Here is a 576,716-nt window from a genome sequence, read left to right as displayed (position 1 = left end):
GGCGGCCTGTTTATCAGAAGCGCGGGCAGCCTTTGCAAGGCTGCTCACAACGTCAAGTGGAAGGCTGCTCACCAGGGGTCCTTCTGGTGAGTAGGCCAGTCTGGAGGGTAGACCAGCGGGACAGGCCAGGCTGGAGGGTTGGGCAGCGGGACAGACCAAGGCTGGATGGTAGGGCACGGGGCCTGTGTGCCCCTTATTTTTCTGATGATTACCTTGCAGCCCTCCTTGAGGAGGTGGCAGCATTCCAGGAGGTGTTGGTTCCCCAGGATGGGAGGAGGAGGCCCCCCCACATGATGAAATGTGCCTGGGAGGAGGTGGCGGAGATGTTGAGCTCCAGTGACGTGGTGGGTGCACTTGGATGCAGTGTCACAAGCGCTTCAACAACTTGTGGCACTTAGGAAGAGTGAGTACCATGTTGGCATTGATCATGTAACCCAACAGGTCGGCTTAGCCCCCTGCTGTGCGTCACACCCACCACCCCCCAAGTCTGAGTGTATGGTTTGCATTGAATCATTGACGCTATTTGTCCTTTGCTGGGTGGGCCAGCAGATATTGCCCATGCTGAGATCAGCCTGACAGGGTGATGAAGAGATGGGTTCCGCCCCCACAGCACAAGGTACATGACTCGTTTGCGGGCAAGCTGAAGGAGCTGCACCTAGGCGCAGTGTTGGAGCTCCAGGACATGTCCCAGTCAGGGTGATGCCATACTGGGAGGGGAGCTTCAAGGTGGCGTTGGCAACGAGCCATCAGCTGTGCAGCACACACTTGCGCCTCCTTGCTATGGAAGGATATACCGTGTGGTACCTAATGTGATGCAGGCAGCATGTATCCAAGGGCAGTGTGGCGTGGGGTGTGGAACAGGCCTAGCATCTTTGTGTGGGTGTTCGGCAGCAGCGGGGTGAGGAGGCTCTGGAGCCCTGATATGTCCCACTCTCGTTGGGGTGGGCCGTGCGTGAAGAGAGTCCATGTGCAATTTTCACTAATTAATGTTCGTCTCTCTTTTTCAAGAGAAGAATGCTCATAACGTGGCAGAGCGTGCGAGGACTGGTGGCGGCCAGGAGCAGATCGCCATTCTTAGCCGCTTCGAGCAGGAGGCCCTGGATCTGGAGAGGCGCCATGTGCCAAGGTTCACTGGTATCGATGAGCCTGGGGTGCCACGGCCAGGCATTTATGCCCAACAGTGAGGTCCACATTGTTCTCCCAACAGCTATAGCAGTGCTGAATGTTAATTGATTTAATTTTGCAATATGGCTTGACCATTGGTTATGGAAAGATAAGCGCGTAATGATCTGGAGGATGGGGATGCACATTGACATTGTCTCCACATTAACTAATCCAATGTCCTTGTTCTTCCTTTCAGCATCAGTGGAGCAGGGTCGGGAGGAGGAGCAGTAGACGCCCCCCTCACACCTGAGGGCCCTGAAGTCTCACCAGTGTCACACCATCTCTGCCAGGCAGGCACCAGCGCAGATTCTAGCACCTTGGTGGGAATTAGAACATTGGCTAGTGTCCCTGAGCACTGTGGAGAGGGCACTTCACAGTCACTGGAGGAGCTGGCAGAGTCAGAGAGTGCCCATGGTGCCAGCAGTCAGAGGACTGCAGGGGACCAGGCACATGCTCAGTCGGTGCCTGATGATGTGCTTCTGGAGTTGTCCGCGATGCAGCAGGTGCAGGAAATGTGGCCAGGTGTGCCGGAGCATCTGGGGGAGATACATGAGGCTATGCTTGGCTTGGTCTCCTTGGTGGAGGAGTCTACGCGGACGATCGCCGAAGCAATGAGCCACATGTCCGAGCGCCATGCATCCTCCATGGAGAAAATGGTGACTCTCATGGAGAGGTTCCTCCAGGAGACCCGTCAGGGCTTCCTGGGGATGCGCTCAGACCAGCAAGCCCTCACATCGGCATTGACCTTAGCTGGTCAATGCCAGTGTGGAAGATGGTTTGCGCATCAACTTTCCCAGCTCAGTGCCAATTCATCCATGGTGAGCAGGGAGGTCCGAAGCGACCTCATGTTGGCGCAGCTGCTGCTTGGCGTCTCTGCGGGCACCTCTCAGGGCACTCTGGATGAGGGCAGCAGCTCTTCTGCTCCTCTCCCAGTGACCGTTGCATCTGGTGAGGCTGCAACGACTGGGGAGATGCCAGCTGTGGAACTGTCAGCCCCCTCCCAGGCGGGCCCAACACAGGCTCCATGGGCCAGAGGACGACCGCCAAGGTCATCAAGGCCAACAGGACAGCAGAGTCAGCAGGCTGTCTCAGATGCCACTCCCAGCTTTGGGGCAGTACCAAGACATAGCACCCAAAAACAAAAACATAAGGCACACCACGGGATTTTCACTGGTGCTTTTGTGTTGGCCCAAGATGAGGTCTTTATGATTTGTTTCCTTTGGCAACACTATTCCATTTTTTTGGAATAAGTTGGTTTGCTTGACAGAATAAATTCAGACATGTCACCATGGCTGAGGGTGCTTCTATTCTTCTGCATGTGGATGGTTTCCAAAAACGTAATGAGTGCTTTGTTGGTCATTCAGCTTTATTAACAAGGCCCTTAGTGGCTGTTCCTAACCTGGCAGATTTTGCACTTAGGTATCGAGTATGGAGCCTACAGCCCAGGCTTGTCCTGGAGGCCCATATGTGGTGTGCTAGCTGAAAGTTCATTGGATTAAAGCCTCCCGGGTGTCCCTGCCTTCCTGCAGTATGCCCAGGTTACCCCCTCAGCATTTCCCTGTGCGTGCTCACCCTCAGACTCACTGCTGGACTCATCGTGTACGGCTACAGCCACTGCATCAACGTTTTCATCATCCACAGCATCACCCGTTTCCAGCGCAAGATTGTGGAGAGTGCAGCATGCAGCCACTATCAGCGAGACACGGTCTGAGGGGTACAGGAGTGCACCTCCTGAGCGGTCCATGCATCGGAAGCGCAATTTGAGAAGACCAATGGTTCTCTCCACCACAGCCCTTGTGGTGCCCTGGCTCCTACTGTACCACTGCTCAGCCTCTGTTCTTGGATGGCGAAGAGGTGTCATGAGCCACCTTCTGAGGGTCAGCCTCAGCAGCCATCCATCCAGCCGGGCTGGAGCACTGAAGAGCCCCGGCACCTGGGAGTGTCTGAGGATGTAGGTGTCATGGGAGCTGCCTGGGTACCTTGCACAGACTTGTAGAATCAGCATCCTGTGGTCACACACTATCTGCATGTTCATGGAGTGGAAGCCCTTCCTGTAGATGAAGGCACCGGGCTCACCTGCTGGCGCCTTGATGGCCACATGTGTACAGTCTATAGCACCCTGGACACGGGGGAAGCCAGCAATGGCCGCGAAGCCTCTGGCTCACTGTGTCTGACTTGCCTGGTCCCAGCAGAAGTGGATGAAGGTCAATGCCCGTCTGAACAGAGCGTCTGTAACCTGCTTGACACAAATGTGGACAGCTGATTGGGAGACACCGCAAAGATCACCCACCAACCCCTGGAAGGAGCCAGAGGCATAGAAGTTGAGGGCAACTGTGACCTTTAGAGCCACTGGCATGGTGTGTCCACCCATACAGTTAGCAGAGATCTCACGCCTTATCATCTGATAGATATAATTGACTGTCTCCCTTGAGAGACGGAGCCTCCTTCGGCACTGCACCTCAGAAGTATTGAGGTAGCTGCATGGTCACCTGTTTAGCCTGGCAACAGGATAGTGGCGTCTTCGGCCCCTTCCACCTTGGACTACTTCTTGACCCTGCACCCCTTATACCTATGCCTATCCCCCCCAAAGGTTGCTGCCCTGGAGGCTGAATTTGCAATCCTGGGCTCCACTCCCTTCTAGCCCACCCTTCCTCCTTAGGGGAGCTGCCTTCAGTGGACAGTTCAGCTCCTAAACCCAGGCTCAGGGAAGGCTTCCTGAAACCTGCAGGCCCAGAAAAGATTACTCACTGCAGAGTGCTGACCTGAAGGTTAAAAGTCCAGAAAAAGCAGCTGGTATGTGTTTTGAAGAATTGCAGATCACACAGGCAAGTTTCAAAAACCTTCAGAAATCAATACTTGACTATGCACACTTGTGACCCCAGCCAGCCCTCTTATCGCACCTGTAGATGAGGTTAATACAAATGTGTCCTACCTGCCTGCCCATTGTGCTCATGCACCAATCCGAAGCATCTTTTGAGGGAAAAGGTTCCAGGTTTCCATTACTCTTGGTGTGAAAAGGTACATAGCTTCTTAAATTTTAAAATTATGCCCCCCTTGTTCTGATTTCCCACCAGAGGTAATAGTTTCTTTCTACCTATTGCATCAAATTTCTTGTAGCTTTTTAGATCACCCTTCAACCTTCAAAAGTCAAAGGAATACGAGCCAGATTTATTCAAGCTGTTTTAATAACATTATACTTTTATCTTTGATATCATTCTGGTGAATTTGTGCTGTAATCCCAATGAAGGCCAGTATATCTTTCCTGAGGTTTGCTGCCTGGAACTGAACACAGTTTTCCAGATGGACTCTAATCAAAGGTCTGTCCAAGTGAATTCTTTTTCTTTGCATTCCAGCATCTTTGAGATAACGTTCACTATTCTATTATCCTTTTCGATTATTATTTTTTACCTGTCCACTTGCCTTTAAGGCTTTGTATATATTGAGGTGAGGTGAGAGTGACTGGCCTTGACATCAAGGCAGCATTTGACACACATTTGCTGCCAGACCTGCTGAGTTTTTCCAGCACTTTTTGTTATATTTTAGATTTCCAGCATCTGCAGTATTTTCCTTTCATTGCAGCATTTGACCGAGTGTGGTTTGGCAAAACTAGAGTCAATGGGAATCAGGGGGAAAACTCTCTGCTGGTTGGCATCATACCTAGCACAAAGGAAGACGGTCGTGGTTGTTGGAGGACAATCATCTCAGTTCCAGGGCATCACTGCAGGAGTTCCTTGGAGTAGTGTCCTAGGCCCAACTATCACCATTCGCAACTCCTCAGATACTGAAGTAGTCCATGTCCAAATGCAGCAAGACCTGGACAACATTGGACCCTTGTTGGACTAACAAATGGCAAGTAACAAACGCCACACAAGTGTCAGGCAATGACCATCTCCAACAAGAGATAATCTAACCATCGCCCCTTGAACTTCAATGGCGTTACCATCACTGAATCCCCCACTATCAACATCCTGGGGGTTACCATTGAACAGAAACTGAACTGGACTCACGATATAAATACTGAGCAAGTCAGAGGCTAGGAATCCTGTGGTGAGTAACTCACCTCCTGACTCCCCAAACCTGTCCACCATCTACAAGGCACAAGTCAGGAGTGTGATGGAATACTCCCCGCTTGTCTGGATGAGTCCAGCTCCCACAACACTCAAGAAGCTTGACACCATCCAGGACAAAGCAGCCAGCTTGAGTGGCATCCCATCTATGAATATTCATTCCTTCCACCACTGAAGAACAGTAACAGCAGTGTGCACCATCTACAAGATGCACTGCAGGAATTCACCAAGGCTCCTTATGTTGCACCTTCCAAACCCACAGCCACTATCATCTAGAAGGACAAGTGCAGCAGATAGATGGGAACAGCATCACCTGGAAATCCCCCTCTAAATCACTCACCATCCTGACTTGGAAACATATCACCGTTCTTTCACTGTTGCTGGGTCAAAATTCTGGAACTCCCTCCCTAACAGCACACAGGGTGTACCTACACCACATGGACTGCAGCTGTTCAAGAAGGGAGCTCCCCACCACCTCCTCAAGGGCAATTGGAGATAGGCAATAAATACTGGCCCAGCCAGCAACGCTCACATCCCGTGAATTAATTTTTAAAAATTGGAAACCCAAATCCCTTTGCTCCTGCATCATTCCTAGTTTATGGCTCTGATACTTTGTGCGGGTGAACTAAGGTGTCACTTTAGGATCCACCTTCTAGAGGTGCAGAGCCCTTCATGAAAAAAATGCTCAGGTAAATCTATTCCAGATGGTTGCAAACATGCAACTTGAAAACATTGATGGCATCAGTCATCCCATCGCTTTGTGATTTATATTCATTGAAATAATCATAACATAGTTCTTCTTACTTTTCTGTAACCTTCCCAAAAATGGACAAAGTTTTCTCCCTCCTTTTACTTGAAATTAAAGGGATAAATTTGCATCATTAACATTCTCATCACAGAGCTTTGTGTGTAAAAATTCCACTTTGAAACTTTACTGTGTCTCAAAAGAGCACCAATTTTTATCTATTCATTTTATTTGGGTATGTGAAAGTGTCCGTGTATCAGCTACATCCTCCCAGAATGGAAAGCTCTGGGCTGAGGGTGTGAGAGACACAAAAATACAATTCAATTGTTTCCAAAATGTGCCCAACCAGAGGTCTGTCCTATTCAGGGGTTAAAGCTAGTTATTGAGTGCTGGTACGAAATACTGCAGCTGCTGAAAATCTGAAATAAAAACAGAAAGTGCTGGAGACACTCAGCACACCAGAAAACATCTGTGGAGTGGGAAACAGTTAATGTTTAAGGTTGATGGCATTGCATCAGAACAGGAAGAAGATAGAGATTTAACAGTTTTTAAGCAATCATCGAGCCAGGGGTAGGTGGGGATGAGGGGAGGAAAGAATAAAAGGTTTGTGATGGAATGGAGGGCACATATGATTCGATGACAAAAGAGATGCTGGCGCCAGGCAACAGACGAGAGCTGTTGGTGTTGTATGTTTGGCACACATGGCCTAATAGTGACAGCCCCGAGTTACATTTGGTCAAAACTGCAAATTGAAAAAGACTTTCCTTTCATTCTTTCTTTCCCTCAGTCTTGCATTCCCTTCAACTCTCTGTATCTCTCACTCTTTCTCTTACTCATGTACAGTATTCCTTTTCTAGCTCCCATCCCTGCTCATGCTCTTTCTAAAACTGATCCTAATGCTCCCTCATTCTCTCTCTTCCTCTTGTTCACCCACAATCTCTTGCTGCTGTTCTATTCATAAAGACTGACCCTACAGCACCAATAACTATGGCGAGACACACCACAGTCTTTCAGGGAACGCTAGCTTGCCGATCTGACTGAAATATGTTTGCAAAGCATTTCCAAAACATCAGTAAGAGGTTCATGTTTTACAAATACGATGTGATGTATCCAGGTCACCATCAATCAGTGGCATTAATCTTAAATGGATAGAAATAATGAGATGGAATCCCAAATAATAAAAACAGAATTACCATGAATAAATAATAAAGCAAGGACAACTCCCGGGGACAATATTGATCATTAGCCTCTGCTTAGATATTGGATCAAAGCCTGTGGTGGCTAATAAATCCAGGACAACTGCAGCCTCAGACATTAACTGGAGTATCTTAGGGAACTGGCTTCAGTAACAGTCAATTTACAAACATGAAGTAGCAGTATGGTATACATGAGTTTTCAGAATAATGTGCTACTCTACCTTGTAGCTTCCCACCTGTGGAACCAGTTCCCCTTTGTCAACAATGATTTATCGTCAAAGAACTGTAGCAAATTTGTCAAACATGATTTCCCTTTCATAAAGCTATGCTGAGTTTGTTTGAAGCTTTTATAAATGTCCTGCTATTTCTTCCTTAATAATGGACTCTAGCGTTTTCCCAATGACAGATGTTAGGCTGAGTGGCCTATAGTTTCCTGCTTTTTGTTTCCCTCCCTTCTTGAAAAGGGGCGTCACATTAGCCATTTTCCAATCCGCTGAGTGAGTTCGGTGTCTAGTGAGTTCTGGAATGTTTCGACCAATGCCTCCACTATATCTACAGCCACTTCCTTTCAAACCCTTGGATGCAGGCCATCAGGTCCTGGTAACTTGTCTGCCTTTAGTCCCATGCCTTTAGTCCCATTAGTTTGTCAAATACTTTGTCCTTCGTGATAGAGACTGTTACAAGATCTTTCCTCCCATTAGCTCCTTGCTTATCTGATATCTCTGGAATGTTTATAGTGTCCTCCACCCCGAAGACCAATACAAAATATTGCTTTAAATTATCTGCCATTTCCTTGTTCCCCGTTATCAATTCTCCAGTCGCATTCTCCAAGGTCCCACACTCACTTTAGCCACTCTCTTTTTATATACCCATAGAAAAATATATTTCTTGCCAATTTACTTTCATCATCAATTTTCTCCCTCTTTATTAGTTTTTTAATCATCCGCTGCTGGTTCTTAAAAAATTCCCAATCCTCTGGCCTACCACTAGTTTTCGCCACTGTGTATGCCTTAGTTTTTGATTGGATAATCTCCTTGACCACTTTTGTTAACCACGGGTGGTTCATCCTTCTCAATGAGTCCTTCTTTTTGACCGGGATAAATTTTTGCTGAGCATTATGAAATATCTGCTTAAATGTCTGCCACTGCTCATCCACTGACCTTCCCCTTAGCCTATTTTCCCAGCCCACTTTAGACAACTCTTTCTTCATACCTCTGTAATTGCCCTTATTTAAGTTGAGGACACTGGTTTGAGACCGGAGTTGCTTGCCCTCAAACTGAATTTGAAATTCTACCACGTTGTGATTGTTACCCCCTAGTGGATCCTTAACTACAAGATGTCTTATTAATCCCACCTCATTACACATTACCAGATCTAAAAGCCTGTTCCTGGGTAGGTTCTGCAATGTGTTGCTCTAAGAAACAATCCCTGATGCACTCTATAATTTCATCTTCCATGTTACCCCTGCCAATCTGACTTGTCCAGTCTATATGCAGATTAAAATCACCCATGACAATTGTAGCACCCTTATTACATGCCTCCATAATTTCCTGATTTATACTGTGTCCTACAGTGAGGCAAATCTTCAGGGGCCTATAGACGACTCCCAACTGTGACTTCTTTCCTTTGCTATTCCTTATTTCTACCCAAACTGATTCGACATCACAATCTATTACATCTATATCACTGCTCACCACCGCACTGATACCTTCCTTTATTAACAAAGCTACCCCACCTACTTTTCCTTTTTGCCTTTTTTTTTAAGAATGTTGAATACCCTTGAATATTGAGTTCCCCAGTCTTGGTCACCCTGCAACCACATGTCTGTAATAGATAACCAATCATATCCATTTATTTCTATTTGTGCCTTCAACTCATCTATCTTGTTACAAATGCTGTGCGCATTCAGATAAAGAGCCTTAAGCTTTGACTTTTTACCATTATTACTCATTCTGGTTCTAATTTCTGCTGCACTCTTCTGCTTATATTTTCTGCCCCTTCCTGTCACACTTTGATTACCATTTGCCTCTTCACCATCCTGCACCTCTGGTCTCTCTTTTCTTTTTGAATTTTTTAAACTTCCCTACAGTTGAACCCTCCACCGCCCCACCCCCCCCCCCCAACTAATTAGTTTAAAGTCCTATCTACAACCTTAGTTATACGATGCACCAGGAAAGCATGGTTCAAATGAAGCCCGTCCCAACGGAACAGTTCTCTCCTTCCACAGTACCGATGCCAGTGCCCCTTTAATTGGAACCCATTTCTCCCACACCGATCTTTGAGCCATGCATTTACCTCTCTGATCTTATTTACCCTACGCCAATTTGCACGTGGTTCAGGTAGTAATCCGGAGATTGATACCTTTGTGGTGCTGCTTTTTAAGTTAGCCCCGGGTTGCTGGTAGACCCTCACTAGAACCTCTTTCCTAGTCCTTCTTATGTTGTTGGTACCTACATGGACGACGGCAACTGGATCTTTCTCCTCCCACTCCAAGTTCCTCTCCAGCCCAGAAGAGATGTCCTTAACCTTGCCACCAGGTAGGCAACACAGCCTTCGGGACTCTGTCTTTGCTGCAAAGAACAGTATCTATTCCCCTAACTATGCTATCCCCTATTACTACAACATTTTTCTTTTCTCTCCCCATTTGAATGGCTCCCTGTACCAAGGTTCTGTAGTCAGCTCACTCATCCTTCCTGCAGTCTGTGCCCTCGTCCACACTGAGAGCAAGAACCTCATACCTAATGGACAAGGGCACTGGCTGAGGCACCTCCAAAGCTAAATTCATGATCCCCATACCTACCTCACTCACAGCCACACCCTCCTGTCTCTGACCAAGGTCCAAATTTGATGTAATTAATCTAAGGGGTGTGACTGTCTCCTTAAACACGGTATCGAGGTAACTCTCCCCCTCCCTGATGTATCGCAGTGTCCGCAACTCGGACTCCAGCTCATCAACTCTGAGCTGAAGTTCCTCGAGCAGCCAACACTTGCTGCAGATATTGTCACTGTAGACCGCACTGGCGTCCACCAGGCCCCACATACTACAGCTGCAACACATCGCCTGCCCAGCCACCTCTGTTCTATTTAATTAATTAATTTGGATGTTAAATATTTTAAAAATGAATTTCTTAACTGTACTCTTCAGCTGTAATAACGTCTCCTGATTTAAACCACTTGGCCAATCAAAAGAAACACGGAAGAGATGCCCACCAATCACCCACCTGTTTTCCTTTGACGTCAGACTTCAGCTCTGGCAGGTAGAAACAGGTTGAAGGGGCTCTCTGCCGCTGGTTTTTATCTCCCGCCATTGCTGCCCTTCTCATGCAGGACCACTCTCCTGTGGCCTTTCCCCATTGTACCTTGGACGCAGCTGTCCTAAGCTTTAGTGCATCCCTCAGCATGTAGTCCGGGACCTTGGAATGTGCCATTCTGCAGCACTTGGTCATGATTTCCACAGAATACATTTTTGATCACCTCCCAACATTCATCTGTAGTTTATCCATAAATATTTCTGCCCAGTCAATTGAGGTCAATTCCTGCCTCATCCTTCCAAAGTCAGGCTTAACTAAATTTAAAACTTTAGATTATGACCTACATTTCTCCCTTACAAACCAAATATCATGTTCTATCATAATATGGTCCCTATTAGCTAAATGCTCCCGATGGTTAGATTATTGTCTAATTCAGGCATATTATTCATCATTAAATTTAATGTAACCTGTTTATTCACATATTATTAGCTGAACACCAGATGGCCCCTTGTTGTTAGCCTGTTGTAGCAATTAAACTCCAAGGTGTCTCTTGTCTTAATCTTTGGCAGAATATTCTAGATATTCTGGGAATAAAAGCAGTTTGTAATTGTCACGAATATGAGTGTGTAACTAAACATGCAGGAGGCAAAATATCTTGAAAGTGGAATAATGAAGGAATTTTTGTACATGTGTTTATTTCCATTTTACCTGTCGAGTATGTATAGACTGACAGTGAAAGTCTCTCCATAGTCTCACCTATGTTATCTCTCTAACCTGCTCCAGCCTTACAACCCTTTGAGAATTCTGCATTCCTCTAATTTTGGCCTCTTGCGCACCCCGATTTCCTTCACCTCACCATTGGCGGCGATGCCTTCAACCTAGGCTGAAGGCCTGGTATTCCCTCCCTACACCTTTCTGCCTCTCAACCTCTCTCTTCTCCATTAGGACCCCCCTTAAATCTGCCTCTTTGATAAAGCTTGAGTTCACATTTCTAAATATCTCCTTATGCTGCTTGTTGTAAACCATTGGCACAGAACCCCTGTTCCCTGGAGGGTCATACCCTGGACATACCCCAGAAGATGTGCTGGGGACCCCTCAGACATCCCCAAGCAAGGACTGCATGGGAATTGCCCAGGAAGTTTAAACTTCCGATGGGCAATTACCATGCACCTGGAACCCTCCGAGTCTTCAATTTAAATCAGAGACATCGGATGGTTCAGACTCTCTTGGCAGAATAGTTACCCAGGAAAGATTAGAAGGATTAAAACCAGTTCTAACTCATGGGTAACTATGGTAGTAACCCCCACCCCCCAAAAACCCCGACCCACAACTGGACCCCTGACTACCTCCCTAAACCGCCCAACTACCCTCATGTCCCCCTGACTACTCTCCTGACCCCCCCGACTACCCCAACCCCCAATGAACACCCACACCCCTACTACCCCCCCCCAACCCAACCACCCTCCCAATACTCAACCACCCTCTGTATACAACCCCATACCTGAACACGCCTCAACCACATTCCCAACCCCTCAAGTCCCCCCACCCCTGACTACCCTTCTGGCCACCCAGCCACCTGACTACTCCCCCACCCCCATTGACCACCTATCTCCCCCCAACCACCCCGACTACCCCCTCAACAACCTCTCAGCCACCTGACTACCCCCTCGCTAACCCTTCCGAATCCCCGACTATCCACCCCCACCCCCTGACCCGACCACCCGACACCCCCTCCACCTCTCAATTACTCGAATACCCCCCACACCCCTGACTACCCTCCCGACCCTCTGACCGGCCACCATTGGGGATAGCATAGTTAGGGGAATAGATACTGTTCTTTGCAGCAAAGACAGAGAGTCCCGAAGGCTGTGTTGCCTACCTGGTGGCAAGATTAAGGACATCTCTCCACCGATCCACGCCCTGACCCATTCTACCCACTTGCTTTATACACTTACCATCACCCCCCGGCTTCTCAAAGTGTATTTGAACACCGGGACCCTTAAACCTACCTGGTTGATGGCAGCTGGTGCTGTGAAATGGGGGAGTGACTTCACTTCCCCTGACGCTGCTGCCCTACATAGGAACCAGGTATTCCGCACGTTTCTCATCAGGCCCAGGTTGGATGTCTGGGCAGGAAACGTGCAGCTCCCGACCTGGGCAAGTAAAAAGGAGCAGAGTGGAAATCCGACGGCGATTGTCACTCCTAGAGGCTCTGGGCCATTGTGTGGGAAGCACCTTGGGATGTTTTACAATATTAAAGGCTGACATTAGGTTCAATCATGGGGCAGCGTTACAATGAGTTGAGCCTAGTCATGTTCTTGCCCAACATATATTCTTTTGGAATAGAGGAACAGCTCAGATCCTTGAACCTGTACCAGCCACCATTCAGTGAGATCATGGCTGACCTGCAACCTAACTCCATATATCTGCCTTTGGTCCAAATTGCTTCATATCTTTGGCTAAAGACTGTCTATCAATCACAGTTTTAAAATTCGGTAGCAATCTTGAGTAGAATCCCCAGCTGATTTTGTTCCTTCCTCCAGCTTTAACCTGAAGGTGCTGAGTCCAGTTGTAATACCCACGATGCTGCCCTGGCTGAGATCATCACAGGCCGTGGATCTAACTTGGGGTGATCCTTGTCTGAGCAGCACCTGCTCACTAACCTTACTTGGCACTTGTTTGCTACTTTTAAGGCTTTAGTGTGCAGCTGTGTATCAATTGTCAAGCTGGTTGATGCTGTTACAATTTCAATGAATCTTTCAGTGTAACAAAGCTGCAGTTTTGTGAATGCATGAAACTTGAATTCATTGCTGCACTCTTGTTATATTCTGTGAACCAGCGTTTTTATGATAATGTTGCTTTTTGGCAGATTAAAGTTTCAGACAGTGTTATGATCAATTTCACAAGCTAGGTGTTGATATGTAAAGTGTGAGATTATTCTGTGCAGTTTGCACACATTCGGTGAATGGAGATGAAGCAGGTGATGGTTATTATCAGGAAGGTGCATATCACAGAATAGTTTCAGCGCAGGAGGCCATTCAGCCCATCGTGTCTGCACCGGCTCTCAATGAGCAACTCACCCAGTGCCACGCCCCTGCCTTCTCCCCTAAACCCGCACATTCTTCCTTTTCAGATGGTGGTCCAATTTATTGTCAAGAAGTCTAAGGCCGGGATTTTCCACGCCCGCTGGTGTTGGGTGTGTTCGGCAACATGAGTGGACAATATAGTGAGAAGGCCAAAAATCAGTATTGCGACGTGGTGAAGTTTGTGATGGCGGCCAGTGTTCCCCTCCATGGGACATCAGGAACCTCATTGGTATGTCATTATGAGGCCAACCCACCGGATTCATCACCCCCCCCCACCCCCGTCACCCAACTGGATTGTCCACCCACACCGGCGGAAAAACACACTGACGTGTTTCACAACAGCATATATAAGGCATGGGCTTAACAGGCTGCAATTTGCTTGGGACTTCAAGGTTTGTTTGCCTACCTTGCTTCGGTCAGCATTCATAGGCTTCACAGACAGCACCATATCACTTTTAGGGAGGGCTCACAGGTAGGTCTCTACCTACCAGATCAGCCACATGTGGGTGACTTTTCAATGGCTGCAGGGCAAGGCCTTTCTTGGGGGAAGGGGAGAAGTTGCCTCAGGCGGGGGAAGAGGCTGCAGGGTGAGGGCTGTACTGGGGAAGGAGGGTATCTCAGGGTGTGTGTGGGGGCACATGTTGATCTGTGCAAGTGGCCTCAAATTGGTGAGGGTTGAGGAGGCAGTCTCCAGGGGACTTGAGGCCAGATGGACATGTGAGAGGGTGTGTGTGTGAGAATGGATGGTGATGTCAATGAGTGAGATCCAGTGAATGTGTGATGGGTTTGAGTGTGTGAGTTTAGAGTGATGAGATGGTTGCCATACCTGGTTGCATGAATGAGATCATTCATCCTCTATCGGCATTGGATGGCCAACCTCTTCAGTGCAATATTGGCCCTAATCACCACTGCCACCACCTGCCAAGCTGAAGTAGTAATGTAGTTGCCCCCCCAGACCACCCCCCCCCGAGCCAGAGCAGGTTAGAGCATATCACAGCAGCCTCCGACCAAAAGGCTCTCAAGGGCTGCAGTCGTCTTGCCTTTCGGGGCCATGTCCTCTTTGCTGCAGTCCTGGGCTGAGAGCACTGAGCACGCCTGGACTTTAAATGTGGTGCCTGGTGTGATGAAGCAGCGAGGTGATGGCCTGCCTGCCTTTGAAACGGTGTGTATCCTGGCAATGCATAATTAATGTGGCGGGTTTGGGCAATATGGCGTGAAAACCCACCTTCGCAGCTGGCGGGTAAAATGTCGTTATACCCACCTGCTACCTCATGGAATGACCCAAAGGGTCAAGCAGTCCCACAGGGTTAATTTATAATAAATCCCTGAGCGTTTTAAATAATGATCATTGTTACATTGTGCTGCTAGCCTCTGTATTTCTTGCAAACAAATCATTGATCTTTTGAAGGAAAGAGCAGCATTAATTTTAAATAATTAATGTGCAACATTAGTACCAAGCACATTACTATGGAATTTGTTTTGAGATCTTTATTTTAAAACTGGTCAGTCTCTGTTAAAGTCGCAGAATGCCAAATTTCAGGTGACAATGTTAACATGTTCAGTTCTATGAAGACAGGTAGCTGGGTTGTCACATGATGAGACACACATTAGTGGGTGAGAGAAATTGTAGGAGACTGGCACAGCATTAGAGGGTCCCTGGTGGAGGGCACAGGGTCCTTCAAGCTCTGTTCAACTGGATGCAGGTGCTGAAATTCAGGGGCCATCCAGGAAGAGGCCAATTCTGGAGAAGTAACAAAATGTTTGAGGGATCTATCAATGTTTCCAGAGGCACTGTGGAACCTTGGGAAGGGTTGGAAAAGGTCACCTCACCATGAGTGATGTGATGCCTTCAGCCTTTGCTCTGATGACCACATCCATGGACATCCAGAGGTCTCATCTTCATGAGGCATCAGATGCAGCAGATATCCAAACATATGCTGGCCCTCATCAGTGTCCTGCACACTTAGACTGCCCACAGGCAGGCAATTGATTGGCAAGAAGGGAGAGGGACGGAATCAGAATAAAGGATAACAGCAAAGGACAGCCACAGTGAGCAGTGATAGAAAACACAGCTAATGTGAAGGGAAACTGGAGTCGCGAGAGAAGCACGTGGGGCCTTGAAATTGGATTGTGCTGTGTCTATTTTACACATTATTCAGCAGTGGGGGTTGGTCCTAGGACCCCACCTGAGAGATACACAGCAAATACCCTAAGCACCTTGTCTAAAGACTGAGCTCACAGAAATAACAACTTGCATTTATATTGTGGTTTTAATGCCCCAAGGCATATCACTGATGTGCTATCCAACAAGGCTTGAAGCTGACCAGTAAGTAGTTATTAGAGCAGGTGGCCAAAAGTTAGGTCAAAGAGAAGGTTTTGAGGAGAGTCTTAAAAGAGGAGAAAGAGGTGGAGATGTTTTGGGAGTAAATTCTAGAGCTTGGGGTTCAGGCAGCTGAAAAAACAGTCACCAATAGTGGAACGATGAAAACCAGGGATGTGTTCAGATGGTTACTAGGAGGCCTTGTTCAGCCTGACCAGGTAACTTGCCAGAAGGGGGTTAAATTAAACTAAGATCTGGAAATCAACTACAATTAATCCTCATAAAACAATCTTTATTCAGAGTGCGTTGACATGTTATTTTACCAGTTTCAATGTGCAACATTGAATTCTTAATAAGACTAATACCAGTCTTGCACCTTCTCCATTTCTGAAGTCAAAGCCAACCTCAAGGGAGTCATGGATAATATTCTGTTAAAGAAGAAAAAATTAAACCCCGCTAGTTGCTTTAGAGAAATGGTTTCACGACTGGAACTAAAGGTTCAGATGGGTTATTTGATGTGCATGCTTGAAACAATTTTGTAACAGAGCCAAACCATTCCAGGGTTGTATGAAACTCGACCTTAAAAATGGCTGTGATTTCCGTCTAGTGACATGCTGAGAATTTAAAGGGGCCTTCTGAAACGTGCTGAGAATTTAAAGGGACCTTTGCAGAATTAAATAATGGATCTCCCTCTGGTGATTCAATTGTTCCTGTGCTATGAGGAAGAGAATGATGAGGATATTGGAGGAAGGTAGAAAGTGCGGCAGTGTGCACACAGGCAACATTTAACACACAGGATCATAGGATCTGCATACTATAGAGGACCTGTCTAGTTTTATTTATGTAACATCTGAGAAGACTGCATTTTTTAAAATTAGTTTTGAAAACCAATTAGTATTTCCTGGACAATCCCACAATTATTTATGCATGGCAGAGTTAATGGATCCAACCGACTCATCCAGCTGTTGGAATTGCACTTTTTGTCACCCTTTTCAATATCATTCTAACCCTTTGTTCCTCTCTATAATTAGAATATTTAAAATAATTGTTTTGAAAGCAAGCAACCAAAAGGAAATAAAAAAAAAACGAATCCATCAAGCGCCACAAAATCCAACGTCCTTTCTCAACTTTGGTAGTCAACAACAAAACAAACAGATGTGGAACATCTCATTTTGCAAATACCCATGTTTTGAAATCCATTCATTCTCTGTGTGCTTGTAGTCTGCGGAGATTGTAACATTTAAAAGTAGAGGATGTGCTACTGCTTGTTACATTTGTTCCTGCCTAGTAACAAGGTGGGACCCCCTAGTAGTGTTTTGATAGATCACCAGATCAGTTCAAGGGTCTGTGAACAGTCAGTTTGAGTTGGTCAGCCAGGAAAATGTCCCAAAGGTAAGGGACAAGAGACAGGGGACAGAACCAGGTTCCAGTGGAGTTAAATAAAAGGAGAAAATGTTGCCAATTAAAGAAAGGTCTGAGGGGAAGCAGACTTTAAGTGAAGCGGGCTTGAGAGAAGCCTGGAAGATCCACAAAGATAGCTGAAGGTTGGTGACTCCGTGCTGTGGGCTGTTGGGGCAGAAGTATCCCTTTGGAGCAGTCGTGCTCTGCTTGTACGGCCGAAGATCTGAAGTTGAGTTTGTAATTTGATGCTCGAGTATACTCGGAAATCCAGGGGAGTGTAATTACAGAAGGCAAGACTGAAACCCTGTGAGGTGGGTCAGCGTTGAAACTGTCTGCGTGGGGGTGAGCATCAAAGGTGAAGATTGATGCCTCATGCAAAAGACAAAGTTTCAGTGAGATTGATTGACTCACAGTGTCAACATCTGAGTGTGTTGTTGAGAAATCCTTGGAATCTGTTTTGGTTGCATATGGCACTTATTCTGTAGTGTGATGGATTCAACCACAGTTTGCCTGTTAATTCACATGTACCTTAAACTTACCCAGAATGCTACAATATAAGATAGATATTGTAAATTGCTTTATCTTTCTGAAGTTGTATAGTCAAAACATGTGGAATCTTGTACGTACATTGACTTAGTAAACGTCTTGAATCTCAAACTTTGTCTACTTGAAACGTTATTGGTCCCTAACCGGATCTCACTCAGAACGTGGGGTCTGGCCAAGGTTCGTAATGCCCAGTATACTCTCATGAAATCTCATTTGTACAGAAGATGCCATTTGGCCCATCATTTCTCTGCGCCAGCTCTTCAAACGAGCTCTCATTAGTCCCATCCCCCTGCTCCCTTCCTCATGGCCCTGCAAAATTTTCCTGTTCAAGTATTTATGTTCCCTTTTAAATGTTACTACTTAATACGTCAATGAAATCTCTCAATGAACAACAGAACTATACAACTCTACAGGGGTCAAAAGCATCTACTGGTGTCATGGGAAATTAAACCAAATCTGAAATCAAGAGGATCTCAGGCAAGTCCAGACACTGCCTATTGAATTTTGAAAGAGCTTTGCCTTTGCTGTGCAACGATTTGTGCCCATGAACTTGACTGCTTTCTGGCATTAGATTGTTGGCATTATGTCAGGAGTCTTCATTCTGCAGCTTCAGACCAGCATATGGCTCTTTAACATTTCATTTGCGGCTTCCAATCTATTCCACTTGAATTGCATTGACATGTACAAAGCCTGGAAATAATAACATCAAGCAAAGGAAGAGTCATGTTCTTACTGTGGCAATAGAAAGATAATTATTTACAGATTCCAAGGATTATTTTAACAAAAAACACCAAACTCTAAATAAACCTGTTCAGGTGGTACAGCAACACCACGGTTAGAGATAATGCCTTTGGTTCAAGGAACATGTCTTATAATTGTGATAATTATTGTTTCCAATATAGCTAGGCTGATAAATTATTGTGAACATGCTATTAGAACTTTTGTTTAATCACACGAAACAATCACTGAAAATTGTCTTAATTCCACACATCTTAGGTTAAAGCTTGTTTTAAAAGGTGTCTTTACTGCCAAAATTATAGTAAGAAAAACATGAAGAAATGTGACAAGCAAAATACTGCAGATGCTGGAAATCTGAAATAAAAACAGAAAATGCTGGGAAAGCTCAGCACGTCTGGCAGCATCTGTTGCAAGAGAAACAGAGCTAACCTTTCAAGTCCATATGACTTCTTCAGAGCTGAAGAGAAGTAGAAATATGATGGATGTTATACTGTTTAATAGGGGGTGGAGCAAAATAGAAAGTCACGGATAGTCTCAGGAGAGATTGACAAAGATGTCATGGACACAAGACAAGGGGAATGTTAATGGTAGTGTAGAGATTAAAGAAAATGCTGATAGTGGCATAAAGGTAAGATGGCAGAGTGTGTTAATAGCAGTAAGGGTTCAGGGAAGAAGGATTAAAAAATAAAAATATATAAAAAATAAAAATTTTAAAATTGGATAGAACAAAGGGGTAAAGATAGATGAGAAAATTCATGCTCTGAAGTTGTTGAACTCAAGGTTAAGTTTGGAAGTCTGTTAAGTGCCTAAACTTGATAATTCAGAACTAGGTCAATTTTAGCTTCAATTTTCTTTTCTTGTTATGGCACAGCCAATGGCAAATGCTAAGCTGTTCAAATCCCAGAGGGAAACATGAGACAACTATTTTTGCAGTTTGTGTGTGTTGAGGTGTGGGCTTTGAGTTCAGTAGTAATAAGATCACTGGACCTTAGGTTTTTACAAAGCTAGATTAAACATTAATAAGAGAAATGATTTTAAGCACATACATATGTCTACAAATTACTACTATAATAACTTCTAAATCCCTGAATTAATCTAACTCCCAGTTACACTTTTGTTAAGGCAACAGTAAGACAAGTAGATTTTAAAAGACCCAGGCAAAGAAACATGATATCCTGAACAATCCAATTCAAAGTGAGTTTCCTCAACTTCAGTTCTTTGTAGACAGCAGCTTGAGGCTTAGATACTGAAGGCTTTTCACATTTGTTAGAAAAATTCTTGCCTTTACACACAACCTTCTCTCCATTATAAATATTTTGCCCTTTAAATGCAAATTCCCATTGTTTTACTATGACTTTGGACTTTAACTCACTGATCATAAAAATTTATCATAGTACCAATTTTACCAGCAATCTTTGGGAAAAATAAACGCTGGACAGAATCATCTGGCTGGTGTGCGGGTGGCGGGGTCCACATGGCCACGCTTAAAATGTTGCACGCTGACGTCGTGCGAGCGTCCTGATGTAAGTGTGCGGCATCGCAATATTTCAGTCAGCGGGCGCTATGCAGCGGGACCCGTGCCCGCCATTAATTAAAGGCCTTGTTGAGGCCATTAACTCTCCAATCGACCAGGATTTTGAAGTGCGAACTTCGGGTCGGCGCTCGGGCCCAAAGGGCAGGCGGGTAAGTGATTTTTTTTTTTTTTACAGTGGTGGGATGAGTTTTGATATCAGAATTTAAAAATTGTTATAAAGTTTGTGTGCTTGGCATTAACGTGTCCCATCTCATGTGAGATTTTCATTATTTTTCTATTTTTAAAGTTTCACTGCCTTTCAGCGATCTCCCTGAGACAGCACTTTGCCTTGCCTTGCCTCAGGGAGATGTGCGCTCTTTTGTGCACATGCGCGAAAGAGCGCACTCTGGCAGTTTGGGAATCCCCCCCCCCCTTGCCCACACAGGAAGCGCATAGCGCTTCCCGTCGGGCGACACGCTGGGCGGGCCTTAATTGGCCCGCCCACTTAAAATGGCGGCGGGGCCCGTTTTGGTGGCAGCAATCAGCTGCCCGTCCACTGCTGAGTCGGTCGGGACCGCCCGCCTATCAAGGGCAAAATTCTGCCCACTGTTTCTGAAGTTCACCTGGCTCGGTGACACATTTCACCCCTCTTTTAAAAACAATCTAGTCTGGTTTACTTAAAAATGCAAGTGTCCTTTTACACCTTTCATTCTAAACTTCCCCCATGTTCACCTACTTAACATTTCAAACCTAACTAATCTTCTAATACATCAAAGCCTTCAGACCAGCTGCCTTTAATCCAATTAAGTCTCACACTTATAGACAGATACCACTATTTTACAATAAATTTTAATAATATTGTTATATCTTCCTGACATTCTATTGATACATAAATTCAATACATATATTTTCTTTTTTGTGTACTGCATGCAACTTATGTATCCTACGAGAGACATTTGGTGATTTGCTACGTGTTTGGTTTAGAAATGCCAAAATCTTGTCTTGCAGATCCCAATAGTTTTTGTTTTGGACAATTTTTTTTAAGAAAAGGCCCTTCAGGTAAAAGAGGTTTCTGACCCTGGGGCTAGTGTATCCAAACAGCAGCCATTAGGGCATATATGGTCCACATGCATCAAGCAACTCAACTTATCATTCCCAATTTGTCTCTGTCTTGTTTGAATATTGTGTGCCTAGATTCCTGCCATGAATAGGGAGCCTGGCACATATACCTAATAAGTCTTTACCCAGGATGATTGAACTGGGTGGAGATGGATACAGAGAAGGAGGCAGAATTCTTGCCCTGTCAGAACACTGCCTCTTTTTCCTCCCAATGTCTGACATGAAGCCATGGATGAGACCAACTCTCACAGTTGAAAGCCATGGATTTCCAATGACTCTGTACATGACTGTTAGCTCCATCGATTTTTGTCTTGTTGAACAAGATTCACAATCCTGGCATTCTGTTAAACGCCAAGCTGAGCATCTAGTCCCATATTGCACCCACTACTAAGATTGGCTACTTCTACATCCTTATCATTGCCCACTTTTTCCCCTTCTTTATTCCCAGTGCTGCCAAATCATTGATTCAACCCTTCATTATCTCGAGGAAAATTCTCTAACACCATCCATGCCAACATTGGACCAATTGCTGAGTATAAGAATGAACTTGCATTTACATAGCACCTTCTCACATCCTCAGGGCATCCTAAAGTAATTTAAAACCAACGGATTACTTTTGAAATGCAATCACTGTTTTGTAGACTAATGCAGCAGCCAATTTGAGCAGAGCAAAGTTTCACAAACAGTAATTCGAAATGACCAGAAAAATCTGTTGCTGGCAGAAGGAAAACTGTTGACCGAGACATTTACTCTTACTTCTTCAATCTGAGTTGGCAGTTATGGCATCAGTTTAAACTATTATTTGATAAATGGCCCCACTGATAATGTAGCATTCACTCAGTATTGTGCTCAAGTGTCAGGCTGAGTTTTGCACTCAAATCTCTGGAGTAGCACTTGAACCCACAAGCTTCTGATTCAAAGGTGAGAGTAATTAAATTGCTACAGTACATAAGGAGGCCACTTGGCCACTTGTGTTCAACTAGTCCCACTTCCCACCCTTTCAATGTAGCCCAGCAATTTATTTCTCTTCAGGTACTTATCCAATGCCCCTTTGAAAGCCACAGTTGAACCTCCACAACACTCAGCTAATAGTTCTTTCTCATGTCATTGTTGCATCTTTTGCAAATCACCTTAAACCTGTGTCCACTCATTCTTGATTCTTCCACCAATGGGAAGAGTTTTCACAATCTACTCTGTATAGACAGCACTATTTTGAACACCACCATCAAATCTCCTCTCAACTTTCTCTTCTTTAAAGAGAACAACCTTCTTTAACCTATCCATGTAACCTAAATACCTGATCCCACTCTCGAAAATCGTTTCTGCACTGTCTCCAAAGCCTTCACGTCCTCTCCAAAAAGTGTGGTACCCAGTATTATCAAAGGAGGCAAGCTAACATTTCAGAAACTTCTAACTATCCAACATCTGCCATCCCAATTCTGTTTGCATGAAGCCTCACCACTACCCAGCACTACCACACAGCCCCCCACGCCATGCCACCACCTCCCAAACTCATTGACCTACACTAGCTCGACTTCCTAACAGACCCTCATCTACAAATTCATGCACAGCCTCATCTTACCCAACCTCGCTATCTTTTCCTTGTCCTTTGTTCCCCTGTGTCCTCTCATACTCAGTCTCCCTATGTGTCACATCTCATTCAATTCCAGAGTTTTGTGAAACCTCTGTCCCAAAACCTTTTGCCATTCCACATGTTTAAAAAACCTTCCAAAAACAGGTCCACAACCTACAAGGAACAAGTCAGGATTGTGATGGAATACTCTCCACTTGCCTGGATGAGTGCAGCTCCCACAACACTCAAGAAGCTTGACACCATCCACGACAATGTAGTCCACTTGATTGGCACCTCATCCACCACCGATGAGCAGTGGCAGCAATGTGTACCATCTACAAGATGCACTGCAGAAATTCATCAAGCTTCCTTATAACAGGATCTCCCAAACCCACAACTGCTACCATCTAGAAGGATAAGGGCAGCAAACAGATGGGAACACCCTGAAAGTTCCCCTCCGAGTCACTCACCATCCTTCACTGTCGCTGGGTCAAAATTCTGGAACTCCCTCCCTAACAGCACTGTGGGTGTACCTACACTACATAGACTGCAGTGGTTCAAGAAGGCAGCTCACCCCTACCACCCTCTTCTCAAGGGCAATTAGGGATGGGCAATAAATGTTGGCCTAGCCAGTGAAGCCCACATCGCATGAATGAATAAAAAAAATACAAATCTCTTGGATCAATTTTACAGTCACTTCTACTAACCCTCCTTGTTGCTTGCTCCATTTCTTCTCTGGGAAGCACCTTGGGACATTTTCATACACTAAAGTGCAAGCTTTTATCATTGAGTTGCATTTTAATAAAAATACTCTAGCAATAATGTAGATTTACTACCTGATGTGAAATGAAGGTCACAGCATCATTTTCCTTCTGTGTTTCCTTGTGAGTGTGGCAATAAGCTTGGGTATTAATGGTTATCCACTGCAGATCTAATAGCAAATTAAGCCAATAATGAATGGGAGCGCTGGGTAGGCTAAGGCATAATAATAGCCTGCTTTAGGAGATACCGTGATAATTGCAGAGATTAGTAGTTTTGTCACTTTAAATACTCAGTCACTATCTCATGTGCTATTTATGCAGAGCATTTCACATCAGAGATAATGTACATTTCAGCAAATGAACCGTTAATTCAGTTCAATTGAAGGCTTAATGCAGCATAATTGGTTCCAATGTTAAGAATCACTCATTTCCCATCTCAACCACTCACAGATTAACCCTTCAAATGCCACCAGCAACAGGATATTAAGTTTCTGAGGGCCACTTTTCAATATCACATTATCAAATACAATGTAATACAGGAATTAATAAGAAGCATTATTATGGTGCTGCTGATTTATAGGTATGTATTTATATATACTTTTTTATTCATTCATGGGATGTGGGCATCACTGGCTAGGATTTATTGCCCATCCCAAATTGCCCTTGCTCAGGGGCATTTAAGAGTCAACCACATTGCTGTGGGCCTGGAGTCACATGTAGGCCAGACTAGGTAAAGACAGCATATTTCCTTCCCTAAAGGGTATTAGTGAACCAGATGGGTTTTTACAACAATTGACAATGGTCTCATGGTCATCATTAGACTTTTAATTCTAGATTTTTATTGAATTCAAATTCCACTATCTGTCGTGGTGGGATTCGAACCCAAGTACCCCAGAGCATTACCCTGGTTCCCTGGACTACTAGCCCAGTGACACACTTATCCAGGCAAATGAAGAGTATTCCATCACACTCCTGACTTGTGCCTTGTAGATGGTGGACAGACTTTGGGTAGTCAGGAGGTGAGTTACTTGCCTCAGATTTCTCAGCCCCTGACCTCCTCCTGTAGCCACAGTATTTACATGGCTGGTCTGTTTCAGTTTCTGGTCAATGGATGTTGATAGTGGGGGATCCAGTGTTGAATGTCGAGGGCAGATGGTTAGATTTTCTCTTGTTGAAAAAGTTCATTGCCTGGCACTCGTGTGTTGCGAATGGAGCACTGACCCCCACCCCAGTCTGCTGCCATTTGGCTTCTGCTGAGTGGCCTTAGTAGGTCATTTAATTGGCCTAAGTCCCAAACCTCCCACTTCTTCTGAAAAGAAACTGGCCCTTAGGTGGGTAGGTGCTGGAAACCCCATTCATTGCTTTCCCAACACCAATTTTGGGCCTTCCTGACTCCAGCCCCTCCTCCTAAAAGGAATTTAAAAAGTCCACACCACAAACTTTGTTCCCTAGCCATTGACCCCTTCCTTCTTCCTGGCAACTGTATGAGGCTGAACTAGACCAGTGTCATTTTTGATCCCAAGATGAGCTTCTGCCCTCATATTCATCATTAAGGCCATTTACTTTCACCTCTACATTGCATCACCCAACTTGGCCCTGCCTCTGCTCATCTGCTGCTGAAGCCTTCATCCATGCCATTGTTACCTCCAGGCTTGGCTGTTCCAATGCACTGCTGGTTGGCCTCCCATCTTCTATCTTCAGTATACATGAGGACATTCAAACCTCTGCTGCCCATGCCCTAACTTGCACCAAGTCCTGCTCACCTATCTCTTCTGTGTTTGCTGACCTACATTGGCTCTGAGTTAAGCAATGTACCTATCTTAAAATTCTCACCCTTGTTTTTAAATCCCTCATCGCTCTATGTCTCTGTAATCTCCTCTGGCCCCTACAACCCTCCAAGATATTTCCACTCCTCTAATTCTGGCCTCTTGAACATTCTCAATTTTAATTGCTCCACTGTTGAAGGCTGTGTCTTCACAGAATCACACAGTGCAGAAGAGGCCCTTCGGCCCATCGAGTCTGCACCAACACATGAGAAACACCTGACCTCCCTACCTAATCCCATTTACCAGCACTTGGCCCATAGCCTTGAATGTTATGATGTGCCAAGTGCTCATCCAGGCACTTTTTAAAGGATGTGAGGCAACCCGCCTCCAACACCCTCCCAGGCAGCGCATTCCAGACCGTCACCACCCTCTGGGTAAAAAGGTTTATCCTCATATCCCCCCTAAACATCCTGCCCCTCACCTTGAATTTGTGTCCCCGCATGACGGACCCTTCAACTAAGGGGAACAGCTGCTCCCTATCCACCCTGTCCATGCCCCTCACAATCTTGTACACCTCGATCAGGTCGCCCCCTCAGTCTTCTCTGCTCCATCAAAAACAACCCAAGTCTATCCAACCTCTTTTCATAACTTAAATATTTCATCCCAGGCAACATCCTGGTGAATCTCCTATGCACCCCCTCCAGTGCAATCACAAAATTCCTATAATGTGGCGACCAGAACTGCACACAATACTCCAGCTGTGGCCTCAAGGTTCTACACAACTCAAACATGACCTCCCTATTTTTGTAATCTATGCTTCACTTGATAAAGGCAAGTGTCCCATATGCCTTTTACACCACCCCACGAACGTGCCCCTCTGCCTTCAGAGATCTATGGACACACACACCAAGGTCCCTTTGTTCCTCAGAACTTCCTATTGTCATGCCGTTCATTGAATACTTCCTTGTCAAATTACTCCTTCCAAAGTGTATCACCTCACACTTTTCAGGGTTAAATTCCATCTGCCAATTTGACCATTCCATCTATATCTTCCTATAGCTCAAGACACTCAACCTCACTGTTAACCACCCGGCTAATCTTTATGTCATCCTCAAACTTACTAATCCCCCCCCCCCACATTGTCATCTATATAAATGATGAATAATAGGGGACCCAGCACAGATTCCCGTGGTACGCCACTGGACACTGGCTTCCAGTCACGAAAGCATCGTTCTGTCATCACCCTCTGCCTCCTACAACTAAGTCAATTTTGAATCCACCTTATCAAATTACCCTCTATCCCATGTGCATTTGCCTTCTTTATAAGTCTCCCATGTGGGACCTTGTCAAAGACTTTGCTGAAATCCATATAAACTACATCAACTACACTACCCTTATCTATGCACCTGGTCACTTCCTCAAAAAATTCAATCAAATTTGTTAGGCGTGACCTCCCTCTGACAAAGCCATGCTGACTATCCCTGATCAAACCTTGCCTCTCCAAATGGAGATAGATTTTCTCCTTCAGAATTTTCTCCAATTGTTTCCCTACCACTGACGTGAGACTCACTGGCCTGTAGTTCCCTGCCTTCTCTCTAAAACCCTTCTTAAATAGCTGAACCACACCAGCTGTTCTCCAGCTCTCTGGTACCTCCCCCGTGGCCAGAGAGGAATTAAAATTTTGGGTCAGAGCCCCTGTGATCTCCTCCCTTGACTCCCTCAGCAGTCTGGGACACAAATCATCCGGAACTGGAGATTTGTCCACCTTTAAGCCTGCCAGCACCTCCAATACTTTGTCACTCCCTACATCAATTTGCTCAAGAACCTCGCAGTCTCTCTCCCCAAGTTCCATACCTCCATCCTCATTCTCTTGGGTGAAGACGGATGTTAAGTATTCGTTCAACATTCTACCGATGTCCTCTGGCCCCACCCATAGTTTCCCCCCTTGGTCCGAAATGGGCCCTACTCTTTCCCTGGTTATCCTCTTCCCATTGATATACTTATAGAATATCTTGGGATCTTCCCTACTTTTACCAGCCAGAGCTTTCTCATATCCCCTCTTTGCTCTCCTAATTGCTTTCTTAAACTCCACCCTGCACTTTCTGTACTCCACTAATGCCTACGCTGATTTGCTCCCCTTGTACCTGTTAAAAGTTTCTTTTCCTTCTCATCGTATCCTAAACATCTCTGGTCATCCATGGTTCTCTGGGCTTGTTACTCCTTCCTATCATCCTAGAGGGAACATTTGAGCCTGTATCCTCCCCATTTCCTTTTTGAACGCCCCCCACTGCTCCTCTGTAGATTTCCTCACAAGTAGCTGTTCCCAGTCTACCTTGGCCAGATCCTGCCTTAATTTACTAAAATCCGCTTTCCCCTAATCCAAAACATTTTTTTGCAACTTGTCTATTTTTTTGTCCATAACAAGCTTAAATTGTACCATGTTGTGGTTGCTGTCACTAAAACACACACCTACCACTACCTCCGCCACCTGTCCGGCTTCATTCCCCAGAATTAGGTCCAGCACTGCACTGTCCCTTGTTGGACCTTCTACATATTGACCTAAAAAGTTCTCCTGTACAGATTTCAAGAAATCCACTCTATCCAAGCCCTTAACATCATGTCTATCCCAATTAATGTTGGGAAAGTTGAAATCACCTAATATAATTACCCTATTGTTATTGTTTTTACACACCTCCGCAAATTGTGTACACATTTGCTCCTCAATTTCCTGATGACTATCTGGGGGTCTATTACAAACACCTAATAATGTGGCTGTCCCTTTTTTATTCCTAAGCTCTATCCACAAAGCTTCATCCGATGCCCCCTCCAAGATATCATCTCTCCTTAGTGCAGTAACTGACTCCTTAACTAATAATGCAATGCCTCCTCCTCTTTTACTCCCTCCCCTGTTTCACCTGAAGATTCTATATCCCAGAACGTTGAGCTGCCAATCCTGCTCCTCCCTCAACCATGTCTCAGTGATGGCTGCTATATCACAATTCCACCTGTCAATCCTCACCCTTAACTCATCCATTTTACCTGTAATACTCCTGGAATTAAAGTAGAGGCCATCCAGCTTTGCCTAACTCCCTTGAAGCTTAATGCAGCTGTACTTCCTCTGACTTGATTGTTTTACTGCATTATGATGTGTCCCTATTCTGCTAACATTCTGTGTCCCCTCCCCCTGCCGAATTAGTTTAAACTGCTCCCAGCAGCACTAGCAAACCTGCCCGCAAGGATGTTAGTCCAGCTCTGGTTCAGATGTAGACCGTCCCCCATGTATAGGTCCCACCTTCCCCAGACATCGTCCCGGTGATCCAGGAATCTAAAACCCTCCCTCCTGCACCAACTCTTAAGCCATGTATTCATCTGCGCTATTCTCCTATTTCTGAGCTCGCTAGCACTGTGGGTAATCCAGAGATTACAACCCGGGAGGACTTGCTTTTTAGTCTACTGCCTAACTCCCTGAATTCTTGATCCAAGATCTCATCTGTCTTTCTATGTCACTGGTACCAACATGTACCATGACCTCTCCATTATCACCCTCCCCCTTCAGGATGCCCTGTAGCTGTTGAGTGACATCCCAGACCCTGGCACCAGGAAGGCAACACACCATCCTGGAGTCATGTTGACAGGGACACAGTAGCGCTGTGGAATACGCTTCCTAAACCTCTCCACCTCTTTCCTCCTTTGAGATGCCCCTTAAAACCTGCCACTTTGCCCAAGCTTTTGGTCACTTGCTGTAATATCTCCTTATGTACCTCGTTGTCATATTTTAAAGTATTACATTCCTGTGAAGCATCTTCAGAAGTTTTATTACATTGAAAGTGATATATTAGTAAAAGGTGTTGTTGCTCTTCTTTAAAATGGTGCCAAGAGACATTTTACATTCTCCTGAGGGGACACACAGTCTCCGTTGAATATCTCATCTGAAAGACAGCACCTACAACAATGCAGCACTGCCTAAGTCCTGCACTGGAGTGTCAGTGGATTATGTACTCAAGTCTGTGGAGTGGGATTTGAATCCACAACCTTCTAACCCCAAATCAAGAGTGCTACCACTGAGGCAGAGCTGACATCCATAGAGTATCTGTGTGAGCATTTATTATTTTTCAGCCTATCTTCCATTCAATCAGAGTTTCTGTTATATTAAATGCTAATTTGCCCCAATTGCTAGGACAGAAAGCTATGAATTCAAGCCCACTCCATTGTTTGACCTCACAATCCAGGCTGAAGCTTTGGAGTTGCATTGAGAGAATGCTGCATTGTCAGAGGTGTTGTTATCAAGTACAGGAGTAAGTAAATTGTTACTCTACCTGTCAAAGTACGCATTGACGATCTCTATCCAACTGTTTAATGAAGACCAAGGGAGTTCTGATCCAGCCGATATGCCTCCCTTGACCAATGCCACCAAAGAGATTAGCCTACTGTGTATGGGATCCTGCTTTGTAAAAATGCTTATGAACATCTGAATTTTAAGGGCAGGAAAAGATCAGCTCCATCAAGCATGCCCCCACACCCTGATGGTCAGACCATCATGTTATCACACTTGCTTACATAAAAGCAAGTCACTAAGCCAATCTAATTGACAGTCAGTTGAGTACTCCAGGGAAAGTTGCCACTCTCTGGTTTGGGGTATTGCACAGTCCACAGTTCTTAACTTTCTATCCCTTTAAATTTATGGTTGGAAAACCAGGCTCTGTGGTTCCTAAATACCCAATGAGCACCTCATTGAGATGCAGGAATCAGCCCCTGTATTTGAAGCATTTTCTGGGAGATGCAGTAGGGCACTATATATAAGAGCAAGCCATTCTAGTAACCTAACATTAGAAACAGGAAAAGGTTATTCAGCTCCTTGGCTTGCTTCGCATTTAATTAGATCATGGCTGATCTCCACCTCAACTCTATCTTTTTGCCCTTTCTCCATCCATTATATTTCATTTTCTATCATGTCCCAACTATCTTTTTAAAAGTTCTCTGACTCTTGCCATTCTGTGAGGATTTACTGGGCCATCTGCCATAACTCCAGGGTGAGACTAGCAGAACTTTGATAGTAAATTGACAGAAACTCAGCAGATCCCATGACTACCTCAGTTTGAGTCTCCTGTTGAACATATCTCATAAAATCTCCATCTCCACAGCAATTATCTGACAAAGTAAGTCATGTAGCTGTTACAGAACCTGCCAAATCAGGGAGCGCTGAGAATGTGAACCCTGAAACGAAAGCAACTGATGCAAGAGGCGTGGATACATTTAAGGGGAATAGGTAAGCATATGGAATAGAAGGTCACGCTGATAGGATGAAATGAAAATTGGCTAAGGGGAGGCTCATGAGGAGCATATACACCAGTCGGGCTAAGAGGCCCATTGCTCTGCTGTAATGCGATGTAATTTTATAAAGCTCTGGTTAGGCCTCAATTAGAGTATGGTGTCCATCATACCTGAGGAAAGGTGTGAAAGTCCTTGAGAAAGTGCAGAGATGATTTACAGGAATTGTTCCAGGGATGAGGGATCTTAGTGACAAGTTTAGGCTGGAGAAGCTGGTGTTGTTCTCCTTGGAGCAAAGGAAATTGACAGAGATTTAGTAAGAGGTGTACAAGATTATGACTGGTTTGGATGAAATAGACAATAAAAAAAACTATTCCCATTTACTGATGGTATAAAGACTAGGGGGACACAGGTTTAAGGTTTTGGACAAGAGATGCGGGGGAATGTGAGGAAGAACTTTTTTACATAGCGAGTGATAATGACCTGGAACTCTCTGCGCACAAGGGTGGTGGAAGCAGAAACAATGAATGATTTCAAAATGAAACTGGATGGGCACTTGAAGGAGATAAACTTGCAGGGCCACAGGCCTAAAGCGAGGGAATAGGAATGACTGGGTTGCTCCACTGGAGAGCCAACTTAAAATCAATGGGCCAAATGGTTTCCTTTGGTGTTATAAGTGACTCCATAACTCTAATTTCCATTACTTTGTATTAAAAACTGGCAGCAGGGGGAGGGTTCTGCAATGAGCAGGCGATCTACTCCACCAGAATAGTGCCCGAGCAGTAAATTGTCTCTCTCCTACAGTACACTTAAAAAATTAGTTTTCAACCTATCAGATTTAAAATTAAAATTTGATATAACCCAAGTTATGAGACCAGCAGCTCAAAAAATGTTGATTCAGGAAAGTGAAGGTGTCAAAAGTAATTACCTTGTCAGTAACACTGGAATTGTTGAAAGGATCTAGTCATTATGCCAGTGCCCTTTCTGGATGAACAAGCAGCCCACTGAACCATCTTGTACATATGAAATATGAATAAAGAACGTAAAGCACAGGATTTGAAATGAAATATAGTTATGTTTTGAATTAAAGGAGCCTCACGCAAATTAAAAGTTTTCCCCTATATTCTTGCAGCTATTGTGTCAAAGGGGAGTTTGTGGGTAGGATTCTCCCAGCTGTGATCTGGACTGTAAGCCTTCCCTCTCACATGCAAATTGTACTGGGCTTGGGCCCTAGGAGTGGAACATGCTGTATGGAGACAAGTGGAATTTTATGGCACTTTTTGTAATGTTCAAATTGAAATGTTTTGTAATGAACTTTTACAAATTTTATGAATAAAGTATATTGTTGGGAAAGAGAATTGGGGCCTGTGTCCTGGGAGAATATTCCTAACATCTGCCCTGATTATCATTGTTTCCTGGGAAGGTAGACTCCTTGATATGGTGGTAACAGTCCTGAGGGACAAAAATAGATGGGGAGATCCTCACTGCTGCCTCCTCTCCTCTATTTTGGGTTCTCCATTACCTTTCTTTGTCAAGTTGTGCTCTCTACTGTGCAGATCTTTGGGATGCTTTTGCCCATTTAACTGCACAGCTGCCCCAGCATGCAACACACCAGTTTGAAAAGAGTTTCAGTATTTATTACAAAAACAGAATTACCTGGAAGAACTCAGCAGGTCTGGCAGCATCGGCGGAGAAGAAAAGAGTTGACGTTTCGAGTCCTCATGACCCTTCAACAGAACTGATTTTTCTTTACAATGAGAGGGGTGAAATATAAGCTGGTTTAAGGTGGGGGGGAATGGAGAGAAGTGGAGGGGGGTGGTGTTGTTGTAGGGAGAAGCAAGCAGTAATAGGAGCAGATCATCAAAAGATGTCACAGACAAAGGAACAAAAGGACACAGAGGTGTTGAAGTTGGTGATATTATCTAAACGAATGTGCTAATTAAGAATGGATGGTAGGACACTCAAGGTATAGCTCTAGTGGGGGTGGGGGGGGCATAAAAGATTTAAAAATAATGGAAATAGGTGGGAAAAGAAAAATCTATATAAATTATTGGAAAAAAAAGGAAGGGGGAAGAAACAGAAAGGGGGTGGGGATGGAGGAGGGAGCTCAAGACCTAAAGTTGTTGAATTCAATATTCAGTCCGGAAGGCTGTTAAGTGCCTAGTCGGAAAATGAGGTGTTGTTCCTCCAGTTTGCGTTGGGCTTCACTGGAACAATGCAGCAAGCCAAGGACAGACATGTGGGCAAGAGAGCAGGGTGGAGTGTTAAAATGGCAAGCGACAGGGAGGTTTGGGTCATTCTTGCGGACAGACCGCAGGTGTTCTGCAAAGCGGTCGCCCAGTTTACGTTTGGTCTCTCCAATATAGAGGAGACCGCACTGGGAGCAATGAATACAGTAGACTAAGTTGGGGGAAATGCAAGTGAAATGCTGCTTCACTTGAAAGGAGTGTTTGGGCCCTTGGATGGTGAGGAGAGAGGAAGTGAAGGGGCAGGTGTTACATCTTTTGCGTGGGCATGGGGGGGTGCCATAGGTGGGGGTTGAGGAGTAGGGGGTGATGGAGGAGTGGACCAGGGTGTCCCGGAGGGAACGATCCCTACGGAATGCCGACAGGGGGTTGAAGGGAAGATGTGTTTGGTGGTGGCATCATGCTGGAGTTGGCGGAAATGGTGGAGGATGATCCTTTGAATGCGGAGGCTGGTGGGGTGATAAGTGAGGACAAGGGGGACCCTATCCTGTTTCTGGGAGGGAGGAGAAGGCGTGAGGGCAGATGCGCGGGAGATGGGCCGGACACGGTTGAGGGCCCTGTCAATGACCGTGGGTGGAAAACCTCAGTTAAAGGAAGAAGGAGGACATGTCAGAGGAACTGTTTTTGAAGGTAGCATCATCGGAACAGATGCGACGGAGGTGAAGGAACTGAGAGAATGGGATGGAGTCCTTACAGGAAGCAGGGTGTGAGGAGCTGTAGTCGAGGTAGCTGTGGGAGTCTGTAGGCTTGTAATGGATATTGGTGGACAGTCTATCACCAGAGATTGAGACAGAGAGGTCAAGGAAGGGAAGGGAAGTGTCAGAGATGGACCATGTGAAAATGATGGAGGGGTGGAGATTGGAAGCAAAATTAATAAATTTTTCCAAGTCCCGACGAGAGCATGAAACAGCACAGAAGTAATCATCGACGTACCGGAGAAAGAGTTGTGGAAGACAGCCGGAGTAGGACCGGAACAAGGAATGTTCCACGTACCCCATAAAGAGACAGGCATAGCTGGGGCCCATGCGGGTACCTATAGCCACACCTTTTATTTGGAGGAAGTGAGAGGAGTTGAAGGAGAAATTGTTCAGTGTGAGAACAAGTTCAGCCAGACAGAGGAGAGCAGGGTGGATGGGGATTGTTTGGGCCTCTGTTCGAGGAAGAAGCTAAGGGCCCTCAGACCATCCTGGTGGGGGATGGAGGTGTAGAGGGATTGGACGTCCATGGTGAAGAGGAAGCGGTTGGGGCCAGGGAACTGGAAATTGTTGATGTGACGTAAGGTGTCAGAGGAATCACGGATGTAGGTGGGAAGGGACTGGACAAGGGGAGAGAGAAGGGAGTCAAGATAATGAGAAATGAGTTCCGTGGGGCAGGAGCAAGCTGACACAATCGGTCTACCGGTCCAGTTCTGTTTGTGGATTTTGGGTAGGAGGTAGAAGCGGGCCGTCCGAGGTTGGGAGACTATCAGGTTGGAAGCTATGGGAGGAAGATCCCCAGAGGAGATGAGGTCAGTGACAGTCCTGGAAACAATGGCTTGATGTTCAGTGGTGGGGTCATGGTCCAGGGAGAGGTAGGAGGAAGTGTCTGCAAGTTGACGCTCAGCCTCCGCGAGGTAGAGGTCAGTGCACCAGACAACCACAGCACCACCCTTGTCAGCGGGTTTGATGACAATGTCAGGGTTGGACCTGAGAGAACGGAGTGCAGTAAGTTCAGAGAGAGAGATTAGAATGGGTGAGAGGAGCAGACAAATTGAGACGATTAATGTCGCGCTGACAGTTCTCAATGAAAAGATCAAGAGAAGGTAAGAATCCAGAGGGAGAGGTCCAGGTGGAGGGAGAATATTGGAGGTGGGTAAAAGGATCCGTTGAACGGGGAGAGGATCCTTCCCAAAGAAGTGAGCACGGAGATGCAGATGGCGGAAGAAGAGTTCAGCATCATGCTGAGCCCGAAATAGACAATAAAAAAAACTATTCCCATTTACTGATGGTATAAAGACTAGGGGGACACAGGTTTAAGGTTTTGGACAAGAGATGCGGGGGAATGTGAGGAAGAACTTTTTTACATAGCGAGTGATAATGACCTGGAACTCTCTGCGCACAAGGGTGGTGGAAGCAGAAACAATGAATGATTTCAAAATGAAACTGGATGGGCACTTGAAGGAGATAAACTTGCAGGGCCACAGGCCTAAAGCGAGGGAATAGGAATGACTGGGTTGCTCCACTGGAGAGCCAACTTAAAATCAATGGGCCAAATGGTTTCCTTTGGTGTTATAAGTGACTCCATAACTCTAATTTCCATTACTTTGTATTAAAAACTGGCAGCAGGGGGAGGGTTCTGCAATGAGCAGGCGATCTACTCCACCAGAATAGTGCCCGAGCAGTAAATTGTCTCTCTCCTACAGTACACTTAAAAAATTAGTTTTCAACCTATCAGATTTAAAATTAAAATTTGATATAACCCAAGTTATGAGACCAGCAGCTCAAAAAATGTTGATTCAGGAAAGTGAAGGTGTCAAAAGTAATTACCTTGTCAGTAACACTGGAATTGTTGAAAGGATCTAGTCATTATGCCAGTGCCCTTTCTGGATGAACAAGCAGCCCACTGAACCATCTTGTACATATGAAATATGAATAAAGAACGTAAAGCACAGGATTTGAAATGAAATATAGTTATGTTTTGAATTAAAGGAGCCTCACGCAAATTAAAAGTTTTCCCCTATATTCTTGCAGCTATTGTGTCAAAGGGGAGTTTGTGGGTAGGATTCTCCCAGCTGTGATCTGGACTGTAAGCCTTCCCTCTCACATGCAAATTGTACTGGGCTTGGGCCCTAGGAGTGGAACATGCTGTATGGAGACAAGTGGAATTTTATGGCACTTTTTGTAATGTTCAAATTGAAATGTTTTGTAATGAACTTTTACAAATTTTATGAATAAAGTATATTGTTGGGAAAGAGAATTGGGGCCTGTGTCCTGGGAGAATATTCCTAACATCTGCCCTGATTATCATTGTTTCCTGGGAAGGTAGACTCCTTGATATGGTGGTAACAGTCCTGAGGGACAAAAATAGATGGGGAGATCCTCACTGCTGCCTCCTCTCCTCTATTTTGGGTTCTCCATTACCTTTCTTTGTCAAGTTGTGCTCTCTACTGTGCAGATCTTTGGGATGCTTTTGCCCATTTAACTGCACAGCTGCCCCAGCATGCAACACACCAGTTTGAAAAGAGTTTCAGTATTTATTACAAAAACAGAATTACCTGGAAGAACTCAGCAGGTCTGGCAGCATCGGCGGAGAAGAAAAGAGTTGACGTTTCGAGTCCTCATGACCCTTCAACAGAACTGATTTTTCTTTACAATGAGAGGGGTGAAATATAAGCTGGTTTAAGGTGGGGGGGAATGGAGAGAAGTGGAGGGGGGTGGTGTTGTTGTAGGGAGAAGCAAGCAGTAATAGGAGCAGATCATCAAAAGATGTCACAGACAAAGGAACAAAAGGACACAGAGGTGTTGAAGTTGGTGATATTATCTAAACGAATGTGCTAATTAAGAATGGATGGTAGGACACTCAAGGTATAGCTCTAGTGGGGGTGGGGGGGGCATAAAAGATTTAAAAATAATGGAAATAGGTGGGAAAAGAAAAATCTATATAAATTATTGGAAAAAAAAGGAAGGGGGAAGAAACAGAAAGGGGGTGGGGATGGAGGAGGGAGCTCAAGACCTAAAGTTGTTGAATTCAATATTCAGTCCGGAAGGCTGTTAAGTGCCTAGTCGGAAAATGAGGTGTTGTTCCTCCAGTTTGCGTTGGGCTTCACTGGAACAATGCAGCAAGCCAAGGACAGACATGTGGGCAAGAGAGCAGGGTGGAGTGTTAAAATGGCAAGCGACAGGGAGGTTTGGGTCATTCTTGCGGACAGACCGCAGGTGTTCTGCAAAGCGGTCGCCCAGTTTACGTTTGGTCTCTCCAATATAGAGGAGACCGCACTGGGAGCAATGAATACAGTAGACTAAGTTGGGGGAAATGCAAGTGAAATGCTGCTTCACTTGAAAGGAGTGTTTGGGCCCTTGGATGGTGAGGAGAGAGGAAGTGAAGGGGCAGGTGTTACATCTTTTGCGTGGGCATGGGGGGGTGCCATAGGTGGGGGTTGAGGAGTAGGGGGTGATGGAGGAGTGGACCAGGGTGTCCCGGAGGGAACGATCCCTACGGAATGCCGACAGGGGGTTGAAGGGAAGATGTGTTTGGTGGTGGCATCATGCTGGAGTTGGCGGAAATGGTGGAGGATGATCCTTTGAATGCGGAGGCTGGTGGGGTGATAAGTGAGGACAAGGGGGACCCTATCCTGTTTCTGGGAGGGAGGAGAAGGCGTGAGGGCAGATGCGCGGGAGATGGGCCGGACACGGTTGAGGGCCCTGTCAATGACCGTGGGTGGAAAACCTCAGTTAAAGGAAGAAGGAGGACATGTCAGAGGAACTGTTTTTGAAGGTAGCATCATCGGAACAGATGCGACGGAGGTGAAGGAACTGAGAGAATGGGATGGAGTCCTTACAGGAAGCAGGGTGTGAGGAGCTGTAGTCGAGGTAGCTGTGGGAGTCTGTAGGCTTGTAATGGATATTGGTGGACAGTCTATCACCAGAGATTGAGACAGTGAGGTCAAGGAAGGGAAGGGAAGTGTCAGAGATGGACCATGTGAAAATGATGGAGGGGTGGAGATTGGAAGCAAAATTAATAAATTTTTCCAAGTCCCGACGAGAGCATGAAACAGCACAGAAGTAATCATCGACGTACCGGAGAAAGAGTTGTGGAAGACAGCCGGAGTAGGACCGGAACAAGGAATGTTCCACGTACCCCATAAAGAGACAGGCATAGCTGGGGCCCATGCGGGTACCTATAGCCACACCTTTTATTTGGAGGAAGTGAGAGGAGTTGAAGGAGAAATTGTTCAGTGTGAGAACAAGTTCAGCCAGACAGAGGAGAGCAGGGTGGATGGGGATTGTTTGGGCCTCTGTTCGAGGAAGAAGCTAAGGGCCCTCAGACCATCCTGGTGGGGGATGGAGGTGTAGAGGGATTGGACGTCCATGGTGAAGAGGAAGCGGTTGGGGCCAGGGAACTGGAAATTGTTGATGTGACGTAAGGTGTCAGAGGAATCACGGATGTAGGTGGGAAGGGACTGGACAAGGGGAGAGAGAAGGGAGTCAAGATAATGAGAAATGAGTTCCGTGGGGCAGGAGCAAGCTGACACAATCGGTCTACCGGTCCAGTTCTGTTTGTGGATTTTGGGTAGGAGGTAGAAGCGGGCCGTCCGAGGTTGGGAGACTATCAGGTTGGAAGCTATGGGAGGAAGATCCCCAGAGGAGATGAGGTCAGTGACAGTCCTGGAAACAATGGCTTGATGTTCAGTGGTGGGGTCATGGTCCAGGGAGAGGTAGGAGGAAGTGTCTGCAAGTTGACGCTCAGCCTCCGCGAGGTAGAGGTCAGTGCACCAGACAACCACAGCACCACCCTTGTCAGCGGGTTTGATGACAATGTCAGGGTTGGACCTGAGAGAACGGAGTGCAGTAAGTTCAGAGAGAGAGATTAGAATGGGTGAGAGGAGCAGACAAATTGAGACGATTAATGTCGCGCTGACAGTTCTCAATGAAAAGATCAAGAGAAGGTAAGAATCCAGAGGGAGAGGTCCAGGTGGAGGGAGAATATTGGAGGTGGGTAAAAGGATCCGTTGAACGGGGAGAGGATCCTTCCCAAAGAAGTGAGCACGGAGATGCAGATGGCGGAAGAAGAGTTCAGCATCATGCTGAGCCCGAAATTCATTGAGATGAGGGCGTAAGGGTATGAAACTAAGTCCTTTGCTAAGCACTGAATGTTCAGCATCAGAGAGGAGAAGGTCAGGGGGTATAGTGAATACACGGCTGGGGCTGGGATTGGAAGATAGGGTGGGGACTGTGGTCTGTCCGCAAGAATGACCTAAACCTCCCTGTCGCTTGCCATTTTAACACTCCACCCTGCTCTCTTGCCCACATGTCTGTCATTGGCCTACTGCATTGTTCCAGTGAAGCCCAGTGCAAACTGGAGGAACGGCACCTCATCTTCCGACTAGGCACTTTACAGCCTTCCGGACTGAATATTGAATTCAACAACTTTAGGTCTTGAACTCCCTCCTCCATCCCCACCCCCTTTCTGTTTTTTCCCCCTTCCTTTTGTTTTTTTTCCCAATAATTTATATAGATTTTTCTTTTCCCACCTATTTCCATTATTTTTAAATCTTTTATGCCCCCCACCCCCACTAGAGCTATACCTTGAGTGCCCTACCATCCATTCTTAATTAGCACATTCGTTTAGATAATATCACCAACTTCAACACCTCTGTGTCCTTTTGTTCCTTTGTCTGTGACATCTTTTGATGATCTGCTCCTATTACTGCTTGCTTCTCCCTACAACAACACCACCCCCCTCCACTTCTCTCCATTCCCCCCCACCTTAAACCAGCTTATATTTCACCCCTCTCATTGTAAAGAAAAATCAGTTCTGTTGAAGGGTCATGAGGACTCGAAACGTCAACTCTTTTCTTCTCCGCCGATGCTGCCAGTCCTGCTTAGTTTTTCCAGGTAACTCTGTTTTTGTTTTGGATTTTCAGCATCCACAGTTTTTTGTTTTTATTTCTGTATTTATTGCCTGGCTCCTCCTGTGGTGCAGTTGGTAGCATCCCTGGGTTTCAGGATTCTAGGTTCAAGTCCCACTTCAGGACTTGAGTGCAAAAATCTAGGCTGATGCTCCAGTGGAGGACTGAGGGGGTGCTGCACTAGTGGAGGTGCTGGCTTTCAGATAAGACATTAAGTAAGGGGCTCATCAGCATGAAGATGTTAAACAAGGGCCTTGTCAGCCTGCTTGGGTAGATGGAAAAGATACAGGAGTTGCCTGCAGTGTCCTGGCCAAAACTGTATCAATATCACAAAATCAGATTATCTGGTCATTATCACTTTACTGTTTGTGGGAGCTTGCTGTGTGCAAATTGGCTGCTATCTTTCCTACATTGCAACAGTGAATACATTTCAAAAGTATTTCATTGTCTGTAAAGCACTTTGAGATGTCCAGTGGTTGTGAAAAATGCTGTATAAGTGCAGGTCTTCCTTTGTGGCAGGAATCTTGCTGATATCCCTGCAAGCATCCAAAATGTGCCCTAATCCAGAGTAATGGGTTGTGTTTGGGGCAGTCTCCGAGAAGCACATGGAAGTACTGTCCTGCCAAACTACCAACCAAAAGAGGGGATTGAGGCTTATGAGTTAATGAGCAAGGCTTTGAGGATGTGATTCCACAACTACTAGTGATAATAATTCCTTTGTTATCTTATCTAGGATTGCTGTGAACAGGCATACCTGTTACCATTAGGATTCATTGGAATGAGCACAGAGACCTTGCCAATAAACCACTGGAGTAACATACTGGTGGATCACTGAATAGGGAAGAGTTTGAAGAAATAGTCCATCCATTTCTTTTGGTCAGAAATAACAGAAATGAGAGCACAATTCAGTGCAAGGTCAGTTAGTCCAGGTTGGTTTGTGAAAGGAGCCTGTCTGGCAAGGGAAACTCTCTCATCTTAAGCTTTGAGCCAGTCAGTGTCAGAAGATTGACCAGAGATAATTTAGTTAGTCCACTAACATGAGATAGCGTGGCCTACTTCTTTGTTTTTCCTATTCACTGGAAGTAGTTTGAAATCACGTAATGTTAAGTGGATTTTAGATGTTAACCATCAGTTTTTCTATCAAAAAAGCAGCTTAATAATGCATACTTTCCCTTATGTCACAACTCACTGGGAATAGTTCGCTGTAATATCAAGCTCCACTGTTCCCAGAGTCCAACAAACGTGAAAAGTTTAACCAAACTACCAGATTTCCCCAATTCTACCTAACTGTTTAATTTAGGTTAACAGAATACGAGCACCAGGTTTGTAAGCTTACTAAGTACATAACTGTTTATTGAATAAATTGTCATTAACCAGTGGCAAAAGAAAGAAATATGAACTGCTAATTTCTAACACTATAACTTAAACTCTACCCCCTTCTTAAATCCCTGTGCACACATACAATACACATAAGACACACAAAACCACGGATTTTAAGGGTGGGATAAAAGAGTTCAATAGCATTGGTTCCGGAGTACAGGATTCGATGGGTTGATTTTGATTGAGGTCTTTCAAATTCTTTTCAGTTCTTGTTGATGGCACAAGGTGGTCCTTCAGCACTTTCAGTATTTAGTTCACTGGTTAAGCACTTGCCTTTCAATGTCTCAAACAGTGATTTTCCCCTTTGCCACTTGACAGGGGTTTTCAGAGAGAGATCAGGTTATAGAGATACAAGGAGAAAAAGCCAGCTTGCTATTATTGTGGAATTATTGGAATCTTCCACACATAGGAGCTAGAGGTTTTAGGTCTTTTTCCTTTCAGGCTAGGAGCTATTCTGCTGCACTACTCTCACACAAAACCTGGTCACCTGGTTATGAGCCAATTAAAATGTTGTTACCAGGCAACTCCCTTGGTCCAGGACTCCTTTCCAGCACCATCCTGTCTTTCATGGCACACTCTGTTCCAGGACTGCAACATTGTATATATATCTCATCCTATTCCAGTGGACATGTCTTTCAAACTGCAGCTATTGTAATTTTAATCCACAGTACAATAAAACATAAAAAGGTACTTTCTTTAGGACAGTCCAACAGAAATAAAAAGATATGTTCCTTACACTTCTCAATGAAGTATATGGCAATTGTTGTAATATGGGTTCTTTAGATATCTCAATGATGAGATCTTGAGACTTATGTTTTTAACATGAGCCTTTTATTGTTAACCTTTAACTATTTACAGAACCCAGGTTGCTGTTATGAATGGTGCTGTTACCTTCATGCAGCCTGATTACAGAGTGTTCTTTCTAGGCTGTTCTCTCAGTCTATTACCATGTGACTCTATACATCATACAGTGGGCAGTGCTATTCGCCAGTCCCACATTAACCTTTGCTCTGCGTACCTTTTACATTACAATGGCACGCAAGCACATCATACAACACCCCACCTTTCTTCTTGAAAGAAAAAACTTTCCTTTCCAATGAAGTGTAACTATTTGTAATACAATCTTTACTTGCAATCCCTTCCACACACCCCCCACCCCCCACCTCAAGTCTCTGACTTTATGAATTCAGATGGTCTTGAGGCTTGACAGTTCTTCCAAATCACAGTCTGTCACTTTTGGACAAATGGTTGTAGTATGCTGTGTTTCTGGTACTTGGTTGCCTTCATTTAATTCGCTTTTTGCACTCGTTTGAGTTGCATTTCTCTTTATTAACAACTCGTCTGCTTTTTTCAAACACCATGGGTTTGTCTTGTTCCTTCAGAGGGGAATGTGCACTCCGTTCATTCCTAGAGTGGACTCAAATTTTCTTTTTCCGTGGTGTCCGCCATGTTCTTGCTGGACGTATGCATTTTGCAAATGGAACCTTCATTTCCACTAGTTTCACAATTTCAGCCAAACATTTGTTTGCTGATTTTATTTTCAAATTGTTTTGCAAGCTTATGAATCCTTTCATTCAGCTCAGTTTTCTCTTTTTCTAATGCCTAGCACTTCAGTGCTGGATTTACTTTTTCCGATCTCATTTCTGGCCTTTTTTTTCTGTCAGCAAGAGAATGTTATCCTTGTCCTTCATTTTGGATTCACTGTTGGCCATGTCTATCTCCGGTGAAGTCTGAATTTGTTTCCGTTCTGTAATTGCGCTACTTATGGCTTCATTCACAGCTTGGACATTTCTGTTGCTTTTCCTTTCAATGCTTCCTCCTTTCCATTCAACTGCTTCTTCAGTTCTTCAGTCTGTTTCTTGTAGCTTTCAGCTTCCTCCTGAAACATTGCTGTGCCTTCCCTGCCAACTGGTTGTTCAATATGTTCAGAGTGACATTAATACATTTTCCTGCTCTTCATAATTTTCTAGAAGAATAGACTTTGACTGAAGGGATTCTTGTAACATGTGATGGTCTTTCAACAGGTTTTCCTTTTCTTTGCAAAGCCCACTTGCTTCATCTTGAAATTTCCTGTAAGTCAGCATCACCTCCTCAAGTTTCTTCTGCTGTGTTTCCATCCCTGCTGTTCAAGATAGTCTTAATTTCTTAATGTTGCTGGATGGTTACACAATCCTTTTGAATTTGATCTTGAAGGACAACCAACTGTTCTTTCAACTGTTTATCTTCTTGTTGACCTCTTGCCAACTTACACTGGGCATCAGTACATCATTTTGTTGCTACTGACTATTCCAACGCAGTTTTTTCCGAAGTAATACTCAACGTCCTTTTAGTTCCTCATGTTTATCCAACTCTAAATATTGATTCTTCAAGGAGTCTTTCAGGGTCACAGCTTCTTTGCATGCCTTTTCCGTCTGATGTTTTGCCTGGCTGTACGTCTGGTTGAGTTTTTCCAACACCTGCTTTGATTTGCCTATGGTGAAACTGAGGGTCATTATTTCCTCTTGGTACCCTTGTGTTATCACTGAAATTTGTTCAGATCTTGAATAGCTTGGTTCATTGAAGACTTCAGTTTATCATTTGTTTTCATAAGTATATACTCAGCTTGAATCTTATGCTTCAAATATTCCAGTTCAGCTCTGATGTGAACATTTTTCTATAGAACAGCTTCATATACTTTTTGCATGTTTTGCTTCTTTTGAGTTACCTCAGATAGCATTCCTTTATCCATAGCTGTCTTCTGTCTCTGCGCTGCTATCTGTCTATCTCGCTCTGGGGTCTTTTGGCTTATTTTCTCTCGGGTTGTCTGTTGCCCTCTCTCTGGGCATTTGTTGCCCTCTCTCTGGGGTCTCTGCTGACCCTCCCTCTGGGATCTTATGTTGTCTTCTCTGAGGTCTTTTGTTGCCCTCGCCATGCGGCACTTTATTGGGAGTTTCCCCCTCTCTGGGGTCTCATGTTGCCCTCAGTGGAGTTGTCCTTTCTCTGGGATCTCATTGCCCTCAATAGAATTTCTCTCTCTCTGGGGTCTCTTCTTGCCCTTGTCAGTGTTGTCCTGAGCATCTTGTTGCCCTCAGCAGAGCTGCCGTCTCTCTGGGGTCAGTTTTCTGTCCATGGCATTTCTTTTTTCTTGTAGTTACAGCTTTAAGTTGTGTCACCCCTTTAGGACTGAGTGCAGTAACCTTTTTTTCACACTCAGGCTGTGGACAGCTGTCAGCTTTCTTTGTTGTGAGTTTCCCATACTTTTGGTGAGCTCTCTGGCAATGAGCCACCCCATTTTCTTTTCAAACTTTGAAAACATTTCTCCTTTTTTTAAAGCCACTGCAGTGATTTCCTTTCTCTCTATCAAACTCTGCAGGTCCCTTTTTTAATGCTTTGGGAGATTCATTGGGCTTGAGGTCCATTCAGGGCCCATTTTTTAAACTTGAAGGGACAGCACATTTCTCCTCTGCACAGAATGGCCTTTGTTTTTCTTTCAGGTGACTTTCTTTTTTTTCAGAAACTTCTTTCCTCTGCAGTTTTTCTTCTTAAGCTTTTGACTTTGCCATTCAATTTTTAGTTAACTGTTTATTACTGCAGCTGTCTTTCAGTTTCTCTACAGATATGCTGAGCCATGGGACTGCCACTTATTCTCCAATGTAAGTACAGCTTTTTAAAAATAATCTTTGCTCACCATCTCGTGAACTGTCCAATATTCTTCATATTGCATCACTCAGGGTCTTGCAAATTTTGTATTTTTGCTCACCCATCTCTGTGATATTACCAGGTTTTTTTTTACTCTGCATCACACGGGGACCTTGCAATAAACTTCCACTTATTTTGGCGGATTCCTCAACTTCTAAGTCTGTAGCGAAGCTTCTCTAAATGTTTCTTCAAGTTTTCTTCTTAGGTGCACATCTTTCCAATTCAGCTTCAACTGCCTTTGGTGTTTCATATCTTAGGATGCTGTTCTAGGTTCATGCATTTAGCTGCTACCTTTCATATCGCCATGGATTATCATGTTGTATTGTGGTACTATCACTGATTTGATATCTTGTAAAACAAACACTCTGCAAACCATATTTTACTTTGCTGATAGCACTGATATTCCACCACTGCCAATCCTGCTGTAATATGGGCTCTTTAGATATCTCTATGATGAGATCTTGAGACTTTTATGTTTAAAGATGAACCCTTTATTATTACCTTTTAACTATTTACAGATCCCAGTTATTGTCATGCATGGTGCTGTTACCTCCAAGCAGGCTGGTTCCAGAGTGTTCTTTCTAGACTGTTCTCTCAGTCTATTACTTTGTGACTCTATACATCATACTGTGGGCAGTGCTATTCTCCAGTCCCACATTAACCCTTGCTCTGCTGAGTGCCTTTACATTATAATGGCATGCAGGCATATCATAAAGCAGCAATCTATTTATTGAAAGACTGGAGAAGCAGTATGAACAGCAGGTGTGAAAGACTCAATGCCCAGGTCAGTTTACAGAGGCTATTGACCAGTGTGGGCATACCCCTGAACATGAAACTCTTAAAGGTCAGCAATGGTGGAAATAGGTAGTCTTGGTGATGGGTAAGAAGAAAGACTTACATTTATATAGAACCTTTCACAAGCTAAGGGCATCACTGTTGCATTATAGCAAATGTAGCATCCAATATGTGCAAGGGAAGATTCCACTAACAGCAATGTGATAATGACCAGATTTTCTGTTTTTGTGATGTTGGTTGAAGGATAAATTTTGGCAAGTACACCGGGGATAACTTTCTTTGAAATAGTGCCATGGGATCTTTTGAAAGGCAGACACTGCCTTGGTTTAGCATCTCAGAAAGATGGGACCTCTGAAAGCATAAAACCACTCCTTGGAACTGTTCTAGAATTTCATCCTGGATTACATGCTCAGGTCTCTAGAGTGGGCCTTGAATCCACACCTCCTGACTCAGAGGTGAGAGTGCTACTACTGAACTACCCCGACACATGGAGTTTGAAAATCAACTCTGATCAAACATGACACCAAAAACACACAGTGTCATATTTTGAGGTTGAGTATGAAAATTAGGCAGTCAGTGGTTTCCAAGATAATTGTTGGACAAATTGATTAATATCCACATTTCATGAACTGTGCAAATAATAACATGTAATTTTAACAAAGCTTTAAATTTGAACTGAAGTAACCTTGCAAAAGAAAAGCATGTTCATCAATGGATATACTGTAATGTTAAGCAGAAACGTATAATGGCATAATTAAAAATGCAGTACCTATAATTTTGTACATTATCATTCTAGAAGAAATGAAAGAGCCTTTTAGCACAAATAAATCCAGTTAAACATATTAAAGTCAATTTGCATTAAAAAATACTCACAATTAATTCTTAATTTTATTGTCAGTATATGAAATAAGTACCCTTGCTTTCTGAATAATGGTCACTGATGTACGTGAGGATACCATTTGGACATCAGTTGACTCATTCTGCTCACAAAGGCCATATTGATATGAAGAGCCCTGATGCCCATGAGTTCCATCTGTGCCTCCCCGCACTTGAGGGAACCCCATGAGTGAAAACTGGTCACTCCCTCCAGCTGGTGTAACCTTCCCGCAGGATGAAATAGAAAGATATGGGTTTCATATGGCACCTTTTACGATCTTGGGACATCCCGAAATATTTCACAGCCAAAGTTGATTTCAATGTAATGCTAATCGGACGAGTTCTACAGAGGGTAGTGACTACCTTGGCCAGGTTACCACCCAGGCTCTGACCAATTACCAAGATCACAATGGAAAACACAAAGGAATTTCTTTGCCGTGTTGTTGGACCTTTCATAATCCAGAAGAAAGTTGAAGGTTGCACAGCAATCTATAATTAGAGAGGGTGGAGACAACACATCCCAAGGACAGGAAGATAAGACTAATTCCATTAAAATAGGAAAGGATAGTTGACCTTTTAGATAGTCAGTCTGTAATTAGCCATAGTCTGCAAGGAGCCATAGGCATCTCTCTCTATTTTAGAGAGAGAGAGAGAGAGAGATTGAATTGCAGCATTTTAAGAAGAGCTGGGAGTTGTCTTGGTGACCAACCCTCCCTTAAGCAGAAACAGATCAACTGATCTCTCATTTCATTTTCAATTTATGTGTCCATACCAGATGAAAATCCTTTTGTGACTACATTCCCAAAATGATTGGAATGAATTGTGAGAAAGCACTTTGAGATGTCCTGAGCTTTCAAGTTCTGTCTTTAAATATCCAGGAAATCAAAGATCCTGAGCTGACTGAGTTGGGAATCTAACCATTCATCGACATGTTTGACTATTGATGCTAACATATTCTCGGCACAACGAGCTCTGTTCTGGGTGAGATTAAGGGATTTAATTCCAATTTCATTTCCAACAGCTGCATATTCTGCCCCAGGCCATAAGCCCCAGGAGTAATTTTGAAGATGAAATACTCTATTATAGCCACCATTGCTTCAAGCTGGTACTTTGGGGCAAACATCATTTGCACGATCAGAAACCTTAATTAAAACTCGAAACAGACTAAAGAATGACTTTCAATAGAACCTGCAGGTGGTTGTTTGTTTTAATCTTGATTCATTTGGAATTTTATTTATTATTTTTTGTTGAACGCATGTGCAGAGCCCATCATTTAACCTGCCCTTGTTTAGGTGCTCTCTGCTTGCTGTAACAATAATTGAATAAGAATAGCAGAGGCCAGAACAGGAGCTGCAGAAGAATTTGAATTTTAGCAGAATTGATGGATGGCAAAGATGTATCAAAGATAAAAACTGTCGACTGCAAAATGATGGTTGGATTAGTTGTGCTTGAGCTGCATGGTCAGTTTATTGTTATGTAATTTACTCAGACTGCTCGAGCTGGCACAATTAACAAATTGTAAGTGGCACTTTCCAATTGACAATAATGGTAATAGCAAATGTTTAGTGCTATTTTCTGACTTAAACAAGGGCAGGTTAAATTATGGGATCTGCACATGCTTTCAACAAAAATTAATAAATAAAATTCCAAATGAATCAAAACAGGAAAAAAAGACCTGAATTTAAGTAGCATCTTTCACAACCTCAGGATATCTCAAAGTGCTTTACAGCCAATGAAGCGCTTTTGTTGTGTAGTCACTGTTGTAAGATAGCAAACGTAGTAGCCAACTTACACACAGCAAGCTCCCACGAGCAGCAATATGGAAATGATCAGGTAATCTGTTTACCTGATTTTGGTTGATGGATAAATATTGTCCAGGACACCAGGGAGGACTCCCCTGCCCTATATCGAAACAGTGCCATGGGACCTTATGCATCCATCCAAGAGGGCAGATGAGGCTGCTGTTTAACATTTCATCCAAAAGATGGCATCTCCGACAGTTCAGCACTCTGTTGGTTCTGCACTGAGCCATTCTAGATTACATGGTTATGTCTCTGCAGTGGGGCTTGAACCTGCAGTCTTCTGACACAGAGGCAAGTGTGCTATTCACCAAACTACATTTTGCAGACAAGTGTGATGGAATACACTCCACTTGCCTGGACAAATTCAGCTCCAAAAATCCTCAAGAACCTTAACATAATCCAGCCTGGGTATCTGGCGCCCCATTCACCCAGCCACCACCTTAAACATTCACTCCTTCCACCACCAACACACAGTCGCAGTAGCATTTACTTACAAGATGCACTGGAGCAACTCGCTAAACCTCCGTCAATAACATCTTCCAATGGCCTCTACCAACTAGAAGGACGGGGCAATAGTTGAATGGGATGCCACCACCTGTAAGTTCCCCTTTGAGTCACACACGAACCTGACTTGGAAATGTATAAGACCATAAGGCGTAGGAGCAGAAGTAGGCCATTCGGCCCATCACGTGTGCTCTGCTATTTAATGAGATCATAGCTGATCTGATAATCCTCAACTCCACTTTCTTGCCTTTTCCCCATATCCTTTGATACTCTTACTGATTAAAAATCTATATCAGCCTTGAATATACTTAATGACCCAGCCTCTACAGCCCTCTGTGGTAAAGAATTCCACAGATTCACTATCATCAGAGAAGAAATTCCTCCTTATCTCCATCTTAAATGGGTAGCCCCTTAACCTGAGATTACACCCTCTGGTCCTAGACTCTCCCACAAGGGGAAACAACCTCTCAGCATCTACCCTGCAAAGCCCCCTAATAGTCTTATATGTTTCAGTAAGATCACCTCTCATTCTTCTAAACTCCAATGAGTACAGGCCCAGCCTACTTGACCTCTCCTTATAAGAAAATCCTTACATATCTGGGATCAACCTAGTGAACCTTCTCTGGACTGCCTCCAATGCCAGTATATCCAGGCTTGGGCTGACAAGTGGCAAGTAACATTTGCGCATACAAGGCAATGAACATCTCCAACAAGACAGAATCCAAACATCGCCCTTGATGTTCAATGGCATTACCATCACTGAATCCAACACTACCAACACCCTGGGAGTTACCACTGATCAGGACTAGCCATATAAATACTATGGCTACAAGAGCAGGTCAGAGGCAAGGAATCGTGCAACGAATAACTCATCTCCTGACTCCCCAAAGCCTGTCCATCATCTACAAGGCACAAGTCAGGAGTGTGATGGAATACTCTCCACTTGCCTGGATGAATACAGTTCCCACAGCACTTAAGGTGCTGGACACCGTCCAGGACACAGCACTCCACTTGATTGGCACCACATCCAGAAAGATTCACTCCCTCCACCACCAATGCAGAGTAACAGCAGTGTGTGCTATCTACAAGGTGCACTGCAGGGATTTACCAAGGCTCCTTCAACAGCACCTTCCAAACCCATGACCACTCCGTTGCATCAGTTCCTATGATGCCACTTCCAAAACAGTTCCTCTGACATGTCTTCTTTCTTCCTTAACCACGGTTTTCCACCCACGGTGGTTGACAGGGCCCTCAACTGTGCCTGGCCCATCTCCTGCACATCCACCCTCACACCTTCCTCTCCCTCCCAGAACCAAGATAGGGTCCCCCTTGTCCTCACTTTTCACTCCACCAGCCTCCGCATTCAAAGGACCATCCTCTGCCATTTCCACCACCAGCATGATGCCACCACCAAACACATCTTCCCTTCACCCCCTCGTATCAGCATTCCATAAGGACTGTTCCCTCCGGGACACCCTGGTCCACTCCTCAATCACCACATCTCAACCCCCTCCCACGACACCTTCCCATGCAACCACAGAAGGTGCAACACCTGCCCCTTTACTTCCCCCCCTCCTCACCGTCCAAGGGCCCAAACATTCCTTTCAAGTGAAGCAGCATTTCACTTGCACTTCTCTCAATTTAGTCTATTGCATTCACTGCTCCCAATGCGGTTTCCTTTACATTGGAGAGACCAAACGCAGGCTGGGTGACCGCTTTGTGGAACGCCTTCGGTCTGTCCGCAAGCATGATCCAGACCTTCCTGTTGCCTGCCATTTCAACACACCTCTCATGCCCACATGTCCCATCCTTTACTTGCTGCAATATTCCAGTGAAGCTCAACGCAAACTGGAGGAACAGCATCTCATCTTCCGATAAGGCACTTTACAGCCTTCCGGGCTTAACATTGAGTTCAACAACTTCAGACCATGAACTCTTTCCTCCATCCCCACCCCCTTTTCGATCTGCCTTTTTTCAATAGTTTATCATTTTTTATATATATTTTTTTTAACATATTTTTCTTTTCCCACCTATTTCTATTATTTTTAAATTTATTTCTATCCATTGTTTTATCTCCACCTTTTAGCCTATTTCGATCCCTTCCCCCCACCCCACTCGGGCTATCTGTCACTTGCTTGTCCTGCTTTCTACCCTTAATGTCACCATTAGCACATTCCATAGCTAATATCACCACTGTCCACACCCCTCTGTCCTTTTGTCTATGACATCTTTGGCAATCTCTTCTTTGCCTCCACTTATCACTGGCCCTCTATCCAGCCCTACCTGTCCTACCCCCCTTCAACCAGCATATATTTCACCTCATTTCTATTTTTTCTTAGCTCTGATGAAGAGTCATACAGACTCGAAACGTTGACTGTATTCCTCTCTGCAGATGCTGTCAGACCTGCTGAGTTTTTACAGCTATTTTTGTTTTAGTTTCAGATTTCCAGCATCTGCAGTATTTTGATTTTATGCAAATGTTACACCCTTGTTCAAAAAGGGGAATAAGGATAAACCTCACAACTACAGGCCAGCAATTTAATTTTGGCAGTGGGAAAGCATTTAAAAATTATAATCCAATTAAGATTCATTTAGATAAAGGTGGAATAATTAAGGAAAGCCAGCGTAAATTTGTTAAAGGCAAATTTTGTTTAACTAACTTGCTTGAGTTTTTTTTGAAGAAACAGAAAAGGTTGATGTGAGTAATGCAGTTGATGTGGTGTACATAGACTTCCAAAAGCTATTTGACAAAGTGCCACACAATAGGTTTGTCAATAAAGTTGAGGCCCATGGAATAAAATGGGGCAGTGGCAGCTTGGATGCAAAGATGGCTTAGTGATGGGAAACAGAAAGTAGCGTTAAAAGATTGGTTTTTGGACTGGAGGAAGGTATGCAGCAGGGTTCCCCAGGGGTTAGTACTAGGACTATTGTAGGGTGTTGGATATAATTTGGTAGGTCTTAAATGAAGTGTACATAGTCTTAAGTAGGTTGTATTTATTGACTGCAAAAACTATGTACATATATATAGTAAATGGTTCAAGCTGGGAGCTATCTCCATACTTGCTTGTGCACGCAGCTCTGTCCAACACAAGACTGACCCCTAGGTGCAGGTCTTGTGTTCTCTTACATCACTATGTGAGCAGTACTACTCAGTCCCAAGTCAACCCTTTATGTGCCAGACTCTTATACAACACCTTCCCCAAGCCTTTATTCACTGTATTTCAACTTATTCTAGTTTATTCCTTGTTGTTAATTCATTATTACTACCCCATCTCCCCCCTTCAAGTCTCTGAGTTCATAGATTCAGGAGGTCTGGAGGCCATTTCTCATTCGCACTACTGTCAGAGGAGTGGCAGACTCTGCCATTGCAGGTAAACTCTATTGATTTGGAGGCTGTTCTGACATCTAGGTGTCTTTTTATACTCTTGTCAGTTCCTTGGTATTGAACTGCTCTTTGTCGATTTGGCTGATATGGTGGGCGAACTTTATGGTCCTCTTCATGTCATTTTTTCCTCTTCTCTTGTCATTGTGTGGATTGTCGTGATGTCCTCTGTGACAGAAGATGGCCATTCCTGTCATGAGGATGTAGTTTTTTTAGTAAGCTCACCTTTGCATTTGGCTCTCTGGTGTGCTATCGGTGATGGATGGCTGCTACTTCGTTCCAGCATCATCTGTGGCACTATCATGCTGGCCAGGAGTTACAGCGTTTGCTCTGTGGTTTGCAGTGTTGACCTCATCAACAGTCGTCGGCGCTGGAGGTTGAGGCTCTTCTGGCTGTTGGTTGCTCTTTTGTCTATCTCCCACTGGTGGCATCGTGGTAACATTCTGAGTGGTTGGCTAGTCTGACTAATGAGACCTTTCTGGCACCTGTAACAAAAATGGACAAACCTGCTCTGGAACGAGAGAAGACTGTTCAGAGCTGAAGTCCCAGTCAGGATATTCTTCATTGTTTGAACTCTTGAGAACTTGCAGTTCTGTATAATTTCCAACACTAGCTGTCTTGACATCTTCTGTCATTTGAGAAGATTCAGGGCTACACAGACACCTCTGCTCAAGAGAGACAAAAAGGCTGGTTATGGATGACGTATATCAACTCAAAGGTTTGTTTGCCGCCATACCTTTGTGGTTCCAGAGTCATGCCTGTGACTGGAAGTCAATTCCTTTGGACCCTTAAAGTGGTATATCTGTTGTTCAAAGCCAGATGTGTTTCAGCCACAGTTCTTTGTCTGATAGGACCATAACACTGACTCGCATGTTCAATTTAAAGTTTGTGAGATGGCCGTTCACCAAAATATCAACTTTCCAAAATGAAAATCCAGGATCTTGGACCTCACCCTGGCTGTGTGTCCACTTGCTGTGCAGTCTTGACCTCATGAATCATCTTTGGGTCTTCTGAACGTTTAGATGTTTTGGCCTTGCAGAGTTTGCCAAAGTGTCCAATTTTGTTACATTGAAAGCTTTGTGCAGAAATTGCAGGACATTGATCTCACCTGTGGGGGCACTTTGCTCCACAATGCTGGCATGGCCACTCTACTGTTTGGTTAGGATATTGCTTCCCTTAACCTGGAGTACTTAGTGGTTCCAGAGTCATACCAAAATATCAACTTTCCAAATGAAAATCCAGGATCTTGGACCTCATCCTGGCTGTGTGTCAACTTGCTGTGCAGTCTTGACCTCATGAATCATCTTTGGGTCTTCTGCTACAGTGAGGAATTTTAAATTTCTGCCTTCAGCTTCCAAGCCTTTCTGTGAAGATTTTGCCTGGTTATTTTCCTCGGCACATCTGCTTCTCAAGCTTTTCTTCAGGTCAGAGCATTTCTTCAAATTTTTCTTTAGTGTTGCAGGGTTTTAGTTTCTCCCTGCAGTTTTTGCAAGGTTTTGGGTTTTCCCATTCACTGCCATCATGTTGTAGGGTGCTGGATGCCATTTGCTGGTTCTTAATGAAGTATTTGTAGTCTTAAGTAGGTTAACTGTATGTATTGTTGAACTACAAGAACGATGAACATATATACAGTAAAAGGGTAAAGCTAAGACCTGTCTCCATGCTTGCTTGTGCACATGGCTCTGTCCAACACTAGACTGACCCCTAGGTGCAAGTCATGTGCTAGTTTTCATTAGGGAAGACTGCAATGACCTTGCAGGATGCCCTCAAGCAGCTTCCAGCTTAGAAGGCCTGACTTCAGACTGTGGCACCTCAGCTCAGGCAGCAGCGACCTGGGCTGGTTGGCTGAGCAAGGAGCAACAAGGACATTGGTGGAGTGACAGTGGTGGGAGCATGAATACTGTATCCTGAGAGAGGGCAGCTGTTTCCTGCTCCATGGAGCCACTAGCAATCCCACTCCCCTGGGCTGGCATCTCAGGAATCCTGGTAATCTGGGCCGCTGGACACTGAGACCCACGATGACAGCAGACAGAGACTGCATGGCAGCAAGCACGGATCTCATAACCTCCATCTGAACTTCCACTACCGCAGTGAAACATTGGGAGGATTCCACCAGTGCCGCAATGGAAGTTGAGACAGCGGCCACCAGATGCTCCATCATGGGTCAGTGGGAAGTGAGGGGAGGTTTTGGGGAGAACAGGAGCTCCATGGTTACACCATCTTCCACTTGCACTTGATGCCACACATCAAGATGTGGGTGAGTTTAAAAGGGACATAAGGCTGTCACCGTCATCCTATACAACCTCTGCTGTGCCAGATGCCACAGGCTGCATTGCCTCTGGGACCATGATGTGGAGCACCATTTACTCCCGGCGCTCAGTGTATGGAGTTATGGAGTCTCACTGCTCTCCTTCCATTCTAGTCATCTGCCTCTCCGTGGGCAACCTTCTCCTGCAAAAGGGAGGGCAGAATGTCATTGGAGGTGTGGCACTGTGTTTGGGTGATGTGCCTGCCATAGATGAACAGCTGGAGATGTGTGCAGAGATGGGTGCAATGCTCATAGTATTGACAGATGAGTGGGGGTGGGGGGGGTGTGGGAGGGAGATGAGAGGACCGGGGGCGGGGCCGGGAGAGGGGGTGCGCACGTGTGTGGTGGAGTATGTGACTGTTAGGCCTAACACCTGAATGCCAGATATGACTGCTGTGTAAACGGTGTGGCTGCATTGAGCAGAGTGAGAGTTTGTTGGGTGTGGTGGGTTCTGAGGCTGCATTGAGCAGAGTGAGAGTTTGTTGGGTGTGGTGGGTTCTGAGGCTGCATTGAGCAGAGTGAGAGTTTGTTGGGTGTGGTGGGTTCTGAGGCTGCATTGAGCAGAGTGAGAGTTTGTTGGGTGTGGTGGGTTCTGAGGCTGCACTGAGCAGAGTGAGAGTTTGTTGGGTGTGGTGGGTTCTGAGGCTGCATTGAGCAGAGTGAGAGTTTGTTGGGTGTGGTGGGTTCTGAGGCTGCATTGAGCAGAGTGAGAGTTTGTTGGGTGTGGTGGGTTCTGAGGCTGCATTGAGCAGAGTGAGAGTTTGTTGGGTGTGGTGGGTTCTGAGGCTGCATTGAGCAGAGTGAGAGTTTGTTGGGTGTGGTGGGTTCTGAGGCTGCATTGAGCAGAGTGAGAGTTTGTTGGGTGTGGTGGGTTCTGAGGCTGCACTGAGCAGAGTGAGAGTTTGTTGGGTGTGGTGGGTTCTGAGGACGTATTCACCTACATTGACCACCCATGTGAGATCATTTTAATTTTTCCATCTTGCTGCCATGTCTGTGGCACCAGGCTCTGGCCATTCAGTTCCTGAGTATTGTAGTTCCATTCCCCCTTCAGGGTGTCCCATGCAAGGAAACATTGCCTAGATCCTGGAGTCCACCTTAGTGACCAGAGCATCCAGTGTAGCATTACTAAACTAGGGAGCCCTGTTATGACCGATGAAGTTGGTAAAGCTGAGTTATTTAAAAATCCCAGGGGGAAGCTAATTATAGGTTATGACAGTTGTTTAAAGTATTATATTTGAGATGCAACTCTAAATCCAGGAATCAGACCACCAGTTCGAAGTTTTACATTAAACTAATGAAACATTTTATTAATTTACACAGGTTAAAATATATTTACACATGGCTTCAAATTACTACTATCATAACTTAACAAATTCCAAAAATAAGCTCCATTAAGGCAACAGCAACCCATAGACTTAACCAAAACACCAGGCAAAGCATTTTCATCTTACAAATTCAAAATGAGGTTCTTTTCACTTTGGTTCCTGTGGAGACAGTTGGAGGCTTACAGTGCCTTTTGATATCACATTTGTCTCTCCTCCGCACACCTGAAAACTATTGAAGTCATACCTAGCACTGCTCGTTGAATGTAAATTCTCATTGTATCGCAGCTTCTTCTAACAATAAACCCCTTTCATAGTACCAATTTTATTAGTAGTACACATTGCTTGGTCTCTGCTAGATAGGTGTTAGTTTTCACCCCAATTCTTGAATACTCTATTAAAAAAAATGCAAATACACTCTTTCATCTCAAAACTAGGACACATTAAAGCTCCCAGACTAGCTGGCTTTAATCCAATTAAGACACACCCACAGACTAAACCTCTATTTTAAAAGAAAAAATATTTTCCAATAATATTATATACATTAATAGCTTCATGACAGCCCCCTCGCTTGTCCACTGAGATATCATTCCAATTTGCAAAATGATTTTCCATCAGTAATGATTTCAGGTGCGCAGCCTCCCTTTAAGAAAAGCAGCTGCCTGGAGTAGGTGATCACCAAACAACACTGTTGCGCGCAGTATGGGGAGCGACAGAACAGTGCTGGAGCCACTCAGCCCAATGCTATTATCGGTCAAACAAAGTGTTTGACAAATCCACAATTTTATCAGGCACAGGTGAATCATGACCACGTACCCAAAAACCCAACTTCTAGTCTGATATGTGTTTTATACATTCTGCAAATTTCACCATAAAATACTCATCTTTTGAAATTCAAAGACAACTGATTGTGTTAAGATTTTTGTAAGCAGAGCTGTAATGGGAATTCAACTCTCAGAATCAATTGATATAAACCTGGCAAAGAAAATTCATTGTAATTCCACTGGAGTAGCCTTTGAATCTGTCCTGAAACCTGTTTGGGTTGAGTATGGTACTCTCGCTGTCTCATGGCTTTGTTGTGTTATTTATATAATATAGCTGAACTGAGTAAGGACCCAATTCTCCTTGTCTTCACCCTCATGTGTCATCATTTTACAACCTTTTAAGTCCCATACTGGCAGCTGGTGCAATGCTCTTGTTCTGTGCCTTGTATATAATGACCTTTTATCTTTCTTTTAAAGTCGGTACATAATGATGTGCATTGTCTGTAAATAAAGTAGAGTATTCATACACACTGAGGCACTGTCCCCAAAGAAGGAAAGAAATTGTATTTACATGGTACTATTGATGATATCCCAAAACACATTATATATAAACAATTAGGTACCTTTGAAGTATACTCCCACAGCTACCTGGGTGATACTTTCTCACAACTCGCTTCCTCTATTGGAATTTATTCCATTCTCCCACTTTTTCCATATGCATCACAGGTGCAATCTTCCATAACATTGCTTCCAATATGTCTTCCACTTTCCTCAATAAAGAAATGACCCCCCCACCCCCATCATTGCTGAGTTCATCCCATTTCTCGCACTTGTGCTTTCATCCTTCCTCTCCCTTCCAGGGAGATGATGATTCCTCCTAGTGTTCTCTCACCTTCTACCCCATTAGCCTCTGTATTCAATGGACCATCCTCTGCTATTTACGCCATCTCTAAACATATCTGCCTTTCCCCTCTCCTTTCAACATTCAAAAGGGACTGTTCCCCCTGCAATATCCTATACCCCTTCCTTTCCTCCAGCAAATTTCCACACCTGCCCTTTTACCTCCTCCCCAAAGACCCCAACCAATCCTTGCAGGTGAAACAGCAATTTACTGATACAGCTTTCAATTTAATTTATTGTATTCACTGTTCACAATGTTATCTCTACTACACTGGTGTGACTAAATGCAGACTAGGTGATCACTTTGCAGCACACCTCTGTTCAGTTTGTAAACACAACCCTGAGCTTCCTGTCGCTTGTCATTTGAATTCTCTACCTTTGTCCTTGGCTTGATGGAGTGTTCCAAAGAATCTGTTGTTGTTGTTTTCACCCTAATTTGGTATCCTTGCGAAATATCCTGATGAGTGCAAGTCAAACAGCTTTGACACGTCTCTTTTCTCTGCAATATTTGTACTTTGTTCCATTTTTTGTTGCAGCACTTCATCACACTCACCCGCCCTCAAATTACTTCCCCATTACTCACCAGTCTTTCTTATTCTATTGTGCCCTGGCCACAATCCCATCACATCCAAGCCCCTTCAAGTGCACATATGTCTGTCTGAGCCTAAACAAAGAACGGCCCCTTGGTTTAACGATGCCAACCTGTGGATTCTCCTCCAAGCCATCAGGGAATGATGGAAGGTGCTCTTTCGTACAGATGGTAACAGAAGATCCTCTCACTTGACCAAGGCGACCTGGACAGAGGTTGCACTGGAGGTGATTGAGAATGAGGTCCACCAAAGATCCTGGATCCAGAACAGGAAAAGAGTCAACAACCTGCTCCTATCTACTAAGGTAGATGGCACTGTCGTATGTTACCAAAGGGTCTCTCATGGGTCATCGAGTGATGTATCGATGCAAGTGGACAGCTAGGATAGGCATATGAATGTGTGATCAGCCTCATGCATGACAACTGAGGGGGAATTATGTGACAGTCTGGATTTTGGGAGCACTTGGATCCAACGTAGCACTGACATGCCAGTATGAGTAATGGGGATGAGTGCAGACAAGGGAGTTCGGTATCACTTAACATGTCACAAAATCTGCACGTTGCAATGCAGGAGAAGCAGACCACAGAACGAGGGAGGGTCAAGGACCAGAGGTGGAATGCCTGACCTGAAGCTGCTCACCCCTGCAGATTGCAGGAGGGGAGGGCAGCAAAGTGATGTTAGATGACGAGGCTGGAATAGCCTGCCATGATAGTGAGGATGCATTGAACCTGGTGCTGGCAAACAGGAGCACGCTATGAAATGTGAAGCGCTCATGGTCTGTACTCTTGGATCTTTAACATGGTTCTTTTTGCTCTCCATCAGAGGTCCAAACCCAGGCTACAACCATGGCAGGACCCGAACACAATTAGAAGCAGGAGTAGGCCATTTAGCCCTTCGAGCCTGCTCCACCATTCAATATGATCATGGCTGATCTTCTATCTCAACGTCATTTTCCCACTTTCTCTCCATACCCCTTGATGCCCCTAATATCCAAAAATTCTTCAATTTCTTTCTTGAATTTACTCAGTGACCTGTCCTCCACAGCCTTCTGTGGTAGAGAATTCCACAGGTTCACCACCCTCAGTGAAGAAATTTTTCCTCATCTCAGTCCTAAATGGCCTACCCTGTATCCTGAGACTGTGGCCCCTGGTTCTAGACTCCCCAACCAGGGGAAACATCCTCCCTGCATCCAGCCTGTTTAGCCCTGTTAGAATTTTACACGTTTCAATCAGATCCCCACTCATTCTTCTAAACAGGCCCAGTCGAACCAATCTCTCCTCATACTACAGTCCTGCCATCCCCGGTATTAGCCTAGTGAACCTTTGCTGCACTCCCTCTATAGCAAGAATGTCCTTTCTTAGGGAGGGAGACTAAAACTGCACACAGTACTCCAGGTGTGGTCTCATCAAGGCCCTGTATAACTGCAGTAAGATATCCCTACTTCTGAACTCAAATCCCCTTGCAATGACAGCCAACATACCATTTGCCTTCTTAATTGTTTGCTGCACCTACCTGTTTACTTTCATTGACTGGTGTATAAAGGACACCCAAATCCCTTTGTACAGCCACATTTCCCAATATATCACCATTTAAATAATACTCTGCCTGTTTTTCACACCAAAGCGTATAATTTCACACTTATCCACAATATACTGTGTCTGCCATGTGTTTGCCCACACACACAACTTTTCTAAATCGCCCTGAAGCCTCCTTACATCATCCTCACAATTCACAACCCTGCCCAGTTTTGTCTTGTCAGTAAACTTGGAAATATTTTGTTTGGCTCCCTCATCCAGGTCATTTATATATATCATGACTAGCTGGAGCCGCAAGCACTGATCCATGTGGTATACCACTAGTCACTGCCTGCCACTGAGTAAAAGACCCATTTATTCCCATTGTTTCTGGTCTGTCAACCAATTCTCAATCCTCAATCCATGCCAGTATATTACACCCAATCCCATGTGTTTTAATTTTGCCCACTAGCCTCTTATGTGGAACCTTATCAAAAGCCTTCTTGAAATCCAAATACACTGGTTCTCCTTTATCTATTCTACTAGTTACATCCTCAAAAAAACTCCAGTAGACTAGTTAAGCATGATTTCCCTTTCATAAACCCATGCTGACTTTGTCTAATCCCGTTAATGCTTTCCAAGTATTCTGTTACCACATCTTTTATAATAGACTAACATTTTCCCCACTGCTGCTGTTAGGTTAACTGGTCTGTAATTCTGTTTTTTCTTCTCCCTCCTTTTTTAAATAGTGGGGTTACATTTTCCACCCTCCAATCTGTAAGAACTGCTGCAGAGTTTATAGAATTCTGGAAGATGACCAATGCATCCAATACGTCCAAGGCCACTTCCTTCAGTACTCTAGTGTAGATTATCAGGCCCTGGGGATTTTTCAGCCTTTAACCACATTAATTTCTCTAGCACCATTTTTTTAACTAATGCTGATTTTCTTCAATTCCTCCCTCTCACTAGACCCTTGGTTCCCTAATATTTCTGGGAAATTATTTGTCGTCTGTGAAGACAGAACCGAAATGTGTTCAATTCTTCTCCCATTTCTTTGTCCCCATTATAACTTCCCCTGTTTCTGACTGTAAGGAACCTCCATTTGCCTTTGCTAATCTTTTTCTCTTCATATTTATAGAAGCATTTACAATCAGTTTTTATGTTCCCTTCAAGTTTACTCTCATACCCCATTTCCCCCACTTGATCAATCTTTTTGTCCACTTTTGCTGAATTCTAAACTGTTCCTAATCCTCAGGCTTGCTGCTTTTCTGGCAATTTTATATGTCTCCTCTTTGGATCTAATACTATCCCTAACTTCTTTTGTATTGCATGGTTGCACCAGACAGGAATGAATAATTATTGTAATTCTTTGATATGTTCCTTAAATATTAGCCATTGCCTATCCACTGTCAACCCTTTTAGTAAGGTCCCCCAATCCATCATTGCCAACTCGTGCCTCATACTCTCGTAGTTCCCTTTATTTAGATTCACAACCCTAGTTTAGTGATGCCTCTCTGGGGCACCGGCTGGATGCAGTGGAAGGTCGTCACAATATCCTCTACCCCTGCCCTGGCCACCAGGGTTACCAATCTGGCCTAGGAAGAGGATGAATGCTCTCATCTGTTCCACCAGGGTAAGTCAACCACCTCATCACTTAACTCACAAACCCACAGGGATCTCACACTTCAAAGAACAACAGCACTAACAGACACACCCTCACATCTCCAGACTCATCGGCTGGAGCTTGCTTCCTCACCCAACCTATGGCTCCACTTACCACACAAATATTCCGTGCAGTGCCTGCTCTGATGACGTGGTGCCCACTTGTGTTATGGAGGTCTCCATGGGGAGGATGGCAGATTCCATGGGGAGGATGGCAAATGCCATGAAGACCCTGGTCCAGCAGAAAGTGGAGATGTGTGCAGACCTGCAACCCATTGCAGTAGCCATGGTCGAGTTCCTGCAGTGTCAATGAGGGGGAAACAGGGCACCTTGATGTCCCTCCAGGTGCTCCTTGTTAAGTTCCAACAGTTGTTTAGAAATGAAGACCAAAACCAAGACAGAGTCCTTCAGACAGAGTATTACTGTTTGTCATAAAACTCTCCACTGACAGCACTAGTCTCAGCTGCTATCCCTTTTATACAACCAAATGGATACTTAGTTAAGCGACCTAATAATTAGCAATTGAAATTCTTTAACTGTTTCCTTCCCTAACAGGCTCCCCTCTTAGAAGTAACCCTGAGTTTACATAATATATGAGTTGCCCAATTGGACTTCAGAGTTCCTCTTTTTCTGTTTCAGAAGCTGTATCTTTCTGGAAGGCCCTGGCATGACGAATTGCAAAGAGATTGAAGCTTTCTAAGTAGGATTACTGTTGTAAAAGGACATGTGATCCACTCCGCCTGGTTTCCAATCCAAAATAATGAAACATACCAGAAGCCAGACTTCAAACTTTAGACCCTGTTCTGAACCATTAATGACAATTGTTTCAAATTCACTACTACCCCACAGAAAAATCATCTGCATGCACCATAAAGATGCCTGCAAGTTTCCTTCCATGGTGCCAATGAAATATTGTTGGGTCTACTTCCAACTGAAGGCAGCCCAGCTTTAACAAAACTGACCTCACAGAAATACAAAACTCTGGAGGCATCATTTAAATAGTATGTGCATTTATTTAGCATCCAGAGAGTCCCTTCTGCATTTGGCACCTCTTTTGGTGGATGGAGAAAAGCTTCCCTTTGAAGTTGGTGGCCCTGCAAAAAAAAAAAGCTTTAATATTAGTGGACTTACGTTCCCAAGCATTTGTAGCCAACAGAGCTAAAGAGATCTTTAGCATAACTTTCCCTGCTGTAGGCGAATCTACTCATATCCCGGTCACCCAATTTTTCTTCAAACCCTCATACCACTAGCCTGGCTTTAGCTTTACAAGTCCCATCAGGAACCGCCTTCTCCATGCATGTCCGTCTATGAGATGGAGCTGGTTGATGCCTATCCAGCACCTCTGTCTTCCAAATTATTTCCAACTATGTAGTTCTAGCTGTTTGGCATCCTTTATCATCCAATTTGTTCAAAGCTTCTAAGACTTCTCAATCACATGAGCTTCTTGTAGCTTCACCAGTCTGTGCCATATTCCTGGAGCTCATTAAACAATGCCCTCTATCATGCCCCAGGCTGTTACTGTTTGATCTCCCTCTCCCATTTATAGATGCTCTTTCAACAGTTCGCAATCTCTTCCTAAAGAAATGTTTACTCCCGGACCCACTGTCTGAACTGATATGTTTTCATGCCTTCCATTTTTGTACTTCATGTTCCCAATCCATAGACCTAATCTCCTGTCTTTTATCTAGTACATTTAACCCATTTTTATATTTTCCAGTGGCCTTCCCTGTTCTACCTACAATTATCACATCCTACCATTGACTGGTTCCTTCTGGCAAGTATGTAACTTTAGTTCCAGCTTTCAGCAGTTGCTTCTGGGACAAATCACCTCATCATGTTCATCCAAATTACTGTCTCCATCTTCAGCTATCTGGTCCTCACAATTATATAACATATGGGTATGAGAAGTATATGGTTCCTTGTCCCTTCTTACACTTTCCGAACCTGCAAATTTGTAGTCCACGCCAACTAACCTTGATGAATAGTCTGGTTCCTATGTTGTAACATGACTTTTACCATCTTTACCTATAATCTTTCCCAGACCTTCCTACTCATTAAGTCCTTCTCTCAGAGAATACCATGTCTCCCTGATTGAAAATAGTTTGATGGTCATGCATTGCATCTTAGCACTCACCACATTCTTTCAGAAACTTCAGCTTTAAGGAACACTCTTCTACTTGCATGTAGTGTATTTAAGTGCTCAGAAAAGGTAGAGCTAATCGTAGTTCCTTCCCAAGCTGGGGGATGCTCACTCAGGACTGAAGGAATTTGGGTTTCCACCAAAAACCAACTGATATGGACTGTAGACCCCAACCATCTGCAGTGAATTCTTGGTATGGACAGCCTATGCTAGAGCTGATGTTAATTTACAGCTCGGTCTATCCATCAATATTTTATTTAGCATCTCATCTATAACCACGTGATTCCTTTCACACACTCCTTTACTAAAGGGGCTTTCAGCTGCTGTATACATAACTATTATATTCATGTGTTTGCACATATCCTGGAACTCATCATGAGCAAATTTACCCCCCCTCCACCCCCCCCCCACAATTATCAGAGGGATTTTGCTGGTGGTCCCAATCAGGTCCCTATCTACTTCTCCATTACCTGATCCACAATTATTTTCTTTACTGTATATGATTGTCAACTGGCTAAACCTGGTTGCCATATCTACGAAACATAAAATAAGTATTCTTTTCTTAATCCCACATCTTTAAATCTATCACCACAACTTCATTGAAATCCCTTCGCTAAAGGTAGATTCACTATCAGCCATGACATGTTCTTCTGTATTTCTTACGTATATCAGATCTAGCACTTATCTCCTCTAAGTTTAGTGTACTCTCCATCCCTTAGCAAAATTTTTAATCTTTGTAAAGAAGGGTGGGCAAACAGCCAATGCAGTTTTAACAATTTGCTTTTTGTCTTCCAAATTCCTATCGCCCGATGCTAATAACATTTCTTTAATCTCCTTAGCAAAAAAGTTAGGTCTCATTAAAGGAATACAGTAGTGTCCAGATTGTGTAAATTGTAAACCCATAGGTTTTCCCAAATACAATGGCCTAGTCATTTTCCACATCCAGCTTCATTTGCCCTTTCTTCATTGATGGCCTGCTCAACAGGCATGGTATTTCGTTAGACATTACGTCCATGCTGATGAAATGATTGACTCCAGTTATCTTACATGGAATCACTACCCTTTTTAAAGATTTTAGGGTATTATCATCTCCAAATCTAAAACTGGTGGAACTCTCATTCTTCAACCTTATTCCAGTCCTCATCATTTAAGGAATCCAGGTAGCATTTCAACCAGTCTATTCCACAGACTGCAGACACGCATCTGCTATCTAGCGCGGCACAGTTGAAGGACTCTGCAACTAAGACATTCATCATCAGGCTGAAACTTTTTGTGACTAATACAATGCCCTCTCTCTGGTCAATATCTCCATCTTCTGAGTCTTCTGTCTCATGTTTAATTTTGAACTCATTATATCGTTTAGGACAATTCATTGCATAATGATATTTTGAATCGCATCTAACACCCTGGGCATTTCTGAGGTTCATTCTTTTGTCATAGATCCCAGATTCTTTTCTCCTGCCATAATTGTCCAAGGCTTTTCTGTCCCCATTGTTTCTAGTTACAAATCTCCTTCCTTAGTGCCACCTGCATTCTGTTTAGACAATCTCACCATCCCATTAACATCGTACCCTCCACTTTCTGTCTTACCACCAAACAACTCATTTGCTCCATGAACACTACCAGAAAGGAATGACTTCCTAGAAATAATTTTTAGGGCCTCTGACATCAGTTCCAGCAGTGTGTGTCTTTCTGCAAATTTAATTCCAATCAGAACAAGCAGCATCTCCATATTCGATACTTTTCTTGCACATAGTCTACTGAATTCTATTATGTAATCATCTTTGAAATTTTCTTCCAACTTTGTAAATTTGTCAAAACCAGACCATGCTTCATAAGCACTTAATAAATCATCTTTTTGATAGATGTTATCCATAAAATCTAATAAAGTTTCAAACCTACATCTGTGTTCAAATGCTCATGCTCCAACTCCAAAAATACTTTGCAGCTTATTTTGCTTTCATATGTTAGCAAAAGTGCCAAAGCCATGCCCTGTTTGTTCTTTGTCAAGGATGTAACCCACATCCACATGGTTACTTCATTTCTCCATTGGTCATACGGTTGACACTCAGAAACAATTAGTGGGTAATCATACCCGACACTCTACATTTTGATTCAGCTTTTTATTTGAGTGACTCAAAACTACTCTGCTCTTAAAGTTAGCTCTAATAGTCTTTTGTCCAAAGAAAGCTTAGTTTCTAATTTTCTTACTTACAACCATCCTCTACTACCACTGTTAAGTTCCAATTGTTGTTTAGAAATGAAGACCAAAACCAAGACAGAGTTTTATTGTTTGTTATAAAATTCTCCACAGACAGCATTAGTCTCAGTTGTTATCTCTTTTATACAACCAAGTGAGTACTTAGTTAAACAACCTAATAATTAGCAATTGAACCTCTTTAACTGTTTCCTTCCCTAACAGTCCTTCCCCTCAAGGAGTCAGGCCAGGGTCCTCGAGCAGCTAAAGGGAGGAGGAGCAGCAGCTGGACACTCCTGGGTCATCCACTCAGGAATCTCAGAGGTTGTCCTCTCCATGCGAGCCCCCTCTGCCTGTGACCTCCTCAACCTCATCCTCTGTCACTGCAGAGGGAGCAGCTGGTCCACAGGAAGACAACGAAAGCAGGCAGGCGCCCTCAGGGCCTTGGCTCTCCAGAGGCTGCATGCATAAGAGGCAACATGGCCAACTATTGCACAGGCTGTCCCCACCCCTCTGCGGATGTCAGGGCAGCACCTAGAAGAAGAGGTTGACCTAGAAAAGTTAAGAAATTCTGATCACACATGGTTGGACAGGAGAATACATTTTGTCACTTCATAATCTGAAAATATGTTCACTTTCACTGAATAATGCACAATGTTGTCTTTCAGCTTCATTTACAGGCCTCACAAGTCCTCCTCCACATTCCCCCCCACCTCCCACTAGCAGTTCAGTTACATGCAGAGAGACATGTGTGTGTGTGTGTGTGTGTGTGTGCGCGGGCACACCAGGGTCTCTTGGAGCCTCGTGCAAGCACTCTCCCATGCACACAGAGCCTTCCTCCATCACACTCATCTCAGTGTCTTGAGCATTTTCAATGCTGCCTGCTGGAGTTCTCTTTGAGTTATCTATCTGAGCTGACCTGCATCTCTGCCCACCCATTGTTTAGACTCCCATGCAGCACCTGTGCCCATCCAACATGAGGCTCCGCTCACTTCCAATTTGAAAAACATGGTCATAGTTAAGTTTCTTGAAAGCTCCCCCATCCTTTCCCCTCCCCCAGTCACCCATGTCCTTTTCCCCATCACTATCCAGTCCCCTGGCATCACCTTCACCTCCCTACCATCACCTATCAACCAGAACCCTTTTCTTTCCAGAATGTCCAGGTGAACACGCACGTTCCCTACCGGCCTGAAAACCCACATTGACCTCCCCAAGCTCCTCCTTCCCACCCTCCAGGGTCTATGTCTGCCTCCGAGTTCCCACCAACCACCCTTGCCACTCCTTCTAACGCTACCATCGCATTCTCACCCTCCCATCCATCTGGTTCACTCTGTCCCCTCTCATACTCATCACTCCCTCCTACCATGCCCACCCTCAGTGCGCTCCCCAGGAGGCAGTCATTGACTCCAAAGACCCCTCCCTTGCACATTCACCTGGGCATCCCCACAGCCTTACTTCCTTCTCCACCCTTACCCCCTCCTCCACCCATACTCTTTCCTCCCTCCGAACTCCTTCCTCCCCTGAACTCATTGGCCCCCAATCTTCCCCCTTTCAAACTCCTCCTCTTACACTTTCCTCCCCCCTTACACCTACCTCCCCACTTGCTGCTTCCCCCCCCCCGCAGTGTCACCATCCTCCCCACCATACTCCCTCCTCCCCCCTCTCACCTCCCAACAGCTAGGTCCCCACTTCCCAACTTCACCACCTCCAACACTTCCGCACCGCACCCCCTTCCCCCTAACCTCACACCCCCAATACCTTCGTCCCCACCCTTCCAACCTCATCCCTCCCTGGTACACCTTCCTCTTCCACTCACAGCTGGATGTTCCTCTCTTCCCCCCCTCTCGCTAAACATCTGTAGCAGCCTATGGCCAAGACCGTGATTTCCAAAGCAGACCCAAGACATCAACAGAGACCTCCCTCCATCCATGAGCTCCTTCACAGCAGAGCTATGTCCATGAGAATCCACCAGGCATGTGATGCACATGTTCCTCCAGGGCCCAGTAGCTGTAGGGCTCCAGCATCTTCTGCTCCTCGGATGTCCATGATCTGAGCAAGGCTTGAATGGTAAGTCCCAACTTCTGCATGTCACACTTGTCCAGACATGTTCTGGGCTGGAGTGTTTTCCTGCTAGCTTAACGGTAAATCTGGCGTGGGGGGACAATTCTGACCAGGCCTTACTTTATATCCCATTAGCGGGATGAAAAGAGGGTTCACACCAGCTTCTAGCGTGATTGGTGTTCTGCCATGGCGGACACCACTGGATGATCCCGCTGTGCTTTCACGCCAGTGTGAAACCAATTTTTGGCCTTCTCGCCATATTGTCTCCCCCACCCCCTGCCCCCCTCACCACCTGCCATATCAAAGGACGCCAATGGGTCAGAAAATTCTGGCCATTGTGTTTTGACGTAGAAACACTGGGTCCTCAAAGTACACAGCGAATTTTCCTCCTCGGCCCAGAGAGAGGCCCTTGAGCCCTTTATCAAGTTTGTTGAAATGAAACACAAAGATATACTTTGGCATGTACCAACAAGGTGGCTGTCACTGGTGCACTCTATTGAATGAGTACTACAAAACTGGCCAGCATTGAGGGCATACCTCTTGTCCGAGGGGGAAGAAAAATGTGTGAAGATTGTGTGGGAAGCCTTCAGTGAGGACTCTGTGTTATGATAACCTCCTGCACGACTTGATGGGAACATTTTACAATGCTGTGAAAACGCTGAACCAATGGACGGGATTATCTGCCCCTGCCCGCCGTCAGGATCTTTCTGGTCCCATCAAAAGTCAGTGGACTTTTGGCTGGACTGCCGAATCTCCCACGGAGGACCCCGCCACAATGAGGCCGGAAAATCCCTGCCAATGTCAGCTGCACGGTGTCTTGGAAGGTTCCATTCCAAACTAAGGAGATGAAGAGAAGTCAAGTTCTGTGGAAGATCAGCCCAAGTCATTTTGGGCAATGCCTCTCAACTGACAACAGAAAATTCCAAGAGGAAGCGGTTAAGACATTGGCGTGAGAAATGGGATGCTTTTGAAGCTTTTAAAATCAGCTTTCAAACAATTCAGTGCTCTCACTCGACAACGCTGTGAAATGGTCCAAATTTGAGACTCTTGCTACAGCACTCCGCATGGAGATTGACATCGACATGCTGTATGATGACTACTTTGTTTTACAGCAATCAGGAGGTGGAGGTTTTCAGACAAACGCTAGAGGGTGGCGACAGCCAAATGTTGAAATTGGTCTCTTTTGCACTTTCCGTTTGTATCCAATGCTTACTGTGACAGAGTTTTCAATGTAATCGTCCAACTGTGGGGCAGGGACAGAAAGAGACTGAGTGATAGTGTTGTGAAAGCGGAATTGCAATTGCAATTGAACTTCAATATGTCCTGTGCAAACTGCCACTAATTTCTTTAAAAAGAACCCGGCATTGCTTCCAGCAGCAGGAAGCCAGGCGAAATACAGATTTAAAAGGAAGGAAGCTGAGGGCAATGACATTCTGCCGGGGTGCCCAGCTTTAAGGTGAAAACATAAATACTTAATTAATTGTAATTAAATGTTAAGTATGAAGGTTTAAAGCTGTTCATTGCTGTTGCTCTGTAGCTGGCAAACTAGTAGTTAAAAAGATGAGCAAACATGTCTAGATAGGATCTCAATTTGAAATAAAATTAGCGTAATGATGGTAATATTTGCCAAGTAATACATTATTGAGCTAACCTAGTTTTACAATATTTCTTATTCCTAGATTTATAACAGTGATATTGTATTGGTATATAACTATAAATATATATTTCTTAAATCAATTACTTACACCCACACATGATAAAAATGATGGTTTGATATTAGGAATGAGTTGAATAGTGCAATCAATGACCTAACGCCTTTATGTTGGGAAAATAAAACCTGCCAAAATAGCTTCAGTCAGAGTTGCCGGCCAGGATTTCCCCCTCGGCGATTTGGGGGCGGGGCCCGCTCGCTGACGGGAAAAAGACACGCGATGACGTCATTGCGGTCCCTTTAAATTTTCAGGAAGGCAGGCGGGCAGCGCGATCAGCTGTCCGCCCGCCGACCTGTCAATGGCCAATTGAGGCTATTTACAGGGTAATTAAAGCAAGTAAAGGCCCTGCCCGTCCAACCTTAAGGCTGGTGGGCAGGCCATGAGCCCCAAGCGGGCTTCTGATAATACATGAAACCTCATCCACTGGCGGGATGAGGTTTCATGTTTCTTTTTAAAAACTTTAATAAATGTAATGTGATGTTTATTAACATGTCCCATCTCGTGTGACATTGTCACATGAGGGGGCCATGTTAATAATATTTCTATTTTTCTATTTTTAATGTTTTTGACACTGTCAGTAATCTCCCTGATACAGCGCTTAGTCTCAGGGGGCAGTGCGCTCTTTCTGCCCTCTCCCCCCCCCCTCCGCTTCCCCCCCCCCTCCGGGAATTGCCTAGCACTTCCCATCCGGCAGGTCGCTGGGCGGGCCTTAATTGGCCCACCCACTCAAAATGGCGGTGGGCCCTGTTTCAGTGGCGGGGGTCAGCTGCCCGCCCGCCATCCAAGGGCAAAATTCTGCCCAATGACTCCTACCAGTACTGTAGAGTTCTGCAATCTCTCTCTCGTTAAATAATGCACTGCCAAATAATTCTTCCTGCCAAAGTGGACAAGTCCACATTTTCCTCCATCATATTTCATCTGACAAATTTTTGTTCACTCACTTAACCTACCTGTAACCCTCAGTAGAGTCTTCATGTCCTCTTGACAACTTACATTCCCACCTACCTTAAGCAAATTTAGCTACCAAACATTAAGTCCGCTCCTCCAAATCATTGATGTAGATTGTAAATAGTTGAGGCCCCAGCACTGATCCCTGTGGCATTCCACTAGTTACAGCTTGCCAACCTGAAAATGACTCATTTATCCCTACTCTCTGCTTCATGTTAGCTAACCAATCCTCCATCCATGCTAATATTTTACCCCCTACACCATGAACTCTTATTTTGAGCAGCAGCCTTTGATGTGGCACCTTATCAAATGCCTTTCAGAAATCCAAGTGCACCACATCCACAGGTTCCCCTTTATCTACCTTCCTTGTTACTTCCACAAAGAACTACAATAAATTAGTCAAATGTGATTTTTCTTTCACAAAACCATCTTGACTCTGCCTGAATATGTTATGGCTTTTTTAAATGTCCTGCTATTACCTCCTTAATAATCTATTCTAGCATTTACCCAATGACAGAAGTTAGGTTAACTGGCTTATAGTTTCCTGCTGTCTGTCTCCCTGTTTTGTGATTTTCCAATCTGCTAATACGCTCTGTGTTGCATACTGCAGAGCCCCTCTATACTGGTCAAGGCAGTGGAAGTGCGTTTCAGCAAGCCAGTTATTTGCTCTGTGATGGCTCTGGTGGAGACAGCATTGCACCACTTTTTTGCTGTGCTGTGGGGATGCCTCACTGGTGTCGTCAACCAGACCAGATCTGGAGGGGATAACCTGTGTCACCTAGGACCCAGCCATCAACCTGGACTGGGGCCTCAAAAAAGCCCTGCAACTTATGAGTTGCATGAAATGTAGGAGCCATGAGAGCTTCCTGGGAAACGAGCACAGGCATGCCTTATTCTTTGCCTGTGGTAATAGACCAGTTGCACGTTCAAAGAGTGAAAGCTCTTGCAATTCAGATATGCCACTGGCTGGTCCCAGGAAGCTCTAGTGACCATGAATGCAGTTGATGACCCCTTGCATTCTAGGGAAATAAGTGATGGCCACAAAGCCCAATGTCCTTTATACCTGGCTATCCTCATCTTGGCAAATTTGATTAATTTATTTGCACAACAGAAGAGGGCATTGGGCACCTCTTTTATTCACCTGTGCGTGACAGCCTGAAAAATGCCACACATGTCACCTGTGGAACTCCAGCAACAACCACTGGTGAAAAGAATTGAGCGTCGCAGTCACCTTGAGGGCCACAGGCATGGGGCACCCACTAAATCCACATGGCTGCAATTTTTGCTGCGGGATCCCACGTATCTCTGTGGCTGCTTCCTGGCACAGCCTCAGTCCTCTCTGGCATTGCCTTTCTGACATTTGCAGGTAGTTAGTTCTCATCCTGGATATGCGGTAATGCACCAGTGGCCATCTTCTATGATGCCTCCCTGGATACTCGCCACCTGGTCAGCCTTCCCCTCTGGTGCTGCCTTCTGCTGGCCTTGCAACCCCTGTTATTGGCTGATGACAGCCCATCTTTGTTGCATCCGCTCCTCCTGTTCCTGAGGTTGTAAGAACATTATCAGACCATAGTGAATCCACCAAGTGGACTGTGTGAAGAAGGCAGACAATGATATGAGCAATTATGTGTTCATGGCTTTCATCCAAACATCTGCTGAGCAATAAGATTTTCAAATCCTCCCATAGGCCACACCCAAATCTTCTCTCACCTGCTCCCCCCAACAGTGGCCTCCTCCCACTTGGATCTGGGCACCTGCCAGCTTAATTGTTTGTTTGGAGCAATGGCCAGTGATAGAATAAGAATCACCCTCCACCTGGAACCCATCACCATCCACCCTCCCTCTGTCACCTGCGAGTTTGAACCCATCACCTTTGACCCTCCAAATATCACTGTGCACCTTCCCTCTGTCACCCTCGAACCTCTCACCATCACCCTTGACCATGTGATGGTGACAGTGGACATGCCATCTTTCCCCCTTGGCTCTACCTCCTCACCGTAGATATTCCTCCTCTGATCCTAGGCCTTCCCTCATCATTCTTGACATATCCTTACAAACCCTTGACTCACCCTCTGAAACCTTCCATTATCCTTACCTCCAATTGGACCTGCCCTGGTACAGGATTGACCTTCCCCCTGTAACTGTGAATCTACTCCATGATAAACATCTTTCTCACTTCAACAACCAGGACCCGACATTGGTCAGTACTGAATCCGCCCTTTAAGCTGCTCATTTTGCATCTCCTTATTGCTCCCCCTACTGCCCAATCATACCCAGAATGTCAGGCCTTTACTGTTGCGTAATTTCATGCCCTGAATCCACCCATTTCCTGTTCTTCAAAGACCATGGCCTCAACAAATAGATAGCTCTGACCCAAACACCCCCCCTACAAATTCACCCATGCCCATTCTGACCCTCCATCCAAGGTGGCAGTCTTCTGTCCCCTTTCCTGTGCTGCAGATTTCCACAAAAACAACCACCCACCACAGATCCAAATGGACAAACTTGACTGGTGTGGTTTGGGCTGCCACCATGATTTGGCTTGTTGCCTTATACTTGTTTGGTCTTCTGGTTCAATAAGGTTTCTCTTACTCTATGAATGACTTGAGAGATAGTCAGTATCTAGTTTCTCTTGAAACTATTTATTTAGAACTACTAACATCCAAGACCTCATGGTAAGCACATTGTTCCCTGGTTGCAGACTGTTCTGTGTCTTGTTCCCTTGGGGTCTCTTGGTCATTTGACCCTGATGTTATGCTAACATCATCATTAACATCATTGTCTATTAACTCTTTACTCTACATGGTGCATGCCACCTTTAAACAAACGTGAAAAAGTTTTAAGATAATGAGTATACATTTAATGCAAATGTATTGAAAATAGGAACCCACCACCAAATTGTGGGAGACCTTACCTGCCATTGCAAAACTGCTTACTTACTCTCAACATCTCAATCCACCTTCAGGAAACTGAGATTTCGGTTCCCGCCTAATTAAGACCCCCAGATGTCACATTTTCCAATCTTACAGGCTACATTAGATACCACCCCTTAACATTGTTTCTCTCTCCACTAATGCTGCTGGACCTGCTAGCTATTTCCATGTTTTTAGTTTCTAGCAAAGTGATGGAAGGTATCATTGATGGTGCTATCAAAATTAAGTGGCAATTACTCAGCAATAACCTGCTCACTGCTGCTCAGGTTGGGTTCCGCCAGAGCCACTCAGCTCCTGACCTCCTTATAGCCTTGGTTCAAACATAGACAAAGGAGCTGAACTCCAGAGGTGAGATGAGGGTAACTACCCTTGACAACAACAGAGTGTGGCATCACAAAGTCCTGGCAAAACTGGAGTCAATGGGAATCAGGGGGAAAACTCTCCACTGGTTGGAGTCATACCTAGCGCAAAGGAAGATGGTCGTGGTTGTTGGAGGTCAATCATCTCAGTCTCAGGACATCACTGCAGGAGTTCCTCAGGATAGTGCCCTGGGCCCAACCATCTTCAGCTGCTTCATCAATAACCTTGCCTCCATCATAAGATCAGAAGTGGGGATGTTCACTGATGATTGCACAATATTCAACACATTCGTGACTCCTCAGATACTGAAGCAGTTCTTGTCCATTTGCAGCTTGGGCTGATAGATGGCAAGTAACATTTATGCCACACGATGGGCTGAATGGCCTAATTTATGCTTCTATGTCTTATGGTCTTATGGTCTCAGGTAATGACCATCCCTAACAAGAGAGAATATAACCATCTCCCCTTGACAGATGATGGCATTACCATCATTGGACCCCAACTAGACTAGCCATATAAATACTGCGCTATAAGAGCAGGTCAGAGGCTGGGAATTCTGTGGTGAATATCTCACCCCCTGACTCCCAACAGCCTGCCAATCATCTGCAAGGCACAAGTCAGGAATGTGTTGGAATACTCTCCAATTGTCTGGATTAGTGCAGTTCCAACAACACTCAAGAAGCTCAACATCATCCAGGACAAAGCAGCCCTCTTATTTGGCATCCCATCCATCACCTACAACATTCACTCCCTCCACCACTGACACATAGTGGCAGCAGTGTGTACCTTCTAGACAATGTTACAGCAACTTACCAAAGCTCCTTTGATGGCACCTTCCAAACCCGCTAACTCTATCACCTAGAAGGAGGCGGGCAGCAGATACATGGGAACAGCACGACTTGCAAGTTCCCCTCCAAGCCACGCACCATCCTGACTTGGAACTATATTGCCATTCCTTCACTGTTGTTGGCTGAACATCCAGCTATGTTCATGGAAGCCTCATTCAGATATTATAATTATGAGGCTTGAGGTGCCAATTGTTTAATGGTTGCAATACAGTGTGACCAATCTCTGCTCATATCTATAATCCATTTTGCCCACTTTCATCCCTTTATGAAGTGCAACTGATTTTGTATTGCCAACACTCAGCAACAGCTTATGGGCAGAATTTTTCAGTTGGCAGAAGGGTTCAACGGGAACCCGACTGCCGCCTGTGATCGGGTGCGCACCGCCATTTTACATGGGCGAGCCAATTAAGGTCCACCCAGCGTAATTCACGGTTCCTGGGATCAGTGAGAAGGGGCGAGCGGCAGTGGGCGGCCAATGTCCACCGAGTCCAATGGCAGCCCAGCAGCCTATTCAAAAATGGCACAGGCAGCCGTTCTAAGGCTGCTACTGATTTCGGTTAGTTGCAATATGGAGAACGTCTTCAGAGTGCAACCAGGCGGGAGGGCAGGTTGGCTGGGCGGTCAGCCCTGAGGTTCTCCAATGAGTGCCTCGCTGCCCTCCTCGAGGAGATGGCAGCACGCCAAGGAGGAGGCCCCCTCAACTAACCAAATGTGCCTGGGAGGAGGTGGCATCATGGTGAGACGCACATGGAGCTGTGCCACAAGGGGTTTAATAACCTCCTGCGATCAGGTAAAGTGAGTACTGTGTTGGCATGGGTCACGGCACAGCAGTTAGGTTGCCCCACCCTCATCCCCACACCTTAGAATTTTGTTTTTTTATTCATTCATTCACAGGATGTGGACTTCGCTGGCTGGGTCAGCATTTATTGCTCATCCCTAGTTGCCCTTGAGAAGGTGGTGGTGAGCTGCCTTCTTGAGCCGCTGCAGTCTATGTAGTGTGGGTACACTCACACTGCTGTTAGAGAGGGAGTTCCAGGATTTTGACCCAGTGACAGTGAAGGAACAACGATATATTTCCAAGTCAGGTTGGTGAGTGACTTGGAGGGGAACCTCCAGGTGGTGGTGTTCCCCATGTGTCTGCTGCCCTTGTCCTTCTAGATGGCAGTGGTCATGGGTTTGGAGGTTCTTAGAGTGTGAGTGGCAAATATCATGGGGACAGCATCTGGGCAAGCGGGTCAGCCCTGGCTGCTTGGAATGAGTGTATGGCAGCTCTAGGGTCACGAATCGGATGAGCCCTGTGAGGTATTCCTCAGGTGGGGTTGGTCAGGCTGCAATAGCAATGCAGGTACTGGGTGGACTAATCAATGCTCCTCTCTCCTTTCAGGAGAAGACAGCACACAATGATGCTGAATGGATGCGGACTGGCAGAGGGCAGGCCGACTTTCTGATCCTCACCAGATATGAGCAAGAGGCATTGGAGCTGGAGAGACACCATTCGCCTAGATCAACCGGCTGCGGTGAGGTTGGGGTGCCACAGGGAGGTAAGAGTGCCGTGTACTGAGGTGACAACGTCTGTCATTGCAACCATTCCACTGTTGGCTGTGTATTGCTTTCAGCATCTGACATGTGATGCCGATTGATAATGGAAAGATGAACGCATCCTGATCCGGGTGCCAGGCATACACAATAACAGTGTAACGACTTCTATACTTAAATGTCCTCATTCTTCCTTTCAGCCTCACCAAAGCATTCCCAGTCCCAGGAGCCTGAGTGTCTGCCACTGACCCCTGAGAGCACAGAAGATATAAACGCACCAGCGTTTACACCCTCTCAGCCAGGCAGGCATCAGCGCAGATACCAGCACCTCGGTGGGAATAAAATCGTCGGCAAGTGTCTCAGTGCACAGCGGTGAGGGCATTTCTCACTTGCTTGAGGTGCAGGCGGAGGCAGAGAGTGCCCAGGGCGTCGGCAGTCGGAGCATTGCTGGGGACCAGGAACATGCTCAGTTGGTGGCTGATGATGTGCCTCTGGAGTCGTCCCTGAGGTAGCAGATGCTGGAAGTCCAGCAGGATGTGCGGGAGGATCTGGCGGAGATACATGAGGGAATGCGTGCCATGGTCTCTATGATGGAGGAGCAATGCAATGACCCACATGGCCGAGCACCCTGCCTCCTCCATGGAGAGAGTGACGACTCTCACGGAGAGGCTGTTCCAGGAGCTCAATCAGGGATTCCTGGGGATGCACTCGGATTTGCAAGCCCTCATACCGACATTGACCTCAGGAGGTCAGTGTCAGTGTGGGAGATGCATTGGACACCCAGCATCCCATCTAGGTGCCCATCCATCAATGGCAAGCAGGGAGGTCCAAAGCGACCTCACGTTGGCGCACAAGCTGCTTGTCATCTCTGTGGGCTCCTCTCAGGGTGCTCTGGATGACAGCAGCAGCTCCTCCGTCCCTCTGCCAGTGACCATGGCATCTGATGAGGCTGCGGAGACTGGGGAGATGCCAGCCATGCCACTGGCCACTCCATCCCAGGCGGGGTTAGCGCAGGCTCCACAGGCCAGAGGGCGCCTGCCAATGTCATCAAGGCCAACAGGACAGCAGACTGAGCAGGCTGTCTCCAATGCTGGTGCTAGCGAGGGCGGGGGAGCACCTAGATGTAGCAGCCTAGGCACAACATGGATTTATCACTAATGGTTTTCTTTTGCACCACTTTTAAGTTACTGTTAAGCTGGTGTGATGTTCAACTCCATTTTATTTAGTTTGATTTCTGTATGCCAAAATGCAAATCATTAAATGTGTTGGTTGTCAACAAGCCTCTGGGTGCTTCATTACTTCTGCAGGTGAAGAGGAACCCATGATGTTATGAGTGACTTGTTTGTCATTGAGCTTTATTGAAATGGCATATAGTGCATGTTGTTCACCAAGCAAATGTTCCTGTCAGGTATCGATTATGGAGCCTGCAGCCCTGGCATGTGGTGGTGATTCATCTGTGGTCGGCTAGCTGAAACTCTTTCGAGTACAAACACGTTTCCATCTGTTCCTATTCAGATGAAGTTACATTGTTTCATAGTTTGCCATTGTGAGATTTGAACTCTTGATCTTGGGGTTACAAACCCAGTACCATAACCACTTGGCTATTTAGGCTAAGCTGAAGGAGCATTAGATCAAAGCATCCTGGGTGTCCCTGCCTCCCTGGAGGTTGCCCAGGTCAGCATCTATCCCCTCAATGTTCTCCTCACCATGCTCGTCCTTGGACTCACTACTGGACTCATTGTCTCCTGCCTGAGCAGCTGCGTCAACATCTTCTTCCTCCACTACATCCCCCCTTTCCAGTGCCAGATTGTGGAGAGTGCAACATGCAACCACTATCAGTGACACATGATCTGGGGGGTATTGCAGTGTGCCCCCTGAACGTCCAGGAATTTGAAGCACATCTTGAGAAACTGATGGCTCTTTCTACCACCGCCCTTGTGGAGGTGTGGATCCTAATGTTCTCCTCTGTTCTTGGATGGCGGAGAGGGGTCATGAGCCACTTTCTGAGGGGATAGCCCTTGTCACCCAGCAGCCATCCATCCAGCCGAGCCGGAGCACTGAAGAGCCTCGGCACCTGGGAGTGTCTGACTATGTAAGCGTCTTGGGACCTCCCTGGGTACCTTGCACTGACTTGCAGAATCTGCATCCTATCATGCTATCTGCATGTTCATGGAGTGGAATCCCTTCCAGTTGACGAAGGGTCCTGGCTCACCCACTGGCGCCTTGATGGTCACGTGTGCAGTCGATTGCACCCTGGACACAAGGGAACCCAGCAATTGCTGCAAAACCTCTGGCTCACTGTGTCTGGCTTGCCTCATCCATACGATGAGGTAATGAATGAAAGTCAATGCACAGCTGAACAGAGCATCTGTCACCAGCTTGACACAACTGTGGACAGCTGATTGGGAGACTCCACAAAGATCACCCACCGAACCCTGGAAAGAGCCAGAGGCATTGAAGTTGAAGGCAACCATGACCTTCAGCGCCACTGGCATGGGGTGTCCACCCACACATTTGGAGCTGATCTCAGGGCTGATCATTTGACAGATGGAGGTCATGCTGTCCCTTGAGAAATGGAGTCTTCTTCGGCATTGAACCTCAGACATATTGAGGTTTCTGCTTCGCCGCCTGTAAACCCTAGCAACAGTGGCGTCTTCTGCAGCCCCTTCCAACTTGGGCTTTCAGTTGGCCCTGCGCCTCTTGTGCCTATGCCTGTCCTCCCACAGGTGGCTCCCCTGGAGGCTGAATATGGACTCCTGGCCTCCTCCCCCTTCTGGTCTTCTCTTCCTCCTCAGAGGAGACGCCTCCAGCGGAGACCACAATCCCCATTGTCAGGGTAAGGGAAGGGTATCTGATACCTGGAAGGCCCCAGAGTCCTGAACTGAAGCCTGTTATTTCTGTCAAAGCAGCTCTGAAATGAAATGAAGCTGTCCTGTTCACACAAGCAAGTAGCAGTAAGTAATAAACTAAAGTTCTAACATCTCACATTAGCAACTACCACTCATCCCTCTTATCCCACCCTTGGATGAGGTTTTTAAAAATGTGGCCTACCCGCCTGCCCATTGCGCCGGTGCAACGCCCTGAAAATCACACGGGTTGCAAAACATCGATGTCAATTGCTGTCTGAAGGGCCTTAACTAGCCCGTTAATTAATGGCGGGTGCGCCTCCGAACTCATAGCGCCCGCCTTCCGAAATATTGCGATGGCGCGGGGTGATGTCGGGATGCACGCCTGATGTCATCACATGTCATTTTACGTGCATGCCCCCTCACGCCAGCTGTGAAGTTCTGGCCTGTACGTATAAAGCATCCTTAATGTAATAAAACACCCTATGGGCCTTCACAGGAGCATTATCAAACAAAATATGACACCAAGTCAGGTAAGCAGACATTAGGGGAGATGACCAAAAGCTTGGTCAAAGAGAGAGATTTTGAAAAACGTCTTACAGGAGGAAAGAGAGGTAGAAAGACAGAGTAGCTTAGGGAGGGAATTCCGGAGCTTAGGATCTTGGCAGCTGAGGGCACAGACTCCAGTGGTGGAGCAATTAAAACCGGAGATATGCAAGACCCAGAATTGGAGGAGTGCAGATATCTCGGATGTTTGCAGTGTTGGAGCAGGATACAGAAATAAGGAGGGGGGCAGCCACGCAGGCAGTTGAAAACAAGGAGGAGAATTTTAGAATCAAAGCGTTGCTTGACTGGGAGCCCATGTAGGTCAGCAAGCACAGGACTGATGGGCAAATGGGTCTTGGGCATGAGATAGATTGTGGGGCAACAAAGTTCCAAATCATTTTATAGTTAGAATAATATAGGTGCACAACTACCCAAGTGGCCATAATTCATGTGAGTTCTCACTGAAAATTCTTTGCGGCCACGTAATTGAATAAGGATTATTTAAGCAAAAGAACCAGTGGAAAATAAATACCTTCACATCGCGAGTTTGTTAGGATTTGGAATGCACTGCTTGAAAGCGTCATGGAAGCAGATTGAATAGCCTGATTCAAAGGGAAGTTGGATGAATAGTTGAAGAGGGTAAATAAAAGCTCCAGGAGCATGGTAAAAAAGCAGACAAGTGGGACTAATTTGATCGATCTATCAATCACGATGGGCCTTATGACCGCTATCTGTGCTGTTGGGCTCTATGACTTAAAAGATTTGCTCTCAGACAATAAGTGAAATAATGAGTCATCAGTCAGTCAAAGATAAGGTGAATTCATACAAGAGGTAAATGTTAAGATCCTTAAGAGAGAACATATTATTAAATGAGTAACCAGTGAGAAATCCTAAACAACAAAGGTTATCCATCCACCAGTATTAGACTGACATGCTTTCTCTTTACATACAATTTCACAAAGAGTTTGGTTCATAACAGCTGTCAGCTATTTTTCAGCGGGATAAGAAATTTGCAGGCATGCTATTATTCCTTATGAAAGATTTGAAATGCGATATTTAGTTAATTGCAGTGGTATCAACTGAAAGCCGCTGTGAATCACAGGTCACTTATGACACGGACACTTTAAGTAGTGGACCAATGATACCTCGACTCATATACAGCTTGTTGGAAGAAGTGGAGCAAATGGATTCAAATGTCCTTTCACTATCCTCGTGTCCTTGAAGGGGAAAGAATGTGTAGAAAATGAAGACTTTCCTGAAGAAATGCTCCCTTGTTATTGAAGATGCCTTCAATAAAAACAATTATGAATATATTTATCTTGTAACAATATGGGGGTCATATTAATCTAACTTGTCAGCCGGCAGGAATTCCATGAGAACATTTGGAACACTTGGTTTACACCTCATCCGTTATTACTCTCTGTGACTTAATGGTGTGAGTAAAATCAGGCTGGGTATAAAACTACCATTGCCCCTGATCCTAACATTGGGCTAGGGTAAAATTGCCCACATATATATTTTTTTCCAAATGGATTCTTTATTCATAAAAAATTTTTTAAAGTGCATCACAGAACATTTCAAACTAAATGTTACAGAAAGTGCAATAGAATTCAACTTCCCTCAATGCAGCAAGATCCACTGTGAGATGTCTCAATACAATTTCAACACACTTGATAGTCACAATATACGTTCCATGTCAGGCCTACAGCCCGAGGGGTTCTGCACTGTTTCCAGCCCCTCAGTGTACTATGGCTGAAAGGCCTTAGACAGTGACCTTTCCCTATTGGGTCTCTGCGGAGGCTGCCCCAAGCTTTATTGTGTCCCTCAGCATATAGTCCTGGACCTTGGAATGTGCCAGTCCACAACAATCAGTCAAGGACAACTCTTTGCACTAGAAGATCAGCAAGTTTCAGACAGACCAAAGAGCATCTTTCGCCAAGTTGATGGTCCACCAGCCGCAGTTGATGTTTATCTCGATGTGTGTCCCTGGGAACAGCCTATATAGCACAGAATCCTGCTGCTTGGGATGAACCTCGACAAACATCACTGCATTTCTCTCCAGACCTTCTTTGCAAAGGCACATTCCAGAAGGAGGCTGGCAATGGTCTGTTCCCAGCCATCCACCTTGAGGACATATATATATTTTGCATATTTCAGGAGCATGTTCTTGGTGATGCCTTGGTGTTGGTGTCGATTACATGGACGTTAGCTTTCCAGGTTAACACATCAAACTCACCGGCAATCAGGAAGGTGGGCAAGATTGTTGGCACCATGTTTGAAAGGTGGACACAAATTCAACAGGGGCACATTTCTAGTGTGGAGCCTTGCATGTGGAGATCATGGATAAGAGAATCAGGGCTAGAGTATTAAAGGAAACTGGGCATGTGGGAGCGACGCTCCCTCTCCATTACGGGTAAGAACCTGGTCATCAGGTGTGAGGCACTCTCGCTGTTGCTGTATGTGGCGCAGGTCTGGCCCATTCCAGACTCCTGCGCGATGGCGATCACCCAAGCCATCTTTCACTTTATCTGGAGGTCGAAAATGGATCGTGTCCACAGGGACATGATGTACAAGCCTCTAGATAAGGGGGGAAAAAACGTGCCCAACATCGCCCTCATACTGATAGTCACCTTTGTGTGCAGCTGCATCAAGCTTTGTGTAGACCCTCAGTATACAAACACCAAGTGTCACTACGTACTGAGGTTCTATCTGTCCCCGGTGTTGCGAAGGATGGGTCTGGCCACGCTGCCACGGAATGCTCCAAGTAGTTGGACAATGCCACACCACCTGTCCCTCATGGAAAAATTTATGCAGAGAAACACCTTTGACCACAAGTCCATCAGGCAGTGATCAGCACGTAACGTCTTAGAGGCCCTGCGGGAAAAGGAGAGGGTGGATCCTGTGGGATGGTTCCTCGAGCAGACTGTCAAGGTCATTTGGCAGAATGCCTCATCCCCAGAACTTTCCAACAAGCACCAGGATGTAGCTTGGCTGGTGGTAAGAAAGGCCCTCCCTGTAAGATCCTTCCTACACGCCAGGAGTCTCACTCCCTCAACATGTTGCCCTCGAGGTGGCTGTGATGGGGAAGAGACCGTTGTTCACCTCCTTGTGGATTGTGCCTTTGCAAAGAAAGTCTGGAGAGAGATGCAGTGGTTTCTGATCTAAAGTTGTTGAATTCAATATTCAGTCCGGAAGGCTGTAAAGTGCCTAGTCGGAAGATGAGGTGCGGTTCCTCCAGTTTGCGTTGAGCTTCACTAGAACAATGCAGCAAGCCAAGGACAGACATGTGAGCATGAGAGCAGGGTGGTGTGTTGAAATGGCAAGTGACAGGGAGGTCTTGGCCAGAATCATGCCCACATATCTGCCCTTGGCTTGCTGCATTGTTCCAGTGAAGCTCAACACAAACTGGAGGAACAGCACCTCATCTTCCGACTAAGCACTTTACAGCCTTCAGGACTGAATATTGAGTTCAACAACTTTAGATCATGAACTCTCTCCTCCATCCCCACCCCCTTTCCGATCCCCCTTTTTCCAATAATTTATATAGATTTTTCTTTTCCCACCTATTTCCATTATTTTTAAATGTATTTCCATCCATTGTTTTATCTCTACCTTTTAGCCTATTTTGATTCCTTCCCCCCACCCCACCCCCACTAGGGCTATCTGTACCTTGCTCATCCTGCTTTCTACCCTTAATGTCACCTATTAGCACATTTCTTAGCTAATATCACCACCGTCAACACCTCTTTGTCCTTTTGTCTATGACATCTTTTGGCAATCTCCACCTATCAATGGCCCTCTATCCCCTCTATCCTGCTCTACTTGTCCCACCACCACCCCCCCCCACCCACCAAATCAGCTTATATTTCATCTCTTTTCTATTTTTCCTTAGTTCTGATGAAGAGTCATTTGGACTCGAAACTTTAACTGTGTTCCTCTCCGCAGATGCTGTCAGACCTGCTGAGATTTTTCAGGTATTTTTGTTTTTGTTTTTGTTTCAACATGTCCTATCCCGTTGCCACTATTTAAAATGTCCCTGTTTAAAATAGGCAGTCACTTATATTAGCCAAAGAATATTAACCATCAACTAACTGGATTAATGTGGATGTCAAAAATAAATGCTTCATTTATTTCAAGCACAGTTGCGTTTACTCACAGGTTTGCACCTAATTAAAACACATTGAATGTAAGGAGTATAAATAAGTAACAACACTCCTCATTAATGCCTAATTATCCTTTGAGTACTTAAACCCTTCTAATCCTCTCTAAGTGGTGTGGGACAAAAACAAAAATACCTGGAAAAACTCAGCAGGTCCGACAGCATCTTCCGGAGAGGAGCACAGTCGATGTTTCGAGTCCGTATGACTCTTCATCAGTGGTGTGGGGTTAGTTTGTACTTAGCACTGACTGCCATTTAAATAAAGCTGCAAGTCAGAATGGAGCTGGAAACGACTGAGCAACCTGCTCCTATTCAGGAAGAACATTCCTGTTATAGTTGAGTTTCTGGCACTATCTTCTTATGCTGGCTATCACGTATAGCAGGCAAATCACATTTACACAGAAGTGCCCATTCTACGCTGTTGACACTGGTATAATTCATTTTATTCAAGACACTTATGTGGCATGGTGATAAAATTTCTCTATAAATACTTACAGTAGGTCTGTCCAGAATAAGGAAATAAAGGACTTGCATTTATATAGTGCTTTGCATGACCTCTAGATGTCACTAAGTGCTTTACAGCCAATGAAGGCTTTTTGAAGTGTGGTCATGGCTGTAATGTGTAGCAACTGGACTAGTAATCCAGAGGTCCAGGCTGCTCTGGGGACATGGGTTCAAATCCCACCAAGGCAGCTGGTGGATTTTAAATTCAATTAATAAATCTGGAATATAAAGCTAGCCTAGCAATGGTGACCATGAAACCATTGTCAATTGTTGTAAAATCTCACCTGGTTTACTAATTAATGTTCTTTAGGGAAGGAAATCTGCTGTCCTTACCTGGTCTGGCCTACATGCAACTCCAGATCCACAGCAATGTGGCTGACTCTTAACTGCCCTCTAAAATAGCCTAGCAAACCATTGAGTTCAAGGGCAATTAGGGGTGGGCAACAAATGCAGGCCTTGTCAGCCCCAGCCACATCCCACTAAAGAATAAAGAAAATTGTGGCAGCTGATTCTGCCAAGGAAACTCCCATCAACAGCAATATGATAGTGACCAGATAATCTGTTTTAATGATGTTAGTTGAGGGATAAATATTGTCCAGGGCCCAGGATTACTCCCCTACTCTTCTTCAACATAGTGCCATGGGATCTTTCATACCCATCAGAGAGAGCAGATAGGATCTCGGTTTCACATGTCATCTAAAAGACAGCCTCTCCAACAATGCAGAATTCCCTCAGTACTGGTACTGGGAGTGTCAGCCTGGATTTCTGTGCAGTGTTTGTAGAATGTTTATATTGTGCATGTATAGATTTGCTTGTTCAAAGATCAGCTGGTGTACTCTGATTCCAGCTTAGACAAGATCACTATTATAAATGTCAGGTGCTAGATAGGAATTTCCAATAAACTGAAAGAACTGTTTGTCTTTCTATTGTAAATGTCTAGCTATGCTAATCTAATAAACCTTGTTACCTGGAAACAGGAGGCTTGGCTCAATCTCCATAAACAAACAATGTACTTTCTCCTGTTGTAATTGAAATCTTTATACTGTATTGCATCAAATTTTAAGTGTGAAATAATTTTCAAAAAGCCCTATGTGCTGAACATAAATAGCAATTGTTCTAGTCTTGTAAAAAGGGGTCACTGAACTTACCTGGGGCATCAATTTATGAGTTCTTTCTGAAATTCTGTTATGCAGCCAGATGAAAGTGCCCCCGGTCTAAATGGCACAGAGTGTTGTTACTGAAAGCATTAGAAAGAGCTCTGGAAAGAATTCATTCAAGACATTCAAATTTCTTCTGAAGTTCATATGAAAGGCAATTGACCCATAATGGACTTTCTTGTTGCATGTGCGTTTGGATACATTGTAGGCGTAGTATTTGCTGAATATTTGTGTTTACTTTTCTTTGTGTTGTGTCCTCTAGTTCTAATATATTGGGTAAGGTGAAGTAGCATGGTTTTCATTACTGAGTTCCTTTTAGAATCTAAGAAATACCAATCATATCACCTCTCAACTTTCCCTTTTCCAGTGAGAATATGCCTAATCAATCACTTGGTAGTACAGAACTTGAATATTGCTGAAAAGAGAGATGTTGCTGAAGTTTTTCACCTTGCACTTATCAGGACAAACGCAAGAATATCAAATTTCAAATGATCACAATTTATACTACAGGTGAAAACGATTGTTTGGAAAGTTACTTTAATTGGCCGAGGTATTGCCATGATGAAAGTAACGGGGAACTATAGTTTCCCCAAGTTCCTGGGTAATTCAAGAAAGTCACAAGACCTGAACACATTCCTTTTGTTTGCAGCAAACAGTCCCTGTGTATGAATATGTGTGACTTCTAGCAATTGTAAATGAGTCACATAATGAGCTTGATTAATTATCTTAAATTGCTTGTCGCACTTTTTTCAGCAAGTGTTGCCCAATTGTGGAAGCACATCTGGCAGTAGACATTTTGTTTGGGTTTTGCGAGAGCGGACTAATTGAGTACAATCTTTTGATTAACTGAATGAACATGCTGTTTGATTCGATCAACAAATTGCTGGGACGTACATCCCAAGTACCTGACATCACACCCTAATACAGGTTCCTAATCACTAAAACAAATTATGTGGTCATTTTCACATTGCTGTTTGTGGGGGCCTTGCACTGAGTAAGTTGGCATCTCATGTTGGAAAGACTGAAAGGCAAGTAAGGTGTAAGAATTGCCAGTTTAGAAATTGGCATCCCCAAAATTGTTACTTAAAACATGACAGAAGGGTGACATATTGTGACAAAAATCCCGAAAAAGCAAGTTTGACAACCAGATGCTCGTATAGTTGCAAATATCTTGTGCAAATAGAAATTTAAGTGTTACTTTGCAAACTTTGCAGGTGAAAAATTTGCCTTTCTTACATAACAACAATGACTTCTTCATCAGGTACCAAACCCTAAGAGGGTGTTGGTGACCATGGACTTCCATTGGATTGGTCCATGATTATGCTTGACAAAATACTACAGTGGTTTGCTGTTGCCTTCTGCAGTATGACTGACCAGGAAACTCTCCCACTCTGCTATATTGGAGGGATTTACAGGCTGATAATCAACCTGCTTAGTCACATTATGAACACACCTTCAATGGCATCAAGCTCTGGAGTGGAACTTGAATCCAGAGCTTCTAGCCCATGGCCAGTGACACTACCACTGCACCACAAGACCCCCACAACAGTAACTACACTTCCAAAAGTGCTTCACTGGCTGTCCTGAGGTTATAAAAAGTGATATATAAATGCAGAACAAAAACAAAAATACCTGGAAAAACTCAGCAGTTCTGACAGCATCTGCGGAGAGGGATACAGTTAACATTTTGAGTCCGTATGACTCTTCATCAGAACTAAGAAATATAGAAATGAGATTTAAGTATAAGCTAGTAGAGGGGGGGTGGGACAGATAGAGCTTGATAGGGGGCCAGTGATAGGCAGAGGCCAATAAATGCAGCCTGAAACACATTCTAAGGAAGTTTTGATGTTGAATGATTTGATAGACCAAAGACTGTAGTGGGCTTTCAAAGTATTCTGAGCACTTACCTTCCACAGCAAGATTCCCCTCCCCCTCCCATGGGCAATCCTACACAGCTGAAATATAGAAGAAAATCAGGAGCAACACGCTCTCGATTTCCCATTCCATAGCAGCATTTACGCAAGGGCCCGGCTGTGGCATTGGATCTTGGATCATAGAAAGCCTTACTCGTGAAACATACTTAGCGATTTGAAAGCCTGTGAAGACTGGAGAGTAGTAGAATGTTTTAGAGCTGTCAGTTTTGATTGAACATAGTCCTGAAGTTTCCATCCCATGATCTCCTGCCTCCATCCACCCTGCCCAGTAAAACAGCTCCATTTTCCCCCATCTCTTAATGCCGCCTTGATTTATATCCCAGATAAATCACAGTCAGTGTCCAGCAGATTAATTTTTAATTCCTGGAGATTCTAGGACAGTCCTGGAGGGTTGAGGCTAAGTATGGCTAAAACCACATAGATTGGGCAGTGGAGGTGGAAAACAATTTTATATGTTAAATACAATTTACAGTTGCCCTGGAGCTGGCTGCTCTCAGTTGGTGTTCCTTACTGGCAGGTGCAGCAATAGCAATGGGAGGCAGAGCAGCACCATCTGGTGTTGGAAGGACTGAAGGACAAGCAATTGCTAAAAATTGGCTTTCCCAAGAAGTTACTTATATCGTGGCATAAGGGTAATGTTATGTTCCTTCTTTGTCAAGTCGCTTTGCTCAGTGAACACGGTTGCATGCATATCTACTAGTGAGTGAGCTAGTAAACAAGATACTGCAGACACAAAGACCATTGTAAGGTGAAGCACATGTTGTTTATTAACAAAAGTCACAGAGCACTAATACGTGTGCTCTTCCAACCAGATCTTATTCTAAACTACTGAGTAACATTGTAGACCACGCTACACAGCAATTGGGCTTTACAGTCACATGGCCAATCCGCTCACATTCTCTTAACTGTGCATTGCACCTCAGATTACCACGGGTAACAAAGTGTGACAGTGTTGTGACAAGAATCCCAACAAACTTAAGTTTGACAAGCGTGTGCATTTGCAAGCCTTTTAACATATTGTACAGAAGGAAATTTAAGTGTTATTTTCAAGGCTTTGCAAACTTACTAGATCGAGAGGTCTTCCTTTACATGGTGCAGGTCTTTGTTATAAGGTGTCAAGTCCCGCATTACAATGGATGACCTTATTAAGGATGCATTATAATGACTACCACAGTTAATGCTCTAGTACAATACAATCTTGCACATATCAGGCGCCTTTAATGAGAGGACATACGTTTGATACTGGAATGTAACTTTTTCCAGTTCTGAGAAAAGATAATTGCCCTGAAATATTAACTCAGTTTCTCTCACCACTGCTGCCTGACCTGCTGAGTGTTTTCAGCATTTTCTGTCTTTACTTCAGGTTTCTAGCATTTGCTATATTTTACTTTTGTACGCCTGTTGGAATTGTCAAATCTAAAGGATGGATGAGGGTTTCAGCAGCAGATGAGCTGAAGAAGGTGGAGTTGGGCAACGTTACTAATGTGCCGGTAAGCAATTTTGGTAATGGAATGAGTGTAAGCTCCTCTCAGAGTGAAATTTGACACCAAAGTTGTGAACAGTCTGGTTCAGCCTCAGTTGCCAGAGAGAGAGATGGAGTTGGTGAATGGAGAGAGGGAGTGGAATTTGTGGTGGGGGCCAAAGATAATGGTTTTGGTCTTCCCAATGGTTGCTGGAAATTCTGCTCATCCGGTATTGGATGCCAGACAAGGAATGTGACAAATTAGAGACAATGGGATGGGGGTGTGGGGGGGTGGTGGAGTCTGAGAGAGGTGGTGGTGAAGTAGAGCTCAGTGCCTTCAGTGTAGATGTGGAACCTCACGTTCTGTTTTCAGCATGGAAACAATTAAAAAGTAAAAAGGTCAGGTTCTTGGGGGACTCCAGATGTAGCAGTGTGGGTGTGGGAAGAGAAGCCATTGCTGGTGATTCTATGACTGTGACTGGATGGATAAGATTAGAACCAGGTGAGCTTAGTCCCAGCTGGATGATGGAAGAGAGATGTTGGAGGAAGATGTTGTAGTCAACTGTGTGAACGGCAGCAGGCAGGTCAAAAAGGTTTGGAGGGATAGTTTACAATGGTCACAGTCACATTGAACGTTATTTGTGACTCAAGTAAGAGCTGTTTCATTATTGTGTCAGGAGTGAGAGCTGATTTGAGAAATTCAAATGTGGAGTTTAAATCTCCCTTGGCCTAAGTTCTAAACTCTGGATTTCCCTCAATAAATCCTTCTGACTCTCCTCCTTTATTATTCTACTTAAAACCTGCCTGTCTGACCAAGCTTTTGGTCTCCTGCCCTGATATCTCTCTATATGACTTGGTGTCAAGCTTTCTCCAATAATGCTCCTCTGAATCACCTTAGGTCATTTTATTATATTAAAGGTGCCATATAAATACAAGTTGTTCTTGTTGTCTGTGGTGCTAGACCCTGTCTCCTAAATTAAATTCTCCTCCGGTGGTTTAGGTTAATATTCTACCCTGATCCAATCAGTCACTTTTACAGTAATATGAGTCTGTGATGTTATTACTGAATGTTTCACTCAGAATGTCCAAACAAAGTGACAAGCAACAAAGGCAGTAGCCACAGAAATATATAACCAAAAACAATAGTTGGAACAAGTTCATAGGAAGTCCTGATTCAACTCAAGTACTGTGTACGGACCAAGTTGATGAATCATAAGGGAGATACTTAGTCACTGGAAGAGATTCACTGAGGGATGTTTCCTCATGTCAGGGCTCTGAATTATGAGGAAAACCTGGAGAAAGTTGGGCACTTCAGCCTGGAGAGGAGGTGGCTGAGAAGTGATCTTATAGTGGTAGACAAGATTATGAGTCATATGGAAAATGTGCAACTCGAATATTATTTTAGATTAAACTGTGAAAGTAGAACAAGGGCTCATAGGTTTCAAGTAGCAAAAGGCAAATTTAGATTTGATATCAGGACACTATTCACCACAAATTAGTGATCAACATAGATGGAGAAAGCCTTGGAATCATTTAAGAGCCAATTGAGTGGACTGTCCATCTGGATGAGACAAGATACCATGTCTGTATCTGGTAAGTGTAGCACAGGAAGGACAGGTAACTTTGGACCAATGGTTCTAAAGTTCTCCACGACAGGACTTTATCTCACCTCATGTCTGGGGCAGTTGTGGACTAATTGATGGAGATTGATTGCTATGATAAATTGACCCTTGGCCCCACCATGTTTGCAAACTAGCACCCCACCTTCAACCTCACTTTCCCCTCCCAAGTCCTTAAACATGTAGTTTCCTCCCAAGTTCATGCCCATCTGTCCCAGAACTGAATGTTTGAATCCCACCAGTCAGGTCACACTAACTAAACAGCTCTGATCAAAGTCATAAATGACATCCTACATGACTGTGACAAAATAAACTGTAGTTAAACTTCCTTTCCTTGTCCTAGACCCATCTTCAGCTTTTGACATGGTTGACTACACTGTTCTCCACCAACAGCTCTCTACCATCGTCCAACTGGGTGGAACAATACTTGTCTGGTTCCATTCTAATGCATCTAAATCATAGCCATACTATCACTTGCAATGGCTTCTTTTCATGCTCCTGCACAATACCTCCAGTGTCACCCATGGGTCTATCCCTGGCCCCTCCTATTTTTTATCTACATGTTGCCCCTCGGTGACATCAACCAAAAGCACAGAGTTAGTTTTCACATACACCCTGAAGACCCCCAACTGTACCTCACCACCACCTCTCTCCTCTCCTCCATTGTTGCTAAATTATCAGAATGCTTGTCTGACATTCAATATTGGATGAGCAGGGCTTTCCTCCAGTTAAATATTGGGAAGTCCAAAGCCCTTGTCTTCTGTGCCCACCACAAACTCCATTCCCTAGCTACGAACTCCACCCCTCTCCCTGCAACTGTCTGAAGCTGAACCAGACCGTTTGCCACCTTTACATCTTATATGACAATCAGATGAGCTTCTGATCAAATTTCTGTGCCATCACTAAGACTGCCTATTTCCATCTTTGTAACATTTCCTAACTCAGCTCCTGTCTAAGCTCATTCGGTACTGAAGCCTTCATCCATGCCTTTGTTACCTTTAGAGTTGACTATTCCAACATATTCCTGGCTGGCCTCCCATGTCCTACCCTTCAAAAACTTGTGGTCATCCAGAACTCTGCTGCCCATTTTCTAACTTGTGCCAAGCCCTATTCACACATCACACTTGTGCTTGCTGATCTATATTGGCCTCTGGCCAGCAACACTTCAATTTTAAAATTCTCATCATTGTTTTCAAATCCCCCCCCAAAGCCTTCCCCCTTCCTATCTCTGTAATCTCCTCCAGCCCCACAACCCTTCAAGATGTCTGTGCTCTTTGAAGTCTAGCTTCTTGAGCATCCTTGATTTTAATTGCTCCACCATTGATGGCTATACTTCAGCTGTCAAGGCCCTTGGCTGTGGAATACTCACTACACCTCTCCATCTCTCTACCTCTCTTTCCTCCTGTAAGAGGCTCTTTAAAATTTACCCCTTTGACCAAGCTTTTGGTCATCTGCCTAATATCATATCATGTGGCTCAGTGACTAATTTGGCTTTATATTGCTTCTATGAAGCAAATTGGGATGCTCTATTATATTAAAAGGTATTATATAAATGCAAGTTGCTGTCATTGTTGATTAGTTAATGGCTCCCTTGAATCATACAACTATCAGGATGGTAGAAGGTGAACTAGGTGGATCTTTGAACTAGTATCTTTCTCGTCTAGCAAGTCCCGTGTTCCCTAGAGGAGTTGGGATGGGCCAAATGGCCTCACATGGCCATGGTTACCTTGTGATTTTGAAATCAAGCTCTCCTAAGTCTGGTATAACATAGGTTAAGCACAGAGAAAACCTTTTTCTACACTGCCCTACGTAGGGTTTTCTGATCAAATATAGCAAGGTCCAAACACAGAGAACAGCTTCTTCTGCATTATCCCAGGCAGCATTCCTAAGGCAGTTACAGCAATGGTTAGATACAGAGTAAATACCTCATATTAGTGCTCCATAAAAGTAGACCCACAATAGATATATTACAGATTAGGTGCAGAACAAAGCCCCCTCTACATTGAAACAAAAGCAAAATACTGCAGATGCTGGAAATTTGAGAGAAAAACAAGAAGCGCTGGAAATACTCAGCAGGTCTGGCAGCATCTGTGGAGAGAGAAACAGTGTTAAAGTTTCCAGTCGAACATGACTCTTCTTTGTTGAGTTCGTATTGGACTCAAAACGTTAACTCTGTTTCTCTCTCCACAGATGCTGCCAGACATGCAGAGTATTTCCAGCACTTTCTGTTTTTACCCTTCTACATTTATCCACGAAACATTCACAAGTCAGACAGCATAGGTTCAATGCAATGTAAAGCTCCCTCAATGATGGGTCAAAAAGTTGCCTTTAGCCCAACCTCAGAACTCATCCAATGATTTTATTTTTGTGTGTGTGTTTTAATACTTTCATTAAACTGCTTGATTGAAGACTCTAGTCTTTCACAAAAAAACTAGCCTTGGATGTATTATATTATATTTTTGCCCAGAGCTGCAAGTACACATTGTATTTCACCATTATATTTTCCACTTTCAAAATGAGAAGAAATAAATACAAAATATATAAGGGAAAAATATATAAAACGGAAAGGCTGCTCAATGACAGCTTCCACAGAATAAAGGACAGTTATGAAATTACATTAACAAAATACCACTAAAATTCCCAGATTACATTTTACTCATGTTACTTAGTGACTGTGAGTCAACATCTTTGATTTTATACTCCTTGTGGCAAAAACCTCTTATTCTTGTAAAACAATGAATCCTCGGACTTGCTGCAAGCCAAGCCATAGGAGGTCTGCTTATTCAGATAATATTTTCCTGAGATATGTCCTGTTGACAGGATTTGTTCTGACTGGAGCCATAAGACGTTATTTTGGTGGAAAGTGTGAATCATAATTACCAAAAACATCAGAATCTATGCACTGACCACTCATAGTTACCCAAAACCACTAGAATACTTTCTACATTCTCCCATAGGGATAACAAATCTGATGGAATTACTGAAGCAGGGTATGGTAGCTTGCTCATGTTTTTTTTAACATGGAAAAACAAGTTGTATTTAATGGAAATAAGTGAAGCTAATCATAAACATCATCTATTTGTTCATTTAATGGGAAATAAAGTGACCGCTTTAGTGTTAAATCTTATCAAACCAAGTATTCAAATTTCCATTGCAGAGGTTGGACAAACACACAAGTGAACTGAGTGGATATCTGCTTCAGGTTATGAGGAGCTTTGACACCACCAGTAGAAGAACACATGTGGGTACACTGATACCCGGTGTATGCAGGCTCTTTGTTCTGTACATATATCAGATGGTGATAGCATTCATGACCTGTACAGATCTGGAACATGCGGCAGGCACCATCTTCTATGTGACATAGAATCCAGCAGACCCCTCAAAAGCACTGAAATAGGGCAAATAGTGGGATCCTGTGGCATCTCTGGTTTGAATGCTATCAGGGAAGCCGTAGAAACCTAAACACCCAAATCCGTCTGAATATCAATATTTAATAGCTTCTTAACATTTAAAAAATATTGGGTTTTTTCCCATTCCTACTACCAAGGTGAATAATCACACATTTCTCCACAATATACATCATCTGCCATTTTCTTACCTCCTCACTTAACCCATCTATATCCCTTTGCATACTTTGCTGGTGGAATTTTAAACTTGGGTGAGTGGGTATTGGAGTCTCCGGGAGGTTAAAAGAGCAAAAAAATGCCAGCATGTTGGGAGGCTGCCAGGAACATGCCAAATTCCACGGTTAATTCATGTGTATTCTTTAGCGTGTGGTAAACCCCCATAAGGCAGGTGGATCTGCTAGTAATATATGTTAAAAGGCAATTAACCCTAGATTCTGCCTTTAACTACCAGAAGTTTCCTGGGCTTCCTGGAACTTAGCTGGTTGAACAAGGTGAGAGTACAACAGGGATTGACAGGGCTGAGCAACTGACAGGTTGGGAAGCCTTCAAATACTGAGATATGGCAGCTGCTTCCTTATCGAAGTGAAAGGATTTTGCTCACAGGACTGTTCTGAGAATGTGCTTTCACTGCTATAGAGGTGATTTTCAAGACCTCAGAGGTCATTTCTGCTTCCTCTTTTGTATTTGATCTGCCACTCCCAACTTCAATTTTCAGATCAGCTTGGGAAGTTTATACAGCTCTCCACTGGGCCACTGATGAAGAACAAGAGAAGCAGCACAAGTAACAACAACAACAGCAGAAGTCTTCTGTTCAAACATCTGCTGCCCCACGGGACAGAGGGGATAAACACAGAGCTCTGGCTCACAGGAGGTAATACCCTTAGCACAGGGTATGTGGGCAGAGGCTAGGCTTCTGGACATGACTGAGCACCAGTGCCTCAGGAAGCTTAGGGTCTCACATCAGATCATTGCTAATGTCTGCAGTCTCCTGAAAGGTGAAGACCTTCTGCCAAGTGAACCAAGTGGGTACACATTTACACATTGCCAGTGGGAGTCAAGGTCACCACAGCCCTGACGTTTTCACCTCCGGCTCCTTCCAGGGTGATATTGGTCGTAGCTCACAATCTGCTGCTCACAGATGACGGGTTCTTTGTTTGCCATGGCTGCCACTTGCATCCTCTTTGCTATTGATGAGGCCAGTCAAAATGAGGGGGCCCTCAGATTTGCTGCTCAGGCTGGATTGCCACAGGCTCAGGGAGTGATAGACTGTATACATGTGGCATTTAAAATGCCCTCAGATCAGCAGGAATATCCATCAGTCCAAAAAGGTTCCACTCCATCAGCTGGTATGAAACCACTGAAAGATCATTATGCTTGTGTGTGTGCAAGATACCCAGGAAGCTGCCATGATGCCATCATCCTGCCCATCAAATCTCCTTTAGAAATTCACACCTCCAAGCAGAGTCAGTGGATCGCTTCTTGGAGATAAGAGCTACCTTCTAAGGACATGGTTGAAGCCAGCTCTGAGGACCCCAAACAATGACACTCAGGAAAGGTTCAACTGAAGACATGTGAACACAAGAGTGGTCACTGAGACATCATGATAGAGTTCAGGTGCTCGGAATATCTTTTAGTATATACCTGCAAAGGTGACCAGAATGATAGGGGTGTGGTGTGCCTTGCGCTACATAGCCACAGCAGACAGGACTGGATGATGAGTTCTTTATAGTTTCAGAAGAGGAGGAGAAACAACAGGAGGAGAAGGAGGAGACTGATATACCTGGGTTCCTGCAGCCGCTGACTTAGTTGCCAGGGATGCTTGGACGGTCTCATAAAGACATTACAACAGTTAATCTGAGGTAATGCAGCCATCTGCATACCAATTCTGAATCCACTTTGGCAACCCTAGCCCCCACCACAAAGCAGCCCCATAGTCAACAATGTATCCCTCTCACTGACACCCCTTGCTTGTCTTCTACCCTTGTTGCACCATTTTCTTCAAGGCTGCTGGTCACTTGGCAGATGACAGACAACAGTAGAACTTTGAAATAAAGTTAATAGTGCAGAAACATTTAACATAAAATTGACAATTTAACACAGTGTTAAACACTGAAGTAACTACCCTTGTTCAACTACAAATCCTTCCTCTTCCCTCCAAAGACTGCCTCACATGCACCAGTGCAGGGGCAGACTTGGCCATCAGGACAGAGGCACAGTGTGGGGTTGTAACTGAGGGTGAGGGACAAAGGAGAGGAGTGAAAGTGCTTTGAACAGTGTCCTCACCTTCACCTTCCCTCTCATGAGCCACTAGCTCTTCCCTGTTAGCCAAGAGCTAGAGAGCACTTAGCTGTACCTAAGCAAGCAACTGAATGGCCAAGGCAAAGTCTTCCTTGCTCTATTTAAACTGGCAGACTGAATATGTACGCCATTGGTCATGGCCAGTATGCACTCAGATGCCAGCTGTATCTGATGCTTCATTCAGATAGCTGAGACATAATGGCACGCATGTTGAAGATGGATTATTCCAATCACTATCCTATTGTTTACAGCGTCTTTGGAAATGCTGATAGAACCTCAGTTGCTGCCCCTAAATCGATCCCTGAGGTTCAGCAACTGTGTCCAGCTGAGCAGAGAATGGTGTATCCTTTGATGGGAACACTCCACTGCTGTCCCAGTCTCTAACACTGTCTCCTGCTCATTTGCAAAATGTGCCTCACCTTGTGATAACCCAACAAGCTGTCTTGGATGCCCCACTGAGGTGTGTGTATCTGAGCTAGTGAAAGGTATGCAAGGACTATGTGATGGTGCTTCTGCGGAGTGCGTGACCTCCTCTGAGGATTCTTTATCACCTTCAGCACCAGTTCCTTAGGGATATTTGCAAGAACAGTGGGCGATGAAAAACATGATTTAGCACTGACAAGCTAAAAGAACTCTCGGTCCTCATTGTGTAGATCATCATTTTTCATCCTCTGCTGATACCGTCAACATGAATAAGGGTCATATGGTATTTGGCTATGTGATATCTCATTCTGTCATCAGACAGTTGGGAGATCCCTGTTCTCTATCGCCTGGATGTATGCTGCGACACTCCTTAGCTCCTGTATGTCATCCTCTGCAGCAGTCAGGGTCACGATTACTGGAGGGCCATGTATGGTTCTCTGTCTCTTCCTTTCTTTTCCAGAAAGAAGACAGCAGAGTTATTGGTGTGAAAAATAGAATATGTTGCGAGGATGGAAGGATAATGATTGTGGAAGGTTGCTCTGTGGTATGGGTGTGACATGCCAATAAGATAAGGGTTAGTGTTAGTGGTGGCTGGCCAGGTGAGGATGTGAGGGGATGCATCAAGAGAGAGAGGGATAGGTGCACCTGCAAGCTATGAGGGTCTTTAAGCCTACCTGGAGAGCTGCCCACCCCCTTCAGTCTGCTGCGGGGGTGGGGGTGGGGCACCTCCCAGGAAGCTGCACTGCCCCAGCTGCCTTCAGGGCCTGGAGGCCAACTGGAAGATCTTAGTCCGCCTCCGACATTAGGCCCGAAAAGGTCTTTAAGTGCCTCAATTGGCTACCCATTAGTTACATGTGGGGAACCCTGCTGCCCCCACCACCCTCTGCCCCCTACCCCACCTCCAGCCCAGGGATGAGATGGGCCCAAGTATGCTAGCTGATGTCATTAAATTCTGCACTCACCATCCTCCATCAGGGGCTAAAAATTCAGCCCAAAGTATTTGCTTTAATCTCTCTGCCAGTTCCTTATTCCCCATTATAAAGAAAGACTTATATTTATAAAGCAGATCTCACAACATGCCAAATCACCTTACAGCCAATTAGGTACAGCTACTATTGTTAGTCAGGAAACAAAGCAGCCAAAACAGTAAGCTTTCACAAACACCAGTGTGATAATGACCAGATAATATATTTCTTGTGATGTTGATTGAGGGATAAAGATTGGCCAGGACAACAGGGATAGCACCCTTCTCTTCTCTGAAGTAGAACCAGGGGTATTTCTACCTCCATGTCCTCTGAAGGATGATGTTTGTGTACTGTGCTCCCTCAGTACTGACTAGGGTGTCAGGCTGGAGCTTTGCTTTCAGGTCCTGGAGTGGAACTTGAATCTACAGTCTTTTGATCTACAGGCAAGCATGCTCCCAGGTGAGCCATGGCTGACACCAGAAAGCTCCTGTCTCAGCCTCCAAGAGGCCCACATTTACTTTCACTAACCTCTTCCTTTTCAAATATTTATAGAAGCTCTTAAAACCGTTTTTATATTTCTGGTGAGTTAACCCTCATATTTTATTTTGGTGGTAATTGATGGCACAGGTATCTAAAACTCTTCCAACTCTCAGACTTATTCTCGGCAATCAAGCCACCTCTTTTAATTTAATACTATCTGTGACCTCTTTAGTTAGTAACAGTTGGATCTCTTTACCCTTGGAGGTTTTATTTCTCTGTGAAATGAGGTGTACTGAAGAAAGTTTGTCGGTATCTTTGCAGTGCACCAATATCGGGTATTAAGCTACAGCAGAAGCACTAAGGTGTACAGATAAGGAGCAGCTGTCAGTAATGAAGAATTGTAAACCTGTATTAATATAGCTGGCTGAGCCATGGAAATAGGTTTTAACAATACTACTACTGCTTTTAAAGGATAGGATACATTTATATTAGGATGTCTAGGTTGGCTAGCCATTTGATGACATGTCAAATGGAGAAATAAGGTGCCTCCTGCAACAGATCTTAATGGGCAAATTGATGTGATGTTTGTCATGGCCACAATCGCGCTTTGAGACATTCCTCATCTTCCACCTACAGCGCAGTGGTTTCGTCGTTCATGCTCTGTGTGGATTCAGGTGAGCACTGTCCACTGTCTTTCAAGGAGATTGAAGCTGTTGGGTCAGTAATAAGGTGTTGGTTTTTTATGCTGCATGTGTCCCGCCATTCTGTCCATTTGGATTCTGAGCTACATGAATATTAGATACTGGTTCCTAGAATGGCCAGTGCAATTTTAATCCCCTTCTTGATGAGTTTTTCAAATCTTTGTGAATGGGGAGTTTTGCTCCTGACTTTTCCCATCTTTTGAAGCATGGATGCAGTGAGTCAAATGGCAGTGGGACAATATGGGAAAGCACCAATTGGAGTGGTCTCAATGTCCCCGGCACTGTGCACAAGGTAGTGTTTGGCTGCACGTCCCCGATCTTTGTGTGGCAGCTGCAGAACCTTTGCAGACAGAGCAGTATTCTGCAGCAAGTATGTGGGTTTCCTGGAGGGCAAGAATGTTGATCATTTGCATTCTATGCTGCTTTGACAAGATCGCACACTTTTCCCGAGACAGGCTTTCAATGTTCAGTTGATAAATCCTGAGTGCTGGACCATTTATTGGTCCTGAAAGAGACCTCTGGTCAACTTTTTTCAATACTTTTCATGTTTTTCAGACAGGGAGGTTGCTTTCGGATGTTCTACCATCTTCTTGATGACATTAGCTGGCAAATTCTCAATGTATTTGCACACACGGGGACTGTGCATGTAGGTAGCCACCAACTCCACAACTTTTCAACTCCCCAGATTTAACAGTTCATGGACATACTAGGACCTTGTGTGAAGCCTACAATATCTGTTATGAACCACTGAATGTCCTGTGATACAGGTTGTAAGTGATAGGTCATGCCTAATGAACATTAGTGACTTTTTAAGTAACAAAAGTATTAGACAGGGGAATATCTATGGCTGTAGTTTATAGGCACGTCCAGGAGATATTCAATAAGGTTCCCATATCAGAGATTGTTAGCTGAAATTCAAGCTCATGGAATTGAAGGCAAGTTATTTACCAATAAGTTATTAAAAAAGGTTATTGTCGAAAAGGTTATTATACAATAATTAAGGCTCTTGGGATTAGGGGTTATATATTTGCATAAATTAATGACAGAAAAGTGCAAGTATGAATAAACAGGTCATTTTCAGAATAATAGGGGGTAACTAGTGAAGATCAGTTTCTTGAGCTTCAGCTATTCACAATTCACAGAATCACAGAATCACAGAATCACAGAATCACACAGTGCAGAAGAGGCCCTTCGGCCCATCTAGTCTGCACTGACACATGAGAAACACCTGACCTACATACGTAGTTCAATTTACCAGCATTTGACCCATAGCCTTGAATGTTATGACATGCCGAGTGCTAATCCAGGTATTTTTTAAAGGATGTGAGGCAACCCACTTCCACCACCCTCCCAGGCAGTGCATTCCAGACCGTCATCGCCCTCTGGGTAAAAAAGCTTTTCCTCACATCCCCTCTAAACCTCCCGCCCCTCACCTTGAACTTGTGTCCCCTCATGACTGACTCTTCAACTAAGGAGAACAGCTGCTCCCTATCCACCTTGTCCATGCCCCTCATAATCTTGTATACCTCGATCAGGTTGCCCCTCAGTCTTCTCTGCTCCAACGAAAACAACCCAAATCTATCCAAACTCTCTTCATAAGTTAAATGTTTCATACCAATGACTCGGGGGAGAGGACAAAATGTAATGTACCCACATTTGCTGATGATACAAAGTTAGGTGGAAAGGTAAGCTTTGAAAAGGACACAAAGAATCTTCAAAAAGATTTAGCCAGGTTAAATGAGTGGGCAAGGACATGCAGATTCTCAAATGTGGAGAAATGTGAAGTTATCGACTTCGGTAGTAAAAAGAGAAAAGCATAATCCTTTTAAAATGGTGAGGGATTTGGAAATGTTAGTATTCAAAGGATCTGGGTGTCCTTGTAAGCGAGTCATAAGAAGATAAGAAATGAGTAGGATTCAACCAAATGGGCCTTTGAGCCTGCCCTTCCCTTCAATTTGAATCACAGAAAGTTGGCATGCAGTTATAGCAAGTAACAAGGAAAGCAAAGGAATTGGAGTACAAGTGTAAAGAAGTCTTACTGGAATTGCACAGGGCCTTGGTGGTGCCACAACTGGAGTATTATGTTCAGTTTTGCTCTCCTTACCTAAGGAAGGAGATACAATACTTGCCTCAGAAGAAGCACAACAAAGGTTCATTGGAATGATTCTTGGGATGAGGGAACCGTCCTAGGAAGAAAGCTGGGTAGATTAAATCTTTGTTCCCTGGAGTTCAGAAGAGTGAGAGGTGACATAATGAAAACATAAAATTCTGAAGGGGCTTTACTGGGTAGATGCTGAGGGAACGTTTCCCTTGAATGGAGACTCAAAAAGTCATTATGGCCCAGAAGAAGGCAATTAAGGCCCTCAGGTCCATGCTGACTCTTGAGAACAATTCATCCAGTCCCATTCTCCGGCTTATCCCCTTAGCCCTGTAAGTTTATTTCCCTCAAGTGGCTATCCAGCTTCCTATTGAGATCATTGATCATCTCCGCTTCCACCACTTTTGTAGGCAGTGTGTTCCAGGTAACTACCACTCTCTGTGTAAAAAAGTTCTTCCTCATATTTCACCCGTATCTCTTGCCCAAAACCTTAAATCTGCATCCCCTAGTTCTTGTACGATTAACTATTAGGAATTTTCTTTCTCTACCTTATTTAAACCTATCATAATCTTGGACATCTCTCTCAAATTTCCCCTCAATCTCCTTTACTCCAAGAAGAACAAACCCAGCTTCTCCAACCTAACCTTGTAGCTTAATACCCTCATCCCTGGAACCATTCTGGTAAATGCCCTCTGCACCCTCTCAAGACATTCACATCCTTCCTAAAGTGTGATATCCAGAATGGGACATCATAATCTAGTTGTGGCTAAACCAAAGCTTTAGAAAAGTTCAGGATGGCTTCCCAATTTTTGTATTCAATGCCTCCAGTCCAAGATCCCATATGCTTTGCTAACTACTCTCTCAATATGTCCTCCCACCTTCAAAGATCTTTGCACATGAACCCTCAGGTCCCCCTGTCCCTGCACACCCTTTAGAACTGCCTCTCCCTGGCTGTACTGCAAAAATGCATCACCTCACACTTCTCTGTATAAAATTCCATCTACCCCTGTCTGTGCATTCAGCTAGCCCTGTCCTGCAGTCGATTAGTGTTATCCTCACTATTGGCAAATTTTGAAATTTTATCCTGTATTCCAATATCCATGTACATCAAAAAAGCAGTGATCCTCACAGTGACCCTTGGGGAACACCACTGTTTATCGTTCTCCAGTTGAAAAACAAAACGCTGTTTTCTGTCCTTAAGTCAATTTTTTTACCCAAGCTGATGCTGACCCTCCTATCCTATGAGCCTCAATTTTGTTAACCAGCCTTTTGTGTGTTACTTAGTCAAGTGCTTTCTTAAAATCCACATAGACAACATCCACTGCATTTCCTTCATCAAAAAAATTAAATTAATGCAGTCAAAAACAACCTGCCTTTTTCAAATCTATGCAGGCAATCTTAATGAACATTTTTTTCTTTGATTATTGCTTCTAAACCTTATCCACCACTGACGTTAATATGCTCACCCAGTAGTTACCAGGAATGCCTTTACACCCTTTCTTGAATAAGGATATTACATTTGCCAATTTCCAATTCTCTGGCATCTTCCCTGTATCTAAGAGAGATTGGATGATTATGGCAAGCCCTTCTGCTTATCTCCACCCCCACTTCCCTTAGCAACCAGGTGTATAAGACCAGGTGACTTATCCACTCTAAGTGCAGCCTACCCTTCCACTACATCCAGCCTACTAATTTTCACTTCATTACCTCTACCATATCCGCTTTTATTGATATTTTTTCTGCATACTCTTCTTTAGTAAACACTGATACAAAGGGGAGTCTGGAACTAGAAATCACTGTCTCAGAATAAGGGATTGGCGATTTAGGACTGAGGTAAGGAGAAATTTCAAAGACCCATATTATAGGATTCTGAAATCCAATTTAACATTAATTGTAATACTCAGGGTATAACCAAAAATGAAACCACTCAAGGTACGAGTGTGTTTAGACAAGGTTCACAGATTTATTAAGTTATCAAAACAAGTACAACAGAAGTGACACTTATCAAGGCAGTGGACTCAGCTGATTTACCATGGAATGCCAGTCTTTAGTTGGCTGGGGTGCTGTCTCTTCTGAAATTCTTCTTCTATGTTCTTTCTGCTTTCTGCATAATGTATCACTGAAAAGCAGGCCTTATTAACCCTTTCCAAATCACAACCACAGCCTGACCAATGGTACCCCTGAACTCTGATTGGTCTAGGCAGTGCATGATTAGATTCTGATTGGCTAGGTGAGGCATGTACAGTACATGGTCACCTCCTGATGGTCATTCTTCCAGGATAAGAAGCATGATTAGCTCATTGTCTCAGATTTTGCTTATTTAGTATGAATTCTTCATTAAATCAGAAACTTATCTTACTGCATCTGTGTGTGTTGTTGATTAGATCAGTTGCTTTTAAATGCCTGTCTGCTTTTTGGAAGTCTCCTGCTGGGTGATATGTTTTACAGTGGCTGTTGTGTTTGTAATGGCTATTTTACTTTTAAAAACCGTTGGAAAGTTTCAACAAAGCAATATCGAACTAACACAGAGGATTAGACAGCGGGCAATACTTAAAAACCTAGACCAAGTGTGTGTAACTGTAGTAATCTGATGAGTAATATACCTTTAAGACAAGTGTTGAAATGTAAGATCACATGATCTTAATGCCCAAAAGCAGAGTAGCACAGGCTACCTCTGTGAGAAAGTCTTGAGTTAGACACCAAAGAGTGAAGATAGAGTTTTGAGTTGTGAACACACAAGTGAAGCTGCTGAGTTTAGTTTGTAAATAAACAGCATGCATTTATTCTAACAACGATCTACTGATGTACTCTGTTTCTGTACCAACTCTATCACCCTAGATCCCTTAGCCCCAACAAACCAAGGGCACTGGATCCAACAGTAACATAAGTAGGTAACAATCATCAGTATTTACAAGGTGGGCTAGGTAAAATATTCTTACACATTCAGTTGGTACAAGTAATGAGTGATAAAAGTCAAAAGGGATTGTATAGTTCGAAAACTAATCACCCACTAACAGAAGTTAAACCTAATACAAAAAATACTTTAGATACTTTGATTCTGTATTATAACTACACTAAACTACTAACTCCTACAATATGGTCGACTCCTACTCCCAGTTTCTCTAATCTGTCCAGTTCGGTATCAACCTTTTCCCGCAATGCATAAGGTACTGTTCTTGCCTTCATGAATCGGGGGGTCATCTCTGGGTCCACATGAATTTTTGCTTGCAGCCCCTGGATCTTCTCAAGTTCATCCTTGAATACTGAGGTGTATTTTTGCAGCTGCTCTGGCAACCCACTTGCTCTCAGCTGGAAAATTTCAGCCCATTCTAACTTAATCCCCTTTAGCCAGTATCGTCCAAGGAGGCTTGGCCCCCTTGCCTGCTACCACCATCAAAGGTAGTTTTACCGAATTGGCTTCCTTAACGAACAGTAACTTGCTTATGCCTTTGACTTGGATGTCCTCTCCCGAATAAGTTTTTAATCTGCCATCTGTTTCTTCCAAATTTAATTTATGTTCACCATAATTCAGATATTTGAAGGTGTGTTCACCAGTTACTGGAGTGGAAGCTCCTGTGTCCACTTACATTCTAATAGATCTGTCATTGACCTTCACTGTTACATATATTGGTTCTGTTTTCGCAACCTTCAAGTTATACAACGGATAAAAATCTGATCTGTTACTTCAGGCTCTTCTACATTGTAGATCTCACAGGGTTTTTTCTTTTGTTTGAAAGTCTGCCTGATTCTTTCCTTGCACTGTCTCATTAGGTGTCCGTTTTGATGACAATAAAACATTTGATTTTTTTTAAACTGCCAGTTATTATAAGGTTGTCTGTTTCCACCTCTGTTGCCATTATTCCATGTTTTTGCTACTAAGTCGCTTCTTTTTATTTGCCTGTTAGCAGTGGCTCTTTCCTGCTTCTCAGCAGAGCCTTGCATTTTTGCGCCATTTTTGGCTGGGGCGTCCCACCCAATGTGGAGGATGGCGCCATTTTGCGCTCCCTGCATGACTTTTGAATCCTTTGCTGCACTTTCCATGGCCATTGCTATCTCTACTGCCTTCTTAAAACCAAAATTTGTTTCAGACAGTCATCTCTCTTCTGAATCGTGTCCTCATTTACACTGCGCACCAAACGATTTCTGAACATGCCATTTAAAGATGTACCAAACTCCCAGGGCAGAAGTTTCTGGCTAACGTGCGGTTGGCAGAACCCGCATATCAGCTCTTAGAATGTTGTGTGCTGACGTCACACAAGCGTCCCGACGTCAGTGCGCGGCATCGCGATATTTCGGTCGGTGGGCGCTCACAGCAGCGGGACGCTTGCCCGCCATTAACTAAAGACCTCATTAAGGCCCTTAACTTGCCAATCGTTGATGATCTTGAGGGGCCCGTGCGAACTTCGGCTTGGCTCACAGGCCCAACGGGCAGGCGAGTAGGTGATTTTTTATTAAAACTCATTCACTGGCGGGATATGTGGACTCAGAGGGGTTGTTCATGTTTTCATGAAGTATTTAATGTAGAAAGTGTTTTAAACTTGCCTGTATGATTGTTAGCAGTTCACATCGATTTCCAAGAGCTTTTTGCGTACTTTGAAACCAGTCTGCAGAAAGTAATCTTTATCGGGCCTGCAGCTTTCCGGAGGCCTCCATTTAGCCTGGGTATGGGTTCTGACATCTCCACTGGAGGCAGCTCCTCTGAGGAGGAAGGGAGGGATAGAATAAGGAGGAGGCCAGGAGTGGACAATCAGCCTCCAGGGGAGCCATCTTTGGGAGGCCAGGCGCAGGCCCAAGGGTCGCAGGGCCAAGAGGTTGTCCAAGGTGGAAGGGGCTGCAGAAGATGCCACTATCCTGCTGCCAGGGTTTACAGGCGGTGAAGCAGCTACCTCAATATGACTGAGGTGCAGTGCCGAAAGAGGCTCCGTCTGTCAAGGAAAACAGTCAACTATATCTGTCAGATGATTGGCCCTGAGATATCTCCTAACTGTGTGGGTGGACACCCCATGCCAGCGGCTCTGAAGCTCACAGCTGCCCTCCACTTCCATGCCTCTGGCTCCTTCCAGGGCTCGGTGGATGATCTTTGCAGCGTCTCCCAATCAGCTGTCAAGCAGGTTACAGGCGCTCTGTTCAGACGGGCATTGACCTTCATCCACTTCCACTGGGACCAGGCAAGTCAGATACAGTGAGCCAGAGGCTTTGTGGCCATTGCTGGCTTCCCCCGCGTCCAGGGTGTCAACTTGGTGACTGTAAACAGACTGTACACATGTGGCCATCAAGGCGCCAGCAGGTGAGCCCGATGCCTTCGTCAACAGGAAGGGCTTCCACTCCATGAACGTGCAGATAGTGTGTGATCACAGGATGCTGATTCTGCAAGTCTGTACAAGATACTCAGGCAGCTCCTACGATGCTTACATCCTCAGACACTCCCAGGTGCCGGGGCTCTTCAGTGCTCCGGCTCAGCTGGATGGATGGCTGCTGGGTGACAAGGGCTGTGGTGGAGAGAGCCATCGGTCTTCTCAAGATGTGCTTCTGTTGCCTGCACTGCTCAGGGGGCGCACTCCAGTACCCCCCAGATCACGTCTCTGTGATAGTGGTAGCATGCTGCACTCTGCACGATCTTGCACTGGAAAGGGGGGATGCAGTTGACACACCGCTAACAGGCAAATAAAAAGAAGCAACTTAGTAGCTGCTCATGATGAATCCAGCAGTGGCTCAGAGGATGAGTAAGCACAGGGCGATGATGAGGGGCAGCACGCTGACCCGCTACTACACCAAGGAGGCAGGGACACCCTGGACAATTTAATCCAGTGAACCTTCAGTTAGCTCCACACACATCAATCAGCAGGACCAGCATTGCCTGGCGCTTCCACGCGTGGTACTTAGGTGTTAAATCCGCCTTATCAGCTGCAACTAAGGGCTTCGTACACAAACATCAATGTCAACTCAAACACTCATAATATATCTGTGAAACAGACAAATGCACCACAATGGAAACGCCCTCAGCCATGGTCAGAAAACTGGACTTCAGTATTATTGCCAGAATGTTGTCAGGGCCCATAGCCTTTGCAGTATCCAGTGCCTTCAGCCTTTTCTTGATATCACGTGGAGTGAATCAAATTGGCTGCAGACTGAAATCTGTGATGCTGGGGACCTCAGGAGGAAGCCAAGATGGATCATCCACTCACTCGGCACTTCTGGCTGAAGATTGTTGTGAATACTTCAGCCTTATCTTTTGCACTGATGTGCTGGGCTCCTCCATCATTGAGGATGGGAATATTTGTGAAGCCTCCTCCTCCAGTGAGTTGTCCACCACCATTCATGACTGGATGTGGCAGGACTACAGAGCTTAGATCTGATCCATTGGTTGTGGGAATCACTTAGCTCTGTCTATCACTTGCTGCCTATGCTGTTTGGCACACAAGTAGTCCTGTGTCATAGCTTCACCAAGTTGACACCTCATTTTTAGGTATGCCTGAGGCTGCTCCTGGCATACTCTCTTGCACTCTTCATTGAACCAGAGTTGATCCCCAGGCTTGATGGTAATGGTAGAGTGGGGGATATGCTGAGGTTACAGATTGTGTTCGAGTACAATCCTGCTGTTGCTGATGGCTCACAGCGCCTCATGAATACCCAGTCTTGAGTTGCTATATCTATTCGAAATCTATCCCATTTATCACAGTGGTAGTGCCACACAGCATGATGGAGGTATCCTCAATGTGAAGGTGCGATTTCGTCTCCACAACGACTCTGCAGTGGTCATTCCTACTGACACTGTCATGGACAGATGCATTTGTGGAAGGCAGGTTGGTGAGGATGAGGTCAAGTATGTATTTCCCTCTTGTTGGTTTCCTAACCACATGCAGCAGAACTGTTCTAGCAGCTATGTCATTTAGGACTCGGCCAGTAGTGGTGCTACCAAGCCACTCTTAAGTCCCCCACCCAGAGTACATTCTACACCCTTGCCACCTTCAGTGCTTCCTCCAGGTGATGTTCAACATGGAGGAGTACTGATTCATCAGCTGAGGGAGGGCAGTATGTGGTAATAAGCAGGAGGCCATCGAACTTCGTGGGATCCAGGGTCAATGTTGAGGGCCCTCAGGGCAACTGACTGTATACCACTGTGGCCCCGCCTCTGCTTCCTGTCCCACTGGGGCAGACCCAGGGATGGTGATGGTTGTGTGTCTGGGGCATTAACTGTAAGGTATGATTCTATGAGGATGGCTATGTCAGGCTGTTGCTTGACAAGTCTTTGAGACAGCTCTCCCAATTTTGGCACTAGCACCCAGATGTTAGTAAGGAGGACTTTGCAGGGTCGAATTTGCTGGGTTTGCCGTTGTCATTTCCGGTGCCTAAGTCGATACCGGGTGCTCCATCCTGTTTCATTCCTTTTTTGTGACTTTGTACCAGTTTGTTACTGCTGAGTGGCTTGCTAGGCCATCAGAGGGCATTTAAGAGTCAATCATGTGTGGATCTGGAGTCACATGTAGGACAGACCAGGTAAGGATAGCAGATGGCCTTCCCTAAAGGCCATTAGTGAACCAGATGAATTTTTAACAACAATCAACAATGGTTTCATGGTCAGCATCAGATTTGTATTAAATTCAAATTCCACCATTTGCTGTGGCGGGATTCAAACCCAGGTCCCCAGAGCATTACCTTGGATTTCTGGATTACTAGTCCAACGACAATACCACCAGACCATCACCTCCCCCTAAAGAGTTTACTGTAATGTTACCAGATTATATTATGACGCGGCTTGAATATAGAAGGACCAGAGGTGATTTGATTAAAGTTTTAAAGTTTTGAAGGAATTGATTGGGCGGAGAGAGAGAAATACTTGTGGAGGAGTTTAGGACAAGAGGGCATGGCCACAAAATCAGAACCAGGCCAGTGAGGAGAGCAGTTAAGAAACACTTTTTCACGCAAGGGTGGCTGGCACAAGTGTGGAACTCTCTTCTACAGAAAGCAGCAGATGCATGCTCAATCAATAATTTTAAATCTGAGATTGATAGGTTTTTGCTAGCAAAGTATTTGATGGAATCTGGAGCCAAGATGGAAGGTTAGAGAGTTAGGATATGGGCCATTCATGATCTTATCAAGTGGCAAAACAGGATTGAGTGGTCTACTCCAATTTATTTTTCCTAATGGATGGGAACAAAATGGGTACTGGGAGGCTGCAAATACTTCAAGATTACTTACAAAAACAGAATTACCTGGAAAAACTCAGCAGGTCTGGCAGCATCGGCAGAGAAGAAAAGAGTTGACATTTCGAGTCCTCATGACCCTTCGACAGAACTTGAGTTCAAGTCCAAGAAAGAGTTGAAATATAAGCTGGTTTAAGGTGTGTTGCGCGGGGGGTGGAGAGAGAGAGAGACTAAGTTGGGGGAAATGCAAGTGAAGTGCTGCTTCACTTGAAAGGAGTGTTTGGGCCCTTGGACGGTGAGGAGAGAGGAACTGAAGGGGCAGCCCCCAACTTAGTCTACTGCATTCGTTGCTCCCAATGTGGTCTCCTCTATATTGGAGAGACCAAACGTAAACTGGGCGACCGCTTTGCAGAACACCTGCGGTCTGTCCGCAAGAATGACCCAAACCTCCCTGTCGCTTGCCATTTTAACACTCCACCCTGCTCTCTTGCCCACATGTCTGTCCTTGGCTTGCTGCATTGTTCCAGTGAAGCCCAAAGCAAACTGGAGGAACAACACCTCATCTTCCGACTAGGCACTTTACAGCCAACCGGACTGAATATTGAATTCAACAACTTTAGGTCTTGAGCTCCCTCCTCCGTCCCCACCCCCTTTCTGTTTCCCCCTTCCTTTTGTTTTTTTTCCAATAAATTATATAGATTATTCTTTTCCCACCTATTTCCATTATTTTTAAATATTTTTAAATCTTTTATGCTCTCCCCACCCCCACTAGAGCTATACCTTGAGTGCCCTACCATCCATTCTTAATTAGCACATTTGTTTAGATAATGTCACCAACTTTAACACCTATGTGTTCTTTTGTTCTGTTGTTTGTGACATCTTTTGATGATCTGCTTCTATCACTGCTTGTTTGTCCCTACAACCACACCAACCCCCTCCACTTCTCTCTCTCCCCCCACCCCCCCGCTCCCCCTTAAACCAGCTTATATTTCAACTCTTTCTTGGACTCGAACTCAAGTTCTTCTGTCGAAGGGTCATGAGGACTCGAAACATCAACTCTTTTCTTCTCCGCCGATGCTGCCAGACCTGCTGAGTTTTTCCAGGTAATTCTGTTTTTGTTTTGAATTTCCAGCATCCGCAGTTTTTTTGTTTTTATCAAGATTACTTATACGTGGGGGTGCTAAAGGCTGGCTGTAAATCTGGGCTGGCCGGGGATTCTGCGCTGGCCGGACGCTTGGCAGGCGCTAGGAACCGGCGATAACTGGGACTCAATAACATCGGCGTGTGCTAGGACCCAGCAGTGACTTGCAGCTTAATAGTTAGCCGGCGGGCGCTAGGACCCGACTCCTTTTTCGCTCCGTTAATGGCGGCGGCCGAGGAGCGGGTAACGAGCGTGGAAAGTCGGAGCGGCCCGATTCTGAGGTAAAGGAGCAGGTTGGGGGAGACCGGGGAGGGGAGAGCTGCTCCTGGCCGGGGTTTGGGGAGATCATTGGGCTGCTCCGAGAAGCCAGGGTTAGAGCCGGGGCCGGAATGGCAAATACCCCCAAACGGGAAGCTGGCCCCACAGGTGAGTCAGTGGGTCCGGGAAACAGCTGCTAGATTGGAGGGTGCGGGGAGTGAGGGGGAGGGGGAGTGAGGGGCAAGGGGAGTGAGGGGGAGGGGGAGTGAGGGGCAAGGGGAGTGAGGGGGAGGGGGAGTGAGGGGCAAGGGGAGTGAGGGGGAGGGGGAGTGAGGGGCAAGGGGAGTGAGGGGGAGGGGGAGTGAGGGGCAAGGGGAGTGAGGGGGAGGGGGAGTGAGGGGCAGGGGGAGTGAGGGGGAGGGGGAGTGAGGGGCAGGGGGAGTGAGGGGCAAGGGGAGTGAGGGGGAGGGGGAGTGAGGGGCAGGGGGAGTGAGGGGGAGGGGGAGTGAGGGGCAAGGGGAGTGAGGGGCAGGGGGAGTGAGGGGCAAGGGGAGTGAGGGGGAGGGGGAGTGAGGGGCAGGGGGAGTGAGGGGGAGGGGGAGTGAGGGGGAGGGGGAGTGAGGAGCAAGGGGAGTGAGGGGGAGGGGGAGTGAGGGGCAAGAGGGCTGAGTGAGGGCGAGGGGCAAAGAAGGGTGAGTGAGGGCAAGGGGAGGTGAGTGAGGGCGAAGGGCAAGGAGGGGTGAGAGGGCAAGGGGAGGTGAGTGAGGGTGAGTGAGGGCAAGGGGGTGAGTGAGGGCGAAGGGCAAGGGAGTGAGGGTGAGGGGTGAGGGGGTGAGGACAGGGGGCAAGGGGAATGAGGGCAGGGAGTGAGGTGCCAGACACCTATAATGCAGAGTTAAAATCAGGATTTTAAAGGTTGCCTCGGTACTTTGCAGTTCAGGCTGCTAGCAAAGTGGATGGAATTGCAGAATTGGTGATTCAATCTCTCCCAAGGAGTGTGTGATTTGAGCCAGAGTTGCCAGAGCTGACCAGATGAAATTCAATGAATTTTCATCAGCAGCTATCAAAATGCTCGCATCATCTCCGAAACTCCCCATTGCCTAGTTTCAACCTGGGCAGAGAACAGTGACAGATGGCAAAACATTTCTGACTTCACAAAATCTGGTAAATAAAGTTGTTCCCAGATAGACTGGAATCTGGAACATCTGATGCTTTTGTGACTGAGTTATTGACTTGTGTTTAACCTGGAATGTGCCTTTGAGGCTCCTGTTCAGGTGTTCCAGTCCAGCATTGGTGTAAATGCAGGTATTTGATTCCTGGCGCCAGATCAGAAGAATCTAGCACTGGTATACTGGTTTTCTTCTTTGTTTTATACCTTTGATTGATGTCACGTACGGTACTTCTTCACTATCCTCAGACATGGTTATAGATGGATCAGCATCCAGGAATTGTTGTCAGGGAGTATCAGATCATTCTCCTTTTCTGGGAAGATTTTATTTTGGTTGTTTCCCTCAATGTGGTGCACACAGTGTGATCTGATGGAATGGATGTGAATAAGCTAATATCTTCCTCCCCTTCTATTTGCCTTTCTCTCATTATTTTGCAAAAATGTCATGTTGGCTTTAGCACAGGAGTAGCACTCTCATCTCCAAGTCAGGAGGTTGTGGGTTTGAGAACTGAAGTGTGACAAAATTAATTGGTTATGAAGTGCTTTGGAAACTCAAAGACATGAAAGGTGCTATATAAATGCAAGTTCTTTGTTCTTTCATGTAATAATTTATGTACCTGCTCATTTGCCAGAATGTGGGAGGGATGGACAGATCATCCGATACTTGCAAACAGAATGGTTGCAACAAAAGAGAAGAGACTTGCATTTATATAACACTTTTCACGACAGCATCTCAAAGTGCTTCACAGGTAATGAAGTAATTTTGAAGTGCTGTCATTGTTGTAATGTAGGAAACATGGCAGCCAAGTTGTGCACAACAAGCTGCCACTAACAGCAATGTGATGACAAGATAATCTGTTTTTATGATGTTGGTTGAGGGATAAATATTGACCAGGACTCCGGGGAGAACTCCCCTGCACTTCCTCAAAATAGTGCCATGGGATCTTTTACATCCTCCCTAGCAGGCAGATGTGACAGACATGCAGATATACATATGCCATATAGAAAGACAAATGTATGTTTCAACAAGCGGGCGGCTAAAGTCTGTAGACTTTTTCTTGTGCTCCTATTGCAGCTCTGAGGAACTGTTTGCGACACGATCCCGGGATCACAAAATTCCCCAACGAACCCATGGCCAGAAAGACTTCATCCCGGATCACTCAGAAGAGCAGGTGGAGAGGCTGCGGGTGTGTCGAGAGGAGCAATGGCAGCTCCTGTCTGAAGAAAGAGTTGAACGACTGTAAGAACTGTTGCTTATTAATCAGAAATATTGGGACTCAGAATTCCTATGAGGCAGCTGCCAGAAATCAGTAGCCTGCAACACACATGACACCCCTACAATAACAGTACCTTAGACACACAGGCATGTGCTGAAAAGAGGCAGGAAACAGTTAGTGGGAGAAGCTTCTCTTATGTGGGAGAACAGTACAGTCTCCTTGAGCTGACGTTTAGAGTGCGCTGATCAGATTGTTCCCTCAGTCTGACCCATTGTGCAGTCTTTTGTGCCCTGTTTCTAAAAGAGGCCTCTGTTTCAACCTATCAGTAAGTCATTAAGTAATGCATCTAATGCCCACTTAATATTTTTATAGATATTTAAGGTTATATTGTAAGTTAATTATAGATTAAAGCTATTTCTCTACGCTGTCCCATCAAATGTTCCCAGGGCATGTATAGCATGGGGTAGATACATAGTGAAGCTCCCTCTACACTGTTTTATCAAACACTCCCAGAGCAGGTACAGCACAAGTTAGATACAGAGTAAAACTCTCTTTGCTTTGTTCCAGCAAACATCCCCCCCCCACCCAATACTTGGGACAGGTACTGCATGAGTTAGGTGCTTAGTGCATAGCGAAGCTCCCTCTAAGTGCCCCATCAAAGTAGTCCCTTAACAGAAGTAGCACAGATTAGATGCTGATTCAGTGCAATCTTAGGGGGATGATACTGATCGGCAGACTTTCTCTGGACTCAGCACAAATTAATGATTCTGGTGACAGTCAAGGGCTTAGTGCAGTCTGATACTTGGACTATGGGATTTTATAAATGGAGGGGACTGTTAGGATAATAATGTGGTCTACATTCCCTGAGCCAGCATATTTGGTGTTGATTGTATTGCTGTGTTTTGCTTTGTGGGAAGTAGCTGCATAAAATTTTTCTCTTCAACTAGAGGAAGCCTTTTAAAAGCAGAGTGGAAACCCCAGGACAGCATCGTAGAACTGAAATCCAACGCAGTGAGTTTACCATTGTTGCGGTTCCTGAAGCAGATTGCTCTTGATTGAACCCTTAACCTCAGGGACACTTCTGCTTTGATCACAAATCACAAGTTGCAACAAAAGCATACCTTTCTATTATCTCACCCATTCTGTCAGAAATCCCTGAGGACTGGAATCACATTAGTAACAAACTCATCAACCTGCTTATATGTAATTTCTTTGAATGCCATTTAACAAAAGTAATACAAATAAATAAGTTAACTTTCAAGTAACATCCAAACAAATGTAGAAAGGCATTTGTAACAGAATAGTGTACAGTTCAATTTCCCTTTTTAGTGCTGCCTCTTTCTGTCACAATCAGAAATTGATTGCCAAAACGCAATCCCAATTTAGTAATTTGTCACACCTCACCAAAAACTTGATGGTGCCTTTCCTGAATCTGCAGTCTCCAGAATCTACCAGTATTTCAGACAACTGGGAGACTTGGCTGAAAAGTCACATTTTACCAAATCTAACCAGGCATCATTCTACTTCACTGGTCATGTCAGGCATGGCTTAGTGTCAGCACTCTGACCTCTGAGTCAGAAGGTCATGGATTCAACTCCCATTCCAGAGACCTGAGCACATAAAAAGCTGACGTTCCTGTGGAGTGCTGCATTGTCGGAGCTACCATTTTTCGGATGAGAAGTTTAACTGAGGTTCACATCTTTCCCCTTAGTTGAATATAAAGGAACTCACAACAATATTCAAAGCAGAGCAAGAGAGTTCTCCCTAGTGTCCTGGTCAATATTTATACCACAATCAACATAATTAAAATCAGTATAAAAACAGAAAATGCTGGAAATACTTGGCAGGTCAGGCAGCATCTGTGGAGAGCGAAATAGAGTTAGTGTTTCTGATTGATGATCTTTCATCAGTTTGTCAGAAAGATAATTGACCTGAAACGTTAACTCTGTTTCTCTCTTCACAGATGCTGCCTGACCTGCTGAGTATTTCCAGCATTTCTGTTTTTATTTCAGATTCCCAGCATCTGCAATATTTTGCTTTTGTCTTCTGAAACAGAGTAGGCCATTTGCTGTTTGTGGGCACTTGGTCTGTGCTAATTGGCTGCTGTATTTCTTATGTTACTACAGTGCCTGCAGTTCATTGACTGTAAAACGCTTTGGGAGGTCCTGAGGTTGTTAAAGGCACCATATAAATTTCTTTCCAATGTTCAGTAACTGAAGTTCATTGAAATGATTTCATCATTGGTATTTATTGTAACTGCAATATGTCTCCATTTTTTGCTTCTGCTGCATTTTCCCCATCTACTTCCTTTCTTGATTTTACACAGGGGAAATTCTGGCACACCATGGGACACGTGGAAAATGGGAAACAACTGCTGTACCCTGAGGAAGCACTATACCTTCTCGAGTGTGTGAGTACACAAAGCTGTAAAACCTGCCATGTTAAAATACTGCTGTACTGAGAAATTTTCAATTCACACTTGGGAGATAGTTATGCAATCCTAACTGCAGAAAGCTAGCCAGTCATTGAACTTTGCCAAGTTTAATTACCAGTCTGTTTGACAGGCCTACACTTTGGCTGAGAGTTGTGTGCAGTGGGGGCATGGTGATGCAGTTGTCAGGATTGGTGTAGGTGATGGTGTGATATGTTCGTTGCTGTGGAACTGTGGCAGAAAGAGAGTGTATGGCGTGTATGCCAAATAACATCAGGCTAAGCTGTGAAGCTTACTGCAATCAAATATCCTACTGCACTTGTTGTCTAGGCTCTCAGGTGAAGAGTGGCTTCTTCTGTGAAGTACTGCGGGTGCCTGAAATATCTCAGTAAAAACCAACACCATTTTGGGAGAGGAAGGGAAGGGCAAAAAAAAAGCTTGGCTGAATGGTGTGCTGGTTATTTCTTCATTTTCCTCTCCTCAGATCATATATATTGTCCTCCAGCTTTCTCATTCAGCTGGTGATATGCACTGTCGAAGTAGTGGGGCAGACAGAGTGTGCATAGGAAGCACACTGAAGTGGATATTACCTGTTCTGCTGTAACCAGTGGCCTGGTCGGCTGCTTGAGTAACCTGTAATCAGTCGGCTTCACCCTGCGGCTTTCCATCCTCTCCTTGGTTACCTGGAACAATCAGCCTTTCTGGGTGAGAACTTTACCTCTAGGTCTGTCCAAATGTTTGGCTGGTGACTGACTATCCAGAGACCCCTGATTTGACCAGAAAGAACAACCAGGTTTTGCAAAACAAACTTTCCACTTGCCCTAAGTGGGGATGAAATATATCAGTGAGTGTGCAGTTTGTTAACTAGGAGTGTCAGTTGTCTGGGCCAGGAATTTGATATCTAGAAGTTTCTCCCCGTATTACTTGATCTCCATGTTTGACGCATTTGGCAGTCATGTTTAATCATTTCCAAACCAGACTATCACGATATGGAGTTTCTATTTACCCGGCATAGAAGGCATACTCTCTCTGTTTACATGTGTCTCATTTTCCTATCCCCGCAGGAGGAGTGTGGAAAAAGTTGGCAAGAGCAGGGCTACTGCTGGAGTTATGGTAAATTCCTTGCACTGCGAGGACCCCACACACCCCCTGCACCTTTTCCTATTGGACCATTGCCCTGTTGGGTCATCAATAAGCAAGGCTGGTCATATAAGCCTGGATAATGTAGGCCAACCTTGCTCAAATATATCCCATTAATTCTTTGCAGCACCACAATTTTTTTTCAGGCAGCTTCAGTTCAGGAAGTGTAAATGAAGGATTCTGGAGATGTTCCTTAGGGAAATCATTCAAGTGCTGGCAGGGACCTGTCGCATTGAAACGTTGAAGACTTTGAATTCAGATTTGAACTCCCGGTGGGAGTTGCGTGTGCGTAGGGCTGGAGTGGACGAGAATCCGCCTTGTCCACCGCAGTGGGATTTTAACTCCCAGGCTTCGCTTACATGGCCCATGTCAGTCTCCTTCCCGAATCTGCTGGGAAGAGCTAGCTGTCTGACAGGTAGGAGAGGGAATCCTGCCGATAGGAGGGCATCACTGGGGATCTGCAGGAATGCCCCTCAGCAGTCTCGTAAATGGTCAGGATGGCATTGAAAGAGGGAAACTTGATTTAGAGCCCTGATTAGTACTCCTACTTATCCTGATCCTCAAGAAAACCAAGAGAGAGGTTAAATTTACTTGACTCTCTTGTGATCCCACTCCTGTTTGGCATTGGGTTTGCTTGTTGGGGAATCCACGACTACTTCACTCACATTCCTCAGGTTAAAATTGCAGTAACGCTTCCACAGTATCATTGGAGCTTGATCAGCATATCTAAAGCAGGAACCCTGCTACCTTCTGATACCTGTCCCCCTTGCTTGCTCATCAAGGGAATGCTAAAATCCCAACATTCAGCAAGACAGCGGGTAAGCCACTACAGCCATTTTAACTGCCCACCGTGCACACGCGATTAGAAATGTGTCCATCTGCCCCTTGTATATAAGAAGCATCTTCTCAGCTTGCTGTTGCACTAAACGAGCACTAAGGTTACCTGTTTTCTATTGTTACTCAGTCTATAAGGTCTCTCTTTGTATAAATACTTAATTGCAGTTTACCTGCTTTCCAGGGATCCATACAGATATATTACAGAGAGCTGCCGCTATCCATTCAGGAATCGTACGAGATTTTACTGTCTGCCAGAACCATTCCATTGGAACAGTACCAGGTACTGGAAGTGACCTGATATTTAACACTAACTTTGGGTCATGGTTACATCTGATTTCACAGTGGATAATGCAGTGAGCCATGGCAGCCAGAGCCCCTAGCTCAAATTATCTGCAGCACCAGCTAATTTGTTTTTTGTGCCCTTGCTTTTTTGGAACATGTAATAGTCTATGAACTGTGAAAAAACACAGTGAGAGGAGAAGCCACAGGTCTTCTGACATTACAAGGGACTCTTACAGATACCACTCCTCCACTGCACATTGTCCGTTATAATGGATATCAAAACAATGCTGATATATATTGCTCTGATGGCAAAAAAAGTATAGTGCAGCATGGCAGCTACTCCAGAGGTGCCATTTGCGTTTTGAACAGATCCTGCACAAATAAACCATCACAAATCACGCACCACATACCACTGATGTTCACCCTCACCTTTAGACTGAGTTATGCTTATTTGCTTTATTTTGAGAAATTATAGAGGTTTTGTTCTACTGTTGAGCCTTGTATGATAAGGCAGGCTGTTGTTTACTCCTGGCTGAGTGCAAGTCAGTGGGTGCTGGACACCCTTGCCCAGGTGGCCACTATTCTTGTGTTGACTATGAGTGTCTGGAGGTTATTTGATTGTGGGGAGCATCACTATTCAGTTTGATTGTCTTCACCTAGTGTCCTCATTCACAAAAGACACTAATGGTGACGAGGAAGGAGAGATCTGGCGCTCTTTACTCCTGTTATGGCACAACTGATGATTAATGCTGAGTTATTCAAATCCCAGAGGGAAACTTAGGACAACAGCCACAACTAATTTTTTCAAGTTGTATGTTTCAAGATGCAAGCTTTGAATTCAGTAGTAATAATACCATTGAGCCTTATAGTTTTTTATATAACTAGATTAAACATTTATTAATAAGATAAATTATTTCAAGCACATATATCTACAAATTACTATTGTAATAACTTTAAATCTCCTAATTAACCTGATTCCCAGTTACACCTCCGTTAAGGCAACAGTAACACACACATATTTTAAAGACCCAGGCAAAGAAACATGATACCCTGAACAATCCAATTCAGAGTTAATTTTCTTAACTTCAGTCTGCTGCAGACAGCGGCTTGAGGCGTAGATGCTGAAAGCGTTTCACACTTGTTAGATCTTAAAATGCCTGCCTTTACACACAGCTTTCTCTCTTTTATACATATTTTCCCCACTGAATGCAAATTCCCATTGTTTCACTATGTCTTTGGACTTTACCTCCCTGATCATAACTTATAGTACCAATTTTACCAGTAATCTTTGGGAAAAAATAAACACACAGTTTCTGAACTTCACCTGGCTAGGTTACACATTTCACCCCTCTTTTGAAAACAATCTAGTCTGGTTTATTTAAAAATGCAAATGTCCTTTTACACCTTTCATACTAAATTTCCCCCATGTTCACCTACTTAACATTTCAAGCCTAGCTTATCTTTGTTACATCAAAGCCTCCGGACCAGCTGCCTTTAACCAATTAAGTGTCCCTCTCTCTCTCTCACACACACACACACGCCACTATTTTACAATAAATTCCAGTAACATTATTGTATCTTCCTAACAACTCCTCTTTCTTGCCCGTGAGGCAAATTGTCAAGACGTTGACTGCTGCCTTGGTTGATATCAACAGATCCCAGTACAGACCAGGGATCAATCCTGGTGTGTCTGTAAACCTGTTTACCTTTTAAACCTGATGAGCGTCTTCAATTATTTGCAAAATATTGGATAGATGCAGAGGGAGACCAAGACTGCACATTTTACACAAGTGCATGATTTGGGCAAGTCAGAAACATTTAGCCAGTGTTAATCACAAGATCTCTACCTGAGCAAATCCTCCTATTCTCCTGAACCAGCCACAGCACTGGGAGATTTTGGTTAATGTGGTAAGGGTGATAAAGGTGTACTTGTTGCTTCTCAGTGGAAAAAAAAGTGCCCTTTAGTTCTGTTGACCAAACAGCATTTCTTATTAGTTAATATACCTGCTTTGAAAATAATGTACACAACTTGAGTTAAAAATCTAGGGGCTGTAAACTTTTTATTCGCATTGTATTTTGCACAAAAAAATAGTTATTGGAATATTTACCCACTACTTCTCTGCTGTGGTGGAGTGATTCACTGCCTAATGTTTAATCCTCTTTATGTAACACTGGCTGGAGCCAGGAAGCATCTGAAGAGGGAGAAACAGAGTTAACATTTCAGGTCGATGACTTTTCGCTGGAGCTGGAAAAAGTTAGAGTTGAAAGGTCATCGATCTGAAACGTTAACTCTGTTTTTCCCTCCATAGATGCTGCCAGACCAGAGTATTTCTAGTGTTTTGTTTTTATCTCAGCTTTCCAATATCCACACTGTTCTACTTTTGTGCTAATTGATGCTGTTTTGTGATATTCTCTCAAGCTGTTTTTTCTTTGTTTCTGAAGGTTTACAGCCACTTGAAAAGACTGGGTTATGTTATAATGCGGTTCAATGCCAGGTAAGAGCCTTTCTCTGTCGACATTTTTTTGTGCATGAACTTTATGCATGTCCCTTGCTTGCACACTTTTTCCCATGTGCCTTCTCTTCCAAACCTTTGTGGCGTAACCACAAATTTAAACTGAAGCTGTGTTATGAGTGGAGGCTGCACTAAGTAATCCCTTCTCTTTTACATCTGTTGTATCTTATTAGTGAGGAACCAAGGGATGATTCTGAGCAGAATGGCCTTTCAAATGAGCAGACACATGTAATTGACATTAGCCAAGATAATCCTTAAAGGTGTCAGTAGAGTAAAAAAGAGGAGTGCAGCCTAAATTTCTTACTTATTCACTTATTCTCAAGATTTGGTTTTTGCAAGATCAGCATTTATTGCACACCCTCTATTCCATTTCAGAGAGAAGTGACAAACCAACCACAATTTGATGTGGGGCTAAAGTCACATACAGACCAGACTGAGAAAGCAAGACTTGCTCCTTTCCTAAAGAATATTAGTGAATCAGTGGTGTTTTTGTATGACAATTCACTAGCTTTTTGGTCACTTTTACTGATCAGAAATTGGACCATATCTTACCATTTTGAATGCAGCAAAACACTCTCTCGCTGCAGGTCATAGCTTCCATTTGGCATACACAAGGCACTTGCCCCACTCCGGAACTGGAGCACAGATTTTATGCTGACACTCTACTGCAGTGCTGAGGGAAGGCTGCACTGTCAGAGCTGTCATTTTTTCAGATGAGTTGTTAAACCAAGGCACTCTAAATGCCCTCTCAGGTGAATGTAAAAGATTCCATGACACTATTCGCAGAAGAGCAATGGAGCTCCCCCCAAGTGTTCTGAGCCAGCGTTTATCGCTCAATCAGTGTCACCTAAAACAGATGATCTGGTCATTATCATGTTGTTGTTTGTGGGCCCTTGACCTGTGCAAATTGGCTGCCATATTTCCTAAATTACAACATTGATACACATTCAAATGTACTTCATTGTTTGTAAAGTGCTTTGAGGCTGTGAAGGATGCTATATAAATGCAAGTTCTTTTTTTAGTACCGTTTTCAGTTCCTATGAGCGAAAGCTACACTTGGATTCTCCTCACAGTGACACAGAAAAGCACCATCGCAAGAGGAAGCGGAGTCACAGCCAGCATGGTGCCAGGTACAAATTGAGGCAAGGGTTTGGAGGCTGGGAAATCAACAGGCTTTTCAGCAATGAAAGCACTTCTTAAAATGGGTCACCAGATTAGGATAGTTCCACAAGAGTCAGAATGGAAATTAACTGGATTATCATCATAGATTTTCTTTCCTGCTTGGATTTTGTGAGCTGAAGGTATAAGATGTTGATGCCGGGCAGGGTGAGGTTTGTTCTTGTTTTGTCACCCAGTGTCAACATCATGCTCTTGCAGGCCAGCATAGTGCGGCTGCAAAGCATAGCTCGCTGCTTTGCCAGAACAGTGTCCTTTAATCCCAAACCACAAAAAAGAGCACGCCTTACTGCATTATCAGAAATACTGGAAGCATGGGAACCAGAGTAGGAGTAAGAATCTTGGACATGACAATAAAAGAGGGTCATTTTGCCGTGTGTGAGTGCTGTGTGAATTGTTCCTGTCTACAATCTTTTGATTTAGCTGCTGATTTTTGCCAAACCAGAAAAATTTCACACTAGCTTTCTGTGATAAAAATCACCAAAACAACTTTGCTAAGTTAAATAGAGCATTCTCCTGATCTGGTGACTTGTTATACTGGTCTTCTGAATAAGTTTATTGTCATTGGTAGATGGGAGTAGCATTATTTCAGTGAGTCACATTTGCCTGAGAGCACAGTCAATTAAAGCATGAAGGCACGCAACATATTTTCCTAATCATTGTGATAGGGATGCCACAACTGACCTCTGCACTCTTGGGCTAGGGTGAGAAAAACATCCAGAGATGTGCGACAAGCAGGCGTGACAAGCTTCATTGGTGAATATAGCTTGCCAGCACTCACTGTCTCTCAGCTCAGTCAGGAAGCATGGGCACCAGTGTGATTGCCTCAGCAAAGGGGCAACACCAGGACAGAAGAGAAAATGGCCAGAAAAGAAACTCCCCAAATCTCCTTTTAAAATGTTGCAGTTTCTCCTTTTGTTGTCTTGACTCTTGAAGTTCGCACACAGCTAAAATACTTCAGCAGTGAGTGGCCTGGCAGGAGTTACTACAGTTGATTGTTGCATGACTTCAGCTTCTCAAGCTGTCAGACTCAGTGACTGGTCTTTGCCAAAAAAAAAAATTCCCCTCCCGCTGCCCCCCACCGATATGATGTCCCTACCAACTCATCTTGTTTTGCAAGCCACATTTTGGAATCTCATCCTCATGTTTTGTACTGATGGAGGCACTCCCTTCCTCTCTCTAGCATGCAGTTGAGTCACCCTGGGCTGTAGGCCAGTCCTGCTTCAGTCAGGAAGATTGGTGTGCGTCATTGAAACCTTGCTTGAAAAAAACGAACTTGCTCCAACCATCATATTTTCTTTTGTTTGTGTGACCATTCCCTTCAGATGCTTCACTGATTAGTTAATGGTCCTGAAGAGTAACCTCTTCACTCCCCTCAAGACTAAGTGTTCTTCATCAATAAAAATGCTGTGAAGAGAACCTGGTTTCATTAGTCAGAACCTTTCTTACGTTAGTCTTACCTTTGGATGGCATTTCTTACCACAAAGGAGAGAAGTTTTGTTCCGATGAGTCATAAATTGCCCATAACTACATTCACTCAAAGAATGTAGGCACACAGGGTACTTCTCTTAACTATTCTGTTTGCCCACGGGTATCTTTGTTAGTTCGGCAAAGTTTGAATCAACAGTTCTAAGGCTTGAAACTTTGAACTAAACTGATCTTGTCCTTGCTAAATGTTCGTGAGTGAGTTCTGCCTTTTATATGAACCTATTACTGCCTTTCTGCTCATTTGATTGGTGCCAATCATCCTGTTTCCATGTTTCATAAACTGCAGTTAATCCAGAAGTCTACAATCTGAGATCTTGTATACAAACACCCACACTCCCATCATTGTCAAGCCCCAGGTTTTACTGAGTCCTATACCAAGACCCTAATTTCTGTCCTTAACAATCTCTGGCGACTGGCTCTTTGTGAGGGACAATCTCCAGGACATTTCTTGTACAAATATTTACACTCCCACTTACACTAGGCTCTAGGTTCTCCCCTATACAATGACCCATAAGGAGGTGTGAGAAAAGCTATCAATATCACTAGCCTTCCCTCCATAGACTGAGGTTGGCAGAGTTACCACCTTGGAACTCAGGAGGCCTTTAATGCAGCCATCCGACAAGACAAATATTTGAAGTCTGTTTTGTTGATTTGAGACTATAGCCCTCTGAATATTTGCTATATAATTGTACATATATAGTGTATTCCTTTTTTTTAGATAAATATTATCTTAATCCAGGAACTTTCTTTAAATAAACTTTTTCAGATCCAAGAAAAGCCACTCTGACCTACCTGCAGAGACAGAGTCTAGCTGTAGTATTACTGAGGGACAGCAGAAGGGCGAGGTCGATCAGCAAGAAGCCACTAGCAAGGCGCTTGAGAAAGATATTGCTAAACCGGCTCTTGAGCCGCAACAAACCAAAGCAGACAAATTGCAAGAGAGTGACAAAAGGCCTTCAGGCTTCAGTGGGCAACAGGCTGAGCTGGAGCGGATGGACTGGTCTCAGCGAGTATCCGGGAGCTCCATCACATCTTCCCCTGGGAGCCCACAAGATGGTTCAGTACCCATCAGAAAACCTCGGTGGGACTTCAGCAGGATAAAATTCCCTAATGTTGGACGTGACTGCCCGCAGACCAAGCTCACAGCACTTGACCCAGTGCTCCTGCCACCGAACGTACTGGGCCGAGCCTCTGACGAAACTGCCTGGCAGCAGAAAATAAACCTTAAGCATGAAAAGTTGTCCAGGAGAGAGCGAGAGAAGATGAAGAGAGAAAGCAGGTACAAAACAGATGTCAATAGGGACAAACGGGTGAGGCAGTGCACCAACTGGAAGGAATACAAGGAGCTGCTCAGGTGGAAGCGTGCCAGGAATAAAAAGTTGCCTGCCCACCTCTGGAAGGATAAGGTGCAACCGCTTTTCAAACCGGGCCAAGTCTGCTCACCAGGTAGGGAGAAGGAAATCTGGGTCATTCAATAGGATTGTCTGCAGAACCAGGCTTCAGGTTTCCACAGGGAGGGGGACTTCTGCTCTGACTCTGGCTCGAGATCGATGAGCGACCCCAAAGATAGTACATAAATAGTTTTTAGCACCATTTCTCTTGGGAGTTACACCGAACTTCCTGCAGATTCAAGGACCCCTGTCTTTAAAACATGAGCCTATCACATATTGTTCCTTAGATGCTTCATCGCCATTGCTCTTTTTACTGTTAGGTTGCTAATTTCTTGGGGCCTTAAAACTCTTTTGAAAAGGAAGAATTATAATCCTATAGTTAAATGTTGGCATATATGCTGTAGCAGCACACCTGTACCATATTATTTTATTGACCTTTGATTTAGAGAGATTTAAAGTGGAACAAAAGGTGAATGTATAGAAGCTTTGTCTGCTTCTCAACATGTATTTAGTTTTAGGTTCCACCTCTCTCTCTCTCTCTCTCTCTCTCCCCCCCCCACCCAAAAGGATGACTTAGACCATAAGACATGGGAGCAGAAATTAGGCCAATCGGCTCATCGAGTCTGCTCCGCCATTCAATCATGGCTGATAAGTTTCTCAATCCCATTCTCCAGCCTTCTCCCCGTAACCTTTGATCCCCTTACCAATCAAGAACCTATCTATCTCGGTCTTAAATACACTCAATGACCTGGCCTCCACAGCCTTCTGTGGCAATGAGTTCCATAGATTCACCACTCTGGCTAAAGAAGTTTCTCCTCATCTCTGTTCTAAAAGGTCTTCCCTTTACTCTGAGGCTGTGCCCTTGGGTCCTAGTCTCTCCTACTAATGGAAACATCTTCCCCACGTCCACTCTATCCAGGCCTTTCAGTATTCTGTAAGTTTCAATCAGATCCCCCCTCATCCTTCTAAACTCCATCGAGTATAGACCCAGAGTCCTGAAACGTTCCTCATATGTTAAGCCTTTCATTCCTGGGATCATTCTTGTGAACCTCCTCTGGACCCTCTCCAGGGCTAGCACATCCTTCCTGAGATACGGGGCCCAAAATTGCTCACAATATTCTAAATGTGGTCTGACCAGAGCCTTATAAAGCCTCAGCAGCACATCCCTGCTTTTATATTCTAGACCTCTCAAAATAAATGCCAACGTTGCATTTGCCTTCCTAACTACAGACTCAACCTGCAAGTTAACCTTAAGAGAATCCTGGACTAGGACTCCCAAGTCCCTTTGCACTCCAGATTTCTGAATTCTCTCCCCAATTAGAAAATAGTCTGTGCCTCTATTTTTCCTACCAAAGTGCATGACCTCACACTTCCCCACATTGTATTCCATCTGCCACTTCTTTGCCCATTCTCCTAACCTATCCAAATCCTTATGCAGCTTCCCCACCTCCTCAATACTACCTGTCCCTCCACCTATCTTTGTATCATCTGCAAACTTAGCCAGGATGCCCTCAGTTCCTTCATCTAGGTCATTAATGTAAAAAGTGAAAAGGTGTGGTCCTAACACTGACCCTTGCGGAACTCCATTAGTCACTGGCTGCCATTCTGAGAAGGACCCCCTTATCCCCACTCTCTGCCTCCTGCCAGACAGCCAATCTTCTATCCATGCCAGTACCTTGCTTCTAACACCATGGGCTCTTACCTTACTGAGCAGCCTCCTGTGCGGCACCTTGTCAAAGGCCTTCTGGAAGTCCAAGTAGATAACATCCATTGGCTGTCCTTTGTCTAACCTACTCGTTACCTCCTCAAAGAATTCTAACAGATTGGTCAGACATGACCTCCCCTTGATGAAGCCATGCTGAGTTTGCCCGATTTTACCATGCACTTCCAAGTATTCTGAAATCTCATCCTTAATAATGGACTCTAAAATCTTACCAACAACTGAGGTCAGGCTAATTGGCCTGTAATTTCCCGTCTTTTGCCTCACTCCCTTCTTAAACAGGGGGGTGACATTAGCGATTTTCCAGTCTTCTGGGACCCTCCCTGACTAAAATGATTCCTGAAAGATCACCACTAACGCCTCCACTATCTCTTCAGCTATCTCCTTCAGAACTCTGGGGTGTAATCCATCTGGTCCAGGTGATTTATTCACCTTCAGACCTATCAGTTTTCCTATCACCTCCTTGGTAATGGCCACCATACTTACCTCTGCCCCCCGACTCTCTTGAACTTTGGGGATATCACTCGTGTCTTCCGCTGTGAAGACTGACGCAAAGTACCTATTCAGTTCCTCCATAATTTCTTTGTTCCCCACTACTACTTCTCCAGCATCATTATCCAGCAGCCCAATGTCCACTTTTGCCTCTCTCTTACCCTTTATATATCTAAAAAAAACTCTTGCAATCTTCTTTTATATTACTGGCTAGTTTACCCTCATATTTAAACTTCTTCCTTCTTATTTCTTTTTTAGCTGTCCTCTGTTGATCTTTGTAGGCTTCCCAATCCCCTGGTTTCCCACTGCTCTTTGCCACATAGTATACTTTCTCTTTAGCTTTTAATGCTGTCCCTGACTTCCCTTGTCAGCCATGGTTGCCTTGTCCTCCCTTTAGAATGCTTCTTCTTTCTAGGGATGAATTTTTGCTGTGTCTCCCAAATTACTCCAAGAAACTCTTGCCATTGCTGTTCCACTGTCTTTCCTGCTAGGCTCATCTCCCAGTCAATTCTAGCCAGCTCCTCCCTCATGCCTCTGTAGTTGCCTTTATTCAACTGTAATACTGTTACATCTGATTCCAGCTTTTTCCTCTCAAATTGCAGGGTAAATTCTATCATATTATGGTCACTTCCTCCTAAGGATTCCTTCACCTTAAGCTTCCTTATCAAATCTGCCTCATTACACTTCACTAAATCTAGAATTGCCTGTTCCCTAGTGGGCTCCACCACAAGCTGCTCCAAAAAGCCATCTTGTAGACATTCCACAAACTCCTTTTCTTGGGATCCACTACCAACCTGATTTTCCTAGCCTACCTCCATATTGAAATACCCCATGATCACTGTAACCTTGCCTTTTTTACACACCTTTTCTATTTCCTGGTGTATCTTGTGCCCCACATCCTGACTACTGTTCGGAGGCCTGTACATAACTCCCATTATGGTTTTTTTACCTTTGTGGTTCCTCAACTCTACCCATACAAATTCTACATCATCTGACCCTACGTCATTTTTTGCTATCGATTTAATTTCATTTCTTACTAACAAAGCAACCCCACCCCCTCTGCCAATCTGCCTATCTTTTCGGTAGGATGTATATCCTTGGATATTTAGCTCCCAGTCCTGATCCCCTTGCAGCCATGTCTCTGTAATGTCCACCACACCATACCTGCCAATTTCAGTCTGCGCCACAGGCTCATTTACCTTATTTTGTATACTGCGTGCATTCAGGTACAACATCTTCAGTCCTGTATTTCCCGCCCCCTTTCTCATTGTCATCCCTTTATCTGATGTGCTTGAAGTTAGATTCCCAGCCCTTTCCAGACACTCTGTCCTATTTTGTGTTCTGGAGACTTTAATAGCCTCTCTTGGGCTCTCCTTTCTTTTCAGTTTTTTCATAATTTTCCATGAAGTTGAATCCACCCCCCCCCCCGATATGCTAACCTGTTGCTTTGTTTCCCATTAGTCATGCTTCTTGGAGTTTTACCCTCCGCCCCCCCACTTTCTAGTTTAAAGTCTGTTGACCACCCTATTTACCCTTTTCGCTAGAACATTGGTCCCAGATCAGTTCAGGTGGAAACCGTCCCAACGGTACAGATCCCTCCTGTTCCAATACTGGTGCCAGTGCCCCATGAAATGGAACCCCTCTTTCCTGCACTACTCCTTTAGCCACATGTTAACTCCCCTTATTCTTGCGACCCTATGCCAATTTGCACGTGGCTCGGGTAGTAATCCGGAGATTATAACCCTTGAGGACCTGTTCTTTAATTTAGTTCCTAGTCCCTGATAATCCCCAAACAGGTCCTCTTTCCTAGTCTTACCTATGTTATTCGTCCTGATGTGGACCACAACAACTGGATCCTCCCCCTCCCTCTCCAACATCCTTTCAAGCCAGTCAGAGATGTCCCTCACTCTGGCACCGGGCAGGCAACATACCATGCGGGACTGTCGATCCTGCTTACAAAGGAAGCTATCAATTCTCCTAATTATAGAATCCCCTACAACTACCACTTGTCATTTTGCTCCCCCCTCTTGAATAGCCTCCTGTGCCATGGTGCCGTGGTCAGCTGACTCATTGTCCCTGCAGCCCTCTTCCTCGTCCACACAGGGAGCAAGTACCTCGTACCTGTTGGACAAGGTCAAGAGCTGAGGCTCCTCGGTTCCTGAACACAGGATCCTTCTACCTGCCTCACTTGCAGTCACACCCTGCTAACCCTGAGCACTGACCGAACTTGAGGTACTTAATCTACTGGGTGTGACCGCCTCCTGAAACAAAGTGTCCAGGTAACTCTCCCCCTCCCAGATGTGCCGCAGCGTCCGGAGCTCGAACTCCAGCTCATCATTTCTGAGCCGGAGTCCCTCCAGCAACCAACACTTGCTGCAGATGTGGTCACTGCGGCTCACAATGGGATCTGCCAGGTCCCACGTCATACAGCTACAGCATATCACCTGCCCAGCCATCTCTACTTAGATAATTAATTTATTAATTAGCTTTGCAGTGTTTTTTTTTTTCAAATTTGGTGCAGATTTCCTACCAACCAATCAGGTCACAGCTTTCCTTTGACGTCACTTTTTCAGTTTTGGCTTCAGTTACTCTGTGCCCCGAGGTCACCACTCCTGGTGTTTCTCCCTCCGATTCTGCTCCCTAGAGATAAAGCCACGAATCCCCGAGGTAAGCTAGATTTATACTCACTGCTCCAGTGCTCCTCCCTGGAGACAAGGCCTCGAATCCCTGAGGTAAGCTAGATTGATACTCACCGCTCCGGTGCTCCTCCCTCTGATTCTGCTCCCAGGATTTACTCACCAATCATCTGCTTTTTCTTTAAAATCCACTTTCAGAAGAGTGTCCCTCCCAGGTCTGCTGCACTCCTGAAGGCACTGCCTCTTCCTCTCTTTTTTTTTAGGTTGAGGAGGAGGGAGGGATGGAAACACTACAGCAATGTAATGTTTGGGGCTATTCCGTTCTTTGACAGTGGGTCCTCCTCGATTCCCTCCTGAGTCGCGGTGGCTGCGATGACTTCTCCCAGAATGCTTCAGTCACTTCTCACCAGCGCCCTCTGTTGGATGCCCTTCCTCCTGTTGAGCGTACGAGTCCTTCTCCTCGGTTCCCTCCTGAGTCGTGGTGGCTGCGATGACTTCTCCCAGAATGCTTCAGTCATTTCTCACCAGTGCCCTCTGTTGGATGCCCTTCCTCCTGTTGAGTGCAAGAGTCCTTCTCCTCGGTTCCCTCCTGAGTCGCGGTGGCTGCGATGACTTCTTCCAGGATGCTTCAGTCACTTCTCACCAGCGCCCTCTGTTGGACTTGTATCTATATAGAATCTTTGATGACCCCAGAATTTCCCAAAGCTTTTTACAGTTAATGAGACACTTTTCAAGTGCAGGCATTGTTGTAATGTAGGAAATGCAACAGTTAATTTGTGCACAGCAAGCATCCACAGATAATAATGTTATAATGACCAGATCATCTGAATTTGTGAAGTTGTTTGAAAGATAAATACAACATAATGCCATGAGATGTTTTGTGTCCACTTGAGAGGGCAGATGGGGACTTGGCTTAACATCTCCTCCTCTCCAGCGCAGCACTCCTTACTGTGCTGCAGCATCAGTCTTGATTATGAGCTTAAGTCTCCGAGTGGCACTTGAACTCACAAACTTCTAACTGTGAGACAGAGTGTTACCACGGAATCATGACTGACAATGAAGGTGCTGATTCATACTGGAGTAAATTGCAGCGCCACTGGTGCCTTGCTTCATTAACCATTTATTTAAGCACCACTTTAAGTTTCTTGGAAAAAAAATTGTCTGCATGATGGACAAGCCTCAGTCAAGATTGTTGTCATTGCAGCCTCCTCCCAGACCTTTATTAGTGCTGTGCTGTACAGCAGGGTAATGTAGGGGAATGGCCTTGGAGGTGAATCAGTCTATAATTTCACTTCACCCCCGCATGACCAGGCATTTTCAAGCGAGGAATTCCAACATCTATGGACTGAGTTTTCCCTGTTCCGTGGAGCCAGGGTTGGGGATGTGTGTGAGCCAGGAAAGTAATGGGAATCCCTCTTGTCTCTGGTGAGTTTCCCAGGGGCACGCTGCCACAGGAATTGGCAGTGTGCCCAACAGAGATGAGCAATTAATTACGACCTCGATTAAGGTCCATTTTCCCACATCAATGGAAGTTCCCGGAATCACATGAGCCCCTAGCTCAGTTCAGAGTCTGGCAACAATTTGGAGACAGTCTCCCAATGAGAAATTGGAAGACCATCAGAACTTGCTCTTCATGCCCATATGGCTGAGCTGCGAGGCTGAAACGGGCACAACCTCAGCCAGAATCATTCTTGTGAATGGTTCCCCCTCTGCACTGATGGCCCTAACAGCTTTGGGCCATCTTTGTTATGAAATCCTCAGCCTTTTGAGAGTGCCTCCATTTTGAGGCGAGCTTGTGTTCATTTTTTACCTCAACAGTGATGGCCAGTCCTGCAGGCCCCCACCCATTGGGCCTCACAGGTCCTTGTTCTGCCTACCCTCCTTAATTGGGCAGTGAGCCAAGAGATGCCCAGATAGGAGGCCATCTCACACAAAGTTGCACTAGTGGACATGCTGCCTAGATGCACAGGCTCAGGACCCTGAATATGGCCTTGGCATCGGGTTCCTGACGCCTTGGGGAAATTCCACCTTTTATGTCTGTTGTTGATATCCCGTTATCACGGTGATTGTCAATGCAGAATGAACTGGGTTACTTTGTGTTTTATACCTGAAAGCAAAGTGATTCCTTTTAAAGTACCAACTTGGCTCAATTGGTAGTAATCTGACTCCTTCTTCAGTATTTGAATCCCTAACCTTTTGAAGGAGTACTACATCGTTAATGATGCTTTTGAAGATGAGGCATTACTCGGTATGTTGTGTGTTAAAAGCAATAATTGGAAAATAAGGTTGGTGTTCTGGAAGGATGAAGTAGCAATGGACTGAATGGCTTTTATCATCCAAATGTTTCAAACATTCTCATTTGGGAATTTGGGTTTTGATGTCCCAGGCACACTGAAAAAGTCAGTGGCTGGGAACATGCATAAACAACATTTCTATAATCTGACATACATGATAATTAGAAACTGCTGTGCAGCCACATGCTATTGGAGCTTAGTCATGTGAGACATCAAAGGTAACCACAGCTAAAATTTGCCAGAACGTTTCTCAACTATCCGTGTAATCAAAATTAATGTCAGTCAGAGAGCCATCATAGCCCACAAAGCAATGCCAGTCAAAATTATATATTACAGTTATTGAGAAAAAGGTGGTTGTTAGTTAGGGCTCAACTGGATGTTAATGGTAGATATATAGAGTGCTGGGATTCATCTCTGGAGAGTACCTGGTCACAGTTAGTGACACAGTCAAAAGCCATTCTCCTACACTTTCTTACTGTATAACGCAGCACTAACAGGGACCTGGGAGAAGGCTGCAAGGCTACAGTCTTGGCTGGGTATGTCCGTCATGTGGAATTTTTTTAACAAAATTTAAAATGATGCATAAATAAAAGGCAAGGCACCAGAGGGCTGGCAGTAGCCAAAGAACTTACTCCAGCACTTTCAATATCTGTCATGTTTCAGTTGGTAGCACTCTTGTCTGAGTCAGAAGGTCATGGGATAAAGTCCTATTCCAGAGACTAGAGCACAACATCTAGGCAGACACTGCAGTGCAATACTGAGGAAGTGCTGTACCATAATGTGATAGAATTTTACATTACGTTTGAAAGTGAGGTAGTTCAATCTGACGCTAGAGTGTTAAAATTGGACAAAGGAAATTATGAAGGTTTGAGGGCAGGTTGTCTAAGGTCGATTGGGAAATTACATTAAAAGGTAGGATGGTACATAGACAATGGATATTCTTTAAAGAATTATTGCATAATTTTTGGCAATCATACATTCCTTTAAGACCCAAAAAGAAAAGTCAGTCAACCGTGGCTAACAAAAGAAGTTTAGGATTGTAAAAGATTTCTAAAATAGACCTATAAATGTGCCAGAAATAGTAGTAAACCTGAGGATTGGGAGGATTTTCGAATACAGCAAAGAAAAACCAAGAAACTGATAAAGGATGGGAGAATAGAATCTGAATGTAATATGGGAAAAACATAAAAATGGACTGTAAAAGCTTCTCTAGGTATGTAAAAGGAAACGTTTAGCTAAAACAAATGTGGGTCCATTGCAGGCAGAGGCAGGAGAATTTATAATGGAGGATAGTGAGATGGTAGAGAAGCTAAATGATTACCTTGCGTTTTTCTTCACTGAGGAAGATGCAAGAAATCTCCCAGAATTAGAGATCCAAGGGATTAGGGAGAATGAGGAGTTGAAGGAAATTAGTATTAGTAAGAAGGTTGTGTTGGAGAAATCGATGGGACTGCAGGTTAGGTCCCTGGGACTTGATATTCTACATTCCAGTGTGTTGAAAGAGCTAGCTATGGAGATCGTGGATGCATTGGTGGCCATCTTCCAAAATTCTTTAGATTCTGGAATGGTTCCTGCAGATTGGAAGGTAGTAAAATACACCTCACTATTTAAGAAGGGAGGGAGAGAGAAAACTGGGAACTACAGTCCTGTTGGCCTTACATCAGTAGTAGGGAAAATGCTAGAATCTATTATTAGGATGTGATAAATGCATACTTGGATAATAATGATATCATTGGGCATCGTCAGCGTGGATTTATGAATGGGAAATCATGTTTGACGAGCCTGTTGGAGTTTTTTGAGGATGTTACTAAACAGAGTTGACAAAGGGGTGTTGATGTAGTATACATGATCTTTCAGAAGGCTTTTGATAAAGTCTCCCACAGGAGGTTGGTTAGCAAAATTAAAGCACTTGGAGGTAATTACTGGCATGGATTTAAGGATTAGCTAACAGGCAGAAAATAGAGTAGGATTAAACAGATCATTCTCACATTGGCAGGCTGTACTAGTGGGGTACTGCAGGGATCACTACTTGGGCCCCAGCTGTTCACAATCTATATCAATGATTTGGATGTGGGGACAAAATGTAATATTTCCAAGTTCATGGGTGAAACAAAGCTAGGTGAGAATGTGTGTTTTGAGGAAGATGCAAAACGGCTTCAAGAGGATTTGGATAGACTTAGCAGGCAGGAACATGGCAGATGGAATACAGTGTGGAAAAATGTGAGGGTTATTCACTTTTGGTAGGAGGAACAGATGTGTGGAGTATTTCTTAAATGGTAAGAGATTAGAAACTATAGATGTACAAAGGGACCTGGGTGTTGTCAGGAAGATATAATTTTCATAATGTTATTGGAATTTATTGTGAAGTAGAGTAATAGTGAGGTCTGTGTCTATGGGTGTATGTGGTGGTGGGGGGTTTAATTGAATTACAGATAGCTGGTCTGGGTGCTTTGATGTATCAGATGGGAAACTAGGTTTGAAGTGCTAAGTAGGTAAACATGGGTGAAGTTTTAGAATGTGAGGTGTAGAGGAAAATTTGCATTTTTAAATAAACCCACCATAGCTTGAATTCAAAAGAATGGGATGAAATATTACACCTAACCAGAAGAAGTTGAGAAACAGTATATTTATTTTTCCCAAAGATTACAGGTAAAATGAGTACTATGTTAGATTTTTATTATTTGAGGCCAAATACATAGTGAAACAATGGGAATTTTTATTCAAAGGGGAAAATATGTGTAAAGGAGAGAAGGCTGTGTGTAAGGGCAGCCATTTTAAGATCTAACAAGAGTGAAAAGCCTCCAGCATCTAAGCCTCAAGCTGCTGTCTACAAGGAACCGAAGCTGAGAAAACTCACTTTGAATTCAACTGTCCAGGGTATGTACTTTGCCTGGGTCTGTTTAAATCTGTTGTTTTACCGTTGCCTTAACAGAGGTGTAACTGGGAGTTAGATTAATCAGGAGAAGTTATTATAGCCCTAATTTGTAAACCTGTATATGTGCTTAAAATAATTTTTTTATTAATAAAGTTTTAATTTAGTTTTATAGGAAACCTCTAAGCCTCGTTGGCATTTTTACTGAATTCAAAGCCCGGATCTCGAAATATGTACAAATTGCAAAACATTTGTTTCAAGTTTCCCTTTGGGTTTTGAGCAGCTCAGCATTTATCATCAGCTGTGCCATAACAGCGCCCTCTTCAGTATGTCACTGAAGACTAACATGTAACTCTTTTGAGTACAAACCCATTTCCATCTGTTTCAGATGAAGTTACATTGTTTCATAGTTTGCCATTATGAGATTTGAACTCTTGATCTTGGGGTTACAAACCCAGTACCATAACCACTTGGCTATTTAGGCCAAGCAAAATTATACTATTTTATTTATCCATTCACCATTTCCTGTAACTCTTTCAACTACAAACACGTTTCCATCTGTTCCTATTCAGATGAAGTTACATTGTTTCATAGTTTGCCATGGTGAGATTTGAACTCTTGATCTTGGGGTTACAAGCCCAGTACCATAACCACTTGGCTTTTTAGGCCAAGCCCAAGGCTAACATGTAGGTGCAGCAAGCAATTAGGAAGGCTAATGGGATGTTGGCCTTTATCACAAGAGGATTTGAATACAGGAGTAGCAAAGTCTTGCTTCAATAGTATCGAACCTGGGTTTGGTCCCCTTACCTTCGGAAGATATTATTGCCATAGAGGGAGTGCAACCAAAGTTCACCAGACTTGCTTTCGGGATGGCGGGACTGTCCTATGAAGAGAGATTGGGAAATTGGGCCTCTATTCTCTAGAGTTTCGAAGATTGAGAGATGATCTCATTAAAACCTACAAAATATTGCTGAAAAAAGAGACATGTCTAAACTGCCTGGCTTAAATTTCAAGCAGTGCTTGGCAGTTAACTGTCAGTCACCATCATTCTCCATGGCAACGCCACTTGCCAACCAATCAGCACTGTCTTCACATACAGTATAAATTGTTGTTTCCCCCTTATATTGGTATTCTTGCGAGTGTCCTGTTCTGTTCTGTACTACCAAACAACTACTACAAAATACTTAGAGGAATAGACAGGGTAGATGCAGGTAAGATGTTTCTCCTGGTTGGGGAGTCTAGAACCAGGGAATACAATTTCAAAATAAGGGGGAAGCCACTTATGACCGAGATGAGGGGAAATCTTTTTCCTCAGAATGTTGTGAATCTTTGGAATTCTCAATCTCAGAGGGCTGTGGAAGCTTGGTCATTGAGTATTTTTAAAGTAGAGATTGACATATTTCTAAATACCAGTGAGATAAAGGGATATGGGGAAAAGACATGATCAGTGGATGATCAGCTGGGTTGAATGGCCTGCTCCTGTTCCTATGCAGGAAGTGCTGTCTTTCAGATGAGACATTAAACCAAGGACATAAAAGATCCAATAGCTTAGCTTTGAAGAAGAGCAGGGATGTTCTTCTTGGTGGACAGGACAATGTTTATCCCTCAGTTAGTATTGCTGAAGATAGATTAATTGATCATTATCTTATCACTATTTGTCGGACCTTGTACAGGAATTGGCATCAGAACAGTGACTCCACTTGGTTAGTTCTTTGGTTTTAAAATGCTTTGTAGCCCGAGATTGTACAAGCAGCTGTATACATACAAGTCTTTTATTTATAATAATTTATTTTTTTCTTCCTCTCTCAAAGGAGAACTCCAGCAACACATCTGCATCATGCAGTCTGCACACATCTTGGATAGAACTCCTTGGTAAGTTCACACTGAGCGTTACCTGTGGCCACTGGGGTTCTGAGATCTATTGCACCCTTTTGACACTTCAATCCTTTGCTCATCGCAGTGTTGCTTCTTCTGGCACCAGAGTAGAGACAGGACACACTTTTGGATAATGGATAGCCCTGGTAATCTTCACACCCCACCACAAATTCTGTGCCCTTGCCACCGATTTCCTCCTTCAACCTTGTGACTGAACCAAACTATTCACAGTGGGTGATCAGCAGCTCGAAGCTGGTAAAGGTTCTTGAGGCCAGGACACCACTCTGATGTGAGGAACATCTAAAAGCTGTAATGGGAAGATGGTAGAATTGCCGTTCTGGAGGGGTGAGCTAAAATGTGCTGAAGGACTTCTTCATTCTAATCAATCTTGTGAAGAGCATTTGGAGGGAAGATGTCCATTTTCCCCATCAGTGAAATTAAATGATAATTAACAGTTGATTACTGGGGAAACCTTCTCTGTTACTACCATTTCTGTTAAAAACTGCCTTGGTGCAGCAGCTGCACATTCTCCTCTAAGTCAGAAGATTGCAATTACACATCCCACTCCACAGTCTTGAGCACACAATCTCAGTTGACATTCCAGTATTGAGGGAGTGCTGCACTGTCCGAGCTGTCAACTTTCAGATGAAATGCTAAACTGTCTGCTGTCACAGGTGGATGTAACTGATCCCGTGGCACTATTTGAAGAGCAGGGGAATTCTATCCAGTGTCCTGGCCAATATTTATCCCTTGACCAACATCACTAAGAACAGATATTTGTCCATTATCTCATTGCTGTGGGCAAAATGACTGCTGCATTTCCTTATATTACAACAGTGACTCCACATTAGAAGTTTTATGTTGGCTATGAAGTGCTTTGGGACATCCCGAGGTTGTGAAAAATGTTTCATTAATGCAATTTCTTCTCTATCTACTTGATGTGAGTGTTAGTTTATCCTTTTCCCAATTCTGCTGTTCAGGTTGCAGGAAGCCCCTGAGAAGATCAGGATCTCCTTTGATGTGTACCAGGCTGATACTGTGGCAGAATTCCGTAAAACCCACCCCGGGAAACCCTTTTCAAGAATGTGTGTTTGCAGGTATAGCACAGTACAGTATTGAATTGTTGACTACAACCCTGTGAAACATAGAACCATGGGAATGTTTGTTCTGTGTTAAAGGTGCAATGCAGATACAAATTGTTTTTTTAGATCTTTTTTCGTGTTTTTTTTTGTGCTGTGAGCCCACTGGCAAACATGAAAGTTAGTAGGCCAGCTGCCCCCAGCTCCCTATGAATGCATTCTTAATCCAGTCACTAATCAGTTTATCATGGTGATCTGATTTTCCTCCTGCCCCTTATGTGTGGATTGAGGGAAGGTTACCAGGGTATAAAGAGTTAAATTATGAACCTCTTCCCTGAGAGTCAAGTGAACTGAATACCATACTATGGACCATAAATGATCTTGAGTCTACTTTATTTGAGGTAAAAGCAAGATGTGTTTGCTGTTGATGTCTGGCTATTAAAGCCACATATCTCTTGCACTTGTCAATGCTGTTGAACAATGGTACAAATCCCTATTTGTGCTTCAGCCAATTAGTATGTAATTTATTTATCTGTAAATTTGTACACTTGCCAATAATTTAAGCCAAATCTATGTCTTCCATGAGTTGTACTCCTAAATATGAAATACCCAGGACCAGTAATTTAATTAGTATGATTCTAGCCTCTGACTTACTCTGGCTGCCTCTCGCACAGAGCTGGGCTTCAGCCTCAACTGAAGTTTAGTAGTGGAGACGAAAACAGAAAATGCTGGCAAATTGCAGCAGGTTAGGCAGCATCTGTGAAGAGAGAAACAGAGTTAATGTTTCAGGTCGATGACCTTTCATTAAAACTCCATTACTTTGATAATGGAGAATCTGTTTAACTCCAGTTCAAAGAATAGATAATGCTAAACAAAAACAGAATTACCTGGAAAAACTCAGCAGGTCTGGCAGCATCGGCGGAGAAGAAAAGAGTTGACATTTCGAGTCCTCATGACCCTTCAGCAGAACTGGAAACATCAACTCTTTTCTTCTCCGCCGATGCTGCCAGACCTGTTGAGTTTTTCCAGGTAATTCTGTTTTTGTTTTGGATTTCCAGCATCCGCAGTTTTTTGTTTTTATCTATAGATAATGCTACTTTATTCCCCTGATTTGATCAGGATTTAAAATTCTGCTTCCACTGAATCAGATAAATGACAGCACAAAGGGAAGTCATATGACCCCTCTTACCAGTTTTGGTGGAGTCCTTTATCTGGAGCTACCTAATTCTGTTTCCTTGTCCTTTCTCTGTAATATCTCCTGTCACATTTTGATCTTAAAGCTTGGTGTATGGGGAGGAGATCCAGGAGGGAAGCTGTGTCTTAAGTCTAAAGCACTTTTTTATTATTGAAATGACATCACAATTAGATATTTTCTTAGCCATGGATATCACAAAGCCTGACCTCCTTGCTCAGCATTAAATTTCCTCGTTCCTAATGTGGCCGACATGGCTCAGTTGGTAGCACACTCGCCTCTGAGTTGGAAAGTTGTGAATTCAAGTCCCACTCCAGAGACCTGAACACAGAATCTATGCTGACATCCAGTGCGGTACTGAGGGAGTGCTGCATTGTCAGAGGTGCATCCTTTTGATGAGACATTAAATTGATGCCCCGTCTGCCCCCTCAGGTGGATGTAACAGATAACACTGAGCACAATTCAAAGGTAATTAAGTTACTGTGAAGCACTTTGGGATATCTTGAGGTGGTGAAAGATGCTACATAATGTTTTCTCCTTTGGCCTGATGTATCTACAGCTTTGATGGACCAGTGCCAGACCTGCGTGCTATGAAGAAGCTAGCCTTTCAGAGTGGTGAAGTTCCTGTTGTGTTTGCTGTGGTGGATAATGGAGATATCTCCTTCTACACCTTTAAGGAATTCAAACTGCCTGTGGATGTCTACCCCTGACCTCGTTGGAGGCTTGGACAGCTGGCTGTTCCATGTGCATGCACTCTCAGGGATATTGTGGACACAGACTTTGGGGTCAGGAGGTGTTGGTTATAAATGATTGTCAGAAGGGGTTTTCCTCTTTCTGCCAATGTGCAGTATTTAGTGGACTGAGCTAATTGAGTAACAAGACTGTAGCTGATATTGCAATCATCGATCATGTAGATGAGAACTTTCAAAACAACATTTTAACCTCTCTGACAGCCTCTGTTCAAATTAAGCTTCACAAGAAAACTCTAGAGTCCTTCCCCTTACTTCCTGCACAAAGAAAGCACATTGTTATACTCAAAATTCTAATTGGTACCAAGAAAAAACCATTCGAGATATGGAATTGGTTGCCTTCAGTTGACCAACCAAGGCTTTTTGCTCAAAATGCCTAATTTTAAGTGCAAAATTAATATTTCTGCAAACTTGTCAGTCAGCCCTTCTGTTCCATATTACAGCCAAACTATTGGATAATCCCGCTCCCTCCCTCTTGTGCATAAAAACGTTTCCTGAAACTGTTCCATTATGTTTTTCCTATCTGGGCAACAACAGGACGGCAACAACAACTTGTGTTTATATTGCACCTTTAACAAAATAAAAGTTACCAAGGTGCTTCACAGGAGCATTATAAAACAAGATATTGTACACCAAGCCACAGACAGATATATTAAGTCAGATGATCAACAGTTTGGTCGAAGAGGTAGGGTTTAAGGAGTATCTTAAAGGAGGAAAGTGAGGTAGTGAAGTGGACAGGTATAGAATGTAGGGCAATCTCCACATTGTCAAATTATTTGTGTGCTGCAGGATTTTCTAAGAGCAATGCTGCTGTAACTTCTAATATAATGATTTTTTTAATAACTAAAATTTAGTGCAACTTTATTGGCGAAGGTTTGATAGCTACCGAATATCAACTCAGCAGGTCAGACACTTTGGGATGGGGACAGGGAGTGAAGAGAAAGGGGAGAGATCAACTGGAGTTTCTCTTTAACTGCTATTTGTTTTTATTGCTTTTTAAATATTAGTTTGAATATAAGTTTCACATAATTGGCATTCTTTGATTGAAATAAAATCATGTACCAATTTGTTACTTGAGGGGATTTTTAGAAGTGAGTTTTTAAAAAAATTAACTGGGATAGAAGAAAGGTCAGAACATAGAGATTGCTTCTCAGGAAGCAATATTTTGTTTAATAAAGACAACAGGTCGAATGGATGCTGCTGTGTAGTGAAAGATCTGCAGCAACAGAGTTATAGTTATTTACTAAGCTCCCATGCATCATACACTGTTCCAGGATTCATCAGCCTCTGTTTTCATTTCTGCCTCAGCAATTGTCTGAGACACCTCCACGCATCATGTTTCACTTGATTAAATCCTACATATGTTGACACTCACTGCAGATTTGGCATTTTGACCAGATAATGCGTGAGCATGCTTTGAGTTCATTGTTTCTCAGTTCAATGTATTTTATTTGCATTTTGCTATTCAGTTACTGCAATACATATATCACAAATTGCAAAAATACAATAAATCTGTTAATAAAGGAAAGACAATTTTGTGGAGTTTACCATTACATTTTTTGACCTTGTGTCCTTGAGGGTGTTTTTATGTTGTTTGAACCAAAGGCTTTCCTAATCACCAACATTGAATATCTATAGTTTAGAGAGTCATTCAAGTTAAACTAGTTATTGCTCACCATTGACACTCTCACCTCTGAGTTGTGGGTTCAAATCCCACTCCAGAGGCTTGAGCACAAAATCTGGACTGACGTCCTAGTGTGATACTGAGGGAGAGCTACATTGTCAGACTTGTCTTTCAGATAAGACATAGAACCAAGACCCTGCCTGCTCTCTTAGTTGGATGTAAAATATCCCATGGCACTATTTCGAATAAGTGCTGGAAAGTTCTCCCCGATGTCCTGACAAATGTTTACCCCTCAATCAATATCACCAAAACAGATTGGACTGGATTTTTTGTGTGGAAGATGTCCATCATCACTGGCGCAACTTCAGGTTATTGGGCGTATAGAGTGGAACTAGGTGAGTTACTCTTGCGAGAGCCAGCATGGATACGATGCGCTGAATGGCCTCCTGTGCTGTAACCATTCTATGATTCTACATGTAGATTACACAAATGTGCTGTGTCCTCCCCCTCCACTCCTCACCACCCCCAGCCCTAAGCAGGTGGTCACTGAATTCAGTGAGAATTTCAACTTTCCCTCTCCCAAAATACCATTTGAAACCCCTTAAACAGTTACAACTTGTTCAATGAGGTGTAACTGGATTTTAATAGCGTGTGATTAACAGATTCTGGGTTAACATTATTTGATTAACAGAAATGCCCCGAAAAAATACCTTTATAATTGTGGAGTCCTGTTAAATGATTAAATAATTTTTTTCAGCATGTTTTAGCTTCTTTACCCCATTGCTCGATGTAAACATTTTTAAAAGTGACTTCATTTTATAGTGTTTGGCTTACTGTTTGTGTATCTGCAAATCCTTCAATGTGAATGGCTGCTTGGATGATATCACTGCTGTTCCATGTATGGACTTACCATAGGACTTAGGAGCATGAGTAGGTCTGTCATGAAACTAACATTTCTTTCATATTTTTTCTAGTTTATTGGATGTAGGTATGGGGTCTCTCTGTGATTTAATTACATTTTGTAGTCAAGCAGACTGCAAGCTTTAAATCATCAAAAGAAGATAGGTGCTTGACATGCTAATGGTAAACATGGATGCTGGCTTAACATGTAAGGCGTGAAAGGAATTTGCATTTTTAGAAAAATGGGATATTGTGTCCCTGAGTTCCAGTTTCTCCCACAAGAGGAAACATCCTCCTGGTATCTACTCCATTCAGTTCTTCTCAGGATCTTACATGTTTGAATAAAATCACTTCTCATTCTTCTAAACTCCCAATGGGTATAGGCCTTGATGAGCTGAATGGCCTCTTCCTGTGCTGTAATGAATAGATTGCTTTCCCCCCTCCCCCTCCCTGTAGTGGAACTGCCAGTGGCGCATTTTGCATACGTAAAAAGAGATTGTACTCCTATGTGAAGCAATGAAATAATTCTCAGGCCAATTAACTCACCAGATGCAAGTATCCTGCTGGATGTTAACCCAGAAGTCAGAGCCAGAGCTCCACTCAGGAACTACCCAGAAGTCAGAGCTCCATTCAGGAACTGGAATGGGGATTGAACCCTACACCTGATTCAAGAAATGGAATGCCACCACTGAACTATGCAAAAGGAGGTGATATATGGCTCAAATGAGAGTGGGATCTGGCAATAAGAATGAACAAATCTGTAACAAATAAGCTACCCAGCAATAGTCATTTTGAGTGATCCACAAAAGACTACCACAGATTTGTCCAGGTTGTGGTATTCTAGGGTAGTAAAATTGATTAGCCTGTCTCTCATTTGACTTAGTTGAGAGACTAATGTCCAAATGACCAAATGTAGATTTTAATGGAATGGGACTGAAATTAGATGAATGATGTGCCACATTCAGCACTCACAATCAAGGAAAGGAAAACTCCCCACAAAAAGGTGCTATTATCCACCCAGTTCTGCTTTGAACTGCTACAGTGTCACTGAGTGTGCATGTATTGAACTTGTTAGCTTGCTGCTTATATCTAATTTAAGCAAGGGCAGAAAGATGATTAAAGATCCTGAAGGGGTTTGATAGGGTAGATGCTGAGAGATTGTTTCCACTGGTCGGAGAATCTAAAACACTGTCATGCAGTCTCAGGAGAAGGGGCGATCATTGAGGACTGAGATGAGAAATTACTGCACTCAATGGGTTGTGAATCTTCTCTGCCTTGTGGATGCTCCCTTGTTGAATACCTTCAAGGCTGGGATAGACAGAATTTTGGTTTCAGGGAATCTAGGGATGTGGGGATTGGGCAGGAAAATGGAGTTGAAGACCAAGATCAGACATGATTGTATTGGATGGTGGTGCAGTCTTGATGGGCCATATGGTCTACTCCTATTTCTTGCCTCCTTGTGATAACTGGAGTTTTCCATTCCTGAGATCATTAGCCTGCAATTAAAGTGAATGGGCAGAACATCGCAGGTACCTGACTGCAGGACAAGGATATGCAGGCTGGTCCTTGTATCTTAATCACATGTAGAAAGAAAGAACTGACATTCACACCACACCTTTCACAGCCTCAGGACATCCTAAAGTGCTTCACAATTAATGAGGTACATTTGAAGTGTAGTTGCAGCTGTAATGTAGGAAATATGGCATCTAATCTGCACAAAGCAAGGTCCCACAAAGACCAATAATATTGACTATTTAGTGATGTTGATTGAGGAATAAATATTAGATAGAGCACCAGGGAGAACTTATTTCTTCTTTGAAATAGCACCATGTGGTAAATTACATCCACCTGAAAAGCAGATGGAGCCTCGGTTTGGCTTCTCATTTGAAAAACAGTAGACTACTCTCTTAGTGCTGCACCAGAGTGTCAGCTTAGATTTTGTGTTCAAGCGTCTGGAGTGGGACTTGGCCTCCAACCTTGGCTACCACTAAGCAAAGACTGACTCCAGATTGAGGATCACAAAGGGTCAGTCTTACTTGTCATCTTCAGTTTTTGTGTTTAATATTGACTATTGGGGGTGGTCCCAATAGAAAGACAAAGATTTGTTGCAGACAGAGAAAGAAAACAACAGAACACCCCTATGTGCAACTCCTGGACCCGAGCATGTCAATGAGATCAACTGGTACCAGAACCAGACTCTCACTCACCACCATGCTAACTGTACCTTCCAACCCCCAGTAATGCTTGAGAGGAACAGACTCCAGGTCTGATCAGATGTTAAAACAAAGGAGTTCCCAGCCACAATTTTAATTTGTCTCTTTGCTTTCCACAGACCTGTCGAGCTGCTGAGTGTTTCCAGTATTTTCTGTTTTGTTTCCGATGTTAAGTCGTACTATTGGAAGAGCTGCAGGAATTTCTCTTGCTGTCCTGGCAATATATAATAAATCATCAGCCAACCACCGAGGACAGATTGACTGATCATTTATTTCATAGGTTGTTTCTGGGACCTTAATTAAATTCTATATTTGTAACTACAGTGACTGCTCTATGCTTTAGCTGCAATGTGCTTTGGGATGTTCCGAAGTTGTGAAAAGTACTAGCAATTGCAATTCCCCTCTTTAAAGCTCTTCTTTTCAATACATATGAAATAAGAATCTAGTGCCATTGATTCATTTATTTTCACTTTGTAGTTATTTTCTTTCATTCAATGTATTTAATTTTTGCCTTATCAGGACAAATGGAAAAAAGAGCTTTTCAGTTCACTGCTGCCTTTGTTTAATAAACAAATCTCACTACACATTTCATATTTTTATAGATTCTGGAGTTGATTTTCTACTAGTAATATCTGTGCAATCTTTGCGGAATCGACTGAACTGAAGCAAATGATTGGGAAATTTTATTGTAAGTGAGCAACTTATGTTTCTGTTTTATGTGATCTTTTGCTTTGATTCAAGATTCGTTCAGTCTGAATCAGGCCCTGCACACAGAATGCGTCATATCCCCAGGTAAACAATGTGAAATTCTGCCAATTGCGCTGGGTTCAAATTCTTCCTAGTTGACATGGTTTGTATGTTTTTCATACCAAAAAATGCTTCAGTCACTAAGAAACTGTTTTGTATACACCAATTAAACTATTTTCAGTGATTTTTAAATCAAGTTACCCTCAGATGAAGGACTGGGAACCATGTTTGAAAATGTTTTCGGTGAAAAACCCATTTCCATCTGTATTAATAAAACTGTTGCATTAAGGATTCGGTTGATATTTCAATGATGAGATCTTGAGACTTGTATGTTGAAACATGAATCATTTATTGTTAATCTTTAACTACGCACAGTTCAAAGTTAATGTCATGCATGGTGCTCTGCCATACAGGTGAGCTGCTTCTAGACTGTTCTGTCAGTCTATTATCTTGAGACTCTATATTTCATACGATGGGCATACTATTCTCCAGTCCCATGTTAACCCTTGCTCTGCTGAGCACCCTTACATTACAACGACATGCAGGCACATATAACATCATATGACATCCCCTTTTCTTCTCAAAAGAAAACTTCCCTCCCAACCGAGAATTACAATACAATCTTTACTTGCTATCCTTGCTCCCCATCTCAAGTCTCTGACTTTATGAATTCAGACAGTCTTGAGGCTTGACAATTTTTCCACATCTCGTTCTGTCATGTTTGAGGAAGAGTAGTAGTACTCTGTGTTTTTGGTATTTGGTTACCTCAATTTGATTTGCTTTTTGCACTCCTTTGAGTTGCATTTCTCTTTATTAACAACTCGTCTGCTTTTTTTGGACACTGTGGATTTGTCCCGTTCCTTCCGAGGGGAATGCGCGCTACATTCATTCCCAGAGTGGACTTGAATTTTCTTACTCCGTGATGTCCGCCATGTTCTTGCTGGACATATATGTTTCGCAAATGGAACCTTCTCTTCCACTTGTTTCACAATCTCAGCCAAACATTTGTTTGCTCCTTTGTTTTTAAATTGTTTTGCAAGCTTATGAATCCTTCTATTCAGGTCAGCCTTTTCTTCTTCTAGTGCCTTACGCTTCGGTGTCAAATTTGCATTTTCCGACCTTAGTTCTGTTGTTTTCTTTCTCTGTCTGCAACAAATCTTTGTCTTTCATTGTGTTTCACTGTTAGCCAGGTCTGTTTCCGGTGAAGTCTTAACTTGTTTTAGTTCTATAATTGTAATACTCATGGCTTGGAAAGCTTTGTGGCTTTTCCTTTCAATGCCTCCTCTTTATCACTTAACTGCTTCTTCAGCTCTTCAGTCTGTTTCTTGTAGCTTTTGCCTTCCTCCTGGAATGCAGAACCATGTCAGAATTGCTGAGTCTTCTCACCAACTGATTATTTTGTTCAGAATGACATTAAATTAATTTTGCTAAAAGCAAAACACAGCGGATGCTGGAAATCTGAAACAAAAACAGAAAATGCTGGAAAAACTCAGCAGATCTAACAGCATCTGTGGAGAGAAAAACAGAGTTAACGTTTTGAGTCCGTATGATTCTTTAGAGCTGAAGAGAAGTAAAAATGTGATGAATGTGTTTTTCTCTCCAAAGATACTGTTAAACCTGATGAGTTTTTCCAGCGTTTTCTGTTTTTGTTTGTGTTAAATTAATTTTGCTTCTCTTTGTAACTTTCCAGAGAAATAAACCTTGGCCTGAAAGATTCTTCTGGTGTGTGAAGGTCTTTCAACAGGTTTCCCTTTTCCTTGCAAAGCTCGCTTACTTCATCTTGAGTTTCCTTGTAATTCTGTACAGTCTCTTTGAGTTTTTTCTGCTGTTCTTCCATTCTGTTGTTTAAAGCAATTTTCATTTCATCATGTTGCTGAATGGTAATGCATTCCTTTTGCAGTTGATCTTGAAGGACAATCAGTTCTTTCAACTGTTTATTTTCTTGTTGCCCTCTTGCCAATTTAATCTAGGCTTCAGTGCATCATTTTGTTGTTACTGATAGTTCCAATGCAGCTTTTTCTGAAGTGATATTCAATATTGTTTTTATTTCCTCATGTTTTTCCATGGCTACATATCGATTCTTCAAGGAGCCTTCTTCACGCAACTTCTTTGCATGCCTTTTGCTGTTTTGCCTGGCTGTACATCTGGTTGAGTTTTCTCAACTCCCACTTTGATTTGCCAGCGGTGGAATTGAGGGTCATTATTTCCTCCAGATACCTTTGTGTAATCTCTGAGATTTGTGTGTTCAGATCTTGATCATTGAAGTTTTCGATTTGTTGTACATTTTCAAAGGTATATACTTAGCTTGAATCTTGTACTTCAAATCTTCAGTTCTGTTGCAAACATTTTCCTGTAGAACAGCTTCATTTTATTTTTGCATGTTTTGTGTCTCAGCCATTTTTCTTCTGCACCAAACTCTTTGGCTTGTGCATTTCTTTACGCTGACATTGTTGGCAACCAACTTGTGGTTTACTTAAATATTGTCCATCTCACCCTGGGGTCTTTTTTGCCCTCTCTCTGGGGTCTCTCATTTCCCTCGACACTTTATTGGGGGTGTGGGAGACCTTCTTCGAGGGTCTGCGCTCTCCACAACTTGGAGTTTAAAATTTCTGTAAAAGCCTTTTAATATCTCAACAAATGATGTCAAGTATTGATATATACATTGGCTTCACCAACAAACAAACCAACCAGGAATAAAAACTTTTCAATTTGTACTTCTTCCGATTCCTTATTTGTAATTCTCATGTAAACTAAAAATGGTCTTCTCCAAGACTCGCATTTTTTAGTCTGGTTTAGCCATTTCCTTATCCAAACTGCGTCTGGCTCTTCTAATTTTTTTTCTCTTGTAGTTACTGCTTTAAATATCATTGACCCTTTATGGCTATCTGTGCAGTAAACATATCTTTTTCACTCAGGCTAGAAACCACTGTGGTCTGTTAGGCTGCCCAAATGCATTGGTTTATGGACGACTTTATGTTTGTGATTTTGAAAATGAATTATGTTTATATAGCACCTGTAACATAAAACTTCCCTAAGCGCTTCATAGGAGCAACATAAAACAAAACATGACACCAAAACATATAAGGAGACATTTGGTCAGATGACCAGAAGCTTGGTCAAAGAGGTAGGTTTTAAGGAGTGTTTTAAAGGAGCAAAGTGAGGTGGAGAGATAGAGAGGGAATTACAGAGTTTGGGGACTACGCAACTGAAAGCCAGCAATGGTGGAGCAATTAAAATTGGGAATGCTCAAGCTGCCAGTATTAGATGAGTGCGTATATCTTGGAGGGTTGTGGTGCTGGAGGAGATTACAGAGATGGGGAGGGGTGAAGTCATGGAGGGATTTGAAAACAAGAATGAGAGTTTTAAAGTAAAGATGTTGCTTGACCAGGAGCCAAGTAAGTCAGCGAGCACAGGAGTGGTAGGTAACTGGACTTGGCACAAATTGAGACATGGACAGCAGAGTGTTGGATGACCTCAAGTTTACAGAGGGTAGAATGTGGGAGGCCGGCCAGGAGTGCATTGGAATAGTCAGATCTAGAGGTAACAAAGGCATGAATGATGTTAAGAGCAGCAGATAGTGAAGCAGGGACGAAGCCAGGCAATGCTATGCAGATAGGGATAGACAGTCTTAGTTTTGGCACAAATATGAGGTTGGAAGCACATCTCAAGATCAAATGTGACACCATTGTTTCAAACAGACTCGCTTAATCTCAGACTGTTGCCAGGGAGAGAGATGTAGTAAATAGCTAGGGAACGAAGTTTGAACTGGGCACCAAAAACAATGGCTTCAGTTTTCCCAATATTTAATTGGAGGAAGTTTCTGCTCATCCAGAACTGGATGTCAGATAAGCAGTCTGATAATTTAGCAGCAGTGGAGGAATGGAGAGAGTTGGTGATGAGGTGGAGCTGGATGTTATCAGTGTATGTATGAAAAATAACACTATTTTTGGATGATATCACTGAGGGACAGCATGCAGGTGAGAAATTAAGGTCAAGGATAGATCCTTGAGGGACACCAGAGGTAATTATGCAGGAGCAGGAAGAGAAGCCAATACAAATAAAACTCTGGTTATGATTGAATAGATAAGAATGAAACCACCTGAGAGCAGTCCCACCCACACCCAGCTGGGTGACAGTGGGGAAGGGTTGGAGGACGATGCTATGGTCAACTGTGTCAAAGGCTGAAGACAGGCTGAGAAGGGCAAGAGGGGAAAGTTTACCTTTGTCAGTGTCATATAGGACATCATTTGGGCCTTTGACAAGAGCCATTTCTGGACCTTGGTAGGGACGGAAACCTAATTGGAGAGATTCAAACATGGATTCCGGAGAAGATGAGCATGGATTTGGGAGGTGACAACATATTCAAGGGCTTTGGAGAGGAAAGGGAAGTAGTAAATGAGTAGTAGTTTGCAAGGATGGTTGGGTCAAGGGTTGTTGTTTTTTTCAGGTGGGGGATGATGATAGCCGATTTAAAAAAGAGGGACAACATGTGAAGAGAGAAAACAGTTAACAGTATTGGCTAACTTAGGTGATCAGTAGTTTAGTGGGAATAGGATTGAGTGAAGTAGGTCTCACAGATAAGATGAGCTCGGAAGAGCATGAGGCAAGATAGGAGCGAAACCAGAGAAAGATGCAAATTCAGGGTTAGTGCAAAGGGGAAACTTTAGAAGGTGTGTGTCCTGGTGGGCTAGTGGAAGGGAGGGACACAGCAGAGGCAGTTGATCAAATGCTCTCGAACTTAGTGAGAAATAAGTCCATGAGCTCCTTGCAATTGTTGGAGGTGAGGTTGGAGGAAATAGCGGAGAGGGGTTTAAGAAAATGGTTTGTAGCATAGAAAAGAAGCCGAGGTTTGTCTTTGCATTCCACGATGATCCTGGAATAGATCACAACTGATAGAGCAGATCACAACTGGGCCTGATAATGCTTTATGTGGTTCAACCAGTCATGGTGATGGATAGCTAAACCAGTTGTCCGCCACATCCTTTCAAGTTTGTGTTCCTTGGACTTAAGGGAGTGGAGGTGAGAACCGTACCAGGGGAATGATCGGTGAGAGAGAGAGATCAAGTAATGATTTCATTGAGACTAGGGCATCAAAGGTGGAAATGGCACGGTTGAGCAAATCAATAGCTGCAGTAACATTGTGGCATATTTTTTGAGCTCTGACCTAATATGTCCTTATATGGCCCGGTGTTATATTTTGTTTTATAATGCTCTTGTGAAGCCACTTTGGACATTTCATTATGTTAAAGGCACCATATAAATATAAATTGCTGTTAGTAGTAAACAGTCAAGTTGTTTACATACATTTGATAGGATGGATACAGAGAAACTGGAAGTGCAGATCTTCCTCCCATTCATGCTGCTAAAACTGAGACTATTATAACTGGGAAGATTGAATGGACTGCCTTTTTCTCTAGAAAAGAGAAAGCTGAGGTGTGACCTAATGGAGTTCTTTCAGGTTATGAAAGGTTTGATAGATTGATTGAGAGAATACTGGGGTTTGGTGGGGGGTGGAGGAGGTGTGGATCTGAAAACTAGGGGTCATTACAAAAAGATTACCTAGGCACAGAGACAGACCATTCGGCCTAATCAGTCCATGCCGATGTTTATGCTCCACTCGAGCTGCCTGCCATCTTTTCCCATCTAAATCTATCATTTTAATCATCAATTCCTTTCTTTAGTATATGCTTGTCTAGCTTTTCCCTTTGGTAGAAAGGTAGTATGCAGATACAGCAGGTTATAAGGAAGGTAAATGGAATTTTGGCAGTTATTGCTATAAAAATAGGGAAGAGTTGTTGCAACTGTTCAAGGCATTGGTGAGACCACACCTGGAATACTGTGCACAATTTTGGTCCCCTTACTTGAGGAAGGATGTAGTTGCATTGGAGGCGGTTCAGAGGTGGTTCATTCCAGAGATGCGGGGTTTGTTGTATGATGAGAGGTTGAGCATTTTAGGCCTATACTCGCTAGAGTTTAGAAGGATGAGAGGAGATCTAATTGAGGTATATAAGATGCTAAAGGGGATAGACAAAGTAGACATGGAGTGGATGTTTCCCCTTGTGGGGCATTCTAGAAAGAGAGGCCATAGTTTTAGGCTAAGGGCTAGCAGAGATGAGGAGGAATTACTTTTCCTAAAGGGTCGTGAATCTGTGGAATTCACTCCCTCGAGTGCAGTGGATGCCGGGACGCTGAATAAATTTGAGGAGATAGACAGATTTTTAATTAGTAATGGGTTGAAAGGTTATGGGGAGAGGGTGGGAAATTGGAGTTGAGGCCAAAATTAGATTAGCCATGATCATATTGAATAGCGGGGCAGGCTTGAGGGGCTGAATTGCATAATCCTGCTAGTTCTTATGTTTATGTTCTTAGTGTGTCCATATTCTCGCCACTCTTTAGGTGAAGAAGCTTCTTCTGAATTCCCTATTGGATTTCTTAGTGATTATCTTTTATTGATGCTCTCTAGTTATGCTCTTCCTCACAAGAGGAAACATTCTGTCTGTAACATAAATATAAGATTCCATTCCATTCTATGAGTGCTTTGCCCGAAGGCAGATTCTTGACTAATTTTCTGCTGATGCTTCACCCTTGGCAGTTTTTGTCAGTATTAGTTTGCCATTGTTTTCCATTCTAGGGGCAGGGCGGGGAGCCAAGACCCAAGTCTACTTAAGCCAGAACGGGAACCAAACCTGCGTTGTTGGCATTATTCTGAACCACACACTGGCTGACCAAGCTAACCAACCCCAAATTTAGGGCATAAACAGGAAAGTGCCATAAAAACTCAGCAGGTCTAGCAGCATCTATGGAGAGAGAAAGAGAGTTAACATTTCGAGTCCAATATGACTCCTTTCTTTCAAAGAGTAGTCATATTGGACACAACATGTTAACTTTCTTTCTCTCTCCACAGATGCTGCCAGACCACCTAAGTTTTTCTTGCACTTTCTGGTTTTATTTCAGATCTCCAGCATCCACAGTATTTTGCTTTTATTTGACCCAAACGTAGGATAGTTACTGTTAGATTCAGCAGAGACTTCAAAAGGATCCCTTTCACCCAGAGAATGATGAGAATGGGGGACTTGCTGCCAAAAGGTGTTGTCGTGAAAACCGTCCTCCGGCCGCTAGAGGCGCGGTAGCAGGCGCCACCTCCCTGATTCTGGCAATGCTGCAATTCCTGGGCTACGGGAGCCGTTTATCCCTTTGCCTTCGCCAGCTGGCTGCTTCAGCCTGGACTGCTGCGGCGAGCAGGCCGAGGGGTTTGACAGCGGTGGTTGCACAACGAAGGTAAAGTGAGCGCTGAGGGAAAGTCAAAGCTCCCACCGAAAGGAGGCTCCCTTGAAGGGGCGGGCGGCAGGGTTTTATTTCGAACAGACGGACGCTTACTTTGCACCACTGTTGTTTGGGATTCGCGATGCCTGTCGGGAATTGTAGTCCCTCGCTTCCGTTCCCAGTGGGAATTGCGGAGGGGTGCAGGGAGGAGGACTGCAACTCCCGGCGAGCCTTGCGCTAGGGTCACGCCCCTTTGTTTACTCACACTGCAGAGCTGACAGGTGGGTTTGATGCAGCATTTCCTCTTGAGCAGAGGGGGCTGAGAAGGTATTTTATCAATAGTCTTGCTTTACTTACTTTTAAGCTAAAACTTCTCGATATATACAAGATGGTTATGAGTCCCCTGATTTGTAATCTGTTAGTTCCTTTGAAGCTTTATAACTTTAGTCAGTGGGTGATTATTGTTTGTACTCCTTCCAAAAGGAGGCATTTCTCAGATGAATCTCATTTTGTTTGATATTAAGGGAATTTTTCTAATTGGTAATAAATATGATAGAACTTAATGCAATCCAATGAAATTCTGATTTATTTTGATTGGTGTCTGTTAGGGTGAATATTAAATAATGTATTTGTGCAGGTTATTGTGTATCTACATTAACTTTTCCAAACCCGGAGCACTGAATAAAGCGTTTCTAGCCAGGGCACTGCTTGGCAGGGATGTTCTAGAATAATATTTTTCCTATAGGTAATGGAACGGGTAGAATCATAGAATCGTTGCAGCCATTTGACCCATCATGTCCATACTGGCTTTCCTAAGGAGCAGTTCACATATTGCAGCTCCCCTATCTTCTCCCCACATCACTGCACATTCCTCCCTGTCTGATATTCAGAAAATTCAGAAAAAGGCCACTCTGCCCACCATGTCTGTGCTGGCTGAAAAATGAGCCACCCAGCCTAATCCCATTTTCCAGCACTTGGTCCTTAGTCCTGGAGGTTACTGGACTTCAGTGCAGATTCAGACGCCTTTTAAAATGAGTTGAGGGTTTCTGCCTCTACCACCCTTTCAGGCAGTGAGTTCGAGACCCTTGCCTCCCATTAGCTGAAAAAACCTTTCCTTATCTCCCCTCTAATCCTTCTCCCAGTCACTTTAAGTCTGTACTCCCTAGTCACTGACCTCTCTGCTAAGGGAAACAGGTCCTTCCCATCCACACTATCCAGGCCCCTCACAACCTTGTACACCTCAATCAAATCTCCCCTCAGCCTCCTCTTTTCCAAGGAAAACAACTTCAACCTAGCCAATCTTTCTTCACAGCACAATTTTCCAGTCCTGGCAACATCCTTGTAAATCTCTCTAGATCATCTCCAGTGCAATTATATCCTTTCTGTAACGAGGTGACCAGAACTGCATGCAGCACTCAAGTTGTGACCTAACTAGTGTTTTATATAGCTCCAGCATAAGCTTCCTGCTCTTATATTCTATTCTTCGACTAATAAAGGTAAGTATTCCATATGCCTTTTCAACCACCTTTTCAACTTGCCATGTTACTTTCAGGGATCTGTGGATGTGCACTGCAAGTTCCCTCACTTCTTGTACACCTCTCAGCATCCTCCCATATGTTGTGTATTCCTTTGCCTTCCCAAGTGCACCATCTCACACTTCTCCAGGTTGAATTCCATTTACCACTTTAATGCCCACCTGACCAATCCATTGATGTCTTCCTGTAGTCCATAGCTTCCCTCCTCACTATCAACCACATGGCCAATTTTTGTGTCGCCTCAACTAGAAGTTGATATTGTTCAAGTGGGGGAGGCAGAATTGTGTTTAAAGTTTTGAGACAACTACCTGGCGTTTCAAACTCTGCTTGTTTTATGGAATTGGAAAAGCATTAGTTTTTTCTAGGAACTCGATCCTTTAGGGGACTATGTTGCAGCAATGCTAGAAATGTTATGTTCAGAAGCACCAACTAATGGCAGGATAAACTTTAAAAGTGTATTCTTTCACGGAATATAGTGAAAAGGCCAGCATTTATTGCCCATCCCTATTTGCCCTTGAGAAGGCACTGATGTGCTGACATCTTGAACCACTGTAGACCATGTGGTGAAGGTGCTCTCACAGTAATATTGGGGAGGGAGTTTGAGGATTTTGATTCAACGATGCTGAAGGAACGCCATTATATTTCCAAGTCAGGACGGCGTGTGGCTTGGAGAGGATCTTGTAGGATCCCATGCACTTGCTGCCCTTGTCCTCCTAAGTGGTAGAGGTCATGGCTTTGGAAGGTGCAGCTGAAGGAGCATTACTGAACTGCTGCAGTGCATCTTGTGCATAGTACATACTGTTGCCACTGTATATTGGTGATGGAGGGAGTGAATATTTAATGTGGTGGAGAGAGTACTAATCAAAAGGCTGCTTTGTTCTGGATGTGTTGGGTTTCCTTAGTGTTGTTGCACCTGCAGTCATCCAGCTAACTGGAGAGTATTCATTTGTGCTCCTGACTTTAACCTTGTGGGACTTGGAGAGGCTTTGGGAGGTCAGGAGGTGATTTACTTGCTGCACTATACTCAGCCTCTGACGTACTCTTGTAGCCACAGTAATTCTGATCACTGGTGACCTGAGGCTGCTGATGGTGAAGAACTTGACAATGGTAATGCTATTGAATGTGATTGGAACGTGGCTAGGTTCTGTCATAAGACCATAAGACGTAGGAGCAGAAATTAGGCCATTCGGACCATCGAGTCTGCTCTGCCATTCAATCATGGCTGATAAGTTTCTCAACCCCATTCTCTTGCCTTCTCCCCGTAACTTTTGATCCCCTTACCAACCAAGAACCTATCTATCTCGGTCTTAAATACACTCAATGACCTGGCCTCCACAGCCTTCTGTGGCAATGAATTCCATAGTTTCACTACTCTCTGGCTAAAGAAGTTTCTCCTCATCTCTGTTTTAAAAGGTCTTCCCTTTACTCTGAGGCTGTGCCCTTGGGTCCTAGTCTCTCCTACTAATGGAAACATCTTCCCTACATCCACTCTATCCAGGCCTTTCAGTATTCTGTAAGTTTCAATCAGATCCCCTCTCATCCTTCTGAACTCCATCGAATATAGACCCAGAGTCCTCAAATGTTCCTCATATGTTAAGCCTTTCATTCCTGGGATCATTCTCATGAACCTCCTCTGGACTCTCTCCAGGGCCAGCACATCCTTCCTGAGATACGGGGCCCAAAATTGCGCACAATATTCTAAATGTGGTCTGACCAGAGCCTTATAAAGCCTCAGCAGCACATCCCTACTTTTATATTCCAGTCCTCTCGAAATAAATGCCAACATTGCATTTGTCTTCCTAACTGCTGACTCAACCTGCAAGTTAACCTTAAGAGAATCCTGGACTAGGACTCCCAAGTCCCTTTGCACTCCAGATTTCTGAATTCTCTCCCCAATTAGAAAATAGTCTGTGCCTCTATTCTTCCTATAAAGTGCATGACCTCACACTTCCCCACATTGTATTCCATCTGCCACTTCTTTGCCCATTCTCCTAACCTGTCTAAATCCTTCTACAGCCTCCCCACCTCTTCAATACTACCTGTCCCTCCATCTATCATCTGCAAACACAGCCAGAATGCCCTCAGTTCCTTCATCTAGATCATTAATGTATAAAGTGAAAAGTTGTGGTCCCATCACTGACCCTTGCAGAACTCCACTAGTCACCGGCAGCCATTCTGAGAAGGACCCCCTTATCCCCACTCTCTGCCTCCTGCCAGACAGCCAATCTTCTATCCATGCTAGTACCTTGCCTCTAACACCATGGGCTCTTATCTTACTGAGCAGCCTTCTGTGTGGCACCTTGTCAAAGGCCTTCTGGAAGTCCAAGTAGATAACATCCATTGGCTGTCCTTTGTCTAACCTACTCGTTACCTTCTCAAAGAATTCTAACAGATTTTTCAGGCATGTCCTCCCCTTGATGAAACCATGCTGACTTTGCCCTATTTTACCATGCACTTCCAATAATTCTGAAATCTCATCCTTAATAACAGACTCTAAAATCTTACCAACGACTGAGGTCAGGCTAATCTGCCTGTAATTTCCCGTCTTTTGCCTCACTCCCTTCTTAAGCAGAGGGGGTTACATTAGCGATTTTCCAGTCCTCTGGGACCCTCCCAGACTGGAGTGATTCCTGAAAGATCACCACTACCACCTCCACTATCTCCTTCAGAACTCTGGGGTGTAATCCATCTGGTCCAGGTGATTTATCCACCTTCAGACCTTTAAGTTTTCCTATCACCTTCTCCTTGGTAATGGGCACCATACTCACCTCTGCCCCCCGACTCTCTTGAACTTTGGGAATGTTACTCATGTCTTCAATCGTGAAGACTGGCAAAGTACCTATTCAGTTCCTCCGCCATTTCTTTGTTCCCCACTACTACTTCTCCAGCGTCATTTCCCAGCAGCCCAATGTCCCCTTTTGCCTCTCTCTTACCCTTTATATATCTTAAATAAACTCTTGCAATCTTCTTTTATATTACTGGCTAGTTTACCCTCATATTTAATCTTCTCCCTCCTTATTTCTTTTTTGGTTGTCCTCTGTTGGCCTTTGTAGGCTTCCCAATCCCCTGGTTTCTCACTGCTCTTCGCCGCATTGTATGCTTTCTCTTTAGCTTTTATGCTGTCCCTGATTTCCCTTGTCAGCCATGTTGCCTCGTCCTCCCTTTAGTATGCTTCTTCTTCCTAGGGATGAATTTTTGGTGTACTCCCAGAAACTCTTGCCATTGCTATTCCACTGTCTTTCCTGCTAGGCTCATCTCCCAGTCAATTCTAGCCAGCTCCTCCCTCATGCCTCTGTAGTTGCCTTTATTCAACTGTAATACCATTACATCTGATTCCAGCTTTTTCCTCTCAAATTGCAGGGTAAATTCTATCATATTAAGGTCACTTCCTCCTGAGGGTTCCTTCACCTTAAGCTTCGCTACTTTCCCTAGTGGGCTTTACCACAAGCTGCTCCAAAAAGCCATCCTGTAGACAGTCCACAAATTCCTTTTCTTGGTATCCACTACCAACCTGATTTTCCATATTGGGATGGTAATTTTTTTTGGCACTTATTTGTGATTCTGGGGATTTCTAGCTTGTTAAGGGTCTGACCAGGCTTTTCCATCCTCAGAAACAGTCATTCAGAGAGATTTACTAACTCACTTGAGGGGTTAAGTGTTTCTGCCAGGGAGGTCAGTGTGTCCTCAGCATATGGCTTGCAGCTCTTGCATACTCACTGACCCTCGCACAGTAAAGATATTTCCACGTACAAAAAATGGCCCAATCGGGGGATGGCACAAACTACTCCACAGCAATTAGTTACAGGTAATGTTAGGTGCTCTGATGCTGTGAAATAAGCTACGTTCTTAGTTTTTCAGTCACCCTTCCAAAATTCAGGGGCAAAATGTTCTTGGGTCATTTTAAAGGTTTACATTAACGGTTCGAGGCTATTGGGCAGTAGATGCTATAGAAAGGATTGAATCAGGCCAAGAAATTGTAGGATTTTACCTTATCCAAGTACACAGAAGTATTTTGAGAGACCTTGACCCTCAGCGCTGAGCACATCCATCTTAGAGAAACAGTTCAGGGTTATCATTAAGTTAAGGGAAACCCATAGGAAGTACCTTATGCGCTCCCAGTTCAAATTTCTGTCATTTGATTTGATCTCAGCCTTCACAGTTTATATTAAGTCCCCTTACTAGTTGCAGCCTTCATGCAGCATGCAAGCAACAACAAATTGCATTTATATAGTTAATGTCTTTAGAGTAGGAAGATGTCCCAAGGCACATCAGGTGCGATATCAAACAACATATGACACTGAGCCACATCAGATGTTGGGACAGGTGATCAAAGGCTTGGTCAAAGGGATAGTTTTAGCGTTGTAAATCTGGAGACAGAAGTAGATCAGCGGAGCCATTTAGAGAGGGAATTTCAGAACTTGGGGCCAAGGCAGCTGAAGGTATGGTCACCAATGGTGCAGTAATGAAAGTTGGAAACGCACGTGAGGTCAGAATCAGAGTAGTGCAGATATCACGGAGGCTTGCTGGGCTGGAGAAGATACAGAGATAAGGAAGGCGAGTCCATGAAGGGATTTGAAAACAACGCCAAAAAAATTAAAATCAAGGTGTTGCTTAATCGGTTGTCAGTGTAGATCAGTGAGCCCAGGGGTGACGGATAAATGAGAGATGTTGCGAATTAGGACAAGGGCAGCAAAGTTCTGGATCAGCATTATGCCTGGATAGGGGGCTGATGAGTAACTTATAGTAAATTGTCCAGTCAGTTCCGAAGATCCTTCCATTGTTGTGACACCTAAGATTTGTGAAAGATTTGCTCTGTTCTTGCAGATCAGATATATTTTGATTTAATTTTGTTAACAAAAATACATATTCATAGAACGTTACAGCACAGGAAGGAAGCATTTGGCCCATCATGCCTCTGCTTGGCTCTTTGAAAGAATCATCCTGTTCTGCCCGGTAGAGAAGAGATACTGAAACAGTTGATTTGGTTGTCCACATGGGGCAGCATGTTCCAAAATAATTTTGTAGGCGTTATTGGGGATGGGGGTGGGGAGTGATATGAAGAGACTGAATCCACCGGAACACTGGTAAGAGTGGAACCTGGAGAGAATAGTACCGTGGGATGGATGGGGGAAATTGGAATGGTTGCTAACATTGAAGATGCAAAGTGGTAAAGGAGAGGCAGTGAGTTAAAGCTACATGTGATGTGACTGGGTGCTTGAACTAATTTTGGTGCTGTGTGTAAGTCAGAAACCAGATCGGAGGGGCTCGAGTAGGGAGATGTGACCATGTAGGTGCATAATAATGCGAAGTTCAGGGAGCCTCCTCAAAGTGAATTCTTTGAGTCATTTGTTCCCTACTCTAAACTTTTACACTTCCTTCTGGTAATCTGCCTCTCCCTCTTATAAAGTGCTGTGTGAAGAGCGCAATAGAAATGCACATAAGTTAGTTGCTGGTGGTATGTTTTTTGTGTTATGTGTTTTGCGTATATTGTGTTAAGTCCCTGAAGTCTGACAGGTGAGTGACAGTTACTGTTAATCTCCCATCATATTTTTGGGGGTTTTCATGCTAAATATTTTCTCGGGAATGAATGTCACTGATCAGCTCTATAAACAGACCATGTGTCTCCTACAATCCTGAGTGTGCCTTTATCTGTTCCTTCTTTGATCCTGACTGCGCCTTTATCTGTCCAGTAACAAGATGGCATAACCTCAAAAAATTAGTGCTAGGCCACAAAGGGTGCCCTCACACAAACGGTAATAGAAATCTAGAACTTTTTGAAATGGCTGGGGCCAGTAGAAAAAATCAAAATTGAGGTTGATAGATTTTTGTTGGGCAAGATATTATGGGCTACAGAACCAGGGCAGACAGATGGAGTTGAGATTCAGATTAGCCATGTTCTAATTGAATGGCTGAACATGTTTGAGGGGCTGAATGGCCTGCTCTGTTCTTTTGTGTCTAGGGAAATGATAATGAGATCCAGGGATCACAACAAGAGTGAGCACCAGTTTCAGGCAGAATGTCACCTGCAACCAAGCAATGCTTCTTCCTTCAAAACAGGCTGAATGCACACACTCACCAGCCTGAGACTAGATTCTAAACAAACACAGTTTCAGTAAAATAGGTAAATTAACAGTGTACAGTATAAAACAACGAGTTGTGCATTTCACTAGTCCCCTCAGCTCAAAAACAATAAAAATGGCACTAAATTTCTTTCAATACATAGGCAGTAAAAGAGAAGTTCATGTCTTACACTGTGGAACATGCTATAGTTTCAAACTGGCTGAACATCTCTGGTGGCCAGCACAATCTTAGAGAATTGGCTGCAGTGCTTTGTTACTGGACTAGTAACCCAAGAGACCTGGGTCAGAGAATCAGAGAATCTCAGCAGTTTGAGAGTTTGAATTCAGTTTGTTTTTAAATTCATTCCTAGGATATGGATGTCACTGGCACAGCCAACGTTTGTTGCCCATCCTTAATTGTCCTTGTGAAGGTAGTAGTAGGCCACCCTCTTGAATAAAATAAATAAGCGTGAAATAAAAATCTGGTACCAGTAAAAGTGACCATGAAGCTCTCAGATTGTTGTAGAAACCCAACTGGTTCAGTAATGTCTTTTGGGGAACCTGTTATTCTTACTAGGTCTGGCCTATATATTTTTCCAGTCCACATCAGTGTGTCGTTGGCTCTTAACTGCTCACTGGCATTGCCTAGCAAGGCACTCAGTTGTATCAAATAGAAGAAGGCTTACCACCATCTTTTCTGAGAAACTCGGGATGGGCAATAGGTTTTGGACTTGCCAGCAATGCCCAGCTCCTAGAATGAGTGAAGAAAGTATGTATTTGCCAGCTGGAAAGATAAGGTACAAACACTAGGATGCAAAATGGTCAGTGGACTGTCCACCTGGAACCTCCACAATAGCATATGGTCACCAAGTATATCATCATTTATCACCCTTGGAAGATATATTGAAACAAAAGGCTTTCTTGTAATCAACAGCTCTTCACAAATTCTCATTTACTTGGAATATTACTCTAAATGCAACTACCACTTTCAGTCAAGTATGGCGACGTGGTAGCCTGATTGGCAGAAATTGTTCTGAGCTAATTGAATTGGGGAACAAACTCAAACCTATCATAGATACCTTCTCAAATTCTTATTTTTGTGGGAGTTGAGTCAAGCTGCATTATAATATAACTTGGGATGTAACAAAAATAACTTTGTGGCTTGAATCAGATATTTGCTAACTTCAATCGTTTTGAAGATGGACAAAGTGAATAGTCATAAGGCTTGTTACAAATTGATTAGCTGCTTCACTTCACAGCGAGGTGAACATACAGCACACAAAATTAGTCTATGAAAAAGTAATGGAAAGATTCTGAAATGTAACCATCTAAAGCTTCTTAGGAACAATAGCGGCAATATAGATAGGGAGAGTGCAGTAGCCCCTATATCGTAGTTGGGTAGTGGTGGGGGTCGGGTGGAAGTTCTCTGAGTTTTGGACAGGAAAGCTGAAAGCCAGGTTCTATGGGGAGAGATCTGATGGGAGTGGATTGGGGGGGGGCATGGTTATGATCCCAGGGAAAAGGCTAGCTTGTGCGGGGAGGGGTGGGGGAGGAGAGACATTGCTGCTCCTCCTGGCCTATAAAGCAATGCTGTAATGACACTTAGCTTCACCCAAAAGCTGTCCTCACCTGCCTTCAGCTGTTGACTTTCCCATGGCCTGGTTAAATTTGTAAGGCAGGTTAAATGCACTTAGTTATAATATTCAAAAGGACAACCTGCCCCTCGCACCCCTTTTAAATCTGAAAGTGGACGGCTTGGAGTTGGGCTTGAGATTTAAATAAAAAAGTAACATCTCATCCAACCCCACTACACCTGTTCTGGGGTGGGTGGGGGGGTTAAAATTCACCCTAATGCATTGGAACTAACTAATTTTGTGTTCTAAACTGCCATGCAATATCCTTCCATCCTGCAGAAAATGGCTGGCCTTGGCTGTTCTTAAACCTGTATGTCTCCAGTCTTTTTAAACTACTCACATACTGCTTCCTGTAAAGGAGATGCAGGAACAGAGAGAAGGACCTTGGTGTATATGTACAAAAGTAATTGAAGGTGGTAGGGCATGTTGAGAGAGCAGTTAACAAAGCATTTAGTATCGTAGACTTTATGAATAGGGGCATTGAGTGCAAGAGTAAGGAGGTCATGTTGAACTTTTATAAGACACTAGTTAAGCCTCACCTGCAGTGCTGCATTCAGTTCTGGGCGCCATACTTGAGGAAAGATGTGAAGACACTGGAGAGAGTATAGAGGAGATTCACAAGTCTGATTCTCGGGATGAAGAACTGTAGCTAAGAGGATAGATTGGAGAGTTTGGGACTGTTTTCCTCAGCGAAAAGAAGGCTGAGAAGAGACTTGATAGAGGTATTCAAGATCCTGAGGGGTATGGACATGGTAAATAGTGAGAAACTGTTCCCACTCAAGGGAGCATCAAGAACTAGAGGGCACAGATTAAAAATAATTGGCAGAAGGAGTAAAAGTGATGTGAGGAAAACATTTTTCACCCAGAGGGTGGTTGGAGTCTGGAACTAACTTCCTGAGAGGGTGCTGGAGGCAAGTTCGATCGAGGTATTCAAAAAGGAATTGGATTGCTATCTGAAAAGAAAGAATGGGCATGGTTACGGGGGTAAGGCAGGGGAGTGGGACTAGGTAGAATGCTTTTTCAGTGAGCCAGTGCAGACTCGATGGGCTAAATGGCCGCCTCCTGCCCTGTAAAGATTCTGTGATTTCTAGAAACAAGGAACCCAAAGTTTTATAAAGGCAAAAATATATTCCTGTTCAACTTTCTGAGGTACACACATTGATTGCTGGCTCTTCATTACATCATGTAATCTGGGTCCACTCTGGGCATGTTTCAGACATTATCAAGCATTAATATACAGAACAGAATCTTCATTTTGCCTCCAGTTAGCAAATTATGTTACAGTCACATGCACTTGGTTTATAATTGGTTGCTGAGTATAAGTCACGGACACATTTTTATTTGAACCAACAGGAACTATCCCAACAGAAGACTTATAAAGGCGGTGTTTGTAACCATGGCTACAGGCGGCAGTGATGGGCCACCACGTTTGTCGGGCCCAAAGCCGAAGCCAAAGCAGCACACGAACCGATTGATCCATGAGAAGTCCCCTTATCTGTTGCAGCATGCACACAATCCTGTAGACTGGTGATTACCTGACCTTTTATAAGACCTTTCTGAAACACAAGGGAGATTGCTATGTTTGAAAATCTGATCTGAATGCCTGGTAGTTTATTCTGTAATTTATTTATGATTGTTATGTATATCAGGATTGAGCTGATTGGCCTTCTATAATGTTTCTATGGATCAAACCTTTTTCTATTCACTCCCATTGAATAGAGTGCCAATGGATCAAACTCCTTCCCATTCTCCGACTGCTTAAAATTGAGCTAACTCTCATTCTGTAATATTCCCAATCCAAGATTTTATTTATTGCTTTTTGGGGTGAGAGCGTCACTAGCTCGGCCATTATTTATTGCCCATCCTTAATTGCCTGGAGACTCCTCATCATCTTGATGAGCTGAATGTCCTTTTCTCTGGATTTTCTTATTTGTCTTGAAATTGTTGTTGCTTGACAGTTTGCGTCAGTGGTGCGGGCAAGCTGCTGAGTTTTAACGAGTAATAAATCTTTCTATAAAGTCGCCTGGTAATTTAGCTGCTCACCCATTGATACCTGTTGAGATATGAAACTTGCTCCAGCTACACTGTTTCAAGTAAATTAAAGCAATGATGGTGTGTTGGGGTATAGTGAACTTTGTATGACAGCTATATTCCTGATGATTTTCTGGTCTAACTTCTATTTTATTAAAGGCATTTATTCCGTTGTAAATATTCTGGGTCTGACTGGATCTGTAGAGAGAGAATAGATTTAATGTTTCTGGTCAGTTGTTAGAACAAAAAAATCATCAACCTGAAATGTTAACTTTGTTTTCATTTCCACAGATGCTGCCTGACCTGCCAAGTGCCTCCAGCCTTTTCTATTTTTATTTCAGATTTCTAGCATCTGCAGAATTGCAGCATAGTGAGCTGTTCCCTAGCTCTCTGCTGGTGACCCTAAGGGAGCGGAGCACATAAGGGGTTTGAGAAGGACAGTTCTTCTGACTGGTCCTTCCCCTCCTCCTGCCCTCTATGTAGGCAAGTTTCTGCCTCAGTGAAAGGGAGCACAACAGGGGGAGGGGAGGGAGCTTCGGAGTATCACAGCCGAGCCTGATGCTGTCCTCATCTGACATCCACAAATTGCACTCTCTGGTAGGAGTTATTTCTAAATCAGGAGCCAGAATCTTGACTGATTCTTCATCCCTACTTTGGACCCCAGGCCATTTGTGGCACTTCAGTTATCACTGTGGCAGATACTGGATTGAATCTGGAACTTCATGGTCCTTATGATACTGTAATGCACTGAGTTGCTTACTGAGCAACTGAGAGAGCCTTCTGCCTCATTGCCTCTTTTCCACTTTCTCCATGTGGGCCAGTGCAGGTGATGACCTGTTCTGTGGCTTCTAATGCACACAAGGTATGGTGGATGAATACAGCTCCTTTTTTATGTTGAGAACAAATTGAAATAGGACCAAAGGCAATTTTTTAAATTCTTTTACGAGCTGTGGGCCTCGTTGGCTAAACCAGCATTTATTGTCCATCCCTAATTACCCTTGAGAAGATGGTGGTGAGTTACTTTCTTGAACCGCTACAGTCCTTGTGGTGTAGGTACACCCCCAGTGTTGTGAGGGAGTTCCAGGATTTTGACCCAACGACAGTGAAGGAACAGCAATAACACCAATTCAAGATAGTGTGTGGCTTGGAGAGGAACTTGCAGGTTGTGGTTTTCCCATGGCTCTGCTACCCTTGTCTTTCTACGTGGTAGAGGTTGTGGGTTTGGAAGGTGCTGTCAAAAGAGCCTTGTTGAGTTGCTGCAGTGCACCCTTGTAGATGGTACACACTGCTGCCACTGTGCATCGGTGTCGGAGGGAATACATGTTTAACATGGTGGATGGAGTGCTAATCAAACTGGCACCCCATTTACCAAGCGAAAAAGCCCAAGGTCCCCCTTGTTTGCCTTCTGGTTGTCACATGAAAGAACATTGTTGAATAGCACTATTGACTAATCTTGGTGGTCAATCTCTATAATTTAGTCCACAACAGATCTAGACATGAGAGCAAAACCCCAGTAGTTGTGAACTTTGGGAACCACAGGCCCAAAAACATCTGTTCCTTGCAAGCATGCGACACTCATCATATCATGTCTCAAATTACTCACACATAGTATCCTAAAATATAATTTTCATAGTTTTATAGTAATTGTGTTTTAATTGCCTAGGTATCCATGGGGAGAAGAAGCATTTGCCAAAGCGAAGGAAGAAGACAAGCCAATCTTTCTGTCAGGTACAGCATGGGCACGTTACTTTCGGCATCTGTTTTCCCCTCCGTATCTCCAGTCTGTTACCCCTTTTAGTTTAATCTTTAAGACATGAGCTCTGAAATTCTAGCAGGGTTCTCCTAAGGTTTCCAAGACCCCTTGCATTACCTGGGCGTCTCCCATATTTGAGGATAGACCTCCTGGCTGCTGCAGCTAGCAATCCGGGAGGAGAAAGCTTCGGTCAGCGGAGCTCACCGTTGTTACTACCATGTCCGCTTAGACCTTAGTTGTCATCTCCATTACTGCTGCCTTTGGTCAGAGAGGGGAGAGCAAGAACAGAAGTCAGCTGGGTGCAAAAACAGAATTACCTGGAAAAACTCAGCAGGTCTGGCAGCATCGGCGGAGAAGAAAAGAGTTGACGTTTCGAATCCTCATAATCCTTCAACAGAACTTGAAGGGTCATGAGGACTCGAAAAGTCAACTCTTTTCTTCTCCGCCGATGCTGCCAGACTTGCTGAGTTTTTCCAGGTAATTCTGTTTTTGTTTTGGATTTCCAGCATCTGCAGTTTTTTGTTTTTATCTTTTTGTCAGCTGGGTGTCTTTGTTATATTTTTGCATTCTCAGAATTTTTGTGAGGAGCTTTTTATTTGATGATTTCTAAGACAAGATTGAGGATATGCAAACTTTCAAAAGTGCTTAAAGTCTAAGAGTGACTGGGGGGCTTTTACCATTTAATTTCAGAATGAATGTGTCAGTTCTGAGAGTTGATTTATTTATTGAGCTAAAGTTGCAGTGATTCAAACAGGAAATATTAAATAACAAAGAGAAAATCCCCAGCTGTACTTCTTTGGCTTTTTTAATTGTAAATTTGCCAGAAATGACAGGATTGCTCAAGCGTGAACAGGCAGAGTAGCAGAAAACTAAGCCAGTGCTGAAGTAATTCTGTGTGTTTCTCCCATAACAGTGGAAGAGTTGAAAAAAAATTGAGGTGATGAATAATTTAAACCTTATTTTTTTTCTCTGCATTTACTGAAACTAATTAATATTTTCTGAAAACATAAATATTAATTTCTTCTATTAATTAATAATCAGTGATTAGCAGTGGATTCCACTGGAGTCTGCATTACTGTGAAGCTTAAAGTTAAGAGATTGTTTGGCAGCATAGAATGCTGTAAGAATTGCAGGTTTGTGATGGGTAGTATGGAATTTTGTGTCTGGAGTGTAATGGTTTATGTATAATTACTGCATTTGTATTAAAGGTTTCCTTTGGGTTGCAGCAGTTGATGCTAGAGTGAAAGCTTATCTGCCTTGATAAGAGAGTCAAAGGGTGTAGAGGGTAGACAGCAAAGTAGAGTTGAGGCCACAATCAGATCAGCCATGATCTTATCAAATGGCGGAGTAGGCTTGAGGAATTGAATGCCTACACCTCCTAATTTGTATGCTTTACTGAGATTATATCCATTTTAAGTTCTGATGTATCTAGTGTTAAGTCAATTTCATGCCTGAGGTTTGTGCTCATGCTCTTTCTTCACCCGCTCGCAGAGAGCCTCCTGGCTCTCAGAACTTCTTGCATGACATGCAAAACCACGAGTAAAGGCACTCAACTACAGAGGACCCATCCTTTGTAAGATGAATGTTATATCGTTTTCAATTGCAGTAAAGTGCCTCAGCACCAGACATCTTGTCACCAGACACCTCATGATCAGACCTCTGGGGATATGTCTAGGCAGAGTTGGAAAACCTAAGTTTTGTCACCCTATTGTTATAAGTGTGGCAGAGCCCATATGGAAACACTGTAAATGGCTGACAAAGGCCTGCTCCCTGGGTGTTTGCTAGTATCCGGTTGGAGATACAGTGGGAGAGCTGAAAAACCTGCTTGGAATTGTAGGGCCACTGACTTTTGCTGAGGTACAGCTCCACATATTTTACATAGGGAAAGCAATGAAACAGGGCAAGGCACGTGGTGCAGAATGTTACCAAGATTAAAAAGAATTGGGGAGGAGATTTGGTCACTCAAGAAGTCATGAAAAGGAAATAAGAAAGACTTTTTACCTTTCTCGAGTGCAGGATATCTTTAAGTGCTTCACAGCCACAAACTTTAATGAAAGAATAACCAGATAACCTGTTTTAATAATGTGGTTGAGGGATAAATCTGATGGACGACATCTCTGACAGTGCAGCACTTCCTCAGTAATGCACGAGCATGTCAGCCTGGACTTTGTGCTCAGGTTTCTGGGCTAGAGCTTGAAAGCATAACTTTTGACTCAGAAGCTGTCCACTGGGTTACTGCTGACACCATTTGGTTGTCAAGGCTAGTGGATTGGAGGAAGATAGGAAACCTGAGGAAGTTGATGAGTCCCATGTTTCAAAGTCTGACAGTGAGTGAAAGTCAAAGTCTGTGTGATGAATGTTAATGTTAACATAGTGAGCAAGTAGAATGTGGTATTTACAGTTTAGAATTGGAAAGCCCAGAGGATTACTGACCAGAGTAGTTTCAATAACATTGGAGAAGGAGTAAGGTTACATCAGAGAGAGGGAGGTGAGGAAGGGTAGGGTGGGTGAGGGACGATAGAAGAGGAACTGGAGATTTTGTGTTCCCCAACTGAGCCTCCTCAGTTATGGCAGTGACATTCTGTCTTGGATAAAACAGGGCTTAATGTCAAGGGAAAGGTAAGTGCTTTGGCACAAAAGAGAAAGAAACTGAGCTTCTTGCAGACACTTTTACTGATGGAGCAGGAAGTGAAACCAAAAATGTCAGAAGGTGAAGGGAAATGAAAGGTGGAGCCATCATGGGTAACTGGAGGTAGAAGGAGACCTGAAAAAAACTTTTATGGGAGGTTCGAAAGAAACCAAGTTCTCGTTAACCTATTGAAAGGCATGGAAGGAATTAAGAGAGGCTGATTCAGCCATTTTATGACAGGATTTATGAACAGAGGGTTAGAAGATAAGTGAAAATGTAATAGAGTGGGAGAGAGGATGTAGTCCTGCAGCACCTTTGAGTTGGTGAAATAAGTATCAGATATGAGTATCACTACAGAGAGCTTTCAGAGGAAATCAAGTATCCTGTGATAGGTTCTTACTGCCATCCTGGTGAGTTTGGCAAAATCAGAAGAGTTTGGGCTAAAGTATGGGCCCTTCCTCAGTTGTGCTCACTTGAGTTATTCACTGGATCAATATTCTAAACCAATAGGGACACTTGATTTCATTTTAAAGAAATACTTCAGGGTTAGTTCCTACTTCAATTTCACCTTGAGGCATTTCTTTTACTGAACAATGTTCTTTCCATTTAACTCACCGTGAGATAACTGGCCTCCCAGTTATTATTTGCTTTCATCTTTTTGTGGAAAGTATTGGGGCTAAGATTGTAACCTACTTTCTCTCCTTCCTTCACTATGTACCATTTCTGATTAAAAATTGGGGAGGGCTGGTGGGGAAAGTGAAATGTATCATCTCTAATCAAAAGAGTGAGAAGCTCTGTCTACATTTTCTACTAGCATGTGTAAGGAAACAGCTTGGGTTCTCATGTCTTAAGACCCTTCTCTTCTTCCGCTCCATTTCAGGACTTTTTCCTTCAGTGTCAATGAAGAAGCACTGTATGTATGTCCAATTCATTCTTTCCTCTGGTTTTCTCCTCTTCCAGTTGGTTACTCTACATGTCATTGGTGCCATGTAATGGAGCGGGAATCGTTTGAAAATGAAGAGATTGGCAAAATAATGAACGAGAATTTTGTTTGCATCAAGGTTGACCGTGAGGAGCGACCGGATGTTGATAAAGTTTACATGACGTTTGTCCAGGTGAGCGTGTTGCTTAATGAAATCACTAGATTCCCCGCACCTTGCATTTAAACCCTTTAGCCAGTAAATGCAAGGGCTGCATCAGTAGACAATCAGGAAGTAACATCAAATGCCTTGTTCTCAGCTACCTGCTTCAATGTACCAAACACCAGCACTGTTATTTAATTAACATTTAAGAAGTTTTTCACATTAACTCAGTTTCTGGGCAGTTAGATAGCAGGCCATTTGGTGCGCAGGCTGCCTTGGGATCTTTTATGCCCACTTAACAGTCAGACAAGGACTGCAGTTTAATGTCACCTCTGAAAGGTTGCACCTCTGACAATACTGCACTGATTGCCAGTGTACATTTGTCTTTGAGTCCTGAGCCCATGCGCTTCACTCATGGTTGCAGGTACTACCTTCAAGCCAAGCTGACAATTACTTTCCATGATCGCATGGGAGAAAAATCAAATTCCACACCTTATGATTGCCCTGTACCTGACTGCCCATCTTTGAGATAGTGCCATGGGATGTGTTGCATCCACCCGAGATGGCAGACAGGACCTTTGTTTAATGTCTTTTTTGAAAGCTAGCAACTTGGACAGTGCAGCACTCCCTTGGTACTGCATTGGAGTGTCAGCCTAGATTTTGTGCTCAAGTCTCTGGAGTGCGACTTGTATCCGTTACCTGCTGACTCAGAAGTGAGGGTGCTACCCTGAGCCACAGCTGACAGACATTGGAAGAGATGTGGGAGTGTCAGTAGTCTGCTTGCCTGTGTGATCCCAACATTGACAAACAAATGTAATAAAGTATAAAGTCCCTTTCAGTTGTTCTTCAGCTCTCAGCTCCCATTGTGTGACTCTCTCACAATCCATGCCTATAACATGAACCTAATATATTGCATCCAGCCCATTTTTCACTGGGTCTGCATGGCTTACATCACTTTTACTAGGACATTATAAACAAGTAGCTACCATTCATCTCAGTAGTGATATATGGCCATGATCATCAATGACTTCTCAAAACTTCCGTACCACCTGCAAGACACCAGTCTGAAGAAGAACACGGCTTTTCCCTGGTGTCCTGGTCAACGTTTCCCCCTGAGAAATCAGATCTGGTCACTTTATTTCTGTTGGGGACGCTTGCTCTGTGAAAAATTGACTGCTGCATTTCCTACAGTCCAACAGTGATTATGCTTCAAAAGTACTTAATCAGTTGTAGAGTGCTTTAGCACCTCCTGAGATCATTAAAGATGTTATATATATCCAAATCTTTGCTTTTGTTTTAAAGCCTTTCTTTGTGCAGTGTTGAAAGCTTTTAATGAGAAGTGTGAAGTTTGACTGAGCAGAATCTGGCTTGCTTTCCATTAGTACGACTCTTCCAGAGGAGCTATAATGATTCCTGTTTCCTTCCTTTTGGTCGCAGGCAACAAGTGGAGGAGGCGGCTGGCCAATGAGTGTGTGGTTGACCCCAGACCTCAAGCCTTTTGTTGGAGGGACTTACTTCCCACCTGAAGATGGTTTCCACCGAGTCGGGTTTAAGACGGTGTTGAAGAACCTGGCTGAGCAGGTATGGTATTCATTGCTGTTAAATGGTGTGTTGAATAGGGTGATCCGACAACTTTTGAATCCTTGGATATGTTTCTTTTAGGTAGGGGTTATAAGGGTTATAGATGGAGTAGATGGAGCTGAGGTACAGATCATAGAACCATAGAACAGTTACAGCAAGAAGGAGGCCATTTGGCCCATCTTGTCCATGCCAGCCTGAGGACACCCGGGTGCCCTTTCTAATGCCACCATCCTGCACCCGGCCCATAATCCTGCAGCTTACAGCTTTAAAAGAGTTTAAAGTTTCTGCCTCTACCACCAACTTGGGCAGCGAATTCCAGACACCCACTACCCTCTGCATAAAAAAGTTCTTCCTCATGTCCCCCTTACACCTTCTGCCACTTATCTTGAATCTATGTCCCATGATTCTAGAATTTTCCATCGAGGGAAACAATTTTATCCTGTCCACTCTATTTATTCCCCTCATAATTTTGTACACCTCAATCAAGTCACCTCAGCCTTCTTTGTTCTAAGGAAAATAACCCCAACCTATCCAATCTCTCCTCGTAGCTACATTTTTCTAACCCTGGCAACATTCTTGTAAACCTCCTTTGCACGCTTTCCAGAGCTATTACGTCCTTCCTGTAATGTGACCAGAACCGCACACAATACTCCAGTTGTGGCCTCACTAGTGTTTTATACAATTCCAACATTATATCCTTATTCTTATATTTAGTACCTCTGCCAGTAAAGGAGAGCATTCCAAAAGCCTTCTTTACAACCTTGTCTACTTGAATTGCTGCCTTCAGGGACCTGTGTTCTTGTACGCCAAGATCTCTCACTTCATCTACTCCTCTTAGTATATTCCCATTTATTTTGTAATCCCTGTAACTGTTTGACCTCCCTAAATGTATGACCTCACACTTCTCTAAGTTAAAATCCGTCTGCCACTTTACCGCCCACTCCGCCAACCCATCTATATCGTTTTGGAGATTATGGCTATCCTCTACACTATCCACTACTCGGCCAATCCGGAACACCACTTGAGACAACTTTCCATTCGCGAGGGCGTCCATTGACCATTACCCTTTGTTTCCTGTTACAAAGCCAACCTTTTATCCAGTTTGCCACATTACCCTGAATCCCATGGGCTTTTTATTTCCTGACCAATCTGTTATGTGGGACCTTGTCAAATGCCTTGCTAAAATCCATGTACCCAACATCCACTGCACGACCTTCATCAACCCTTCTTGTCACTTCCTCAAAGAATTCAATCAAATTTGTTAGGCAAGACCTTCCTTTAACAAATCCATGCTGACCATCCCTGATTAGTCCATGCCTTTCCACATGACAGTTAATCCTATCTCTCAGGATTGATTCCACTAATTTGCTCACCAGTGATGTAAGACTAACTGGCCTATAATTGCTTGGCATTTCCTTTGATCCCTTTTTAAACAATGGAACTACTTGCATTTCTCCAGTCCTCCGGTACCTCCCCTGTATCTAGTGAAGATTGGAAAATCATCCTCAGAGCATCTGCTATCTCCTCCCTGACTTCCTTCAGCAGCCTCGGAAACAATTCCTCTAGCCCTGGTGACTTATCAACTTTCAAGGATTTCAACCTTTTCAGCTTCCTCTCCATTTATGACTATTCCATCCAATATCTCGCAGTGTTTCTCCTGGAATACTATATCTACATCCTCCCTTTCCTTTGTAAACATGGAGTCAAAATATTCATTCAAAACCCTTCCCACAGCCTCTGCATCTACACACAAGTTTCCATCTTCAGCTCTGATAGGTCCCACTTTTTCGTTAACTAACCTTTTAGCATTAATGTATTGGTAAAACATCTTTGGGTTAGCTTTAACTTTACTTGCTGATCTTTTTTCATGCCCTCTCTTTGACTTCTTTATTTCCTTTTTACTTCCTATATTAGTCTAGGCTATCTGCAGTGCTTAGTTCTTTGTGCCTATCGTACACTTTCTTTTTCTATTTGATCTTCCCCTGTATTCCTCTAGACAACCGGTGGGGTCTAGATTTGGCAGTACCACTCTTATTTTTGTAGCGGACATGTCTACTTTGTACAATTAGGATCTTGCTTTTAAGTGCTTCCCACTGGTTTTCCGCTATTTTATCCTCCAGCAGTGATGTCCAGTCCATCTCAGCCAAGTCCCTTCTCATTTCTGCAAAATTTGCCTTCCCCCAGTTCAAGACATTTACCCCTGCCTTATCTCTGTCCTTTTCCATGGTAATGCTAAATCTAACTGAATTGTGATCACTGTCCCTGATATGGTCGCCAACTGTCACTTCACCCACTTGCCCCTCTTCGTTCCCCAAGACTAGGTCTAGAATTGCATCTCCTCTCGTTGGGTTTGTCAATAATTGGTTGAAAACATTTTCCTGGACACACTGCATGAATTTTTCTCCCTCAGTGCTCCTTATATTGTTTGAATCCCAGTTGATATTAGGATAGTTGAAGTCTCCTACTATTATTGCCCTTTTGTTCTTACAAGCAGAAATTTGCCGACATATTTGTTCTTCTATCTCCCTTTCACTATTTGGGGGTCTGTAGTATACTCCCAGTAGTGTGACTGCCCCTTTTTTATTTCTAAGATCAATCCATAAAGCCTTGTTTGTTGACTCATTTAGTATGTCATCCCTTCTCACAACTGGAATTGATTCTTTAACCATTAGTGCTACCCCCTCCTTTTTTATCTCCTACTCTATCGTGTCTGAAGACTCTATAACCAAAGATATTAGGCCAGTTTTGTCCCTCCTTTAGCCAGGTCTCCGCTATAGCAATGACATCCTGCTGCCATGTGTCTACCTGTGCCCTTAACTGATCTACCTTGTTTGTAATACTCCTTGCATTGAAGTGTAAACAGTTTAACCCCGTCAATTTCCCTTGCTGGACACTTTGTAAACTTTGCTTCTCCTGTAACTCCATGTCTATCACAACGTCCCTAGCTAATGTTCTACCTCCATTTTTCTGATCTGAATCTGACCTATCTGATCCTACTTCTGGGATCCCATCTCCCTGCCACACTGGTTTAAATAGTCCCCAACAGAACTAGCAAAAGCCCCCGCAAGGACACTGGTCCCAGCTCTGCTTGGGTGCAGCCTGTTCGGTTTGTACAGACCCCACCTTCCCCAGAACCGGTCCCAGTGCCTCAAGAATCTGAATCCCTCCCGGCTACACCATCTCTCCAGCCACGTGTTCATTTGGTCTATCCTCTTATTCCTGCTCTCGCTAGCACATGGAACTGGGAGTAATCCTGAGGTTACTACATTTGAGATCTTGCATTTTAATTTATCTCACAACTCCGTGTACTGAGCTTGCAGGTCCTCATCCCTTAGTTTACCTATGTCGTTGGTACCAATGTGTATCACGACCACTGGCTGCATACCTTCCTTCCCTAGAATATCCTGCAGTTGCTCTGTGACATCCTGGACCCTGGCACCAGGGAGGCAACATACCATCCTTGATTCACGTTTGCAGCTACAGAAGCATCTGTCTGTGCCCCTAACTATTGAATCCCCTATCACTATAGCCCTGCCAATTGTTTTCCTTCTGCCCCTCTGAGCAGCAGAGCCACCCACGGTGCCGTGAACTTGGCTGTTGCTACTTTCCCCTGAGAAGCCACCCCCCACAACAGTATCCAAAGTGGTATATTTGTTAGAGAAGGGTTGACCACAGGGGACTCCTGCACTACCTTCCTGAGTCTTTTCTGTTCCAGATGGTCACCCATTCTCTTTCTGCCTGTGTAATTCTCTTTCTGCATGTGTAACAGTGATCTATTGAATGACTCAAAGGACTAAATAACCACCTTTTCTCCCTGTGCTCCTCTGTCCTGGTAAGGATATATAACATTAGATGGGTACACTGGAGTTTTGCTTCCTTTATCTGTGTGCGGAGTGGGGTAGGTTTGCAAATGTAGTGTCGGGATGATTGGACGTGGTCGATGCAACAAATAGTTTGAGACAACTGAGGTCGGTTAAGTTTGGCAGGGGGGTGGTGAGGTGGAGCAAAGAGAAAGTGTAACTTATGGGAAAACCTATTTATTATATATTCTTCATCGTAAAGAAAGAATTTAATTCTGGTTTAATTAAGGTTGCATAAACTTCACTTATTGCTGGGACACTAACCATTAGCAGTCCCCAGCAAGAGGCTCATTTTTAGCCAGTGTTTACTTTCTGGGTTTCAGAATATATGTTTTGTTTAACCTCCGGCCCAGAGGCTTGCTAAGCCATTAGAGAAATAGTTTGAATTTTGAAGTTTGTTCATGTTCTAAATATATGCTCTAGTGGAAGAGAAACCGGAGTGAGCTAACCGAACGCAGCAGCAAGATCCTGGCAGCGCTGCAGAAGGGGGTAGCGGTGGGTGCTAACAAGGAAGCAATGCCCCCACCATGTCCTCAGGTGATGGAGAGATGCTTCCAGCAGCTGGCTCATTCCTATGATGATGAATATGGAGGGTTCCGTGAGTCTCCGAAATTCCCTTCACCGGGTGAGAAACATAGGCTAGATTAAAAATATGTTCATTGTCTTTAGATGGTCACAGAAACAGCAACTTGCATTTATACAGCATTTTAAATATTCCAAGGCTCTTCACAGGAGCATAATAAGACAAAAGTTTGTGATACTCTGCCACAGAAGGAGATATTAGGACAGGTGACCAAAATGGCTATCAGTGATAGAGCAAAGCAAGTGGCGGCTGTACAAGAGACTAGAGCTTGAGGAACTTAGAGTCCCCTGAGGGTTGTAGAGCTGGAGGAGGTTACGGAGATAGGGAGGTAAAGATCATGCAGGGATCTGAATCGGAGGATAAGAATTTCCAGATTGGAGAATTACTGGTGGAGGTGACATAACTCACATTGGAGAATATGATTACCATGATGATTATCATGATGTAAAATGTCCTGGACTTTTGTGCTCAGCTCTACTTTTGCACTTTGAGCAGCACATCCAGTGCTCAGTAGTTAGTGAAAGGGGGGAAGAACTGTTAAGTTGTGATGCTCTGGCCATAGAGCAGACTTAATGGACCACCTTGCCTTTTCCTGCTCATCAATGTTTTGTATGTTTGTGTGTTTTAAAGATGGCCTAAGGAGTAAAGGGAAGTGGAGGGATGGGGTTTAGAGAGGAAATCTCAGAGATTGGGGCTTCGATGGCTGAAAGCATTAACCAGGAGAGGTAGTACTGGATGCAGAGGTCAGAGTCACAGAAGCTTAAAGGAGCTGTGTGGAGTTTCGTATGGTTATAGGTATGGAGACGAGATGAGACATGGTGTTGCTGAGCCAGGAGCTTTGAATGATTACTGGGATGATGAGCAACAGGGACTTGATGTGAGATAGGGGGCAGCCGAGTTTTGGATAGACTGAAATTTATAGAGGATGGAAATGGGACGTCAGTAAGGAGACCATTGAAGTCATCAAGTTTAGTGAGGCAGAGAGCATTGTGAGGAATTCAGCAGTCGAGGGGTTAGGTGTGGCTGATGTTATAGGGGTAGGGCTAGGTTGTCTTAATGGTGGAAAGAACTGTTAAATTCAGTTCAGGGAAAACAGATGTTGAGCTTGCCAATAGTCTGTTCAGCTTGAGGCAGTGGTTGGGAAGGAGTGTGGAATGAATGGGGAGTGGAATTTGTGGTGGGGTTGGGGAAAGTTTGGCGGAGTGCAAAGACCGTTGACTTTGGTCTTTCTAATGTTCCCACATTGTAGCAGTGATTACACTTCTGAAGTACTTCATCAGCTGTGCAGTACTTTGGGACATGTTGAGGTTGTGAAAGATATTAAATCCAAATTTCTTCTCTCTTTCATTTACTTGAGGCTCATCCAATTTTGAACAATTAGGTGGACATCAGAGAAGCAGCTGCAGGGTTGAGTGAGGTGGTGGAAACCTAGAACTGGATATTATGACAACTATGTGGAAGCTAATCAATGTAATAGAGTCATTATGGCACTGAAGGAGGCCATTTGGCACAAAGGTTCCATGTCTGTAGATTATTTTGCCAAGAGGCAGCATGAGGAAAAGGAGGGAGGTTCAGTGACAGATCCTAAGGGCACTTTGGAGATTGGGGTGTGGGACGAGGTGCTCTGTCTACAGTTGGATAGGTAAGAGTGGAACCAGGCAGTCTTTGATAATAGGGAGAGACAATCAAGGATGATGGTACAATTGACTATGTTGTAAGCTGCTGAAAGGTTGACGTGAATGAGGGTACAAGAGAATGCTTTACATGACTTGGTCAGGACTGTAGCAGGAGTATCAGGTGAAGTGATGGGATTCAACTTGTATTATGGAAGAAATGGGCATAGAGCTGGGACCTAACAACACATTCAAGGACCTTGGAGAGGATAGGGATTTGACAGTCACTGCAGACAAATAGATTAGAGGGGGTGGGATTATTTGAGGAGAGGGATGTTGGCAGTGGTTTTTAAAGAAAGAAGGAACCATTGCCAGATGTTACGATCTCTGCAGAGGCTGATAACTTTTAAAAAGAAATTAATTTCCCAAAAGACCAACGGAAATAAACTGGTAGACAAAATTTCACTTTTAAGACTTTTACTGTAACAAACTAAAATCACACAGATACAACATTAGTTATCAGACAACTAATATACCAAATTAAAGAAAAAGGTACGTTTTGCATTCACTAACTAACGCAATTGAAATATGTCTTACAAGACACTTTTATGCAATGCCATGCTTCTGGCAGATAGGTAGATTTACAGGAACAGTCCCACAGTCATTCCTACCTCACCAGCAAAGGTACACTTCTTCTCGCCACTCCAGATCAAAGCTTCCAGTGTCCTTTGATAATCATTCCACTCAGCTCGAGTTTTCCTGCTGGCAAGGCGCACCTTGGTGACTCTTCGTTCCATAAATCTTCAAGAACCCTGTCTGTTCTGTTCCCTTTCTTTCGAACAGAAACTGAACTCTTCCAAGTATCCTGCTTGATTTTTAACACAAAACAGTTCCCTCTGCTTTTCCAGCAGTCATTTTTCTGTCTCTGTGTCTCAAAAAGAAGCTGTCGTTTTTCTGTGAGATACTATGAAAAGGCATTAGAATACTATCCCACTTCGATGGATTTCTGTTTGAGTTTTTCACTCCATGACAACCGGATCACATGGGCATTTCTCTGAACTGCGGTGTTTAAAGGGATTCTGATTACACCCTTTCCAGAATTCCCTTTCATTTGGGATTTAAAAGGGATATTTTAAAACATAATCAGATCGCAAAATTCAGCGCTTATGACACGGGAAAGGAAGTTTGGTAGTGTGGAGTTTAATGAAATGGAGTCAGAGGAACAGCAGATACCTCCCACGGATGAGATGAGCTTGGAAAGAGCAGGGAATGAATGGAGGGGAAACAAGAGAGGCAGGGCATCAGGCTAGAATGGGAGGAGGACTTCGCTTGGGCACAGCGGATACTATGATAGAAGCAGAATGGATGATCATGATCTTGATGTTGTAGAAATTCACAAGCTCCTCATACTTGTGAAGGGCGAAAGAGGCTGAGGAGGCAAATTTAAGGAGGCAGTTAGTGGTAGAGAAAAGAAGCCTGTTGGACATCACGGCTATAAAGTTTTGACAGCCACACCATTTCACTTGGACCGCTTGTGCTCTCCTGATTGTTTGCCCATCACTCCTATGCTCTCCCTAATCTCCCTTGGCTCCTCATCTCCCAAAATGCCAGATTCAGGATTCTTGTCCTCATATATAAACCTCCACCTTTCCCTACTCTGCATCTGCCATTTTCTCCAGTCTTAGATCCCAGCCTACACTCCATGGTTTACCAACTCTTTTCTGTTGTGCTTCCACCTTCCGATGTTTCTCTCTTCTTGGAAAAGCTTAAAGATATTTAGAACCTTCTTAAAAACTTCCTTGCTGCACCACGCTACTTCCCACATCACCTTTAGAAGCCTCAACATGTGTATTTTCATCTGCACTTTTGCTAAACTCTCCTAATTCTCCTGTGACTGCTTCCTCTGTGCTGTGCATTGCTACCCATAGTTTAACTCACACAAAGCCCTATTCATTTGTTACCCCCCATGCTCGTTGACCTACGTTAGTTCCCGGTCTGGTAATGCCTCACTTTTAAAATCCTCATCCTTGTTTTCAATAGTTTTATTACATGGACTAAACATGCAAGTCATCATTACCGACTATTTCAACCCTATGACATAAAAGGGTTGGAAGTAAAGCTACGTTATATTTAGAGTTTGTGGGAAATTGTGAATGTTCCTTGCCTTACTGCACTTCAGGATAGATTATATTTGACCCTGGCCCTTCCTTTATGTGTGATTATCTTTGCCACATACAATTTGCATGCTTTCCGGTCCGGAACCAGTTCAGGCCTGCGAGTAATTGCTATTTTCCTTGTGTTTTTCCTTTCTGATTAATGTTATTTCTTTTCAAAATCATTTCACTCCAAATAAAACCTGAGGCTTATGGACATTAAAACATGGTCTTGAAACTTCCAACCGTGTCAGGTGAACACAGCAGAAAACTAGATTTGAGTAGCCCTGTACTGCAAAGCAATATTTGCTCAAGCTTTATCATTGCTTTGTGAACAAGGTGTGCCAAGGTGTTTATTTTTTAAAATGCCATGAACGGTAAGGCTATGTTTGAATTTTATCCATTCTGCCCCTTTTCAAAAATGAATGGTTTATAAGAGCGGCATTAAAACTATTTTGCATTCATTATATTCATTCCCCCATTGAACACCATTGGGGATGCCGGACCAGAGTTAATGCAGTGGTGTGAGGGGATATGGCTCATATTGTTACAGCAGCTTCCCTACCTGCAGCGCTTCTGCTCTTCCCTTAGAGGTGCTGACTCATGCTGGGTACACTACCAATGGCACTGACTGACCCCAAGGCCATCCTTTGTGAGGCAGATCGTTGAATATGGGTGGGACCTTTTGGTTTACAAGAGTCTTGAGGTTTAAACACATTGGTGTTCTTGCCAGGCACCATATGTACAGTTTCCACTGGGGGATGTCACAGGATATCAGTCAGCAGATTTCCTTTCCTCCTTCTGCCCCTACCTTCAACCCCCACCACCTCCCTCCCCACACCCTTCCATTATTGAGGCAGTGTGATCACGTTTTAAGTTGAGCTAATTCAGCACAAGGATCAATTTAAAAAAAAAACACAAAGGCACATTTCTCAAAGTGCTTTACCACAGTGATTGTTGTTAAGTAGGTAAAGCCAACATCCATTTGAATGCTGTAAGATCTTATAAACCTCAGTAAGAGAATTAGCCAGCTGATCACTTTCTGGTGCTGTTGGCTGAGAGAGGAATATTGCCCAAGGCACTGAGTGAATCCCTGCTCTTTTTTTGTATAATGGACATCTCCTGAACCACCGGATTGGACAACTAGCCTGTAGCTGATGAGCCCCAGCCTTTTTAGATAATACTGATACATTGGTGAGGGACTGGGCTTGCCCTGCACACTCAATCTGTTACTTGCCATGCAAAATTGTTTGCCGAAGTCTCCAGCTGTTGTGTCAAGTCTTCTGCAACAAACTCTTTGCAATTTGTCCAAATACAGTACTAACTTTCAAAATGTATCTGATTTAACGATTTGTTTCTAATCGTGTACCTTTTAATTACAGTTTTGTATTAGAAGGCATATGTCTGCCACAGCTTTACCTTTCCTCAAAATTATATGGCGTGGGTTTTTAAAATTTGTAATTTCAGACCAAGGGCACCATTAAGGTTGGAGCGATTAGCAGAGGAGATGGGATTAATTAAGCAAGTGAATGACAGGAAGCTTAGGTTTTAAGCACATGATGATTGTGAGAAGAAGGGAAGCGAGGGGTTCCACAATTTGGAGGGCTTTGAAAGCAATACTTTGGAGTAGGGGACAGTACAATAAATTTTGATTTCAATACAGGAAGGTGTGTATGAATGGCCGGAGCATAGAAAGAAGAAAGTGAATGTGAAAAGTAGAATCAACAGAGAATAGACCATAGTAGTATTGATAAAGTAGAAGAGTGAGAGAGGTTTTCAATGGAGAAAGATATTGGAGGGTCAGGTGATAGAGGGGTCACTAACTAAATGGTAATACCTAAATCCCTGATGGGGAGTGCTGAGTTGCTGTAGATTGGGTAGTTCTCACTTCTCCATTACAGTATAGTGAACAGGGACAGTAGTTAATTAGTAGTCTCTGTCTAATTTTGTGAAAATCATTTTTTCTCTCCAAACAGTGAACTTCAATTTTCTGTTTCGTTTCTGGGCTTTGAACAAAACTGGAGAGAAAGGAGCCCAGGCACTGCAGATGGCTTTGCACACACTGAAAATGATGGCCCTTGGAGGAATTCATGATCACATCGGGCAGGTAGGATAGCCTGGAGTAGGGTGAAGAGCTCGTTCTAGATGAGGTGGTGGGGGGGGTGGTAATTGTTCATCTAAGTAGATACACACACTAGATCTAGCTTCACCTGCTCCACTCCCCTTAAACGATATAAATTCCATCACATTTCTACTCCTCTAGCTCATACAGATGCAAAACATTAACCCTGTTTCTCTCTCCACAGACACTGTCAGACCTGTTGAGTTTTTCCAGCATTTTCTGTTTTTATTTATCACACAGTGATGACTTGGTTAGGGTGAGTGACAACTGGATGTTTGCTTTAAAAGACAGACTTTCACTTGTATTTTTACAACAGCAAAATGATGGTGTCATCGACAGTGCTATCAAGCACAGCTCACTGACGCTCAGTTTGGGTTCCACCAGGGCCAGTCGGCTCCTGACCCCATTACAGTCTTGGTCCAATGTGGACAAGAGAGCTGAACTCAAGAGGTGAGGTGAGTGTGTCTGGCCTTGACATCAAGGCAGTATTTGACCAAGCGTGGCATCAAGGAGCCCTAACAAATTTGAAGTCGGTGGGACTTGGGGAAAGCTCTCTATTGTTGAAGTTATAACGAGCACAGAGGAAGATGGTTGTGGTTGTTGGAGGTCAATCATCTCAGTTCCAGGACATCACTGAAGGAGTTCCTCAGGGTTGTGCCCTCAGTCCAAACATCTTCAGCTGCTTCACCAATGACCTTCCCTCCACCATAAGGTCGGAAGTGGGGATGATACCTGATGATTGTACAATGCTCAGTACTATTTGGAACTCCTCAGATATTGAAGCAGTCTGTGTCCATATGCAGCAAGACCTGGACAACATTTAGGCTTGGGCTGATAAGTGGCAAGTAACATTTATGCCACACAAGTGCCAGGCAATGACCATCTCCTTGACATTCAGAGCATTACAATTGCTGAATCTCCCACTATTAACATCCTTGGGGTTACCATTGACTAGAAACTGAACTGGACTAGCCATATGAATACTGTGGCTACAAGAGCAGGTCAGAAGCTGGAAATTTTGTGGTGAGTAACTCACCCCTGACTCCTCAAAGTCTGGCCACCATCTAAAAGCACAAATCAGGATAAAATACTCTCCACTTGCCTGGATGAGTGCAGCTCCACAACACCCACGAAGCTCAACACCATCCAAGACATAACAGCCTGCTTCATTGGCACTCATCCATCAACTTGAACATTTACTCCCTCCATCACTGGTGCACAGTGGCAGAAGTGTGTACCATCTACAAGATACACTGCTGCAACTCGCCAAGGCTCCTTTGACAGCACCTTCTAAACCCGTGAGCTCTACCACCTAGAAGGACAAGGGCAGCAGTTGTGTGGGAGCACCACCATCTGCAAGTTTGGCTCTAAGCCACTCAGCATCCTGACTTGGAAATATATTGCTGTTCCTTCGATGTCACTGGACCAAAATCCTGAAACTCCCTTCCAGCAATACTGTGGATGTACCTGCACCAGATGGATTAGAATGGTTCAAGAAGGGAGCTCGGCATCACCTTCTCAAGGGCAATTAGGGATGGGCAACGAATGCTGGCCTTGCCAGCAATGCTCATATATGATTAGAAAGAATAAAAATAACAGTTCTTCAAAGCTATCAGAAACACCTTATGGGAATCACTTTGGGATGGAGTGACTCTTGCTGTCTGGCTGGCCAGGGCAGTGGGAGAGCTTCCTATTCTTCAAATACTGTTGTAACTGTTTAATGTTCGCTCTGTTGTGAGATGTTTAATGTTTGCTTGAACCATCAGGAGCAGATGAATGTTTAGTTATAATGCCTCATCCAAAGATATGCCTTCAACCAGTGCTCCAGTCCCATATTGCAACTATCATCCTGGATCACGTGGAAATTTTGTTCTGGGTCATGTTTTGACCCAGTGAGAGTACTACCAACTGAGTCAAGTTAATTCATTTCTACTTGCATTTCTCATCCTTTCACCCACCATGTATTTCAGGATGGGGCCTATGAAACATTGTGTTCACCTTGAAGGCCTGATTTTGGGATTTATTAGAAGGACCGATGGAGATCCACTGAGAGACTTCAGTAACAACAACCTGCATTTATATAGCACCTTTCACTTTGTAAAACATTCCAAGGCACTTCAAAGGATTATTATCGAACAAACTTTGACACAGAGCCACCTTATGGGGTATTAGGACAGATGACCAAAAGCTTGGACAAAAGTAGGTTTTAAAGAAATGCCTTAAATGAAGATAGTGAGGTGGTGAGGTTAGGGAGTGAACTTTAGAACTTAGAACCTAGTCAGCTGAATATACAGCCATCAATGGTGGAGTGATTAAAATTGGGGATGCACAAGAGATAGCATTGGAAGAGCGCAGATATCATGGTGGTTTGAAGGGTGAGAGTTCTAAAATTGAAGGTCTGTCAGGAGCCAACGTAGATCAGTGAGCATACGGGTATTGGATGAATGGGATTTGGCGTGAGTTGGGATCCAGGCATCAGAATTTTGGATGAACTCGAGTTTACGTAGGGTGAAATATAGCAGATTGGTCAGGAGAGAATAGGAATAGTCAGGTCTAGAGGTAACTGGCTAATATGCCCATTGCTGAGAAGACAACACCCAACTGCAGTATTGTGATTATGTCCATCGACTCTGGTGCCACAGATTCAGTTCTGACTGAAAGGCTTCCTCCCAGCTCCAGCACAGCAGCTTCTGTTGGAAAGGCTCCTAAACATTGGGTTTTGACCCATTAGTGGTACACTTTTCATGGCAAGTCTTCGCAAAAGCTTCCTCGTTTATAGCATGTTAACCCTGAGACTATGCTATAATGGTTTTAGAGTGTTACAGTGATTACAGAGTGTACATACTTGTACAGTTTTCAACAGCAGATGAGCTCAGACAGGGCCATGGTTGGATGATGTTATTGAGTTGGGTAGTAGGTGATGGAATGGATACGTGGTCAAGCTCCTCTACAACACAAAGTTTGCAAGTGATGCTATTCAGTTTCGGACAAATGCCAGGGAGAGGGATGGAGGCATTGGCTAGGGGACGGAATTTGTGATGAAAAATGAGGGCAATTACTGGATGTTGGATACGTAGTGTGACAATTCGCAGCTGGTCGAGAGGGGTGGCGGTGAAATAGAATTTGGATGTCTCCAGTGTACATGTGGAAAATTGAATTGAAATTCCTACAGGGACATTGTCCAGTGAACCGACACCCTACCCTGATCAGGCAATGTGCAAGTCCTAAATTAACTGGAGGATGATGAGAAAGACGGCAGTGTAGCACTTGATTTAGATCTTTGGGATCTTCATGAAGATTCGTTCTTGACAATCTGTGTTGTGAAATGTAAGAGTAGGTACAGACCAGAAGAAGGATAATTGAAAAGGGGCAAGTGTAGTAGTAGGTTCTGGTACATACAGGGCTAATTTTGGACTGAGTACATTACTCATATCATGATGTAAGAAGACACATGACCAAAGTCAGGGTCAGTCTAGGGACAGGTAGGGAAGGGTAAAAACTTCAGATGGAGTCAGCTCCATACCTATACTGTCATAACTATTTACATATATACAGTAGAGTTGTTAATAAACATTGGCTGTTAATATATTCAAGACTATGAAGCCTACTTCATGGTGTCTGAAGCAGGATACTTCAGCAAGGGACAGCCAACAAAATACCACTGCTCAAACTCTGTTTTAGTGCTCATCCTGTCTTCTTTTCCATCACAATCATTGTCAGGCCTGTGACCTATGTGCTTCCTAAACCCATCCCTCTTTGTGTACCTCCTCCCGCCTTCAAAAACCTCTTTGGATCTCAGCCTCTCATCATCTTAACTCTGCTAACTTGCTCTTGTCTGCCTTTTTCCCTACCCTGCCCCCTCCTACCCCCACTCCTCATCTGCCTTCCAAAGGAAATTTTGCTATGTTGACGGTTCTAATATGCCACTTGCTGATTAGACAACATCCTAACTGCAGTATCATGGCTGCACCCATTGCCTCTGGTGCCACAGATTCCATTCTGACAGAAAGGCGCTCTCCACTTGTTATCTGGCTCCAGCACTGCTTCTGTCAAAAGGTTCCTAAACATTGGCTCTTGGCTTGTTTGTGTTACACTTTCCATGGTGAGTCTTTGCAGAAGACTCCTCATTATAGCATGTTAATCCTGAGGCTATGCAATTGTAGTGTTTGAATATTACAGTGACTGTAGAGTGTACATGACCTACTTTTTAAGAATTAAGTTAACAGTCGGAGGACAGAACTGGTGCTTTTAATTATTGATGCCCCTTTGATAATAGGGAGCCTTTAGTTGGCAGCGCTTCTATAACTTAATGAGGTCCATTTGCTGCCAACTCTGTCCTGTGGGCTGGAACGGCAATGTGAGTTGGAATAAAATTGTGTTCTCTTCCCTCTTGTGCTTGCTGCTCTACATTGGCTCCCTATTCCACCAATGCCTCAAATTTTCAAAACTTCTCATCCCTGTGTTCAAACCCTGACATGCCCTCACCTCTTCTCATCTCTGTGAACTCCTTCAGAGCCACAGCCCCCTGAGATCTGTGTTCCTACCCTTCTGGCCTCTTGCACATCTTTGATTTTAATCGTCCCACCATTGGTGGCTGTGCATGCAGTTGACTAGGTCCTTAACTCTGGAATACCCTCCCTATATCTCTTCACCTCTCTACCTCTCTGTCTGCTCCTTTGAGGCACTCCTTAAAACTTAACTCTTCATCTATCCTGGTATCTCCTTCTGTAGCTTGGTGTCAAATTTTGTTTGGCTATGCCCTTGTGAAGCGCATTGGGATGTTTTACTATGCTAAAGCTGCTGTATAAATGCAAGTTGTTGCTGCTGCTGGAGGCAACTGACTCTGTGGAACTGAACCCAGCACGGAGTATACATATTTTAGAGGGTCAAGGCTGAAAGTTCCTACAAGGAGACAGTTTAAATATCTTTGCATTTGACTGTATTTAATGTTTAGATCCATGCCTGTTCATGCTGGGCTGAAAGTGGGCCAGTTGATTTGCAGTGCTCAGATTGGCATCAGTCAGGCTGCAGCTTTAAGAAACCTTGGGGACCCCGGTGGCTGGAGCTAGGCCACTGATACCCAGTCTGGAGGAACATATCGCCCTGTCCTAGTTGTGGAATTTTCTGTGAATCCCTGATGCGATGGTGCAGACATGATGATATGTTTCTGGTGCAGACAAGATGGGCTGAATGACTTCTTTCTGCACCGTAACTTTTCTATGGTGACAAGAAAGACTTGCATTTATATAGCCCTTTTGTGACCTCAGGACAGTCCAGAGCGCTTCACAGCCAATGGTACTTTTGAAGTGTGGTCAAATTTAAAATGTGGAATGGATCTAAATCAGAATGAATTGTCCACTCAGGAAGTCATGGGCATTGCTGTGAGCAGATACAGTGGCTGATTGTTTGAATGTTAATACTGCTCTGTTCTCTGCTAGGGCTTCCATCGCTACTCCACAGATGGGAGGTGGCACGTACCTCACTTTGAGAAAATGCTGTATGACCAGGGGCAGCTGGTTGTGTCCTATACAGAAGCTTATCAGGTAAATGAAAAGAAAACTCTTAACACTTCGTCCAGTTTTTTAGTCTATATCTGTGATGATATTAATTCTGGGGACTGGAGCATGTTTCCATTTCAGAGCCAACTCTACCAAACACTCCAGGGCAGATACAGCAGATGCAGCACGGGGTTAAATACAGCTCCCTCTACCCTCTGGGTGGAATAACTGAAGTGCTATGAACCTACAATCTCCAGGATCTCTCAATCTGGATTTGCATCAAAAGTTTAAAATCAGTATGAACCTGGAATCCCTTAACCCCAAACATGAAGTAGCCATCCAGGCCCTAAACTCTTGAATTCCCCCCCTAAACTTCTCTGCCTCTAGATTTGTCTTTCCTCCTTTAATACCCTCCTTAAAATCTATCTTGGTTTGACCAAGCTTTTAGTCAGCCCTAATATTTCCTTTTTTGGCTGGGTGTAATTTTTGATTGATTACACCCCTATGAAGCACCTGGAAATGGCTTCCTACATTAAAAAGTGCTATACAATGCAAGATGTTATTTATTTGCAGCCTAAGAGAGCTCACAAACCTCACATCCCAAATTTCAAGAGGTCCTCAATTGTTTTCTTTGTGCAATACCTATTCCTGCTGAACTTGAGATTGTCTTTGGCCTTGTTTAAAAATACGTAACTCTCTTATTCCTTTTGAAATTTGTGCAAAATGTGTGTACATAGGAATTAGAAGCAGGAGTAGGCCAATTGGCCCCTTGGGCCTGCTCCGTCATTCAGTAAGATCATGGCTGATCTGATTTTAACCTGAACTCCGCATTCCTGCCTACCCCCAGCAACCTTTCACCCCCTTGCTTATCAAGAATCTATCTACCTACGCCTTAAAAATATTCAAAGACCCTCTGAGAGAAAAAAATTCTCCTCATCTCTGTCTTAAATAGGTGATCCCTTTTTAAGCAGTGACCCCTAGTTCTAGATTTGCCCACAAGAAACATCCTTTCCATATCCACCCTAAAAAGACCGCTCAAGACCTTATGTATTTCAATGAAGCCACCATTTACTCTTCTAAACTCCAGCGGATACAAGCCTAGCTTGTTCAACTTTTCCTCATAAGACAACCCTCCCATTTCAGGTATTAGTCTACTAAACCTTCTCTGAATTGCTTCCAACGCGTTTACATTCTTCCTTAAATAAAGAGACCAGTGACTGGACACAGCACTCCAAATGTGGTCTCATCAATGCCCTGTATAACTGAAACATAACCTCCCTATTATACTTAATCCCCTCGCAATAAACAAGTCCTAATTACTTCTTGTACCTGCATAGTAATCTATTGTGATTCATGTACCAGGACACCCAGATCTGTTTGCATCTTAGAGCTCTGTGATCTCGCACCATTTAGATAATATGCTTCTTTTTAATTCTTTGTACCAAAATGGACATTTTCCCACATTATACCCCATTTGATAGATCTTTGCCCACTCAGTTAACCTATCTATATCCCTTTGTATCTACCTTATTTCCTCTTCACGATTTATTTTCCTACCTATTTTTGTGACGTCTGCAAATTTAGCAGCCATACATTTGGTCTCTTCATGTAATTCATGTGTGTGTGTGTATATATATATATATATATATATATATATATATATAGTAAACCGTTGAGGTCCTGCACTGATCTCTGTGGCACACAACTCATTACACCTTGCCAACCAGAAAATGACCCATTTATGCCTGACTCTGTTTCCTGTTAGCTAGTCAATCTTCTGTCCATGCGAATATGATACCCCCTATTCCGTGAGCTTTTATTTCCCACAATAACCTTTGATGTGGCACCTTATCAAATGCCTTCTGGAAATCTAAATACAGTACATCCACCAGTTCCCCTTTATCCTCAGCATATGTTACTTTCTCAAAGAGCTCCAATAAGTTGGTTAAACATGATTTCCCTTTCACAAAACCATGTTGACTCTGCCCGATTACCTGAATTTATCTAAGTGCCCTGTTATAACGTCGTTAATAATAGCTTCTTATGTTTTCCCTATGAGAGATGTTAAGCTAACTGGCCTGTAGTTTCCTGCTTTCTGTCTCCCTTTTTTGAATAAAGAAGGTGCATTCATTATTTTCCAATCTAATGGGATCTTCCCCAAATCTAGGGAATTTTGCAAAATTAAAACCAATGTATCCACTATCTCACTAGCCTCTTCTTTTAAGACCCTAAGATGAAGTCCATCAGGACCCAGAGACTTTTCAGCCCGCAGCTCCAACAATTTACTCAGCAGTTCCTGATTTACAGCTATTTCTGAGATGTTACTTGTATTCTCTATGGTAAAGACCGATGCAAAATATCCGTTAATTTCATCTGCCATCTCCTTATTTTTCCATTATTAATTCTCCAGACTCACTTTCTATAGGATCAACGCTCATTTTGTTAACTCTTTTTAAATGCCTTTGGAAACTCTTACTGTCTTTACATTTCTAGCTAGCTTTCTCTCATACTGTGATTTTTCCATCCTTATCAATCTTTTAGTCATTCTTGCTGTTTTTTATATTCTGTCCAACCTTGTGACCTGCCACCAATCTTTGAATAATTATATGCTCTGTCTTTAAGTTTGATACTATCTTTAACTTTTTTAGTTAACCACGGATGGTGAGCCCTCCCCTTGGAATTTTTCTTTCTCATTGGAATGCGTCAATTCTGTGTATTCTGAAATTTCCCCTTAAATGTCTGCCACTGCATCTCTATTGACCTATCCCTTCACCTAATTTGCTAGTGCACTTCAGCTAGCTCTGCTTTCATGTCCTCATAATTTTCCTTATTTAAGTTTAAAATACTTGGATTCTCTCTTCTCTCCCTCAAACTGAAAATTCAATCATACTGTGATCGCTGCTAACTAGGGGCGCCTTCACTGAGGTCATCAATTAATCCTATCTCGTAGGTCAGGTATAGCCTCCTCTCTTTTTGGCTCCAGAATGTGGTGTTCTGACAAACTATCCCATGAGAGAAACTCCTCATCTAGGCTACCTTTGCCCATCTAATTTTTCCAGTCTATATGTAAATTAAAATCCCTATAATTATCTTTGTTCCTTCCTGACAGGCTCCCATTACTCTGCCCTACCATGTGGTTACTGTTAGGGGGCTTGTATACCACCCCCACAAGTGACTTTTTGCCTTTATCATTTCTAATCTCTACCCAAGCTGCTTCTATATCCTTATTTCCTGAACTGAAGTCATGCCTCTCTAATGTGCTAATACCATCCTTAATTAACAAAGCCATCCCTCCACCTTTTCCTAGGCATCCTATCCTTCCTAAATGTCATGTACCCTTCAGTATTCAGGTCCCAATTTATGTCATTCAGCAACCATGTCTCTGTAAAAGCTATCAGGTCATACTTATTTAATTACATTTGCACTATAAGTTTATCTATTTTGTTTTGAATGCTATGTACATTCAAATACAAAGCCTTTAGTTTTGTTATTTTTATTATTTTTGTAACATCTAGCCTTGACTGATTTATTTTTAGGTTTGTACTCTCTATCCATTCCTGTCATGTTCTGTTTATCATTTCCCTCATTAATACCTTTCTCTCTTACCTTGTTTCTGGTCTTTGATCGACCACATCTTCCCAAATTTCATCCCTTGCTCCCACTATTTAGTTTAGAAGCCTCTCTACTACTCTAGTTATGTGGCTCACTAGAACACCAGCCCTGGCGGTGTTCAGATGAAGACTGTCCCAATGGCACAGTCCCCACTTTCCCTAATACTGGTGCCAGTGTCCCGTGAACTGGAACCCAATTCTCCCACACCAGCCTTTGAGCCATGCATTCATTTCTCTAATCTTTATTTACCCTATGCCAATTTGCACTTGGCTAAGGTAATAGACCAGAGATTATTATCTTTGAGGTTCTGCTTCTTACTTTGGTGCCTAGCTCCTCGTACTGACTATACAGAACTTCCTTTCTCATCCTGCCTATGTTGTTGGTGCCTACATGGACCATGACGACTGATTCCTCCCTCTCCCTCTGTAAGTTCCTGTCCAGCCCTGAGCAGATATCCCGAACCCTGGCACCAGGCAGGCAATACAGCCTTTTGGAGTCTTGCTCTCCGCTGCAAAGAACTTTATCAAGCCCCCTCACTATACTGTGCCATACTACTACACTCCTTTTTGCTCCCCTCAATTGAATAACTTCTCTTACCAAGGAGCCGTGGTCAGTTAACTCATCCACCCTGCGGTCCCCACTCTCCTCCAAACAAGCTGAAAGAGCCTCAAAGCTGCTAGACAATTGTAGAGACTGAGGCTCCTGCACTCCTGCCCTCTTGGTCCCCTTACCTGCCTCACTCGCAGCCACACCCTCCTGTCCCTGACCACTGACCAAATGAGAAGACCAATCCTAAGGTGTGTGACCGCCTAGTGGTACAAAGCATCCTGGTAACTTTCTAATTTCCTGATTTGTTGCAGTGTCTGCAGCTCAATGAGCCCAACTCTGAGCTGAAGCTCCTCGAGCTGCAGACACTTACTGCAGATGTGTTTGTCTTGGCTTACAATGGAATACAGGCACTCCCACACGCTGCAGCCTTGACACATCACCCATCCTGCCAACCTTAGTGCATTTTAATAATTTTTTAATTATCTATTTAACTATCTTGTTCAGTTATTTATTTTAATTTTTATGTACTTTATTCACTTTACCACCAGTCATGTTAAACGTTAGGAATAGAAAAGACCTTAACCACCTACCAGATATTCACCAGATTGTATTGTTAGAAGTGTGGCAGGCCCATATTTAATGTGTTAGAAATTTGTGGTGCTGAATATTTCTTCATTAGCCATGAGAGGGAGCTAGAGACACATGAATCTCAATAAAATAACTTGAAGTGGGCCAGCTCTGGTAGATGGGAATCTGCTGCAACATTCAGTGCTTCCCAGATTTAACATTTGGTTCTTAGTTATGTTTTGCTTTACAAAAGAAGATTTTATTTCAAATATTTTCTCTAATCTTGTTTCTTAAGGTTCCCAAATGGCACCTCAATCTGTGCAGTTGGAGGGTCGCACTTTGGTGCCTTGTGGGGACAACATAGTCAGGGTTTGGAATTCGTCATATATGGAACAGTGGAGCAGGATTATGCTCTTATTGCCAACTGGAACCTAGTGCCACCCCCTCAATGGCTTCAATCAGAAACCCGTGCTGCCCTTGCACGGCCCTTCTGCCTTTCGAGGCCTTGTCTCAGCTCAATTCTTCAGGGGAAACTGCATCATCAAATCAGGAATTCACATTCCCCTCTCTAGGAAATGGTCTGCTTACCACAGATGGAAATCTTCATTTTAAAGTGCAAAGAGCCTACGTATAATCTCCTTACAGACCATTCTCCCACATTCTGTCTGTGTGTGGTCAACGATCCCTGACACTGTCTCATTTAACCCATCTTGCAGAGTTCCCCCAACCCCGACCCCGTCTCGGCCGGTGCCCCTGACCCCGTCTCGGCCGGCGCCCCCGCCCCTGACCCCATCTCGGCCGGTGCCCCTGACCCCGTCTCGGCCGGTGCCCCTGACCCCGTCTCGGCCGGTGCCCCTGACCCCGTCTCGGCCGGTGCCCCTGACCCCGTCTCGGCCGGTGCCCCTGACCCCGTCTCGGCCGGTGCCCCTGACCCCGTCTCGGCCGGTGCCCCTGACCCCGTCTCGGCCGGTGCCCCTGACCCCGTCTCGGCCGGTGCCCCTGACCCCGTCTCGGCCGGTGCCCCTGACCCCGTCTCGGCCGGTGCCCCTGACCCCGTCTCGGCCGGTGCCCCTGACCCCGTCTCGGCCGGTGCCCCTGACCCCGTCTCGGCCGGTGCCCCTGACCCCGTCTCGGCCGGTGCCCCTGACCCCGTCTCGGCCGGTGCCCCTGACCCCGTCTCGGCCGGTGCCCCTGACCCCGTCTCGGCCGGTGCCCCTGACCCCGTCTCGGCCGGTGCCCCTGACCCCGTCTCGGCCGGTGCCCCTGACCCCGTCTCGGCCGGTGCCCCTGACCCCGTCTCGGCCGGTGCCCCTGACCCCGTCTCGGCCGGTGCCCCTGACCCCGTCTCGGCCGGTGCCCCTGACCCCGTCTCGGCCGGTGCCCCTGACCCCGTCTCGGCCGGTGCCCCTGACCCCGTCTCGGCCGGTGCCCCTGACCCCGTCTCGGCCGGTGCCCCTGACCCCGTCTCGGCCGGTGCCCCTGACCCCGTCTCGGCCGGTGCCCCTGACCCCGTCTCGGCCGGTGCCCCTGACCCCGTCTCGGCCGGTGCCCCTGACCCCGTCTCGGCCGGTGCCCCTGACCCCGTCTCGGCCGGTGCCCCTGACCCCGTCTCGGCCGGTGCCCCTGACCCCGTCTCGGCCGGTGCCCCTGACCCCGTCTCGGCCGGTGCCCCTGACCCCGTCTCGGCCGGTGCCCCTGACCCCGTCTCGGCCGGTGCCCCTGACCCCGTCTCGGCCGGTGCCCCTGACCCCGTCTCGGCCGGTGCCCCTGACCCCGTCTCGGCCGGTGCCCCTGACCCCGTCTCGGCCGGTGCCCCTGACCCCGTCTCGGCCGGTGCCCCTGACCCCGTCTCGGCCGGTGCCCCTGACCCCGTCTCGGCCGGTGCCCCTGACCCCGTCTCGGCCGGTGCCCCTGACCCCGTCTCGGCCGGTGCCCCTGACCCCGTCTCGGCCGGTGCCCCTGACCCCGTCTCGGCCGGTGCCCCTGACCCCGTCTCGGCCGGTGCCCCTGACCCCGTCTCGGCCGGTGCCCCTGACCCCGTCTCGGCCGGTGCCCCTGACCCCGTCTCGGCCGGTGCCCCTGACCCCGTCTCGGCCGGTGCCCCTGACCCCGTCTCGGCCGGTGCCCCTGACCCCGTCTCGGCCGGTGCCCCTGACCCCGTCTCGGCCGGTGCCCCTGACCCCGTCTCGGCCGGTGCCCCTGACCCCGTCTCGGCCGGTGCCCCTGACCCCGTCTCGGCCGGTGCCCCTGACCCCGTCTCGGCCGGTGCCCCTGACCCCGTCTCGGCCGGTGCCCCTGACCCCGTCTCGGCCGGTGCCCCTGACCCCGTCTCGGCCGGTGCCCCTGACCCCGTCTCGGCCGGTGCCCCTGACCCCGTCTCGGCCGGTGCCCCTGACCCCGTCTCGGCCGGTGCCCCTGACCCCGTCTCGGCCGGTGCCCCTGACCCCGTCTCGGCCGGTGCCCCTGACCCCGTCTCGGCCGGTGCCCCTGACCCCGTCTCGGCCGGTGCCCCTGACCCCGTCTCGGCCGGTGCCCCTGACCCCGTCTCGGCCGGCGCCCCTGACCCCGTCTCGGCCGGCGCCCCCGCCCCTGACCCCGTCTCGGCCGGCGCCCCCGCCCCTGACCCCGTCTCGGCCGGCGCCCCCGCCCCTGACCCCGTCTCGGCCGGCGCCCCCGCCCCTGACCCCGTCTCGGCCGGCGCCCCCGCCCCTGACCCCGTCTCGGCCGGCGCCCCCGCCCCTGACCCCGTCTCGGCCGGCGCCCCCGCCCCTGACCCCGTCTCGGCCGGCGCCCCCGCCCCTGACCCCGTCTCGGCCGGCGCCCCCGCCCCTGACCCCGTCTCGGCCGGCGCCCCCGCCCCTGACCCCGTCTCGGCCGGCGCCCCCGCCCCTGACCCCGTCTCGGCCGGCGCCCCCGCCCCTGACCCCGTCTCGGCCGGCGCCCCCGCCCCTGACCCCGTCTCGGCCGGCGCCCCCGCCCCTGACCCCGTCTCGGCCGGCGCCCCCGCCCCTGACCCCGTCTCGGCCGGCGCCCCCGCCCCTGACCCCGTCTCGGCCGGCGCCCCCGCCCCTGACCCCGTCTCGGCCGGCGCCCCCGCCCCGACCCCGTCTCGGCCGGCGCCCCCGCCCCGACCCCGTCTCGGCCGGCGCCCCCGACCCCGACCCCGTCTCGGCCGGCGCCCCCGACCCCGACCCCGTCTCGGCCGGCGCCCCCGACCCCGACCCCGTCTCGGCCGGCGCCCCCGACCCCGACCCCGTCTCGGCCGGCGCCCCCGACCCCGACCCCGTCTCGGCCGGCGCCCCCGACCCCGACCCCGTCTCGGCCGGCGCCCCCGACCCCGACCCCGTCTCGGCCGTCGCCCCCGCCCCCGATCCCTTGTTGGTTGGACCCCCCACCACCCTTCTCTCCTTGGTATTGTCCCCCCTGTTACTGGACCTGTCTCAGTGGAGTCCCTCTGTCTGAATTCTACCAGTGAGCATTTGGAGAGAGCCAGAGGCAAACCCACACACTAATGCACTAAGTATCTGCAGGTTAATTTTAGTGTGACCATGTTGTAATTGCAGAGAACCAGGTGGGAGTTACAACTTGAGGCTTTGCCGATATTTTTGTAGCTCCTGAATTCCGAAGGGGTCTCACTCCTAACAAATCAGAGTGTGTCTTTAAACCCACAACACCTGGTGAGGTAGCTGGTTCAGGGCCAAGCAGGAAAATGTTGCTTTAGTCGGTGACTGCGTTGACATCTGTGACCTCATTTTTCTCATCTTTGGGGAGTGGAATAGCAAAACTGTCAGAACATGCAACTGAAATTACCAATCAAGTTTACAAAATGGAACAATTTGACAGCATCAGCAAATTAGTGTGGAGAGGAGCTCACAATGATATAGGGTAGAATTTAATTCTCTTCGAGGAGTGGGCTGGGAGGTGGTGAGGGGCATAAAATCGGGACGGAAGGCAGGAGGCGGACTGTCATTTGGCTTCTCACTTCTCCGATTTCAATCAGCGATGAGGACTGGCCCTTAAGTGGCCAATCAATGATGGGACAAAACAGAAAATGCTGGACAAACTCAGAAGGCCTGACAGCATCTGTGGAGAGAGAAACAGAGTTAACGTTTCGAGCCCTTATAAGTCTTCAAAGTCATACGACTCAAAACATTAACTCTGTGTCTCGCTCCACAGATGCTGCCAGAACTGCTGAGTTTTTCCAGCATTTTCTGTTTTTAATTTCAGATTTCCAGCATCCACAGTATTTTGCTTTTATCAATTAAAGGTAGGGTTGGGGAGGGAGTGGGCGTGTGTACGCTACCTTGGGAGGCTACCCAGTAAAAGCTGGCAGTCTCCCTGCAGGCTTGGGGATAGGACCATTGTGGTTGGAAACCCTATGGTCCAAGGAGGGCAACTCCAGCAGCAATGGCCACCCAATTGAAAAAGACTCCTCTGCCCTTCGCAACAACATCCCTCCCTCCACCCCCAGCCGGGTCCTGCCTGATTGGTTCCGATGAGCCCAACCAACTTACCTGTATTCTGGGATCTCCTCCATCTTCACTGCCCTGTTACCTGCTGCAGTCCCAACTGTGGCCACAACACCTGGTGGCGCTATTGAGCCCTCTGGCTGGCAGCTCTTGGAGGTGCAATCTTTGGCTTTAAAGACATTGAAGCCCTGATGGCAGGCAGTTAACTGTCTCATTGCCATGCAGTCTGATCAGGACTTCCGAAGATGGCTGTGGTGGGATTGCCACCGGCTCTCTGGCTGGTAAGACGGGGGTCATTATTGTAGCTGTTAAATTCAGCCCACAGCATTTGCAGCACAGAAACAGGCCACACAGCCCCACCAGCCGCCTTCCAGTTTATTTTACCTCACCCCATTAGCGTATCCTTCTATACCTTTCTCCCTCATACTTAGCAAGCTTTCTGCTTTAAATGACATACCCGACACAAAAATAATAAAAATGACCTTTGCCATTACTCCATTAACTTTCTTGATGTCCTAAACTAGTACAAGCATCAGTACTACAATATTTATCCCTGAGGTTTCTTTTAACCATTTCTGATTTTTTTGAGTTTATTTTTATCAAAGAATGAATCAAGAACTGGCAGGAAAACAGCCTATTATTTCTTTTTGTCAACATCCCTATGGAGACAGTAGGCTGGATTTTCGCAGAGTCAAGAAGACTCTGCAGACCTTTAAGAATGGTGGGCTGGACCTGGCATGGAAGTTCTGTCTCCGTTTCCAATGGATCCAAATGTAGGATAAAGGGTGTGGGGCATGATTTACACAGGAGATAAACCTGAGCTCAGGAGGGCCATTTGAACTTACTGCTGAATTCAAACCGACCCCATTTTGGCTGTTCCAAGGGCCTTAGCCGGCCGTGTGGGAGTCACGAATTGATGGAGTAGACGTAAATGCCCTTGAAGGGCGGATGAGGCCTGTACATCTGTACAGCTATCATCATCTGAAGTTCTTTAAACGCTCTGCACCTTAAGCTAAAAAAAAAAGCAGCTGTCAGTGAGAGTTTCAAATAAAAGTCTACTGAACTGCTTTGATTGACAGGCCTAGATTAGAACAAAAGTAGCATTTGGTCCTGCAGTTTCAATAGAGCTCTTTGTTGACATTTTCCAAGATCTGTCATTATGTCAGATTGATGTAATGACTTGGCTGAATTTCAAAAGTTACAATTATCTCAGCAAGGCATTCTGAGTTTACAAGTTTGACAGCTTAAAGAAGCCATTAAAGGATTAGCTGTATTTGATGTGGGGACTGAATAGAAGTTTTTTTTTAAGAGGTTAAGCACCTGAGATTTTAAAACTTAGGGTTTTCTGAGTGGGAACTTTTTCCACTATCAAGTGTGTAGGATTGGGAGCGGTATTAGATTGTTAGAAGTTTAATTTTTTTTCACCTCCATGTGGCTCCTGAGGTCTGCCCATGGTGGATACAGGGGGAGTGGCTATGGAGGTGGCATGGAGGATATGAAGTGGGGTCATGGATGGGGAGTATAATTTGGCATTGAGTTGGCATGGAGGGTATGAGGGGCCATGGGGTGTGTTCGGGGGTGGTGAAGACTAGAGGGCCTAATGACTTGTAAAACAACTGGGACAATTTCCAGATAACTGAGGCAGGCCTTCCAATCAGTCCACCTCAGCATTTACATGCCCCAGTGGCTGCTAATGCCCTGCTTCTGGGGTTGGCAGGCGCAATTCCTTCTCACACCCGCCCCTCTGGAGTGAAAATTGCGCATTTTGGAGTACTTTTTACTGAGGCGAGTCCGGCGGGTCAGGAAATTTCTTGTCTCGAATTATCTGCCTTGGTAATCAAAATCCGACCCTGTGTATACCCATCCTTTGTGCCGAATAGGTCACTTACAACTTAAGTTTCACAAGCCTTTGTCACTCAATCAAATTTAGCTTGACATCCTAATAATAGATGCTACAATCAAATCTGTTTACACCAGATTTAAGACAACTTAGCTTCAGAAGAGAGCAAGCTGTCAATGCAGTACCTATGGGAGAATTTGCTTCCAGGCAATGAACCTTGTTCCTCGAGGGGTTACTGTCATCTAATTACAGGCCCTGTTGTAAATACAGAGCCTGACTTGGCCTTTCCCTATCTCTGCAACCTTCTCCCAGCCCTGTGAAACTCCCCAATATCTCTATGTTCCTCCAGTTATGGTCCCTTGTGTTTCTCTGATGTTTAATTGCTCTACCATTGGCTGTGCCTTCAGCTGCCAATGCCCCAGCTTTGGAATTCCCTCTCTAAACCTCTCTACCTTGCTACCCCTCCTCCTCTAAGACATCTTTTAAAAACGTTTTAATAACCAAGCATTTAGCCATTGTCCTAATATCTCTTAATGTGGCTAAGTGTCAGATTTTGTTTGATAATTGCTCTTGTAAAGTGCCTTGGAACATTTTGCAATGTTAAACGTGCTATATAAATGAAAGGTATCGGGCCATAACTTCCAACTAGCATCGGAAAGGGATTGCCTGCAGGAATTAGAAGAAATAAGAACATACTTAGCTGCCCTTGAAAATTATGCTGACACTTCCAATCACTGGAGCAGGTTGGGGCCTGCATCGAAAGACTCCTCACAGGCCCCAGCGAAGTGCAGCTCTGGCGGATTCAAGGAGGCCTTGTCCTCTTTATATGGCACTAGCAGGGGTGAGGACAGGTGGGTGGGGGGGTCGGAGGGGAGGTCAGGGGGTTTGGGGAGAGGGGTCGGAGGTCAGGGGATTTGGGGAGGGGGTGGGGGTGGTGGTCAGGGGTGGTGAGGGCTGTTGGAGGTTGGGGTGGTAGTGGGGTGGTCGAATGTTGGGTGGTCAGAAAGCGGGGGTAGTTGAGGTGGATGGGGGGGTCGGGGTGTGTCCGAGGGCAGGGGGTGGTCGGGAGTTGGGGCTGGAGTCCTCTGCAGGTCGGTCTGGATGTTTACAATAGTTACCCAAAAGTTAGAAGAGCTTTTCTAACTTTTTCAGGGTGACCATTGGTGTAACCCCTGGCAGAACTATCTGAAGTTTGCGATTTAAATTGGATTTTCGGATAGTTCCCAGAGCAGGGCAACTGTCCAGAGGAAGTTAGCACTTCTGGGCAATTGCCGTGTGGGAACTGCCGAGAGGGATTCCCCAGTGCATCTTTGGGCTGCCCCCCAAATCTGATGCTGGGGTTGTTTGGAAGTTATTGTTTGCAGCAAACAACAACACAGGTTGCTTTTCTAAACCTTCTGTATAAAATGTTATAGATGATTACACGATAATAAACTGGACAGATTAGTGACTTCAATATAAAAAGGATGAAAAGCTGCTGTAAATGACAAGCAGAAAGAGAATGTGGTGAGACGTGCGAGAACTAACATGGCACTGAGCGATGCTGCAGACGATTTGTTGGTCCTAACTCAGCTGCCAGTTTTACAGTCAGCCTGACATCGGTAGTGGGGAAAATTCTAGAGTCCATTATAAAAGATTTAATAGCTGAATACTTGGAAAACAGTGACAGAATCGGACAGAGTCAGCATGGATTTACGAAAGGGAAATCATACTTGACAAACCTACTGGAATTTTTCGAGAAGGTAACTAGTAGAGTTGATGAGGAGGAGCTAATGGATGTGGTTTATTTGGACTTTCAGAAGGCTTTCGACAAAGTCCCACATAACAGATTGGCGTGTAAAATTAAAGTGCATGGGATTGGGGGTACTGTATTGAGATGGATAGAAAACTGGTTGGCAGACAGGAAGCAAAGAGTAGGAATAAACTGGTCTTTTTCCAAATGGCAGTCAGTGACTAGTGGGGTACCGCAGGGATTGGTGTTGGGACCCCAGCCATTCACAATATATATTAATGATTTAGATGAGGTTGCTAAATGTAACTTCTCCAAATTTGCAGATGACACAAAGCTGGGTGCGAGGGTGAGCTGTGAGGAGAATGCAGAGATGCTTCAGTGTGATTTGGACAAGCTGAGTGAGTGGGCAAATGCATATCAGATGCAACATAATGTGGATAAATGTGAGGTTATCCACTTTGGTAGCAAAAACAGGAAGGCAGATTATTACCTGAACGTTTATAAATTGGGAGGGGGGAATGTGCAATGAGACCTGGGTGTCCTCGTACACCAGTCGCTGAAGGTAAGCATGTGGATGCAGTAGGCAGTAAAGAAGGCAAATGGTATGTTGGCCTTCATAGTAAGAGGATTCGAATAGAGGAGCAGTGATGTCCTGCTGCAATTGTACAGTGCCTTGGTGAGACCACACCTGGAATATTATATGCAGTTTTGGTCTCCGTATCTGAGGAAGGATGTTCTTGCTATAGAGGGAGTGCAGCAAAGGTTTACCAGACTGATTCTTGGGATGGCAGGACTGACATATGAGGAGAGATTGAGTCGGTTAAGATTATATTCGCTGGAGTTCAGAAGAATGAGGGGGGGATCTCATAGAAACCTATAAAATTCTAACAGGAATAGACAGGGTAGATATAGGAAGGATGTTCCTGATGGTGGGGGAGTTCAGAACCAGGGGTCATAGTCTGAGGATATTGGGTAGACCATTTAGGACTGAGATGAGGAGAAATTTCTTCACCTGGTGAGCCTGTGGAATTCGCTACCACAAAAAGTAGTTGAGGCCAAAACAGTGTATGTTTTCAAGAAGGAGTTAGATATAGCTCTTGGGATGGAAGGGATCAAAGGGTAGGGGGAGAAAGCAGGAGCAGGCTATTGAGTTGGATGATCAGCCATGATCATGATGAATGGCGGAGCAGGCTCGAAGGGCCGAATGGTCTACTCCTGCTCCTATTTTCTATGTTTCTATGTTTATACATATTTTCCTTTTTAATGCAAATTCCCATAGTTTCAATCTAGTTACAATCTAGTCTGGTTTATTTAAAAATGCAGATGTTCCCTTATCACCTATGTTTACCCACTTAACATTTCAAACCTAGCTCATCATCTACCACATCAAAGCCTTCAAACCAGCTGCCTTTAATCCAGTTTAGTCTCACACAGACACACACAGGCACATATAGACTCAGATACCACTATTTTACAATAAATTCCAATAACATTATGATAATTATTATATCTTCCTGACAGAGCTGGGAAGCTGTCCCATCCAAATCAATTTTTCTATTTGTCTCTTCATGGCATTGAGTCACTTGATGCCACATGGTGTTGTCATATTAGACTCAACTGTGTTGAGCCATACAAGTCTATGGTGTCTGCTTAAGGCGGCATCCAGTGTATTAGCAAAGTGCCCAATTTTTTATGTGCAAGCGTAGGGGTAGAATTGACAGGCCGCCCAATTGCAAGGGCCATCAGAACCATGTCCAAACCTGTCCTTATCTATTGGCGACACTTCCCAGCAAGCAATCAGAAGTGTTTAAGCTGTGGCTGAATTTCCTGCACCCACAAACCAATGTGTGCTGAGGTCAGTTATAGCATCGTACTGTGGCTGAGGAGGGTAGTTATTTAATTGTGACTTTGGATTTGAAGAATTAAATATTGCATAAAGTTTACACCACAAAAACGGGCCATTTGGCCCAATTAGTTTCTGCCAATGTTTGTGTTCTAGACCAGCCCCCCAGCTCGCTTCACCTCACCCGATTAACGTAACCTTTAATATTTTCTCCCTTTAGCTTCCCCTTAAATGAGTATATGTTGTTCACCTCACCACTCTGTGCATAAAGAAGTTTCACCTGAATTCTTTATTGAATAACCAATAATATTGAAGTATTAATAACATATGATGAGAGGGTGATGGGGTAAAATAAGTGGTGACATTTGTCAGTATGCATTCAGGCATGGCTACCAATTGGTGGCAACGAGATGGTTCTCTCTAAAACATGCCCAGAAGCTGCTTGTTCATGTTGGAATATGCTAAATTGTAGTTTCTATAAATGAGAGTGATTATAATATGCTTGAGTTTGATGTAGTGTTTTAAAGGAAGGTGTAACAGTTACTAAGATTCTAGACTTTGGTAAAGCTAACTTCAATGTGATGAGACAGACTGTCCATAGTAAACTGGTTAAGTCTTTTGATGGGTAAAATGACAGAAGATCAGTGTGAGTTCAGATAGAATTTGTGCTGCAAATCCAGTTCATATCCCTAAGGCACAAGAGCTCTACTTGTTTTATTCGTCCTTGGCAAGGTCAGCATTTATTGTTCATCCCTAATTGCCCTTGCTGAGTGGCTTGCTAAGCCATTTCAATAGACAATTAATAGTTAACCACACTGCTGTGGGTCAGGAGTCACATTTAGGCCAGCCTGTGTAAGGATGACCGATTTCCTCCCTTGAAGGATATTAATGAACCAGGTACGTTTTTATGACAATCTGGTAGTTTCACGATCATCATTACTGAGACTACCGCTTAATTCCAGATTTATTAATGAATTGAATTTAAATTTCCGCAAGTGCTTTTGTGGAATTTTAACTTTTATCTTTGGAGCATTAATCAGGGTCTCTGGATTACTGTGATAAAAACAAAAAATGCTGGAATAGCTCAGCAGGTCTGGCAGTATCTGTGGAGAGAGAAATGGAGTTAACATTTCGAGCCTGTACGACTCTTCTTTGGCCTCTGAATTACTAGTCAAGGAACATTATTATTATGCTACTTTCCCCTTCTTGCCCTTAAAAATAGTCTTGGAAGACTGGATAAGGTAGTGGCAACATAAATCTAAAAGGAAAAACAGATAAAAATGCAAAAAAGAGCACAAATCCTGACAAATGGGAAAAATACAACGAACAGGATAATGTGACAAAGCAGATAGGAGGAGCTACAAAAAGACAGTATGAAAAGAAATTTCCATGGGATATCAAAATCAATACAATGTTTTTACAATTATAATAGGGAAAAGAAAGTGGCCAGGAGCATTGTGGGCCTCTTGAAAACCAGAAATGGTGATATTGTCAATGAAATTAAGGAAATGGTGGACATGTTAAAAATCACTTTGCCAGTATTTACAGAAGAGGAAGAGATCAGCATGCTAGAAATACCAAGGAAACGAATTTTGAATCAGGGATAGGGAGTCACCAAAATTAACATCAGCAAAATAACAGTAATTAAGAAAATAATAAAAGCAACTTATGGCACCTTTAATGTAATAAATTGTTCCAAGATGCTTCACAGAGACATTATAAAACAAAATATGACACTGAGCCATTTAAGGGGGGGTGGGGTGTGTGCTGGGGGTTGTGGCGGGTAAGTGGGGGGGGGGTGGGGTTGGGGTGGTGGGGGGGTGTGGGGCGGGGAGGTGGGGGTGGGGGGGGTGCTGTGGGGATGCTGTGGGGGGAGCGGGGGGTTGGGAGGGGTACTGGGGTGCTGTCGGCGGGGGGATGCTGGGGTGCTGGGGGGGCACAGGAGGATTTGAAAATGGGTGAAAATTTTAAAATTGATGCATTGTTTAAATGGGTGCCAATGTAGATCAGTGAACACAGGGCAGCAGAGCTTTGTGAGGTTGGTCAGGTGTGTGTTCGAATTGTCAAGTCTGGAGGTAACAAAGGCATGGATGAGGGTTTCAGCAGCAGAAGAGCTGAGACGGGTAGAGCCAGTCGATGTTATAGAGGTGGAAATAGGCTGTCTTATCTACAGTGCAAACATTTGGTTGAAAGCTCATCTGGGGTCAAATATGACACAAAGGTTGCAAGCAGTTTGGGTCAGCCTCAGGTAGTTGCCAGGGAGAGGGACGGAGTCAAGCTAGGGAGCAGTTTCTGGTGGGGAGTGAAGACATTGGCTTCAGTCTTCCCAATATTTAATTGGAAGAAATTTCTGCTCATCCAGCACTGGATGTCTGACCAACAGTCAAGCAATTTTACAGAGAGGGGTGGTGGTGAGGTAAAGCTGGATGTTCTCAGTGTGCATGTGAAAAGAGGAGGGAATGAAAGTGAAGATGGGGCAGTAAAATAGCATGACCCTGAATTGGGCAGGCGCTCTGATGTCACCTTGTCATTGGCCGATTTTTTCCTCAAAGTGCCTGCCGTGCCGGATCACTGGCTGACTGATTGGATGTGGGCAATACTTAACAAATTAAACGGCCCAATAGACTAAGAATTTCCCAGGTGATTCTAATATTAGCTGTGGCGCATGGGAAATGCAGGGACTTGCCTACTACAATGAGGTGAGGTATTAGCACCAGAAGAGTTGTGAACCGAAATATGACGGGATTGTGAACTTGTCTGCAGTGTGGATTCTCAAACCAAGCCAAGCTTTCATGTTTGCAGGTGCTATGGACGTTGGGGCCAAAGTGATTTGCTGCTGCTGGAAAGGGGAGTCCCAGTCCCTAAGTAGCCACAGATTCCTAGGAGGCTCAAGATAGTGGAGGCTTTATCTGACAATGCAGTTAGTTTTTCAGACTCTGACACTTCCAGTGAGGAATGGCCCAGAGATGGGGATGCAGCCAGATGGTGTGGGCGGCTGTGTAGAGGCCAGGGGGAGCTCCAGCAGCCAGAGGAAGCCATTGGAGGTGGACGAGGAGGGCAAAGTGAGCAGCCTGGTTGCAGAAGATGCTACTTGGCTCAACAGGTGCACTGGCAAAGGCTCAGCTTCATCGAGATGTCTAAGCAACAATGCCAATGCAAATAATGACCATGCCTTTTCAGAGAGGTAGGAGTGGAGCTTTGTAGAATAACGGAACAGGAGTTGAGGCCACTGGGAAGTGGAAGCCACCCAGTGTCTGTCATATTAAAGGTGATGTGGCACTCAGTTTTTTCACCAGCGGATTGTTCCAGGAATCGTCCGGTGATCTTGTGACATTTCTCCGTCAACGGCTATTCACTGCATAAGGAAGGTCACAGATGCCATGTACCGTCAAGTTGGCCAATATGTCATTTAAAAATGATCATGCCAGTCAGGCCAAGAGGACAGTGAGCTTTGGCACTATGGCGGATTCCCCTAGATTCAGGGGCCAATTACTGTACTCATGTGGCCATCAAAACTCCTTCATAGCAGCCTGGCGCCCTTGTGAAAGGGCTTCCACCCTCTCAGTCATCCAGGTTATGTGTGACCACTGTTAAACGGTTCATGCAGATGTTGTGAGGTTTCCAGGAAGCTGCCATGACTCCTCCTACATCCTTAGGCAGTGCCAATTGCCTCAGCTGTTCAGGCCACCCGAGCGCCTTCATATCTGGATTTTGGGCGACAAGGGGTATTCTCTGAAATCATGGCTTCTGACCCATGTACGCAACCCGAGCACAGGCAGAGGGCACATATAACTGCTGCAATATGACTACAAGGGCCACCATCAAGCAAGCCATTGACCTGTTGAAGATGAGGTTTCAATGCCTTGATATATCTGGCAGAGCCTTGTAACACACAATATCCAGGTATCATCTGTGCATTGCAACCTGATGCTCCAGAGTGGAGTAGCGCTGAAGGCAGAGGAAGCCACCAAGCAAACCATATCTTCAGAGGAGGAGGATGATCATGAGACACCTCAAGAGTTGCCACTTGATGAAGAGGTCACTGGTGGGGCCACAGGACACAGACGTACGTGGCAGGGAGATTGCAACTCTTTGACCAGGAAACATTTCGCTTCAGGACAAGTGGAGGGGGATGCTGCGTAAAGAATTTCTCTCCCAGTGACATAGTTCCTGACCTGTTTTTGGAGACCCCAGTAGCTCTGTGAGCCTGTAACCACAATATGCAATGGCCTTCATCAAAACAATCAAGAGTTCCTTGCCTTTACAGACATTCCAGCCATCGGATTGAACATCTGGCTAAGGTGAACTGGTGCACTGAAATAAATATACAATCCATTATAGATTGCATTTCAACAACCTTTTCTTTTATTAAACATTACACATTACACAAAATAACGTCAACCAGTAAATCCATGCATTTAGATATGTGCATACAGTAATTTCTACGAGGTGCTCCCCAAGCACCTGGAGTTAATGTGGAGGTAGGCTGCTGTCTTTTTTGCTTTGGTGCACTAGATGATTGTGGCCTGCATTTCCTGGGTACCTGAACCCTACTGATGTCTAGCACATTTGGGGCTACCTGGCACATTTGGAGCTGCCTCAGTATTGGAGCAGGATTCAGCATTTGTATCACCCTTGAAGGGCTGAGGATCTGTCTCAGCATAGAAGCACCCAGATACGAGACCCCATTGCCTGAAGCCTGCCTCCTCCTCTGCCTTTTGAGGCCATACATTCACTCCCGTGGTTGTCTGGAGTTGCTGCACTCCTGGTGATGGGGAGGTGCACGGCTGGTACATATCGCCCATGCAACACTCTGTTGACATCTGGATTTCAGCTTGTACTCCCTACGTTCCAACTGTCTTTCTATGGAGGATTTCATGCGTTCACATGCCAGAAATATGGTGCCACTCATGGGGTGGATGGATTTCAATGCTTCTGGAAACTCCGACAGATCCTCAAACATTTGATGCATCACCTGGAGCCTCAAATGCTTTGATAATGATACCTGAGGCTCACAATTTGCTTAGTGCTGAACATCTCTGGGCTTCTCCTCCCTCCTTCAAGGGAAGTGGCTGCAGCTGTAACTGTGCCCTGTGTGTCTGTGTAATGCTTATCAGATAGTGCCACCCACGCTAAACGTACAATGGAGCCCACCAAAGGAAGCATGTGCGCTGGTGGAGGGTGCGTAGGAATGAAGTGACACAGTATCTTCACGTAGAAGTGCATCTTGTGAGCTTGTGTGGCTGTTTTACCTTGTCTGTCCCTCATCTACTGCTGGACCTGATGGAAAAAAATATTGAAGTGAAACATATAGTCCTTCAACCTTTTGTCTTCTCTTGATAAGGAACTTCCAGTAGCGGTAACAGCTCACACATGCTCCATGCAAGACATTAGGGAATATTGCACGCAATCAAATCTTTACATACTCATCATACTCTCTACACTTGCCTTGCTCTCAGCGACAGGCTGTCCTGCAGTGACCTATCTGATCTGCATGGCCTCCTCTTCCATTGAGGTCACCATGGTGATAACAGCAATTCGCTTTGGTCTGTTGGCACTCCCTGACATTCTGAGCGCACTTCTCCCGCAAGCATGAACATAGGCAATGTCAGTACTGTCTCCTGGCACCTATGTGCTGGTCACTCTGAGGCACTGTAACTGTGCAGCACCGTGCCACTAGGATGGAATGGTGAGATGGCCATTCAGTCATCTCAGTGCAACATTCACTCATGCTTGAGCATGAGCCTTGGGTGAATGATAACTGGATGCATCATTATTAATATTGGTGCCTGGTGCTGCTCCATGCACGGGTCTATCACCTGGCCTCAGATTACATGGGCGTCTGTCGCTTAATACAGGATTTCCAGTTGTCAACTGTTAATGCCATTCACCTTTTCAGAGCACAGCAGGCCTTTAAACTTACTGAATTTCTCAAGTTATTAAGAGGAACATAAGGGTAGGTAGAGATAAACTATTTTTGCTGGTTGGGGAGCCTAAAACTAAGGAGCATAGCCCAAAAGCGCTAGACCATTCAGGCGTGAAATTGGGAAGCACTTCTACATACAAAGGGTGATAGAGCTTTGGAAATCTCTTCCACAAACAGCAATCAATGCTAGAGCAGTTGTTAATTTTAAATCATAGATTTGATTGACTTTGTTAACCAAAAGTATTAAGGGATATAGGGCAAAGGCGGGTATATGGAGTTAGGTCACTGATCAGACATGATCTCTTTGAAAAACAGAATAGGCTCGAGGGGCTAACTGGCCTATTCTTGTTCATGTAGTTAATTTTCCAGCTTTACTTAAAAAAAAAAGTGGTGAAGCTCAGAGAGCACGTATACTGCCACTTTTGGTAGTTCTGCTAAGTAGTGATGCGAGAGTGATGGAATGACTCTAATCTGACTCTGGAGAAATACTGCAGTGAGATCCACCTGAAGGAGAGGTCCCATTGGTCTTAGCAACTCCAGAGTGGTACTAGGAACATAAGAACAGGGGAAAGCCAGTCAACTCTGAATTGTTCTGCATTGTTTTGGATCCTGGTTGATCTAAGCTGTAACTCCATTTACATGCCATTGCTGCATATCTACTTAAACCCTTATACATTTATCCATTTCAGTCTTGAAAATAGCATTTGACTCCCCTTTGCCCCCACATCTGCAGCTTTTTTGGACATGAATATTCTAGGTTTCTACTGCCAGCTGTGTGTAGAAGTGTTTCCTGACTTCACTGGAATGGCCTAGCTCTCATACTAAGATTGTGTCCCCTTGTTGTGGATTCCCCACCAGAGGAAATATACTTTTTCATTTCAGTATGTACCCTTTGAAGTCTTTTGCCATTTTATTCATTCAATTAGATCACCCCTCAGCCATCAAAACTCAAGGGAATGTGAAGCAGGTTTATGCAACCTGTTCTCATAAATTAGCCATTGTAGCTCCAGTATCATACTTGTGCAGCTGCACTCGAAGGCCGTTATATTCTTCCTGGGGCACAGCTGAGACAGCATATGGGGCCTCGGTTCAATGTCTTACCCAAAAGATAGCACACTTAACAATGCAGCACTCCAACTATACCGCATTGAAGTGTCAATCTAAATTTTGTGCTCAGTGGAATATTGAACCCACAAATTAATGACTAGGGTGTGGGTGAGAATCAGCCTTGCAGCCAGTAAATCAGCCTGGCATCAGTAACTCCAGCATGATTGTGGTCTTAGACAACTTGCAGTTGTCGAGCCTGCTTTACTTTCTCTTGTCATCTTCGAGCGACGGCTGGAACTATTCCTGGAGTGAGTTTTTAAAAAGCATTAATCAGGCAGTAACTTGTTGAAATCAATAAGTGACAACAGTTTCAGGAAATGAGAAGTCACTGGGGACTTGAGCCACTTATTCTTTGGACTGCTTATCCGAGAAAATAATGGCAGACACTCAACACCCAGGGACACTTCTGGTGGAAGTAATCAGGCGTCATTCATTAACCTTCCCCTGGAAAAGTCGCTGAAATTTTTCAGTCTTCTAACTAAAAGGATTTGTTTTTCCCTTTAGCCTTTTATTGACAGTATTCTCAGTTGGCTCACTGGCTGATATCAATCTTAAACTCAGAGAGGTGAGGATATTCCATTGATGGCTGAGTAATTAAGTAGGTTTATTTGGCCCTGCTTTTGTAACAATGCAATTTTATTAGGTATGTTTTTGTGTTTGGCAAGATGAGCAATGGTAGTGTCAGGGAGCAGAATGTTTTTCACTGTGTGTAGGGAATTTAATCCCTCTCTGGAGGCAAGTTTGGGGTGGGGTATGGGCCATGTGACTGAGTGGGAGGATGCGGGATGTGGCTCAATCCTTGTGGCCCTCCTGGCCAAAGGCCAATTTGAAACCCTTAATTGGCCACTTGAGGCCTCATCCTGCCGCCATTAGTATTGAACCAGTGGTGAGCAGGGGACATGTGTGGCCTTTTGGGGGGTTTTCTGGTTTAAAGGCACTCTGTGCTCATTCGAGGGACCCGGCATTGGGAAGGGGAAGCCTGCAGGAAGCTACCCCAGTGCCCTTGTTGAACGCTCCCCCCACCCACCTCCCCTGCCATCCCCAACCTGGCTGGTGCCCCCTCCCTGAGAACCCCATCCCACTTGACTTACCTGTCTCTGGTGGATCCATCACCGATCCCCTGGTAGGCCCAGTGTAATGACGGCAGTGGTCAGCACTCCCGGTGGCACTGTGGGCTGCCAGACTCTGGCTGGTAGCTCTCCGAGGCGAGATTTCCACCTGACTGGGACCTTAATTCAGTGGGAGGCCTGACCTTGGTAAGTGCCAGATTACCTTGTAATAGTGTTGGGCCAACCCGTGTAAAGACAACATGGAGCTCCCACCGGTTTTCCAGCAAGTGGGCGGGACTCACGTCGCTGCAACTAAATTTGACCCTCTGTCTGTAAGAAACACTCCAAGATCAGGCATAGAATGGTTTGGAATAAAGCTCCCTCTACAATGTCGATCCAATGCTCCCAGGGCAAGTACAGCATGGGTTGATACAGAGTAAAGCTCCTTCAACATTGTCGCATCAAAGACCACCAGTTTATTGATAGAATGTGATAGAGACAGAACCACCCTCTGAAAATTTATTCTTTGTTGTGGACCCATGGGAACTGAAGTGGGACTGACTGAACTTTGTTTCGGAACTTGTACAGCTGGCAGACAATTCCATCAACCCAGGTGAGCTCACCTCCACACCCTGGAAGTGAAAGGACAATTTCCTAACCCAAAGAAACATCCAATCCTTAATCAGGTTGTTTTCAATTCCGTTGTTTTGGGCAGTTTCACACCCAGATATATGAAGCAAGGTGAGATCAACCAGCAGCATCACATTCAAGTAGTGTTGCTTTGGTTTGTCTTCTATCTCTTTCCTAAAGTATCCTCTCAATCACCCATGCCTGGTTGATCAAGTGGTATTTATTCTCTTCTCCCTTTTCCCATGACTGAGGTGAAATGCAGTGATCCTGTATTGCATTGATGATGATCAGATGAGGTGTGTTTCATTGCTCCACAGCCCGCTCCAAGTTAAAAGGTTGTTGTTGAGGATAAAGAGCAGATACAGACTACGTTAGCACCACAGTTGAGATTTGTAGGATTATAGTTGAGGGCACTTCCTGCAGGAGAAAAAAAACTCAGTCTAGACCGGTGCACAGGCATTGCTACTTGAACTTGTGTTGTAGGGGAGGCTGGTGTTTATGACATTTGCCCCATGCCCAAGCTTTGCTCCTTTCCCCTAGCTGCAGAAGGGGAGAAAATTGGAGGGAGTGGACGGTAATAGTGAGGAAAGTGTGTTAGGTACTTGATTAAGAAAGTAAAAAACCCTGAGAGTTGTCTTAGATTTTGAATGTTTAACCACTATTGTTTGTTTCCTCAGGAGCTGAATGAAAACTTTGTGCAGTTTTACCTCAAAGTTGTACAGTGCGGGAGCTCTCTGTGCCACCCTGTTGTTAACCACTTCTCCTTTTTAAAATCATATGCCCCAGATTCTGACTGTACAGCTCCCCATGTAGTACAAGGCTCTTCCTCTGCGCCATTCAATATTTCTGTTGTGGAGATCATTTTTGAAGTGTTTGGAGATGATAATACGTTTACCTGATTATGCATGTGCCATATCCTGGGAGCTCTTACGAAAAGACTTTTGATGTCATTTGGTATTTAGAGGTGTTTACATGTAAATTGGAGAGTTTTGCTTCACTGCTGCTTGCAGTTAACCTAGTTCTGAGTTGAGTTGAGGCTGTCTTTTTGCTCAGTCAGCAGTTCAGAGTCTAAACAGTGATGCATCTTTCCACAGATATCTGGTGATACATTCTTTGCAGATGTTGCTCGAGACATTCTGCTCTATGCCTCGCGAGATCTGAGTGATCAGGTAAGTCATCACTTTCCTCCAGTGTTACCATTTTGAGTATCAATTATTGGAGTCTATTCATCAGGGACTCTGTATCGTGAATGTAGCAGTTGATTTATGATACACCTCTCTTCTTGCATGTTTCTGTGTGGAAATGGAAGTCGATTTTATAAATGTTTTCTTTTCTGAAGGTAGAGACTCTGTGAGGCCTGGCTCTCCATACTTTCCTTCATAAACTTGAGCTCATCCACAACTCTGTTGCCTATGTTCTAATTTGCACCAAGTCCTGGTCACCTATCACCCTGTGCTGACTAACGTACTTTGGCTCCCGGTTAAGCAACATCTCCATTTTAAAATTCTCTTTTTTCTTTTCAAAATCTCTCCATGGCCTCACGTGTCCCTACAAGTTTTACCACAATAAAAATGCTATATAAATATAAGTTGTTGTTGCTAAGATCAGCTTACTCAGCAAAGACCAGAGATTTAAGTTGACTCTTTCTTGCTGTGCCGGCCTCATTGAGTCATGGAACCAGACTGGAAGCTGATTCATTTGCAGAGCCTTGCAAAGTGATTGATAGGCTGTTCCACTGCAGCAGCTTCACAACAGAACCTGATTTTGTCCTTTATCATCAGAACATGCCCCTTTCTTGCAGGTGTCACTAGAGACTGATTACGAACAGGAACACTGGATTATTTCCCACTTCTTAGCATAGGAACACAGAGGACCAAATGAAGAATTCCCGTCAATCATGAGATCATAGAATGATAACACAGAAGGAGGCAATTTGACCCATTGTGCTTGTACCAACTTTTTGAAAGAGCTATCCAATTAATTGCATTTCCCTGTCCTTTCCCAATCGCACTGTGAATTTTTCCCCTTCAAATATTTATTCAACTCCCTTTCAAAGGCTCTGGCAGTGTACTCCAGATCACAACTTACTCATGCAAATAAAAAAACAACCTCTTCATCTCACCTCTGGTTCTTCTGCCAGTTAACTTAAAATCTTTGTGCCCTGGCTACTGACCTTCTACCAGTTTTCCTTAATCATTCTATAGAAAACCTTCATGACATTGAACATATCTATTAACATCGCCTTAACCCCTCTGTTTTAAGGAAAACAACTTCTCCACTCCACATAATTGAAGTCCTGCATGCCTGCTACCATTCTGGTAAATCTTCTCCGCTCTCTTTCTAAGGCCTTACATTGTAAAGTATGATGCAATACTCCAGCTGAGGTCTAAACAGCGATATATAAATGGTCAGCCTAAATTTCGATGAATTTTGAATTCTATGCCTCCGCCACAATTGAGGTTAACAAACTCAGCACAGATCGAGAGTGAAACGTGGAACAGATCTCTCTGTGCGGCACAGCACGCAGGAATGCACCTACTCACTGAGCCAATGCTGTAGAGACAAAAATAACAACTTCATAGTGATGGCACCTTTAACTTAATAAAAGATTCCAAGGTACTTCACATCAAACAAAATTTGATACTGAGCCATGTAAAGTAATGTTAGAAAAGATGAGATAGGGGTTTAAGAAGAAAGGTTCAAAGCAGAAAGAGAGGTAGAGCAGTGGAGAGGTCCAGTAAGGAATTTCCAAAGCTTAGAGCCTTGACAGCTGAAGGCACAGCTACCAATGCTGGAGCAATTAAAACTGGCTAGAGGTCAGAATTAAAAGAGAATAGATAATTTGCAAGGGTGTATGGCTGGAGGATAGGGAGATACTGAGATAAGGAGGGGTGAGGCCAAGTGGGGGTTTGAACACAAGGATGAAAATTTTGAAATCAAGGTGATGTTTAACTGGGAGCCAAAGTAGGTCACTGAACACTGGGTGACCAGATTTGGTGTGACACGGGCAGCAAAGTTTTGGATGCTTTCAAATTTATGGAAGATAGAAAGTGGGAGGCTGGCCAAGAGTGTGTTGGAATGGTCATGTTTAGAGGTAACAAAAGGCATGGATGAGGGTTTTACCAGCAGATGAGCTGAGGCAGGGCAGAGGTAGAAAATGTTATAGAGGTAAAAATAGGTGTTTTTAGTGATGGCATGGTGGATATGTGGCCGGAAGCTCAACTGGAAGTCAGATATGACATTAGAGTTGCGAACACTCTGGTTCAGCCTCAAGACAGTTGTCAGGGAAAGGGATGGAGCTGGTAATCAGGGAATGTAGCTTGCGGTTGAGAAAATTTCCGTTCATCCAGTGCTGGATGTCAAACAAGCAGCCAGACAGTTTGGCAACAGCGGAGGAGTCACGGGGTGATGGTGTGGGTACAGCTGGGTGTCATCAGCCTATACATACATATATATAATATGTATGCAAACTGATGCTATGCTTTCATATGAAGTCACCGAAGGGCAGCATGTAGATGAGAAACAAGAGAGGGCCAAGATGAATCCTTAGGGAACAACAGAGGTGGATGGGAGTAGGAAAAAAATCCATTGTACGTGACTCTCTGGCAATGACTGGATGCATGAGAATTGAATCAGGCGAGTGCAATCCCACCCAGCTGGATGATGGTGGAGAGGCATTGGAGGAGGATGGTGTCGGTCAACTATGACAAAGGCTGCAGGCAGCTCGCGAAAGACTTGTTGGTACCAGTGCACTCTGGAATTACCTTACCAGGACTGGGTTGTGCTGAGTCTTGTTCCATTAAGCTTGGTGCTTCCATCAGTTGTGGTTTCCAGCCCATTCCAGGATTTGAGTAATAACCTGTGTTGACGTTTCAGTGTTGTGCCACATTGCCAGCCATTTTGTCTTTGTGTTGAAATGGGACCCTCTTTGCCTGTTTCAGTAGTTGGGGGGGTAATGAGCTCAGTTCCCATATGCAAGGAAGAGCAAGAAGTTCCTCTTCTTACCAAAAGTTGTTCCTCAACCAAAAATTAGTATAAGTAGTCACATTTGTGCTCTTGTTGCATGCAAAATATGTACCTTGTTTGCCTGCATAACTGTAGCCACTGCATCTCTGAGTCATTTTTTTGCATGTGATCTTTGTAATGTTTCACAGAGATATGATAATAAATGTAAGGTTTTCCCTTCTTTGGCTATAGAGTGAAGCTCATTGTTTAAATATTGTGTTCATTGATAGAAAGAACTTGCATTTATATAGTGCCTTTCTGGACCTCAGGATATTCCAAAATGCTTCATAGCCAATGAGGTACTTTTAAAGAGTAGTGATTGCTATAACATGGGAAATGTGGCAGCCAATTAGCACACCTCAAGGTCCCACAAGCAGCAATGAGATAATGGCTAAATAATCTATTTTCATGATGTTGGTGATGGATAAATGTTGGTCAATTTATCAGGGAGAACACACTGTTCTTGGAATAGTGCTGTAGAACCTTTTATATCCACCTGAGAGGGTAGGCAGGGCTTCGGTTTAACATCCCATCTGAAAGATGATACTTCTGACAGTGCAGCACTCTAAGTTCTGCACTGAAGTGTCAGCTTTAGATTGTGTGCTCAAGGCTCTGGAATGGGTCTTATATCCATGACCTTTTGATTTTAGAGGTGAGAGTGCCACCACTGAGACAAGACCCTCTAATTACAGATTGAATACATTCCATCAGAACTCAGTTTATAAAATGAAAACTGAGTAATAGTGAACAATAACATTTTTCCATCTTACAAATTTCTTCTCTCCCTGCCTTTTGACAGGCTGGTTCCAATAGCAGGAGTGATGACTGTCAGGCCTTTAGCACCTCACCAAGTCAGCAAACACTGAGGTCAGAGTTCCTATATTGGCCAACCTGTCAATATTGCTCTTACTCTTTTTACTGGGAGGAAGTTCGTCATGACCTAGCAATCACCGAAGCTGAAAGATCCTAGCCCCCGCTCCCCCCACCCCAACTGCCTAGCAGTGGTATTGTGCACTTCACCTTGATGTCTCTTCTGCTGTTCTTAAGAGAAAAATACAGCAAAACGGGAACAGAACAAGTAAACTCTGATTTGAGATTCCATGGAATTACTTCCAGCAGATCTGTTGAGCTCTGCTTGGGATAGCAGAAGGCAAAATTCAACTGCAAATGTTGCAGTCAGCATAAGTGTTCTGAAACCTGGACATTATTTAAACTAACCCTTTCAAGTTTACCCTGCTGTAACTGTGCTCGCAATATCATGAATACAAAGACACTAAATATGTTTATAATCTTCTAGCTCCTAGCTGGAGAATTAATAAGACTGGATGAACAAAATGAGAGAAGCTGCAACTTGTTAAATACGATGTTGAGGCAGTGCAATACAAGCCACAACACGCTTGCTTAACATGGAAGCAGAATTATTTTAGTGGTGTTTTAATGCAGCCAAATATTCAATTAATTGTTGCAGAAACCCATAGATTATTCAATTAGGATAAATCAGTCGCCTGTGATATAATCCTGCTATGATGTCAAGTTAATTTTAGTTTGCTAATCCGTTCACTGACAGTCTGCTAATGAAACAGCAGACACAAACAAATTGTTTGTCAGGCTAGGTGATCAGGGCTCAGTTCCTGTCTTTGTTCTGTCTGATAACAGTCGCATGTCATCACTTGAATCATAAACTGAGGAGGGTGCAGAATTAATCAGGCACCAAAAGCAGAATATGGCAGATGCTGGAGTCTATAGTAGAAGTGAAAAGGCTGGAAACACTCAGGTCAGGCAGCATCTGTGGAGAGAGAAAGAGAGTTGATGTTTCAGGTCAATGACCTTTCATCAGAACTGGGAGAAATCAGAGTATGACAGATTTTAAACAAGTACAGATGCAAGGAAAAATCAGGGAGGGAATAGGGGATGAAAAAACAGGAAAAGTGGAGAACCTGGGTCTGTATTTTTCGCTGGTTGGGTGTGCCCGATTGGTGGGCTCGGGAGCGGACGGGAAACAGATGCGATCGTCCCCCAACTGAAATGTGTGCTGAGAAAGGCTCAGCACTGCTGGTTGGGGTGGGAAGAGGGCAGACGCTTACGTCACTGCAGGTGCTGGTGAGCGCTTCCGCTGAGCTCCCTGAAGGCAGACAGCTGCCTCAGGGAGCTACAGGCTTCCACAGAATAAGTGAAACAACAAAAATGCTGCAAGATATGTCCATGCAGCACAATCAAGCACCTGAAAGCACCTCATAAAAAAACATTCCCCAGATATCTCCTCTTTTATTTGCCCACGGAGATTTCATCCCACCCTGGATCAAGGTTTGAGCAAAAATGTAAAGGCCTCCTGGCTGATTGGCCTGTCCGCTAACCATAAAAGTGGACGGGCCATAAAAAATCGCTTTCAATCGCCTCCTTGATGAACTTAATTGGCCCCTCAATTGTCGGCCAGCGCGCTTCCGACTGCCATGCGTGTCTGCACAGTGAGGCATCGTGCGAATGTGCGACGACGTCGGGATCCTGGCCTGACGTCATCTTGTGCTATTTCACAACTGGATGGGTTGGGTGTGCCGCCCTGCCCGCGGGAGACAGAAGAGAGGGAAACAAACATAGAAATGAAAGACAGAAAAGTAGAAAGCAAAAGCGGAAGGTGAAGGAGAAGAGGACTAGCAGTAAATAGGGCCATAAAAAAAGTGTAAAAATGTTACAACGACAAATTTGTATGTGAATGCACGGACCATTTGCAATAAGGTAGACAAATTAACAGCACAAATAGATGTAAACAGGTACAATATGATTGTGATTTTGGAGACATGGCTGCAGGGTGACCAAGACAGTGAACTGGATATTCAAGGGTATTCGATATTTAGGAAGGACAGGCACAAAGGAAAAGGAGGTGGGGTGTTGTGAGTTAAAGATGAAATCAGTGTAATAGTGTTAGGAAATAGAGATAGCTTAAGTAAGTTATATTTGTATTTGTGGGTGTTAGGAATGAGTTTTAGCTTTAAACTTAAGTTTGATTTTGCATTTCTGTATGTGTGTGTTAAGAAAGGTCAAATTGAGTTTTAGTTACACTTTAAAAAGGTGCCTGCATTTGTAAAGAGGTTTTTATGATTGTTGCAGCTAAGGTAAACAAACAAGGGTGGAAGAATTGAGCTGTTACCTAGCAACAGGGGTCCAGAGAGGCAGGTCCCTCCCACGGGTGCACATACAGGAGAAGAGAAACAACAGTTTGATTTTTGAAGCTGTTTGAGTTCAGTTGGTTTTGAAAGTAGCTGCCAGGAGAGACTGGAGCAAAGGGGACAGAAAGCTAGTCCCAAGCTAAAGAAAAGGCACCAAAACTCAGGGGACTGGAACAGGAGGAAGTCCCAAGCAGACCCCCTAGTTAAAGGAAGGACAGGAACCTGAAAAGGGCCCTGTTAATGAAGCTAATGAAGCTCCAAGCTTAAGATTTAAAGAGATAAAAGCTGAAGAAAGCAGATTTAAAGTGAGAACAGCTTTCAAGAGGCAAGAAGGCCCAAAGAGACGGCTGAAGTTCTATAACTCTTTGCTATAGGCATGTGAAGCAGTGATACTGTTGATGGCTGAGTTGGTGAGAGAGAGTGCGTGAAAGACAGCTTGAATGCATGTGGTGACCAAGGGAAGAGGAACATCAGAAGGAAGGTTCAAAACCTTGGTGGTGAACCTTTGCGGAAGGTGTCTGAGAGAAAGCATTGGTTTGGGAGAAGGTTCCAAGGCGAAGTCTTGGAGAGTGGAGATTGGAAACCCTTGTGTGAAAGACTGAGACTGGTTGGCTCACAGTGTGATAAGCGTTTGGGGGAGTTGAGGAGAGATCCATAGCATTTGGTTGAGGTGGCATCTGTCACTTGGTTTCAGTGTGTGGGTGTGTCTGACCACAGGGTGCCTACTTGTTTACTTGGACTGTGTATTTACTGTGAACATTAAGGTATAAGATAGATTTTGTGACTTGTGTTATCCTTATAAATCATATATATATATATATATATATATATATATAAATATATATGTAAAGGTATAGTTGTGGGTGAAGGAGTATTGCAATATAGTTCACCTTTTCTTGTTGAATAAATGTTTTATTCTTTTGTTAAAAGTTCATCAGCTGACTCCTGTGACTCTGTTCAGCAGCTACTCTCTATGTATCTAAACAAACAAATTAAAAGTTAGGATCTATCAAGCTGTGTTCCACTCTGGGATCAGGCTTGTCCAGGGGTAACCTCAGTTGGGATCGAGTAGTGAGAAAGGATATTGGGTCAGAAAATCTAGATGTAGAATCAGTCTGGGTGCACTACCTTAAATTGTATCTTTCTTGATTATGTGATGTGTGAATGATGGAGCATCTAGATTTTAGAGGTGAGTGTGAGAATAAATAATTCTCTTTATTTAAACCCACAAAATTCTGCTGCTCGTTCTTTAAATTGACCACACACAAAACGGGGCTTAAACACACACATCTACTTTTCGAAAAGAAAAACACCCTTTACTGAAAGTATAGGCAGGTATTTTGGGGTTTCAGTTCATCCCACCTCCCCTGTCCATAACACAAGTAATTCAAAGTTATTGAATTATTTTTTATTTCAAGGCCTTTATTTGTCAGGCTCATTGGCTCATTATTACTGTGCCTCAAAATGCCACATACTACCCAGGCAGTAGGTACTTTATAGTGTGCTTGGAATGGTTGAAAAATACAGTGAGCTGAGGTAGTGGCTTTTCCAGTTCAGGATGATGAGATAAAAATCTTCTGTTGTGCCTGATGATAGATGATCATACTGAGAGAGGCCACAAAGTTTGCTGATGTGGGGAAATGGAAATAACACACTGGACCAATAGGCAAGGTCTTTCAAGATTGAATGCATTGTAGGGTAGTGCCCGTTTTAAATGCATTCTGACATGTGGCATCATTAGCATGTCCAACATATATTGGCCATACCTAGTTGCAGTTCCACCGCCTTCAACATCCACTCCCTCCACAGATTATCTGGTCATTATCATATTGCTATTATTGGGATCTTGCTGTGCTCAAATTGACTGCTGAATTTCCTATATTACAACAGTAACTACACCTCAAAAATTAATTCACTGTAAAGCGCTTTGGGATGTCCTGCGGTTGTGAAAGATGATATATAAGTGTAAGTCTTTCTTGAGAAACTGGTAGTAAACTGCAGTCTGTGGTGAAGCTGCTTCCATGGTGTTGTTAGCTAGTATGTTACAGGATTTTGACAGCGACAATGGAGAAAAGGTGATGTATTTCCAAGTCAGGATGGCGTGCAAGTTGAAGGAGAGTTTTCTCATAACACCTGCTGCCCTTGCCCTAGGCAATGGAGGTGGTGGGTTTGGTATGTGCTGCTGAAGAAGCTTGGCGAGTTGTTGCTGCTGTGCATCTTGTTGATAGTACACACTGCTGCCAAGTGTGTGCTGGTGGTGGAGGAAAATAGATGTTTAAGGACTGCTTAATGTGTAGGGGTAGCTTGTCCTGTACCTGACCTGGAAGTGATTGATGCTGGTAATGAGAAAAACTAGGAAAGGATTCCATTACTGGCATTGACCTTTTTCACCTTGCTAAGCATTAAATCATTCATTGAAAAATATTTCTGGAAGAGTTTATAGATTGGCATGTTCTATTTTTGATGATAGGATGAAGAATTTGCAGTTCTGTGACATGCATTTGTTAGCATTCTAAATTGGTGTGTCAGTCTTGTTGATTCATAACAGTATTGAATTAGGTTCGTAAAGAAAGCCCTTTAGAGGACATGCACTTTTTTTTTACAGATCTCTGCTGCTGCTCAAATTTTATTTGTGAATTTTAAAATAAATGGGTATTTTTCTAAATACTGTTTTGTTGAGATTCGACAAGCAATCTTTGGGAGGCAAGTAGCATATTGCCCAGGGACTCCCTCTTTGACATTTAATGGAATGCTTCGGTCTTGAGCTGCCTTTCTGTCATGCTGTAACAGAGCAACAGGATTAATATCTGTCTCTGATGTGGGGGAAGTGACTACCAGGCAAATACTTCTACTTCCCATTGATATGCTGCTCAAAATCTGGCCAATAATTCATTGAAACTGTCATCCATGTTTTTATTCCTCCAGACTTGACTATTCCAGTGTTCTCTTAGTCATCATCCCATCTTCCACCCTCTAAGTTTGAGGTCAACCAAAACTCTGCTGCCTATATCCTAATTTGCATCAAGTCCTGGTCACCCATCACTCATATAAAAGCAAAATACCATAATGAAGGGTCATCAAAACCTGAAATGGTAACTCTGTTTCCACAGATGCTGCCTGACTTGCTGGATATTTCCAGCATCTTCTGTTTTTATTTCATATTTACAGTATCTGCTGGGTTTTGCTTTTGTTCACCTATCACTTCTGTGCTCGAGCCTGGAGGTGATAAAGGGCAGGATGTGGGTTTCAGCAGCAGATTGGATGGGCTAAGAGTGCAGTGTTACAGACTGTAGAAGTAGGTGGTCTTTATATGGGATGGGGAATGAGTGCTCATATTCGGTTTGAATAGGATGTCAAGGTTGCAAACTTTCTGGTTCAACCTGAGACAGTGACTGGGGAAGGGTAGAATGATTGGCGACGGTATTTATTTTATGATGAGGTCGAAGAACGCTGGCTTTCGTCCTCTCAATATTTAACTAGAGAATATGGCAGCTCACCCACAAAATGCGTTCAAGGGTTGGGAAATTACAGAGAATATAGAATTCAATGCACTGTTACTAAAACAGTTGTATGTTTCCTGCCTTTGTAATTAACACTTTCTTTCCCTACAGTCTGGGGGTTTCTACAGTGCCGAAGATGCAGATTCATACCCTACAACTGAGTCCATTGGAAAAAGTGAGGGAGCTTTCTGTGTGTGGACAGGGCAAGAAATCCGACAGCTCCTCCCAGATCCAGTCCCAGATGCCACGCATAGCGTAACCATGGCGGATGTCTTTGCCTATCATTATGGCGTGAAAGGAAGCGGGAATGTTGACCCAGCACAGGTACTTGGAGAGAAACAGAAATGCTGATGATCTGAAATTTAAAAAAAACTGCTGAAAATGCAAAGCAGTTCATGCAGCACATCCAAAGGTGAAAGTGATCTTCATGTTTCAGATGTGACCTCTGATCACAGCTGTCATAGTCAAGTTAAAGAAAGGGCACAGTAGCATAGTGGCTACTTTACTGGACTAGTAACCCAGTAACTAGTAACTGTGACAAATTATCTCGAGGCCTGAACCTAATGATCCAGAGACATGAATTCAGATCCTACCATGGCAGCTGGGGAATTTAAATACAATTAATTACAAAAATCTGAAATAAAAAACTGGCATCAGTAACGGTGACCATGAAATTACCAGATTGCAGTGAAAGCTCATCTTGTTCACTAATGTCTTTTAGGAAGGAAATTTGCTTGTCATCTCTGACCTATATATGACTCCAGACCCATAGCAATGTGGGGTTGGCTCTTAACTGCCCTCTGAAATAGCCTAGCAAGCCACTCATTTATATTCAAGAAGGCGGCTCATCGCCACTTTGCCAAGGGAAATTAGGGGTGGGCAATAAATGCCAGTCTTGCCAACAATGCCCATATCCTCTAATGAAATTTTAAAGATGCTCCTTAATAAAACAATGAGTGAGGAAGACAGACAAAAGGTCAAAAGTTCACATTTTCAAAAACTGCAGAAGGACCCCACCCAAAAGCATTAACCTATCTCTCTGCTTCAAATCCTGACCAATGCGCTATCTCCAGCACGTTGACAGTGGGATATGCCTTTGTAACCTATGTTTTAATTACAGCCTCTCATCAGTGCTGGTGCTGTGGTACTCAAAATTGCATCTACCAGTTCTTAAATCTGTACTGCAGAGAAAATTCTACTTCCCTGCTTCCTCAATTGCCATTTATTTTGTTGTTTTGCTATAAATCTTTGGCTCAAAGATTGGTGTGGGAGAAATGGGTTTGAATTCATGGGACATTGGCACCAGTACTGGGGAAAGTGGGAGCTATTCCGTTCGGCCGGGCTCCACTTGAATCATGCTGGGACCAGTGTCCTGGCGAATCGCATAACTAGGGTTGTGGATAGGGCTTTAACTAAGTAGTCGGTGGGGGGAGGGTTCAGTTGCATGGAAATATAAAAAATCAAAGTTTCAGAGGGTGAGAGTGCAGGTTAGTAACAAGGCTGATTGTTACCAAAAAGTGAAAGGAAGGGACAGAGTGTGTGAACGCCATATTGCACCAAAGAATCATATAAGAGTAGGGAAAGTTGACAATAGGGCAAACCGAATGCGTGTAGCATTCGGAATAAAACTAATAAGTTAACAGTGCAAATAGAGTCATTCTCAGGTTGGCAGGCTGTAACTAGTAGGTGCTGAAAGGATCAGTGCTTGGGTGCCAGCTATTTACAATCTGTGTCAATGTCAGGGAGGAGACAGCAGATGTTCTGAGGATGATTTTCCAATCTTCACTAGATACAGGGGAGGTACCGGAGGATTGGAGAAATGCTAACGTTCCATTGTTTAAAAAGGCATCAAAGGAAATGCCAAACAATTATAGGCCAGTTAGTCTTACATTAGTGGTGAACAATTAGTGGAATCAACCCTGAGAGATAGAATTAACTGTCATTGGAAATGCATGGACCAGTCAGGGATGGTCAGCATGGATTTGTTAAAGTAAGGTCCTGCCTCACAAACTTGATTGAATTCTTTGAGGAAGTGACAAGAAGGGTTGATGAAAGTCATGCAGTGGATGTTGTGTACACGGATTTTAGCAAGGCATTTGACAAGGTCCCACATGGCAGATTGGTCAAGAAAGTAAAAGCCCATGGGATTCAGGGTAATGTGGCAAACTGGATATAAGGTTGGCTTTGTAACAGGAAACAAAGGGTAATGGTCGATGGATGCCCTTGTGAATGGAAAGTTGTCTCAAATGGTGTTCCACAGGGCTCAGTGTTAGGACCCTTGCTGTTTGTGTTATATGTTAACGATTTGGACGTGAACGTGGGGGGCATGATTGGGAAGTTTGCAGATGACACAAAGATTGGCCGAGTAGTGGATTGTGTACAGGATAGCCATAATCTCCAAAACGATATAGATGGGTTGGTGGAGTGGGCGGTAAAGTGGCAGATGGATTTTAACATAGAGAAGTGTGAGGTCATACATTTAGGGAGGTCAAACAGTTACAGGGATTACACAATAAATGGGAATATGCTAAGAGGGTAGATTAAGTAAGAGATCCTGGCAAACAAGTACACAGGTCCCTGAAGGCAGCAGTTCAAGTAGACTAGGTTGTAAAGAAGGCATATGGAATGCTCTCCTTCATTTGCAGAGGTATAGAATATAAAAGTAAGGATATAATGTTAGAATTGTATAAAATGCTAGTGAGGCCACAACTAGGTTATTGTGTGCAGTTCTGGTCACCACATTACAGGAAGGACATAATAGCTCTGGAGAGAGTGCAGAGGAGGTTGACAAGAATGTTGCCAGGGTTAGAAAAGTGTAGCTACGAGAGGAGATTGGATAGGTTGGGGTTATTTTCCTTAGAACAAAGAAGGCTGAGAGGTGACTTGATTGAGGTGTACAAAGTTATGAGGGGAATAGATAGAGTAGACAGGATAAAATTGTTTCCCTTGATGGAGATATCTAGAACCAGGGGACATAGATTCAAGATAAGTGGCAGAAGGTGTAGGGGGGACATGAAGAAGAACTTTTTTACGCAGAGGGTAGTGGGTGTTTGGAATTCGCTGCCCAAGTTGGTGGTAGAAACAATAAACTCTTTTAAAAAGTACCTGGATCTGCATCTTAAGTACTGTAAGCTGCAGGGCTATGGGCCGGGTTCAGGAAGGTGGGATTAGAAAGGGCACCTAGGTGTCCTCAGGCTGGCATGGACACAGTGGGCCGAATGGCCTCCTGTGCTGTTACTTTTCTATGATCCTCACCTCCCGTCCCTGCCCTGTGACCCCCCCCCCCCCCCCCAACCAACACACTTACTTACCTGGCTCTTGACTCCTGGGACTTAGACTGTGGGGACTGCATGCTGCCCCCGCCCTGTCCATTGCAGCTTCAAGCGCTGCTGAGTCTAGAGAGCTGCAGGCTGGCAGCTCTCTGAGGCGGGATTCCTTTGGAGTGAGTGGTACAAGCCCCATTTGCCATCAGTTCACGGGCAGCCTGAATCGGCGTCGATGCATTCACTGCCAACTGATTGGACTGTAGGAAGGAAAACCCCGGGCATGGAGTCAGTTTTCCCATTACCTTGGCTAAATTTCCTGCCTCAGTGCAATTTATGCTACCTTACTGTGGTTAAGATGGCTGCTACATTTGCCTACATAATAATTGTTATACTCTGCATAATTCATTGTGGTTTGAGAGATAAAATAAGGTGCTATATAAATGCAAAAATACATTTCCTTTGGAATGGTGACAACTGAATTTATTTCCTACTATTTACAGGCTGTCATACGTTGCATTGAAGATATATAGGACTTTTTTGGAGTGTTTTATTAACTTGACATGAGAGTTTGGGAAATTGAAGGCAAGGAGGCTTTCAACTGAGATCTAGTTTGGGTGCAGTTACCAGCCTATATGTTTTAAGTTAGTAATGTACAATCCCTGGATTTAATCTTCTTTTCTCCGAGTCAATTTGCAAGTCTTTAATCCAAGTCAATTTGCACCTTTGCCTTCTCTGATTACCAGAACAGTCACATGAAGCTGCAAAATATGATCAGTTGTCCATATTTTGAATTGCTGTGAAATGGCTTCACTTTAGTATCAAAGCAAGTAGAGTTTTGTAACTTGGATACGAAATTGGCTTCATACTTAGGTGAGTGGCGTGACATGAGCTGGACCAACCAGTTCCATGCTTCTTAGCTTTTGCAACAGCTTGGGTTCTTTCTTCTGGGGAACTTCTTAATTGTGTCCCTGGACCAGATTTACACCTTGTGCAGTAGAATAACTGAAGTACTGTGAACCAACCACCTCCAAGGGCTTTGACCGCACTTCACATAAGTCAGATTGGTCCTCGATTCCAGAATTGCACCATGGGTTTAAAGCCAGTGTGAAGGTGGAATCAATTAATACCAAACATTAATGAGCAGGCTAGGCCATAGGTTCTGGAATTCCCTCCCAAAACATCACCGTTTCTTTTCCTCTCTCTTCTCCTTTAAGAGCTTCCTTCAAACCTATCTTTTTGGCCACCTGTCCTAATGTCTCCTTAAGTGTCTAGGTGTCATATTTTGTCTGATTAATCAAGTGGGCTGCTTCGTTATAGATGGTGTCAAGCTTGAATATTGTTGGAGCTACTCTCACCCAGGCAAGTAGGGCAGAGGACATCACACTGCTCACTTGTGCCTCGTAGCATTAGAAGTACTTTGAGGAGTCGGGAGGTGAGTCACGATGCAGAATTCCCAGCTTCTGACCAGTTCTTGTAACCACAGCATTTTTATGACTGGCCCTGTTAAATTTCTGGTCAATAATGATCCCCAGGATGTTGATGGCGGAGGATTTGATAATGGTGATGCCACTGAATGTTAAGGAAAGGTTATTAGACTCTCTCTTATTGAAAATGATCCTTGTCTGGCACTTGTGTGGAATAAATGGATGTTGTTCAGGTCTTGGTCTATTTAGACGTAGACAACTTTATTATCTGAAGAGCTGCGAATGGTACTGTGCATTCATCAGTGTGTATTCATCAGTGAACATCCCCACTTATGATCTTATGATGAAGCAGCTGGAGTTTCTGGGCCTAGCACAAAACCCTAAAGAACTCTGGGGCTGAGATGATTGACCTCCAACAAACACAACCATCTTCCTTTGTGCAATTTGTGACTCTAGTGAGTGGAGAGTTTTTCCCTGACCCCGATAGATTCCAATTTTACTAGGGTTCATTGATGCCACACTCGATCAAATGCTGCCTTGATGTCAAGGGCAGTCACCCTGAACACAGCTCTGGAATTCAGCTCTTTTGTCCATGATAGGACCAAATCAATGATGAGGCCTGAAGCTATGTGGTCCTGGCAGAACCCAAGCTGAGCATCAATGAGCAGGCTATTGCTTAAAAGTGCCACTTGATAGCACTGTCGACGACACCTTTCTTTACTTTGTGGTTGATTGAGAGTAGATTTTTGGGTTGGTAATTGAATGGATTGGATTTGCCCTGCTTTTGTGGACAGGGCATATATGGACAATTTTCCATACGTTTAGATAGATACCATTGTTGTACTGGAACAGCTGAGCTTGTGGCACAGCCAGTTCTGAAGTATGTCTTCAGTACTACTGGTGGATTGTTGTGAGGGCTTGTAACCTTTGCTGTATACAGTGTACTCAACCACTTCTTAACATGTGGAGTGAATCGATTGGCTAAAGACTGACTTCTGTGATGCTGTGGACCTCAGGAGGAGTTTGAGGTAGATCATCCACTACATTTCTGGCTGAGGATTTCTGACTGAAGATGGTTGCGGATCTTCAACTTTGGCTTTTGCACTGATGTGTTGGGCTCCACTATCACTGAGGATGGGACGTTCATGGAACCTCTTCTTTCTATTAGTTGAATGATTGTCCACCACCATTCATGACCTAATGTGGCAGGACTGCAGATCTTAGATATGATTTGTTGGTAATGGGATTGCTTAGCTCTGTCTATACCATGCTGCTTCTGCAGTTTAGCATGCACGTAGTCCTATGTTGTAGCTTCACCAGATTGACATCCAATTTTTAGGCAAGCCTATGCTGCTGCTCGAGTGCTCCCCTATATTCCTTATTGAACCAGGATTAGTCCCCTGACTTGATGGTAATGGTCGAGTGAGGGATATGCTGTGCCATGAGGCTGCATATTATGGTTGAATACAATTCTGCTACTGCTGATGGCCCATAATGTCAAATGGATGCCCAGTTTTGACCTGATAGATCTGTTCTGAATTATTTAGCATGGTGGAAGTGCCACACAACTTGCTGGAGGGTGTCCTCAGTGTGAAGATGGGATTTCATTTCTGCAAGGATCACTCCTATCAATACTGTTATGGACAGGGCATCTACATCACCTGCTGCAGGCCCACTATTGCAAATATGCCCTTCAGATCTCCGCCAGCTTAGCCCACAGTTGAGTTACCGAGCCACCCTTGTTGACGGACATTGAAGTTTCCAAACCAGAGTGCGTTCTATGCCCTTCCAAGTGATGTTTAAACACGATTGAGTACTGATTCATCAGCTGAGGGAGAGCAGTCAGTGGTAATCAGCAGGAAGTTTCCTTACCCATGTTTGATCTGATGCCATGAGGCTTTGTAGAGCCTGGAGTCAATGTTGAGGACTCCAAGATGTACTGTAATACCATTGAACTGTCAGTTCTTATGAGCCAGTCCTATTTAAGTTTGGTGATGGATTTGGGATTTTGGTTGAAAGTTATGTTCCTGTGAGTATGACTATAGCAGGCTGTTGCTTGACTAGTCTGTGGAACAGCTCTCCTAATTTTGGTACAATTCCTCAGATGTTAGTGAAAGCAGTGAGTCAATAAGTCTGGTTCTGCCTTTGTTATGTCTGAGTCCAATGCCTAGGCCTGTTCCAGATAGTCTGTCTAGTTTTGTTCTTCTTATGCTTTATCACAGCGTTCTGAGTCATATGTAGGCCAGAATGGCTAAGGATGGCAGATTTCCTTCCATAAAGGACTTTCGTGAGCCAATTAGGCCGTTACGACAATCCGGTTGTTTCATGGCCACCATTACTGTCACTAGCTTTTTATTCCAGATTTATTTAATTTACTGAATTTAAATTTCTCACCTGCCATAGTGGGAGCTGAACTTATGACTCTGGTTTATTTGTCCAGGTCTATGGATTAATAATTCAGTAATATAATCACATTGCTACAGTGCCACAAATTGTTGGTGTCTCATCCCTTTAACGGGAAAGAACTGATTGTTATTCTACTCGTTTAGTTTAGGTATCAAACTGTGAATGTGATGGATCCCTGGAGATCAGGTTATTTAATGTTGCCATTTTTTTCTTCTCTTTACCTGGAGACTTGATTCTTTACTGTGGTTGGGCTGATCACCCAGTAAGTAATCTTTTGGGTTTTAATAGTCAGTGATTGTCAGGCTGTTTTGGAACATGGGTTTGTTTGATTCCAGCCATATAAGCATACAACAGGAAAAGACTTGTTCGCGCATCAAGCCTCACTCACACCATGATGGCTGGAGCATCGTGACCAAACACTTCTTCCCCTTCTCCACCTTACACCCAGCGCGCAGTTATGTAATCTCCTAAGAGAAGTTAAAACTCAGAGGGAAAAAGTTCTCCAGAAAACTCCTCTCTAATCCTTTCAGGTGATCCAAACTTGATTTTTTGCCCCACCTGACACCCACATGTGTGCTTTCTGGAAATGAATTAGCTGGAAGAAATCAGGAGCAGGAAAGCTGATGGATTCCCCCCCACCCCTCACTAACGCAGGGATGATGAGGTTAGTTGTAGGCTCTTGCCCACATTCTAGTTGATATCAGATAACTCAGCCCAGAACAGGGAGTGAAGTTGTGAATGTCGAGCTCTGTATGTCTCAGCTGAGAGAATTGTGAGGTAATTTATTTTTTGGTGTTTTTATATAATACTTCTTCTTTATAGGACCCTCATGGAGAGTTAGAAAACAAGAATGTCCTTATTGTGCGTTACTCACCGGAGTTCACAGCTACCAAGTTTGGCTTAGAAGTGAAGAAGGTGAAAGACATTCTGAGCACGTGTCGAAAAAGGCTGTATGAAGCCAGGAAACAGAGGCCCCGTCCCCACTTGGATAGCAAGATGTTAGCATCATGGAATGGTGAGTGAGGGAACTTCTATATGGCCTAATGCTGGACAGAGTATAAGTAACAGGTGACTGATATATGTGTGCTTAAGCTTCATGTTTCTACTCAGATTGTAGAATGTGAATGAATGTAATTGTTTTACATTGATCTAAAAGAAAAAAAAAGTCATGCATTTATCTAGCGTCTTTGACCTTAGGATGTCCCAAAATGCTTTACAGCCAGTGCCAATTAAAATACCACATAAAGAATGAGATAATTTGCAGTGTAGTGACTGCTGTAATGTAAGCTTTAAACCTTGCTAAGCTATAGATCTTTATTCCTGGGGAAAACTCTGTGACTTGCTTGGGTTCCAAATTACAATGGTATTGAGTTGTTTACTGCCAACTAACTAAAGTATGTTGACAGTTTTAGGTTAGCATAAGCCTTCAGATAGAAGATTTTCTTAAACAGGAGCTTGAGTTGTCGTGTCTGTCTTTTCCATTCTGCTGCTAGTTGTTAAGTTGCTTACACAGTAATTAAAACTGTAGAGAAGAGATAAAGCAGTTAGCTCGAAAATTTTATTATGCAATTACGACTGTAAGGTTCGGAATAATTATCTTTTGTTGAGCTCTCTTATGGAGAAAGATTTGGCAAATGATGATCAGCCTTATTTGATTTTTTTTTATATAACTAGCATAGTATACAATGTATACTATATTGTGTGGGTGTTAACCTGGCCTTGAATGAGGCAGCCAATCACATGGAATGGATGATTGTGGGTTTTAGTGTAACGACAGTGCCTAATCTAGGCTGATGCTCGACTTCTGTTCTGAGGGAGTGCTGCATGGTGAGAAGGGGCATCATTTTAAAATTAGATCTAAACATTCAGGATGTGATGTCAGGAAGCACTACTTCACCAAGGGTAGTGGAAATCTGGAAGTCTCTTCCACAGCAAGCTGTGGGTAATGGGTTTCATTTGGAATTTTCAAGACTGAGATAAATTTTTGCTCAGTAAGGCAGTTAAAGGATTAGGAGCAAAGGTGAGTAAATTGAGTTGAGGTACAGATCAGCAATAATCTTTTGAATCATGGAACAGGCTCACAGGGCTGAATGGCCCATTCCTGTTGATAAATGCTGCCCATAAGGTGAAGTGTGAAACTGAAGGCCAATCTGTCTTTTTTTTTATTCACTCATGGGATGTGGGCATCGCTAGCAAGGCCAGCATTTATTGCTCATCCCGAATTGCCATTGACAAGATGGTGAGCTGCCTTCTTGAATTCTGTATGGATAATAACTTTTCGTAGCAGTTTTGATACAACTATGTGGCTTAATGAGCCATTTCAGAGGACAAGAACTCACCACATTACGATGGGTCTGGATTCAGGGTAGCTCTCCTTTCCTAAAAGACATTGGTGAATGAGATGTTTTTTGCAACGATCTGGTAGTCTCATGGTTCACTCAGATGAGATTTTTATACTTGATTTATTTAATTAACTGAATTTAAATTCCCCAGCTTCCGAGGTGGGATTTGAATTTGTGTTTCTGGATTTTTAATCCATGGCTCTGGACTGCTTTGCTATTGTACCCTTCAGAAGGATGTTAAGAGATTCCAGTGCTCACACAAAAAGAAAAAAATTGGTGCAGATTCTATGTAAAAAAAAAAATAGAAAATGAGGGTGATTATTATTTGGCAACTCTTTCTCTGCAAGAGAACTGAGCAATAGATAATTATCCTGATCCCTACAGTTGAAGAACATAAAGAAATTTTCCAACCAAACATTTTATCTCTTCTCTTCAGTTTTAATTACTCTGTGAGCAACTAACAATTGGGGGCAGAAGATGAAGAATAACAGGGAGTTCTCTGGGATTCTGAGGAAGCAACCAACAGCTCATTTCACTTCAGAAAACAAACCTGGATTACCTGGTCATTCACCTCTTGGCAGTTTCTGGAATGTTATTGTTACATTTGCCTACATAACAGCAGTCATTCCCTCCTCTCATATGAAACATTTTACAACAGTAATAACTAACTTGTCTTTACATAGCACCTCTGACATAGTGTAATGCCCCATGGTGTTCCATAGGAGTGTTATTTGACACCAGATGATAGAAAGATATTAGGACAAATGAGCAAAAGCTTGGGCAAAGAGGGCAGGTTTTAAGGAGGAGAGAGAGAGAGAGACAGAGAGGTTTATGCAGTGAAATTCAGAGTTTGGGGCTTAGATGGCTGAAAACATGGCTACCAATGGTGGGGCAAAGGAGATTGGGGGCAGCAAGAGGCCAGTTTTGGAGGAGGGCAGAAGTTTTAAAATGTTTTGGCATACTAAACGATGTAAATCATTGTATAAATACTGTGTGCATGAATTGCAGTGGAAGAAACTACTGACATGGGTGATGAAACAACAAACAATGGGCATCAAGAGGACCAAGGAGGTTCTTGTAAATAAGTGGGATTCAGGGTTATTTAGAAATGCACCGAGGGACAATGATGGATGGATGAGGGATTTCCTGTCTGACACTGTTCCTATATTACTCTTTATACCCCGGTGACTGGATAACTCTTATGAGAGACATGCCAATGTTTCTACATTTTACATGTTTTTGAGAAAGGAACAGGTTGCATTTATATAACGCCTCTCTATCCAGAACACTTTACAGTCAGTAAATTCCTCAGCAAGCAGCAAGGTCTGCAACATACAAACATACGAATTAGGAGCAGGAGCGGCACCTTGAGCCCGCTCCACCATTCAATAAGATCATGGCTGATCCGATTGTAACCTTATCTCCACATTCCCACCTACCCCCAGTAACCTTTCACCCCCTTGCTTATCAAGAATCTATCTATCTATGCCTTAAAAATATTCAAAGACTCTGCTGTCACCTCCATTGAGGAAGAGAGTTCCAAAGACTCATGACACTCAGAGAAAGAATTTTTCCTCATCTCTATCTTAAATGGGGAACCCTTTACTTTTAAACAGTGACTCCTAGTTCTGGATTGTCCCACAAGAGGAAGCATACTGTGACGACCTCTCGGGATCTTATATGTTTTGATCAAATTGCCGCCTTACGCTTCTAATCTCCAACTGATACAAGCCTAGCCTGTCCAACCTTTCCTGATAAGACAACCCCCCTGTTCCAGTTATTAGCCTAGTAAACATTCTCTGAACTGCTTCAAATGCATTCACATTCTTTCTTAAAGAGGGAGACCAATACTGTACACAGTACTCCAGATGTGGCCTCACCAATGCAATGTGTAACTGAAGCATAACCACTCTTTTTTTTATTTTCAATTCCCTTCACAATAAACAATAACATTCCATTAGCTTTCCAATTACTTGCTGTACCTGCATACTAGACTTTTGTGATTCGTGCACTAGCACACCCAGACCCCTCTGCATCTCAGAGCTCTGCAACCTCTCGCCATTTAGGTAATATGTTTATATTTTATTTTTCCTGCCAAAATGGACAATTTCACATTTTCCCACATTATACCCCATTTGCCAGATCTTTGCCTACTCCCTTAACCTAGCCTCCTTCTGTCCCCTTCATAACTTACTTTCCTACATATCTTTGTGTCATCAGCAAATTTAGCAACCATACCTTTGGTCCCTTCATCCAAGCCATTCATATAAATTGTAAAAGGTTGAGGTCCTGGCACTGATCCCTGTGGCACACCACTCATTACATCTTGCCAACTAGAAAATGACCCATTTATGCCTAAGCTCTGTTTCCTGTTAGCTAGCCAATCTTCCATCCATACCAATATGGTAGCCCTACAACATGAGCTTTTATTTTTTGCAATAACCTTTGACGTAGCATCTAATCAAATACCTCCTGGAAATCTAAGTACAGTCCATCCACCGGTTCCCCTTTATCCATAACGCATGTTACTTCTTCAAAGAACTCCAGTAAATTGGTTATACATGATTTCCCTTTTGCAAAGCTATGTTGACTCTGTCTGATGTCTTTGAATTTACCTAAGTGTGCTGCTATAACATCTTTAATAATAGCTTTTAACATTTACCCTATGACAGATGTTAAGCTAACTGGTCTATAGTTTCCCACTTTTTGTCTTCCTCCCGTTTTGAATAAAGGAGTTACATTCCCCATTTTCCAATCGAATAGAACCTCCCCTGAATCTAGAGAATTTTGGAAAATTAAAACCAACGCATCAACTATCTCACTAGTCTCTTTTAAGACCCTAGGTCGAAATCCATCAGGACTCAGGGACCTGTCAGCTCACAGATCCAAAAGTTTGCTTGGTATCATTTCCCTGATGATTGTAATTTTCTTGTGTTCCTCCCGCCTTCCATTTCCTGATTTACAGCTATTCCTGAATGTTGCTTATATACTCTAGAATGAAGACTGATGCAAAATACCTGTTCAATTCATATGCTATCTCATTATTTTCTATTATTAAATCCCCAGACTTTTCTTTTTTGAAATATCCATAGAAACTCTTACTATCAGTCATTATATTTCTAGCTAGTTTTCTCTTGTACTCTAATTTTTCCCCCCTTAGTAATCTTTTTGTCAATCTTTGCTGCAAACAACAATGAAATCAATGACTAGGTGAAATACTTTTACTGCTGTTGGTTGAGATGATCAAGTTTGGGCGGGACACCAGTACAACTCGATGGCTGTTTTATACTCATGCCATGGAATCTTTCATTTCTCTGAGAAAAAGACAGCATCTCTGACGACGCAGCACTCAAGAGTGTCAGGGAGCGCAGACTTCATTTAAAAATGCAGAGTGAGCGCACAGACTTAATTTGAAAAGAGTGGGGTGAGCATGCAGACTTCATTTCAAAAGAGAGCTGGGTGAACGTGCAGACTTCATTTCAAACAGAGCGCGATGAGTGTGCAGGCTTCATTTCAAACAGAGCGTGGTGACCATGCAGACTTCGTTTAAAAAGAGCGGGGTGAGCGTGCAGACTTCATTTAAAAAGAGCGGGGTGAGCGTGCAGACTTCATTTAAAAAGAGCGTGGTGAGCGTGCAGACTTCATTTAAAAAGAGCGGGGTGAGCGTGCAGACTTCATTTAAAAAGAGCGGGGTGAGCGTGCAGACTTAATTTGAAAAGAGCGTGGTGAGCTTGCAGACTTCATTTCAAAAAGAGAGCACGGTGAGCGTGCAGACTTCATTTCAAACAGCGCGGTGAGCGTGCAGACTTCATTTCAAACAGCACGGTGAGCGTGCAGACTTCATTTCAAACAGCGCGGTGAGCATGCAGACTTCATTTCAAATAGCGCGGTGAGCGTGCAGACTTCATTTCAAACAGAGCAGGGTGAGCGTGCAGACTTCATTTCGAGCATAGCACGATGAGCGTGCAGACTGCATTTAAAAAGAGCAGGGTGAGCATGCAGACTGCATTTCAAACAGAGCAGGATGAGCGTGCAGACTGCATTTCAAACAGAGTGTGGTGAGCGTGCAGACTTCATTTCAAACAGAGCCTGGTGAGCGGGCAGACTTCATTTTAAACAGAGCGTGGCGAGTGTGCAGACTTCATTTAAACAGAGCGCAGTGAGCATGCAGACTTCATTTCAAACAGAGCGGGGTGAGCGTGCAGACTGCATTTAAAAAGAGCAGGGTGAGCATGCAGACTGCATTTCAAACAGAGCAGGATGAGCGTGCAGAATGCATTTCAAACAGAGCGTGGTGAGCGTGCAGACTTCATTTCAAACAGAACGTGGTGAGCAGGCAGACTTCATTTTAAACAGAGCGTGGTGAGTGTGCAGACTTCATTTAAACAGAGCAGGTGAGTGTGCAGACTTCATTTCAAACAGAGCGCAGTGAGCATGCAGACTTCATTTCAAACAGAGTGGGGTGAGCGTGCAGACTGCATTTAAAAAGAGCAGGGTGAGCATGCAGACATCGTTTCAAACAGAGCGTGGTGAGCGTGCAGACTTCATTTTAAATAGAGCGCGGTGAGCGTGCAGACTTCATTTTAAACAGAGCGGGTGAGTGTGCAGACTTCATTTAAACAGAGAGCGGGGTGAGTGTGCAGACTTCATTTCAAACAGAGCGCGGTGAGCGTGCAGACTTCATTTCAAACAGAGCACGGTGAGCGTGCAGACTTCATTTTAAACAGAGCACGGTTAGCATGCAGACTTCATTTTAAATAGCGCGGTGAGCGTGCAGACTTCATTTTAAACAGAGCGGGTGAGTGTGCAGACTTCATTTAAACAGAGAGCGGGGTGAGTGTGCAGCCTTCATTTCAAACAGAGAGCGGGGTGAGTGTGCAGACTTCATTTCAAACAAAGAGCGGGGTGAGTGTGCAGCCTTCATTTCAAACAAAGAGCGGGGTGAGTGTGCAGACTTCATTTCAAACAAAGTGGGGTGAATGTACAGACTTCATTTAAGAAGAGCAGAATGAGCATGCAGACTTCATTTCAAACAAAGTGGGATGAGTGTGCAGACTTCATTTCAAACAAAAAGTGGGATGAGTGTACAGACTTCATTCAAAAAAAGCAGGATGAGCGTGCAGACTTCATTTAAGTTGAGCGGCGTGAGCGTGCAGACTTCATTTCAAACCGAGAACCGGCTGAGCGTGCAGACTTCATTTCAAACAGAGAGCAGGATGAGTGTGCAGACTCCAGATTTCATTTTAAAAAGAGCGGGCTAATCGTGCAGACACCATTTAAAAGAGTGGGCTGAGCTTGCAGCCTTCATTTCAAACAGAGAGAGCAGTGAATGTAGAGACTTCATTTCAAACAGAGGGCGGGGTGAGCATGCAGAGTTCATTTATTAAGAGCGGGGAGAGCATGCAGACTTAATTTTAAAAGAGTGGGCTGAGCACGCGGACCTCATTTAAACAGAGCGGGGCGAGTGTTAAGACTTCATTTGAAATGGGTGGGGTAAACGTGCAGACTTCATTTCAGACAGAGAGCGGGGTGAGCGTGCAGACTTCATTTCAATCAGAGAGCAGGGTGAGCATGCAGAGTTCATCTCAAACAGAGTGCAGGGTGAGCGTGCAGACTTCATTTAAAATAGTGGCGTTAGCATGCAGACTTCAGTTAAAATGAGTAGGGTGAGCGTGCAGACTTCATTTCAAACAGAGAGCTGGATGAACGTGTTGCTGGACACCAACATGATCCAGAGTGAACACATCTGTAGTAAGTGTTTGCAGCTCGAGGAACTTCTGATCTGAGTTAAGGAGCTAGACTCCGAGCTGCAGACATTGCACCACATCAGAGAGGGGGAAAGTTACCTGGACGCTTTGCTTCAGGAGGTGGTCACAGCCCTCAGATTAGGTAATTCGAATTTGGTCTGTGATCAGGGACAGGAGGGTGTGACTGCAGTTGAGGCAGTTATGGGAACCCAGGGGTAACGTTCGAGGAGCCTCAGCCCCTGCGATTGTCTAGCAGTTACGAGGTTTGTGCAAGTTGTGTGGATGAGAGCAGCATCTGCAGAGAGGATGAGCAAACTGACCATAGCACCATGGTACAGGGACCCATTCGAGTTTGGAGAGGAAATAAGAATGTAGTAGTGGTAGGGGACAGTATAATTAGGGGGATAGATACTGTTCTCTGCAGCTGTGAGCATGAGTCCCAAAGGCTGTGATGCCTGCCCGGTGCCAGGGTTAAGGACATCTCCTCAGGGCTGGAGAGGAAGTTGGAGTGGGAGGAGAGGGATCTAGTTGTCGTCATCCACATTGGTACCAATGACATTGATAGGACTAGAAAGGATGTTCTCCTGAAGAATTTGAACAGTTAGGAGCTAAATTACAAAGCAGCACCTCCAAGTTAATAATCTCGGGAATACTACCTGAGCCAAGGGCAAACTGGCATAGGGTAAAGAAAGTCAAGGAATTAAATGCGTGGCTCAGAGATTGGTGTGGGAGGAATGGGATTCCGCTCATGGGGCATTGGCCTCAGTACTGGGGTAGAAGGAAGTTCTGATGGGACGGGCTTTACTTGAACCATGCTGGGACCAGTGTCCTGGCGAATCGAATCACTAGGGCTATAGAGAGGGCTTTAAACCAAATAGAGGCGGGGAAGGTTCTGGAGAGGGAATATGTAGACTACAAAGCAAAAGGATATGGCAGCATTGCAGGGCAGCTATTTAGGTAATGATACCCAGAGTGTGACAGGAAGGGACAGGGTGTACAAACATTAAAAAAAACTAGCAAATAGGGTCAACGGGAGAAAAATGGCAAAAAGGCAAAATTAATTGCTCTTTACTTAAATGCACGTAGTATTTGTAACAAAATAAATGAATTAGAGGTTAAATAGAGGTTAATGGGTTTGATCTTATAGCCGTTATGGAGACATGGTTACAAGGAGATCAAAGCTGGGAACTAAATATTCAGGGGGATGTGACTTTTCAAAAGGACAGGCAGGAAAGGGTGGTGGGGTAGCTTTGTTAGTACGAGATTGAATAAGTATGATAGTAAGAAATGACCTTGGACCGGATGATGTAGAATCCATGTGGGTGGAGGTAATCAATAACAGTGGGAAGAAGACACTGGTCGGAGTAGTCTATAGGCCCCCTAACAGTAGCTATGCTGTAGGACAGAGAATAAATCAGGAGATAATGAGGACATGTAAAAAAAAAAAGCAGTATATTAGTCATGGGTGACTTTAATCTTCAAGTAGATTGGGAAAATCAAATTGGCAGAGGTAGCCATGAACAAGAATTCATAGAGTGTATTCAGAACAGTTTCTTAGAACAATATGTTGTATAGACAACCAGTGATCAGGCTATTTTGGATCTGGTAATGTGTAAGGAGGCAGGTTTAATAAATGATCTCAGAATAAAAGATCCCCTAGGAAACAGTGACCATAACATGGTGGAATTTAGCTTTCAGTTTGAGAGTCAGAAACTTGAGTTGGAAACAAAATAAGTACAAAGGAATGAGGGCAGAGTTGGCTGGAGTGGACTGGGAAAGGCGTTTAGCAGAAAAAATGGCTGGTGAACAATGGCAGACATTTAAGAAAATAATTCATAACTCTCGACGAAGATATATCCCAGTGAGGAAGAAAAATTCTAGGAAGGGGCTAAACCAACCACAGTTAACTAAGGAAGTTAAGGATAGTATCAAAGTTAAAGAAAAAACATACAATGTGGCAAATATTAGTGGTAAACCAGAGGATTGGGAAAGTTTTAAAAACCAACAAAAGATGATAAAAAAAAGGAGAAAATATATTTTGAGGATAAACTAGCAAGTAATATAAAAATGTACTGTAAGAGCTTCTTTAAATATATAAAAAGGAAGAGAGAGGCCAAAGTGAACGTAGACCCCTTAGAGAATGAGGCTGGGGAAATAATGATGGGGAACCAGGAAATGGCAGAGGAGTTGAATAAATACTGTGCATCAGTCTCCATGGTAAAAGACACTAACGGCATTCCAAAATTGCTAAATAATCAATAGGCAAAATGGTGGAAGGGGGGAGGATTAGTGGGGGCAGGAAATAAATACAATAACTATCACTAGAGGAAAAATATTAAGGAAACTAATGGGGCTAAATGCTGATAAGTCACCTGGACCTGATGGATTGCATCCTAGGATATTAAAGAAAATAGCTGCAAAGATAGTGGATGCACTGGTATCAATCTTCCAAGAATTCCTATATTCTGGAAAAGTCCCAGAGGATTGGAAAACTGCCAATGTAACACCCTTATTCAAAAAGGGAGGGAGACGAGAACAGGTAACTGTAGGCCAGTTAGCTTAACATCTGTCATTGGGAAAATGTTGGAGTCTATTATAAAGGATGTAATAGCAGCGGATTTAGAAATGCATAATCTAATGAAGCAGAGTCACCATGACTTCATGAAGGGGAAATGATGCCTGACAAATTTATTAGAATTCTTTGAGGAGGTAACAAGCAGGATAGATAAAGGGGAGCCAGTAGATGTAATATATTTAGATTTCTAAAAGGCGTTCGATAAGGTACCGCACATAAGACTACTTAATAAGATAAGAGCCTTTGGTGTTGGGGGTAGTATATTAGCATGGATAGAGGACTGGCTAACTAACAGAAAACAGTTGGGATAAGGGGGGCATTTTCAGGATGGCAACCTGTAACTAGTGGAGTGCCATAGGGATCAGTGCTGGGGCCACAATTATTTACAATGTACATTAATGACTTGGATGAGGGAAATGAATGTACTATCGCCAAGTTTGCGGATGACACAAAAGTAGGTGGGAAGGCAACTGGTGAGGATGACGCAAAGATTTTGCAGAGGGATATCGACAGGTTAAGTGGGCAAAAACTTTGCAGATGGAATATAATGTAGGACAATGTGAGGTTATGCACTTTTTCAGGAAGAATAGAGGAGCTGAATATTACTTAAATAGAGAAAGACTGAAGAATGCTGCAGCACAGAGGGTCTTGGGAGTCCTTGTGCATGAATCCGAAAAAGATAGCGTACAAGTTCAGATTGTAGGGAAGGCAAATGGAATATTGGCCTTCATTTCAAAGGGAATGGAGTATAAAAATAGGTAAGTCTTACTAAAACCATACAAGGCATTAGTTAGACCACACCTAGAATACTGTCAACAGTTTTAATCCCCTTATCTAAGGAAATATATACTGGCATTGGAGGCAGCCCAGAGAAGGCACACGAGGTTGATCCTAGATATGGAAGAATTTTCTTATGAGAAGAGGTTGAGTAAATTGGACCTTAGTCATTGGAGTTTAGAAGAATGAGGTGACCTTATTGAAACATATAAGATTCTTAGGGGACTTGACAGGGTAGATGCTGAGAGGTTGTTTCCTTTTGTGAGAGAGTCTGGGACCAGTGGGTGTAATCTGAGTGAAGGGTCGCCCATTTAAGACAGAGATGAAGAGGAATTTCTTCTCTCAGAGGGTTGTTAATCTGTGGAATTCTTTAACACAGAGGGCTGTAGAGGCTGGTTTGTTAAGTATATTCAAGGCTGAGATAGACAGATTTTTAATCAGTAAGAGAATCAAGGGTTATGGGGAAAAGGCAGGAAAGTGGAGTTGAGGATTATCAGATCAGCCATGATCTCATTGAATGGCGGAGCAGACTCGATTGGTTGAATGGCCTGCTTCTGCTCCTACGTCTTATGTTCTTATGGTCAGCCTGAATTAACGCGCTCCAGTCTCTGGAGGTGGTCTTGATCCCACAAACCCCTGACTGAGGAAAGTATACTACTAACTGAGCTTTGGCTTACGCAGTTTAAGTACTGATGATGCAGTGGGCTGGACTTTGACTTTCACCTTAGCCGAGGGTTCCAATTCAGCCCAGACTTCTGAGACACTGGCTGATGATATGGATCCAATGTGAGGTGAGTTATTCAGTCTCACTTTAGCTCCTTATGGGCATCTTCCTATGGCATTAAACTGCTTCTGCATCTATTAAATTAAGAGGCTGTAGGGTGGCTGATGTAGTAAAAGTCAAAAGCACAACATCACCCTTCTGAAGAGAAGTTAGACATTCGGGGCAAGATTACTCTATGCTGCACCTTACAACTGATGCACCTTGCCTGGGCATGCTTGAAAGAAAACTGCTGAGGCATCTTTACTCTTCACCCAGCCTGTGCTCCCCCTGATCTAGGAGTGCTTGAAAGAAAAGATAGAGAGACCAGAGAAGCTGGCATTGTTCTCTTTAGAGCAGAGAAGGTTAAGGGGAGATTTAATAGAGATAAAAACGTTCTGTTGAAGGGTCACGAGGACTCGAAATGTCAACTCTTCTTCTCCGCCGATGCTGCCAGACCTGCTGAGTTTTTCCAGGTAATTCTGTTTTTGTGTTGGAGATTTAATAGAGGTGTTCAAAGTCATAAGGAATTCTGCTATAGTAAATAGGGCAAAAATGTTTGCACTGGCAGAAAAATCTATAATCAGAAGACACAGATTTAAAGTATTTGGCAAAAAAAATCAGTGGAGGTCTGAGCGGGGGAAAGGTTACACAGCGAGTTGTTATGTTCTGGAATGCGCTGCCTGAAAAAAACAGATTTAGTAGCTTTCAAAAAGGCATTGGGTTATCGTTGGAAGGGATGAAATTTGTGGGGTTGTGGACATACAGCAGGGAAGTAGAATGAATTGATTTGCTCCTCAAAGAGCCAGCACAGGCATGATGAATTGCATGGCCTCTTTCTGTGCCTTCTGATTCGTGAATGGGATAGAGGGAATTTTACTCTGACTTTGGAGTGTTTGATGTGTGGTGGGAACCTTACTGTGTAACTAATCACTGACAGTCCTAACCCGAGAGCGCTGGATGCTGAATCCAGGCCCCTGAATTTGAAAGCATTTTGTTCCCCCAGCGTTAGGATCCATCACCTAGGGAACGCAAAAACCTAACAAAAAAATTTGTGACATTTTGTCAGCTGAATTAGATACTCAGTGATCAAAGGCTCGCAAAGGAAGAAAATGAATTATTTTTCAGCATTCTTTATGATATTCAAATGTTGCCTTGCATTGTAAGTTAGCCAACAGTCATTTCAGTGACTGAGAGTGTTAGTCCATTGCCAAAGGCTTGCATTGGAAAGTAAGAATGTATAATGTATTTGCACAGGAAGAAAGATCCTAGTTCATTACAAGAGTTATCAGTTTGATGGAAACTAATGAAAACTGATATTAAATGTTAATTTCTTGAGGAATGGCTCATGCTCATTGCTATGTTAGCTCTGGCTTTGTTATATGATCCTTGCCTTAAAGCCAGAAGATCCTGGGTTCAAATCCCACTCCAGAGACATGAGCACAAAATCTAAGCTGACACTTCAGTGCAATACCAAGGAAGTACCACATGTAAACAAGTGCATGACACTTCCCCAAGAAGTGCAGGCGAGTTTTTCCTGGCCAATCTTTATCCTATAACCAACATCACTGAAACAGGTTATCTGGTCATTCTCATATTGCTGTTTATGAGAGCTTGTTGTGTGTAAATTGGCTGTCCCATTTCCTATAATGCAACAGTGGTTGTACATCACAGGTATCTCATTGGCTATGAAGCAATTTGGGACATCCTGAGGTCAGTAAAAAGTGTTATATAAATGCGCATCTTTCTTTATGTTCCAGTAGCCCTGATTCAGCTAATGATGATTTACTTATGAACATAAGTAAATCATCCTCTAAGTTATTAGTCTAGTAACATAACCACTACACTACTGTACTCAGTACAATGCAGTGACTGTTACATTATAAAATATGGCAATTATTTTGTATGCCACAGGATTCCATGAACAACAATGAAATGAATGACCAAAGAATCTGTTTTTGGTGGTGTTGGATGAGTGAAAAATGTTAATCAGCACACCAGGAGAACTCGCTGCTTTTCCTTGAAAAGCACCATGGGATCTGTTAAAACATCCAACATGTGGCTCTCTGCTTTCACCAGGGTCCAGCTCGCACCACATGCAGACACATCACCTGGACAAAAGCCATTTGAATTGATATCCCGTGATGTGTCTCACGTCCCATAATTTAATAGGGAATTGGATAAGTATCTTAGGATCAAAGATGTGAAAGGTTATAAAGCAAAGCAGGGCGATGGGATGTGAGCAAATAGTCCTGGTGAAGAAGCCAGCACTACCACATAAACAATGGACTGAATGGCCTCCACTTGTACTGACATTTCTGCCATTAGTCTTCCCCAGTGCAGTTTAGAAAAACATCTTGAACTATAGACTGGTTTGGAATTTTAATGTATGTTGTTATATAAACCAGTAGATGGCAGCAAAACCTGTGGTAACAGCCATAGGAACAGAAGTAGGAGCATGAGTTGGCCATATGCTTACTCCGCAATTCAATTAGATCGTGGCTGATCATTTACCTCCATGCCTTTTTCCCGCACTATCCCATATCCTTTGATATCTTTACCATCTAGAAATCTATCGACCTCTGCCTTGAACATAGTCAATGACTGAGCCTCCACAGGCCTTGGGGCTAGAAAATTCCTGAGATTCACCACCCCCTGAAGAAATTCCTCTTCATCTCAGTCCAAAATGGCCGACCCCTGATTCGGAGACTGTGTCCCCTGATCTGTCTTATCTCCACCCCCCCGCCCTGCCATCTTAAGCCAGGGAAAACATCCTACCTGCATTTACCTTGTTGAACTATGTAAGAATTTAGTTGAGATCGCCTCTCATTCTTCTAAACTCTAGGGAATACAGGCCCAGTTTCCTCACTCTGTCTCCTCATAGGACAATCCCACCATCCCAAGAATCAGTCTGGTGAACCTTTATTGCATTCCTTCTGTGACAAACATACCCTTCCTTGGGTAAGGAGACCCAAACTGTATGCAATACTCCAGGTGCTTCTCACCAAGGCTCTATACAATTGCAACAAAACGTCTTCACTCCTGTGCTCAAATCCTCTTACAATAAAGGCCAACATACCATTTGCCTTCCGAATTGCTTGTTGCACCTGCATGTTAGCTGTCAGTGACTCATGAAGAAGGACACCCAAGCTCCCTTTGGATATCAACACTTCCCAATCTCTCACTATTTAAGAAATACTCAGCATTTCTGTTTTTCCTACCAAAGGAGATACCTCCATGTGTTTTTCTCATTATATTCCATCTGCCATGTTCTTGCCCTCTCTTCCACCTGTCTAAATCCCCTTGAAGCCTCTTTGCATCCTCCTCACAACTTACATTCCTACCTAGTTTTGTGTCAGCAAATTTGGAAATATTACATTTGGTCCCCACATCCAAATCATTGATCAAGATTGTGAGTAGCTGGGATCCAAGCACAGATCCTTGCAGTATCCTACTAGTCACAGCCTGCCAAACTGAGAATGACCAGTTTATTCCTCCTGATTTCTGTCTGTTATCTAATTTCTAATCCATGCTAGTATATTACCCCCAATTCTATTTGCTCTAATTTTGTTGACTAACCTCTTATGTGAGACCTTATTTTGAAAGCCTCCTGAAAATTCAAATACACCACATTCACTGGTTCTCCTTATTGTTACTAACATTTTAAAAAATTTATGGGATGTGGGTGTCACGTGATTAGGTCAGCATTTATTGTCCATCCCTAATTGCCTTTGTTTGGGGGGGGGCATTTAAGAGTCAACCACATTGTGGGTCTGGAGTCACACGTAGGCCAGACCAGGTGAGGGTGGCAGATTTCCTAAAGGACAGGTGTGTTTTAACGACAATCGACAATGGTTTCATGGTTATCATCAGATTTCTATTTGCAGATATTTTTTTCACTGAATTCAAAGTTCACTGTTTGCCCAGAGCATTACCCTGGGTCTCTGGAATACCAGTACAGTGACGATACCACAATGCCACCACCTCCCCACCCTCATCCTCAAAAAAAAACTCCAACAGGTTTGGCAAACATGATTTCTCTTTCATAAATCCACGTTGACTCTGCTCAATCCTTCCATTATTTTCGAAGTGTTCAGTTATCACATCCTTTGTAATAGATTCTAGCATTTCTGCACTACTGATGTCAGGCTAACAGGTCTGTAGTTCCCCATTTTTTCTCTCCCTCCTTTCTTAAGCAGTGGGGTTACATTTGCTACCTTCCCATCTACGGTAACCACTCAAGAATCTTGAATTTTAGAAGATGACCACCAATGCATCCACCATCTCAACAGCCATCTCTAGCCATCTCTGGGATGTAGATAATCAGCTCCAGGAGATTTATCAACTTTCAGCCCCATAAATTTCTCCATTAGAACTTTTTTTTTACTAATATTTCTTTCAGCTCCTCATTCCTTCTAGTCCCTTGGTTCTCCAGTATTTTTTTAAAATTCATTTACAGGATGTGGCTAGGCCAGCACTTATTGCCCATCCCTAGTTGCCCTTGAGAAGGTGGTGGTGAGCTGTATCCTTGAATCACTGCAGTCCCTGTGATTGTAGGTACACCCACAGTGCTGTTAGGGCAAGAGGTCTAGGATTTTGACCCAGCGACAGTGAAGGAACGGCGATATATTTCCAAGCCAGGATGGTGAGTGACTTGGTGGGGAACTTCCAGGTGGCGGAGTTCCCATCTATCTGCTGCCTTTGTACTTCTAGATGGTAATGGTTGTGGGTTTAGAAGGTACTGCTCAAGGAGCCTTGGTGAGTTTCTGCAGTGCATTTTGTAGATGGTTTGCGCTGCTGCTGCTGTACGTCAGTGAAGGAGGGAGTGAATGTTTATGGAAGGGGTGCCAATCAAGCGGGCTGCTTTGTCCTGGATGGTGTTGAGCTTCTTGAGTGTTGTGAGAGCTGCACTCATCCAGCCAAGCGGGGAGTATTCCATCACACTCCTGACTTGTGCCTTGTAGATGGTGGGCAGGCTTTAGGGAGCCAGGAGGTGAGTTACTTGCCACAGGATTCCTAGCTTCTGACCTGCCCTTGTAGCCACAGTATTTATCTGGCTAATCCAATTCAGTTTCTGGTCAATGGTAACCCCCCAGGATGTTGTTAGTGTGGCATTCAGCGATGGTAATGCCATTGAATGTCAAGGGGCGATGGTTAGATTCTCTCTTTTTGGTGATGGTCTTTGCCTGGCACTTGTGTGGCGCAAATGTTACCTTCCACTTATCAGCCCAGGCCTGGATATTGTCTGGGTCTTGCTGCATTTGGACATGGACTGCTTCAGCATTTGAGGATTTGTGAATGTGCTGAACATTGTGCAATCATCAGCGAACATCCCCACTCCTGACCTTATGATAGAAGGAAGGTCATTGATGAAGCAGCTGAAGATGATTGGGCTTAGGACACTACCCTGAGGAACTCCTGCAGTGATGTCCTGGAACTGGGATGATTGACCTCCAGCAACCACAAGCATCTTCCTTTGTGCTAGGCATGACTCCAACCAGCGCAGAGTTTTCCCCCTGATTCTCATTGACTCTAGTTTTGCTAGGGCTCCTTGATGCCACACTCAGTCAAATGCTGCCTTGATGCCAAGGGCAGTCACTCTCACCTCGGGAGTTCAGCTCTTTTGTTCATGTTTGAACTAAGGCTGTATTGAAGCCAGAAGCTGAGTTACCCTGGCGGAACCCAAACTGAGCAGGTTATTGCCAAGCAATTGCCGCTTGATAGCACTGTTGATGATGCCCTCCATTACTTTACTGATAATGGAGAGTATAATGATAGGGTGGTAATTGGCTGGTTTGGATTTGTCCTGCCTTTTGTGTGCAGGACATATTTTGCACATAGCGGTAATTGCCATTGTTGTAGCTGGAACAGCTTGGCTAGGGGCACAGCAAGTTCTGGAACACAAGTCTTCAGTACTATTTCCAGAATATTGTCAGGGCTCATAGCCTTTGCAGTATTCAGTGCCTTCAGCGCTTTCTTGACAACACGTGGAGTGAATCGAATTGGCTGAAGGCTGGCATCTGTGATGCCGGGGACCTCCGGAGGAGGCTGAGATGGATCATCAACTTGGCACATCTGGCTGATGACTGTTGCGAATGCTTCAGTCTTCGTTTTTGCACTGATGTGCTGGGCTCCTCCATTATTGAGGATGGGGATATTTGCGGTACCTCCTCCTCCAGTGAGTTGTTTAATTGTCCACCACCATTCACAACTTGATGTGGCAGGACTGCAGAGCTTAGATCTCATCCATTGATTTTGGAATCGCTTAGCTCTGTCTATCACTTGTTGCTTATGCCATTTGGCACGCAAACAATCCTGCGTTATAGCTTCACCAGATTGACACCTCATTTTTAGGTATGCCTGGTGCTGCTCCTGGCATGCCCTCCTGCACTCTTCTTCTGGGAGGTTTTTTGTATCTTCCTCCGTGAAGAAAGACACACAACCTTCATTTAGTTTTCCTGTCATTTCCTTATTCCCTGTTATAAATTCTCCTGTCTCTGTCTGTAATGGGCTCACGTTTGTCTTTGCTAATCTCTTCCTTTTTACATACCTACAGAAGCTTTTACAGTCTATGTCTGTGTGTTTCTTGCTGTAGTTACCCGTAGATCATTTATAATGAAAGAAAACACTTTGATCAGGCAAGGATCAAGCAACTTCTTATGAATCACCAGAGATCAGGTTGGAATCAGTAGCTATTTTTAAAATTGCAGTAGATAAGATAGAATCATTTAACATTTTATGAACCTCAAGAGATCAGATTAGAATTAATAATTTTTTAAAAAATCACCACAGATCAGGCAACGATCGTTAAGATTTTATAAATGAGAAATTAGGTTAGAATTAATCATTTTCAAAATCACTATACTTTGGGTTAGATTCATTTCATACATCACCACAGATCTGGCTAGAATCAGTTACCATTTTATAATCCACAGGAGATTGGGAGAGAGTCACTAAATATTTTAATGAATTAAGACAAGAATATTTCAATAATTTCTTTAAAAGATTAATTCTAATAAAATGCTTCTCTTGATTTTTACTGATTTTCTATAATGTGTTGGAGACATGGGGCATTTGACTGGAGGATGATCCCACAATATGAGGAGGAATGTCACGGGATGTATTTCAACTTACCTATCCCAATAAATACAATCTTCCCACTGCAGCACCCAGATGTGTAGCAAGGTTTCTGATCCCAATATCCTACCCAGATTTCACTTCTTTGTGGGTCATATTTTACATAATGAACTTGACATCAGTCCTAAATTTGCCTTTTAAGGGTTTGAGCCTGCGTCCCCTCTTTTTGTAATAATTTTAAGCCTTCCAGAGGCTCGAGCATAAAACCTATCTGGTGCAGTACTGAAGGAGTGCTGCTCTGTCAGTGATGCTGTCTTTTGGATGAGACATTAAATCAATGCCCTGCCTGCCCTTTCATGTGGTTGTTAAAAAGTCCATGGTAATATTTTGAAAAAAAAACAGAGGAGGTTCTCACCAGTGTCCTAAACCAACATCAGTAAAACAAATCTGGCCGTTTTCACATTGTTCTTTGTGGGACTTTATTGTGTGTAAATTGGCTGCTACATTTCCCTCCAAGAAAGCACTTCATTGGTTGTAAAGTGCTTTGGAATGTTGTGAAAGGTGCTGAATAAATGTGAGTTCCTTCTTTCAGTGACTTGGTATATTTGCCCAGCAGCTGCAGCTGCCCGGGGCAAATATCACCAAGAAACTTCCCAGAACCACAAAAGGAGAGAGTAGCCACATGTATCAGGTCAGGTTATATATCCACCATTAAATATACCAACACAGAAGCACATTTATAAAAACAAAAAAACTGCGGATGCTGGATGAACAAACTGGAGGAACAACACCTCATCTTCCGACTAGGCACTTTACAGCCTTCCGGACTGAATATTGAATTCAACAACTTTAGGTCGTGAGCTCCCTCCCCCATCCCCACCCCCTTTCTGTTTCCCCCTTCCTTTTCTTTTTTTTCCAATAAATTATATAGATTTTCCTTTTCCCACCTATTTCCATTATAAAAAGAGAAAAAGAAAAAACAAATTATTTATTTGTTTTATTTATTTTTTTTACATCTTTTATGCTCTCCCCACCCCCACTAGAGCTATACCTTGAGTGCCCTACCATCCATTCTTAATTAGCACATTCGTTTAGATAATATCACCAACTTTAACTTTTAACACCTATGTGTTCTTTTGTATTATTGTTGTTGACATCTTTTGATGATCTGCTTCTATCACTGCTTGTTTGTCCCTACAACCACACCCCCACTCCACCTCTCTCTCTCTCTCTCTCTCCCCCCCACACACACACAGCTTAAACCAGCTTATATTTCAACTCTTTCTTGGACTCGAACTCAAGTTCTGTCGAAGGGTCATGAGGACTCGAAACGTCAACTCTTTTCTTCTCCGCCGATGCTGCCAGACCTGCTGAGTTTTTCCAGGTAATTCTGTTTTTGTTTTTGTTACAGAAGCACATTTGTTGGTATGTTGTAACCTGAGCTATTTTCTCACGCATAGTTATAGAGAGTTGCTCCTGATGCTTCCTTTGGGAAACTGGCAGTTTTTGAATGAAATGCCAGCCTATGAATAGAATGAATGGCAGACAAGCCTGAGTGGGATCAGGGTGTCATGTAAGCATTGAAAAGCTTTCTCATCTACATTGGGTCAAGTGAGGCAAACAGAGCTGTCAATGAGAGTGACTGATTTACGTTGCCTTCTGTTGGCTATGAATCATACTCATTTGGGGATTGATTCTTGTCTGCCCGTTAGTACTTACCACACACAGCAAGCTGGCTTTCACAGTTAGATTATTGGGTGCAACACTGAGCCAGGATGAGAATTGGGAATAGGCAGCTGGCCAAACTGGTAGGGTCTCCACTGCTGCCAGTAGTTTCCAGGTGGGGTACCTGGGAAGACACAAATTGATCTAAATACTCTGACTTGTCTCTTGAAGGCACTAACCTATCTTGGGAGCAGTGGGAGAGAGGTGCCGTCCTCTAATACCTTATCCAAATTATTAAGAATTTAAAGAATATACAGCACAGAAACAGGCTATTTGGTGTTTATGCTCCACCCAAGCCGCCTCCCGCCTCATCCACTTCTTCTGGCCATGAGTTCCACATTCTCAGCACTCTGGTGAAGGAGTTTCTTCTGAATTCCCTACTTGATTTATTGGTGAGTATATTATATTGATGGTCTTGAGTTTTGCTCTTCTCTGCATGTGGAAACAGCCTCTCTCTCTCTTTTTCTCTTCCCCCTCACTCCCTCCCTCCCTCCCCCTATTCTATCAAAACCTTTCATCATTCTAAAGACTTCTATTAAGTCATCTTCAGCCTTTTTTCAAGATGCCATACTGCATACACAAGCTGAGCCTGTGAGCCCTAGCAAGCTTTTGACCACAGGAAGCATCGAAGCCCTGCGCAGCCCAATTTTCTCCTCTCCTCTCCTGACATTTGCAAGCACACACGTTCCACGTAGGAGTCAGCAGTTAGAATTCTGGCTGGCTGTCACTAGCCCAGAGATGCACCTGCCACTTGTAATGTTGAAACAAAATAGTAACATACTGCAGAGGCTAGAAATCTGAAACAAAAACAGAAACGCTGGAGAAATTCAGAAGATCGATCAGCATTTGTGGTGTTAACCTTGGCTCAGTTGCTAGCAGTTGTACGTTTTAGCCAGGGAGTTGTGGATTCAAATCCCACTGCAGAGACTTGAGCCTGGGTTAACAGTCCATAAAGGGAGCTAATGAGACACTCCTCTGTTGAAGGTTTCTCAGGTGAGGTATTTAACCCAGGCTCCACCTGTCTTCGCAAGTCGATGTGGGAGATACCATGGCACTGTTTCAAACAAGAGCAAGGGAGTTCTGTCTAGTGCCCTGGCCAATATTTCTCCCTTAACCAATGTCACTGAAAATCAGATTATCTGGTCATTATCATATTGCTGTTTGTGGGAGTTTGCTGAGTGCAAATTGGCTGCCATGTTGCCTAGATTACAACAATGGCTACACTTTAAAAGTATTAGTTCATTGGTTGCAAAGTACTTTAGGATGATCTGGTCTTAATTGCTGAGTTATGCACTGCATTAACCCCTCCTACTTACAACACACCTTGGAAAAACTAATTGTGATTCTCTTATTGCTATCGGCACTAAGATTTGCCTGATACTGATTTCTAGCTGCCCTCTGCTTAATTTTTGTATGGCTCCCAGCCCTCATTAATGTTTGACTTCGTGGCTGCTGTTTGACTCCTTGCGTCTGATTGCTACTGGGGCCTATTAATATTTTGGAAATAATTAGCAGAGGGACTTTGAGATTTGTATGTCAGGTGCCTAAAAGGGTGAAGGGTTATATGCTTGATAACATCACAAGCTAAGTTTTATTTGCTGCCTTAATGTCCGTATTGCTAATGATCTTTTTACAGTGTGATTGAATAGTGCAAAATGAAGACTTCCTCTTTGTAAAGCAGCCTCGTTTTTTAAAGGTATAATACTATCATATCCCCTCCCCCCCATCCCTTACTTTTGCATCCCCAGTGCCATGCACCATGGAAACGGGCAGATGATCTGCTCTCAAGAGCATGCTGGTACCAACCTGAGTAAAAAAGATTTAAATGGTGCCTAATCACATCTCTTGGAAAGACCCAAAGGACCATGCTGCAATGAGTGGCAGACATTTTGCATACAACAAGATCCTACAAACAGCTGTGTGAGCAGGTGGGAGGGGTTTCAGTTGTGCTCCTTTAGAGTTTTGCTGTCCTCAATGTGTAAATGTGCCGGGCCTTCGCACATTGCCCACCTGCTATGACACAGCATTGGTCAGGCTCTGGATGTTTCTCTTTCCACAGATGCTTCATGACCTGCTGACTGTTTCTAGCATTTTATGTTTTATTTTAGATTTCCAACATTGCAGTATTTTGTTTTTGCTCTTGTAATTCCCTAACATTAATACTCCTTATATTTTTAGGCAGGCCCTTTATCTTTCAAAGATTGAGTGAACACAGAAAGCTTCCATGTCTATTCTGTGTCTTGAATAACTTATCAACTAAAGCTCCCTGACTTGGAATGTCTTCTAATTAGGTTTACTATCTAAACTGACCATTGGTATTTTATATTAAACACACGTTTATCCAAAATAAAACCAGCCTGTTTTGTGATTACACTTTCATTCATCTGACACAGACTTACTTAACAGGCAAAACTAATTGTTAATAGGAAGAAAAGTCAATAGCAGTGCCATGTTATCAGACTTATTAACCCTTTCCCTAAAATCACAACATTAAAACAGCATTTCCCCACTGCATCTAACTAATAATATTTCCTGATTTGTTGGTGATCTTGGGCAAGTTTCTTGATGCTATGAATTTGCACCTGGCACTACCAACACCCTTAATGGCCCAAAACTCCCTATTACCCTGGTTTTCTTTAGGCTACATGCCTCACAATTTTTCTCCATAGTCAAAATCCTCAATGGCTTAGCACTCATTGTATTGTAGCAATCTCCTTCAGCTGCTCACAACCTTCCCTCTTCTGGCATTGATGTGCTCCTCATTCTCCAGTCCTCTTCACTGCATCACTCATGTCACTCTCTCAGGTGCCCTGCCCATTGGATCTTTCTCTCCACCTCCTCTCATCCTTGATCTTTGCACTCACCTTGTCTATGCCTAAATAATTTGCCTCAGTTCAGCTCTCCCGGAATCCCTCCATCTCACCTTCCCTCACTCTCCAAATCCCTAAACCTTACCTCCTCCCTTCTTCTTTCAAACTGCCTCATCTTTGGTTTCTATTCCCTAAATTCATCCTGCTCAGTATCCATATTTCCTTTCCTGCACTGTAAAATATTCTCAGCTGTCCTATGTGTTGTATTTTCGACCTACTGAGACTGCCCGAATTCTCAGCGGGGAGAATGAACATAGTTTAATTCATTATAATAACCCAAGTGAAGGGCCCAATCCAAGGGTGGAATTGCTCCAGATTTGCACTAAGTGTGGTAGCCAGCCGGCTGCAATGGCAGATTTTCATGGTGTATTGTCCCAAACCTGCCGCATTAATTATACATTCTCGGGAAACATGCCATTTCCATGGCGGGCGGGCTCTCATTCACCCACAACACCATCGCCTCACCGCTTCATCACGCCGGGTGCCAAGTTTAAAGTCCAGCCACGTGCACCTCTCAGTGCTTCCAACCCATGACTGCTGCAAAGAAGACGTGGCCCTGAAAGGCAAAAGGACTGCAGCCCTCAGGTTCAATGAGTGTCCCTTGAGTGCCTTTTGGACGCAGTGGAGGTCTGATGTGATGTCCTCTACCTTCGCTCTGGCCGCAGGATGGGCAGCAACCTCACTAATCAGGCTTGGGAGGCGGTGATAGCGGTGGTCAGCGCCAACGCCCTGCAGAAGAGGACAGCCACCCAGTGCCACAAGAGGATGAATCACCTCCTCCCCTTCACCAGGGTAAGTCACTCTCCTCATCACTCTCAACTCTCTCACTCTCAAACCCACCACACATCCACAGAGCCCTCACTCACTGCCAGTTCAAGAGACATCACCATTCACCCTGTCATACACACCTTCATTGTCCTCATCCTACCATTGGATCACTCACCACCCACAAATGCCAGGCATACTTATCATCTGGCCTGGCAGGTGTCCTGCTTACACTCTCTCCATCTCCAAGCTGGCACACAACAAGAGGGAGAGGTCGCTAACCGGTGACGGAATGCCAGAAATCAAGGTCTTCAGGGACTTTGAAAGCAGTCATCCAGCTGGCTGGTGGGCATCTGATCCGTTCCTGTGACCGACCTGAGGATGTAGGAGTTGTGCACACTCCCTGGAAACCATGCACAGATCTGCAGGATGCATTTGAGGTGGTTGCACACCAGCTGCATATTAAGTCAGGCAGCTCAGTTGCTCTCTTCTCTGCCGTCTTCGCTTTCTGCACACCACAAGGCACACAGCTAGTTCACGAGGCTCCATGATCTTGATGTACTCCTCCTTCAGGATGAAAGAGAAAGACACCTGGGTTAGTATGGATGAACTAAAAACCTGTCTTGATTAAGTCTGAAGGCCTCTTAACGCATCCCGGAGAGTGCTGCCACTGGTTAGAAGGCCAAAGATTAGTATGCTGCACGGCTGCCCGAAACTCCACTTTCTTCCACCCCACTCCACCCGACTGATACGTGGCAGCTTTGCCCATTGGACTCCATGCTGTGCTCTCAGCTCAGGCACAGGCATTCTCCTAACCCACGCAGCCTGGCTGCACTGTTAACGCGAACAATGGGGAAGACTGGTCCAAACTGGGATGATGACATTGTAAGGGGCTGTGAACCTCCACCAGTGACTGTGCCATGGCCAGCTTTAGCGAGGAGATTGTACAAGTGCCCAGTCGTCCAACTATTCTGCAGTTCACTAAAACGGTCTTTAGTTTGCAGTCTGTGCCCAAGGGGTGAAAAGCTTTGGAGTACCTGATGGCACTTTGATGCCCCTGTGTTGCTTGAATGGGGAACTAGAAGCCCGCTTCAAGCATGTCAATATGGCTGCACCTGAACTGTCTCAGCTGCAGAGGAATGGTCACTTTATAGAAGGTGTCCCTAATGCGTGGCCACTTCCCTCACCCCCCCACCCACACATGTGTTTTTGTGTTACCTTCCACTGCAGGGCAGCCTTTGCCCCCAAAGCAGCCCCACCCCCTCAACTACAGGGCAGCCGTTACCCCACCTCTCCAATTCACCTCAACTGCAGGGCAGCCTTTGCCTCACCCCCCAAAGTCCCCTCCCCCAACGCGCCTCAACCCTGAAGCCCAACAGGTAGCCCTCGCGAGCGCTCTGCAACGTTACTGTGTACTCACCTCCAAGTTCCCCTCAAAGTGCAACCCGCCAAGTGCATGCCTTTTATGCGCTGTTGTGAAACATGTCGGCGTGCAATCACATCGTTGTGGGTGGACGATCTAGTGGGGGTGGGGAGGGGGTGAGTCTGGCATGTTAGCCTACTAACGATATGCAGATGTATTACAATGAGGTTCCCAACGTCCAATGACGGGAAATGCGACCCGCAATCGATGGGCTGAGCGGACATTTGCAAACTGGTTTCATGACATCGTGAAACCGATGTTTGGCCGCCTTGCCATATTGTCTGCTCACACCAGCAATCACACCTGACACCAGCAGGCATGGATGATTCCACCCTACGAGTAGGACTCCACCACGAAAGTAAAGGGTAAGATGGACAAGCGAGATTAATTAACAAGAAGTGGTTGGTTGACACGAAATCTGGCTTTTAAAATGTTGCAGATTAATGGAGGCAGTTCCTGGAAAAGAGATTTTGAATAGGAGATGGAATGATGAGCTTGGATTTCAATCATGCACTGTGGAGCAATAAACTGTTGACAAAGGTCCTGTTTACCCTAGTATTGCCAGATTTGTTCAGGCACATTACATTTGTCTGGAGCTTTCTGGAAGCTGCCAAGACACTGTGACGCATGTGGGAAAACACCAGGGGATTTGGCTTTCTACTGTTTTGAGTAGTAACCTTGAATTGTTTGCAGGTTCCATAAAGACAACTTCAAAGAGTTGTCATTCTGGACAGCTGAAGCTCTGTTCTGAGAAAAAAAAAGAGTTTGTAAAGGCCAGTTCCTGTATGTGTGTATTCAATTGAAATGTGCTTGCCTTTTGTCTGTGTGGATAGTTTATATATCTTCAATGGAGTAAGCCATATTTCTGAGTTCCCATTAATGTCTATATATTTCAAACTAGTGTGCCAACAGCCCTCGGTATTCTGTTTTAGGATTTATCTGCCAAAGTGGTAGCAGTGCAAAGAACAGTTCTTTGTAAACCCCAGGCCAATAGAATGAAGCAGGACAAACCAGAGAGTAAGAAATATTAAGACTAAATTGTCAGGACTCCTGGGTGGTATATGGCCCAGGGGTTGTAACTAGGATTCTCTTAGCTCAGATTAATTGTTTGAAACATGTTGAAGATTTAACTTGATTCTCAAGCACAACCTGACCTCTGAAGATCATTATTAAGATTGACCTGAAGCTTTGCTGTGATTTCTTGATGGGCTTTAGGTCTGTAGGGATCTATCCTTTAAATTAAACATTTGTTTAAGGGTATATTGATAGTTTTTATATAATATTATTTATTTTTCTTCACAAGAAAAATTGCTTCCCCATGATAATTCTCCCCCTCCAGCCCTGATGTTGTTGACCCTTTGCTGGGGCAGTTGGCTAGCATTCCCATATTTGATCTTCATGTGTGAGCCTGGGCTGGTCCACTTCCTGTTAGTCCTACCATTGTCACCTTGAAATGGCTGATGAAGCGAAGAACCCCAACCTGAGTGTTGACATGCTAGTTAACCATGGGGGTGGAGTGGGGGACGTGGAGGTGATGGTGCAAAGGTGTCACTGCTGAGCCTGGTCCTGTCAGATGGATTTGAAGCAGGAATTTGGGTTTTTTTTTTCTCCCCTTAGTCTAGCCTAAGGACATTGAGATCAGCTAATATTTGATTATTCAGTATGGCTTAGTTCCCTGTTGTCATGGCTCAGTTGGTAGCACTCTCATCTCTGAGTCAGAAGGTCATGGGAGTGTCACTTCAGAGACTTGAGCACATAATCCAGGCTGAGGCTCCAATGTAGTACTGCGTGAGTATTGCAATGTCAGTGGTGCAGTCTTTTAGTTGAGATGTAAAACCGAGACCCTGTTCGTCCTCCCAGGTGGTTGCACGAGATGCCATTGCACTATTTTGAAGAAGAATAGACAAGTTTTCCCTGGTTTCCTGGCCAATCTTTATACCTCAACCAACATCATTAAAGAACAAAAGATAAAAACAAAAAAACTGCGGATGCTGGAAATCCAAAACAAAAACAGAATTACCTGGAAAAACTCAGCAGGTCTGGCAGCATCGGCGGAGAAGAAAAGAGTTGACGTTTCGAGTCCTCATGACCCTTCGACAGAACTTGAGTTCGAGTCCAGGAAAGAGCTGAAATATAAGCTGGTTTAAGGTGTGTGTGTGGGGGGCGGAGAGATAGAGAGACAGAGAGGTGGAGGTGGTTGGTGTGGTTGTAGGGACAAACAAGCAGTGATAGAAGCAGATCATCAAAAGATGTCAACGACAATAGTACAATAGAACACATAGGTGTTAAAGTTAAAGTTGGTGATATTATCTAAACGAATGTGCTAATTAAGAATGGATGGTAGGGCACTCAAGGTATAGCTCTAGTGGGTTTTTTTTTATATAATGGAAATAGGTGGGAAAAGGAAAATCTTTATAATTTATTGGAAAAAAAAAAGAAGGGGGAAACAGAAAGGGGGTGGGGATGGGGGAGGGAGCTCACGACCTAAAGTTGTTGAATTCAATATTCAGTCCGGAAGGCTGTAAAGTCCCTAGTCGGAAGGTGAGGTGTTGTCCCTCCAGTTTGCGTTGGGCTTCACTGGAACAATGCAGCAAGCCAAGGACAGACATGTGGGCAAGAGAGCAAGGTGGAGTGTTAAAATGGCAAGCGACAGGGAGGTTTGGGTCATTCTTGCGGACAGACCGCAGGTGTTCTGCAAAGCGGTCGCCCAGTTTACGTTTGGTCTCTCCAATGTAGAGGAGACCACATTGGGAGCAATGAATGCAGTGGACTAAGTTGGGGGAAATGCAAGTGAAATGCTGCTTCACTTGAAAGGAGTGTTTGGGTCCTTGGACGGTGAGGAGAGAGGAAGTGAAGGGGCAGGTGTTGCATCTTTTGCGTGGGCATGGGGTTGTGCCATAGGAGGGGGTTGAGGAGTAGGGGGTGATGGAGGAGTGGACCAGGGTGTCCCGGAGGGAGCGATCCCTACGGAATGCCGATAAGGGGGGTGAAGGGAAGATGTGTTTGGTAGTGGCATCATGCTGGAGTTGGCGGAAATGGTGGAGGATGATCCTTTGAATGCGGAGGCTGGTGGGGTGATAAGTGAGGACAAGGGGGACCCTATCATGTTTCTGGGAGGGAGGAGAAGGAGTGAGGGCGGATGCGCGGGAGATGGGCCGGACACGGTTGAGGGCCCTGTCAACGACCGTGGGTGGAAAACCTCGGTTAAGGAAGAAGGAGGACATGTCAGAGGAACTGTTTTTGAATGTAGCATCATCGGAACAGATGCGACGGAGGCGAAGGAACTGAGAGAATGGGATGGAGTCCTTACAGGAAGTGGGGTGTGAGGAGCTGTAGTCGAGATAGCTGTGGGAGTCGGTGGGTTTGTAATGGATATTGGTGGACAGTCTATCACCAGAGATTGAGACAGAGAGGTCAAGGAAGGGAAGGGAAGTGTCAGAGATGGACCACGTGAAAATGATGGAGGGGTGGAGATTGGAAGCAAAATTAATAAATTTTTCCAAGTCCTGACGAGAGCATGAAGCGGCACCGAAATAATCATCGATGTACCGGAGGAAGAGTTGTGGAAGGGGGCCGGAGTAGGACTGCAACAAGGAATGTTCCACATACCCCATAAAGAGACAGGCATAGCTGGGGCCCATGCGGGTACCCATAGCCACACCTTTTATTTGGAGGAAGTGAGAGGAGTTGAAGGAGAAATTGTTCAGCATGAGAACAAGTTCAGCCAGACGGAGGAGAGTAGTGGTGGATGGGGATTGTTCGGGCCTCTGTTCGAGGAAGAAGCTAAGGGCCCTCAGACCATCCTGGTGGGGGATGGAGGTGTAGAGGGATTGGACGTCCATGGTGAAGAGGAAGCGGTAGGGGCCAGGGAACTGGAAATTGTTGATGTGACGTAAGGTGTCAGAGGAATCACGGATGTAGGTGGGAAGGGACTGGACAAGGGGAGAGAGAAGGGAGTCAAGATAACGAGAAATGAGTTCTGTGGGGCAGGAGCAAGCTGAGACGATCGGTCTACCGGGGCAGTTCTGTTTGTGGATTTTGGGTAGGAGATAGAAGCGGGCCGTCCGAGGTTGGGCGACTATCAGGTTGGAAGCTGTGGGAGGGAGATCCCCAGAGGAGATGAGGTCAGTGACAGTCCTGGAAACAGTGGCTTGATGTTCAGTGGTGGGGTCATGGTCCAGGGAGAGGTAGGAGGAAGTGTCTGCGAGTTGACGCTCAGCCTCCGCGTGGTAGAGGTCAGTGCGCCAGACAACAACAGCACCACCCTTGTCAGCGGGTTTGATGACAATGTCAGGGTTGGACCTGAGAGAATGGAGTGCAGTAAGTTCAGAGAGAGACAGGTTAGAATGGGTGAGAGGAGCAGAGAAATTGAGACGACTAATGTCACGCCGACAGTTCTCAATGAAAAGATCGAGAGAAGGTAAGAATCCAGAGGGAGGGGTCCAGGTGGAGGGAGAATATTGAAGATGGGTAAAAGGATCCGTTGAACTGGGAGAGGACTCCTGCCCAAAGAAGTGAGCCCGGAGACGAAGACGGCGGAAGAAGAGTTCAGTATCATGCCAAGCCCGAAATTCATTGAGGTGAGGGCGTAAGGGTATGAAACTAAGTCCTTTGCTGAGCACTGAACGTTCAGCATCGGAGAGGGGAAGGTCAGGGGGTATAGTGAATACACGGCTGGGGTTGGGACTGGAAGAAAGGGTGGGGACGGAGGGACAGGCAGGGGTGGAGGGTCCTAGATGGGTGTTGGTGTCGATGAGTTGTTGGAGCTTGCGTTCCTTAGCACTTGAGAGAAAGAGAAAAAGTTTCTTGCTGAGGCGTCGGATGAGCCGAAGGATAAAATGAAAATATTGAATATATTGAATATTGAATTCAACAACTTTAGGTCGTGAGCTCCCTCCCCCATCCCCATCCCCTTTCTGTTTCCCCCTTCTTTTTTTTTCCAATAAATTATAAAGATTTTCCTTTTCCCACCTATTTCCATTATATAAAAAAAAAACCCACTAGAGCTATACCTTGAGTGCCCTACCATCCATTCTTAATTAGCACATTCGTTTAGATAATATCACCAACTTTAACTTTAACACCTATGTGTTCTATTGTACTATTGTCGTTGACATCTTTTGATGATCTGCTTCTATCACTGCTTGTTTGTCCCTACAACCACACCAACCACCTCCACCTCTCTGTCTCTCTATCTCTCCGCCCCCCACACACACACCTTAAACCAGCTTATATTTCAGCTCTTTCCTGGACTCGAACTCAAGTTCTGTCGAAGGGTCATGAGGACTCGAAACGTCAACTCTTTTCTTCTCCGCCGATGCTGCCAGACCTGCTGAGTTTTTCCAGGTAATTCTGTTATCATTAAAGAACAGACTATCTGATCATTATTGTGGTATAAGGGTCTGGCATAGAAAGGGTTAAAGTGGAACTGGGTACAGTATTGCCTGCACTGTGATGTAAAGGAACACATGACCCGAGTCTAGAGGGCAATCTTGTGCTGGACAGAGATGTGTGGAGGGACAAGCATGGAGTAGCTCTTAGCTTAGACTTTATATTGTATATATGTATATAGTTATGAGTAGTTAATAAACATTTACTTTTAAAGTATACAAGACTCTGAACCTCTTTGTGAGACCTAACAACACCTTACAACACTTATCACACCACTGTTTGTGGGAGCTTGCTGTGTGCAAATTAGCTGATTTGTTTCCTACATTATAACAGTAATTACACTTAAAAAGTGCTTTGGGATATCCTACGGCCATGAAAGGTGCTTTATAAATGCACAACCTTCTTTCTTTCTGTTGGTGCAGACCGTTTACCAATTGAACCACCAGAGAATGGTAACATTTCAGTTTTTAAACATTGGTAACATTGAGCACAGCATATTTTCTTGAAAGATTCCTATCTCTCGACATTCTCAGCCTTCACATTCTAAACTTGGAAAAAATTGCATTAAATGGAGCAGGTGTTTGATAATTAATCTCAAAAGATTAATCATCAAACTTAGCGCATGTTATTTGAGTAGTAATGTAAGAGGGAATGCCAGTGTATGAACAAGAGCAGTGTGTGCTTTATCTGAGGAGATTCAGGAGAGCTTTTGCTGATTTTAGGGCATATGAATTCTTGGTCACAGGAAGAGGTCATTAATCCTATTTTTAATGGATTAATCCCACCAACCTGCTTTCTCACCATTTCCTGTAACCCTATTTATATAGTCCTTGAACGTTTTGTTACCTTCTAAATACATGACCATCTTTCCATGTTTAAACTTCTCCAATCAGGTTTCCAACCCTTTTCAAAGTCATAAATGGCATCCTGCCTGACTGTGACCATGGTAAACTCCCTCCTCATCCTTCTTGGCCTATTTTAACATTGTTGACTACACCATCCATCTCCAGTGCTACTCTTCTGTTATCTAGCTGCAAGGAAATACTCTTGTAGGATTGTTCCACTCTTGTCTATCAAATTGGAGCCAGTGAACCATCCGTAGTTGTGTATTATTACCTCTAGAGTCCCCCAAGGATCTAGCCTTGGCCTCCTCCAATTTTTTTTACTTACATGTTGCCCATTGATGACAACATCCACAAACCCAGCATCCTGTATGCTGATAACGCTCAGCTGTAACTCACCACCAATTCTCCTGATGTATAGTATTAGATGAACAGAAATTTTGACCACTTAATATCGGAAAGACCAAAATCATTGTCTTTACTTCCCCCCTCCATACCCATGAGCTCTGTCCCCCCAGTCACTAATTCTGTCTCCTTCCCCAGGGAGAGTCAACGGTTTCATCAGAACATAGGAGAACAATAAATCCCAATCTCAAACTAGAGAGTCTAGATTCTTGCTATAATCATGTTTAAGATGTTACAATCTCACTGGTTGGTATGTTGGAATATAAAAGCCCTGCCTGATTTAAGAAGGGAGAAACCTTGTAGCAGAGGCTTGATTTTATATAGGAATAAATTGGGTCTGAACTAATGGATGTCGAACCATAGAATCATTCAACACAGAAGGAATTCTTTCAGCCCATTGTTCTTATGCTGGCCATTTGAAAGATTTTTCCATTTTGTCCATCTCCTTGCTCTTTCCCTACAGTCCTGCATAATTTCCTTTTCAAGTATTTACCCAATTCCCATTTGAAAGATACCTTTGAATCTGCTTCTACCGCTGTTTCAGAAATTCCAGATCACATCAACTTGTTGTGTTTCAAAAAAAAACTCATGATCTCTGGTTATTGATTGTCCAGTCAGTGGAAACAGCTTCTCCTTAATTACTCTGATCAAAACTCCTCATTTTGAACACTTCTAATAAAATTTCCCTTTAATCTAAAGAGGACAATCCCAGCTACCTATTGCATCCTGCAACTGATTGTTTAACCATGGATCATTGGTCTTCATTATCCTTGTTACAGGTCTCATGATTTCTGGTTTCGCTCGAGCAGGCGCAGTTCTCGGGGAGAAGGTTTACATTCAGCGCGCGGCACAAGCTGCTGCCTTCCTGAGGGAGCACATGTTCGACTCCAGCAGCGGGCAGCTCCTGCACAGCTGCTACCATGGAGACGAGGGTGCAGTGGAACAGGCGTAAGTAACAATAGGAAACTGTTCGTCCCCTGGCTTCCATCAGCCACTGACCCCCAACATTGTCTGCTGTCCATCACGAGTGTCTCTTGTGGATCGAATGCAGGCCTGAACAGGGAGCCTTTACCCTCGACTCAGCTTTCTTGGCTCTTGCAGCTGAGCCTTTTTAGCGATAGCTGTTCGAAAATAAGTGCAAGAGTCTTAACAAGCTGCCAACAGGCAGCTTCATACTTGTTCTATTCTGTGGGCTTGTTGGGAAATTGTATGTGAGGTGTCATGGGAGATAATATAAAAATTACTAGCGTGACGTTTAATTCCTACCTACCACCTGCTGTACTATATTAAACTTTTTTCCTCCTGCAAAATCCAAAAGAGACTTAAGACAAAGGAGAGTGCGGTGATTGCAACATTGAAATAAAGGCGAGACCATATTTAACACCTTATCATGCCTTTCAGATTCCACATATAATGCATTACTTTTAAAAAAAAAAATCATATTGAGGATGTGGGCGCTGATGGTAAGTTCGGCATTTATTGCCCATCTGCTAGTTGCCCTGAAAAGGTGGTGCTGGGCTGCCTTTTATTTGTTACAACTGAATGTTTTGCTAGCTCACTTCGGAGGACAATTAAGAGTCAACCACAAGTCGATGTGACACTGGAGTCATACATAAGCCATACCAAATAAGGATGGCAGGTTTTCCAGGACATTACTGAACCAGCCGCGTTTTCATGGTAATGTGATGGCTGTAAGAGTGCTTCTACTGATGTCACTTCTATAGTTCCAGATTTTTTTAGAACTGACATTCAGATTCTCAGACAAGTGTGGTAAGATTTGAACTCTCATTCATTTGGCTTTATAAAGCTTGGTTAGGCCACAGCTAGATTGTTATTCCAGTTCTGGTCACCACACCTTAGGAAGGATGCCAAGGTTCTTGAGAGGGTGCAGAGGAGATTTACCTGAATGGTTCCAGGGATTTGGGAATTTAGCTGCAAGATTAGGTTGGAGAAGCTGAGGAAGTTCTCTTTAGAGTAAAGGAAGTTGAGGGGAGATCTAATAGATGAGTAGAAGATTAATGCACGTTTAGATAAAGTAAACAAAGAAAGGCTGTTCTCATTACCTGATGGTACAAGGATTAAGGGACACAGATTGAATGTTTTGACATGAGATACAGAGGGGAGTGAGGAAGAACTTTTTTACATGACAGGTGGTAATGACCTTGAACTTGCTGCCCATGAGGATGGTGGAAGCAAAACAATCAATGGATTGAGTGAAATTCGATGTGAACTTGAGGTAAGTAAGCTTGCATGGCTACGGGGATAGAGAGGAGGAACGGGACTGACTGAATTGCTCTACAGAGAGCCAGCATGGATTCAATGGGCCAAATAGCCTCCTTCCAGCCATAGAGTCATTTTGGCTTTTAGAATTTTCCAGCCCCTCCTCCGGCGGAGCCGGCAAGCCATTGAAATGTCCATTCATATCAGTGGGACCAGAAAACCCTGCCGGCGTGAGGGTCTGGAAAATTCTGGTCATTGACTCTCTCGTCCAGGCCTCTAGGTTACTTATCTACAGCAACAACATCAACACATATTGTGTGTTTAATGTAATGAAACATTTAATGTTATGAAATGTCCCAAGATGCTTCATAGGAGCATTATTAAACAAAGTTTGACACAGCCACAAATGAGGTATTAGGTCAGATGACCAAAAGATTTGTCGAAGAGGTAGGTTTTAAGATGTGTCTTAAAAGAGGAAAGCAAAATAGAGAGGCAGTGAGGTGTAGGGTGGGAATTCCAGAGTTTGGGGCCTAGGTAACTGAAGGCATAGCCACTAGTCATGGAGCAATTATGATTGGGAATACAAGAGGTCAAGATTAGAGGAGATGGAGGAAGTTACAGCGTTAGGGAGGGGCAAGGTATTTGAAAATGAAGATGAGAATTTTGAAATCTAGTTTTTGCTTCATTGGTAGCCAAGTACAGGGGTGATAGGGCACTGGGACTTGCTGTGAGTTAAGATACAGGCAGCAGAGTTTTGAATGACCTCAAATTTATGGAGGGTACAATATGTGAGACCTGCCAGGATTGTGTTGGAATAGTCAAGTCTAGAGGTATTGAATGCAGGATTAAGATTTTAGTGGCAGATGAGCACAGATGGGGTGAAGTTGAATGATATTAGGGATGTAGAAAAGGACACTCTTAGAGATGGCACAAATGTGAGGTTGAAAGCTCATTTCAGGACCAAACGTTACACTAAGGATGTGAACAGAGAGGCTTGATCTCAGACTGTTGCCAGGGAGAGGGATGGAGGCACTAGTAGGGAAACAGAGTTTGGAGCAGGGACTGAAAACAATGGCTTCAGTCTCCCCGATATTTAATTGGATGAAATTTCTGCTCATCCAATACTGGATGTTGAATAAGCAGTCTGATAATTAGGCAACAGCGGAGGTGCTGAGAGAGATGGTGGTGAGGTAGGTGTTGGCTGTTGAAAACTAATGCCATGCCTTTACCTAATGTTGCCAAGGGGCAGCAGGTGGTTGAGAAAAAGGAGGGAGCCAAGGATTGATCATTGGGGGACACCCGAGATAACTTTGCGAGAGCAGGAAGAGAAGCCATTGCAGGTAATTCTCTGGCCACGATTAGATAGATGAGAATGGAACCAGGTGGGAGCAGTACCCCCCTGCTGGATGACACTAGAGAGATATTGGAGGAGGATGGTGCAGTTAACTGGGTCAAAAGCTGCATACAGGTTGAGAAGGAAGAGGAAGGAAAGTTTACTCTTGTCACAGTCATGAAAGATGTAATTTCTGACTTTGATAAAAAAGGATTTGGTACTGTGGTCGGGGCCTGTTTGAAGAGATTCAAACAGGGCGTTCCGGTAAAGATGGGAACGTTTTTTTATAGGTAACAGCATGTTCAAGGTCTTTGGAGAGGAAAGGGAGGCTGGAGATGAGACGGTAGTGTGCAAGGATAGTGGGGTCAAGGGTTGGCATTTTGAGGAGAGAGGTGATAACAGCAGATTTAAAGGTGAGAGAGAGGAAGACAGCATCTGAAGAAGGAGAACCGGTAACAATATTGGCTGACATGGAGACCAGGAGGAAAAGTTGGGTGATTCACATTTTAGTGGGAGACATTAGTTTGTGACTGACCAAAATGGAGAAGGCTCATTTGGGAAGGCACAGAGAGTCTTGGTTGGGAACGTGCAGAGGTGGGATCAAGGTGCTGTGGAGTGCACAAACTTCCAAACAATCCATCTACCCAAGCTTTCAAACACTACCAGAGTCTGCACATCATGCATTGGATTTATCAGCCATATCAGAACCCATTGAACTGGAATGGAAGCAAGTCATCCTTGATCCTGAGGAACTGCGTAAGAGAAGAGGGGGAATAGGATCGAGGGAAATGGAGCTGGTTCTCATGGACAAAATGAGGCGAAATAGGAGAGAAACTAGGGAAAGATGTGAGTTCAGTGCTAGGACCATTAAAGAAAGTTTGACCAGGTGGGCTAGTGGAAAGGGGGGATGGGTGGGGTGGGGGGGAGTGGGAAGGTGGTGGAAAGAGCAGAGGTAGCTGACCAAATGGTCTTGATCTTAGTGAGAAATAAATCCATGAGATCCTTGCACATGTTGGAGATGAGGATGGATGAGATAGGGGAGGGTGGTTTAAGAAGACGGGAAAAGAAGCCGGAGGTTAGCTTTGCATTCCAGGGTGATTCTGGAATAGTGAGCGGTTTTAGAAGAAGAGTGTAGGACCCGGTAGTGTTAAGTGGTTCAGGCAAATCTGATGGTGGATGACTAAACCAATTGTGCGCCATATCTTTTCAAGCCTACGCCCTTTGGACTTAAGTGAGAGAGATGAGGGCTGTACCAGGAAAAAAGATCAGGGTGTAAGTGCATAATAGTTTTATTGGGGACTAATACACCAAAAGTAGAGGTGAACGTGCAGTTGATAAACCAGTAGCTGCAGAAATGTTGTGGCAAATGGAGGGCCAAAGGCTAGATAATTGAGATTTTGAAAGTGCAGTTGTAAAGGAATTTTATAGTAGTATAATCACTATACTACCATGCCTATTATAATGTGGTGACTGACTGTGTTTGCAAATATGGCAACTATTTTGTTCAGGATCCTATGACTAGCAGTTTGTGCAAGTTGAGTGAGATGTTCATCAGGCCACTGGGATAGCACTTCTTTGATCTTTACAGAATGAATTAAAACCCCTAAAGGGGTGATTTAATTGAGGTGTTTAAGAAGATGAAAGGAATTGATAGGGAAGAGAGGGAGAAACCATTTTCTCCAGTTGGCAGGAAAATTAATTGCTAAACAATGGGCACCCTTCAAAGAAGAGAGAGTTTGGGCACAGTCAAGGCATATTGCCTCAAAAGGGAAAGGTAGGGCAAACAAATCCAGAGCTCCCTGGATGATAAAAGAGATAGAAATTAAGATAAAGAAGAAAAATTATGTCCTTAACAGTTGTCAGATAGAAAATACAATTGAGAACCAGGCTGAATATAGGAGGTTAAGAGGGGAGGTGAAAAAGCAAAGAGATTGTATGAAAAGAGATTGGCAGCCAACGTAAAAGGGAATCACAAAGTCTTCTATAGGCATATAAAAATTAAAAGGGTGGTAAAGGAGGTGAGGGCTGATTAGGGACCAAAAAGGGGATTTACGCATGGAGGCAGAATGCATAGCTGAGGTTTTAAATGAATATTTTGCATCTGTCTTTACCAAGGAAGAAGATGCTGCCTGGGCCATGATGAAAGAGTAGATAATTCAGACATGAGAAGGGTTTAAAATTGATAAGAAAGTGGTATTGGATAGGTTGTTTGTACTTAAAAGTTGATAAGACACTAGGACCGGATGAGATACATTTGAGGATACTGAGGGAGATGAGATGGAAATCGCAGAGGCACTGGCCATAATTTTTAGTCTTCCTTAGACTCAGGTACCAAAGGACTGGAGAATTGCAAAGATTATACCTTGTTTAAAGAAGAATGTAAATATAAGCCCAGCAATCATGGGCCAGTCAGTTTAACTCCAGTGGTGGGGAAGCTGTTAGAAACAATAATTCGGGACAAAGTTAATAGTCACATGGACAAATGCGGGTTAATTAAGGAAAGCTAGCATGGATTTCTTAAGAGAATATCATATTTATTTAACTTGCTGGAGTTTTTTGGAGAGGTAACAGAGGGGGTTGATGAGGGCAGTACTGCTGATGTGGCATACATGGACTTCCAAAAGGCATTTGATACAGTGCCGCACAACAGATTTGTGAGCAAAGTTATAGCTTATGGAATAAAAAGAACAGCAGCAACAAGAATACAAAATTGGCTGAGTGACAGGAAATGGAGAGTAACAGTTGATGGATGTTTTTTAGGCTCGAGGAAGGTTTGTAGTGAAGTTCCCCAGGGGTCAGTATGCTTTTCCTGATATATATTAATAACCTAGACCTTGGTACACAGGGCACAATTTGAAAATTTGCGAATGTTATGAAACTTTGACGGATCGTGAACTGGTGAGGATAGTATAGAGTTTTAAAAAGACAGACAAGTTGGTGCAATGGGCAGACAGGTGGCAGATGAAGTACAGTTTGGAGAAATGTAAAGTAAGGTAGGAAGAAGATGGAGAAACAATATAAAATAAAGGGTGCAACTCTAGGGGGTGTAGGAGCAGAGGCACCTGGGTGTAATTGTGTATAAATCATTGAAGGTGGCAGGACAGGTTGAGAGCGTGGTTAATAATACAGTATCTTAGGCTTTATTAATCGGGCATAGAGTACAATAGCAAGAAGGTTATATTGAACTTGTGTGAGACACTAGTTCAGCCACAGCTGGGGTATTGCAACCAGTTCTGGGTGCCGCACTTTAGGGAAGATATGGAGACATCAGAGAGAGTACAGAAAAGATTCACGAGAATGGTTCCAGGGATGAGGAACTTCAATTATGAAGATAGATTGGAGAAGTTAGGACTGCTTTCCTTGGAGAAGAGAAGGCTGAGAGGAGATTTGATTTAGGTATTCAAAATCATGAGAGGTCTGAACAGAGTAGAGAGGGAGAAACCATTCCCACTCATAGAAGGATCGAGAATGAGAGGGCATAGGTGAGGTCTCTCTGCCCCTGTGCCCCCTTTAGAGTTGCACCCTTTATCTTATATTTTCTCTCCAATGTTCTTCCTAGCAAAAATTGGCAAAAGAAGCAAAAACAAAATGGGAAAAAAAACTTTTTCACTCAGCAAGTTGTTAGGGTCTGGAATGCACTACCTGAGAGTGTGGTGGAGGCAGGTTCAATCGAAGCATTCAAAAGGGAATTAGACAGTTATCTGAAAAGGAAGAATGTACAGAGTTACAGGAAGAAGGCGGGAGCATGGCACTAAGTGAATTGCTCATTCAGAGAGCAAGTGCAAACACAAAGGGCCAAATAGCCTCCTGTGTTGTAACAATTCTGTAATTCTGGTGGGGGAGGTTAAATAAGGGGCATTGCCTTAAAATTAGAGATAAGCCATTTGGGACTGATGTCAGGAAGCACTTCTTTACACACAGGATACTGGAAATCCAGAACTCTCACCCCCAGTTACAAATTTTAAAGATGAGAGTAATAGAGTTTTGTTAGGCAAGGACATTAAGGATTACAGAACCAAAGCAGGTAGATGGAATTAAGGTACATATCAGCCACGATCTAAATGAATAGTGGCAGAAACTCCAAGGCTAAATGGTCTACTCTGGTTCCTGTGTTCCTGTGTCTTATCTAAAGGGCACTTTACCTCACAAATGGCTGTCAGTACATGCTAAAATTAGGCCCTTGATGTCTGTAACTTAATATTTTGCTAGTGAAGTCTCTTTAAAATTGAAGTATCTGATGGTGCACACGTGCACATTTAAGCATAAAGTATTATGAATCAGTTTCTTTATCTGGAGCCTGATCTTTTCAAATTCAATTAAAAAAAATAATATTTATGGTTGCCTGTTGGTTCATTAACTCTGCAATAATATCCAAATGGAAGCTAATCACATTGCCCCGGCCAGACAGTAGCTTGTTTTCAAGCAATGTGCAAGGTCCGTCATTCATGGTGGGCGATATGTAACCCACTGGACTTCTTGGGGGCAGGCTTGTTGACTACTAGAGGTGACCATATGATGACAGGGCACGATTAAGGACCTTTCCTTAACATTTCAAATTGGGGCACTTGACTTTCTGAAATTTTGAACACCCTGACTCCTCACTGGTATTAAATATGTTAGTTGTTATTATAAAATTACCACCATGCAGTTTAAAAATGTCTTCCCTCTGGAGGCACATTAATGTTTGCTGAGGGTGTAACATTCCTCTCAAGACAGGTACAGCATGGGTTAGAAACAGAATAACGGTCACTATACACTGACCCATTAAACATTCATAGGGCAGGTATAGTGAGTTAGATACAGAATAATGCTCCCTCTACACTGACCCATTAAACACTCACAGGGCAGGTACAGCATGGGTTGGATACAAAATAAAGCTCCCTCTTCATTAGGCAAATGCATATCATTTGGGTAGTCTCAGAAGAGCACTCTCATTGCACCATTTCTGAAATTGACCAACCTCAAGGTTTTTCCCAGCCCAATTACTGATTTATATTTTACAATTTGCTAATCCAGAATTGAGTTGAAATTGCCCAATTTCATCCAGTGGACAAAGAAAACTGGCTGTTTCCATCAGCAAAAGACCAGTATCTGACTCATGATTTCATCCAGTTCCATTAGCACCTCATATACTATGGCAGGCAGGAGCTGCATCAGTGTAAACTTTAGATGGTCCTACTTCCATTGTAACTCTTATAAAGGTCAAGATAGAGAAGTTTTGGGCTTAATTTACATAAGGTGTTTTGTAGTTTGAGCTCCTAGTAATGTATTCTTAAGATGAATTAATGTAGTTGTTACTGGTGTGTCAGTCTCCTGTTGTCCCATTTCAATCTGAAAACCTTCAGAATTATATTTTTCAGGACTAACCAGAGACATGGTTCTCTAGCTTTGCTTTTAAAATGTTAAATTAATGCAACAGAAACTAGTATAAACAGCCATTTTTCCCCCAAACTTTTTCTACTTTATATTTTTCTACTCCTTTTTGAAACCATAATGAGACCAACCTCATCAAAAGCAATTGGAGGTGCATGTGGGAAGCAGGCAGGCTGTAGCTGTTATTTTTATTTGACAAGGATGCCCTCTCAGTCTTTGACCTCCAAGTGGACCTGTCACTGTAACAGGAACAGTTCAGTTTCACTCAGATTTCCTTCAGCATGCCTTTCATAAATGTCTCAAAATACTTAAAGCAGATTACTTTAAACCACCGTGACTGTTATTGTGCCTCTAACCACAGGATACTGGAGGATCCCACCTATACCAATGTGATGATTGAGCAATTTATTTATCTTTGGTAATGTTTGTTGATGGAGTAATACTGGCCAAGACACTAGAAGAACCTTCTGTTTAGAGAGTCCCAGAGGGTCATTACGGCACAGAAGGAGTTCATCCAGCCCATCATGTCCAGCTTTCCGTAGATCAACCCAATCAGTCCCACCCTACGAACATGTGAGCAAGGAGCAGGAGTTGGCCATTCTGCCCCTCAAACCTGCTCTGCCATTTAATAAGGTCATGTTTGATCTGATAGTAACCTCATCTGCATGCTGCTTGCCTCCAGTAACCCATCACCCCCTTGCTTACCAAGAATCTATCCATCTCTGCCTTAAAAATATTCAAAGACTCTGCTTCCATCGACTTTTCAGGAAGAGAGTTCCAAAGACTCTCAAACTTCTGAGAGAAAAAATTTTGCCTCACTTCCATTTTAAGTGGGTGACCCCTTATTTTTAAACAGTGACCCCTGGTTCTAGATTCTCCCACAAGAGGAAATGTCCTCTCCACCATCCTGTGAAGACCAATCAGGATCTTAAAGGTTTCAATCATTTCACTTCTTACTTTTCTAAACTCCAGTGGATACAAGCCTAGCCTGTTCAATCTTTCCTAATAAGACAACCCGCCCATTCCAGGTTTTAGCCTGGTAAACCTCTTAACTGCTTCCAAGGCCTTTACATCCTTCCTTAAATAAGTTGACCAATAATGTACTCAGTACTCCAGATGTTGTCTCGTTAGTGCTCTGTATAACTGAAGCATAAACTCCCCACTTTTGTGTTCAATTCCCCTCTCAATAAACGATCACATTCTATTAGCTTTCCTAATTACTTGCTGTACCTGCATTCTAGCTTTTTGTGATTCATGCACTAAGACACTCTGATCCCTCTGCATCTCAGAGCTCTGCAATCTCACACCATTTAGATATGCTTCTCTTTTATTCTTCCTGCCAAAATTGACAATTTCACGTTTTCCCAAATTATACTCCATTTGCCAGATCTTTGCCCACTCACTTAACCTATCTATACCCTTTTGCAGCCTCATATCCTCTTCACAACTTACTTTCCTACTTTTCTTTATGTCATCAGCAACCAAACTATCCTTGCCTTCATCCAAATCAGTTATATAAATTGTTGAGGTCCCAGCACTGATCTCTGTGGCACACCACTTGTTACATCTTGCCAACCTGAAAAAGACCCACTTATGCCTACTCTCTGCTTCCTGTTAACCAGCCAATCTTCTATCCATGCCAATATGTTACCCCCTATACCATGAGCTTTTATTTTACACAATAACCTTTGATGTGGCATTTTATCAAATATCTTCTGGAAATCTAAGTACAGTACATCCACCGGTTCCCCTTTATCCATAGCACATGTTACATCCTCAAAGAACTCCAGTAAGTTGGTTAAACATGATTTTCCTTTTGCAAAACCATGTTGACTCTTCCCAATTGCGTTGAACTTATCTAAGTGCCCTGCTATAGTTTTTTTAATAATAGCTTCTAACATTTTCCCTATCACAGATATTAAACTAACTGGCCTGTAGTTTTTCACTTTCTGTCTCCCTCCCTTTTTGAATAATTGAGTTACATTTGCTATTTTCCAATCTAATGGCACTTTCCCTGAATCTAGGGAGTTTTGGAAAATTAAAACCAATGCATCAACTATCTCACTAGACACTTCTTTTAAGACCCTAAGATGAAGTCCATCAGGACCTGGGATCTTGTCAGCCTGCAGCTCCAACAATTTACTCAGTTCTACTTCTCTGGTGATTGTAATTTTCCCGAGTTTCTCCCGCCCTTCCATTTCCTGATTTATAGCTGCTTCTGGGATGTTACTTATATCCTCTACTCTATTCCCACAGCCCTACAAGCTTATTTCCTTCAAGTGCCCATTCAATTGAAATCATTGATCATCTTCATTTCCAGCAGCGAGTTCCAGGCCATTACCACCCACTGTGTAAAGAAGCTCTTCCTCACATCCCTCCATATCTCTTGCCCCAAACCTTAAATTTGTGTCCCCATGTCCTTGTACCGTTAGCTGATGGAAACAGCTTTTCTTTGTCTATCTTATCTAAGTTGTTATAATCTTGTACGCCTCTGTCAATTCTCTCCTTAATCTTCTTTGCTCCAAGGAAAACAACCCGTCCTTCTCCACCTTAACCTCCTGTTGAATATGGCGATGGGATACTTAACATTCACTGGAAGTAGGCAAAACTGGTTTCAGTTTACTGTTTCATGCTCGCAACAGTACAACACTCAGTACTGCACTGGAGTGCTAGACTAGGTTATATGGGCTCAAGTCCCATGTTATCTTGGCAATATGGCTGTATCTTTTTGTAATACCTGCCCTTGTATCCTTAGCAATGCCAGGTGCTAGGAATGCTAGAGAATCAGTGTTTTGGCTACTGATCATTGACCACTGATGTTTTATAAAAAGTGCATACTTGTATATTGGGTGATGACAGGGAGGGACATGGCAGTGCTGCACCCCCTGAGTGAGGACAGGGAGGAATCTGCAATACTGCACCCATTGGGCGAGGTCAGGGAGGGACTCAGTGTTGCTGCATCCACTGAATGAAGACAGGGATCTGCGGTGCTGCACTCACTGGATGAGGATAGGAAGGGATCTGCAGTGCTGTACCCACTGGGTGAGGACAGGAAGGAATTGGTGGTGTGGCACCCATTGGGGGAGTACAGGGAGGGATCTGCTTTGCTTACCCACTGAGTGAGAACTGGGAGGGATCTGCAGTGCTGCATCCACAGAGTGAAGACAGGGAGGATCGGCAGTGCTGCATCCACTGGGTGAGGACTGGGAAGGACTCAACCATGCTACACCCTCCACTGTTTAATAGGATGCTGATATTCATTGTATGGGATCACTATTGATGAAGAACATATTCAGGAATCGAGTGGATGGAGCAGATGAGGGTGGGTGGGGAGTTTTTAATAATAGGATTTTACTTCTGATCACTGTCTACACAAGAGATTTCCCTCCTGTCGCAGTTTGTTGTGGTGATAATTTCGATTGGAATCCCCTGCTTGTTTGTCTGATGAAGCCTGTTTGCACATGGAGAGAAGTCATCAAATTCTGCCAGTCATAGTGACAGATCCTTAATCTGTGTCCTGCAATATTGTCCTTTTCTGATACTTCTTATCCAGCACACTCCTTTAAAGTACTTTATCTGCCTTTTGCACCCCCTAAAGGCATGTCAGCCTGGGTGATTTTAGAAGTGGATAATTAATTCAGAAGCCAGTGCATGCAATCAGCACCCCCCCTCCCCCCCTAATGTTGATAGTTGACTTTAGGTAGAATTGATTTAGTTTTTACAATGATTGTGTTCTTTCCGTTATTTTAGAATCATGACACCTCTATTCTCAATCACTCTTTGGGCTCAATCTTTCAGCAGCTTTCAGGTTCATATGGTGGGGGGTCCCGTGTCCACTCATGCCTCCAGCATGTCAATGCAACCTTTCGGGATGCGGCTCCTAATTAGCAGCCTCTGTACTCACTGTCCTATTAAAGAGGAGCTGCAGGCCCAATTGGACGCCCACAGCGATGTCAGAACAGCAGCACCACTGGGAAAGGTGGGTGCTGCTGATGCAGGCAGGGGAGCATGAGGTCCCCTCAACATGAAGGCGACCTCGGTTGCCTGCATAGAATCTATGCAATAAGAGGCCCAGAGCTGTTGAGGACCGAAACCCCTCTGGAGAACTAGAGAAGGTCAGGGTTGCTGCCTTTCATCCTCACAGCCCCTTCATTAAGGCACATAGTCTTTGTCTCTGGTGGCCCCAGCCTATCACCGGCAGGCTGTCTCAAAGGAGCTGGTGGCCTTTGTAAAAGGCAGGGGAGCTACTTCATTGGGAGCATAATACTGGCGCTGTTGCAATAAGGCCCATAAGTGGGGCCTTAATTGGACTAATTGGCTGCCAGCCCCTGTGGAGTGGGCAGCCGACCCAGTTCCCAGCGTCCATTGGGAAGTCCTCTGGAGGAAGGATTGCTTTGGGAGCCGTCCCCGTGTGGCTCCTCACTATTTTCCCGACCCCTTCCCACCTCCAACCTTGTCTCCCCGGGGCCAGGAAAATCCAGCCCTTTGAGTCAGCAGCAAATGCTTCTTGCCACTTAAACTAGAATCACTTATATGTTTGTAATGCAAAACAGCTCCACTTATTAAGGCTGTTCCTCCTCCTAAGTCTATCTCAGTCCTACTGTGGACTGGAGTGCAGAACCCTAATTGCAAAATTTAGATACCTTATGTGGAGTCGTTAATATCATCACCCTAATTTGCTGGATCACCTTAGTACGAGATCAGCTGAACATGTGTTCTCCCTAGTGCAGGATCACCATAGTATCTAATCGCCCATAAAAACACATAGAAATAATTTGCAGTTATGTAGCACCTTTCAAATCCTCAGGACATCCCAAAGCATTCATGGTCAATGATATACCTTTGAAGTAACTTTTATTTTGTCGGTAAACACAGCAGTTAACTTGCATCCAGTAAGGTCCCACAAACTGCAAATAAAACCCGATAATCTGTTTTTGATGGCATTGTTTGAGTGATATATATTCTCACTGAATTTGAGTTTGCCACCTTTGATTTCAGGCTACTGCTTAGCCCACCTGCCTAAGGTCAGATATCCACTGCAGCTTTCAATGGTGTGGAACATAGGAAATAGGAGCAGGAGTAGACTATTTGGTCCTTCGAGCCTGCTCTGCTGTTCAGCTAGATCATGGCTGATCTTCTAGCTTGATGCCATTTTCTCGCACATCTCATATTCCTTGATATCTTTAATATCTGTCTTAAATAAACTCAGTGATTGAGCCTCCATAGCATTATATAGTAGAGAATCCCTAATATGCACCACCCTTTGGATGAAGAAATTCCTCCTCCATCTCAGTTCTAATTGGCCTACTTCTTATTCTGAGTCTGCGTCCCCTAGTTGTAGACCATGCCCCCCCCCCCCCCCCCCCCCCCCCCCCCCACCCACCCACCCACCCACCCACCCACCCACCCACCCACCCAAGCCAGGGAAACATCCTTCCTGCATCTACCCTGTTGAGCACTGAAGGAATTTTGTATGCTTCAGTGAGATCACCTCTCATCTTCTAAATTCTCGAGCATATAGTTCAAATTTCCACAATCTCTCCTCGTAGGCCAATTCCACCATCCTAGGGATCAGCTTGGTGAACTACTACACTCAAATCCTTTTGCAATAAAGGCCAACGTACCATTTGCCTTCCTAATTGTTTGCTTCACCTGCATGTTAGTTGTCAGTGACTTACGGACAAGCATACCCAAATCCCTTTGGACATCGACACTTCCCAATCTCTCACCATTTAAGAAATACTCTGCATTTCTATTTTTCCTACTAAATTGGATAAGTTCACATTTTTTTCACATTATATCCCATTGCCATGTTCTTGCCCACTCACTTGGCTTGGCCAAATCCCCTTGAACCTCTTTGCATCCTCTTCACACTATTAGTGCTAATTAGGTTTACTCAGTCTATATGTAGATTGAAGTCCCCCATGATTACTGTGTTACTCTTGTTACATGCGCCTCAAATTTCCTGATTTATACTATGCCCTATACTAACACTACAGTTTGCTGACCTATAAAGAACTCCCTCCAATGTTTGCTATCCCTTGCTTTTTCTTAGCTCCACCCAAGCTGATTCCACATCTTGATCTTCCGATCACTAATGTACTGACCTCATCCTTTATTAACAGGGCTACCCCACCTCCTTATCCTTTTAGCCTGTACTTCCTAAATATTGAATACCCTTGAACATTCAGTCCCCAGCCTTGGTCACTCTCAGCCATGTTTCCATAATGGAAGTTAGATCATACCCATTTGTGTGGTCAGTTCATCCACCTTGTTGCGAACGCTGTGTGCATTCATATAGAGTGCCTTCTTTTTATCATTTTCACAACCTCTAGCCATATCTGCTGGTGTGCTCTTGGTTTGTACATCTGTCCCTACCTGACGCACTCAGATTATCAATTCTCTTATTGCTACTTTATCAATCATTTGCAATTAACAATTAATTCTTTAATTTCTTATGTCAAGTTACTAAGGAAAAATAAATTTTAAAATTAAAACTCTTTAGAAGTGGAATATCTTTTTAATTTTTGGGCAGGGAAGTGTTTTATGCTGAGTAAGCATTTAGTTTTCCTGTTACACCATTAAATCATAGTGACAAGAAATTGATGAATGCTCTCTATAAATACTATCATATCTGTACTTGTATTAGAGGTTAATGGGTATGATCTTATAGCCATTACGGAGACATGGTTACAAGGAGATCAAAGCTGGGAACTAAATATTCAGGAGTATGTGAGCTTTCGAAAGGACAGGCAGCAAGGAAAGGGTGGTGGGGTAGCTTTGTTAGTACAAGATGGAATAAGCACAATAGCAAGTAATTATCTTGGATCGGAAGATGTAGAATCCATATGGGTGGAGGTAAGAAATAACAAGGGGAAGAAGACACTAGTGGAAGTAGTCTATAGACCCCCTAACAGTAGCTATATTGTAGGACAGGGAATAAATCAGGAGATAAAATGTAAAAAAGGCAGTACATTAATCATGGGTGACTTTAATAATCTTGTAGATTGGGAAAATCAAATTGGCAAGAGGTAACCACGAGCAAGAATTCATAGTGTATTCGGGACAGTTTCCTAGAACAATATGTTGTAGATCCAACCAGGGATCAGGTTATTTTGGACCTGGTAATGTGTAATGAAGCAGGTTTAATAAATGATCTCAGAGTAAAAGACCCACTAGGAAACAGTGACCATAACATGGTTGAATTTTGCATTCAGTTTGAGAGTGAAAAACTTGGGTCAGAAACAACTGTGCTAAACTTAAATAAGGTTAATTACAAAAGAATGAGGGCAGAGTTGGCTGAAGTGGAATGGAAAAGGTGTTTATGAACAATGGCAGACAGACATTTAAGAAAACAGTTCATGACTCACAACAAAGATATATCCCAGTGAGAAAGAATGATTCTCGGAAGGGGATAAAGCAACCGTAGATAACCAAGGACGTTAAGGATAGTATCAAATTGAAAGGAAAAACATACAATGTGGCAAAGATTAATAGTAAACCAGAGGATTGGGAAAGTTTTAAACATCAACAAAAGATGACCAAAAAAATAATAGAGGGAGAACATAAACTTTGAGGGTAAAATAGCAAGTAATATAAAAACGGACAGTGAGAGCTTCTTTAAATATTTAAAAGGAAGAGAAAGGCCAATGTGAACAGAGGCCCCTTAGGGGATGAGGCTGGGGAAATAATAATGGGGAACCAGGAAATGGTAGAGGAGTTGAATAAATACTTTGCTTCAGTCTTTTCGGTAGAAGACACTGATAGCATTCCAAAAATACTAAATAATCAATGGGCAAAAGAGGGGCAGGAAATAGATACAACAACTAATACTATAGGAAAAGTACTAGGGAAACTAATGGGAGCTAAAGGCTGATAAGTCCCGTGGACCTGATGGGTTGCATCCTGGGATATTAAAGGAAGTAGCTACACAAATAGTGGATACATTGGTAGTAATCTTCCAAGAATCCTTTGATCCTGGAAAAATTCCCAGAAGATTGGAAAACTGCCAATGTAACGCCCTTATTCAAAAAGGGAGAGACAAAAACCAGGTAACGATAGGCCAGTTAGCTTAATATCCGTCATTGGGAAAATGTTAGGGTCTATTATAAAGGATGTAATAGCAAAGCATTTAGAAATGCATAATCTAATCAAGCAGAGTGAGCATGGCTTCATGAAGGCGAAATCAAGCCTGACAAATTTATTAGAATTCTTTGAGGAGGTAACAAGCAGGATAGGTAAAAGGGAACCAGTCGATGTAATATATTTGGATTTCCAAAAGGCATTCAATAAGGTACCGCGCATAAGGCTGCTTAATAAGATAAGGGCCCATGGTGTTAGGGCTAGTATATTATTGACTGTTCTCCTTGGCGAAAAGAAGGTTGAGAGGAGATTTGATGGAGATGTTCAAAATCATGAGGGGGCTGGACAGAGTAGATAGAGAGAAGCTGTTCCTACTCGTAAAAGGATCAAGAACGAGAGAGCACAGATTTAAAGCGATTTGCAAAAGAAGCAAGTGACATGAGGAAAAATGTTATCACACAATGAGTGGTTCGGATCTGGAATGCAATGCCTAGAAGTGTGGTGGAGGCAGGTTCAATCGAGGCATTCAAAGGACCTTAGATTATTAGCGTAGAAACAATGTGCAGGGGTACGGGGAAAAGGCAGGGCAGTGGCATTAGGTCATAATGCTCTTTTGAAGAGCCAGTGCAGACATGATGGGCCAAATAGCCTCCTGTACTTTTAAGGTTCTGTGATTAACTCTCCATTCTCACTCCCTAGAAGACCAACACTCACTTTACTTTGTTCCTTTTTAGGTATTGTAGAAACTCTTGCTTTCTGTTTTTACATTTCCAGCTAGTTTCCTCTCCTACTCTAATTTCTTTCTCTTGACTAATCTTTGTCATTCTCTGCCATCCTTTATATTCTGACCAATCACCTGACCTGCCACATCTTTATGTAGTTATATGCTTTTACCTTAAATTTGATGCTTTCCTTAGCTTCTTTAGTTAACTATGGATGGTGGGTCCTCCCCTTAGAATTTTTCTTTATAGTAGGAATATGCTTACTCTGAGTAATCCAAAATATCCCATTAAATGTTTACCACTGCTTCTCTATTGATCTATCCCTTAGCCTAGTATCCCAGTTCACTTCAGTCAGCTCAGCTTTCATGCCCACGTAGTTGCCCTTACTTAAGTTTAAAATACTAGTCTCAGACCAACTCTTCTCCTTTTCAAACTGGAAGTAAAATTTAGTCGTATTATGGTTGCTGCTACCTAGGGGTGCCTTCAGTCAGGTCATTAATTAATCCTGGCACATTGCACCATATCAAGTCTAATATAATCTACTCTCTGGTTGGTTTCAGAATGTGCTGCTCTCGAAAGCATTCTATGAACTACTCATCCCGGCTACTACCAGTTTGATTTTTCCGGTTTATATGTAGATTAAAATTACCCATGATTATTGCTCTCACTTTATCACAAACACCCAATATTTCTTCTTGTATACTTTGTCCTACATTGTGGTTACTGTTAGGGGGCTAGACCACTCTTACTAATGACTTTTTGCCCTTACTATTCCTCATCTCCTCCAAAACTGATTCTACATCCTGATCTCCTGAACCAAGGTAATCTCTAACTATTGTACCAATGCTATCCTTGGTCAACAGTGCTACCCCTCTACCTTTACCTAGCTTCCTATTCTTCTTGAATATCATATACTCTTCAATATTCAGGACCCAACCCTTGTAGTCCTGCAGCCATGCCTCCATAATGGCTATCAGATCATATTTATTTACTTCAATGTACATTATCAATTCATTTACTTTTTATGAATGCTATGTGCATTCAGATACAGAGCTTTAATTTTGTCTTTTTGTTATCTTTGTAACATCTAGTCTTGACTATTGGTTTTTACTTAGGTTTTATCTCTCTGTCCCTTCCTGTTATCCTATGACCCTCATTTCCCATATTACTGTTATGGTGCCCGACCTTGAATCTACCACTTGATTTGCTACGTCAAGCCAAGCTTGATCCCTCACCCCTCTTGTTTAGTTTAAAGCCCTCACTACTTCTCTAGTTATGCGATTCGCAAGAACACATGTTCCAGCACGGTTCAGGTGTAGACCGTCTCAACGGTACAGCCCGCACTTTCCCCTTTACTGATGCCAGTGCTCCATGAACCGGAATCCACTTCTCCCACACCAGTCTTTGAGACATGCGTTCATCTCTCTAATCTTATTTGCCCTATGTCAATTTGCAAGTGGCTCAGGTAATAATCCAGGGATCATTACCTTTGAGGTTCTGCTTCTTAATTTGGTACATATCTTCTCATACTGACTATGCAGAACCTCCATTCTTGTCCTGCCTATGTCGTTGGTATCTACATGGACCACGACGACTGGATCTTCCCCCTCCAGCTGCAAGTTCCTCTCCAGCCCTGAGCATATATTCTGAATCCTGGCACTGAGCAGGCAATACAGCTTTCTGGATTTTTACTCTTTGCTGCAGAGAACAGTGTCAATCCCCCTTACTGTACTATCCCCTATTACAACTGCATTCCTGTTTGCTCCCTCCTGCTTGAACGGTTTCCTGTACCATGGTGCTATGGCCAGCCTGCTCATCGGCCTTGCAGACCTTGCTTTTATCCACACAGGTTGTGAGCACCTCAAACAGTTTGACAATTGCATATTCTGAGGCTGCTCCACTACTGTCTGCTTGGTCCCATTACCTGCCTCACTCACAATCACATCCTCCTATCCCTCAATGCTGACCCAAACAGTGGCATGACCATCTTCTGGAACAAATTGTCCAGGTATTTCTCCCCCTCCCTTATGTTACACAGTGTCTGCAGTCCAGCTTCCAGATCAATAATCCTGATCCGGAATTCCTTTAGCTGCTTACGCTTTCTGCAGATATGTTTGTCATGGATTGCCTTGGTATCCAAGAGCTCCCACATTGCACAGCTACAACATAACACCTGTCCTGCCATTGTTACTTATGTTATTTAGTTAACTTAATTTAATTACTTAATTAACTTAGAATAATTCTTAAATATACTATACCTCATTCCCCTGTGCACTGAACCTAATTCACTACTCACAGTCTCCGTCTCACTCTGGCATGGTCGTCTGTCTCCTTATGCACCCCTTACTGGTCAGCCAATCTAATAAGCTTTACTACTATTAATAAATCTTACCACTACTAATAAAACCTTACAGTTACTAAATTACCTGAGTTTTAAAAGATAAATGAGAAAACACTCACCAATCAATGAACTACCTTTTTTCCTATGAAGTCACACATTGATTTTTCTCAGAATAAGATTCGTTCGCTCTGGAGCTACGGATTGGATAGCTCTTTAAGGTGCTGCTCCCTGTCTTCAGGTCCTCCTCCCTTCCACTCTTTTAGGTGCTGCTGTTTTCCTTTGCGCCCTCCCCTCTCTCATTCTTCAGTGACATATCTTAAAGGCAGGTCTTTGTGTTACCAAAAGCATCATTGGTGTCTCATTCATATAAAAGCAAAATATGGCGGATTCTGGAAATCTGAATAATAAAAACAGGAAGTGCTATAAATACACAACAGGTCTGGCAGCATCTGTAGAGAGAGAAGCAGTGTTAATGTTTCGAGTTGAATATGACTCTTCTTCAGAACTGGTTATGCTTCATTTATGCTTCAGCACTGCCTCTTTGCAATGTTCCATACAAGCGCAGTTTCTGTGAAGCTTGTATTTCTTTCTATATTTTTGGATATCTGCTGTCCTCTTAGTTCTGCCCCTACCGCTGCCCTGGATGAAATACTTAACTAAGCGCAGGCTAGCATTGAAACTTCAATCCACTTGGTTAAGTGAATTGTCAGGCCAACTATCCATTTCAGACAAACTTTTATTTTAAGTTTAATCATGAGCATAATGGAGCCCTTCATACAGGTGTGATGAATTACATGCATCTCTGGATACTTGCTTCCCTGGAAATCGTTGGAGACTATGTACCAGGTCCTTGTCTACTGTTGCTGTAAAGCTTTAACTATCTGCAGAATATTTATTAATCTCACACTGGGCTGTATTTCCACCTGCATTATGGAGCTCCTATTAACTTGACCCAGAATGCCATTGCTTTGAGATATTCCTTTTCATCTCAGTTTTTCTCGCATCTCTAGGTTCTATTCCTGTCATACCCTGTAGAACCACTGGAAACCCCCAAGTGAAGTGCATTTCATTTATTGCAGCAATTAGTTGCTGACTTACAGTTCTCAAGCAAATCATTTTTCAGCACGTACTTTTGCCAGATCTTGCAAATAGTCACTTTGCTTTGATGAATATTTTTCATTGAAATGGCCTCAAGAATTGCAGCTACCCGGAGAGTTGGAATAATTTATCAGCCTTAATTCTTAGGCTGTGAGCAGGGTCGCAGGAACTCCTGTCTCTCTGGAATGACTAGTTTCCTTTGCGTTTTTTTCCTCATGTGCTATAACCCTGAGCGACCATTAATATCGTATATCGTCTAGGCTGACACTGCAGGGCAGTATTGAGAGAATGCTGCATTGTCACTGGGGCCATTGTTTGGATGTGATGTTAGACCCAAGACCCCATCTGCCCACTGACATGATGTAAAAGGTCACATGACATTATTGCAAAGAAGAGCAGGGGAGTGACTAGGCCAACATTCTGCCCTGAGCAGATTATCAGTCATTCATTTTGTTGTGGAAATTGACTGTCATATTTACTTAAATAACAACAGTGATTGCATTTCAGAAATAATAGTTGGTTGCTTAGGGGCATCCTGAGGATGTGATGAGGTGCTGTATATAAGGTGCAGGTTTGCAGTTCAGTGCTTTTGGGCCTGGATTATGGGCCCAAATCCTTGGACCTGGAGTTGAACCCACAACCTTCTGACTTGGAGATGAGAGTGCCACCACGACCAAAGGCTGACTGCTGCTCTAGTTGATTCCAGTTAATTCTGCACAGACCTCCAACTCATTTCTGCAGCAGGCACTGATTTAACCAAATAAGGGATCAGAACAATTTGATATATTGAAAATAATAATGCAAAACAGGACAGGAACAGAAATATCGTTTTTCTACTTGATCTTGAGATTTGTCTTCATAATTTGGGGATAGGCCGCAATGCTGTAGCAATGACTCACTGACCCAGCTTGAATGCTGAGAGTGTGGAATCAATAAATTTCTCCCTTCTATCGTGCAGTGATCGTACTGTTTTCAAATCCTAAAATACACCAGGGATGGTAAAGATTGATGGTTTCTTGGCGATGCATCCATGAGAAATTTATACATTGCTTCAAGTATTTAGTACATTTAGTCAAATGCATGGGACATTAATAGCCTAATGGTGGTGTATGGGAAGTTTCCACGCAAAGGGTAGTACAAATTTGGAGCTCTCTTCCTCAAAAAAGCTGTGGATGCTGGGTACATTTGAAGCTTTTAAGACTGTGGCAACAGATTTTTGAAGGTAAGCTTATTGAGGAATATGGAAGAAAGGTGGGGAAAATGCGGTTGAGATGGCTATTTAATTAAATGGTAGATCAGACCTAAGGGGTTGAACGGCCTACTTCTGTCCCTAATGTTATTGTGTTACAAAGTGTTGAACCCTACATCCCTTGTGATACAGATGTTTTGTGCATACGAAGCACAGGATCTCAGCTTGCTTTATTTAAGTATAGCTTGTTCATTAATAATTGGCTTAATTGATGTTTTGCAAATTGTGCACTGAGGTGTTGTGGCTGGGATTAATTCAGTGAAATGCAATCTGGCAGCTAAAAGAAAATTATCAGCAGAATTGCATTGACATTAGTGGTATTGACATACCACGACATACCTAGTGGAGAATTCCAACCATTGTTTTAAGACTCAGAAGAAACCTTTATTTAATACAGGTAAACTGGAAATTCAACTTAAAAAAAAAACCGCCCTCATTATGCAGGACCTGCACAGTAGGCCTAGGCCAATCTAAACCTGAAAGAAAAATAAAAGGGAGTTGATGGTTTTGGTTGTAACGCTACATCAGAAGCCATGGGCTATAAAATGCTGCCTTGTTTTTCAAGTTTATTTAATGATGAGTCACTGATGATTCTTGGTGTGATGCTACATGGAATTGTTAATTTGATGCAGTGACACACCATATATTGATCTGTATCTTGCTTTCATTTTTAGAGTCAGTGAGATCAATTTTTGACTTTTGAGCAACTGACCTGACTGACTTTGATTTTTCTTCCAATTTTTTTTTGTTGCAAGTTTAATCTGCTTTGTTCACTTTTAGTTTCACTCACCATCCTGATCTGGAAATATATCGCCAATCCCTCACTGTTGATGGGTCAAAATCCTGGAACCCACTCCCTAACAGCACTGTGGAAGTACCTACATCACATGGACAGCAGTAGTTCAAGAAGGCATCACCATCTTCTCCAGGGCAATTAGGGATGGCCAGTAAATGCTGGCCCAGCCAGCAACGCCCACGTCTCATGAATGAATAATAAAAAAATGTATGCAGCACTGGGGCTGCTAATGCCATGATAGCAGTATAAGTTCCTCTCTCACAACCCCCTTAACACAAGTTCACAATTTCTGTTACGTGGCAGGATAAAGCTTAAAACCTTGTAGGAAGGAAGTAGTAATGAGAGAGGCTGTACAGCTTTTAAAAAAAAATTCTTAGGATATGATGTCAGTAGCATGGCTGGCATTTATTGCCTGTACCAGTTGCCCTTGAGAAGAGGATGGTGAGCCGCCTTCTAGAATCTATGCAATTTGTGTAGTAAAGATTTTCCTACACTGCTATAAGGTAGGCAGTTCCGGGATTTTGACCCAGTGACAATGAAGAAAAGGTGATTTATGTCTAAGTTAGGGATGCATTGTGACCTAGAGGGAAACACGACGGTGTTCTCGTGTATTTGGTATCCTTGTCATTCTGGATGGTAGGGGTTGCAGGTTTGTGTAGGGGGTTGTGCTGTCGAAGAGCTGTGCACAAAATAGAGTTGGCAGAGCTCTAGAAGCAAGATATAGGCTGGAAATTTCTGGCACCATTGGCGTTGGGCGCCATTGTGGGGTGGCGGGACATTGTGGTGAGAAGGCCAAAAATTGGTTTCACGTCATTGTGAAACCAGTTTGCGATTATCCGCTCCGCCTGTCCATAGTGGGCCACGTTTCCTACCACTGCACATTGGGAATGTAATTTCAATAATTTAGCATCTCATAAGCCCTGCTCGCCAGAATCATCCCTCATGCTGGGTCATCTGGGTATGTTGGCGTGATTACAAGCAGATGTGCTTCACAACTGTACATAAGTAACGTGCACCGGGTGGACTGCACGTCATTCGGGACTTTGAGGTTTGTTTGCCTATCTTGCTTCAGGCAGCACTCGCAGACATCAACGACAGGCTTTCTAGGCAGCACCACATAACTTTTAGGGGGGCTCATGGGCAGGTCTCCAACTACCAGACCAACTGTAAGGTGGTGTTGGCTTTTCAACAGCTGCATGGTGCTAGGCCTTGCTTGGGGAAGGGGGAGAAATGCCCTCAGGCAAGAGAAGAGGCTGCAGGGCTAGGGGAGTACTAAGGATGGGGGGTATCCTAGAGCATATGTTGGGCACACATGTTAATCTGTGCAAATGGCCTCAAAAGGGCGACGGCTGAGGAGGCAGTCTGCAGAGGAGATGAAGCCAGATGGACATGTGAGGGTTATGTGAGAGAATCAGTGGTCCTTGAATGAGTGAGTGAGATGCCAGTGAATGTGTGATGGGCTTGTGAGTGCGTGAGTTTAGAGTGATGAGATGGTTGCCTTACCCTGGGGACACGGATGAGATCATTCATCCTCTTTCTGCATTGGATGGCGAACCGCTACTGCGCAGCGTTGGCACTGACCACCATTGCTAGCACCTAATAAGGTGGAGTGGTGAGACTGATGGGCCTCCTGCGGCCAGCGTGGGGGTAGAGGACACAGTGGCAGCCCTCCACAGCATCCAAAAGGCATTCCAGGGACGCGACAAAAAAAATGGTGGGCTGCAGTCTTCTTGCCTTCTGTGCAGCAGTCCTGGGCTGCAAGCATTGAAAGCTGTGCATGCAGCTGCAGTTCAGATATGGTGCCCGGCATGAGGAAGCGGCAAGGTGATGGTGTGGCAGACCAATTGGAGGAAGCCTGCCAGCAAAATGGCGTGTTTCCTGTGACTGCATAAATAATGAGGCAGGAAGGGGACTATATGGCACAAAAGCCCGCCATTGTGGCTGGCGGGTAAAGTGTTGTTTTACACATCCACCACCGCACTTAGTGCAATCCTGGGACAATTCCGCCCATAGAATCTCACTTGATCTATCCAGTGAAGAAAATCAGCCACTGGAAACACAGATAATATGTTGCTGCACCAAAAGAACTCAACCTAATTTGTGCCTATTCTGGTGTGATTTCAGAGCTAGACCGATTGGCGGGTTTTTGGATGACTATGCATTCATTATACGAGGCCTGTTAGACCTGTATGAAGCTTCCTTTGATGAGCAGTGGCTGGAGTGGGCCTTGAAGCTCCAGCAGAAGCAGGATGACTTGTTCTGGGATGCCAAAGGATTTGCCTACTTCTCTGATGATGCCCTCGATTCATCCGTGCTAATTCGCCTTAAAGAAGGTGAGTGTTCCATATCTAAAGAATTTTATCCCCCTTTATAGTGTCTGATGGAATAGTGTTTATTTCCTGGCATCACTGTCTTCCTTCAGGATAGGCGATGGAACAGTTTGGGGCCTGATTGTCTTTTCTAAACCTAGATCCTTTGTTTGCTCATCAGTCACATTGCAGTTAACTTATTGCAAAGCTATTGATGTCCTTTATCAGATTTTCTAAATTTAACTGTAAGGAAGGAACTTGCATTTATATAGCGTCTTTCTTGACCATCAAAGTGTTTTATAGCCAATAAAATACTTTTGAAGTGTAGTCACTGTTGAATGCTGGAAATGTGGGTGGCACAATTTGCAGAGCAAGCTGTAATAAACAGTAATGAGATAATGGCCTATGAATCTGTTTTAATGATGTTAGTTGAGGGGTAAATATTTGCTAGGACATTGGAGCAACTCCCCTGCTCTTCTTCGAAATAGTGATGTGGGTTCTTTTGCATTCCTCTAAGAGGGCAGACTGAGCCTTGCTTTAATTTCTCATCCAATAGATAGCACTTCGATAGTGCAGCACTCCCTCGGTACTGCACCTGAGTGTCCACCAGGATGGACATAATATATAAACCTATAGTATATATTTATGCGCTCTTTGCAGTGGGCTTTGAACCCTCACCACCCTGTCACCCTCCCCCAACACCCCCAACCCCCTGACATTCTTCTGACTTGGCAGCACTGAGCCATTGCTGACACCCGCCAATATAAATTGACAGCAATACAATCTTAATGCAGTCGCTTGGGGAACGATGACCTATATTAGCAATTTTCCGCACATTCAGCACAGAGTTTGAGACCAATGCACAGAGGAATATATTATGTAATAAAGTTCAACCTCATGAGAATACTCACAGAAGTTTAAAAATAGGCATGTTGTTCTGGCCTAAGCTGGGAAGTGATCTGAATTTTAATCATATTTTCTAGAGCTTGTTTGTCAGATTTGCATTTTAAAACTTTTTTTAGCCTTCAGTTGTGTCCAGGGTTGGTCTTCTCGAATGGTGAGTGATATTGAGGCTTTGTAAAGGATGCAGAGGAAAGCCACAGATTTCTTTCCAGTTTAAAGCATCTTAGTTGCCCAGCTCCAACACCTGGGTGCCTAAACTTCAGAAAATGTAGACTTGGATGCTGATTTGATTCAAGTTTGAGATAATGAAGGGAATAGATTTTGTTTGAATAGGTAATTTGTTTCAATTAAGTAAGTTATAGAGGATCAGGATGACAATCTCAACCTGTATAAGCCTAAACTAGGTTAGATGTTAGGAGGTAGTTCTTTTCGCAGGGAATAGTGAACTTGTGGAAAGGGCTGCTGGTTTGAAGATGAAACAAAAACAGAAAATGCAGGAAATGCTCAGCAGATCAGCTGTAGCATCTGTGGAGAGAGAAACAGAGTCAACGTTCAGGCTGATTACCTTTCATCAGAACAGTTTGTCGTCCTGAAACATTAACTCTGTTCCTCTCTCCAAAGATGCTGCCTGACCTACTGAGTATTTACAGCACTTTCTCTCTTTATTTCAGATTTCCGGCAGTTGCACTATTTTGCTTTCATATTAGTGGTTCATAGGGAAAGTTGATTCACTGAATTCCTTCAGCCTATTCATAGTAGAGTAGGGGAGTTCATCTGATGTCTTGGCCTCCACCATTTCTAAAACAACACCAGGTTAAAACAGATGAACTGGCCGTTTATTTCATTGTTTTGGGGGAACTGTAGTTCAAAAATTAGCTATTACAATTATCTGCTTAGAAATAGTGACTACATTTCAACACAACAGTACTTGTTTGACTGATGTGCTTTAGGGTGTCCTGAGTATGTGTATGACACTATATAAATGCAAGTTAGTTATTCCTTTGCAGTTATAATGTATCTCTATTTTGAGGCTACCTGAACATTAACACTGCCCGCCCTCTGCACAGTCGCCTGAGTATGAGGATCTAGACATGACTGCAGATGCAGCCTAGACTGGCACATGCCAATTCAACAGTGTGCCTCAGGAACAGTTTGGCTTAAACAAAAACAGAAAATGCTGGAAAAACTCTGCAGGCCTAACAGCATCTGTGGAGAGAAAAACAGAGTCAACGTGAAGAAGAGTCATACGGACTTGAAACATTAACTCTGTTTTTCTCTCCACAGATGCTGTTAGACCTGCCGAGTTTTTCCAGCATTTTCTGATTTTGTTTCAGATTTCCAGCATCCGCAGTATTTCGCTTTTAACAGTTTGGCTTATTTTCCTTACCCCAAGTAAATCAGGACAAGAATGGACACTGTGGCTCTGTAAGCTTAATGGTCTTCGGCTCTTCAGAAGCTGCAGCAGTAAAGGGAAATAAGTTAGGCACATGAGAGGATTGTTCTTTACATCCATTTTGATCATCTATTGGTGACGAAGCTTCATGTTATTGTGCCTCATGAATCATTCAGATCCATTTCCTGTACTAGGGACATGTGCATACCCTGCTCATGGGTGCTAGTGCTATAAATTTTCTAATGTTCCAACTCATCTGTGGCCTGTATCTTATCTTCTGCAAATCCCCATACCCCTGACCTCATTGGTCACCACTGACTTCCTTTCCCTGAAGTATATCAATTTCAGATTTCCTGGGCTAGATCTTGACTTTATAAAAATAAAAATCAGAAGAGATGTAAAATCAACTTCAGATTATCACTTTTTTACTATTGCTGCAGGTTAAATCTTGCGTTTTATTTCAAACTGCTCCACTTAACCTAAACACCCATGGATTGAGGAGCAAAATATCAGCAAGTCTTTGATGGATAACAGAATCAAGTTCTTTAAAATTATAAGGGGATTATAGGGTAGATAACTGAGAAACTATTTTCCCGATGGGGGAGTCCAGAACGTGTGCAAAATTAGAAAATTAAAGCTAGGTGATTGATGGCATGAAGTACCTGTTCACACAAAAGGCGGTGTAAATCTGGAAAACTCTCTCCTCCTAAAGTTTGTGCATGCTGGGGTCTAACTGAAATGTTCAGGATTGAGATCAATGGACTTTTCTTAGTCAAGGGAAATGGAACAAAGATGAGAAATTGGAGTTGAAGTATAGATCAACCGTGAATTCATTGAATGGTGGGACAGGCTCAAGGGGCTGAATGGTATATTCCTGTTCCTATGTCCCTTATTGCTGTCCAGTCACACCTGATGGTAAGTGCAGAGCTGCTGCAGATTTGAGTAACTACAGGAAGAGTCTTTGTTATTGTGATTTGAAGATTTCAAGATAGGATATGGTACATAATGGTTATTATGGTGGATTAGCAACCTAAATGTTGTGGGTGGAATTTTCTCTCACTCTGGTCAATGAGCTGGGAGGCTGGTGGACTGGCAAAGTAGCGGGGGAACACATTGGGATGGAAGGCCGACAGGTTCTCGCCACATTTGAAGTTTCCTGGAGATGTGCAGACCATGCTTATCAGTGGCGGGCAGGCGATTGAGCCTGTTCAGGAGTCATTAAAAGGTGTTTTCTGGAGATTTTCAGATTTTCCAGGGCTGCATGTGACAATGGAACTTCCTAGCTTTGCCAGCTGTAAGTTGGCAGAAGCTCAGTGGCAGGTCAGTGTTGGCTGCAGTTGGCAGCCATTATGAGCACTAGTGTTGCTGTTCAGGAAGGGTGAGACTAAGTAAAACATGGGAGTGACAATCTGGAAGTTGGGAAAACTTGGTGAGTACATTGGAGGCATAAAGATGGCAGTCTCCAAGGTGCAGCTTATGTATGCAGAGTAAGGGGAGTGACAGGTTGTAAGACGGGAGTGCTGCAAGCTACAATGGGCCTCATGTCCTCTAGCAGCTGCCATTGCACTACCAGCACACTTGTGTGCTCTCCCTTTCAGTCTCTTCTGCTTATGCTGCTTTTCAACAGAGTGCTGCTGACCTATCACCTGCTTCTTAATGCTGGGAACTTCCCCCTGCCTGCTGCACATTATTGCCTGGCAGCCTTGATAGAATTCCCTTCCATCTTCCACTACACACCTGGGTGGTCACACCACCTGCTTTACATCCTGATATCGGGTCTTCCTCATTAATGACAAATTTCAGCCCTGTGAGTTTGAATCCCACAATGACTATTATGATAATTTGTTGGCCATAACAAGTATGAAAACTGCCAGATTTTCATAAAAATGCAACTCGTTTACTAGGGTTCTTCAGGCTTGGGGATCTGTCATCCTACCCAGTCTGGAGTCATATATGGAATGTTGGAACATGGTTCACAACATGGTTCACAACATAGGAGGCCCTGTTGGAGGAGCTCCAGAGGGGGAGGGATGTCCTGTACGCACAGGGAGCAAGGAGGCCACCAGTCCCTTTTGTCCCTCTCTCCTGCAGCAGCTGTTGCTTCTCTGCCTGGCCTCATGTCGTCCTCCCATTCTTTCTCCAGACCAAGGGGAACTGCTAGTAAGATGTCCATGACCAAGAAAGCCCTTTTCTCCTGGTAACTCTTATAATTCACTCTCTATCTTTAGCTGAAATCCTCAGGGAATTCACAGACTAAATGTTGATAAAGTGCTGGTGAGGTCTTGGCAAGGTGTCCCATAAAGTTTCCTGAAGCGCCTCAAAAGTCCTGTTCAAACCTCCAGCAGCAGTTGAATAATGGAAGCTGAGCGTAGCTTTAAGTGGTGCCTAAAATTCTCAGGAATGACTCATTTATTCTTGTTCATCTGGACACTGTTAGGTTGTTAACTGAAAATGCCATGTAATCTCTTTAATAATCATTAACAGGCAGTCTAATTATCAATCAGCTCCTTAGCCACCCTTTGGGCAGCTGTTCCTAGTGTATGCCTCAACTCCTCTCCAAAGGTGGTGTCTTGTGCTAACTGAGGGCTAAACCAGCTTTGCAGCTCCAGACCCCATCTTGGCCATCTTGGAGGCTCTTCAATGCCTAAAGAATCTGGAGAAAGTCACCCCCTGAATGTTCAATAAACATTGGCATAGACAATCGAGGTGCCCGTTAATTAATCTGTTCCTGAGGCCATATTTGAGGATGAGCAAGGAATTCTGAAACCCTGGTGAACACACCTTCCTTGATTAACACCACCAAAAAATGGATTAACTGCTATTGCTTTTTGTGCAATATTTGCATAAATATTTACTGCACTTAAAAACAATTCATTGTCAGCAGCTATTTGAGTCACCCTGAGGATGCATAAGGCACTACATAAATGCAAATTCTTGCTTTTTATGTGAACTAATTTGAGATATTTCTGAGCAAGATGTTTTGTTTGGCTTATCTTCACACTCTTCTTACTTAGAGAATGGTGTGGAGTGTTGAAAGGATTTTGCACGCTGATTAAAATCCTGCTTTGAGCATGAACATAACTTCTGTGACCAGCAAGTCCTGGAGTGGAACTTGAATTTGGGGCTACCAACAGAACCACTCAGGCTCAAGACACCTGGCAAGACATCAGTAGAGATTGACTTGTTGTCACTGTACCATACAGTTTGTAGGAGCTTGCAGTGAGCATACTGACACCATGTGCCTGGACTTCAGTCCATTGGATGTGAAGCCTGGGATAAGATAAAGTGCTGTATACCTGCAAGCTATTGCCTGGGAACCTCGAATTTCATTTTGGTCTCAATTTTCTCTTGCTCTTTCCCTCCATGCACTACAGAGAAGGGGAGCCACTTGTCACTGTCCTAACCTTTGAAGTTCAGTAATGTTTCAAGTCAAGTGAAGGGCAGGTCATGGTTTTTTAAAAATGTGTTTAATTTTTATTATTTTTAAAACAGGTCAGGATGGCGCAGAGCCCAGTGGAAACGCAGTGGCTGCTTCCAACCTTATGCGCCTGGCAAACTTCACCAACCGGCCGGATTGGGCTGATAGATCAAGGCAGCTCATGGCAGCATTTGTGAAACTGCTGAATAGTATGCCCATGGCACTGCCAGAAATGGTAATTGCCCTGATGGCACAACATCACACAGTCAAACAGGTATGTTTGGAGGTTACAAACTGAAGTTCATACTGTTAACAGAGCAAAATCTGTTTCAGGCTAAGGCTGGTACTGTTAAGGATATTGAAAATCGTATAGGTGGATAGTACAGACCAACGCTGGCATTGCTAATGACACTGAAACTGCTAAAGGTGAGGAGTGCAGGCTAAGGCTGGTACTGTTAATGGCGCTGGAACTGATACAGATGGAGAGTACAGGCGAAGGCTGGTACTGTTAGTTAATTTACCAGGTTTCCTTTGATGACCGATCACAGATGACATTCAATAGTGTGGAGCATGTTGTGTGTTATTTGAATAGGATTTGCAAAGGAGAGGTGTTCACAAGGGACCCAGCTTTTCGTCCGTTATTATGACTTTATTGCATTTTTGTTGAATGACCAGTTCCATGTGCCAACCTAAGTCTCACCATAGATCCCAAATACTTTCTCAAGTTGGATCTCCTGTGGTCAGTGAGTAAGTTCGCTGTCTAGTGTGATAATGAGCCATTAAAGTAGGACAATCTCAGATTTAGTCAGTCCTTGGTCTGGATTGTGTTAGTTCATTTCAATTTGGATGGTTTAATTGGCCTCTGTGTCTTTGAACTGGTGAAATTCAAAGTGAGCCAGGATTCTGACCATTGTCCAGAGACTGCTGCTGTGAAGTACGTAGGTGACGGACAGATTGAGCTTAGCTGTGACACACCCCATAGCCTGACTCCTAGCCCAGAAGTGCCTTGATTTTTAAAATTCTCACCCTTGTGTTCAAATCTCTCTATGATCTCATTTTATGCCCCTGTTTTTCTAACTTCTCCAGCCCTGAACCCTCTGTGTGCCTCCAGCACTGGCTTCTTGTGCACTCCCTACTTACTTTGTCCCACCACTGGCAACCGTGTGGTTAGCTATCTAGGCCTTATGCTCTGAAACGCCTCACCCTAAAACTCTCTGCCCCTCTACTTCTCTCTCCCCCTTTAAGAACCTCCTTAAAACTCTTTGACCCACTATTTGTTCACCTTTCCTAATGTCTCCATCTTTGACTCAGTGTCAATTTTTGTCTGAATATACTGCGAATCACATTTGTTAAAGATGCTATATAAATACAGGTTTTTGTTGTACTGCTTTTCTTCAGTGGAGGAGTATGTTAAATTCCACTTCCACAAATCCTCTTGGCAAATTCCCTTTGATGCGTGTATCATGTGCATTGCGTGTTGGTTTGAAACACGATATCTGTCATGTACAATTTCCTTCCGGATAATGACCTGGAAAGGGCAGCATTATAGTAAGTGGTTACCTGCTTTCCTTCCAGAATTACATCTTCATTGTGCCAATAAAGCAGTGCTTCCAACTGTTCCCCAGGCAAAATGCCACTGGACATTGTTCCCCTGTGAAATATGACCGCTTGTTTGTGAAAAAGGGGTGGGGGAATGGGGCTTGCAATCTAGCACTGGGCATGATCGGCACCTTGTGTCTACCGCTTATACGTCGGAGGTGAGAAGTGACGATGAATAAAATGAGAAGAGGAGGATGCTCGTGACATTACACAACTGAAAATGGCCCGTCAAATGCTTGGTTCCCTCGGGACTGTACATTCCCTCATAACAGAAGTTCACATAATGACTGGTTCCCTTTAAAAATGCAACTGGCTTTTTTTTCTGTCAAGCCTCTTCCTTTAGCAACAACACTGGAGCTTGGGGAGGGAAAGAAATAAAATTGGTTTGTGTCAGGACCAGGAATCTAAACTGTTTGAAAACTAGGCAGAAAGATTTGCTAAAAATCTCGTATTGCCCCGATTAAATTGATATGAAGTCCTTTTTTGATTGATGCACCCTTTGCTCTCTTTTTAGCTCACCAGTTAATATGGTTGCCCGGAGAGCTGTCCATACCATCGCAACACAAGTGTTAATCTGCTTAAAATAAACAGGTTAATGTCTATGTTAAAATAGTAAACAAATCTATGCAAATCTGCCCTTTTGGATGAAACGTTAAATTGAGACTCCGTCTACTCTCTTAGGTAGCTGTAAAGGATTCTATGGCATTATCTCGAAGGTGAGCAGGGGAATTCTCCCTGGTGCCCTGGGCAATATTTATCCCTCAACCAACCTCATGATGATCTGGTCATTTATCTCAGTATGGGAGCTTGCTGTATGTAAATTCTGTGCTGTATTTCCCAGATTACAACTATAACTATTCTTCAAAAAATTTCTCAGTGATTGTTGAGATGTCCTGAGGTTGGGAAAGGTGCTATATAAATGCAATGCGTTAACGGGTTGGCTCAGACCCAGAGCAGAATAAACACATTTGTATCTTATATACTCAGTTATTTACAAGTATCTGCATGCCCCCAGTTTCCTCCTCTACCATCATGTTGACCTAGAACTTCATGACCACTAGCCTTCCTCTATTAATTTAAAAAAAAAAGGACAGGACCATTCTTTGTTAGCCTATGCGGTCATTGGTGATGTGATATTTTTCCATGTGAAGCATTGCAACTGAGCCTGATTCTGTCCTCATCCAAGATCCACAAGTGTGGTTTGCAAAGAGGTTATGGGATAGTGAAGAGGAAGGCGAACTCTAGGTGATATATCACCCACTGACCCAAGCCTAGAAATCCAAGGGCAACTGCTAACCCTCTACTACATGTGTCTTCCAGTTCTTATTTTAATTATACTTGTTCAATTGTTTTTATATGTGATGAAGAAGGGATAATATTTTCTTCCATTTGCTAATGCCAGTGAAATAATTGGTGTGAATATAAAGCAGCTAATGCTACTTCATCATCTCACTGAGTTTTGCACCAACATTAACAATTGGAGCAAGTCTAATCAAGCAGGGTGCAGTTCCAGGGTCTCACACCCCATTAATTATGACATTGGAGCAACAATTAAGGAATTGTGTGTTCAAACCCCAACATGGCATGTTGTCAAGTTGAATACAATAATTCTGGTAATTTGTAGTCTCGCAGCAAAAGTAAAAAAAATTGTTGTATATTGTTGTGGTTGTCTAAGGAAGAGGCACAGAGGTACGATCAATAACTGTTTCCCCAGTCCTGTATTAACCTCTTCAGTCCTGAGGACTATAATACTACAAATATAACCCTTGAAAGCTGTTGGATTGCTGCAAAAACCCAACAGGTTCTTGATTGAAGATATATTTGGGAGGAAGGCAGGCTGTGTTGGCGATGGAGGATGTGGTATTTGGGAAGAGGGCAGGCAATATTGGTGATTGAGGGAAACATACACAGGGTTTGCAATTCCAGTAGGGTCTGGAGGATGGCAGTCTATGTTGATGACACAGGCAGTTTTGGCAATGGAGGACCTGGTATTGAGTGAAGGGAAGACCAAATTTATGACCAAGGATCCTTGCTTGAATAATTGTGTAAGATGCAGTCTGAGTGCCGTAACTCTTAATTGAAACGTGCACTGCTGCACTATTTGCACTTTGTGCTATATGTGCATAATTTGATTTGTATAAATTTATTTTTATAAAGTGCTGTTCAGGTTTCTCTGCCTGTTTGTTTGATGTGATGCTGACCTATGCATGCCAGGAGAATCCCTGGGTCTATCCTGGCCTCTGCTGAGCTGATTGATCTCAACAGGGCTGGGCTTGGTGTGCAGCAGTTGGCTTGAGCCCTGCAGCATAGGAAGGGTGATGACAGAATCAGAATGGTTTGCAATTGTTGGTTGCTCTCCAGTGACTTCTGCTACGATATGTGACAGTGTGGGTGGAAGGGTTTTTTACAATTTCTGCATGAAATGCGGGTGTCGCTGGCAAGGCTGCCATTTATCAGGTCACGATAGAGTTTGATTGGTTCACTTCTGGCTACACTCATTGTCAAGGGTGACAAGTGAAGAATGACCACTTGGACAAGGTGCTAGACAGCGTCTGGTACCTGTGTCCTACATCTCAGCAATCACCACCTTCCCCAAGAGACAGCACATTGTTAGGAACAATGTATAATTTTTAATTTGAACATGTATATTTGTGTGTTAAACAAGGTGAAAAGGATTTCAGTTTCACATAGGTTGGGTTTGAACCTTAGTGACCAGAAGTCTGGGTGGACCTGTGGCTGATGAGGTTTTACAACCCCTGAAGTTAAAGAGATGGGTTAAAAAGAGGCCAGAAGTTTACTGATTTTGGGGGAAAAAAACACAAAGTAGAAAAAATTGGGCTGTTGCCTATTGACAGTGGTTAAGTGACACTAAGAATGACAAGAGAGAGTTCAGTGTGTATCAGAGAGGACAGGAATTTTCAGCTTCCTGAGATAAGAAATACTACTAACCTACTAGGAGACTGAGTTTAGGGAACTCATGTTTGTGCTGCAGTTGAAGCAGTAATGAGTTTAGAGTGTGGTTTTGGGTGTCTCAGGAAGAGATACAAGTTGGGTGAGAAGCACCAAGTGAATGCTTAAAAATTCACCAGAAGAAAATCTTTTGCTCGTGTGCCAGCCCCAGGCAGGAAGCCTTTGTGTCAAGCTAGTGATAACTCTTCACTGGTTTGTGTGTCTGTAAAGGTATTGCTGCGTAAAGGAATATTGGAAAATCATGTTCTTGTGTTTGTAAGAGATCTTTCCAACCTTTGTGTCTGGTGTAATATAGTTCATTTTTCTTGTTTCATAACTATTTTATTCCTTTTGTTATAAGTTTGTTAGAAGACTCCTGTGAATTTGTTCTGTAACATTCCTCTGCTGTTTCTAAAGCAAAAGTTAGGATCTATCAAGCCATTTTTCACTCTGAGATCTGACTTGTTGAGTATTAACATTGGCTGGGATTGTAACAATATTAACAGTTCAAAAATAAGTGTTTTTGTTATACCAGTACTTATGTAGTATCTGATTGTATCAGAACCATGCTGTGTTATATTTTCTGTGGTGTGGGAACTTGTTTCCAAAAGCTAAAGGGTTGATAACTAGAAGGCACAAGAGTAAAACCATTGGCAAAAGAACCGGAGGTGACCTGAGATTTTCTTTTAACTTAGCGAATAGTTAGTTCGGAAGGCGCAAGCAATTTCATTAGCTTTCAAAAGGGAAAAGGATAAATGCTGAAAGAGCAAAAATTGCAGGGATGTGGGGTAAGAGTGGGTGAGTGGGGCTGTTGGTTGGTCTTCGAAAGAGCTGTTGCAGAGCAGATGGGCTGTATTATGCTGTACTATGCCATGATTCTATAACACCAGCTTTAGTTATGCAGAAATTAGTTTCTAGGAAGTTTTGCATTTGTGTATAGGACAAAAAAAAAACAAAATATGAATTGTGTAGCTCGAACCTTACAATAGTGGTTGTTAATGTATTTGTGCCCTTTATGGCACATTGCCCCCGATGTGGCTTCACTGTTCTTAATGGAGATGGGTATAATGCGCAGTGCAAAGCTTCTCCTATCATCCTAAATTAATATGAAGGCAATATATTGTTATTTTTACATACACTGGGTTTGCAATTCCAGTAGGGCCTGAGGGTCAAAGTATGCAGCTCAATTATCTTTGAAATGGTGCCAGTTTAGTTTTTAAAACATGTGTTCATTTATGGAATATCTTGAGTTGCTGATCAGGCCAACATTTCTTGCCCATCTTTAATTTGTTACCCTCGTAGTCTTAAAAATATTACCCCAGTCTTATCTTTGATCATCTCAACCGAAGGTGGAGTTTTCCCTATCAGAAGAGCTGGGATCATTCCGGGCACTTGCTTCTGATGTGTGTGTATACATGGAGTCTGCCCAGCTCAACTATGGGAATGACCCTGATGGAAACTACAGTTGCTGCTGGCAGTGGATGCTCTGAGTCTCCTATTGGAGGAAATGGGCTGAGATCATAATTTCATGGCCAGTATATTTTAATATTTCTCCATGTTGGGGGAATTGTCTGAATATTCATGACTACCTTTTAACTGATCTGTTTTGATTTTAAAGGCAAATGTCAGGCTGGAAAGGAGGCTGCAGCTTTGTTCCTTTTCATTCTCCTTCACAATCTGTTGCAGGTTTATTCCATACATGCCACTCTTACTGTGGTGTATTCAATCACTGTCATCAGGGGCAGTTACCAAATGGAAGCTGGGGTAAATGAAAGAAACAGTAAATCTGTGGGCTAAAATAAGACAGTAAGTCCTGCTGCATACATTACACTGTACTGCCAGATAAAATTCATTGAGGCTCCCTTACAGGTAGTTTAGTGTATCAGAATCATTGCTTGCTAGAAGTGTGTGAGAGAATGAAGGATCTCATTGGTGATGGGGGTGGGTTTGCAGTCCGCTGAAGGGATTGGTGGAACATAGAGACTGTCCATATAGAGACTGGCCAAGGAAACCCGTCAGCTCTAGGAGATTTGTGTAAGCATGCAACGTTATAAATCCTAGTGTTTTTCTAGCTCCTGGCTCAGATTGTCCTTCACATGCTCTGCATAGCAAATGTCCCTTAGATATTTGCCTATCTGTTTGATGTGGGATTGCCTGGATGTTACTGCTGACAGCTGCATTTTCTTTCTCATGGAAGAAAAGCTAGGTGACCCTGTGAGCTGTGGAGATTCCTTAACTTGCGTGGGAGTAGGGGCTTACCTAGTAACATCAACAACCTGTGTTTCTATAGCAGCCTTAACATAGAAATGCTTCCAAGGTACTTTACAAAGGCTTAGAATCTGGGTATGGACAGAAAGGAAACCAGAAGAGAGGCACTTGAGCCAAACTCAATCAACAATTCACGAGCAGGAGACATGAAATGGAGTCTTAGAGATACACTCAGCAGCAATATTGTGGAGAACCACAGGAAGAGGTGAGATGGACATCACTGATTTAGTGTATAGGAAAATCATAACAGAGGGAGTAAGAAAGAAATCTATTTAGCAATATATAAATTATTACTTACAAAAATAGCAAGGAAAGCATTCTGTAAATCTCAGTGATGCATTGCAGATTTGGTTTGGTTTTTCCTTAGTTCTGAATCCGCCACTTACTGACAATTCATTGTTGCACAAAGACCATATCATACAGTTAAATCATGTTTTTTTACTAATCACACAAAATATATTGTTGGGTGGCAGAGTTCCCAAATATTCTGATGAAATGGGACTGGAAGATGATCATTTATTGTGTGTCTTGTGTGCTGTTTGTCACTGCATAGCCAGTCAGGACTCATTTTCAAACCAGTTTATAAGCCTGTGAGGGAAAGGCTCATCAGTTGGAACACTGATCTATTGAGGCAATTTCCTACATAATGACACAGCATCATATTGACTAGGAGCTAATAGATTCTATCAGATATGACTAAGTGCCTTTTATTGATTCCTTTGGCGCTCTGTTGTAAACCAGTTGTATGATTTTTTTTTACTTTGCCTGAAAGACAGTCCAGGTTAAGTGGAAGAGTTAGCAGTAAATGAGACTGAGATAATGGATGTGACTGGGTTCGTTTTCATTTGGGGTTAAGTTGTACTCTATGTAGGATTGTACATTCAATGTGTATTAATCTAAGTGAGTGGCCCTTATTGAGCACAGCAGTTTTCTGCCTATTTACCACATGGTCTTTCTTAGAGGTTATCAGAAATTTGTAGTGATTATGTATGTGTTTTTTTAACTTTGTTCTGCAAAGTTCCTGCACTCGAGCACACGATTGAAAACAGAATCAGACTGTTCTCTGGAGGAGCATTTTCTGAATGAAATGAAAATGCTTTTAACCTCTTAATGTGAAATAGTGCTGTAAAGGAAACTTGGACTCATTTTCTTCCTTGTTACAGGTTCAGAGCCAGCATTGATTCCCTTGTCCATTATTGGCTGATCCAGGGCCTTGCCAATAAATAGCAGCATCGCCTGATATAGAGCAGATATTTATCATCTGACTCAGATGTAGTGTAAACATTGATTTCCTTCATGAGCAAATATTCTGCCAATGCTGCCTAAGCTTGCATGTGAGCAATACACTGTGGGGAAGAGTAGAGCAGCTGGAGCCCCAACAAGTTGTTAGCTGGTTCAGGAGGGGAGGGGTAAAATTGGCAATGGAGAGAGGTCTTTGCAATGGTTAAAACCATTTCTCATAACTAAAAGTGACTTCTGCTTATCAGAGCCATCTCTCTCATGCACCCTTTGCCAAAGAGGTTCCCTGTAAATCACAATTACCTTCAGCTGCACCTGTGGAAACCAGAATGCAAATAAAATGTAATTCTGCCTCATTAGAATCAGAGAAATCATTCAGAAACCTCTGAAGGTGTCTCCACAGTGCAGATGGTACTATGCCCCAAATAATATTGCTCAGACTTCCAAGCCTCTCTGGTTAAAGATAATGATGCAGTGTAAAAAGAGCCTCACATTTATGGAGAACTGCTCTGTGAAACCTGATGCATGGTCTCTATCCACTCTGTTGATGAGTGCAGGACAAGGGGCTAATACAGTGCTCACACTCGAGAAGAGTGTGAGCAAGGTGCAAGCATATTGAATGGGAGGACATCTAGGATCACCAAGTGCAGTGTGCTTACTTCGATAGCACATACACTTAACAATTTGGAAGGATAGTGAGCAGATTAGCATAGCTCCCAGGGAAAGGATGGCACAGGGATTTTTTCACTGTTGAGGGATTGAGTGCATGCTTTGGGTACAGCCTGAGGGAAGAAGCCCTGATCTGACCTGATGGCCACACAGTATAAACGGTTAGGGTTACCAGCTTGCATAGTGATAGTACAGAGGCATGTCTTTTGATGTGATTCAAACAGATTTAAAATCAATTATTGAAAGCTGTAAATATCTTGTTTGAATACTATCAGCAGTAAGTACTTGATCCTTCAGTCAAGAAGACCCCCCTTCTGTCATACGTGAAAAGTGATCAGAGGAGAACACTTGAGCTATGGTATGTTGCACAGAGGGTAGTGACTAGGCTGGGCACATTGTGGAGGGAACAGGGACTAGGCCTGGCACGCTTTGGAGAGAGCAGGGACTTGTCTGGGCACAATGTGGAAAGAGCAGGGGCTAGGCTAGACACAATGTGGAGAGAACAGGGGCTAGGCTAGACACAATGTGGAAAGAGCAGGGGTTAGGCTAGACACAATGTGGAGAGAGCAGGGACTAGGCTGGGCACAATGGGGAGAGAGCAGGGGCTAGGCTTGGTGCAGTGTGGAGAGAGCAGGGACTGGACTAGGCACAATGTGTAGAGAGATTGACTGGTCTGGGCTGGCGTTCATTGAGGGCAGTACCTGAGTTGAGGTGTATTGCAGATCAGCAGTCACTTAGTATGTTTATCTGAATCCCCAGGAGTGCTTCATGTGTAGCGCACTCTGATCTGTATGCCAGACTTCGCAGGCAGCAGGTTAATTCTGCTTTCAGTGAGCAGGTACTAGATCAGATGCAAGCCAAATATGCTTGAAAGGGAAGGAAGGACAAATGGTCCTACTTTCTATTTCGAGGACGATGTGCCTACGTGAAAAGGCTGTAAATATACAAAACATTCCTGTCGAAAGAAAGAAGCTCAAATTTCCTCCACCTCATAGCATCATTTTGAACCGCTTGGTAATGGGATCCAACGGCACCAAGAAAGGACCTATCTGGCAAAGCATACAGTGTGCCCAGTCACTGACTTGCTTTTCCACATTCAGCTGACCCAACATTGAGACTCTGTTAAATGGAGTTGTTCTAGAAGTGGATATAGGAAGGCAATGGACTAGCGTTTATGTAAGCACCGTTCATGACTTCAGGACCTCTCAAAGCACTTGCAAACAGTGAAACAGTATAGAATTGTCATCACTGTTATAGCGAACCAAGGCAGACAAGTAGTGCACAGCAAGATCCCACATACAGCAGTGAGATGCATGATCAGAAAATATACTTTTTTTAGTGAGGTCAGTTGAGGGATGAATACTGCTCAGGATACTGGGGAAAGCCTCCTTGGTCTTTGAGATAGTGCTGTGGGATCTTTTGTTTCCACCTGAGAGGGCAGATGGGGCCTTTGTTTAACATCTCATCTGAAAGGAGCACCTCTGACACTGGAGTGTCAGCCTGGATAATGGCCTCAAGTCTCTGGAGTGGGTAGTCCCAAAGTAGTGGAACTCTATTGGGGAGAAAACTTGGTATTTTATTCCTGAAGGCAGTAAGTGTACTTTTCTTCCCAGAATAATATTTTCAGCAGACCTCTATACTTCCCTTTCCCTTTATGCAGCATTTTTCAGCTAATTTGGTATTCTATTAGCAAGTGACACATATTGGACACTTGCAAACAAATTTAAGTGACTTCACCACTTTAAGTGTTGCTGAATTTTGTGATTTGATTGGGAATGATGTCATGAATTAATATATTGCATATGATAAAGGATAGCATAACTTTGAAAGACAGTGTCACTCTCCAACTTAGCCTGGAATTCAGGTCTAATGACGGGGGCCAGTGCAAACCTGCAGAACCCACCAGAGTAGCAATGACAGTGAAGCAGAGTGGGTGAAGACATGCTACCTGTATTGGCCAGAAAATTCCACAGAGAATCAACCAGTACTTATAGGTGAATTTTTTCACAGCCAGCTGGCATATATATTTTGCTTTTGTCTTTTGCCTGGAGACTTAAGATGTGAGATTTTTTTTTTACAGCTGGGACCACTTGAAAGTGTACTTGCTACATTTGATAGCTTTCAAAAAGAAACGCAGTTCTGTGCAACGAAAGCATTAACTTCTGTTGTCCACAGCAAAAAATCACATCTTGTGATCAGACTGTTTCCTAATAATGAGAAAGATCTAATCTCAATACTAACAACAGATTTACACAGCACCTTTCACATAGGTTTTCAGCAGCTAATAGGTGGAGTCAAGTCAAAGTTAATGCTGCTTCCTTTAAGACAGCCATATCCATTATGAATTCTGTGCTTTCAACTGTAACAGGATAATATATCGATTCTCCTTGCAAAGCATATCATTCATTGCTCTTCTTTCAATAGAGAAATTAAAAGTTACATCCTGATGTTCCAATCCGTCCAAGGTCTTGCCCCACCCCGTTTCTGTAATTTCCTCCAGCCACGCAATCCTCTGAGAACTGTTCCTCCAACTTTGGGCTTTTGTGTGTTCCCCCACTCCCTTCGCCCTACTATTGGAAACTGTGCTGTTGAGACCATAAGCTCTGGAATTCCCTTCCCAAATCTCTCCACCTCTCCTGTAAGAAGCTGCTTAAAACCTACATCTTTGACCAAGTTTTTTTGTCACCAGTCCCAATATCAATTGTTTTCTGATGCTGGCTCCATGAAGGGCCTTTGGGTTTTACTATGTGAAAGGTGTTGTGTAAATGTTTTGTTAGTGTTGTGATTAGATCTTTTTGATAACTCCAGAACAAATATTATATGCTTTGACGTTAACCAATGTCTTATTCAAGAGCCACTTCCATTGATGGAGCATGTTGCATCACAGAGTGACATGCTCTGCACCTGAGATTCCCCACTTGCTGAGTTCCTGAGCTCAGTTTGGCAGCACCTCTGCAGTTTTCAAGGGAAACGCAGGCACTTCCTAACAATGAATGAATACATTACATCAGCAGTTATCTGTGTTAATAGGGCCCTTTTACTTGCTCTGTGCCTCCAATAGCATTTCCCCTTGGCTATCTTTTGCATTAAGAGGAGGCCGAGACTGAATTCCAGTTTGACAATGTCCCGCTGATGGGCATGAATCAATGCATATGGACTGTGGTGTCCACTAAGCATCACAGGTGAATGGGAAGGAGTATTATGAGCATCACTACTGTATGATAAAACACTGCAGAATATTGTGACCATTTGGCAAGCACTGGCAGGGATGCCGTTCAGTTAGCTTAGGCACTTAACTGGTATAAGGAGCAGACTGTAGACCTGACCAGGAGTGGAGCGTGCAAGTCCTGCAGGAAATGGGCGAGAACACAAAAAGTGAAACAAGATTTATGGAACTAGACCTGCGGGCCATAATAGACAGCTGGAGGGCAGGATGAAGTGCTCTGTATGAAGTGGAGGGGGCAAGGCAACAATGCCCAGAAGCTGAGGCATATGTCGAATGGCATCACACAAGAGACCAACGTGGTGCTCTTTTCTAGGATAAGGTAGAAGGATCAGCAGCAGAAGGCATTAGCTATGAAAAAAGTGCAAAGGTGAGAAATGAGTGTGTGTGTGTGTGTGTGTGTGTGTGTGTGTGTGTGAGAGAGAATAAACATGGGCAGCTATATATGGAGGTTGCCTTACAAATAATATTGGAAACTTACTGCAATTGCTAGACAAGGAGAAGTACCAGAAGTGATTGAGAATCAGAACAGCACATGTTAGTCTTACTCAGTGCAATACATAGCAGGAAGATGGTGATGAAGCAGAGATGGAATTTTCTTCTATATTTTGTTTGAGAAATTAAGGATGGTGACATATTTTTGGAACTCTTGAAGTTGATTTTGAGGAGGTTTGAGCAATTTGAAAGATTTCCCCATGTGTGCAGATCGTATTCAGATACGTGGTATCTTTAGCGAGCACAGAACGTAATTGAAAAAATGGTACTGAAGTCATTTGGGAGCAATGGGGGAATTCAACCCTAGAAAAGAGGATTGTGAACAAAGGTAACACATTTGGCTATAAATGAATAAAATAAGAAATAAGGACAAAGTAAATGTTTTCCTCACTGCGAAGGGGCCAGATGCTTTGAAGTGGCGTCTAACCAATGTGTGACCCCAGTATTAAGGACTATTCTGAAATGAGTTATGTTCCGTCAAAGGAAGCAGTTGCAGATTACATTCTTGAATTAAAGAAACTCTCGTTCCAGTAGCAAACTTAGAAATCAACCTTAGAAGCAGTTTGTTGGAGGGCTAAAGAGCGATAAAATCCAGGCCAAGCTTTTGGGCAACGGCAATAAGCTGACGAGGTGGGAGGCCTACGATGAGGCACAGACTTGGAAATGGCAGAAGGAGATAGTTGCAAATTGCAAGGGAGTTCTTTTCCTGAGCCGACAGGAGAGGTCCACTGGATTTCAGCTAGATCTATGCCACAGCAACTAAGTTCACTGTCTTGAGTCAGAAATTTAGATGTTACCTTTGCCATGGTAGCCACCAATTATTTAAATGCCTCCTTTCCAGTCAAAGTGCTATGCTTGTGGGAAAGGTGATCATATCCAGGCTGCATGCAGGAGTAGAGGAAACTAATGCTTCAGGTTTTGGTATGGCTCCACGTCACATTCGTGCACCAGATTGAGGCCGTGGTAGATCTAAAGCTAGTTCAGGCATCTGGAAATGTTGAATGCACATATGATAGATATGGAAACAGCAGCTGATGTTATTAAGCAGGAAGATCAGGAGTTGTACTCAAAAAGTAAGAAAAACAGCACATGTAAGATGAGAGGAATAGGGCTAAAAGTAAAATTTTAGCATCCCCAGCAGAAATGAAAGTAGGAGATTTACAATTTATTTTCATCATTGATACAGTTGCAGAAATGGCTTATTGCAGGAGGAAATACAAGCAGCCCCTAAGTCATATTCCATTATGGTGTGAAACTGACCAGTTATTCCAAGAGTGGTATTCCACTGTTGGGTGAAGTTAGTGTTGGGGTGGAATATGGTGATGCATCCTGTTACTTTGCATTAGTGGTAAACGGAGAGAACAAAGTCTTTCTGATGAAAAGGAATTGGCTTAAAGTACAATTAAACTGGGCAGTTATTTACAATAGGGATCAGTAAATATTAGTCTGTCATTGAGGAAGTACTAAGAGAGCACAAAGTGCTTTTTGAGCAAGGAGGACCAAATAATAAAATTAGACATTACAAGGCTGAAGTCAAGACCAAGGACAATGTGCAGCTTACAGTTTGCAAGGCCATGCCAGTGCCTAATGCATAGTTAGAAATAGTAAGTAAAGAGCTGGATAGATTAGAAAGAACAGGGGCAATTAAGATGTTGAAGAGCAGTGAATGGGCTGCATTCACTCTGATAGTTCAAAAAACAAATGGGTCTGTTTGGATTTGTGGAGTTCATAAGCAAACGACAATAAATAAGGTGATTGAAAATTATACTAACCCACTGCCTAGCAGTGAAGATTTGTTTTCTAATTTAGCCAATAGAGAGGTATGTCATCAGATAGATTTATCAAATGCAAATTTGCAATTAGAATTAACTGAGAAGAGCAAGGAACTGCTTACCATTCATACACACAGGGTTGCACCAGCATGAAAGGTTACTATTTGGTGTATCTGCTGCTCTTGGAGCATTCTCGAGTGTCAGTTCTTCAGCTTCGAAGTGGGATGAGAGGAGTGTGCTACTTCTTAGTTGACATTATAATCAGTAGTAAGACAAAAAAAGCACATTGTAAAGTTGAAGAAAGTCCTAGATTGATTTCAGGAGTATATTATCAAAGCTAAAAAGCATAAGTATTGCTTCATGGTGTCAAGTGTAACATAGCTGAGTCACCAAATAGATGGTGAAGACATCAATCCAACACAAGCGAAGGTTCAGCGGATTCTGAAAGCAAAGAGACCAGAGAACAAAGAAGAACTCAGAACATTTATAAGGATTATTGTGTATTATAAGTTCATCCTCGACTTAGTTAATGCATTTGCTCCACTGTATCAACTGCTCAAAGATGGAATAAATTGTAAGTGGTCTGTGGAGTGTCAGAAAGCATTTGAAGACGTGAAGAAAGCACTGACCAGTGATGCTGTTTTGACCCATTATGATCCCAAGAAACAATTGATTTTAGCGTGCAATGCCTCATCACAAGGGTTAGGTGTGGCGTTATCTCACATAATGGAAGAAGGTGTGGAGAAGCCTGTGGCTTCATGTACTTTAATGAAGTCAGAGCAAAATTACTCAAGTTGAGAAAGAGACATTAGCAATCATATATGGTGTCACTAAGTTCCACAAATACTGGTAAGAAGTTCACTTTATTAACTGACCAATCACTTTTGATCATATTTGGTTCAAAGAAGGGGATACTATCTCCAGCAGAGGTGGGTATTCGTTTTGATGGCCCATCAGTATGAAATTAAATATCGTAAATCAGCAAATCATGCAAATGCAGACGCACTTCCAAGATTTTCTGCAAAGACTGATTCATTTTAAGCCACTGGGGTTACCTGTGAAGTACTTTACATACGCAAATGACATTGTAAGATTTTTGGATTCGGGGCCACAGATACCTAAGATAGGTAGTCAACTATCCATAAGTAATTTTAAGATAGTTCATTAAGAAGCAACAGTTTAGATACAATGCATTAATTAATTAGACAGAAAAAAGTATATGATCCGTGCCAGTTGAGAGTGGTTCATCCCAGAGGATGAACAGACTGTTGGCACAGAGTATGTTGATCTCAGTAGCTTGTGATAGCAGCATTCTGCTCTCTAGTCAAAGTGTTAAGGAACTCTTCCCTCAATCTTCCTCCTCCTCCTCCTCCTCTTCCTCTTCCATCTGAAGAAGGCAGCTGCCTGACAAGCACTGTCACCTCATGAGGACTGTCCCAGTCCCTGAGCACTCGATAATATACCCTTTTTTGGGGGGCTGGTAGCTTACCCAGTGTCAATCATCTACTCAAACCCTTTTGACCAATAGATACAGGACAGGATATCCAAAATGTCAGGGTGGTTACCTCCTCTCCTGTTTGTCACCCTGCTCCAAGTCAGCGTTTTAGCTTACATCATGCTGAGGGTCATATCCTGGTCCTTTCTAAACACTTGCATAGTTAAGGGGTGCACAAGATGCCGTCCTACCAATTTCAGAATATCAACATGGCAGCCTGGACCGAGTGACCTTGCCGTTTCCTCTTTAGAAGTCGAAGTGTTTAGAAATTGATTCTCTCTCTAGAAAAACAATGCTGTTTAGCTAATCTCATAAAAGTTCTATGCTATGTGGAAAATTCCAGTTTATTAAAGACCCCAATTTCTTACAATATTCGGTGTCTGCCAGAGAAATTAGTGAAAAAGCTCGGAAGGATGTGATGGTTAGTAACATACTCAATTATGTTGCGAATGGCTGGCCTTAAAGAGTGTGATGATGAAAAATTACAGGAGTGTTTCATATGTAGAAATAAACTGTGAATGTAGATCAAGGCTGCCTCCAATGAGATTTAAGAGTCTTTATTCCGCCAAGGTTTAGAGAGAGATTGTCATCAAGAGCACATGGATAGTCTGTATGAAAGCAGTAGCAAGAAACTATTTTTGGTATCCAAAAGTCGATAGAGATATTGAAGAGTTGGTGAAAAATTGTGGTGTGTCTCAGAATGAGAAGTGATCCAAACGAGGCTCCTTTCATTGCATGGTCATACACGAGAAAACCGTAGGAATGAGCACGTCAGTTTCTTTGAAGTGGAAGGGAAGAGTACGCAGCTTTGATCAATAATTATAGTAAGTGGATAAATGCTGAGTCTATGTCCAATATCCCAAATGCCAAACTATAGAGACTTTCTGAAGTGGTTTACAACTTATGGGCTGCCAGAGGTGTTCACGTCAGATAATGGTCCACAGGTCACTTTAGAAGAGCTCAAAATATTTCTGCATAAGAATGGAATCAAAGACAGTCCAGTACTACCATTTCACCCAGCATCGAATTGTGCTGCAGAAAGAAGTGGTCTTGCAGAAGTATTTTCTAGGTGACAGGCTAGAAAGTAATTTCTATGTTTCTCTTCCACACAGACTAGACAAATTTTTGCTCCCTTACAGAATAACCCAACAGTCCACAACAGGTCGCTCACCATACAAGTTAGTATTTAAACCTGCATCCAGAATGAGGTTTAGTTTGCTTAATCCTAATGTCAAAAGCAAAGTAAGAGAAAAGCAAGACAAAGTGAAGATGAGTTATGATACATGAGGCATGAAACTTAGAGTTCAGTGCAGGTCAGAAGGTCATGGTAAAAAATCATCAAAGTGATTGGAAGTAGTATGTTGTTGGAGTTGTTGTGAAAAGACTAGATGCATTCATAAATATAGTGAAGATTGGAGAAAAACCCCATCAATCATTTGATTAAAAGAGGAAACCTGACAAAGGGGAAGCATAATAAACCACCTATAGTCAAAATTCATCCTATAGTCCCAACTGAACTTCGGAAAGAAAGTGAAAGTCGCAAAGAAGCTGAAAGTTTGTTGACATCACAGAATCCACCGGTAGAGCAAAATGAGTCAGGAGCTTTGTTTAAGACAAATCAATGTTTCAGTCCCAACCATTAAATGGAGTTGGCAGTCAAAATCAAAGTTCAGGTTTAACACAGTCATAGAGGTTGAGACAGCAGAGTCAAGCTAATGGAAATGGAAAGAGATACCCAAACAGAAAGAGAAAAAGCCAGATAGGTTGCTGAAAAGAGAGATGTGCTACTGAAGCTTTTCATCTTGCACTCATCAGGATAAATGCAAAAATAGCAAATTTCAAACAATCGCAACAACTTATACGAAGGAAAAAAACGGCGCTCAATTCTCTGAATTAACCACAAGCATGGGGACCCTATAGATCCCTGATGCTTTCTCCATGGCAATGCCTCGGCTAATCAGATTTGACATGCTAACCAATTAGCACCCTTTTCTCTTGCAGTAGAACTTGTTATGATCGTTTGAAATTTGGCATTGTTGCATCTATCCCAAGTGCGATATGAAAAACTTCAACAACATGTCTCTCTTTTCAGCAATATTCTAGTTCTGTACTACCAAGAGATTATTTAATTGAAAAAGATCAACTTAGAATGATGTGGCTCAGAAGGATTGAGTAAATGCTTTAATTACTGTACTCTCAGTCAGCTGTCGAGCGCTCTCTCAACTTTTTGACAGCTAAGATGCTTTCTATTCAAGGATGCTGCAAGGCTATAAAATCCGCTGCCTGAAATGCACAGCACAATATCTTCATCATTCAGTTCACAAAATCTCCTAACACAAAAAGACAAGCTGCAATAGAATACATAGGTAGAGGCCACTCCTCTCACCCCTTTAGAAGACTTGATCATGGAGATCATCAGCTGGGAGTCTCTAAATGCCCTGCGTCACGCAAGCAGAGGATAGGGATGCCCTGTGGCTGTGTATAGTTACCATCACAGGCCTTCAGTCAAAAATGGGTCTCAGCAGGTATAAAGCAGTGAGTGTGCTGCACTGCACAATAGGCTGTGTACTGTTTACAGAACATTAGCATGGCTGAGTGAGTGAAGTTTTCTTTTATTCTTTCATGGCATGTGGGTATCGTTGGCCAGGCCAGCATTTTTATTGCCCATCCCTAATTGCATTTGCGAAGGAAGTGGAGAGCTGCACCTTGAATGGTTGGAGTTCCATGTGGTTTAGGTGCACCCACAGTTTTGTTACGAAGAGAGTTTCTGGATTTTGACTCAGCAACCGCGAAGGAACGACAATATAATTCCAAGTCAGGATGGGGTGCAGCTTGGAGGTGTTACAATGCAACTGCTGCCTTTGTCCTTCTAGGTAGTAGAGGTCATGGATTTGGAAGGTACTGTGGAAGGAGCCTTGGTGAGTTGCCACAGTGCATCTTGCAGATGGTACACACTGCTGCCCTGTGCACCAGTGGTGGAGGGAGTGGATGTTGGGAGTCATGGATGGGTGCTAATCAAGAGGGCTCCTTTGTCTTGCATGCTGTTGATCTTCTTGAGTGTTTTTGGAGCTGCACTCATCCAGGCAAGTGGAGCGTATTCCACCACACTCCTGACTTGTGCCTTGTAGTTGGCAGACAGGCTTTGGGAAGTCAGGAGTTTATTCGTCGCATAATTTCCAGCCTCTGACCTGCTATATTATAGCCTAAGTATTTATACGGCTGGTCCAGTTCAGTTTCTGGATTCAGCAATAATAATGCCATTGAATGTCAAGGGGAGATGTTTGGATTCTCTCTTGTTGGAGATGGTCATTGCCTGGCATTTGTGTGGCCTGAATGTACTTGGCACTTATCAGCCCAAGCTTGAATTTTGTCCGTGTCTTGCTGCATATTGGTATGGACTGCTTCAGTATCTGAGGAGTCATGAATGGTGCTAAACATTATGCAATCATCAGCGAGCTTCCCCACTTCTGACCTTATGATGAAAGGAAGGCCGTTGGTGGAGCAGCTGAAGATGGTTGGGCCTAGGTCACCACCCTGAGGAACTCCTGCAGTGATGTCCTGAGATTGAGATGATTGACCTCCAACTACCACAACCACCTTTCTTTTGTGAAAGATATGATTCCAACCGTTGGAGAGTTTTGCCCCTGATTCCCATTGACTCCAGTTTTTCCAGGGCTCCTTGATGCCACACTTGGTCATATGCTGCCTTGATGTCAAGAGCAGTCACTCTCACCTTACCCCCGCAGTTCAGCTCTCTTGCCCAAGTTTGGACCAAAGCTGTAATGAGGTCAGGAGCCGAGTGACCCTGATGGACCCAAACTGAGCGTCAGTGAGCAGATTGCTGAGTAAGTGCCACTTGAAAACACTGTTGACAATCCCTTCCCCCTCTCTGCTGATGATCGAGAGCAGACTGTAGGGATGGTAATTGGCCAGGTTGGAGTTTGCTCTGCTTTTTGTGGAAAGGACATACCCAAGCAGTTTTCCACATTGCCGGCTAGATGCCAGTGTTGTAGTTGTACTGGAATAGCTTGTCTAGGGGTGCGGCAAGTTCTGGAACACAAGTCTTCAGTACTATTGCTGGAATGTTGCCAGGGTCCATAGCCTTTGCAGTATCCAGTGCCTTCAGCTGTTTCTTGATATAATGTGGAGTGAATTGCATTGGCTAAAGACTGGCACCTGTGATGCTGGGGACCTGCACAGTAGATCGAGATGGATCATCCACTTGGCTGAAGATTGTTGCAAATGCCTTAGCCTTGGCTTTTGCGTTGATGTGCTGGGCTCCCCCATATTTGTGGAGCCTCCTCCTCCAGTGAGTTGTTTAATTGTCCACCATCATTCGCGACTGGATGTGGCAGGACTGCAGAGCTTAGATCTGATCCACTGGTTGTGGGGTCACTTAGCTTTGTCTATCGCATGCTTCTTTTGCTGTTTGGCATGCAAGTAGTCCTGTGTTGTAACTTCACCAGGTTGACACCTCATTTTTAGGTGTGCCTAGTACTGCTCCTGGCATACCCTCCTGCTGTCTTCATTGAACCAGGATTGATCCCCCAGTTTGATGGTAATGGTAGTATGTGGGATATGCCGGGCCATGAGGTTACAGATTGTGGTTGTGTGCAATTCTCCTGCTGCTGATGGCCCAAAGCTCCTCATGGATGCTCAGTTTTGAGTTGCTAGATCAGTTTGAAAATTATCTCACTTAGCCTGGTGTAGTGTCACACAACACAATGGTAGGTGTCCTCAATGTGAAGAAGGAACTTCGTGTCCACAAGGACTCTGTGGTGTCATTCCTACCAATGCTGTCGTGGACAGATGCATCTGTGACAGGTAGATAGTGAGGATGAGGTCAAGTAATTTTTTCCCTCTTTTAGGTTCCCTCACCACCTGCTGTCGACCCAGTCCAGCAACTATGTCCTTTAGGGCTCAGCCAGCTTGGTCTGTAGTGGTGTTTACTGAGCCACTTTTGGTGATGGACATTGAAGTCCCCCACCCAGAGTACATTCTGCACCCTTGGCACCCTCAGTGCTTCCTTCTAGTGGTGTTCAACATGGAGAAGCACTGATTCATCAGCTGAGGGAGGGTGACACGTGGTAATCAGCAGGTGGTTTCCTTCCCCATGTTTGACCTGATGGCATGGGACCTTCATAGGGTCCAGAATCGATGTTGAGAACTCCAGAGACAATTCCCTCTCGACTGTATACCACTGTTCCGCCACCTCTGGTGGGTCTGTCTTGTTGGTGGGTCAGGACATACCCAGGGATGGTGATGGTTGTGTCATTGACATTGTCTTTAAGGTATGATTCTGAAAGTATGACTTTGTCAGGCTGCTGCTTGACTAATCTGTGAGACAGCTCTCTCAATTTTGGCACAAGCCCCAGATGTTAGTAAGGAGGGCTTTGCAGTGTCGACAGGGCTGAGTTTGCCATTGTCGTTTCTGGTGCCTAGGTTGATGCTGGGTGAACCATTCGGTTTCATTCCTTTTTGTAGATTCTGTAGCAGTTTGATACAACTGAGTGACTTGCTAGGCCATTTCAGTATGGATTAAGAGTCAACACATTGCTGTGGGTTTCGAGTCATATGTAGGCCAGACCAGGTAAAGACAGCAGATTTCCTTCCCTAAAGGCATTGAGCTTTTGTATTTTGCCAGATTAGTTTTTATGATAATTGACAATGATTTCATGGTCACTATTACCGAGACTAGCATTTTAAAAAAATTTCAGATTTGTTAACTGAATTTAAATTCCACCAGCTGCAGTGATAGGATTTGAACCTGGAGCATTAGCTTGAGCAACTAAATTACCAGAGATAAAAACAAAAAACTGCAGATGCTGGAAATCCAAAAGAAAAACAGAAACAGAAATACCTGGAAAAGCTCAGCAGATCTGGCAGCATCTGCAGAGAAGAACACAGTTGACGTTTCGAGTCCTCAGGAGTTTGAGGACTCAAAACGTCAACTATGCTCTTCTCTGCCGATGCCGCCAAACCTGCTGAGTTTTTCCAGGTATTTCTGTTTCTGTTTTTGCTTCTAGATTACCAGACCGGTGACATTACTACTATGCCACAGCCTCCCTCATATGCCCTCCATTGCGTGACACAATTTTCCCAGGAGCAGAAGCTGATGGTCAGCAAACATCACCAGCATTCAGAGAAAAATAATTGCATTCATTTACTGTAGCATTTCAAGATATTGCAAAGCACATTATAGCCAATGAAGTTCTTTTGGAGTGTAGTCACTAGTTTAATGTAGGAAACACAGCAGCCAAATTGCACACAGTCAGCTCCCACAAGCAGCAATGCGATAATGACCAGATAATCTGTTTTAGTGATGTTGATTGAAAGGCAGATATTGGCCGGGACACCGAGAAATTATTCCCCTGCTCCCCTTTGAAATAGTTCTATGGAATCTTTTACGTCTACCTGAGATGGCAGATGGGTCTTTGATTTAACTTTTTATCCAAAAAAGGCACCTCCAACAATGTTGCACTCTGTTAGTACTGCTGTAGTTTATGGGCTCAAGTGTCTTGAGTAAGGCGTGAATCCTCGACTTTCTGATTCAGATGCGAGCATGCTGCCACTGAGACCATCACAGTAGTGCAATGAATGTATGGTGATACATTACATTCACCACATGTTACTCCATTAACTATTATTTTTGAGAGACTTGGCATATTAGCTTCAACTTGATGGTCATTTTCTAAATGTTAAATCATGAAGAATAGTTTGTTTAAAAAATGAATGACAAAGTGTAAAGGTAATTCTTAAGAAAAGAATTGGGTGAACTTATGCTTTTTCATGCAGTAATCTGCTGAGGTTCTGCTACTTAACTACCATCAGCTTCCAGCTTCTTCCCCACCTCTTCCTGTGCCACCTGCTTTTGTCCCTCATCTTCTTGAAACAGGTATGCACTTACTTTGAGAGCAATGTTGTGCAACATGCAGTGCACCCGTCCTGTTGTACCTGCTCCCTTTAGGAGATATGGCAGAGTACCATTGATCCAGTCTGAACATTGAAGCCATTATTTGAGAATGCAAACTGTCTGTTTGATGTTGATCTGAACATGGGTCAGCCTATGTTGGGTAATGGAAGTGGGATGATGTATAATTTTGCCAGGTCCGATGTTTGGAATGGATGCCAAGGAACAAACCATATAACTGGTAGGCAGCTTGGACAAAGTAAGGTATCTGATGCCTTTGAGAATTGTAATGCATAATTTTGTGCCCATTACGCTTTGGATGTGGTTTCAGACTCTTTGGATAATTATTGAGTGACACTGTGAGATATTGCTCAGGTATTTGAGCACTGTGCACCCTGGGAGCTGTGAACCTCTCTCATTGCCTCCCAGTGCTGATTTGAATACAATCAACATCAGGTCGGCAGGTGGGGTAAAGCACACCCAGGGAGCTGCAAACCTTTGCCAGACCTCCTGCTTCTGACTGAAAGCAGCTCAAAGCAAAAGTAAGGAGTTAATTGACATGATGCTACAGTGTCATTGGTAGTGGTTTTCAGATGTTGCTTCTTGGTTGTGGGTCTGGGCAGAAGAGAAGTTCACTGGTAGTTGTCTTGGTTGATACAAAGATGCCTGACACATTAATGCATAGTAAAGTGAAAGATGTTCTGAGAACAATTGTAGGCACACTGCTTGGGCCATTGGTGTCTCCTGGTGGCCCCATGCTGATTAGTCAGCTGTGGCTTAGACTCTTGCCATTGAATTGCAAGATTGTGGGTTTTGATCCTTCTCCAGCTGCTTGACTATGTAGCCCAATGCAGTACTGAGGAGTGCCAAAGCATTCAGAAGTACTGTCTCTGCGATGAAAGGTTAAACTGAGGCCCCATCTGCCCTTTCAGCTGGATGTAAAAGATCCCACTCCACTATTCAAAGAAAAGCAGGAGAGTTCTACCCAATATTTATTGCTCAACCAACATCATTTAATCAGACTATCTAGTCATTATGGTGTTGCTGTTTTTGGGGCCTTGCAGTGTGGAAATTGGTTACCACTTTTCCTATATTGAAACTGCCAACATTTTAGAAGTATTTCATTGGTTATAAAGCACTTTAAGACATCCTGAGGTTGTGTAAGGTGCTGGATAAGTTCAAATCTTCCCTTTTGTGGCTTCAGGTCTTCAGGTCCTGTTCTTCTTTCAGCCTAGTGTCCTGTATTCGCTGCTCAAAATGTGATCTCCTCTACATTGGGGAGACCTGTCTCAGATTTAATGACTGCTTTGTGGAACACCTTCATTCAGTCTGCAAGCATGACCCTAAGCTCCCGGTGGCCTATCATTTTAATTCTACACTTTGTTCTAACATTGATATTTCTGTACTCCGCCTCCTGCACTGTTCTGTGAAGTTCAATGTAAACTTGAGAAACAGCATCTCTTCTTTCAACTAGGCATTTTACAGCCTTCCAGACTCAACACTGAGTTCAACATATTCAGACTATAATATTTGCTCCATTTTGTTTCCATTTCTGTGCATGTTTCAGTTTTTCTTTTTCTCTTTCAGTCAGCAGCACATCTGTGCTGTTTCTTTTCTTGCCCCTTCACATCTTTAGCCCTAGAAGACTAGCTCTTCTGTCATTCAATCTCACATCTTCCGTCCTATCACTTCCCAGTTTTGATGAAAGATTATTAACTTTAAATATTAATTCTGTTTCTCTCTCCACTTGTCTTTGACGTGGGGCTTCTGTCTATGCTGTTGGTGTGTATTTGTGCTGTCATAACCTGCTGAGTATTTGCAACATTTTCTGTTTTATTTAGCTTATTTGGTGTTCAGCAAGCCTTCAACAATGCAAATAAAAAGCTGCTCATAAACTGCCTGTGTATTCATGCTTATTAATTCCATTTGTTGTCACGCGTTTGGACAGAAATGTGCAAGTTGTCCATCTATGCTGATGAGCCAAATTACTACACATTAGTACATAGTTCTTGCAAGCATCAGCCCTGTGACATGTAGCAATTTCATGACCACAGTGAAATGCCTGTTCTGAACAGTGCGATTGTGGGAGGTAGGCCATCTCATGGAAAGGATAGAGAAAGGTAGAGGGCGAGAAGCATCCCAAGGTTTCCCAGCCACACTCACAGATAACCTCTTTATATATAACATTGATGATAAGGCTTCAACATTGGACGTATTCTTGAAGGTTTCATTATGTGACATTGCACCTCCAATTGTCCCACTCCCATGTCCTTGTCATTGGTCCGCAATATATCCATCCTTTTGGTGCTCCATCTTGCTGCACCAATTAGGGAATGAAAACATTCTTTGTTCCCTGACGGGATAAGTTTTGATTCTCAAATGGGCTTTTTGTCCAACTCGATTATTTCTACAAGTAATGTGCAAAAGTGTCTAAAGAAAATGAGGAAGAAGCTTCTTTTTAATGCCCCAAATAGTTTTTTTCCTTGTTTGCTCGCACAGCTGTCCAAGAGGTGAAACTCAATTCTTGGAGACTCCAGGCCAATGTTGGAGGATTGGCACCCCTATTAGTGCTGATGTGAGAGCCAATCTTCAGTTCAACCAAAAAGGGGGTGCAAGACACAGGAATCCCATAGACTGAAACAAAAAAAATAATGGCTGGAATTTTTTCAGCCCTGAGAAGGCAGATTTGGAGGCTGAGGTGGGTGGAAATTTAGAATAAGGTGTTCCTGGTCAACTCCCTGATCTATTGATGCCTCCATGTGCTTTCTTGGAGGTGGGTTTCCAGTGGCAACAGTTACCCACCTGTCCACAACGGGTACCCAATTAAGGCCGTTAAAGCCTCAATTACTGAAGATTTTCTGAGGCAAGTTTTTTGGTGCCATTTGGATCCCTTGCTGTGTCAAGAACCCAGCAATGCATCAGAGGCAGCATCATAGAATGCCATAATATGATGTTGCAGAGTCAGGTATGAAAAAGCAGAAAGCTTGTACACAGTGCATCTATAAGTATTTAGAGCCATTTCCCCTGGATACTGATCCCTGAGATGGTTCTGGTCACTATTTATTGGATGTCATTTGGACCTTTTAGGCGAATGCCTCCATCTTGTGGTGATCTCTCACTCTCTGTCTGCCTGGAGCAGCCTATTCCATTAGGGCTGCCGGCTGGCCCTCCCTATGGCCCCTCGGGTTGGGCTTCCCATGTCTGTGTGCAGGCCACCTTCCATAATTGGGCAGTGAACATGGAAACGGCCTGTTAATTGGCCACTTCCCGTAAGATTGCTCAGTTGGGTGGACTGCTAACCTGATGAGGGGTAGGACCTGGAAATAGCCTCGATGCCTGTAAATTTTATATGTGGAAGATTCTGGTCAGTGATTTCATTAACTGGCTGATTTGTTTTAAAAGTGTAGATTTCTCATGAGCGGCTGCTGGAGTCTGGGTTCTATAATTCACTTGTTACGCGGGTCTGCAGATAGATGATTGCCAGTGAGTCATGCATAAAAGGTTCTTCTGCTTGGTGTGTGTGAAAAATAATAATTCCAATGACTGTTCCTGGTTCCAGCACTGGGATGCGTTCTGGTTTGTAGGCTGGTCATAATGGGAGACAATCCACCCCTCCCCAAACCCCACTTCCCCTAATCCTTTCCCCATAAGCAGCTGGAAGCCCATTGCTCCTAACACCATCAGATGTAGGAGCAGAAGCAGGCCATTCGGCCCATCGAGTCTGCTCTGCCATTCAATGAGATCATGACTGATCTGGTAATCCTCAACTTCACTTTCCTGCCTTTTCCCCATAAACCTTGATTCCCTTACTGATTAAAAATCTGTCTATCTTAGCCTTGAATATAATTAATGACCCAGCCTCAACAGCCCTCTGTGGTAAAGAATTCCACAGATTGACTACCCTCAGAGAAGAAATTCCTCCTCATCACTGCCTTAAATAGGTGACTCCATACTCTGAGATTATGCCCTCTGGTCCCAGATTCTCCCACAAGGGGAAACAATCTCTCGGCATCTACCCTAAGAATCTTATATGGTTGCAATGAGGTAGCCTCTTATTCTTCTAAATTCCAATGCGTACAGGCCCAACCTACTCAACCTCTCCTCATAAGAAAATCCCTCCATCAATCTAGTGAACTTCTCTGGACTGTCTCCAATGCCAGTATATTTTTGTTTGAAAAAGGGGACCAAACTGGTCACAGCATTCTAGGTGTGATCTAACTAGAGTCTTGTATAGTTTTAGCAAGACTTCCCTATTTTTATTCTCCATTCTCTTTAAAATAAAGGCCAACATTCTTTCCCTTTTACCTGTTGAACCTGTATGCCAGCTTTTTGGAATTCATGCACAAGGACTCCCAAATCCCTCTGCACTGCAGCTTTCTGCAGTCTTTCTTCATTTAAATAAAATTCAGCTCCTCTATTCTGCTTGCCCAAGTGCATAGCTTCACATTTTCCCACATTATATTCCATCTGCCAAGTTTTTGCCCACTCAACCTGTCTATATCCCTCTGTAGACTCTGTGTCATCCTCACCCTTGCTTTCCCACCTATTTTTGTGTCATCCGCAAACTTGGTGATGGTACATTCACTTCCCTCATCCAAGTCATTAATGTATATTGTAAATAATTGTGGCCCCAGCGCTGATCCCTGTGGCACTCCACTAGTTACAGGTTGCCATCCTGAAAATGCTCCCCTTATCCCAACTCTATGTTCCTCTATCCATGCTAATATACTACCCCCAACACCGTGGGCTCTTATCTTATTAAGTAGCCTTATGTGCGGTACCTTAACGAACGCCTTTTGGAAATCCAAATATATTACATCTACTGGTTCCCCTTTATCTATCCTGCTTGTTACCTCAAAGAATTTAATAAATTTGTCAGGCATGATTTCCCCTTTATGAAGCCATGCTGACTTTGCTTGATTAGATTATGTATTTCTAACTGCTCTTTATTACATCCTTTATAATAGACTCTAACATTTTCCCAATGACAGATATTAAGCTAACTGGCCTATAGTTACCTGGTTTTTGTCTCCTGCCCTTTTTGAATATGGGCGTTACATTGACAGTTTTCCAATCTTCTGAGACTTTTCCAGAATCTAAGGATTCTTGGAAGATTACTACCAGTGCATCCATTATTTCTGTATCTACTTCCTTTATCATCCTAGGATGCAACTCATCAGGTCCAGGGGACTTATCGGCCTTTAGCCCCATTAGTTTCCCTGGTACTTTTTTTCTAGTGATATCTATTGTATTTATTTCCTCCTCCCCGCCTTTTTCCCCTTGATTATTTAGTATTTTTGGAATACTATTACAATGTTTGACCTCTTGTCAGCTTGTGTTTATGCTTACACTCTGGTCCTGGCATATAGTTTTGAATTATTAATAAGAACAGATTATGCAAGACACATCTTTCCATTAGAGAGGGTAGTCTGTTTTCAGCTTGATAGTAAAGATAAAGAAGGTCCAAGGCTCAACCCTTGCTCTTTGGTCTCAGCTGCAGTGATAATCAGGGTTCTATAATTGATCTCAGCTCTCTCAAGGTGGAAAGGGGAGCAGGGTGGTGGTAGATAACTAAGCTTTCTCTTTCTAGATGCTAGTTAACACTCTTCAAGCTGTCAGCTGTGGCTCAGTGGTGGAACTGTAGGCTGTCAGAAGGTTGTAGTTTCGGGCCCCACTCCAGAGACTTGAGCGCATAATCTAGGCAGTCACTGTAGGGCAGGAGTGCAGCACTGTAGGAAGTGCTATCTCTGGTGGATGTGAAAGATCCCATGACACTATTTCGAAGAAGGGAAGTTCTCCTCAGTACCCTGAGCAATATTTATCCCTCAACTAATGTCACTATGAAATGGATGTATCTGGTCAGTGTGCGTGTATGTTCGATTAGTTTTTCAACTCTATTATACATTTCATCAACCTCCTCATCTGGATGTCCATATGTGGGCGTATGTACCTGAATGATGCTCATGTTCTCTGGTTGTCCCTTTAATTTCACTGGCATCATTCTATCTGACTCACACTTCACTTCACTCACACATTTGGTAGCTTCCTTGCCTAGCATTACTGCTACTCCCTGTTCCTTTTAATTTCCTCCTGACTATAGCATTCTCGCTTCACTCATGAAACTGCTGCCTTCTGTCCACCGTTTTGCTGCAATTATACTGGGCCTTGGTGAGACCACACCTGGAATATTGTGTGCAGTTTTGGTCTCCTTATCTGAGGAAGGATGTACTTGCTATAGAGGAAGTGCAGCGAAGATTTACCCGACTGATTCCTGGGATGGTGGGACTGACATATGAGGAAAGATTGAGTCGATTAGGATTATATTCGCTGGAGTTCAGAAGAATGAGGGGGGATCTCATAGAAACCTATAAAATTCTAACAGGACTAGACAGGGTGGATGCAGGAAGGATGTTCCCGATGGTGGGGGAGTCCAGAATCAGGGGTCACAGTCTGAGGATACGGGGTAGACCATTTAGGACTGAGATGAGGAGAAATTTCTTCACCCAGAGAGTGGTGAGCCTGTGGAATTTGTTACCACAGAAAGTAGCTGAGACTAAAACATTGTATGCTTTCAAGAAGGAGTTAGATATAGATCTTGGGGCAAAAGGGATCAAAGGAAATGGGGAGAAAGCGGGAGCAGGCTATTGAGTTAGATGATCAGCTATGATCATAATGAATAGCGGAGCAGGCTCGAAGGGCCGAATGGCCTACTCCTCCTAGTTTCTGTGTATTATACATAACCCTAGGATGTTTAATTTCTCCTTTTCCATTTCTTGCTTTAGCTTCTTTAACTTTCCTTTCCTGTGCATTGTTTGCATATTCCACATTTCTGTTCTTTTGACACTGTAAAGCTTGTGTATATGAAGATTTTGCTGGATGGTGACCTGGGAGGCTTCATTCCCTCCCTTGCCAAGCCTGATGTCACTTGACAGGGGGCCTCTGCCTATGCTGTCGGTGTGCATTTGTGCTGATGCCATCCTGAGCTGTTTTCTTGGCTATTTTCAGTGGTGGTTTGCCATTGCCTTCTACTGCAGTGCCAGTTTAGCTGCTGAACCTCGATCATTGTGACAGGCAGTAATGAAATAAAATGCTACTAGTATCTGACTTCATATGATTGACCTGACATCCTTCGGCTGATGATGATGATCTGGTCAGTATCACCGTCCTGTTTGTGGGAGCTTGCTATGCACAAATTGGCTGCTGTGTTTCCAGTGATAGCACTTCAGAAAAAAACTGCATTATCTATAAAGCACATGAGAAGTCCTGAGGTTGTGAAAGGGTCTTTCCCTATCTTCTATTAGAAAGTATGTATTCGGTGAGCACAAGATGGACCCAGCTGTGATGGTGAAATAAGTCACATTTAGGTTTATAGACGTAGAAAGCTTACTTAATCAAATTCTTGACACCTGTCTAACTGCACTAAGGGATAACAAGAGAAAACTAAGAAAACAGAAAGACCTGAAATTTAAAGTAGAACCTTACATTGGGAAATCACTTCAGCAGGGATTCAGATTGGTTTCAGGCAAGGATTTAATATTTTTAGACTCTATCTAAGGTCACATAATATCACAAGGCTACAATACAGATCTCTAACCACCAAACATGCTCCGTTATCAAATAAAGTATTTGCAGTTATATACTTCCCTTGCTGGTCCCCATGTTAGTTGATATTGTTACTGCATTCCTGGGATGATGAGCTTATTTTATTAAGAAAGGTTGGGCCTGTATCTATTGGAGTTTAGAAGCATGAGAGGTGATCTTGTCGAAATATACAAGACCTGAGGGTATTTGGTAGGGTAGATACCTTGAAGATATTTCCACTCGTGGGAGAGACTAGAACCAGGGGACATAGTTTAAGAATAAGAGGTCTACTGTTTAAGACAGAAGTGAGGAGAATTTTCTTTTCTCTCAAAGAGTAGTTAGAATGTGGATTTTTTTCCCCCAAAAAGCAGTGGAGGCTGGGTCATTGAATTTATTCAAAGCAGACTAAGGCAGGTTTTTGATTGATAAGGGAGTCAAGGGTTATGGGGGCCAGACAAGAAAGTGGTTTTGAAGCCATGACCAGATCAGCCATAAATCTTATTGAATGGTGGAGCAGGTACAAAGGGCTGAATGGCCTGCTCCTGCACCCAAGTCCTGTGTCCCATGTTAACGGTTCTCTCCGTTCAGGTACTGTTCCTCCCTCTTTCAAATCTGCTGCCATCATCCCTCTTCTCAACAAATCAATGTTTGACCCCACCACCCTTGCAAACTCCCATTCCAACCCCCTTTCCTCTCCAAAGTCCTTGAATGTGTTATCGCCTCCCGAATCTGTGTCCATCTTTCCCGAAATTCCATGTTTGAATCCCTCCAATCAAGTTTCCACCCTTGCCAAAATACCAAAACAGCTCTTATCAAAGTCACAAATGACATTCTCTGTGACTGTGGCAAAGGTTAGCCTTCCTCATTCTTCTTGACCTATCTGCAGCCGTTGACATGGTTGACCACACCATCCTCCTTCAATGCCCCTCCATTGTTGTTCAGCTAATTGAAATTGGCTCCATTTTTATCTATTTAACCGTGTCCAGAGAATCACAATCCGTGGCTTCTCTTTCTGCTGCTGCATCCTGACTTGGAAATATATCGCCGTTCCTTCACTGTCACTGGATCAAAATCCTGGAACTCCCTTCCTAAAGCACTGTGGGTGTACCTACACCACATGGACAGCAGCGTTTCAAGAAGGCAGCTCACTACTACCTTCTCAAGGGCAAGGGATGGGCAATAAATGCTGGCCTAGCCAGCGACACACACATCCCATGAACCCTTAATGTCATCATAAGCACATTCCTCAGCTAACATCACCACCGTCAACACCCCTTTGTCCTTTTGTCTATGACATCTTTGGCAATCTCTTCTTTGCCTCCACCTATCACTGGCCCTCTTTCCAACTCTGCTTGTCCCACCCCCCTTCAACCAGCATATATTCCACCTCATTTCTATATTTCTTAGTTCTGATGAGGAGTCATATGGACTCGAAACATTAACTGTATTCCTCTCCGCAGATGCTGTCAGACCTGCTGAGTTTTTCCAGGTATTTTTGTTTTTGTTTCAGATTTCCAGCATCCGCAGTATTTTGCTTTTAAAAAAAATTACCCCTGGTTGTGCCAATAATCTAACTTGGACCCTTCCTATTTCTCAACCATAAGCTTCCGTTCACGAATATCATCTGAAAGCACAATGTCAATTTTCACAGTATACTGACAACATCCAGCTCTGTGTCGGCACCACCTCTCTTGACACCTCTGCAGTCTCTAAGTTATCAGACTGCATGTCCGATATCCAGTACTCGATGAGCAGAAATTTCTTTGGATTAAATATTGGGAAAACTGAAGCCATTTTCCTTGGTCCCTGCTATAAACTCTGTTCCCTAGGCACTGATACCATTACCCCTCCTGACAACAGTTGGAGATTAAGCTAGCCTGTTCACAACTTTGGTGCCATATATAACTCTGAGATCAGCTTCTGGCCACACATCCATGTCATCACTAAGATTGCCTATTTCCAACTCCATAAGGTCAACTGACTCCACACTAGCCTCACTTCATCTGCTGCTGAAACCCTCAACCATTCCTCTAGACCTGACAATTTTAGCACACTCCTGTTTGGCTTCCCAAATTCCACCCTCTATAAACCTGATGCCACCTGAAACTCTGCTTATGTCCGTACTTGCACCAAGTGCTGTTCACCCATCTGCTCTGTGCTCACTGTCCTATGTTGGCTCCCAGTTAAGCAATATCTCGATTTTTAAAATTCTCATTATTCTTTTCAAACCCCTCCATGGTATCAGCCCTCTCTATCTCTGTAATCTTCTCCAGCCCCACAACCCTCAGGGTTATCTGCGCTCTTCTAATTCTGACTTCTTGAACATATCAAACTTTTAAACATTCCACCATTGGTAGCCGTGCTTTCAGCTGCTCGGCCCCTCCAATTCCTTCCCTAAACCTCTCCCCCTGTCTCCATTTCCTCCTCCTTAAAACATACTTCTTTGGCCAAGCTTTTGGCTGTCTGCACAAATATTTCCTTAAGTGGCTCAATGTTAAATTGTGGTTTATAAAGTTCCTATGGTTGTGTCTTGGGACATTTTATTACATTAAAGGTGCTATATAAATGCAAGTTGTTATGTAGTGCCTTTTACAACCATGGGATGTCGCAAGACATTTGACAATTTTGAAGTATAGTCACTGTTGTAATGCAGGAAATACAGCAACAAATTTGCTCACAAAATCAATGTGATTATACCCAGATAATTTGTATTTTTAGTGATGTTGTTTCAGGGATATATATTGACTGGGAAACTGGGGAGAATTTCCCTGCTTTTCTCAGAATTAGAGCAGTGGGATCTTTCACTGAGGGTAATAGGCCTTGGTTTAATATCTCATTTGAAGGATGCTACTATGGTTGTTGCAGCACTCCCTCAGCACTGCACTGGTAGCCTGGATTCTACATAGGTACATAGGACTTAGGAGCAGGAGTAGGCCATTTGGCCCTTCGAGCCTGCTCTGCCATTTGTACTTCAAGTTGCAGGAGTGGAGTTTGATCCTACATCCTTCTGTCTCAGAGACGAGAAAATAGAAGAAAGGAAAGCACAGGAGGAGCACTGGCAACAGTTATATCAGTTAAATAGAGTTAAGGGATATTGCAGTAGCGGAAGCGAGTGGCTTGACTTATTTTTCAATTTTTAATGTAAGCCCGAAGGTATTACACCAGAAACAATGCAAGCTGGCAGCATGTCCGAAGAAATTCTTGAGGAGAATTATGGTTGAGTGGTCAAGCATTTTACTGTGATGCCACCTATCAAAAATGTTCTTTGTGCATAACACTTTTTTAAGCAAGCTGAATGTCATCAGTCTATGAATAAAAACACACTGCTGATTTTTGAATGAACAAAGTTTGGTGTTGAAGCACAAACAAGTTCTTTATTGCCTGAACATAGCATGACATTGAGAGGGAGAATGGCATAGAGTGGTTTGATACTTGCTGGGAGTGCAGAACTGAGTTCTTTATTCACAGCTCACTAAGTAATTGAAGTGTTTCCAATTGTGAGCCCTCTGCATTTCCTCAAGTTTGATTTCCTGAATAAAAGATGCAAAGATTTCATCTTGGGTAGAGCTTCAAAACCTACAGAAATCATTGAAAATCTGACACACTGATCTGCAATTTGAAGTTTTTTTTGAAAAAAAGATGCTATCCTAAGGAACCCAGCTCCTTAAACCCAGGGTTTATTAATCCATTCAGATTGATCCTGTAGTAGGTCATACAAAAAGTAAATTGTGAAGCTTTCTGCATTAGTAATGTGCCAGAGAGGGAATCATAAACACTGCATGTTCTATCAAAGAAGTGTTTATGGCAAATGTTGTATTATAGAGTTTAAATGGCACTCCACATGGTGGTATATGAGTGTTACAGTGAAGGATGAGTTATTAAGAGACGTGTTGCACATGTGTTTATTAAATGGGTAAGCCATGAGTGTAAGTTAGGTCCCAGAGGTGAAAGTACAATGGCCTACACTCACTTGACTAGTATCTATAACTTTTTATATATACTTTTAGTCAGAAAATATTAATTTTGAATTCTTGAAATGGTTGGTCAGATTCTGGAACACAATCATACATTTCTACCCTGATATACCTCAGGACACAGAGGAAATTGTGAATTAGAGTCAAAAAGAAAAACAATGTGTTGGAGATGCAGGTCTGTCAGAAAGGTTAACATTTCAGCTGAAGTGTCTCAGTCAGATGTGGATACAGCCTCAAGTTGATGTACTCCACTTGGACATATTCAAACCTGTTCACAACAACAACTTGTATTTATGTAGCACATTTAACGTAATGAAACATCCCAAGGTACTTCACAGGATCATTACAGAGCAAAACCTGACGCTGAGCCAGGTAAGGAGATATTAAGGTAGTTGACCAAAAGCTTAGTCAAAGGTAAGTTTGAAGCAACCTCTTAAGATGTTAGGATGTTTAGGAAACTCGGTAAGGTTAGTTCATTTTCTTCTTCTTAAAACTGGAACAAATTCTGTGACTGGTTTCCTTTAGCGTTCAGCTGGGTCTATCAGAGAGTTGTCCAATTTTGGATGTAATCCTGGAGGTCTCATTGCCTGATGTTCCACCTCCACCCATCTCACCTCCATGCTCCTGCCATTAGTTGCCTAATGGTTGCGATTTAAATCCATTCAAAGTTCACCCACTAGCTCATTTTACTGTGATGCCACCTATCACTAGCTCAGAGTTAAAATCAGACGCAATATGTCCATGTAAAACAAACGATCTCTTTGTTACTTGATTGAGTGATTCTTGACTCTCAGTCAAACAAGCTTTTCTCTCCCATCGGTAATTATTTTAGAAAGAATAACCAAAAGTGTTCCAAGAAAATGGAGAGAAAAAAAAACTTTTTAATGCCCCCATAATTTTTGTTCTGTGTTGTTAGCGGCTATTTCCTGGAGATTAGGTGACCCTGCAACCAATAGATCAGATCAAAGCTCTGCAATCCTGCTTTTCCAGTTGTGAATGGTGGTGGACAATTAAACAACTAATAGGAGGAAGAGGCTCCACAACTATCCCCATCTTCAATGATGGGAAAAATCCAGCACATTGGTGCAAAAACAAGGCTGAAGCATTTGCAACCTTCTTCCTCCAGAAGTGCCAAATGGATGATCCATCTTGGCCTCTTCCCGAGTTCTCCAGCATCACAGATGCCAGTCTTCAGCCAATTCAATTCACTCCCTGTGACATCAAAAACGGCTGAACACTGGATACTGCAAAGGCTTTGGGCCCTGACAATATCCTGGCAGTAGTACTGAAGACTTGCCGCACTCCTAGCCAAGCTGTTCCAATACAGCTACAACACTGGCATCTACCCGGCAGTGTGGAAAATTGCCAGGTCTGTCCTGTCCACAAATGAGACAACCCACTTATTCCAGGTATCAATCTAATAAACCTCCTTTGAACCGCCTCCAATACATTTACATCATTCCTTAAATAAGGAGACCAAAACCGCACACAATATTCGAGGTCCGGTCTCACCACTGCCCTGTGTAACTGAAGCATAACATTCATACTTTTATGTTCAGTCTCCCTCGTAATAAAGGATAGCATTCCATTGGCCTTCCTAATTACTTGCTGTACCTGCATGCTAACTTTTTATGAAGCTCCTGGTGGCTGCTCCCCTGTTCATTTGGATGATCGCTGATCTCCTACCTCAACTCTACTTTCCAGCCCTAATCCCATATCCTTTGATTTTGCATTTCTGACTACGTTAATACTGTAATGCAACGTGAATCCAAAATAATGTGAGGCTCACACTATTTTGCATTCGTCTGTTTGAGCCTCAGAGTTGGACATGACGCATTTTGCATACCATAGAATGATAGAAAAATTACAGCATAGAAAGAGGCCATTCAACCCATTGTGTCCATGCCAGCCAAAAAAATAAAAAATACTAGCTGCCCATTTTAATCCCACTTTTCAACACCTGGTCCGTAGCCTTGCCGGTTGCAGCACTTTAGGTGCAGATTCAGATGCCTTTTAAATGATTTGAGGGTTTCTACCTCCACAACAAAACCAGACAGTGAATTCCAAACACCCCACCCTTTGGATGAAGAAATTTTTTCTTACGTCCCCTCTAATCCTTCTACCAATCACCTTAAGTCTGTGCCCTCTGTTAATTGACCTCTCTGCTAGGGGAAACAGGGAATTCCTGTCTACTTTATCTAGGCCCCTCATAATCTTGTACATCTCAATCAGGTCACCCCTCAGCCTCAGTTCCAAGGAAAACAATCCCAGCCTATCTAATCTTTCGTCATAGCTGCAATTTTAAAGCCCTGGCAGCATTTTTGTAAATCTCCTTTGTACTGTCTCCAGAGCAATTATGTCCTTCCTGTAATGTGTTGACCAGAGCTGTACACAAAATTCCAGCTGTGGCTTAACCGGCATTTTATACAGTTCCATCATTACATCCCAGCTTTTGTATTGTATACCTCATCCAATAAAGGAAAGCATTCCATATGCTTTCTTTAGCACCTTATCCACCTGTCCTGCCACCTTCAGGGACCTGTGAGCATGCACTTTAAGGTCTCCTATTTCCTCTATCCCTCCCAATATCCTCCCATTTATTGCGTATTCCCTAGCATTGTTTGCCCTCCCCCAATGCAAAACTCTCACTTCTCTAGATTGAATTCCAACTGTCACTTTTCTGCCCCCTCAACCAACCATTGATATCATGTTGGAGACAACAGCTAACCTTTTTGCTATCAACTACATGGCCAATTTTTCTGTCATCTGCAAATTTCCCAATCATGCCACTCACATTTAAGTCCAAATCATTAACATATACAACAAAACACAAGGGACCCAACACTGAGCTCTGCGGACATCAGTGGAAACCGTTTTCCATTTGTAAAAACATCCATCAACCATTACCCTTTGCTTCCTGTCGCTGTGCCGGTTTTGAATCCAACTTGCCACATTGCCATGTATCCCATGGGCTTTTATTTTTCTGACCAGCCTGCAATGTGGGACCTTGTCAAATGCCTTCCTAAAATCCATGTAGGCAACATCCACTATGCTACCCTCATCAAACCTTGATATTTTCTCAGAAAAATCGATTAAATTAATAAGACATGATTTTCCCCTAACAAAACCATTCTGACTATCCCTGATTAATCCGTTTCCTTCTAAGTGACAGTTTACCTTGTGTCTCAGAATTCATTCTAATAATTTGTCCGCCACAGAAGTCGGACTGACTGACCTATAATTATTTGTCCTATCCCTTGCACCCTTTTTAAATAATGGTACAATGTCTACAGACCTCCAGTTATCTGGTACCTCATCTGTATCTAGTGAGGATTGGAAAATTACTCTCTGCGCATTTGCTATTCCTTCCCTAGCTTCCTTTAATAGCTTGGGATACAATCCATCCTGGCGACTTATCCACTTTCAAGGATGTCAGTCCCTCCAGTACAGTCTCTCCCAGTATATCTAACTCCTCTTTACCTAGAATATCTGCTTCTTCCCTCTTCTTAGTGAAGATAGAGTCAAAGTACTCATTGAGAACCTGCCCAACATCTTCAGCATCAGATCACAAGTTACCATATACATCTCTGATCAGCTCTACCCATTCCTTAGTTATTCTCTTGCTCTTAACGTATTGGGTTTTCTTTGATTTTACCTGCCAATATTTTTGTATATCCTCTCTTTGCTTTCCTAATTACCTTTTTTACTTCACCCCTGTACTTCCTATACTCCTCTAGGCTTTCTGCAGTAGTACATTTTTTGTGACTGTCATAAGCTTTCTTTTTCTGCTTTATCTCACCTTGTATACTTCTAGATAACCAGGGGGCTCTAGATTTGGCAGTCCCTACCATCCTTTTTTCTTTTTGGGGACACATATACACTGTTCGCATGGAATCTCGCTCTTGAATGCCTCCTGCTGGTCTGTCACTTCAAGTAGCTGTAACCAGTCCACTTTCACCAGCTCACCTCTCAGCTTTGTAAAATTTGTCTTTCCCCAATTTAGAACTTTTACTCCTGTTCTATCCTTATCCTTTTCCATATTTATATTAATTCTAACTGTATTGTGGTCACCATCTCCAGAATGGTTACCCACTGCTACTTCATTCACTTACCCAGCTTCATTTCCTAATACTAAATCTAGAATTGCACTCCCTCTCTTGGGCTTGTCATGTGCTGGCTAAAAAAGTTCTCTTGGATGCAGGTCAAAAATTTTGTGACCTCTGTGCCTATTACACTGCTCGCATCCCAGTTGATATTAGGGTGGTTGAAGCCCCCAACTGTTATTGCCCTGTTTTTGCATTCAGAATTTTGCCTACATATTTGCTCCTCCATCTCCCTCTCACTAGTATGCTCCTGGTAGTGCGGTTGCCCCCTTTTTATTCTTGAGCTCAACCCATGTGGCCTCATTTAATGATTCATTAAGGATATCATCCCTCCTCACAGCTGTAATTGATTCTTTAACCAATAATGCTACACCCCACCCTTTTTAGCCCCCTCTCTACCCTGCCTGAAAACCCTATATCCAAGTTGTTGAGCTGCCATTTTTGCCCCTCTTTAAGCCAAGTTTCTGTTATAGCAATAAAGCATGCTGCCATGTGTCTATCTGTGCCCTCAGCTCATTGGCTTTGTTTGCTATACTCCTTGAATTTAAATAAATACCTTTTAATATCGCCAAATTCCTGTGCTGTAAACCTTGTAACGTCTGCTTCTTCTGTCTTTCAGAGTCACCCGCTAATTTTCTGTCTCCCGCTACCTGCTCTGAATTTGTCCTTTCTGAATCTGTCCTCAGATTCCCATCGCCTTGTCAATCTAGTTTAAACCCTCCCCGACAACACCAGCAAATCTCCCTGCTAAGGACATTCGTCCCAGTCCTATTCAGGTGTAGATACATTTCCATCAAAACCATCATCACATCAATGCAAAATTGATAGCATAATTGCCCCCAGAAACACAGTGGTAGCTTCAAGCTGGTCTTTCCAGGCCCCAGTAAGAAGTCAATCAGGATATCTTATTTCCTCCAAGTTTCTTGCTTCCTTCTCTCCCAGGGTTGCCAACTCTGGATATTTGTGATAACTTGAAAGTTACTTCACACAACCTCCTGCCTCCAACACCAACTCCCCATTACTGTGCCCCTCCCCCTACCACCACCCTTTCTGTTCCACCTCTAATTTAACTGTAACTAATAAACCCAACTATAATACACTAGGAAGCAGAAACTGTAGAATGCAACCCAAGGGAATAAAATAGGGCCAATAAAAAAAAGTAAATCCCATTGTTTACTAAATTATCTGGCTCAAATGGATGGAGCGAGTTCAATTGTGATGACAAGGCCTAAAGTGTTGATCCACAGAAATTTTAGATATCTAGACATGGCAGGAGATGGCAAATCTTTGATTGGCATAGGCCAGAGTTTGCCCTCTCAAAGTTGTGGTCAGATTCCTAACATCAATTTGATCATCAAATCTCAGCTGATTATAGCCTTTTCCCTAACATTGTTAATGGCTTAAATTTGGGTGTGTCTTCAATGCTAGGTTGAATTTAGCGAAGAATGATAGAGATTTTGTCTCAATGGCTGACACCTGAATAAATTTACAGGAACTCACACATAAAATTGTTGAACCAGGGTCATTGAATCATGCATTAGGTCTATGGGAAGATTCAACAATTCCTTTGGGTCCCTCAATGAGTGAAGCATAATACATTCAGCTTTGGGCTTCTCTTTCTCACCAGTGACAGCTTTAAATATCATGAATTGTGCTCAGGCCTGACTTACTAGAGCGCCTGCTCTGTTCTTTTAATTGAGTAGATTAGCTGCAGGATCAAGGTCTCATAGTTCAAGGTAGCACCAAGGTTGAAAAGAGTAAGAGAGAACCTGAGACAAACCGAGAAGTTGTGGTCTAATGTGATACAGCACTTTGGTTTTAAAAAACTACAAATAGGAGGAAGGAATAAACCGAAGTAAGGAGCTGCACGGTTTTGAATGAAAGAATGGATGTGTGTAGGAGATGGTATAGCAAGGGTGCAGTGAGGCAAAAGTGCATGTAGTTCTTTAAGAGGAATAATACAGGAAAGTTAAATGAAATAATGAACATACTGTGGGTAAAACTGAGAAAGACTAGAAATGTAGTAATGAAGAGAGTGATCGGAGGTTAGAGGTAAGCGAATAGGCAAACCTACAATGATTGACCCAGCATGACTAAATTAATACTAGAACTTCTTTAGATTTAATCCTGGCGATGTTCCTTAACCCAAATCTCAGGAATCACCCTGTAAGACTTTTCAAAGTGAGACTGCCAACCTATACAGGATTGTGGGCTCTTCTCACTTTTGAACGAAAGCTACTGAATAGGGTGAATGGGAGAGCCTTTCAATTCCAACAGTCAGGGCCAGATTTGAACCAAAATTTAAAAGTGTTAAGAACATTGTGTTTATCTCTGTGTATTCTCAAATGACCCAAAATTGCCATTCTGCGATGTAGATTAGTAACTGTGTGCCACTTATTATTACTTGCCCTGATAGATCAATGAACAGGTGCACACCCTGTTTCTAAAGCATTAGATGTCAGATTCTGTTAACAAATGCTTTTGATGTGGCCCTTGTTTTTTTTTCCTTATTAAATATGCTTTATCACAGTATGGTATGTATTTGCTTGGCTTGCACACCCCTTGTGAATTGGCGTCATGAGGGCACATCTGCTGGGTGGACCAATTGGCCTGGCAGTCTCCATGGAAACTTCATATCAGCTCCAAAAAATCTTTGTGAGCCAAGCAAAGATCGAGAAGAGGTCATGTGAAAACAAAAAGAATCCATAAAATGTTTGAAAGGTGATGCAATAGAGTTGAAAAAACCTCTGCAAATATAGCAGTATCTCTGAGTGTGAGTGAGGGCAGACCGAAGCTGCAATAGTTTGCTATTTAACCGTGAGGCTGCCAGCAGGTTCAGGGGACATCTGGTCTCCTCAGACTAATCAATTTAGTCTGCTTTTCATTTCATGCGCAGTGATACAGAGACTAGCATTAATACAGTACTAACTACTAAAAAGGCTCCATCAGGAATAATTATTGATGAAATATTAATCTAAAATTCTCAGTTGAAAACCTGAAGCATAATTTTACATTAAAATATGTCAACATATTATCTATGCTCATTCCGTCATCTCTTTTTTTTCCTCTCTTATCATTCAGCCGTATTGATTTGCCAACAAAACAACATTAATTGCACTTTGGATGTGTTGTGCTTTGGGACATTGACATAGTTAAATGGCACTTATAAATGCAATTTTTCTATTCATCCCTCCTTCCTATCCCTCACTTCTTTCCTTCCCTTCTTTCTCTCTGCTCCCCCTTTCTCTCTCTTCCTCCCTCCCTTCTATTCATCAATCCCTTCTTCCTTTATCCTTCCTAACTCTCTTCCTTCCCTCCCTTCCATCTTACCCTCCACGTTCCCCTCCCTCCCTCCTTTTTCCCTCCTGCCCCCTCTCCTCCTTCCCTCCCTCCCTCCTTTTACCCTTTCCTCCTTTTCTCCTCCTTTTTACTCTCTCTCCTTCCTTTTGTCCCTTCCCTCCTTTCCTACAGTCCTTCCTTACCTTCTTATCTTAACTATAATCTACCTACTTTTGTTTTTAGATTATCATTTTGCTCCCAGTTCCTTGCAGCTACAAAGCTTCTTGGGTGTTTTTTTTTTACTTTTTAAAGAGTTTTCATTGGCTTTATTGGTAATTAGTTAGGAGCTAAGAGACAGAGTATGTACAAAGAGAACATTCTGTAATTAGCAGGATACGGTACAACAGTTTGTCCCAGGATGAAGGAATAGAGAGTTGTATATCCACATTTACTGATGATGCTAAGTTAGGAGGAGCCATGTAGATAGAAGACAGAACTTACAAAGAGATATAGACATTTTCAAAGAGTGGAAAAAGCCATGACAGATGACCCAATGCAAAAATGTATGAGGTGCTGTGGTAAAAGATGAGACCACTCAAGTCTGTGAGTTTCCAGTTAACAAAGGTTTTATACAAGCATATGCTGGAGACGACATCTTGGTTGCTTTCCCAAGGATCTTTCTCTGATACAAATCTGTGTCACAATTTTATAGTCCCTGGTTCTCTCATAGCAAAACACTCTTTGTTACAACCCCCATCACCAGCATTGCCTCAACACAAACATCACCTAATGAAGAGCAGGGGGTACTTCATTCTGCAGATGTTCCCTGTTATATCAACAGTTTCAGCATTTGGCCTGAGCAGGAGGTTTGTTCGCATCTGGGGCTTAATGACTCCCTGTCTGTTTCCTTATCTCTTTAGCACCTTGTTTACCCAAGCTGTTCAGGCCATTAGGCATACGGCTTGTGATTTTTCAGTGGTTCCTACAGTATTGGCTATATTTCCCATCATGCCTAGAAAGAGCTTTCATAATTACGTTTATCTACTTTTAAAGCTGTTAATGCATGTCTTAACATCAGTCTTATTTTCAAATTATTTCAATTACCCCACTTCAGAGGTCATCTACTTAGAAACGCAAGAACAAGGATATGCCATTCACCCTCTCAAGCCTGCCCCAACATTCACTTGGATCATGGACTAAAGTACCTCAGCTTCATTTAGCTGCCTTTGTTCCATATCTATTTATATGCTTACCTAATAAAAAATCTCAACAATCTCAGTCCTGAAGTTCTCAGTTGACCCTTGTGGAGTTCCTGATTTCCACGACCCTTTGTGTGAAAAAGTGCTTGCTGATTTTAATCCTAAATGATGTTGTCTTATTCTGAATTTGCCATCTAGAGGAAATAGTTTTTTTTCATCTATCCTCTTGAATCTCTTGGTCATTTCAAAAACCTCAGATCAACTCCCCCCCCCCCCCCCACCCCCTCACCTACTCCAAGCTCCTAAACTCATGGGAATACAAGCCCAGCTTACCCCTTTTAGCCTGGGCACCATACCGGCAAAGATGTAAAGGTCTTAGAAAGAGTGCAGAGGAAGAGGTTATCAGGAATGAGAAACTTCAGTTGTGAGAAGTTTGAAAATTTAAGATGGTTCTCCTTGAAACAGAGAAGGTTTAAGAGATGACCTGATAGAGGCTGGGTTTTGACAGAGTTGATAAACAGAAACTATGCTGTCTGCCACGTGAGTCAATAACCAGAGGTCATAGATTTAGAATATTGGCAAAAGATCTAGAAGGGAGATGAAAATCTTTTTCACTCAGAGTTGTCAGGATCTGGAACTTTCTACCTGAAAAGGTGTTGGAAGCTGAATAATTTTCAAAGGGAGTAGAATGGGCACTTGAGGCTGATGAATTTGCAAGATTATGGACAAAAATGCTTGGGGTATGGGAAGAAGCATGACAGTTCTTGTGAGGAGCCAGCACAGGCACAATAGGCTGGATAATCCTCCTGTGCGTAGTAAGTGTTTATGGCTTTTATGAACAATCTGGTGATGCTGTATCCTCTCCATGTCCCTTCAAAGGGCAATATACCTTTGTTGAGATTTGGTGTCAAAAGCTAAATGCAGTAGTACAGGTGGGGTTTGACCAAGGTTCTGTGCAACTCAACCATCACTTCCTCACTTTTGAGTTCTGACTTCCTTGACATAAAGTCCAACATTCCGTTAGCCTTTTTGATTACTTTTTGTATCTGTGCATTAACTTGGGATCTGAGAAAGATAAATTGGGATTTTTTGTAATGGTGAGAGACTAGGAGTTGTGAAGTAGAAAAGGGATTTAGGCGCCCATCTACACAAATCACTAAAAACTAGAGTATAGGTACAAAAATAAATTAAAAAGACTAATGGAATATTGGCACATATCTCAAATGGGTTGGAATACAAAGTGGAGAAAGTTATGTTTCAGCTATGTAGAGCCTCAATAAGGCCTATCTGGAGTATTGCATTCAGTTTGGCAGCTATATATATATACCCAAGTCATTAATTGCCAACCAGCTTAGATCAGTACTTACTAGCATTTGCACAGTAATGCTGATCAGACAAATAAGACATCATACATTCTTAAATAAGTGGGTGTTTAATTTCATTTGCTTGCTATTTTTAGCTCACTGGTTTTGCAAGGTAATTAGAATGAGGAAGGGCAATCGGACCATCTTAATTCATCCATAGAGACCCTATCATCTCCCACGTCAATATCTCTTGTTTCTTAAGTGATTCTAGGATTTTTGACTTCTCTAATCTTGCTAAATGAACAAATATACTTAAAACCAACACTGAAATTGCAAAAGGTGCTTGCTGCACAAGAATTACATTCCAACTGAACTCAGCTTTCCATCTGCTTTCTTCCAATTTCATCCAACCTCCCGTTACAATTAACATTGCAAACCACTTTTAAATGCAGCTAAAGGCCATTGCATCACTCCTTCCATTAACTTCATGCTTAGTTTTGCATTAGCTTTTATTAGACTAACACACTAAAGACTCAAAAAGGTTCCACTACCTGTCTTAGTGTATAACACAATTTACCTTATCTATTTACCTTTACAGGAAAGAATAAACATATATATGTATCCATCCATGAGGTGATTAGAACTACCCAAAGTTTCATCCTTAAAAATTTGTTAATATTCTATTTGTTGATACATTTGCAGATTTCCAACTTTATGTTTCTAATTAAGGAGCTAATACAAAATAGAATATGAATGGATTTTTTTACTATCTCTTTTTCTTATTCTTTTGCGGGATGTGAGCATCGTTGGCTAGGCCAACACTTGTTGCCCACTCCTAACTGCCCTTGAGAAGCATTGTTATTCAGGTCTTGCTGCATGTGGGCACAGACTGCTTCAGTGTCTGAGGAGTTGGGAATGGTACTGAACATTGTTAAATCATCTGCAAACATCTCCACTTCTGGCTTTTTAAAAAGGGAAGGTCATTGATGAAGCAGCTGAAGATGTTTGTGCCTAGGATACTGCCCTGAGGAATTCCTGCAGCAACGCCCTGGGACTGAGATGATCGGTCCCCGACAACCACAACCATCTTCCTTTGTGCTAGGTATGACTTCAGCAATGGAGAGTTTTCTCCCTGTTTTGCACTGATTTCAATTTTGCTTGGGCTTCTTGATGCCACACTCAGACAAATGCTGTCTTGATGTCAAGAGCAGTCACTCTCACCTCAGCTTTCAATTCATGATCTTGATCTCTAAATTTACTTACTTGATTTCTGCTCTGCATTGGTTCAACATGTTGAGTATTAAATATTCTATGATTTCTAGGCTTCTTTCAACTTCCTTCTTCTATGTTCAATACTTTCTAGCTATCTGCACTGAATTTCATCTGTCATTGTCCTGTCCAGAAACTATCTCCCCCAATTCCATTGAACTTTCTAGTTTAGAATCATCTGTAAATGTGACTAAAGGCTGGAAATTTTGTGCTGTTTTAAACAGTCAGTAAGTACCAGAAACTGTTTTTTCTCTCTGGGGTTTCAAGTTGTTATTGCTGCTGTTTGTTGTCACTGAGTTCTCAGCCTGTCCAGGTATTCTTCATTCATTCTTGGGGTGTTGGTATAGCTGGCATTTGTTACAATCCACTTGGAGATCGATAACTTTTAAAGAGATATGAATTTCCCAGCAATTGATGGAAAGAATTGCATGACAAGATTTCACGTTTTAAGACTTTTACTGTAACGAACAAACTAAATCACCATATACTAAACATTACTTAAAGAGGCAACTAATACAGCAAACTACAGACAAGGTACTTTCCGAGTAACTAATTAAGACAACTCGAAAATACTTCGTAACCCATTTGTACATTGTGCCATGCCTTCAGCAGTGGCCTTGTTGATTCAAGTCCAAAACCCGCCCGTCTTTTTTAGTGGGTTCCCTTCTCCCTACCAAGTCAGGGAGAGGCTTCCAATGTCCTCTTGAAAGTCTGTGTGTGTGTATGTGTGTGTGTGTCTCTCTCTCTCTCTGTGTGTCTCTGTATGCATTGGTGTGCAGTTAACTTGTGAGCTCTTATCTCATCCATACTTATTTACAAAAAGTACTGTTGCCCAAAGTTAACACACAGAATCCTGCACGTAAATAACATATATGATTTAAAGCTTCCCTACAATTTGCAAGTTTTGGCTTCAAGCATTTATTTAAAGCATAACATATAAGTGCACATATCACATGGGTGAGGCAATGCAAAGATGCACCATATTTTTCAGATTAGTGAAGCAATGGTTTACTGCCCATTCCTGGTTTCCCTTAGAAAGGAAATTGCAACTTTCCAAACTCGTGATCTCTACCAACTAGAAGGACAAGGGCAGCGAATGCATGGGAACGCCACCACCTACAAGCTTCCCTCCAAGCCACACACCATTCTGACTTAGAGCTATATTGCTGTTCCTTCACTGGGCCAAAGTCCTGGAACTCCCTGCCTAATAGCACCTAATGGATTGTAGCGGTTCAAGAAGACAGCTTACTATCACCTTCTCGAGGGCAATTAGGGATGGGCAACAAATGCTGGCCTAGCCAGGAATGCCCACATCCTGTGAAAGAATTTTTAAAAGTGGGCCACACAAACAGACATGTCCCAGATGCTATATACAGTAACACCTCACTTAAAGTTTTGGTTGCATTCCTGAAAATAGCGAAACAACTTTAAGTGAATCATGGTTTCCCATAGGAATCAATGTTAAAGCTTGAGTTAGGTTCCTTCAGACATTTCTTGGCTGGAAAAACCAGTGCATGAGTTGAAATACTGTACCATACATGAGCAGCATTGTGCATTCCTAGTTGGAATAACTTAAAAATAAATAACTGAATGTAACAGAAATACTATATAAATTCAAATTCGATAACACTAAATCACCCAAACAAGCCTTGAGTAGTAGTTTCTGTGTCTCACCCACAGGACTCCTGAAACTCAGGTCAACTTTTTATTTGCTTTTGCTTTGCATTCTTTGTCTCTTTCTTCCCCCACCCTCTCTCTCCTGTCCAAGCTTGTCTCTGTCTTTCATTTCCCACTCTGTCTGCCTGCCTCTCTCTCTCTCTCCGTCTTTCTGTCTGTCTCTCTCTCTCTCTCTGTCTCTCTCTCTCCTTTCCCACTCTGTCTGTCTCTCTCCAGAGCCTGGACCCCTTCCTGGCATTCTGTCCCAGGCTGTGGGTCAGGCTCCCTGCTCTGTGCTCCTGCTCCTAGATCTCGGACCTCGTTCTCTCTCCGCAACCTTAGCTTCAGTGATGGTGACGGTAGTTCCAGCATCAAAATATGGCAGCGGCTGGCCCAGAGTGCAGTGCGTGGGGGTGGGGCCAAAATACAAATGAAATAAAAGTGAAAACAGCACCAATCAGAAAAGCAGGCCCTAAAAATTAAACTACATTAACTCAAAATGATGTTAAGTGGGATGACTTAAAGCGAGGTCTTATTGTGCCTAAGCATAATATATACCTCAATTTAAGTGTGGCTTTCCTGAACTTGAGCCCCACCTGCAATGCTAACCAATTCTGCGCTGAGTCTTGACCCATGACCTTCTCAATTAAAGGTATGAGTGTGACCAATTGAGTGTTTCAGTCTTATTGTCTTGATGCTTCTCTCATCCCTGGGCTCGTACAGTCTCTCCATTACTGACCCACCTTTCTTTCCCTTTATGCCAACTGTTGTAGTAATCGCTGCAACTGTTTCAGTCATTTCAACCATATGTCTGGATCTTGCAGGGTATTTTCCCCTGAGCAGTATTGTCACTAGTGACTTTAGCACATGCGCTGACTTTTATAATGCGGTCTGTGGTTGGCTAATTTATTTAATTTGCTAAAGTGATTTTTTTCAGCTTATGCTCCATTTCTGGTTTTCAGAACCTTCTTGTTTCCTTGTCATGAGCAAATGGCAGGGAACCAAATTCTGCTGCTAGATTTTATCAATAGCTCATCTGACAGCATCTTGACTTGCATTGGCTGCTACTGATATTGTTTTCATATCTTCACCCATTTCCCTTGGAAAGCAGTGTGAAACAGTGGAAGGATTCGCAGGATGATTAATATTCTGACAAGCTGTGACATGAACTTTCCTTCCATAATGCATCTATATACCAGCTGCTAGGTCGGCTAGTCCAATACAGTGGGGGCAAGAGAGAGTTTCACAGGCACTCATAATCCCTATCATCGCTACTGACATGAACAACTTTTAATGCTAGCAAACAGTAGACTGTGCTGTTGGACTTTTGGTGGCATGATAAACTTCTCTGCTCTTCGGAAAACACTGGGTGAAGCTCACCAAACCCACGCTAATGGGAACAGTCAGAGCTCTGCTTTGCCAAACCAGAATGTGAGGTACAGGTAGCGATATCAGCATATATAAGAATATATTTTGATCTTTCCAACACCAGTAGCCATGCCTTCAGCTGCCTTGGCCCAAGGCTCTGAAATTCACTCCCTAAAGCTGTGTGGCTAACTACTCTCTCTGCCTTTGGAATGCTCCTTAAAAACCTACCTTTTTGACCAAGCTTTTAGTTACATATAGCTAGGCTTTAAATTTTGTTCTGATGATGCTCCTGTGAAACACCTAGGAACATTTTTATGATGTTAATGGGGCTGTATCAATGCAAATTGTTGTTGATGTTGATATAAAACTGGATGCCGAATTGCTTTTAGTTTGTTTCACCCTACTAGCTAAGACCAATTTCATTTTCAATTACTTTAATTCTCTGTTGGCCAATTTCCATCTTCCACCCTCCAAGCATTTTTGCTCATCCAAAACTTCTGCTGATCTGGAGATCCTCAGCATAATTCTGGTAGCAGTTGGCTGGAAGGGCTGAAATCCAGGCTGGAATCTGAATACAACAGTTGTTTACCTGGCTTCGAAGTTTCTAGGAGCCCTAATAGAGGAAGGGCCTCCACCTTCACCTACATAGTAATTGGCATAAAAGGAAGAGGAGAAGGATGGGCATGAGGTTTCCATCTGCTGGCATTTCTTGTGTCCTTAATCCTCAACTGGAGTTGGTCAGTGCAGCTAAGCTTGGTCAGATCAAGCGTACCTATTTTCCAAGGAGTGAACACTGGATCACCAGATCAGCACCAGATTTTGGATAAGCAAAAGTGTTTGGAGGGTAGAGGATGGAAAGTGGCCAACAGAGAATTTGAGTAACTGGTCTTAGCCAGTAGGGTGAAACAGACTGATAGCGAATTGGCATCCTGTTTTACATCAAATTCAACAACAACAATTTGCATTTATACAGCATTATTAACATGGTAAAAATGTAGCTGGGACATTTCACTGGAGAATTATCAAGCAAAATTTAACACCAAGCTACATATTAGGAAAGGTGACAGAATCACTGTTCCCCCTGTCCTTCAAATTATGTCAGAGGAGTGAGATTGCGAGTATTGAATTTCCCTGCTGTGTGTCCTCATTCCTGATCTTGGTAATATTTCCAGATCAGCTGTAGTTTGCATCTGAGAAAATTACTCTACTCTACCCCAATTATACACTTTAGCCCTGACACCTTCTGTTCATACTATGGGAGGTAAGGTATTGATTGGCTAGCAAGTCGACTCTGATTGGCAACTATCCATGACAACATCTTGACCAACCAGATTCGACTTGCCAACCGATCAACACCTTACCCCCCGTGGTATAAATTGTTGCGATCATTTGAAATTTGGCATTCTTGCATTTGTCCTGATGATTGAGTCCAGAGCAATATTTAAGTTCACACCATATTCAACAATGTTCAAATTTTGTACCACCAAGCAACAGAATGATTTACCATTAGTTGGAATGGACTTTCTCCACTCAAGGCAAAAATCATTTGAACATCATGCTTTTGACCTTTGCGTCAGATTTTTTTTCTCCAAAGGCTCCTGAAGAAGCTACTTGTAGCTTACTAAAACAAAACTATGTAAGACATTTCATTTGTTTAGGAATGGAATAAGTCATTTGGTCCCTTCCAAGCTCAATCTTTGAGAGTTCTACCCCCAGGCAACCCTATCATTTGCATATCTTTATTAAGTTGCGCAGAGCATTGGAAGTTTAGAAGATGAGTCATATTGAACTCAAAATGTTAACTCGTTTCTCCACAGATGCTGCCAAACCTGCTGAGTTTTTCCAGCATTTTCTATTTTTATTTTAGACAATTGGATGAAACTGTTTCGATTTGTTGCCTACCGATTCTATAATGCAACTTGGCTGCGATTAGTCCAAGCATTACTTGCAGTACAGGTGCCATGTGTCCATATCCCTTCAAGATGATCTCCTTGAGGGGGGTGGTGGTGGTGGAAGAGAGTGGTGTAATTATTAGGGCACTCTCTGTTATTATGGTTGCTTTATGTTGTTTTTTTGGGAGCATCTGGCCATTGGGGTACTTTGTTGGGAGTGTGTGTGCATTAGGATTCTTTATTTTGGAATGTATAAGCACTCTAATTGGGAGCGTTTGCATTAGGCTGCTGTACTTTTAAGCATATGTAGGCTTTAGGATGTTTTGCAAAGAATGTCTAAGTCTTAGAGTTCTACCAGTTGGAGTGTGTAACCCTTAGGACCCTTCTTTTCTCATCCTGCCCCCTCCTTCATTCCAAGGACATTGAAACATCACTGATACTGCTCCTTAACTCAGCAGAGACTGGGGTTAAACCTGCTCTGTACTGTTCAATTCCACTACTTTCCAAAGGAAACATAATAAGTAGCTTTTTTTACTCCAATCTCTTTAATGAAGTCCTTTTCATTTTAAAGGTGAAAGCATGCATCTCCCCCCTCTCCTCCTTACTCCTGCTAAATGCATGTATGCAGCTAAGATTGGGAAATCATAACTGCATCGAGTTCCATTTAACAGTTCATTTTAATTGGGTTTGATATACTTTGAATCCAGATTTAGTTGTTAATTTTCTGCATTAGCTGCGAGGGAGGCATCATGGAGCAGTATAGGTAAAGCTAAGCCACCAACAATCAGGCACTTGTCATAGCCAAGCAGTTCTGTCAATCACAGCAATTTAATGCCAAACCCGAATGAGACATCACTCACACAAGCTTATTTACCCAGGGAATTATCTGCTGTCTTCAATGACAGTTTGACTAGAGGTGAATAATTAGATGACTTCTACAGAGTAATCACCATCTGCCACTTCCTATCTAGCAGCATCTGAACTTTTTGACAACCTTAGAAAGCAAACATTTTCTCTCTCCCTGTTCCTCTTCAAATAAGCACCTGCAGTGAATAGTTGACATTGCAAACCTGCTGCAATCCAGCACAATCAAGCCTTTGTATCCTACAGTCTATTGTTTGGAACTTAGAATGCTACAATAGCACTGAATGAGAATAGGTCATTCAGCCCATCCAGCCTAATCCTACACCAGACCTTGTATAATCTACTTGTACTGTGGACTCCATCACCACTGAATTAATCACATGGTGCAAAGTTTTCTATACATGCTCTAATTGTTAAAGGCAATCAAACATAGACTATTTTACTGAAAAAGATGCATGTTGTCAAAGCTTATCGTCTTGCATTCATCAGGACAATTCACAAGAATACCAAATGTAAAGGGAAGAACAGTTAATACTTCATGAGAAAAGAGTGCTGATTGGTTATGAAATGGACTCTGGTAGAGGCGTTGCCATGGAGGATGCACCAGTTAAATGATGACTGACAGTTATCTGCCAAGTTTTGTTTAAATTCAAACCAGGCAGGTTGACTCTGGTCAAAGTATTGCCCTGGGGAATGAACCAGAGAATGGCTGTCGCCTATTTTGTTTAGTTGAAACAGTCGCAATGTGTGTACATGTTTTTTCTGTCTGCAAGGAACAAGGCCCTGTGTATTAATATATGTCGCTTCTAGCATGCGTTAAGTGCGCCACACTGCGAGTCCGACTGATAATCTTGAATTGGTTGTCAGTGTAATGCTTAGTACCTTGAGGATTGTTTAGCAAATGTTGTCCAATCGTGGAATCACATCTAATGTTGGACACTGTGTTTTGAGTTTTGCAAGTATAGCTGTTGGGTACATTCGGTGCCTTGCCTGTCGTGAACAACTGAAGGGACATGCTGTTTGATATGATCCGCCAGCCTTTGGGACGTATGGCCTACATACCTAACATCACACCAGCACTGAAATTCATATACAGTACTTCTCATTTGTGTGATAGACGGAGCGTTTATTTGGCTTGATGGCAGCATCCTGTTTGTGGCGAACACCACTTGTGTTGCTACTACATAGTAGCAGTGTGAAGTGGCTAGCTTTATTTATTGCTCAAAGGTTTGCGATACCTTACCCTGAGGATGGACTGGGCACATTTCAGGACCAAAAGTGGTGGCCTTAAGCTCATTCATGAGTTTGCGAGATATACTGCGAGCAATGATCTGATCAGGGTAGCCATTATCTTGCAGGATGGCTTTGAAGAGCCCTATTTCAGCATCAAGCTTACATGATGAGCAAATGGCTTAGGCCTTATTTATGAGATTATCGACAAGTCCAATCTTATAGCGTGTGGAATTGTAGGAACCCAACACACATATTGAGCAGTGAAGGTAGGATTGTAGTAGATGGTAGTAGTGAACCCCCAGCAGATTTCTCAACTAACATGTCAAGTAAAAGGGAACTCATTTGACTGCTCCATTTCAAAGGTGAATTTGAGCGCAGGATGGAGCCCATTGAGGTGTGTAAGGAAATTCTTACATGCAGTTGTGGATTCAAATATAGCAAATGTACCATCTACATATTGGAAATATGCAAGAGGTAGGAGATTGGGTGTCATTCCATCAAAGACTTATTTTTAGTGGAATCCAACAAAGATGTTTGCCAAAGCTGGGCCTAGAGGGGATCCCATGCCAATTCCATCTATTTGGACATACATGGTGTCATGAAAACTGAATTGAACTGCGCGAATTGCTGAGTTCATAAGTTGAATGAACATTGATTCACACAATGGCGGAGGGTCTAAATTGGAATGATGTAGTACTGCAGTGCAAATGTCTATGGCTTCCTTGAGCAGTACATTGGTGAATAGGCTAGCAATGCCAAATGAGAACATGGACATGGTATCACTATTGATATGCAAGTCCTATATATTGTCTTTGCAAATGTGAAGGAATCCTTCACCGTGTCTGTGGAAAACTTGCTCAAAACTGGCACCCAAACCCCTTTGGTCTTGAAAGTGCTCAGTCTACCTCAGATTACCCTGCAAGGGTAAGGTATTTAAAAAATTTTAGCAACAGGTGAAGCTAGCTGTTTCATGCTGCTACTATGTGATAGCAACCCAAGTGGCGTTCGCCACTGTCAAGCCAAAAAGACATTCTGCCCATCAAACAAATGAATGTTGTGGTATATGAATGTCAGTGCCGGTGTGGTGTTAGTTATGTAGGCTGTAAGCCCCAAAGACAGGTGGATTGTATCAAACAAATGTCCCTTCAGCTGTTTGCAATAGGCAAGGTATTGATTGTACCCAACCAGCCCGTGCTTGCAAAGCTCAAAATGCAGTGTCCAACATTAGATGTGATTCTGTGATTGGGCAACATTTTCTAAACGATTCTGAGTGTGCTAAGAATTACGCCAACAGCAAATTCAAGATTAGCAGCCAGGCTCACAGTGTGGTGCACTTACAGGTGTGAGAAGCTGCATATATTATTACATGGGGCCCTGTTCTTTGCAGACAGAAAAAACATGTACACACATTGCGCCTGTTTCAACTAAATAAAATAGGCAACAGCCACTCTCTGGTTCATTCCCCAGGGCAATGTCTTAACCAATCTGGTCAACCTGCCTGTTTTGAATTTAAACAAAGCACAGTCATAGTTAACTGGTGCATCCTCCATGGCAACACCTTAGCTAATCAGAGTTCACTTGCCATCCAATCAGCACTCTCTTCTCATGAAGTATAAATTGTTGTTCCCTTTATATTTGGTATCCTTGCGAATTGTCCTGATCAGTGTAAGATAAAAAGCTTCAGGAACATGTGTCTTTTTTAAGTAATACCCAAGTTCTGTACTGCCAAACGATTATAGGCTATTTTCCATCCTCACATCTTTAATATCCACATTGTCTGCATCAGGCACGTTATAGATGGGGAGACAAAGTGGGATATTTCCCTTTTTTTTCTCACCTCTCGGCTGACTGCAAACAAGATATGTTTTGAGGAGTGTTTTAAGTATTGGGACTTTAAAGAATAGGCATGAAGCAGGCTTTCTGGTAACTTTAAATCAAAAGATAGGATAGATGTTTATTTGCACAACACCCAAAAAGTTAACACAACAAAACACCTGCTTCCTCAAACACCCAGACATACAAGGAAAAATTAGTTCTGAAGATGAAACACGTACCTAGATTAACATAGTAACAAGTAGTAAGTCGACTAATTCTTTAGGATGAAAAGCATTGAAGGCCTGAAGGATTGTCTCTCTTTGTTCTTTGAACCCAATGGAGGATGGAAATTTCTGGGTTTTTCATACTGAGCTTCTATGTGCGGCAGCAGGTGTGAAAAATGGCGAGGGGTGAGTTTTCGTGCCGTATCTCCGCTTCCTGTTGCACTAATTATGCACGTGTGGGAAACATGCTGGATTGTGGGCAGGTGGCCTCTGATTCACCCACTCCACTGTGAATTCACCACTTCATCACTCCAGGTACCTTATTTAAACGACACCCATGCAAAGCTTTGTAAATGTCTGCAATGCAGGACTGCCACAGGTGAGAGAGATGGCCCCAGAAGCGAACAAGACAGCTGTGCCCAAATTCAGTGATGGTTCCCTGGAATGTCTGCTTGGCGCAGCTGAGGCCCTCCGAGATGTCCTCTACCCCCATGATAAATGGAGGAGGTCCACCAGCCTCACCGCACTCGCTCGGTAGGTGGTGATAGCGGTGGTCAGTGCCAATGCAGCACAGAAGAGGTCAGCCACCCAGTGCAGAAAGAGGATGAATAATATCATCTGTGCCACCAGGGTAAGTCAACCATTTCATTACTCTGAGCTCAACTCACCTGCCCAACACACATTCACTGGAACCTCATATACTGCCAGCTCAAAGGACATCACCACTCACTTTCTTGCACACACCTTCACATACCCATCTGGCCTCATGTCCTTTGCAATTTGCGTCCTCATCCTATCCATGGATGCACTCACGACCCACACATAGTACGCATCCTTAGCATCTGCATTGGTATGTGCCCTGCTCTCTCACTCCATCTGTCTTTATGCAGGACAAGCCAGCACACTATCAAAGGGAGAGGTCTCAGACGAGGGTTGGAGTGGCCAAAATCAAGGTCCTCACTCCCTACGAGAATCAAGCCAACAAGCTGGCCAGAGAGGAGTGGACCGTGCCAGCGCCGACACACCCAAGTGAGGATGCTGCACCAGTTCATCCCTCAGACAAGCATACTGTGAATGCATTGCCCTGTATTAGAGTCACCTGCCATGCACTAATTATCTCTTCTTTCTTTCGTAGGCATCTCTGGAAAGCGCATCCACAAACCAGGCCCTCAGCTCCAGCCCCGACGACAGCCCGGATGAGGAACCAGAGGAGAGTATTACAGAAGACTCATCATAGTGCTCACCCACACACTCCAGCATCGCAGAGACAGACACCTCGATGAGACCTAGTTTTGGAGACCTCGGGGTCACAATCTGGTGAGCCCAGCAGGTAGAGTCAGAGACATCTGAGGTCGCCGGCACTTGGAGGACTGCTGGAGGCCAGGATTCTGCTGAGTCCCAGTCAGATGACTCTGGACTCGGTCCTAAATCAGTTGGTGGAGCTGCAGTGACAATCACAGGAACATCAGGAAGGAATGTCAGCTGCATTCCTCAGATTGCAATGGACGATGGAGGAGTCTGTCCGCATTCAGTCTGAGGTGATAGCACCGGTATGCCAACATGTTGTGGCCAATACTGGTAGGATGGTGGCCTCCATGGAGCCTTTGGTCCTGCATTATTGCAGGAGCAGCACTCCATCACTGTAGCCATTGGTGGCATTCATCAATGGCTACATGAGAGGAGGGCAGGGCAGCTAGATCTCACTCCAGCTGCCCCTTCTCAGCTAGGAGTCAGCCAGGGTCCTTGGCCCCATATGGAAGAGGGCCAGCAGTTGGACACCCTGGAGCCATTCACCCAGGTGACTCTGGGACTATCTGGCTGATCCCAATCCCTTGTTCTTGTGACCCCGTTGCCTCCAGCTCCGCAGGCTGAGGAAGGTGCACCTGCCCCACAGCAGGACACCCAAAGAACACCGGGGACTTCCAAAGGGCACCCGCCAAAGTCATCACAGACAACAGGGCATAGCAATCAGCAGGCTGCCTCCATCGCCACTGTGGAGGAAGCACCAAGGTAGCGTTAGGAAAGTTAAAAAGAGTTAGGAGCACAGCAGTGGTACCGGTGTTCAGAACGTGTATATAATGTTCACAAACGTAAATAAAATCGCACCCATTTCACGTCTCCTCTTGTGTATGCCTCCTTTTTATGATGAGTGGTGTTGCTGTCAATCAGGTGTGATACCATGGTGCACATGTCGCTATTATGGGCCTCTCTTCCATGTAGAGTGCTTCCATATCATCACAGTGTGTGCCCCTTTTTCAGATCGTTCTTGACATCAGTGATGCCTCACCCTTAATGTTCAGTGTGCTTGTGGAATGAACCGAGTTCACATACTTTGCAGGGTCCTGTCATGTTTATTCTTGGCTTTGTAAGATTGAGGCAGAAGTGTTCTCCTATCTTATTGGCATTCTTGAAAAGTGAAGGTGTAATGTGCAAGGAGAGATGTGCTAATGCATAGAGAAGGGTCATCTATGGTCCAACTCCATGAGCTCTCTGTCTTCCAGCATGGTTTTTATCCTACGAGCCCGTACTCATAGCTCATGTGTGCTGCTGTCGGCCAACCGCGTTTCCAACTTTCCGAGTGTACATCTGCTAAGATGACCAATAAATGGGAGGACCTTGCCACCTCAAATTCCTGAAGCTCTGCCCCTCTCAGCCACATTATTGCCCTGGCGCTCAGACCTACAACTTTGAGCATTTCTCAACCTGTAATTGTCTGGATTGCGGCCACAAGAACCCGTCACAGTGTTGGGATGTCCCTTCAGCTAAACACTTGCCGAGGCGAGTGATGCTAATTGAAAATGATGATATTTGGCCGTCAACAGAGCTTTTAAACATGCTCTGGAAGTGCACATTGTAGCTTTAGACAATGTTGAGGGGAACAGTGAAATAGGAGCGAGGATGTACTGAAGCTGAAGTCTGCTCTTCATTAGCAATGACTTGTGACCTCGAGGGCTTCATGCTGGCTTGAGAATTTTGGTGTTCACAAGGGCCAGGGCTGTCCTTGAGGGCACAATGTGCCTCTTCAAGAGGAGGCATTTTAACGTCTGGCATGCAAGTGGTTGTGCGTCGATATTCTCATGTGGTTGACATGCACAGGAATGTGAGGATAAAGGTGGGCCAGCATTCCTAACCGAGTGTGCCAGATGTTAATGTGATAGAGAAGGTGGTGACACAGAATAGATGCACACCTGCAGAACGTCCTCGGCTGCCTTGGTTCAAATATCACCTATCAATTTCACCATCGATGTTACACAGAATACGTTGTCCTGTTGCTGGAGATGGATCTCTTTAAGGAGCTTTGTTACATTGAAGGTGTACAGCTTTGAGCCCACTGAGGATATTGGAACAGCTCCTAGCTCTTGTAGGCTGCTGCTGCGACTGTGCTGCTGGAGAGATGCTTGAAGGTGTCAACCTCCTGACATCTGATGCCGGGACTCCCTCCTCCAGTTAGCGCCTCATCTCAGCAAGGACACCTGCTCCCAAGGCTTCATCCTCCTTCAAAGGATCAGGACAATGTGAGCCTGATGTGTAACTATTCACTGTCATATTGAAGTGCATGGTTGAAATGAGACTGGTGTCATGTTGGCCCATGATGGAGGGCACTTGTCCAAGAGGGTACTCACTGCAACTTGTCACCCTCCTCATGGAATCTAGTGGCAGTGATGGCCTCATATGCTCACCTGCCTCAATTGGCCCGATCTATGGCCTCTTCCCCTGCAGCCTCAGCTTCTTGTAACTCAATGTCCTCATCCTCTTTGATGTCCTCCTTATGGGAGGAGACATGCAGCTCCTCTATGTGGACATCTGGCAAGTCCTTCCCACTTTGCAGCACCAGGCTGTGCAGTGTCCAGCAAACCATAATGATCTGAGACACCCTCTGGGGAGTGTACTGGAGTGCTCCACCAGATCTGTCCAGGCATCAGAATCACATCTTTAAGATGCACCAATGTTTGGTTAGCGGCATGAGTCTTGTTGTACCTTCTCTCTGCAGGAGTCTGAGGCCATTGCACGGGCATCATCAGCTACGTCCTTTGCGGGTACCCTTTGTCACTCTGGATCCTGTTTGGTCCCTCGAAGATGTCTGGGATCCCCGATCTACTTAAGTCGTATGAGTCATGGATGTTTCCTGGGTATCAGACGCAAACCTGCATAATAGGTTTCTTATGGTCGCAGAGCAGCTGTGTTGCATTGAACAAGTGGTAGCCTTTCCTATTTATGTATTGGAGTGCCTGCAAGCAGGGAGCTTTTATAGCCACATGAGTGCAGTCGATGGCAGCATGCACCTGTGGGAATCTGGAAATCTCAGCAAAGTCCAGTGTCCTGGCTTGCTTGATATCTGTCAAAGTTGATGTAATTGTGGGTCTTGGCAATAAGAGCGTCTGTGACCTCATGTATGCATTTGTGCTTGGACACTTGAGAGATCCTGCAGAGGTCCAAATATAGCCCTGGAAGGATCCACTGGAGTGGACGTTGAGTGCAGCCGTTAGTTTCAGAGCCAGTCCCAGTGGCACCAATTCCTGGAGAACATGGCAAATGTGAGTCACCAGATCCCTGGACATGCAGAGGCATCGGTAACATCTGCTCATCTGCAGATAAGACATGTGAGTTCTGTAGACCCTTGGTCTTTCGAGCCATCTACGCAAGATGTTCAAGATGTTTCTGTGAGCCTAATCCTCTGCGTCCAGAGGAGGCCCTTGGTCTTGAGGGTATTGCTCCTCCCTTTGGCGAGCCAGGCGCCACCGTCACAATCTTCTTCTCTCCTGCCTGTATGCAATTTTGCAGGCAGCAATAAATCCAGGCTCCATCTTCTTGAGGGTCTCTTCTCTGCAGAATCAATGAGAAACACAAGAGTCAGCATTAGTCTCCAAAGGTGGTCCTCCTATCAATGACTCGTCAGTGAATGTGGGTTCAAGGTATTTGTTCCTGTATTGGCAACTACTCGCCCCTGAAATGATGGCCAGTGTGGAGTGTGTTTCAAGGTGCTTCCCCCATTCCACCTCCTTCCCTCCTCCACCCCCCAACATGACTGACTGCTATGACATTACTTTGGATGCATTGCTTTCAGCCCAGGTGCTGGGATCCTCATTCACTGCATTCCTATACTACACTGTTTGGAATAAACATGAGGGCAAATGTGTAGTCAGGAAATTAGATTATTTGTGGGGGGCCTGAGGCTTCTCTTCTGTGAATCGTCCAGTGCCACGATTCTAAATTGCTTCTGAAGCTTATCCAGTCACCCAATTTCTCCGTAGTTGGCTATTGCTCTAGGGAATTTCCACACTGCAAACAAGGGGTTAAAACAAGGAGCTCAATTAGTGCCACTTTGCAGGATCAGTGTCGCATGAATGCACATCATTGCTTCACTTTCCTGAATCCCTGCATTGTCATTGTAAGGCTCCTAATATGTACCAGCTATGCCTCTCTCCTCATTGCATAGGAATGCATAGTGCCCATTTAATCACGCCCTCCCCCAGTTGCCACCCCCAGTGCCTGCACCTGCCCTCAGAGCCCTCACCTGCTGAGCTTCTCCTTATTTTAATTTTGTACTGCACCACTGCTGCAGGTTGGAAGCTGATAGTGCTGAGCTCTCACTGTCAAACCAGCTTGCATCCTCTCTGTGTGTGTGTGTGTGTGTGTGTGTGTGTGTGTGTGTGTGTGGAAACCCCTCCCACCATCCCGAAGGGGCTTAATGTTCAGGGAGGACTGTTTGAGGTAGGATTCTCTTCTTCTTACTGGATGATGATCTTGTGCTGCTGGCCCCAGACCGCCTTGTTGGGTTCCCTTGTGGGTTAATAAGATGCTGTCATGTGATGGCAGCATCAGTACATCCTATTGTCATACAATGGGCTGAAGCTGATGTGATTTTTAAAAATTCATTCATGGATGTGGCCGTCGCTGACTAGGCCAGCATTTATTCCCCAACCCAAATTGCCCTTGAGAAGGTGGTGGTGAACTGCCTTCTTGAGCCACTACAGTCCATGTAGTGTAGGTAAAACTACAATGATGTTAGGGAGGGAGTTTCAGGATTTTGACCCAGCGACATTAAAGGAATGGTGATATATTTCCAAGTCAAGATGATGTATGGCTTGGAGGGGAACTTGCAGGTGGTTGTGTTCCCATCTATCTGCTGTCCTTGTCCTTCTAGGTGGTAGCTGTTGTGGGATTGGAAGGTGCTGTCTGAGGAGCCTTGGTGGTTTCTGCAGTGCACGTTGTAGATGGTACACACTGCTGCCACTGTTCGTTGGTAGGGAAGGAAGTGACTGTTTGTGGATGGGGTGCCAATCAAGCGAGCTGCTTTGTCCTGGATGGCGTTGAGCTTCTTGAGTGTTGTTAGAGCTGCACTCATCCAGACAAGTGAAGAGTATTCCATCATACCTCTGACAATAACTAACTCACCTACTGACTCCCCAAAGCCTTGTAGATGGTGGACAGGCTTTGGGGAGTCATTTGCCACAGGGCTCCAAGCCTCTGACCTGCTCTTGTAGCCACAGTATTTATATGGCTAGCCCAGTTCAGTTCCAGTCAATAATAATCCCCAGGATGTTGATAGTGGAGGATTCAGCGATGGTAATGCCATTGAATGTCAAGGGGCGATGGTTAGATTCCCTCTTATTGGAGATGGTCATTGCTTGGCACTTGTCAGCCCAAGCCTGGATATTGTCTGTGTCTTGCTGCATTTGGACATGGACTGCTTCAGTATCTGAGGAGTCAGAAATGGTGCTAAATATTGTGCAATCATCAGCGAACACCCCCACTTCTGACCTTATGATGAAGCAGCTGAAGATGGTAGGTCCGAGGACACTACCCTGCAGTGATACCCTGGAGCTGAGATGACTGACCTCCAACAACCACAACCATCTTCCCTTGTGTTAGATATGACTCCAACCAGCGGAGGGTTTTCCTCCTGATTCCCATTGATTCCAGTTTTGCTAGGGCTCCTTTATGCCACATTCAGTCAAATGCGGCCTTGATGTCAAGAGCAGTCACTTTCATCTCACCTTTGGAGTTCAGCTCTTTTGTCCATGTTTGAGCCAAGGTTGAAATGAAGTCAGGAACTGAGTGATCCTGGCGGAACCCAAACTGAGCATCCGTGAGTAGGTTATTCCTAAGCAAGTGCCGCTTGATAGCACTGTTGATGACCCCTTCTATTACTTTACTGATGATCAAGAGTGCTGATGGGGCAGTAATTGTCCGGGTTGGATTTGTCCTGCTTTTTGTGTACAGGAAATACTTGGGCAATTTTCCACATTGCCGGGTAGATGCCAGTGTTGTAGCTGTACTGGAACAGCTTGGCTAGGGGTGCGGCAAGTTCTGGAGCACAAGCCTTCAGTACTGTTGCTGGAATATTGTCAGGGCCCATAGCCTTTGCAGTATCCAGTGCCTTTAGCTGTTTCTCGATATCACGCAGAGTGAATCGAATTGGCTGAAGACTGGCATATGTGATGGTGGGGATCTCTGGAGGAGGCTGAGATGGATCATCCACTTTGCACTTCTGGCTGAAGATTGTTGCGAATATGTCAGCCTTACCTTTTGCACTGATGTGCTGGGCTCCCCCATCATTGAGGATGGGGATATTTGTGGAGCTGCCTCCTCCAGTGAGTTGTTTAATCGTCCACCATCATTCACAAATGGATGTGGCAGGACTGTAGAGCTTAGATCTGATCTGTTGGTTGTGGAATCGTTCAGCTCTGCCTATTGCGTGCTGCTTACGCTGTTTGGCACGCAAGTAGTCCTGAGTTGTAAGTTCACCAGATTGACACCTCATTTTCAGGTATGCCTGGTGCTGCTCCCGGCATGCCCTCCTCCAATCTTTATTGAACCAGGGTTGATCCCCTGGCTTATTGGTAATGGTAGAGTGAGGGATATGCCAGGTTATGAGGTTATAGATTGTGGTTGAGTACAATTCTGCTGCTGCTGCTGATGGTCCACAGCACCTCGGGGATGCACAGTCTTGAGCTACTCAATCTGTTCGAAATCTATCCCATTTAGCATTGTGGTAGTGCCACACAACGCGATGGAGGGTGTCCTCAATTTGAAGTCATGACTTATTCTCCACAAGGACTGTGCGGTGATCAATCCTACCGATGCAGTCATGGACAGATGCACCTGTAGCAGGTAGCTTGGTGAAGTATGTTTTTCCCTCCCGTTGGTTCCCTCACCACCTGCCGCAGACCCAGTCTAGCAGCCGTGTCCTTAAGGACTCGGCCAGCTCGGTCAGTAGTGATGTTACTGAGCCACTCTTGGTGATGGACATTGAAGTCCCCCAATCAGAATACATTCTGCCCCATTGCCACCCTTAGTGCTTCCTCCAAGTGGTGTTCAACATGGACGAGTAGTGATTCATCAGCTGAGGGAGGATAGTATGTGATAATCAGCAGAAGGTTTCCTTGTCCGTGTTTGATCTGATGCCATAAGACTTCTTGGTGTCCGGAGCTGAACATGGGATTGATCCACAATGGGGAGGTGACTAATATCCCAACATGCCAGTTACAATTGGTTCACTGAAAGACTTTATTTGATATTCCATTTTCATGGAGCTGGTAGGTCTGGCAGCCAATGTCTTCTAAATCTCTTCCATTGAAATGCTGAAGGGCAGCCAGCCAGCACCTGGAAAACCCATTTGCATTTTTAACTAACTTGCCGGCTGCTCTGGGCTGAATTTTCTTTCCCGAGTTGGGTACGCAGAGTCAGAAATTTTCCAAACTCCACAAACCAGACTTGGATATGGTTCCCTGAACAGTTGGATTTTTGATCCACAAGGGCGGCGCTAACCGGAGTCGGGCCTGCTGCCCCCGGAAATGGTGCGGAGGTAGCCACAGGGGCTGCTAGGTGCCGAGGTGGGCTGTTTTAAAGGCCCGCCTCAGTGTCTGGGACTTCATCCCAATCGCCATCCAACCAATAAAACAAAAAACAGCCCTCTAGCCTCAATCCTCACCCCTACACACTTCCCACGCCCTGATCCATGCTAACTCATGGCACCTCATGTCCTCAGCCACCAGCCAGGCCTTCCATATCCTCCATGCCAAATTCTGACCCTGTACTCACCCCCATGTCCTTTTATATTCTCAATGCCAACCCCATCCCTCTACCCACTCACCATGGCCCATAACCTCCATGCCAACCTATGCCTTCTGTCCATCTCCATACCAGCCTATGCCCCTCTACCCACTCCATGTCCCCTCATATCTTCCATGCCAATCTGTGCCTCTCTACCCACTCCCCATAGCCCTCCATAGCCTCTGTGCCAACTTAGTGCATATTCATGCCAACCCATGTCCCCACTTACCTCTATTGCCCTTTATAGTCCCATATGCCAACTTAGTGTCAATCTATGCGAACCATACCCCACCAAGCTTTGCCCTTAACACCTTCCATGCCCCCATCCAGTATCCACCATGGGCAGATTTCAGGAGCCATGGTGCAATGAAATAAAATACAGTCACAGTATCTATTACAGACTTCACCATATTTTTAAAGACATTCTCATGAATAAATGTTCTTTGAATAAATTTAAACCTTTTCAAGAACTTAATCCCATATAAAAACACACATTTGTATTCATAGCCCCACATCAAAGACAGCTAATTGTTTTATGACCACTTGGAGCTGTCAATCAAACTGAATTTACAGGACCCTCATTGTGATATTGATAGGTTGTGGAAGCTGCCAAGCAGTAATAATGCTATAGTGAGATCACCCACTTATGTCAACAACATCTATTGAAATCACAAGGACCAATTTATTTAACTGAATGCTAGCTGCTTTTCTTTCAAAATTTCAAGGGCATAGGATTTAAATGACTTGAGAGCTTGACAGTTCCACAGACTTTATCCACTTTTTATGCACATTCATGTCTACTCTTAACAATCCTAAAGGGGTACCCAACCTCTCCCAAAGGGGTGCCTCACCTCTCTAAATAACTTCAAATGTCTAAAACCCACGAGTCGCGTTTCAGAAACCAAAATTGCTTCTGTTTGAAGGCAGCTGCACTTTCAAACCACGGATGCATTAAAACATCTCCAATTCCTCCTCAGCGAAAATGGTGGGTACTGGGTTCAGGGGTGGGGCTTCCAGATTACGGGCTCTGGCACCATTTTAGCTAAGGCACGTAGTCCTTCTGGCATTACAAAATTTCAGGCTTTTGACTCTGTCTGTCTAGAAATCTCAAACAGAAGTCACCTGACTTTCCGGAAACCATTTTGAGAGAGCACAGTGTCCATTTTTCCATGGTGCTTCCTTTTTAAAAACCGAGTCAACTGCTCAATCATCTTTACATGCACGACATTTTCATCATAGGCATAATATAGCTGGACCAACAACTATATATGTGGAGTCACTGAAAGGAAAGACTTGCATTTATATAGTGCTTTTCACAACCTCAAGACATCCCAAAGTACTTTACTTTCAGTGAAACACTTGAAAGCATCCTCACTGTTGTAATGTAGAAAGCATGGTAGCCAGTTTGCAAATAGCAAGCTTCTAAAATAAGCAATGAGATAATGGCCAGATAACCTGTTTCTGGTGATGTTGGCTGAGGGATAAATATTGGCCTGGAAAATGGGGAGAACTTTGCTGTTATTCTTTGAAATAGCACCAATGGGATCTTTTAAATCCATTTGTGAAGGCAGACTGGGCTTTGGTTTAACATTTTTATGATTAAGAAGATAAAGAGCTGCAGTAGCCAGCAAAATGATGGATGAAGGTTAATGAGCAGAATAGTCTATTTCAGTTATTGTATTCAAAACATGACTATATCAACCATACTGATGGTATAACGGCCATGCTATCTATGGTTCAGTTGGTAGCACTGTCACCACTGAGTTAAAATGTTATCGTTGAAGCTCCACTCCAGAAACATGAGCACAAAATCTAGGTTGGCACTCGCTAGTATAGTTGTGAGGGAGTGCCACAATTCCAGAGGTAGCCTTTTGGAAGAGATGTTAAACACATTCCCCATCTACACACACTCAAGTGGATGTAAAACATCGATAACAGTATTAAAAGAAGAGCAGGTGAGGTTTCCTTGACAAACCCTTACCAACCAACTATATAGTCCTTATCTCATTACTGTTTGTGGGAGCTGGCTGTGTACAAATTGGCTGCCATATTTCTTAAATTACAACAGTGAACGCACTACACAAGTATTTCATTGTGAAACACTTAGGACATCCTAAAGCTGTGAAAAGCGCTAGATAAATGCAAGTTTTTTCTTTCCTTCATTCAACTTGATGAAAAATAAATCTGTTTGATGAAACAGCAGCAGCTCGTTACAAGCTGCTGCCTCTGTTGCATCTCACCGAACCTCGTGCTGTGCATTCATTCGTTGCTGTGAACAAGCTTTTAAAGGAGATGTGAAAGGCGTACTAACAATGTTAAAAGCATTACCTAATTGCTGCTCGTAAATACATACTTAGTTGTTAAATTACCACAACCAGTTAATTTAATAAATTAATCTAGTGTCTCTTCAATGTGCCCTTGTGCTTTTCATTATTTATACAGTGCTTACTGTATGAGCTAATCATTTTTTTCACACTCAACAATTTCCTTTGACATTTCCCTAAATATTTTCCGATGGGTCTTTGGATGTGCCTCAGTATTTTCAGGAGGTCCTTTGAAGTTATTTTTATTCACGACTGGTGATGCCCACATCCTGCGAATGAAAGCATTTATTGCCCATCTCTAATTGCCTTTGTGAAAGTGGTGTTGAGTCACCTTCTTGAATACAGCTGGTTCCTTGCTAGGCCATTTCAGAGGGTAGTTAAGCGTCAGCCACTTACCACGAATCTAAAGCCACATATAGGCCAGACTAAGTAAGGACGGCAGCTGTCTTTCCTGAAGGACGATAGTGAAACGACAGATTTTAAGATGGGTTTTTATGACAATCTGGCATTTCATAGTCTTTACACCCTTTATTCCAAATTCATTTAATTCATTGAATTGAATTTCCCCAGTTGCCATGGTAGGATTTGAACTCATGTCTCTGCATCATCAGCCTAGGCCTTTGGATTGCAAGTCCAGTAAAATAATCCTACGCTATTGTACCCATTAAAAGTACATACGAATCAGGCCTCTCAAGCCTGCTTCGCCATTCAATAAGATCATGGCTGATTTGATTGTGGCCTCAAATCCACTTTCCTCCCTACTTTATATCCGTTGACACCCTTGTCAATCAAGAATCTGTCTAATTCAGCCTTAAAAATATACAATACAATGCCTCAACCACTCTCTGGGGAAGGGAGTTCCACATACTCATAAGCCTCCGAGAGAAAAAAAATTATCCTCATCACCATCTTAAACGGGTGACTCCTTATTTTTAAACTGTGTGCCCCTGGTTCTAGTCCTTTCCACAAGGGGAAACATCCTTTCAGCATCCACCCTGTCAAGTCCCATCAGGATCTTATATGTTTCAATAAGATTGCCTCTCATTCTTCTAAACTCCAATGGATAAAGGGTCAACCTGCCCAACCTTTTGTCATAGGATAACCCCAACATTCCAGGAATCAGTTGAGTGAACCTTTTCTGAACTGCTTCTAATGTAATTGTCCTTTCTTAAATTAGGAGATCAACATTACACAGTTCTCTTGATGTGGCATCACCAATACCCTATACAACTATAGCAAAACATCTCTACTTTTATATTCCATTCCTCTTGCAACAAAGGCCAACATTCCATTTGCCTTCCTAATCACTTGCTGTACTGGCATACAAAATTTTTGTGATTCAGGTACCAGAACACCCAGATCCCTCTGCACCGCAGAGCTCTGCAATCTGCAATCTCTCTTCATTTGGAGTTAGTGTGGGAAGATTTTACAAAGTATCCCTTTGAATTTTAGCAAGGAAAAATCTCTTCAGAGTTGTGAAAAATGCTGAGTTTGCTTCACAATTTCTTAAACCTATAAACTGTGTTTACTGGGGAGTGAGATTAGAGTGTCCTCCATATATTTAATTGACTGTCTTTGAACTGTGGACTGTTTCCCTGGTTTATAGCAAATTTACTCGTGAGATTGGAATACAGTGTACAGTACCATGAATTTATCAGCTATAATAAGCCTGGTTTTTGAGGATTCTGCTTGAGCAATCACACAGTAATCTTATTCCATTGTATAATACTAAAGCATCTCATGTTCTCTGAAAAGCTTGTGACAGAAGTGTTGTCCGCTAGCCCTTTCTGGGCTAAATCAGCCAATTGGGTAGAGCAGCTGCTGCTTTGAGTTTTATGGATTATATGCATCACAGGTTAATTCACAAGTCTGCAATGAGTTAGCTGATCTGATCTCAGGAATGCAGGTGTAGAGGCAAAATTAGCTTGATTGCCCAAAACTTATTCAGTGTCCCAACACAGATTGCCATTCATGGATCCCTGCTAGAAAGTGCATGTGTAGCTACCACACACTTTTGTAGGCTAGGAAGTCAATAACAACTTATAACATTAAAGGTGCTACATAAATGAAACATTCCAAAGTCCTTCACAGAAGTGTTCCAAAAAGGTATGACACTGAACCACATAAGGAGATATTGGGTCAGATTTTCGCTTACAAGACTGGAAGCTTGAGTCAGGAAGTTTCCTGACTTGGCAGACCCACATCTATATAAATGGCCCCGCATGCACTATTTTTGTTCCGGAGGGGTGTGGAAGGCATCCATGAGGATGGGTGAATGCCGAGGCTGGCTGGTTAGTAGGCTCTTTAGGGGATGCAGTTGAGTTGTATTACAGGCTGTTAAACCTTCTAGCCCTCAACCCCATCCAATCCCCATTCCCTCTCATATCTCCCATTTCTCTCATATCTCTGTGCCTCCATGCCCACTCACACAATATGCATTATGTACAGAACCAATGAGCCACTTCATAACAATAGCAAGTCTTAAAATGCTCCTGAAAATATACATCCATTCAGACATTTGCTTTGAAAAAAACTGCTGCTCTTGTAACCTTATAAAGGTGTCAACTGCCATTCATGGTTACAATAATAGAAGCTTTACCTCAATTAACACTTCTTAATTTTCTCCAAATCAAAGCTAACATTCACCTTCAGTCTATGTAAACAGACCCCTGCTGAGCTAATCCATTAGTGAGACTTGGAGCTCAGCCAAGTATGAGGCCGTCTGACAGCCATATCAATAGAATCGGATGGCCAGACATCAGGCTGAAGTGGAGTGTTAGCTTTATGAGGTTGCAATAAGTTATCTTTCCTGATGTTTTTTCAATGTCTATATGTTCATTTGGACAAAATTAAGAGGGTTTCAGCAGTAGATGAGCTGAAACAGGAACCACGTCAGGCAATGTTGTCGACTTAAAAATAGGTGGTCTTAGTGACCACACAAAAATTAGTTCAGAAGCTCATCTCATGATCATTGCGACACCTTAGTTTAGATTTTCCAGGTATTTTTATTTTTGTTTTAGGTTTATAACATGTTGGCTTAATCTCAGACTATTGTCAGGGAGCTGGATGGAGTTGGTTGCTAATGGAACAGGGTTTAAAGTGGGACTGAAAACAATGACTACTGATTTCTCAATATTTAACAGGATGTCAGACAAGCGGTCTAATAATTTAACAACTGTGAGGGAGTTGAGAGAGAGATGGTGGCGAGGTTGAGCTGGGTGCCATCAGCGTACATGTGAAAACTAACTCTGTGCCTTTGGATAATGTCACCAAGGAAAGCATGTAGATGAGAAATAGGAGGAGGCCAAGAATAGATCCTTGAGAGACACCAGAAGTAATGGTGTGCGAGCAGGAAGAGAAGCCATTGGAGGAGATTCTTTGGCTATGATTAGATGGATAAGAATGGAACGAGGTGAGAGTAGTCCCACCCAGCTTGATGACAATGGAGAGACTTTGGAGGAGGGTAGTGTGGCTAACCGTGTCACAGGCTGCAGACAGGTCAAGAAGGATAGGGAGGGCCAGGTTACCTTTGTCACAGTCACATAGGATATTATTTGTGACTTTGGTAAGAGTCATTTTAGTAGGGGGGATTCCTGATTGGAGGGATTCAAACATGAAGTTCTGGGAAAGGTGAGAGAGCCTGGGAGAATATCAGTATTATGGGAGCTCCCCCAAGGAATGCATCAGAATTTGGAAGAGGGTCACTGGAAGTGTATCAGTATTAACTGAAGATTTTGCAGAGTGTGCAGGGGAGATGGTCAGTGTTTTCAGAACTTTGAATGGGGAGGCTGTGATGCTTCCCATATCAAATAGCACCAAGGCTTGGTCTAGAATCATATTTTTAAAGTTACTAATTGAGATCTGTGGTAAACAGAGGATGGATGGACACCAGGGCCCATGAAGCTGGATCCAAGAATGAATCAGCACTTTCAGATAAAGAGGATTGAAAATTGGAACAGGGAGGAGAAAGATGTTAAGAGGTGGAAATTTAACAAATTTACTTAGTGATCTTTTTCTTGAGAATTTATCAGATGCATACTTCAACAGTGTAACAAAGGTCATAAAATGACTGTTAGTGACTGGTCTTTTCTTAACGACCTTGACAAATCTACAGAGAAAACAACAGAGAGAAAATTATGACACACCAACAAATTCAAGTGTGCTTTTTAAACTCATTCTTGGAATATGTACATTACTATAGCACGGGTATCATTGCTAATCCCTAGTTGCCCTGAGTTTGATACAACTGACTGACTTGCTGGACCACCCAGAGGGGAGCTACGAGTGAACCATATTCGTGGCAGACTTGAGTTCCATATAGGTCAGACTGGATAAGAATAACAGGTTTTGCCCCCTACAGAATGTTAGTGAACCAGTTGAGATTTTATGACAATCCAACATCTGTGATCATTTTAACTGCAAAACTGACCATCAGTCCAGGCCAGAGATCCAACCTGACATATTGCAGTCTTTTTATTTTCCGTCTTTAATGACTTACTCTCTCCCTGGGGAATGGAAGTTTTAGTCAAAATGCATTGTTAATAGCTGGCTAACTTTAATAGCTTTAAGAATTGGAGCAGCTGCTGAGCATTTGAGCAGAATGCACCCGTCAAGTACCGTGTTACTCATTCTGAGTAACAGTTTTGATTGGGTGTAAATTATACTTGAGTACAAATATATTTAATGAAATCAGACTAGCTTTGTTGAGTTTATAGAGGTTGAAGTCTGCAATACCTGTTTATAACACTTAAAGAGAGTTTCAGTTACAATAATGGCATTTTAAGGTCCTCTAAAGTGCAAACCTCATGCTTGCAGGCCCAGTGTATAATTTACTGTAATAAAAACCGAAAATGCTGGAAAAACTCAGCAGGTCTGGCAGCAACTGTAGAGAGAGAAACTGAGTTAACACTTCAAGTCTATATGATTCTTTTCCAGAGCTAAAGAGAAGTAGAAATGTGATGGGTTTTATTCTGTTTAAGAGGAGGTGGAGTAGGTGAAGCAAGATAGAAGGTATGGGATAGGTGGGACTAAAGAAAGATTGACAAAGATGTCATGCACACAAGACGAGGGGAGTGTTAATGGTAGCGGTAAGGGCAAAAGAAGATGCTGATATTGGCTGATGTATTAGTAACAGAACAAGGATCAGTGCTCTGTGAAAGCACAACATAGAAACAAGTGATAGATGGCCCTGTGGGGGTGGGTTTGGGGGAATATAATTTTTAAAAAAGAAATAAATAAGAATAAAAATAAAAGTTAGAATTAAATAAAAATGAAAACAATTAGATTTTAAAAGGAGTAGAGATGGAGGAGAGAGTTCATGGTCTGAAGTTGTTGAACTCAATGTTAAGACCAGAAGGCTGTAAAGTACCTAATCAGAAGATGAGGTACTGTCCCTGCAGTTTGAGTTGGGTTTCACTGGAACTTTGCAGCAGGCCAAGGACAGATAAGTGGGCATGAGAGCAAGATGGTGTGATGAAATGGCAAGCGACATGAAGGTCTGGGTCATGCTTGCGGACTGAACGAAGATGTTCTACAAAGCGGTTACCCAGTCTGCGATTAGTCTCCCCAGTGTAAAAGAGACAGCATTGGGAGCAGTGAATACAGTAGACTAAATTAAAGGAGGTACAAATAAAGTGCTGCTTCACCTGAAAGGATTGTTTGTGGCCTCAAACGGTGAGGATGGGGAAGTAAAGAGGCGGATTTTGCACCTGCTGCGATTGCATGGGAAAGTGCTATGGGAAGGGGATGAGGAGTTGGGGGTGATGGAGGAGTGGACCAGTGTATCACAGAGGAAATGGTCCCTTTGAAATGCTGACGGGGTGGTGACGAGACAACCTATTTGGAGGTGGTATCATGCTTGAGTTGGCGGAAATGGTGGAGGGTGACCCTTTGAATACAGAGGTTAGTGGGGCGAAAAGTGAGGACAAGGGGAGCCCTATCATGGTTTTGTGGGGGAGAGGAAGGGGTAAGAGCAGAGGTACGGGAGATGGGTTCAACATGGTTGAGGGCCCTGTCAACCACAGTGGCAGAAGGAAAACCTCACCTCAGGAAAAAGGAAGACATGTCAGGAGCGCATTTTGGAAGGTGGCATCATCTAAACAGATGTGACGATGGCGGAGGAACTGAGAGAATGGGATGGAGTCTTTGCAGGAGGCAGGGTGTGAGGAGCTGTAGTCGAGGTAGCTGTGGGAGTTGGTGGGCATGTAATGAATATTGATAGACAGCCTACCGCCAGAAATGGAGACAGAGAGGTCAACGAAAGGAAGGGAAGTGCCGGAGCTGGACCATGTGGAGGTGAGAGAGGGGTGGAAATTGGAAGCAAAATCGATAAATTTTTCCAAGTCCAGATGAGAGCGTGAAGAAATATAGCGAAGAAAGAGTTGTGGGAGGGAGCCTGAGTAGGACTAGAACAAGGAATGGTCCACATACCCCACAAAATGACAGGCATAACTGGGGCCCATGTGGGTACGCATAGCCACACCTTTTATTTGAAGGAATTGAGACAAAGGGGAAATTGTTCAGTGAGAGAACAAGTTCAGGCTGGCGGAGGCGGGTGGTGGTGAACGGGGATTGTTTGGGCCTCTGTTCAAGGAAGAAGTGGAGAGTCCTCAGACCATCCTGGTGGGGCATGGAGGAATAGAGGGATTGGACGTCCATGTTGAAGGGGAGCCAGATAGGGCCAGGAACCTGGAAATTGTTGATATGATGCAGGGTGCCAGAGGAATTGTGGGTGTAGGTGGGAAGAGACTGACAAGGGGAGAGAGAATGGAGTCAAGATAGGAAGAAGTAAGTTCCATGGGACAGCAACAGGCTGACATGGTGTGTCTACCAGGACAGCCCTGTTTATGGATTTTGGGAAGGAGTAGGAGTGGGCTGTGTAGGGTTGGGTGACTGAGGTTGGAAGCTGTGGAGGGAAGATCTCCAGAGGAGATGAGGTCAGTGACAACCTGGAAACAATGGCTTGATGTTCGGTGGTGGGGTCATGGTCCAGGAGGAGATAAGAAGTGTCTGAGAGTTGGAGCTCAGCCTCTGCAAGGTAGAGGTCAGTACGCCAGACAACAACGGCACCATCCTAAATTTGCTATGAGGTCAAGGAAAAACTTGGACACTGACAATAGTTGAGAATTTCAGGCCCCTCCTGCAGGTGAGCCCTGCCCTCTGTGACTTTTACTGCCCATTATCAATCATTTTTAGCGATAACATAAGAAATAGGAGCAGAAGTAGGCCATTTGGCCCCTCAAGACTGCTCCACCATTCAATTAGATCATGGCTGATCTTCTACCCCAACTCCACTTTCTCATCCTCTCCTTCTACCCCTTGATTCCCATGGAATCCCCCATAACTGTATCTAGGCTGTGGTCATGGCATGTGCCCTTGTGTGCTCTTTCTTGGCTTCAGAATATGGAAGTTTAAATGCTTCATCCAACTGTGGCTAAAGAGAAACACTGCTAAAAAGCAAGTAAACAGAAGCAATGACACAGAATTAATCTCTGCGCTCCACTTAACAATCAGTAGTGGGAACCTTGAGCTGATTTTGTCAGCCTTGCACTGTATTGCAACTTGTGTTTATGTATTGCCTTTTAACAAAGTGAAACACTCCAAGGAGCTTCACAGGAGTGTTATCAAAACTTGGCATTGAGCCTTGTAAGGAAACATTGGTGCAAATGACCAAAAGCTTGGGGGTCAATAGATGGGTTTTAAGGAGTGTCTTAAAGGAGGAGAGAGAAGCGGAGAGGTTTATGGAAGGAATTCTAGACTTTAGCGTGTAGATAACTTGAGGCATGGCTGCTAATGTTGCAGCAGTGGAAATTCAGAATATGCAAGCTGTCATGGTTGGGGGAGTTTTTTTTATTCATTCACGGGATGTGGACTTCGCTGGCTGGGCCAGCATTTATTGCCCTTCCCTAGTTGCCCTTGAGAAGGTGGTGGTGAGTTGCCTTCTTGAACTGTTGCAGTCCATGTGATTTAGGTACACCCACAGTGCAGAGATTGTGGAGGGTTGTAGGGCTGCAGGAGACTATAGAGATAGGAAGGGGCAAGACAGCGCAGGGATTTGAAGGACTATATATCTATGTTAATTGTTGGATTAGCTACCCACCTTGGATTCAATAAATGACAAGTCATTTCTTTTGTGCTGATCTTCTGTATAAATTGAATAGACTTGAGGACCCTGAATGTCCCTATTTATTGTTGATTATGCATTAAATTCTCTGTCTCATCTATTCCTCTCGTACTTTCAGATGGACTACTTAATTTTTAGAAGGACAGAAACAAGCAAATTTAAATATCTGCCCTTTACATTCAAAAAAGCTGTTAACAAAGTATATGCATATCAACAGTACACACACAATGCTTGAGTTTGAATTAAATCACCTGACCCTTTGACCTTTCTGAACAGACACTTTGTTTTGGTGTCAAAGGGAGCTAGGCCACTTTTTGTGGCTTTGAACTCCTCTCATTTACCAGAACAGACAGAAGTACACCAATTCCATCATACACACTAGGTACAAATGCTTTGTGCGAAGTTGGCCTGAGTGAATCCCAGTTGTTATTATAATTGACTACGCAATCTGCACTGGTTCATGCCCTGGCATTACTTAATATCACCATTACTCTTGAGTGTGGCGACTCTATATATTGTACTACCTCTGGAACAAATTGCATCTATTAGATAGGGTAGAACTGTCAAGGTGTGGGAGGGACAAGAGCCAAGTTAAATCATGTCCACAGGGTTTTGAATCTCCTCACCATGTTATTGATGGTGATCTTAGAGAGTGGAGTTAGTTGGCACTATCTTACTGTCTTGTTAGTGATCAGCCTGAGACAGCACTCATTACAATTATAAATTGAGTCTAAGCTCTTGTCGCCTGTAAAGTCTCCTGATTTATTTTCGGCTGACGTGCTTTATTTTAATGTGTGCTCACTATTTCACTTGTGTTCCAGCTGGCTCCTGCTGGGTTTGGCTCCCTGCCTGCTCTTGTAACAAAAACAAATACGTTCTTCAAATGTACAAAACAAGTCAGTTGCAGAATGGGAAGAGCCTAAAACTGATGGATGTACAAACAAGTTGGAAAAATAGAATTGGACATGTAGAATAGTCCTGTTAGATCATTTGCACATCCCAAGATGTTGGACTGAATTTTTAACTCCTAGAAGCAGGATGGGAGAGTGGCGGGGTTGTCCACCTGCAAGTGATGGGCAGCCATTTAAGGCACATAAGGGCCTATTGAGGGCTATTGTTGGAGGTACACTGGGATTTTCCAGTTGATCTCCAGGTCCCCGCAGGCTGCAGGAGACAGTGCACCAGCTGGAGGCAGCCTCCTGGTGGCAGACTCAGGTTCCAGCGCCCCAGGCAGGCTTTGAGGCCCTCCCTGCCTTCCTGAGTTCATCAGCAGCTACAGGCTGCCCTGTGGAGAGGCTCCCAACCCCCCACAATGGTGGCTCGGCTGCAAGGCCTTTCTTTATTTTAGATTTTAAAAAGTTGGAGAGAGAGGGTGCCTCAATTTTGGGGTGCCCTCTCCCACACCTGCCTTGGCATCCTGCTGCTGCTTACAAGCTGGAGGGCCTCCATTTTGGCCCTCCAGTTTTGAGATAGCGAGCTTGCCCTCTGGCCATTAATTGTCAAGTTCGGGTAGAATCAGGTGGACGAGTATTTTACACACAGCATAGGATTCGGAACCCCATTTGAGCCTAATGGTGGGTTCCTGAAGCCTACAGTGAAAATCCTGCTCATTCCCTCAGAGTGAACACAATTAAATCCATTGCAGCAGCTCCAGAGCAATGCATTTAACAGCACCTTTAAAGCGGCTAAGCATCAAAAGGTGCTTCACAGGAGCATAATCAGACAAAAATTGATGCAGCAAAGGAGGCTTTAGCATAGTTGAATTGGTCAAATGGGCAGGTTTAAGGAATGTCTTAAAGGAGGCGAGAGAAGCAGATGAGGTTTATGGAGTGAATTACAGATTGAGGCCCAAGCAGCTGAAGGCACTGCCACCAGAGGTGGAGAAAGGAGCTGCGGATGCACAAGAGGTCAGAGTTGGAGGAATGCAAAGTTTTTGGAAGGTTGTAGAGCTGCAGAAGATGACAGCAATAGACAGGGGACAAGGCCGTGGAGCATGGGGGGATTTTTGATATATCTTTAACAGCAAGAAGACACATTTACATAACACGTTTTACGTGACAGATGTCCCAAAGTACTTTACAGGGAATCAGGGTGCACCAAGCAGAAAGCAAAGAAGTAGTTAGGGGGAAGCACTCAAATGTGTGGTCAACTGAATAGATTTAGAAAAGGCTTTTCAATATGTGGAGAGAGTTTAACAGTGCAACAAAATGGGGTCTGAGGCTCTGAATGTGTGTGCTGGGTGGGGGTTGAGGTGCTGCATGAGGAAAAGAGAGGATGACAATACACTGCAGGGCAGGGAGGAAAGTGTGTGCTGGGAAATAGCATGGTTCATGTTTCGCTCACTCTTACTTTTCAGCTCATGACAAATTTGATCAGGTTGTCAGTCTGACCTATTCCCACACTACAAGCAACTCTAGCGGAGGTGGGTTCACTGGGGTGGGTAGCCAATTTTGGAAATTAAATGCCAAGAGGAGAATGGTCACACTACTGGGATTTTCCAGATAGTGAACGGGCCTCCCCTGCTGAGGCCAAAGCCCAACAAATGGTTGTATAATGCAAATGATAAGAAGCTGAGAAAGGAGGGACACCAATGGATGGTTCTTACTTCATAATGAGTTAATTGAAATTGCCTTAGGCTTATCCCAATGCATCTAATATGTCTATAATACAGTATGTTCCATGTTGAGGAACTCTTGTAAAAGGAGGAATTTCTTGTAAAAACTGATCTGCAACTTGGCAAATCTCAGCTGATACTGCAGCACGTTACTACAAAGCCTGAGCCTCAGTAGCACCCTGTGCCCCATAGTTTAACACGTCTCATGGGCTTCCACCAGCATTCTGTACCTCAAGCTCCTTTGCTTAGACTCAGACACTGTATAGAAAAAAAACAGTGAATCTGAAACTAAAACAGAAAATTCAGGACTGCACAGCAGGACCATCCACTTTTTTAAAGAGCAAAAACAGGTTAGCATTTCAGACAAAGACCTTCTTTGTATTGTAATTGATCCAAGATCAACTACTGGGAAGAAAATATTGCCATGTGTAACACGATTGCAGATAGTGTTAATTCAACAGAATGTTAAGCTGTCACTGCCATGCAATGGACGGTTTGATCAGCTGCATACCGTATTTGTTCTTGCTGCTTATAATAAGGAGCTAAGTTCTATAATCTGAAACAAAAACTGAAAAATGTTGGAAAATTAAGTCAGCAATTCAGGCAGCATCTCTGGAGAGAAACAGAGTCAACGTTTCACATCAATGATCTTTTTTCTAACCAGTTTTATTAATTCCCCCTTGATCACCATTCCTGACATGTCCCTGATTCTCAATTCTCTTCCTAATTCCTGACTTCCCCCAACTTCTTTCTTCTGCAGCTAGCCTAGGCTCCCACTCCTGATGCCGGGCCAGCAGTTAGAGTTCCCTGCGTCAGTTCACATGGGTGCGCTGTGGCGGGATGTTTAATCTTTAATCTCCAAGGGTACTGGAGGCAGTGCTCAGGATAGGAACCTCCCTATTCTAGGAAACTCCCAGTTTTCCGGGAGGTTTGGGAACGCTGTATTTCCAGCATCCACATTATTTTTCTTCAGTAAATAATCCAAGTAGTTCAAAAGAAAAATCTGAAAAGCTGTTAACCGGTTATCCAACATTTTGGGAACCAAACTTATAGAATTTTATCATAAAGAAAAGGCACATTGGCTCTTTGTAGCTGTGCTCATAGACTCATGCGGCATGTAATACAGGAGAAGCCTAATTCATATAGTTTGAACATTTCTCTATTTCTTCTGTCTTTTTCTCAATAAGTAGGTTGCCCTTCTTGCAAATGCCAAATGTACTTCTTTTGTTACAAAGTTTGAATGGCAAACCCTTGATTAATCCAATCATCCTAAAGCCTGTGGCCCTTTTCCCATACATGTACTGTGCGTCGTATAGCTTTGGGACAATGACAGACTTTCTTTTATATCCGTTATTTGACAAACCCAGGGTTTCCACCGCTGGTTGGACTTATTCCTAGAGATTTCATCACTTGACCTTCTGCCTCCAACCTGGTGTTGCATCCAATTTTTATTCAGAGTTTTGGGTGATTTGCTGGAGTGCGCAACCCCTTTAAATTTCTTTTACGTGGTTGTGTATGCATGGTAAGGGATGCCTTATGCAGGCCTGTGCAAGGTATTTTGGGTTGCAGCTCAGTCGCACAGCTCAGACATTGGGCAGAATCATCCCAGATTTGCATTAAATGCGGTAGCCAACGACATCTTACCCACTGGCCGCAATGGCGCAATTGAGTTCCTCAATTTGACCAAACATTAATTATGCACTCCCAGGAAACACACCATTTCCATGGCGGGCGAGCTCTCATTCGCTTGCTTGCCATCACTCCACTGCTGCATCATGCTGAGCACTATATTTAAAGTCCAGTCGCAAGCACACTTCTCAAGTGCTTTTAGCCCACCACTACTGCAGGGAAGACATGACCCTGAAGCAGCCCGATCTCATTCCAGCTACCTCTTCTGATCAAGGAGCCAGCCTGTGGCCCTCGGGCACCCATAGGGAGGAGGATCAGCAGGTGCACACTCTGGAGCCATCCACCCAGGTGACTCCGAGAGTGTCCGGCCCATCCGAATCACTTCTTCCTGTGACCTCTGCAGCTCCAGCTCCTCAGGCCAAGGAGGATGCCACTGCCACACAGCAGGACCCCAAAAGCAGGCCGGGGCCCTCCAGGTCTCAGCCCTCCCGAGGATGCCCACCAAAGTGATCACAGACAGGGCATTGCAGTCAGCAGGCTGCCTCAATCTCCACTGTGAATGGCTGGGGAGCACCAAGATGTAGCGTCATGGTCAGAAAAATAAAAAATTAATTGCACAGCCTGGGCATGGGTTTTGATCACTTGTAAATACTGTTCACTACTGTCAGTAAACTCCCAAGAATGTCTCCTTGCCCATGGCTCCTTGTTCTGATGAGCAGTATTCTTGTCACTCAGATGCGAAACCTTTCTGCACAAGATAAAAGACAGGTGTCGAAGCCCAGGACCTCTTCTCTGTGCTTTGTGCAGCCTTCAGATCAAAGTAATGGTCCGGCCTCTCACTCCCTGGAGACATTATTACTGATGCCTGCACCTCAATGGTGCTTGTCATTGCTGCCAGAATGTAGTGGGCAGGCGCCACAGAGTACTCACAGTGGATGCCCTCCCATGTTCCCATGGCAGTAGCTAGCAGATGTTACCGACCAGTTCCCTAGACATGCGGGGTCTTCAACGACACTGCTTCTCAGTCATCTGCAGGAATAAAAGGCAGCATCCATAGAACCTGGGTGTCGCTATGCGCCGACCAGCGATGGTTCGCTGTGGCTCTTGGGCGGTGTGTGCGGGAGCCCCAGCCGTCCCTTCTTCCTGAGGTTACAGTTCCTGCCTCTGTGCAGCCAGGAGCCTCAGTTTCTTTCTCATCTGTTGCCTTCACGCTCTATAGGCCATCAGGCATACAGCTAGTTCACCAGGCTCCATGATCCTGATTTACTCCTCCTGCAGGATGAAAAAGAAAGAGAGAGACACGTGGTTAGCATGGGTGTGCTAAGAACCTGTCCTAGTTAAGTGTGATGGCCCCTTAACCCTTCCCGGAGAGTGTTGGTCACCATTTGGACAGCCAGATTAATATGCTGCATGGCTGCACACAATGTTCTTGAACCATGGGGGAGACTGGTCCAAACCGGAATGCTTTAGAGCACTTGGTGGCACTCTGATGCCTCGCGTTGCTTGAGTGGGCAGATAAGCTAGGAGCCCGACCCCAATCATATCAATGTAGCTGCATCTGAACTGCCGCAGTTGCAGAGGAATGGTCATTTTATACGGGTTTCCCTAATGTGTTGCCACTTCCCACGCCCACCCTACCCCCAACCCCAAATGTATGTGTGCTAAATTCAACAGCAGGGCTGCCTTTGCACCCCCACCCAGCCACCAGTCACCTCAACAACAGGGTTGCCCTTAACCCCAACCCCCCCAATGCCCCAAAACCTGAAGTCCAACAGGCGACCCTGATGAGGCGCTGCACAGCATTAATGTGTACTCACCTCCGAATTCTCCTCAAAGTACGGGCCGCCAAATGCAAGCCTTTTATGTGCTGTCGTGAAACACTTTGGTGTGCTTTCCTACTGACTTGGATGGATGATCCAGTCGGCGGGGGGGGACGATTCCGGCAGGATGGCCTGTAATGATATGCAGATGTATTGCAATGAGGTTCCTGATGTCTGATGGTGGGAAATGCAGCCAGTTGCTGGCAGGCTGAGCGGACGATTGCAAACTGGTTTCCCACTATCGTAAAACTGATCGCGCCATATTGTCTGCTCACGCCACCGATCACGCCCGACCCCGGCGGGCATGGAAAAATCAGCCCATTATCTCCAACCACAACGTTCAGTCAAAACACCTTTTCCCCATCTTCAATGCTGTTGTAACTAATAAATTAATGTGTTCAAAGAAAATTGAAATGAGTACACAATTCTTTTCTAATGCTTCCATGATTTATCTCCCGGATTGCTCCCAGCAGTGTTCAGAGGACTGAACTTTAATTCATAGAGACTTCAGGACATCCCTGGTGTGTTGGCAACCCAAGCCTCTTTCTATCACTGTATCTGTCGTATCCTGAACTTGCAGTATTGTGGAGCCCTCCCATCTCCATTCACATTCTGACCAGATCCCACTGTGGCAGCTGTTTAAAATATATTGCTGTTGATTTCATTTCAGTTTACCAAATTCTCCCTGTAGTTTTGTATAGAGCAACACGCAGATCCCCTGCACTGACCTGCGGAGGAGCATTTATGTTTGATGTGGTCTCATTGTTTTCTTGGAAACTGCAGAGGAAATTCTGGGTTTAAGGGTGTGTCTGTGTCCCTGTTTTATATTGTTGCATCTGAACTGGTGTAAGCCTCAGGCCTGAGATTCAGGTTGTCCCAGGTCAGAGAAGACCTGAGCCATGAGACTCTGGTCAATCCTGGTTGGTCCAGGCCTCAAGTCTGGTGCTGATTTAGATCCATATCAGTGAATGGGAATAGAATTTGAATTGCCTTATTTATAAAACGGACATCAGATATAGGTTTACATTTCAATCAAGTAACCCTCTTGAGAACTAACTGGTATAACTGATGTGTGATTTATGATTCAGTTCTCAACAAATTAGCAATTTCAAACAGAACCAGTGATGATGCTGCACACTTACTGCATGGATTTATTGAAATCAGCAATCCATACTGACAGCATGAAACATAAGCTCACAAACTGTTGCAAAATCATTGACAAATGCTGCGTCAAACATTCAAGTATGTTACAAAAGGCTGCAGTAGGCTATTTGAGCGTACAAAATTGATGACAGGAGAATGCCAGCTTGTCCATGAAGTCAGCCTCTTACTCATGATACATGAAGTATCAGCACTCAGCCCCACCCTCACCCCCACAGCAATCTAATGTACAGGGACAGCTAAAAGGACAGAGAAAAAGCCCAGGGCCAATTGGGAAAAAGTACTCTGGAAAATCCCGTCCCCTCGACCTCCTCAGAGAACCAAATCCAGTCCAGAAGATCGCACAGACTAAGTATTATCCATAAAGACACTAATACCTTCCAGACAATGTGGTCTCTGTCCCAATTAGGAATCAGCCCAGCTCCTTTTCAAAGGCAATTCAGACAATCTACATCCACTACATAAGCTGGCAACACATTCCAGAGTCTCGTTAATATCTGGGAAATGAAGAATTACCTAACATATATAGCTCACTTTGAAATTAGTACATCATTACATATGACTTTTTATAGTACATAATGTAACGTTGAAAGCGTTTTTAAAACATTGCTGGGTTCCTCGTTCGGTTGTCCTTTGTGGGGGATGCACGCACACAAAACAGCTCTGTTAACCTTGTAACTATCAATTATTTTTAATGGCCATAAAATTAACTAAACTGATTTGTGTGGATACGTCATGACGGTTATGATGTCACACTAAGATCTCATAAGTTCACAACGCTAATGAATTGTTAGCAACTCGGATCAGGCTGCCACTGTGAATCAATGCTTCATATTCAAAACAAGCCCAGAGGTGATTCGCTCCTAGTTCAAAGCTGAAGTGTGAGCATGCTGGTAAAAGTATCAAACTCTTCCTTATTAAATAATAATCTCATCCCAAAAGGAAGAGCTTTTTATGAGGTGCAGTCGTTGTTCTGTGGAAGTATGTAGCAATCACTGTGCACCAGGATGTCCCACCAAAAGCAAACTAGTTGAATGACAAGTTAATCAGTTTTTTTTAGTAGTTGAGGGAGAAATGTTGGCCAGTGCACTGGAAGGAATCACTCCTTTCAGTAGTGTCTCAGAATCTTTAGAACCAGTCAGTAGGATCTTTGCTGAAGATTACATTTGAAAGATAGCAGCTCAATTAATTACATTTAATTATAATTTATTAATGAAGCAATGATAGCATGCTAAACTCTTCATGTGAAGCTTGAACAGGGAATAGGATAGTCCTTGAATCACCATTAAACATTAATTTCCAGGGCAATGCCATGAGCAAAATGTGGGAGAAAAATCATTGGGAACATTTAGAATAAGTTTTTACTCATTTTCATTGAACATATTTGTTTATTAGCGAGAAAAATTGGGGGTGGGGAACAGAGAGTTTGACAGAGAAGATTCATTCAATTGGGAAATAAAAGGTGGAATTTAATGCCCTCCCTCAAGTTGAGTTTGGTGGTGGAGGGACACTTAATTGGAGGAGGGAGGGGACTATGGCACTTTTCGTGGTGTGGATGGTCTTCCTGTCCCGCTGCCAATTAAGGCACTTAACTTAAGGGCCTCATTCCATAGCAGCTGGTATTCACCTATTGGTGGTGGGGGACTCGCCATGCAAGAAGCCCAAAAAGCAAACCCTGTCAGGATTGCTTGTGGGCTTCTAGGTGGGGTTCCTCGTTCAAAGGCACTCAGTGCCAGTGTTGGAAGAGGATGCCACTGAGAGCCACCCCCCTCCCCTTGCTGCTGGCACCCATCTGCCCCTCCCCCTTGACACCCTCTCCCGCCATCACTCACCTATGGCCTGGACCCCATGGTGATCCTGGGCCTCAGATGGATGCATTCCCGGCAGCAGCAATGTTGAGCAATGCATAGCTTGTGGCCTCTGGCTAGCAGCTCTCGGGGACGAGATTTACTCCCCAGGGATCCTTGATCCCGGATGGGCCTGCCGCTGCCCAGTTAAATGCTGATTAGCACTTAATTTGGCGGGCCTTCCTGAATGCCAGAAACGTGGGATTGGGGGTAGTGTATTGAGATGAATAGAAAACTGGCTGGCAGATGGGAAACAAAGAGTAGGAATAAATGGGTCTTTTTCAGAATGGCAGGCAGTGACTGGTGGGGTACCGCAGGGATCGGTGCTGGGACCCCAGCTATTCACAATATATATTAATGATTTAGATGAGGGAACTAAATGTAATACCTCCAAATTTGCAGATGACACAAAGCTGGGTGGGAGGGTGAGCTGTGAGAAGGATGCAGAGATGCTTCAGAGTGATTTGGACAAGCTGAGTGAGTGGGCAAATGCATGGCAAATGCGATATAATGTGGATAAATGTGAGCTTATCCACTTTGGTAGCAAAAACAGGAAGGCAGATTATTACCTGAATGGTTATAAATTGAGAGAGGGGAATGTGCAATGAGACCTGGGTGTCCTCGTACACCAGTCGCTGAAGGTAAGCATGCAGGTGCACCAGGCAGTAAATAAGGCAAATGGTATAAAAACAAAAACAAAATTACCTGGAAAAACTCAGCAGGTCTGGCAGCATCGGTGGAGAAGAGCACAGTTGACGTTTCGAGTCCTCATGACTCTTCAACAGAACTAAGTAAATATAGGGAAGGGGTGAAATATAAGCTGGTTTAAGGGGGGTGGGGTTGGGACAAGATGGGCCCCAGCTATGCCAGGTATGTGGAACATTCCTTGTTCCAGTCCTACTCCGGCCCCCTCCCACAACTCTTTCTCCGGTACATCGATGATTACTTCGGTGCTGTTTCATGCTGTCGTCGGGATCTGGAAAAATTTATTAATTTTGCTTCCAATTTCCACCCCTCCATCATTTTCACTTGGTCCATCTCTGACACTTCTCTTCCCTTCCGTGACCTCTCTGTCTCAATTTCTGGTGATAGACTGTCCATCAATATCCTTTACAAGCCTACCAACTCCCACAGCTACCTCGACTACAGCTCCTCACACCCCGCTTTCTGTAAGGACTCCATCCCATTCTCTTAATTCCTTTGTCTCCGTCACATCTGTTCTGATGATGCCACTTTCAAAAACAGTTCCTCTGACATGTCCTCCTTCTTCCTTAACCGAGGTTTTCCATCCACGGTGGTTGACAGGGCCCTCAACCGTGTCCGGCCCATCTCCCGTGCATCCGCCCTCACATCTTCTCCTCCCTCCCAGAAACATGATAGGGTGCCCCTTGTGCTCACTTATCACCCTGCCAGCCTCCGCATTCAAAGGATCATCCTCTGCCATTTCCGCCAACTCCAGCATGATGCCACCACCAAACACATCTTCCCTTCACCCCCTCCGGCGGCATTCCGTAGGGATCGTTCCCTCTGTGACACCCTGGTCCACTCCTGCATCACCCCTACTCCTCAACCCCCTCCCACGGCACCTTCCCATGCAACCGCAGAAGATGCAACACCTGCCCCTTCACTTCCCCTCTCCTCACCGTCCAAGGGCCGAAACACTCTTTTCAAGTGAAGCAGCATTTCACTTGCACTTCCCTAAACTTAGTCTACTGCATTTGTTGCTCCCAGTGCAGTTTCCTCTACATTGGAGAGACCAAACACAGACTGGGTGATCGCTTTGCAGAACACCTTCGGTCTGTCCGCAAGCATTACCCAGACCTCCCTGTCGCTTGCCATTTCAACACTCCACCCTGCTCTTATGCCCACATGTCTGTCCTTGGCTTGCTGCATTGTTCCAGTGAAGCTCAACGCAAACTGGAGGAACTGCACCTCATCTTCCAACCAGGCACTTTACAGCCTTCTGGACTGAATATTAAGTTCAACAATTTTAGATCATGCTCTCTCCTCCATCCCCACCAGTTTTTTCCCCCTCCTTTTTTTTTCCAATAATTTAAATAGATTTTTCTTTTCCCACCTATTTCCATTATTTTTAAATGTATTTCCATCCATTGTTTATCTCTACCTTTTAGCCTTTTTAGATTCCTTCACCCCACCCCACCCCCACTAGGGCTATCTGTACCTTGCTTGTCCTGCTTTCTATCCTTAATTAGCACATTCTTTTAGATAATATCACCACCTTCAACACCTCTTTGTCCTTTTGTCTGTGACATCTTTTGGTTATCTCCACCTATCACTGGCCCTTTACCTAGCTCTTCTTGTCCCAACCCCCGCCCCCCCCTTAAATCAGCTTATATTTCACCCCTTTCCTATTTTTACTTAGTTCTGTTGAAGAGCCATGAGGACTCGAAACGTCAACTGTGCTCTTCTCCACCGATGCTGCCAGACCTGCTGAGTTTTTCCAGGTATTTTTGTTTTTGTTTTTGTTTTGGATTTTCAGCATCCGCAGTTCTTTGCTCTTAAGGCAAATGCTATATTGGCCTTCATAGTGAGAGGATTCGAGTAGAGGAGCAGGGATGTCTTGCTGCAATTATACAGGGCCTTGGTGAGATCACACCTGGAATATCGTATGCAGTTTTGGTCTCCTTATCTGAGGAAGTATGTTCTTGCTATAGAGGGATTGCAGCGAAGGTTTACCAGACTGATTCCTGGGATAACGGGACTGACATATGAGGAGAGATTGAGTCGGTTAGGATTGTATTCACTGGAGTTCAGAAGAAGGAGGGGGGATCTCATAGAAACCTATAAAATTCTAACAGGACTAGACAAAGTAGATGCAGGAAGGATGTTCCTGATGGTGGGGGAGTCCAGAACCAGGGGTCACAGTCTGAGGATACAGGGTAGACCATTCAGGACTGAGATGAGGAGAAATGTCTCCACCCAGAGAGTGGTGAGCCTGTGGAATTCGCTACCACAGAAAGTAGTTGAGGCGAAAACATTGTATGTTTTCAAGAAGGAGTTAGATATAGCTCTTGGGATGAAAGGGATCAAAGGATATGGGGAGAAAGCAGGAGCAGCCTATTAAGTTGGATGATCAGCCATGATCATAATCAATGGCAGAGCAGGCTCGAAGGGCCGAATGGCCTACTGCTCCTATATTCTATGTTTCTATGTAACGTGGAGCTCTCACCAGCTTTCTGGCTGGCGCCTACATCAAGTGCTGCCTGAAGTGCCTAATACCTTTCCGATAGGTGCGCAAAAGTGGTGCACCGTGTGAATGGGTGTGTGGGACGACCAATGGTGGGGAATCATGTGATGAAACCTTCAGGAATAGGTTCAACTGGACTTGGCAACTTGAACACAACTCTCTCACTCACAGGCAAGAGTGGAACCAACTGAGCCAAACTAACATTGATCAGTCACAGCTTTGAGCTTCAAATGATGATTAGACAGAAAAGCAACAGTCTAATAACATCCTGGAATATGCCTGAGAACATGTTCTGGTGAAAACATATTTCGATTATCAAGATTCTCGTTAACCAACTCACCATAGCATACAGGGCTACAGGCCAAGTGCTGGAAAATGGGATTAGAATAGATAGGTGCGATGGGCCGAAGGGCCTGTTTCTGTGCTGTATAACTCTATGACTCTAATGACTAGATAAGCATGAGTTACCTTGTGGATGGTCTACTGTTTCATAATGAAATTCAATTTATTGTGGAACCCCTCACTTCCCCTAGGTTTCTTCCCAGGTTTTGGGCTTTTTTTTAACTAATCTCTACATTGATTTACACTGATCCTAACCCTCCTCGGCCTGAGAAGTGTCCTGCCTGATGGATTTTGACCTTTTACCCTGACTGAAGTTTAATACCAGCTCTGAGCTAAGAAGAACTCTCTACAAACTTGTTGTTCATGTTTAGCCTGCCGATAGATGTTAAAAGTGAATCGTGAAGTGCAGCTAGTACACGATTAACAAATTGAATTCCCTGTTGTTTTCTATATCTTCTTTATCTCTCTTCCCTCTTTGCAAAGTTGCCTTTTAGAATAGCTGCGGCCAGTTGCTGTTCCATTTGTTTTTGGGATGCGTACGAGGCTGGCAAGGCTGCATTTATTGCCCAGTCGTCATTGTCCTGAGGTGGCGGTGGGCTTTCTCCTTGACCTGCTGCAGTCCCTATTGTGTAGGGAGGGGCTCAACTCTTGCAGCCACACAGCTCAGTGTTGCGTGTTATTAGGAAACCTCAGCTGACCGTCACTTATGGAACCATTACTTTTATATTTCAAGACCTTATTTTGTCACCTGCACTTTTTCCCCATCTTGCCTGAGGATGCCTCTTTGGAATTTGGTCCTTGTCCTCTGGTATCTTATTCCACTTCATGTGCGACCTTAGCCAATGAAGGTCAGCCAGAATTTGACCAAGCATTAGATCCAAGGCCTGTCCTGTCCGATCTGTCCTTTCCCCAACATCTGCACTTATAGAGGAAGACCAGAGGCAGGATATTAAAAGCAGGTCAGGATCGGAGGCGTGCAGGTCTGCAATATTGTGTTGCTGGCCATCATGCCACTTCAGCATCCTGATCTGGGCCCCGAGCCATTTTTGGATAGGTCATGTTGGGGTCGGTTGGGCTTGCCGGCAAGTAGAAGTGGATAGCCAATTGAGGGCAAGTAGAGCCAGTGTGTCCCACTCCTGAGCTGACGGGGATCTCCAGTCGGCAATGCAGGCAAGAGACATTGGCCCAGGTCACAGCCAGCCAACCATGATGGACTCATGTCAGGACGTGGGGGGCTGACCTTCATTTTGCGATGAACCCCTGCCCACCATTCATGGCCACAGGGACACAGCTGCAGCCACATGGCCAAGCAGCTGTGATCATTTTAAATTAAAAGAAACTAACCACTTTTCAGAGGGTGCCTCTATGTTGAGGAGCCCTCTTTCTCTCTCCATCAGAAGTGAAGCTGCTGTGTCAGTGCTGGAGGGCTTCCAATTGGCCCACCATCCTTAATTGGACAGCAGGTCTGCTCCTTACCATTAATTGGCCTGGCCTTTTAAAAATCCAGCTGGGCATGTCTGGATTATGGCATGCAAAGTTGGGATCCGGAACTGGTCCTAACTTTAGGTTCCCAAACCCAGACTGAAAATCTAGCCCAAAGAGTGGGAACTCGGTCTGATTATAATGCCACTTCGCCCATAGCTGACTTTAGAATTCTAACACCTGCTGTAGGAAGGATTATTTTAGCTCTGACCAAGCATCAAAACATGGAACATTCTGGTCGTATCGATCATATTTCCTTCATTTCAAGCAAGAACATAGGTTGACTGATGGAAATATTAACCAGGAATGTATTCAACCAGTGAGAAAGCCTATGTTAAATTAATAATGTCATTTTGTGATATGCAACAACAACTTGCACTTATACAGTGCCTTTAATGTTCCAAAGTGCTACAAAGATCAAATAAATTGAGACCAATCCAAATAAGCTTCGTCAAAGAGGTAGGCTTCAAGAAGCATCTTAAAGGAGAGCGAAGGAGAGGTTTAGGAGCCAATTTCAGAGTTTAGGACCTAGACAGATGAAGGGATGGCTTTACTGAAGCTAACAAGCGTATGAATGAATTTAGCAACAGATGGTCTGAGACAGGAGTGGAGACAGGTAATAATTAGGAGGTGGAAGAGGTAATGGAATGCATGTGGGGTTGGAAGCTGAACTGAGAGTCAAATATGATGTGAGGTTGTGATCAGGGAAGGAGATGGAGTTGATGACTACAAAATGGCGAGGAAGAAAGACAGAAGCTTTGGCCTATCCAATGTTTAATTGGAGGAAGTTTCTGCTTATGCAGGATTAGATGTCAGAAAAGTAGCAAGACGACACAGGAGCAGTGAAGGGGTCAAGAGAGCTGCAGAACTCAAAACCTTCCTCTAGTCTGAAGTGACAGCTGCAGTCAATTTGATATCTACTGACATGCCTTAAGAAATAGTTAAAATTGACAGGCTGTAAGTAGATACAGTGGCCCGGTCTGGCTCTCTTGTCTTTACGTTTCTACCTTTACTTCCCTTGCTGCAGGTCGTGATCCGTGGGGAGCGTGAAGCACCAGACACACAGAAGTTGATACAGTGCGTCAATACACACTTTGTGCACAACAAGGTAGGAAATTAATGTGCGCTTGTGGAAAAGAGATTCAGTAGCTCAAGCTATAAATACAAAAAGAAAGGAGCCTATTACAGAGGAACTCAGCTGCGTGAAAATCTCTCATTATCTGTCCCAGACAATGCAAGTTGTTGTCCAGGGTTGACGTGATTATTTCTCAGTAATGGTTGGCAGTTTGAGTCTGAACTCTGGATGAGAGACTTTGTGAAATGTGCTAGGAATACCAGCGGAAATCACGTTTCCTTCTTCAGGAATAATCGGTATCCTATGTGTGACATCTAAACCTGCCTAGTGCAAGTGTGTGTATTTGTCGAGGATGTTTTGTGGTTTCTTTACATGGTGGAAAGTTTTAGAAAATACCACATATATGCAGAAAGTGCTGCAGTTTATCCAAGCACAGTTCAAACCCACAGATTTTTTTTAACATTAGATTAGAGAGAGATGGATGTAACTCCCCAAATCTTAGCATCACCAGAACCTTCCTTAGTCTACATTACTTCAAGCTATTGGACTTGTGATTATGTCACAACCATTAACAACCTTGCTCTGTCTATTCCACTTCAAGCTAATACTTAGAATTCTCCTGGTTATTGTGTCCAATTTAGGCACCCTACTGTAGGAAAGATATTAAACTTGAGGGGCCAAATTGTTTCCTAAGACCCTCCTGCCCCTAACCTCAGCTCAAGTTTAGCATTATTTGCAAATTTGACCAGTTTATTTTGTGTTTTGTAATACATGTTATTATGTAAGTCAAAGTCTGCAGAGGTCCTGATTTTAAGGCACTCCACTCAGCAAATCACCCCAGCCTACTATCAGCTCCCCCATCCCCAACTAAGCCCGACTACTTTGCCTCTTTCAACCAATTCTGCATTCACTTTCATGTTTTACCAAGGGCAAATAAAGTCTTACAAAAAAATACAAACACAAAAGTAAAATACTGCAAATGCTGGAAATCTGAAATAAAGGAGAAAATGCTGGCAATACTCAGCAGGTCAGGCAGCTTCTATGGCGAGGGAAATAGAACTAATGTTTCATGCTGATGACTCTTCACCAGAAACTAAAACTTAACTTTGTCTTACAGCCATTCTTATGGAATTTTACCAAAGGGAGTCTTAAGAATGCTGTATTGCAGGGCCTTGGAATATCTACTTGGGATGCCACTTCCTTTAAAAAAAAGTATCAAACCATTCCTTCTGAAACTGTGCTGGCTGCTAATTATTAGATTATTTATGTATTTTGTTCCTAATGACATTCCATTATTGTCCATTAATGATGTGAGGCAAATGTCTGCTGTTACCCATGTTTGTTTTGAGCATTGGTACCATATCATTGTACAAGACTCATTTAGGCCTCAAGTTGGAATACTGTGTCGAGTTCTAGCCTCTTCATATGAGGTATTGTCCTGAGGGTTTGCAAAGAGTGAAGAGGATTAATTTCCAGTTTAAAACCTTACCAGATAAGCTTAAACATACTTTAGAAAGATAGACTTAGAGGTAATTTGATTGAGGTTTGTAAAATAAATGAAGGGACTAGATTGTGTTTATGTAGACCAATTATTTCAACTGGAATAATGAAGGGTCTCTCTAACAAGTTATTTTGAGGCCTGATATAGGTTGGAGTGGGTTCTTTCTCCAGAAAATAATGGACTTCTGTAACAGGTTGCTGAGTCATGTGATGAACACTGATTTGCTGAACTCCTTCAAGTGAGAGCTGGATTTATGATTGGGGGGTGGGGTGGGTAAATAACTTTGAATAAGATATTTGGTAGCATAATTCGGGGCCAATGTGATCTCTTGGATTAGTTTCAATGACCTAAGAGGGTTGGAGTGGAAGCATTCAGCTTTTATTTTCCAATTGGACTGGGTTTTATTAATAAAAACAAAATGTTAGAAATGCTCAGCAGGTCGGTCAGCATCCATGGAAAGAGAAACGGAGTTAACGTTTCAGATCGATGACCTTTCATGAGGTTAAGTGGTTTCAATGGTTTCAAGGGAGGGAGGGGGAAGAGTGGGAGAGGAGAGAGGAAGTAAAGGGGGAAGAGTGGGGGAGGAGAGAGAGGGGGTAGGTGAGGGGGAAAAAGGGAGGCAGAGATTGAGGAATAAAACTGCCGCCCTGTGGGGAGGTGGTGGGGTGGCAGGGGTGTGCTGCACTGGTTATAGGTTATGAAGAAAAACAAAACTAGCTTATTGAAACATATGTTAAAACAGAGTCTACTTTTTCTAAAGTTAGCTCAGTTTTAGGATGGTTGAAGCTATTGAAATTGAGAAATATGGAGAACAAAATCTGTGATTGTTTTTGGTGTCAAATGCTTAAGGTAAGTGATTTTGTTAGTCTCAAACGTTTAAGCACTGTGGTTTGGGGCAATTGATAACAATGATGTCTGTTACGCTATTTGCAATGTTAAATGATAGCTAAATGATGGCTTTTGAGTGCGAATTATATCAATGATTGCCAAATTTTGAGTGCAAATGATACCAAATGATAGCTAAATGATTGCCTTTGAGTGCAATTGATGTCAAATTATGTCAACATTTTCTGGTAAGGTCAGTGACTCTCTTGTGATGACCTTCGGGAATTCGTAGATATGTCCCAACTCTTAATTACTGTTCTTGATGTTGCATTGGTTTTGAACACTTTAGACATCTTGCAGAAAACCATGCAAATGGTATCAGATTCATGATATTTAAACTTAGAGCCTTCACTGATGAGCAATGTGCAAACATCAAAAGAGTTGTTAGAACTCTCCATTCTGAAATATTTCTGAATTCACGCTTAATGTATCTCATGGTCTTCGCCAAGGCCACTAGAAGATCCAAATGAAGTAGTGCGGATGTATGACAAGGTTTCCAACATTGGAAAAGGATTTCACACTGAAGATAGGGCAAAGGTACAGGAACTGAAGAAATTTTAAATCCTTCCTTCTAGAATGTGCTTGCTTTGTGGCAGTGCCAGTGGATAACCTTCTCCATATTCTGAAAGCAGCATGCACACTGTGGGATAACAGATTACAGCAGAAACACATGTACCTTCATTGATGGTCATTTATATCTAATGGGCAGTCAATTTATAATGTGCCATGCGAGCTGAATATGTGACCATTCTTACTCAGACTCAGATGTTTACAGCACAGAAGAAGGCCATTTGGCCCATCATGTCCGCACTAGTCAGCAAAGATCTGACTACACTACTCCCATTTTCCAGCGCTTGGCCCAAAGCCCTGGAGGCTATGGCAATGCAAGTGAAGATCTAAATACTTAATGTTATGAAAGTTTCTGACTCACCCACCCTTTCAGGCAGTGAGTTCCAGACTCCCACCACTCTCTGGTTGAAAACAATTTCTCCTCAATTCCCCTCTTAGCCTTCTACCTCTTACCTTAGATCTATGCCCCTGATTATTGACCCCTCTACTAATAAAAAAAGTGCCTTGCTATCCACCCTATCTATGCCCCTCATAATCATATGCACCTCTATCAGGGCCCCCTCAACCTTCACTGCTCCAAGGAAAACAACCCCAGCCTATTCAATCTTTCCTCATAGCTCAGACCCTCCAGCCCAGGCAGCGTCCTGGTAAGTCTCCTCTGCACCCTCTCCAGTGCAATCACATCCTTCCTATAATGTGGTGAGCAGAACTACATGCAGTTCTCCAGTTGTGCGTTTTATACAGTTCCAGCATAACCTCCCTGCTCTTGTATTCTATGCCGTTGCTAATAAAGGCAAGTATCCCATATGCCTTCTTAACCGCCTTATTTAGGTCAATGTATTTGTGAACGAACGGGATTGAAGATGGACCTTTTAACTTACCTGCTCCAGAATTGGCCCACCTCTACTCCTGCCTCGGTTCTGCCAAAGTGTTACGTTCTTACGTTCTGTGTGATTACAGATCCACAGGGGCTGCCAGAAGGTTGTCTGTCATTGAACCAGCGTTGGTCCATATAAGTCCCCCTGGAGCCATCTCTGTACTGACAGATGTGTTTCTTGCTGATGGTGATGTCTAGGGAGGGTTCTAGCGTTGCCAAATTCCTGTGTGTTCTTCAGGAAGGTGATGGCTCCAAGAATTTCCCCACAGGTGAAGTGGTGTGCCAGGTAGCTGGATAGCTTCTGTTTTCTTTGAATCTGAAGTTGGTTTGAAAGAATTTTGCTCTGGAGAATGTTGGTTATCTGCTTTATAATATCAATGCTTCCATCAGGAAACTAATTCACCTTTTCCCCTGCATCCTCAAAATCATCCTAGCCCAGAATTCTTGCTCGTCCTACTGTCACTCCTATTGTTAAACTCCTGCCCAATTTTTCTTAAGTATATTGGTACTTTACATCTAATTAAGGCATTTGTGATAATCAAAGGAGTTACTAAGGTAGATAGAGAGAAACTGTTTGCTCTGGCAGGGGAAGTCCAGTTTGAGGGGACATAGCCTTAAAATGAGAACTGGGCCATTTGGGGTGATGTCAGACCTACTTCTTCTCGCACAGGGTAGTGGAAATCTCTTCCCCAAAAAGGTGTTGACACGGGTGTGGGGGTGGTCAGTTGAAAATTTCAAAACCGAGGGTGATAGATTTTTGTTAGGCAAGGGTATTAAGGGATATGGAACTAACGAAGGCAAATAGAGTTAAAATACAGATTAACCACGATCCAATTGAATGGTGGAACAAGCTCGAGGGGTTTATTGGTGTACTCGTTCCTGTTGACCCTAAACTGCTTTGTTCTTCTCTCCTGTTGCTTTCACAATAACTGTTAATGCTGAAAATATGACATAAAAACAGAAAAAAATGTCCAGCAGGTCAGTCAGCTTCTGTGGAGAGCAAAACAGACTTGCCAACGTTTCATATCACACTTGTCCATAAGAACTTGAAAAATGAAAGGTGAATGGACATTTTCAACGTGAATAGTGCAATGTGGAGGTGGAGAAGGAAAAACAAGCAGATTTATCTATTGAATCTCCCCTAAATTGTTTAAAAGAAGAACATGAAAGCGAGAAATGACTGACAATCAGATTTTCAATGGAAAGCAGCAAGAACAACATTAGAGAAACAAGGAACACAGAACTAACTTAAAGCGGTGGGAGGCAATGCAAAGAAGATGGGAGATCTGAAAGTCTGTCAATCAAGCCGGAAATTAAACAGGAGAAGCTGTTTAAAGTTTCAGCCAATTTAACTTCTGGCCCCTCCCCTCTCGCTGCTTTTTACTTCTCTGTTCAGTGCAATATGACAACACATGATTACTTAACATTGGTCCCTTGTGGGACTGAAAGGAAGTTACCAGTTGGTAGCATTCTCATCTCTGAATCGGAAAGTTCTGGGTTCAAGTCCCACTCCAGGGCTTGAACACAAACGTCCAGGCTGATAATCCAGTTCAGGACTGAGGGAGTGCTGCACTTATGGAGATGTGGTCTTTCAGATGAGATGCAAAACCGAGGTCCCACCTCCCTACTTGGGTGGATGCAAATGATTCATTACACTATTTCAAAGCTGAGCAGGGGAATTACTGCCGGTGTCCTGATCAATATTTGTCCCTCATCACAAACGAGCAGATTATCTGGTCATTATCATATTGCTGTTTGTGGGAGCTTGCTTTGCGCAACTTGGCTGCTGCATTTCCTGCATTACAGCTGTGAATATACTTAGGAAGTGCTTCATTGGCTGTAAAGCAATTTGAGATTTCCAATGGTTTTGAAAAGTGCTATATAAATGCAAGCCTTCCATTTTATAGTTACACGAACCTGGCAATATTAATTTGTCTACTCTGTTCACAAGTACCTGACACGTTATTGATTCTTCCCTTGCTGTTTTATACTACCCTGAAAGATCCTGCCTCCTTGCTTGAGCTCTGGGTTGTGTGTACTGGGTACCCTCAGAAAGCATTATTCATATATGCACCCAGACAATGATTGTAGCAGACTATTCAACCACTGTGGCTATCACAGCCAAGCCACATCCTGTCCTCACCTCTACCCTTGTACATGCATGCTTCCAGGAGGGGCTTGCTGGGCAGCAGTACCTTCAAAGATGGTGAAGACAATCAGGATTTCTCTAGCACTGTCTAGGTTAAGATCAACTCACTCAGTCTTGAAAGGGCTCAATTTCAAGAGCTTTCTGACCAAATTTTTTAGTGAGTTTTACTCACCGAATTAACTCAGAGATTTGGGACAGTCTCATGATTTTTTTGAACTAGTTTTTAACATTGAAAACTCCCAGCAATAATAAATCTGTCAACTGCATAAGTATAACCAAATGAAAGTAAATCAAAATGAACATTGTGGCAGCAAACTGAAATCTACCAATTTGGTTCTGTGTTTTGGGAGTGCCAGTTAAACACAACCCGGTATTTTCTGCCAGTATATCTAACGCCGTGTTCAAGAGCTAGTTTTAAGAAATTGCTTTGCAAACGTTGAAAAATTTGTAGCTCTCTTTGATTAAACAACATGTATACTTTTCTTCTCTCATTGTAATTTGAACTAGTCATAACGACCAGAAAAATTTCAAGTAATTTTACTGCTGACCAGGGACTATGTGCAGTCTGGGTTGGTCTCATTTATGGGAAAAATAGCCTTGTACAGCTGGATTGCCTCAGCATACCAGATGGTAAATTTCATTTGTAATAAAGTTGTTGAGGTTTATAGTCTTTTTATTATTTCGCGAAAAAGAACTGATGTTAGTATATAGGAACAGGAGTAGACTATTCAACACTTAAAACATGGCCTGCCATTTATTTAGATCATGGCTGATCCATATCTCAACTCTATTTAGCCAACTTTGATTCCTAACCCTTAACTAACGGAAATCTATTGATCTGCAATTGACTGCCAGGATTCTCAGCCTTTTTAGGAGAAGTTCTAAACATCCACTACCCTTTGTGTGAAGAAATGCTTCCTGATTTCATCTCTGAATGACCTAGCTCTAATTTCAAGATTACATCCTAGTCCTGGATTCTCCAGCAGAGGAAATAGACTCTCGACGTGTAAGCTATTGAATCCTTTTAAACAGCTCGATCAGATCACCCCTCTATTATCTTCTATATTCACTCCTATATTGACTCCTGGTATCATTCTGGCCACCTGTGCTGTGTCTATAAGCACCTGCACATCCACAGGACACCTCACAGCGCTTCACAGCCAAGCAACTACTCTCTGAAGTGTAGTCATTTTTTAGGTGGAAATGAAGCTGCCAATGGTGCATTGCAAGGTCCCAGAAGGAAAATTCCTCACTCTTTTTTAAACACTTTGGAAGGATAGTTTACATGCACTTGAGAATGAGCCTGTGTTTAACATCTTGTCTGAAAGGTACCATCGATTGAAAGATGTATTGCTGGCCCAGGAGGTGTGCGCACAGTTCTGCGTGGTGTTAGATCAGGAAGGCTTCGGGATCGTGATCTTTACCAGGGTGTCATGTGAGGGGTGGAAGGTGTGAGAGCCGAGGTTTAAGGAGCTTTTAAACAATGTTGGGGGCCGGGCTGCTGTGTTGGAGAACTGAGGCAGGCCTTCTTACGGTCCACAACTGTACTGTCAAGGAGATATAAAAGTTATCATAATGTTATTGAAATTGATTGTAAAATAGATTAATAGTGGGATGTGTCTGTGTGTGTGCATGTGTGTGTGTGTGTGAGAGAGAGTGTGAGTGTGATTTAATTGAATTAGTCAAGGTGCTTTGACCGAAGAAGAGAGGTATGAAATGTTAATTAGATAAACATGGAGAAGTTTAGAAACGTAGGTGTCAAGGGAACATTTGTATTTTGAAATAAACCAGACTGGTTAGTTTTCAAAGGAGGGGTGAAATGTGTCACCTAGCCAGGTGAAGTTTAGAAACAGTGTGTTTATTTTTCCCAAAGATTACTGTTAAAACTAAGTGCTATGAACAGGTTTTATTATCAGGAAGATAAAGTCCAAAGACATTGTGAAATAATGGGTTTTTGCATTCAAAGAGGAGGATATGTATAAAGAAGAGAAGACTGTTTTGTAAGAAAAGCCTTCAGCTTCTATGCCTCAAGCTGCTGTCTTCAAGGACTGAAGTTAAGAAAACTCACTTGGAAGTTGACTTGTCCAGGGTATCATGTTTCTTTGCCTGGCTCCTTTAAAATCTGTGTGGCTTACTGTTGCCTTAATGAAAGTGTAACTGGGAATTAGATTGAGTAGGGGTTGTTGAAGCATTCTTTAGTTCATTTGGAGAACATAGCGAAACAGATGAAATGGCCACAGGAAAACTGGACATTGTTGTTACAATCCAGGTTGACGGGTAGAGCACTTAAGGTTTATGCTTCGCTATCAGAAGAAATGTTGGTGAATTATGATGTGGTTAAAAAAAGCAATTTTGAGTGCATGTGAGTTGGTTTCTGAGGGATACAGGCAGAAATTTAGGAATTTGAGAAAACAGCATGGGCAAACTTATATTGTGTTTGAAAGAGTTTTACTACTGAATTCAAGGCATGCATCTCGAAATTTATACAAATCGAAAATTAGTTTTGACAGTTGTTTCGAGCTTCTCTCTGGGTTTTGAACAGCTCGGCATTTGCCATCTGCTGTGTCATAACTGTGCCCATACTCCTTGTGCACTCCATCACAGCTTGCAAAATGCATTGAAAACCTGACCCCTGTGTGAACATAAGAAATATGAACAGGAGTGGATTATTCGGCCCCTTGAGTCTGCTCCGCTGTTCAATAAAATCATGGCTGATCATCTTGTGTGTTGATTTTCACATTCCCTGATAACCTTAGATTCTTTTTAGGCAAGGGAATCAATCTACCACTGCCTTAAAAATATTTGATGACCCTGCCTCCACCACCTCCTAAGACAGAGTTCCAAAGTCGCACAACCCTCTGAGAGAAAAAAATTCTCCTCATCTCTGTCCTAAAAGGGAGACCCCTAATTTTGAAACAGTGCCCCCTAGTTCTGGACTCACCCACAAGAGGAAACATCCTTTCAACATCTACCTTGTCTAGGCCATCCAGGATGTTGCATGCTTTAATCAAATCACCCTCACTCTTCTAAACTCCATTGGAAACACGCGCAGTCTGTCCAACCTTTTCTCATAAGGCAACCCACTCATTTCAGGTATCAATCTAGTAAACCTCTGTTGAACCACTTTCAATGCATTTACATCCTTCCTTAAATAAGGAGACCAAAAGTGCACACCATATTCGACGTGCGGTCTCTTCAATGCTCTGTATAACTGAAGCATAACATCCTTACTTTTATGTTCAATCCCTCTTGCAATAAAGGATAGCATTCCATTAGCCTTTTTAATTACTTGTTGTACCTGCATACTAACTTTTTGTGACTCGTACTGGAACACCTAGATCCCTCTGCACCTCACAATTATGCAGCTGTCCTCCATTTAAGTAATACTCTGCTTTTTTATTCTCCCTGTTAAAGTGACCAACTTCACCTTTCTCCACATTAAACTCCATTTGCCAGATCTTTGCCCACTCACTCAATCTATATCCATCTGCAACCTCCTCATGTCCTCTCACAACATACTTTCCTACCCACTTTTGTGTCATCTGCAAATTTAGCTACCATGTCTTCACTCCTCTCTTCTAAGTCATTAATGTAAATTGTAAAAAGTTGGGGCCCCAGTACAAACCCCTGTGGGACTCTACTCTTCACATCCTGCCAATCAGAAAAAGACCCATTTATGCATATCCTGCTTCCTGCCAGCCAACACAGACAGAAGCTGTGGGAAAAATCACACGTGGATCGAGTGCGCATTTCGGAAGGTGCAAAAGTGTGCAGGTTGGGTTTTCCTGAGCCCACAGGAAAATCTGCCCCCAGATATCCTATCAATCAAAGTAGTCCAGGAGCACATGGGGGCTTGTTCTTCTCTAAGTGAAAGCTGCCGAAGGGTTTTTTTCAGTTTAAAAGGACTCAAGACATTTAAATCACTTCAAATTATTACATTTGGGATCCAAGAAGTGGCTTCTTCAGTTTTGAATGCATAAGGGCACTTTTCCCATTGCAAAAAGTACTCTAATGCATCACAACACTTCAACAATGCTGATAATGTAATGGTCAACTTACCTTTGCAGGACTGAACCCTATAATCAATCACACTAGTTAAGACACATCTCACTTACAATATAGCATCTTACTATTGAAACTGAAAGAGCACATTTTTTTTTGTATTTCCAAGCCTGTCAACAAAAAAGTCCCAGGAGCAGGTAGCTGTGCTTTTTTTTGGTTCTCCCCTTAGGACTGGGATTTTCCTGAGACTCTCAGCTCCTTTGAGGCGCTGTAAACCACCTTTCCTGACAAAATGGGCCTGACTCCATAAAAATAGTGGGGGATCTAAAATGCCCACCATCCCAATGGAGTAGGCAAGGGCAGGATTGTTGATTGTGGATTCAATACCGTCACCCTTATCCCAGCATAATAAAATCCCACACAACGGGAATGGGGAACTAAGTTGGTACAACACAATGACTTCAAGAGAGAAGGGGATAAAATTGGATGAAGAGAAAAATGTAAGAGTAACACACCTCTTTAAGAGCTTTAGCATGTTCCCCATCTCTGAATCCAGCTTCAATGATTGTCTGGTAAAGCTGGTACAGGTGCAAGCTCATTTATCAGCAGGACCTATTTACTAACTGAGCCACAGCCATTAATTTGTGAACACTGTCAAAGTAATGTAACAGTATGTCCTGCCTTATTAGCAGGTAAACAACTAAGTAGCTTGTTTTATAAGCGTTTTAGTATTATTTTGGGGCTTTCTTGAGGATATCCATATTTTCAAAGCTTTTGTCATTGCTGGATATAGAAGCATTCCTTGGTTATTCATTATCTACTTGTCCTAAACTGATCTTTACACGAATAAATAGCTGTGTTTTATGCTGTTTTATATGTTTCATCTGGTTCCCAATTTACACCCCTTTCCTGAAGGCTTGTCCCATCTGAGTCTCTGCCCAATTGGTCATTCTTTGTACACGAAGCTGGACAGCAAATATCAGCAGATTATTCAGCCGTGGGAAGGGTCAAGTCTGAGTCCAATCTTGCACATACCCCCTGCCCACATCTGTGCAGGGGTTCAGTTCTTAGTGATCAGCAGTGGGAATTCTGGCTGATTTTTATTATTTTCCATAACTGAGAACACTAAGGTTAAGTATAGCAGCTAGAGATAGGTTAACAGTCACAGAGCAGGGTCACATGCGAGTTCTTGTTCATCCATCTGTCTCTGCTCACTTGGTAGAACTCACTTTTGCCTCTGAGCCTGAATGTTATGGGTTTCTGCCCCACTCTGGTATTTGAGCATGTGACCAATGCATGCACTTCAGCATAAAACTCAGAGATTCCTGCATTTTTGGACCCCATACTTTGGATGCAATGTTAAGCTATCAGCCTATTCAGGTGGCTGTTAATGATCCCATGGCACTGTTCAATTAAGAGAAATTAGATTTTTTTTCCCCAGGAGATGCATGAAGAGCCACATCCTGTATGTAGATGTAGGATCCCTTCACTCCATTGGAGATGGGGGATAAGCAGCAATGGTCCTCAAAATTGCAAGTGTTTGGTCTGGTAAATTATGGAGCAGGATTGAAAGCAGCTGGGGAGGAGCCCATTGCCCCAATCGTCACCCCATTCCTTCCTGATGAAGGAAGGTGATTGGCGATAGTGGGTAACTACACTGGGTGAGATGGAAATCAGGTGAATAAAATCAACTAATAGTTTTTAACAAGAGCACATTCCCTCAGTAACAGTACTCAGGAAAGATGGCATACAGCCTACAAATTGTACATCCCGTAGATACAAGTAATTGCACTTCATCCAGGTGTGCCTTGATTTTAAAATTCTCATCCTTGTGTCCAAATCCCTCCATAGCCCTGCACCTTCCAATTTCTGCACACTTCTCCAGCCCTCCAAAAGCTCTGTGCTCCTCTAATTCTGGTCTCTTGCACCAAAAACGATTTTCATCACCATCATCGGCAGCTGTTACTTTTAGCTGCCTAGGCTTTAAGCTCTTCTTCCTGCAATTTCCTCCCCAAACCTCTCTGTCTTGCTATACTGGCATAGGTTGAAGATTGGTTAACGGACAGAAAACAGTAGGAATAAATGGGTCATTCTCAGGTTGGCAGGATGTGACTAGCAAGGATCAGTACTTGGGTCCCAGCTGTTCACAATCTGTATAAATGATTTGGATGTGGGGACTAAATGTTATATTTCCAAGTTTGCAGATGACACAAAACTGAATAGGAATGTGAATTGTGAGGATGAGACAAAGAGGCTTCAAAGGATTTGGACAGGCTCAGTGAGTGGGCAAGAACATGGCAGATGGAAAATAATGTGGATAAGTGTGAAGCTATCTAGTTTAGTAGGAGGAACAGTGGTGTAGAGTATTTCTTAAATGGTGAGAGATTGGGAAATGTTGGTGTCCAAAGGGACCCGGTTGTCCTAGCTGAAAGCTAACAATATGTGCAGCAAGCAATTAGAAAGACAAATTGTATGGTAGTCTTTATCACAAGAGGATTTGAGTACAGGAGTAAAGATGTCTTGCTTCGGTTGCATAGATCCTTGGTGAGACCGCACCTGGGATATTGTGTATAATTTTGGTTTCCTTACCGAAGGAAGGATATTCCTAAAGGGAAGTAGTGGCGTAATGGCAATGTCACCGGAATGGTAATCTAGAGGCCAGGCTAATGCTGTGGGGACACAGGCAGCTCTTGGAATTTAAATTCAGTTAATAAATCTGGAATTAAAAAGCTAGCCTCGGTAATAGTGACCATGAAACCATTGTTGATTGTTGTAAATACCCATCTGGTTCATAATGTCCTTTCGGGAAGGAAATTAGCCGACCTTATCTAGTCTGGCCTACATGTGACTCCAGACCCATAACAGTGTGGTTGACTCTTAAATTCCCTCTGAAATGGCCTAGCGAGCTACTCAATTGTATTGAACTGTTACAAAGCCTACTAAAAAGGACTGAAACTGGATGGAACACCCGCCATTGACCTAGGCACCGGAAACAACAACAGCAAACTCAGCCCTGTTGGCCCTGCAAAGTCCCTGTTACTAACATCTGTCCTGACCCACCAGCAGGACCGACCCACCAGAGGTAGCGGCACATTGGTATATGATCGAGAGGGAGTTGTCCTGGGAGTTGTCAACATCGACTCTGGGCTGCATAAAGTGTCAAGACATCAGGTCAAACATGGGCAAGGAAACCTCCAGCTTATTACCACCTAACGTTCCCCTCTCAGCTGATGAATCAGTGCTCCTCCATGTTGAACACCAAATGGAGGAAGCACTGAGGGTGGCAAGGACGCAGAATATACTCTGGGTGGAGGAACCTCAATGTCCATCATCAAGAGTGGCTCAGTAACACCACTACTGACCAAGCTACCCAAATCCTAAAGCACATAGCTGCTAGACTGTGTCTGAGGCAGGTAGTGAGGGAACAAACAGGAAGGAAAAACATATTTCACCTCATCCTCACCAATGTGCCTGTCACAAATGCCTCTGTCCGTGACAGTATTGATTGGAGTGACCACTGCAGACTCCTTTTGGAGATAAAGTCCCATTTTCACATTGAGGATACACTCCATGTTGTGTGGCACAGCTATCGTGCTAAATGGGATAGATTTCAATTAGATCTAACAACTCAAAACTGAGCATCTATGAGGTGGTGTGGGCAATCAGCAGCAGCAGAATGTATCCAACCACAGTCTGTAACCTCATGGCCTGGCATATCCACCATTACCATCAAACCAGGGGATCAACCCTGGTTCAATGAAGAGTGCTGGAGGGCCTGCCATGAGCAGCACCAGGCATACTTAAAAATGAGGTGTTAACCTGGTGAAGCTACAACAAACACAGGACTACCTGCATACCAAACAGTGAAAGCCCCTTGCGATAAACAGAGCTAAGCGATCCCACAACCAACAGATCAGATCTATGCTCTGCAGTCCTGCCACATCCAGTCGTGAATGGTGGTGGACAATTAAACAACTCACTGGAGGAGGAGGCTCCACAAATATCCCCGTCCTCAATGATGGAGGTGTCAAGCACATCTGTGCAAAAGCCAAGGCTGAAGCATTTGCTACAACCTTCAATCAGAAGTGCTGAGTGGATGATCCATCTCGACCTCCTCCGGAGGCCCCCAGCATCGCAGATGCCAGTCTTCAGACAATTTGATTCATTCCACGTGATATCAAGAAATGACTGAAGGCACTGGATACTGCAAAGGCTATGGGCCCTGACAGTATTCCTGCAATTGTACGGAAGACTTGAACTTCAGAATTAGCAGCGCCCTTAGCCAAGCTGTTCCAGTACAGCTACAGCAATGGCATCTACCCAGCAACGTGGAAATCTACCCAGGTATGTCCTATCAATAAAAAGCAGGGCAAATGCAACCTGGCCAGTTACCACCCGATCAGTCTACTCTTAATAAGCGGCAGAATGATGGAAGGGGTCAACAACAGTGCAGCCAGGTGGCACTTACTCAGAAACAACCTGCTCACTCACACTCAGTTTGGGTTCCATCAGGGCCACTCAGCTCCTGATCTCATTCTAGCCTTAGTCCAAACATGACAAAAGAGCTGAACTGCAGAAGTGAGGTGAGGGTGATTATCCTTGACATCAAGGCAGCAATTGACCAAGTGTGGCATCAAGGAGCCCCAGCAAAACTGAAGTTAATGGAAATCGTGGGGAAAACTCTCCTCCGGTTGGAGTCGTACCAAACACAAAGGAAGATGGTTGTGGTTGTTGGAGGTCAATCGTTTCCGTCCCAGGCCATCACTGCAGGAGTTCCTCAGGGTAGTGTCTTAGGCCCAACCACCTTCAGCTGCTTCATCAATGACCTTCCCTTCATAAGGTCAGAAATGGGGATAATCGCTGATAACTACACAGTGTTCACCATTCGCGGCTCCTCAGATACTGAAGCAGACCATGCCCATTTACAGCAAGACATGGATAACACCCAGGCTTGGGCTGTTAAGCAGCAAGTAACATTCACATGCCACTAGTGCCAGGCAAGGACCACCTCCAATAAGAGAGAATACAACCATCTCTCCTTGACATTTAATGGCATTACCATTGCTGAAACCCCCACTGTTAACATCCTGGAGGGGTTACCATTGACCAGAAACTGAACTGGACTAGCCATATAAATACTGTGGCTGCAAGAGCTGGGAGTTCTGTGGGGACTAACTCACCTCCTGACTCCCCAAAGCTTGTCCACCATCTACAAGGCACTAGTCAGGAGTGTGACGGAATACACTCCACTTGTCTGGGTGAGTGCAGCTCCAGCAACACTCAAGAAGCTCAACACCATCCAGGACAAAGCAGCCTGCTTGATTGGCTTCTCATCCACAAACATTCATTCCCTTCACCACCGACACACTGGCAGCAGTGTGTACCATCTATAAGATGCACTGCAACAACTCACTAAGATTGCTTTGACAGCATCTTCCAAATTCATGACTTCCACCGCCTAGAAGGACAAGGGAGCAGATGCATGAGAACACCACCACCTGGAAGTTCTCCTCCATGGCACACAGCATCCTGATTTGAAACCATATCACTGTTCCTTCACTGTCGCTGGGTCAAAATCCTGGAGCTTTCTCCCTAACAGCACTGTGGGTGCTACACCACATGGACTTCAGCGGTTCAAGAAGGCAGCTCACCACCACCATCTCAAGGGCAATTAGGGATGGCCAATATAAATGTCGGTCTATCCAGCAATACCCACATCCCTTGCTTCTTTCTTCTATCTGGAGCATTTATTAAATAATTTACTTCACTCAATTACTTTACAGTCTTGCAAGGCCCAATAAACTTCGCCTTTAACGAGTCACTCAGTACTGGTAACAGAACTAGCACTTTCTCTCCAGTAATAAAACTGCGAGCTTTAGCTTTCTTATCTGCCTTCACTTTCATCACTTGCTGTGATATCTTTAAATATTCCTGAGCCAATTAACATGCTTTATCTAATCTCTCTCTGAAGTTTGATACATAATCCAGGACAGTAGTTTCTGGATTTTGACCCACCAATAAGTCAATTTAAGTGGTCCTTTTACCTAATGACCATAAACTAGTTAAAAAGGATGAAAACCAGTTGATGCATTAGGAGCATCCCTAATAGCAAATGACAAGAATGGAATACCCCTATCCTAAATTCTGTGGATAGTCCTGGCTGTATCCTCTCATCATGGTTTTTAAAGTTTGATGCCATCTTTCCAAAGCCTCTTGTGACTCTGGATGATAAGCTGATGACTTAAACTGTTTTATCCCCACACTGCTCATTACTTCCTTAAACAACTGTGACTTAAAATTTGAACCCTGATCTGATTGTATTTCCTTAGGTAAACCATATCTTGTTAAAAAAAATGAGCTAACTCTTCCATCTTGGTTGTAATATTTCTCAAAGGCATTGCTTCAGGAAACTGTAGCACATCTGTTATTGTCAATAAATGCTGATTTCCACTTTTAGTCTCAGGGAGGGGTCCTACACAATCAATCATGACCCTAGTAAAAAAAAGTTCTTCAAATGCTGGTATAGGGATTAAAGGTGCTGGCTTAATCATTGCTTGTGGTTTCAATATCACCTGATACGTGCAACATGTTCTATAGAATTTGACTACATCCCTATGCAATCCTGGCCAATAAAAATGTTTCTGTACTTGTGCTTGTGTCTTTCTAATTCCTAAATGTCCCCCCATTGGAATTGGAATTTCATGAGCAATCCTCAGAATCTCATTTCTATACCCCAATGGGACAACAATCTGATGTACCTCCCTCCAGCTTTCACTTGCTGAAACAAGATCCAGCCTCCATTTTCTTATTAAAATATCAACCTTATGGTAATAACATTCTGGAATACATTTTGCCTCTGTTTCTGAATAAACTGTCTGATATAACTTTTAATTGCAAATCCTTTTGCTGCAACTGAATTAACTGCCTTGAGTTAAACACTCCAGCTGAATGGTCCTCTCCTGTGTCTTTCTGATCAATGTTATCAAACACAGTGCCTGCTAATTGGATTTCAATACCTTCTTCCTGCCTTTGAACTTCTGTCCTTCTTGTTTTTCTTGCTTCCACCTGTGTGTCTGTGATCTCGTTAGCACATAATCTGGAAACAATCCAGGATGCTCCTCTTCACAGAATGCAGAAGAGGCCCTTCAGCCCATCGAGTCTGCACCGACACGTGAGAAACAGCTGACCTACCTACCTAATCCCATTTACCAGCACTTGGCCCATAGCCTTGAATGCTTAGTGCCAAGTGCTCATCCAGGTACTTTTTAAAGGATGTGAGGCAACCCACCTCCACCACCCTCCCAGACAGCACATTCCAGACTCTCTTACCCTCTGGGTAAAAACGTTTTCCTCACATACCCCCTAAACCTCCTGCCCCTTACCTTGAGCTTGTGTTCCCTCGTGTCTGTCTCTTCAACTAAGGGGAACAGCTGCTCCCTATCCACCCTGTCCATGCCCCTCATAATCTTGTACACCTCGATCAGGTCGCCCCTCAGTCTTCTCTGCTCCAACGAAAACAACCCAAGTCTATCCAACCTCTCTTCATAACTTAAATGTTTCATCCCAGGCAACATCCTGGTGAATCTCCTCTGCACCCTCTTCAGTGCAATCATATCCTTCCAGAACTGCACACAGTACTTCAGCTGTGGCCTCACCAAGGTTCTATACTACTCCAACATGACCTCTCTACTTTTGTAATCTATGCCTCGATTGATAAAGGCAAGTGCCCCATATGCCTTTTTTACCACCCCACTAACATGCCTTTCTGCCTTGAGAGATCTATGGACAAACACGCCAAGGTCCCTTTGTTCCTCAGAGCTTCCTAGCGTCGTGCCGTTCATTGAATATTTCCTTGTCAAATTACTCCTTCCAAAGTGTATCACATCATACTTATCAGGGTTAAATTCCATCCGCCACTTATCTGTCTGTTTGACCATCCCGTCTATATCTTCCTGTAGCCAAGACACCCAACCTCACTGTTAACCACCCGGCCAATCTTTGTCTCATCTGCAACCTTACTAATCCTACCCCCCACATAGTCATCTATGTCATTTATATAAATGACGAATAATAGGGGACCCAGCACTGATTCCTGTGGTACACCACTGGACACTGGCTTCCAGTCACTAAAGCAGCCTTTTGTCATCACCTTCTGTCTCCTACAACTAAGCCAATTTTGAATCCACCTTATCAAATTACCCTGTACCCCACGTGCATTTGCCTTCTTTATAAATCTCCCATGTGCGACCTTGCCAAAGGCTTTGCTGAAATCAAAATAAACTACATCGACTGCACTACCCTCATCTACACACCTGGTCACCTCCTCAAAAAATTCAATCAAATTTGTTAGGCATGACCTCCTTCTGACAAAGCCATGCTGACTAATGCAATGCCTCCTCCTCTTTTACCCCCTCCCCCGTCTCACCTGAAGATTCTATATCCTGGAATCTTGTGCTGCCAATCCTGCCCCTCCCTCAACCTTGTCTCTGTGATGGCTAACTATATCACAATTCCACATGTCAACCCTTAACTTTTCCGTTTTACCTTTAATACTCCTGGCATTAGAGTAACACTCTTGTAATGCTTCTGTTGAAAATACTTCTACAGGCTGCTTTACCACCATAGGCATCACCCACGTTTGTGATCCAGCTATATCATTACCAAGATTAAATTGAACTAGTACAACTGGAAATTTTTCCATCAGCCGAATAGTCAGTTCGCCAGTTTTCCACTGACTCTTTAAATTTACCTTCCATAATGGAATAGTTTAGCATCTCCATGAACTCCACTTATTATCATCTGTTCTTGCAATACTCCCTCTTAACAACAAATATCGCTATCCCACAACAAGGATTGACTAGCCCCTGTGTCTTTAAAAATTTTAATACCTTTACCTACTCCACCCTGTATATATGAAAAGACTTTCCCTTCACACAAAAAATCTTTAAACATTTCTGCAACCTGCTCCTCAGAATTCTCTTGTGTAAACTGTGAACACATTCGTACTTCTTTACCTACCGTTGATTCTCCCTCTTTTACCTGTACACAAACCACTGGTTTTTCCTGTGCCTGAACCTCAGAACCCACAGTACTTTTACTTCCAGAGCTTTTCTGCACCCCAATAATTCCAATAGATTTTCCCTGCAATTTCCAAAACACTGACTTTGTGTGTCCTATTTTATTACAATGAAAGCACCTCAACTTTCAAATTTCACTTCTACCCTCAGCACCTTCCTTTTTATCCTGAGAAAAAAACTTTCTGGGAATTTCCAGCTGCTACTCCTCTCCCCTGATTACCCACATTCCTTTCACCTTCCCATTTTCTATCTTTTTCAGATTTAAAAGGGTGACGAGAAAAATGTTTAGCTCAGTGAACTAACTCATAATCATCTGCTATTTCTGCTGCTTGCCTTACAGAATCCACTCTCTGTTCCTCCGCATGAGTTCTCACTACTAAAGAAATTGAATCTTTAAATTCTCCCAAAAGAATTATTTCTCTAGGAGCTGCAAATGTTGTCTTTATTTTTAAGGCTTGTATCCACCTGTTAAAATTACTGTCTTACTCTTTCAAACTCTATATAAGTTTCCCCAGACTGTTTTCTCATATTCCTAACTCTCTGCCTGTATGCTTCAGGAACCAACTCATATGCACTGAAGATAGCTTTTCTCACCATATCATAATTCACCGATACTTGTTCAGACAGTGAAGCATATACTTCATGCACTCTACCCACCAACTTGGATTGTAACAATAATGTCCAGGTCTCCTGTAGCCATCTTATCTGTTTAGCTATCTTTTCAAATCAAATAAAGAGTGCTTCAATATCTTCTTCCTCAAACTTTGGAAAAGTTTGTACAAATTTAAACATTTCCCCACTATGTTTTACAGCCTGTAGAAGTGTTTTCAACAGAAGCATTACAAGAGTTACTCTAATGCCAGGTTTTTTCCTCATCAGAACTTTCCTCAGAATCTGAGGCCTCTTTCTTAACTTCCAGCTTTTTAAGATGATGTTCTCTGCCTCTTTCCTTCGTCCTTTCTTCCATTGCTAACTTTTCCCTCTGGCGATCAAATTTTCACATTTCCATTTCTTGAAATAATGTCTCTTTTCCCCTTTCTTTTTCTGCTGCCTCTAGTTCCATTTTTTTCATTTCCTTTGCTTGTTCAAGTTCAAACTTCTTCATTTCTAACTGAAGTCACACCACCTCCAGCTGTGATTCTCTAGTGTCAGGTATCACTTCCAACTTCAAATGCTGTGCCATCACTTCAAATATATCTGCTTTCCTAGCCCCTGCAGGTAATCCCAATTGTAATTTATCTGCCATTCTGTTAACTTATTCTTGAATATTTTCTATAATCCAATCAGAGTTATATCTTCTACTTCCAGAAAAGATTTAGCCATAGATACAGCCATTTTTGCAGTCTCATCTGTTCAAAATGACCTCACACCCACTCCTGAGTTCAAAGTGTTTCTTGTACTCATAACTTTAAGATTCACCAATTCCAAAAAAGCAAGGGATTACAAATATATCCTGCAAATAGCCCCCAATTATTATGACACAGCTGGTGGTAAAGGCTGAGTTGTTCAAATCCCAGAGGGAAACTTGAAACAACTATCAGAACCCATTTTTACAATTTGTATGTTTCAAGATGCAATCTTTAAACTCAGTCGTAATAAGGCCACTGAGTCTCAAGATGTTTTTTATAAAACTAAATTAAACATTTATTAATACAAGAAAGATTTTAAAAACACACACATATGTCTACAAAATTACTACTATAATAAATAGAAAAATCCCCTAATTAATCTGACTCTTGTTACACTCCCGTTAAGGCAACAGCAAAACTCAGAGTTAACAGACCTCTGGCAAAGCACACCCTGGACTGTCACGTTCAAAATGAGTTCTTTTCAGCTCTGGGCCCTTGCAGATAGACTTGAGGCTTCTCACACTTGTTGGATCTTAAAATGCCTCAATCTTACACACAATCTCCTTTATATATATCTTTCTCATTGAATGTAAATTTTCCAGTGTATCACTGGGCTTTTAACTTTACCTCTTCCAACAATCCCACTAATTTTATTAGAAAGATGAAAAAATTAACACATTGCTTGGCATCTTCCAGCTGGGTGTAAGATTTCACCTGCAGTCTTGAATGGTTTCTTTTAACAAATGCAAATTTACTCTTTACCATCTACCCTCCTTACATTTATCTAGCTAACATCTCAGAACTACTGCACATCAAAGCACCCAGAGTAGCTGGCTTTAATCCAGTTAACACACACATATAGACACGGACCCAACTAGAACTCTATTTAAAATAATGTCCAATAACATTATATCTTTTTGACATCCTAACACCTCTTTTTTGCATCTCAGTGTCAAAATTTATCTGATTTCACTCTTGTGCAGCATCCTGGGACATTTGCAATGGAAGTGTAAGTTCTTGTTGTAAATGAGTGCTTTCAGCAGGGAGGCTCGTCTGCCAGCTGCACATTCAGGAAATCACAGGGGATTTCTTGATTTCAGTGGACTAGGCTCTCTGCTGTTTAGCACCCTAGTAATATTGGCTAAAAATACATTACTAGCAATTTTTTAAAATTCATTTATCGGATGTGGCGTTACTGGCAAGACCAACATTTATTGCCCATCCCCAATTGCCCTTGCGAAGGTGGCGGTGAGCTACCTTCTTGAACCACTGCAGTGCACCTTGTGTAGTTACACCCACAGTGCTGTTAGGAAGGGAATTCCAGGATTTTGACTCAGTGACAGTGAAGGAACTGCAATACATCTTCAAAACAGGATGGTGTGTGTCTTGGAGGGGAACTTTTAGGTGGTGGTGTTCCCATGTATCTGCTGTCTTATCCTTCCAGGCGGTTTGGTTGTGGGTTTGGAAAGAGCTGTCAAAGGAGCATTGCTGAGTTGAGGCACTCCATCTTGTATAGGGTGCACACTGCTGCCTTCTTTGGGTGATGGAGGGAGTGAGTGTTTAAGTTGGTCTATGGGAAGCCAATCGGGTGGGGAAGAGGAGAAAGTCAGGGGCTTAGTGTGGTATAGCCTGAAGTTGGGGTGTCTGATCACAGGGATTGCTCAGGTAGCCACATTGGATTCAGGAAGTAGTTATAGAGGCACTCATTCCTGTACAGTATACCCTGCCCCAGCAAAGCCCTCACCTAGATGAAGCTGCCAGGTTTCCCGAGGATCGGGAAACACTACCAACCAGAGTTAAAGTGGAAAAGATGAATGGCAATAAGGCTTGCAGCATCTTTAACATATATGAAGTTCCAATCTACCTCTTTGGTAGGTTGCCCAACCACTGTCTGGCCTCAATTAAAGCCAAAGTGATACCACGTATAAGCATTCTCAGGAATATAGAAGCTTAATAGGTTATTTGATTCAGGTTTTCAGGATTTTCAAAAGAATTGATAAAGGAGATAGAGAAAAATATTTTTGCTGCTGGGTGGTCTAGAACAAGGGGACATATGCTTTAAATCAGAGCCAAGCTGTTCAGGAGAAGCACTTCCTCACAGAAAGAATGGTAGAAGTGTGGAACTCTTCCATAAAAATAAGCAAATGCTATAGCTCAATTAATCCTTTTTTAAATTCAACAGTGATAGACTCTTCCTATGCAAGTATTAAGGAATCTGGAGTCAAATCTGGATGAATGGAATTAGAATGACGATCAGCCATCGTCCCACTGAATGGGAGAAGAGGTCCAAGGAACTGAATGGCCTACTCCTGTTCCAATGTTCCCATGGAAGCAATTTGACCCATTGCACCTGTGCCAGCTCTTTAGAAGAACTATACAATTTGTCCCACACTCCTGTGATTGCATGGAGGTGTGTGAAGTGCTCCTGGAATGCTCGTGTCAGTCCTCTCCATCACTCTGAGATATCTAAGCAGTCCGGTGTGCCATATCCTCCACTTATCATTAATCGTTCTGCTTTATCTTCATTTAAGTCTGTGAGCTGTCAGGATGCAGCAGTGATGCTAATATCTACTCTACAGCTCTGTTCAGCACACATTGTCAGGCAGAAGCTTGCTCTGCCTGTGTGCCAGAAAGGGGCCTTTGATTTGTTACCATATCCAGTTAAGCTGCAACCTGCAATTGTTTAACAGTAAATAACATTGTTAATGACGTAAAAGGACCTGATACTTACCCTGTCTCATTACATGATTTTCATAGTTGTAATGTTGAATATAAGCCTGTTTTAAGGCTTGTCACCTGTATCGTGTATTAAAATTCTAAACCAAGTTATTATTGCATGAAGGTGGGGAAGGCAAATAGAAAAGCAAGTTTACCAGGGAGAGGATTACAAAAGAGAGGGAGATTCAGAGAGTTCCTGAAGGACCATTGGTGTCTATACAACTTGCATTTGTATAGCACCTTTAATGTAATAAAATATCTTGGTACGCATTGCAGGAACATTACCAAAAAAAATTTGACACAGAGCCAAGAAAAAGTTAAGACAGGTGATCAAAAGGTTGGTCAAAGAGTTGGGTTTTAAGGAGCATCTTAAATGGGCAGAGGAAAATGAAGAGGCTTAGGGAGGGAAGTCCAGAGCTTAGGGCCCAGGCAACTGATGGCATGGCCACCAATGGTTAGGTGATGGCGATTAAGGATTCACAAGATACCAGAATTGGAGGAACAATTATATGTACGCAGATCAGCTGCGCAAACAAGGTCTTGGCATCTATCAATAGGACAGGAGCAGACAGTTAAGATTCATTTTGCATCCAGTCCCATGACATGACATATTTCTGCAATAGTGGCTTAGAAAACTTAAAATGTTTAAAGGATTAATTTGGGGGAACTATTTCCTCTGGTGGATGAATTGAGAACATGCAAACATACTGTTAAAATTAGAGCCAGATCATTTGAGAGTTAAATTAGGAAGCACTTTTACACTTAGTAGCAATCTCAAATTCTCCTCCTCAAAAAACTAAAGGACAATTGACATTTTAAAGATAGAGCAATAGATTTTTGTTAGGTGAGAATATCAAAGGAATTTTTTTGTTCTTTCATGAGATGTGGGAGTCGCTGGCTGGGCCAGCATTTATTGCCCATCCCTAATTAACCTTGAGAAGATGGTGGTCAGCTACCTTCTTGAACCGCTGCAGTCCATGTGGTGTAGGAATACCCACAGTGCTGTTAGGGAGGGAGTTCCAGGATATGGAGCAAAGGCAGGAAAATTAAGTGCAGGTAAAGATCAGCTGTCAAACATCCTTCCTACAACAGGTGCCCAGAACTGCATACATTGACCTGATTGTGGTCTAACAAATTCAACCACATTTCCCTGTTTTGACATTCATTTTTCCCTCCTTATTAATCTTTTTGTCACTTTTGCTGTTCTTAATATTTTTTCCAGTCTTCTGACCGCCTGCCCTCTTTGCGTAATTATCTGCTTTTTCTTCTAGTTTGATACTGTCTTTAACTTTTTCAGTTACCCACCCTCCCCTTGGAATTTTTCTTTCTCATTGGAATGTATATATTCTGTGTATCCTGAAATATCCCTTTAAATGCCTGCTACTGAACTTCTATTGATATATCCCTTAACCTCATTTGCTAGTTCACTTTAACTAGCTCTGCTGGTAGCTCTCTAGGGTGGGACTTCCTCCCAGTTGAAGGTGGAAGTCCCACTCCAATCCAATAAAGGCTGCCCTCAGCATATTATTGCTGCCAGGGTAGCTGGGTTTCTGGCTGGCGCCATGCTGACGGACCTTTTGGTTGGGGGGTGGTTGTGGGTAATCTATCCCCCTTGTAAAATCCACCCCAAAGAGTCATTTATGCCACAGAAAGAGGCAGTTTGGCCCATCGAGTACATGTCGGTTCCCTGCAGAGCAGTCCAGTCAGTCCCATTTCCCCACTTGATCCTTTTAGCCCTGCGAGTTCATTCCCTTTGTGACCATCCAATTTCATTTTGAGATCATTGATTGTCTCCACTTCCACCAGCCTTGTGGGCAGTGAGGTCCAGGTTATTACCACTTGCTGTAGAAAGAAGTTCTTCCTCACATTCCCTCTGCATCCCTTGCCCAAAATCTTAAATCTGTGTCCTCTATTCCTTGTACCATCAGCTACTGTGAAGAATTTTCTTTGTCTACCTTATCTAAGCCTGTCATACTCTTGTACACCTCTATCAAATCTCCCCTCAATCTCCTTTACTCCAAGGAGAACAGCCCCAGCCTTTCCAATCTAACCTTGTAACCAAACACCTCCACCCACCCACCCCTACCCACCAGCTGCCCCATTCTGATAAATCTTAAGAATATCTACATCTTTCCTAAAGTGTTGGGACCAGAACTGGATGAAATATTCTAGTTATGACCTAACCAGAGCTTTATATAGGTTCAGCGTAACTTCCCTGCTTTTGTCCTCAATGCTTCTATGAAGCCCAAGATTCCATATGCTTTGCTAATCACTCTCTCAATATGTCCTGCCACATTCAAAGATTGATCACATACACCCCCTCTGCTTCTGCACATTCTTTAGACTTGTGCCATTAAGTCTGTATTTAGCCTTTTCCCATCCCTTTAGTCAAAACGCATTACCTCACAGTTGTCCGTATTAAATTCCTTCATCCTCTTGTCTCCCCAGTGTGCTAGCCTATCTATGTCCTGTCGCAGGGCAACTCATACAATTCTCACTCTTTGCTATTCTTCCAAGTTTAATACCATTGGCAAATTTGGAAATTTTACTGTGCATTGAAAGCTAAAAGCAAAATAAAAACCGTGGTCCCTGCATTGTCCCGATGGAAGCACCACTATCTACCACCCTCCGAAAAATAACCAGACAGTACAACTTACTGCTTTCTGTCCTTAAGCTAATTTTTTATCCAGCTGCATACGACCCCTCTATTCGATAAGCCTCAATTTTGTTAACCAGCTTTTTATGTGGCACCTTATCAGATGCTTTCTTAAAATCCATATGGACAAATCACCTTCATCATGGACCCCTTCATCAACCTTCTTTGTTACTTCATCAAAGAATTCAATTTTATTAGTCAAGCACGACCTGTCTTTTACAAATCCATGCTGGCTCTTTATTAACTTAAACTTCTCCAAGTTCCTGTTGATTTTTTTTCCCCTGATTAAGGATTCCAAAACCTTACCCAACCTTCCTACTCATCCAGATGGCTACCCACCTACTATCATGACCTCTTACTGTCTGTGGGGTGACCACCTTCTGAAAGGTATGGTCCAGGAAACTCTCATCCTCCCTGATGCTCTTTAGTGACTATAGCTGCCCCATAAGCTTGGAAATAAAGAGCTTGAGCTGAAGCAGCTGGAGACACTTTCTACACACTTGGTCACCCAAGACATGGGAAGTTCCCACATGGTGCAGTTGTTACAAGCAACACGTGTCAGATGCTTGTCCACAATGTAAAAATAATTCTCTGTTTCCTCTTAATAGATAGTGCCCTGTTTGAACTGCATTCATTTTAATTAATATGTCTGGACCTGCTATATCCTTAGTCTTTTATTAATTCACTTACTGCTGTACTAACCCCAACACCTAATTTGAAAGAAATATCCTAGTTTAGTAAGAGAAGAGAGAGAAGTGCTCACTAACAACACTTACCCACTTCCCTGTGACATCACACTTTGATTTTCTTTATAATGTAGTGGGTACGCTGTGAACCCATAGACTGTCTTGCACTGCTCCCTCTTCGGCGTGTTCGTTTATGTCTTTCACCAGCCTTGTTATTCTCCCTCTTGCTGTCTGCTCCTTTATGCCTCCCTCTACTCTCGCTATGCTCGCTTCCAGGCCTGCTGCTTTATGCCGCTTCCCGGCCTCACTTTTCCTTCCCTTGATTAAAAATCTAATAATTTTTGGATATATTCCTTTAACTGTGTTTTTCCTCCAAAGTGTGCTAATTCACATTTCTCTACACTGAACTGCACGTCACTATTTAGCTGAAAAAATTTCTGGTCCTGGGTATATTTGAGCTGTAAAATGTCCAGATGGATTAATGAATGTGATAGAATGATTGCAAAGTGTTAATTATATATTACTTGTGTTTAATTGTATATAGGCTGTGGATGTTCACTGAGGATTCACTTGTGCCCCTGTAACTAGACACAGACTGAAACTGTGGTTGATGGGAATAGGAGGTGTCTTCTTACAATGTGTAACTCTGACACCATCCAGGACAAGCAGCATGTTCTATTGGCACTCCGTCCACCACCTTCAACATTCACTTCCTCCACCACTGATGCACAGTAGCAGCAGTTTGTACCATCTATAAGATGCACTGCAGCAACTCAGCAAGGCTTCAACAGTACCTTCCAAACCTATGACCGTTACCACCTCGAAGGACAAAAGCAGCAGATGCATGGGAACACCACCACCTTCAAATTCCCCTCCAAGCCACACAGTGTCCTGACTTGGAAATATATCGCCTTTCCTTCACTGTCGCTGGGTCAAAATCCTGGAAATCCCTTCCTAACTGCATTGTGGGTGTTCCTACAAGATATGGACTGCAGAGGCTCACCACCACCTTGTCAAAGGCAATTAGGGATGGGCAATAAATGCTGATCTAGCCAGCGATGCCCGCATCCCATGACTGAATAAGAGAAAATGCACAGCAAGCTCCCAGAAACAGCAATGCGTTAATGACCAGATAATCTGTTTTTGTGATGCTGGTTGAAGGATAAATATTGGCCAGGACATGGTGGATAACTCCTCTGCTGCTCTTCAGAAAACACTGTGGGATCTTTTAATGCCACCTAAGAGGGCAGACAGGTCCTCCATTTGACGTCTCATCTGAAAGTTTAACAGTGCAGCACTCCTTCAGTACTGCACTGAAGTTCCATCTGAGATTATGTGCTCAGGGCTCTGAAGAGGGACTTCAACCCACCCATCTCTACCATTGAGCCAAGGCTGACATGGGGGTTACAATTTGTCCCCATACTATGTCATGAGGATACTGCTGGTTTAAGTGCTTGTTGAGATAGAGCTTGCTTTTTGTGTCACAGATTTTTCTCATGATTCAAAAATATATTCATTGCTGGGAAAATGAATAATTTTGCATTCTTAAACACTGAGATCCTGCACAAAAGTCAGGGAAATCTGTTGAAATCTCAGCTCTGAGAATTGGACACGCTGCTTCTATTAATTCCATCAAAACAAAAAGTAGTTGATGAAAAATATCATTACATTGAAGCAGCAGCTTTGGAAATGATTTGATAGTATCAAGTCTTTGCTCAGCTTGAGCATCTCACTTGCAAATTTGTTTTAGAGGTCTCAATAAATATTTATGAAAATGTTTATTACTGAAAGTTCAGGAGGAAGATAATATATTAACTTGAGACAGGAAGAAAAAACTGGAGGTGGAAAATAGTTGAAAACTCAGCAACATCGTCAAGCCAGAAATAACCAGAGACCTGACTGGCTCATTTTGGATAACTGTAGAAATTTAGTGAGGTCTACATAGAATAAAGGGCACAGGAAAAGACCATTTGGCCCAACCAGTCAATGTGGGCATATATGCTCCATTCCAGCCTTCTTCCATCTTTCCTCGTCAATATCTATCATCATAACCTTCTATTCCTTTCGCCCTCTTATGCTTTTCTTATTTCCCCTTAAACACATCTATATTATTCACTTCAACCACTCCCTGTTGCAGCTAGTTCCACATTCCCTTCACTTTTTGGGTAAAATAGTTTATTCTGAATTCCCTATTGGATTTCTTGGTGACTATGTTACATTGACGACCTCGAGTTATGCTCATCCCCACAAGAAAAAAATTTCTCTGAGTCCACTTTATCAAATCCTTTTTTTGAGTTTATGAAACCCGACTTACTTTAGTGTTGAGCTCGGAGGTCAGGAACTCCAAGTCCCAACAGTCTTTGGACTTCATGCGCAGGCTGTAAGCGGGCTGCACATGCGTAGTTCTGTATATCTATGTTCTTCAGCCCAAGACAGGCTTGCACATAGAAAGAAAAAGAAGAAGGGTGCAAAAACCCGGGGAGCAGAGCGTCATGGCCAGCAGGTATCCCAGGTAGTAGACAAGGGATGGGGATAGGGAGAGGTCCCAAGCAGGGGAGTGTCAACAGGGAGAGGTCCTAAATGGAAGTCCCAGGTAAGGGACAGAAACAGGTCCCGGTTAAGCTAAGAAAAAAAGAGGAATAGAGAAACTGGCTCCAAATTAGAGAAAGGACTGCAGGGGGCAGACTTTAAATAAAGAGTGCTCATGCGAAGCCCTGATAATTGAAGGGGGTCGCTGGGGCAAAGGTACCCCTTTGGAGCAGTAGTATTCTGCATGGTGCGGCTGAGATTGTGCCTATAATTTGGTTCTTGGGTGTATATTCGGGAATCTAAGGGAAGGGAATCTTAGGAGCCGAGATTGAAACCCTGGAGGTGGGCCATTGTTGATGCCATCCGAGTTTGGTAATTGAAGAGGGCTTAAGAGAAGCCTTGAAGCTCCGAGAAGGTAGCGGAGAGTTGCTGACTCTGTGCTGCAGGCCTTCGGGGCAAAGGTATCACTTTGGAGCAGTAGTATTCTGCTTTGTGTGGCCGAAGAGCTGAAATTGTGTTTGTAAGTTGATGTTTTAGTATACTCAGAAATCCAGGGGAACAGAATCTCGCAAGGTGACATTACGAGGTGGGCTGTCGTTGAAGCCATCTAAGATTGGAGCGACTTTTGGAGAGAATTCCAAGGCAAGGTCTTCAAAGATGAAGATTGGAACCTCTTGTGAGAAAGACAAAGTTTCAATGAGATTGGTTGACTCACAGTGTTATGAATGTTTGGGTGGGTTGTTGAGAAATCCCATGGAATCCTTTCTGGTTGCATTTATCATTTATTGTGCAATGTGGGGTGTTCGATCACAGTTTGCTTGTTAATTCACATGTACCTCATATTAACCCTGAATCGTAAGAGTATAAGATAGATATTATAAATCGTTTTATCTTTCTGGCCTTGTACAGTAAAGTTTACTTTTGTTTGTAGAAAGCATGTGGAATCTCGTGGCTTTATTCTACTTGCAAGTGTCTTGAATCTCAAACTTTGTCTACTTTAAACAAAATGTTATTGGTCCCTAACCGGATCCTACCAACAACTTGGGGGTCTGGCCAAGGATCATAACAGATTTGATCGGGAAACTTGGCTAATGCATGAGCAGGATCGTCAGGTTTTCTCCTTGGTCAGAGGATGAGGTGAAAGGTCAGGGTCTTCCAAAACTTTCTCTTAATTGAAAGATGTGAGGGACAGGTCATAGTCTCCAAATTCCAATCTCCTTGGTGAAAGGATGAGTTGAAAGGTCATGGACTTCAGATAACTTTTCCCTTATTGAAGGATGAGATACCAAGGTGCAATTTTCAATTGACTGTCTCTCCCTTGGAGGATGAGAGGATAGGTTAAGGGCCTCAGACGGTTTTGCTACATCATAAGCATCATTTCCTCTTGCTTCCATTAATGATATTCAGTCATCCTGCATGAGGAGGAAGGAGCAAGAAAAGACCATTCAACCTGTTATTGTTCCTTGTTGCTAAAATCTAATTCAAGAACCTGTTTATTGTTCTTTATTTTTAAGCAGTAACTTCCCCTCAATTCCATGCACTCCCGCACCCTCCACCTCCCCAGCCAAAAGGTACTGAACCCTGTTGGTGGCATGATTCCATTAACATTAGCAGCCATCCAGATCCATTTGCAGTAGCCATTCTTTGTCAAGGTCAATAACTGTCTTGTTCTAGTTAATGAAAACAACCAAGATATACTAATAATGCTGAAGCCTTGCATACCATAACAGGTTACCCTTCCAGTGTAGTTGTTCAGTTGCAGCTATGACACTGACATCTTCCAAAACAATGTGGCAAATTGTCCAGGTATGTTCTATCTACACAAAATACAACCCTCTGGATCTGTTCCCCCCCCCCCGACCATTATTTAGGTATAATTCCAGGCAGTGAGGGGAGTCATGGGGCTGGATGGGGTGTCATAGTCAAGCCTAATCTTCTTAATGCCTCCATCGTCGTGATTATGGATAATGGTCAGCCGTGGGAAGCTTAGTTTATTTATTTTTTCTGATCTGTTAGCCCCAGAGCACTAATCCCAGTTGGGTTACTGCCCCAACTGAGGTCAGCTAACTCCACACAAAAGCAGGATCAAAACCTAGGAGCTTCCTAAACTATCTGCTCAATATCATGCCAAGTGGGAGCCCACCCATAGAGTCGCTGGTTTGACCTGCTGCAGGGCTGTCAGGAGAGTGTGGAGCCTTAATTATAGTCTTAATTTTATTAACCATATTGTAGACTTAGATTATCTGGTTATTAACTCATCACTGATTGTGCACTGTTGTGCAAAAATTGGCTATCAAATTTACTACAGTGAACACACTTCATTGGCTATAAAGTGCTTTGGAATGTCCTGAGATTGTAAAAAGCACTATGCAAATGTAAGTGCCTTCATTTTTTCTTAATCTGTGTATATGGAGCGTTAGCACCAAGTGGAATAGCCAGCATTGCAGCATTCTGAATCATACTCTTCCTCGTGATGACTCTCTCGATAATTCAGTCATGAATCGCAGACAGTGAAAGAGAGGAAGGTGAAATCATTGAGCTCTCCCAATTGCCTGGTAGGTAAATAAACCACATATCGAGCCATTGAACCCTTTGGATGTTCTGCCCTGAATTAGAACCCTGTGGTAGGTAAGTAGGTAGGTGAAAGATAAGTAACAAAGTCAGCTCAGGGCTCATGCTCCTGACTGCTATCCATTAATTGGCAGAAAGCAAATGTGTTTGAAGGATTGGCCTGGGCTATGGTATTCCCTATGGTTGAGGAGTCTGGAATTTCTCTGATTACATGGAAGCAACTTGGCTGAAGATTATACAATGCCTGTGAGGTCCATTAGATATCCATTTTCCTCTCCCCTGGCATATTTAAATACCAGTTGATGCTACAGTGGAGTTATACAATATGGGCTATCAAACTCACCAAATGTAAGATAGTCTTCCCGGTCTTCTCATGTGGTTGCAGTGGCACTATTATCCAATGGAACCATTCCACAGCATTGAACAAAGGAAGGAGAGGAATTTGGGAAATAAAATTGAAAGCTGTGATCATTGAATGGTTTTGCTGGTCAAACCTTTTAGTATTTACTTGTGTTGTTAACTAGAATCAGTGAGTGATTCAAAAAAATGGCAGCTTGGACAGTGTCAGACACCTATGTCAGGCTGTGTCCATGCCAGGGCAAGTTCTGTCTCACTAAACATTAGCTTCAGTTATGTTGTAATTTTGCAATTAAAGCACAGTGAATATTTGAAAAAAACAGAACCTATTCCCGACAGCTGACTCATGTTGGTTGACATGGTAACAGTAAGAGAGAAACACATCACTTAAGCCTGGCTGATCTCAGAACGATGAAGTCTTGATGTTCAGATTAGATTCTCAAACAATTACATAAGTCATCTGTCCAGCAAAACCAAAATAACCCGTCAATCTTGCTGGTTGAACGATAGCAACATTTTTCATGTGATGGCTCAAGGCACTAAATATGCTTTGCCATGTGAAAGAGAATAGTAGAGAGTTGGAATGTCCCACCAGTCTTTGCCAAGTTAGCTGATCTCATGTGGAGTGCTGCAGTTATCCTCTGTGTCACTGGGCTGGTGATGGAAAATAAAACTTAATGGATGTGGACCCTCCAATTGGCTGAAAATTGACCATTTGAGTGAGATATTGGGGAGCTGATATAAACTGTGCTATCGCAAGTAACTAGCACATTCAGGAGGAATATAAAACATCGTCAGCAATCTTTGTTAAAACTTAGCCAAATGCTGCTTCACTGGCCGAGCAACAGCATTTTAAGCATTGCATTGATGTGTGTGACCAATCTTGTGGAATGCTTAGGTTTCCCAGTGTCCTAAGAACAAGCAAACCAACATTCAGCTGTAAAGCCCACTTTATACCACATCAGTCTCCCAACCATTCGTAACAGCAGATGCTCATTCAAGTCAATTAGATCTAGTAAACCAAGAAGCTACTTCTTGATCCCAGGTAAGTATGAAGGTTTAAATCCAGAAGCTGAAAGAACAAAAATGAGGTGCAAGCTGGACGAAAATCTATTGTCCCAATTTGGTATTGAGCCATTCAGACAGGGAAGGTCCCAGATTTGATCCTTGGTACAATCTGAGATGGCGATCTCCGTTTAGGCGACACATGGCATTCAGTTGGTGTCAGTGTTCCCAGGCTAGAGTGATGCTCAGTGAGGGCAGTACGAGGTTTCCCAATACCTAATCAAGATTCACCATCTAGACTCTCAAATAAGGAGATACTGCAGGGTGGGTGGGGGTGGTTGCTGTTGCCCCTAGAACCACATTCGGCATGAGCAAGTCTCTATATCACCATATACAATAGCACTGCTGTAAAGGTGTTGGTTAACAAGTTGATGAAATGCTTCTGTCTGAAAAGACAACTTGGTATTCATTGAGCCGTAACTTTGTCTAATTAGGCAGCTGCCTCATGAGAAAACAGACCTAATATTTTTACTGCACTTAGCCTTGTACATACCATTTAGCTGTAACAGAAGACTTCATTTTCTCATACACACAATTTTGCCAATCACTTTGATTAAGTGTCACAGCCCAAATCAGGACATGGCATTAATGTGTCTCACGTGACTGACTCAATAGTCAGCGTCTTGGCCTACAGTGAGCTAAAAAAGCAAGCACTAGCTTTGACTGCTTTGCAGTGGTTTGGCAGTATTGCAGAACCAATGAGCTTGGTGTCCCTAGCAACAAAAGAGGAACATGTTAAGTGCTCACTGCCATTATTGCAACAGTAATTTCCAATGTCTGCAGTGAGACTGTTGGATTTGTAACTGGGTGACTGAGTGCCTGAAAGGATTGTCACTGTGTTACAAATTCAAATGAGCGTAATCTTGTTCATTCATTATTGCAGAGCCCTATTCTTGACAGTACAGTCCAGAGTTGGACTGTACAAGGCTGAATAGATCAAATATAGGTAATGTCTTTGTTCAAACCTGAAAGTCTGTAGCTCACCCATGTTAAACCACACCCAATTAAATATAGTCCTCCAAGGCAAAATTGCGTCGTTGATTTTTCAGTTCTGTACATTAACAGAGAAGAGTCCCCTGCCATCCCCATCCCCCTGTGAGCTGCAAGCCCAGCTGGTTATGTAAACATTTATTATAGCCAGTCCCGAAAGTGCTGGAAGCAGTACAGTTCCCATTTTGTTTTATTGCTTCCAAGACAAGAAAATGCCCCTAGGACGAGATGATTAAAATGAACGTCAACACAAAAAGATAACCTTGTATGAGTGAAAGATGTCCTATTGAGTTGGCAGCTATATAGTGCTGTTATTCTGGCATGTGAATGGAACAATAGAGCGATAGTTGCAACCTGTAAGTGTTCAAGGTTCAGAGTGTTATTCCTGTGAGTGTTTGGGACTATATCCACAACTTGCACTTACTTGGAGCCTTCAGCTCATGGCACTTCTCAGCAGCATTATCAGACAAAATTCAAAATCAAGCCATATGGAGAGATATTTGGATAGATGAAAGGTAGGCTTTAAGGAGTATCTTAAAACAGAAGAGAGAGATAGAAAAGCAAAGAGATTTAGGGAGGGAATTCTAGAGTTTAGGTCATGGTCATGAAAGGTGCAGCAATTAAAATCGGGGATGCACAAGAGGCCAAAATTGGCAGAGATCCTGGAGGCTTGTAGAGCCAGGGGAGGTTACAGAGCTAGGGAGGGGCAAGGAAGTGCTTTGAAACCAAGGATGAGAAAATTTTAAAATTGAGGTCTTACTAGACCAGGACCCAATGCAGGTCAGCTAGCACAGCAGTGTTGGATGAATGGGACTTGGTGCAGATTAGGATGCGCTCAGGTTTATTGAGGGTTGAAGTTCGCAGGCCAGCCAGGAGAGCATTGGAATAGGTGAGCCTGTAGGTAAGAAAGGTAACAGAAGGAATAATTCCACTATCTAATGCTCCAGGAGGAGAATTGTGGCTATGATGTTGCAGCCCCAACATCAACATCTGCTTTTTGGATGGGTGTGGAGAATTAATATCAAAGTGAAAAGCTGCATGAAATGTCACCGGTAAAATAATTGTTTATCTCTTAGGGGTTCTTTGAATGGATGACTTAAGTTGCTTTAAATAACACAGCAAACTTTCTTGCAGCTTGTTCTGGGGAAGGTTCCAACTTAGAAGAAATGCATAAACATTGTAACTTCAGAAAAGTAGGTCAGAACTCTCGCACTCAATTCCATAACTGTAAGAGGCTATAAACTTTATAGGACACATTCTTGAGGACGTGCTTCTGCTAAAGTTCAGTACAAATGGATGTCATTTAGAGAGTGAGATTTTGTGCTTCTCACAGTTTCCATCATATTTGTGAGAACACAATCCAAGTTATGAAGGTAGGAGGAGAGGTTCTGGAAGTTTCAAACAAAGTTGAACAAAATAGATTAAAACAATTAAAATTATTATTTCTAGTTTTAGTATTGTACTAAATCTCTTCAGCCTGCATCGTATACTCTGACCATGACTGGTTGGCATCCTTGCTGTGATATTTCCACGGCTTGGTTGACTCTTGTGTCTATCACTGTTTCTTAGCACTTGGTTCAGTGGTATAAACTTGCCCTGTGAGTCAGAAGGTTCTGAGTTCGAGCCCCACTCTAGGCGAAGACTTCACTGCAGGACAGGGCAGTACTGCTATGTTGTGGGTGCTGTCTTTCAGCTGGGATGTCAAACCAATGTCCTCTCACCTGGTCAGGTGGATATAAAGAGGATATGGTACCTTGATAGGGTATGGCACGAGAACCCAACTTCGAGGTTTACAAGTTCAAATCCCACCATGGCTAGTTATGAAATGGAACTCAATAAATCTGATAACTTACGAAAGGAACCTGCTACACAGTTATTTGACTGTAGGCCCAATCTACACTATTGACTCTCTTAAGGTGACTAAGAATGGGTAATTAATGCTGCCTTTCTAGCGCTGCCCCTACCCCAAGAACAAATGATAACTGATTCCATGGCAAAGTATCAAGATGAGTAAGGACTGGAGTTCTCCTGGGGTCCTGACCTCTGCCTTCACCAGCAAAACAGATTATCAGGTCATGGAGCCATTACAGCAGAGAAGGAGCCATTTGACCCAATGGTGATATCTGTGCTGTTTCAGGGGCCTTGCTGTATTATATGATTTGTCACATGTGCTACCCCTTCATTGGCTGCAGATCACTTTGGAATATTCTGAGGCTGTGAAAGATGCAAGTTTTTTCCCCAATATTCCTGCTGTTTGTTCAGGTCCTTTTTATGGGCCTTTAATATTTATGTATGACTTCATCAAATTTTGGGAGGGCGAAGCATGCAAACCTCTTTCTTAGTGCAGTGTCAGTTTAGCTCATTGGCAGTAACCTCACTTCTCAGCCTGCAGGTTGCTGAGTTCAAACCAATTACAGAACTTGAGTACATAATCTAGGCACATTCTTTTGGATGATAGGGCTACCAAAAACTGCCTGTTCTGGTGAACGCATAAGATCTCATCATGTTATTTGCAGAAGAGTAAGGTGTTCTCATAGTGTATTGGCCAGTATACCTCACTCAACTTGCTTTTTGTGGGACGTTGTCTTTGCAAAATGGCTGTTGTATGTTCCTACTTAACAACAGTGACTACACTTCAAAAAGAAACCTTTTTGTTATAAAGCATCTGGGATATCCTGAGAAAGTTGCAAGGTTTTATACAAGCCAAGGTTATTTTCTTATCATGTAGTTCTTGTTTGATGCTTGTTAATTCTCTTGCCTTGTTACTCAGTTTTCTCAGACTCCGAGGGCGGAATCATCTGTGCCTGCTGGCAACGGGCGTGTTCAGTGGCGTGAGCGGCCAAAAATCATTTTCATGATGCCATGAAACCAATTTGCAATTGTCCACTCAGCCCTTTGATGGCAGACCACATTACCTGCCATCGGACATCAGAAATCTCTTAGTAATTCATCTGCATATCATTATAAGGCCAGCTCGTCAGAATCATTCTCCCCCTATTGGATCATCTGTCCACGTTGGCATGATTGCAAGTGTGATGTGCAGAAGCCAGGACTTAACGCCAGGGCCTTGCTCACATCGCAGATGTCTGAGGAGCAGAAGATGCTGGAGCCTGACACCAACAGCACACTGCAGGAACGTCCATGGCATACTTAGTGGATTCTCAAGGACATGGCTCTGCTGCGAAGCAGCCCACGGAAGTTGGAAAGTCACTGTTGAGGGTCTGCTCACAACAGACGATGATCAAGAGAGTGGAGAGGATCCAGCTGTGTTTGGGAGAGGAAGATGTACTGGGGGCTGGGAGAGGAACGTCTAGGATCGAATGGGACAGGGAGAGGGGTCAGAATGGGGTGATTTTGGGAGGGGGAGAATGAAGGTGTCAGGATGGGGTGAGGTTGAGAGGGTGGGAATGAAGGTGTCAGGATGGAGTGAGGTTGGGATGGGGGAATGAAGGTGTTAGGGGGAAAGTACGGGAGAGGAGGGAGTAACGGGAGAAGCTGACAACTGACAACTGGAGAGGTAGGGGTAAGGGGGGGGGTGTGGAAGGTGTAAGGGATGGAATTCAGAGGGAGAAAGGAGTGTGGAGTGGGGAGGGATTAAGGATGGAGGAAGAAGTAAGGGTGGCGGAGGGAGTCGGGAAGGGGGAAGGACTAAGGCTGGAGGAAGAGGTCAAGGGGGAAGGACAAAGGGTGGCAGAAGAAGTAAGGATGCCTGAAGGAGTCAGGAAGGAGGAAGGACTAAGCGGGAGTAGAGTCGAGGGGGGGAGGAACAACGGCGTGGGGGGAAGGAACGGTTCCAAGGTGGGAAGGGGTCCAGAGGCTGGAATGCGTCTGGAGGGGGGGATGCCCAGGCGAACATACAAGGGAGGGCCCTAATGAATCCATGACTGCCTCCTGGGGAGCAAACTGAGGATGGGCGTAGAGCGAGGGAACGGTGAGAATGACTGAGGGTAGGGTGGGAGGGTGAGGGTTCTACGGTAGCAGTAGAAGGGACAGCGAGGGTGGTTGGTGGGGACTCGGAGGCAGACATGGACCCTGGGCATGGGAAGGAGGAGGTTGGGGAGGTGAATGTGGATGGGGGTGGGATTTTCAGGAAGGAAGGGAATGTGCACATTCACATGGACATCCCCAAAGGAAAAGGATTGTGGCTGATAGGCCACGGAGGGGAAGTGGAAGGCGATGCCGTTGGGTGGGGTGGGTCAGCAGTGATCGGAGAAAGGAGATGGGTGACTAGGGGAGGGGAAAAGACAGGGGTAGATTACAAACTTACAAAAAAGTGAGTCAAGACCATGCTGTCTAAATCAAAAGTGAAACGAGAGTGGTAGTGGGCAAGATTTGGTGCTGCATCTGAGTGTGACCATTGGGTGGGAGGAGATGCAGGTCAGCTCAGATGGACAACTGAAAGCGAACCCCAGCTGCAGCATTCAAAATGCTCAGGACACGAGGTGAGTATGAAAGGTGAAGGATCTGTATGCATGGGAGAGAGCTTGCACGAGGCTCTGAAATGCCCTGCCAAACACATTCTCCCTCCAGACTCACTCGTTGGCCAGCTGCTCCCTCTGCAGTGACATCAGGACAAAGGGGTTCACAGGCAAAGGGGACTCGGAGGGAAAGGACAGCCTTTGAAATTCCTGAGTGGATGATTCAGGGGTGTCCGGCTGCCTCTCCTCCTCCCCTCGGGTGCCTAGGGGCCCTGGCCTGACTACTTGAGGGGAAAGAGCACCTCTATGGACATCAGTGTGCCCAGTGTCCCTCTTGTGTTGCCACTGCAAGAACTCACCCATGGCTCCTGTGATGGAGAGCAGGTTTGCCCACATCTCTGCGTTCTGTTGGACCAGGGTCTCCATGGTGTCCACCATCCTCCCCAAGGAGACCTCCATACAAACACATGGGCATCACTTCATCAGAGAGCAGGCGAACACACTTCTCCGACTCACGTACCACTCTGTTGAGGGCTTCCAGCTGCTCTCTGTGATGTTCCCGTGCCTTCTGCTGACTCTCCAGGATGAGTTGGAAGGCCAAATCCAGAGGCTTGTCATCTGACCTGGACCTCACAGATGCCTGATCCCCATCAGTCCTCCAAGTGCCGAGGAGTTTGGTTGCACCTGCCTCCTCCTGCTGCGGACATGTGTCCGTGCAGTGACGACCAGATTGTGAACCTGAGCCTGTTCTAGATCTAGGCCTCACGAGGTGTGTGTCTCGGTGCTGTTGGAGGGTCTGTGTACATGCTGTGATGGGTCTTCCAGGCTGCTTATTTCCAGCTTTTCAATGAGGACCTGGATGGAGCTGAGGGACTGGCTGGCTGAGGGTGTCAGTCGTTTGACAGACTCCCTGTGAACCAAAGTAGAGAAAGTAGTGCATGGCAGCACAATCAAAAGCAGGAGAGGGAGCACTTACAGTTGCCTTGAGAGATAGATGATGTGGTACAGGATCCTCACAAGGGTGTTCGCTGCCGACCCACGGTCCATGTCCTCACCAGTCAGCATGATGGCACACTCCTCAAAGTGAGTGAGGGGGCCTAATGTGGGCCACTCCGCCCCTGGCCTGGGACCCTTCCTGCTGATGTGAGCAGGCTTATCCTGCATGAAAACAGATGGAAAGTGTGTGAGTAGGACACATGACACTGTGTGGAATGTTTGTGTGGTGAGCAGAGCCATGGACAGGATGAGGACGTGAGCTTGAGAGGGTATGAGCTTGATGGAGATGTGAGGATGTGTGTGAGAGTTAGTGGTGTTATCCTTTGAGGTGTGAAATCCCTGTGGATGTGTGATGGATTCGTGAGTGTGAGAGTTGAGAGTGATGAGAAGAGTGAATTACCTTGGCGGAACGGATGAGACTATTCATCCTCTAGCGGCACTGGGTGGCTGTCCTCTTTTGCAGGGGCATTGGCGCAGGCCACTACTGCCACTGCCTCCCATACTGGATTTGTGATACCACTGCCCCTCCTGCGGCCAGGAGGAAATAGAGCCTAAACAGCTGAAGTATGGCCAACAATGTGGGGTGAATAATGTGGAGGATCTTCAAGAGAGTAGAATTGGAGAAATACAGAGATCTTGGAGGATTGCAAGGCTGGAGGAGGTTACAAAGATAGGGAAGGGTGAGACTAGAGAGGAATTTGAACACAAGGATGAGAATTTTAAATCTTTTACCAGACCAGGAGCTAATGTGGGTCAGTGGACACATGGATGATAGATGAGTGGGACGATGTGAGTTAGCCCACAGACAGCAGAGTTATGGACGAACTCAAATATTCATTTTTGATAATAGCTTCATATTTATCATGTACTTCCATAGATTGATCACACTTTAAAACCTGAACTGGAGCTCTCTCTGTGTAGCTCCATTTGTTCATAAGATAACCAAGATCGTACGTTAAGGAAGGTGTACATTAAGGCTGTCAGATATTGAAGCAATCCATGTCCAAATGCAGCAAGACGTGGACAGTATCCAGGTTTGGGCTGACAAGTGGCAAGTGACATTTGAGCCACACAAGTGCCAGGCGATGACCATCTCCAACCAGAGAGAATCTAACTATCACCCCTTGACATTCAATGACATTACTATCACTGTATCCCCCACTATCAACATCCTGGGGGTTACCATTGACCTGAAACTGAAATGGACTAGCCATATAAATACTGTGGCTACAAGAACAGGTCAGAAGCTAGGAAGCCTGTGCTAAGTAACTCACCTCCTGACTTCCCAAAGCCTGTCAGCCATCTACAAGGAGCAAGCCAGGAGTGTGATGGAATACTCTCCACTTGCCTGGATGAATGTAGCTTCCATAACACTCAAGAAGCTTAACACCATCCAGGACAAATCAGCCCACTTCATGGGCACCCTTTCCACAAACATTCACTCCCTTCACCACAACGAATAGTGGCAGCAGTGTGTACAATCTACAAGATGCACTGCAGAAACTCACCAAGGCTCCTTAGGCAGCACCTTCCAAATGCATGACCAATACCGTCTAGAAGGACAAGGACAACAGATACTTGGGAATACCACCACCTGAAAGTTTCCCTCCAAGCTACACACCAACCTGACCTGGAAATATATCACCATTCCTTCACTGTTGCTGTGTCAAAATCCTGGAACTCCGTCCCTAACAGTACCGTGGGTCTACTTACCCCACGTGAACTGCATCGTTTCAAGAAAGCAGTCCACCACCACCTTCTGAAGGGCAATTAGGGTTAGGGATGGGCAATAAATGCTGGCCTAATCAGCGACGTCCACATCCCATAAATGAAAAAAAAACTTCAGCCATATCTCCTAATTGAACGATCATTAAATGATAGTCTGAAATGATGCTAGCAATTTTTCCTTCCATTCTGTCTTAGGCCTAGAGTTTAGTGTCCTTGTTATTTGAAATGCTCTGATTATGTCTCCTGTTGGAACCTCTGTGCAAGTCATGCGAATTGCCATTGAGTCTAATGCCATGTGACATGGCTTCAGGGCAGCCTATGTGTGATGAGATTGCAAGAATGAACTACCCTCCAGTGGAATAATCTTGTGCATTTTTGCTTTTGGAGGGGACCATACCCCACTGATCAATTGCAGTAGGCCCTCTGTGCTTATTCCTATTCTGAATTGTCACTTAAGGGTAGCTTTATCATTGAAGTTTGCAATACTTACACTTGGCCTGAGTGACTTGGCGTGCACTTGCATCAACCCGTCAGATCCTATGAAGGTGCATGTTGAAGACATCAAAATAGTTAGCCTGAGGAGTTATGCTTCAAATTCCTATTTTTTATGATTGCGTTTTGAAGAATATACAAGCAGAGGCATATTTTATGAAGACACTGTACATTTGATTGCTTAGCACTTTCAGGGAGAGTACATTGGAGTTGTTGGTATTTGTTGTGTGTATACTGGGGACAATGAATGGATAAAATTAATTGGTATTGGCAATTGGGCTGATGCTGTCCGAAGTCCTGCCTTCACAGTTGACCCTGGCTTGATTTGGAGCAAGTTATTATCACTGGCCTGCTTTTTATTGCTAGGGGTTTGTTTGAAGGTTTGGGGCTGGGGGTTGGCTTCTGTTGAGGTGGCCTTGAGGGAAGGAACTTTCTTAGACACTTAATCCACTTCTAGGCAGAAGCTAAACATCGCTTGTTCCAATTGGGATCTGTACAGTGGTGCTTCAGATACATGCTGGTTGTGAGCATCCCTCCTCCACAGCAAGAGAGATGCTATTTAAGCTTCCTTCGTGTATAGGGTCCTTGCACTGAAGAGCAGGCATGGGCTAGGCCCACATTGAGTGCAAGGTTAGTCATGGCCCTTTTGCTTCCTGAACCATAGGAACACTTCAATAATGATTAGCCATTGAATAAAGCCATTCCAAGTTAGCATAAGGTAGCCCTGGCATAATTTTCTTTCATATCAGCCCCAGGTGTTTAGTAGGATCCTGTTTAAGTGTAACTGGTGAGTATGAATTGTTCACTTTTAGTCAATGAGGACTGCATTTCATTTTTTATATATGTGATTAACCTACTTTAGGGATAAGAAAAAATAAAATGTAAAGTGGGTCATTTAGAATGCCACAAAACAAACTATTGTACAATAACTGAATAGTACTTAATGTCACTATAATGTCAAGGCAGGTTTCTTCCAAACTCACCTTTTATAGTTTCTTTAAGGGTTTATTGTGGAACTCAGAAAAGTGCCCCACATTGCATATAATTTTGTTTTAAAATTCTTTTGTTCTTCAGCCTACTGTCTGCTACCACTGAAGCACAGAGCTCTTCCCTTCAATACTTCATAAATTAAAACAGGTTGGAGATTTCTCAGTCATTCTGGTAAAGCATGTGTCTGCCCAATCAAGCGGGGTCACTGAATGCTTTGTCATCCAAGTCCCCCACCCTTTTTAAAAAAAGACAAACCGAGGGTCGAGCTTCATTGTGAAGGAACCCCTCTCCAACTGACATGGGGAGAAAGATGGAAAGAACAAGTGACACAATCCTATTGCAATTTTGCTTGGAACATGGGTCTTCCTCGCCACACTTGAATCTGCACATGGAACCAATACTGAAACTGGATTATGCATTAGATGCCCCTATGGGAATAATGCTATCTGCCTTTGACATCAATGGCATAGCAGTCCCAACAGTTTTAATAGGTCTGCCAATATGTCTTTTATCAATGTTACTTTAAAATGTTAGGGAAAGAACTTGCATTTATATAGCACTTCACTGCATTCCTCTGAAACATCCCAAGGTGGCTGTCACGTTTTGCAATAAGGAGGTTTGGACACCCAGGAGGAATTAGGAAGAAGAGCTGAAAGAGGAGAGCTTTAGTCTAAAGAAGTAGGCTTTCAAAAAAAAAGAGCATTTAACAAGGTTGTTAGGGTTTAAAAGGAGAATTCCAGACTGTAGTTGAGTGCGCTTCATCACTCATTGACTAGGTCACCAGGAAAAGGAATCTTACTGTTATCTACAGACCTACCTCCTCGTTGCTGCTTTTGGAGTTATCTTTGGTGCTATTGTTGATAGTCCGTGACTAGGATGGCCCTTCATTAAAAAAAAACTGCTGAGCAGCTCTGTGGTTTTTCTTATTGTGGAAAAATGTAAATTTAAAAATTATATGAAATAATCCATTCACAGACTGAGAATTAACCTGTTCCAGGTTCTAGGGCAGGATGTTAAAACTTGCACTATTAGCAACTGCCAGATGTATCCACAGCTCACTTGCAACCTCTAGTGGTGGAGATTACAGCACTTGTAAACGTTGAGCAAGATTTTTGCCCCATAACAGAGTGGATACAGAGACAGGCAAGCAGCATTCCAGTTTGCTGGCACCATTCCACTCCCAGGCCATTTTCCTGGAGGCGGGATCAGGGTCAGAAGGGCTACTCTCCCACAAGTGAGGTTTTCTATCACTCTGAGGGCCCCCAAAGGCATTGGGAACTAGGCCATCTGCCCGGAGGCAGCTTCCTGGGGCAGACCAAGGGGCTGATGGTCTCGGCAGCATTTGAGGTCCTTCTTGCTTTCCTGTTCACAGCTAAGGCCATTTTTAAAATTTTAAAACTTCTAACAATTGTGAGAGGGTGCCTCAAGATGGAGGCACCATCTCTCTCTGTCTCTATCTCTCTCTCTCACCTGAACTGCAGCCTGCAGCTCTTTCTGTGCTACAGGGCCCACTATTGGCCCTTCTGTCTTGAGAGCTTGTCCGTCATCCTTAATTGGGTGCCAAGCCTGCCGTCTGATCACTAATTAGCCAGTTCATGGAAAATCATTGCCGAGTGACAGTTCTTGGCACAGTGTGGGACATTGACCCCGAAGGTGGGTTCTCAATCCAAAACCCAAAATCCTACCCTTGCAGGACCTGAAGGTGTTCACAAGAGCACAAGATTATTTCAGATGAGGAAAGCCATTTGGCCCAGTGGCTGTGAGCTAGACTGAGGAGATGCAGAGCCTGTGGGCCCCCAGGCCTAACCGACACAAGCATTATAAGTGGCGTGTGGATGCCCGACCCCGAATAACTGGCTTACTGCTTTACCATAGGCTTGGTGTGCAGTCAGGCAAGTCCATTTTTAACCCATTTGAAACAGCCTTTTGGCCTCTACACACTGAGCTCTGGTGCATGTTTAGTGCAAGTCACTACATGTCAATATTCAATTAAAGAACTGCAGATGTAGCAAAAACACTTTGTGCATTTACCTGCACAGACATCAGAGTATTAACAGTGTCAGAGCCTCTTCATTGCTTATAAATATTACATAAATATTATACTGCATGTTATCAGCTTTGAAAATAAGCTGCAGCAGCATATCCATGTTTCTATATCTCCAGATTGCTGTCACAGCAATGGTCAGCCCTCCTCTCAACTTGTTCGTACTAAGCTCCAAATGTTGAATTCTACCCAATCTTCCATCTCTTGTGTTTCTACAAGGCCCATTGCACGATATGATAACTATTTTTTTCATGGGGCACCTGTTCTGTGGAACTTCTTACCTTCCTCAGTCTTCCCTTCCTGCTACAAACTTTCACATCACCAATCCACAGCTTCTCAATTGCCTCAGCTTCTCATCCCCTGATTTAATCTTCTACTTTGTGTGCTTGACCCAGATTTCTCACTACTTGTTGCTAATGTGGACTTGATGATGGATATTTGGGAACTTTCTTCCCAACAGCTGACGTGAGTTGCCCTTAGCGATGGATGGTAATTCAGGGTTCAAAGGCGAATTTCACTCTTTGTAATGACAGAGGCAAGCAGATTGGATGCAATTCTGACATTGAGTTCCCTGGCCAAGAAACCAACGCTCAGGTTTTCATCCATTGAAGTTAAATCCAGAATTCCTATTGAGGAGGAACTTGTATCTAAATCCCGTTGTGTAACTGCTTTGCTTTTATGTGGTACAAGCAAATCTCTTCAAGTTTCCAGTACTCCATCTGTTGATGGTAGTTCCTTGCTGTGAGGTGTTTGAGTCATTTTCTCAGCCTAAGTTGTAATCTTCATTGGTGTCACAGCTTGCTGTTGGCTCCAGTGGTGTAGAGACACTGATCAATGTTTCTTTGTAGGTTCTGCTGATGTGTTAATTGGTGTCTGTGCATTCTCTGCAGTGCCTTACATCAGCAGTGACCAGTTCTTGGGGCTGCTTATAAAGTTTAAATCCATGTTCCTGCTAATTTGCATATATTATGGGGAGGCATAGTGGTATTGTCACTGGATTAGTAATCCAGAGACCCAGGTTAATACTCTGGGGACCCAGGTTTGAATCCCGCCACGGCAGATAATGGAATTTGAATTCAATAAAAATCTGGAATTAAAAGTCTAATGATGACCATGAAACCATTGTTGATTGTTGTAAAAACCCATCTGGTTCACTAATGTCCTTTAGGGAAATAAATCTGTCGTCCTTACCTGGTCTGGCCCACACGTGACTCCAGACCCAAATCAATGTGGCTGACTCTTAAATGCCCTCTAAGCGAGGGCAGTTAGGGATGGGCAATATGTGCTGGCCTAGCCAGCGACACCCACATCCCAAGAACGAATATAATTTTAAAAATGATGTGACTGATACTAAGACATTTCATAAGAACAAACAAATTAGGAGCAGTAGTAGGCCATTCAGCCCCTCGAGTCTACTCTGATTGTGGCCTCAGCTCCTCATTCCATCTACCCCTAATAACCTATAACTCCCTTATTATTCAAGAATCTATCTACCTCTGCCTTAAAAATATTCATTGACCCTGCCTCCACCGCTCTCCAGGGAACAGAGTTCCAAGGATTCACAATTCTCTGAGAGAAAAAAATTCTTCTCATCTCTGTCTTAAATGGGAGACCCCTTATTTTTAAACTGTGTCCCCTAGTTCTATCTCATCCACAAGAGGAAACATCCGTTCAGCATCCACCCTGTCAAGCCCCTTCAGAATCTTACATGTTTCAATAAGATCATCTCTCAATCTTCAAAACTCCGATGGATACAGTCCCAGCCTGTCCGACCTGCCCTCTTAAGATAACGTTTCCCCCCCCCCCCCCACTCCCCCCATCCCAGGTATCAGTCAAGTGAAGCTTCTTTGAACTGCTTCTAATGCATTTATATCCTTTCTTAAATAAGGAGACCAAAACCGTACACAGTGCTATAGGTGCGATCTCGCCAATGCCCTGTACAATTATAGCAAAACATCCCTACTTTTATATTCCATTCCTCTTGCAACAAATGACAACATTCCATTTGCCTTCCCAATCACTTGCTGCACCTGCACACTAACGTTTCCTAATTCATGTACCAGAACACCCAGATCCTTCTGTACCTCAGAGATCTGCAATCTCTCTCCATTTAAGTTAAATGCTGCTTTTCTATTATTCCTGCCAAAGTAGACAAGTTCACATTTTCCCACATTATACTCATTTGCCAAATTTTGTCCATTTACTTAACCTATCTATATACCTTCGTAGACTCTTCACAACTTACCTTCCTACCTACCTACCTTTGTGTCTCGGTGCTATGGTTCAGTACTTATCCACCAATGACACAACAGCTCCAAAGCTCCAGGAAGACCCAATTCAAACAGATGAGACTAGCAAGTAAGAAACAAAGAACAAACAAAAAAAAGCTAGGAACCAGGACTAGTGGACTGGATTGCCGGGGCTGCAGCTCAGATATAGCCCACAGATGAGAGTTTGAGCATTATCATCGCTTTTATCTAGTTGGTTAAAAATGTGTTTTTTTTTTTAGTGCCTGTCTTCATTTTGGATGACACCCCAGCGCCTTTATGTTCCTGAAGCTGTATTTCGTATTACCCATCTGTTGGTGTTCTGTTTCACTAGTAACTAGCATGTCAACATGATATGGGGATAATCGCAATAGTGAACATAGTCTAAAGTTTTTATATTAAGCCAACCTAGCACCACAGCTCTTAATTTTCCACAGCTAACCTTTCTGTTACCACCCTTCTCCCTCTCCTCATTTAATGTCATTAATGTACCTGAAAAATTGGACAAGATAATGAGACTTTGCTGCATAATTTAGCCCTTAGGAAATATTATTTCTGCTCCTACGTTGTCTCTCTCTCTTGAATGGGCAATTTCATTAGGAGATCTCTTGGCAGAGTGTGTGCAATGAATGCCCAATGTCTCCGACTGGAGGCCCAATCCATTTTGAGAGACAATTGCGAAGGGGGAATGAGGAGAAACTTGGCACAACACTCCTGTACCTGTTAAAGTCATGTCAGACTCATCTTTTCGGGGCTTCTTGCTCTTTTCTGCTGGGTTTTACTGAGTGGAGTCTCCACAGCGCGAACTCCATCCTGTAGCGGGCCCTCAAAAGTTACATCAGGGTCACGCAAGCATCAATACAACCCCTGTTTGTAAATTAACGAGATTCCCTCCTGCCTTGGCTGCCCAACAGAGATGTCGGAATTAAAGTGGCTGCAGGTAAGTCAATCACCTCGGTTTTAACTCCAGTATCACTCTATCTCCACTGGGAGTTAAAGTCACCCCAACTAGTTTTTGGGGTTCAGGGGTTTCAACCTAAAAAAAAATCCAGAGGGTGAGGGATTTGATTTCAGGTGTGCATGCAAAACACTATTTCACTGCCACAGGAGCAGTTGGATTTCTTCTTGTGCACTTCTTGTGCTTCAACATCGGTGATCTTCAACAGGCCAGTAGTTTTTGCTACAGCCGTGCCCAGTACTGCAGAATAGGGTCAGTCAGGCCTCCTGGAAGGTTTTGGATAGATGTACACTGAATGAGGTACTGGACATTGGCTGAGAACAATCAGACTCAGGGACAATGCCCCTCTCCCCCAGCCCCAACCATTGGTTTAATGGCCCATCGAAGCTCACACATAAAGAACAGCCATTGGTGGAGGACGCAGTACCAGAAAGCAAACAGCATGGGGGAAACCGTATACCCACCCTCAGGGGAAGAGGGGTAACAAAGGCAAGTGGGTGATTAAAAGAAAAACTTGCATTTATCTAGCACTTTTCATGGCTGTCATACGCCTCAAAGCGTTTTACAGAAGTACTTTTTGAAGTGTAGTCACTTTCATAATGTAGGAAATGTGGAAGTCACTATATGCTCAGCAAACTCCCATGCACAGGAATGTGATCACATCAAATAATGTTTTTTGTGTTACTGACTGAGGGATAAATATTGGCCAGGATATTAGGGATTACTCCCTTGCTCTTCTTCAAAATTGTGCCATGGGATCTTTTGCATCCACCCGATCAGGTAATCTGGCTGGATGTCAAGCGAATGGTTTAACGCCTCATCCAAAAGACCTCTGACACTGGAGCATTCCCTCAGTACTGCACTGGAATGTCAACTTGACTTTTGTGCTCAAGCTCTTGAGTGGGATTTGAACCCAGAACCTGGTGACTCAGAGGCAAAAGCGCTACCAACTGAGCCATGGCTGACACAAAACAGCAGCAACAAGTTTCAACAGCAACTGTCCAACCTTCCAATGTGCCACAGAATTTAATGATGAAACTGCTCATAAATAGTTGCAGCGCTCTCACTGGCGGAGGCGTGTGATAATCTGATTTGTCCTCATGACAGAGTGCCTCAGGGTACACTTATACAGAGGTGAGCCTGTCTATGGAGATAATTTATTTCTGGTTGCGCAGAAACGGTCTCTAAATGTAATTCAGCACACTCCAAGGATATCCCCAGTGATGGGCTTCTTGGGGTTAGTGTTTGTTTGCTTGGTGGGGGGGCCACCACTGGATTCTAGTGCTTTCTGCAGTGCATCATGAGGGTGTGAGCTGTTAGCTGACTAATTAGGAATGACAGATCAATTACGACTGCAGTAGTGTCACCCTGCCTGTGGGATAATCCATTAAATTAGAGTAACAATGAGGGGATTGCACCTTAAATAACAAACCAAATGTGCCTGTCAGTTTTAAGAATGAAGTCCTTTTAACTTGCAATTTTACATTGTGCCACACAACACAGGCCCCATTATTAATGGGAAGAATGTGCAGGAGCCATATTGCAGGTGCAAAGGCCGGTTATGTGAAAGTTTTGTCAAAATTAACAGCAGGAACTCATTTAAAGTAAAAGTGTGCAATGATTCACTTGACATCCAGCCAGATTGCCAGCCTAGCCAGTGGGTAGGATCAAGGAATTGAGCTAAGATGTAGCGACCTTGGACTCAGTTTGTACCAGGAAGGGGGTAGTTAAAATCAGGCCCACATTTGCTGAATTAGCGCCTTGTACAGTATATGCTATTCACTGGGGCCCTATTGATATGACAGGTTGGCTTAGTTGGTAGCACTCTCACCTCTGAGTCAGAAGTTCAGATGATAATAATGCACTTTAGCACACAGTTTGGGCTGAAGTTCTGTATGCTACTGAGGGAGTGTTACACTGTCAGACCTGGCATTCTTTGCATTAGGCAGTATGCCAAGGACTGGTCCACTTGCTCCAGTGATTTAAGTAGATTTTAAAGATCTCAACCCACTTTGAAGCAGCACAAGAAGTTCTGCTGATCAGTTGCCCAATGAAAGGTGAGGGGAGAGTGACTGCCTTGACATCAAGGCAGCATTTGATTAAGTGTGGTATCGTGGAGCTCTGGCAAAATTGATGTCAATGGGAATTAGAGGGAAAGCTCTCCGCTGATTAGAATCATATCTAGCCAAAGGCTGTGGTTGTTGGAGATCAATTATCTCAGTTCCACGGCATCACTGCAGGAGTTCCTCAGGGTGGTATCCTAGACCCAATCGTTTTCAGCTGCTTCATCAATGATCTTCTCTTTATCATATGGTCAGAAGTGAGTATGTTCACTGATGATTACACAATGTTCAGTACCATTTGCAACTCCTCAGATACTGAAGCACTCCATGTCCATATGCAGCAAGGTCTTGACATCATTCAAGCTTGGGCTGAAAAGTAACAAAAAACAGTTGCACCACACAAGTGCCAGGTAATGACCATCTCCAGCAAGAGAGAATCTAACCATCTCTCCATTGCCTTCAGTGGTAATGCCATCGCTGAATCCCCCACTATCAACATCCCGGGGATCACCATTGACCATAAACTGAACTGGACCAGCCGTATAAATACCGTGGCTACAGGAACAGGTCAGAGGCTGGTAACTCTGCAATGAGTAACTCACCTCCTGACTCCCCAAATCTTGTCTACAAGGCAGAAGCCATGAGTGTGATAGAATACTCTTCACTTGTCTTGATGAGTACGGCTCCAACAACACTCAAAAAGCTCAACACCATCCAGGGCAAAGCAGCCTGCTTGATCGGCACCCCACCCACCAACTCACTTTCTACACCACCAACTCACAGTGGCAGCTATGTGTACTATATACAAGATGCAGTGCAGCAACTTGCCAAGCGTCCTTCGACAGCACCTTCCAAACTCAGGACCTCTACCATCTAAAAGGTGGTAGAGGTATGAGAACATCACCACCTGCAAGTTCCACTCCACGCCACTCACCATCCTGATTTGGAACTAGATTGTCGTTCCTTTGTTGTCACTGGAACAAAGTCTTGGAATTCCCTTCTGAACATCATTGCGGGTATGCCTGCACCAAATAAATTGCAGTGGTTCAAGAAGACAGCTCACCATCATCTTGTCAAGGGCAATTAGTAATGGGCAGCAAATGCTGGCCTAACCAGCGATGCCCACATCCAAGGTAGAATAAAAGAAATCGCCCAACGCAGATTAATTAGATGTTTCATCTCAGTGTTCTTTGTGGCATCTTGTTTGGACAAAGTGGCTGTTGCATTTGCTTATGTAACCTCAATCTCAATGTTATTGTAAGCTTTTAATAAGGCTCTTGAATATTGAAATCAGGTTTCATAGATCTATTAACCATCACTGCATGCAATGGTATTAAAACATACACTTTAACAGTAGTACAAACAACCATATTTGGTGATGTTTTGTTAAGAATTGAAATGTGTTAGAGCTCAGAGCTCAGTATCTTAGTCCTTTACGAATCCTGTAATGAAATCCATTCTTTCCGTGTCTCTGTCTGCTAAGTTAGCAGATTATAGTGATTGTAACACGTAAGGTACAGGACTGCTTGTTATATTTGTTATATTTATTTCTGCCTAGTAACAAGGGCAGGACTCTCTTGGAGTGCTGTGATAGGTCACCACATCAGTTCAAGGTTCAGTGAACTGTACTTCTTGGGGAGTCAGTCAGTTAGCCAGCAGCTGTTCCAGGGAAGGAAGAGGGGAGGGGGGCAGGGAGATCCCAGTTAAGTTAAGGAAAAGAGAGGAGCAGAGAAACAGGCTCCAATTAGAGAAAGGGCTTTGGCGAGCAGACTTTAAGTGATGTGGGCACAAGGAACCCTGAAGATGCAAGAAGGCAGCTGAAGGTTGGTGACATCATGCCTTTGGAGCATTGGTGTTCTGCTTGGAATGGCCGAAGATCTGAAATTGTGCTTGTACATTGATGCTTGAGTGTACTTGGAAATCCAGGGGAACATAATCTCGGAAGACAAGATCGAAAACCTGCGAGGTTGGCCGTCATTGAAGCCATGCAAGTTGGAGCCACTCTTGGCGAGAATTCCAAGGCAAGATCTTCGAAAGTGAAGGTTGGAAACCCTAATGAGAAAGACGAAATTTCAGTGAGGTTGGTTGACTCACGGTGTGACTGATGCCTGGGTGGGTTGTTGAGAAATCCCTGGAGTCCAGTTTTGACCACACCTGTCATTTATTGTGTAGTGTTGTATTCGACCACAGTTTGCTTGTTAGATCACATGTACCCCATATTTAACCTGAATATTAGACTATAAGATAGATATTGCAAATTGTTTTATTTTCTGAATTTGTACAGTAAAGTTTATTTTTGTTTGTTCACAACCAATGGAATCTTGTGGCTTTATTCACTTAGTAAGCATCTTGATTCTCAAACTTTGTCTATTTTTAAACAAAACGATATTGGTCCCTAACTGGATCTCGCTCACAACCAGGGGTCTGGCCAAAGATCGTAATATAAATTGGGGGCTCTTGCGGGATTTCGAATCTACAGACACATAGAGTGCTGATACTTGCTGAGGTTAAGGTTGATAAGATTTCCACGGTGAATTTTACTATACTGATTGAAAAGCAGATTGTTTTTGTCAGTTGCTAAGACTTTTCTGGAGAGGAAAGATTTATCCCTGTGATTTGCAACAATTAACCAATGCTAGGTTAATCGCATTAGCAGAAAAGTTAGAGATGGAATTAAAAGCAGAGGCAAAGAAAGCAGAAATGATTGAGGTATTGGCACAGTATCTGGGATTGGAAAAAGAAAAAGTTAATCCAGATAGCAATTCAGTTGAATTAGCTAGCATTCAGTTTTAAATGAAGCAGCTTGAATTGGAAAAAGAAATGAAAAAAATTTGATTTGGAAAAAGAGGAAAAAGAAAATAAATTGAAATTGAAATGTGAAAGCTTGAACTTGAACTCCAGCGAGAGAAGTTAGTAAGGGAGGAAAGAGATAAGGATTGAGATAGAGAACTTCAAAGAGAGAAAGAAATCAGTCAAGATGAACTGGCTGGAGAAAAGCTTAGGTTACAGAGTGAAAGGGAGTCTGGTAGTTCAGAAGAGCAATCAGGTCCCATTTGGAGCTTTGACGTAACAAAGAATCTTTGTCTATTGCCTAAATTCACTGAAAACGGGGTTGAGAAATATTTTATCTCATTTGAAAAGGCGGCTAACCAACTAAGGTGCCCAAAGGACAAATGGACTCTCATTTTGCAAAGTGTTTTGGTTGGGCAGGCTATGGATGTGTGTTCTAGCCTTTCAGAAGAACAATCTTCAGATTATGAAGTAGTTAAAACTGTAGTACTTAATGCTTACAAGCTTGTCCCTGAAGCATATCAGTTGAAATTTCGGACTGTAAAGAAAAGACCGAATGAAACACTTGTAGAATTTGCTAGGGGGAAAGAAATGTTGTGGGACCTATGGTTTTGATCCCTGAAGTTCGAACAAGAGTCTGAGAATTTGAGGGAGAGAATGGTTATGGAAGAATTGCAGAATAGCATTCCAATAGCTATTAGGTCACACCTGGAAAGCCAAAGGTTTCTAAGGTATGGGAAGCAGCGGTTCTGGTAGATGGATAAGATGTATCATACAGGTAGATAGGGGGCAGTAGATCTCCAATTTTAAACCCACAGGGAAAATGGAGGAATAGAAAAGAGTCTAGCTTTATGGAGAAAGCAGGAGGTGTTCCAATCAAGAAAAATGATAGTGTAGAGAATAAAAGTGATGTCGAGAAACCACACTTTTATTGCTAAAAGACAGGACATCTCAAAGCCCATTGTTGGAAGCTGAATGGTAAACCAGTGGCAGTAATAAGAATGTTTAAGGGGTCTGGGGAAAAAAAAGGCTATACTAGAAAAGGAAATGGGTATTAAAACCATAGCAATAGTGCAGGTGAAACATGTTTCTTCAAAACCTGTTAGAAAGGTTGATATGGCTCAGGATAGATGAGGTAATTCTTCCTTAAACACTACTAAAGGGAGTCAGGATACTGGAGGTTCTAGATGTTTTGTTTCAAAGGGAGAAGTGTTCCTTTACTCCTCCAACAAAACAATAAACAGATTAATATTTTGAGATACATTGGGGCAGATCAGTCATTGATGGTGGCTGATAATGCAATTTTTGTCCCAGATAGTTTGATGAAGGAAAAAACACTTAAAGAGTGTTCTATTCAGAGTTCAAAGAAAGAGTATAGGAGAAAAGCCAGGTTCTGAGTTATGATAATTCAATGACATTGAAATCCTGCCAACCCGTCTTGTTACATGTACTGATGTTTGTTTTGGTTAAACTTTTGTAACTTTACAATACGATATGTTTAATTATGAAACAAAATGAAAAGTTTATCCGTATAATATGTAATGAGCTATTTGTTAAAAGTTTATGATGTTAAGTACTTCTTGTAAAGAAATTGTTAAGCCATTATAAAGAAACCTTCACTGTAGTCAAGCTTTCTTTTTTCCAAGGGGATGGGGTTATGAAATCCATTCTTTCCGTGTCTCTGTGTGCTAAGTTGGCAGACTATGGAGATTATAATATTTAAGGTACAGGATGTTCCACTGCTCATTACATTTGTTCCTGCTTAGTAACAAGGCTGGGACCCTGCGGAGTGCTGTGATAGGTCACCAGATCAGTTCAAGGGTCAATGATCAGCATTTCTTGGGGAGTCAGTCAGCTACCAGTTACCAAGTGTCCCAGGTAAAGGACAAGGGAGAGGGACAGGGAGGTCCCAGTTAAGTTGAGAAAAAGAGAGGAGCAGAGAAATAGGATCCAATTGGAGAAAGGGTTACATGGAGCAGACTTTAAGTGAAGTGAGCTTAAGAGAAGCCCTGAAGATCCAGGAAGGCAACCGAAGGTTGGTGACTCTGTGCTGCAAGCCGTTGGGGCAAAGGTACCCCTTTGGAGCAGTGTTGTTCTGCATTGTATGGCCAAAGATCCAAAATTGTGCTTGTAAGTTGATGCTCGAGTGTATCTGAAATCCAGGGGAAAGTAATCTCAGAAGGCAAGAATGAAACTCTGAGGTTGGCCATCGTTGAAGCTGTCCTAGTTGGAGTGACTTTTAGGGAGAATTCCAAGACAAGTGGCCATAACTTCCGACTAGCATTGGAAAGTGCTGGCCCGCAAAAATTAGAAGAAAAAAAGGTACTTACCTGGTCTTGTTAATTACGTGGCCACTTCCGTTTGCCGGAGCTGCTTGGAGTCTGCAGCGAAAGACTTCTCACAGGCCCCAGCGAAGTATACATCCAGCGAATTTAGGAGGCTACGCCCCCTTTTTTACAGCAATAGCTGCCATCAAGCAGGTAAGTTTAATGGGCCAGGGAAATTGATAGGCCAGGGATAAAGTAAGTGTCTACGGTAAGTGGATAAAATTTGTGGGTTGGGGGTGTACAGGGGTGGTCTGGGACAGAGGTCCCAAGGTTGGCGGAAGGGTCAGAAGTTCTGAGGTCTGGGGGGCAGGGGTTGGAGGTTCCAAGGACGAGGGAGGTGGCGGTTGGGAGGGTGTGTCAGAGGTTTCAAGGTCAGAGGGGTTGGCGAGTCGGAGGTTCTGGGGTCGGGGGAAGTGGGGGGGGTAGGGTGTGGGGGCAGGTCGGATCAGATTGGAGTCTCCAAGGACGGGGGGTGGGGGGCTTGCAGTCAGGGGAAAGGTTCTGAGTTCCAGTGGGTGTCAGGTCAGTCCAGGTTCAAGGCCGGAGGGGTGGAATGGGGGGACTTCTGTGGGTGGGACAGTGATGTTGGGAGTGTTGGGGAGCCCTGTGAGGTCGTCGGCCTGGGCCTTTACAATAGTTACCTAAAAGTTAAAAGAGATTTTAATTCTCCTAACCTTTTCTGGGTAACCTTTGGTTTAACCCAGTGGAACCATCCGAAATTTGCTTTTTAAATCTCATTTTCAGATGGTTCCCAGCACAGTGCAATTGCCCAGAGGAAGTTAGCACTTCTGAGCAATTTTCACGCAAACCCTTACCTAGGAACTTGCCAGAGGGATTCGCTAGCGCATCTTTGGGGTACCCCCCGGATCCAACACTAGGGAGTGTGGAAGTTTCAGGCCAGGTTCTTCAAAGGTGAAGATTAGAAACCGGCGTGAGAAAGACGAAATTTCAGTGAGATTGGTTGGCTCACAGTGTGACTAACATTTGGGTGGGTTGCTGAGAAATCTCTGGAATCCATTTTTGGTCACATCTGTCACTTATTGTGTCATGTGGTGTGTTCAATCATAGTTTGCCTGTCAATTCACATGTACCTCATACTTCCTCTGAATGTTAGAGTATAAAATAGATGTTATAAATTGTTTATCTTTCTGAATTTGTACAGTTAAGTTTTTGCTTTTTAAAAACCCATGGACTCTTGTGGCTTTATTCACTTAGTAAGAGTCTTGAGTCTCAAACTTTGTCTACAATAACAAAATATTATTGGTCCCTAACCAGATCTCCCCCACAACCCAGAGCCTGGCCAAGGATCATAATGATCCAAATACTCACAACAAAATGCCAGGTTTATACATTTTTCTCACTCCATCTATATGACAGTCTATCTAATACTGCTACACAAGATTACAAAAGTTAAAATACAACTCCATATAAGGAGTATTTAACTGACTTGGAACTTATTAATAACTTAATTTTCCTTTTTCCATTGAGCTAACAAGTAAAACTCTCCTTTTTTATCTTATTGATATTTTCACTCATGTTCCATGTAATTGCTGTTCTACCAAGTGAAACCTTTAATTAAGAGACTGCCTTTATTTTTGTAGCATTCGTACTAATTAAAAAGGATTTTTATTCCCAGATGTTCACCTTTGCCGAACTGTTCATTTAAGCCTCTCACTACTTCGTCCAGAAACTGACCATTGATCCAGGGTCAGCCCTGGTTCAACAGGCCAATGATAGTTTACATTGCCTGTTAAACAGGGAAACATGAGTAAGTCAAAGGCTAAAGATTAACATTATGACAATATTAAAAGATATCAATAACAGTGTGGCATTAGTAGACGTCACTACAGTCTAATTAACCCTTTCCTTTGAGCCTTTGCTGAGAAATGTGGTAAAATTTCATATAAAAACAGATTTATTTCTGTAAGATCAGCTCCTCATGTCTTATACTTTCTCGCATGTAATTTAACTCCCAATTGAAATGTGTGTTGCACTGAGGCCCTGAGACTCTGCATCAAATACCCGCTTTTGTTTTATAGAACACCCCAACAGCTTTGGAGATAAATGCTCTGCTTGGTGTGGTACTGAGCCTTTCGGATCAGGAAGGTGCCAGCTTCAATCCTTGACCTGTGTTGAGCTGGCTGATTCCAGCCAGAGCGGTGCTACAATTCGCTTCAGTGTGTTCAAGCTAAGGAATAGACAAAAGAATCACCTAGGATTTGTGCTTCTGGTCATTACCCAGCCAACTCCTACTAGAAAATAAATGTGCAGTTAAGAATTGGTGAAGACAAGAGCATTTGGCTTTTGTGAATGCCATGGTCAACTATCCCACCAACATTCACTATTTGGGCTCATTTTTGGAAAGTGGCTACTTAGGCATGATATTGGAGTGGGAGTTTGGGGGGATGGGGAACTTTACACCATGGATTAGTCACCCAGTTAAAGTCAGAACCTTTCAGAGAGGAGAAATTTGGGGCTGGATGTAGGAAGGAGTATGTTAAATTTGTTGATTACTGTACTGCATTGAAATGTACATTCTCCAATTAGCTACAGAATGTGGCATTAGTATCTGATTGCCAGCATCTCAGCTTCATCAGTGTGCTGCTGGAGAAGGTGCCTACTTTAGTAACCACTTGGAGCAAAGAAAGAAGGAAGAAAGAAAGACTTGCATTTATATAGTGCCTTTCACGGCCACAGGATCTCCCGAAGTGCTTTGCGGCTAGTGAAGTGCATTTGGCGGAGAAGAAGAAAGGACAGATTTAAGACCCCAGAAAAGATAGATTTTAACTAGGCGATAGGGCAATAAATCTTGATTCATACGCAGTGAAAATGTAGTGAGGAGGACGGGTGTGTAGGATGCAGTATTTGTAACTTGAAGATCATGAAAGGAAAACTCAGATTATCATGATAACAAAAGAACCAACAATGATTATGAGGGTGGGGGTTGCAGTCTAGAGGTAAGAGGAATCACATACCAGATGGCAGGGCATTTCTTATATTCTGTTTAGGAGTGTGAGAGAGATGTTAGAAGAGCTACTCGATGTGGGTGCAGTATCACAATGTTGAGCCTTTTTGAACCTGAGCTGTTAAATGAATTTTTCCCCATATTGGATGATATCAAGTGAAAAGTTTGTTTCATTTCAAGTTCTCTCTGATGTGGAAACTTCTTCCAGAGGCACTTTTATTTTAAAAAGCAGCTCCTTAGACCCAGCTGACTGCTAGTGAATCCTGCATTCCCTGATCTCAGACCTCAGATGTCAGGAAGCAGAATGATTTGCAGGCCTCACTCACACTGAACTTGAAGCTCTGTCAGGAGCTCAGCTGCAAGGATGCTGAAGTTGAAAGAAGTTGGTGCCATGCACGACTGAGATTGATGATGCTGTCAATTGCTGGAGTCAGGAAGGGGAAATCAACAATTTACATCATCATGAGCTGCCCAATGCTCTAATTGGGTCTGTTGTATGATATTGAATGTCCAGTTCTTGTTCACACTTGTTGAACAACTCCACTCCTTTCTTTTAAACTAGTGATCAAACTATTAAACTGAGAACAAGATTGGACTGAGCTATAATGGTTCCTATAGTTGAATTGCCAATACACTGTCATGCAAACAATATTTAAATTAGCATTTGGGGAGTATTGGAGGCTGAGGTCAGCCCAATCTGCACTGGGAGTGGATGGGAAGGTTCCTCATAACTTTTTGTGCTCATGCTCTTGGAGAATATTATTCAATGTTGCTCATTCCCAAGCAAAGTGCTCAGGGAAAGTGGTACCTTTATACCTGAGCTATTTGCCATTAGTGTGTAGGGCATCACCATGGTGTCATTACTACTGAAAGCAAATTACTTTGTAAAAGAATGTAAGGAACTTACTAAGAAACAGTACTGGGAACAGAGTCATCCCAGCATTTTTCATTTGCAATAGTAGCTCTCCTTTATCAGATGTTTCGATAGAGTACCATACACTTCTGTTCATTGCAATAGATCAGATACGTGACTAGAACAGCAATACTGCCATTGAATCAATCAAAAAGTACAACTGGGACACAGTAAATATGTGTTTACAGCAGGAATCTGCTGATGCAGTAGGTATTCACCAGATTACATTGCCAGGGAGTTGTCCCAATTATTTTTCACTGACTTGTGTAAGTGATGAGTTTCCGAACTCCATTATTTCCAGCACTGGCAGCTGCTGTTACAAGCTTCATTTGTTCAGATTTCATCCGAATGCCTCAGGCTTGAGTTATTTTCTTTTGCAAGGGCTGCCATGCTGACCAGTATGGAACTGAGGCACACAGACTAGGAAGATATCTGAGCTTGAATTCCCAGTCTCTGCTGATCCAGGCCTGGTGGTGTGTGCAGCTGGTCTCAGAAAAGGGGAATATTAACCAACATTGCTGCCCCTCATTCTATCCAATGATCCCAGCAGCAAACCTCCATGGCATTCAAGTGAGATCATGGTTGTGCTTGGCTGCGATGGCCTTCATACTGGAATTGACTTCTGATGCTTACTTTCTAAGCCAATACATGAAGAATGGCAACTTTGGGTATAATCGCTTATGAGCTAACTTGAACAGTACAGAAATAGCACAAGTTTAAAAAATAATCCGACACAGGCAAAATTCCATTCTGGCAAACTGGGGATAGGATTGAGTTCTTTGATGTGCTAATAAATTCCCTTTGATGCTGCCTTTAGCCAGTTGGTGAACAGATGGCAGAGTTAGGGAGAGATTGCAAAGACCTCTTCATAGAGCCATCTTGTAGAATTTTAAAAAACAGAAAATGCCCAAAAATCCATTGATCTTGACTCCCAGCTTAAGAAGCAAGAATATAGAACACACAACTGCTGTATGTTGTACGTTCAATAGGTCTCATTAAGAGGTTCTGAGTTTTGTATGGTTGAAAATTAAGTGTTTATTGATAACTCATAACTATGTACTTATATAGCCCAAGCTATGAGCTAACTCTATGCTTGTTTCTATACAGGTCTCTGTCCAGTCCACAATTGACCCTAGCCTCAGGTCATGTGTCTCTTCGCATCACACTGTGAGTGGCACTCTTTCCTAGCCCCACGTTAACCCTTGATATGTCAGATACCCTTATATTACACCTCCCCCCAAGTCTTTACCCAACATATTTACAGTCCTACCCTTTCTCCCCACCTCAAGTTTCTGAATTTATAAATTCAGATGGTCTGGAGGCTTGATAATTGTTCCAGATCTCATTCTGGCCACATTCGGAGGAGTGGTAGGCCCTGTTGATTCGGGCAACCTTTGTTGATTCAGAGTTTGAGTTGTATTCTGTGTTTCTGGCACTTGGTTGTCTTCTTCTGAAATGCTTTTTCTGCTTCTTGGAGTTGAACTTTATCAACTTCCCATCTGCTCTGCCTGGGGGCCACCGGGTTGTCCAGTTCTTTCTGAAGAAAGTGTTCACTCCGTTCGTTTGTGGTAGAACTCATTTTTTCTTTTTCTGTGTGGTCCACTGTAATCTTTTTGGGAGCTGAAGGTCTCTCCCGGTCCTTTTGATGTTCCTCATCAGTGGGCTCACCTTGCAATTTGGCTTTTATCACTACACTGTGTTCTCCTGTGTGTCTCCGTGCCTCACTGAGGTGTGCTGTAGCGAGTTGATGGTCGCTAGTTCCTTGCTCCAGCATCGTCTTGCAGTTTTGCACATTGGCTGGAGATTGCAGTGTCTGGCATGGTGTTTACTGGTAATGTGACAGCAACCATTGGAGTCTGGGGCTGGGGCTGGGCTCATTCTTCTGTGGCTGATCATTTTCCTGTGTGTTTTCCACTCGAGGTACAGTGGTAATTATCTGAAGGTTTGGCTGGTCTGACCAAAGAAGAACTTCTACTGCCTGGAAAGAAATTGGACCAACCAATTCTGTAAAGAGCGAAGACAATTCAGAGCTGAAGTCCCAGTCAAGAGTCCCTTCATTGGTGGGCCGAGCAGGAACTTGCAGTTCCGTGTAGTTGACGATGGACATTGTCTTGATGTCTTCTGCCATTTTAAGATGGTTAAGGGCAACACAGGCATCTCTGCTCAAGAGAGAAAAAGATTAGTTTCGGATGACATACATGACTTTGAATATCTGCTTGTCGTCATACCATAGTGCTTCTAGGATCATGCCTATGACTGGAAGTAAGATTCCTCCAGGCCTGTGGAGTGGTGTGTCTGTTGTTCATAGCCAGAGTTCTCTCAGCCTCTCCTTATCCGAGAGGACCGTAACACTGGCTTTCATGTCCAATTTGAATTGGATGCGGTGACCATTCACTGAGATGTCTACATTCCAAAAAGAGGATCCAGGATCCTTGACTTCCCCCAAGAAGCACAGTGGGTCTCTTTCTGCTGTGGTACCTCAATCTCATGGATTGTCTTGGGATCCTCAGCCCATCTGGGTACCTTAGCTTTGCATAGCTTTCCAAAGTGTCCAATTGGTTGAACTTGAGATACTGCACTGAGATTGCTGGATATTGCTCTCACCTTTGAGGTCATTTGGCTCCAGAGCACTGACCTGGTCACCCACCCCCTCGTGGTCAGTTGGGGTATTGTCTTCCTTGGTCTGGAGTCTGATTGCCCCTTTGTTGTTTCACTAGCTGGACAGTTGGGCTTACTCTGTACCATGGCTTACTTTTGCCCTGCAAATTCGATTGGTACTGTTGACAGATTTCAGACTATCTGATTATTTTGATGTCTTTTCTAGAGTCAGATGTTCCTTGGCCTGTAGTATGTCTGACAGGGCATTGTCAGCCACTTTGACAACAGTTCTGTCCCACATGAGTTATGACTTAAGGCCACTGTAGTCACAACCTTCAGCCTTCAACTAATCTGTATAATTTGTTTATAAACAAGTCAACCTGTTCTCCAGGTGGTTGGACACATTTGTTGAATTTCACGCTCTCTAAAATTTTGTTGCTTCTTAGATTAAAATATGTGTCGAATGATTTTAGATCTTCATCAAATTTATCTGAGGATTTATTTATTCCTTGCCTCACAATAATATTATTGGCTATTGTACCTACTGAATAAAGTTGTGTATTCACTTGTTCAACTTCCGTCTTTTTATCTAATCCTGAAGCTATCATGTATCTTAAGAATCTTTTCCGCCAAAGTCCCAAATTTTGTGCTTAGTCTGACTTTTGGATCATTCCAAATTGGTCTGGTAATGTTGATTTGTTGTCCATGGTTCCTTTAAAGTTCAGGTCAGAACAGCTTTAAATGCTGCACAGGTTTTAAAGATGGTGCCACAGTAACCATTTTCTCAAGGAGTCTCCCCACATTCATTGTGTTTTGCGGGCTCCTGCAGCAATGGCAATCCCGAACTGTGTCTTTAGTTTTATGCAGCAACTATTTCAATCAACTATTCTGGTCCTTCCCTCCAATATCGGAGGATTTTTGGATGTATTACAATAAATTCCCAGCTTTGGCTGAGGTTTTTAAACCTTCCGCTGATCCCTGGGCTGGCTGTGATGCTTTTGGAAATGGGCTGCTGTGACTTTTTTTTTACAGCATTGAAGCTTTTTAAACTAGGCTTCAACCTGATTTTTTTTGCTCACCCCTGCTAGGTCCTTTGACTCTGCACTCTGTGGGCATTCATAATGGACCTCCATGAGATCTTGTGGAGTCTTCATACGAACATATGAATTAGAAGCAGGAGAAGGCCACTTAGCTCCTCGAGTCGGCTCTGCTATTCAATAAGATCATGGCTGATCTGAATGTAACCTCAATCCCACATTTTTGCCTACCCCTGATAACCTTTCATCCCCTTGTTAATCAAGATTCTACCTTATTTAAGACTCTGCTTCCACTACCTTTTGAAGAAAAGAGTTCCAAAGATACACTACCCTCTGAGAGATAAAATTCCTCATCATTTCTGTCTTAAACGAGTGACCCCTTATTTTTAAACAGTTACCCCTAGTTCTTGATTCTCCCACAAGAGGAAACATCCTCTCCATATCCACCCTGTCAAGGATCTTAAAGGTTTCAATCAAGTCGCCTCTTACTCCGCTAAATTCTAGTGGATATATGTCTAACCTGTCTAGCCTGCCGTCATATGACAACCCGCTCATTCCTACTATTAGTCTAATAAACCTCCTCTGAACTGCTTCTAACAAATTTACATCTTGCCTTAAATAAGGAGACCAGTACTGTACACAATGCTCCAGATGTGGTCTCACCAGTGCCCTGTACAACTGAAGCATAACCTCCCTACCTTTGAAATCAATTCCCCTCACAAATTATAACGTTCTATTAGCTTTCCTAATTACTTGCTGTACCTGTATACTAGCCTTTTGTGATTCCTGCACTCAGGCATGCAGATCCCTCTGCTTTTCAGAGCTCTGCAACCTCTCACCATTTAGATAATAAGCTTCTTTTTTATTCTTCCTGCCAAAATGAACAATTTCACATATGTCCCATTCACGATTTATTTACCTATCTTTGCGGCGTCAGCAAATGAAGCAATCATTCCTTCGGTCCCTTCATCCAAGTCATAATTTTAATAAGTTGAGACTCCAGCATTGATCTGTGTGGCGCACCACTCATTACATCCTGCCACCCAGAAAAAGACCCATTTATGCTTACTCTCTGTTTCCTAGCCAATCTTCAATCCATGCTAGTACATTACCCTCTACACCATGAGCTTTTATTTTCCACAATAACCTTTGATGTGGCACTTCATCAAATGCCTTCTGGAGATCTAAATACAGTACATCCACTGGTTCCCCTTTATCCACAGTAGATATGACGCCCTTTCATAAAACCATGCTGACTCTGTGTGATTGCCTTGAATTTTTCTAAGTGCCCTGCTGTAACATCTTTGGTAATAGCCTCACACCTGTCACAGGGAAAATGTTAGAAGCTAACTGGCCTGTAATTTCCTGCTTTCTGTCTGTCGCCCTTTTTGAATACAGGAGTTACATTTGCCTTTTTCCAATCCGATGGAACGTTCCCTGAATCTAGGGAATTTTGGAAAATTAAAATTAATGGACCAACTATCTTTCAGGACCTCAGGGTGAAGTCCATCCGGACCTGGGGATTTGTCAGCTTGCAGCCTGAACAATTTGCACAATACCACTTTCCTGGTGATTGTAATTTTCCTGAGTTCCTCCCTCCCTTTCATTTCCTGATTTATAGCTATTTCCGAATGTTACTTGTATCTTCTATAGTGAAGACCGATTCACCATCTCCCTACTTTCCATTACCAATTCCCCAGATGCACTTTCTATAGAATCAATGCTCATTTTGTTAACTCTTCTTGTTTAAATATCTATAGAAATTCTCACTATCCATCTTTATATTACTAGCTAGCTTTTTCTCGTACTCTAATTTCCCCCTCCTTATTAATCTTTTTGTCATTCTCTGCTGTTCTTAATATTCTTTCCAATCTTCTGACCTGCCACCTGTATTTGTGTAATTATCTGCTTTTAATTTAAGTTTGATACTGTCTCTAACTTTTTTAGTTAACCACGGATTGTGGGCCCTCCCCTTGGAATTTTTCTTTCTCGTTGGAATGTATCTATCCTGTGTATTCTGAAATATCCCTTTAAATGTCTGCCACTGTACCTCTAATGACCTGTCCCTTAACCTCATCTGCCAGTTCACTTTAGCTAGCTCTGCTTTCATGTCCTCATAATTGCCCCTATTTAAGTCTAAAATACTAGGCTTGGACGCATTTGTTTCTCCCTCAATTGAGTGTAAAATTGAAAATCATATTATGATCGCTGCTAGTGCATGATATCAATTGAGGTTATCAATTAATCTTATCTCGTTGCTCAGTACTAGGTCTAGTATAGCCTGCTCTCTGATTGGACCCAGAACATGCTGTTCTAAGAAACTATCCTGTAAACATTCTATGAACTCCTTATCTACGCTGCCTTTGCCCATCTGATTTCTCCAGTCTATATGTAGATTAAGATCCCCCATGATTATTGCTGTACCTTTCTGACAAGCTCCCATTATCTCTTCTTTTATACTTTGTTCTACCATGTAGTTACAATTAGGGGGCCTGTACACCACTCCCAAAAGTGACTTCTTGCCTTTATCATTTCTCTTCTCAACCCAAACTGCTTCTACACCTTGGTTTCCTGGACTTAGGTCATCCCTCTCTAATGTGCTAATACCATTATTAATTTCAGAGCCACACCTCCATCTTTTCCTAACTTGTTGCCCTTCCTAAATGTCATGTACCCTTCAATATTCAGATCCCAATCTGTGTCATCCTGTAGCCATGTCTCTGTAATGGCCATCAGATCGTACTTATTTATTTCTACTTGCGCCGTCTGTTCACCTGTTTTGTTTGAATGCTGTGTGCGTTTAGATACAGAGCCTTTAGTTTTGTTCTTTTATTACTTTTGTAGCAACGAGCATTATCTGCTGATTTATTCTTAAATTTGTACTCTTTGTCCCTTCCTGTCACGGTCTGTTTATCATTTCCCATGTTAATTCCTTTCTCCCTTGCCTTGTCTCTACTCTTTGGTTTACCACATCTTCCCAAATTTGATCCTTTGCCTCCACTATTCAGTTTAAAACCCTCTCTTCTTCCCTAGTTATGCAGGTCGCGAGGACACTATCCCTAGCACAGTTCAGGTTTAGACCATCATAACGATACAGATCCCACACTCCCCAGTAGTGGTGCCAGTGCCCCACAAACCAGAACCCACTTCTTTCACACTAGACTTGAGCCATGCATTCATTTTTCTAATTTTATTTGTCCTATGCAAGTTTGCACATGGCTCAGGTAATAATCCAGAAATTATTACCTTTGAGGTTCTGCTTAATTTAGTACCTAGCTCCTCATACTATCTATGCAGAGCCTCCTTCCTTATCTGCCTATGTCATTGATACCTACATGGACCTCGACCACTGGATCCCCGCCAGCCCCACCCCTACCCACCAAACAACACAAGTTCCTCCATCCCTGAGCAGATATCCTGAACTCTAGCATCAGGCAAGCAATGCAGCTGTCTGGACTCTCGCTCTTTGCTATAGCAAACAGTGTCAATCCCCCTCACTATCCTATCCTCTATTACTACTACATTCTTTTTTGCTCCCAGCTCTTGAATGGCTTCCTGTACCATGGAGCCATCGTCAGTTTGCTCATCCACCCTGCAACCCTGCTCTCATCCAAACTAGCTGAGAGAACCTCAAACCTATTGGACAATTGTAGAGGCTCACACTTCTACACACCTGCCCTCTGTGTCCCCTTACCTGCCTCACTTGCAATCACATCCTGCTGTCCCTGACCACTGATCAAATCAGAAGATCCTATCCTAAGTTTGTGTGAATGCCTCCTGTTATATAGCATTCAGGTAATTTTCCCCCTCCCTGATGTGTCACAGAGTCTGCAGCTCAGCCTCCAACTCAATGACTCTGAGCCGAAGTTCCTCAAGTCGCAAACACTTACTGCAGACTTGTATACCTTGGATCACAATGTTATCTAGGAGCTCCCACATGCTGCAGCCTTGACATATCACCTGTCCTGCCATCCTTAATATGTTCTAAATAATTTCTTAATTATATTAATTACTTATTTATGTTGCTTTCTTATGTATTTTATTAACTTTATTACCCATTTATGTACTATTTTAAACCTTAGGGATAGAATAGAACTTACCCATTTACCAGATGCTCACTAAACAGCTAGCTCCTTTCCCTGTAGTGGAGCCAGAACTAATTCCTATGGGGTGAGAAAGATAGAAAAAGGAAACACTCCCCCCCCCGCTTCATTGAATTCCAAGTCTTCAGTCAGTTAGCTCAGCTGGACAGTGGAGTTTTTTCTTCTGCCCATCTGCTTCCAGTTCTGCAGTGGAGCTTCTTTCAGGCTATCTCCTTCTATGTCTTCAGGTGCTTTCAGTCAGGTCGGAATGCTGCTTTAGTTTTCCAGCTTTTGAATTTCTGTTCCAGTTTCCCTGAGGTTCTGGGGATTTTCATTAGCTGTCACCATGTTGTAAGTTCAGTAAGTTCTGAATCTTGTATGTTTGAACATTAAGTGTTCATAAATATCACATAAATGCGTACATATATGCAGGGAATAGCCCAGACTGTGAGCTAACTCTTTCTGACTTCTCCGTAAGTCTCTGTTCAGTCCACAACTGACCCTAGTCTCAGGTCATGTGTCTCTTTACATCGCATTGAGGGCGGTACTGTTTCACAGTCGCACATTAACCCTTGCTATGCCAGATACCCTTATACTACACCTGCCACATGAAGTGCTTGAAGCAAATAGCACAGATACATTTAAGAGAAAGCTAGATAAGTGTGAGGGGAAAAGAAATGGCAAAATATGTTGGATGGCGAGAAGCTTGTGTGGCGCATAAATACCAGCATAAGCCTGTTGGGCAAAATGGCCTGTTTCTGTGCTGTAAATTTCACGTAATTCTATGTTAGTACTGGACTGCAGTCCCTGAAAACTTCTGTCGCTAACTGTGGCAGAGTATCTAGGATCTGGGGGGAGGCTTGTTGGGGCAACATCATTCTCGTAATCTATTGGAGGGCAGATTGCTGTGACACCTCATGCAAGCCCCTTTGCACACTTGTAACCCACAGCCAAAATTACAGCAAGCTGACATAGTATAACAGCGGTCTGAGTTTCCAATGCAACAGTCAGATATTGGGCAACTGTTGCTTGTGCTGCAGTAAAGGCTGCAAAATCGGCTATCAGATGGTTAGGTTCTCGGGGCTTGACTCCTGACATTGACGTCCTCGGCTGTCTGAACTCAATGCTTCCTGCTGATTCAGGACCTCTCTTCCTTTCCACTTCCTTCACCAAGATCTTCAATGCAGCATACCTTGGTACCCATGCCCTCCTATGTTGTACTATTCTTCAATGTTTCACAAATAGGAATTACTTCCTGCATGACTTACAGCACCTGCTGCAGTCCATTTAAATGATACGAAAGAGCAGGCACCCTGAAGTTGTGCTGCCGGCATCACAGTCATTGCAATCCCCATGCGCATTTTCAGAGGCTATTGAATTTAGTCCACGATACTTCACCTTGTCACAATTCAATGAACTGGCCTAGTTTTATTCGGTTTTTTTTTGCTTTGGTGAAAGCTTTAAGTTGGAAGAACTGAACTAATTAGTAATGGGTCAGACTTAAAGCTTAACAATACAAATATCAGGAAAGATAGCCTGAAGATCACCCTTACAAAGGAAATCAACAGACCAGACCATAAACTTTGTACAAGTGTATTCATAGTAAACTTATTCTGTTCTGATATTAATCTGTCATGAAACAGCAGGGAGGAAGTAATTAAACCTCTGATTTTCTCATACACATCTGCTGGATGATGCTTCGAAGTCTATTCATATAATAAGATCCAGTTGATTGTTGGCTATAATACGTGCACTGTCATTGATTTTGATAATGAAGTTGTCAGCCTTTACAAGATACTTTGTAGGTCAAAAGTTCCTTTTGTGGAGCCCTGGTTGCTGGTAGGTAAAAGAATTAGGATACATTTTTGTCCCGATTTCCATTAGGTGTGGCCCCGTTGCACAAGATTCTATACCTGGAGAATGGGTGATAAACACTTATCAAAGTGTCTCTGTGGCTTCAGAACATCTTTCGAATTCAGCTCAGATGGATGGGCTCAAAATGTTCTCTTGAATGGAAGGATAGACTCTATAGGTTTGAGCAGTCCAAACCACTGCAGATGGGCCCAGAGCCTAATTGTGACCAAATTTAGGAACAAAGGACCTAGGAGCAGGAGTAGGCCATTTGGCCCATCGAGCCTGCTCCGACATTCCATAAAACCATGGCTGACCTGGTTGTGGTCTCAACTCCACTCTCCTGTCTGCCCTCTCTATAAGCCTTGACTCCCTTGTCTATCAAAAATCTGTGTAACTCAGGCTTAAATAAATTCAATGACCCAGCCTCCATTGCTTTCTAGTGAAGAGAATTCCACAGACTAATATCGGACCCTCTGAGAGAAAAAAAATTCTCGTATCTGTCTTAAAGGGGAGACCTCTTATTCTTAAACTGCGTCCCCTAGTTCTGGACTCCCCCACAAGGGGAAATTCTTCTGGAATCTACTCTTATCAACTCTCCTCAAGATCTTATATATTTCAGTAAGATGACCCCACATTCTTCTATACTCTGATAGATACAGGCCCAACCTGTTCAACTTTCTTCATAAGATAAGCCCTTCATTCCAGAAATGAGTCGAGTAAACCTCCTCTGAACTGCTTCTAATGCAATTATGTCCTTCAGTACATCACAAAACCATGTTGACTCTGTGTGATCCCATTATGATTTTCTAAATATTCTGCTATAACTCCCTTAATAATGGATTCTAGTAATTGCCCTATGACAGGTGTTAGGGTAATTGGCCTATAGTTTTCTGCTTCCTGTCTCCCTCTTATCTTGAATAAAGGCCTTCCATCAGCTATTTTTCATTCCGCTGGGACCCTTCCAGAATTAAGGAATTTTGTAAGATTATAACCACTGCATCAACTATCTCTGTAGCCAATTCTGCCAGAACCCTTGGATGCAGACCATCTGGTCCTGGGGTCTTGTCAGGTTTTAGGTCTAATAGTTTTCCCAAGACCTTTTATTTGATGGTGGTGACTGTTTTAAGTTCCTCCCTCCTTTTCTCCTTGTGATTTTCAAGTATCTTTGGGAAGTTTTCTAAGTCTGCTACAGTGAAGACAGACACAAAATACCTGTTCAACACCTGTCATTTCCTTGTTTTCCATTATTAATTCCCCAGATTGACTCTCTAAAGTACCAACACTAGCTTTATTACCCTTTGCTTATTTAAATATTTGTAGAGACTCTCACTATCTCTTTTTATATTACTAGCTAGCTTTCTCTCATACTCTACTTTCTCCCTCTTTTTTTCAGTCATTCTTTGCTGATCAAATCTGACCATCTTCTGACTTTACCACTAATCCTTGCAATTTCTACAGTGTTTCTTTCAATTTGATACCAGTCTTAACTTCCTTATTTAGTCACAGATGGTGCATCCTTCTCAAAGAGTCTGTCTTTCTCACTGGGTTAAATCTTTGCTGAGAGTTATTAAATATCTCCTTAAAAATCTACCACTTCACCTCTGCTGTCCTACCTTTTAAGTTAGTTTCCCAGTTCACTTTAGCTAGCTTTGCCTTCATACACTTATAAACCTTTATTCAGGCTTAAAACACTTGTCTTAGACCTTCACTTCTCTTCAAACTGAACATGAAATTCATGTTTTGATTGCTGTCACATAGAGGCATCTTTACCATACCATTATTGATTAACCCTGTCTCATTACTCATTACCAGGTCCAGAATAGCCTGCTCCCTGGTTGGCTCTAGAACATATTGCTCTAAGAAATTGTCCCGAGTATACTCTATGAACTCATTTTCCAGGCTACCTTTGCCAATCTGATTCACAGAATCTACATGTAGATCAAGGTCACCCATGATTATTGCGGTACCTTTTTCTTACATGCTCCATTTATTTCTTCCTGTATACTCTGTCCTAGAGTGTAGCTACTGTTAGGGGGTGGGGTGGGGGGGGGGGGGGGGTGGTGGGTGGGGTATAAAACGATCCTCCAAGTGACTTCTTACCTTTCCTATTCCTAACCACTATCCAAACTAATTCTACAGCTTAGATTTTCACCATGATGGAAAGGCTGTCTCGTGACAATGGCTGAAAATCCTAAATCCCCACCCCCACCGAACACAGCATTTCCTGTTTTCATGGGGGTGAGACTGGAAATGGGCCGGGGTTCGCACATGCATGTTTACAGAGGCACCAGGCCATTTAAATCTTCAGCTGCTTCCACTAAAGTGAGATTATGGTAGCCCTCAAGTGAGAAACCCAGCATGTGCAGATTAGACCAGGTAAGAGCTAGCCTGACCTTGGCGAATTCGCTTGGATAGCCAAGGTACCCTTTTGAATATGGCCCCACAACACCTTTGGGGTAGGTAAGGCAACTTTGGAATAGTTAAAAGTAAACATGATTTTGCGTAAAAAGTGGAAACTCATTGGAACTGTCAAAGCTGTCACATAACTGTAAAAACTCATTGGAACTGTCAAAACTGTCAATGGATTTAACTCTGCTAGGCTTTAAATTAAAAAGAAGTTGGGAGTTAAAAAAAAATCAGTGCTTGATATTTAATTCTGCCTGATGACATAAACCTGAGAGCTATCATTTTCGGATTTGTGCTGCAATGACTGATTTTATAAACTAACATTGTTACAGTGGATGCCTATTAAGTGAGCAGTTTGACAACTCCAAGTGGTTCTAGAAGAGAAATGTTCAATTTCATAAGAGATTAGTTGAAGGAATTTCCATGTATTGAATTTTTTTTATCGATTAGTATTCTTTGTTTAAAGTAGTGACATCACAAATAAACACACAGCTTTATTTTACGTCGGCATGGGTCCTGAGGTTGCCCATGGTGGATACTAAGTGAGTTGGCATGGAGGGGAGGTGGTAAGGGCAAAGAATGGTAGGTGGGGACATGGGTTGGCACTAAGTTGGCATAGGAACTATAAAGGGCCTTGGGGATTAGTGGGGCTTGGGGGTATGAGGGCAAAGGGGTTTGGTAGAGGGGTATGGGATGACATGGAGGTGTGAGAAGTTCTGGGGATGGGTAGAGGGGTATGTGTTGGCATAAGGGGTAGGGGGGCCATGGGGGTGGATGGGGGCATTTCCCATGCATAGGTTGACATGGTTGGGGAATGGGTGGTATGTAGGAGTGTGATTGGTGAGGGCTGAAGAGCTGTTTTTTATTTTAATCATTTTTAAAATTAAATTAAACTAAGTGCCAGTCACAGAGACAGGCTTTTTGCTAAACTTGCCTTTGCACGTGGCAGCTTCTGCACTTGTTCCAGGCACGGTGGGCCCAACCTATAATACAGCCTCCCCACCCCCACCCCCGGAACAAAAATCAGAACTGCTGGCCGCTATTTTTAAAGGTTTGTTTCACAGAGCTGGGAATTTTCCCGTCTCTGCTCACCTGACCCGGGAGCAAAAACGTGGGCCCGCTTCTTGCTCTTTTGAGCTAAGGTCATCTCTCACTATGTACTAATTGTATCCTTAATTAATGAGCTACCCCTCAACTTTTTCCCAACTTCCTATCTTTGCGAAATGTCAAATACCCTTCAAATTCAGGTCCCAGGCTTGGTCACCCTACAACCATGTCTCTGTAATTGCTGTCAGGTCAAACACGTTCATTTCTATCTGTACTAACAATTCATCCATTTTGGTATGAATCCTGTGCGCATTCAGATACTTTGACTTTGTCTCCTTATCATGTTTGCAATCTCTGGCTTTATCTGCTGGTGCATCTTAAGTTAGTACTCTCTTGTCCCTTCCTGCCTACACTGGTTATCAATATCCTAATCACTACCCTGCTCTATTATCTTGTTGTTTCCCTTTAAATTGCCACATCTCCTCTAAAATGACCTATTTCTCCCACTATTTAATTTGAAGCCTTCTCTACGGTCCTAGTTATACAATTCACCAGAATTGGCCTCAGCACAGTTTAGGTGGTACAGCAATGGTACAGCACTGATGACAATTAGATCAATTTAGCCCTGAGGACAATCTCACTCAAAAGAACCATGAGGAAATGTCAAAATTTTGATTTGGAACACTGCCTGCTCCCCGGATGTTGGATGTAGGCAAGGATGGCGAGGCAGAATGAAGGAAACTTCATCCTGCATTTGAGCTGCACTGCACCTGTCACAAGAGCACATTCTGCCCTCTCTTCTTCCTCCTGCCACATGCTGAGAGGGAGGGCAAGCAACATGCTATTAGTTCCTCTCTGCACAGAGGACATGGACATTCCTCCATGGCTAGGTGTTGCAGCTTATTCTGAAGCCCTGGGTTGGATAATTAAACCAGTGTGGCATGTGCCCACATTTGCCATTTTCTGTGTAGCCTTATTTCAAGAAGGCAATTTCCCTGTTTCCCCAATAATCTCATTACACTGCAGGTGCGAGATTCACAGATGTTTGAAACTTCAAAGTCAAGCACATCCTTAACAGCAACTCCCAAACCCCAACTTTCATCACCTGGAAGGATAAGAACAGCAAGTACACAAGGACTGCATCACCTCTGAGTTCCCCTCCAAGGAAAGGTGGACAGGTTAGGCCTGTATCATTGGAGTTTAGAAGAATGAGAAGTGACCTTATTGAAACATATAGAATTCTGAAGGGACTTGATAGGGTGGATGCTGAGAGAATGTTTCCCCTTATGGGACTTACGAGAACTAGGGGACATATTCTAACTATATGGGATCCCCCATTTAAGACAGATGAGAATTTTTTTCTCTCAGAAGGTCGATGGTCTGTGGAATTCTCTTCCCCAGAGAACAGTGGAAGCTGGATCACTGAATATTTTTAAGGCTGAATTAGACAGATTCTTGATTGTCAAGGGAGCCAAAGGGTACAGTAGTTGAGAAGAAAAAAAAGAAGTGCGTAAAATAACATCAACTTAGTGTCAGGGTAACGGGGAGGCACGTTTCATTCTCTGTGCTGTTCAGTTACTGATCTCAGTGTTGTGTAGAGGAACAGAGACTAAGTGCCCAACCCCAGGTGACAACAGATCAGGGTATTTTCATAGGTGAGCCAGTATACCTCTGGCAGAGGCCTGGCAACTGACTGTCCAACCTCAGGCTCTGGTGTGCGTCTATAGCAAACACAAAATAAAAGTTCCCAACCTTTCTTACAAACACTCAGACTGAAGTACTTCCTAATAGTTTTAGAATGTCAAATGGATTTGACTGGTCAGGATTACTTTGAGAGTCTATAGGAGTCGCATTAAGACTGATTCCCCCAGGCTAGGTGAAAACTTGCCTCTTCTACATATTCCAGTCTCTGTAGCTTTACCTAGCAATATCTCTGACTTCCTCAGGTAGGCTCTTGAAGCAGGTATTCTCAAAACATTTGTCCCAATTTACTCCTGATAGATTATACTTGGCCAGTGGTATAGCTGAATAGAAACAAAGATGTAACACTTATTTGCTGATTTCAGTAGTTTGCTTTGAATCCCTCCCTGTGTAGTTTGCTTTTACTGCCTTTAGCCTAGATTTCTAAAAAGCACAATCACAAATTCTAGGATTTTGATACAATTACCACAATGTTTAAGATAGATATAAGATAAAAGCATGCTTTTCTTAAAGCAAACTTTGTTCTTACTGAAGTGAGGGATGAGAGTACTGAGAAATGGAACATCACAAGTTCACATATTTGCTGTCAGCATTAAACATTTCCAGCTCTGGTGTAACATGTTAGCTGTGGCTCAGAGTTCCTTTGAGAAGATGGTAGTGGCCTGCTTTCTTGTCATAGAATCATAGAGTGGTTACAGCACAGAGATCATTCAACCCATTAAAGGCCCTGCCAGCTGTCAACAGGAGCAATTTAGCTCATCCAACTCCTCCATTCTTTCCCTGTAACCGTGCACATTTTTTCACTTCAGGTACTTAGCCAATTCCCTTTTGAAACTCATAAGTGAATCTGCCTCCACCACACTCAGGTAGTGCATTCCAGATCCTAACCACTCATTGCATTAAAATGTTTTTCCTCATATTGCCTTTAATTCTTTTGATAATCATCTTAAATCTCCATCCTTTGGTTCTTCTGCCAATGGGAACAGTTTCTCTCCATCTAGACCACTCATGATTTTGAACACCTCTCAACCTTCTCTCAGGAGAACAACCCTAGCTTCTTCAGTCAATCCATGTTACTGAAGTTCCTCAACCCTAGAATCATTCTCGTAAATCTTTTCTGCACCTCTCTAAAACCTACACATCCTTCCTAAAGTGCTCTGCCCAGAATGGGGCACAATATTCTAGCTGAGGCTGAACCAGTGTTTTATAAAGGTTCATCATACCTTCCTTACTTTTGTACTATGTACTCCTATTTATAAATCCCAGGATCCATTATGCTTTTTTAAATCACTTTCTGAACCTGCCCTGCCACCTTCAGTGATCTGTGCACATATTGTTCCATATCTCTCTGTGCCTGCATCCCCTTCAGAATTGTAACCTTTATCTTATATCATCTTTCCACGTCCTTCCTACCAAAATGAATTACTTCACACTTCTCTGTATCAAATTTCATCGGCTATGCGTTACCCATTCCACTGGCCTGTCTATGTCCTCTTGAAGTCTACTATTGTTCCTCTTCATTGTTCATAATACTTCCAACTTTTGCATCATCTGCAAATTTTGAAACTGTGCCCTAAACGCTTAAGTCTAAGCCATTACTATATATCAAGAAAAGTAGTAGCACTGGTACCAACCCATTGGAACCCTGCTGTATACCTTCTTCCACTACAAAAATTAACCACTCACCATTGCTGTCTGCTTCCTGTCAACTTTGTCTCCATGCTGGCACTATTGTTTTATTTCATGGGCCTTCAACTTTGCTGGCAAGCCTATTGTTTGGCACTTTATCAAATTCCTTTTGGAAGTCCATATTCATCACATCAACAGCATTACCCTCATCAATGTTCTCTGTTACATCATCAAAAAACTCAAATTAGTAAAACACAATTTGCCTTCAACAAATCCATGCTGGTTTTCCTTAATTAATTCACACTTGTCCAAGTGACTGTTAATTTTGTCCCAGATTATTGTTTCTAAAATATTTCCCACCACAAAGATTAAACTGACTGGCCTTAGTTGCAATTTGAAATTCTTCAGTCCTCTGTACTATCCCCTGTATCTAAGGAGGATTGGAAGGTTATGGCCATTACCTCTGCGATTTTCACCCTTATTTCCCTTAGCCTGTGTGGATGCATCCTGTTGATGTCTTGATAGCTCATCAATTTTAAATATAGTAAGTGTTACAGACAGGAGAGAGACAGGCAAACTGTACCTATTTTCTCTTACCAACAGTCCGTAAGAAGAAGGTGTTTTGAATTTTTTTAAAAACGTGGTGGCGTGTTTTCCTAATCCCTCGGTTTTTTGTGATCCAATATATTAACAATACGTAGCAAATTCGAGTTAGGATTAACTCAGAAGGCTAAGTTCATTTCACATTCAACACCCAGGGAAGGAGTGTTAGCAACTTCCCACTATATACACACACGTACACCCACACCCACGCGCGCGCGCACACACACACACACACACACACACACACACACACGCTAAAGGGGAGGGATAGAAGAAAGTTTTACAGTACAAGAGCCAAAGAAATGAAAATTTGTTCATGTGATTTCCAGAGTCCCAAGTCAGAGTCCAATGAGAAATTCTTTCATGTAGGAATTTGAGTTCAGCAGGCTGAAGACCGGAATTATAGTATTCCCTTTTCAGTTGGCACTGACTGTAAGATGAAGTAAATATGTAGAAACTGGGTCACTTCTGTAGGTGATGGTATGAAATTTTCCAGCTGAGACTGGCTTGATGAGCAGGCTGTTGTTCTGCCTGGAGGGGCCATCTTCTTGGTGGCTCACCAGTTGGATGTTAAAGCAGCAGACTGCTTATTTCTCAGTTCTCAAGGGTATATAGAGATTTCAAAATGATCACAAGTCATGTGACCTTCCTTCTCTACGATGACTTAAAAGGCATATTTATCCAGTGTGTGCAATTGGCTTTGATTTCAGGACTGATAATGCCCCAGTCATTAGTTGTTGAAAGAGTTACCATCCATATGGAGGGTCTGGTGTTGGGAAGCTATTGCCTAGGGAGAACCACTGACTCCACTAGCAAGGTGAGCTTATCAGATACAAATGACATTCCTGTAGCTCCCTTTTGAGGTGGGCTTGGACAGTCTCAGGTGTGATATGAGTCTGTTAGCAGCTCTGTAGGCATAATGATTTTTGGTGTGCAAGCCTCCTGATTTTGTGACCCCAAGGAGTATGTGTAATGAAGTGTGAGAATCCGCAGTCGGGAAAATAATTATTTTGTTCTTGTAACTCCTGTGGGGTAGCTCCCAGACACAGGGCCAACCTTGTGGTCACTTGACTTGTAGCAGCCACCTTTTTGGTTCAGCAGGAAATCAATTTTGTTAAAAATAGCAATAAGGATAAAGCTTTTAATACACAGCGTTGGATCTCTTCTCATGTCATAGGAACCCAGCATGAACATTTCCAATACCCCTTCTTTATCAATTTTTAACACAAGAGTTGAATAGCAGACTGGGACATTTCTGGTCTATATTTACCTGATGGGCCATCGTGCAAGCTTTTTAAGCAGGTTTCTCTTTATATTAAAAAATTGTACAAGGAATTTACATTCTTGTTGAGTACACTACATGATATAATCCAAATCTCAAATACATACATTGTGGATTATATATAGTGATACTGTTTTATGTATTGGAGTGGGAGATGCTCAGAGCTAGGGGATTATGGAGAAGTCTGAATTGTTGTATTAGGTTGAGGACACAGCAACTTTCTGTCCTGGCTGAAACAGAGCACCGAGTCTGGTCTCTTCAGCCAGAAAAAGGAACATTTCCTCCAGAGCACAGCACAGTTGCCACATTTTTCAGCCTCCTGGAGCAGTAGGGCACCTGAAATGTGTCTCTTGTGGCCAGGTCAGTGCTGGTGGTCATCTTGGCATTGAAGCCATTGACTTTTGGCCCCAATGAAAGACTCTAACCTCTCCAAAAATGGATATGTTATTCCCTTCGGTTTACTTGAAGCTCTATAAAAGTCCAGTAGAATGTGATTAAGAGGCCTCTTGTGCAGTCCCAATCTTCATTTAAATTTTTAAATTTCTCATTCTTGTGTTCAAATCCCTCTATGGCCTTGCATCTCCCTATCTCAGTGATCTCCTATAACCCTAATCTATGCACTCATCCAGTTCTGGCCTCTTGAGCATCCACCAATGGTGGCCATCCCTTCAGCTGCCTACTCTCCCCATCCCTCTCCCTTCCTTTAAGATGCTCCTTAAGACACTTTTCTTTTGCTCACCTCCTAATAGTGGCTTGGTGTTAAATTTTGTCTGATTATAAGTAATGAATCTAAGTTTACTGATGGTACAAAACTAGATTGGAGTGTAAACTCTGAGGGGAACACAAAGACTGAAAATAAATATAACCAGGTTAATGGAGTAGGCAATAAGATGACAGTTGATGTTTAATGTGGGGAACTGAGAGATTATTCCTTTGTTTGCAAGAATAGGAAGGCAGAATATTTTATAAAAAGTGTGAAACTTGTAGATGTTGATATTCATAGAGACTTGGGTATGCTCATGTTAGGAACACAGGGAGTTAGCATACAGGTACAGCAAGCATTTAGAAAGGCAAATGGTATGTTGGCCTTTGTTGCAAGGCATTTGGAGTACAAAGAATAAGGAAGTCTTGCTACAATTTTACGGGCCTTTGGTGAGACCATACCTGGAGTACTGGGTGTGGCATTTTAGTCTCCATATTTAAGAAAGCATTGGAGGCAATATAGTGAAGGTGCATGCAATTAGTCCCTGGGCTGAGAGGGTTGTCCTATGATAGGCAAAATAAATTGAGGCTATACTCCCTGGAGTTTAGAAGGAAATCTCATTGAAATGTATATGATTTTGAAGGGGCTTGACAGGATAGACACTGAGAGGTTGTTTCCCCTGACTGGAAATCTTGAACACGGGGCCACAGTTTGAGAATAAGGGCTGATTGTTTAGGAATGTGATGAGGAGAAGCTTCTTCATCAAAGGGTTGTGAATTTTTGTAATTCTCTACCCCAGAGGGTTGTGGATGCTCTATCAACGAATATACTTAAGGCTGAACTAATGGGTGGAATCGTCCCAGATTTGCACTAAGTGCAGTAGCGGGCGGAATAACGACCTTTTACCCAGCGGCTGCAATGGCGGCTTTTCATGTCATATTGTCCCAAACCCGCCACATTAATTATGTATTCCTGGGATACAAGCCATTTCAATTGCGGGCGGGCTCCAGTTCGCCTGCCACACTGTCACCTTGCCACTTCATCATGCCAGGCACCACACTTAAAGTACAGCCGTGCTCAGTGCTTCCAGCCCAGGACTGCAGCAAAAAAGCCATGGCCCAGAAGGGCAAGAAGATTGCAGCCCTCGAGTGCCTTTTGGATGCAGTGGAGGCCCGCTGTGATGTTGTGTACCCCCCACTCTGGCTGCAGGAGGGGTAGAAACATTATCAGTCTGACTTGGTAGGCGATGGCAGTGACGATCAGTGCCACTGCTGCACAGAAGAGGTTGGCCATCCAATGCAGATAGAGGTTGAATTATCTCATCACTCTAAACTCACACATTCAAGCCCATCACACATTCACTGGCATCTCACTGTTTTGGCACAGCCAATGGTAAATGCTGAGCTGCTGAAATCCCAAAGAGAAACTTGAAACTACTGCCACAACTGTTTTGCAATTTGTATAAATTTCGAGATGCATGCCTTAAATTCAGTAGCACTAAGACTGTCGAGTCTTATAAGTTTCTTACAAAACTAAATTAAATCTCTATTAACAGAAAAAATGATTTTAAGTACATACAGATCTACAAATTACTACCATGATAACTTCTAAATCCCCTAATTAATCTCAACCCCAAGTTACACTTTCGTTAAGGCAACAGTAAGACATGTAGATTTTAAAAGACCCAGGCAAAGAAACACGATACCCTGAACAATCCAATTCAAAGTGAGTTTTCTAAACTTCATTTCTTTGTAGACTGCAGCTTGAGGCGTAGACGCTGAAATCTTTTCACATGTGTTTTAGATCTTAGAATGCTTACCCTTATACAGAGCCTTTGCTCCTTTATACGTATTTTCCCCTTTGAATGCAAATTCCCATTGTTTCACTATGTCTTTGGACTTTACCTCTTTAATACTAAAAATCTCTGATAGTACCAATTTTACCAGTAATCTTTGGGAAAAATAAACACACTGTTTCTTAACTTCTCCTGGCTAAGTGAAACATTTCACCCCTCCTTTGAAATCAATCTAGTCTGGTTAATTTAAAAATGCAAATGTTCCCTTTACACCTATGTTTACCTACTTAACATTTCAAACCTAGCTTATCTTCTGTTATGTCAAAGCCTTCAGAGCAGCTGCCTTTAATTCAGTTAAGATGCACATACGCGCACACACACACACATACACATACATATACACCCATTATTACTCTACAATAAATTCCAATAACATTATCACAATTATTACACCTTCCTGACATCACTCAGTGCCAGCTCAAGGGACATCATCACCCATTCTCACACACGTACCCTCACATTTCCACCTGGCCTCTTCTCCTCTGGAGACTGCCTCCTCAGCCCTTACCATCTTGAGGCCACGCACAGATCAACATGTGCACCCACACACACTCTGGGATACCCCCTTCCCCACTACAGCTCTAGTATTGCAGCCTCTTCCCTTGCCTGAGGCCACTTCTCCCCCATCCCCAAGCAAACTCTAACTCTTGAGCCATTGGAAGCCACCCACATATAGCTGAACTGGTCGGTAGAGACCTGCCCCAACCCCCCCACCCCGGCCCCCGTAAACGTAATATGGTGCTGCCTGGCGCTGATGGTTGCAAGTGCTGCCTTGAAGTCCCAAGTGAAGTGCAACACGCTAAGTGCATGCCTTATATATGCTGTTGTGAAACATGTCGGCGTGTTTTCCCACCATCATGGGCAGACGATCAAGTGAGGGGGGTGGGTGATTCCAGCAGGATAGCTTAATAATGATGTGGAGATATATTACAATGAGGTTCCCGATGTCCAATGGCGGGAAACATGGCCCACCAATGGCAGGCTGAGCGGACAATCGCAAACTGGTTTCACACCGTTATAGAACCGATCATGTCATATTGTCCGCTCATGCCACTGAACATGCCCGATGCTAGCGGGAACAGAAAATCCTGGCCGATAGAAGTTCGACCTGTCAGGGAACCAAGGCAGATGGGGAGTTGGAGGGAAAGCAGAGTTAAGGCCGATGGTCAGCCATGATTGTATTGAATGGTGGAGCAGTCTCGAGTTTCATGGTCTACTCCTGCTCCTATTTCTTATGATCTTATGTCACTTTGGGAGGTTTTGCTACTTTAAATCGTCAAAAAGTTGCAAATTGTCGTTGTAGCCCCTTCAGAGAGGCCGACACAGGCACGAAGGCGGAACAGCCTCCTGCGCTGCAAAAGTGTTCATTTCTACAATTCAAGTCCAGTTTCAGTTTCACCAGCTTCGTGTCTCCTAATACTCAGTCCTGAATAAAACAGTCAACCGGCCCTGAGTCACTCGACCACTGACAGCTCCAGGAACCGTGCAGCAAAGTCAGAAGGATTTGCGGGCAAACTAATTGCAATTTCCAGACAGATTTCCACATCTCCCCCAGCAACCTTCATTATATTTGTGCTCAGAACTGCTGCAGGATTTAACTGCCTTGCAGCTGAGCCATTAGAAAGACAAAACAAACTATTCATTCAGAATATCAATTACGGTCCTGACATCTCTTGATTTTTTGAGGGACTTGTTGTTTTGACAGCACATTATTGTGGCTGAAGTGCATCCCAAGGATCATATAAGGGACCACCCATTAACACCAACATGCTCACTTCATTTGCTAACCTGACAAAAATAAGAAGCTGATCTGTAGTCAACAGATGTAAGAAATAATAGGAGAGACTATTGCTCTTAGTGTGCATCTCTTTTGACAATTGTGTTTGGTTTGTTTGCTGTTTTTTTGCTTTAATGTAATTGTTTCTTTTGGTATCTTCACACGCACTAAACAAGACCCTTCCACTTATGCAGCACCTCCTCACTTTGAAAGATCCCGAAGACGCTTTGCTCAGTAATTTAAGTATGATGGTGGTAAATGTTTATTTCATCAATGAACTCATAGTTGCACCAACAAAATCTTACAAAAGCAATGAGAAAAAAAAAACTTGGATTTATATAGCACCATTTACAAACTCAGGTTGCCCCAAAGCACATTTATAGCCAGTGAAATGCTTTTGAAGTTTAGTCACTGTTGTAATGTTGGAATTTCCTGAAAATGTGGCAAAACAATAATGTGCGGACGGTAAAATGCTGATCTTTAGCACAAAAGACTGGGGAAATTCCCGCTTAACTTTCTCATTATTGCAATGAGTTGTTGGCTGGATTGTGTGCTCAGCTCTTGGGCCAGGATTTTCCGGTCTGCGAGCGGGCCCAGGAGCAGTCAGGAAGCCGACTATCATCCACGATTGGGCCCCAGCTGCGATTTCACTTTGGCTGACCAATTAATGGCAGCACTGTCTGGTTGGGGGGTGTGGGGGGGAAGTGGGGGGGTGGGGAGGAGGTCGAGTGCAGATGTTCACGCATGCATGCGAGTATACGCAGTAAAAGCTCCCTGAGGCACAGAGCTGCCTCAGGCAGCTGAAGATTTTCCAAATAAACAATAAAGAATTTAAAAATGTTTAAAAAAACATGTCCCCTCATGTGACGCAGTGACATGTGAGAGTTGAGTGCAAAAAGTTTTTTTTGAATCATGGCCGAAACCTCATCTCGCCACTTGGCCTTTTCGCCTGCCCACCGACCGAGCAGTTAGATGGGCAGCGAAAAAAATTTCGATCCGCTTAATTGTCGGCTGCTCGACCCCCTTGCGTGCCCGCCGACCGAATTATCGTGCGAGTGTGCGATGACATTGAGACACTTGCCCGACATCATCGTGTGTCAGTTTACGCTTGAGCATGCCAGGCGTGCGCCTGCACGCTGAGTGAAAATTCTGCCCTTGATGTGAGACTTCAGTTCACAACCCTCTGACCCAAGTACAAGAATGCAACCAATCCAGTCAAGCTGGCGTGCTAGTACTTAACATGTTTGTTTATTACTAATTAACTGGCAGCAGCTGGGTTGCAGAGTGTGTTGGAACACCCTACAAGGAATGGGTTTTGGTGTGGGAGGAATGGGTTTCAGTTCATGGGGCACTGGCACCAGTACTGGGGTAGAAGGGCGCAGTTCCAGTGGGACAGGCTTCACCTGAACTGTGCTGGGACCAGTGTCCCAACGAACCGAGTAGCTAGGGCTGTAGAGAGGGCTTTAAACTAAATACAGGGAGGGCTCTGGAAAGGGGATATGTAGGCTTACAAAACAATAGGATATGGCAGCCATGAAGGACAGCTATTTAGGTAGTGATACCCAGAGTGTGACAAGAAGGGACAGAGTATACAAACTTAAAAAAAAGCAAACTGGGTCAACGGGGAAAAATGGTTAAAAAGGCAAAATTAATGGCCCTTTACTTAATTGCACGTAGTATTCGGAACAAAATTAATGAATTAATGGCACAAACAGAGGTTAATGGGTATGATCTTATAGCCATTACAGAGACATGGTTACAAGGGCATCAAAGTTGGGAACCAGATATTCAGGGATATGTGATTTTTCGAAAGAACAGGCAGGAAGGAAAAGGTGGTGGGGTAGCTTTGTTAGTATGGGATGGAATAAGTACGATAGCAAGAAAGGATCTTGGACTGGAAGATATAGAATCCATATGGGTGGTTGTAAGAAATAACAAGGGGAAGAAGACACTGGTGGGAGTAGTCTATAGGCCCCCTAACAATAGCTATACTGTAGGGCAGAGAATAAATCAGGAGATAATGAGGGCATGTAAAAAAAAGGTAGTACGTCAATCATGGGTGACTTTAATCTTCATGTAGCTTGGAAAAATCAAATTGGCAGAAGTAGACACGAGCGAGAATTCATAGAGTATATCTGGGACAGTTTCCTAGAACAACATGTTGTGAATCCAACCAGGGATCTGGCTGTTTTTGATTTGGTAATGTGTAATGAGACAGATTTAATAAATGATCTCAGAGTAATGGATCCCCTAGGAAACAGTGACCATAATATGGTAGAATTTAGCATCCAGTTTGAGAGTGAGAAACTTGGGTCGGAAACAACTGTGCTAAACTTAAGTAAGGGTAATTACAATGGAATGAGGGCAGAACTGGCTGGAGTGGACTGGAAAAGCAGTTTGGCAAAAAAGATGGTTGGTAAACAATGGCAAATGTTTAAGAAAATAGTTAATGACTCAACAAAGATATACCCCAGTGAGGAAGAAGGATTCAAGGAAAGAGTTAAGCCAACCATGGTTAACCAAGGAAGTTAAGGACGGTATCAAATTGAAAGAAAAAACATGCAATGTAGCAAAGATCAATGGTAAACCAAAGGATTGGGAAATTTTAAAAGCCAATAAAAGATGACCAAAAATAATAAAGAGGGAGAAAATAAATTTTGAGGGTAAATTAGTAAGTAATATAGAAATGGACAGTGAGATCTTCTTTAAATATATAAAAAGGAAGAGAGAGGCCAAATTGAACCTAGGCACCTTAGAGAATGAGGCTGGGGAAATAATAATGGGGAGCTAGGACATGAAGTTGAATAGAGGAGTTGAATAAATATTTTGCTTCAGTCTTCATGGTAGAAGATACTAGTAGCATTCCAAAAATACCAAATAATCAAGGGGCAAAAGCGGGGAAGGAAATAAATACAATAACTATCACTAGAGAAAAAGTAGAAGGGCAAGTAATGGGGCTAAAGGCCGATAAGTCCCCTATGCCTGATGGATTGCATCCTAGGATATTAAAGAAAGTAGCTACAAAGATAGTGGATGCAGTGGTAGTAATCTTCTAAGAATCCTTAGATTCTGGAAAAGTCCCAGAGGATTGGAGAATGGCCAATGTAGCACCCTTATTTTAAAAAGGAGGGAGACAAAAAACAGATAACTATAGGCCAGTTAGCTTAACATCTGTTATTGGGAAAATGTTGGAGTCTATTATAAAGGATGTAATGGCAGAGCATTTAGAAATACAAAATCTAATCAAGCAGAGTCAGCATGGCTTCAAAAAGAGGAAATCATGACTTACAAATTTGTTAGAATTCTTTGAGGAGGTAACAAGCAGGATAGATAAAGGGGAACCAGTAATTGTAATATATTTGGATTTCCAAAAGGTGTTCGATAAGGTACCGCACATAAGGCTACTTAGTAAGATAAGAGCCCATGGTGTTGAGGGTAGTATATTAGCATGGATAGAGGATTGGCTAACTAATAGAAGACAGAGTTGGGATAAGGGGGGCATTTTCAGGATGGCAACCTGCATCTAGTGGAGTGTCACTGGGATCAGTGCTGGGGCCTCAATTATTTACAATATCAATTAATGACTTGAATGAGGGAAGTGAATGTACTATCGCCAAGTTTGCGGATGACACAAAAATAGGTGGGAAGGCAAACTGGTGAGGATGACACAAGGAGTCTACAGTGGGATGTAGGCAGGTTAAGTGAGTGGGCAAAAACTTGGCAGATGGAATATAATGTGGGAAAATGTAAGGTTATACACTTTTTCAGGAAGAATAAAGCAGCTGAATATTATTTAAATGGAGAAAGACTGCAGAAAGCTGCAGCACAGAGGGATTTGAGAATCCTTGTGCATAAATCCCAAAATGTTAACTTACAAGCTCAGCAGGGAATAGGGAAGGCAAATGGAATGTTGGCCTTTATTTCAAAGGGAATGGAGTATAAAAATAGGGAAGTCTTGCTAAAACTATATAAGGCACTAGTTAGACCACACCTAGAATACTGTAAACAATTTTGGTCCCCTTAACTAAGGAAAGATATACTGGCATTGGAGGCAGTCCAGAGCAGGTTCACTAGGTTGATCCTGGGGATAGAGGGATTTTCTCCTGAGGAGAGGTTGAGTAGGGCCTGTACTCACTGGAGTTTAGAAGTATTGAGAGGCAACCTTATTGAAACATGTAAGATTCTTCGGGGACTTGACAGGGTAGATGTAGAAAGGTTGTTTCCTGTTGTGGGAGAGTTCAGGACCAGAGGGCATAATCTCAGAGTAAGGGACGCCCGTTTAAAACAGGGATGAGGAGGAATTTCTTCTCTCAGAGTGTAGTCAATCTGTAGACTTCTTTACTGCAGAGGGCTTAAGACTGAGATAGACAGATTTTTAATCATGAAGAGAATCAGGAGTTATGGGGACAAGGCAGGAAAGTGGAATTGAGGATTATCAGATCAGCCATGATCACATTGAATGGCGGAGCAGACTCAATGGGCAGAATGGCCTATTTCTGCTCCTAAGTCTTATGGTCTTATGACTTTGGTAAACCTCTTCTTTTGATGGCTGGCTGTCCCCATAAAGTGAGTTTGGGTGCTCACCATCTACTTCTCGGTAAGCATTGGTCCAGCACTAACAGCTATCCTTGTTGTGGCACTGATTGACATTTGCATTTAGGTAGGCATTTTTTAAAATTCATTCATGGGATGAGGGCATCACTGGCTAGGCTAGCATTTATTGCCCATCCCTAATTGCCATTAAGAAGGTGATGGTGAGCCACTGCCTTGAATTGCTGCAGTCCATGCGGTGTAGGCACACCCACAGTGCTGTTAGGGGAGGAGTTCCAGAATTTTGACCTAGTGACAGTGAATGAACAGTGTTATATTTCCAAGTCAGGATGGTGAGTGGCTTGGAGGGGAATTTCCAGGTGGCGGTGTTGCCATATGTCTGCTACCCTTGGCGTTCTAGATGGTAGCGATCATGGGTTTGGAAATGCTATCTAAGGAGCCTTGATGAGTTTCTGCAGTGAAGTGAAGTGCGAAGTGGAAAAACTGGACTTATGCAAACAGCCTGAAGCTAAGGTTGAATCAGCATACTGCGGGAAGCTTTACCCAGACTCCGATGTATTTCGTTTATAAGTAACCGTACTAGAGTTTTATCCTGAACTTAAGGTTCACTTCAGGCAATGGAAATCCAGTACAATGCCAAAACAGCTATATAGAAACCTTGGCTTAAGAGCATCCATCCTCAAAAACAAGAAGAAAAGAAAGACTTGCATTTCATATCTCAGGGCAACACAAAGCATTTTACAATTAAGTATTTTTTGAAATGTAGTCACAGTTGTAATTACAGTTAATTACACTGAGGTGACTTTTTATGTAGCAAACATGGCAATCAACATGCGCAACAGCAGGTCCCACAAAGAGAATACTAACACTAACTATAGGTTACTTGTTAAAAGTCATGTCAGCATTGTAGGTGGCTGTAGACTGAAACAGTACCAAAAATGTATGAGCCATTCCAGGTGAAAAATTGGTTATGCATCACTGCTTAAAGCAGATACTGTTTCAACACTTGGAAACTTGCCGCACTTCTCTACGTCGATAACCCTCACCTGCATAAAGTATAAAATTCACCCTCCTCACAAAAATTCTTTTCCTTTGTGTTAAATTGGAATATTTTTATTTTCCTGAAGACCCTAAAAATGGAACAAATATTAAGTGCAGGAACACATTATATTTAAATGATCCGTTTCACGTTTGAGGGTCCCACTTCACACAGTGAATGACTCTGAAATGCAGTGACTATTCTTGTGCAGCAACTATGGCACCCAGTGTGCAATTAGCAAAATCCAGCAAATACCAATAAGTAGAATGTCCAGTTTTATGGTGATGTTAGTTGAAGGTTGAATTTTGGTCAAGATATCAGGAGAGCTTTGAATCTTGCATCCTGAACATTAACCATGAACCTCTAACTGTCGGTACTCACTTTTTAATCATGTCCAGTTGGTTGATGCCAGTTAATCCACGAGTTGATTTGTGGAGTGTTAAAGGGGAATGATGGTGCAAGGGAGAATCTTTTGTCTGATGATACCTACCTCAGGTCCAATGGACAAAAATGTCAAGAGGTAGTTGTGTATTTTCAAACTTCTGATCTAGATTCAAGGGGTATGAAATCCTGGAAACAAATGTTTACTCCGCGTTGTATAGTAACTAGAAAAGTATGTTACTTTTATTAAAACTTATCAATTATTTTCCCAATGATTAATAATTTCTCTGCACCCTTAAAGATTTATTGGAATGACACCAAGAATGAGGGATTTCAGCTATGTGGACAGACTAGAAAAGCTGAGATTTTTTATCCATAGAGCAGAGAAGGTTAAGGGGAGATGTAATAGAGGTGCTCAAAATTATGAGGGGTTTTGATGGTTTAAATAATACTTGGAGAGGAGTCATTTATAGTGGTATAAGGAATGAGCTGGGGAATAGAGATAATGGCCAGGATTTTATGCCCCCCCCCCCCCAACCTAGCGGGATATTATGGTCCTGCCGAACTGAATGGAGATTTAAATGGCTCATCACATCCGCCAGGGAACTACACACTGTGACAGGGCCATAAAATCCTGGCCAATAGCTTTCAAAGATGATGACACAGGCATGATGGGCTGAACAGCTTTCTTCTGGGCTGTTTCATTCTATGATTCACTGATGACCCACCAGTTTGAGTTTTGTTGCTTTTAGGCTGCTCTGGTGATGTTACGCCAGCTCCCTCCACCCTTCTCATAAGGAGTTAGCAGGGAATCGGTGTGGTTCTTTCTTTACTGGGTCTGGAATCTGTCCTGCCACATTAATAAATTTATATACAAACACCCCCAGATCACCCTCTTCTTGCACCCCCTTTAATACTGTACAATTCAGCATGTATTGCCTGGCCTTATTATTTGTACCAAAATGTATCACTTCACATTTCCCGCATTTTCAGGAAAGGCTGAATAGGTGGGGACACTTTTCTCCAGAAAAAAGAAGACCAAGGGGTGGCCTCTTAGAGGTCTTCAAGATTCTGAAAGGGTTTGAAAAGGCTAAATGTAGATAAATGTTTCCATTTGTGGGGGAGTCAAAATTAGAAATCAAAAATAAAATTAATCTAATTCAGAAATTCAGCCTCTTTACCCAGAACATGGTAAGAATGTGGAATGTGCTACCACACTGAGTAGCTGAGACAAATAAAATAGACACATTTAAGGGGAAGCTAGATAAGCATCTGAGGGAGAAAGTTATAGGCTGACAGGGTTAAACAAAGCGGATGTGGAACAGAATGCCTTATTTCTGTGCTGTAGACCCAATGTAACTTTACATAGCTGTACTAAAGGAAATTCCCCATGCTGCTCAACTTATTTTAGGTTGAGAAAGGGGAAATTGGACCTTTCCTTTCATCAGTCATACTGGAGCGTACTCCATCTGTAGCAGCTCAAGGTAGGTAGTTTCTTACATCAAATGTGCCATACAGAAACAGCCCAACTGTCCTATGCCAGTTTTTATGCTCCGGAGCTTAGGAGGAGAGCCAATATCTGCAAGACACCTCCAGTGCTATCTGCAACTTATGCATTACTTGAATAACTCTGAATAACTTTTTTTTTAGAGGTAGCTTTGATTCATGAGCCATTGCTGATTCCTTGAAGTTTTCACTCTGAGGCTGGAAATTCCCAGCCCCGTTGGCGTCGGATGTCATGGCAGTTGGGGGAGGTGGGGGGGGCAGCGACAATACAGCTAGAAAGCCAAAAATAAATTTCATGCCATTGTGAAACTAGTTTGTGGTCGTCCGCTCCACCTGTAAATGGCAGGCCACGTTTCCAGCTGCTGTAGGTCGCGAAACTAATTTCAATACTTTAGCATCCCAATATAAGCCCTGCTGCCCGAAATCCATGCTGGATCATCTGGGCATGCTGATGTGTTTCACAACTGTACATAAGCGATGTGCACCTGGCGAGCTGCACTTCACCCAGGACTTCAAGTTTTGTTTGCCTGCCTTGCTTTGGGCAGCATTCATGGTCACCAGGCTTCGCAGGTAGCACCACATTACCTTTAGGGGGGGTTCATGGGTAGGTCTCTACCTACCAGACAAGCTATAAGGCTTTTCCTTTGCTGCAGGGTTAGGGCTTGCTTGGGGAAGCGGGAGAAGTGGCCTCAGGCAGGAGAAGAGGCTGCAGGACGAGGGCTGTACTGGGGAAGTGGGGTATTCCAGGGTGCGTGTGGGGGGCACATGTTGATCTGTATAAGTAGCCTCAAGATTGTGAAAGCTGAGGAGGCAGTCTTCAGAGGAGATGAGTCCAGATGGAGATGTGAGGGTTGTGAGAGAGAATGGGTGGTGATGTCCTTTGAGCTGGCAGTGAGTGAGATGCCAGTGAATGTGTGATGGCCTTGTGTGTCTGTCAGTGAGTTTAGTGTGAGATGGGATTGTTGCCTTACCCAGGGGGCACAGATGAGAGAATTCATCCATTTTCTGCACTGGATGGTCAACCTATTGTTTGCAACATTGGCACTGACCACCTCTACCCCCACCTTCTAAGCCAGAGTGGTGAGACTGATGAGCCTCCTGCAGCCAGAGCAGGGTAGAAGATATCGCGACGGGCCTTCATGGCATCCAGAAGGTGTCTCAGGGATGTGTCACTGAATCGGGGGGGCTGCACTCTTGGCTTTTGGGACCATGTCTTCACTGGATCAGTCCTGGGCTGCAAGCATTGAGTAGTGTGTGCATGGGTGCAGTCTAAAAATGGTGCGCTGTGTGAGGAAGCGGCAAAGTAACGGTGTGATGGCAAATCTGTGTCCACCCGCCAATGAGACGACGTGTTTCCTCTGGCTGCATAATTAATGAGGTGGAAATGGGACGATACAGCGTGAAAACTCGCAATTGCGGTCGGCGGGTAAAATAACTTTTTTCCCGCCCGCTACCACACTTTGTGAAAATCTGGGCTGATTCTGCCCTGAATCTTGAGGATAGGTGATCAACCCTTAGCCAGTACGAGAACAAAGTAACTAGGCTCACTTTCTAAGCAGACAATTGCAATGGAGCTTTTTATCTCAATTTATGAGCCTTCCCTACTTTTTCAATATGTTTCATTTATCTCTTTATTTTTTGGATTTGCTTCCTTTAGTTACAGGTTGTGGTAAAGTTAGAGCTCGTTGAAGCGGCCATGAAAGAAGTATAAAATTTAGCACCGTCAATAGTTGAACATCTTGAAGAATATTGTCTCCCTCAGAACACCAATTACTATCTTAACCCTTGTTGCTTTGAGTGAGTTGCTTGAGAGCACAGTATTGATTTAAAATCCCCTGAGGGTCACCAGAGATCTGCTTGCCCTGATGAATGGCATGGGCTTTTCATTTGTCTATTTGATGGAAGTAACAGACAAAAATAACAAAGGCAATTTGAAGTTGACAGATGTAACAAGAAAGTGGCAGCAACAAAATCATTGGTCTTTTGACTGCTGTGTCTGATTTTACTCTTGTCTTTGATTTTCTACAACAACAGACAGCAGAAAATTGAAAGATTTCTTCTGGTAAATCTTTTATATTCTTGGTTTGTGGAGTGGTGCTGTGTCCGTTTGAGTCACATGGGTCAGTTATAGCTAGGAGATGCAGAGGACAGCTCACTCTACATTGCAGCATGAAGTCTTTGCAGGTCATGTATAGCACAGGTTAGATGGCCCATCTATCAATCCCAGGTTATCGATGTCACAGGATAACAGAAACAAGGCAGGATGATAGTGAATTCTTCTTTCTGAATTGACTACAAGAGGCAAAATTGGGGAGTAACGAGGAGAGAACATTTTATACTGAAAATTCTCTGCACCATATTTTCCTTTAATGCAGAATTAATGCTATGGAAGTCCACTTGAATCTCTTTACATTGCCCTGGCAGTACACTCCCAAATGAGGCACAGCACAATTTGGATGCGAAGTATAGCTCCAGCAAACATTCCCAGGTCAGGTACAGCATATATAGGAAACATAGGAAATAGGAATTCAACCCCTCACACCTGCTCCGCCATTCAAATAGATCATGGCTGATCTTCTATCTCCGTGCTATTTTCCTCCACTATTCCATATCCCTTGCTATCTTTAATATCTAGAAATCTATTGATCTCTGTCTTGAATATAGTCAATGACTGAGCCTCCACAGCCCTCTGGGATAGAAATTCCAAAGATACACCACCCTCCGAGTGAAGAAATTCCTCCTTATCTCAGTCCCAAATGGCCTGTCCCTTATTCTGAGTTTGTGTCCCCTGGTTCCAGACCACCGCTTCCCCCACCCCAGCCAGGGGTAACATCCTTCCTGCATCTACCCTGTCGAGCCCCTTAAGAATTTTGTATGCTTCAGTGAGATGAAGATAAGCACAGCTTAAATTAAGCTTTCCTATACGCTGCTCCATCAAATACTCTCAGAGTTAAATGTGGAGTAAAGCTTCCTCGACACTAAATCATAGAACACTTCCAGGGCAAGTACAGTATGGGCTAGGTACCGAGTAAAGCTCCCTCTACACTGACCCATCAATACTTTCAGAGCAAGTACAGCACAGGTTAAGTACAGAATAAATCTCCCTCCACATTGTTATAGCAAACACTCTCAGGGCAATACAGCAATGATATAGAGATTTTAATCACATCGCTCATAACCTGCTTTGACCACAGGTAGTATCGATGAAAGACCAGTGTCTGACCCACTGCAGTAATCAGCCCTTCCCCTGGTAAAAAAAAAAGAGTTTAAATAGGAAACAGAGATATTCTGAATATTCACCCTAACATTTTAAATTGTCCTTATGCTTGAATAAGTCTGTATTTTCAGTTGGAAGGAAGGATTTTAACCCTCCTCTGTGCCCTCCCGCCACCCCTCTGTCCCTGATCAGTGGAGTGCGGGATCTTAAATTCATAAAAATGAGCAATTGAACTCCAACTCCCCTTGAATGTGTCCTTCCCAGTTTATCCGAGTCAGGTTGTGTTGAGGTGAGTAGTCTGCTCTTGAGGCGGGTCAGTTATAATATTTAAAAGAGGCTGTGTGTTTCAGATTTTACCAGCCATTTGGATTAACAGCTGTGGGCTGGGTTTCTCATGTCTCGAAAAACATGATAGTTGAAAAGAGAGGTGAACAACCAGATCCAGAAATAATTGCCTTTCCAGCGCTGCTTGTGGGCCAGGAGGAGCAGTAGTGGTTCCGTCTGACACCCAGGCTAACCTACCAAGATCTGCTTCCTTCTCCACAATCTCCAGACTTCCCCCCTCACTATAATATTGTATATCCACCCCATGATCTCTTTTGCCTCCAAACCCACATGATATATCCCCATTTCCTTTCTCTACACACCCCATGATCTCTCTCCTCCCTGATCTCTGCCCCTGCGATTTTGCCGATCTATGTCCTTGCTCAACTTGCGATCCAATTCTCCCCTCCCCACTATCCTCCCTCCCCCTCCATGATCACTTCATCCCTCCTCTCCGGGCCCTGGCTGCAGTCTTGTACAACAGGCATTCATGCCCGACAGTCAGCCAGCCTTCCAATGCAGGATTATATTTTGAACCTTTCTTGGTTTAATTGACTTTGTGCCAAAAGGAATGGTGCACTTGCCACCTGAGCCAATGCAAAGGGTTATCTGTCATGTACTTTCAAACTTCCCCTATCTTTAGATCCAGATTGGAGCCTGTTATTACATCTAGTGATAGCGAAGATTCTGCAAATGTACACAGGCTTTATCTACGCTACAAAGCCAAGTAAAGTAGAGCTCCCCTTAGAGCTTTATCTGTTGTTAGCAGCATGCCTGAGTCTGTTAGCGCTGACATTGGTGGTATAGACCAAATCCTTCAGAACAAAAGACTGAAGAATAGACTTGGACAATGGACTGGCAGTAATAGAGGAATGACAATTGTGTACCTGGGGAGGTCTTTACATCAGGGCAAATAGATGGTCATAAAAGTTCTATTAATATTTTACTCCATGTACCTGCAGAATAACTGATACAGTTCATTGTGACACTGAAACACACACTAAAATTACAATAATAAAACTGGTCAGGCATCTGGAAATATTAAAACCCTAACCTACTACATTAAATGCATAAATATCAACTTTATTTTTATAAATGTATATAAATAAATTAAACACCCCTTGTGCTGAAATATATTTGTTTAGTTATTCAAACCTTGCCCCTTCATGGAACATGAGAAGGTTTTGTTTGTTCCTTCATCATTATTGGGTCAAAATTCTGGAATGCTTCATTGAAGCACCTTTGCCAAATGGACTGCATTGGTTTGAGAAGAACATCCAACACACCTGCTCAAGGGCAACGTGAGTTGGTTGATAGACACCAATCTTTCCAACAACACAGATATCTTAAGAGTAAGTGTTTCAATTGTAGGTGACCTTGTGTCAGAGTGGGAGCCGCCTCAAAATTGTCTCACTTTGTTTACTCTGTTAAATGAATCAACCTACAAATGCATGACAGCAACAGTAATGTTAGGAGACAGGCCAACAAAACTGCCTGAGAGAAAAGCATGTGTAATGGAAATGGGAGACAGTCCTACTCTTTACAAGCCACCTCAAACTTAGCCTGTGACCGAATAAAAAGGATTAGGGACCAAAGAATTCTTTTCTAAAAGTGGACCAGCTACAAAAAGCTGCCATTAATTTGACCATCTTTCTACCAGTTCACTATTTCCTTTCTCTTCATTTTTTGAGTTAGTGAATCTGCTGTGATCACAGAATTGTTACAGTGCAGAAGGAGGCCATTCAGCCTATTGTGTCTGCACCAGCTCTCTGAATGAACAATTCGTTTCTTCCTGTAACCCCGCACATTCTTCCTATTCAGATAAGTCTAATTCCCTTTTGAATGCTTCAACTGAACCTGCCTGCACCATGTCCACAGCCAGTGCATTCCAGATCTTAACCACTCACTGCATGAAAGTTTTTTTTCAGTTATATAATTTGTATGAAGCGTTGTTTGATAAGGGCAGGAGTTTAATGCCATTGAATACATAATTGATAATTATAATAGTAAAGTTGTATGCAATAAGTAAACAAGGCCTGGATTCACACTGATGTAATGAACATAATGAGGATTCTCAGAAACTCATCCTATTCAATAGTTACAACGTACTTGCTACCTGTGTCTGTGAGGATAAGGTTAATGATTGCCAACATTTTACCATCTTGAACTGGCTTGAAAGGATTTTGGAGTGGAGAAGAATAATCCAATTGTTGTGGTCCATATTGGGGCCAACAACATAGGAAAGACTAGGCAAGAGGTCCTGTTTAGAGTGTACTAAGCACCAGGAGATATATTTAAAAGAACAGGGCCTCTCTGGATTCCTACCTAAGCCTTATGTAAATTGGTGTTGGGATAAGCAGATTAGTATTGTTATGACCGAGTGAGGAGGAGTGAACTGGCTCCCCTTTATTCAGCCCCCTCAGTTGGTCGCAACAGAGATTTTTTTCAAAGATTCCTTTTCCCCGTAAATGCCTTTCCGAATCCAAATGTATTTACTTCTTAAAAAGGAACCAATCAAACCAGGTTTTCTTGAACCAAATATTTCATCCTCCTCAGGGGGTTATGACTGTCTATTGGGTATCTGGCTTGTTAGCAGTTCTGATTGTCATGACAGAATTACAGTTGATTGAGGCCAGCACTTTGCATTTTTAATGCCTTCTTTTCAAGAGTCTCTTTTTGAAGTGGACCTTGACACCCCCAGATGTAGAATTCCATGAGCAACATGTCAGCAGTGCAATCCATACAGTAACTTTCCAGAAAAGGTCAACTTACAATTTCAGATATCAGGTGGTAGCCATCTTTGGTTAGTGTCATCTTGTATTTTTTTTTAAATCCAGGTCCTCTTTAAACAGTTCAATATTTTTGGTTAGCTGGTGAAGTTAAGTGTAGCTCTTACTCAGTTACAATGTCCGTCTTCGCGACAATGCAGTGAACAGTTAGCTGAAGGAATGATGTGGGAAAGAGGAGTTTCACATGGCACTGGCACTAGTACTAGAACAGGATGGAACCACACCATTGGGATGGGTTGCATCTGAACTGGCTAGCACCAGGACCCCTGTGGAAAGGATAAATAGGGTAATCACAAGGACTGTTAAAAACTAGTAAATGGGAGGGAGGGCTCAGGTGGAAAGTAGCATTGATAATAGTTCAAAAAGAAATGAGACGGAAGAGAGTAAAGTAGCAGCCAGAAATCGTGGTTCAGGCAATACATGAAAGGGAATACTGAAAGATGTCAAGTGAATAAACCGGGAGAAAAAAATAAAAAAACATATGAATAGAACCTTTGGGCGGAGATTTACCAGAATGGTTCCAGAGTGAGGGATTTTAGCTACAAACAGTATTAAGTTGGAGAAGCTATGTTTGTTTTCCTTGGAGCAAAGGAGATTGAGAGGAGATTTGATAGAGGTGAATAAGATTATGACAGGTTTAGATAAGGTAGACAAAGAAAATCTGCAATTCATTCAGTTTGTTTTTTATACTCCGTGCTTTTGTATGAAGATGCTTATTTGGTTCCTACGCCCTAACCTGCCTTCTGCTCAGCTAATTATTTATAATGGGATATAAGAACATGAGAATTAAAAGCAGGAGTAGGTCATTCCGTCCCCTAAGCCTGATCCACCATTTGACAAGATCATGGCTGATCTGATTGCAGACTCAACTTTATTTTTCTGTCAGTCCCTCCTAGCTCTTGGCCCCCTTGTCAATCAAAAATCTGTGTTAATTCTGCATTGAATATAGCTGTCTGGGGAAGAGAATTCCACAGACTAACAACCCTCTGAGAGAAAAAAAAAATCTCCTCTTCTCAGTCATAATTGGGAGACCCCTAATTTTTAAGCTGTGCCCCCTAGTTCTAGACTCCCCACAAGAGGGAATATCCTCTCAGCATCCACCCTGTCAAACCTCCTAAGGATCTTATATGTTTCATTAAGGTCATCTTTCAATCTTCTTAACATGAATGGGATTCTATGACACAACTGTGTCAACAATGCCTCCGGAGTTGAATACATGAACTTTTGTCCATTGCTTCAAATGCTGGACAGATGGCTGAGCTAAATACATTAAAATCTTTTGAAGTAGCTTGAACAGGTGGTTATCTGTTCCATTGCTTCAAAGGCAGAACAGATGGCTGAACTGTGAATCAATGTAAAACTTAAAGCGCAGGGCCCAAATGACATGTTAAAATCTGTATCTCAATACTGTTCAATGCAGAAGAGCAGTTATCCATATTCACAGTGCTTGTCAATTTAATGATTGCTTACCTTTTAAGAACAAAGCCCTGTCATTAATCAGTGCATTAAAAACATACTTAAATTATCGCACAGCATCTAATTAAGATATGTGAAGTCGCCAACAACTTTTAAACTTACCTAACAAAAGGTTCCCAACTCCAGAACAGGCTTCCTGCTAGTTTCATGAACCCTCTGACCCAGAGTGATTCAGAAATCCACCTGCCTCACTGAAAATTTCAAACTTCAGGAAATACAAAACTGAGGCAGCAGAATGGAAGCTCCAGTGTCTGCTTTCATGTGCATCAGATCGTGACCAGCTACATTTTCTGTGTCAGTCAAGTGGGAATCAGGTGGCAATTTCAGAATTCTGGTCCTGCACAGTTTTTTTTACCCCCACCCAGTGCAGGTTTTCCCACATCAGGAGGGCAAAATCCAGCCCAAAAAGTCAGTGACAAAGATCCATTCTTGGCTTACTAGGGAATATTCGCTTAAAAGAGGCTTATAATGTTATGAAGAATGGTAGTAGACCTGAGGATTAGGGGAATTTTAGAAATCAGCAAAGGGTGACCAGAAAGCTGGTTAAAAGTGAAAAAAATAGAAAATGTGAATAAACCTGTCAGGAATATGAAAAACAGATTGTAAGAGCTTTTACAAGTACATAAAAAAGGAGAGTAGCTAAAGTGAATGTTGTTCCCTTGAAGCAGAGAGAGGAGAAATTATCATGGAACATGAGGCAATAGCAGAGACATTGAAATATTTTTTGTCTGCCTTCACAGTAGAAGATAAAAATAACATATCAGAAATAGAGGTTAATCAAGGAGCTAATGAGAGTGAGGAATTTAAAATAATTAATATCGGCACAGAAAATGCATCAGAGAAACTTACCAGTCAAAAATCCGACAAATCCCCAGGACCTGATGACATACGCCCTAGGGTTCCAAAAGAGATGCTGGATGCTCTGGTTATGATTTTCCAAAATTATCTCAATTCTAGCAGATTGGAAGTTAGCAAATGTAACACTTCTATTCAAGAAAGAAGAGAGAAGGAAAACAGGCAACTACAAGCCAGTTAGCCTGACATCGGTCATCTGGAAAATGCTGGAATCTATTATTAGGGAAGTCTTAACAATCCACTTAGAAAATGTTTAGACAGAGCCAGCATGTTTTTATGAAAGGAAAATCATGTTAGGCAAATTTATTTGAGCCTTTTCAGCATGTAACCGGTAGGGTATATAAAGGAAAGCCCATATGTAGCATCCGTGGATTTTCAAAAGGTATTCGATAAAGCGCCAAATAAATGGTTAATATGCAAGATAAGGGCTCCTGGAACCAGTGGTTATATATTAACATGGATGGAGGATGGTTAATGGAGAGGAAATAGAGAGCAGGGATAAATGGGGTTTTCAAGTTGGCATGCAGCAAAGATTAATGCTGGAGTCTTAGCTATTTACCATGTGTATAAATGACTTAGATGAAGAGACCAAGAGTAATGCATCCAAATTTAATGGCAATAGAGTGCAAGGTGGGAATGTCAGCTGTCAGGAGGACACAAAGCGGCTGCAAAGAGATGTGGACAAAAAGGTGGCAGATGGAGTATAATGTGGCGAAATGTGAGGTTACTAACTTTAGTATAAAGTTATAGCAGGACATGTTTTAAAAGGCATGAAACTTACAATTTTTGATGCTCAGAGAGACCTGCGTGTACCTGTACAAGGAGCACAGAAAGTTAGCATGCAGGTACAGCAAGCACTTAGAAAGACAATTGGTATGTTGGCATTTCTTGCAAGAGGATTGAAGTCCAAGTAGGGGTCTTGCTACAATTATAAAGGGCTTTGATAGGACCACATCTGGAGTACAGTGCTCAGTTTGTAGGGGAGGCAGTGGCATAGTGGTATTGTCACTGGACTAGTATTCCAGAGACCCAGGGTAATGCTTCGGGTTCGAAACCCACCATAGCAAATGGTGAAATTTGTGTTCAGTAAAAAAACATACAAACCTATCTGGTTCACTAATGTCCTTTAGGGAAGGAAGTCTGTTGTCCTTACCTAGTCCAGCCTACACGTGACTGCAGACCCACAGCAATGAGGTTGACTCTTAAATGCCTTCTGAATGAAGGCAATTAGGGGTGGGTGATAAATGCTGGCCTAGCCAGCGGTTCCCACATCCCATGAATAAAGTTTGGCTTTCTATATCTAGGAAAGGCTGTACCTGCCCTGGAGGCCATATAGTGAAGGTTTACTGGATTGGCCACTGGGATGAGAGAATTTCTCTATGATGAGAGGCTGAGTAAATTGGGATTATACTCTCTGGAGTTTAGAAGACTGAGAGGTAATCTCATTGAAACATACAAGGTTCTGAAGGGCTTACCAGGATAGACAGTGAGAGGTCGCTTCCCCTGGCTGGGGAATCTAGAACACTGGACACACTCTCAGGATAAGGGTTTGATAATTTCGGACTGAAATGAGATATGAGTGATTCCTTGAAATTCTGTATCCCAGAGGGTTGCGAATGGTACATTTCTGAGTATATTCAAGGCTATGGTGCAAGTGGGAAAGTGGAGTTCAGTCAGAGCAGCCGTAATTATATTGAATGGTGGAGAGGGCCTGAAAGGCATGTTTCTGTTTCTTATGTTCACTGCTCACAATGAAGGTGGTTTGATGTCAGAAGGAAGGGGCTGGGTTATTGCACACTGGATTAGGTTGCTATAGGAATTGCCAAAAACGTTTTCTACATGAAACCTGAGGCAAAGAACTGCCTGCAGAGAAGGGCCTGGATTCTCGCTCACAAACTTAGTGCCAATTCATGCCAATCCATCCCCCCACACCAACAACCCCCCCCCCCCACCCCAAGGCTCCTTATAGCCCTTATGCAAACTTCATGCCAGCTCATGCCCACCATCCAACCTCATGCCAACTTATTGCAAACTCATTCCAAACCCAGGGGGTTTGCTCTTACACCCTCCATGCCAACATCCAGAATCCACTCTTGGCGGACCTCAGGAGCCTTGCTGAGAGGACAAAATAAAACTAAATATCTATTACAGACTTCACTGAAAAATCACACTCATTCACGAAATCCCCTCAAGTACTTATTTGCTTATAAAAACTAACAAGACAGCTAATCCTCTAGTAACTTGTTTAAGCTGTCAATCAAGTGTCAACTTGCAGCCCCCGCATCCCATCCAACTGTGAGAATGATAAGTCAAGCATTAATAACGCTATAATGATAGCACTTAGGGTTAGGTCAGCAAACAGTTATTGAAACTGTTAGGACAGATCTTTTTTCAACTCAAAGGCAGAGGCAGGCTGTTTTTTTGATTTCTTTTTAAGGACAGGTTATTTTAATAACTTTACACCCTGACAGTTCTACAGACTTCATTCGCCCTCCACAAGTATTTATGTCAACTTTAAAAATTCATAATTCACACACTACAGCATAAAGCCCTGCTCCAGCACAAATGGAGTCTATTTGAACTCAGCACTGAATTCAAATTACCTCCTGAGTTTGGGTTCCCTCATGTGTGATTCATTTCATGTCGCCTTCCCCCTACCAGTGAAAAGAGGCTCTGTCAGAAATAGGGGCAAGGCTTCCAGATCTAGGTCCTACCCACAATTTTCAAAGGTCCCCAGAGGCTCCATGACCCAGTGAAAATCTAGGCCAAGTTGTTGCTCGGAGACATCTGGGGAACAGCCATCATTACTTATTATTCAAACACAGATATTCAAAATGATCCCCATGGATAGACATCATGAAGTTAATAATTATTTGTGGCTGTTGAATTTTTGTTAAATGTCACAATTTGCAGATGGTGCTCTGAAGACCTTTGGGTGAATTTAATTACTGTATCTCTGTGCCGTTGAGCATTGGTGAAAAGAAGACCTTATTTGGGAGTAATGTTTCTACCATGATAGACCTCTTTCCAAATTTAGGCTGTTCACTTGCTGAAAAATTAATATTTTTGATATAAAAAAGTCCTGCTGTTTCCATCTCCAGAACAGATGGCTAAAACGCAAAAGCAGACATAAAGGAGTATAAACATTTTCACTCCTAAAAATGTAAATAAAAATGAGAGTAAAATAATAAAAATAAAGTTAATATGAAGGAACAACAGAGGAGGAATCAGAAAGTAAGACAAATGAACGAAAATGTTTTAAGTATAAAATTATGCTCGTCTTCATAGCTTAGGGATTAATGTATCATATTCAAGCCGTCCCTGTAATATTGATGTCACAATACATGCAGAAAACAAATTAAACCGACCAGCCTTTAGGAGCCTAAGATGTTTAAAAAGAAAATAAAGAACTTGCATTTATGTAGCACCTCTCATGACCTGAAGACATCCCAACATGCTTGACAGCCAATGAAGTATTCTTGAAGTGTAGTCACAGTTGTAACGTAACAGTTGTAATGTAACAGTTGTAATGTAGAAAATATGGCAGCAGATTTATGCACAGCAAAGTCATGTGAACTAAGATAGCATAATGAGCAGATAATCTTTTTAATGATATTTCTTGAGGGATAAATGTTGGCCAAAGCAGCAGAGACAAACCTGCAGTTGTTCTTCAAGAAAGAGCAGACACAATGCAGCACTCCTTCAGTAATGCACTGGATTGTCAGCCTAGATTATATGCTCAAAGTCTCGATATTTCAGAGGAGAGGAGTTATGGGTGGGTGGGAAACTCAGAAATAAGGGTTTCCTTAAACACCATGAAATTCCATGATGTGTAGTTGTTTCTCAACAGGGTTCCTGCCCGAAAGCCAGAGGGTTCCTGCCCGAAAGCCAGCCTGACTGACAGGCTTGACTGCCAATTGGGTAGGGAAGGCTGCAAAATAAACTGTAGCAACTGAGGAGCAGATAGGTTTGGAGTCTATTGGGGCTAGAAATCATTGTGGGAGGAATAGAGTAGATACAACGAAGATTTGAGAGTTGGGGATAATCATGGGGGTTGTCGCAGATCATGGAGGTGATCAGGAGTAGGAGATTATGGTGGGGTAGTTTAGTGGTAAACAGGATTCGGTTTGGGGGGGGGCGGGGGGACAGATCGTGGAGGTGAGGGCAGTTTTATAGGTTAAGCTCTCCTGCTCCTCTTAGCCCTCAAGCAGTGCTGTGAAAGCATTTACTGGATGGATCCAGCTTCCTTTTATCTGCTGAGATTCCCAAGGCCCAGGAAACCCAGCCAAGTTATAAGCAGAAATCCTGTTCAAATGGAAGCACTTTGCCTCATTAAAAGGTTTCAACAATGATCTCCTTCCTGAGACCAGAATAATCGCCCCCACCCTTGGTCTGGCCTCTGTTAAAACTAGAAGTGGGCAGTTCAAGCAGGATTGGGTTCCTTTTTGTCAGATTTTAACATTTTAACTTCCCATCTGACCAAAATCCCAACCATTTTTTAAAGTTACCTCCCAAGTCTCTGGAATGGAACTTGAACCTACAATCATCTGACTCACTGGCAAGAATGCTACCATGAAGTTAGGGCCAGCAGCAAACTATTAACTATTAGACATTGTTTAACAAGCTGTACTGGCAGTAATAATACAAAGCCAGGCAACCAGTCAGGCATTTCAGTAGAAATAAGGTCTGATTTCTCAATACATGGAGCCTTGTCCACACATGTCCACTGTTCTCCCATTGAGTACTCCAGCTGGGTAAGACTCCAGGAGCGTACATTCATAAAATTATCCCTTCAGTGAAGAGGGTTATGTCTGAGTGTTTGAAAGGTTTACACTGGTTAAGGAATATATAATTTATCAGAAACCATCTGTTCACCTTCTCACCCTAAGTTGAGGTTAAATACTGCTGGGAATGATAAATGACGAATAATTCACTTCAAGTGCAGGGTTGATTAACTGTTTTCCCACTTCAAATTTCTGCAGGATCCTCAGTTCCCCTAAAGCCCTTATAAAGCTGACTGTGCATCGTTACAAAATTAATGCAATAATATTCTCATCATTACTTGCTTAAAGCTGCAGTTCTCTATAATTATCTGTGCAGAACTTACAATTATACATAGGTAGTTGTGTTTTATTCTGTGCAGTTTTACCAACTAAAGAACTGAACTGTCAAATGTGGACTCCTTTTTAAAATTGATGTTTGAGGCCTATGCTTTTACAACAGAAACTCTTGGAAACTTGAACTCCTTCAACTTTAAGTTGTGGAGAGAGAGTTTGCCCTGCTGATATCGTCTTGAGTCGTTTGAGATAGTGCTAAACCTTAAGTTAGGCTAGATTATAGTTTGGACCATTTTCATGCATTTTCCAAGAATGTAACTTAGATCAGCATAGGCCCCACAGAGGGGCAGAATTATCCAGTCTTCAGGAGGCCCCTGCATGCTGTGGATCACTGTGTTGTGGAAATTGCTGTGTGTACTTAAGAGATGGCATCAGCCCCAATCAGGACTGTACAACCCTAGGAGAGTGTTGCTAGAATCCTAATTGCGGATGACATCTGGAGTGTTGGTTGCATGCCTATGGAACATGACCCTACCTTTTATTTATATAAATTTACTTTAAACTGCTGTAGCAACAATCCATACAGAATTTTAAATTCACTTAGCTATCTTTGGTGTGACCCTGAGAAAGGTACTTTATCGATGTACGTTTCGGTTGTCAGTTCAATTGCATTTGATGTAAAATGAATAGTCTTGGATATAATCTGTAAGCAATGTGACTGGTTCCTTTCTGGTGTTTCTGATTTCAGCATTTCATCTGCCTTTCAAATAAAATGTTAAAACCAAGCCCTCTCTGCCCTGGCAGGTGAATGTAAAAACTTCCATGGCGCTATTAGAAGAAAAGCAGGGAAGGCCAATATTTAGCCCTCAAGCAGTATCACTAAAACAAATTACCTGGTCATTATCATGTCGCTGTTTATGGACCATGCTATGTGCAAATTGGCTGTCACATTTTTCCCATATAACAGGGACTACAGCTGAAAAGTGGCTGTTAGCCGCCTTAGGATGTCCTGAGGTTGTGAAAGACTTTACTTATAAGCCTTTCTTTCTTTTCTGCTAACCCCACCCAGTATTCAGAAATCTGGATATTATGATTCCTGGCTTTCTCTTACAAAAGTGTATATTTTGCATCCAAAATTTGGGTGCGATTAATGGTAAATCGCAGAAGTTCATTGTTTTCCTCAACCTGATGCATAAATATTTTTTTCCTTTACATCAAGGATGATTAGATTGTTGATAATTCGCAGCCAGAAAAGGTGGTCATAATTGAGCAAAAAGTATAAGTTCCAGAAATTTATGAATAAAAGGAATCAATGACTCATTGACACAGGACTTCTCAGTAACTTAATTCCCCTTAATGAAAGCTGCCAAGTGGCTGCCCTTGAGGTCTGTTATGGAGGTATTCTTAATATCTGTCATTGGAGTTCATTGATGGCTTTTATGAGGGGTTCACTTGAGGTCTGATCTGAGGGGTTTACCTGAGGTCTGACATGGAATTCCCTTGAGATCTGTTATGAAAACTGAAAGTGAATTTAAGCTTAATGGATGGTAGCAGGCTCAGCTGATGGCTGTCACTGACACAAGTATAATGCCAAAACTGCCACAAGCTGTGCATGCCTTCTTAGTAAATCCTGTTCTCACTGGTATTTTTGAATGGAAGATAGTCCATTGACATCATTGGAGACATCAACAAAATGTTGAGAAGATGAAAAATGTTTGCTTTTTTCTGCAGTACAACTCTGGTCACAATGGTGTGTGACCTGAAAGCCAGTGCAAGAGAGTGCATTGAGACTAATCCTTGTCTTTGAGAGGTGAGCTTTGAGGAACGACTTATTTAATCACATCACTTCAACTTGGTATAGCAACATCTCAGATCAAAGTGCATGAAATACTTTATGAGATAGAAAAAACAAGCCTGGAACAAATAGAGCAGGGCAACAGAACTAGAGAGCACAGATTCGGGGCTGTAAAGGGACATCGCAAAGTATTTCTTCACATAGATGTTGTTCAGCAACTGATGTGTTGTTCGAAAAATAGCAGAGGTTGAGGCATTCGATTCATTTATGAAACAGTGAGATGTGATAAATCGAAGGCTATAGGTTGAGATCAGAAACTGTATCCTGTAAGGTTAGTCTACAATTATAAACGATGGAAACTCATGCAAATAAGACACATTTACTTCCAAATTCCAGATGTGTTCCTGCTGTGCAAAGCTCTGCACCAGGAGTGCTTGTGTGAGTTTATAATGTCTACATCTTTGAGTTTAAGAGCTAAGAAGTATGAACAAGCTCATTAGAAATCTAGCTGTCCACTACCCAATTCCTGACAGGCCAGTCCCATTAACTTGAGGTTAATGCCTTCAATAAAATGATGTATGTATTGGAACAGAATCAAAAACAACACAGATAGGGTCACAGAGTTGAAAGGGCCTGATCCTAAGCTCCTGACCTGCAGTTCTGGGATCTGCTGCATTTTGTGTGCTAGAATGCTTGTGCCCCTTTTTACCTTTCTTTCATTAGGCCTCAGATTTCACACACAGATAGTCAAGTGGACACCTAGCTCAATTTTGCAGAGCTTTCCCCAGATTGGCTCAATTTTCTTTATGCACCCCTTATCTACAGGAGCAAGGAAGTTCTGTGGGTGGCAGAAGGTGAAAGTGGACATGCCAGCGAAATTTGCAGACATCAAACGATACTTCCATATCTTAGTACACCAGGTCAATAGCCAAAGATCTCATAGGGTAGGAGCTTTGCCATTCCCATAAAGGATACCTGCAACCAAATTAGGATGGTGCTGGTTGGCAAGGTTAACACTGCCCTCAAATATGCCTGTGCTTATTCTTACTCACATACAATATCAATTCATTTGCAGCACGCGCATGTGTTAAACATGAGACTGATGTAGTTCTGCACAGCAAGCATTTTCAACTCTCTTCACTTTGAATAGTATTAGAATTAGAGTCACAGCACTTTAGCTCTGATGGACTGACCCATGGATTTATTATAGATTTATCATAGAATGTTATAGAATATGATGCCACACTGGGACACATTACACAAGTATGAATGAGAAGCATTTAGCACTGAGACTAGTATTAGGGTTACATTTGATAATGTATAAAGAGTCATCAACTCTGTTGTGTCTCTAACCCAAAAACCACCCTGGTGTCAGTAAGTGATTTTCCATTTTGAATGCTGCCAATAATGTTTTTGGGAAATGTGGAGCAAGCTTTTAAAATCCAAACTGGATATCACCCAATTCCTCCTCCTCATCTGGTCTTTTCTCTCTTCTTTTCACTCAGAGCATTGTCCTGTAGTTTGGAGTTTGGTCTTTCATGTGAGCTTCTCAATAGCAAAACACATATATTGTGTCTCAGTGCTAAATGCTTCTCTTTCATACTTGTGTGATGTGTCCCAGTGTGACATCAAATTCTATAATATTCTATGATAAATCCATGGGTCAGTCCATCAGTGCTAAAGTGCCACGACTCTAATTCTGAGCTCTTCTCTTTTTGAACATGGCTCCCTATTAGGATACATTTTATTATTGTTATATATTGTTCCAGTGATAATTGGGGCAGCTTCTGATGTTGTTCAGTAACTCTGATATCTCCTCGTTTTCTGTTTGCTGTCTGTGTTAAGGTAATTACCTGTCCATTTGTATTTGTCTTTTCTGTGTTATGTGTCCTCGTGTACAGAATCACAGAAGTTCAGAAACTTACAGCACTGAAGATGGCCATTCAATCCACAATGCCTGTGGTGCCTCTTTGAAACAGATGTATGTTTTGCCTCATACCCCTGTTTTTTGTCCATCATGCTGTAAATTCCTCATTCTCAGGCACCTGTCCAACTCACTTTTAAAATGATTTATGGAATCAGCTTCCATCACCTTTTCATTTAGAGCATTCCAGATCCCAGCAATTCTGAGTAAAAACAATTCTCCTCACCTTCTCTATAGATCTTTTTCTGATGATTTTGAATCCATGAGCTCAAGTTATTGGCTCATTGGTCAGGGGAAATGTTTTATTTTTCCACTTTACTTTGTCATCTTGAAATTCATTATAGAGTCAAAGAATGGTTACAGCACAAAAGGAGGCCATTCAACCCAATGCAAGTGCCAGCTCTCTGCAAAAACAATTTAGCTAGATTTACTTTCCTGCCCTTTCCCCATAGCCCTGCAATTTTTTTCCCTTCAGGTGCTTATCCACTTCCTTTTTTAAGACCATGATATAATCAGCCTGCGCCACAACCTCAGGCAGTGCATTCCAAATTGCAATCATTCACTGTTTTAAACAGTTTTTTCTCATGTCGCCTTTGGTTATTTTGCCAATCACTTAAAATCTATGTCCTCTGGTTCTCAACCCTCCTAACAATAGGAACAGTGGCTCCCTATCTCTCTGTCTGGACCCTTTCGATCACCTCTCAACATTCTCTGTTCCAAGGAGAGCACTCATAACTTTGCCAACCTCTCCTCAAAACTGAAGCATCTCATCCCTGGTAACATCTCTTCCTAAGGCCTTTACACCTTTCCTGAAGTGTGATGTCCAGAATTATTCACAATATTCCAACTGAGCCCTAACAAGTGATTTATAAACTTCTAACATGATTTGTTTGCTTTTATATTCCTAAAATAACCCAAAGGCTCATCATCACTTTCTCAAGGGCAATTAGGGATGGGCAACAAATGCTGATCTTGCCAGCAATGCTCAAATGCCATTAAAGAATTTTTAAAAATGCTTTTTTAAGCACCTTACCAATTTGCCCTGCTACCTTTAAGGATTCATGTACGTAGACACCAAGGTCTCATCTGCACTTTGCAAAATTATGCCATTTATGCTATAATGCATTTCTATATTATTCCTTTCAAATTCACATTTCTTTGCATTGATCTCCGTCTGCCTTATTTCTGCCAGTTTCACCATCTTGAATATAGCATCCTTAAGCCTGTAACCATCCTCACCATGACCTACTACTTTGCCAAGTTTCATACCAATTGCAAACATTATAATGCTGCTTCCTACAATGGAGTCTCGGTTGTTTATAAAAATTTAGAAGAGTAATGGACCCAAAACTAACTCTTGGGGAGCACTGCTGCAAAGCACCCCCAGTCTGAAAAATATCCATCCACCACTGCTGTTTGCTTCCTGGCCCTGAGCCAATTTCATATCCAGACTTTTCTACCTTCAGCCCTGAAGAAGAGTTTAACGGAGTCAAAACGTTAACTCTGTTTCTCTCTCCACAGATGCTTCCAGACCTGCTGAGTTTTTCCAGCATTTTCTGTTTTTATTTCAGATTTCCAGAATCTACAGTATTTAGGTTTTATGTTCATATCCATACTGCCATTTTCCCCTTAAAATCATGGGCCTTAATACTTTCTCAATTTGCCTCCTGTGTGGCACTTTGTCAAATGCATTCTGAAAGCCCATATAAACAATATTGCTGTCCCCTCACTGCTTGCTATATGCATGTAGTTAATCAGCAACAACATGTATATGTCTCTTCTGTATACCTGTGTTATGTATCCTGGTATCCCATCGTTTACCTTTTGCTGCATGTTAGCTGTCTGGCTCTTGGTATTCACATGCTTTATTTTAATTCAAAGGCACAACTTGTTTTGTCTAACTGTTGACTGTACATTTGCAATTCACAGCGAATATATTAATAAATAAAACCTGTTCTACTTCCAGTTATTAAAACAGAATGTAGGGGCCTGCCTGTTTATCACATTCACTACGTCGATCACATAAATTCCCATTGCACCAAGTTTGTAAATTATTCTCTTGCCTCCCTTCTTGCCCCAGAAAGTGCTGATAGAGATACAGTGCCCTCTGATAAACTTGTCCAAAAAAAACATTCTTCATATCTGACTGTAGAATATGAGAACCAGCAGTTTATTTGGCTATGGGAGTGGCATCATAACAGGGTTGATCATTTGATGTCCACACACGCATGTACTTTCCAGCCAGCGTTAGGACAGCTGCTAGAAACTCCTCCTCCTCCTGACTGGTATAAAATATATCAAAAATAAAATCAGCTGCATCCACAGTACACAGTTACCAATACTGTAAATAATGCTTGTCTTGATATGGCACCTTTGACCTGGTAATATACCAAGCCGCATCGTAGAAGAGAAACAGGCATTGAGTGTGACAGGAGAAGGGTAAGGGTGATAGCCAAAGGGGCAGTTAAAATGGGAAGTTTTGAGATGACTTTTGAATGCAAGGATAAAGTGAACAATAAGAATTTGTATTTATATACTGTAACCCTTTTAACAGAGTAAAATATCCCAAGGTACTGGGAAAATGTGAGGTTATGCACTTTGGCAGGAAGAATAGAGGAGTTGAATATTATTTAAATGGAGATAGACTGCAGAAGGATGCAGCACAGAAAGATTTGGGAATCCTTGAGCATGAATCCCAAAAAGCTAACATTCAAGTTCAAGGTAATAGGGAAGGCAAATGGAATGTTGACCTTTATCTCAAAGGGAATAGAGTATAAAAATAGGGAACACTTGCTAAAACTATACAAGGCAGTAGTTAGACCACACCTAGAATACTGTGAACAATTTTGGCCCCCTTATCTAAGGAAAGATATGCTGGCATTGGAGGCAGTCCAGAGAAGGCTCACTAGGTTGATCCCAGATATGGAGGGATTTTCTTATGAGGAGAGGTTGAGTAGGTTGGGCCTGTACTCATTGGAGTTCAGAAGAATTGAGAGGTGACCTTATTGAAACATATAAGGGGCTGACAGGGTAGATGCTGAGAGGTTGTTTTCCCTTGTGGGAAGGTCTAGGACCAGAGGGCATCATCACAGAGTAAGGAGGCACCCATTTAAAACAGAGATGAGGAGGAATTCCTTCTCTCAGAAAGTAGTCAATCTGTGGAATTCTTACCGCAGAGGCTGTAGAGGCTGGGTCGTTAAAGTATATTCAAGACTGAGAGACAGATTTTTAATCAGTAAGGGAACCAAGGGTTATGGGGACAAGGCAGGAAAGTGGAGTTGACGATTATCAGATCAGCCACGATCTTACTGAATAGTGGAGCAGACTCAATGGGCTGTAAGGCCTACTTCTGCTCCTATGTCTTATGGCCTACAACAGCAAAATTGGGACAAAGTTTAACACCGAACTAGAGAAAGAAACATTGGACAGGTGACCAAAAGTTTGGTCAAAGAGCTAAGTTTTAAGGAGGGTCTTAAAGGTGGAGAAAGAGGCAGGAGAGGTTTAGGAATGGACTTGCAGACTTAAGTCCTAGGCAGCTAAAGGCAGCACGAGGCATATGGGTAGGGCAGAGAGATGGCTGTGGGCTCCATCTCCAATGTTGGAGCCGCTGATAAACAGGATGGCCATGTGGGAAAACCGAGCACACATGCTAGGACAGAGGTTGCAAGACCAGGAAGGGATTTCCTACATTCTTGTGTCATGAAAATAGGAATGCCAATCCTTCAGGATTATCTTGGAGTCTCCAAGAATTAAAGATTAATCTGTTAGCAGACCCCAGGAGGAAAATCACAGGCAAAAATAAAAAAAAAGTTTTTAAGATTTTTCTTGACATCATTTGAAATTTAATTATGAACTTAATGGTGATGGGGGAAATAATTGTTTGTCCATGTGGGATGGGTTAAAGTTGAGAGGTTGTGTGATGAAAGTTCCAGGAATGCTTTCCATAGGAGTTGGTAGCCCTAGGTGATCTTGATATGAAATGGTGATAAATGTGGAGCAAAACCTCCAAAACAATGAATGTGTCTGGATCCCAGTTGGGAGGACCCAAGGCAGAATGGTATTAAAATCACAACCCAGTCTCCCGAAGTTTCTGTTGAAGCTATTGCAAGTAAATATTGTGATAAAGTTACCCACCAAGTGATCTGGAGCAAAGAAAATGTCACCTGGGACCATGTTGCCTGCAGAGCATTTAACAAAAAATAAACACGTTGTGACAGTTCACTCACCTGTATGAGTTGTATTATCTACACTGCATTCTCAGGAACATAACGGAAAAACACATTGTAGACTGATATCTGTAAAATTCTCTGGAGAGATAACCTGTCAAGATGGCAACACAATATCTTACAGAGCATCTGGTAAACATTAACATATTGTGCAGTCACAAGCATACTGGAAACCTGCTGCCTCCTGTCCATTCCTGGAAAACACGACCAATCAACACGACCGCAGGGCTAGTTTGTCAACAACTGTAAACTGCTCAATAATGACCAACAAGGTATTGTGAGGATCAGAAACACAAAAGCAGAGAAGCAGAAAATGTGGATGTTGAGTGAAAGCCAGCTGACATCTCTATGCTTTGTGGCTCAGTTGCCAGCACTTTCACCTCTTGAGTCAGCAGGACGTGGGTTCAAGTCCCACTTCAGAGACTAGCCCAAAATCTAGGCTGGCACTCCAGTGCAGTGCCGAGGGAATGCTGAACTGTCAGAGGAGCCAGCTTTTGGTTGAGACATTAAATTGTGGCCAGCTGTTGACTCAGATGGATGTATTTTGAAGAACAGGGAAGATCGCCATCCCAGCAACACCACTACCATTCCCCCACCTCCCCAGCCCCCTCCTTGGTCAATTTTTATGCCTCAAGCAACATCACTATGATAGATTATCTAGTCATCTATCACTTTGTTGTTCGTGAGACTTGTGTGAAAATCGTCTGACACTTTTTCTACACTGTGACATTTCAAATGTACTCTGTTTTTCCCATTGTCTGCACAATTCAGTATTGAGATCCTGAAAGGATTGCATTAAATCCTTTAGTCAGTCAGAACATTGTCTTCTCTGTCAGAGATATGATGTTCAAACCCATATTTCTCACATTATTATTAGCCATTTTCATAGAACAATTGAAACAGATTTTTCTTTGAAGTTGTCTTTATGCATGCTGTATGACTTGGTTTTGGATCAAAATTATAGTTAACAGGAAAGGTTGAAGAAGCTGGGTTTCTTTTCTCTCGAAAAGAGAGGCTGAAGGGGTAACCTGGTAGAGATCTCTAAAATTACAAAGGGCTTTGATAGGGTGTAGAGAATTTAATGCTTCTCCCGGAGGTGGCTGGGACAGTGGGGTGGGGTGGTGTGCCAGGCTTATAATCTGCAAGAAGGTGCAGATGGAGACCCAATCACCTTCCTGTCTCCCTCCAATTAAGTCCTTGTGGGAATGGTTAAGAACTACCTTACCACTCGGAAACCAATTGAGGCCCTTAAGTGGCTACTTAAAGGTAACTTAAGGGCCTCATCTTGCCGCCGTTGGGACCTTACCATGTGGGCAACACACCGGGTAAACCCTGGCGAGCATGCCTGCGGCCTCGTGGGAGGGTTCTGCTTACTTGAGCAGCCTGTGCACAATAGAGAGACCCGCCTATGCCAAGGGTTGCTCACACATGGGGCAGAATTTGTCTCTTGTCGGGCAGGCGTGGTCTGACCCAAACAAGTGTAAAATGATGCTCTGACGTCGGGCAAGCGTCCTGACATCATTGTGCAATTGCGCATTATTTTGGTCAATGGGCACACGTGGGAGTTGGCAGCGTGCCCGCCAGCAATTAAGCAGCCTATTAAGGCCCTTCATTGGTTAATTGACTGAAATTTTTCGCTGCCCGTCCAACTGTTCGGTTGGTGGGTGGGCGGAAAGCCAAGCGGCCTTTGCATTTTTGGCAAAACCTCATCCATGGTTAAAAAAATATTGAAAACTTTTAACACTCATATTTAACATGTCCCTGCTCATTTGACAGAGTCACATGAGGGGACTTGTTTTCACTATTTTTAATATCTTTATTTTTGTTGTTCAAAATCTTCAGCTCCCTGAGGCAGTTCTGTGCCCCAGGGAGCTTTTACTGCGCACACCCTCCTGCATGCGCTTATTTCAGCGCTCGCAGTCCTCCCTCCCCCATCCTGGCAGTGCTGAGTGCTGCTGTGCACGTTTCATGCTGGCTTGCCATTAATTGGGCAGCAGCGTGATGTCCATCTCAGGGCCCAATCATGGGCGGTGGTTGGCTTCGCAACCACTCCCAGTCCTGCCCGCCTCGCCTGCCCGATGAGGGAAGAATTCTGCCCATGTGTCTGCCCTTAAACTCTGTTATTGTGCTTATGTCTTGGGATTCCATGGTTTCTTACTCTAGAAGAAATCTTGATGGAGGCAATGGTCTTTCGTTCACGATATCTTTATTTACATCACTAACTGTTTATAAGATTATAGAACATCATGACATAGCCGGATTCTATTCTCTGAGGTGCTTCTCACTCATCATATCTTATTGAGTGACATCACTATGAAATAGCTCCTTAAACACATGGTTAGTAGCTATCATTAGAGTTAACCCTTTACTCTACATCTCCCCCAAGTCTTTATCCCCATATTATTATTTACACATTCTCCTACACCTCCTCCCAAAGTATCTGCTTTTAAAGGGATTGTCTCTCTGGTGGTTTCACCAGTCTTCCTGAATGTGTGGGGAGCTCCTTCTGAGGTAGTTGGGAATCCATTTATTCTGAGATCTGTTCTAAGGGTTGTCATGCCTGATTTCCATTATTTGTGACTCTGTAGATGTGACAAGGTACACAGCCCATCCTATTAATGGTTTTCTGTCCATTGAAATCAGGGCAATCCTGTCCCTCCGAATGATGTCTGACTATGTCTCGTCCAGATAAGATCTCGGTTGATGTTGCTTCTCTATTACAGTGCCTTCTCGCTGCTAGACTCTGTTATTTTGTCCAGCCATGAAATTCTGTCAGATAAAACTGAGACTCCGCTCCTGTATCCAGTTTGAATTCAATAGGATGTCTGTTTACTTCAATGTCAGCACTCCAATACTGGCTGTTATTTCCTTTTATTTCTCCTAGGAAGGTGATTTCCTGGTTGTCAAGATCTTGAATTTCTTTAACAGATTTCTCTTTCTGCCTTGTAAACACAGATTTTCTGGAATGGCAGACTGCTTTAAAATGGCCTATCTTGCCACACCCATGGCAGTGTGCAACTCGGGCATTCTTTCCTCTTGTGCATCTTCTTCCTGCCACAGCGGGGCCATTGGCAAATGGAGGTTGGCATCTTTTCAGGGGGCTTCCCTGGTTGCTACCTTGCTATACTCATGGTTCTACAGGTCGCAAACTGAACGACTTTATCAGGCTGTTGCTGCAGGATTTCCTTTGTGCCCCTAACAAAGACTCTATTCTGTCTCCATTCTTTGGCCTGTCTGGTCAGTAGTACAGCTTTACTTCAAGTTAAATCTTCTCAAGATTGTAAAAAGTCAGAGAAGTTTTCACCTAAAACACTAATGACTATTCTATCTCTGATCAGGTCCTCATTTGATTGTCAGCTAGATGGTATAACACTTTGATGAATGAGTCGATCCCTGCCCCCTGCTTTTGACTGTGTTGATTAAATTTTGCCCCCTCTATCACAATATTTCTACAGAGACTAAAGAATGAGTCAAAGGCTTCGAGGACATCCTCATTGGAGGCTGTCTCTTCCCTTTGCTCCCTATCTGGCCAGTACGTCATCCATGATGTTCGCGACAGCATATAACAAATTGCTAACTTGGTCTTTGTATCTTTACTTGCAATGCCTGAAGCATTGGGGTACTGGGTAAAATACCTTCGCCAATGTTGCCATTGCTCAGCCTGTCTGGGGCCCTCTGTATTTTGAGATGATTCTGGTAAGGGTAAGGTACAAAGCAGCCGTCTTGATTGGCACTCCATCCACAAACTGTCACTCCCTCCACCATTGATGCACAATGTCAGCAGTGTATACCATCTACAAGATGTAGGAATTCACCAAGCCTCCTGAGGCAGCACCTTCCAAAACCCACAACTGTTACCATCTAGGAGGACAAGGGCAGTAGACACATGGGAACACCACCATCTGGAAGTTCCCCTCCAAGCCACTCACCATCCTGACTTGGAAATATATTGCCATTCCTTCATCGTCACTGGGTCAAAATCCTGGAACTCTACTCCTAACAGCACATGGACTGCAGCAGTTCAAGAAGGCAGCTCACCACCATCTTCTCAAGGGCAATTACGGATGGGCAATAAATGCTGGCCTAGCCAGCGACACCCACATCCCATGAATGAATTAAAAAAAATAGCCATTTATCACCCTGGGTTTAGAGTTTGTTTTCCCGTGCTGCTTGTCTTGCTAGTTGCTGTGCTGTCCTCGTGTTTTTCCTCAACGATGTGGTTGCTTGGTTGGCCTCAAAGTCCTTCACCCACTGCTCTGTACTACTGGGTTTCTCTTCAGGCTTCTCCTGCCTTTTTCTGCTGTTCCTCTGTGGGTGTAGTCACTGCTGTCACCATCAGCTATTGTTATCTCAGAAGACCCTGCTGGAGGCAATAGTTTTTTTGTTCAAAATACCTTTATTTACATCACTAACTATTTACAAGGTTACAGAACAGCAGGACATAGCTACAGCCAGTCTCTGAGGTATGATGAAAACCTGCACCAACCGGGTAAATGCCTGATTGGTATTAAATTGGGACAGGTGTCTCCGAATGGCCACGGTTGGGTTACCACTGGTTCCCTAACGTGGAACATTAAATTCCAGCCAAGATGTTTCCATTTGTGGGAAGCCCAAACTGGATACCAGGAATGTAAGATTTCGCTAATAAATCCAGTAGAAACTTCTTCAACGAGAAAGTGGGGAGAATGACTTTAATAGGATCCTTAACCTCACCACTTTCTCCCCCCCAAAAATAAACCAGTTGTATGTAGAATCCCAGATGGAGATGTGGACATCAGCACCCATCGTTAAAGTGCAGAGAATCAGAGTCTAGCATTGAACATCTTCTTTAAAAGACATAAGTGCAAGATTACTGGTTAGATTCTCACAGATTAAATTACTATTATTGCATTATATAAGATTGCCCTGTTTCATTCAAACAGCATAAAAAGCTCAAATTGTCCAGTACTTTGTCAGTGCTTCATAAGGCACACACCACCTGCGGATAATAGGTTCACAGGCAGGATTACCCATTGTATCAAACACCACGTTGTCAGTATGTGAGATTGATGGAGCAGTTTTGCAGCGTTACAAGGGACTGTTTTCTTAATGATTCGCTGTTCATTTTGAGAAGTCATACATGACCACGATGATCTTTGGATATGTGTGGAATGGGACATTTGTACAGTTGACTGCGGAGACTTTAGATAGTAACCCAGAGGACGTTCGTACTTTTTACTGATCACCACTGCAACTGTTAATTCACACAGGGAGGCAACTAATCGCACCCCTCGTAGATCCAGGCAGATAGGAACATAGGGGCAGGAATAAACTGTTCAGCTTCTTGAGCCTTTCAGCCAGATCATAGTTGGTCTGCACCCTAACCCCATTTACCTTGCCTTAGTTCCATATCCCTTAGTACGCTTGCCTAACAATGATCTAACTAACTCAGTCTTGGAAGCTCTAATTGACCCACCATTCACAACTTTTTTGAGGAGGAGAATTCCAGATTTCCATTTATGTGACAATGTGCTTCCTGATTCTAGCCCTGAATGGCCTATCTTTAATTTAAGATCTCATTCTTGATTCCCCACCAAAAAAAGGAAATAGTTTTTCCATGACTACCATATCAATTAATTTTAATGTTTTAAAAATCTTGATCAGAATACCTCCTCAAATTGTATTAATGTCTACACTTAAAAAGTACTTTATTGTGTTATGATGTGGCAGGTGGACCAAATCCACAAGGGAAACTTGGCCACGCTATCATGCCGGTTTTGCAATTTGCATTTATTATGCCAAGATTTGTGCACAGAATTCAAAAGTAATGAGTCCACTAACTTTAGAGATTTTAAAAATCAAATTAAAATATTTATTAACAAAAGAAAAGAAGTGAAACACAAAAATCAGATTACATTCACTTAATACTATAACAAAACCCAAAATTCCAAATTAACCTGACTCCAATTAACCCAACTACACACCCCCTTTAAGGTAACCATCCAAAATAGGTTTTAAATTTAAATAGGCAATGCAGCAAGGTTACCACAGCTTTTTAACACAACTTTAGTTACTGGAGCAGCACTTCTTCAGAGTGGCTAGAGGCCCTTTCTAAGCCTGTTTCACACGGCATACCTTTCAAGATTTTACATGGCCACACCCACATAGTCTTCCATCCTTCTTTATATATGTTTCTTTCTCTTTAATGTGTAAAGTCCCATTGTTCAACATGTCTTTGGAAATTTACTTTTCCCATAATATAAAAATCTTTCATGTATCATTATGGTCAGCACCTTTAGGAAAAATAAAAATATTCCTTTGCCTTGCTTGTTAGTTGTAAACAGTACACCATTCCTTTGAAAATCAAAAAACCCCTTCACTTATCTAGAAATGCAAATTTCATTCACAGCCTCTCTGTGGAATTCACACCCATAAGCCTACAATAATATTATGAAAAATATGACAGCTTTATGACCATTGGCTGTAAGATGCTTTGAGATATTTTGTGGTCGTGAAAGGAGCTAAATAGCTACAAATCTTCTGTTTTTGTTTACTGAAGGGAAAACAAACCAAGCTTATGCAGACTGTTTTCATAATTTAATCCTGGTGTTATTGGACCTAATGGCTTCATATCTTGCTGATATTTTTCAAGGCATTTTTTTAAAAAAACCACATGTGAAGTTTGCAATGGCAAGTTGGAGTTAGGACATTCCCTATTCCCCAGGATTCCCAATCTGAATTGTACCAAATCTTGGTGCCTATCAAAGGGAGAGTAATACCTAAGCAGCTCTCTCTGGCTGCACCTACCAGTTGACCATTTGTGGGAACCCCTCAGCCCCTAAGGAAGAGTGTGACTTAGTGACTGAACAGAAGTGGAAACAATGGATATCTTACAAAAGGAGGAATGTGTGGTATACTGTGGATTACAGAGACTGATAAATGTGGCTTTGTACCAAACATTAAGCCAGCTATTTAATTTAAGCATTTATTTTTATTAATTATTTAACTTCACAAAACTATCATCATTAAAGTTGCTAACCATCAGAATCATGGATGTCATTTTACTCAGAAGCAGAGATTTAGAGACAAGGAAGTCTGGATACAAAAATCAGAGAGAGAGGGCTGAATTTTCATGGAGTCGGGCCTTAAGCTCTGGAGTTTCCTCCCTTAACATCTCCTCTCTTCCTGCCTTTCCTCCTTTAAGATGCACATTAAAAATTAACTCTATGACAAGCTGGTCATCAGCTCCAATATCTTCTGTAACTGGGTGTCAAAAAGCGTTTGAATGTTTTACCATGCTAAAGGTGCTGTACAAATATAAATTATTGTTGTTGTTCGACCCAGGGCAGGATTTGTAGCTCGGCATGTGGAGCGATTGGCGGACCCAGGAGCAGCCGGGGAATGGACCGCAGACTACGATTGGCCCCCGACCGTGATTTCATGCTGGCTGACCAGTTAACGGCCAGCCAGCGTGAGTCACACGCTGAAATGCTCAGCGCTGCCGGGGCAGGGGTGGGAGGAGGGCAGGCGCTGAGGTAAGCGTGGGCACGGATGAGAGCTGAATGAAAGCTCTCTGAAGGCAGAGAGCTGCCTCAGGGAGTTGAAGACTTTAAAATTAATAAATGAAGTTTTTAAAATCCAGAAAAAAGTGTCCACGCATCACAATCAGTCACCTGAACATATACACGATAAAAATTCTGTCCATACATTTTTATTTTTTATTTAATAAGAGAAACCTCAACCCGTCCTTGGATGAGGGTTCATGAAAAATGCAGAGGCCACCTGGCCGATTTGCCTGTCCACCAACTGTAATGTTGGACAGACCATGAAAAATCGGAGACAATTACAACTTTAATTACCTTAATTGACCTTTTAATTGTTGTTCTGAATTTTGCATGTGCCTGCAGACCGAAATATCGCGCGAGCACGAGGTGACATCGGGACACTCACCCAACCTGCGATTTGCAGCCGATCCGGTCGTGTACACAACTACACGCCAACCTAAAAATTCCGCTCCAGGTGTCCACTTTCAGTGCATATTGGCATTAATTCTATTCCCTTTTACTTCAGTTCAAAAAGAAACATTTAACCCAACGAGCAGAGTAATACAAAAATGTGTTATGGACAGGAGAGAGGCAAACTGAACTCTTTTATTTTTCTTGCCGTCCGTCCATAAGCAGAGGTGTTTCGATTTTTGTAATAAGCTGTGGTGTGTTTCCCCGAACCCTCTGTTTGTGAATTTTAAAGTGACTTGCAGAAAACTCTGCTTAGGATTAAATCAGAAGCATTGTTTATTCACACATTCAAACCCTGGGGATAGTCACACCTATCACTACATGCACACGCACAAGCACACAAGGTGGAAATAGGAAAGAAAAGAGTTTTATAACTTACAACAAAAAAATGTAGTTAGGAATATTAATTCATGTGAACATTAGTGCCTAGAATGTCAGAACCTAATGAGGATTCCTTCATGTAGGATGGGTTCAGCTAGCTGAAAGCAGCAGTTGCCGAATTCCTTCACGTTGGTGATAACGCAGCAAGATGAGGTTGGTATGAAGAGATTTGGTTCACTGTACAGGCGATGGCAGGAATCTTTCAGAGAACCAGGCATCAAACCAGGCGTTTATACTTGGGGCAGCTTTGTTGTCAGTCTGGAGCCCTGCTTTGGTGTTAACAGGCTGTATGTTAACAGCTGACTGCCCTGGGAGTCCAGGAAATGTAACATTAAAACTTTCCAAAGGCCAAAGGAGCTTAGGTCATCTGGTGTTGCCCATCTTTGAGTCAGTTTCAGGATAACAAACTGTTTCCATGTCTCTGGTCAAAAACCATTAGGAGATAGATTAGCGCCTCTGCAGGTATAACAAGTTTTGATAGCTCCCTCTTTGTTATAAGTCCAGGCTGGGGAAACAGACCGTCTGATGCTCCTTTGTTTTGTCGATGGTACTGGGTCCACATAGTGATAGGTGTGAAATTCCACAAGGATGAGGATTGAGCTTTGTCTTGAAATTACTGTTGGAAGTTTCCAGAACTGCAGCCAACTTGAAAATCATGTACCTGTAGTGGCCATGATTCTGGCCCAACAAAGCCCATTTTTAAATAACCAGGAAATAAGGTTTGATTCAACAGTTTAGAATTTCTTTCATATCTTATGGACATCATAATTGGCATAGGTTTTGGGATTGTGGTCACAGAGCTTCACACAACAGTGCAGCAAGTTGTTATGATCTGGAATGCACCGTCTGAAAGGCTGGTGGAAGCAGCTTCAATAGTAACATTTGAAAGGGAATTGGACATATACTTGAAAAAGATAAAAAATGCTATGCTATGAGGATAGAGTCAGGTGAATTGGATAACTCTTTCAAAGAGCTGCCACAGACATGATGAACTGAATGGCCTCCCTTGCCTGGAGTAAGATTCCATGAGTAAGGGTAGAATTGAGCTTAACCTGTACATATAGCCCCAATTCTCAATGTCTACCCACATAAAGGGGCCTGATAGGGTGGACGCTGAGAGATTGTTTCTGATGGTTGGAGAATCTAGAACTTGGGGGTACAGTCTCAGGATAAGGGGCTCATCATTTAGGTCTGAGATGAAGAGAAATTTCTTCACTCAGAGGGTTTGAATCTTTGAAATTCTCTGCCACAGATGGTTGTGGATGCTCCATCGTCGAATACATTTGAGACTGGGGTAGACACATGTTTGGTTTATCAGGGATATGGGGAGCAGGTGGGCAAGTGGAGTTGAAGCCCAAGATCAGCCATGATTATATTGAATGGCGGAGCAAGCTCAATGGGCCGTATGGTCTACTCCTCCTATTTCTTGTGTTCTTTTGTTCTTGTGCAAAGGCATTGAGGAGGTACTATGCTGCTAGCCTCCATGGAGCTATAACTCAGCAGAACCTAAGGAAAGTACACAGGATTTTCAGGAGTCATAGGGCACCTGGTGTTCAAAATAAAGCTGGGAGAAACTAACTTAAAGGGACAGAGTCTCACTCTGAAAAAAGAAGTTAGAGAAGCTGGGAAGTTCAATTTGAATGAATTGAAGTCCCATAATGAGGCAAATTGTGTCCGATGGCTCAAGGCACCTCTATCTGCTTTCTTTTTTGCCAATCTGCTCAACAGATGTTGCCAGCCTCCAGCAGAACATTGACATATCTCAGACTCTCAGATAAGTTGTCATCACTTCTATACATATATATATATATCTCAGATTTGTTTGTCATTTCTGAGCTTGGACCTGTCATGGAAAATACAGTTTGACAGTGTAAGGGATTCCAGGAGCATTGTGACATTCCTGAGGGGGCACACAACTTGCTGTTTGCACAGTGCTCTCTGCGTTGTGACAGCAGGTCTGTTAAGAGCCTAAGTAACAGCCTCAAGTGCTCTTTTAACACTTAGTACCTCACCCAACATTCCTGGCATTGATATTTGTTCTCAGTGCTCCCTTTCAGATAACTCCTTTGAGTTTCTATGGAATCTGAGATCATGAACATGCCATTAACAGAAAGTATTCTGTTAGCCATAATCCTTTAATATGTAAAGGCTACTTGCAGCCTAATACTCCAGGCTGTGAAACTGGTCTGCATCATTCCATAGAATGTACATCACAGGAATAGGCGGTTGGGTGCAAGTGGCCTATGCTGATATTTATGCTCCACCCCAGCAGCCTTCTCCCACCCTAATTCATCTAACCCTGTTAGTATAACTTCCTATGCCTTTCCTTATCGAGCTTCCCCTTCAACGCATCCATGCTATTTGCCTCGACCACTCCCATGTGGTAGCGAGTTCCACATTCTAAACACTCTGGGTAAGGAAGATTTCCTGAATTCTTTATTGCATTTATTAGTGAGTATCGTGTTTTCATGATCCCAGCGTGAAACTATTTCATTGCGAATCAGCAGTTAGCTTTACACCACACCCGGTTTCTTTTCCATGAAGTTAGCAGAAAGGAAAGTTGTTTATGATGTAATGCAGGCCGCCGATTCACTATGAACCTATTCTGCACTGCTGGCGAAAAGCAGTCTCACTCCCCAGATGTCTAGATTAGTAAAAATGTTACTTCAGGTTTTCTCTGCTGAAAAGCCAGAGAATTTGGACAACAGAGTTCATGAGGAATTTGGATAGAGACTGTAAATGGAGAGAATACATGCACATGCCAAAAATGGCTGCAATGATAATAAACACGCAGAGTTCCTATTGCTGATTACTATGCAGTGACTCCTGCTCAGTTGAGCCTTGCTGAATAGGGTAGTGATCAGGAATGGGAAATGGAAATACTTTCTTTCCCTTCCCTAACTCAGGGACACAGCGTCCAATTGTAATATTCCACCTGCTTCCTTAGCTGATGTTAGGTATTTGAACACAGACAAGGGAGCTTCATTCACCAAGTCAGAAAAGCCTTGTGATGACTGCTTCACAGGCACTCCATGTTTTAGATCCTTCCTGCCACACCCGGTAAAGTGGCAGTACAGGTATCTGACATCATTAGCATGTGGCACAGCAAACATGTGTCAAGAAGATATACTAATATCTATTAAGTTATTGGAAATTATTTTAAAATAGAGTTTAGTGGTATCTGTGTCTATGTATGTGTGCGTGTGTGCTTTAATTGGATTAAAGCTAGCTAGTCTAGAGGCTTTGATGTATAGAGTAGAAGTGGGTTTGAAATGGTAATTAGATAAACATAGGGAAATAGAAGGTGAGGTACAAAGCGGGTAATTTGCATTTTAAATAAACCATTCAAAAGAGTGAGTGAAATATTATGCCCAACAAAGTGAAACTCAGGAACAATGTGTTTGTATTTTTAAAGCTTACTTGTAAAGTGGGTATTGTGAAAGGGCTTTATTGTTAGAAGATTTAAAGTTTTAAAAAACCTAGTGACAATGAGAATATGCATTCAAAGAGGAAAATATGTATAAAGGAAGAGAAGGCTGTTGGTAAAAGGAGAAGGGATTCTAAGACCTTAAGCCTCCAGCCTGTAAGCCTCAAGTCTGTCTGCAAGGACCCAGAGTAAAAGAAATTCACTTTGAATGCGACTGTGCAGGGTGTGCTTTGCCAGGGGTCTGTTTAAATTTATGTGTTTTACTGTTGCCTTACCAGGGGACTAACTGAGAGTCAGATTAATTAGGGGATTTTCGTAGTTATTGTAGTAGTAATTTTGTAGACATATGTATGTGCTTACCATCTTTCTTGTATTAATAAATGTTTAATTTAGTTTTATAAAAACTCCTTGAAACTTGGTAGTTTTATCACTACTGAATTCAAAGCCTGCATCTCGAAACATACAAATTGTGAAAATGGGTTATGACAGTTGTTTCAAGTTTTCCTCTGGGATTTGAACAGCTCAGCCTTTACCATCGGCTGCGTCCTAATACACAAATTTGAAAAATGCTTTTATGTTTGCACATCTAGGTCTGGGAGAGTAACATCTGTGTTTTTATCCAAGTTTGGGAGAGTTACAGATGTATGTCACTCTGCTACTGTTACATCAGTTGAGAAGCTTACCTCTGTGGGCGCATTTAACTTTGCTTTCACACAGAGCCCCACACCCTAGGTTTTACAAAATTAAACCAATAGGTTAAAGAACCCAGAGTTCAAAGGAGATATTATTGGAGTATTTAGAATCCTTAAGGGAACAGACACAGTGAACTCTTAGAAAAAGAACAGGTTCTCCCAGTGTCCAAGCCAACACTTTATCCCCCAGCCAACACCTAAAAAACAGACAATCTGCTCATTCATTTTATTGCTATTCATAAGAGTTTGTTGTGCTAATTGACTGTTTCATTTACTTCATTACAACATTAACTATACTTCAGAAGTACTTAATTGGTTGTGAAAAGCTTTGTGGCATCTTGAAGTCATGAAAGGCAAGCCTGTCTTCCTTTCCCCTTTATAATGTGTTCTATCCTCTAAAACCAAGAGACACGTTAGATTTAGAAGAGGAAACATGTACAGAGAATTGAGATTGAACTAGATTATACAGAGGCTGGCCAGTGTATGGAATCGACAGGCCATGGTGCAAAAAAAAATTAGAGAATGGATAGATATTTGAGGGAGCAGGCAGTTTAGGAGAATAATTGTTGGAAGGAGCCAGTTGAAATGCATGATATTTTTTCAGTCCTGCACTTTTCTTCGTTTCTCACTTCTTTTTCCCAGTGATTAGGAAAAAACAAGAATCCTTCTGAACAAGGACTGTATGAATCCAGCAAGTTTACATTAGAATTCCTGCTGGCAAATACCCTACTGACACCAATATAATAACGCTTTTAGATTTCAGATCCACATTTCCAATTGATCTGCAATAGCTTCTGGACATGAAAGCTGAGTTTGTTTATACTGTGGAATATCACTGTCAGAGAGAGATTCACAGGTTTATGGTTAGCTGAAGCTACATCGTGAGATAGGGGCCTTCCAATAGCATTTTTTGCAACATCATGCGGAGATCAGATTTGCCAAAATCTAAGATAAAACTCATTTTGTCTTGATAGCTTCCGACAAGAAGCGTTTCTAACAATAGTCTAAATAATGAGTAGCAATTGAAATCCAACTGACACAGTGTGAGATAATGTAGAGGAGACTGACTTTTAATTGGTTATCAAACCCTAAACCATATCTCCCTGGCATGGCAACTTGACATTGAGATATCAACAAAACAAGAAACTACCATGGAGAGAGATCAGAAAAATATCCTTAGAGGTCTGTTCCTGTCTCATGAGAAGCCTGACTCAGAACTATATCTGATGTTGGGAATTGTCTAATTATCATTCAGTCAGTGAAATGTTTATTAAAATAAGAAAAAAGGAAGATTTGCATTTCTATAAGCCTTTCACAAATCCACAGGACCTCCCAAAGCACTTATGATGTGTAACAACTGTTGCAGTTTTGCTACAAGGCAGCCTATTCGTGCACAGCAAGGCCTCACAAATAGCAATGATGACCAGCTTCTCTCTTTTTTGTGATGTTGAATGAAGGATAAGTATTGTCTAGGGCATCTGGGAGAGCTCTCCTGCTGCTCTTCAAAATAGTGTTGTGGAATCTTTTATATTCACCAAAGTTTTAGGAACTGTGTTATATGCATTCAGAAAAATCAATTTCAGACCAATTTCTGTGATTTACAATGCCAGAATTGCACATTTTTAATTAAGATTCTGGTTAGTTTTACCAGGGATTTGAATAGGCTGCTCCAGTCCTTTTTTAATTATCACTTTAATAACTTTTAGAATTTGATAAGTTACTATGAATAATTGAGGCCGGAGAGCCTGTTTCAGTAATAACTCCATATCAATTTTGTAGCTCCTTAGTACTTAGTGGAATAATAAAGTTTTTATTAAACTAGTAATTGAATTACCTATTGAACTGAATATTTTACTAGGTAATGTGATAGAATTTCCCTAGTTTTTGTGGTGTTTGACCTGAAACAGAACTTGTTTCATTTTCACAACACCAAACAACATACCTTGTGATGTTCCATATGTACATCAGGGTTCAAGAGGATTTATGCAATGCACTCTGGACTATGACCTTATACATGTTAATTATGGAGATTCTCACGCACAGACCCACACAAATTCATTGACAACAAATTCAGTTTTGTATTGTAAGCTGTTTACTAGTTCAGAGATACAAACTGGCATTTATCGCTTTGAAACCAATCTGAACGATTTACACAGGGCGAAATACTTTTGAAGCCGAGGACTGTTGTTATACAGACAAAGCCATTTTTCACACTGAACGATCCTGCAAACAATAATGTGTTGAATGACCTGTTAATCTGTTTCTGATTGTGTTAATTGATGATGGAATGCTGGTTAGGACTCTGGGAGAACACCCTGCTCATCATTAAATATTGCCATAAGATTTTCAATATGCACCTTACTAAGTTAATGCCTCATTTGAAGCTGGCCTTACTGACAATGCAGCACACTTATAATGATACACTGAGGTGTCAACGTAGATTGTGTCCAACTTTTGGCATGGGGCTTAATTTTCCTTGAATCCCAATCTCAACGTTTCCATCACCATCCACCATTTCCCTTGTTTGGGCTAAGTGGATGTCCTACTTTCAGTTCATTCTAGCATTGCAGGGGCTGCTCCCAAGGAACAAGGAAAGATATAGATGGAGTTAGAATGGGATTGATTGCTCTTTGATTCTGTTGCTTGTTTTGTTGCTGGCAAAAGTTTGTTCAAAACTTTGATAATGAATGATGTCTCTACCTGATGGGTTAGGAGCAAAATAGAGATAAAGTAGACTTCAAAATGAGAATGTAAAAAGTTGCAGTGCTTATTTACATTGTACATGGGAGGACCCTGTTTTGTCCATCTTAATCCCTACCACTAGTGGTAGATGCCCTAATAACACTCGTCTGAAGATGGCAGCATGGGTGGACAGAAGAATCTCTGCCTTACTTTCTAACAATGAAGGGTGAAGAAAGTCAGTCACTTTCTGCTGAATTCCCCTCACCTTGGGTAGAAGCCAGGGATTTACTAACACCTTCAATTTACAGAGAAGGGTCTCCAAACAAATAAAATCAGACCACAAGCAATTAGATCTCAAATTGACCTGAGGGATCCTGTTTACAGCAGTTAGTCCTTGCAACCTTAAAAGGACAGGTCAAATAACATAACTGCACCACAGCAGCAGAGTACACTATATTAGATGATTAATGCCCCTGTCCTTACAAAATAGTGCATCCTCCAACTCAAATATTAGCAATTCCAGGCAAGAGCCGCCAGTAATGTATAATTTATCCCAGTGCATAAATTGTAATTGAAACATAATATGTTCCAATGCATATTGTAAAATTTGTTATAATGCATATATAATTAATTGTAATACATAATTTAACTTGGATTAATCTGTATCTGAAAAAGTGCTTGTAATATCATAGAATCTAGAAGAATCTTATAGCTCAGAATGGGACCATTAGGCCTATTGTGCTTGTGCTTGCTCTTTAAAAGAGATATCAAATTAGCCCCGCTCCCCTGCTTTTTCCCCAGAGTCCTTCAATTTTCTCCCATTCAAGTGTTTTTCCAATTCCCTTTTGAAAATTACGACTGAATCTGCTTCCACTACCTCTTTAAACAGCGTATTCCAATTCATACTAGCTCACTGTGCAAAAAAATTCTCCTGCCTCACTTCTGGCTCTTTTGCCAATTAGCTTAAACCTGTATACCTAGTTACAGACCCCTCTGTCACTGGAAACAGTTTTCTCCTTACTTAATATTGTCAAAATCATTTACTCCATCAAAATCAGGATTTTTAACATATCTATTGAATCTCCCTTAACTGCTTTCTCTGCTCTAAGGAAAGCAGTTCAGCTTCTCCAGTTTCTAAATGTAATTGAAGACCCTCATCCCAGGTTCCATTCTAATAAATCTCCTCTGCACTCTCTCCAAGGCTTTGTGACCCGTCCTAAAGTGTGGTACCCAGATTTGAATTCTAGCTGAAGTCTAACCAGTGATTTCAAAGGTTTAGTATATCATCCTTGCTTCTTTGTCTCCATTTATAAAGCCAAGGATCCTGTATACCTTTTTTAACAGCCTTCTGAACTTGACCTATTATCATCAAAGATTTGTGTACATTCATTTCCATGCTTCTTTTCTTAACCCGCTTTAATTTTATACCATTTGATTTATATTGCTTCTTCTCATTCTTCTTCCAAAATACATCTCTTCACCTATCTGTTACATTTCATCTGCCATGTGTCTGCCAATTTCACCAGTCTGTCTTTCTCCTCCTGAAGTCTGCTGCTACCCTCACTGTTTACAACTTTTTTGACTTTAGTGTCATCTGCTACCTTTGAAATTATATCTTGTATATTCAAGTCCAGGTCTAGAGGTATATACTTTTTATATAATGAGACTTGTCTCAAAGGCCTCGGGAAATGTTTGTAGATAATAAGTATTTTATGAAAATTGAATTGTCAATGCATTAAACTTGAACATCTGCCATGCAACTTCACCAGCTGAATCCTGGATTAATTATACTTCAAGTTTTCATGCAAAGATCTGCATGTTTCACAGATCAAAAAGCAACAAATTCTGCAACAGTTAAGTCCAGTAAAATAAACACATTTTACAACAGATTTATTATGCTAGTAGGTCAATTATGATCATAAAACTAATATTGAAAAGTTAAGTGTTGCAAAGGAATGTTTGCTGTTATTTAAGAGATATAGTTAAGGATCAGAATAGGCAAGCAATTACTAAGTGAATGGTCACTTCTCCATTCATATCAGGTTCAAAATACACCTTTATTGGAACATTTTTAAACGATGATCATCAAGTTCAGTGACTTCACAAATAATACTACGTTAATGTTACACCAACTTCGTTTCTCCTCTCTTTCAAACTGCCTTCCACTATCCTTCATCAGCTCAGAATTTTAAGGCTTGACGCCTGCCCATGTATGCTCTCAACAGGAAATGCACTTCAGTTAGCAAGTTCTGCCCCTTAGAACTCAAGCCTCGTGACCACTTGCAAATCCACTGAATTAATAGAAACTCACCAGAGCTTCAATTCTGACCTTTGGTTCAGTGCTTCATTTCCAACCATTTCGAGTTAAAAACCAGATTGTCTTACAAGACAGGATGTTTAATTCTTTGAATATTGCACCTAAGGAACTTGTTACCTGACAAATAAAAAGAAGTAACCAATAACTCCTGTGGATTCAAGGGCATTTATCATGGGACAAACCAGCATGATCTAGTATCTGTAAAATCTGAAAAAGAATCTTCAAAGTATCATTATAAAGTGAATTAGTCTCTCATGAATGGGACTCAGATGTCTGATAGAACTCCAATCCATATATCCATATTGCAATAGACAAATGTTGTTGCTTCTTAAAAGCACTTTTCATTTACAGGATGACAAGAAATGCAAATGAATATCTGCAACAGTAACCTTCAGCCATACACTGTCTATGTTATGAAATAGGAAATTGAAAATAAAATCATTCTTATTTTATAGAGAATTCTAACTAAGAAATGATAGCCAGTTGCTAAAGTTATGATCCCAGCTGCTGTTAATACAGGACAAGTCAGATGCCAGAGTGAAAACTGGCTTGATAGATCCTAACTTTTTTTTAGAAACTGGAAAAAAGTTACTGAACAAATTCACAGGAGCCTGCTCATGAACTTTTAATGCAAAAAATGAAATATTTATTAAAACAAGAAAAGTGAACTATATTATACCAGACAACAAAGTTGGCAAGTTCTCAACACAAACCCAAAAAGACAATTCAAATTCCCACTATTCCTTTACCCCAGCAATAGCTTTACAGACACAGTGAAGAGTTACTGCTAGCTTGATACAAAGACTTCTCACTTGGGACTGGCACAGTTGCAAATGGTTTTCTTCTGGTAAATTACTGAGCACTTACCTGATGCTTCTCACCCAACTCGTATCTCTTCCCGAGACACCCAAAAGCCGCACTCTAAACTCACTAAAAGCACTTCTGTTATACTGATTACTTTACTGATTCCTATAACTGATTATTCAATTAACTACTGTCCCACTACCTTTGTTGTTCCTTTTTCTCAGAGAGCTTCAAATTCTTGTCTTCTCTTTCTGACACACACACACACTTCGTCCCTGTCATTTCTGTGTCTATGTCCCTGAATCACTGTTGATAGGCAACAGTAAAGCTCTTCTACTTTGTGTTTTTCCCCCAAAATTACTGAACTTACAACTTCTTTTAACCCATCTCTTTCACTTCAGGGGTTGTAAGACCACATTAAAAATGTGTATATACACAAACAAACCCGAAAGACCTGAAACCTCAGCCACAAGTCTATTCAGACTCCCAGGCACCAAGGCCCATAAATAAAACCTAAATGAAACAGAAACCATTTTTTTCCTTTCTTAACACACACAAATGTTCACCAGTGTCCTTTAGGGAAGGAAATCTGCCTCACCTGGTCAGGCCTACAGTAGTACTCAGCAGATCTGCAGTAATATCCTCTGAAATGGCCTAGCAAGCCACTCAGTTGTATAAAACTGCTAAAAAGGCAATGAAAAGGAATGTACCTACACCACAGGGACTGCAGAAGTTCAATAAGGCAGCTTGCCACCACCTTCTCAAAGGCAATTAGGGATGGGCAATAAATGCTGACCTAGCCAGTGAAACCCACAAATGAATTTTAAAAACTAGCATTTTTCTTAATTTCAATTACATCACAACTAGCTCACGGATTTACCACTACAGAATATTACTCAGCAGTGCTCCAACAAATGCAAAATAATCTAAAGCATGCACATCTCAGTCACGACTTCCCCACAGGACAAACTGCTGGTATTCACCTCGTCATCAAGCACTACACTGAGTGAAATGTAAGCCATTTAAACAATAGGAGCAAGGATTCTCAGTCTGTGTTATGAATCACTTCCACTGACTGAGCAGAGAAAAACACTAATGGAGACCATTATAAGACTCATCTTCCCTGCTGGTTACAAAAGAGGATGTTAAAAACAGTGCTTCAGAATTTTTTGGAGTACATGACATTAGCAATCTTGATTTCTTTAAGTTGCAAAACTAGAAAATTCCAGTCAATGGTGGTTTCTGAAAGTCAACTCCATCAAATTTAATGTGAGCCTTGCTGGTGTATTGAAGGCTAGGTTGACTAAATTAAACATCAGTGCTTTGAGTTCAACTGTTTAACATGGAAGAGTCATGATATTGTGTGTTTGTGGACATTGGTGAGGCCATCACAACTGAGCTGTGTCAGGCATCTGTGCACACTGCTTTTAGCAGGAGGCACAGGAGCAAGATCCCTGATTCATTTTCTTTTACCTGGGGACCTAGTAGAGTCTCAGTCATTGTCCCAGCTGGAAACAGTGTATACTGGCCCTGGGATAAGAGGGTGCCATCATCTGGTATAGGTCATGACTCCACTCACTCAGTTATCAGAAGAACCTCATATGTTCTTTAACTGCATTTTTGTTCCAAATGTGAGTGTTGTTTGAGATGGAATTTGCACATCCTCCTGGTGCCCAAAAGTGCTTTGAGCTTTTCACAGCCAGTGAAGAGCTTTTCAAGTGTAGCCACTCGTGTTTTATTACAAAAGTAGCAAGCAATTTGTGCACAGTAAGGTCCCACAGACAGAGATGAGATGAATGAACAGTTAGTTTGTTGAGGGGTAAATGTTAGCCTGGACACAAGAAAAACTCCCTGCTGTTCTGTGAAAACTGATAGATCTCCCCCATCCATCCGAGCAAGCAGATGGGTTTAAAATCACATTTGGAGAACAGCAAATCTAACAATGTAGCACTCCTTCAGCTGTAGGAGGCAGGGTTTGGGGTGCTGGTTGAAGGCAATTTACCAAGCTTTGTGGTGTATGGAAGGCAATTCAAGTCCTAACAATGTCAGTTTTAAAAAAAGACTTAAGTTCAACCTTATTACATCTTCCAGGAACACTTCAAAGCATTTCATATATAATGAGTACCCTGAAAACTGGTGCTATGTAGACAAAGCTGCTACTCACAAAGTGGTTAAAGCTGTTGAATGAATTCTGAAGCCTGTATTCATTTGTGTTTTTTCTCTGATACACTGTTTTCCCTCATCCCAACATTTGCCGATAGGCACCAATCATTTGCCATTACCATAGGCATCAATTACAAAAAGGCTGCTTTGTAACATACGAAGTGCGACAACTATTTGGACTGTTCAGTAAATACTCATCCTGGACATATACATTTAAAAATACTCTCGTTAGCTCCCTCATTGGCCCAAGATTGTTGGGGCTGCAGAGGATGGACAACAAGATTGTTTTCTGTGCCAATAATTTGTGACAGAGCCTGGTTCTGGCGGGATTTAGCTGCCTTACAGTGTTCCTTTAAAGTTTGGTACAGGAAAAGTCTTGGAACTGATGCCTGCTATGGTGGAATAGCTTGCCAACATTCTACATCCAAATTCACGGATGAAGATTGACCTATAGGACACATTCCAGAGAGCACTCTGCATGTGGATACCTTTAAGGAGAGAAGAAAATATACAGAATTTCCAACACACAAACAGGCCATTCAGACATTTGATCCATGCTGATTGTTTATGCTCTGCACAAGCCTCGCCCCTTACCACTTCATCTAACCTTAACAGCATATCCTTCTACTCCTTTCTCCCCCATGTGCTTATCTAGCTTCATTTTATAAGTATCTACGTTATTTGCTTCAACTACTCCATGTGATAGCAAGTTCTACATTCTAACCTCTCTGGATAAAGAAGCTTCTTCTAAATCCTTTATTGGAATTAGTAGTGTTTATCTTATATTTACGATTACCCCAGAAGTAAGAGCATAATCTCTGCATTTATTTTATTGAATTAACCTGATGGGCTCATCTAATGCTGACCATTTGAGCAATCCTGATTTTACTTGCTCCACAATTGATGGCCATGACTTCAATTGCCTGGAATCTAAACCTTGGAGTACCCTCCACACCTCTCTGCCTCATTTTCCTCCTTTATGGCACTCCTTAAAAATCTACCTCTTTGCTCAAGCTTTTGGTCATCTGATGTAATGGGCCAGATTTTCATGGAGGAGGCAGGAAGGTAGAATCAGGAAACTCCCGATTCGGCAAGCCCACCTCCTTTAAAAGGGCCCCTGCCTGCCAAATCTTTGGTCCTGGAATTGGCATTACTGCCTCCTCAGTTCAAAGGTGGCCACAGAGGCAGGAAAGTGCCAAGGCAGGTTGTTTAGAAAATCTGCCTTGGTTCTCTGGAACATCAGCCCAATTGCATTAAAGACTTTTAGGCCCTCTTAGCATCACACCTCACATGTCCTCACCTATGCCCCCTCCATGCCTCCCATACCCTCATGCAATCTCCATGCCTCTATACCCCCATGTGACCTCCATGCCCCCTCATATTCCCCATGCCCCTTACCCACTCCATTCCACCCCCCCCTCTCCACCCCACCATATATCTCCATAGCTTCTCACTCAATATCCACTATGGGCACATCTCAGGAGCCATGTGAAGTTGAAAAAAATTGAATTTCTAACAATCTAATAGAATTCTCACTGAAACACTTGAGACTGAATAAAAAACATTCATGAAGCCCATTCAAAAAACTTAAACCCACTTAAGTGGTCAAACTGTTGTAAAAGCATACAAACATCTATTTCACTAAGCACATCAAGACAGCTAAGCCTTTAGTAACTTCTTAAAACTGTCAATCAAAATGAATGTGCAGTCCCCTGCTGAGATAAGTGGTTTTGGACCTTTTGAAACTTAGCCAAGCATTCATATTGGCCACTACTATAATAACAAACCTTAGGAAATCTAAAGAATGGTGTCTATTGAAATTGCAAAAGCAGATGGCTAATGATTTTTTCTAAGCTACACCAGATGTCCCATCAATCAATATAGCAGCAGGTGTCTGGTTTTTTAATCTAATTGAAAACTGTAGCCATTTTTCATTTTTAATGGACTGGGATTTAAATCACTGTAGATCACAACACTTGAAAAGATCCACCCTTCACAATGGCTAAGGCCATTGGAACAATAAAAATTGGGTGTCTTTGCACTCAGCAGTCAGATCAAAGGGCCCTGCTAGGTTTGGGTTTCCCGCTATGTGATTCACACCCTTTCCCCTTCCCTCACTGGTAAAAATGATATCTGCCAGAAATGGATGTGGGACTTCTGCATCATGGTCCAGCCCACCATTTTTAAAAGTCTGAGTCATCCCGACTCAATGAAAATCTGGTCCAATATCTCGTGGTTTAAATCACATTTTGTCTTATAATGTTCCTGTGAAGCACCATGGCATGTTTATTATGTTAAATGTGCTATATAAATATGGTTGTTGTTGAATTACTTCATAAATTTAAAGAAATCTATTAAATGGGAATTGATGACATTATTGGGGTAGTTCGATCAGGTCTGTTTCTAAGTCTGCCTCCTTGAAGAAGCTGAATGCGTAGGCCTAGTTGTACTGACAAACTTCTGAAGCATGAGAATTAATGACCGAATCATTGATGCTAATGCAACTCCACATACCCTTGGGCTCAGTAATTTTCGCTCTCCCCAGTCAATTCCCCAGTGAGGCCATTTTAGTTCATTGCTAAAAGTATTTTTCTAAAATGTACAGAGAAACAAATTATGGAGTCAAGTGATTTTACTCATTCAGGCTCTGTCGGGGTTACTGGGGGTTACCAGTTCCTGGACAGCAGTACTTCTGGTCTTTCATGCATCAGAAATTGACCTGATCTGGAACAGTATCCTTTGAAAGCTGATTTTCAGCCACTCCTGAGTCCAGATTTCACACACAGAAAAAACCGGCATTTTGTTGCGCCTTTTATGACCTCAGGATGTTCCAAAATGCTTCACAATCAATTAAGTACTTTTGAGTCTAGTCACCGTTATAATGCAGACAACGCAGCAGCCAATTGCTCACAGCAAGCTCCCACTAACAGCAATGTGATAATGGCCAGATAATCTGTATTAGCGATGTTGATTGAGGAATAAATATCATTTCCTCTCAAGTCAAATATGGAAAATGAGATCTAAATGAACATAGGAGTTCAGGAACAGTGAAAAATCAAAGTGGGATGATTCAGGAAGCAACAGAGTTAGGGAAGAAAGAAGACAATGGAGATAAAAATGAAGCAGAAAGAATAGGGGATGACGAAAAGGGAAGAAAGGAATGACAAGGCAAGGCGAAGTGGCTGTATTTCTGATTTTTATGTGAAATGCCAATTTTAATTATTTTTAGCCTCTTTTCGTATACTGTTTTATGGTTCTGGTTGGATTTATGGGAAAGCCTTTACCTTTAAGTTGAGAGGTCATGCGAAGGAAACTGTTTATTCCTTTTTACTAATGTTTATTCTACCAAGAATTCTGGGGCAAATACAAATCTGTGTCACGATTGTTGATCCCAGTGCTGGAGAATGGTACTTCCCACAGTTGTAAAAGTGAAAACAGACAATACCTTACCCTTGTTTATAGCCACAATCTAAAGCCAGAGCTGTGCCATGTTCATGAGGAAGAAGGTATTGATGGGATTGTTCCACTTGGAATTTGTGGGAAGCTGTCTCGAAGCATGTTACCAGGAGGAGGATAAGGATATGATAGACACCAAGCATGGGCAAGGAATGGAAAGGCTAGGGGAACCAAAAATATGGCCAAACAGGAGTGTTTGGAAAGCAGGATGAAAGGCAACAAATCAGAGGAAACTGACTAGAGAATTATTTCACTGCCAAACAGCATCTTTAAAATTTGTTCTATACGCAGGGAAGGCAGTTTTTAATGCCTGCCCCTAAATACCCTGAGAAGGTGATGGAGGGCTGCCTTCTTGAACCACTGCAGCCCACACAATGATGGTGCTCTCTCAACAGTGTTAAGTAGGAAATTCCAGGATATTGAGCTAGCTTTGATGATGGAACAGTGACATATGTCTTTGAGGATGGTTTGTGGACTTGGAGATGATTATGTTCTCTCACAACATTGCTGCTTCTGACCCTTTTGGCTCAGTTGTAATATATGTGCAACAGTTTTGAATTTTGATAGAGTCTGTGCAGGCACCTATCTCAAGGTCCTACTCCACTTGGGCGTGTCACTGCAGCTGGGGAAAAGGCTGCGCAGCTCCAGTATGCACTGTAGTATTATCTAAATGTCCATCTAACTGGCCCATCAATTCTGATTCAAGTATAATGTGTTTAGATGCAGAGCAAAGTTCCCTCTATCCTGCCCATTAAACACTCCTAGGTCATGTTGAGTTATAACACAGAAACAGACCATTTGGCTCAACTGGTCCATACCGGTATTCATGCTCCACACAAGCTTCCTTCCATCCAACTTATTCTAACTCGTATCAACATATCCTTCTATTCTTTTCTCCCTCATGTGCTTATCTAACTTTGCCTTAAATGCATTTATGCTACTTACTCGACCACTCCATTTGGTAGCAAGTTCCACAGACTAACCACTCTCTAGCTATGAACTACAAAATAGGAACAGAAGTAGGCCATTTGGTCCCTCAAGCCTACTCCACCATTCAATGAGATCATGGCTGATATGTTTATGTTTCGAGTGCTAAATGCCCATCTACCCCCGATAACTTTTGATTCCCCTGCCTAACAAGAATCTATCTATTTCTGCCTTAAAAATTTACAGTAGCCCTGCTTCCACTGCTTTCTGAGGCAGAGAGTTCCAAAGTCGCACAACCCTCAGAGAAAAACTTTCTTTTCATCTCTGTCTTATAGGAGCAATCTCTAATTTTAAAACAGTACCCCCTAGTTCTGGACTCACCCACAAGAGGAAACACCCTCTCCACGTCCACCTTATCAAGACCATTCAGGATCTTATATACTTCAATCAAGTCACCCTCACTCTTCTAAACTCCATTGGAAACAAGCCCAGCCTGTCTAACCATTCCTCACAAGACTCATTCCAGGTGTCAATCTAGTAAACCTCCTCTGAGCCACTGAACCACCTCCAATGCATTCATATCCTTCCTTAAATATGGAGACTAAAACTGCACACAATACTCGAGATACGGTCTCGCCAATTCCTTGTATAACTGAAACATAACATCCTTACTTATATGTTCAATTTCTCTCGAGATAAAGGATAGCATTCCATTAGCCTTCTTGATTATATGCTGTACCTGCATACTAACTTTTGGTGACTCATGCACGAGAACACCTAGATCCCTCTGCATCTTGGAATTATGCAATCGTTCTTGGTTTAAGTAATACTCTGCTTTTTTATTCCTCCTGCCAAAGTGAACAACTTCACATTTTCCTACATTATACTCCATCTGCTGGATTTTTTCCCACTCACTCAACTTATCTATATCTGTCTGCAAACATACTTTCCTACCTATCTTTGTGTAATGTGCAAATTTAGCTATCATGCCTTCACTCCCCTCATCTAAATCATTGATGTAAATTGTAAAAAGTTGAGGCCCCAGCACAAACCCCTGTGGGACTCCACTAGTCACATCCTGCCAATCAAAGACCCATTTACGCATACTCTGTTTTCTACCAGCCAGCCAAACTTCTATCCAGGCTCATATGTTACCTCTTACACCATGAGCTTTTATTTTCCACAATAACTGTTGCTGTGGCACTTTATTTAATGCCTTCCGGAAATCCAAGTATAGTGTGCCTACAGGCTCCCCTTTATCCATGTTCCTTCAAAGAACTCTAATAAATTGGTTAAACATGATTTCCCTTTCACAAAACCATGCTGACTCTTCCCAATTACCTTGTATTTCTCTAAGTGTCCAGCTATAACCTCATTAATGTTGAGTCTAACATCTTCCCCATGAAAGATGTCAAGCTAACTGGCCTATAGTTTTCTGCCTCCCTCCATTCTTGAATAGAGGGTTTGTATTTGCTACTTTCCAGTCTGATGGGACCTTTCCAGAATCTAGGGAATTTGGGAAAATTAGCACCAATGCATCTGCTACCTCATTAGCCACTTCTTTTCAGACCTCATGATGAAGTCCACCTGGACCCGGAGACCTGTCAGCCCACAGCTCCATCAGTTTGCTCAGTACAACTTCTTGTGATTGTAATTTCACCAAGTTCCTCCCTCCCCTCCAACTCCTGATTTACAGCTATAAGTGGAATTTTTTTGTATCTTCTATCGTGAAGACAGAAGCAAAATATTTGTTCATTTCATCTTACATTTCCCTGTTTTCTGTTATGAATTGCCCATTCTCACTCTCTAGAGGACCAACATTCACTTTACCTACTCTTTTCCTGTTTAAGTACCTGTAGAAACTCTCGCTTTCCATTTTTACACTTCCAGCTAGCTTCCTCTTATAGTATTATTTCTTTCCCCTGATTAGCCTTTTAGTCATTATCTGCTGTTTGTTATATCCTGACCAATCATCTGACCTGCCACTTATCATTGTACTCTTATATGCTTTTTCCTTAAACTTGATGCCTTCCCTAACTTCTTTAGTTAACCACAGATGGTAGGTCCTCCCTTTAGAATTTTTCTTTATAGTAGGAATGTAATTATCCTGCATATTCTGAAATATCCTCTTAAATGTCTGCCACTGCTTCTCTATTGATCTATCCCCTAGCCTAATATCCCAGTTCACTTCAACTAGTTCAGCTTTCACGCCCACATAGTTTCCCTTATTTAAGCTTAAAATACTAGTCTTAGAGCCACTCTTCTCCATAAGATCATAAGACATAGGAGCAGAAATTAGGCCATTCGGCCCATCGAGCCTGCTCCACCATTCAATCATGGCTGATAAGTTTCTCAACCCATTTTCCTGCCTTCGCCCCATAACCTTTGATCCCCTTACCAATCAAGAACCTATCTATCCCGGTCTTAAATACACTCAATGACCTGACCTCCACAGCCTTCTGTGGCAATGAATTCCATAGATTCACCACTCTCTGGCTAAAGAAGTTTCTCCTCATCTCTGTTTTAAAAGGCCTTCCCTTTGCTCTGAGGCTGTGCTATTATTATTATTATAAATATATAATTATATATATATAAATACTATTCCTCATCTCTACTCAAACCGATTATATATCCTGATTTCCTGAACCAAGGTCACCTCTAACTATTGCACAAAGGCCATCTTTGATTAACAGTGCTACCCCTCCACCTTTACCTAGCTTCCTATTATTCTTGAATGTCATATACCCCTCAATATTCAGGACCCAACCCTTGTCATCCTGCAGCAACATCTCCGTTTGGCTATCAGATCATATTTATTTACATCGCCGTGTGCTATCACTTTGTTTACTTTATGAATGCTATGCGCATTCAGATGCCATAGAACCAAAGAAAAGTTACAGCACAGAAGCGGCCATTCGGCCCTTCTTGTCCATGCCAGCCCAAGGACACCCAGGTGCCCTTTCTAATCCCACCTTCCTGCACCCGGCCCATAGCCCTGCAGCTTACAGCACTTTAGGTGCAGATCCAGGTACTTTTTAAAAGAGTTTTAAGTTTCTGCCTCTACTACCAACTTGGGCAGCGAATTCCAGACACCCACTACCCTCTGCGTAAAAAAGTTCTTCCTCATGTCCCCCCGACACCTTCTGCCACTTATCTTGAATCTATGTCCCCTTGTTCTAGAATTCTCCACCAAGGGAAACAATTTTATCCTGTCTACTCTATCTATTCCCCTCATAATTTTGTACACCTCAATCAAGTCACTTTCAGCCTTCTTTGTTCTAAGGAAAATAACCCCAACCTATCCAATCCCTCCTCGTAGCTACACTTTTCCCTGGCAACATTCTTGTAAACCTCCTCTGCACTCCCTCCAGAGCTATTACGTCCTTCCTGTAATGTAGTGACCAGAACTGCACACCATACTCCAGTTGTGACCTCACCAGTGTTTTATACAATTCCAACACTATATCCTTACTTTTATATTCTATACCTCTGCCAATGAAGGACAGCATTCCATATGCCTTCTTTACAACCTTGTCTACTTGAACTGCAGCCTTCAGGGACCTGTGTACTTATACACCAAGATCTCTCACTTCATCTACCCCTCTTAGTATATTCCCATTTATTGTGTAATCCCTGTAACTGTTTGACCTCCCTAAATGTATGACCTCACACTTCTCTATGTTAAAATCCATCTGCCACTTTACCGCCCACTCCACCAACCCACCTATTTCGTTTTGGAGATTATGGCTATCCTCTACGCTACCCACTATTCAGCCAATCTTCTTGTCATCTGCAAAATTCCCAATTATGCCTCCCACATTCACGTCCAAATCATTAATATATAACACAAACAGCAAGGGTTCCAACACTGAGCCCTGTGGAACACCACTTGAGACAACTTTCCATTCGCAAGGGCATCCATCGACCATTGCCCTTTGTTTCCTGTTACAACACCAACCTTTTATCCAGTTTGCCACATTACCCTGAATCCCATGGGCTTTTACTTTCCGGACCAATCTGCCATGTGGGACCTTGTCAAATGCCTTGCTAAAATCCATGTACACAACATCCACTGCACTATCTTCATCAATCCTTCTTGTCACCTCCTCAAGGAATTCAATCAAATTTGTGAGGCAAGACCTTCCTTTAACAAATCCATGCTGACCATCCCTGACTAGTCCATGCCTTTCCACATGAAAGTTAATCCTATCTCTCAGGATTGATTCTACTAATTTGCTCATCACCGATGTAAGACTAACTGGCCTATAATTGTTTGGCATTTCCTTTGATCCCTTTTTAAACAATGGAACTACATTTGCAATTCTCCAGTCCTCCAGTACCTCCCCTGTATCTAGTGAAGATTGGAAAATCATCCTCAGAGCATCTGCTATCTCCTCCCTGACTTCCTTCAGCAGCCTCGGAAACAATCCACCTGGTCCTGGCAACTTATCAACTTTCAAGGATTTCAACCTTTTGAGTACTTCCTCTCTCTTTATGACTATCCCATCCAATATCTCGCAGTGTTCCTCCTGGACTACTATATCTACATCCTCCCTTTCCTTTGTAAACACGGAGACAAAATATTAATTCAAAACCCTTCCCACAGCCTCTGCATCTACACACAAGTTTCCATCTTCATCTCTGATAGGTCCCACTTTTTCCTTAACTAACCTTTTACAGAATCTTTAGTTTTGTCTTTTTGTTATCTTTGCAATGTCTTGTCTTGAGTGTTGATGTATTCTTAGGTTTTTTCTCTCTGTCCCTTCCTGCCATTCTCCAACCCTCATTTCCCATGTTACTATTTTCCTCTCTCACCTTGTCTGTACTCTTTGATAGGCCACAAAAGCAGTTTCTCCAAATTTGCTTTTGGATTTATTAGTGCCTATCTTAAATTTATGACCTTGTGTTTTGGACTTGTCCACAATGGAAACCATTTATCTGTGTCTACCCTATCGAACCCTATAATATCTTAAAATTGTTATTAGGTCGCCCCTCAGCTTGCTGTTTTCTAGAGAAAATAGCCCCAGCTCCTTCAGCCTTTCCTGATGGATATATCCGCTTTGTCTAGTATCATCCTTGTAAATCTTATTTTGTACATTCTCAAGTGTGTCTATATCCTTCCTATAATTTGGAGACCAGAACTTTGCGTAGTATTCTAAATGTGGTCTAGGCTAGGTTTGACACTAGTTTAACCCAACTTCTCTGTTTTTCAATTCTATCACTTTGGAAATGAACCAAAGGCTTGCTTTGCTTTTTAAATGGCCTCTTTATCCTGGGTCACCATCTTTAGTGACTTGTGACTGTGTACCCCTAGATCTTTCAGTTCCTTTGCCTCATTTAGAGTCTTATTACTAATGTCCTTTAGGGAAGGAAATCTGAGTTCTTACTAGGTCTGGCCTATATGTGACTCCAGTCCACACCAATGTGGTTGAGTCTTAACCGCCCTTTGAAGAGGTTTAGCAAACCACTGTGTGGTATCAAACTGTTACACCTGCAGTAGTTAAAGAAGAAGGCCCACCACCACCTTCGCAAGGCACAGTTGGCTGAGCAATTAATGCCCACCAACCTGAGAAGGAATTTAAAAAAAATTGGGACACCAACTGCAACGTTACAGTTGGCTGTGAGGCTCTCCATCAATGAATAGGCCATCATCATTCAGCGTCTCGGCTCTCACATGGCGAAGTAACGAGGCTCACTGTGCTTGTGGGGTCATACATCAGCAAGAGATCATGCTTTCACCAGAAGGTAATAGCAGCAGAGAACATGTCAAGAGAAGTAAAACCAAGATGCCTACAGCATGGGTTAGGCACAGAGTAAATCATCCTCTGTACTGCCCCACTTCTAGATCGTGTGTAGCACACTTATACACATTGAAAACTCCTTTCGTTATCCTAATAATATGCATCAAACCCAACTGCAGATTTGTGCAATAACATTGCATTCTCTATTTCCTACACCAGCCATTTGATAGCCTTTCTCAGATTGTCAGTTCAGTGCCATTTATCAGGCTGGGCTAGATTCAAACTCAGGCTCCAGAGCTGAAAGCCAAGTATCTATCCTACTACACCACTTTGTCCCCTTGAGTTTCCATTTCTCATTCTTTTATTTGGTTTATTTTCTTTAACCTCCTCTCCACTTTTTCCCCCCATGCTTTCATTCCTTTCCTTTTTCTTGTACTACATTTCCATTTCTATCTCTTTTCTTTCTGAGACGACTTTCCTTTCCTTTCTGGGACAATTCTTTTCTCTCCAGAATCCCCTGTTGATGTGACGCAGTTTGATTTTGACCTAAAGTGCAATGGCAATGAGTTATTTTCCTTTCCCAGAGAACCATTTTATGTCATATTCTTGTTACCCATTAATAAAAGCAGCATTTTCTCAAATGTTCAAGTTAAGCAGTCATTGTTGGGAGTCTTCAGCTCTCAAAAAATTGACCCCCTGAAATGAAGTTGACTTCCTTCTATGAAGTCTCCTGAGGCAGTTACTGTGCATTTAATAGTAAGGCTGCACAAACAACTGCAATGTCGTACATCCATTTCCCATGGCCTTTGATCCCTAAATCATTGAGGAATTCCCTTTCTTCTGCTGACTGACTGGATGGTATCTCCTTATTTATCATCAGCTTTCATTGGAGATGTTTGTTCCAGCTCGGATCTATGTGGACCTTAGTTTTAACTCTTACAACACCATCTTAGTTAAAATCATCGTTTAAGTAAATGTCAACATCCCAAAGATAGATTGACATTTGCTTGAGGTATCATTTGAAGATTCCGGATTCCATATCAAACTCAGCTGAAACACAGTGCGCAGGATGTTACTCTGAAATGCTTTTGTCCAGCATTAGCTTATCAGCTCCATTAATTCAGTCAGTGTTCATAAGGAGTTAAAAACCAACTGACCTCAGAAATAATGTGCCAGCCTAATTTGATTCAAATCTTGTGAGGGCACTGGCTGTTCACGAAGGAGATGACTTAGGGAGGAGCCCTGCTGCACAATGCAAACAAAAACAGGACATATAATTTGTTCAGTTATGAGATGACTGGCAGTTCAGGAGGTTGGGGACATTATATATGTGGAGACCTGGGACCCTATAAAGCAGAGAGACCTGGGACCCTATTAAATGTAGAAACTTGGGACCCTATGACATGTGGAGACCGGACCCTATAACACACACAGACATAGGACCCTATAAAACGTAGTGACCGGGACCTTGTAGCATTGGTGATCTTGGACGCTATAACATGTGGCAACCTGGAACCCTACAACACATGACAGCTGGGGCTCTATAACGCTGAGGAGTTACGGTAATTGTAGCTTCTTCCCATCTTGATTCCCATTTCTGCTGTAGCCTTCGCTGAGATGTTTGAACTCAGCAGGATGATGCCAAGCCATTGATTAACTTTGTTTTAACCAGAAAGTGCAGTAAACACCAACAATTTATATTAAATAACATAGCAAAATATCCTAAGAAACTTCACAGGAGCATTCGTTCGTTCATTCTCACATCGCCTTTGTGAGGCCATTGGCATCGCCTTGCTTCTTCTCGGCTTTCTTCAAGCCTCCCTCAGTCCACTTCACAATGATATCCACCTATCCGATTTTTCTTCTTCTTCTTCTGTTCTTACCCCGAATTTCTCCTTCAATTGCCATTATCAGAACAAAATTTAACATAGAACCACATAACAAGATATGAGATTTAAAAATGATAAGTGAACATGTTTTAAATGAGTGTATGAGCTGTTATGTAGGAGCTGCTGTAATACAATCTGAATGTAGAGCATCGCAATAGTAAATCACTTAAACATCTTATAATCCAACAGCAATTTCATGAAGTTAAGAAAAAGTGAAGACATTAGGGAAAGATCACAGGGGTGATATATTAACTGAAACATTTCCCGCAAGGTTAGATGTCAGATGGGATCCAGCAAGGAAGTTTTCACAGATCAGAAGGGGATCAAGCTGACTGCAGCTTTGTGCTGATTCATTGTGACAGACTTGTATATTCTTCAAAACTCCTGCAATAAATAAGTGACTCTATTTATTTGTGCGAATGCACGGCTGTGGCAATATGAGACAAACAGTGAAACAGTTTGTTCAGGTCCAAGCATATACTCTTCATTATCCACATTATAGGGAGGATATTGGCATTTTAGAGAGGGGGGTAATAATGTAGATTTACTAAAATGCTGCCTTGCACAGCCAAAGGCAATGTTATCCATTTGCATTAACGTCAATTCCTAAATTGCCATCTAAGTTCCTAAGTTGGCATCTTAAGCACTCCATTTATTTCAGGCACAAACAGCTGTGTTTACTCACTGGTTCACCTGGTTAAGGTGCACTGAATGCAAGAACAAACAGTACTATGTAAATAGGGTAAATAAAAACAGAAAATGCTGGAAATAATCAGCAGGTCAGGTAGCATCTGTGGAGAGAGAGAAACAACGTTAACGTTTCAGTTTGATGACGTTTTATCAGAACGCTATTTCAGATCTTCAACATCTGTAGTATTTTGCTTTTTTACAGTAAATAGCATTTCATTAAGATATACTGAATGCCATAAAAGAGCTTGATTAAGGCAGAACTAAAAACAGAAAATGCTGAAAATACTCAGCAGATCAGGCAGCATCTGTGGAGAGCAAAAGAATTAACGTTTCAGGTTGATGACCTTTCATCAGAACTAGGAACAGTTAGAAATATAATAGGTTTTGAGCAAGGGCTATGCGGGTCAAAGACAAAAGGAAGAGCTGTGATAGGGTGGAAGACAGGAGAGTTTGAATGACAGAAAAGTTAGTCTTACAGAGGCAAAAAAAAAAACAAAGAACCAAAAAAATGTGCCTAGAGCAGGTGTGCTACTGTCTGAAAGCAAAAATAAGAGAAAAACCAAAAGATACAAAGAAAAGGAAACAAAATGGGGGGACAGAGTTTCTGGTTTGCAATTGCTGAATTCAATGTTGGAAGGCTGCAAAGTTCCTAATTGAAAGATGAGGTGCAGTTCCTCAAGTTTACGTTGAGCTTCACTATAACTGTGCAGCAGGCCAAGGACAGAGATGTCAACATGAGAGCAAGGTGGAGAATTAAAATGACACCACCAGAAGCTTGGGTCGTATTTGCAGCTGGAACGGAGGGCATGAGGGGAAATAGAGGGGCATCTCAAACTGCCCCTCTCCCACACTCCAGGGTCCATCATCCAGGTGCCCCACCTTTCAGCACCAACTGGAAAGTGAACAGGCTCTTTGATAGCTAGTTGGATTAATCTTGATTGTTAGTTAAATGGACTTTTGCCCCATTTCCAATATTTTTGTGATTAGTAAATTAAAATAATTCAATGAAAATGAAAAAAATACATTCGATGATGCTATGATTTTTCTCTGGAATTGATTGTAGCTGTGTGCCAGATGTTGATATTCCATCCCTGGAGACTCCAAGGCAATCCTGGAGGATTGACAACCCTATTTGTTCCCCTTGCGTACAACATTTAGATAAATAAGTTTGTGTTTGTAATATGCTAAAGTTGCATAACTAAATAATCCCTTGTACATAATTACCTACATCACTTTTCCTGTCAGTTACCTCACATAATGTTCAGAAGTTCATGCTTCATTTTGTTTTGATATTGCTGAAAAAAGAGACATGTCGAAGCTTTTCGTCTTGTACTCATCAACATTACCCTGGGCCTCTGGAATACTAGTCCAGCGACAGTACTACTATGCCACAGCCTGCTTTGATATTGCTGAAAAAATTGATATTGCTCCCTCTGCAGGGGAGGCAGTGGCATAGTGTTACTGTCACTGGACTGGTATTCCAGAGACCCAGGGTAAGGCTCTGGGACCCTGGTTTGAATCCCACCACAGCAGATGGTGGAATTTGAAATCAGTAGAAATCTGGAATTAATAGTCTGATGATGATCACAAAAGCATTGCTGATTGTTGTAAAAACCTATCTGTTTCACAAATGTCCTTTTGGGGAAGGAAATCTGCCATCCTTACCTGGCCTGACCTACATGCGACTCCAGAGCCACAGCAATGTGGCTGACTCTTAAGTGCCCTCTGAACAAGAGCAATTAGGGATGGGCAATAAATGCTGGCCTAGCCAGCGACACCCACACCCCATGAATGAATTTTAAATTTTTTTTAAATAAAAATGACCAGTGAGAGGGTCAGAGTGTGTATGCCAGACTTACTAACCCAGTCTCTTGATGCTCACTCACTCGCCCTCACCCACTGTGTGATTGGGTCTGAGTATGTGTGAGAGTGAGAAATCTAAGACTAAGAAAGGCAGACACACACTCACTCTCTCACTCACACACACACACACACACACACAGACAGACTCTCACTCACTCACATATACACACAGACACACACACACTCTCACTCACTCTCACTCCACGAGAGAAATCTAGCCAGAAATACAAAAACAGATAGTTAGAGTTTCTATAAACATTTAAAAAAAGAAATGAGTTAACAAAGTGAGTGTTGGTCCTACAGAAAGTGCATCTGGAAAATTGATAATGAAAAACAAGGAAATGGCAGATGAATTGCACAGGTATTTTGCATCAGTTTTCACTATAGAGGACACAAGTAACATTCCAGAAGCAGCTACAAATCACGAAATGGAAGGGACAGAGGAATTCGGGAAAATTGCAAACACCAGAGAAGTGGTACTGAGCTGCAGGCTGACAAGTGTCCAGGTTCTGATGGACTTCATTCTAGGGTCTTAAAAGAAGAGGCTAGTGAGATCGTTGATGCATTGGTTTTAATTTTCCAAAACTCCCTAGATTCAGGGAAGGTCCCATTAGATTAGAAGATAGCAAATGTAACTCCATTATTCAAAAAGGGAGGGAGACAGAAAGCAGGAAATTTCAGGCCAGTTAGCTTAACATCTTTCATAGGCAAAATGTTAGAAGCTATTATTAAAGAAGTTATAGCAGGGCACTTGGATAAGTTCAAAGTAATCAGGCAAAGTTCTTTGAGGAAGTAACATGTGCTGTGGATAAAGGGGAACCGGTGGATGTACTGTACTTAGGTTTCCAGGAGGAGTTTGATAACATGCCACATCAGAGGTTATTGCATAGAATAAAAGCTCATGATATAGGGGATAATGTATTGGCATGGATAGAAGATTGGCTGACCTACAGGAAGCAGAGAGAAGGCCTAAATGGCTCTTTTCCAGGTTGACAAGATGTAATGAGTGGTATGCCACAGAGATCTGTGCTGGGACCCCAACTGTTTGCACTTTATATAAATGACTTAGATGAAGGGATGGATGGGATGGTTGCTAAATTTGCTGATGACACAAAGAAAGGTAGGAAAGTAAGCTGTGAAGAGGACTTAAGGAGGCTACAAAAAGATATAGATAGGTTAAGTGAGTGGGCAAAGATCTTGCAAATGTGAAATTGTCCATTTTGGCAGGAAGGATAAAAGAGAAGCATATCATCTAAATGCTGAGAGATTGCAGAGCTCTGAGATGCAGAGGGATCTGGGTGTATTAGTGCATGAATCATAAAAGGCCAGTATGCAGGTATAGCAAGTAATTAGGAAAGCTGGTAGAATGTTATCATCTATTGCGAGGGGACTTGAATACAAAAGTAATGAGGTTATGCTTCAGTTATACAGAGCACTAGTGAGACCACATCTGGAGTACTGTGTACAGTATTGGTCACCTTATTCAAAGAAGGTTGTGAGTGCATTGGAAGCAATTAATACCTGGAATGGGCGGGTTATCTTATGAGGAAAGGTTGGACAGGCTAGGCTTGTATCCTCTGGACATTAGAAGTAAGAGGTGACTTGATTGAAACCATTAAGATCCTGAGGGGTCTTGACATGGTGAATGTGGAGAGGATGTTTCCTCTTGTGGAAGAATCTAGAACTAAGGGTCACTGTTTAAAAATAAGGGGTCAAATGGAGATGAGGTGAATTTTTTTCTCTTAGACAGTTGAGAGTCTTTGGAACACTCTTCCTAAAAAGATGGTGGAAGCAAAGCGTTTGAATATTCTTAAGACAGAGGTGGATAGATTCTTGGTAAGCAAGTGGTTGATAGGCTATCAGGGATAGGTGGGATGCAGATTTGAGGTTACTGTCAGATCAGCCATGATCTTATTGAGTGGTGAAGCATGCTGAAGGGGCCGAGTGGCCTACTCCTGTTCCTTGTTCATATGCACTTCACACACTCACTCTGTCACTTCACATAAACACACACACACACACTCCGCATGCACTCCACAAATGCCATGCACTCTCACTCCACACCCACACACGCACTCTCACTCCACACACACACACACTCGCTCCCACTCCCACACACACTCGCTCCCACTCCCACACACACTCGCTCCCACTCCCACACACACACGCTTGCACATACACACACTCTCTGAATCAATCAGATGCACCAGCTAGCCTCTTCCCACTCTTCCCCCCACCCCCCAAACCCCCACCCAACCCTGGGCACCATATTGTCTCACTCCTGGGTCTCCCAGCATCTTTCTCCGGGCCTGGCAGCCTCTCCTTCCTGGGGCCCAGCAGCCAGCGTCTCCTTCCAAATGGTCACAGCACTCACTGCCCCCAACCCCGCCGCCCATAGCCCTCTCTGTCATCCTTCCCCCCACCCTGCTTGAAAGAAAACCTCTTCCTCCCCAGCAGAATCACTGTCGCTGGTGCTAGCTGCTCCTCCAAATACAGACTGTTTCTCAGGAGTGGAGCAGCCTGTAATTGGAGGAGCAGCTCGTTGCAGAATCTTCTTCTGTAACTTACTGTTTCACCAGCAGCTTGAAAACTGGCTCCGAGGCTGCGTAGAGCATCTTCGGGGGCTGGATGTGCCCATGGGCCACGGATTGGACAAGCCTGCACTAGTGCGTTCTGTGTGTTACCTGGTACTTGGTCATTTAATTGATGCGGTAGCAGCTGTGTGAAGTCCTGTGAAAATTCTAAGCGCTTGAAAGAAGGGTAGGCCAATGAGGAAAATTCTTTCAAAAGCTTTTAAGCACACAACCATATGGGTAAATTTGATGGTTTTAGATTTGAGAATTTGGTATAATTTTCTGTGCTTATAATAAATAGCATTTCCAGGCCTGAAATCAAGATAGTGACTCAGGGATTTTCAAATAAAATTTTTGGTGATTTCATTAGTTTCCCTGTTTCTTCTTGCTAGTTAATTTATTAGTAGCTATTTGCTGACTGCTGATTCTTAATTTTAATGGGGAGAATTTGAACCTGCCTCAGCCATCAGAAACAGGGCTGGAGGACAGTTAAAATAGCTGTGCAAAGACTTAACAGCCCATTCCCACGGCCAGTGTTAATTGCTGTGCAGACCAGATCCCTGAAGGAAACTTTATACCCTTTTTTTATTCTGAAAACGAGAAGATGATGTACCAATCTCAGCAGTAGGGGTTTTAAAAATTAAAGTAAAAGTTTTATTAACAAGAGTAAAAGAAAACTTAAGCACATAGATTACTGTTACATGATTAAGGTTAACCTTACAGAACCTTCCCCAAAAAGATGCTCTACTTGGTCAGACCCACAAGTAAACACCTCCAGGCAACACTCCCTTAAAGATGTTTAACTGTAAAATCCAGTAATATTACACAAGGCAAACTGCTATAGCTTCAATAAAGGCATACCATATGACCTCTACCAAGTTCCACTCTGCAGTGGAATCCACTTCAGGATTAAAATGCTTGTTGCAGCCCAAGACTTTTCTGGTTTGACTGGATAGCTGGTTCAAATGGCATCCTCTCGCAGCCCAGAGCTCCAGCTATCTCCAACTAAGCTCTCCACAGTAACTCACATTGTTTTCATACCTCTTTGAAACTCAAATCCTTCCAAATATAAAATATATATAAAATAAACTTGTCTTTGCTTTTGGGTCAATAAAATATATCCCCACTACTATTTACCTATGGAATCCTGTAGGATGCAAACATGTTTCTTTTTACCTCTGACTCCCCTTTGATATTCAAACAAACTCTCAACTTAAGTAAAAATGCAAACGTTAGATCTAACCTATTTACTTGTACCTCAAACTTAACACCTCTATCCTTTTCATGTTTTAAGACCCCAGACAACCTGGCTCCTGTCAATCTCTTGCCCAGCTTAATTAAATCATACACACAAACACACACACACACACACACACACACACACACACACACACAGCGTTCTTTACAGAATAGCGCAATATTCCCCCAAAATATTTTTTAAAATAACATCCATTCTCACACCACTGTCATCACACCACACGCCTGCCATCATCTGAGTTAGGGCCTTTTTTAGCTGTCCACGGAACCTGTCTAAGTCAGGCTGGAGCCTCATTAATACATGCCGATCAGGATCCTACAATGGCAATTGGGACCCCAACGGTCTTCTCTAAGTCAGAAATTTTCCTTTGGTGCACTTGACTGTCAGCCCAGATTATATGCTTCAATCTCTGGAGGGGGGACTTTGAACTCACAACCTGATGAAGGGAGAGAGCTACCAGCCCGTTAGCAGGCGGCTTAGCATTGCTAATGTGCTGGCCTCCTAATATCAGCTGTCAAAATTTAGCCAGCTGTGGGGCACGCTACAGCTGGTCCCAGATATGTTCCATATATCCTCAGCCACTGAAAGCAGGCACTGTGCTTTTCAGCTGTGCCTGGCAGTCAGTGAGGGGAGAGGCACAAGGCGGGCAGTAGGTCTGTTTTATTCTTCAGCACTTCTCGCAGTCACGCACGAGGGTGGAATCTCACTGCTGCTTTAAATTAATCTCTGGGCTATTTCTGATCTGCTGCTTCTGCACATTGTCCAGTCCCTGCCATCTGTCAGCTTCTCTGCTCTGCTCAATTGGTTTGGAGTGGTTAGCTGATAAAGAAAATATGGCACTAAAGTGGATAGAAATTAAAAATCATCAATCTAAACAAATTTTCTGACTACTTGCCCTCCTGAACTGCCAGTGAGGGACAGCTGCTCTGCTGTTTGTATACGTGTTTTATGTGCCATGTTATAGACCACAACCAAATTATATATCAGTACCATTTTGTACATCAAAACCATATTACACAATACAAAAAGCAAAATACTGCAGATGTTTGGAATCTGAAATATAAACAGAAAATGCTGGAAATGTTCAGTTCAGGCAGCATCTGTGGCAAGAGAAACAGAGTCAACAATTAACATAACCTTTCATCAGAACTGGAAGATTTTGTGGATGTAACAGGTTTTAATCTAATACAGAGGCAAGGAGAGGGGAAAGGGGATGAAAGAACAATAGGGAAGGTCTGTGATAGGGTGCAAGTTAGAAGAAATTGAATGAACAGCAGAATCAATAACAACAACTGCTATCTGAAAAAGTAGTGGTTATGACACAAAATTGTTGAGTTCGATGTTGTGTGGGAAGGTTGCAAAGTGTTTAATCAAAAGATGAGGTGCTATTTCTCAAACTCAAGTTGAGTTTCATTGGAATACTGCAGGATAATGAGGACAGAGAGGCCAGAGTGACAGTGAGGTGGAGAATTAAAACAGCAAGCAACTGGAAACTGATGTTGGTGCACTGGACGGAGATGTTCAGCAAAGAGATCATCCGATCTGTGTTTGGTCTCGCCACTATTTTGACCAGCAAATACAGTATTTTAAATTTGAATGAAGTACAAATAAATCGCTTTTTCACCTGGGAGATGTGTTTGGGGCCTAGCACAGTGGCAGAAGAGGAGGTAAATGGGCAGGTGTTGCATCTCTTGCGCTTGCGTAAGAAGCTGCCATAGGAAGGGGAGGGGACATTGGAAGTGTTGAGAGTGTGTGCCAGGATGCCATGAAGGGAGCAATCCCTATTACACAGGGGTCCATTCTGTGCACACAGTATTACACACCTTGTCACAACACAAAGAGATGATTTGACCCCCACACAGGAGGTGACCAGCTGTAAGTATAGTAACCTAGTGGTTATGGCACAGGACTGGTAACCCAGAGGTATGTAATTAAAATCCCATCATGACAAGTTATGAAACTGAATTCAGTAAATCTGGTATTTTTTGGGCTGGCACCAAAAAAAATCACTAAGGAAGTTGCTTGATGATCATGAAAATGTCATTCCGGGGGACCTCCATCCCTACCTGGCTTGGAGTTCATGTGACTATACTCTTAATGCCTTCATGGAAACGTAATGGGCAGGACATTACATTGTTACTCACATCCCAAAAACAACGAAAACAAAAATCAACATGTTAGCGTGGAGTTACTCTTTGAATTCAACTGTGTTATCTCTAGAATGCACTGTGTCCATTGTTAGTTGTAACAACAATTTTCTTTCTCTCCATTAGATATTACTTTTGGCGGATGGAAACTCCAAGAGCTTCCTCTACCAGACACTGCCCTTCCTGTCAACATTAGGATTGAAGGATAGTAAAGCTACAGCCTACGTTTGCCAGAACTTCTCCTGCTCCCTGCCAGTTACCTCAGCCAGCGAGCTCCAGGCTTTACTCGTTAAATAATAAAGCAGTGCAACAGTGGGCAAACGGTTTGCTATAAACCCTGAAAATCTCATAGAATTCTTTGGATTTATTCTTTTTATTTAGTGTTCAAGAGCAATTTTATGATTTTTGTGAGGTGGACAAGCTAACATTACTTCAAGATGATAGTACCAGTTAGGTGATTGTATACTTCCAAAGCAGATTTTTTCTCAATTATTAAGTTATTTAAATGGTTGCAGTATTTGAGCACTGCAGGTCACAATTTGATGTAATGGATTATTAGCAAGATATATGCAAACATAAAGCAGTGTCCTTGTACTGTAGCAGTGCTGCCGAATGCCATTTCTTGGATGAGGTTTTAAATCCATGCTCTGCCCTCTCGGCATTATTTTGAAGAAGAACAGGGGAGTTCTTCCTAATGCTCTGGCCAATGTTTATCCCTCAGCCAACATCAATAAAGAAAAGATCATATGATTATTGCTATTTGTAGGAGTTTGTTGTGCACAAATTAGTTGATGTGTTCTCTGTACAACAATGACAATACTTAAGAAGTTCTTAATTGACTGTAAAGTATTTTGGGATGTGCTGAGATTGTGAAAGACGCTAGATAAACACAAGTCTCTATTCTGTACCATCCCAGAAGATGCATTAATCTAATGAGCTATCGGACACATTTCCCACACCCACCTTGGCATGGCTTTCCTCCTCTTGTTCTCACTCACAGCAGTGCTTCAGATTCCACCAGAGCTCCCCTGAAGCACATGCACTTGTGAAGAAAGCTTTATTCTCTAAACCACCTGAAACATTTCCCCAAAAGTCCCACTCCAAGACTAGAGTACAGCAATCAAGGCTGGCACTCCAGTGCAGCGCTGAGGCAATTTTCTGGTGTTAAACTGAGTTCCTGTCTACCATCTCTGGTGGACTTAAAAGATCCCATGGCTATTTCGAGGAACAGCAGGGAAGATATCCCCAGTGTCCCAGGCAATATTTATCCTTCAGTCAACATGATAACTCAGATAATCTCGTCATTATCACATTGTTGTTTCAAAAGTACCTCATTGGCTGTAAAGCACTTTGAGAAACCCCGTGGTCCCTATATAAATGCAAGTCTTTTGTTAAAATCTGCTCCCTTTTCTCCCTGCCCTGTGATACGGTGAGGATTGTGCCTGTGACATTCAGGTAGGTGATTTTTCTTCCGGTTGCACTGTGTTTCGATCGCCACTACTGTCATCGCTGTCCTTAATGAGGACTGAAAATAATAATGATCAGCATTGACATGCAGAGAGCAGCGTGTTGTTCCCACTGATGAATTAACTGATTTCTGCTGTGGATGTAATTTGGACACTGAGTGCGAGTGCCTCATTAGTGGAGAATGACCTAGCAGCAGACATAATTTCTAAATGATCATGATTTTCATGATTTATAAAATTTTAACAAATTCAGGATGGTAATACAGTAATAGCCAATATTAAATATCTCTGAAAGGAACAATTGGTTAAAGAAGAGATGTAAATAAACATAGTTGCAGTCAGATTTTGCAACAATACAAAAAGCTAAAATACTGCAGTTGCTAGAAATCTGAATTAAAAACAGAAAATATTGGAAATACTCAGCAGGTCAGGCAGTGTCTGTGGAGAGAAAAGCAGACCTAACACCCAGCAGCAGCAAGTAGCCAATTAGGGCCATTATTAAGCCAGTTGCTGGAGGGGTTTTGCTGCCACTGTGATTTTACTGTTGATGAACGCTGCCAGCTGAGGTTGAAGCTGGAATTGAACTGAAGCTGACTTTTCAATGGCAGGCCAGGGGGCCACCGATACCTCCTTTCCATTATCCCAAAAAAATCCACTGGGATGCAAAGGTGACAGGCATGGCCACAGGCCATCCTGTGGAGGAGTTCCCTCCACATTGTTAGAAGTCAGCTGTGGCCATGAGGGATTTTTAACTTTTTACAATGCCGCAGAGAGCACCTCCATTTTGTGATGCCCCTAGGGTCTCCTTCCTGCCTCAGCAGCACTCCCCTTTCTCAGTGGGGCTTCCATATGCTGGACATCGCAGTGGGTCCTCTGATTGGGCCTCCCACCTCATTGGTCCTTAATTGGTCAGCACTCCCTGAGCCAGCTTCTTAATTGGCTGACTCCAGGAAGATCTCAAATGACATCCCGCCACAGCCAAGGTCACTTATTGTTTCTGACCAGAAATTGAGACCGGTGTCACAATTGCAACCCAACTGGGAAAACCTAGCCCAGTCTTTCAAGTCTATGGCCTTTTATCAGAGCTGGCATAGCATCAAGGGTGGACCTCAGAACGCGGCGAGAATACTGGTTCGAAGAACCCTGAATATCCAGAAGGTATCTGTAATCATGGTTTGATCCTTTCTACGCTAATCTATGGACTCTGACCTTTCCTTTCTGACATTATTAGTAAAGTATTTGATAACTTTAAGTTGATCATTTTTGACTGCTTAAATGTTTGATGAAGTACATCCGATTTATTATGATGAACTGATTAAGACTCGTTAACAGATTAAGCAGATGTCTGAGATTTAATTTTATGCTCCTTCATTCAAGCACACATTTTAATTATTTTTTTGCTCATTTTCCAGTTTAATTTCCCTTTTTCCCTCCCATTGAAGTCACTGACATTTACTGAGGCAGAGGAAGGATACCTTACTGAGCTAGTAGTCTAGAGAACATAAATTCAAATCGCAACATGGTCTTTGAGAATTTTAATTCAATTCAACAAATCGGGAATAAAAGCTGGTGTCAGTAAAAATGACCATAAACTGTCAGATTGTTGTAAAATCCCAAATGGTTCATTCATGTTCTTTAGGGGAGGAAACCTGCCATCCTTTCCACCACCAACCCCTTCCCCCACATCAACATTCTGGTTTGTCTGTTGTGGAGGTATTCGACGTTCCGGAAAAATAGGCAAAAAGGAGGTGGGGTAGCTTTGTTAATAAAGGAAGGTATCAGTGTGGTGCTAAGTAGTGACATAGGTGCAATAGATCGTGGTGTGGAATCAGCTTGGGTGGAAATAAGGAATAACACGGGGAAGAGGTCATGGTTGGGAGTCGTCTATAGGCCCCCAAAGAGTTGTCTCACTGTAGGACAAAGAATAATTCGGGAAATAATGGAGGCATGTAAGAAGGGCGCTACAATTGTCATGGGTGATTTTAATCTGCATATTGACTGGACAAATCAGATTGACAGGGATAACATGGAAGACGAATTTGTAGAATGCATCAGGGATTGTTTATTACAGCAATGCATTGTAGAACCTACCTGGGAACAAGCTATTTTAGATCTAATAATGTGTAATGTGGTAGGAATAATAACAGATCTTGTAGTTAAGGATCCTCGGGGCAGGGCGGGGTGGGGGGTGTAGTGCGGTGGGGTGGGGGGTGCAGGTAGCAATCACAACATGGTAGAATTCCAAATTCAGTTTGAGGGTGAGCAACTTGGACCTCAAACCAGTGTCCTCAACTTAAATAAGGGCAATTACAGAGGCATGAAGAAAGAATTGTCTAAAGCAGGCTGGGAAAATAAACTAAGGGGCAGGTCAGTGGACAAGCAGTGGCGGTCATTTAAGCAGATATTTCATAAAGCTCAGCAAAAATTTATCCTGGCCAAAAAGAAGGACTTGATGAGAATGGTGAACCACCTGTGGTTAACAAAGGTGGTCAACGAAAGTATCCAATCAAAAACTGAGTCATACAAAGTGGTGAAAACTAGTGGTAGGCCAGAGGATTGAGAATTTTTTAGGAACCAGCAGCAGATGATTAAAATGCTAATAAAGAGGAAGAAAATTGATTATGAAAGTAAATTGGCAAGAAATGTAAAAACAAACAGCAAGAGCTTCTATGGGTATATAAAAAGAGAGTAGCATGGGACCCTTGGAGGATGCAACTGGAGAATTGATAACGGGGAACAGGGAAATGGCAGATAATTTAAACCAATATTTTGCATTGCTCTTCATGGTGGAGGACACTACAAAGGTTCCAAAGAAATCAAATAAGCAAGGAGCTATTGGGAGGAAAGACCTTGTAATAGTCTCTATCACGGACAAAGTATTTGAGAAATTAATGGGACTAAAGGCAGACAAGTCACCAGGACCCACTGGCCTGCATTCAAGGGTTTTAAAGTAAGTGGCTGCAGAGGTAGTGGAATATTGAAATATTCCAGAACTCACTGGATTCTGGGAGGACCCCAGCGGATTGGAAAACCCCTAATGTGACACCCCTGTTCAAGAAGGGAGGAAGACAAAAAGCAGGGAAACTATCAGCTGGTCAGCCTAACATCTGTAGTTGGGAAAATGCTAGAGTCCATTATTAAGGAAGAAGTGGCAGGACATTTAGAAAAGCTTAACACAATCAAACAGACTCAGCATGGTTTTGTGAAAGGGAAATCATGTTTGACAAATTTGCTAGAGTTCTTTGGGGATATAACAAGCAGAGTTGATAAAGGAGAACCAGTAGATGTAGTGTATTTGGACTTCCAGAAGGCATTCGAGAAGATGCCACATAAAACCTAACCTTAATCCTAACCCTAAGCACAAGATAAGAGCCCACGGTTTTGGGGGTAATGTATTTGTATGGATTGAGGACTGGTTAACACACACGACAGAGAGCCAGGATTAATGGGTCTTTTTCAGGTTGGAAAGACATAACTAGTGGAGTGTGACAAGGATCGGTCCTAGGACCTCAATTATTTACTATTTATATTAATGACTTGGAGGAGGGAGAAGAGTGTAATGTATCCAAATATTCTGATGATACAAAAATAGGTGAGAGGGCATGTTGTGATGAGGACCTGCAAGGGGGATATAGACAGATTGAGTGAATGGGCAAAAACTTGGCAGATGGAGTTTAATGTAGGAAAGCGTGAGATCATGCACTTCGGTAAGAAGAATCAAAAGGCAAATTATTATTTAAATGGAGAGAAACTCCAAAAAAGTGAAACACAGAGGGATCTGGGTGGTCTTGTGCATGAAGCACAAAAGGTTAGCATACAGGTGCAGCTAGTAATTAAGAAGGTAAATTGAACTTTGTCTGGTATTGCTAGGGGGTTAGCATTTAAAAAAATAGGGTAGTCTTGTTACAACTGTACAGGGTGTTGATGAGGCCATACCTGGAGTACTCTGTACAGTTTTGGTCACCGTATTTAGGAAAGGATATACAGGCATTGGAGGCAGTTCAAAAGAGCTTCACTAGGCTGAATCCTGGGATGAAGGGGTTGACTTATCAAGGATGGCTAAACAGGTTAGGCCTTTATTAGAGTTTAGAAGAATGAGGAGTGATCTTATTGAAATGTTCAAGATTCTGAGGGGGCTTGACAGGGTAGATGTTGACAAGATGTTTCCACTAGCGGGGGAATCTCGAATTAGGGGACATAGTTACAGAATAAGGGGAGACTCATTTAACACTGACAATCAAAGGAATTTCTTCTCTCAGAGGGTAGTGAATGTCTAGAGTTCTCTACCACAGAGAGTTGTGGACACTAGATCACAAATCACTGAAAGAGGAGGTAGATAGATTTTTAAATATTGGGGAGTTGAGGGCTATAAGGAGCTGGCACGAAAGAGGAGTTGAGGCCTGGGGAAGATCAGCCATGATCTTATTGAATGGCGGGGCAGGCTTGAGGGGCCAAATAGCCTATCCCTGCTATTTGTTATGTTCTTATGTTCCTGCACAGTGTGTGGTCTGTTTCCTGCACTCCACATTCCTTTTAAGATGGCCACTGTAAAGAACGTATCTTTTTATTTCCGTTGGACTGTGGATTAAAATTACAATGGCTGCAGTTTGAAAGATATGTCAACTGGAACAGTGTGAGGGATATATACAGTGTTGCTGTCCTGGAACAGAGTGTGCCATGAAAGACAGGATGGTGCCAGGGAGGAGTTCAGTCTAATGGGGAACTGCCTGGCAACAACATTTTTAATTGGCTCCTGACCAGGTAACCAGGGTTTGTGTGAGAGCAGTGCAGTAGAAAAAGCTCTTAGCCTGGAAAGAGAAAATACCTAAATCCTCTTTCTCCTCTGTGTATATGATTCCAGTAATTCTACAATAATAGCTAGCTTTTTTTCTCATATCTGTATAACCTGCTCTCTTTCTGAAAAACCCTATCAAGAGGTAAAGGGGAAAATCACTGTTCGAGAGATTGAAAAACAAGTGCTCAACCAGTGAACTAAAGACTGAAAATGCTGGGAAGACCACCTCGCGTCATTAACAAAGAACTGAAAGTAAATTGGAAGACATCAATCAAAATCAACCCATCAAATCTTGCACTCTGTAATTGGTACTATTGAACTCTTTTATCCCACCCTTAATATCCCTGTTTTTGTGTGTCTTATGTAACTTGCATGTGTGTGTATAGGGATTTAAGAAGGTTTAGAGTTTAGGTTACAGAGTTAAAAATTAGCAGTTCATAATTATTTTGCCACTGGTTAAAGACAATTTGTTCATCAAACAGTTATTTACTTATTAAGTTTACAAACTTGGTGCTCATATTCTGTTAACCTAAATTAAACAGGTGGGTTTATCTAACTTTTCACATTTGTCACGGCTCTGGGAGCAGTGAGGCTTGATATTGCAGCGCACAATCCCTAGTGAGTCATGACAAAGTTTGGGGGCTCGGCTCCAGGATATTTTGGAACAAAGACAGCAACGATTTGGTTGTAGATTTAGTAAGTAATAAAAGCTAAAAGGAAACATCAGGTTTGTACTATCAAAAATAAGATGGCATTGGAAACTTCTAAAGCTTTCCTGAAAGTGAAAGAGATGTCCGTGATGACTTTACAAGGTATCCCAAGAGCCAGGTTAATTGAATTGGCAAGTAAATAAACAGGAGGATTGCCTGCCAAAGCTAGGATGACAGAGATAATCGAAGAGATAGCACAGCATTTAAAGTTGGAAGTGATACCTGACAGTAGTGAGTCACAGCTAGAGGTAGTGAGATTTCAGTTAAAAATGAAGAGGCTTGAATTTGAACAAGCAAAGGAAATGAAAAAAAACTTGAGCTAGAGGCAAAAGAAAAAGGAAGAGCATTTCAAAGAGAACAGGCAGAAAGGCAGGAGAGAGAAAGGAATCAAGAAGGGGAATTAGAAATGGCGAAGTTAGAAAAGGAAGAAAGAGAAAAAGAGAGAGACAGAGAATTCCATCTTAAAATGCTGGCAGTTAAGAAAGAGGAACAAGTAAGTGAGACAGGACTTATTTCCAGATTAGAACCAAGTGGGGAGATATTTAACTTTGTACAAGCTCTTCCAGATTTTGAGGAAAGGGATGTTGAAGCTTTCTTTATTTCATTTGAGAAGATAGCTAAACAGATGAACTTGCCAAAGGAAAACTAGACATTGCCCATGCAGAGCAAATTGACAGGAAGAGCACAGGAAATTTATGGTTCACTGTCAGAGGAGGTTTCTAGGGATTATGATGTGGTGGAAAAGGCCATTTTGAGTGCATATGAGTTTGTCCCTGAAGCATACAGGCAAAAGTTTTGAGATTTAAGGCAACAGCCTGGGCACACTTTGAGTTTTAAAGGGTTAAGCAAAGTAGTTTTGACAGGTCGATATGAGCATTAGGAGTTGGAACTACCTATGAAGTTCTCAGAGAGACTGTTCTCTTGGAAGAATTTTAAAACTCCCTTCCTTCTGTGATAAGAACCCATGTTGAACACCTAAGGGCTGCAATTGCTTGACAAACACCAATAATGGCTGATGTTTATGAGCTGATTCATAAAACGAAACCTTTTTTCCATCACCCCCATAAATTTGAAAAGGATAGAAAGTGAGGGAGTGAAAAGAAGGCAAGTAATCAGGGTAAAGAATGGACAGCTGGGAATACCTTGAGATCTCCTTCCCAGATCAGGAAGGAAGGTACTGAGGATGGAAATAAAACTTGAAGGCCCAAGTATTTCCATTGTAATAAAGTGGGACACATTTGTTCAGAATGCTGGAAGTTGTGAGGGAAGCCCATGGGACCTATTGGAGTTTATAAGAGTGAGCCTGAAAAGGGAACTCAAAAAGAAAATGCCACAGGTCAAACATAGCTTTAACTATAAATAAGGGACTGGAGGTAACCACTGTTGTGAATGCAGGTGAAATGAATAAGGTAGTTGAGAGATATGAAGGGTTTTTGTCTAAAGGAAAGATAACCCCCTTTTCATCAAATGATGCAGCTAAACTCATAACTATATTAAGGGACACAGGATCTACTCAAACTTTTTGCTGGAAAAGGACCTAGTTTTCCCTTCAGAGAGTTCAATGAAAGCTAAACTATTGGTAAACAGGACAAGTGGAGGGTATATCCTGGTTCCATTGTACAAAGTGCAATTGGAATGTGATTTGTTGTCTGGATCAGTGGTTGTAGGAGTGGTTAAGAAATTACCCATGGATGGAGTTGATCTACCCCTGGGGAATGATTTGGCAGGAGTGAAGGTTATAGCTTCGCCCATAATTACGGAAAGTCCGAGTGAGGTTAAAGAGACAGATCAGTTACAAAAACAAGTTCCTAGTATCTTTTCATCATGTGTGGTGACCAGAGCAATGGCTAAACAAAATCCATCGCCAGAGGTCAAAGTAATACCACGAGCAGATGTTAGGGTAGCTGAAAATTTCTTTAAGGATGAGGATAATTCAAAGGAAGTGTTTGGCATGTTTTCATTAATTGAAGCTCAGAAAGATCCAGAGTTAAACAAGTTAGCACAGTCAGCTCACACTGAAGCTGAGGCGGAAGGAGTTCTGGAGTGCTACTATATTAAAAATGGAGTTCTGATGAGGAACTGGAGACACCCTCTCAGACCTTCAGATGAAGAATGGAAGTTTGTTCATCAGATAGTGGTACTACCCAAATACCGCAAGGAGACTTTGCGAGTAGCACATGAAATTCCTATGGCAGGACACGTAGGAATATAGAAAACCCAAGCACTGACAAACAGGCATTTTACCTGGCCAAGACTTGATAAGGATGTAGTGCAATTTTGTAAAACGTCTCATACATGTCAGGTAGGTAAACCTCAACATGTAATCAAACCAGCATCTTTAATACCCATACCAGTTTTGGAAGAACCTTTCAGTCGGGTATTAGTAGATTGTGTATCACCATTATCCAAAATCAAAGCAGCTGATCAGTATATCCTTACAATCATGGAAATGACAACCCGATTTCCAGAAGCTATTCCTTTAAGGACAATTACAGCTAAGGTGGTAGTGGAAAGGTTAACTCAAGTTTTCACTTGCTATGGCCTACCATATTGAAATACAATCTGACCAAGGTTCTAACTTTGTATCTAAAATTTTCCGGGACATAATCAGCAGTTTGGGTATCAAACAGCTAAAATCTACTGCCTATCATCCACGGACTCAGGGAGCTTTAGGGAGATACCATCAGAATCTCAAAACCATGATCAAGACCTATTGTCATGAATACCCAAAGGATTGGGACAAAGGATTAGATTTCTTACTATTTGCTACCAGAGATCCTCCAAATGAATCTACTGGATTTAGTCCATTCGAATTGATCTATGGTCATGAAATAAGAGGTCCATTAAAAGTGATTAATGAAAAATTCTTAAAGCAGAAAGATGAATCCACCATGTTTGATTACATGCCCATGTCTCTAGGAAGACTCACAGGAGCATGTAGAGTAGCACGAGAGCACTCAAAAATTTCACAAGCAAAAATGAAAGAATGGGCAGTCAAACCATGCTACAACTAGAATATTCCAAGCAGGAGATGAAGTATTGGTGCTATTGCCTTTGCAGGGTGAACCCTTGAAAGCTCCTTCAAGGTAGTTAGGAGAGTTAGTAAAGCGACTTACCTGAAAGATACCCCTGAGCGTAGGAAGAAGAAACGGTTATGCCACATAAACATGCTGAAGCAATATCATCGCAAGGAAGATGATAAAGAGCAAATGTGCCAGGTGGTAGGTGCAGTCCTATTACAAGATGATAAATTAGGGATAGAGAAGCCGGCGGGGTACTTTTTCAAGAAACTAAATCAATATCAAAGGAAGTACTCTACAGCAGAGAAACTCATTATTATTGTCTATTCAACACTTTGAAGTTTATGTCCAACATGATAACAAAGAAACACTAATCTACACTGACCATAGTCCGCTGGCATTCATTGCAAAGTTTAAAACTCAAAATGTGAGACTGTTAAGGTGGAGCCTATTGTTTCAGCCATTCAATGTAAAGATTACTCATATTGCCGGCAAAGAGAATGGCCAGCATCTTCTAGTCGGTGAGCAGGAGTGGGCCCTGCTCACAAACGCGTAAAATGACGCGGGGTGACGTCGGGCGTGTGTCCCAACATCACCCTGTGTCATTTAGATTGTCAGTTCAGCGGGCGCGCATCTGAGTCAGATACACGCCCGCCAACCTGTCAACAGCCTATTAAGGCCATTAAAAAGCCAATTGAACTCATTAATGGACTTGCCTGTTCAATCTTAAGGTTGGCAGGCAGGCTGGGAGCCCAGGTGGGCTTGTAAAAAAAACATGAAACCTCATCCAAGAGCGGGATTAGGTTTCATGAGTGATATAAAAAATGCAGAATATTTTACAATAAAAGTTATGGACATGTGCCAACTCATGTGACAGTGTCACAGGGTACATGGCAGGGAAATTTTTTTCTAATCTTTATTCAAAGTTTTAAATCAGAGCCAATCTCCCTGAGGCAGCACTTGGCCTCAGGGAGATCTGTGCACTCTTTCGCGTGCATGCGCTTCCTGGCAGACGTCATGTAAAATGGCAGCGTGCCCCCAACCAGGGGCACCAATTGGAATCCAGCCCACTCCTGCACTTCCCCCCAGGATGGGGGGAAAATGTTGCCTAATGTGATCGCGAATGCATTGTCCCGGATGTAAAATACTGAAATAAGTTAAAGGGGTAAGAAATGCTGACGATTGTATAAGATTGTATAATGTGGAGGAAGGATGAATGGAAGTAACTATCGTGTTTCGTTGTCCATGTGTCACACACCTTGTGATGAAATGCATTTTTGAAATGACGTTTCATCTCTTTTAAGGGTGGAGGCATGTAAAGAACATACCTTTTTATTTCTGTTGGACTGTAGTAAAGGACATATCTTTTTATTCCTGGTGGACTGTGGATTAAAATTACAATGGTTGCAGTTTGAAAGACATGCCTACTGGAACAGTGTGAGGGATATTTACAATGTTGCTGTCCTGGAAAAGAGTGTGCCATGAAAAACAGGATGGTGCCGAGGAGGAGTCCAGCCTAATGGGGAACTGCCTGGCAACAACATCTTTAATTGGTTCCTGACCAGGTGTGTGAGAGCAGTGCAGCAGAAAATCTCCTAGACTGAAAGAAAAGACATAAAACCTCTTTCTCCAGTGGATGTAAGATTCCAGCAATTCTACAATAATAGCTAGCTGTTTTTATTTTCTTTTTCTTCATATCACTATAACCTGCTCTCTCTGAAAAACCCCTATCAAGAGGAAAATCAATGTGAGTTGTGACACCACATATGCATGGCCTGTTTTGCCTTTGCATGGCACATTCCTGATTACCACACAGGAGCACGCCTGCGCAGCTTAGAGGTAACCTTGCACATGACTCCAGTCGCACAACAATATGGGACTCTTAACTGCCCTCTGAAGTGGCCTAGCAAGCTACCCAATTATATCAAACCACAGTCAGTGGTTGAAGAAGGATGCCCAAGACTACTGGCTGTGTAACTAAGAATGCATAAAAATGCCAGCTGTGCCAACGACAGCCACATCCCAAGATGACCGAAAAGAATTGAGGTCAGACTGCATAAATTAGGCTTGTATTCTCTAGAGTATAGAAGATTGAGAGATGAAGATCAAGCTGTTTAAGATTTTAAAGAATTTGAAAGGCTAGTTAGAGAATAAGTATTTCCTCTAGAGGGGAAACCAATTAGGACAAGAGGGTTATGAATCACTTTTTCATGCCAAGGGCAATAGAAATTTGAAACTTTCTCCCCAAACGAATGATGATGCTTGAGGACAGTCAGAGCTTTCAAGACTAATTTAGATAAATTCTTTATTCATATGGGTATTAAGGGTTACAGATCCAATGTATGTGGATAGAGTTAAGATAAAGAGCAATCATGATCTAATTGAATGGCAGAGCAAGCTTGAGGAGCTACAGTCTACTCTTGTTCCTAAAGGTATTTTATACAACTGTCAATTTGATGGTGCAAAGATTGTGAGCATTCTTGTCTTGGTGAACACGACATTTGAGCTGGATGCTATATTCACCAGTTGTCTGCAGTAAGAGTCCCAATTGGTTTGTACATTCTATAGGGCATGTAGAAATTACAGCACAGAAATAGGCCATTCGACTCAATCAGTTTCTGCTCATGTTTATGCTCCATGCAAATCTCCTCGCACTCTACCAACTAACTCTATCAGCATAACTTTATATTCTTTCCTTGCTCATGTGGATATATAGCTTCCCATTAAATCCATCACGAGACACTCATGCTAATCACAGTGCCCTCATTGCTTCTTCAACTGAGTTGTTTAACTCAGACAAACTGGGAATTGAGCCAGTGACTTTCCCTCTCTGTATGGCTTAGTATCAGACTGGGCAGTACACTTACTATCCTTTCAAGTAAAAAAGTTATGATTTATTTATGCTACTGGTCACCTAGGTTATGTTGACCATTTAGTGCCTAAGTGATAATTTCCAACAATTTAGTGTCATTCACAATGTTATTTATCATTTTCTAGAGAGCAGATTAGCAACCATTGCAATGTTATTTCTCCAGCAGATGGTAAGTGTATCACAACGCAATTGAATGTGCATTAACCTCTGTAATCCCAGTGTTCGCATCTCCTGCAGCTCACTTGTGGGTTCATCAATTTATGGATGTTACTTAAATTATCGTAAGGAGTTTGGACAAGCAGAAAATGACAATCAAATACCTCCTTCATTCCCTGTATGGTCAGCAATAAATTAGCTTCTGCAAATTGAAGGTACATTACCCATGTTGACAACACTGTAACCCTTGCAAAGGTGAGTTGTCAGCCTTGCTGCTGTGCAAAGATATGGTGCAGTTACTAGACATGGAGGGAAGGAGCATCTCTCACACTGCTTTCAGGCACTTGTTACCAGCTAACTTCATGCACCAGGCCTGACGTCCATATAAGACAGGCATATAGAAATCATTAAAAGCTAGAGGGAAGCTACAAAAAATAATTTAGAAGGCTAATAGAAAGTTGGCCTTTATCTCAAGAGGGATGGAATACAAGGGATGGAAGTTATTTTTCAGATATATAAAGATCTCATTGGAAATGGTCGCTGGAGATTTTTACCCACTTAGAATATTTTGATTGGTTTTGGGTGCTGCACCTTAGAAAGCATATATTGGCTGTTAGAACTGGGTGTGAGGGAGGGGGGGGGGGGGGTGGCGGGGTGGGAACAGCAGATTTACCAGAATTATACCTAGGCAACAAGGGTTAAATTCTAATAACAGGTTGCATGGACTATGTTTGTATTTCCCTGAGTATAGAAGATTACAGTGAACATGTAAGGTGTTTAAGATGATTAAAGAAGTTTGTAGGATAGTTAGACATAAACTATTTCCTGTGGTAGGAAACCCAAGAACGAGGGGGCGTAAAATTGAAAATTAGAGCTCAGTTGTTCGGGGTGTTGTCAGGAAGCACTTCTTCACGCAAAGGGTAGTAAAAATCTGGAACTCTATCCCCTAAAAAGTGTTGGGTGGTGGCCGGGGGTGGGGTAGGTGGGGGGTGGGGTGGGGCGGGGGGGGGGGGGGGGGGGGGGGGGTGGGGGGCGGTGTGTTGGGCAGGAGTCAATAGGAAATGTTTAAACTGACATTGATGGAGTTTTGTTAGGCATGGGTATTAATGATTACGGAACCAAAGTGGGCAGATAGAGTTAAGGGACAGATCAGTCATGACCTAACTGAATGGTGGAATAGGCTTGAAAGGATGAACGGTCTATTCCAGTTCCTATGGCCTGAACGCACTGACACCAGTACTCCCCAAAGACAATTCATTTGGAAAATTGTGATGGATAGAAAATCATGTGCTAGTTATGGACCATTCCCAATGTGCAAATTCAACACTTGGAAAGTGGAAGAAAAGTACTGTGGATGCTGGAAATATGAAATAAAAACATTCAACAGTAACCCCTCAGAATTACTGCTTCCTTTTTTTCTTTTCCTGCCCCCTTTTTTTTTGTGGTTCTTTACTTGCTTAAATGTTGTTCAAAGCTTCCAGTCAGGCTGTCAAAACTGTCTGCCATGACACTAATCTCCGTCTATATTCTGTAAGGATCCTATGTGAAATTGAGGTTGAGTAGCTTCAATCTAATTCCTAATAGGCACTGACATTAAACTTGCAAACTCACCTGGAGGCCCCACAGGATGGGGGAAACAGATAAATGTACTGACCTGGAATAATAATCATATTTGATGGGGTGAAGTTGAAGGAGTTTTACTCTGCTATGTAACCATGCTGTACCTGACCCAGCAAGATTCCCTGCATTACAACAGGGACTTCAGAGGCCCTTGTGAAGTGCTTAGGTGTCCTGAGGAAGATGAACGACTATATAAATTAAAGTTCGTTTTTCCTTTCCTGATTCCAACACTAGGTGCCTAAAATGGAAAGTTTTCCATTCCTGAGTACTGACATTTTGATGAGCACCGAAACAAATCGGACATCATTGAAGCACTGGTACAGTAGAAACCTTTTCAAGACTTAACTTCTGCATTACGTCTTCAACAGCTGAAACTGAGTATTACGTACACATTAACTGTGGAACTATTTTAATCCAAGGTTTCTGTATGATTAGAAGGAAAATTAATTTTAAGTTGAAACCTTCAGCTTCAAATCAGATGTGCAGTTATTCCAATTCCTTTGCGCTGTTAATGAATTCAAGGGTAATTAAATATTAATATACATTATTTCTCCTTCATTACTGCTTCAGTCAATTATTAATTTTAATTATCTTTCCGTAAATCGAAGGTGCGTAATTCAAAGCTGTTTTGGATTAGCATCGAGTGCGTCTGCAGAGGGATATTTCGGAAGCACAATAAAATACACTTTAGCAAGTGTGCTGGTGGCATTATACTTGGGGTTACCAACTCTGGCTTGACATATTTAATCATGTGACATTATATCACATGACAATATTATGTCATGCTTAATCACGACATTTGATCATGTGACATTTGTACTTACCTTATCACCAAACCCTGAATAAAATAGTTGACTTATTTTTATAGTGAGATAAATAACATAATTCATAAATCAAGGAACACAGAAGAATAGAAAGATTTAATGATAAGCAATGTTTAAATAAAAACAACTTATGATGGTTCTACATTATGACCACAATATAAAACATCAAGTAAATTCCACTAATTCAATAATAACATCATCAGCAAATGTAACTTATAGCTAAAGTTTTCATTAAATTTTATAACATTTTAAAATACTCAGCAAATTATATTAAAAAAGCCAAACCAAACATAATTCAATTATCTGGCTTTTCCATTCCAGCATGAAAACCCAGCTTCATAGAGATGAGGCTCAGTCCTTAGGGAGCTGTACCATAGCTGCCTGATTCCCATAACAAAGCACATTATACAGCCCATGTCAGAAATCAACATGCATTCCCCACCTTCCAGTTTGTGTTTCTCAGTCTCTCCTGCCACTGTTTATGGGCTGGGTTTTAGCCTTGGATTTTTAAAAATAGCTGACGGGACCCAAATCCAGAAGTCCCAGCTCCATTTCAGGCTGATCCTATTTTCACTGTTATGGAGAAGGGGAATTGATGTGAAGTGCTGAGGTGCAAATTACATATTGGCTGGGCCATTTAAACTCAGTGCACAGGACAAGCAGACCCAATTTTCTCTTCAGGAATGGCCTCAACCCTCAGTATGTATTCTATGATTTTATGGTGGAGATGTAAATGCTTCTGAAGGGCAGCTTCGGTATGGAGAACTGTCATGCTGTCAAGTTATTTTAAAATAAATTTAAAACTGCCTGATTTGTTGGTTAGAATATAAAACTGTTCTGGCACTTTCAATAGTTATTTGTTGGCATAACCCTAAGCACTATCATCATAGCTTTATTAACGCTTGACTGCTTTTCACAACCTATTGTTATCACAGTGGGTGGTGGGGCAAGGAGAAGTGCAAGTTTACAGGTTGATTGAGAGCTCAAAGAGGTTATTAAACGATTAGCTGTCTTTGACTGGGGTTATGAATATAAATAAAAACAAAAACTCTGCGGATGCTGGAAATCCAAAACAAAAATAAAAACAGAATTACCTGGAAAAACTCAGCAGGTCTGGCAGCATCGGCGGAGAAGAAAAGAGTTGACGTTTCGAGTCCTCATGACCCTTCGAGAGAACTTGAGTTCGAGTCCAAGAAAGAGTTGAAATATAAGCTGGTTTAAGGTGTGTGTGTGGGGGGGCGGAGAGAGAGAGAGAGAGAGGTGGAGTGGGGGTGTGGTTGTAGGGACAAACAAGCAGTGATAGAAGCAGATCATCAAAAGATGTCAACAGAAATAAGACAAAAGAACACATAGTTGTTAAAGTTAAAGGTTGGTGATATTATCTAAACGAATGTGCTAATTAAGAATAGATGGTAGGGCACTCAAGGTATAGCTCTAGTGGGGGTGGGGAGAGCATAAAAGATGTAAAAAAAGTTTAAAAAAATAAATAAATAATTAAAAAAATTTTTTTTTCTTTTTCTCTTCTTATAATGGAAATAGGTGGGAAAAGGAAAATCTATATAATTTATTGGAAAAAAAAAGGAAGGGGGAAACAGAAAGGGGGTGGGGATGGGGGAGGGAGCTCACGACCTAAAGTTGTTGAATTCAATATTCAGTCCGGTTGGCTGTAAAGTACCTAGTCGGAAGATGAGGTGTTGTTCCTCCAGTTTGCGTTGGGCTTCACTGGAACAATGCAGCAAGCCAAGGACAGACATGTGGGCAAGAGAGCAGGGTGGAGTGTTAAAATGGCAAGCGACAGGGAGGTTTGGGTCATTCTTGCGGACAGACCGCAGGTGTTCTGCAAAGCGGTCGCCCAGTTTACGTTTGGTCTCCAATGTAGAGGAGACCACATTGGGAGCAACGAATGCAGTAGACTAAGTTGGGGGAAATGCAAGTGAAATGCTGCTTCACTTGAAAGGAGTGTTTGGGTCCTTGGATGGTGAGGAGAGAGGAAGTGAAGGGGCAGGTATTGCATCTTTTGCGTGGGCATGGGGTGGTGCCATAGGAGGGGGTTGAGGAGTAGGGGGTGATGGAGGAGTGGACCAGGGTGTCCCGGAGGGAGCGATCCCTACGGAATGCCGATAGGGGGGGTGAAGGGAAGATGTGTTTGGTGGTGGCATCATGCTGGAGTTGGCGGAAATGGTGGAGGATGATCCTTTGAATGCGGAGGCTGGTGGGGTGATAAGTGAGGACAAGGGGACCCTATCATGTTTCTGGGAGGGAGGAGAAGGCGTGAGGGCGGATGCGCGGGAGATGGGCCGGACACGGTTGAGGGCCCTGTCAACGACCGTGGGTGGAAAACCTCGGTTAAGGAAGAAGGAGGACATGTCAGAGGAACTGTTTTTGAAGGTGGCATCATCGGAACAGATGCGACGGAGGCGAAGGAACTGAGAGAATGGGATGGAATCCTTACAGGAAGCGGGGTGTGAGGAGCTGTAGTCGAGATAGCTGTGGGAGTCGGTGGGTTTGTAATGGATATTGGTGGACAGTCTATCACCAGAGATTGAGACAGAGCGGTCAAGGAAGGGAAGGGAAGTGGCAGAGATGGACCACGTGAAAATGATGGAGGGGTGGAGATTGGAAGCAAAATTAATAAATTTTTCCAAGTCCCGACGAGAGCATGAAGTGGCACCGAAGTAATCATCGATGTACCGGAGAAAGAGTTGTGGAAGGGGGCCAGAGTAGGACTGGAACAAGGAATGTTCCACATACCCCATAAAGAGACAGGCATAGCTGGGGCCCATGCGGGTACCCATAGCCACACCTTTTATTTGGAGGAAGTGAGAGGACACTTCCTCCTACCTCTCCCTGGACCATGACCCCACCACTGAACATCAAGCCATTGTTTCAGGACTGTCTCTGACCTCATCTCCTCTGGGGATCTCCCTCCCACAGCTTCCAACCTGATAGTCGCCCAACCTCGGACAGCCCGCTTCTATCTCCTACCCAAAATCCACAAACAGAACTGCCCCGGTAGACCGATCGTCTCAGCTTGCTCCTGCCCCACAGAACTCATTTCTCGTTATCTTGACTCCCTTCTCGCTCCTCTTGTCCAGTCCCTTCCTACCTACATCCGTGATTCCTCTGACACCTTATGTCACATCAACAATTTCCAGTTCCCTGGCCCCAACCGCTTCCTCTTCACCATGGACGTCCAATCCCTCTACACCTCCATCCCCCACCAGGATGGTCTGAGGGCCCTTAGCTTCTTCCTCAAACAGAGGCCCGAACAATCCCCATCCACCACTACTCTCCTCTGTCTGGCTGAACTTGTTCTCACGCTGAACAATTTCTCCTTCAACTCCTCTCACTTCCTCCAAATAAAAGGTGTGGCTATAGGTACCCGCATGGGCCCCAGCTATGCCTGTCTCTTTATGGGGTATGTGGAACATTCCTTGTTCCAGTCCTACTCTGGCCCCCTTCCACAACTCTTTCGCCGGTACATCGATGATTACTTCGGTGCCGCTTCATGCTCTCATTGGGACTTGGAAAAATTTATTAATTTTGCTTCCAATCTCCACCCCTCCATCATTTTCACGTGGTCCATCTCTGACACTTCCCTTCCCTTCCTTGACCTCTCTGTCTCAATCTCTGGTGATAGACTGTCCACCAATATCCATTACAAACCCACTGACTCCCACAGCTATCTCGACTACAGCTCCTCACACCCCGTTTCCTATAAGGATTCCATCCCATTCTCTCAGTTCCTTCGCCTCCGTCGCATCTGTTCCGATGATGCCACCTTCAAAAACAGTTCCTCTGACATGTCCTCCTTCTTCCTTAACTGAGGTTTTCCACCCACGGTCGTTGACAGGGCCCTCAACCGTGTCCGGCCCATCTCCCGCGCATCCACCCTCACGCCTTCTCCTCCCTCCCAGAAACATGATAGGGTCCCCCTTGTCCTCACTTATCACCCCACCAGCCTCCGCATTCAAAGGATCATCCTCCACCATTTCCGCCAACTCCAGCATGATGCCACCACCAAACACATCTTCCCTTCACCCCCCCCTATCGGCATTCCGTAGGGATCGCTCCCTCCGGGACACCCTGGTCCACTCCTCCATCACCCCCTACTCCTCAACCCCCTCCTATGGCACCACCCCATGCCCACGCAAAAGATGCAATACCTGCCCCTTCACTTCCTCTCTCCTCACCGTCCAAGGACCCAAACACTCCTTTCAAGTGAAGCAGCATTTCACTTGCATTTCCCCCAACTTAGTCAACTGCATTCGTTGCTCCCAATGTGGTCTCCTCTACATTGGAGAGACCAAACGTAAACTGGGCGACCGCTTTGCAGAACACCTGCGGTCTGTCTGCAAGAATGACCCAAACCTCCCTGTCGCTTGCCATTTTAACACTCCACCTTGCTCTCTTGCCCACATGTCTGTCCTTGGCTTGCTGCATTGTTCCAGTGAAGCCCAACGCAAACTGGAGGAACAACACCTCATCTTCTGACTAGGCACTTTACAGCCAACCGGACTGAATATTGAATTCAACAACTTTAGGTCGTGAGCTCCCTCCCCCATCCCCACCCCCTTTCTGTTTCCCCCTTCCTTTTCTTTTTTTTCCAATAAATTATATAGATTTTCCTTTCCCACCTATTTACATTATAAAAAGAGAAAAAGAAAAAAAAATTTTTTTTAAATTATTTATTTATTTATTTATTAACATTTTTTTTTACATCTTTTATGCTCTCCCCACCCCCACTAGAGCTATACCTTGAGTGCCCTACCATCTATTCTTAATTAGCACATTCGTTTAGATAATATCACCAACCTTTAACTTTAACACCTATGTGTTCTTTTGTATTATTGTTGTTGACATCTTTTGATGATCTGCTTCTATCACTGCTTGTTTGTCCCTACAACCACACCCCCACTCCACCTCTCTCTCTCTCTCTCTGCCCCCCACACACACACCTTAAACCAGCTTATATTTCAACTCTTTCTTGGACTCGAACTCAAGTTCTGTCGAAGGGTCATGAGGACTTGAAATGTCAACTCTTTTCTTCTCTGCCGATGCTGCCAAACCTGCTGAGTTTTTCCAGGTAATTCTGTTTTTGTTTTTGTTATGAATATAAATGTTTGTTTCTTATAAGGGATTAAGCACTTGAGGAGATTTAAATGCACTGAATGGGCTTTCACGAATAGGACTACTTTTTTATGTAGTGAACTCTGTAACAGATATTTAGAATGTTATTTTCTTTCACCTCAACATGCCTCCGGAGATCTGCCTTTGGTGGATACTGGGTGAGCTGGCATAGAGTGTTTCATGGCAGAGGGTGTAAGGGCAAAGGGTGGCGGATGGGCACAAGAGTTGGCTCTTGGTTGGCATAGGGGCTATAAGGAAGGATGGAGATGGTGGAATGGGTTGACATGGAGGGTATGAAAGGAGCCAAGGGATTGGTGGGGGCATGTGTTGAAATGGAGAATATGAGGGGCCATTGGGGGTAGATAGGGGCATGAGTTGGCATGATTGGAGTATGAGCAATGGGTAAGGGCTAGAAGGCCTAATAATTAAGTAAAAAACTGGGACGAAATACAAAAGAACAAGGTGGACCTTAACACTCAGCACGCCCTATGGCTGCCTCCAATCTGCTTCCAGTGATGGTGGGCCCCACCTAATCCTGTACCGCCCCCTCCCTCCCCCTGCTGAGTGTAAATCGTGCCGGGGCCGCTCATTGCTTTGCAGGCTTCAGGGATGCCGGGGGTGGGAGGGTGGGGGGGGGGCCTGGGTAAAGTGCCGCCCTGCCTTGGAGGCGACCACTTTCGGGGGAGGTGGAATCCGGGGGCAACTGCTACTCTGCCACAGAGGCAACAGTTGTCAGGCTGTGTTGGGGGGGTGGGGGGTGGGGGCGGTGTGGTGCTGTACAGGTGCTGTACTGCTGCCCAGCCTTGGAGGCGACTGTTGCTGTTGTGGGGTTGGGGTGGGAGGTGGAGGGTGGGGTGGTGGTGGGGGGGTGGTGGTGGCAACTGGCATTGGATTCCATGCACAAGAAATTGAGGTGGGGGCAGGGTAAGCGAGAGAAGTAGCCACACATTAGGGACACCTGTATAAACTGACCATTCCTCTGCAACTGAAACAGTTCAGGCACAGTAACAGTGATATGATTGGGGTCAGGCTCCTAGCCTGCCCACCCGTGCAAGCATCGCAGAGGCACCAAAGTGCCACCAAGCACTCCAGACCTTACAACCAACACCCCCGCCCCTCACCTACCCCTCCCCAGCACCCCTCCCCAGTACAGACTGCAAGTCCGCAACCACTTTACGGGACCACAGAGCAGTTGTACATTGTACACGTACGATCTCCTCGCCATCGCTGACCATGTAGCAGTCACTGCTGGAGGTGCTCACAGCCCCTTACAATCTCAGCATCCCGGTTAGGAGCAGTCTCCCTCATGTCACAGGCTGACAGGGCAGCCATGCAGCGCACCCATCTCTGGCCATCCGAGGGGTGACCAGCACTCTCCGGGAAGCGTTAGGGGGCGGTCACACAGGGTCAGGAAAGGTGCTAAGTACAGCCATGATACCCATGTCTCTCTCTCCCTCATGTCGAAGGAGGACCACATCAGGAGCATGGAGTACTGTGTGCCTGATGGCTTACAGAGAATGAAGAAGACAGAGGAGAGAACGACTGACGCTCCAGGCTGTGCAAAGGCAGGAGCAGCAACCTCATGAAGAAGGGGCAACAGAGGATCTCACAAACGCTGCCCAGGAGTGACAGTGAGGCATGGCTGGTCGGTGTCTAGCGACATCCAGGGTCTATAGACACCGCCTGTCATTTCTGCAGATGACCAAGAGCCCGTGTCACTGACGACTGCGCATGTCGAGGGACCTAATTGCTCACATCTACCACTTACTGCAGGACTTGGTGCCAAGGTACATGGTGGGCATCCACTGCCATTGGCTGTGAAGATGACCACGTGACTCAGTTTCTATGCTAATGGCAGCTTTCAGGGCTCCAAAGGTGACCTCTGTGGGATATCACAAGACACCATCCACAAATGCATCCATGAGGATACGGATGCCATCTTCCCGACACAATGCACACAACTTTGTGCATTTCGCCAAGGACTGGGACAGCTAGGATGCATGAGCCATTGGATTCGCTGTGATCTCGGGATTCCCACAGGTGCAGGGTGCGATCGACTGCACTCATGTGGTGGTCAGGTCTCTGTTGCTGCACACGGTGGACTACATCAACCGCAAGGGATTCCACTCACTGAATGTGCAGCTGGTATGCAACCATCAGAAATGCATTCTACAGGTGTGCGCACAGTTTCCAGGGAGTGTACACAATGCCTACACTCTCAGTTGGTCACAGATCCCTGGAGTCTTCTAGAGTCCACAGAAGTTGCAGGGATGTCTCCTCGGGGACAAGGTTTACCCGCAGAGGCCATAGTTGATGATACCTGTGCGGCTGCCTCAGACTGCAGCAGAGCGATGGTATAATGAGGCTCATGCTGCAGCCCGCAACTTGGTGGAGCAAACCACCAGGATGCTGAAGATGAGGTTCCAGTGTGTGAACCGGTCTGATGAAGCCCTGGAACACTGTCCACAAAGAGTGTCACACATCATCGTCATCTGCTGCACGCTTCACAACCTGGCTCTCCAACGGGAAGACTGAGTGGGAGATGGAGAAGCTGCACATATCCTCCGATGAGGATGCCGACGGAGATGAGGCTGAGGAGATCCTTGGAGGCAACAATGACGGGGATGAGGATTTGCATTGGCTGGATAAGGCAAGCATGCCCGGGAGGCCCTCATAGCTGCTAGCTTTGTGGAGGATGATGATGACACAAAGTGAGGTGACCCCATAGATCCTCACACCGCATCTGTGAAAGTTTGACTCCAGTCTGGCTTATGGCAGCGTGAATACCCTCTGTGATAATGCTCCTGTCATGGAGATGCAGTAGAGGCCCTAATAGTCACTCGATTGCAGGAGGGTGATGATGACATGCAATGAGGACACTCACTCTCACATAGCCTCTAAGAATGTCTGACTCCTGCCTGGCTGAGGGCAGCTTGCCTATGCTCTGTGATCAGTGTCATATCATAGAGACGCAGCCAAGAAACTTTAGAACCACCTGATCCTTTGTCTGCCTTCAGCACCTGAGCCCTTCAGGAGCACAGCATCACCGGTCACAGATGCTGAAGAGATGGGGGCCAGCCCCTCTTTAAAGGTGCTGAAAGCACACCAAGAGAATGAGGAAACTCTGTGGTGCCTGCCCACTACATCCTGGCAGCAATGACCAGCACTACCGAGGTGCAGGCATCAGTAATGGTTCCAGGGAGTGTGAGGCCGGACCATCACTTTGATCTGAAGGCTGCACAGAGCACAGGGAAGAGGCCCTGGACTGAGACATCTGCCTTTATCTTGTGCAGAAAGGTTTCACATCTGAGTGACAAGAACACTGCTCTTCAGAACAAGGAGCCATAGACAGGGAGACATCCTTGAGAGTTTATTGACAATAGCGAACAGTATGTACAAGTGATTAACACCCATACCCAGGCTGTGCAACTACATCTTCTTAACCTTCCTAACCCTGCCGCTACATCTTACTGCTGCCTGGACATCCACAGCGGAGGTGGAGGCAGCCTTCTGACTGCGACGCCCTGTCTGTGATGACCTTGGCGGGCATCCCCTGGAGTACTGAGACCTGGAGGGCCCTGGCCTGCTTTCGGGGTCCTGCTGTGTGGCAATGGCACCCTCCGCAGTCTGTGCAGTTGGAGATTCTGAGGTCACAGGAAGTGGGGATTCAGATGGACCACACACTCCTGGAGTCATCTGGATGGATGGCCCTGGGTGGGGAGACACCTACTGATCCTCCTCCCAATGGGTGCCCGGGGGCCCCTGGCTGCCTCCTTGAGGAGAAGGGGTAGCTGGAGTGAGATCAAACTGCCCCACACTCCTCTCGCGTTCACACTGTTGGAGGCCAGCTATGGCATCAGCGATGGAGTTGAGTCCGCACAGCAGTGCAGGAGTGATGTCCTGGACCAAGGTCTCCATGGCAGCCGCCATCCTACCAGTGTTGACCTCAATGCATTGGCATGCCAACGCTATCACCTCAGCCTGAAGGTGGACAGACTCCTCCATCGTACCTTGCAACCCGAGGAGTGTGATATGCTCACGAGATTGTGATCCCAAGGCTATTCTAAAGCTAGGACCCACCGAGGTGTGTCTGTCTCTGTGCTAGTGAAAGGGTGTGGGTGAGTGCTGTGATGGGACTTTAAGGAGGGTGCCTTCAGATTCCTCTTCAAAAGTTTCTTCGGGGCTTGATTGGAGGCCCTATGTCATCGACTCCTACGGCTGTTTCCCAGATGTGCCTGCAGAAGCAAGGGGGGGATAATTAGTGCATGGCAGTGGCCTTTGAAATAGGATACGTCACATACACATATAGCATGGTTGTCTGATAGATGTTGCACTGTGGATCCTCACTTGGTAGAGCACCACCGACCTCACTGTCAGCACAGGAACAGTCCAGATGCTCGCCGGCCAGCTGGATGGCTCTGTTTTCAACGTTCGTGAAGACCTTGATTTGAGACATTCCTCCACGGGTCTGCAACCTCTCTCTCTTGTTGTGTGCCAGCTTGTCCTGCTTGAATAAGGATGGAGAAGGTGTAAGCAGGATGGCTGCTAGGCCAGATGATGGGTATGCCTGGCGTGTGTGGGTGGTGAGTGCTCCCATGGATGGGATGAGGACAATGAAGGTGTGTGTGAGAGAGTGAATGGTGATGTCCCTTGAACTGGCAGTGAGTGAGGGCCCTGTGGATGTATGATGGGTTTGTGAGTGCTTGAGTTGAAAATATGAGAAGAATGACTTACCTTGGCAGAACGGAAGAGATTATTCATCCTCTTGCGGCACTGGTTGGCTGTACTCTTTTGAAGGGCATTGGCGCTGACCACTGCTGCCACCACCTCCCAAGCCTGGTTGGTTACACCACTGCCCATCCTGCAGCTAGAGTGGGGGCAGAGGACACCCTGGTGGGTCTCCATGGCATCCAAAAGGCATTCCAGTGACATGTCATTAAACCTGGGGGCTGCAGTCCTTTTGCCTTTCATGGACATCTTCCCTGCAGCAGCTGTGGGCTGCAAGCACTGAGTGGTGTGTGCGTGGCTGGACATTAAATATGGTGCCTGGTGTGATAAGCAGAGATGTGATGGCGTGGTGGACGAATGAAAGCCCACCCACCATGCAAACGGCATGTTTCCCGGGAATGCATAAGAAATGCGGCGGGTTTGGGACAATACAGTGTGAAAACCCACCATTGTGGACAACAGGTAAAATGTCTTTTTACCCTCCCGCTACCGCACTTATTGCAAATCTGCGATGGTTCTGCCCAGTGAGCTCATGACAATCTCCAACACCTCTATCCTTCTTTTGTGAGTCGAACAGTCAACGGGCAGAGGATGTGATTGACAGTACAAGTAACCAATTAAGCACAGTGTCAAGATCTCTTTCAGCTCTCATCACTGTAGTGAAAGTAGAGGTCATCCGTTGGGAACAGTAACTGTCACAACCTCTAAATTGCACTCACTAATCATGCTTGGATTTTCCTGACTTCAAATGTTCTCTGTAAAGAAAAAGTCCTGCAGTACTCGCGGTCAAAGGAATCAACTTTCTCCGGTTAATGAGGGAGAGATGAAAAATGACTGAACTCAATCAGATCAAAGTAGCCCTAAAGAAACAAATCATCTTCTTCACTAGGTAGCATTCCTGTTTAATTGAGGGTCACAGATTATACCACGTGTGGTGAAAGGTTATTGGGGCTTGGCATCAATGTGGAATTGAGGTTCCAATCAGATCAGCCATGATCTAATTGAATGGCAGAGCAGGCTCAAAGGGCTGAGTGGCCTACTCCTGCTCTCTTTGTATGTTCATGCAATTTTACTATAGGGCAAGGTGAGGAGGCAGGACCCAAGTCTACCCTAGCCAGAATAGGGATTGAACCTCTTGCTATTGCCATTGTTCTGAACCACATGCTAGCCTTCGCTAACCGTTCCCCAAAGTGCATCATACCTGGTCCTAAATTCAGTGGTTATATTCCGGGAGCTCGTGCTCATTCTGAAGCTGATCACGTTTGACATGTTGAACCCTTCATGTAATAGTTGAATCCCCACGCTTTTATGACCACCCACCTTAGACAGATTAAGCATATGGACAGTTTGGCAAATGGGTTTCAATCTGAGGACATCCACTTTTGACCTAAAAAGAATAGAACAAAGTACTTACTAAATGGTGAAAGGTTAGAAACAGTGGAGTTCCAAACAGACTTGGGGGTCCCAGGTAACAGATCATTAAAATGTCATGAATGGGTAGAGGAAATAATCAAAAAGGCTAATGGAATGCTGGCCTTTCGAGGAATAGAATACAACAGGATAAAAGGAGCACTTCAGCTAAATAAAGCACTGATTAGGCCAAACTTGGAGTGAACAGTTATGGGCACCATGCCTTAGAAAGTTTGTAATGTCCTTGGAAGAAATGCGATGTAGATCAAGAACAAAGAAAACTACAGCACAGGAACAGGCCCTTCGGCCCTCCAAGCCTGCGCCGATCATATTGCCTTTCAAACTAAAACATCCTGCACTTCCAGGGTCCGTATCTCTGTATTCCCATCCTATTCATGTATTTGTCAAGCTGCCTCTTAAACACCATTATCATACCTGCTTCCACCACCTCCTCTGGCAGTGAATTCCAGAAAAGAACAAAGAAAAGTATTAACTGGAATGATAGCTGGACTCCAAGGTTAAATTACACAGAGAGGTTACACAAGCCAGGTTGTTTAGCCCCTGGAGTTTAGAAGGTTAAGAGGTGGTTTGGTCAAAGTTTTCAAGATATTACAGGGAACCGATAGGGTAAATTGGGAGAAACTATCCCCATTAGTTGGGCATTCTAGGTCTAGGAGGCAGAGTCAAAAAAGTAGAGCCAGACCTTTCCGGAATGAAATTAGAAAACTCTTCTTCATGCAAAGTATGGTAGAAGTTTGGAACTCCTCTCCACAGACAGCAATTGATGTAAGATCAATTGTTAATTTTAAATCTGAGACTGATTCTTTTCACTAAAGATGTTAAAGCATATGAGGCAAAGGCAGGTATATGGAATTAGGTTGTAGATCAGCCATGATCTCGTTGAATGGGATGGAATAGGCTCGAGGGGCCAAGTGACCTCCTCCTGTTCCTACATTCCTTGCGCATCCACAATCATTAATATTATAGAATATCAGTAACAGTAGTGTTATTGATGGTGATAACTGATTGGATTATTCACAAGCAGACAAAAACAAAGGACAGAAAAAGATCAGACAGTGTAATGGGCCTGTCCCATATGGTGCAAATTATGTTAACCTTGACTTCTATCCACTTGCTTCCCACTACCAGCCATGCAATCCCCCGGGGGAGGCACAAAGCCTTAGAGTGATTTTGCTGGTAAATGTTCCTCCAACCTCTGGAGGCAATGAAAATTTCCAGGAAGTCACAGTGGAAGAGACGCCCCACAATATGCACCTATCTTCTTTGTGTGGTGATGTGGTCGCTTCGGGGAAATTCCCTTTTGAATACTTACAGTAAATTCAAACTCACTACATGGTTTCCAATTCTCTTTGGGAAAAAAAAACCTCCTGACATCCAATCCAGCTCTGTGTTTATATAATTTAGACTCTCCCCCAGCACTTCATAACTTACCCAGCTTAAATGAACTATCCACGTGGGCCAAATCCAACTTTTTAATTATTTTAAAGAACTCAATCAAATTTCCTGGAAGTTTAAGTTTCCTCAGTGTTAAATGCCCCAACTCTCTCAGCCTATCATGATAATGAAATGCCTTAAAACCAAGTATCAATCGAATGGTCCTCCTCTCAATCTTTTCCAGAGCCTCTATATCACCCATCAAGCAAAGGGCCAAAACTGGACATGGGTCTGGATCTTATTGGCACCTGGGTGGTAAGTTAGGAGGCTGGGGGCCAGTAGGAGGGGTTCCCTTTTGCATTCCTGCCACCGTGCCATTTTACCAGTGATGAGAAGAGCAGCGGCTCGAAGCGCGCCCACCACGCCAGCCCGCCCCCCCCACCACCCCACGTGAAGAAGCCACCAGATGCATGGAGGTGGCCTCTCAGCAGCTTCCCGGGGGTGGGGCGAGGGTGACGGAGGGGGGACCCATGGTTTCCGGGGGTAAGGAGGGAGGGCCCTCAGTCACAAAAGCCTACCAGACACCATCACTGGAGAGGTTTTGCCTCCAATCACTCGGGCCCGGCTCCCTCGCCCTGCCACAGAAACAAGATTCCCACCTTCCCTCTCTTTCTCTTTGTAGCTTCTCTGTGGCATTGCCGAAGATGCAGAGCTGTCGGCCCTCTGATTGAACCATGAGTGTGGAGAGCCAGCCAATTGGATGGCAATCCCAGCAATGGCCTCATAATCCCCACCTGGGAAGAATGCTGCCGCAATCCCACTCGGGTTTGGGTTTCACATATGGTCCCAATACGAGGACTCATCCTGTGCCGGGAAAGCTCTGGCCATGAAGCTTAAATGTCATGATCTCAAAGACAGTGTGTTATCTTTTGTTCAGTGCTTAGTCAAACTGATAATAAATTGGGCCAGTGTTTCTACTGACTTTACGTTCCAAATCTATCTTCCATTTAAACATTAATCTTCTTAACTTGTGCCAACTAGCTGAATGCCACATCTATAAAGATGGATATTTACGTCATGTTTCCAGGATGTTCAACCATTTATCCACAGAAGATCTGGGTTTGATTTATGTTGAAGTTAAAATTAAGCTTGCAAGAGTTTAAAAATACCCTCTACAGCACGATATGGGTGAGTCGATGTATATTAGAGCCAGACAGAACTATCGATGGAATGCTGCTCTGTTTCAGATGAGAATATCATACTAAATCCAGACCTGTTGTATTGAGACAGCCCTATCCCCGTTGGAAGCAGGTAGGAATATTTGCCTGGATGAAGGCAGCGGAAGAAGAGTTCAACATCGTGCCGAGCCTGAAATTCATTGAAATGAGGGCGTAAGGGTATGAAACTACGTCCTTTGCTGAGCACTGAATGTTCAGTGTCAGAGAGGGGAAGGTCAGGGCCTATAGTGAATACACGGCCGGGGCTGGGATTGGAAGATGGGGTGGGGACCGTCATCTCCGTGCTCACTTCTTTGGGCAGGAGTCCTCTCCCCATTCAACGGAGCCTTTTACCCACCTCCAATATTCTCCCTCCAAATGGACCCCTCCCTCTGGATTCTTACCTTCTCTTGATCTTTTCATTGAGAACTGTCGGCGTGACATTAGTCGTCTCAATTTCTCTGCTCCTCTCACCCACTCTAACCTGTCTCTCTCTGAACTTACTGCACTCCGTTCTCTCAGGTCCAACCCTAACCTTGTCATCAAACCCATTGACAAGGGTGGTGTTGTTGTCTGGCGCACTGACCTCTACCTCGCGGAGGCTGAGCATCAACTCGCAGACACTTCCTCCTACCTCTCCCTGGACCATGAGCCCACCACTGAACATCAAACCATTGTTTCCAGGACTGTCATCGATCTCATCTCCTCTGGAGATCTTCCTCCCACAGCTTCCAACCTGATAGTCGCCCAACCTTGCTTCTACCTCCTACCCAAAATCCACAAACAGGACTGTCCTGGCAGACTGATCGTGTCAGCCTGTTCCTGCCCCACGGAACTCACTTCTCGCTATCTTGACTTCCTTCTCTCTCCCCTTGTCCAGTCCCTTCCCACCTACATCCGTGATTCCTCTGACACCTTACATCACATCAACAATTTCCAGTTCCCTGGCCCCAACCGCCTCCTCTTTACCATGGACGTCAGATCCTTCTACACCTCCATCCCCCACCAGGATGGTCTGAGGGCTCTCAGCTTCTTCCTCAAACAGAGGCCCGAACAATCCATATCCACCACTACTCTCCTCTGCCTGGCTGAACTTGTTCTCACACTGAACAATTTCTCCTTTAACTCCTCTCACTTCCTCCAAATAAAAGGTGTGGCTATGGGTACCCGCATGGGCCCCTGCTACACCTGTCTCTTTATGGGGTATGTGGAACATTCCTTGTTCCAGTCCTACTCGGGCCCCGTTTCACAACTCTTTCTCTGGTACGTCGATGATTACTTCGGTGCCGCTTCATGCTCTCGTCGGGACTTGGAAAAATTTATTAATTTTGCTTCCAATCTCCACCCCTTCATCATTTTCACGTGGTCCATCTCTGACACTTCCCTTCCCTTCCTTGACCTCTCATTCTCAATTTCTAGTGATAGACTGTCCACCAATATCCATTACAAGCCTACCGACTCCCATAGCTACCTCGACTACAGCTCCTCACACCTCGCTTCCTGTAAGGACTCCATTCCATTCTCTCAGTTCCTTCGCCTCTGTTGCATCTGTTCTGATGATGCTACCTTCAAAAACAGTTCCTCTGACATGTCCTCCTTCTTCCTTAACCGAGGTTTTCCACCCACGGTCGTTGACAGGGCCCTCAACCATGTCCAGCCCATCTCCCGCGCATCCGCCCTCACGCCTTCTCATCCCTCCCAGAAACGTGATAGGGTCCCCCTTGTCCTCACTTATCACCCCACAAGCCTCCGCATTCAAAGGATCATCCTCCACCATTTCTGCCATCTCCAGCATGATGCCACCACTAAACACTTCTTCCCTTCACCCCCCCTATCGGCATTCTGTAGGGATCGTTCCCTCCGTGACACCCTGGTCCATTCCTCCATCATCCCCTACTCCTCAACCCCCTCCTATGGCACCTCCCCATGCGAACGCAAGATATGCAACACCTGCCCCTTCACTTCCTCTCTCCTCACCGTCCAAGGGCCCAAACACTCCTTTCAAGTGAAGCAGCATCTCACTTGCATTTCCTTCAACTTAGTCTACTGCATTCGTTGCTCCCAATGCGGTTTCCTCTACATTGGAGAGACCAAAGACAGACTGGGTGACCGCTTTGCAGAACAGCTTTGGTCTGTCCGCAAGCATTAGCCAGACCTCCCTGCCGCTTGCTATTTTAACACTCCACCCTGCTCTCTTGCCCACACGTTCATCCTTGGCTTGCCGAATTGTTCCAGTGAAACTCAACGCAAACTGGAGGAACCCCATCTTCCGACTAGGCACTTTACAGCCTTCCGGACTGAATATAGAGTTCAACAATTTTAGATCTTAAACTCCCTCCTCCATCCCCACCCCCTTTCCATTTCTTCTTTCCCCTGCTTTTTGTTTTTTCCAATAATTTATATAGATTTTTCTTTTCCCACCTATTTCCATTATTTTTAATGTATCCCACCGATCACTTATCTATACCTTTTATGCCCGTTTAGTCTTATTTCACCCCACCCCCACTAGCGCTATCTGTACCTTGCTTGTCCTGCTATCCACTCTTAATTAGCACATTCTTTTAGATAATATCACCACCTTCAACACCTCTTTGTTCTTTTGTCTGTGACATCTTTTGGTTATCTCCTATAACTGCTTGCTTGTCCCAACAACCAGCCCTCCCCTTCTCTCCAACAACCCCCGCACCCCCCCCCCCCTCCCCCAGACCCCCCCCCCCCCCCCCCCCCACCCCCCTTAAACCAGCTTATATTTCACCTCTCTCCTATTTTTACTTAGTTCGGTTGAAGGGTCATGAGGACTCGAAACTTCAACTTTACACTTCTCCACCGATTCTGTCAGACCTGCTGAGTTTTTCCAGATATCTTAGAGCAGTTGGTAAGTTTCACTGAGTGAGGCAAGTAAGGGCTATCCTTCAGGATAGAGTCAGCCAAGCCTCGGTCAATTAAGTGGTAACATTGACAAAAAGTGTTATTGAGCCCACCAACCAGGATTGTATGGTGAGTTTTTCTTCTTACAGCGAGGGAAATTGAAGTTACGTTGAAATAAGGCACATTTTGCTACAACAGTACATTTCCTTATAACACACAGAGTGTAACTATTTGCATCTGACCTCATCTCACTAATCAGTCCACCTCTCAGAATGAGGAGTCTCCCAATTAAGATGGAGATGAGGAGGAATTTCTTTTCTCATCAGATCATTAATCTTTGGAATTCTCTACCCAGGGAACAATGGAGGATGGATCGTTGAATAAATTCAAGGCTGAGTTAGACAGATTTTTGACCTAAGAGGGAGTCAAGAGTTGTGGGGGCAGGCAGGAAAGTGGAGTTGAGGCCGTGATCAGGTAAGCCATGATCTTATTGAATGACGAAGCTGGCTCAATAGGCCGAATGGCCTACTCCTGTTCCTATTTCTTATGTTCTTATGTTCTATCAGAAGATTGATGAAGCACACATGGATATATACGAAAAGAAAAAAAAACACAGAGCTATGAGGAAACAGTAGAGGAGTGTGATTAATTGGTCACGCTATCTGACAGCTGGCACAGGCACAATGGGCCGAATGGCTTCTTACTGTGCAGTATAATTCTAAGACTAGATTAATGGGTCATCCATCTGACAGTAACTTGGTCACCTGTCCTTATTAATTCTGCACATTCCAGCAAACATAAAGACATATGAAGGAAAGAGAATGGATATCTCTGGGCAGCATCTTCTTCCTTGTTAAAGACCAATGCAAAGTACTCATTTCATACCTCAGCCATGCTCCCAGCTTCCAGGTGTAAACCACCTTTTAGGTCCATAATTAGCCTCAGTCCTGCTTTTACCACCTTTCTACTACTTAACAGCCTACAGAAAACTTTTGGATTCTAAGTTATGTTAGCTGCCATTCCCTTCTCATACCCTCTCTTTGCTTCTCTTATTTTTTTTCTCAATTCCCCTCTGAACCTTCTAGATGTTGCTTAATTCTCAATTGTATTATGTACCTTACAACTGTCATATGCACCCTTTTTCTGCTTCATCTTACTCTCTACCTGTTTCATTATCCAGGAGACTCTGCATTTGTTTTCCCCTTCTTTTCCCCTCGTGGGAATATACCTTGACTGTACTAAACTATCTCCTTTTTAAAGACAGCCCATTGTTCAGTTATAGTTTTGCCTGCCAATTTATCAGGACCAGATGCATTCTAAACCCATTGACGTTTGTCCTTCCCCCAATAAATTATTCTTACTCTGGATTCCTTGTCCTTTTCCACCGTCAACCTAGACCATATGATAAATGATCACTGAGCCTAAATGTTTCCCTGTTGACACTGTAAAGAACATATTTTTATTTTTTCTTGTGCTGTGGCTTTAATATTGTACTGTGGCTTTAAAAACTACCATGGCTGCAGTTTAAAAGAGATGTTCACTTGAACAGAACAAAGAAAACCTATAGTGTTGCTATCTCCTGGAGCAGTGTGTACCAGGTTGGACCGAATGATGCTGGAACGGAGACCTGGTTTAAGAGAGAACTGCCTAGCGACAGCATTTTAATTGGCTCTTGACCAAGCGGCCAGGTTCTGTGTGAGGATAGTGCAGTAGTTCAGCTTCTAGCCTAAAAAGAGGAAAGACCTGAAACTTCCCTATCCTGTGTTTTGTAAAACTCCAGTAATCGTGTCATAGTAGCTAGCTGGCTATTCCTCACATCGCTGTATCCTACTTTCTTTGAGAAACCCCAGTCAGAAGGAAAAGGGGAAAAGTCACCAGTAGAGACATTAAAAGCAAGATTGAACCAAAGAACCACAGACTGCAAGTGCTGGGAGACCACCTCTTGTCAGCCCAACAACCTGCAAGGAATTTGGAAGAAAGCAATCAAAGTCAACCCATCTAATCCTGTACTCCAGATTGATACTATTGAACTGTTTTATCTCACCCTTAAAATCCATGGTTTGTGTGTCTTACATGCGTGTGTGTGTATAGGGTTTTAAGAAGGGGTAGAGTTTAAATTATAGAGTTAAAAGTTAGCAGTTCATATCTCTTCCTTTTGCCACTGGTTGCAGACAAATTGTTTAATAAACAGTTATTTACTTGTTAAATTTACAAACCTGGTGCTCGTATTCATTTAGCCTAAATTAAGCAGTTAGGTAGAATTGGGGCAATTTGGTGGTCTAATCAAACTTCTCACATTTGTCACGGCTTGGGGAGCAGTGGGGCTTGATACTACAGTGCACAATCCCCAGTCAGTCATGACACTTGGTTAACCAGGCCCCCTCATTCCTAAGAACCAGGTCCAGCAATGCCTCCTTCCTCCTTGGTCTGGAAATGTATTGATGTAGAAAACTTCTCTCAACATACTCTAGGAATTCTTGACCCTCTCTGCCCTTTGTACAACCACTATCCCAGTTCATATTTAGGATAATTAAAGACCCCCAATATAACTACTCCATGGGCAGGATTTTGCCCTTGGTGGGGGTGCTTGGCGGGGGCAGTCGGGAAGCTGACCATTGCCCGTGATCGGCACTGCATCATGATTTTATGCGGGCGGGCAAATTAAGGCCTACCCAGTGTGGAACGCAAGAGGCAGTGCTTTCTGCGCGGGTGGGGGGAGGAGAGCCGGGTCTAATGCGAACTTCACACTTGCACGAGAAAGAGTGCTTCAATGTCCCTGAGGCACGGAGCTGCCTCAGGGAGATGAAGCGCTGTTTAAAAAACTAATGAACACAATGAAAATGTCATAAAATATGCCTCCTCATGTGACTCTGTCACATGAGCGGGGACATGTTTTTAATTCAAGTGTAAAATTTTTGTTTTGATTTTATTTGCTTTAGGAAACCTCATCCTGCCCGTGGATGAGGTTTCCTAAAATGTGCAAAGGCCTTTTGGCATTTTTGCCTGCCCGTCAGCCGTAAGGTTGGACGGGCAGCGTAAATTTGAATGTAATTACCTTTTTAAAGGCTTTAATAGGCCTCTTAATTGTCGGTGGGCATGTTGCCAACTCTGGCACATGTCCGCCAAATGAAATATTGCAGGACTACACGATGATGTCGAGACACTCACCTGCCCGCCCACCGAGCGTAATATTCTGCCCCACAAATCTTGCACTTCTCTGTAATTTCTTTGCAAATTTATTCCTCAACATCTTTCCTATTATTTGGTGGCCTACAGAATCCAATGATCAATGGCACCTTTATTATTTCTTAGCTCTAGCTTAATAGATATGGTCCTTATCCCTCTGGGACATCCTTTCTCTCTAGCACTGAAATGTTCACCAGCAGCTCATCAACCTTATTTACCATACTCCGCACATTCTCACACATGCACAGTAAATTGTATTTTAAAGAATGACACGAGGCTGAAATAATAAATTACTTAAATTGTAGGAGGGGGGAAAAACTGAAGGTAATGAATTCAACAATAGTAAACTCTACCTGAATCTCAACTGATTTAACCTTTGGCTCGTTTATGCTGGACAGGTATTTGCTTTGGGGTGGGACTCAGAATAAAGAATAATGCCCAAGTAGAACAAAACAGAAATAAAGCAGGGATTGAAAACCCAAAAACTGGAGTTTGAAAAATCACATTCAAAAACAATAAATCAGATACTCATCTTCAATATTGAAAAACATAAGCACTTTCTTCTGTCTTACAAACATAACCTTGCCATAAGTGTGGCAGAATCCATGTAAACCGGGTTTCTGTCACATTTCCAACAAGCAGATCTGGGAATACCCAAAGAAAACGCAGCACACTGAGATTGTTGTAACATGCCTTGAAGGGATATCAGCATGACATCACTAGAAAGGAAGTGTGTCATGTGATACAGTCTTAGTTTCACTTTTGCTTTGAGCAGAGCACATACACACAGCTCTGATGCCTTCAAGCATTATACCTGTGTATAACTGTTCTCACGTGCCTAATCTTAATAAATGAACCCACAACATGTTCACCCAATCCCTTATGAACAATTGGTGCCTTGCTTCTTGTGCAGTAAATAGGTCCAAGGTATTATATTATTATAATAACAGGACATGGTGGTCAGTGGTGGTAAGACAAGTGGCAGCAATATTAATTACAGGAACAACATGATGAACAGCCTTGGATCATGCTATATGACATGAGATGACCCTAGATGTATTGGTCAGACCACAACAAAGTTGCAGCATCAGAGACTGTTGAAAATGCAACAGGGTGACTGTGAAGAAAAGTTTTAAGACAAGGCACCAAGCTAGAGCTCGAGTAAAGAGCTGGTAAGCAGATGGATCCAACGTGATGAGATTGCAGTGCATAGCCTGTCAGTGCTATGAGTGGTACAGGGCATTGAGAGGACCAGCATTAGGTTAGCTCATTTGAGAAAGGCAAGTGACCAGGGTGTGGGCTGGATCAATAACGACCAAGGGAGAGTCAGAAAAAAGTGCTACAAATTGTGTCAGATATGGTTGTGATTATAATGGGTGACTTCGGGAGTTGCTGAACAATAAATTGACCAAAACGCAAAGAGGGCAACACTCTGTGCTGCATTCCCACCACAATTCACCTTCCTGGGTGGTGCTTCAGAAAATCACATGAAAGCAGCTTTAGCGACTCTCATTCTAGGTACTACAGAAAAAGGAAAGACAAAGGGATATTGTCAAAATGTCCACAAAATTCCCCAGTTTGAATTGGGATGCAGCTGACCTGCTGTCTGAATTCAAAATCATTGAACAGCATACAGAACTATGATTTCTTGAGTCAAGTGTGTCTGAACCAAACACGCAAGCCATAAAGATTCACCTTGAAATTGGGAATGAAGGTCTTACAGAGGCTGAGCACATCAGGATTAACAGCAGAAGAGCTAACGGACTCCAAAAGATATGGACAACATTGGAAGACAGGTTCAGAATCAGGTTAACCTTCTGTTTTCATTGACTAGAGTTCATGTCATTTCAACAACAGCCTACAGAATCCATCGACCACTTCATCAGCAGATGCAGAAGAAAGGATGTGTAATGTGATTTTTTAAATGCAGAGCTAGCAGACAGAATTGTTGAGTTGGTGATCACATCCACTTCCATGGATACATTCCAGAAAGACCTGCTAGACAAGCCCAAAATGCATCAAAGAGCTACTCAAGAATGGGTGTAAGTACAAAGCTATCCTTGCAGGTCGGCAAAGCTTATAGGTCCTAAATACAACCTAATTGTTGATGCGCTCACTAGCACACCCGAACCTAGCCAGACATGTGGAAGGTGTGGTCTTCTGCATTCACTAAGGAAATACCCAGTTTTCCACTAATTATGCAATGTGGCAGAAAGGGCCATTGGAAGTGGACCACAGCAAAGGCCAATGTCACTACAAAGAGCTCTGCACTGATCTAAACAACTGTTCACCATGGGTTACTTCAAGCAATAAGAATGACCATCCAGTGACCTGTCAGAAACATATACATGAGGTGATTGACAAACCAGAAAATGATGATTTTGTGCACAATGAGACAGAGTGGTGAACACGTCAATCTCGTGAGAAACATACAAAAACAAAATGCTGGAAAAACTCAGCAGGTCTAACAGCATCTGAGGAGAGAAGACAGAGTTAATGTTTCGAGTGCGTATGACTCTTCTTCAGAGCTAAAGAGAAGTAAAAATGTGATGAAATTTATGTTTAAGGGGGGTGGGACAGGTGAAGCTGGATATTGCTGAACAATAAATTGACGAAAACGCAAAGAGGGCAACACTCTGTGCTGCATTCCCACCATAATTCACCTTCCTGGGCGGTGCTTCAGAAAATCACGTGAAAGCAGCTTTAGCGACTCTCATTCTAGGTACTACAGAAAAAGGAAAGACAAAGGGATATTGTCAAAATGTCCAGCGATAGGTGGAGGCAAAGGAGAGATTGACAAAGATGTCATGAACAAAAGGACAAAGGGGTGTTAATGGTAGTGGTATGGGCTAAAGGAGGTGCTGATGGTGGCATTAAGGTAAGAAAGCAGAATAAGGTAATAGCAGGGCAAGGGTAAGCACTCTGGAAAGAACAACATGAACAGTTGACAGATGGCCCAAGTAGGGGTGGGGTGGGGGAGAGGGGACGGAGGTGGGAAAAAAGATCAAAAATAGGATAAAAGGTGGGGATTAAACAATGAATAACAATAAAAATATATAAAAATAAAAATAAGAGGATAACAATTAAAAAATAAAGATGAATATTGAGAAAAAGGAGGTAAAAAAGGGTAAGGATGGAGGAGTGAGCTCATGGTCCAAAATTGATGAACTCAATGTTAAGTCCGGAAGGCTGTAAAGTGCCTAGTCGGAAAATGAGGTGCTGTTCCTCCAGTTTGTGTTGAGCTTCACTGGAACATTGCAGCAGGCCAAGGACGGACATGTGGGCATGAGAGCAGGGTGGTGTGTTGAAATGGCAAGCGACAGGGAGGTCTCGGTCATGCTTGCTGACAGTCCGAAGGTGTTCCGCAATGCGGTCACCCAGTCTGCATTTGGTCTCTCCAATGTAGAGGAAAACGCATTGGGAGCAGCGAATACAGTAGACTAAATTGTGGGAAGTACAAGTGAAATGCTGCTTCACTTGAAAGGAGTGATTAGGCCCTTGGATGATGAGGAGGAAGGAGGTAAAGGGCAGGTGTTGCACCTTCTATGGTTCCATGGGAAGGTGCCATGGGAGGGCGCTGAGGTGTAAGGGGTGATGGAGGAGTGGACCAGGCTGTCCTGAAGGGAATGGTTCCTACGGAATGCTGACTTGGTTGGGGGGGGGTGGGTTGGTGGTGAAGGGAAGGTGTGTTTGGTGGTGGCATCGTGCTGGGGTTGGCGGAAATGGCGGAGGATGATCCTTTGAATGTGAAGGCTGGTTGGGTGAAAAGTGAGGACAAAGGGGGACCCTATCATGGGAGAGAGAGGAAGGTGTGAGGCCAGAGGAGTGGGAGATGGGTTAGACACGGTTGAGGGCCCTGTCAACCATTGTGGGAGGGAAACCTCCATTAAGGAAGAAGGAAGACATGTCAGAAGCACCATTTTGGAAAGTGGCATCATCAGAACAGATGCGATGGAGGCGAAGGAATTGAGAGTATTGGGATGGAGTCCTCACAGGAAGCAGGGTGTGAGGAGCTGTATTTGAGATAGCTGTGGGAGTCTGTGGGGTTGTAATGAATATTGGTGGACAGTCTATCACCAGAAATGGAGACCAGAGAGGGAAGGGAAGCCATGCCAACTCCTCAAGATAAGGACCACCTTCCTAGATGTCTAGGTCTCTTTAATTTCTTGACTCCATTCATACCCCATTCTGCTCAAAAATCTTCATTGCTAAGGGAATTGTTGAGAAAGAATGTGCCTTTCCTGTGGCACAAAGATCATCAATGCCTCTTCGAAGCACAAACAGTCAATATCAACAGCACCAACTTAGCAATTTTACAATCCTAGGGAGACAGTTAGCCTGGACATAGATGCCTCACAGAAAGGTCTGGGAACATGCACACCACAAAAAGGCAAACTGATTGCATTTGCTTCAAAATCTCTGTCCTTAACACAATCCAACTACTCCAACATGGAGTGGGAAGCATTGCTTTAACGTTTGGAATCATGCATTTTCATACCTAGGTATTTGGCAAAATATTTGTGGTAGAGACCGATCACAGGCTACTGTTGTAAGGTTGTTTGGTGTCTCACTAAGAGGTGTGGAGGCTTGTATGGTTAAACATAAGCTATTTATTAACATCTCATAACTATATACATCTCCAAGGCATAGCCCTCTATCCTGACTTCTGCTAGACCCTACTACATACGTCTACCATCATGTGACTCTCTATATCATACCGTGGGCAGTACTGTTCTCCAGTTCCACATTAGCCCTTGCTCTGCTCGAACACCCTTATACTAGACCACTGCCCACCCCCCCGCCCCACCAAGTCCTTGCCCAAATATATTTACAATTCAATCTTCTTTACTTTAATTGCTACCCCTTCTCCCCGCTCAAGTCTCTGACTTTTTAAATTTAGATGGTCTGGAGGCTTTACGATTCTTCCAGGTCCCAATCCGGATGCTTTTGGATTGACTTTGTTGGTTTGACGTTGAAATTGTTGTACTCTGTGTTTCCAACACTTGGTTGTCTCCATTTGATTTGCTTCTTGTGCTCCTTTGAGTTGCTTTTCTCTTTATTGACAACCCATCTGCTTTGTTTGGAGACTGTGGTCTTGTCCCGTTTCTTCCAAAAGGAATGTTCACTCCATTCATCCCTAGAGTGGTCTCAGATTTTCTTTTTCCGTGGGATCCACCGTGCATTTCCTGGAAGTTGAGGTTTCAAAAATTGGAACCCTCATGTCAACTCATTTCACAACTTCACCCAAATATTTGTTTACTCTCTTATTTTCCAGTCCTTCTTCAAGCTTATGAATCCTTTCATTCAGTTCAGCAACTATTCTGGTGAGTTCAGTTCTCTTTGTCTCAGAGTTATCTACCTTTAAAGTCTGGGGTTTCTCATCCATAATGTGCAAATCATCTTTCATATTTTTCAAATTGGGTCAAGAAATTCATTACTCTATTTATGATGAAGTTCCAACATTTCATCAGTTTTGGTTGTTAATTCTATATTCAACCATCTGCTCCAATTCATCAGCAATTCCGTTTTCTGTTCCAAGAATTTTCATGATACTTAATAGATACTTCCGATACTTGAAGTTCATCAAGTTCTAATTTTTCATTCACAAACTCATCTTCCATACATGAATGGTGGTTCTCTGCACTGAACAGTTTTCCTTTAGCAGAGCCTAATTCCTGTGTGCTATCCTTCAAGTTCACATTCTTTTATTTTACTTCTGCTAATTGTTTCTGAGACTCTTCACGCTTAATTGTGAGAATTTTTACTTTCCCTTCAACATGCTGCAGAAGTAGCAGTGAACTCTTTTTCTGGCAGCCAACTTGGAGCTGCAAGTTTTCTACTTTTTGTTGCTCCTGTACTCAAGAATTCCTTTTCCTCTAGCAGTTCCAAAACTCTGTTGTTCAGTGATGTTTTCATTGTCTCAAGCTCTTCAACAGGAATGTACTGCAACTGTATTCCCTGTTTCAATGCCTGGATGTCCAATTGCAGCCTGGAATATAGAACATTGCTAAGTCTTCTTTGCCAACTGTTTCTTTAGTCTGTTCAGAGTGATATTAAATACATTTTGCTTCACTTCATAATTTTCCAGAGGAACAAACTTTGACCTGAGGGATCCCTGTAGCATATGAATGTCCTCCAACAGGTTTTCATTTTCTTTGTGAAGTTCGATTGCTTTGTCTTGAGTTTTTTTGTAATTCAACAGAACCTCCTCAACTTTGTTCTGCTGTTCTTCCATTCTGCTATTCAAGACAGTCTTCATTTCTTCTTGCTGATAGAGTTTTGTAATCCTTTTGCATTTGATCTTGAGGGACAATCAACCATTCTTTCAACTTTGTTTTCTTGTTGATCTCTTGCCAACTTATGCTGTGCTTCAGCGCATTACTTTGTTGCTACTGATAGTTCCAATGCAGCTTTTCCTGAAGTAGTATGCAACATTATTTTTAGGTCATCATCTTTTCCTAGTGCTATGTATTGATTCTTCGAAGGGCTTTTCTAGGCAGCAACTTCTTTGATTATGTTTTCTGTCTGCTGTTGTGCCTGACTGCATTTCTGGTCCTTTGATTTGCCAACAATTGAATTCAGAGTTGTTATTTCCTCCTTGTGCTTTTCTGGGCACAATTCAAATTTTCACTTATTGCATTCTTCTCAGCATTCAACCTTTCTGTTTCTTCCAAAGCCTCTTTGTACCTTTGTGACATCTCAGAAATTTCTTTGTTCAGATCTCGAACAATTTTGTTTCTTGAAAATTTTAGTTTATCATGCATTTTCAAGGGTGTATACTTACCTTGAATCTTATGTTTCAAATCTTCCATTTCAGCTCTAATACAAACATTTTTCTGCCTTATTTAATCTTCCTTTGGCAGGGTTTGTTTCTTTTGGGCTGTATCAGATAGCTTTCATTCATTCACAGCTAGCTGCTGACTCTGCACTCCCAGCTGCTGTTGCAGTTCAGGTAATGTTTCAGAGTTTTCAAAAAGATACAGTTTTAAAGATTTCAGGATGTCTGTCTGCCTCTCTGCCACCATTGTTTGGTTTGCTTGGGTATTGTCATTTTCCATTCCATAGCTTCATTGGGGGTTTTCTATCCCCCTTCTTGAGTTCTGCGCTTTCTACCACTTGGCAATTAAAATACTTGTTAATATCTCATCAAAGCTGATTGAGGATTCCTTAATGCTTTGCATTAGGATTACTTCATCAGCAAATACAACAAATGAGTATAAAAATGTATTAACTTGTACTTTTTCTGATTTCTGATTTAATCCTGATGTATTCCTGTAATTTAAAAATATTCTTCTCCAAATCTTCATCCAATTTTGGGTGGAATCATTCCAGATTTGCACTAAGTGTGGTAGTGGGTAGGTAAACCGACATTTTACCTGCTGACTGCGATGGTGGGTTTTCATGCCATATCATCCCAAACCTGCCACATTGTTCACACATTCCCAGAAACACGCTGTTTGCTTGGCAGACATGATCTCATTCACCCGCCCGCCATCACCTCACCGATTCAGCACACTGGGCGCCATATTTAAAGTATAGCCGTGCACACACATTTCAGTTCTTCCAGCCCACGACTGCCACAGGGAAGATATCCACGAAAGGCAAAAAGACTGCAGCTACCAGATTCAGTGACGTATCACTAGAATGCTTTTTGGATGCCATGGAGTCCAACCAGGATGTCCTCTATCCTTCCTCTGGCTGCTGTGGGGTAACCAACCGGACATGGGAGGCAGTGGTCAGCACCAATGCCATTCAAAGGAGGACAGGCACCCAGTGCCGCAAGAGGATGAATGATCTCCTCCATTCCAGGGTAAGTCACTCTTCTCATCAATCTCAACTCACACCCTCACAAACACATCACACATCCATAGGGCCCTCATTCACTGCTAGTTCAAGGGACATCATCATTCACTCTTTCACACTCACTGTCATTGTCCTCATCCTGTCCATGGGACCACTCACCACCCACACACGCCAGGCATACTTATCTTCTGGCCTGGCAGGCATTCTGCTTACACTTTCTCCATCTCTATTTATGCAGGGCAAGCTGGCACACAACAAGAGAGAGATGTCACATTCTGGTGGAGGAATGCCTGAAATCAAGGTCCTCTCAGACTTTGAAAATAGAGCCATCCAGTTGCCTGGCGATGATCTGGACCAGTCCTGTGCTGATGGAGAGGTCAGTGGTGCTCTACCAAGTGAGGGTCCAGCAATGCAAAATCCATCAGACAACCATGCTGTGAGTGATGTGTCCTGTTTCATAGGCCACTGCCATGCACTGATTATCTCTCCTTGATTCTGCAGGCACATTTGGGAAACAGCCGACAGAGACCATTTCTCAGGGTCTCTAATCAAGCCCCAAAGAAATCTCTGAAGAGGAATCTGAAGACACCCTCCTTGAAATTCTGTCACAGCGCTCACCCACACCCTCCACCAGTGCAGAGACACACACCTCAGTGAGACCTAGCTTTAGAGTAGCCTCGGGATCACAATCTGGCGGGCACATCACACTGTCTGATCCACAGCAGGCGGTGGCAGGGATTTCCCTGATGTCTGGCACTCAGAGGACTGCTGGAGGACAGGAATTTGCTGAGCCCAAGTCAGATGAGGAGCCTCTGGATTTGGTCATGTCGCATTTGCTGGAGCTGCAAAGGCAAGCTCGGGAACATCAGGAAAGGATGTCCGCTGCACTCCTCAGATTGCAAGACATGATGGAGGAGTCCATCTGCCTTCACTCGGATGTGATAGCACCAGCATGCCAATGCACCCAGGTAAATGCTGGCAGGATGGCAGCCGCCATGGAGACCTTGGTCCAGGACATTTGTCTTGCACTGCTGCGTGGGCTCAACTCCATCACTGATGCTATAGTTGGCCTCCAACAATGTGTATGTGAGAGAGGTGCCAGGCAGCTTGATCCCACTCTGGCTATCCCTTCTCCTCAAGGAGCTAGCCTGGAGCCATCGGGCACCCATAGGGAGGAGGATCAGCAGATGCTCTCCTTGGGGCCATACATCGAGGTGACTCCAGGATTGTCCGGCCCATCCAAATCCCCTCTTCCTGTGATGGCAGCGACTCCAGCTCCACAGGCTGAGGAGGGCGCCACTGCCACACAGCACGACCCCGAAAGCAGGCAGGGGCCCTCCAAGTCTTGGTCCTGCGGAGGATACCTGTCAAAGTCATCACAGACAGGGTGTCGCAGTCAGCAGGCAGCCTCCATCTCTGCTGAAGTTGTCCGGGGAGCAGCAAGACATAGCACCAGGGTTAGGAAAGTTAAGAAGAACTAACTCTTAGAGTCAACCAATTTAACTAAATTAACAAAATGAGGGACAAAATAAACACAGCCCCTAAATTAGGAAGACTACAAAACCAAAGACAAAATTTAAAGGAAACTTAAAAACTTTAAACCAAAATGTGATTAAAGCGGTCAATAAAACACCCCAGTCCCCGCGGTGCCTGCTGAGTGCAGAAGGCCTCGACGGTGCCGGCAGACACTATGTGCTCCCTATCCAGGGATACCTGGCCGCAAATGTAGCTGCGGAAAAGGGGTAGACAGTCGGATTGGACGACTCCCTCAATCGCCCACTGCTTGGGCGTGTTAAAGGCCAACTTGGCCAGGCCCAGGAGCAGGTTCACAAGGAGGTCCTCCTCCCTCTCGATCCCCTTCCGCACCGGGTGCCCATTGATCAGGAACGTGAGACTGAAGTGCAAACAAAACATCAATATAAGGTTCTCTAAATAACTGAATAGGGAGTGCAGCCTGCAACACCCTATATATACATGGCCTACGGACTCCACAAGGCCGCAAAAGGCACAGGCATCTTGAGAGTCTGTGAACCGACACATCCTATTGTTGTATGGGACTGCTGCGTGCAAAACGTTCCACCCCAGGTCGTGAATGGAAAGTGGGCGGACACATCCACAGAGGGACCCCCAACGGGGACCTCCACCAATGGACGGCAACAAGGCACATCAGGGCATGTGAGGGCGAGGGCGAGGAAGTGAAAGGTGTGCAGCAGCAGCCTGTACAGGAAACCTCTCCACGTCATGCTAAAGGACACGGAGGGCATTCCCCTGAGGCGACTCAGGTTGCGGGGCACCAGCTCCCGAGGGATTGTTCGGGGCTTGGGGCCAAGTTGGAATTCTGTCCGAACAGGGGTATGCTCAGACCTGTACCACCTCGAGACCCAGTATGACGTTGAGGATGAGCACAAACGTCCTAAGGTCTTGAATGGCATTGGCCTCCAGCCGGACGTCCATGGATGCGCGATGCACCAGCTCCTGAGGAAGCATCCAGTCCATTCCTCTGCCACCCAGCACGTCCCTGATCCTGGTCACCCCGGCAGCCACAGCCCACCTCTCCACCAGCCACTGAAAAGGACGGAGGGGCAGATTCCTGATCAGTGGCTCTCTGACAATAGCCGCTACTCCT

General features: G+C 43.4%; 2 protein-coding genes across 11 annotated transcripts; both read left to right on the top strand.

Annotated features, from left to right (window-relative positions):
* The first annotated feature begins 109,645 nt into the window (after nucleotides 1–109,645).
* tsen54 (TSEN54 tRNA splicing endonuclease subunit) lies at nucleotides 109,646–139,806 on the top strand. Of its 7 annotated transcripts, none has more exons than XM_041217181.1 (11): nucleotides 109,646–109,744; nucleotides 111,965–112,129; nucleotides 113,054–113,117; nucleotides 114,433–114,516; nucleotides 116,696–116,794; nucleotides 119,239–119,291; nucleotides 120,332–120,439; nucleotides 122,740–123,419; nucleotides 135,190–135,250; nucleotides 136,234–136,350; nucleotides 138,084–139,806. In XM_041217181.1, exons 1-11 carry the CDS (start codon nucleotides 109,686–109,688, stop codon nucleotides 138,232–138,234), a joined length of 1,641 nt encoding a protein of 546 aa, XP_041073115.1. In that variant the 5' UTR covers nucleotides 109,646–109,685; the 3' UTR covers nucleotides 138,235–139,806. The 7 variants fall into 7 exon arrangements, with proteins under 7 accessions (XP_041073115.1, XP_041073117.1, XP_041073120.1 ...); XM_041217186.1 differs by having other exon boundaries at nucleotides 109,665–109,744; nucleotides 111,940–112,129; XM_041217180.1 differs by lacking the exon at nucleotides 109,646–109,744 and adding an exon at nucleotides 109,838–109,889 and having other exon boundaries at nucleotides 111,940–112,129.
* An 11,100-nt stretch (nucleotides 139,807–150,906) lies between these two features.
* Nucleotides 150,907–531,640, top strand: spata20 (spermatogenesis associated 20). 4 transcript variants are annotated; one of them, XM_041217280.1, is made up of 16 exons: nucleotides 150,907–151,035; nucleotides 161,602–161,775; nucleotides 163,943–164,007; nucleotides 167,622–167,776; nucleotides 169,181–169,324; nucleotides 173,608–173,809; nucleotides 179,510–179,640; nucleotides 185,094–185,198; nucleotides 209,572–209,646; nucleotides 219,258–219,470; nucleotides 227,065–227,257; nucleotides 259,721–259,889; nucleotides 284,280–284,488; nucleotides 290,253–290,452; nucleotides 379,192–379,272; nucleotides 531,017–531,640. In XM_041217280.1, exons 1-16 carry the CDS (start codon nucleotides 150,914–150,916, stop codon nucleotides 531,185–531,187), a joined length of 2,409 nt encoding a protein of 802 aa, XP_041073214.1. In that variant the 5' UTR covers nucleotides 150,907–150,913; the 3' UTR covers nucleotides 531,188–531,640. The 4 variants fall into 4 exon arrangements, with proteins under 4 accessions (XP_041073214.1, XP_041073215.1, XP_041073217.1 ...); XM_041217281.1 differs by lacking the exon at nucleotides 531,017–531,640 and adding an exon at nucleotides 421,930–421,965; XM_041217283.1 differs by lacking the exon at nucleotides 150,907–151,035 and adding an exon at nucleotides 151,199–151,301.
* Nucleotides 531,641–576,716: the final 45,076 nt, after the last annotated feature.

This window comes from Carcharodon carcharias, chromosome 22 (assembly GCF_017639515.1).
Source record: "Carcharodon carcharias isolate sCarCar2 chromosome 22, sCarCar2.pri, whole genome shotgun sequence".
Lineage (NCBI taxonomy): Eukaryota > Metazoa > Chordata > Chondrichthyes > Lamniformes > Lamnidae > Carcharodon > Carcharodon carcharias.
Note: the sequence above shows the minus strand (reverse complement) of the source record. Positions and strands in the feature narration are given on the sequence as shown.

Bases quoted from the DNA above. Each gene is read 5' to 3' on its own strand.
- tsen54 (XM_041217180.1), top strand. From the start codon at position 109,853: ATGGCAAATACCCCCAAACGGGAAGCTGGCCCCACAG. The intron at 109,890-111,939 runs GTGAGTCAGTGG...TAAAGTCTGTAG, and splicing joins ACGGGAAGCTGGCCCCACAG to ACTTTTTCTTGTGCTCCTAT. The intron at 116,795-119,238 runs GTACTGGAAGTG...TTGTTTCTGAAG, and splicing joins TTCCATTGGAACAGTACCAG to GTTTACAGCCACTTGAAAAG.
- spata20 (XM_041217280.1), top strand. From the start codon at position 150,914: ATGCTGCAATTCCTGGGCTACGGGAGCCGTTTATCCCTTTGCCTTCGC. The intron at 151,036-161,601 runs GTAAAGTGAGCG...TTGAACCAACAG, and splicing joins GCGGTGGTTGCACAACGAAG to GAACTATCCCAACAGAAGAC. The intron at 209,647-219,257 runs GTAAGTCATCAC...CTTTCCCTACAG, and splicing joins CGCGAGATCTGAGTGATCAG to TCTGGGGGTTTCTACAGTGC.